Here is a 554,269-nt window from a genome sequence, read left to right as displayed (position 1 = left end):
TTTTTTTTTTATTAAATAAGCACAGGAAACAACTAAAATGTATACCTAAGATGTATTTTGACAAATACAGTTGAAACATAAAAGTCGAAATAGAATAAAACTAATGAGCTTTAAGTTTAACATTATCACAGGTTTGATTTTGACAAAGAGATATGCTCTTACACTTCATTAAAAGCATATTTAAATAGTGTTTTCCAGTGATACAAATATTGTAGTTAGCTTAATTTCTCGTTTTCTTTGTTACTGTAAAGTTCATGTTATAAAGACACTTTTCTGGCTTTCAATTTGGCAAAATCTCTTATTATTGCATCAATATCAATATCATTCAGAATGTAATTTTCAGTGGCCATCAAAGCTAGTCCATTTAATCGTTCTTGAGATATACTTGATTTCAAATAATTCTTTATTAATTTTAGTTAAACTAGTTCAATACACAACAAATGACAAAAGTGTGTGTCTTAATTGATATTTAATTTGTCCTCGATCCAGTTGCAGCACTTTAAAATCATGTTCCTTCGCAAAAATTCTTTTCAGGGCCCTTTAGGCCTATAGAACAATTCAATTCTTTCATGTTTCTTTCCAACATAAACGTACGAAATCAGGCAGTAACACAATGTAAACACAAGCAAAGATGCACCTAAGATTTTTCTTTCGGGTTCGAAGATTTTTCGGAATAGCCTACAAATGCAAATAATTTTGTGTATCTGCCCCTGAAATTGTGCTAATTGAAGGATCCAGACTCTCAGACTACCTGTGCAGTGTTTCGTCCACACGGGAGGAGATCAAAATAATACGTCTGTAATATAATAATAAATAAAAGAATAGCAGCAGTGGCCCTCTGAATACTAAGTGTACCCCCCGGAAGATTTTTTCTGAAAGGAACACTGCACCTATTAGGGATGCCCACGAGACAAGATGTGTAGCTGTCTCGTCTCGAAAATGTGTTGTAAAAATGATGTCTCGACTCGAAAAATGTATATTTCTCTATTGGAAGAACCGTGTCTCGACTCGAATTTTGTCTGGAAAATCCTGTCTCGATTCGTCTCGTGCGCATTCCTAGCACCTATGTCGGTGCATCCATGAACACAAGTAACTAATAATCAAAACTCTACTTTGCATTAGAATTATTACTAATTTAAAATATCGCTCCATCTAAATTTAATAACAGAGAATGGATTAATACTTATTGTTATACTGTTATAATAAAACAAGCATCTGTATATGCTGCTGTGATTGAAAGTGAGAGTACTGAAAAAAAAAACTACTTGTCATCCAAATGACCTTTCATCGCTTTCGATTATATCCTTTCAAGTTATATACTTATATGCCGCGTGAAAACTAATTGTATTCAAACATATTTTGAAATACATGAAATTTAATTCAGACCCGTAACAGAAATGACCGTATCGTCCCATTTTAATTCAACAATTAAATTACTGCAATCAGGTAAAATAACCTTACAGTTTCAAAAGAATGTCGACCTGCAAATGCTTCGTTAACAGTGACTGGTATTGACAACTCCCTACCTCAACATTTGTATGATTTTGTCCAGAACGCGAAAGAAACCTTTTAGAGCCTTCGGTTGCCTCTTATCTTCTTTCATGTTTTGTAGCTTTCTTTTCCGATAAAATGCTCACTTGGTTTAATATCGTTGCTCATTATTACATGAAAAACAAAGTACTATTAAAAAGTGAAAGCACACATCATTATAAATTTAAAAAATAAAACAAAAACGAAATAGGATAGAAATGAAAATCTTGACGAACGACAAATGAACTAATAGATATTAAACAAAGTGAGCATTAAGCAGTGGACAGTGATTTGAGCCATTAGGAACTTAATTTAAAATTTCCCTCAGAAGTGATTTTTAAAAAATCCATTTGTACTGCCCGTCTTTTCTTAGTATTCGCTCCACTCCCTGGGCGAATGGACAAGAAAATCCTACTTGCTTGCATGGGGGCCCGAAGAATTGTTTAGAGGGGTCATCTTCCTGGTTGGTATATTACGTTTGGTATTTTTATTTGTATTAAGAAAATCTTAAGAAATTATACATATATATTATACTTGTCGTAAGCCAGGTGGGGCCCGGCCCCCTCGTCCCCTTTTGGGCGCCCATGCTTGCTTCAACTTTGATAATGTGAATTTCATTTACGGTGATCTTTCTCAACCCTTAACTGAGGTCATTGAACCAAAGTACTATGCGAAGACACTGTTTAAGACAAGATGGAGGAGCACCCTTGGAGACATTTCTTTCTACTGTGATAATGCCACCCAATCCATAAACAATACTTGCGGTTGAATTCCTTTCGTTTGTTGATCCATTCGGATTTTAAAGACATATTTGGCAATAATATTCTCTAGCAAGGTGTCGGAAGATTGTTGAGGAAGGAATGAAGAGTCTGTTATATTTGTATTTTGTGCATATGGTGGGATTGTGGAAAGAATACCACTGTCTTTAGCTCTACGGTCATAGTGCTTAATACAACATCTATTGGAAAGCTAAATTTACCTTCATTTTATCTCATATTCGTAAAATACCCCTTTTCCCTCTTTAAAAAGGTCTATCCTGTGCCGTGGAGATTTTCCTCAAACTAGCATCACTTGTGCGTGTGGTATTGGCATCAAATGATGTACGAGTCCATTTCATTTGTAAAGGGTGTTTTACAGCCAACCACGCAAAGATTTGACTTTATTGTCCTTTTGATGTATTTTATCTGTATCTCAGTCTGTACAATATTTATTTGAAGCTATATGAGGAAAATTTTTTATCATAACATTTTTTAAATAAATATTTACATTTAAAACAAAATTCATTTTTCTAATTTGGTTCCCTGTTCACCTGGCGCCTCCAGCGAACGCGTAGTTCGCAGGCTTCAAGATCCGGCCCTGCAGTAACAATGAAATTCTGTATTACCGCCCGACTATCGTTGTTGTGAAAACATTCATCATGATATGACGTAGGGAAATGAGTTACATTAGGGTTCTAAGATCTAATATCAAAGTTGAAACATCGCAAGTAAAACAAAAACATGTAATAGCAAATAGTTTTGAAAATAATTTCAGTTTAAACTAGCTGCGACTACATTTAATTCAAAATTGAACTTCTGGAGTGCAACATATGAGTGTAGCTAAAAGAAAAAATCAATAAGAACAGTCGGGATTTGAACCTAAGCCACACAAGTAGGAGTACACTAAACATTCATCTACTATATTTTGTTTACTAAAAATATTTTCCATGCAGCAAAATGCCATTTCACACTGAAAGATTAACAACATAAGAACAAAGATTTCAAGAAAATTTGCCAAAGCTTATGTATTAAAGGTATCCTGGTATTCGTCCAGTGGTACTGCAAAATCACTAGTCAGGATGCCTCGTATCGAAATTTGAACCGGGAGACTCTCAATTACGAAGCGTCAACACTAACCAGTAACCTTCGTTCGCTGAGTAAATGTCTTCAAATTACTTTTCTGTAATTATTTTTCAAAAATGTTTATTATTTTCATGAAGCAAAGAGTGCATCTTCTACTTGGGTTGAGAACTATATCTACTATACTTCTAACAGTCAACTAATAGTTGATGTTCATTATTTCTATCAATTTTCTACGTCTACTAAGTTATTTCAATTTTTTATAAGTTTTCCCTTCCGTTTATGACAATGATTAGAAATGAAGGCTCCTCTTCTTATACAAATCTTGATCATTGTAAAATTTTTTGTCAAAATTCTGAATTATTGAAAATATTTAAATTAGTTAGAATGAAGAGAATAATACTAAGAAACATGGTTAGAAAAAAGAAACATTGTTGTTTAACGAATTGATAAAATCAAGCTTTTTCAAAACAAAAAAATACTGTATGGTATGGGATGATCATGGAAAAAGTAAAAATAGCCATCGAGGACACACTAACCAACTACTGTACGCGGATAAGTCCAGGTTCGTTAATTTGGTAGACGTATATGAAGAAACCACTAACAAAAAATAGCTGATAGCTTTACGCCTAATCATCTCAGCGCCCTCGAAACTATGAACTCTACATTAACATCGGTTGTCGTTTTCGATCATTTTATATGTTACTCCCTTCCATTGTCCAAGGTATGTCTTACCCCTTATCCCAATGCATGAAAAGCAAATAATATTTTCGCAAACACCGTGAGGGGCATTGAGGGAGTAACAGAACGCACACAGCTCGCTGTATGGCTTTAGAGCAAATACCTAAAGGCATAAGCAATAGGCCACTTGACCAAGAGCAATGTTGCCAAACGTAAACAAGGTAAGCCCACGCGCAGCCTGTCTCTTCGCGTGACATTACCTTCGACACAAAATCACTGACCCTTCGAACAAGATAACATTGTTGCGCTCTCAGAGTCAGGTTTTAATTGCATTTGTGTTGAAGAAATGAAATGAAATCTTCAAGTTTTACGTCCCACGGTTGTGCCGGTTAGACTAAAGGAGACGGTGATGATGAGTAATGAATGAAATTAAGAGAGTGGGAGGAAATAGGAGAACCCCGAGGAAACCGACGCACACGGTGTTCGTCCGCCACAAAGTTCAATTGGCGGGGGCTGGGATTGAACCCGAGGCCCCAAGCACTAGAGGTGAAAGCTCTGCCACTGAGCCACCGCGGCCCTAAAGGAAAAGAAAAGAAAAGCGCACCCAAGACAATACCTCTAGAGTTGTGCGGAAACTTGTCCAAATAGACTTTTTTTATTTACATTTAAAAAGAAATAAAATATATTTCCATGATGGAATAAAATTCCACTAATATAATAGACATCTAAATTAGAAATAGCAAAAACAGCTGAAAGTAAGGAGAAAGCAGTAATTTCACATCAGGTTCCAAAGAGAATAAACAGCACCGAGTAAGCAAACAACAGCGTTACTCCTCCTGTGGTCCTGTCCCGAGCATGTGTCAAAGGTGACGTAATTGCACGATATGACGGAAACGCGTTCAGTGATGAACTTACCAAGCCAGTAACTACTGTATTAACACCACGGAGTCCGACACTCTATAAAGTGCCTTTTATCTATACAGGATTATGCGCGATCAACATTATAACTGTTACATTTTTCATTCTCTGTTGCAAGAAAATAATTGACATAAGGATAGGACCTGTACTTAAACGCAAAATTACATAAACGGTCTGGTAGTTTTACTTAGAACGATCCGTCAAGTGGAGGTGGGGTAAGTTCTCAAACATTTAAATATACGACGTCTTATATACTGTAGGTGCACTACGCAACCAGTTACTAGAGAACAAACCCCGAAGTAGGACTGGTATCAAAACGAGACAATACGAGACTATTTACAGTATTAGTCTCCTTTCAACCGACAAATAGCGGTCTCAGTCTCGTCTCGATAGTTTCGAAATAAATTATTTGAAATTATTCCACACTAAATTCGACAGTAGATAAATAAAATACACCTCCAATAGTTCTCCCTATTGCTTCAGAATATATAATGGATGCACCATTTTCTACTAGATAAAGTATGAATTAGCAATTCATATACAACATTCAAAAATACATATGTCTGTTTTCATTAAATATACTCATAGTTTCTTAAATTATTTATTTACTAATTGAAATACCCGGGGTTGCACGGGAAGAATAGGTTTATATTTCAAAGATATATTTGAAATTAGTTTTCCCAATAGAATACATATTTGAATCGGAATGAAATAGTACGAATCCATTTCCAGCAGGAGCAAATGAATTAACTTGCCGCTAACGAAGAATAAAAACTTGGGCTTTTATGGTATCGGGAGTGTCATTATTCACTTCAGCGACCCCGAAAACTATTGAATAGACACTCATATCTTTCAATTAGGAATTTTTAGGACCTCGAAAGCTATGGATTTAACATTAATATCGTTTAGTTTCGATTATTTTTACATGTATCTGTGTCACCCATGATAGAGCTAGAGGTAATATGGGTTTCGATTCCCCGCAGGAGTCGTGTGGTTCGGGTTCCACGTTACGTCGTAGATGAATATCTTGTATAGAGTCACAGCTGAAAGACACGCTGAACTCTATATCACCTCACCTCGTGAGATATTCTATTTTTGCATAATTTCTAAACCACTTTTCTTTCTTTGAATCTCCTCCTTCCTCTTACGACACGCATAGGTTCAAACCGAATCTTTCTTCACGGTTGGAGGACGCAAGGCTACTGTACCATACGCGTACAACCCTTATGAGTTGCACAGTTTGAGTAGCACGCACGAATAAACCACGCTTACATTTATTATATATAATTAATAAAATCTCATATTAGGACTAACTTCGCACCAAACTTTTAACAACGACTTTTTAAATTCTGTTCATAATTTTTATTATTATTATTATTATTATTATTATTATTATTATTATTATTATTATTATTATTATTATTATTATTATTGCAATAGCTATATGAAGCAATTATCTCGGCCAATTTCGTTAATACACACCATTCAGCAGCCGGTAGTTGTAGAAATCAGGCTTTTGCAACAGCAATTGTTAGCTCAATCGGTAGCCGGTGGGTGTAGCCGAGCGGTCTGAGGCGTTAGGCTGATGATCGTGAGGTGAAGCCCATTGGGGGTTCGAGTCCCTCTGTAGTAGCAAGGGTGGAATTTTAACTGTCCTCGATGTTTCTGTGTTCGTGTCCCTGTCGTGTCTAGTAGTCCTGAAAAGTGGTTGAAGTAGAAAATAAGTCAGGAAGTTTTTAAAAAAAAAATCGGTAGAGCGCAGACTTATGGATTCAAGGGTTACGAGTTCGAATCTAGCCTAAGTCAAAAGATTTTTTTCTAATATAATTCTTGAGATGGAAATGTTTCTCTCTTCACCTCTCTTCACAAACATCTCGTAATTCTGAATAGAGATGTTTGGATGTGAAAGAAAAAAGTATACTAGGATATAAGAAAAGAAAGATAAATTACATGATACCGTTTGCAATTTTTAACTATATTTTCACCTATCTAGGACGTTTCTAAAAAAGTTCAGACTTCTAGACCTCCTTCTCGCTCTCTTACGTGTCCTTTAACTAATTTCTACAATTACTTATTGAGTCTAATTTACTTATAATTACTTATTGAGTAATTATACATATATTACAGATATCTCATCTCTTTCTCTTTTCTCTACATCATGTCTTGAGATGAATGTTTTGACAATAGGTTACAGACACGATTTTACAAAATAATATGATCTGCGATATCAGTGATACATATTGTGGTGTTTAACTTAACATATAAAACAATAAATAGAAAAACTGAGAATACGAATCTTTTCGTGCACTGATGCTTCAAATCTGTGTCTTTACTCCCTATACCTATGTTAATTCCCTAGTCAAAATAAAAACTCTTCAAAATTAATCAAAAATTCTTATACAACCATCCCTTCCTTGGAGTACTGCGCGGTCACATACCCGTCACTGCGATGTAAAGGCACTTCTGGCGACGAGGATACATTTGGGTATATTTTTGATTAGTAACTCGTGTTGTTGTAGTAGTTATAGTCTCGACTAGTAATAATATCGTTGTTGTAAACAGTAACTTCATAAGAAAAATTTTCTCTCCTTTTACATCTTAGTTCCAATAGTGTTGCTGAGAAATACAGGGTGTTTCAAAATGAATATCGGATTTTTAAGGCTTTGTAGTACTTATTACATTTAACGTACAATTATAAACAATACACGTAAATGAGCAACTCAAACAGTTTTTGTTACAAGTGTTCAGTGTGAGCACCATTCGTCACACGGCACTCATCGAGTCGATAGGTGAGAAAGGTCCATAAATTTTCCGTCATATACTCAAAACACATTCAATTTAGGGGAGTCTCGTTCTATCTGTACCATCTGACGATTTGCTGACCTCCAGATGCGAACATTAGAACTTAGGTGAAATATCGATTTAACACTGAAGACGACTCGATCCAGAAAATCTTCATCGTCATGGTGCAATATTTCATTTGCAAAATTGGCACGTAAACTGTAGGCTTTAGACCTTCAGCAATTGCAAACGATATGGACGTAGTTGTAAGCGTCTCCTTAAATTTCTTCACACAGACGGTTGCACTGTAACTGCAAATTCGGTCTTTGCAAAATTAAAACACAAAAAGCTTTCTGCTGTCTAGTCGCGATCTTTGCTACTAGCTTTTTCTGACAACAGACAGAGGAAATAGTGCATGTGCATGCGTGCGTACAAAACTGTTTGAGTTGCTCTCTCATTTGATATTATTTATAACTGTAAGTTAATTGTAATATACACTGCAAAGTTTGAAAACAATAATATTCGTTTTGAAACACCCTGCATTGCTTCGAATTATCTCCTCATATATTCATATCTTGTATGTACATTTCATCAGAGCCGACCCTAGGTAATTTGCTGCCCCGTGCAATGGCATAATTTACCGCTTCTCTCTTTCTCCAGAAAGAACACATCTTAAGTCACGATTTTAAATATGCTACTCCAGCATGAACAACGAAGGGGAGGGAAAGTGCACTTGCACTCAGAAAGGCTTAAGTACAAATACAATCTCGTTGTTTCTGTTTTTCCTTTAAATAATAATCTACAATGTTAGTGAAAGATAAAGCAAGCACACCTGAAAGATGGTAACCTTTTTTACAGAATTACGTATCGAGCTTCGATCTTAATATATTAGTTTGCAATTTCAGTGCAACTAGTTCTTCTATCTTTATTTCTTGATTTTCCTTTTACATCTGTTATTTTATTTTTAAAATCTTTTTTCCCACCTTCAATGATAAGTAACTTATTTGTGACGAAGACAAGACTAACTTTGATATCAGAACTGTGATAACTAACAAAATGGAACACGTGATCGAGAATTGAGATCTTGTATTTGACAACAATCAAGCAATTTATGCTGGGATTTATTTGACCATTTCCTTTAGCACTGTCCATGTGACTAAACTACTGCGACCTAAACATGATTTATGAATGTAGTATTCAAATAGGTCAGCTTAGTAAACTTAACTACCATAATCATGAAGTCCGTTTTCAACAAGAAAGATTTATTTTAAATAATATACTTACAGCCACGTAGCCAGGATTGTGTAATGAAATACCGTGGTTATCACACCAGGGTCATGACCATTCTAAACTATTTTACTAGCTAATTGGTTCATTTAGCAGGATTTTGTAATGGGGCGTGACATTAAATACTGTGGTTATCACACCAGGGGCTCGATCATCCTAAAATATTTTACTGGCAACATATATTGGTTTGTTAGGACAGTAAAATGAGGATATATTAGTAAATATTTTAATAACAAACTCTGAAGAAATCTCGAATAAAAGAAGATAAAAATGTATTGAATTTTTTTTTACAATATCTACGTTCCTTCCTTTGTTCTTTCAAATATAACAATTTTCCTTTCATTATGATTTCAACTATTATAAAAAATACATATCCAGTAATGTCTTGTAAAATATTTTACAATATCTGCGTTACTTTCTCCGTCGAATCAATTATTAACATAACTTTCTTTCCACATAACGTTTTGTTTTCATTATTGCGTCAACTACTGTCTGTTCCAAATGACAAGTTACAGGAGCAGTAGAAAACTGTTTCTGAAATAACATGTATGATACTGGAGAGAAGCGATGATGAAAAATTATGTTAAAAACGTCCACACTGTTACAGAACGACAGTTTTCGAAAGCTTGAAATTTCCCTGACTAGTAGCAAAAATTCTGAAAATTCCGTAACTTTTCCAGAAATTTCAAATTCCGTGACTTTTCCAGGATATCCAGCTCATTCGTCACTATGTATTGCAATAATTCGGCTAATGCGTTCCTCGTAAGGCTGGAGTGGAGTGGACGCTGATTCTTCTTTTCTCGTTTCTTTTTTGTTTCCCGTTTAATTTATTTCAATCCTGGTTTCAAAGGGGAGGGATCCGGGTCCCCCCTTGGCTACATGCTTGATACTTATGACAGATTTTGCCGTCCCATGCAAATGCACGTATTGCACATATAGTAGAGCCGGCCCTGCATATCATATATCTAGTCCACGTTAATCAGTAGGTCCCGTCTCATATAGCCTCGCTGCTGAAAGGGACGATAAACTCCAAATCAACTAAAATCAACTCGACAAATTATTTGTGTGATCTTAAAAAAAAAGCCAAACTAATATTAGTTTTTATCTTTAGACAAGTTATTTGCATTTTATACTGTACGTGATATTATTTTCATATTTATTAAAGGCCCACTTTCACGAAAAAACAAATTTTCATTTATATTTTTATTTCTTGATTGATATTGGTGAAACACTGCTAAAACCCAGATTAGTAGTAGATATGCTACTCATATATGTTGTAAAAATATTTGTTCTGTATCAGTATCTAGCGTTTAATTTCTGTTACACTTTACGGTAATTACCTACATAAAAATACTTCATACTGAAATAGACGTTAGATACATATGCAAATGACTTTTTTTTTAAAAAAAAAAGAAAGAAATTTAGAAAAAACAATGTTTTTCTTTTCTAAAAAGACGCACATTTATGAAAAAATGCGACGATTTTTTTCTAACTACATTCTGTGTTAATTGCTAGTCATACTGACAATGTTGACAAACATATAAAAATGAGTTTTGTTTGGTATTTAATATTTCAGAATGTTAATATATTTTAGTAGTTTTGTTCAACCTATTGCACAGGCATGAGCTATAAAAATCATATATACAGGGTGTTTCAAAAAGAACTCCCTAGTTTTAAGTATAAATTTAATTCGGAAATGAATGAAAACTTACATCAATGAATACATATCATGAAAAAGAATTCCTTCAAGTTTTGTTTAATGTTGGTACACTTCAACGTGTTGTGTACCTCACAGGATGTGTCGGTGACCGCAGCGACACCTACCATTCACACGCAAATCGTGTTGAAATGGCCACCTCTTTCATACCATACGTTCCCATATTTTAGTCCATCCTCTAGATATATAGATAAATACACAGTATGGTCCATAAGTTCCCAGGCTTTTTGTGTCGAAGTGTGAAATGGATGAGAGCAAACAGCATATAGCGATTAAATTCTGCTATAAAGCTGATAGGTCTGCAACAAACATACAAACCGTGATTCAGAAAGCTTATAGCAATGACCATTAAGCCGAACAACCGTTTTTGAGTGAAGAAACTGCACTTTCAAAAATCACGTGTCAAGACAACGTTGATTGTACTTTTTGATAGCCAAGGAGTTGTGCACAGAAAGTTACACTGTAAATGAGGATGGAAAGAGGTTACACTGTAAATAAGGATGCAAAAAGGGTGTATATAGGATGTATAAAGATGTTTTAGATCGCCTAATAGCGCGCATTCGTCGAATTCGTCCTCACCGACATTACACCAAATGATTCTGTGATTCCAAGGAACAATGAAACCAAAATGTGATGCACTCAATATTAAAATGTATTACAGTGAAACCTGTCTATGTTGGCCACCATCGGTTTCATCGAAAAGTGGCCAACTTACAGAAAATAAGTGTGGTTTGTGTATTTTAAGAATAGGATTTCTAGTATTACTTAATTGTAAAATTTTAACAAGCAGTAACACGACAGCTACTTATAAATAATGTATATAGAGTAATCATAAAAATATAAGTACTAGAAAATATTACTATAGTATGCGAGAGCGCCGATTTCTCTGTAAATTGGGGGGGGGGGCATACAGATGCAGAAGGTATATATATGAAGATTTTAAGACAAATTATACCAAATATTGTATACTCATAAATAAAATAGGGGCCACATGAGCTTTGGGAGGCCCCCTTGGTCCCCCCAGGATCGGCGCTCTTGATAGTATGTTTATTATATATGCATACCTTTCTCTTCCTGAAAACTAGTCTGGTACATTAGATTATTCGGATTGAAAACACAATAACACAAACAACCATGAAATAGAAGTGTATGTATGCAGTTTATTGAAATTGATATTATAGCACACTAAGTTACCGTCAAATGGGGTGAATAGAAACAAAACTCCCAGATTAGTTTTGGATTTATCTGGACGATAAATTAATCAACAAAACTGAAATTTCTTAACATAGTCTTATATGGCTAAAGTGTTCACAGCAGAGATAAAATGTTTAGTGAGTTGGAAACACTGCGATAGACGGCAGCAGCGTTAATGTGTTACTGAAATCCTACATGGTATTTTGGCGCTCCTCAAACTTTCTTGGTAAGTACGACATTTTCATATTTGTTGCATTTGAACATATGCCTATTTTGTAGTTTGTTGTTTCATTTACTGACGTTCATAGTAAAAATTTTCCTTTTGTAAATTATTTTTAATCAAAATTTAACTTTACTGGGTTATTGTTATGATTTTTAATTAGTGGGGTGAATAGAAACACTTCTTGAGGAATGGAAAATTCTTGAGAAGCGGAGAAAAGGACAGGAATGAATCAACAATCTCTAAGAACAAATTCCCAAGTCTTCTGAAAAAAAAAAAAAAAAATGTGTGACAAACTGAAGGAGGAAAATATCAGGGCTGGATTTCAAAAGTGTGGAATTTTACCCCTTTGTCGAGACCAAATACTGAGGATGCTGCCAAAAAGAGACAATGAACGAGAAGGAACAGAACAGCAAAATACATCTCAGACTGTAAACCGTCCCCTTATGGATCTTCTCAAGAGCATGAGAGAAGATGAAAAAATTAAACAAGGAAAGAAGAGAGTACGAATAGATGTTTCTGGTAAGAGTTTTGGTTTGTTTTCTGAAAATGATACATTTTCATCAAATCACAACGATACTCAACCTATCGTTGTATTGTCGGAAGAGGAGAAAGACAACACTCCAGAAGACAACATTCCAGACGATCACGAACTAGATGATGGTTTTCTAAAGCTGGTGATTTTGCTGTGGAAAAGGCTTATGAGAAGCTAAAGCTCGATGATACTATTCACTACCCAAGTGCGAAAATGCGAACATGATGGATAAGTGGGAGTGTTTTATAAGAGAGCACATAAACAATGAAATTTTCAGAAACTTCTGAAGAATCGTTCTTACTACATGAGGATATTGTTACGAAACTGTTGGGTTTTATTAGGAGTTCGTCAGCACGCTTTAAGTATATGATAAGTTTCGGGCTCCTTCGTGGCTAAGCGGTTAGCGTACGCGCCTTTGGCGTGGGAGACCCGGGTTCGATTCGCGGCGGGAACTCATGTGGTTCTGATTCCATGTTAATCAGTAGGTCCACGTCTCATGTAGCCTCGCTGCTGAACGGGACGTTAACCTCAAAATCAACTCAACTCATGATAAGTTTCCCTGGTGATTTCAGTGGTTTAAATCTTATTCAAATATCATCAAATCTGTGTGGTCGTTTGTACCTATATTGTGCATTGTATTGTTTTGTAAGTTTGTAACTTATGTAATACTGGTCTTATTGAACTTATATCTTGCAGGTATCAAATAAATAGTTCGTTTCAACAAATACGCTGTTTCTTTTTACCTTTCCAACAACAATGAAAATAAAGTCATTGTTTCTATTCACCCCTACCCATGGGGTCAATAGAAACATTTAGAAAAATCAAGGTGAAGAAAAGTGGAGTTGATAAATTAATTACAGGGTGTCTACTGGTCATGAAAGTCATGAAAGTCATGAAAAAGTCATATATTTTGCTTAGTGGTCATGAAAGTCATGAAAAAGTCCTTTATTTACCCAACTGGTCATGAAAATCTGAAATCTGAGTATATTTTTATACTTCATACTTTTATACCTCATACTGCATGTGCTGAAACAGTTGTATCAGGTCAGTAATTGTGAGAATTTCCCCACCAGTTAGTGCTGGCTAACTGGTACTTTACTGTCTTCCTAGCTGCTCCCCATTTCATCTTCTAGTCTCTGTAAAATAGTAACAACTTTTTACTGTCCAACTTTGTGATCTGCTATTTCTTTACTTCTAAGAAATGTAAATTGTGTATTTTTGGGCCTTTAGACTTATGCAAATAATATTATTCGTTTGAGTTTGCAGATTTTAAATTTGATTATCTATTTTTTTAAAACGAATTTCTTATATAATTTGTTTTGCCTTTGGGCAGTTTTCTGAGTGCTTAATTTTAGACAAATTTCTGCTAGATGGATAATTATACTCAGAATTAAAACTTCAAATACAGTATAGAGTGATTAACTGGTAAGAGCAGGCCCGTATTTAGGTAAGTGCTATTCTGTGCTCGAGCACAAGGCGGCAGAATTTTAGATTCTTTCTTTAAGATTCACAATAAGTGACATTTAAGACTAGCAACCCGCATAGTTCCGATGCACCACTGATGGTAGGGGTTTATTATTACTAATGGTAAATTTTTATCGCCATGGTCATGAAAATTTGAACAAAAAGGTCATGAAAAGTCATGAAAAAGTCATGAATTTACTTTCTGGTATTCCAGTAGACACCCTGTAATATGACGTTTACTGAACTTCATTAGCATATTAAGACCTGTTTTTTTGGAATAATCTGATACGCGAATTCTTTAACATCACCAGACTTATATACTCATATAGCCAAAAATGTGTTTCTATTCACCCCATTTGACGGTATTCAGATTGAAAACAAGAAAAGCTAAGTTATAAATTGAGAAATTCATATGCAATTTATATGACTTCTTTTCAGTTGTTACTGAATGGTGGTTCATTCTAGACATATTTGCTTTATTCTTTTTGCCAGATATGCACATTCTAATATTGTAGTTAACTACCTCTTGTTAATGACATAGGAGTGTTTCCTTCGGAGCAAAAGATGTTTTGAGAAAATCTTGAGGGAATTCATACCTCAAAACCTCCGCTATCTTTTGACATGCAGTTAGGTGCCAATAAATGACAATTGAGCTTTAACCTTGAGAATTTTCCGGAATTACTAAAGCTTCCCACTGATGAAAGGAGCCGATATAGCTAATGGTTTTACCAAAACAGACAGGGTAAACAAACACGTACAACCATTTCCTGAATTCCTGTACGTGCTTATTCTTATTCACATCTTCCTTCACCACCCTTTTATGAGGGTAGTGTTCTGGCCATTGACCTCCAAGAACAAATCGTGCGAATCTATGCTTTTTTGTGTCCAGTCACAAATACAGGACATCTGCCTCTCATATGGGAATTCGAAAGAGTTAAGAAAAATAACAAAACTGTATTTTTCGTGGCCAAGATACGCAGGTAAATTTATCATTATCATCATAGGGTAAACATTGCTTCAGTGTGGCCAACTTCCAAGATAGACAGGTGGCCAACTTATAGAGTAGTAAGTAAGGAATGTCTTATGGGAAAATGCAGGTTCAAGACAAACTAGGCCAAGATAAGCAGGTGGCCAAGTTGACAGGTTTCACTGTACTTTCATAAGGGGAAGGCTACTGGAACTTAACGTTCGAGCCTATGAAGAAAGATTCCTATAGGAGGTCGAAATGTCGATTCCACCAATAAGTGTTTTCTCTGTGCATTACTGAATCTTCACAAAAATTCATCGGTGTGTAAAGGAGTGATAGAAAGCCTTTAAGATAAGTTGATCATTATTTAGTGTTCGGATGCAACTGTGCTTTTCAAGACATAGTGGTGTTATACGTGTTAATAAGCTAAATGAAGGCTAAACTATTATTTAAAATTTTCTGCAAAATAGGAAAATTTCAAACGACAAACCTAAATTAATTGTAACTTTCGGGTTATACGAACTCTGCCACGCGAAGAAAATGGTGCCGAGAATATTCAAAGTGGACCTTTGATGATGATTAGACATCCATATTATGGGCCGTTGAATCCTCTTCCATCTTGTTTCCAGAAACAGGCTGAGCTTCGTGCCTAAGCTGTTAGCGTACGCGCCTGTGGCGTAGGAGACCAGGGTTCGATTCCTGGCGGGAGCTCATGTGGTTCAGATTTCACGTTAACCAGTAGGTCCCGTCTCATATTGCATGGCTGCTGAAAAGCGACATTAAACTCAAAATCAACTCAATTCAGACATAAAGAAGTTTCAGCTGCGAACTGACTCCCTGTCGTGATACATGACGCCGGCTCTGTAATGCTGTGGGCCGTAATTTCCTGTTGTTCCTCGAGTCCTGTTGGTAAGCTTACGGGATGCATATTGAGTGATTATGTGGATTTTAGATAATATGTGTATTCTATGGACTAGATGTCTGGGAAGAATGACGCAATTTTCCAATATGACAATGCTCCAATTCAACTGTTGGGGAGGCGTGGTATCATTAACATCATTATGAACTATATCTCTTCTGGCTGCCCAATTCCCAGTCCTCAACATTATTGAACATTGTAGTCAGTTCTGAGGCGATTCCGGAACATTTCACTAATAGAACTTAGGAATGGTTCAATATTCCTCTGGATATTATTCATAACTTATATGCTTCCATTCCATGACAAATCATAGCTGTGATCCAGAGCTGGTACCTTGCCATAATAAACCAGTTGAGGTGTATTTTTTCGTTATTTCCATTATAGTATTTTCATAACCAGTTTTAGTTAACACTATTTATATGGTCGCTTGGAGTGCATGAAATGTCTGCTGTTGCACACTCTCTTGTGGACTTCCATATTTACGAGATTACTTATGTTTCTATAGTAGTTTGGAGGATCATGGTATTCCATTAATATGAATATCCCACTAACGTAAGCACTATAGTACTGCTCATGAAAATAATGAAAATGCTAATTATGTATTAGCGTTTGAAATATACATATAAAGCAGCAAATATATAGAAAAATAAAAGATTGAAATCATTGTTGTTCAATCAGTAATAGATAATTAATAATCATGTAAGTGAATCATTGGTATTTGTCATACCTAGGTATAAAGCTCTCGAATGTATTGTAGGAAGCAAATTCAGGTGATAGTGACGATTTGTTTCTGACGGTTTTTCGTACTACTGAACTTGAAGAAGTAACATCTATTCGAGTTATAGCATGTATGAACTATTCCGAAATATAAAGTATTTTTAACATAGAAACTAGAACTTCAACAGCTGAATTTAAACTTACAATCTTTTGGTTAACACCTCAAAGATGTTTTACTGCTAACCTATCATTCATTTTTCCTTCTTACCGTACAGCTATCAAACACTACATTCACATAGTCATCTGTACTTTACAATAAGTAGTTGCTAATTACGGTTTCGAAGGGATTGTTTATACACGCTCAAAGAAAGGAGTGAAGTTAATGAACCACATAACGAAACTGTAAGATAGAATCAAAAACAAGTTTATTTTTAATTAAGTATTAAGAGATTATTCTGCAAACGATATGAGGTGAAATCTTTTAGTTTAATGTCTCACGGATATGCCGTGTAAGCTAAAGGAGACTTTGATGATAAGAAATGAAGGTAGGAGGAAACGGGAGAACCCCGAGAAAACCCACGTTTACTGTATTTGTCCACCTTAAAACCCACTTGGCACGAGTTAGGATCGCGCCAGAGGTGAATGCTCTACCACTAAGCCACAGCGTCTTCATTAGAGATCACTCTTCGATTATATTTCTTTCCTTTACTCCCTTCGTCAGTAAAGGAGAGAGAGGAAAATGTCAATTTGAAAGGTAATGGGATTCAAACGTGATATAGTTGCTGAAAACTTTCGGTATATGTTGATTGACTGGAAGTTAGAAAGTTAAGCTCTCCAGTGTTATTAAAATCATAAACTAACTAATAAATTGGTTTTCGTAACTGAGAATTTCAGTCAGTTACTTTAAAATAGTGCATTTCGAGGGAAGGAGAATGGGTGGCTAAAGATTTTCAGGAAGTTTTTTCTTTCTTATTTTTGTGAATAAGTGACGATTTAACTAAATCTCGACTTCGGTGGTAAGAGGGGGGAGATTAAATATTAACTTGACAAACGAAACTGACTTCCCAATTTTTTTCGAAAAGTACAGAATGTGAAAGCGTAACTGAGAAGCATTCGGGGTTAATTTTGTTTTTCTAAAAGTGTACCTAACAATTACAACTCAAGAAAGGAATTCAGCTACGTAATTACTTGGAGAAAACTCATTAAAAAGCGACTTAGTTCTTTGCTAAAGATTTTCTGTTAGAATTATAGAGACGTTCTAATAAAATAACTACCTTCAATTTTTTGCTTTAAATCGTCGCCTTTTTTTAAATAAATAACGTCATCTGTAGTATTTTTTTTGTGTGTTATGTTAGCTTAAAAAATGTACTAGTAAATGTCTCCAATAATTAAAAAATGGAACAGGTATTATTATTCAATACCATAAGATGTTTGACTTTATAATTGACTTCGTTAACATATTGTGTTAGCTGGAAACTATAGTAGAAAGCAACAAAAAAACAATCGAAACTACAATGATAAAACACTTTTAAGATCTTAAACAGATGGTTGATTCCAAGTCCAGTTGCTGAGGCCAGTTTTTTTTTTTTTTTTTTTTTTCATCATTAAAAAGCACTTTTATCTCATAGTAGTTTCACGTTTGTTGAGTTTCAATTGATGGCAAACTATTTCTGAAAGTTCAATTCTTGCAAAGACTGTCAGACATAAAATAACATGACGTCAGTTAGACTCACCACCATCATATAAATTCACTTTTCACATTAGATTTGAGACCTTTCTGTAACAGACACAATGATGCATTATCTAGTCAAAGTAATTAATATTTAATTAGTAATCATTATATTTACGGAGAATATTCTGGAAAATACTATAATAACTAGCATATTTATTGCTGTGTGAAATCTTTCAGTTTAACGCCTCACAATTATGCTCTTTAGGCTGAGGAAGACTATGATTAAAGTAAGTGAATGATGGGCAAATTGGTGAAATTAGAATGTGGGAGAAAACGGGGTTACCCCGAGAAAACCTACGGACACGATGTTGTCCACCGCAAAGTTACTTGGCCGGGGATCGAACCAAGGGTTCACACACAGAGGTAAGCACTACCACTGAGTCACCGTGACCCCCACATATATTCATTGTTGTGTTTAAATGCTGCAAATAGTTGTTTTACTTAAGGGTTTCCACTACAGGGAAATTAAACTAATTTTAGTGTTTTTCTATACTATCTTCAAAACAAATAAAAATATTCGTAAAACAGAAACGTAGTGAACTAGACAATACGATTTTGCATGTGATACGGTACCGTTATCACAACTAATCTATCTGCTTTCGATTTGCATTTTGTGCGGATTCTATAAATAGCGGCATACCAAAAGCAGATAGGTGAATTGTGGTAAAGGTATCACATGCAAAATCGTATTGTCTAGTTCACTACGTTTCTGCTTTTCGAATATTTTTATTTATTTTGAAGATATTACAGAAAAACTAAAATTAGCTGTAGTTTAATTTCACTGTAGTGAAGACCCTTAAGGAATTTATCATGAAGATTTTCTGAACGCTAATTCTACAGATATTACATTCGCATCAGTAAATTTTGAATATAGTCGACACAGGGATTGTGCAAAAGCAGACATTTTCGCTTGACTTACAAATATCCTGCAAATGATCATATCAATGTTGTTAACCGTATATTTCTCAAGTGAATTTAATACCGCTTCAAGTTATTGCGATATTTTAATAATTGTTCATCCATGAACTTAATAAACATTTATGCACATTTTATAATCTTTTTATTTAATTGTAAAATATTTGTTATTGCAATTATTGCAGTATAAAAATTTTCAGTCAGACAATAGAACAGTAAATTTCCATTAAATTTACCGTCTTCGGTCTCATATAATATATAATCTCCCCGATACAAGCATATGTGTTTCACTATGTTACCATCATTTACTTTCCAATTACCATATTGACCTTATTTGTATAGTATACCGTCCAGTTGTATAAATGTTCAGTGTTGTCTTTGTGTTAGAGAAGAAACACCTCATCTAGTTCTTTCCCATGTAGTACGGTGCCAAGAACCAACGACACGTTGCCACGTTGGATAGCAATAGATATGCGTTGAGTCTTGATGGCAATTGGAGCAAAAATAAATTTATCAAGGAAGTTATCTTTTTATTGTTACTGGCGAGGTAAGTTTATTTAACAGCTCTATTCGCGACTTGTATCTTCGGAATTTGACATTCAATGAAGAAAAGAAATGAACTTCTGTCAAGGCTTTTTCTTTTCAGCACCACTACTAAAGCCGCATTTAGTCAAAGCCCCTCCAAAATAATTTCTCATATACTGGCAGTGAAATTGAAAACAACTTAGTAAATTTGAGAATGATTCAGAGTGTAAGTTTCCTGAAAGCTCTTTTCCTTCTCTTGAGAAGTCGAAGCCTCCACATAGATTGTGACAACTCTACTGATATGCTATAACATTGAAAACGTTGAAGGTCCGTATTCGTGGTCTGAAGTTTATTTTTTGAAAGCTCTTTTCATTCTCGAGGTACAGTTGAATCTTTCCAAACTAGACTCCTATCGGACCTACTAGCAAATCGACGATGACGGTAAACACGTATGAAAGCAGCTAGCTTTATTATTATTATTATTATTATTGACTGAAAATGAAATACCTAATATTGTAATGAACACTGCATTCATTAATATGCGAGACCTAAGGAAATACTTCTTGGTTATATTTCGAGATGCTCGAGACAAATTCCAGGTCAGACGACGAAACTTCTTTGTGAGGATTCTAATTTTCAAATCTTTATGATCTACATTATTTTTTTAAATCGTAATTTTGCATTACTTGCAAAATTTCAAATACCCATAGGTTTTTTTTTTTTTAATTACAGTACATGATTGCCTCATTTTATGGTAGGCAAAGATGTTTAAAGAAAAAAAAAAAGGCACTTACTAGATTTCAACACGTGAACATCGGATGATAGAGAGAGAGAGAGAGAGAGAGAGAGAGAGAGAGAGAGAGAGAGAGAGAGAGAGAAAATATGCGTACTACTCACTATGAAAAATGAAATGAAACCGTTCAGTTTAACCCGCCGGACTACGCCCGTTAGGTTAAAGGAGACGAATTAGGGCAAGGGAATGATGATGGAAAAATTGGTGGAATGATAATGCGGGAGGAAGCGGGAATACCCGAGAAAACCCACGGACAGTATGTTGTCCATCCAAACTTAATTGGCAGATCAAATTAGGTTTTGGTTGCCATTTGTTCTTCGTTTACTCTTAACAATGCTAAACCTCATGCATTTTTTTTATGTAAAGTATTATCGTGATAATAGCGTAATGCTTTATGCAAACCACATTCTTTCCTAGTTCCAAATACGTACTTGCGTATGTCTATCTCATCCTCCCCCGTCTCCATATCTTTTCAGCGGTGGAGCTAAATGATCAGTTCTTACCGTTGTAGCAGAGGTCAGAGTTCGTGGAAATATATAAACTGTAAGTCCATCCCTGTCTTGGCAATAAAGAAACGTTAAACTACACACAAAATCACAGTTAAATATTTCAACATTGAAAGAGACGTTTTTGAGTTCCTCTATATAAGTACTAAAAATACTGTTGAATTTTAATTAAGGTAATCTAGACAATCAGGAGATTTTGTCAACAGCGATATTCAAAAATACGAGGTTTACAAAAATAATTTTATCAAGTTGTATAATGCAGATAATGCACTACTCCGTTTCACTCAGGTGTCATACAGAGGCAACCACTGTATAGTTTGGACCTGGCAACAATTTATACGACGCAATTTTAATCATATGAGTTAATGAGTTTATACAGTATAAGTTAAAGAATTGTCATTGTTTACACGAAATTTTAGAAGCAAGAATTCTCTTAAACTTAGGACGTAATTACAAGACGCGTTTTTGTTATGTATATTTATCCTCTTGTTTTCCATGTCTGACTGACGAAGAGAGCCGCGAACTCCTGAAGAATTTCAAAAATATTTGGAAATATACCTATCTTCCCTTGGCGAAATCTCAAGTTAACTAAGCTAAGATCTATATGACAAATAATCCACTTTCAATGGTATTGAAGAAATATCGTGAAAATGGAATTCTAAATAGGAGCAACGTTCGTGGTGAAAGCTCAAAGTTTATTTAGAAAACTGCACCTTAGAGTATATGTCAGTAATCGTCATTCCCTTTTTCCCTGTTGTTCTCGTAGAGTTTTAATGCCTGTATTTGCCATTTATTTAAGGTTGATCTGGAATAACCATTTTGTGTTCCTAAATCATATAACTTATTTATTTGTTCCTGAATGTCATTTCCTAGAATACTGATTTATACTCTAAAGAGAAAACGTCTTGATTTGTCTAAATACAAATCAGCTAAAACGACTAACACAAAATTTCATATCCGAAGAGAACTTTCTTAATAGTCGAAAATATATTGATTAGTCTAAACTTGCATAAAAAATGTTTTCCCTTATTACCAAAAAAATCGATCCGGCTTACAAAAATTTGGATTGAAAATCTAAGCTCCTTTCTATAAAGTAAGCACTTCAATGTGGTTTATTTGCACTCCAAACGAAAACAAGAAATAAAATACACTATTTTAAAAATTTATTGTATATTTAAAACACTACACTACATTAGAAGTCAAATATTCGTTTTTTTTAAATATATATTTAGATTCTTAATAGTACTCACAAAATATATATATATACATATTTTGAGACCCTTTACATCGTAAATTTAGTTTATGGATATCTCCTTACTACTATAAAAGTACAATATCGTAACAGAAGGCCCAACGTCCAGTCAATACGACGCTTTGATGTTATTTTGGTAAAATCAGATGCATTTAAAATATTTCTGAAATGAACAACTTGTTGAATAATTGTCCAACAATAATGATACATTGAATATACTGAGACAATGCAACAACTTTCAACACATTCTTACTCGAAATTCTCTACCTTCAATCGTGAGCTTCAAGTTCATATATATATACACACACACATACGTAATAATTTCAGTCTTACAAGTCTTAGCACTCACTCATTCCTTATAACTTCCTAAAAGGACGATAATACTTGAACATTAATCTTATAAAACTAACCAGGTCACTACAAGTTAAAACTTACGAAAGAAATAGTTTGATAGCAAAGCACACACAATATAAGATTTAAATACAAAAGAATCCTTATTTACAAATGAAGCACCTGCTAAAATTCTTATCTTGTAACAATCCTCGCAGGAAAGCTGACACTTATCACATCGTTCCCAACTGGGATAACCACAATTGTTTGTCTCCACTGTACTGTAGATCAATAAAAAATTATTCACCATTAAAAGGAAATCAAAATTTGATATTATCTAAATTCACAATTTGTCACTAATCGTCGCTCATATGTGAATGTTTGGAATGAGAGAGGGAAGAAAATTTGGGACTCTGTGGGTCAGTTAGTGGTTTGTCCGAAGGGAGGATCTCTGGTGGTGGCTGCAGGACGAAAGGTCGAGCCTTGTGAACCGCTTGACGACGAAGTTTTGCTATTTCCTCCTGTCGGGCTTGTTCCTCTTCCATTTCTCTCTGTAAAACAAACCAATTAGTTACCAACAATAACACTTTTCTATTCTACACAAAAGCAAATAATGCAATTTGAAGTAAAGTACGTGTATTTGTTTCTTACTTTGACTTTATTATACCATAATTACAATAGCAATTAGTAAAAGAAACATTGTTAGAACTTCATCCAAGCAACATAAAAATTTGTAAGGAAAGATTCAAAAAAACAAATGAAATTAAGTTTTATGTTTCACTTTCCATGGTTATTCTTGTGCATCGTCTTTCTCTCCAACGTTGTAAGCCTATGGATACGTGAACCATGATATAGTTGTCACGAAAATTTAAATAAGAAGCAGGTTCGTTGCTAAACGTAAAGGTCCCACAGAGACAATAGAATATACATCTTCAATACATGTTCTTGCGGAACCAGACAGCAATTGCCCGCTAAGGCGCGAAAAGTCGCGTAAATCAATTGGGTTGAGCGATATTTCGCTGCTTCTTAGATCGCTCGATTCAGAGGTTACCTTGTTTTTGGTGAAATTATTACAAATTTAGTAACTTCGAGCTTTAGGATTACTATTCGATTTCGCATATCGACCTCGATCGTGACATTAAACTTTAGATTCACTAATTTCCGAATTACATCAGCGTAAAATATGGCATTATTGTCAAAAGTAGATCGGTTACAAGGTTTACTGACACTAGTAATAAATATATTAGTACCCAAACATATGTATTATCAATAGTACCACTTGCGGTGGGTGTCACATATGTTAAACTAATGTTACAGTTCGAACAGAAATGTGTATATTACCCCCTGCAAAGAACTCATAACATCACTCATACCTTCTCCATCCTTGTTTGTACGAATAGGTTATTCTTCTTAGAGTTTCAATTTTCTTCTTTAATATGACACTTACGTTGTCTTCATGGCGGTAAGCGCATTTCTTCACGACTTTTTCCCCTTTCTTCACCACAGCCTCTGTAATAATTATATGGTCATTTTTTTCTCTCTTTCCAGAGTACCCGCTCGTTTAGATTTCTCATAGAACTGTTTAATTCCTTTAATTTTCCTCTTGGCAGTTTACTTTATCGCACATCTGTCTTACCAGTAGCTCAATTTTGGATACTTCTTTAGTTAAATCTATTCTCTACTCTTCTCTCTTCGTTTTCATTTCATTTTTGAGTTCCTGATTCAGCTGTCTACTTTCACGTTCATGTTCTTTAATTTCTTCCCGCATTATTTTATTTTCCGGCTTGAGAGAACCCATAGCTTCCAATGTTGTTCCAGCTTAAACTCTCAAAAACAGTAAATGCCCCATAATCATTTTCATATTAAATCCTTTCTTGGATTTGGACTTAACTCGAGATGAATCTCCCTTTCCCGTACCAGAGTTAACTTCAGAACTACCTTTGTCCACACTAGCGTTCACGCAGCGCTTGTTTCAATCAATCTTTAAATATCATCACTAGATTTCCGTTCAATTTTCTTCGTACATTCTGAACAAAGGCACTTAACCTCCTCTTTGATGATTTGCTGGTACTGTGCGTCTGATAATCCAACACAAATAAAATAAGAAAACAATAATGTTCTTCGATTCAAGTACAATCTCCTTTTGTACAGCATGCGTACCCGGTAGGTTCACTTAGTTCATATACTTCACCGTAACTTGCCATAATTGTATTCTTCACAATTGATTCAACCATTTTTTAGTAAATGCCGTTTTCCAGCTCCTCCTTTTGCTCTTCTATTTCTCTTAGCACACAGTAACGTTCGGCACTACGCTGTACTGTGCAGTTATTATGGAAAACGGTCGCCGAAATTTGTGAACCACCTCCTCTCCGACGATACTATTCCATTGAGCTGAAGCACATTGTAGTTAAGGAAATTTAGAAAAACAGGTTCGCTGCCAAACGTAATGTCCCGAAGAGAAAACAGATCGACGATGACTAATTCCAAATATGAATTTTTCGGAGGGCGGATGAGCGACTGGAGGTTGGAGCACCTTCTTGTTCTTAGCAGGGAAAACTGTCCGAAACGGCAGATGAACCACAGAGCTGGTCAACGGCATGGAGATGTGGAAAGGAAATGGGAATACTACCACATTATCTTTTTCCCAGGAGGGACGAAGGAGGAGAATAAATATAATGATGGTTCTTCCTGAGGTAAAATAGTCCCCTGTTTGGATTTCCGGGTGGCGACTAGTCCGGGAAGAATCATCAGAGATAATAATAATAATAATAATAATAATAATAATAATAATAATAATAATAATAATAATAATAATAATAATAATAATATAGTGTGCAGCCAAACGAACTCGGAAATAGCGAATTATTGGTTATTACGAACATAAATGAAATCCCCGTCACACCGCCTATTTAAAACATGGAAGAAATGACCGTATATTACAAACAATATTTTCCGCAAAGACCACTTATAGCGAAGTTTTCAGAACTGGATCACGTTTTCTTTTCTTCTGTTCGTAGATAACTCAGCTACCGCAAAACTGATTTTCATAGCTGTTGTCGCTGTGCAAGCCAGGTATGACTCACTCCTCTCCCTCCCACTCGGATGATAGCAGAAATCGCCCCGGGTGCAGATATTTCTGGCAACACGCGTCCACCAGTTCAAGGTCGGGATTTAAAAAAAAATCTCTCTTTTTAACTGGAGCTCATTGCCTTAGATGCGGAAAATGAGGAGAGTTTTTCGTTAGCTGTAAGGTAGGAACACGCCGCAAGTTGATTTCCTTTAACTCGTGTTTGTGTATCGCTAGACTGAAAGATGGCAAACAAAAGGAAAGTCATATCTCGTCAGACAAAAGTGAAAATTATAGACGAAGTTAAAGAGAGAAAATTGAAGAAAAATCAGATTGCTAAAAAAAAAAAAAAAAAAAAAAAATCCCGCCGAACACGCTCTCAACGATTATAAGAAATAAAATGAAAATAAGGGAGAAGTTAAATGAAAACCGTATGGCTGTGAATAGGAAGAAAATGCGAGGTGCTATGTATAGTGACGTTTAAGATGCCCTTTTTAAGTGGTTTTGCGACGTAAGGGCGACAAATATTCCAGTCTGGGCCAATGCTCAAAGAAAAGGCAGCGACGTTTGCTACCCTTCTGAGTCACGATCATTTTGAGCCTGGGAATGGTTGGCTACAACGGTTCAAAGATAGACACAGACACAACATTGGACTGAAGAGTGTTTGTGGTGAGAATGCTTCAGTGAATGATGCCAGTGTAAAGGACTGGAAGAAAAGGCATTAGGGTACTTTATCAAAGTTCATCGCAAAACACTTTCTCCGTTAGAGGAGACAAGTGTGGAGGCGGAAAAAACAATAAAGTTCGCATTACCGCGTTGTTGTGCTGCAACAATGATGGGTCAGACTTGCGGAAGTTACTTGTGGTAGGAAGGTGTAAAAATGCGCTGTTTCAAGGGAGTTAATTATCTTCCTGTTAAGTATTATGCCAACAAGAAACCGTGTATGACGAAGGAAATCTTTTGCGAGTGGCTTCTGGACTTCGATAAGAAAACAGAAAACGCGAGAAGAAACGTACTGTTGCTTTTGGACAATTGCACCATACACAATACGGTTTTAACTCTGAAGGCTACAACCCTTCTTTTCCTTCCTCCTTGCACTTAAAAGATGCAGACTTTGGACCAAGGCACCAGAAATGCCGTGAAATGCCATTTCCGCAAGAGGGTGCTTGAAAGGATGTTATTTAACATCCGCCTTGAGAGGGAAACTAGCATCTCTCTACATTCGGCAATTCAAATGCTCGCAGCGGCATGACGTAAGTTGAAGCCACAGGTCGTCGCAAATTGTTGGCGCCACGCAAATCATCATCGTGATGAACTTGAAGTTATTGCTACAAATGCGGCGGAAGAGGCTGTTGATCCTGAAACTTGGAATGAATTTCAGGAAGCAGCGACACAGAGAACTACGTTTGTCGAGTACGTCGCTGCAGGTGGTGCGCTTGTAATTGAGGATCCCGATATTGATCATTCAATTGTGGAAAGCGTGAGGAAGGCTACGAAGGAAGACGAAGCAGATTCCGATGATGAGGCAGAAGTGGAAAATGTGAAACAACCAGTGAGTTCCAAAAAAGTTATCAAAAGTTTGGAAAACTTGCAACGCTATCTTTTTGAACATATCAACACGGTGCCGAGCAATGCATTTTTGGCATTTGAGGAAGTGGAAGCGGCGGGGCTACGAACAGCGGCAGCAGACACGGTTCAGAAGGAAATTACAGACTTCTTCAAGCGTGCTTGAACAGGTAGGAAGAACTGCAGAGTAGATACGATATGAAAGATAACAACCCAATTAATAATAACTTTCATTTTAACATAGGGTAAATCCATGCTAAGTGATCGAGAAAAATAAAAATTGCAGCTCGACCTTTTAAAAAAAAATTAGTTTTTTTCACGAATGTTTATCCTATATCAGGGTACTTCAAAACCACAATTAATTATTTTTTACAACATCCCATGGCGACGCAGCGGCTGCTGCCATTTTGCATTTTTTTTTTTTTTTTTCGATTTTAGGCGTTTATTTTGTTTTGAATATCTCAGCATGTATTTGTCCAATTGAAAATTGCTGGACGTTTCGAACTTGTGCAGAGCTAAAACTTTGATCTCATAACATTTTTACCTAAAACCACTTGAAAGGGGTGAAATCAGGGCCTACAGTAGCAACATTTTTTTAACATTGAAGACATGTTTGGGAAGAGGAAGCAGCAACTGACGTAGAGGTCTGAATTTGTGTGTGCATGTAGTCCGGGGTCATAAGTTTATACACAATAATTTACAGACCTGTAGCTGCTCCCAAAAGCCTTTAAATAATAATAATAATAATAATAATAATAATAATAATAATAATAATAATAATAAAAAACAATTTGGCATGTTTTAATATCCAATATCTTCATTGGGCCTGGATGATAAAAAAAAAAAAAAAAAAAAAATCTGAAATTTTGGGAATAGTTAATCCTTTAGTATACCATAACACAAGAAAGCGCGTTTTGTGTTTTTGAACAGAAGGGGGTCAAAGTATTAAGTAATAACATCATACTCTAGGAGGTGTTTTGTTCACAAATTCAACTGGAAATTCGTTGTTGTGAAGTAAAATAAAGTAGAATGAATGGTTAGTCCAGTCAGGCCCTCAATCTAGTTTCTTTCTTCTAGTTGTAACATTATCTTACCACACCCACAGCAGCACTGGTGAAGAATGCCGCTATCAGGAGAAGGCGAGACAAGTCAAAATGTACACTTGACAAAACGTCCGTAAGTATTCATTGTTCTTGCTGTTTGTTATATCAATGATATTCAATCCTATTTATTCTTGTTTTAACTGTCAACTCATGCAGGGGACTGTTGTGTTTTCGTTTGATCTGCATTCCCAAGTCAGTGAACACTTACTCGCTGTAAACACTGACTGCAGAATGAAGATCAAACGAAAGGACAACAGTCTCCTACATGAGTTGACAGTTAAAACAAGAATAAATAGAATTGAATATCAGTATATTAGACAGTGAAACATGCCAAATTGGCATAATTCCCGAACTTAACGATTTTTTCCAGGACTTTGGGAGCAGCTACAGGCAGGGTTGTTGGGATTTTCCCCAGTCAAAAATTCCCCAATGGGTTTTATTGGCTAAATCTCACATTTATATATATATATATATATCTATTATATAAAAGAGAACGCACAAATCCTTTGTTAGCTCATCACGCTAATACGGCTGAACCAATTTCTTTCATTTTTGGGGGGTTATTAGGATTTGAACCCTAGATGGTTTTTATCATATCACTTTAATTTTTAATTACCAGTGTCTTGAGATAATTGACCATTCAAGTGTCCATAACGTACAAATCCTTTGTTAGTTCATCATAGGTATAAAAATAAACGTATTTATATGCAACCCGCATGACCGTGTCACTCGGCGGGTTAACATAAATGACAGGCGCTATAATGTTAACATTTACTGCAATTTGAAAGCGAAAAAGTAAAAATTATCTAAGTAACAAAGTTTATTGCGTTCCGGGGTGACCGCAGCGAAGCGGGGTGAACGCTGCTAGTCTATTATATAAAAGAGAACGCACAAATCCTTTGTTAGCTCATCACGCTAATACGGCTGAACCAATTTCTTTCATTTTTGGGGGGTTATTAGGATTTGGACCCTAGATGGTTTTTATCATATCACTTTAATTTTTAATTACCAGTGTCTTGAGATAATTGACCATTCAAGTGTCCATAACGTACAAATCCTTTGTTAGTTCATCATAGGTATAAAAATAAACGTATTTATATGCAACCCGCATGACCGTGTCACTCGGCGGGTTAACATAAATGACAGCGCTATAATGTTAACATTTACTGCAATTTGAAAGCGAAAAAGTAAAAATTATCTAAGTAACAAAGTTTATTGCGTTCCGGGGTGACCGCAGCGAAGCGGGGCGGGTTAACATAAATGACAGGCGATATAATGTTAACATTTACTGCAATCTTCTGTGGTTTTTATCATATCACTTGAAAGCGAAAAAGTAAAAATTATCTAAGTAACAAAGTTTATTGCGTTCCGGGGTGACCGCAGCGAAGCGGGGTGAACGCTGCTAGTATATAATAAAAGAACAATAAAGCCCACCTCAAAAAATGCACTTCAAAACTTGGATTGAAATAATATTCGTAATATGATTATACAAGGATGAATCAAAAAGTAAGGTGAAATTGCCTGTCAAACCCATAGTATTGTGTGTAGCTAATTAATTCTTTTCCATGTTACTGGTAATCTGGTAATAGAAGTGTGACGGCTTGTATAACATTCTATGTCCACCCGTCTGGTGCTGAGAGCAACTCAAAGATGGCGCAACGACTGGAACATTACACCAAAGAACCCAGTTGGTCATGGACGATACCGCTTACGGAACCATAAGAGATATTCAATTCATTGGCAATGTCCTGCAACCGCACTCTTCTGTCTTCACGAATCATGGCATCAACGACAGCCACATTCGTGTCGGTGATGGACGTTGATGGTCTGCCACTTCTGCCATCATCTGTGACAATACTCCTACCACTTGCAAATGCGTTACACCACACGTACACTTGTTTCAGCGACATAACACTATCTCTGTAGACCTGCACCAATTCTCGATGAATATTACATGGTTTTGTTCCCTTGGCCCAGAAAAAACGAATGACACCGCGCACTTCCTCCTTGGTGAAATGTTCCAGTCGTTGCGCCATCTTTGAGTTGCTCTCAGCACCAGGCGGGTGGACATAGAATGTTGTACAAGCCGTCACACTTCTATTACCAGATTACCTATAACATGGAAAAGAATTAATTAGCTACACACAATACTATGGGTTTGACAGGCAATTTCACCTTACTTTTTGATTCATCCTTGTAATTACTTTCTTTTAATCGTACTTCCTAGTGTATGTTTAGTTTCAACATTGGCTTAAAATATGTATTTACAACCAGAACAGATCATTGAAAGCAAAGAAGGTTTGGGAACCATTCATACTGAACTTTATTTGCGCTCAATCAAATTCGCAGTAACACTGTTCAACTGTAATCTATTATATAAAAATAGATTTTGTTTGTGCGCGCAACACGGGAAAACGGCTAAACCGTTTGGAATGAAGTTTTGGATGCAGCTATCACGTATTTCGAACTAGATGTTTCATCAGGTTACTTTGATTAAAATGTGTGTTCTATGGGGGGGGGGGGAGGGGGGGGAGCGCGGATGGTCAAAATCTATGCGAAAATTTTAGTATCTCACAATTCTGTCAAGCTAGGAAGATGATATTTTTTTATTATAAACTTCTCACTAAAAGTAAGTGGATCCATGTCCCAGTATTTTTAAGAGTCCATTTTAAGCGGGGAAGGTAAGTATTTTCTATAATTTGAAAGCAATTTTACCTGTTGTTTCTGATCGCATCATACGGGGAAACAGTTAAGCAGTTTGAAATGAATTTTTGAACATACAGTAGTTAGTACCTACACTGAGCTGGGATTTTTATATTACTTTCATTCAAGGGCGCATCCTAGGAGAAGGAGTAGAGGAAGTTCAAAATTCATGTAAAAAACAGTATGTCACGAGCTCGCCAAGTTAGGAAGATTAAACTCGGTATACAAATTTTCATTAAAAATAAGCTGGCATGTGTTGCAATGTTATTGAAAATTTTCTTTCTAAAGGGAAGGGGGTGAATTTCCATGACTCCTTTGTTCATATTGAAAGCGATGTTCTCCGTTGTTTGTGATCGCATCACAGGGAAACGGTTGAATTATTATTATTATTATTATTATTATTGTTATTATTATTATTATTATTTTTAAGCTCAGTTCAATGTCTCATGATTATGTACCACGGTTAAGGGAGACTGTGATGATATGGATAATAATGGTGGCATTGCGAAACCACCCGAAGAAACCCATGCACACGATGTTTGTCCACCACAAAATGCACTTGTCGGAAGCTGGGATGGAACTAGGAACCCGCGCCAGACGAACTCTCACACAGAAATTCCATAGTTTCGTGTGTACAGTAGAACATATATTCTTAAATGGTATATTAAGTAGGAATATGGCTTTAAATATAAGTACAAAATTTAATAAAACCCAATATTACCCACGGACTACATGCACACACAAATTCAGACCTCTACGTCAGTTGCTTCCTCTTCCCAAACGTGTCTTCAATGTCCAAAAATGTTGCTACTGTAGGCCCTGATTTCACCCTCTTCAAGTGGTTTTAGGCAAACATGTTAAAAGAGATCAAAGTTTTAGCTCTGCACGAGTTCGAGACGTCCAGCAATTTTCAATTTGGTAGGACAAATACATGCTGAGATATTCAAAAAACATAAACGTCTAAAATCGAAAAAACGCGAAACGGCGGCAACCGCTGCATCGCTATGGGATGTTGTAAAAAAAAATTGTGGTTTTGAATTACCCTGATATAGCATAAACATTCATTTAAAACATTACATTTTTTGGTGATGGTCGAGCGGCACATGCTTGATCACTTAGAATGGATTGACTCCACAAGGACTTGGAACGTACGAACATTACGACGTGCGGGAAAACTTGAAAATTTATAAGTGCACACGGATAAAAGTAGTGAACATAAAATTTGTGTGATTATCCAGTCCAAACTCTTTTACATTCGGGTATTCTGTCGTAGAATTTTAAGCTTAAAATACGTAAAACGGTAATTATGCCTGTTGTGCTATATGGTTGTGGAACATTGTCATTTATTTTGAGGGAAGAACGCATACCAAGAAAGTTTGAAATAATCAAATCAAACAGATACATACTCATATATCAATATAAGTATAATCAAGTAGATATGACGCCTCATTTAATCAGTTAGCACCGCGCCATCGAGAGAACAATGAGGTTGTCAAAATTGCGGCAAAGAAGGAATTGCATCTAGCATTTCGAGGAAAAAATTAATATTAAAAGATGAGGTAAAATTTAACATTAACGTTTAAAAATGCGCCAACTGTAGTTTATTTCTAACGATCACTGTTAAACAATTTTTGTAAGGTGTTTTGGATAACCATTCTTTTCTCCTTGCCTCATTTAATCTTTCTCTAGGAACTTTTTCTGCAACCTATAAGATCGAATGGAAAATATTTCCCAAATATTGGCTTTAATCAATCATGTATGTGCTGACACATTATGAATATATCTCTGCATCTTATTTGTTATAGACATCAATATATTAATTTTTTCCTTCTCTATAAACGGTTAAGTCAAGAAATCGATGGAACTGTTAATTTTCATTTCAACAAAAATCTGTGCTTTGGGGTGTAAGGAATTCAACTTATTCTGCAACAGAGTAAGTTACTGACCTTTGTACAAAAATATGGTATTGGCAACTTAGCGAAAATAATGTGAAAAACAGTATTTCCTAAATAGTGTACTCAAACTAATAATGTACACCATTAGCTAAAAATAAACAAACAAGATTCACTATAAATCGTATAAATCCCATTATCTCCTACTTTCCATTTATAAAGAAACACTCACCTGTTTGCGCAATTTCTCTATTTCATTTTCTTTCTCTTTCTTGAGTTGTTCGAATCTCTCTCTCTCACGCGCTCTCTTTTGTGTATTCAGCTCGAATTGCGTGATCTCTGTCAATGGTTTACTCACTTTCTTCGGAATGAAGGGTTCCTTGTGGATTACAGTTGCTGGCTGAGCTTTAAAGTTAGCAGCCTCCTTCAACGCTTGAAGTTCCTCCTCCATCTGCTTAATAAAGGAAAATGTATAACATATAGTGTGTCTCTAAATGATTTGACTACGAAATTATACGAAGGAATAGGATTGAAGCTTCGTATAAAAATTATCCGTATCACCTTAAGCTTCATATGAAATTTATTCGTACCATACTTTTGTCTTTATTCGAGAGATTCCTACTGAGTTAAGAATTACACTTAAGAAGGAAAGGCAAATGAAAGGAATTAATACAAAAATTGTAATTTTAGTTACGCAGGTCGTGACCACCAACTTAACCGGACTGAAAGTTGGTAGTCACAATCCAATTATCTACAAAGAGCATTATTGGAGTGTGTAGGAATTCCTTGCTCCCTTGGACAAACACCGTGTGCGTGGGTTTTCTCGGGGTTCTCCCGTTTCCTCCCACTTTCTTCATTCCACCATTTCATTCATTTCTCATAATCACCGTCTCCTTTAGCCTAACCGGCATAACCGTGGGACGTAAAACTCAAAGATTTCATTTCATTTTCATTTTCCTTGTTCCCTGTGTTCTTCTTTCTATTTATTTTAAACATTTCTTAATTCTTAACTTTATGTAAGTCTCTCGAGTAGTGAGGAAAGCTCGACACACAATTTTCTACGAAGCATAAGGTAAATCTTCTTATTATAATATAATCCCAACGACTACTATCGCTAATTTTCACAGGACTTAAGGTTGTTTGTTCAACTTTACAACGTAGAAAACATATTATGAAAGAATAGGTAGTTTTACAATGTAACTTCTATTCCTCCATTTATCAGTACCCTAACTTTTAATGCCATTAACTATTAATTTTAAGAAGTTTCCTCATTGTTGATAAATACGTAACCAATCATTACAGTAAATCCATTTTTCCCTGGGAATACGGAATTTCTTGAGAACAATGTTAATTGTAGATTATAATGTTTTGTAAATATTACGTTGATGAGAGTGAAATGTCTAGTTTTACGTCTGGTGAGAAAAATATCTCAGCAGCACAACACAGGAATGGACTACGGTCACGTGTCTAACGACACAAGCTCTGTGCATGTCCAGCAAACACACTGGTGTACCCAGACAATCAAGAATATGTAGTTGAACAAGGTCGTAAGAAAGTGTACCTTGGTAAGCATACAATTGATTTCTCTTTACAAATTCAAACTTGGACATTCTGTACAGTAAGCAAAAATGTGCAATTGGACCAGAAATGGCGAATGAACACACCCTTCGCCACTAGTTTTGTTAAATTTCGTTCCGGTGACATTGCTGTTGTTTGGCGGCTTATAATATTCATATTTTACTGTATATTTAATATTTTATTTTAGCGAATTTCGTTCATTGTACATCGGAATATGTTTTTAATGCAGTGAAGTGTTTTTTCACAAGTTTCTATATTCGTATAATCAATTGTGCGTTGTTTTCAATTACCATCGAGACCGTGGGAAACTTCCCCTTTAGCTGATCTCACGTCAGTTGCTACCAGGTGCAAGAACAGTGTTAGCCAATGGTGATGCACTAGCAGACTTCGCGTGAATAAAAGCTGCATATTCTGAGACTTTCGAAAGTACGGCCCATACAGAAAAAGCGCTGATAATGAGACAATGTAGCTTTGTAGAAGGCGCTAGCCAACATCCAATCCTTACAGCAACTGTGCAGCTCGTCCATGGAACAGAAAATCGCGTAGACACTTCGCTCGTAATCTTTCTGTAGAATGTTGAAAAGAACAGCATATTAACGAAATCTCACGTGTGTACCCATACCATGGTAGTATTTTTAACATTTAGTTTAGTTGCATTAAATAGTTTGTGATAGCTTTAATTGTGCTTAAGTCTGATTTTGATGCACTATCTTCCCATATAATTGTGCATATGTAGCGAAATTTCCTGTGTCTTGTGTTTGAAGCTTTATTCTTCATATGTATAATCTATATTTTTCTTTAGTGTCCCAACATAGGAAGAAGTTTGTCATTTGTGATTTGGCTTTGCCTCCATTCGTGACAACTTCACGATACGCCAGACATCTATAAAGTTGTTGCCTATCAACGGGATTTTTCCAGGGGACCTATGGCATCTACTATAAAATTGGCTTAGCATTCACTGACGAAATCCTTGTAATATTCCCATTCTCAATAGGCTCCATGCAATCGGTAAGGTGAAAAGTTGGATTCATAGATCGCATATGAATTGACATCGGCCAACAAGAATCGCCAACTGGAAGTGTGAAGTTCTGAGTGCAAGGAATTATCGGAAAAGACTGCTATATCGAAATGTTACTTCAGATGAAAAATGGATCTGCTATAAGAATTGTAGCCAGTCACGAGGATGGTTGGATCATAATCAACGTCAGGACGGTCTCCTAAACCACTTCTCCACCCACACAAGGTGTTGTTGCTGATATGGTGGTCCATGGTGGAGTAATCATCATGTCTTCCTCAGGCGAGACAAAACTATTAACGCAGATCGTCACCACACTGCTGACTCCACGAAGTGCACCGCAAACATCCAGCAATGGTCAACAGGCATGGTGTCCTTATGTTGCAGTGAAATCCTTCTTCACCTACCATATCCCCCTTCACCTATATCTCCGAATAACTACCATCTCTTTCGGCACTTCTTGGGAGAGAAGACTTCTTTCATAATTATGCGATGCAATGTGGAGTTGAGGACTTCTTCGCATCACAGACTGCATATTTCATTCATCAAGGAATTCACTCGTTGGCTGAGCTATGGAAGATTGCAGGCGGTAACTATTTTGATTAACCTAATATTGCAATTTCATTTTTTGACCGCATCTGAAGTGGATATTTTATTCACATTAAGCTAATACTAAAAATAACACATTTTAAAATTTCAATATATATTAATATAGCTTTATTTCTTAATATATGTTGAATATGAAAAATGCGCTGTAAAATTCAAACAATATCGTTAAAGATAGTCTTATAACCAATGTGTTAAAATTGTAAGCAATATCAACCAATAGTAGGATTCAAATTACTATTATAATATTCCAAAGAGACTGGAGATTCCACACAATCCTATAATTGGATGATGCTAGTGAACATATTTGATCTCATAGTAATTCTGACTGTCGAAACTTAAATATCCTAACTGTCTAAAACAACATGCATTTTCCCTCAGGAATTGAACATAGATCTTCAAAAGCAAGAAAATCCCCACTAAAAATGAAATTTGTAACCAAGACAAGACTTCTAATCATCAATTATGTAACTTATTAATACAAATGCCTCATGAACTTCCTATTGGCTATATGGTTAGCGTACGCACCTTTGGTGTGGGAGACCTGGCTTCAATTCCCGGTGGGAATTCACGTAATTTGGATCGCACGTTAAGCTGTAGGTTCACGTTTCACATAGCCTCGCTGCTGAAAGGGACGCTAAGCTCTACATAAATTGTAGTGTGAAACCATACATGGTGTTCCATACATCTGAAACATATGAAACTACCGGTAGTCTTTCTTTGCAGGCTCACAGCTTGAGCGAGATTAAGTGTTAAGGAACAAATTCCAACGATCGTATATGTTGGAGGTCGCTGTAAGGGGAAAGTCGCACAGAATTTAATCTAACATCCAGATTGACCGCTTATTGTGACCAATTGCATGAATATAAAAAAATCAAGCAGACAAAATCTCTCAGCGGCCCACCTACATCAACAGATGAGCAGATTACTTGTAATATTCTGGCAGTGTTCTCTGGAAACTTTAAGAAATCCATCCACAAAGAGAAGGTCGTTAGAAGCCCCACCTACTATATTCTGAAAAGTAATTAATAGCATCCGCACAAAGTACTGTTATTACAAACACTATGTGATGACGATCCCGACTGGGTTCAATTCTGTCACTGGGCTCTTTATCAAAGTAAAATTAACTCTCTTTTCGTTTACTCTACGTTTCAGTAACCAATCCACATTTTGTTTACATCAATGCAGGATTAACAAGCATATTCCACTTTACTGGATACCACTAAACCCCCTAATGGAAAGGCACAAGATGGAAATCACTATATGGTTTGCTGTGGCATATATAAGGATCGAATCATATCAATCCCTTCTTTCTTGAGCAGAACAGGACTACACAGACATACTTGATGTTTCAAAACTTATCTAGAAGAGAACTTTCCGACTTTGTTTTGAACAGAACGGTGCCGTATCTTGTAGTGAAGACAATATGGCTAGACTAGCGAATTCATAATCATTGGATTGATTCAGAATCGGCTGAATGTTCCACCCTAGAAATCGAGACTTTACACTCCTTAATTTTTATGTAAGGATATTTGAAAGACAAGATGTTCAGTGAAAAAATTCAATGCATGGATCAACTTAAGAGAATGTTTCGTGTCATGTGCCCAAATCATTTCTGATATCCTCTGTCATGTCATTCGAATTGAATTAAATTGAAAAGATTGGGGTGGGTACGCCAACGACGGAAGTCTTTTAGCACCCATCACTAGGTGAGAGTACACGCAGTAAATGCGAAGAGACGCAAACACACACAGCTAAAAACCAAACTGACCGTAGGAGAGAAGGTCATAAGAAACACACTAAAACAGTCACTCAGGGTACCAGACTGAGTGCAGAAAAAGAAAAGTAAAAGATAAATAAATAATGTAAGAAATGTTAAAAACTGTGCACCCACAGAACAAAACACTGCACAGTTACAGAAAAGTCAAATGGCTGATAAAACTTGCTGATGTCGCAGAAAGCGGAACACCTTCAAGACAATGCCAGGATCATCGCTGAGCAGAGTTCGGAGGTCAGTGGGCAGGCCAAACTGAACACGCACAGGCGCACGAGGCACGTAGTCCACAAGAAAATGACGAATAGTCAAGCGTTGACCACAGAGGCGACAGTCAGGAGGAGGAGTTCTCTGCAGGTGTCCGTGTGTCAAATGACTATGACCAATCCGAAGACGAGCCAAAGTCCTCTCTTCCAGTCGAGAAGGGCGGGAGTTTGTTATTGATCTGCTGATCCCATGATGACTGCCAGCGTTGATGCAGAAGACGAGAAAAGACGTGACGAACATCAGTGCTGGGGACAGGGAGGCGGCAACGACAACCATGAGGAGCAGTCTCCTTTGCAGCAGTGTCGGCCAGCTCATTTCCAGGGATGCCAACATGGCCTGGCACCCAACAAAACCGAAGATCATAGCCCTCAGCAAGTAGTTCATGGCACTGAAGTAGTACTTGCTGGACAAGTAGATGTGGAGACGTGACATCGGCAAGGTCATGTCATTCGAGGCTGGAAGGATAGTCTTCAGCTTGCTTTTGCGTAACAGTTGACGGCGGCCATATTAAAATACCTACGAACTAAACATTTTTTGTTCGATTTCAGATTTATGGGACACATTGCACTTGCTATAGTTATATAGTGCGCGGCTGATGTCAAACTGAAAAATACTATCTGACCAGGCAAGGCTGAACTAAGAATAATTGGAAAGAGAATACAATAATTGGCACGCAGTAGTTAAACCTCTGAAATATTAGAATGCAGTTTGAGAACTTTCTGCAGAAGTTATTGAAAACAGCATATCACTGGGCATAATGTTGATATCACACCACGCCATGGGAACAGTCTTTGATGTGACATAAAAGAGATGTAAATGCATATCAGCATCGTAGCTTTGTAAGTCAGTAATAAACATATAGAAGAAATATTAATTGCGCTTACAATCTGAATCTATACTATTCCAAGTTCAATATGACAAACCTAATTTGAAAGCTCTGTTTTTGTAATTACACTACTTAATGTTCCAGATCAAGTATCTCAAGAGCGAAGCGACCGCTAAATTGAATCTCTGTTTAAGCTTTTAAAGATTGTGATTCAAAGACATACATTTTCGAAGAGGTTTTTTTTCTAATTTGCAGATCTAGTATTTCCAGTCAGTTAGTTCATAAAATGTCTTCCGTATTCAGAATGACACTGAATTCACTTATTACACTGGAGTACATATATATCATTCAATAATAAAGTTTATTTTTATGCTAAAAACGACAAAGGAATCTCGACGCTTGACATTCTGAACTTGTTTATTCTTATTTCTACACGAAGAATTCACCGGCATACTGACCTACTATAAACCAAAGTCAAACATACCTTTTGCTTAATTTTCTCATCTTTGTGGTAGATACGCTCCTCCTTCGCTAAAGAGAAGGGCTTAGGTTGTGTTGGCAAGATAGTCTTCTTTTCCGGAACGGTTGGAGATCTAAATACGGGCATCGGCCTCGCATGGAATTCTCGGGTTTTATGCTCCTCTTCCATCATCTGCAAAATATACAGAATAGTAACACTTCAGATACACAAAATTGAAATCTTTCCCATAATACATATCAATACTAGTTTTATAAAAGCAAAGCAAGCATAAAATCTCATTATTTACCATAACCATATTCACTTGGTGTCGAAAAGGGAAAAAACAAAAACAAAAGAAAACTATTAAGATACTGAAAGAAATTTATAACATATCCTGGTTATTACAATAAATTAAACCAAAAGTGTATTCTCCTTCAGCTCTATTCTAGACTGCTAAATGAATGGAATTCATGTGGAAAATAAAAGTTCTTGACACAAAAATACATAACTTCAAATTTAAAACAAAAGTGAAAAACCAATGACACCAAAAAGTTCAAACAAAGTTTTGAACGTGTATATCCCTTTACATTGTTAATTATCTATTTACTATCAAGAGTAATTTACAATGTTTCCAATACTATTTATAGTTTGCTTTAAAAACAAAACAAAACAATGCCAGCGTGCGACAAAAACTACGGAAAGAATTCCGACTTCTCGCAGCTTTCCACAATGTTTTTGGAGATTTTTCCTGATATTAGCCATATAGACTTTTCTATATTGATGGAAAAACAACACAAACCTGACGATGATACATAAGCAATATATTTTTCTCCTAGAATAAGAAGTAATATAAAAACAAATACAACTTTATGAAATTACAAAACACTCACCTAATAAAAGTTAATGCACAGAGCAAGACATTAAATATCTTTCCTGAAACTTGAATCTATATTGTTAATAACATAATGAAAGTTTCGTCATATATAAAAGGGAAAGACACACGGAGACACTCAACGAAAAAGAGTAGATGTATATACATAAAACTGGCTGCGGTATATTAACAACGTATCTTCTGGAAAAAAATCAGTACTATTATGTAATTAATTTCACTTCTCCAAATGCTTTATTTCTTCATCAATATTGCACACATCTTCCACTAATTCTGTCTTCTTAGCTTCATCCTCGTTCAAGGTGATCTTTATTTTTCTGTCTACAGCTTCTTATTGTCTATTTTCCTCTTGTCGTTGATTTATTGCTTTTGCAAAACGAGTACCAGTACTTAATGAATATTGGCTTTCCTTATGGATAGTTTTTTAAAGCCAGTCGAAGAAGGAGTAGCGAATCGTGAACAAGTCTGAGTGCTACTAAAGTTTGTTCTTTTAAATTATTTGTTACACATTGCACATTGACTGAAGATCCTCTTTCTAGACATGAGTTTTCATGAGAGAAATCGAGGCCATTTTAACATCTTTAAATCATTTTACTCCAAAGAATCTTATTCTTTACCCAAGTCATCCGAACACTGATCAGTTCTAGATAGTGACTCATAATTTTTTTATAATTTGAATTAAAAAAAAAAAAAAAACTCTCTTTGAACTGCCACACAACCCTATTCCCATCTAACCAATTACTTTCAACTCGTTCAGCTGAAAGAGACTTCATGCGATTCACTCAAACATCAGATATTTTATATATATATATATATATATATATATATATAAATCAAACACGAAAGAACTCTGGTCAATTTATAATTTAAACTTTAAGATAAAATTTTTGTAAACATTTTTTTACAATTTTAGTAACATCCAGAATATCCAAATATGTTATTGGTTGAAATTTCTTAAAGGCAGTATGTGTAGTAAACTCAATATCAACGATTTTCACAAGAAGAATTTCTTTATTTTCCACACCAATTCATTTATATGAACTTGGAAAGTTAAAAACTTCTGATTTTACAAACTTATTTTGCTTTACATCTTAGTAAAGTGTTGTAAAGAAATGGAATGAGAGGACAATCAGACAAATTCAATAAGGAAAGATTTTAAATCAGAAGCAAGTGATCTTACAAAATGCAAGTTTAGGAATAAGCATTTTATCTTCTTCAAATATACCTTACACGATCCGATAGTTCGAAAGCCTGGAACTTCAATCAATTGCTTTTTCTTCTTGACACGTTGAATAAACAACAAAATATACGAATAAATGCCACTGGCTCGCCAAGCAACACTACTATTTTCAAGCCAACGCAGAACAAAACTTACTAGAAAATTTTCTAAGCACCATTTCGTCAGCGTGCTTGAACATGCTTCAATAAGTTATACTGAGCTCTTAGAAATTCGTTTCTCCATTCGTTACGTCAATTGCAGCCTTAAATGCTCCACGCAAAGTAAGTAACCCACCGCTTCTTATTGCAGGTATTACAGAATCATTGAGTGACATTCTTGATATCTGACTTAAAGATATACAGAAATGTAAAGTCTACATTAAAGCCATCCATTGAAATCTGAATAATCCTTTAAGTTCAAAGGTGAAAGCGTCCTTTCGAAAGCGAGTAAGAGGTCACAAGTTGTAGAATGCTTTGAAAACGCCAATGTCTAATAACGCGTGCAAACTTCTTTTACGGTACTGTGAATTTACAACTGAACTAGTTCACTTTTAGATATGGCGAACCTATAAACTAAAGTGTACGCTATTTTGTCACGTTGAAGCTGTATTTTCCCGCCAATCTCATTTTCTGGGAGCAAAAGTGATAATTTCATGTCTTTAGCAGCAGTGCGCATTAATATAAGTCATTACACCTTAAATATATCATATTAATTCTGATTTTATAATGCTATCTTTCACTAAGAATCCCTAAAAGCTTTTTTTTCCCAAACTCGTACCCACTTTGCAACGTAGGATCAACATTTGCGCAAGCAACATCATCAGAAATGTACGTTCTCTGCAGATGAGATACAACTAAGACTCTAAGACGAAGGTAATAGCTTGTGTTTTGATTTACGAAGGCAAAACTCTTCCTAATATTGAAATGAACGTGACCATCTGTATATATATATATATTTATTTCATGTGCATTGCTACCGCTTGCCGTCCTATGTTACTCAGCGAAAAAACGCTCCAGCAAATGTTGCATCGAGCAAAAAATTTGTCACCTGCTACTTCCTGAAACCGTGATAAAGAATTATCTAACAACCAGAAAGGAATGAACATGGTCTTGGAATAATCGGAAACTGACATACTTATTTGCACAGAAACACTGGATACAACGAACTTCGAACACTACAGCTACAACAGTACTTTCGATTCTGTTTCTCCAACTTGAACAACCACGCTAAACCAGCAGAGAGCTGTTACTATGCACTCTACCTCTCAGTTTCTCGACCACCTGTCTATACAACAATATTCTGTCATAAATAAAGTCTTGTTGACGATTGTATTAAATATTTTTCTTCTGCCACGCATGCAACATAGATTCACTGCATAACTCAACACTTACAGTTGCTACTTTTCCTTTTTTATGATACAACAGTTTCTGTGCTTAGTCTAGGCGTTTAAGCATTGTTAAATTTTTAAAATGAGAAATGAAAACGATTAATTAAAACATGTAAATAATGGAACACAATCGCGTGCTTAATACATGTTCATAAAGCGTATAGGCACGCACACTCATTCTTAGGCTGCTATTTATTCATTTAGAATTTCTTGTAATATCTTTATTACTTCTTTTTATTAACTACTAAGGGAGAAAGGAACGAACCTCACGAAAACCGGCCTACTTGATGTTTATTTACCGCAAAAACCCATATCGCGCATCCATGGTTTGAACTTTGGGCTCAATATTAACGCTCTACCGACTACACTACCGAATGTGTGTTTAAGTTAGTATTAACAATAACAATTTTCAAACCGGCAATCTGAAATATGATCAATCGCTTGAATTAATTTCCTTCATTCAATGTATCACGCGATAATGAACCGTTAGTAGGAAGGAACATGTTTGGTTTCTAGCTCCAAAACCTAAGGATTATGAACATGATAAAGATCCCATTTACGTTTTTTTTTTTTTTTTTTTTTTTTTTGTTTTGTTTTTTTTCTACAGTATAGACATGAAAATGTCAACGTTAAAACAAGAATTGTACATAATGAAACTTCGTTACTTCCACAGTGTACCGGAAACAAATTATGATTATTCCACAATAACTTGTATCGGAAATTGTGACGTTTTTTTTTTTTTTTTCTTTCATTTCACTATGAATTGCAAAATAAAGGAATCCTGTCCTTATTATGTATTTGTTCCGTACGTGCTAGCAGGGGTGTACCCATGGCACACCCTCTAACCCTCTCTCCTCCTGCCGCACCTCTCCTAAAAGCTGCATTCCAGTTACAAAATATTTTTCACTCGTGTTGTCTTCAAAGAAAATCTTGTTTTATAAACTTTGAATATTTCGTATTGGAATTTAAAAAATATGTAAAAATTTGGCTTAAAGAATGATTAGAGATAGAAACTTCATTTGAATGCAAGTACCATGAATAGTGTTCGCAAATTGCCGCACCATTTTTAATATCACAATTATTATAAGAGTAAACATTTTTTAAAGTTATAAGATGAATCATCAAAATTAAATCACTACGAATATATAACAATTGACGGAAAATTACTAAATATGTACCTAAAAATGAATAATAAATACTGCATTATAAGCAGAGCAAAAAGTACACTTTGGCGTCTATAGAAAGATCAAGAAGCTGATGAAATTAGTCCGGCTATTCACTGGATATTGACCCAATGCATACGTTGATGTGCAACTTTATCAGCTATTTTTTTTAAACTCATACGTATTTTCAAAATAAACTCATTTGCGAATTAAAATACACCAAAACGAACACAGAAGCTCAAATAAGAGTAACCATATTCCAAAATCCTCATTTGTGTGATAAGCTACCCTCGCTTCATACAGGACAGGAAACTCCAATAAAATCGAAAAAGAAAAAAGTCTGGAATTATACATGCTCAAAAATGAATTTCTAACTGGATTGTTGGTCCAGCTACACTTTATGAACGATTCACCAATATGGTGCTTTACTCCAAAAGCGAAAGCAAAAGGTAATGCGTACACCTACATCGTTAGTAGAAACTTCTGTGTTTCCCAAGTATGTAGTTGCAAATTAAAAAATAAGTACTCAACCATATCTGAAAGTCTTAAAATTTTCATTTCAAATGTTTTTAAAATTTCATTCTTAGCACATCGAAATTCCGTTAATAGAATTCCCTGACTTTTCTTGGTCATCTTAAATTACTTGACTTTCCCCGATTTGTCACCATCCTGCAATTCTATCAATCAAATATACTACAAGATATTCCTAATTAAACAAAGTTTAGAATGTAAAATCTTAATTGATTAAAAACAAATAATTAACAACCGACCTGTTGTAATTTTTGTTGTTTATTCATGATCATATGCCTGTCTCTATCCTCGAAACTGAAAGGCTGTGGCTTAGTCACTGTTAATGGTTCTGCAGTACTTGGCTTCACTTCGGTTGCTTCTTTTGGTTTCTAGTCAAAAAAGAATATAATGAGAAGTTAAAAAATAAATAAAATAATAAAAAAATATACTTTCGCTAACAATTGTAACCACTTCTGAAAGAAAGTTAGATGAACAGACGTTACATGCAAAGTAAAATTGAAAACCCAATATTTAATATTTCTAGGCGAGGCACAGCATTAAGAGAAAAAGATGGGGCACAACTGTAAGTGAAACTGCTAAAATGAAGATGATTTGTTAGAAGAGGCAATTTAGTATTATTTCAAATAGATGATCTGGTCTTATAATCGGTGGTTCGAAAGCTCCCTTGAGACCACATAGTTAATGACCTGAATTCGATTTCCGGCAGGAGCACACGTGGTTCAGATTCTACGTTAAGCTGTAGGTCAACATCTCAGAGCTTCGGTGCTGAACGGCACGCCGATGACCAAATCAACCAACAATCAATTCAGTGCCTCGAAAAAATTGCTATTTACATTTTAGTGTTTCAACGAAATAAAAAGTTCATATGAACATTTATCACGAATCGCCTAGTTTTCGAGTAAATTGGAGAAAAGGAGTAACAACCAAAAACACCACGTTTATAGTCAGATTTAATTCTAGCAGTACCATTAATGAAAGCACACGTTTTGGTGAATGACCAGTGGTATGTCCTCAAACACAGGTGGTAGTCTCCAGAAACTGAAGGAAAGTCTGTCTATTCAGGATATTGTCTAGGACGATTTGCCCCACAACAAGTACCAAGCGCATAGCACGTCGGCTCGAGATCGAGGTCTCATATGGCAGTGTGGAAAACATTAGCATAGATTGCATCCACTTCCAGTGTGAACAAAGCCTTCATAATGGTGACGAAGAGAAACGTGTGGCCTTTTGTATATGGGTAACGCAACATGAGCACTTAATCCCGTTCATCATATTCTCGGTTAATGTATAGTGGCCGTGGTGAGTGAAATATTCTTTGGCCCAATCGTACTAGACAATAACCTGAATGGACATACTTTCCTTTAGCTTCTGTAGACACTACAACCTGCGTTTGAGGACATACCACTGGACACTCTCCCAAAACACGTACCACGTACTTTCATTAATGATACTACTAGTAATTAGAGATGCAAGGGCTCGGAAAAAACCGGCTTTTTTTTTTTGGAAAAAAAAACTCGGTTTTTCTGCTTCGCTTTTTTGCTTGGGAAATTTTGGGCTTTTTTTCAAAATTCTGCTTTAAATTGATAAAGCAGACTTTGTTTCGCTTCTCTATAACACAAAAAGTCATTTAATTACTGGTTGATGCCGATAATATAAAACATCGAAAATTAACCATGAATTTTGAAAAGATATTTCAAACAATTTTACTTCAACATTTTTACATTATGAATTCCAAAGGATTAACCAATGTATATAACAACAATTTTTTTAAACCTCCTATATATAAAAGTAAGCAGAGTTGGCAAGAACCATGGTTGTTTCTGAAAATGCCAAAAACCCGTTTTTTGGGGGGAGTTTAAACCAGGTTTTTTTGGGGGGGGGTTAAACCAGGTTTTTTTTATTTAGATATTTTGCTTTATGTATTTATATTACATATTCACAGAAATAAGTTTGTTTCGCCTTGGTGTTATTACGCAACAACGGGGTTATACTGGAAGAGGTCACATAAGCTTAAAAAAGTCCGGTCAGTAAATTTCTTAAATTGAGAAACTCCCGCCCTAGCCATTGGGAAAATCCCGTCATTACTTTAAATGTAAAACAATGACGGGAAAATCCTGTTATTGCTTTGCATGTAAAATTTAAAGGTTAACGTATCATAGTACGCTAAAACTGAGGTATTAAATTACAAATTTAGTATGTAGATATTATTGAAAGTCCAATCCAAGCTAATGTTGGAAGCTACGTAGGCAATTGATAAATTTTGCCAATTTCTATTAATATATTTAAGCAACCTTGGCTTCTTTATAAAACAACAGGCATTCAGGCATGCAGAAATATATAATTTGGTTTCGTTTCGTATGTTTAGGCTTAACATCCTTACGTAGTACCGAGGTTATCAAGGAGAAGACTTTCGCTTAAAGTGAAATCCGAACCACTACTTGGTTTACACATGAAAGAAGGGTTGTGGTTCGACCGAGAATTGAACATGGGACATCTTTATTAAAAGGTAAAAAGGAAATAAAACTAATGCAGATGGTTTGACATGTGGAAACGTCACCATGAAGTTCACACGATTCGCATTTTTCGTTCTTTTTACTTTTTGGTTTAAACCAGTTATTTAAAAAACAACAACAACAACAGCTGGTGTAAACGAGTCAACCCTACAAGTAAAAACTTCTTTTAAAAAAATATACAAATAACTAGCAAAATTGTATGTAGTATTTTTACTTCAAAATATTCCATACCCTCTTTTTGAAACAAAATAAAATTAAAATAAAACAAGAGAAATACTTAAATTTATGAGATACACAAAGGCTGCACATCTAGAACTTTTGGTTCTGTATATTCTTGAAATTCTAGTTAAGTTTTTTATAACCACCACCACGGTTTATCCAATCCTCAAGTTTTCTGGATTTTTAACAAGAGAGATTCAACATATCATTACGGAACTCCCCCCCAAAAAAGGACTACGGAATATATATAAGTTAAGCTAAATACAACTGCACAACAAACGTGACTGAGTGGTTAGCTTTTGAGCTTCTATCGGGAAGTCCGTGATTCAATCCAGCACTCGACCATTCTGACAAAGCTTTCCTTCATTCCATCTGTGAATGTACAAATAGTGCGTGTACTGTGAGTTGGCCGACTTCCTTTCTTATTGTTTTTAAGTCGTTATTATTACTAATTACCAGCAGCTACGGTTTTGCGAAGGTTAGGGAGTCGGTCTTTCGAATTGAAGCCTGTTCCCCAAAGTTGCGGAATGTCTAAAACAAACGAAATATCTATTAGTAATGCCTTTACTCATAAACTTTAAGCTCCCGTCAAATAAAAATTACGAATGTTTAGAAAAACTAAACATTAGTAACAAAACCCCCTTCCAATATACTTTTCTAAATTCGCCACTGATTCTCAGTATAAAATGATCTTCAAGGTTGTATCCGGAAGATTATTGATAAACATATAAACGAAACGAAATATTAGTTATGCCTGTACTCATAAACTTCAAGCACCTTCCAAATAAAATTAGTACTATTTAGAAAACGAAACAATCAGAGAATCCCCTCCCAAAGTACTTTTCTAAATCCGTTACTGATTATTTGTATAAATTGGTATTCAAGGTCGTATCCGGAAAATAACTGCTAAATCATTGCACAACTACAGTATAACAGAAATGTGGAAGTACGGTTTGACGGACATATTGAAAAACGTACATAGAAAAATGTAAGTTTAACTTTTGTGCTAGAAGCTAGAGTACTAAGCTCTTAGAAATGAAACACGAATGACAAACTAAAATGATCTAGAGAAGAAAAAAAAATGTCGATAACTCAAAAGTTAAAATAAAGTTAAATAGCCTGTAAAATTGCCCTCAAATACTAAGTCCTTCATGTTAGCTTTAATTCGTAAAACATGTGCTCCATCCATCTTGATGGTGAATTTCAGAGCGAAATATGACATTTAGCTCATGGAATTTTTATCTAACTATAGAATATTCTATAAGAAAGCTATTTAGATAGAAAAATCATGAAAATGAAAAAAGCCAAAATTTTCCAAAATTCTAGTTTTTTTTCCAAAAAAGCCGGCTTCTTATGTGAAAAAAACCATCGATTCAAAAAAAAGCCGGCTTTTTTGCATCTCTACTAGTAATAAATCTGTGAATACGTACGTGATTTTTCGTTGTTACTCGTTTTCCCCAATTTACTCGAAAACTACGCGTTTCGCGATATATGTTTATATAAACTTTTTTCACGTACTAGTCACGTACAATCACCTATCGCAGTATTTGCATTACCTCCCGTTACATCCTATATATATACGTTGGGGGAAACGAGAGTATCCCGAGAAAACCCACGAACATGATGTTGTCTAACACACACTTATTGGACGGTGATCGAAAAAAGATTTTCCGATATCTACTTCCCTGTTCAGAACATGAACCTGTAAGCGTCTGTAGTTAATGACATCAAATATAGACAATTGCAGTTTCAAATTCTTTCAAAAGAAGTTCTATCTAGAAGAAAATTTGTACGAGATAACTTTGTACTTTCCATTTTTCCATGTTATTCATATCCTTCACTTCCTTATCTTGACAGTTCTCTTAAAATTGCAGAGAAAATTTAACACGTTTATTTTGTCCACAAGCAACATCGTTAACTTTCCAAGGTTAGCACTGAATACTGAAATCCTTACCTCAAAAACTTCTTTCTTCGGTGGCTTTGTGATGTTAGGTGTCTTAGGCTCCGTTAAAGGAAGTGGTTTCTTTTCACCAATACCCACAGGTTTTTCCAAGATCTTCTTGGGGACTGGACGGGCAGTAAACTTTGGTGGAGCCATTTCTTGTTCTTCTACCAACTGAAATATAATTCAAACAATTTTATATATACGTATTACGTAATTTGTGCACAGAGCATAAAAAGGATTTACTACTCTGCCGTAAAGAAAATTCAGTTTTTCGATATATTTCGACTCTCTACCTTCCTCTGTCTAAAAATATGGTGGAAAAGGTCACTTAAAACTCTTGGGTCCCCCTTAAGGCGGATCGCTAGGTGTTCTCGATATATGCTAAACACTGCAGGAAAAATCAATCTTTCAGTTTAACGTCCCACGAGTAGACCCTTTAGGCATAAGGGAGACGACGATTAAGGCAAGTGAATGAAGGAATAAGAATGTGGGAGAAAACGGGAGTATCCCGTAAAAATATACGATGTTGTCCACCACAAGCTTACTTTACCGGGGATCTAAACACTGCAGGAATAAAGGGGAGTTGCCAGATAGTGCCGAGTGATCACTGGTGCCAGATAATAAAGGAAGTAGTCATTAAATTCTGCTTGAATACTTCCTGAAGAAACTTTGGTTTAATTTTTCATTATCAACGTATAAAATTCGTTGCGAAAATGTTTCAATAAAAGCAAACATTGTAGGACATATTTTATATATATATATTTAAATATCAAAACCTTGGTACAAGGTTCAGTTTCTTAATGATTTTTTAGTAACTATGATTTTCTGACGCCTTAATATATAGTTCTTCTTATTATATGTTGTTATATATTAGTGGTTCTATGTTTTTTTCGTTCAAGTAAAGAATAATGGCTTATAGGTGAAAGCAGGGGCGCGACAGTTTTTGTTTTGAGGATACACATCTCAAGTGTAAGTAATTTCGAAGCCATAGCGTGACAAAATAATAATAATAATAATAATAATAATAATAATAATAATAATAATAATAATAATAATAATAATAATAATAATAATAATAATAATAATTTTTAGCAATATAATCAGGGGCAATGCTTAACTGAAATTGTGATACTCCCTGTCCAGTTTTATAGCAAAGCCGTGAAGCAGGCACTATGTTTCCTAGGTTTTCTCAAAATTTGAGATCGCAAACCAATACATAAAATGCAACAATTATTTCTTCCATGACAACTACCGCAAACTAAGACGTAAATCTTGCGTTACGTTAATGCAAACTGATCTGGAATGGCCCCTCTAACCAAGTATTTGTGTGATAGAATCGTAATTCTAAATTCTAATCATTGCAGTTCTTTCGAGATAGATTGATGTTTTCCCCTTTCAAAACTCTTGGTCATCTAATGGAACACATCCAATCTTTCTCGATTGTGTTTCATCCTTGCCTCTACGAATAGGAAAAACAACTCTTCTTCAGAGAAATTACTTCAAAATTTGTAACTTCTGAGTGTTAACCAAAGGTACATTTCACAAGAAAATATACTTCTTTCTTGCTAATACTCGAAAATCCCTCTGAAACTCAAGACAAATGCATAAAACACTGACTATTAAGTTGAACTAGCAATTAAGAACAAACATACTATGTAACAAATAACAATTTTATTAATTTTGCCGAGACAAAAAGAAAAAAAATATATTAAAAATAGAACATATTTAACTTTCACGTACTGTTAAAAACCATTAAAATCATGCGATATATCTGCTTGAACACGAGCTTTTAGACATCAAATATAAATAATTCATGTATATGTATACGTTGTTTCTTCAATATTCTAGCTCACGAGACGAGTCGAGAAATATCTCGTCTCGATTCTTGAAGACTTCCACCTCGGCTCGTCTTGAATTTTCTCTTGTTCTGTAAATTGATGTACAAAATTTAAGTCCTGATTTTTCTCGCGTCACAAGGGGTTCACGAAGAGAGTGATACAAGATTTAAACCATATTTATTATTGGAGTATAATGTGTAATGACTTGTGACCTTTAAACGTTGATAAACGTTTTTTGTTATGTTCGTTATCAATATTTAGTTTATGTATGATTCATGTAATACTAAAACTGTTTCAGATCTAGTAGTGTTGGGTGAACTACTGTTGTCCACGAGACTTATGAAATTTCTCGTGTAGTCTTTTTTTTTTAAGTGCTTCTCGTCTGGTTTTCGAGACGAAATGAAAAATTTCTCGTCTCGTTAGCAATCCTACTTTTCAAGTTTTGAAAAAAAAATGTGCCCACTTCTTATGAGCGGGACATACTCTACAAATTGCTAATGAGGCGGACATGGAAATTTGTAGTATTATGTTCTAGTATTCGGTAGTAGAGGAAGAAATAAAAAGACACACTAAAATAAGTTTTGTTTAGTGTGCAGGTGTTAATACCGAAAGATAATTATTTTCCTTGTAATTTCTTAGGCTTAAACAAGATCGAATGTAGACGAGTGGTTAGAGCGGGCGCGACACAATCGAAAAATCTCAGGCTTAAATTCCAGCACCGGGCATCTTGACAGGTTTTTCTCAGTCTCTCCAGGGTAATGTTATTATGGTACCTTTAATATAAAGTCCATAACACTCTTCTTTCCAGATACATTCTTTCTTTGTTGCTGTTCAAGTTTCAATGTAAAATGTCTTTTCGGTTGTAAATGAAACCTGCTAATACATGAATACACACTAGTGGCGCTGATTTATATATAAATGTGGAGCTCGTTCAGTTATGTATGTTTCATTGGCAGATATCATCCACAATAACATACTGAGAATTTTAATACAAATACGAAGGAGACCCAGAAAGCTTTGGCGTCCCGGGCCCATCCGCTCGCCAAGCTCAGAGCGTATGGAATATATCTTTTTAATGTTCTACTTTGCTAACAAATGGTAGCGAAATATATTCCTGTTGTGATTAGTGAATAACTATCTTTTGCATAAACTTGATCGCGATGAATTAGAAAAAAAAAAAATATTAAAACTGGTTAAATCGCGTTACTAATCCAGTCTAGCCCAGCATAGCAAAATATTTTGCTGCCATTATTTAGAAAATTCAGTATGTGCGTACTGGAAAATTTTCTATCAAGATCTACAATTATTTTCCAGATTAACCAGCGTACTCTAGCGAAGTTTCCAGTAATGTGAACATTTTAAGAAAGAAAGAAGAATCCTGAACAGTGAGAGGGAACTCAGAACTGTTTGAAGGCTTTTTTCTTTTTAATTACTCTGTACACGGCCGGAAGACAGGCAGTACTCCGATAGTCGGGAGGCAGTGAGTTGTTGAACAAATCATATGAAAGTGCACTACGGAGAACACAAACATGCGAGTAATTTTTATTTATGCTTCAAACTGGGACTTTCTGCAGACCAAGCCTCAAAAAACATTAGCAGTGTATTTGGACCAGGAATGGCGAGTAAACGCACTATTCGCCGTAGTTTGTCAAATTTCATTCCAGTGACATGGTAAAATGAGCCCCATGCGCACGGACTAACAATGTTCGGATAAGTTTATCACGAACACTATGGAAGTGGATCCTCGGAAAATTATTCGTGTCATTGAAGCTAAGGTGGGCATATGCAACGTGAGGCAGCTAAAGTACCATCTGAAATAGCGAAGAAACTAGAAACGCTAGCGATGTAAGGTTCGCGAGAAACAATAATAGCAGTAGGGGCTCGTAAAATGGAGGTATGGGGTGTATCGAAAAGGAGCGACAAATGGGGCATCTGGAGCAATTACATTTTGTTAAATAGAACGATATACATTAACATGCATAATATAAAAGAGCACACGCAAAGAAACACAACGCCGTTGGTCCCATATGTGTACTGCAATAGGAACGAAGAGATGGCCATGTGAATAGATGTAAATAAAACAACTGGCCCACTGGACTGTCAATACCACGGTATGTAAGACGTCTCAGGTACCTAACAGAACTGTCTTAACGCAAAGCAAGTTTTGATTGCAGAGCCACGAGATCGTGTTAGTTCATAGCAGGCAGTGGTAGTGTTAAGAGCGAAGAGTATGGTGTTTACGAACATAGAAAAAGCGAACATGATCCTGATTTATGGGAAAATATGTTGCACAATCGGTGGATTGGACATGCCGAGCCTGTCCAATGGCCGGCTCGTTCCCCAGATTTGAATCCGTCAGACTTTTTCCTGTGGGGAACGCTGAAGGACATTGTCTACCGGGATGTGCCAACAACACCAGAGGCGCATTACTGCCGCCTGTAGGGACATTCCCTCTGCGATGCTACATTCTGTGCAACGATCTTTGCGTGGGCGCTTCGATGCCTGTATCACAGCTGACGGCCACCATTTTGAACATACACTTTGACAGGTTTTCGCTTATTACACAGTGGTTTTGCCACATACTGTAATGGCCACTGTCATTATGCTGTAACATTGTCACATAAATGGTGCTTACGATGTATCCTCTATTTTTTCTTCCCAGTTATCACGCCCTTTCTTCATCTTGTCCGATTTGTTCTGACAGTTCATACATACATGCCGTGATACTGACGGTCAAGTGGGCCATTTGCTATTTTGTTTACACCTATTTACATGGCCATCTCTTCGTTCCTATGTGTAGTACACACATGGGACCAACGGCGTTGTGTTTCTCTGCGTGTGCTCTTTTATATTATGCATGTTAATGTATATCGTTCCATTTGACAGAATATAACTTTGCTCCTGATGCCCCATTTGTCGTTCTTTTTCGAACCATCCCATACCTCCATTTTACGAGCCCCTATTGCTATTATTGTTTTTCGCAAACCTTACTTCGTTAATGTTTCAAGTTTCTTCGGTATTTCAGGTGGTACTTTAAGCTGCCTCACGCTGTATAATAATACCATCATTTGGTAGCTTCCTGCAATCGGTACGATGAAAATGTTGGACTCATTGGTGTTACATAATCTGATACCGGTTAACAAAAAGTCGCCGTCTGGAAGTCTGAAGTTCTCTACCATGAAAATTTCCTGTATCGGATTGTCACTTCAGATAAAAACGATCTGCTATGTCAATCGTAAGCAGTCAGGATAATAGCTGGATCGTGATCGATGTCCAAGACGGTTTCCAAAACTCCAAATGATGATGTTTCTGGCACAATGGTCTATAGTATGTGCGATTCATAACGTATTTCTCCATCGAGGCAAAACCATCACTAGAGATCATTACATTCCTGTACTTCATGAAATGTACCACAGATTTGTCCGCAAACATCCAGCAATGACCAACAGACATAGTATCCTGACTTATCGCGCAAAGAATCGTGCACTCACTCCATGAGTTGTAGTATGAAACACTGTCAACCGCTGTATTCCCCAATCTCTCAACGCAAAAATGTGTGGTGGCTGTAGACCGACTATTTTGATTAATCAGGTTCTTTTCTTTCAGTTTTAGCCTTTGGCAACAATGACATTTCATTCGCACAAACCGACCAATAAAAGTACGTAAATTATATATCGGATAAGAAACCGAAGAAGATAATCACATAATTACTACCGCATATACACATATAGATAAACTTTTTGGTAGGTATACGCTCGATCGTTTTTAAAAATATAGAGTATATCCACATCAGCATGCACTTGTTCTTTCGTAAATTTTTAGGTGAATATTCGCTGGACGATAAAAATATTAGGAGTGTACACGCCATATACTCCCATATACGCCCATTACTTTCTGCATATGTATATGTGATATTCGGAAGTTTCCAGTACAATGCAGCTTAAGTTGAGTCCAAGTAAGCGATATTTTAACTATCTAGCGCCAAGAATCACCTCTTTCAAAATGCCAAAAAGGATCTAACACGTGCACAAAGGAGTATGTCATTGTTAGTATAAGACAAACAACAACAAATACAATCTGTTAGTTAACACTATATTGTGCTACGTAGTTGGGATGGCAAAACCAGTTTATTTAAGACTAAAACCGGTATCTAAAACAAAACAAAACAAAACAAAACAAAACAAAACAAAAAAAAATCGAAAAATCGACGTTTCAGTTTTTTTAATGCAGAAACCGGTTTCGGCTTCTTTCTGAAAAACCGCTTCGGTTTTCCACCGAACATGTGATTGAAAACCTACCAGTTTTGATATAAGACAATCAGTTTTAAACGCGAAACCGGTTTCTGATAGTAAATTTGACTTTTTTTTTAAACTGAAATCGGTTTTTATGTCCATTTCTAGTACATAGTACATACCAACTTTGGCTAAAAAAATAACGCGACTGGCAACCCTGCCATCAGTATACGTGAAGCAGTGGGAAGCGCTTGCGCGCAGAGCAAGAACCTTCGAGAAGAGAATGATATACATGAGTTGCTACTTTCAGTTGGATTTAGTTTGTAAGCAACGATTGAAGACAGACATGTGAAATCGTGTTGCCGGAAGAATGGCAAATAACAAAATTGAGCAGCGCATTAACAATAAATTCTTTGAGAAATTACAGAAATCATCAAGTGAAAGTGTGAAACTGTTGCAGGTTGTGTATAGTAATAATACGATGTCACGTACGCGAGTGTCTGAGTGGCACGAACGCTTCACCGAGGGTGCGAGAACGTTGATGGTCATGAATGTCCAGGTCGTCCTGTCACAGCAAGAGGAAAATGTGGCGAAAGTGACTGACAGTCCGGAAAGATCGCTGGCTCAGCTTTTGAATGATAGGAGACATGATGAGCATTGATAAAGAGTCTGTTGACAATTCTGCACAACCATTTGAACATACGCAAAGTTTACACTAACATGGGACCAAAAAACTTCACGACGGAGCAGAAGCACTTCTGGAAGTACGTGTGCAGTGACAATGGAACACCTGGAAAAAGAACCGAATTTGCTAACGAAAATCGTCACTGCTGACGAGACGTGGATCTTTCAGTATGATCTCGAAACGAAAAGGCAATCCATGTACTTGAAAACTCCCTCATCACCGCGAATGAAAAAGACATGCAAGAGTAAATCAAAAATGAAGGTCATGCTTATTGTGTTCTTTAATATCAATGACCTACTCCTGATTGAATGAATACCATCAGGTCAGACAGTGAATAAGTAGTATTATCAGCAGCTCAGCAGGTTTTGGTGAAGCTGCGAGAAAGCGTAAGAAAATCTCCCCCCCCCCCTGTTTTGTGGAACAATGAATGTTACCACGCGAGAGTCATTTTCTTCTTCTTTTTCAAAAGTTAAATCCGCACTCAAGGGAATTCATTTTCAGACTGGAAAAGGTGAAGCAGAAAACAGCAGTGGTACTCAAGAAGGTGACACGTGAAGATTTCCACAACTGCTTTCAACAATGAAAACTTCGTATGCAAACGTGTATAGAGCGGGGAGGAGAGTATGTTGAAGGCGATTACTTTTTAATTTATAGGTTTGTGACAATAAATTGTACTTTTGGACCAGTCCCGTTATTTTATAGCCACACTTCGTGAATATTTTTGTCAAGCGAAATAAAAACTTCAATCTTATTAGCAACGAACGATATATTTCAGTGTCATGAAAGTTTTTATTTATTTATTTTGTCGAGAATTGTGCATTAAAATTTGTCCTTACGCATGTTACTTTGTTCGTCTCAATGTGATCGAGACACGTGTCTCAAATATCATGTCTATATCGACTGATATTTGTCCTACATTGAAGTGTCACTGAGTGAAGAATACTTGATAATTAACGAGTTGTTGCTTCTTGAGCCTTGATAGCAACTACCACACAAAGAGGCATGGAGTAACACGTCTACGGAAGTTGTCCGACTGGCTGCTGAACTACTTCCAGAATTTCCCATAAATCAGGTATGGATGTTGTGGATGAGGTGCTTGCATACCTTTGTTCAGAGTATCCAAGAAAAGTACAATGACACTGAAATCCGGGCATCTTGGTGGTCATTTCAGCAGGCAATGACTCGAACGGACTTTCAGCAAGAAGTAGAATGCTTCTTTAAACAGGTGGTAACTAACTGAAATCTATGACGAGAGTGGTTGCCTTGCTGATACACTCCATTTTCATCTGTATGGCAAAAAGGAATAACTGGAATAACTTGTTGACTGGAGATCTATGTACTTCGATGCAGTATGGGTACATAGTACATATACCAGAGGTCCAAAATATTGAGACATCAAAGACATAACACCCTATACAATCATAGAGCTATCATTATCTTGTACAGTACCAATCTCTAACGCTGGGTCCATGACTTCATAGAGCTGGCGCCATATTCGCAGCTTACTATCAACGTAATGAAGTCGAAATCGAAACTCATCGCTCTATGCTACTCGCTTCTATAGTCCAACCACGCCATACTGTTGCCAATGCAAGACATTAAGTGCAGTGACATGTAACGACACATATACCAAAGCTGACGTAGCCGAATTAATATTCTTCGAATTCCTTATATATTCTTTTATCCTGGTACTAACATTTATAATGTGCAGATTTTTTACACAGAGATAAATAAATAAGAATAATAATCTGGACAAGGACAATCTTAAACATTGGCACATTATATTAAGCGCAAGCAAAAATTTACAATAATCAATATTTATCAAAATTTATAAAAATCAATAAATTTACAATTTCCAGATGACATACATTTCTTCCTTACTGCAGGACATTGGAATCTATGCATGCAATAATTTCAATATCAACCGTAAGTTCTTGACTACGGTTATTGGCAACATTAGGTTCGGATGGTGGGAAATCGTCTATTAGAAGAAACTTTTCATTCTATGTAGTAATAATTATTTATTGATTTTAGAAACACAATTTGTTCTCAAATATTTTAAAGGGCTTCTGAGACTAAGCGACCTATCGAATTTTTCAGCAGGAGAAGACTTAGGAATAGTCAGAATATCTTGCCTTCCTGCAGAGCGATGAATATTTTTCTACTTCGTTTATTTACAGAAAAAAGATTTTCCAACAATAAACCATTTCTTGAAGCAAGCACTCAATACAGAAAGGTGCAGCTTTGTAGTATTGAAACTGCTAAAGCAAAATTATTCAATAATTACCGTAAAACTATCGGCGTAAGTCTGTAAGTTTTAGTGTTTATTCAGGATTACCACGCCAAATTAACATGATGACTACATACTGGTCAAGCCATAGTGTGTCTAATTTGTAGTTAAGAGTGATACTCAGTATTTATGCACTAATGCAATGGTTTCCATTTTTTTTTTTTTTTTGATTGATGATACAATAATAATAATAATAATAATAATAATATGTAATATCTCATTCTAAGTTCAGACATCCAGTGTACATAGGCTATGTTAACACGCAAGCGATGCAATTCTTCTAAATACAAGCAGCATGTCAAGAGACGAAGTATCTGAAACAGACCTATCTATACCCCAAGTCCGGTTAATATATATATTTTTTAATAACTCACCACTAAAATTAATGTAAAGTCTGCGCTTGGTATGTTCCACAATTTGTTAATAGGTGGCCTTATGATTTTACTGATTAACAAGTGTTTAATAAGGACGTCAGCAGCGACGAGATGGCCTTATGGTTGACAGACCAACGTTCAAATTATTTGCAAGATGTACTAGTCAGTTTCTTTGTTTAGATTTCACTGTCTTCATTGTAAAAAAATCTGATTCGCATAAATATAACGCTGAAAACGCTAGCGAAACCTTTCTCTCTTTGCGATTGTGGAAAATTGATACTAGATCCTACAGGACTGAAGTGTTTCTAAATTTTGTTTCCATGGAAGAATCGCATGAGAAGTTTAACTGTTCATTTTTTTCATTGATAGCTTAGTGACATTTTGTATGCTAATCTAGGAGAAATTACTCATTCCTCTCGTTTCTTTCAATGAAGAGTTTAATTAAAAAACAAAATTAACGTTATACCTGGTGTGTTTAGTTGCTTATTAGTTCTTATCTACAAACTTATTTCACTTTAATAGCAAACTGTGTTCCACTAACATACAGGAAAAAACATGTTTCCTTCTTTGTCGCTGACAACACGAAAAAGAAAAAATAGTTTCATATCTACGATTCTTTAACTATTTAATGTCCAGTTTTTAATTCAAGCATGTTATCTTTTGTTCCTTTACTATGTATTTGTATTTATCTTTTCACTTGTGACTTAACTAGTTATTGAAAAAAAGAAAAAAGTAAAAATTATCAATTTACGATGTCTTATGCTTACTTGTAGGCCGTAAATTAACTGCAATTGTCTTGCCCTTCTTCGTGATTCAGTCTCGGGTGAGTTTGGGTAACGTCCCGATATAACTAGCAGCCACCAAGGCAACATCTGACAACTCGGAGCAATGATTTTCAAACTGACAAGGAATGTGACAACTCCAGCGCAATGGCTTTCAGACTGCGGTTCGCGTGCTTGATTAAAATAACGCATTTCATTCTCCGTGCTCTATTCTATATACCGTATCTCTTCCCCAAATTTTATATAGTAAAAGCTGCTCCATGCTTCATTATATAGTGATTTTCTAAATGACATACAACATTTATTTTTTAATTCTCATATTTCGCGACACACTCCAAGGAACTCAACAAAACGAATGCACAACGACACCTAGTTGAGAACCACTGCATTAATGTATATACAAAATACGATATGGAACAATGAAATTTCGTGAACCGTAAGCTTTCAAACAACTTTCTTCCAATACTAACCTTGGTCTTCTTTTTGACTTCGGTGATGTTAAATGGCTGAATAATTGTTGGTGGTTTTGTCACAGGCTTTTTAGGTACGTCAGGTTCCTGCAACATTTTCTCATTCAGTGGATTAGCCTTTATTTGATGACTGAAATCAAAATATATGAAGATTATTTGTAGCTAATTTTAAAATATACGACAAGATATCAGTAGAATTCTGCTCTGACTATAATGGATCTAAGCTAGAGATGAAACTGCAAACGGTATTATACTGTGTTTGACTTGTAAATTTATTTGGCACAGAGAAAGAACATCAAAATAATGTAATATTCTAGCGAATCTCTAATACCGAATGTCATCAAGTTCCTACATCTACAGTGTAGTATTTCTACATAAAATTATGAAAGTTATCTATTGGAATAAATGTCCACTCAAGAACAGTAATAAAACGATTCGGTTCAAGAATTGATTCTCACAAGCATTCAGAAGAGCCAAGGAAAAGGGAGACCATGCTCAGCGATTAATGTTGGCATATTTTAAAAGAACATCTGCACTTATTCCAAGTGCTTGATCGGTTGGTTGCACGTTCAATTTTAGACCGAATAAAGGGAGGAGGGTTGGTTTAAAGGGATAAGTTTTGCCGATAGATGGCACTACAGTCTTCGTATCTCCCCTATGTATTTTGTATCTTTCACGAAAATTCACGATTTCTTTTACAAATTTCAACCTACGGACTTCAAATTTTTAGAAAAAGAACTTCATAATCTATCGAAGGCAATAATCCGTGCCGATATTTTATTTAAAATTTTCTTCATTGTTGAAATGGCTTGATTGTTGAAATGGATATCCAAACTTTTAACAATCAAACTGTTTCAGCAATGAAGAAAATTCTAAATAAAAAATCGGAACAGATTGTTCCCTTTAATAGGTTATGAAGTTTCTTCTCTAAAAATTTGAAATCTCTAGGTTGAAATTTATAAAAGAAATTGTAAATTTTCGTGAAGGGTAAAAAATACATGGGAGAGAGACAAAGACTGCAGTGACATCTATCAGCAAAACTTGTCCCTTTACAATAACCTTAAGGCAAATACTTAGGTTATAAGGCCTGAAGATTTTTCGATATGAGAAACCGGTTAAGTTGCGATAGTGACATTCCTTCAGCACTTTCCAACTTCTCTTGAGCTAAAAGTCCTTTTAAATGAAGGCACTCAACAACAAACGAAGACTCCTCGATGTCAGCTGCATACACTTCTTGCAGAGAAGTCGCTGCTGAGATGATTTCTTTGGCACTCAAGTTGCATAGATTTGTTAAGAAGGAAAATCTGCTGAGAAATTTATTGTAGACCGCAATTCTCTTGTTCAATTCGGAAAGAAGCTTGTCAATGACCACAACAAAAGTTTCTTGAATACGATGATCTGTTTTTTTTTTTTTTTTTTTTTTTCTATCTCCTTTTCCTCTTCTGATTCATAAAAGAATTTCCTTTTTCTTAATCTTTTAGGCCTGTTTCCTATGCATTCACCATGAGTTTTAAGAACAGTCTGAACAGTCTTTAGTTTTTTCTTACCAGCCATCTTATAGAACTTAAACCTACCTTTCAGTTCATCCACAAATGTAATAAGAGATGTGTATAGACTCACAACTGTAGCTAGTCATATTATGGGATTATATCTTTTCACTCAGAATTAAATCTACTGAAAATGTTTCCCCATAAGGCTGCTATAAACGAAGTTTTAGGAGATACAAATTTTCTTAAATGCCATTTAGCTTTGGTCTTTGTTTTTCCATTTTCATCTTGGCTAAGAATCATATATTTGAGAGCCTTTGCAATTGCCTCAAAATTTTCATGCATCTTCCCCGCCGGACCATCTTGTTATGCTCAGTGATTTGATAGAAATGTTCTTATCGTCAGACTTGAAAAAATGATTCTAAAATATTCCATCGATGAGTCGAGGAAGAAAAAAAATAAGTGTTCTTGTAACAAGTCAAAAAATGATCTGGAGATGTAACAACATAAATACACGCCAATATGTGAAAATACGAGTGTCGAGCTGCCTACTGCCGCCCTTTTCAGAAGATCCGCCGACAACTGATCAAACCACCATAATAACCAACAGACTTAAGACAATATTTGCTACGACTAATCTGCTACAATATTATCGTAGTCATGGCCATTTAAAAAAGGGTTTTCGCTTATTTTATTGAGTCGTTGGTGAAATATGTATTTTCAATAGTTTTATCGTTTTTTTTAAATATTTTTTTTTAACTTGCCGCCCTGGTCCCGGACCCATGCCTAAATCCGGCCCTGACCCCGGCATTTGCCTGGTGTGAATGAGGAAAACCCAGGAAAATCTCATTCCGGGTAGCTGGCCTTAAAAAGAGTTTTACACTTTTTCGACCGAGTGCCCCACACGGAATCGAACCCGGGACCGCTCGCACCGAAGGCGAGAGCGTTAGCGACTACGTTACGCGGAGCCACGACCGAGGATAAGAGTAAGAGTAGTTCATCTTATTGGCTTGGACAAATATATTGGAACTTCAAGATTAGTTATATCATTTAGTTAAGAAAAATTTGCCAAACGGTACCTTCATTTCCTGAAAATGTAGTACTTCTATTGTGATAACGAACTGAAATGCGAAGAAAAATGTTTAAAAAGTTTTGTACGTTTTACCTCCAATATATACTCTTAATAGTATGATTGTCAGCAGTCAAAACCAACAATGTAATACCTTAAAATGTTGAATATTGTGGACATAAGACGAAATAAGCCTAACAAAATAGCATTGATTAGCAAAACTTGAGAGTAGATTGCAAATTTTACGAAAGTAAGATATTGAGAAACCTTGTTTATTAACACCTTGAATTGCTAAGGTTAAAATAATTCTGTACATGAAAATGCATAGACTAGATCACTGAGTACAAACTGGCAAAGTTGTCAAGTGTAATACATAATTACAAATATTGTTGTAAGTTCCTTCTTTATTCTATTATGACAACTGACGACTTACCTTCTGGCTTCTTCCAGCTCTTTCTCCTCTTGTTCCTGGCGACTAATGACTTGAACAGGTCTTTTTCGCAGTTTCGTTTTAAGAGCTGGCGATTGTGGAATCGTAGGTTGGAGATGGGAATTACGTTTCCCTGTAGGTGTTAGGCCTTAAAAGAAAAAAAGAAAAAAAACTCGTCAGTTAACCAGATATAAATATAGATAAGGGCAAATAAATATTCGTAATTTAAAAGCACGAAAATCAATTGCAAATTAAAAGAAATAAAGATTACTCTTATTTCTGATTTTCAATTTTAAAAAAATGAAATGTTTCGGATTTTAATCTCGCGATTACCACTTGTAGGATAAAGGAGATGGATGATTACTGGAAGTGAATAACTATGAAAAAAGGAACTGGTGGAATGACAATATACTAGGAAACTAGAGAAAATTCACGCAGACGATTGTTTTCACCACAAACTCACTTGGCATGGAATCGAAGCAGATCCCCTTCACGCCAGAGAGAGCACTCTACAACTGAGCTGCCATGTCTCCTGTTTCCAATCATTATACTTTTAATCAATAATTCATTTATAGAGTACATGTCTGTACTCATCATCAGAACAACGGTCAAAGGCTTAAAAAGATGATTTGACAGAACCATAAAAATTAAACGGATCACTTTAGTAACTAGCCTACTAAAGTGAGTGGAATCAGTGAAAACGAAAGTGAGCGAAATCAGTAGCTTATTGTGCTCACACCACCAGAATTTCAGGTAAAAGTCCTGTATGGCGATTGCAAACATAAACTGGGTTTACCCGCACGTTTTCGGATTCTATCAGAAAGAAACTTCTCTTATGGTTAGATGACACCACTCTTCATTCGTCTCGTCGCTGCAGTCTCTTCTGACACCACTGAAGACATTTTCGGCAATGAGCTCGTATTATGGGTAAATGTCCAAAAGGAATACAGACCCGTCTGTCTCCAACAATCGACTGTTTAGTATTCGTCAGCCTCAAAGAAGGTGAGAGACGGAAAGGGAATGAGGTGGATCCGACTATTTGCGGGAGCCCTTCCGTATTTCAGAGGGTCCAAAATAGGTCTCGTGTCTAGCTGCTCCCGATGCGGGAATATTGAATGGGCATTGTGTGTGGTGACTGCTTCCCCATCGTAATTAGGAAGTAAACTATAATTATAATAAAATTCCCCGTTCTTTCTATTCTCTGGAAGTATTCATTGGTCTCTCCATCGACTTGAATCAAAAACAGAACCACTGTAAACACAATAATCACTAAGTCCAAAGATATTCTTTAATTCAACTCACCTCGCTTTGGCTTCGATCTGAATCGATCTGGTGTTTGATTCTGGAATCGTCTCACAGCTTCCGCCATTGTGACGACTTTTGCAGGTTTGGCCATTTGTTTCCTCCTCTTCCCATACCCTGAAGTAGATAGCCTACGTGCAGAAACCTGAAATACGTAAAAATTTAAAATTGTCATCATAATATACGTTAAAGTAATTAGCAGTAGTAGTTGTAAAATAATAATAATAATAATAATAATAATAATAATAATAATAATAATAATAATAATAATAATAATAATAATAATAATAATAAATCCACATGCTAAAGTGTTTCAACAATCTCTTGCTTTTTTTTTTTTTTTTAGTCAACATTTCATTTTGTACTTCTTTTGTGTGTCCTCCAGTCACTTGAATTTTAAAGTCATGAATTTCTTTAAATACTTCGTTACATCCACATATGCTGCAAAATGTCTTATAAATGTCTGTCTATACTGAATGTCTTACCTGTATATCTTCTGTCTATCAATGGTTTCATCCTTAAGAGTTACCATAATGTTATTTTTCCAACAATACAATATTCTTTTGCAAATGTAATACTGAATCTCAAAAAACTTAGTCCATTTGATACAACTTGTCCCTTCTGACAGTTGCTTTCCTCTGTTTTTTCCTTCCTGCACGTGGTCAATACAATCAGGCAAGAAGAACTTTTTCAATGGCAACAGCACGTTCAGCCAATTGTAGTGGTTCATTTCTCTCGCTCTGCAATTGTAAACATTCTAACCTTTCCGCACGTTGCCAATTTGAATATTGTAATGACTTTGGTAGAGTCAATAATGGACCGAGAATTATCCCCTTCACCAATTTATTACAAAATTTGTTAAATACAAAACGTCTTTGACTACAAAGAGTAAAATAGTGTCTATCTTGTTATTATCCAGATGAGAGAAAATAGGTGTTCGCAATCAACAGCACGTGTTGTGTTGATAGTGCTTTTGTCGTGATGTGGGGATCCTTACAATATAAACAAATGCAAATTGTTTTAGTCGAATGTCAACTTGACTAGCGGACCTGCTGGTTATTGAGAGAATTATTTTTAGTTATCTTTTGTGTCATTTAATTTTATAAAACTGAGATTTTCTTGCAATGAATAATTTCGTGTTTCAACACCAGACGCAAAAGCTGGCAACACAGCATTGAGCACCACGTGCGGGCAGCGAGCTGTCAGAAGGAACAAGTAGTGTCAATTACAGTGTAAGTCATTGAATCCAGATATCCTATTTAAATAAATTGAAAAAAAAAAAAAAAAGAAAGAAAAAACTGGTGAGACAAAAGTCCTTGTACACTCTTATTATGTGAAACCGGAAGGGAAGAAGTGACAATGAGTATGGCAACTGATATCGGGTGAGGGGCTGCAACTTTTGGGATGTATATCGATAATGGCCGCTATTTCGAATTCAAGTCGAATTTTTTTTAAATGGGGAATGCGGGAGCACATTAAATAACACTAGCTTAAGCTCAATACATATATACAATGTTGGAGGGTTCGAGAGTTGTGAAGGGCCAAAGGCGGAAAATGATATTGAAACTGATATAATCTCTCTTTGTTTCAGGTGATCTAAAATGGGTCTGACAAAGGCACAGAAGGTGGAAATCATCCTTGTAGCCGGGAAACACAGCTACCGAGCAATTGCAGATTACTATAACAGACGGCATTCAGAGAACCAGAATCGCACAACACGGTCGCACACGTGATCACAAATTTCAGGAGATAGGTCAATTAGTGGAGGACCAAAGACTGTCATCATTAAAGAAACAGCAACGACGGTGATAGCATAGTTTCTGAAAAGTCCTAAACGCAGTACCCGTCGCGTTTCATTGGAATGTGAAATAAGCCAATTCTTCGTGATCCGGATATTGCACACCTACCAGTAGCATCTTACAAGCTGCATAAGCTACATAAACTTAACGAGGATGACCCTGATCACCGGTTGGAGTTTTGCATGCGGGCTACCGAACAACAGGAACGGGATCCCTCGTTTTCCAAGGGCATACTGTTTAGCGATTAGACGTACTTTACTTTGAACGGGGAGGTCAATCGGTAAAACTGTCGATACTGGTGTGACGCAAATCCGCACCGGGCTGATATGACTATAGGACATAGTCTAGAAAAGGTAATGGTGTTGTGTGGTGTGGCATATGGGTCACCCTTATCATTGAGCCAGTTTTCATTACCAACACCTTAACGACGCAACAGTACTCGATGCTGCTGCAGGACCTTGTGTTTATCTTTCCATACTGAATGCAGACGGCAGCTTCCTATCTTATTTTCAAGCACAATGAACCCCTTCCCCAATATATATATATATATATATATACTCACCATGGAATTGGTGTGCGTGAATGGCTAGATGCACAACTTCCAGGGAAGTACATTGGTCGCCGTGATCCCGTTGATTAGCTGCCTAGATCCCCTGACCTAACGCTCCCTTGATTTTTTATCTGTGGGGAAGGACATCTTAAGCTGATTGTGTATACTGAGAGAATCCGCGATTTGAGACACCTTGAGGCACACATCCAGCACGTCTGTAACCAAGTTTCATCCGACATTCTCATCCGTGTGCAGTCAGAGTAGTTGTGGCGACTACACTAGTTATGCATTGAACAGTATGGACACCACATAGAACCTCACTTGAGAGGTAATTTGCCAAAGTTGGTCCTTCACAAATCCCGAATTCTCCAACATTGGCAAAAGACAACTACACCACTGCATTCATGAGCTAGAATTAGTGTTATTTAATATGCCACATACCCCCCTTCACATATAAAAAATTCGACTTGAATTCAAAATGGCGGCCATGATCGACATACACCCCAAAAGTTGCGGCCCCTCATCCAATATCAGTTGTCATACTTATTTTTTACTTGTTCCCTTTCCAGCTTCAAATTAAAAGGCTGTCCAAGGGCTTTTTGACTCACCCTGTATCTAACAAGAATACATTTAAAACTTTTCTCTTGAGCAGTTTCAACGCGTTTCTTGAGAATAACAGATTTCCTTATTATTTCCAATTAGCCTAAAAGTTGATACATTTTATTAGGTCACTTTTAACAGGTGCAAATACTCATAGAGCGAAGAAAAATCAGTATTCTTACCCTTAAACTCTGTATTCTCTTCGAAGCTCTGGTCTTCAATTGTGGTTTAGGATTGGACCTAGTATCATCCAAAACACTATCATACAATTCAAGCTTCCGCCTAACTTCACTGCAACAAATATCAAAGAAAAACCTCGTTATGTTGTTTGCTACAATTAGGAACATTGTTCTTAGGAAGCATAATGTCTGCAACTTAGGAAGCGTAATGTCTGAAATCATTCTAAACTTTTAATAGTGCTAGAGTGATAATATGTGGTCATTTCGAGTTTCTAAACATGCGACAGAAAGCGAAAATTATACCTAGTACCGAAATTTCTCTTAGCGAAATTTTGTTTTATTCAGGAAAAGCACAAGTGTCAGAGGTAACAGGACAAGAAGTATAGGTACAATTATGAAATCTTAAAAGTATTTCCGAACTATTTTATGTTAGACCTAAAACATATCTTACCCTGAATTGCAAAGATAAAGTGACTTTTCTCTTGTATCCCCACACGGCCTCAGAGAAAAAGTGGAACGAAAAAGAAGTATGAAAGAAACACTGTTATCAGTTTTACAAACACGCAATTATGTTCTATTGTGTTACTCTGTAGAGAAAAAGTATGCGAAGTTAGCGATTTCATCTTTGCAGTAACTCAAGAAATATAAATATTTGAGAGGGTAAGAGAATTTATAACAGAAGGATTTTATGTCAGTAAAATAAATATGCTAAGGTATCGATCCAGCAATATTAAAATTAAATGAAAGAAAAATACATGCAACGTAAGTTGAAAATATGTATGTTATGTCTTCATTTTATGAAGTTCCCGTTGCACTGTTTTCGGTGAAACCGGGTTTTGTAGGCCGGAATTGAGTTCAGACGTAATTTTCATTGCAGTGGTCTTCTTTTTAGCTGCTACAATCCGTTTCAATGCCCTCGGGTCCCTATCTGACAGGATTGTCTTTCGACCACTGTTGTGCTTTACAGACGTCGTTTGCTCATGAATTGCGTATGCCCTCGTGACATTGGACACAGTGCCTTTCGATACCCCCACAATGTTCGCCACTGTTGCTACTGAAGCTCCAACCAGACGGCCACCAACGATCATGCCTCTTTGGAAATCTGTCAGGTCGCCCATTTTACCGCACCACTTTCACACCACGACTCTCACAGGTGAACTGGTTACTGCTGTCGGAAGAGGAAGGTCCACATGACACATTGAAAACAAAAAACGATCAACACCCGCAATACGTGTTGTACAATGGAGGACCAAACTTACGTATCCTGTATGAAGTGTTTTTAGATTTTTTTGTCTACCCCTGTATATATATATATATATATATATGGACTTATTGTTATAGACAACAGGACACACACAAAGATTAAATAGAAACATGAACACAATCTATCCAGTAAAGTTCGAAAATTCTTAAAAAAACGTAATTTCGTTTAATTAAATTCATCAACTTGTGTATGAGCTTCTGTAACGTACGCTAAACCACTTTTATAGCATATCAATTCACCTACAGATGCAAATTCAATTATACACAGAGTGAAAATAATGCCCGACCGGTTCGAGATTCGAAACAGGACCTCTGGCTTACAGTGCGCTATGTTAATCACTATGCTAGATAGTAGGGTGGTCCGAGATAACTTTTTAATTTTATTTTAGGTGATGAGTAGATAGTGCAGAAAAGAAGCCATTGTTGGCATTAAATTCACACAAAAAACTTGAGATTTTTAAGTCAATTCTTTGGTTTGCCGAATATTCCTTGGAGTTTTGCTAAAGCATACATTTGTTGATGCTTTTTTCTTTAATTCTTATTTCTTCTAGCTAGCTGCATATGTATATTCATGTTTAATGTTGCAAATGCCTAAATGAGCTCTGAATAAATATTATCACATGGCGACAACCAATATCGGTTACACTTTGGAATGTCATAGAGGATCCACTTTTCGCCATGGTGCCGAGTGAGCATGAACAAACAGGTTCTTACTCGTTTTTCCTTGATGCCTGTCGAAGGTGTGGAGCACCTACTGGCTTAATTTGTATCACTTCTCTATTCCATACAGATGCAGTCTGACTGTTTCAACGGAAACATGGAACCTTTCTGCAAGTTTATTTCACGTTAGACCACTGCCCTCAACGATGGCTGCTTTCATGGTCTCATCATCCAACATATGTGGTGGTCCACTGCAAGGGTCATCCGAAAGGCTCACATCTCCCGAACGGAATTTTTGGAACCAATGCCTGGTGGTGCGTTAGTTCACGGCATTCTCCCCAAATGCATGACATAAGCGACGACTTGATGCGGCCGCTGACAAGCACACTTTAAAGTCATACAACAAACAAATAAGAACAAGCTGCTTGATAGCCCCATTTCTCTTCGACACTGGACGAACTATGCTGTATTTGTGCAATATGCCTGTATTACTGAAGGTTAATGGTCAGACTAACTCCTGATTGCTTGAGAGGTACGTACGTCATATCGTTTCCTCTGTGAGTGCATGAATAATGGGATGTCACAAACGGCAAGAACTTCTTTTGGTTAACTTGTAACTGCAAGGGACATAAACAAAAGAAAGAAACCGGTTGCCTATTTACGCGATGAGGAGGAAAAGAAGCTCTGCTAATTTAGAATTTGTTGTTATTAGTATTATTTTTAAAAAGTCATGACTGGTAGAAAGAAATGTGTAAGTCATTACATTAGAACAAAATAAATATCGTTAAACTTGGACGAAGGAAACCTCGACATGAACTGGGATTTAGTTATAAACAGCTTCAATCAAAAGTTAATTCTTTGTGATTTCAAATTGTACAGGTAATGGGATTCTTCAGATTTCTACATAGACAGATACACATTTACATTGATGCAGGTTAAAAGAGAAAAAAAGCAACCGAAACGAAGTGAAATATTCAAAATTGTATGAAATGCATATTAAGAGTAACATTGTAGACTGCTTTTATATTGGTACTGCTAAGTTGTCTGTGTGTGCAGTGAACAGTGATCATTAAAATTTTAAAAACTTATTGCTGATTTTAGTGTTTTGTGTGGGAAAAGGGCGGTTTTTCTCTATCTAGGCCCAAGATTTTTCACGGAGAGGGAGCCTTAGATAGTAAAGCAAGAAATAAAAAATTTCTTTACAATTTATGTAGCTGCACAAAATCAGAAGATTATAGTAGCGGTACATACTTTAATATATAAATGACGAAGAAAAATACGAACAAGAAGAAAAGAAAATCCTTTAGTAGAATAACTATACAGCTACTTATCACAAGCTCCTAAGTACGTAACACTCCATTTATTTTGGTTCTGTGCTCATTTATTAATCTATAAATTATTATTACGATAGAGAAAGTCCCAGATGCAACGGTATTCACAAAATCAATGAAACAGAGAATGTTAAGTTGTTGTACTATTTATTTTCTTTGTGGTAACGAATTAGGTTTCTTCCCTTCCCCATTATATTAATTTTACATTAACTGCCAATTTAAAAGTAATAGTTTTTATCTTCAGATTACAAATTTGCAAACCACAAAACAATATTTCCTTAATAATAACATAATTGAGCTTCAAGAAAATTATCGGATTGATTATAATCAATTTAATCTTTTGAAGGTTAATTTCCAAAGTTAACCCCAATTGAATTGTCTACGTTGAACTAGATTGCTGATCTCAACACAATCACTGACTTGCTAATTCACTATTTCACTGCACATGGCGATAAATAAAGTATGAGAAGGCTATACTATTTCCACCCCAGTTTACACTACAATTACTTTAGTACGAAATTATATGCTTAATAGAGTCAGATTTGCAGGTGCGTACAATTATATTACAGTAATACTACAGGTTAGCTAAGAGTCAAACTTTGGGAAACAAGTCAAACTTTGAACTGGAGCTCATTATAAACTTCTATAGAGACAATACAATTCAAAGAGAATACTGCCGCTACAAAGTGAAGATACGAACCCCCAAATAAATAAACATGGCAACACTGCAATATACAATAGCTGGCACCTTTAGTAATTACTTTAAGAACGCTTCCGATGCTTAGAAGGAAGCTTCTACAAAATGACCTTATTACTTATGCACTTCCAGAAACATTAATTTATACACATAGTGAAATACCAATAAATTATCAGTGTGCAAAGTCACATTTAGCATTTAGGAATCTCATAATACCTCTGGAACAAATTAATTATCCGCCGTGAACAGAGTGCTAACTAATGACTAAGACGTACTTACTAACAAACGCAAAGATTATGAGAAGACCATACATCATTAATTATTTAAATAAGTATGTAAAATATTACCTAATAATGTCATTAGAAGTTTCTTCTTTCGGTTCGTCTTCTTCCATTTCATTTTCCAGTGCCCTTCCCATGATTCTCCTAGGGGTAGTCTTACATACAGTAGTATCATCAATAGTTTTGTACAGTGTAGCATCGCCTGCATAAAGTAAAAACATCGAATCTACAAATGTTGGATTGTAAAGAAAACTTACAAAGTTCCACATTATAAAGCAAACCTGAATAAATGAAAATTATTTAATCTTAACGCAACTAAGATTTATTACAATTTTACAAACAGGGTATATGTGAAGGAATACTGTGTAAACTGGAAGACTACCTCTTATTCTATGTGCAACATTGAGATCACTAATAGACTATTTATATATATATTTCACTTTTCCATTGTTATTTCTTTGCATTTATTTTAATAAACAAGGATATGATATGAAACATCTCATTGCTTTGCGAGTATTGAAGCATTTTCCACCTTTCATTTTCTGGCAAACGTCTAAATGTTTATTTCCACATTTAATAACCAATATGCTTGATTGCATGTCTAGAAGTGAAGCTGCCAAATGCCAACTTTAGGAGTTAAAATCAATTAATGTATCTTCAATGTTAAGTTAATAAAAATGTAAGTCATTATGTTATGCAAAAAGACCTGGCCATTAAATACTGCAACTGGCAATTCATACTGGGGGGGGGGGGGGAGGCTTCCAATTTTTTTTCTTTACTTCCACCAGACAAGTGCATAAAATGAATATGCCTTAACCAGCGATGAAAATTTTCCGATTCATAAAAAGATACTCCACTTATTTCTACATCGTTGTTTAGCCGTGATGTGAGGTGAAAAATTTTCTTCTATATTTTCTCGGAAAATTTTCGTTCTAAACAAATATCAGTGATCAAGTAACAATTCCTCAGTAATCATAAAATTGATTAAATTCATGTATAGAAACGTTAAGAAGTGAAAGATCGTTTAAAGAAGCGGAAAATTTTCATGGCTCAGACAATTTTCAGTACTATGTAGGAACAAGTGAAACAATTTTTCATGAATCGAAAATTTGTCTGTCTTGTATGGAAAAATTGAAAAACTTTTTATGAGTCGGAAAACTTTCATCATTTTGAAGCAAAAAGTAAAACAACTTTTTGTGAATCGGAAAGTTTTATTGCTCTGTAGAACTAAGTGAAAGGAATTTTCATAGATCGGAAAATTTTCACTGCGATGTAGAAACAAGTGGAAAAACTTCTCATAAGTCGGACAATTTTGGATATTATATATAGTGATGTTAGGTGGAAAATTTTCCACTATATTTAACTGCACATTGAGCTATAGAACTCAATTCTGTAGAGGAAAGTCGGACAACAACAAATTATAATTTTCCAATTCGCTTTCGGGAACCAGAAAATTTTCTAATATTTCAAGTTGGGAAGTAAAAATTTGTATAGTGTTTCTTTCTTTCTTTCTCTCTCTCTCTCTCTCTCTGTGAATGTGTGTAAAGTGCAGGGAACACACATCGAGTTCGTAGAGAACAAATATCCCATACCAATATTTAAAATGTAACAAGAAGTCGAAAAGAAACCTTTGTGAATTTATCAATTATTTCAAAAACAGAAAATTCCACTATTTCTTCACATATAGGCCTGCCTATGTAATGAAATAACTACATAAAAGTTCCTTATGAGGATTATTTATGTAACAGAAAATAAGAAGAAATGCTCTGATTTTATTGTTTTTAACACTCGTAAATCAATTTCAATATTGGAATTTTGTATAATCAACATCTTAGAGCAGATATTTGTATTGTAAAACTACCATTATTATGTATAAAAATGTATTAGAAATAATGACGATTCGATAGAACAAATATATATATTTTATTTTGTAATTTTTTTTAATTTACAATTTAATTTTATTGTTTCATGACTGTATTTTTCATGATTTACAATTTTACTAACATCAAGAACGCTTAAACTCTTCTCTGTCTCTCTACTTTCTTATTCACCTGTTCTACGTGCCTCTTGTTTCGCTTTGCTGGCCTCAGAAAGCTTCCTAACATACATGACTCCTCGAATTGCTACCCGTTCAGCATGATCGCAGATATTTTCCAAGAAAACACAGCTCGCATACACACCTTTGTTACCATTGTTTGGCAGGTAATACTAAATCTTCTGCTTTCAATGGCTCCAACAGGTCATGTTATGTCACTGTCTTGACGTACGGTACAGCATTCTGCCGTAATTTTTCATATAAACTTATGGACTGTGAGCTGTCTCTCCCTACTCCTTGCTCGGTTGTTACATAATTGTTGCACCAATGATTTGTTTTTTCTCGAAACCTTTCTGCTCTGCAATCTGCATTTTGTAAATTAAAATGAAATTACTTGTTGCTTTTAGAACGCAGAGCTAATAGTGCAGTTTTTTTTTTTTTTTTTTTTAATTATTATTTTATTGGAAGAACAACTACACAAATCAGCTTCCTTATTAGTTATATTTCACTTTCTCTTCTGAATGAATATATGAATAAATAAATGTTTATTTCCAGAAAATGGTCAGTATTTGTTTTCATGAGTTTATTAAACTCGAATTTTGGGTAGTCAAAAATTTACAGTAGGCACTTTATATTATCTCTACTATTTATAAATGTTGCAATATGTAAATCTAGAAAAGTAGTAAAGCTATGAGAAAACTTCGTCTTACGCGTGTTAAACTGATCAAATATAATTTTGTGAAGGTGGATTCTGTGGAAAGAACGCATTGATTTTTTTAAACTTTTTTTTTTTTTTTTTTTTTTTTTTTTTTTGAAGAAATGAAGAATCGTTAGATTTTCACTTCATGAATTTTTTAAGACAATATTTATTACCAATAAATTTTACGGCTAAACAACGATGTAGGAATAAGTGGAGTATGTTTTCATGAATCGGAAAATATTCATCATTTTTAACAAATTTAAATTTTAAATAATAGAATGGGATATTTGTACTCTACGAACTCGATGTATGTTCTCTCCACTTGACATACATATATATATATATATATATATATATATATATATATATACAGAGAGAGAGAGTTGAATTGAGTTGATTTTAACGTCTCTTTCAGCAGCGAGGCTACATGAGCTCCTGCCGGGAATCGAAGCTAGGTCTCCCATGCCAAAGGCGCGTATGCCAACCGCTTAGCAACGAAGGAGCTCGCAGACAGAGAGAGAGAAACTGTAAATTTTTAGTTCCCAACTTGAAATATTAGAAAATTTTCCGGTTCCCGAAAGCTAACTGAAAAATTATAATTTGTTGCTGACTAACTTTCCTCTACAGAAATTCAATTTTGTAGCTCAATGTGCAGTTAAATATGGCATAAAATTTTCCACCTAACATCACTATACGTAATATCCAAAATTGTCCGGACTATGAAAATTTTTTCAACTTGTTTCTAGAGAGCAATAAAACTTTCCGATTCACAAAAAGTTGTTTTACTTTTTGCTTTAAAATGATGAAAATTTTTCGACTCACGAAAAGTTCTTCAATTTTTCTATAGAAGACAGAATATATTTCGATTCATGAAAAATTATTGCATTTGTTCCTACATAGTACTGAAAATTGTCTGAGACGTGAAAATTTTCCGATTCTTTAAACGATCTTTCACTTTTTAACATTTCTATACATGAATTCAATCAATTTTATGATTACTGATGAATTGTTACTTGATTACTGATGTTGTTTTAGAACGGAAAATTTTCCGGAAAAAAAATAGCGGAAAACCTTCCGAAACGGAAAATTTTCCACCTCACATCACTAGCCTTAACCCTGGGTTTCTCAGCTCGAGGTAAGCGAGTGGCCGTTGGTAGTACATACGACTTACGATGGTTAATAATTAATACTGCTATGTTAGTGGAAAAGGTTGAGAACCCCTGCTTTAATCAATTTTCATCTAAAACTCTCCCACCATTAATAGGTAACACTTCATAACGTTTCGAATATACTCTTGTTAAGGTCAAGGAAATAAATTTGAAAAAGCCTATTGGTTTAATTTCTATTCATTCTTGTTAGGCAAATGTTTGGAACGAACAATGAACACACAAATGTATCACAGTAATTCAAGCTATCAATAAATTTTTCTGATTCATAAAAGATTAACTAAAATACTTATAAATATTGATAGATTTCAATGTTTTCATTCTTTATTTTTAGTCGAGTCAAAATACGGTTTGACCTGGGCAAAATTGCAACCTTTAGTTTTACACCTGTATTTTGTTTAGGTACCTCACCTGATGAAAATATCCAAAATCCGACAAAATCGGACCACGGGAACACCCCCAAAAACGGTTTCAAAATGGCGGACCATAGTTTTTCGAAAAAATCGTAGACCTTTACGTTGGAGGCTCTAGTAGCCCTCTTAATTGACACAGAGACATGAATGATACCTCGTTGGAACGCTCATAGACCACAAATTGCAACGAAGTGACTTTTGTACCCATCATGCCCAACCCGTAGAAAAAAAGAAGAAAGTCGATTTTTGTTTTTTAATTAATATTTCTTGGATCCTGGCAACACTGTACGTCCTCATACTCCGGCAGAAAAATTCCTACGCGTAGACCAGGCATTGATAACAATAATATTAAAAAAATGAAGGACGTAGGTTCAACAGTAAGGGAGATAAAAATTCGGAACCGCGGACAAAGGAGGGTCACTCGGTATATTTTTTACTGTGGTCTAACTTCTGTTTCTTAGATCTAGTATCCTCCCTAATTGTCACAGAGACATGAAGCATACCGCGTTGGAAAGCTTATGGAACCCCCTTGCCAACGACGTATCGTTTGTGCCCCCTGTGCCCAACCTGTAGAAAAAGAAGAAGAAGAAGAAGAAACCTTGAAAAAATTGGGAAAATCTACACTTTTACCTTTCTTGGGCTCTGGCAACCCTGATAATCGTTCTATGCATGAAAAAATCTTGTTTCTTTCTTTAAATCAAAGGTCGCTTTAATATAAGTACTATACATAAAACAAAAATATTCTTAAGCAAAAGAATAGGAATAACGAAAGACTTTGGGAGGCAAATTACACATCTACATCGTCATTGCCTACGCTAACACTGTCCTCATCATATTCATTTAAACAGTTAAAAGATTCAGTTTTTTGGCATACACCACAAGCAATAGAAAATAGAAGGTCATACCATAATACAGTCTACAAGCCAATTCGTTTTATAGAAACATAACCCCTATATATAAACCAAAAATATTCTAAAGCAAAAGAATGGGAAGACGAAATATTTTGGGAGGCAAATTACACATCTACATCGTCATCGCGTACGCTAACACTGTCCTCACCATATTCATTTAAGGAGTTAAAACATTCAGTTTCTTGGCACACACCACAAGCAATAGTACATGGAAGGGTATGCTTTCTGCAAGTATAATACGTTCTTGCACACCCGATAGCACAGTTGCAATGAACAATGGTGAGCAAATTCCATACCCATCAAACACGATGGTTGATGGATGCCATATTTACGAACCGCATACTCAGCAAATGATGCAGCGATATTGTCGTACGAACTGCCTTTACACCATGGAAGTCTATGTAAGAGAGATCTTCCGTCTAAGACATACAGAATATTGTCTGGCTCCGTTTTCTCAAACTGTGCGGTCTGCTGCTTGCTGAACTCTAGTATCGCATGGGCCAATGGGGCTTTGTCTGCCTTACGCATCATGCTGGGTGACTCAAATAAAGCTGATGGGTAGGCACATAATTCATGCGCTAAGGTCTCCTCTAAAGATGTGCTGCCAGCATTAGCGACAAGTAACAGTATTTGAAACAAAAGATTCGAATCGACGGAGATATCGCTGCTGATTTTAACACTACTCGGGGATGCTAGAGTTTTGACTTTATCTGCACGTTTCCACTTCACAGTGAACAGGTCTTTGCCAAATAGTTTCTTCACAAGCTCTTCTCCAACTGAAAATAAATTATGGACGTTGACCGAGGAATCCGCTGTGACGCCAGTGGCAATGTTTCTCAACGATTTGTCTCCGTCAAATGATGAAATGGGCTGCAGTCCTGCAAGAATGCGACCGTGTGTCACTGATATCACGTGACAGTCTTGACGTTTCGGCTTCTTTATGTTGTTCGCTAGTGACATATGCTGTGTGGGTAAGAGTTTGCATCGCCAGATTGTACTCGGATCATGCTGGCATTGAGAGCACCCACAAAGATCGTTGCATCTCCGACATTCCACTCCCATGGGTTAGACCTCCAGTGGATTTTAGCGATCTCATCAGAACCTGCTCTATGACTAGATCAGAGGACAACCCAGCCCAATAACGGTTGCTTCTTCTAATAACAACGAACCCATTTTGAAAGCTTTCGTGAACTGTTGGATTAACCGATGGCAGCGGCAGGTACAAGCACGTCGACTTCAAATAATTGAAGTGTCCTGCTGCAGCGAATATGGGAATGCACTCTGCTATAGCATCAAGGTGATCCTCCCAGCTTCCTGTTCGGTCTGCTGCCACAAGTTTCCTTGCTGTAGTCAACATGCGCTGGTATGCAAGCCACAACTGACTTGTTTTTGATAAGTTCTGCCTTTCGTGCTTCTATTTTTTCTCGGGCTTCTTGAAGAAGAGGTGAAGAACTAGCTCCAGTTACAGTAATCTCACCCGACATCAGACTCTGGTAGAGAGAGTAAGCATCGTTAATAGTTCTGTGTGTTCCGTTATCGGTCTGCAGAAAACATTTTCCACAAGCAATGCACTTAATGCGAGGTCACCCATCATGTGCGCACGAAAAGCTCTTGCTACGGACTTGCCACTTAACATATGTACAACCGAATTTTCTCCATAAAGCTCATGCAAGATTTCACGTAAGCCTGAACCATCCATCAGGGAGCCAATTGCTCCTAGAAGGTTCATCAGAGTATGAAATGAGCCCAACAGGAGAACCGTGTCCTTAATACTGGTGTTATGTGCTCTGTCATGCGGGATACGTGAAGCTTTCCAAAATAGTGGTCGTCTAAGGTGATGATTGGTGTGACTTTATATTTTCTTGCAAGATTATTCGGTACACTGAAGTGGAATAGATGCATGACATATCAGATGGATGGAGGTAAATAATCGGTAAGCAGAGAACAGTGGATTTCCCTGAATGATGAAGAGATGGATCTGCGTGAATGGCCTCCATCATTCCTGACCAGTTTGGTGTGCGTGACGGAAAGTGCCAGGAAAGTTTCCACAAAATATCCAGGGAGCTTTTGTTCGGTGATGGTGCTGTTACCAGTTCACAGTTGACCTTTTCAAGAATAGCCCTGGCTTCAGTGTATGCGTGAATGGGAACACTGGCAAGGGACTTCACATCAGCATCAGAGACGGGCTTCCGAAGAATGGTTAGACTGGTAGTAGTGGATGGAGTAATGGCCGCCAACATTTCCATACTAAGGAATGTGCCTAAACCACTCAGCGTTTGGAGATTATGGTCTACATTATCCGCTGCAAAGAGGAGAGTCTGGTCTGCTGGCATTTAGATCACACGATTACCAAATGTACTTGCAGCACAGCGTTCAAGCCGCTGCACTTCCGTGTATGAAGAGCAAAATCCCAGGTGATGCAGCGTGTCAAACAGGTGTTTCGATCGATAGTGGTGGTGCAGCTGCACAGCAACACCTAACTGCAGAGGAGCTCACATATCTCTTGGTCTGGCTGCTTGCATCAAACAGTGGCCAATCGATGCTATTTTGGTTTCATTGTCCTTTCTGGCAAAAAGTATGGCATAGAATAGTTTAAGGCTAGGTGGAATGTACTGAAGGAATTACTGAATGGTCAAGTCGCTGGGTGAAGGATATGTATCACTTCGTTTGTAGTTTGGATTTTATGTCGCCTTTGATCAGTCGAGCTACGGTTTCTATTATTCTATTTTTTCCTTTTCTTCATCACACTCTCGTGGTAAATCACGATATGCCCGTAGAATGTGATTGGTAGTTTCTCAAAGTGTAATGAAGTCATTTTTTCCACTGTCACTAGAAATTATAATTTTTTCACCGAAGTACTCCATTAGTTGACGCTTCATGTGCCGTCTGTCATATGCAATGTGATCAGTCCCTACAAGAAATGTGCCCATTTTTGTAACAAGTTCTCCCACAGTTAGTTGCTCACCATCGTGCTCTTCCAAATAACTACAGATGCGCTGAAATGCTCGGATTCTCTCATCATTTGTAGGTCGGCCACCCCGGAATTTTTTTACGCTGACGGATTGTCTGTGCAGTATTGTTGAGAAATTACCTTACCTGTTCGAAAGTTGATACTACATGATCTGTGATAGACACAATCTCCTGCATAAAGATCAGATGAGAAGTACTCAATTCGACCTCGGACAGTTTGTGACCCGGTATCGTTTCGTTCATTGCAACACTTTAAAATGCTGTGGGGCAATGCTTGTGTTTTCACTCGCACATTTTCTGACGGTCATCAAATAAGACAGGCGTTCCGCAAAACAGGCAGTCGCTGTTGCTGTTGAAGGACCCATCCGACGAGCGAGTAACTCGTTTTTGAATCGGCGATGACGTTTTTTCTTTCTAGGGCAATCCAATGTTTTTTTTATCAATGTAACGTTTGCGTCAAGAGACATGAACCACCATACTTGTAGCGGCGAGAATGTTACTACCGCGAGCCTTACTGGCATTGTTCACTCCTTCAGCTCCCTTTTCTTGAAGTGTGATGAGGTTATCGTCAGGATCTAGGCTTCTGCAGATGATACACAAACGTGTAAGGGAATCAGCCATGGTTCTTCAGTGCCTAGGTTCGTGCAACACTATGATATGTAGGAAAGCTTATGGAACCCCCTTGCCAACGACGTATCGTTTGTGCTCCCTATACCCAACGATTATCAGGGTTGCCAGAGCCCAAGAAAGGTAAAAGTACAGATTTTCCCAATTTGTTCGTTTCTTCTTCTTTTTCTACAGGTTGGGCACAGGGGGCACAAACGATACGTCGTTGGCAAGGGGGTTCCATAAGCTTTCCAACGCGGTATGCTTCATGTCTCTGTGACAATTAGGGAGGATACTAGATCTAAGAAACAGAAGTTAGACCACAGTAAAAAATATACCGAGTGACCCTCCTTTGTCCGCGGTTCCGAATTTTTATCTCCCTTACTGTTGAACCTACGTCCTTCATTTTTTAATATTATTGTTATCAATGCCTGGTCTACGCGTAGGAATTTTTCTGCCGGAGTATGAGGACGTACAGTGTTGCCAGGGTCCAAGAAATATTAATTAAAAAAACAAAAATCGATTTTCTTCTTTTTTTTCTACGGGTTGGGCATGATGGGTACAAAAGTCACTTCGTTGCAATTTGTGGTCTATGAGCGTTCCAACGAGGTATCATTCATGTCTCTGTGTCAATTAAGAGGGCTACTAGAGCCTTCAACGTAAAGGTCTACGATTTTTTCGAAAAACTATGGTCCGCCATTTTGAAACCGTTTTTGGGGGTGTTCCCGTGGTCCGATTTTGTCGGATTTTGGATATTTTCATCAGGTGAGGTACCTAAACAAAATACAGGTGTAAAACTAAAGGTTGCAATTTTGCCCAGGTTGAGGGTAAAATTTCTCTAGATTTCCTGGACTATTTATATATATTATATGAACAAAACACTGTTTTTCCGACCACAGTAAACAAATATCCAATATGATCCAGGATTTGGGTGATTGTATTTTGCAACATTGCCTATCGTTACTGCGAATTTTCTGCCTTTTTTCTTACATCAGGTAAATAGTGAGATAATATTCCGCCATAGTTAAATGCTCAGCATTCTTACGTTTCATAAAGTTCCAGGTTTATTTTCTGGTGGAAGCTTGACTTTGACTTTGAGTTTTACGTCCCGTTCAGCAGCGAGGCTATATGAGACGTGGACCTACTGACTAACGTGGAATCCGAACCACATGAGCTCCCTCCGGGAACCGAACCCGGGTCTCCCACGCCAAAGGCGCGTACGCTAACCGCTTAGCCACGAAGGAGCTCTCTGGTGGAAGCTTGTTAGGATCCTTAGGAGATGAAAATAAGACGTTGCCTGAACAAATGAACTTTCTTCCCCTTAACGTATTTAGTTATACACAAAGGTTAAAGTCTAAAGAAAACGGTGATAATGAGATGGATGATAACAGTATAATGAAGAAAGTAGGACGAAACGGGAAACTAGAAAACCTACGCACACGGTATTTTCTACATCGCACAGTACACTTCGTGGAAGCAAAAAATGAACAAATGGAGACGCTATAAATATATTGCGTGTGGTGGTATAGTAAGGAGATTCACTTGAAATATTGGATGTGCCGTTCCATGAGATGCAAACCCTGGAAATCCACACTGTGCGCTAACGTCATGGAGGATACAATCACTGAAAAAAAAAAAAAAATCCAGTCTGCCAGGAAATCACGAACCGAGACAGCCATGCATTCATCTATAGCCACCAGAAGAATTAGATTTAAACATGTAAACATGCCCCACAGCATACATCCGCTGGCATCGGCCTGTAGCTAACACCTTGCACGAGGCCCCTAGTCTTCTTTAGTTTTTCCGCCAAACACACACATGCATAAATTAAAATATATATCGTGTATTTATTGCACCAAGCGCGTCGTTGGCGTTGCGGAATCAGGATGAGCTGAGGAAGACGTCAGGGGATCCTCAATGAAACAGCCCATGCGTTTGTATATACGGCTTATGATCATAGGACGTGTTTTCGAGTTAACCACAGTTGAATTTGCTAGTCAGCTGTGCCATTGTGTTGATGGCTGTTCAGTCCGCACCAGTCACTGAACTCGATTCTAACAATAATAAACTGTCCCGCAGCTCTCCCCAGCCCGCACAAGTCATTGGGTGATGATATCCCTCAAAATTTACAATTCGCCACATGTTCCTATTGAGACAGCCTTTACAATCTTCCCTACGACTGTTTGATCATCACTAATGCAGCAATCTGCGCGATCGTGGCTCCAATCTTGTCGGGATTGCACGATCTAACTTTTGTCAAATACTACGGACACTTACTACTCACAGATTACTGAAGCCCGCAGGTATGCATTACCGGAGTACGTGTTGTCTCATCGTGAATCTCATGTGGCAACAAGATCAAATTCACTATTCGGAGAGGTGGTCATAATTAAGCGATCGTTCGGAATAAATCTGGATTTAAGATCAGAGCTTTATGATCATTTTCATCATGAACAAAGAAAACTGAGTTTTAAAATTTACTAAGATTATAGCCTTCGGTTGATAAAAATGAAACTGATATTGTAACTAGAATTAACTAGAATGGACAGTCGTTTGCATTGATGTTACTTTCAGTCGCTCTCTGAACAAACATATCGGTACTGCAATACATAAGCACAAACAATATTCAAAATCGGAGGTGAAACATTAACTTTCACTAGAAAATGAAAAAGTACTTCCATACACGGACAGATCAATAGATAATAATAATAATAATAAAACACTATACCTCTCTGCGTGGTACTTGGACTATAAAATTTCTCTTGTTCATCTGCTGAAGTTACATCCATGTTTTCTTCCTCTTCCATTTTGGTAGTAGTTTTATTCTTCTTATTTTGCCTTATTGGTTCACCAGTTTCATGATCATATTCTGAAAACAATGATCACGAACAGAAATTTAAAAAAGGAAAACAAGTATAACAAATAGCCCCATAAAATCTGTTCTTTAACTTACTTCAGTTCTACACATGAAGAAAAACAAATTATCCACTTTCATGGAAAGTCTGTATGAATAATTCTATACTACCTTACACCAAACCAAACCTCTAATTTGAAGCACAAATGATCGAGCAGAACATGATAAAAAAGAAAAAGTAACCGCACTTTATCTTGTTTCGATATGCAGAGTGGATTGATTTAAATCACTTGATTTTTTAAAATAAAAATCTATTTAAAGCAAATTCCGAAATAATTTAAAGTGAAAATAAGTAAAATCCCGTTACTGTCCTGTTATTTCGATTGTGGAAGATAACCATAATAATGAGACTCAAATATACTACAGCACAGTATGAAAACGAGTGTTTCATGCAGAGGATGATCAGGGAAAATCCCGTTTTGAACGGGTAACGGGGGAATCTTGCTTTCATCTCTTTGTAACACAGAGTTTTCCAATAGTTAACTATTCAAACGGGGAAATCACCATATTTAAGACGAAAATTCTTTTGTGCGCGCACCTGTTTGTTTCCAGATAATAGGGGCGTATTTAGAGATTTAGAGGGGTCCGATTCCCTTTCCGAAACTTTTTTTTTTTTACATTTTATAACTTAAGGCAAAATTTTTAGTATTTTGTATGTATTTCGTGCCGCAAGCTAGGTCCGAATTTTTAAAAATACGCCCCTGCCAAATATCAGTAACTTTCGTGAAAAATAGTGCCATGTTGATAAACGATGCTGTACTTTTTCCTTAATGCTTAACATTGTTTGGGATTGAAATAGGTTAACGATTGGAGATAATTCAAAATTGAAACCCAATACCTTCACTTAAATTGCACTTAAAATTTAATACTAATTCCTAGGGTTTTTTTCTTCTTCTTTAGTTCGTGACTTATACGGGGAGAAAGATTTGATTCAAATAAAAAAAAAAAAAACGACATTTTTTTTTTAATCATGATTTTTTCCACCCTATTTATATGCATTCTTTAATAAGACTCTCATATAGCCTCGCTGCTGAACGAGGTGCTAAACACACTAATCTTCAATGAGCCAAACTCACCATTATATTCTTGATCATTCGATACTCATCGGCGTAACTATTCCAAGAAACAATTTTTGGAAAGTTAACAAGAAATTGCAAAATTTCTTGCATTCACAGTTACTCCATACTTCGTAAAACAAGAAAAAACACAAAAGTGTTTGATTTCATGACATCTACTCTTAGTAATAAAAAAATAGTTTTTATGGATGGCGTTTTATTCTTCGGTGCAGTTCACTTTACGAGGGCTTAACCATTATAGTTATACGTAAATACTCAGTTCTTTTCGGTAAAATTAAACACAAACACCCGAGAGGAACAGTTATGCACCTTCACACGTACGCTACCAAACAACTGCGTTTTGATTTCTATCAATTCCGGTTCAGGACAGGACGAAAATGATGAGCTACCGCAGATGTGTATCTGTAGGAAGTAGGCACGGAACGGCGGTAAGTATGCACGTAAACTAAAATTTTCTTACAAATTACAGCACTTCTATGATTTCACATCATAAGTTAGCATACTGTCTTTATCTTTGCATTTTGCATAATGGTTTCCATATAAAGGATTTCGTGGTGAACACATTCTATTTTCCTTCCACTGTTTCATACGTTATATATTCCACTAGATACGTAAGATGAAAATTAGGGAGATTCACTATCTGACTGTCGTTAGTATTATGATAGATGTATATCTTTAGTAACTTCCTCCTTTAAGTGAAGCGTCTTCGATTCTAACTGACACAAGGAGAAAGACATTTTATTATTTGCTGCTACTAATAAGCCAGTATCTACTACAAAAACAAAGGGAATATAGTCGCTTTACTTTTTATTCCAGACTAGTTGAAATGCCCGTTCTTTTGTATCTTCGCTACCCCCTTAGGACACGCATATCAATGAAAAAACAAACTCCATGAGATATTCTATTTTTGGCATAAATTTTAAACCCCCTCCTCCCTCAAATCAAAGTTACATGGTAAAATTCCAGCTTAAGGTAGGTACTGTAACCCACCCAAGTTTCATAATAAAATGAAAAATTTGTAAAGGAAAATTTGTGAGATGAATCTCCGGCTTACTGTTAAGTTGGTTATTTCTCTTGGAGTTGGAAGCACTGCATAACCTTCGGTTGGACTGCGCGAGTCGTGTCGTTCGGGATGACGTCACGTTGCAACCGAGGTTCTCGCTCTAAGCCGGGAGCTCTTCGCAGTGTATAAATTGAGGTAAGAGTGTTAGGTCCTTTGAACAGAATAATGGGTCGTTAAATTATATTCTTTCCATATAATCGCATAGTTTGATTAATTTCTTTTGAAAACTATAACTGATCCTGACTATGGTTATTATTCAGAAGTCATCATTATTACTTGTTATATTTGAAAGCATTTATTTCTAAAATATTGCGAAAGAAAAAAGAAAGAAAAGTAAAAATAGCTAACCGAACAGTTAATGTAAATGGTTTTGTGTAGGCAGAGTTATGCCTTTAGTTAAAACATGTTGATTCTTGTTTTCCTTGAAAAACTAGTTAAAAGTCGCTAGTCAGGAAGTTGAATATATTGCAATTACGGAAATCTTCAGGCTAATAGAGACTTTTAAATGAATGATATATGTCTTAGGTCCGTTTTAAAAAGGGAAAGAAAAAAAAAGGAATCTATGGAATTACAGTTGAGCTGTTGCTCGTAATTCATGCATATTGACCCATATTTAAGGAATCTTTTCCTCCCACATTTTCATTCCAATGAAAGCCACTTGGCAGTAACTTTGAGTTCCATACATTTTGATGAAATTATTGTACAGGTTTCTAAATTCTATATTTGGATTTACGATTGGTTATATTTACTTCAGAAACTTTTGTCACTTGAAAAAAAAATCCTTTTGGAAATGCTTACTAACGGAGATCTCGATTAATGCTATTATTGCTTGTTAAATTTGTTGAATGTTTTCTATATTTACATTTATATATATCACGTTTCGGATTTGTTATAATAAAATTTTCCATTTTGTTAGAAAACTTTTTACATTTACAAGTAGTTGTAGAAATTCTCCTGATTATCTTAATAGTGATATTTTGCATACAGTATAAGCCTTTTCCAGTATTGAACCTCCTCTTCACGTCGTCATTATTCTCAGCCGTGGGGGAGTGGAATTCTCCTTTCTCTCTCCTTTTAAAATTCTTATATTCTAAAGGGGGAAGTGGGGTGACGTCCGTTCTCGCAGGACTGTGGGTAGTGGGGGCTATTTAAAGGTTATATACGTGTCGTTCATCCGTTACAGTACTATATTTAAAAACCAGGGTTTGTCCAAGTGGGCCCAGTCCGAAAAAACCCACCTGGGTTTTTGAGCTTTTTGTTAGTATATCATTGGTACAACTAAGGTGATCACATTGAAAGTGATTTTTAACAGATTTTGGACTTCCCTTTGGCGAATTAGATGCTTTCAGGTTAAGTTATACAACAATATTCAACATAAGACATTTAGTTCTGAATGAATGAATAAATAAATAAATAATCTTACCTTAGCTTGAGATAATTATAAAACAAATTAATGTATGAATTACGCTTAAAGCCTATTTAAAGCAAAATATGCAATTTTATATTTTAGGAAACACCTACCGTGAATAGTGTACTCGACGGATTTAATGCCATAGATGCCGGTACTACCAGTAAATATGTAAACTAACTAACTACCTCTATGGCCTATGGAACCCGGAGGTTCAAAGCTCTCCACTGTCTTCTGTTTTTAGCCACTTCTATCCAGTTTCTACTTTGTATTCCTATTTCTGCGAGATACATTTTAATATTGTACTCCCATCTGCGCCTAGTTCTTCCTAATGGTCGTTTTCTGATTGATCTTCCAGTTAAGGCTGAAAGCGTTCCTACTTCCATCCTGGCTACATGACCTGCCTACCTGAGCCTCCTAGACTTAATGATCCTAACAATGTTTGGTAAACTGTATAAATTATGTAGTTCCTCGTTATGAAGTGTCCGCCATTCCCGTTCCTCCTGGGTCCAAATATTCGTCTCAGGGTCTTGTTCTCAAATACTTTCAGACTACGTTATTCCCTCAGAGTAAGTTACCATGCTTCGCAATCATACAGAACAAGAGGCATGATTATCATTTTATATATTTTAAGCTTCAAATAAATAAATATGGAAATACGTTAGTGAAACTATTACATTTGATGGTAGTATCACAAATATTCTTCAGAAAAATTTGGTTTTCTGACAACAACAACAGTTTAGTTCAGTCATTTATTGCTACTCTTCAAATGAGCATTCTTTAGGATCAACACCAGCAATAGCGTAAAAATTCTTGTCAAATTTAACAAGCTTAATATTCGGAGCTCTTTTGAAGACTACGTAACGCTTTCTATTTCAATTGCTGAATTCAAACTTCCGTACTAGCGGAAGTTTCAATGTACAGTAAAGAGAGCATTATTTTCGAGAAAAAACCTTCGTGAACGAAGTGCTAGAGAAATTCCCGCAATTAAATGCACAAAGTGACTACTTCAACAATAAAATTATTTAGTTTACGACGGACGATATTTAGTTTCATTTAAGACATTTTGAAACATTTACTTTATAAAATATGAATTATGTTTGTTTCAAATTAATACATTTGGTATTCATATTTGGCGAAAGTCACTGGATGACTCAATCTACATTTATTCGTCTGTCTGCCTGTACTACACAGATTAGAGAGTACAACTTTCGGTCTTTTAAGTTTAAATTTTCAAGGTATAAGCATGAGCCACTCCAAATTTTCTGTACAGATTTTGGCGGCATACCAACCTAAAATTTCAAAATGGCGGCCTTTTTTTCAAAATAGTGAGGTATCCACGCTACAAAAAGCAATTTGCTATTTTTTAAGTTGAAATTTTAAGGGTAGAAGCACGAGACATTCTAAATTTGCTATATAAATTTTCTCGGTGATCCAATGTAAAATTTCAAAATGGCGGCCTTTTTTCAAAACAGCACTGAATAGAAAATTGTTGCAAGTCGTGACAATGCAAGCTATGACAATCAAATATAAATGACATCTTAACACTTTTACCCCAAAGACATTGAAATATTTTGAAAAAATCCAGTTAAATCCGAAAAAACTCATATGGGCCCACGCGGGTTGGGTTTTTCAAACCCTGTTAAAAATTCATTTCAAACTGTTCAGCCACTTTCCGTGACGCGATCGAACAGGCAACGTTGACTTAAATTCGAGGAAAGAAATTATAGAAAATTCCTTCCTCTTCTTTTTTTTTTTTTTTTTTTTTTTTTAACGTGAGGAGTTTATACATCGAGTTTCATCTTAACTTGCTGGGCTCGTGACATACGGTACTTTTGTCACATAAACCTTGAACCCCCCTCTCCCCCCCCTAGAATGTGCCCTTGTTTTTATATTACAACAACAACCCAACTCAAGGTAGATATTAAAACTAGCTTATGTTCAAAAATTCATTTCAAACTGTTCAACTGTTTCCTCATATGATATGATTAGAAACAATAGCAACATCCCTTTCAATGTAAAGAAAGAAATTATAGAAAATGTCCCCCTTGAAACGGGAACTCTCAAATCGCCAAGAGGAGTCTACTTATTTTTAATGAGTTTATACGGGGTGTCTACTAAAATACCGAAATGAAATTTCAAGACCTTTTCTTTACAAACCATAAAATTTCGAAACATTCAAAAATTAATAAGAGCCTATATTCTTATGCACTTATCCAGGTTGTTTCCTGGAGCGATAAATCTTGGTTTCTTCTCACAGTTGAATAAACTGGTTAGATGCGTAGGTGATTTCGGCGATGCGATTATGCCGGCCATCTGAAGGACAATCTCAAGAGCGAATTTAGGTGGGAATTAGGCTGAATTTTCATGCATTCGAGATTGAAGCGTGGTTTTGCTTGCCATTTGGTGGCGTCTAAAGCCGACCATAGACATTTTCGATCATGAATTTTGACGTTTTATGGAACAAAATTTTCCAGTTTATATTTACATTTGTACAGAAAAAAAAAAAAAAAAAGCATGACCCAAAAGCTAAATTTCCTGACTTTCGTGACCGATAGACACCCTGTTATATACCAAGTTTAATCTTCGTAATTTAATGGGATCCTGAGATACTCCATTTTAAACACAGATTTTGACCCTTACAATACGCATTTTAATCAAACAACCAATTCGTGGATACGTGATAACTACATCCAAATATTCACTTCAAACGGTTTTTAGCCGTTTCCCCTCTGATGCGGTCACGAACAAGTTCCTTTTCATCTTTACATAATATTGTTACAATGAATTTGATCGAGAGCAAACAAAATTTGTTTGACATGTTTCCTAAGCTTTCTATTTTTTTTTTTTAATTTAATTTTATTTTTTTAATGGTATTCTGTTCCGATGAGCACTTTTAAGCTAATTCTGAAGCTAGACGAGAAACACAAAGAAATTATATCACAAAAGGTTACTATTTCAGTCCAAGTTTTAAAGTATATTTTCGGAGTTTTTTTTTTTTTTTTTTTTTGGTGGGAGGTATTGTGGGTTTCACCCCCCTACCACAAAAAACAGATTTTTTTGGTCTGGGAAAAATTCCAACAACCCTGTTAAGAGGTAGCATCAAAGCAACTGTCATAATAATTTCTCAATTTTCCATTTATACATCCACCTTTCATTACCTAATGTAAACAATGTAAGTTCCTCACTCGCGCTTTGTTTTTCTTACGGTAGTGCTTCGCTGGTGTGAAATAATATGGAGTTAACTCAGCTGATGGCGGCCCCGAAATACAAAATATACGGGGAAATGAACACAATCAGACGAAATGTTAGCAAATGTTTGAGAGTAACAAAAAATAAATAAATAAATAAATAAATAAAATAAAAATAAATAAATAAATAATAATAATAATAATAATAATAATAATAATAATAATAATAATAATAATAATAATAATAATAATAATAATGGTAACCAGAGTAGGATAAGTATTTAGGGGGGTAACGAAGTTAAATTGCGGACTAAACGAGTTGACAGATTGATGCTGTATTAGATAAACAAGCAATAGAGCATAGTATGACAGGATTTCAAAACCACTGTCTTATTAATTAATCTAGGACGTATATGCGCTGTTGTAATGGAGGAAAATACCGTAATATAGAGCGGAACCTAACAAGAGGAGAATTGCATTTGAACTGAATATACTGAAATGGGGCAAAATTTGGATGGTATCCCATTGTGTGTGAGAGGGGACGTAAATTAGTAAAATGTTACTTTATTTTACAATAGGATTGAACAAGTAATGAAAATACATCAGGATCTTACATGCATACCGGTAATAAGGTAGAAATACGAAATGAAAAGTGTGTCCTTTAGCACATAGTAATCCATAAGAGTTAATTAAGATAATTTTAAGTTTAACATCCCTTTCAGCAACAAGGCTACATGAGACGGGACCAACTGATTAACGTGGAATCCGAACCACATGAACTCCCGCCGGGAATTGAACTCGGGTCTCCCAAGGCTAAGGCGCGTACGCTAAAGTACTCCATAAGAAAGGCATGATGAAGTGAAGGGAGGATATACAAAAATTACACGTAAGAGTAAGATTTTACTCTGCTAGGCTGTGACTGCAACCAGTTCTTATATGTTCAGTCAGCTGCTGAACTGTTTGTGGCTTTGGAGCGATGTCTATTTAGAGATGAGTTGGTGGTAGTTCCTATTTTTTCTACTAGGTGCCTGTCATTCATGTGCAGCCATATGGTAGTTCGCTACTGTAATGTCAGCTGTTCGCAGCTCTATGTAGTGGTGTCAATGTCTTAGGCTTATGCGCTGGTTGTCAAATTCGTGGAAGCGCGTACTTCCATTGGGTTTCATGGCAACTTTCGAGTTAAGAAATGAGATTTAAAAACCGTTTAATGGATTTGGTACTAAATTCCATTAAATCATCTTTTTTAAAAAATAAGTTTGTATTAGATTCAGGCATTTTTGTTTTGCGGCACTATGTGGTTTGAGTTAGAGATAACTTGTGATGGTTGTGGTCGAAGGCTGTAGCTATTTCCGACCTATGGCAAGAGCGGACGTTTATTAGTTTTTCTTGTTTGTTATACCAGGAACTGTAAAACGAAATTTAGTATCAACTTATGGTTCACAAAACCATCCATGTACTTCCGAAAATAAGCTTTTTACATGTTTTTTCTCTACTAATTTTTAGCTGAGAATATCATACCATATCGTAGCTAATTACAGTTCGTTTGGATTAGGTTAGTTTAGAAGCAGATTTTCACTTCATTTAAAGTACGCTGGATTTATCTGTCGTTGTTTTAAGAGGGAGAAGGAGTGAGACACAGCGGCCGGAATATTGGTGTTCAATTTAACATGGGATCTCAACCATTTTTTAGGGAAATCATGGTTTCATTTCGTTGTTTCGCAAAAATGTCTCAATAGCTCACTCAATATGATGCATCTCATTTTAAAGGTGCAATTTGAACTCTGTGCGTGATATTTTCTTCTTATAAATACAGATAATTATAATCCAAATTCCCATAAGAAAATGATCAAAATTGGAGGGAAAAGTCTTCTGTTTCTTTACAGTAAGGAAAAGAGCTAAAAACTTCGGACTTTTTTGAGAATGGAGTACTATCTTTGTATTTGTGCGCTACTGTACTATTTTTTCGCTGTTTCCAAACACATCCATTACACAATCGATGAGAAATTATATCCTTCATCATTGAATCTACAGAAATCAGATTTTTTCGTGTTCACGTTCTTGGCCGTCTAACTGCTAGATGGCACTATAGTCATTCCTCATCCCACTTTCCTTCTCAGCGGGAGCCAGTCCTTTTGAAAACCTACTTTGAACTTCTTAAACAGGGGCGGGAGGAAGGAAATCATTGTGAAGAACGGGAACTTCAAACACGAGGAATGGCAAAATTTATGACCTCTTTAGTTGATGGTTTCTGTTTCAGCAGTACAGTGTATTTCTAGATGGTTTCCATGAGAAGAAGTAATTTAGGAAGTCAACTTTTCGACAAAGATTTGTGAAGGAGAAGCCGAACCAAAGTCTTCGTTTATGTTTTCCAAGAAAGAAATGAAAACTTCCTGCAGGACTGAGAATATACATGCAAGAGAAAAGATAAGATACATTATTATAATCTTTAGGGTAGATTAATCCCAGAAATATTCTTTGTTTACCTGTCAAAAAAAAATCAAGAATAATATAGAGCTCTTTCATCAGCTTCCATCGTACAATACTAGACACACACATATTATATACAGCAGGGCCGGCCTAAGGTGGTGCGGGGCCCGATTGCGAACATTTTGTGGGGCACCAGGTTTATAACTAATTTGCACCAAGGTCTGTAGAGCCTATTATATATATATATATATATATATATATATATATATATATATATATATATATATATGGTCTAACTCAAATGTCAATACAGTCAGTGAATGAATTTTTAAAATACATGTTTCATCCTTGTGCTTTGCAATTTTTAAAGAAGGTTCTGTACCAGTATTTCATAGTTTTCATCTCTTACAAGTAAATTTAACGATGTCGAAATCTAGTTTCTTGACCAACTTGGCAGAGAAGTGTAGAATATCAAGAAACGAGCGTAAGCAAAATTTAAAGTGCTTCTGTCCATAAAGATGGCCGCAGTGGCGAAAAACCTGACTGACCAGAACAAGCCATAACAATGCGTTTTAAGTTTGAAAATTTCGTTTTATTTGTAAAACGGGTAAACGGATGAAAACCAAAACCACATTAACCGACACCGGGGGAAGTAGACATCTATTTGAGGATATGCTTATCATGGCTGCCATCTTGCTTCTCACTTAACTTCTATTTTCTTTTTAATAGGAAGGCGCTCACATATCAAATTGGGCTAGACTTTTACGAGAAATACTATGATGCAGTCTATGTTTCCATAAGTTTATATTTGTAAGACATACTGAAATACACATTGATATGAATTAGTTGGTTCAAAGATTCCTTAACAGCTGTATCTTTTTGAAAACAATTGAAGTCAGTGAAACCTAATGTACGCTAGTGAGAACATCGTAGGTAGCTACTTATGAAAGGTATAATCAGCTCGAAATCGTCATCGACTGTAGACAAAATGAAATGGTGATGAGAGGATTACAAACTTCAAGGAACTGATTGCAGATGAATGACATATTTTCCATTGGGTTCTTCTAGTTAGAACACAAACCTTCATAAGCAGCCAGCTATTCAGTATGCACTAGTATACATTCGCTTTTCCTGACTTCATTTTTCAAAAGAAAAAAAAAAAAACCACGGGATTTTCGCAGGAGAGGGCAAAAGTTTGTCTTATGGTTTTGAATTTTTAATATAACTATAATAAGAGAAAGGATATGCATAGAAATCGCACTGAGGCTGATTTATTTGATACCATCTCGGTAGTGTCATGACGTAATCAGTAGAAACTCCAGGAACTTTTACTTACTGGGGTGTTCAAAATAAAAAGGGTGTGTACTTAGAATAATGATATACATTTTTACACAAACTCAAAGAAAACAATATTTTTACGCCCAGGGATGTGTGTAAGGAAATTTAGGGGAGTGTTAAGGTGTGCAAGATACTCCCTAGACATAATATATATTTTTACAACAGAAGTTATAAACATAAAAAAACTAAAGAAACTACTGCAGCATTAAATTAAGAAAATATTTGCTTATGCCCGGAAACTTAATATAAACTATTCATTTACTTGTTAGGGAGATACCATACCTTCCCTTGTGGAGTCCATGGATATACCTGTATTGTAATATGCTGTTGTGTGTACTTGATAACCGAGAGTAGCAGAACAGATTCACTTGACTGGGGGCCTCGCGAACATAATGGCATGTATTAGGAGCAAAATTTAGTCATAGGGACCACAATACACTTGTTTGCTTTGGGCCTAATATACTGTTAAAACGGTACTGGAGAGTAGATTAGACTGGACAGTAGAGTAGACGACTGGGGCCCGATTGGGAGCAACCGGTTCAAGGCCGGCCTTGAAATATATATATATATATAGTGGCGGATCCAGGATATGATCAAGGGAGGAGCTAAACCATAGTTTCCCTCTTTATCCAGAGTAAACAGAATTGAAGCCCATTTTATTCAGTGTATAACTGAGCGTCAAGGGGCGGGGGGCTATAGCCTCTATACCCACTCTTGTATCCGCGCCTGTATATGTATACTATTTTCAGTGCCGGATTTACGTATAAGATAAACAAGCTATAGCTTAGGACCCCGCTCAGTTAATGGGGGCTCCAAAATCTAAAGAAAAACTGGATATGCATTTCTACAATATAAGAAAATTAAAAAAATAAAATAAAATTTAAATATACGTAGCAACAGTGCTTCCTACTGTGTAGACTACATTCATGTAATTAATGGGGTTCCTTCTGCTAGTGTGCTTCCTAAATTATCTCTAGTTTCTTTATTTCTGTATGTAGGGTGCCTATGTTCAGCTGGACACAGAAAGGGCCCCCATTACCTTAAACAGCTTAGGGCCCCACTAAACCTAAATACGACTCTGACTATCTATGTATGCATGTTTGCTCTCTCTCTTTTCGAAGCAGTGTTTCTTTGATATTGCTTTCAATTCTGGCAGGTTTTACCAAGGGGGGAAGAGTCCTTACTCATTCCAGACATTCAAACTAGGGACTGGACTACTTGCTTCCAACATTCCGTTTCCAATGTATCCCGGTCTGAATCAATTGTCTAAAGCCCATAAAACATTCAAATTCAAATGTAGATGTTGCTCATCAGTGTCGACACCTAAATATTTTTCAATCAACGGGAGGGGTGTTTGGTACCCTCAATCTATCTCCCTCTTATTAGCGGAGAAACACACTATATTCGGTAGTAAAAAAGTGCTGTTTAATGTACAGTAACGCATAAGAAACTAAATTTTAATATACCCTAGTAGTATAGAAACGCATCATACGGTACCTTACCAAAATAAACACCCTGTGCCAAGGATGGAAACATTAACAATAATAAAAAAGATAATAAGAAACATTTTAAAGAAATTCTTTTATTAATCAAGTCGCGCTTAAAAGTAAAAAACAATTTTGTTTATGCATGACTAAAAAAAAAAAAAAAAAGTTATTTTATAAATTCTTAAAATGACGCGCCCCATTCTTTTTATTTAGTCTTGCATAAACAAAATTATTTTTAACTTTTTAGTGCGAATTGATTAGCAAAAGAATGTCTTTAAAAGGGGTTTTATCATTTTTTTTTATTCGTTGGACACATTTTCCAAATCCTAAAGTGAAATGCAACCAGGGAAACCAGGGCTGGTTAAAGGCTAGTATTTATTTTAGAATAAAGAAGTTGAAAATAAAAACATTAAAATTTGCTTTTAAAATAAATAGATATATTGCAAAGTATGAAAGTAACAGGGTTGGCTGGTTTAAACCAGCTGGTTTTTTCAAAAAAACCAACTGGTTTAAACCATAAAACGAAAAATGTTCGTAAAAGTGTAACTATTCGTAAAAGTGTAACTATTCGTAAAATCTTGATGAAAACATATTTATTGGTTATCACGTTTCACTCCCATACTATTCAGACTATATTCATACTATATTCAGACTTAAATTAAATATACATGCTCCAACTGAAGATAAGGGTGACGATATAAAAGATAGTTTTTACGAAGAAGTGGAACGGATATTTGACCAACTCCCGCGATACCATATGAAGATTCTATTAGGGGATTTCAATGCGAAGGTAGGACGAGAGGATATTTTCAAACCGATTATAGGGAACGAAAGTTTGCATAAGGAAAGTAATGACAACGGTGTTAGACTCGTGAACTTTGCAACATCCAAAAACCTAATAGTGAAGAGTACAAAATTCCCACATCGCGACATTCATAAATACACTTGGACATCACCAGACGGAAAAACACATAATCAAATTGATCACGTTTTAGTAGATAGAAGAAGACAATCTAGCATAATTGACGTCCGGTCGTTTAGAGGGGCTGATTGTGACACTGATCACTACCTGGTAGCAGCGATAATACGGGAGAGATTATCGTTGAATAAAGGTAATACTCAATGTCCGAAAACGGAGAGATTCAATTTAAAGAAATTAGAAGAGAGCCAGGTAAGAGAGGAATACCAGATTGAAGTTTCGAATAGATTCTCGGTTTTAGAAGATTCGGAGTGCACTAGTGTTGAGGATACTTGGATTGAAATTAGAGATAGCATTAAAAGTTCAGCAATAGAAAAACTGGGACACGCGGAAATACGTAGGAACAAACCATGGTTCGACCAAGAATGCATTAAACTAGTAGAGAAGAGAAAACAGGCAAAATTACGGTGGCTACAAAATCCGAATGAAATAACTACACAAAATTTCGCAGATATCAGGCGGGAAACTTCCAAAACTTTAGAACAAAGAAACGGGATTTTTTGAAAGCTAAAATTAAGGAACTTGAAGATAATAGTAAAAATAAAAATATTCGGAACATGTATAAGGGGATCAGCGAATTTAAGAAAGGTTATCAACCTCGTGCTTATATATTAAAGAAATCTGACGGAACAGTTCTCACTGATACGGATAGCCTCTTAAATAGATGGAAAGATTTCTTTGACGATTTGCTGAACACGCAGCCAAAAACTAATGTGCGTGGAGAAAAGGAGATACACACCGCAGAACCGTATATTCCAGAACCCAATCGAATAGAAGTGGAAGCCGCTATAAAGAAATTAAAGAAACACAAATCTCCGGGTGTAGATGAAATTCCGGCTGAGTTAATTTTAGCTGGAGGCGAAAAATTGTGGAACAAGATACACAAACTCATTCTCCTTATCTGGAACAAGGAAGAATTGCCACAAGAGTGGAAAGAGTCAATCATTGTTCCAATTCACAAGAAAGGCGACAAAACTGACTGTAATAATTATCGAGGCATTTCTCTTCTGTCAACATCCTATAAAATCCTTTCAAATATTCTGTTAGCAAGATTGACCCCATACGCAGATAAAATTATTGGAGATTATCAGTGCGAATTTAGACGAAATCGATCAACTATCGACCAAATATTTACCATTCGCCAAATACTCGAAAAGAAGTGGGAATACAATACCCCGGTACATCAACTATTTATTGATTTTAGAAAGGCTTACGACTCGGTTAGGAGAGAAACATTATACAACGTTCTTACAGAGCTTGGAATACCGAGAAAGCTAATTAGATTAATTAAGATATGTTTAAGTGAATCCCAAAGTAAAGTCCGGGTAGGAAAATTTTTGTCCACGAGCTTCCACGTCGAAAATGGCCTGAAACAAGGAGATGCGTTGTCGCCATTATTATTTAACTTTGTGCTGGAATACGCCATAAGGAAAATCAAAGATAGCAACCAGGGCCTAGAGTTGAACGGCATTCACCAGGTTATGGCATATGCTGATGATGTAAATTTAATAGGGGATGATAGGAGAACAGTAGAAATAAATGCAGAGATATTATTAAACGCTTGCAGGGACATGGGTTTAGAAGTAAATGCAGAGAAAAATAAATACATGGAAGTGCGTCGGAACCGTAATACGGCAAATTGTGGAGGCGTTAAAATATTAAATAATACTTTTGATAAAGTGGATACTTTCAAATATTTAGGATCAATATTAACAGACGAAAATCATATTCACGAAGAAATTAAATGTCGACTAAAGGCAGGGAATTCGTGTTACTATTCGGTTCAAAATCTCTTGTCGTCGCGAATTCTGTCGAGGAATTTGAAGCTTAAAATATATAAAACGATAATCATGCCTGTTGTTCTGTATGGTTGCGAAACATGGTCGCTTACTCTGAGGGAAGAACATAGACTGAAAGTATTTGAGAACAGGATCCTGAGAAGAATATTCGGACCCAAGAGGAACGAGAATGGGGAATGGCGGAAGCTTCATAACGAGGAACTACAAAGTTTATACGGTTTACCCAACATTGTTAGGGTCGTCAAGTCTAGGAGGCTTAGGTGGGCAGGTCATGTAGCTAGAATGGAAGAAAGTAGAAACGCTTTCAAAGTCTTGACTGGTAGACCCATAGGAAAACGACCATTAGGAAGACCTAGGCGCAGATGGGAGGATAATATTAAGATGGATCTCGCAGAGATAGGAATACAAAGTAGAAACTGGATCCAATTAGCTAAGGATAGAAGTCAGTGGAGAGCTTTTGTGAACGCGGCACTGAACCTCCGGGTTCCATAGGCCATAGAGTTAGTTAGTTAGTTTATTCAGACTTAAATTTCCCATACAAAGAGATTATATTACAAAAGCAACTTTTTAAATGTAACTTTATGGATGTTTCTTTTGTGATTTTTTTAAAGATTATTATTATTATTGTTATGCAACCAAAGGAAAATTCTAAACATTGTTTCGTTTTAATAATGTTTACTATTGATAAAATACATCGAAATGCCGTACTTTTTTGGGGAGAGGGGTCATACAAACCCCACTGGAGGCAATTATTGGAATAACAAGAATCTTGTAACTATTTTTGTATAAATGGGTCAGAGCCAAAGTGGACTCAAATAATTCTTATCTTTATTCATTTTTCTTACTGATACGCAAAGTAAGCCGTTATATTTCTTTAACTTCGACTAATAAAAGTCGTAGTGAACTGACTTGGACTAAATTAGTTCTTCTGTACTCTGTAGTCTACTTTGAAATTGTCCATATGTAATTCTGTATAATGGTTCCACTTGTGCAATTGTTTATCTTTTTGTCCTTCTGTCCTAATGTCTCTTGATGATTATATTAACAAATATGTAAAGATTAGTCAACGTATTTTTATCAAGAGTCCTTCGTGAGTGAGTCGGCAGACGTATCGCATTTCTGGCCAGTTAGTCCCGGTTTCGAGTTCAAATGGAGGACAACTTCCCTTGGATGTATGCCGAGAAGCATTTTGGATTCCGTTTTAAGCTTATGTGACCCCTTCCAGCATAACCCGGTTGTTGCATACTAACACAAAGGCGAAACAAGATTATTTCTGTCCATATGTGATATAAATACATAGAGCAAATTATTTAAACCAAAAAGCCTGGTTTAAACCAAAAAAACCTGTTTTTTTTTTTTGTTTGTTTTTTCAATAAAAACCATGGTTTTTGCCAACCCTGGAAAGTAACAATGGAATATTGTATTGTCACCGGACTTACGTCGCTCTGCAACAGTTCTTAGTTCTATGACGTTAGGAAATAATTTCAATTTATACGAACACTTATTCAATGTTTGAAACAAACACCTGTTACGTCATTGTACACTCATGTCCAAAATGATTGTCGCATATCTATAACTGTCTTCTTGTAAGAGTATAATGTAATAATGATTTTGCTGGGTACTTTTAATACTGATACTATGTGTACAATTGGGAAATGTATATGTGGTAAATTTCATAGGAAAATATTTATAAATACGAAAATTAGAAAGAGTAAAACAAAATTTTGCTAAATGGACACGAAAGTTTTATTTTCGTTTTATTGTTCTTATTTACTGCTCGTTTGACATGAAATTTGCCATATACATGTCTCTGCCGATTATACACATACTAACATTATAAGAAATACCGGATGAATTCGTTATCAAATTATATTCCTACAACAACATATTTATAGATATGCGACAATAATTTTGGACACGAGTGTACCTTCCTGAAGAAGGTGACACACCTTTTAATTCTATTGTTAGTGAAGTGGTATATTTTCTAAAATAAAAACCAACAACCAAGCAGGGCATATGCTCCCTCCTGTCCTTCTAAGCCGGTCCCTAAGGCTGAATGTAACATTGCGGCCTTTTCCCGTTGTAATAGGAAAAAAAAAAAACTCAGGATGGTCAGCCACTGGTATCGAATCCAGGACCATTCGAATGTGAAGGTGAGAGGGTAAATCTGGTGGTCATATTTTGAAAAGAAAGATTCCACTAAAAAAGAGTCACATTGTCAATACATTTCAGATCTTTGCCTGGGTTTTCTGCCTTTCAATTCCAAGTTGTTGTTTTTTTTAAACTAGGAAGGCTCTAAATAAATTAGAATATTGACTCTCCCGTTTTTTTTTTTTTTTTTTTTTTTTTTTTTTTTTTTTTTTTTTTTTTTTTTTTAATATTGGCATGGTTCTTCATTTTATATCAGACTCTTCCCGCACTATTCTGTTATTTACCATAGGGAGAATCCTTTGAGAAAGAGACAGGCGACAAGTGCTTTAGTTCTCTATGGTATGTTTGTGATCGTTGTAGATATTTGAGTGGCTCTCTAGACACGGGGCTGAGGGCTGATATCATGTTGGTCCCTCTTTATTTTTTCTTCAGTTCTGTTTCTCTTTTAGCCAAAACAAGGAATTTCACTCTTTTGTCCCATTTGCAGCCGTAACCACCCCCCTCCTACGCTGTCCAACTTTGACCACATGCAGGGGAAAAGAAGGAAAAGGAGGGGTGCCATTTGCTTTGACGGCATTTCAGCAACCCCATCTGTTGCCAAAATAAGGAAACACTTTGCACTCAAAGGAGAAACTAAGAAAGGCTGATATCTTCGATTTGTCAAGGTCACTTGAGTCCCGCCGACTCTTAATGCACATTTTGCAGAATTTGCGAATTACGGTTGTTTAAGAACTGATTTATCTCAACGGGTTTCCGAAGTAGTTTGGGAAGCAGTTGCCAAAGATGTTTCTAGTCTCCGGAGTAGTCTGGGAGTGAGGTCCTCGTAACAGGTTGTCTTTCGAAGAACTGATTCCCAGACTGCTCTGATGAATTGAATCGTTAGTGTTCCGAGAACCAGGTCATATGAATATCAAGAACAGAACCGAACCGAGTCCGGGGACTAGGTCGGTTGCTCACTATCCTAGTCAAAGCAAAAACTTGCCCAGGTAAGTAGTAATACAAGTTCATGTGCATCTTATCTAGGCCGCCATCTGCGGAAAATTAGCCATGATATGTAATGAAGTAAGCAATAAAATAACCTCTTAATTGAGTATAGCCTGCTCCCCTCCCCCCAGTGATTTTTAACGAATCATAGTATTCTAACGATTCATATTAGTTCATAATGAATCGGAATCGTATGTTATGTAAATCTTGTGGTAAGGAAGCTTTAGTATAAGTAGTAGTAGTAGTAGTAGTGGCATTTGTGCCGTATCGCCGGACCACTTTGAAAATTGAATAAAAGCATCAAAATGTATTGCATTCGGTTATATTTTGTTGAATTACATTAAGTTACGTTAGATTACATTACATTAGGCATGCAGTATTACTTTAATACGAATCCATAGTATAAGTGTTAGTAGTAGTAGAAGCAGGAGTAAGAGTAGTAATAGTAGTAGTAGGAATGGGTTAAAAGCCCGGCAGGGATTGGTTGGGTTCTGTTCTCAACATGAAATGGGCAAATTAAAGACTTGCAAACTTTTCTCTGTACATTTTGCAATGTATGGATCCGTATAGTAAAACAAATGTACCTGTTTGCGAAAGAGTCCATCCGCTTCCACACAAAAAGCCGCTAAAAACATCAAAAGCAATCAACAAATACAACCACTTTCTTAACTTTTACTATTCCCCTTACCTGCCTTGTACTCATTCTTCCTCACAAACTTCAACAAATTCTCCAACTGACCCGGTAAATTTCCTAAAATTGGTCCGGCGATACGGCACTTGACCTGTAGTAGTAGCAATAGTAGCAGTAATAATACTAGTAGTAGAAACTGGTTAGAAGCCCCGCAGGGGTTGCTTGGGTTCTGTTCTCGATATTAGTAGTAGTAGTAGTGACTTCCAGTTCCAGTGATAAAGAACTGGGGGAGGGGGGGGGGGTAGAGAGCGAGCTATACACAAGCACAAACAGTACGGATTCAAATCCACAATTATGGTTTCGTAGTCAGTGGGTAGAATAGTACCAAGTTACACTTTAACAAATTCCGCAAGAATCTAATTCTAACTACTGACTTTCTGTACTCTTCTTTTAGAACAAAAAAATACATTAAAAACTTATTTTCTTTCACTAAAAGAAAATTAACATAAAATGAACAATACTTCACTCCTTGGAAGTAATGAAGGCAGTGAATAATTTTACAGTTAACTTACCAAAGTACTTCTCTAAATCCTCATCTAAATCAGCCCCAAGAAGTACAGAATTGAAATCAACAAACTGAGGAGCATTATATTTAAACGCCATTTTAAACCTTATAAAATAGCACAATCAGCAATTCAGCATACGCATCTAAACAACACTTTAAAATCGGCACGTCTTCAACGGTTCCCTAGTGTTGCCAAATCCGTAACAAGATATAGTTCATAAAAAAGTAGATGAAAATTTACTGTCGAGGAGAAAACTAAGTCATCACAGTACAGAATCTAACTTTTTAAATTACAAATTTCGGATACTGCGTACCAGAATTCGGAAAATTCTGTAGCATAAAGAAACAAAAAACTTGTAAGAAAAAATCAGTTATAACTGCTATGCCAACATTAACGCGAATTGAAATGCAGGGTTTGCGTTGCGTTGACTCAAACCGTTGCGGAACAGGACCTTTTGTGTTCTATCTCCCTCTTATTAGCGGAGAAACACACTATATTCGGTAGTAAAAAAGTGCTGTTTAATGTACAGTAACGCATAAGAAACTAAATTTTAATATACCCTAGTAGTATAGAAACGCATCATACGGTACCTTACCAAAATAAACACCCTGTGCCAAGGATGGAAACATTAACAATAATAAAAAAGATAATAAGAAACATTTTAAAGAAATTCTTTTATTAATCAAGTCGCGCTTAAAAGTAAAAAACAATTTTGTTTATGCATGACTAAAAAAAAAAAAAAAGTTATTTTATAAATTCTTAAAATGACGCGCCCCATTCTTTTTATTTAGTCTTGCATAAACAAAATTATTTTTAACTTTTTAGTGCGAATTGATTAGCAAAAGAATGTCTTTAAAAGGGGTTTTATCATTTTTTTTTATTCGTTGGACACATTTTCCAAATCCTAAAGTGAAATGCAACCAGGGAAACCAGGGCTGGTTAAAGGCTAGTATTTATTTTAGAATAAAGAAGTTGAAAATAAAAACATTAAAATTTGCTTTTAAAATAAATAGATATATTGCAAAGTATGAAAGTAACAGGGTTGGCTGGTTTAAACCAGCTGGTTTTTTCAAAAAAACCAACTGGTTTAAACCATAAAACGAAAAATGTTCGTAAAAGTGTAACTATTCGTAAAAGTGTAACTATTCGTAAAATCTTGATGAAAACATATTTATTGGTTATCACGTTTCACTCCCATACTATTCAGACTATATTCATACTATATTCAGACTTAAATTAAATATACATGCTCCAACTGAAGATAAGGGTGACGATATAAAAGATAGTTTTTACGAAGAAGTGGAACGGATATTTGACCAACTCCCGCGATACCATATGAAGATTCTATTAGGGGATTTCAATGCGAAGGTAGGACGAGAGGATATTTTCAAACCGATTATAGGGAACGAAAGTTTGCATAAGGAAAGTAATGACAACGGTGTTAGACTCGTGAACTTTGCAACATCCAAAAACCTAATAGTGAAGAGTACAAAATTCCCACATCGCGACATTCATAAATACACTTGGACATCACCAGACGGAAAAACACATAATCAAATTGATCACGTTTTAGTAGATAGAAGAAGACAATCTAGCATAATTGACGTCCGGTCGTTTAGAGGGGCTGATTGTGACACTGATCACTACCTGGTAGCAGCGATAATACGGGAGAGATTATCGTTGAATAAAGGTAATACTCAATGTCCGAAAACGGAGAGATTCAATTTAAAGAAATTAGAAGAGAGCCAGGTAAGAGAGGAATACCAGATTGAAGTTTCGAATAGATTCTCGGTTTTAGAAGATTCGGAGTGCACTAGTGTTGAGGATACTTGGATTGAAATTAGAGATAGCATTAAAAGTTCAGCAATAGAAAAACTGGGACACGCGGAAATACGTAGGAACAAACCATGGTTCGACCAAGAATGCATTAAACTAGTAGAGAAGAGAAAACAGGCAAAATTACGGTGGCTACAAAATCCGAATGAAATAACTACACAAAATTTCGCAGATATCAGGCGGGAAACTTCCAAAACTTTAGAACAAAGAAACGGGATTTTTTGAAAGCTAAAATTAAGGAACTTGAAGATAATAGTAAAAATAAAAATATTCGGAACATGTATAAGGGGATCAGCGAATTTAAGAAAGGTTATCAACCTCGTGCTTATATATTAAAGAAATCTGACGGAACAGTTCTCACTGATACGGATAGCCTCTTAAATAGATGGAAAGATTTCTTTGACGATTTGCTGAACACGCAGCCAAAAACTAATGTGCGTGGAGAAAAGGAGATACACACCGCAGAACCGTATATTCCAGAACCCAATCGAATAGAAGTGGAAGCCGCTATAAAGAAATTAAAGAAACACAAATCTCCGGGTGTAGATGAAATTCCGGCTGAGTTAATTTTAGCTGGAGGCGAAAAATTGTGGAACAAGATACACAAACTCATTCTCCTTATCTGGAACAAGGAAGAATTGCCACAAGAGTGGAAAGAGTCAATCATTGTTCCAATTCACAAGAAAGGCGACAAAACTGACTGTAATAATTATCGAGGCATTTCTCTTCTGTCAACATCCTATAAAATCCTTTCAAATATTCTGTTAGCAAGATTGACCCCATACGCAGATAAAATTATTGGAGATTATCAGTGCGAATTTAGACGAAATCGATCAACTATCGACCAAATATTTACCATTCGCCAAATACTCGAAAAGAAGTGGGAATACAATACCCCGGTACATCAACTATTTATTGATTTTAGAAAGGCTTACGACTCGGTTAGGAGAGAAACATTATACAACGTTCTTACAGAGCTTGGAATACCGAGAAAGCTAATTAGATTAATTAAGATATGTTTAAGTGAATCCCAAAGTAAAGTCCGGGTAGGAAAATTTTTGTCCACGAGCTTCCACGTCGAAAATGGCCTGAAACAAGGAGATGCGTTGTCGCCATTATTATTTAACTTTGTGCTGGAATACGCCATAAGGAAAATCAAAGATAGCAACCAGGGCCTAGAGTTGAACGGCATTCACCAGGTTATGGCATATGCTGATGATGTAAATTTAATAGGGGATGATAGGAGAACAGTAGAAATAAATGCAGAGATATTATTAAACGCTTGCAGGGACATGGGTTTAGAAGTAAATGCAGAGAAAAATAAATACATGGAAGTGCGTCGGAACCGTAATACGGCAAATTGTGGAGGCGTTAAAATATTAAATAATACTTTTGATAAAGTGGATACTTTCAAATATTTAGGATCAATATTAACAGACGAAAATCATATTCACGAAGAAATTAAATGTCGACTAAAGGCAGGGAATTCGTGTTACTATTCGGTTCAAAATCTCTTGTCGTCGCGAATTCTGTCGAGGAATTTGAAGCTTAAAATATATAAAACGATAATCATGCCTGTTGTTCTGTATGGTTGCGAAACATGGTCGCTTACTCTGAGGGAAGAACATAGACTGAAAGTATTTGAGAACAGGATCCTGAGAAGAATATTCGGACCCAAGAGGAACGAGAATGGGGAATGGCGGAAGCTTCATAACGAGGAACTACAAAGTTTATACGGTTTACCCAACATTGTTAGGGTCGTCAAGTCTAGGAGGCTTAGGTGGGCAGGTCATGTAGCTAGAATGGAAGAAAGTAGAAACGCTTTCAAAGTCTTGACTGGTAGACCCATAGGAAAACGACCATTAGGAAGACCTAGGCGCAGATGGGAGGATAATATTAAGATGGATCTCGCAGAGATAGGAATACAAAGTAGAAACTGGATCCAATTAGCTAAGGATAGAAGTCAGTGGAGAGCTTTTGTGAACGCGGCACTGAACCTCCGGGTTCCATAGGCCATAGAGTTAGTTAGTTAGTTTATTCAGACTTAAATTTCCCATACAAAGAGATTATATTACAAAAGCAACTTTTTAAATGTAACTTTATGGATGTTTCTTTTGTGATTTTTTTTAAGATTATTATTATTATTGTTATGCAACCAAAGGAAAATTCTAAACATTGTTTCGTTTTAATAATGTTTACTATTGATAAAATACATCGAAATGCCGTACTTTTTTGGGGAGAGGGGTCATACAAACCCCACTGGAGGCAATTATTGGAATAACAAGAATCTTGTAACTATTTTTGTATAAATGGGTCAGAGCCAAAGTGGACTCAAATAATTCTTATCTTTATTCATTTTTCTTACTGATACGCAAAGTAAGCCGTTATATTTCTTTAACTTCGACTAATAAAAGTCGTAGTGAACTGACTTGGACTAAATTAGTTCTTCTGTACTCTGTAGTCTACTTTGAAATTGTCCATATGTAATTCTGTATAATGGTTCCACTTGTGCAATTGTTTATCTTTTTGTCCTTCTGTCCTAATGTCTCTTGATGATTATATTAACAAATATGTAAAGATTAGTCAACGTATTTTTATCAAGAGTCCTTCGTGAGTGAGTCGGCAGACGTATCGCATTTCTGGCCAGTTAGTCCCGGTTTCGAGTTCAAATGGAGGACAACTTCCCTTGGATGTATGCCGAGAAGCATTTTGGATTCCGTTTTAAGCTTATGTGACCCCTTCCAGCATAACCCGGTTGTTGCATACTAACACAAAGGCGAAACAAGATTATTTCTGTCCATATGTGATATAAATACATAGAGCAAATTATTTAAACCAAAAAGCCTGGTTTAAACCAAAAAAACCTGTTTTTTTTTTTTTGTTTGTTTTTTCAATAAAAACCATGGTTTTTGCCAACCCTGGAAAGTAACAATGGAATATTGTATTGTCACCGGACTTACGTCGCTCTGCAACAGTTCTTAGTTCTATGACGTTAGGAAATAATTTCAATTTATACGAACACTTATTCAATGTTTGAAACAAACACCTGTTACGTCATTGTACACTCATGTCCAAAATGATTGTCGCATATCTATAACTGTCTTCTTGTAAGAGTATAATGTAATAATGATTTTGCTGGGTACTTTTAATACTGATACTATGTGTACAATTGGGAAATGTATATGTGGTAAATTTCATAGGAAAATATTTATAAATACGAAAATTAGAAAGAGTAAAACAAAATTTTGCTAAATGGACACGAAAGTTTTATTTTCGTTTTATTGTTCTTATTTACTGCTCGTTTGACATGAAATTTGCCATATACATGTCTCTGCCGATTATACACATACTAACATTATAAGAAATACCGGATGAATTCGTTATCAAATTATATTCCTACAACAACATATTTATAGATATGCGACAATAATTTTGGACACGAGTGTACCTTCCTGAAGAAGGTGACACACCTTTTAATTCTATTGTTAGTGAAGTGGTATATTTTCTAAAATAAAAACCAACAACCAAGCAGGGCATATGCTCCCTCCTGTCCTTCTAAGCCGGTCCCTAAGGCTGAATGTAACATTGCGGCCTTTTCCCGTTGTAATAGGAAAAAAAAAAAACTCAGGATGGTCAGCCACTGGTATCGAATCCAGGACCATTCGAATGTGAAGGTGAGAGGGTAAATCTGGTGGTCATATTTTGAAAAGAAAGATTCCACTAAAAAAGAGTCACATTGTCAATACATTTCAGATCTTTGCCTGGGTTTTCTGCCTTTCAATTCCAAGTTGTTGTTTTTTTTAAACTAGGAAGGCTCTAAATAAATTAGAATATTGACTCTCCCGTTTTTTTTTTTTTTTAATATTGGCATGGTTCTTCATTTTATATCAGACTCTTCCCGCACTATTCTGTTATTTACCATAGGGAGAATCCTTTGAGAAAGAGACAGGCGACAAGTGCTTTAGTTCTCTATGGTATGTTTGTGATCGTTGTAGATATTTGAGTGGCTCTCTAGACACGGGGCTGAGGGCTGATATCATGTTGGTCCCTCTTTATTTTTTCTTCAGTTCTGTTTCTCTTTTAGCCAAAACAAGGAATTTCACTCTTTTGTCCCATTTGCAGCCGTAACCACCCCCCTCCTACGCTGTCCAACTTTGACCACATGCAGGGGAAAAGAAGGAAAAGGAGGGGTGCCATTTGCTTTGACGGCATTTCAGCAACCCCATCTGTTGCCAAAATAAGGAAACACTTTGCACTCAAAGGAGAAACTAAGAAAGGCTGATATCTTCGATTTGTCAAGGTCACTTGAGTCCCACCGACTCTTAATGCACATTTTGCAGAATTTGCGAATTACGGTTGTTTAAGAACTGATTTATCTCAACGGGTTTCCGAAGTAGTTTGGGAAGCAGTTGCCAAAGATGTTTCTAGTCTCCGGAGTAGTCTGGGAGTGAGGTCCTCGTAACAGGTTGTCTTTCGAAGAACTGATTCCCAGACTGCTCTGATGAATTGAATCGTTAGTGTTCCGAGAACCAGGTCATATGAATATCAAGAACAGAACCGAACCGAGTCCGGGGACTAGGTCGGTTGCTCACTATCCTAGTCAAAGCAAAAACTTGCCCAGGTAAGTAGTAATACAAGTTCATGTGCATCTTATCTAGGCCGCCATCTGCGGAAAATTAGCCATGATATGTAATGAAGTAAGCAATAAAATAACCTCTTAATTGAGTATAGTCTGCTCCCCTCCCCCCAGTGATTTTTAACGAATCATAGTATTCTAACGATTCATATTAGTTCATAATGAATCGGAATCGTATGTTATGTAAATCTTGTGGTAAGGAAGCTTTAGTATAAGTAGTAGTAGTAGTAGTAGTGGCATTTGTGCCGTATCGCCGGACCACTTTGAAAATTGAATAAAAGCATCAAAATGTATTGCATTCGGTTATATTTTGTTGAATTACATTAAGTTACGTTAGATTACATTACATTAGGCATGCAGTATTACTTTAATACGAATCCATAGTATAAGTGTTAGTAGTAGTAGAAGCAGGAGTAAGAGTAGTAATAGTAGTAGTAGGAATGGGTTAAAAGCCCGGCAGGGATTGGTTGGGTTCTGTTCTCAACATGAAATGGGCAAATTAAAGACTTGCAAACTTTTCTCTGTACATTTTGCAATGTATGGATCCGTATAGTAAAACAAATGTAATCTCGTCGCAAGAACAAGAAAACTCTCCGTGGGTGGTTTCGGCAATGTCCGAACACTCGTATCCCATTACTAGTGACATTGTAAGTAAATGTGTATCCACCAACGTTGCCATAGTTTTGGGTCTCTGTTATACTCTGATTTATGACTTACACATGTGGGTTTAAGAGGTCACTTTCCTCTCTTTCTTTTTCCCCCTTGCCGTGGATTTGGGATTCCATTTTGCTCTTTTCTCCCCCTCGCAAACGAAAGGTACATGCTCTATTTTGTGTTAATGCTAGTTAAAAAAAAAAAAAAAAAAAAAAAAGAAATGAAAGATTTTTAAGTACACGGCCACATCGCATATAATGCAAGAAAATTAATTAGGACGACCTATGCTTTGGTGTAGAATTTTATAAAAATAATCGATGTAATACGCGTATAATGTAATTATGTAATAAAGTAATTGAATATAATGTAATAAAATGCAAAATATAACTAAAATACATTATTCATAAATTTCTGATCTCATGTTGCCCAGTGGCGTAGGGAAGGGGGGCAGCCCCCCCAAAGAGGTCCGACAATGTACTTTGGTACTTTGATGTTTGTAATTTTTTATATATTTTATGTTTATATATTTTTGTTTGTAATTCCTCTATATGTACCTATAACAGCACTTGTCCCCCCCAAACACACATCCTGGCTACGCTACTGATGTTTTAAGTTTTACGTCCCACGCATAAGCCGGTTAGGCTAAAGGAGACGGTGAAGATGAGAAATGCATGAAATGGTGGAATGAAGAAAGTGGGAGGAAACGGGAGAACCCCGAGAAAACCCACGAGCACGACGTTTGTTCACCACAAAGTCCACACGGCGCGAGCTGGGATCGAACCAGGATCCCGAGCACCGGAGGTGAACGCTCTACCAAATGATTTATGAAACACGAAAAGAAATTCGTTAGAGTAGTTTTTGAGAATATCACAAATTTTGATTTTCATCTTTCAGTAAACTACTCGTAGTTTTAGAGGTGTTAAGAAAATTGGAAAATGACGCTAGAGAATCTTGTAAAAAACCTTAAGTTTAAAATTATGTCTCGATACGCTGATCCGTAGATATGCCCTCTAGGCAACCGAACATATTTTCACTGGGACGAACAGAACTCCGTTTTGAGACATGTAGGGATCATCTAACGTACAAATCCGTTTAAATCTATTTTTTTTTTTTTTTTAATGATTGCTATACTTTTTTATTTCCTATCGTCACTCGAAAGTAAAAAGAAAATTTTGTAAAGAAGACATCGAGACTATCTTCTCATCATCACGAGAAAACTGCTGAGCCGTTTGGAAAGAATTTTGGAACATTAGCACTTGGCTCAAACTGGGCTTTCCAGATCTCTTTCATTATAATGAGTTTCCTAAGAGGTATGTGTCCTCCACACTCAAAATGATGTTATTTGTCATCATCATGAGAAAAACGGATAGATTGTTTCAAATGGATTTTGCAATGTAGGTAACAGTTGACTGGAGTCGGATTTCTTTCATGTCACTTTCATTAAAGGCGTATCCTAGGGGGAAAGGGTTCAAATATAAAATATGTCAAAAGCTGTTAAACAGTTTAAAATCAATTTTTGAAAATAGCACTTGGGTGGCCTAACCTTTTATAATTTAATTTCCATTTAAATACCTGTTCTAAATGCGAAAAAAGGGTTCAAATATGATTAACATTTCAAATATTCTCCATAAATCTACTCTTCCCGTGAACGCCGGTTCTTCAGCCAGTTAATAAATAATTTTATGATTAGTGGTAATAAAAATAATAATTTAATGTTACAACGAAGGCAAGTTGTGTCATGTGTGGTGATCACATTGCTTTCTTTATTGTTGTTCTAGGCCAAGGTTCCCTCTTTCTTAATTCAATTATCTAAAGATGTAGATTAAAAACTGAAAATTCTGTTTGATCGGGAATCAATCCGAAACAAAGCATATTAAATTAACTATAATAGTAAAATAATAAATATTTCCTGGTGCTAAATTTCACACTACAATTGGAAAGTTTACAGAATTATGCAACGAGAAATCTTGACAGAATTGTCCACGATTTTCGTTTTCCTCTCAAACGAATTGTGAGATACTACCTTTTACTTATTATTTGTCAGCATCCTTTCCAAAATATTTCCCCATTTCTCATTATAATGTTAAAATTCATTCAAACTATACCTAGATCACTATTAAATACGTAAATACCTCTCAGCAATAATAATAATATAATAGATGAGAATAGTTGTTCCGCTAATAACTAACCATGGTCATCCTGTGTAACTCGATCTAAACCCCGTGGCCTATACATAACACTATCAAATACCGAAGAGAAAGAAGAAAATTTAATATTATGCCTATGTTCTTCCGGTGTCATGAGGAAAACTCAGTAAAAGAAAATTAATGTAGACGGCCTATGCTCTAGTGAAGAATTCTATAAAAATAATCGATGTAAAATATAGTGTAATTATGTAATAAAATAATTAAAAATAATGTAATTTAATAAAATGTAAAATATAATTGAAATACACTGTTTGTAAATTTTTGATATCTTGTTGCCTTATCTATTATGTAAATGAGAAAGTTAATTCATCATGCATTTCAGATATTATTATTCGACTAGAATTGAAGATACTTTTATATAGATTAAAATCTTCCTCGTGTTTTTTTTTTCAATAGATGCATTCATGTTTATCTTTTAAAAAAATGCACAGTCCAAAATGTGTTTCTTGCCTTCTTTGTTTATTTCATTCTTTCTATACAGAGAACAGGGAGATGAACAAACATTGACCAACTGGCAGGAAATATGATTCGCTCCTTAACGGAAGAAGAAAGATATTCTGTTGGAAGTGTCAAATAACAAAACAACACGAAGGACTCGCAGCTTCCAGGCTACTTTTTTCTTCGCCAAAACATTTAAAACATTCCACTCCTTACTCAAGTAACGGAGATCAGCTTTTACTCACCCCCTCCTATTTTAGCTGAGAGCTGTCATGGAGTTCGAATTTGTTGGCAACATCGGATTTCGGAAAAAATATCTGTTTCACTACCATGTAATGGGCGGAGAAGGGTAATAGGTCAAGTTTCTGGACCTCACCCTAAGGCCGTCATGAAATTTCCAATAGTATACCTGTTTGCGAAAGAGTCCATCCGCTTCCACACAAAAAGCCGCTAAAAACATCAAAAGCAATCAACAAATACAACCACTTTCTTAACTTTTACTATTCCCCTTACCTGCCTTGTACTCATTCTTCCTCACAAACTTCAACAAATTCTCCAACTGACCCGGTAAATTTCCTAAAATTGGTCCGGCGATACGGCACTTGACCTGTAGTAGTAGCAATAGTAGCAGTAATAATACTAGTAGTAGAAACTGGTTAGAAGCCCCGCAGGGGTTGCTTGGGTTCTGTTCTCGATATTAGTAGTAGTAGTAGTAGTGACTTCCAGTTCCAGTGATAAAGAACTGGGGGAGGGGGGGGGTAGAGAGCGAGCTATACACAAGCACAAACAGTACGGATTCAAATCCACAATTATGGTTTCGTAGTCAGTGGGTAGAATAGTACCAAGTTACACTTTAACAAATTCCGCAAGAATCTAATTCTAACTACTGACTTTCTGTACTCTTCTTTTAGAACAAAAAAATACATTAAAAACTTATTTTCTTTCACTAAAAGAAAATTAACATAAAATGAACAATACTTCACTCCTTGGAAGTAATGAAGGCAGTGAATAATTTTACAGTTAACTTACCAAAGTACTTCTCTAAATCCTCATCTAAATCAGCCCCAAGAAGTACAGAATTGAAATCAACAAACTGAGGAGCATTATATTTAAACGCCATTTTAAACCTTATAAAATAGCACAATCAGCAATTCAGCATACGCATCTAAACAACACTTTAAAATCGGCACGTCTTCAACGGTTCCCTAGTGTTGCCAAATCCGTAACAAGATATAGTTCATAAAAAAGTAGATGAAAATTTACTGTCGAGGAGAAAACTAAGTCATCACAGTACAGAATCTAACTTTTTAAATTACAAATTTCGGATACTGCGTACCAGAATTCGGAAAATTCTGTAGCATAAAGAAACAAAAAACTTGTAAGAAAAAATCAGTTATAACTGCTATGCCAACATTAACGCGAATTGAAATGCAGGGTTTGCGTTGCGTTGACTCAAACCGTTGCGGAACAGGACCTTTTGTGTTCTATCTCCCTCTTATTAGCGGAGAAACACACTATATTCGGTAGTAAAAAAGTGCTGTTTAATGTACAGTAACGCATAAGAAACTAAATTTTAATATACCCTAGTAGTATAGAAACGCATCATACGGTACCTTACCAAAATAAACACCCTGTGCCAAGGATGGAAACATTAACAATAATAAAAAAGATAATAAGAAACATTTTAAAGAAATTCTTTTATTAATCAAGTCGCGCTTAAAAGTAAAAAACAATTTTGTTTATGCATGACTAAAAAAAAAAAAGTTATTTTATAAATTCTTAAAATGACGCGCCCCATTCTTTTTATTTAGTCTTGCATAAACAAAATTATTTTTAACTTTTTAGTGCGAATTGATTAGCAAAAGAATGTCTTTAAAAGGGGTTTTATCATTTTTTTTTATTCGTTGGACACATTTTCCAAATCCTAAAGTGAAATGCAACCAGGGAAACCAGGGCTGGTTAAAGGCTAGTATTTATTTTAGAATAAAGAAGTTGAAAATAAAAACATTAAAATTTGCTTTTAAAATAAATAGATATATTGCAAAGTATGAAAGTAACAGGGTTGGCTGGTTTAAACCAGCTGGTTTTTTCAAAAAAACCAACTGGTTTAAACCATAAAACGAAAAATGTTCGTAAAAGTGTAACTATTCGTAAAAGTGTAACTATTCGTAAAATCTTGATGAAAACATATTTATTGGTTATCACGTTTCACTCCCATACTATTCAGACTATATTCATACTATATTCAGACTTAAATTAAATATACATGCTCCAACTGAAGATAAGGGTGACGATATAAAAGATAGTTTTTACGAAGAAGTGGAACGGATATTTGACCAACTCCCGCGATACCATATGAAGATTCTATTAGGGGATTTCAATGCGAAGGTAGGACGAGAGGATATTTTCAAACCGATTATAGGGAACGAAAGTTTGCATAAGGAAAGTAATGACAACGGTGTTAGACTCGTGAACTTTGCAACATCCAAAAACCTAATAGTGAAGAGTACAAAATTCCCACATCGCGACATTCATAAATACACTTGGACATCACCAGACGGAAAAACACATAATCAAATTGATCACGTTTTAGTAGATAGAAGAAGACAATCTAGCATAATTGACGTCCGGTCGTTTAGAGGGGCTGATTGTGACACTGATCACTACCTGGTAGCAGCGATAATACGGGAGAGATTATCGTTGAATAAAGGTAATACTCAATGTCCGAAAACGGAGAGATTCAATTTAAAGAAATTAGAAGAGAGCCAGGTAAGAGAGGAATACCAGATTGAAGTTTCGAATAGATTCTCGGTTTTAGAAGATTCGGAGTGCACTAGTGTTGAGGATACTTGGATTGAAATTAGAGATAGCATTAAAAGTTCAGCAATAGAAAAACTGGGACACGCGGAAATACGTAGGAACAAACCATGGTTCGACCAAGAATGCATTAAACTAGTAGAGAAGAGAAAACAGGCAAAATTACGGTGGCTACAAAATCCGCCACGGAAATGCAGGGTTTGCGTTGCGTTGACTCAAACCGTTGCGGAACAGGACCTTTTGTGTTCTTACTCCTGAACATACGAAATATTTCTGAGATTGTGCTATAATAATAATAATAATAATAATAATAATAATAATAATAATAATAATAATAATAATAATAATAATAATAATAATAATAATAATAATAATAATAATTCGATTGAGAATGTCAAGGGTGAAACGTGTAAATGGATTAAAATGTAAAGGAAACAAATAATATGAGTACAGTTACATGCAATGTTCTATTTGTGCATTTTCTAGAGGGAAGAAAGTTTGCTGGACGTGTTCTAGACGGGGAAAGCCAGTTAAGTCCATATCAAACACTGGCTATTTTAATGAGTGTATTTATCTTTATATGTTAACCCTTTAAATTATAATAATAATAATAATAATTATTATTATTATTATTATTATTATTATTATTATTAGTAGTAGTAGTAGTAGTAGTAGTAGTAGTAGTAGTAGTAGTAGTAGTAGTAGTAGTAGTAGCAGCAGCAGCAGTAGTAGTAGTAGTAGTAGTAATCAGGGGTACAGCCACAAGGGGCCCATCGGGGCCAGGCCCCCCAAATGATTTTCTGCCCCCCCAAATGACCAGCTTTTAAAACATCATTGTAAGATTACCTCGCTTCAGTCACTTAAAAATAACAATGTTTACATATAATTAATAATTTACGGTGAAATAGTACGGAAAAATACTATTTTACTATACCAATCGAAAAATAGTGTGATATCTCCTCCTTATACCAATCGGAAAACAGTATGGTTTATTTTTTTATTTTTTATTTTTTTTATTTTTATTTTTTTTTATTTTTTTACAGCAGATTACACAGTTTACTGCGATTTATATTTGACACTTTGAAGACAAACGTTTCAACAATTTACTGTGTATAGGCCTATACTACCATAAAACAATGGTACTAAACTGATTACATTTTTTTATATGCTGTAACTAGTATTTAAAAAAAAAAAACATATTTATATCAGATGAAAAATTTGGTTGTTTGTCAGTATGGATTTCAATTAATCGGTAATTTTCAATTATTTTTACATGTCACCATCCCCCTTAGGAGTACTAATGGGGAGTGAATTTGGATGTAAGCGGTATCGGAAGTGGTACTGTTCATATCAGCCAGCCACTCCGAAAACTATGTTGAATCATTAATATTGGTTATCATTAATATTGGTCATTTTCGATCATTTTTGTATATCTTCCGCTCCTCTTCAAAGTGAAGCTATAAAAACCATTCTAGGCCCGAACCTTATCTACGTTGAAAGTTTAATCGAAATCAGTCGGGTGGCTCAAGAGTTGTTACAAATGTAGTCATTATATATATATATATATATATATATATATATATATATATATATATATATATATATATATATATATATATATATATATATATATATATAGGGTGAATGGTAACTACGTGGACAAATTTGGGCGGATGAGAGTACATCTAACAAGAAGCAAAAAAAAAAATCGTAGTGAACATGAGAAATTCTGTCCCGTTTAGGAGTGACAAAGTGTCGACAGCGTGAGAACATGAACTTCAGAGGCCAACAGCTTAAAAACAATGCATCATAGAGAGTGCGGTTTAAAATGTCACTTAGAAAGTCATACCTACTCTGTTGAAAAATGCACATTTGAAAACGCAGCTACGTGTGCGCACGGGATTAACAACGTGTGACACTTCTTTCCTTTACAGCATGTCCGGGAATCCCTCCGTTCCTTTGGGGAATTCACATAGCTGCGTTTCCAAATATGCATTTTTCAACAGAGTAGGTATGACTTTGTAAGTGACATTTTTAACCGCACTCTCTATGATGCATTGTTTTTAAGCTGTTGGCCTCTGAAGTTCATGTTCCCATGCTTTTAACACTCTGTCATTGCTAAATGTAACGGAATTTCCCCCATGTTCACTAGGACGTTTTTGCTTTTTTAAGATGTACTATCACCCGTCCAAGTTCGTCCACGTAGTTACCGTTCACCCTGTATATATAGATATATAGATAGATAAATAAATAATTACATTATTTCGAAAAGTTTCGAACTATAGCCTACATAAATTGAATCATAGAGAAGTTATTCGGAGACGCACTAGACACCAGCATAACTGGTGAAGTACCATGTGTGTATTACAATACAATAAAACTCCGTCCGCTTTAAAATTCCTTCGCGTTCCCCCTTGTATCGCTATTTCTGAGAATATTATTTAAAACTTCTGATTCGAATCATTACCCACTCTTTTCTTCGAAGAAGTTTAGCATGTGAAACAGAAGAAACTTTTTTTCTTGAAATATTTTCCGCGACGGAACAATGCACGATTTGCAGACCTAAAGATATTAAAAACCTAATTCGTCGGATATTAATGTCGTACTACTTTTTTATTATTATTTTTGGATTTGAATACTTCTGAAGAAATCGAGTTTATTCGCATTCTCGCACTAATTTAGGGAAAAAAAGAATTTGTAAAGTGGAAAACTGAAGTCCGAAATCCAAAGAAGATGCTCGAAAGCTTGTTTACAAACGAGATGTCCCTGCTCCTTCATGTGTGCAGCCACTTCGAATCTATGGTCGACGTGGAACAGAACTCAGCATCGTTAACACTAGCGAACTTCAAATGCACGAAGCACCCTGTATCTCGGAAGAAGAGGTCGATGTTATTTCTTTAAATCCTGTTTTAACTGCATCTTCCGCAGTACTTTCTCCTTGCCAATCACCAGTGACCTAAAATGATGAGTGCGATCTCCTTGGGGAGTTTTGAAGAATTAGGATTGGTTAATTAAACAGCCTTATGTGGATAAAAGATTATTACGAGTCTAACATTTTCTAATACTTTGATTTGTTGGCGAAAAACGCTACAAATATATTCACAATAATATAAGCATTTTGTAAAAAAAAAAAAAAAAAAAAAAAAAGTTCTACAATTAAAAATAGTTTTTTTATTGTAATAAGCCCTAAAATAATCAAAATAATAAAAAAACAAAGATCAAAAAGTGTTACGTAACAAAGGGGAGGGGTCGGCCTTGCGTTACGAAGTGTGACAAGCAGGAGGGAGGGGGTAAAAATTTGTCAAAAATAGCGTTACGTAATATGTGAACGGCCCCTAGAGCAGGAAATAAGACATAGATGTTAAAATAATTATTTTTTTTATTCACGAATAATAAATAATTATTTTTGTCAGGAAATCTTAAAGAAAATAAGTGAAATTTCAAAGAAAATCCGCCTTATGTAGATACGTTCTGTGTACAAGGGCTTAAACTAAAATAGTTATGCACAAAGGTATAACGTTTGGTCCGGGACAGTAATTATTGGTTAAACATAATAAAAACTACCTGGAATATAATTTATGCACAAAAAGCAAATAATAATAATAATAATAATAATAATAATAATTATTATTATTATTATTATTATTATTATTATTATTATTATTATTATTATTATTATTATTATTATTATTATAAGCTAGAAACCAGTGTTTTTTAGTTTCCCAGAAGGAAACCAAAATTTGCCGTTTTTTTCAGGCTTCAAAAACACTAGCTGGAACATAATTTCTTTTGACTTTGTAGCTGCCCCCCCCCCCAAAAAAAACGACGGGCCTCTCCTACATAAACCTGCTGGCTACACCCCTGGTAGTAGTATATCTTTTTTGGTGATTCTATATTCGTCAAGATGTAAATTCTACTGTAACATATATGAGAATTGTTAAGAAAGTTCTAAAGAGGTAAAAAAACTTTTTCAGCCTGGGAAACCAGTAATTTAGTTAATACCAGAGAAGGAAAAGCTAGAGGGGAAATTCCCCAGGCTTCTCCTCTACAAATAAATCACTGGCTACATGTATTGAAATGTGAGAGTATAATTTAATAACAAGAATTACTAATAAGGTTAAATGTCTTGTAAAGCAGCATAATATTGTTTCACTAATTTGTCACTGTTCTAAATAATATGTTTTTCTACGTTTTGTATTCATTAATAATACCGAACTTATGTAAGATAGTTTACAAACAATTCAACAAATGTTTCCAGAATTTGTACATATTTAAATTATTGGGTAGCATACAGTGATTTATTTGTAGCTGGGGAAGTCACAGAACATCTCCCTTTTAGCTTTCCCTTCTCTGGCACTAACTTAACCCTAGAACGGACGGGTAAGAAAGTTACATGAACGGACAGGTTGAGTCTGCGGGACCCAGAAAAAAATCTTATTTAAATATACGTCAACAGTTAAATTTACTTATTTATTGAACCAAACTGTACAATGTACTTTCCTTTTTCCCAAAATGGTATATAAAGTAATTTTATGCTGAGAGTTATTGTTTATATAGTGAATTTACAAATCTTAGGTATGTGACCTAATGTTTCCCATTATTACAAATAAATAGAAAATTTTCTGAAAAGTATACATTTTAACCTATTGAATTTCAGAATGTTCTAACTTAAATTTAAATTGTACTCTGTGTTTTAGTTTTTAAGTTCAACACATTTTCCACATACCATTTGTGTGTGTTTCAGACATACTCATACTTTGCAATATTTGCAAAAATATTTGTTTTTGCTGTCCCGACACTTGTAACGTCCCCCTTTTTGGGGGGGATCATAAGTTTTACTTGCGTGTCTGATGTTAACACATGCACCACTAATCCTTCCGACCAATCTATATATATAAAAGAGAACGCACAAAATCGTTTGTCCGCTCATCACGCTAATACGGCTGAACCGATTTCTTTCATTTTTGGGGGGTTGTTAGGATTTGGACCCTAGATGGTTTTTATCATATCACTTTAATTTTCAATTACCAGTGTCTTGAGATAATTGACCAATCAGGTGTCAATACGTAAAAAAAATCCTTTGTCCGCTCATCACGCTAATACGGCTGAACCGATTTCTTTCATTTTTGGGGGGTTGTTAGGATGTGGACCCTAGATGGTTCTTATCATATCACTTTAATTTTCAATTACCAGTGTCTTGAGATAATTGACCATTCAGGTGTCCATACGTACAAATCCTTTGTTATTAGTTCATCATAGGTATAAAAATAAACGTATTTATATGCAACCCGCATGACCCTGTGACTCGGCGGGTTAACATAACTGACAGGCGCGATATAAATCACTTGAAAGCGAAAAAGTAAAAATTATCTAAGTAACAAGGTTTATTGCGTTCCGAGGTGACCCCAGCGAAGCGGGGTGAACGCTGCTAGTTCCCTAATATGCATTGACAGTCTTTCATGTTGAGCCCTTGTCGTCATTTGAGGTCTAATTAAAACAATTCGTGTTCTTTGATGAATTTACGGTGTGTGAGTTACTCAGGATCCAGTGATTTGTTTACTCTCAAAACGACGTATACATACAAATGAGTGACAATATTGTGACTTCTGATTCGACAATTCATAGGTAAAACGATTTTGTTCCTTTTTATTCGTTTATCTCGTCCAACAGATTTTAATGCCGAATAACAGCTCTCAAAACCGACTTCATTTTCACCATCACCAACATCCAATACTTGTCCAGGCGAAGAAAAATATTACGACTATCAGATAACACTTCAACGGAATCATCTAAATCACTATCCGTGTTATGTTCACTCTCTAACTGAAAATCTGGATTTACATCACTCATCGAATTCACTATATTCTGTTTTCAATTCATGTCGTATTTCATCATCATTTACAAGGACTTCAGCCATTTTCAAACAATCAAATACGTTGTAAACAATGTCCACATACAGATATACATCATATGTAAATTATTCGGTAAACTAGATTAAGCTTTTACGAGAAAGGTAACTCAGTATAGCACAAATAAAGTTTCATCCTGGTAACTGACATTGACTCCAAACGACTGACGTAAACGGACGGGTAGGGTCTCACGGCAACTTTAATCTTTTGCTGTACACAGCCTAATAGGCCATGGGCCAGACCTCAAACCACTCCCCCCCCTTGTGGATTATTGAAGACTTACATTTCTCAAAAGTATGATTATTAAGGTACTTAAATCAAGTGGTCTGCAATCAATCCATTAGTGGATTTGAGAGATATTTGAAATTGAAAAAAATGAAATGAAATCTTTGAGTTTTACGTCCCACGGTTATGCCGGTTAGGCTAAACGAGACGGTGATAATGAGAAATGAATGAAATGGTGGAATGAAGAAAGTGGGAGGAAACGGGAGAACCCCGAGAAAACCCACGCACACGGTGTTTGTCCACCACAAAGTTCACTTGGCGGGGGCTGGGATCGAATCCGGGACCCCAAGCACCAGAGGTGAACGCTCTACCACTGAGCCACCGCGGCCCCTACATTTGAAATTGAGTACTACCAGAGATCTACGATAGCAATGTATTTGGATATAGATTTTATGTTTTCTGCTTGAGGACTATGACAATTTATGTACAAGTTTATAGCGCATACCGAAATATTTCTTTTAAAGTATGAGTCAATGAATCATGGTATAGGACTACTTTTAATCATGTGTGTTGCTAGTGATTTTCAACTACAGGTGCTATTTCCAACCTAAGCTGCACATCGTGTGCATATCATTCCACCAACAATATCGACAGAAAATAATGTTTTACTCATTTCTGTTGGGAAATGTTTATTTAAATGAGGAAACGCAAGGACAGGAACTAACACAACACAACACATCCAAGAAGTATCAACAGGCAGAATGGTTACACAGACAATCACTATAGACACAGGCTCGTATCAAGGTGGTCTAGGGATCTAACAGCACAAGATGTGCTAGGCATGTGCCATTTAGGTGTCTCAGCTACTTTTTAGGTACCCGACACTTGGCACATATGATATTCATGTGCTAAGTAGATATCTACTTCAGCTACCTACAGTTTTAGGTACTTGCTACACCTAATTGATATTTGCAACTATGTACCACAAATATAGCATTAATATACCTGGCTCAGTTTCACACTCTAACAATCATTTGTTTTTATGTCGTCACTTGGGATATATATCTGTCATGTTCTAGGTACGTCCTTTAGTTACATATTGGTTCAGATACCCTAAAGTCAGCCATACATTGACGTATTTTTCGGTCGTAACCATAAAATTTCATACGCTAGTCTTGTTAGCAGCTGTCAATACGATAGTGTATGGGACTTGGCGTACGTTTACGTACCGAATATTTATACGCTGGAAAAGTTTCGCTGCTTTAACTTGGAACGTAAATACGGCGCGTAAAAACGGCTCAGAGGAAAGAGTTTTCGAGCAGTAGGTGGTCTCTTGCCCTTTCCAGGCCTTCTCCCCCGTCTGGTCTTATTGTATTCAGAAGAGAAAACCTGTTCTTGTGTTGTCCTCGCAAATCGTTGCTGAGGTTTGCTGGTAGACTCACCAGAAATCATCATTCCAATCTAGTTTCAGTCTTTCTATACAATACATGATTTCGGCTAAATTAATATTTTCTATTGCGCAAAACGAGATATTATTTCCTAATTAAAATTCATAATTAATTTTCAGTACATAGAGAAAAAGCTATTTAAATCTATAATGACATACAGCTTATAAACATAATACGACAAGTAAATACGTATGAATAATTAGTAATCAGAAGAATAATTATATTAGCAGATTAACACAATCCTTTTCGAGGATAACTAGATTTTACCTTTTTTTATTTCCAAAAGAAGTCTCACCACATAACATTTCAATAATCGTTACTTCACACATATCTATTTATTATTTCTACCTAGCAACCTCAAGATATATCTTTTATCTTCCTTTTTTCGCATAGCTGCTCCGCTATGACGCCTCTGATCCTTTTCATGAAAACAGGTACAGATTGACAATGACAGGGGCGTACAGACAATGACAGTACAACGATAAACCGTTGTATATGTCGCCATGGACGGGAATTCCGCAGTAGGTTTGCTACGAAGGAAAGAACCCTGGATTAATTATTACAGAACATTCACTTTTGGAATAGACCTCGTATTAAATAACGTTACATTGCCACGAATATTTACTTCTCATACCATATTACAATGTTATATTCTTTTATATTTACAATTATTCATATATCCATATATATATATAAAAAGTCGATGGATCTATTCAATAGGGTTCTGCAAATTTACTAGTTAACTATTCCTTCCTGCAATATGCGAAAACATCCATGTACAATCGATATTGTTTACAAATAAAGATCATTATCATATTAAAGGTTAACAATATAGCATGCAAACATACTAGCGATCACCATTTAGTGCATTAGTAATTGAGGTTAGGAAAATAGAATTAAATTATCTAAAGTTTGCAAATAACGCAGTAAATTAAAGGAACTTCAATTCACGATCGATATCAGGAATTTTAACTGAATACAATCTGCCTTATCTTGAGTATATAAAATAAATGAAGATAAACATAACATTGAAAGTCATTACAATGGGAAAATAAGATACAATAAAAAATAATTAAGACAACATATATACTATACAATCATTTCATACGGTATCAAGTTCAAGCATTGCTTAAGTGCGTATATATAAAGATGGATTAAAGAACATCATTTAAATTCAAATTAACCAGAATTTCAGGAGTAATTAGGGATTTTACAAGGTTTAACCATTTGTTCTTAGTGATTTCAGAAGGATGCCATACTTTCAATTGATCAATATTGCGTAGTCCGATGGATTTGCCCGTTTTAACATCTATCAATTCAAACACTTTAGGATTCACTTGTTTAACACATATATACGGACCTGCATAAACATCGCAAAACTTATAAATCTTCTTCAAATTAGCATTACTTTGAGGATGAAGTTTCACAAACACAAGATCATTAACTTTAACTTTGTATTTGCCCTCCTGTTGTATTTCAATCTTTTTATTTCGTCGCTGAAATTTTTGCAAACGACGCACTTGAACCATACTCACAAGTTTTGAAGGGTCCATATTCTCGGAATCCATTAACCTTACATTAAAATGATGTTCAATGGAATATAACGTATCCGATCCATTATGAATATTCGCTGGTGCTACTCCTAACGTATCAGAAATAGAATAATTGAGGAAGTAGGTAATTTGTGTGACATATTTTATCCAATTGGAATGTTTGTCTTTACATAAATGTCGGAACAGCATGCCAAAATTACGATGAACATTTTCTACCACCGAGCTACTCGGATGATAAGGAGTGACAAAATGCACTTTAATACCTGCATTATTCATTGCTTGCACAAACTTGTCACTTCGGAATTGAGATCCATTATCACATAAAACAAGCTCCACTGGTCCACAATGCGGTATATATACGTTTAAAATACGATGCACAATAGCTGTAGACGTTGCTTTACGCAAAGGATAGGCCACTATATATCGAGAAAAGACATCCATCACTGTAAATAAATAAATTTCACCAGTTGATGCTCTGGGTAAGGGCCCATATAAATCGATAGAAAGAAAAGAATGAGGTTTATCGGGCATTATTGATAGCATTGGCTTATTGATGGCTTTATAGTTATGCTTAATACGCATACATTCCTCGCAATCATTTATATATGCCTTAACATTTGTCCTAAGCGATTTCCAATAGAAGGTTTTACTGATTAAATTTAAAACCTTTATATAACCAAAATGTCCAAAATCATCATGATAAGCCTTTAAAATTCGTGGTACTAACATAGGAGGTACACAAATTTTCTTTCGATTTTTAAATTTAAAGTCTTTAATTAATAATATCCCATTTGACAACTCGAACAAAGAATTCCACCTTTTAGGACAGTTACATTCAGAAGTACACGACGTTAAATGATCAATAATTTTCATGTATTCTTCATGATCTCTTTGATATTTCATCAAATCTTCAACAGTAACATGAGCAATTTCATCCTGAAGAATTTTAAATACATTAATAGTCAAAACACGCTGTTCTTCCCCAGGGAATATTCTTGACAAAGTGTCTACTGGACCATTGTCTATACCCTTAATATGTTTTATATCGAAATCAAATGATTGAAGTTCTAACGACCATCTTAATAACCTGTTGTTATACCCTCTAATACTTCGTAAATAACGCAGGGAACTGTGATCTGTGATTACTGTAAAATGACATCCACTTATATATGGTGCAAATTTTTGAATAGAAAAACGTACAGCCAAAAGTTCAATTTCTGTTGTAGTATAACTTTTCTCAGCTTTCTTGAGGGTCCTACTAACACAATGAATGACAGCTGGCTCTTCGATTGTGGGATTTGGTTGCCACAAAATTCCTGAAATTCCAGACATGGAACCGTCACATTGTACAAAAAATGGAACATCATAATTAGGGTGATTCAAATGAATATTTTGCATCACACAATCCTTTAGTTTATTGAAACTTCTTTCTTGTATCATTCCCCATTGCCAAGGAATACCCTTTTTTATAATTGAAAACAACGGCTGTGCAATTTCCGCAAACCGAGGTATAGACTTTCTAAACCAATTAAATAATCCCAATATTTGTCGGGTCTGCTTGACATTAGTGGGCGGTGGTAAATCTTTAATAGCTTGGATTTTTGCTTCACCAAAACATAATCCTGATGCATCAATTTGATAACCCAAAAACTCTGTAGATTTCTTGAAAAATTGTGACTTTTCTAAATTTATAGTAAAGCCTGATTTCTCTAAACGATCCAATACAATATCAAGATATTTTAAATAATCATTTGGATCCTTTCCCATAATTAATATATCATCAGCATATACAATTACATTGCTTCTAAGATCTTGACCAAGTACTTTATTTAAACAGGTAGCTAGTGCAGCGCTTCCATTAACCAATCCAAAAACCACCCTATTATATTCATAAAGGTGTCCCTCGAAAGAAAATGCTGTATAAGGTCGAGATTCTTTATCTAACAAGATTTGATTGTATGCCATTACTAGATCCAGATTTCCAAAAATAACATTACCTTGTAATGTACTCAATATTTCTTCCACAGGTGGATACCTAACCTGTTGTAGTTTTATACGAGAGTTCAACTTTCTCAAATCCATTACTATTCTGAGACGTCCATCCTTTTTTGGTACTACATGTATTGGGTTTAAATGGATACTCTGTGATGGACTAATTATATCATCACGTAACATATCCGAAATTTGCTGTCTTACATTGTCCCTGAATCTATAAGGAATTATATATGGTTTCGTGACTATCGGACTATTGCTTTCTACTTCAATTGAGTACATAAAATCTTTACAACAACCCGGGCGTTTAGAAAATACCTTCCGATGTTTACGCAGAACATCAATGAATTGAGTTATCAAACCTTCATCTTTAATTCCTGCACCATTTACAATTTCTTGAACATACTCGTCAAAAGGATATACATCATTACCATCAATAGTTAAGTTATTAACCGGAGCACATTGTGACGCGACATCTTCTGTATTAGAAATTAACTTTTGAACGATATTATCCGGTATCCCAGGCAATGTAAAAGTCTTATTATCAAAATTTAAAATTGCACGGAATTGTGTTATAAAATCCAAACCAATTAATAAATTTTCATTTAATTCATTCACAACTAAAATTGGTATAGGAATATCCAGGTCTTGTAAAGATAAAACGATTTGAGTTTTTCCCATCACTCTCTTTTTGTGCTTGCCAGTGTAATCAACTAATATTAAATTTTCTAACTTATGCAACTGTGGATTAGAATAGTCTTTAGCAATTATACACCAAAAAGAATATGATAACAGGGATACATTTGCCCCCGTATCTATTAATGCATTTAAGGGAACACCGTTAATTTTTACAGGTATTCTTGCTGTACAAAACGATTTCAAAAATACAAAATCAGTATCACAAGTGAATGTATCATCGATATCATCATCATTCATCCAACAATAATTTACAATAGGTATATATTGATACTGACAACGCTTATTTAATGTATTCAAACTATTTCTGTTTTCAGTATTGCTTATAGATGATTTATTAGAGACATTCAAGAAAGGATAATCATAAATGTCATTGGCTGATGTGGACTCAACCCCAACCACATCAGCTGATATTAGTTTAAATTGTGAGCGTCAAAAGATTCTAGTATCGTACATTGTACACCGCAATCCTGATTATTTTGTCGATATTGTTCAGGTGTATGTTCTACACTATCACCACTCTGATCATTTCTATTCTCTCTGGCACCAAAGTTATTTCTATTACGAAAGAAATTAGATCTATTGCCTACATTACTATTATTATTTGCACTATTCCAACGATTTTGCCTGGCCATAAAATTTCGTCTATTATTATAAAATCGAGTACCACTGTTTCTAGACTGAGTTTGAGTTCCATTGATGCTATTAGATCTCCTGTTACATCGAGCACCATCTGTCTTTTCCTTTCTCATATTTACATTTCTGATTGTTAGCTGATTTGGATTACCTTGGTTACGATTGTAGTTTCCTGGTCCACGATTGTTATTATTATTACTATTACAATTCAGTACCTGAAATTGGTTCTCAAAATGTTGGACTAGCATGATCAAATGGTTGAAACTAACGCATTGAGTTGATAATAAAACCTGCTGTAACTTGAACGGTAGTAAAATACGTATAGAAGCTATAATTCTGGATTCTGGCTGTAACGGATTTATATTTTTCAACTCGTTATATGTATTCACTACAAAGTCTGTTACGGATCTATCAATTCGGGAGTTATAAGGTCGATTTCTAATCGCCGCGTCTCTATTTGCGAGCATAAAATCATTCTCATAATTTGCGAGTAAAGCTCTTTTGAAATCTGCATAATTACTTATTCTATTACGTACGGCTTCGTACCAAGTGTAACACGGTGGAAGTAGAACATGGGGCAATAATTTCAGGTATTTAGATTGATCGATTCCCATTAGATTACACTCATCTTCAAAACGTTTTAAGAAAGAGCTGGCCGTCATTTCATTACATTTCCCACTGAATTTGGTCATCGCCTTGATTTCACTTACTTTAAAACAAACCTTAGACTCCCCAATATCTCGTTTCCGTTGCCGTTTAACATACCGTACTGCTGGCATTCGTGGATCCTGTCTCCTTTCATGTATGTGCCTTCGTGATCTTACTCCGGCTGTTTCATTAGCATCTTGTACTATATTATCTTCAGACGAATAAACTGAAGGAGATGTAGAATCACACTCAATAATTGGGATTTCTCGTTGATGAAGCGTCTCCTCATTATTAGAAGGAACTGAGGCATTACTCCTGTTACTTAGCCTTTGTTGCATCGATCTGATTTCCTCCTGCATATCCTGTATCAAACAACTATGGTTGTGAATTTTAGATATATTATCCTTTATTTGAGTCGCTTGTTGTGTAGTAACAGACTCCAAAACTTCTATTTGTAGACTATGATTATTAATTTTAGAAGTCGTGTCTTTCATTTGTGATGCTTGTTGAGTCATAGCGGATTCCAAAACTTCTATAGATCTTTTCAAAGTATTGATATCTTGTGACGATTTATCAGCAAACTGTTGAAATTTTTCATCTAATTTCTCATCAATTTCCTGAGAAATTTGCTGTATTTGTTGATTGTATTTTGTTTAATTTCATCAACTTTCAGTGCAATAATTTCATCAACTTTCAGTGCAATATCGTTAGATATTTGTTGTACCTGCTGATCAATTTTCATCGAAACATCATTAGTTTGTTGATCAACTTTCACTGCAACATCATTAATTTGTTGTATCAAGTTATCATCCCTCGATTGCATGGATTGACTTAATTGTTGGATCATATCTAAGATCTGCTTAGTATTTATTATTTCAGACCTAGGTTCTTCTGAGTTACAAATTACGGACATATCTTCACTGCGTATACTAGTCATAGTTGACTGACGTATAATTTTTCTCCCACTACGCAAAAAGGTACATTCAATATTCATACGTCCCTTTTTATAAAAAAATAAGACCCTATCTTTACTCTACTTCAAGATTTGTACAGGTTCCCGGGTTTCGTTGCACCAAAAAGATATAATGACATACAGCTTATAAACATAATACGACAAGTAAATACGTATGAATAATTAGTAATCAGAAGAATAATTATATTAGCAGATTAACACAATCCTTTTCGAGGATAACTAGATTTTACCTTTTTTTATTTCCAAAAGAAGTCTCACCACATAACATTTCAATAATCGTTACTTCACACATATCTATTTATTATTTCTACCTAGCAACCTCAAGATATATCTTTTATCTTCCTTTTTTCGCATAGCTGCTCCGCTATGACGCCTCTGATCCTTTTCATGAAAACAGGTACAGATTGACAATGACAGGGGCGTACAGACAATGACAGTACAACGATAAACCGTTGTAAATCCAATACTTCCTAATCAGAATTCGCAAATGATGAGAGCTCCTGCGTGACTATATGGCCAGCGTACGCTTCTCTGACGCGAGACATCCTGTTCGATTCTCGGCAGGAGCTCATGCAGTTTGAATCCCACTTCTCATATAGCCTCGCTGTTTAAGAGGTCGCTAAATTCCAACCCAATCCAATCGAACATGATGTCTTTCGACTACGAATTTAACATTAAATTTAATATTTGCATTAAGTGCCCCCCCCCCCCACACACACAGAGGTCGAGATGGTTATAAAGATGAAGCCACACCTTTATAATTGCTCATGTTTTGATATTAAAAAGAGAAGTATAACATGACTTTTAATAGAGAAGTATAACATGACTTTTGGTTACGTCCTGCAATGTATGATTAAAGAAACCTAGAAGGTAAAGAAAAAATAACAGAAATATCTTTTATATTTACTCCTTCAACAAACTCCCGACCTCAAAAGGGCAAGGCATAAGTTAGGTAATAAAGTCATACAACGAACACAACCATATCGCTCTCCTGAAATTCTCGTGTGTATGTTTAAAAATCTACTGTTGTTCCACGCCAACCAGTCTATATTTTTTGTTGTATATACCTTTGAAGTGAAAGATATTTATTATTACATTTGTTGATGGTTGGACTCTAGTGAGTCAGAAACTACTATTAATAAAGAGTTTGTTTTGTCTAGTATTCCTGCGATTACAAGGGCCTTATATAAATATATTTCATTTGTATATGAGAAAAGAAGAAAGTTTATTTTCTAAGAATAAAATAAATATTTTCAATGTGAAGCTAACATTAAGTTTCGAAGAGGAGCTAAACAGAAGAATTTGTTACCATTTACATCAGTTTTCAGACAGTTCACTATACTCTGAAATGGGAAGAAATCAAACTTGGCAACATTTTACTAAAGAGACTTTGACAGAAAGTGCAACATGTAAATATTGCAAGGTTAAAATAAAATAAAGAACAAAGGTAGCAAACGAATTTTAGATATTCAATTTTATCATCACAATTTCAGATGTGGGTTTGGATATGAATCAAGATCTGAGATTCGAATTTCGGATCCAGATCCGAGATCTGGATCCGCATCTCACTGGATCCGGGACATCCGGATCTGACAATTTTTGACCATCCCTAATATATATATATATAACGATCTCCTCGATCCTGAAAAAAATGCTTAGCGAAACCATTTACAGTATGGTTTCTTTCGATTTGTGATTATATTTTCATAATTTACTGGCACCTGATTCTAAATTTAAATATAGTTTTTATTTAAACAATGCCGGTGGCGTGGTTCTGTAATGCAACTCTCTCGCTGGTGAGATAGTGTGGCGAGGAACGGCCTAAAATAATTTGTTTACTCACCAACTGCACCAACACGTTCATAGAAAGTTCCGTCTTTCACAATGATGTAAAACACAAAATCTCAAAGAAACTTTATTTTTCAGTAGGAATACATTTAGTTCAAATCCTAAGCTGTTGATTCACCATCTCATAGATATCCTCGCACTTGAAAAGGAACGTTAAATAAATCTTGAATTGCTTCGATTGTTAGCAATGGAAAGAATCAACTATATACATTAATGTTCTTTAAACAGTGATATTTAACATTTGAGAGTTCGATTATATATATAGTTTCATCGAGAAACATTGACCTCCATTTCTTCTCTTATGTGTTGTTCGCTTCTCTACGTATAACGTTCATTTCATAATGTAATTTATTATGCCAGAACGCCGACTTTGGTTCCGTTCTTGAAAGTCAAATGTATGTATACGCTGGTGAAAAAAGGTCATTTCCGCTTCCTGTTTAGCTAGGTGGTTACAAACAAACCAGCTTTAAGCGGGTTACATAAAGGAGTTTACGTGGTACTCGCCTCTGAAAATGATTTGTTTCACTTTCGGATACAATCATAATAGTTTTAAGATAAATGCAATTTTTTGGGTGCAGTACGGTAGATTTCTAGATAATCCATAGATTTATAAAATTTACAGAAGAAATTTCTAATAATATTATAATAGAGTAGTGTAAAGGTAACGGAAATATGGTGTACAGTTACTTCTGAGATGCGTATTTACGAGGAAATATAGAAATTAAAGTCGAACCTGAAATGCACGTAATCTTCCATAAACTGAAATAAAATTTTGGCAAGTATGTAATTTCCCTTTTTATGTCAAGAACAGAACCCAACCAACCCCTGCGGGGCTTCTAACCCGTTCCTACTACTGGGACGCAGACAAGGTTGGACGACGACAAGCCTGGACACTTAATTTTGGTCGCTCCCGACAAGGTTGGACAACGACAAGGTTGGACGACGACAAGCTTGGACAAAGACAAGCTTGGACACTTCTCAATTTATCCTCTTGTGCCAGACTCGAACGAATTCCTTAGGTATCCAAGCTTGTCGTGGTCGATCCCGACAAGCCTGGACACATCTAATTTTGGGTCGCTGACAACAAGGTTGGCCAACGACAAGCCTGGACACATTCCTGAGGTGTCCAGGCTTGTCGGGATCGATTTTGGATCGCTGACGACAAGGTTGGCCAACGACAAGCCTGGATACATTCCAATAGGCCGATTTGGTGCATTCAAAGCACGTAGCAATAAGTTTGTTTAGCGCTGAAAGAGCAACATTGCGTGAATTTCCACCAGAAAAGTTTCGTTCCGTTTCCAGGTTCGGAAGATGATAAATACCCCGGAAAGTAGCACCTCAGGCTCCATAAAGTTGCTTTGTTCTTTTTTAGCAAAAATATTTCAATCGAAATATAAATTTTGTGAAAATGAATATATTTGTGCGTGTGTATGAAAAGGTACAAGTTCGCGGGTATTGAGCTATTGGTGTTTTCTTAATGTTTGTTAAAAGTAATAACCATATAGAATGCGGTTTGAATACAATTTCAGCATTAAAAATTACTTTCATAAAGTTAAAAAAAAAAAAGTATACACTTTTTATATACAGGGTTTTTATGTACATTTAATTTGACAAATCAAAATATCTTTGGAACGAAGAACAATTTTCAAATTCGGTTTACGCAAGAAGATAGATAGTGTAGGAGGCACCGTGACACGCTATAGAGTAGAATCTGTGGATCTAGTCTTCTTCTTCCCGAGTATTATAGATGTGCAAAATACTGATTCCCCATTTCATCCACGGTAGTTCGCAACGGAACAACATAAACAGTCTCTTTAATGTATCCTACCCAACACAAAGTGAGAACAGGTGATAATCCACTATTAGAGATCCTCATGCCAGAAATTCTAGAAAATTTCTATGCACATTTTTCGAATATCACTTCTGATACGAACATCACCCTTATTGGAAATATTATACTGATATTTCCAATAAGTATATTATAATGTATACACGGTGTCCGGTGAGGAAATCCAAAGATTTTGGGATGTGATGGGGAGGGGGGGTCGGGAAGGTCATACTAAGCAAAAATGCTTATATAAACATAGGGTCTATTCCCCTTCGTTTCGGAGATAGGGGTGGGGGTAACGTTTTTCGTGGTGCACTTGCCGATTTTCGTTCGAAACATTATAGCCCACCCTACAGTTGTAATAATAATAATAGTAATAATAATAATAATAATAATAATAATAATAATAATAATAATAATAATAATAATAAAGTAGTCGAAAATTGGCCTGAAGTTGAACAAATTTCTTCTCATAGCAAAACAATAGGGGCTTCACATACCCAGGAACCTTAGTATGTTCTTTAATATCTAGCTCTATGATATTCAGACAGTGACGGAATTTTAAAACTCATGACACTTATTTCTACCTGTACAAGTTACTTGCAAGGTCAAAGCTAGAATTTGAATCAATCATCTGGGACCTGTTTCACAAAACTTACTAGTTTACAAGCGTATTTTACAAGTTTCATTTTCTATCAAACACAGTAATGATTTTAGGAGAGGGCCGGGGGGAGAGCTACGAAATTCTTCCCCCTCCCCCGGGTGCTTGAGATCTTGGCGGAAATTTCTGTAGAACACGTATTTTTTTACAAGTTTTACCCCTTCTTTGGACTGAAATCCCCCCCAGCCCCCGGGGAAAATGCTCTGAAATCAACACTGATTCAAACAGAAGCATTAATCACGTTGAAAATATGTCAGTGAACAGGGGTGTAAATACTTGTTAATTTCACCAAGAATTGTGATTTTACGAAATTTAAGTTGGTAGTTCTGAATATATTTTTCAAGACGTACACTAGTATTACAAGACTAGTACATTTCGTGAAACAGGCCAATGAAGCGACATTCAAAATATGTTAATCAATAAGCTAGAATGATTGCAGAAATGTTTTGTAAGGTTATTATGTATAAAAAAGAAATGGAACTACTATAGGTATACTATAGATTACAATAATTTGATAACAAAATTAGGTTTAGAAAGCCTGTCAATAAGAAATAGATTAGACAGGAAATGTATTAATAGATATTGGAACAGAGTCTAAGAAGATTCGGTGAGGAAAAATTCAGTGTAGGAAGATTCGGTGTAGAAGAATTCACTGCACGGAAAGTTTGGTGTAAGGAAAATTCAGTGTGAGGAATATTCGGTGTATGGAAAATTCCGTGCAAATGTTATTAGGCTACCAGAGGACAATAAATTTTAACTTTTTTAAATATTACTTTACGAGTAAATAACTCTACAAAGACTCGGTGTATGAAACCTTTTTTCACCAGCGTATACATACATTTGACTTTCAAGAACGGAACCAAAGTCGGCGTTCTGGCATAATAAATTACATTATGAAATGAACGTTATACGTAGAGAAGCGAACAACACATAAGAGAAGAAATGGAGGTCAATGTTTCTCGATGAAACTATATTTATAATCGAACTCTCAAATGTTAAATATCACTGTTTAAAGAACATTAATGTATATAGTTGATTCTTTCCATTGCTAACAATCGAAGCAATTCAAGATTTATTTAACGTTCCTTTTCAAGTGCGAGGATATCTATGAGATGGTGAATCAACAGCTTAGGATTTGAACTAAATGTATTCCTACTGAAAAATAAAGTTTCTTTGAGATTTTGTGTTTTACATCATTGTGAAAGACGGAACTTTCTATGAACGTGTTGGTGCAGTTGGTGAGTAAACAAATTATTTTAGGCCGTTCCTCGCCACACTATCTCACCAGCGAGAGAGTTGCATTACAGAACCACGCCACCGGCATTGTTTAAATAAAAACTATATTTAAATTTAGAATCAGGTGCCAGTAAATTATGAAAATATAATCACAAATCGAAAGAAACTATACTGTAAATGGTTTCGCTAAGCATTTATTTCAGGATCGAGGAGATCGTTATATATATATATATTAGGGATGGTCAAAAATTGTCAGATCCGGATGTCCCGGATCCAGTGAGATGCGGATCCAGATCTCGGATCTGGATCCGAAATTCGAATCTCAGATCTTGATTCATATCCAAACCCACATCTGAAATTGTGATGATAAAATTGAATATCTAAAATTCGTTTGCTACCTTTGTTCTTTATTTTATTTTAACCTTGCAATATTTACATGTTGCACTTTCTGTCAAAGTCTCTTTAGTAAAATGTTGCCAAGTTTGATTTCTTCCCATTTCAGAGTATAGTGAACTGTCTGAAAACTGATGTAAATGGTAACAAATTCTTCTGTTTAGCTCCTCTTCGAAACTTAATGTTAGCTTCACATTGAAAATATTTATTTTATTCTTAGAAAATAAACTTTCTTCTTTTCTCATATACAAATGAAATATATTTATATAAGGCCCTTGTAATCGCAGGAATACTAGACAAAACAAACTCTTTATTAATAGTAGTTTCTGACTCACTAGAGTCCAACCATCAACAAATGTAATAATAAATATCTTTCACTTCAAAGGTATATACAACAAAAAATATAGACTGGTTGGCGTGGAACAACAGTAGATTTTTAAACATACACACGAGAATTTCAGGAGAGCGATATGGTTGTGTTCGTTGTATGACTTTATTACCTAACTTATGCCTTGCCCTTTTGAGGTCGGGAGTTTGTTGAAGGAGTAAATATAAAAGATATTTCTGTTATTTTTTCTTTACCTTCTAGGTTTCTTTAATCATACATTGCAGGACGTAACCAAAAGTCATGTTATACTTCTCTATTAAAAGTCATGTTATACTTCTCTTTTTAATATCAAAACATGAGCAATTATAAAGGTGTGGCTTCATCTTTATAACCATCTCGACCTCTGTGTGTGTGGGGGGGGGGGGGAGGACTAATATGCGAAAAATTATTAAACTTTTCCTTTATTAGAAAGGACAATTTAAACATTGTAATAATAAATCACGGGTAAATAACTCCACGAAGGTTCAAAATAGAAAATTCGGTGCAAAGAGCTACGAGAGACTACGACAGAACAATTTAAACTTTGTAATAAATCATGTAAATACGTAGGTCATTCCATAAATATGTGGTCTGACGCATTTCCAGTTGAGATAGGTTATATACATCAATAATGTTGAATGTTACACATCTGTATAGAAATATTGCAAAATATCAGTCTTCTAACCTAAACTGTTTTTTTGTTACAGATTCTAATCCATGACAAGGTGTGACTATGGACAAAGTTGAGGCCAGAGCAGTTATTCAGTACCTGTTTCTTAAGGAAAAATCTCCCAAGGAGATTCACAAGGAGATGACCAATGTGTATGGCGATGTTGCCCGATCCTACAGCATGGTGAAACAGTGGCACAAGGAATTTAGATATGGTCGGACGTCAGTGCAAGATGATCCAAAACCAGGAAGGCCTCAATCAGCCATTGATGATGACACTGTGAAAAAAGTCCTGGAAGACAGACGAATAACTATCCATGAACTATCCCAACAGGTCAAAATAAGTATAGGATCCATCGAAACGATCATCCATGACCATTTGCACCTGTCAAAATTGAGTGCCAGGTGGATTGCAAGACTACTGCAACCTTTACAGAAGGAACAACGCGTGCAAGCATCAAGGCAATGTTTGGAACTGTGTAATCGTGACTCAGAGGACTTTTTATCCCCCGTCTCCTTACAAAGGACGAATCGTGGATCCACACCTTTGATCCCGAGATCAAAATGAAGTCCAAGCAGTGGTGTCACAAAGGGGTCACCCCCCCCCCAAAAAAAAGGCTCGTGTGGTCCCATCAGCTGGCAAGGTGTTGTTGAGTGTTTTTTTGGGATTGTGAGGGCATCATCATGACCGATTACCTTCCCAAGGGAGCCACAATTACTGGACAATACTACAGTGCTCTGCTAGCAAAGTTGCGGGCAAAAATCAAAACATCCAGACGAGGAAAGCTGTCAAAAGGTGTGCTGCTGCTTCAGGACAATGCCCCGTGTCACAATGCTGACATTGCCAGGAGACAAGCAGAAACTTGTGGGTACGAAATTTTGCCGCATCCCCCATACTCGCCTGACCTAGCACCGTCAGACGTCTTCCTCTTTCCGAAGCTGAAGAAATTTCTTAGGGGAAAACGTTACTCTTCAACTGAGGACCTCATTTCTGCAACATCAGCATGGTTCCAAGAGCAACCTGCCCAATTTTGCAAAGATGGCATACATGCATTGAAGCACCGGTGGGAGAAGTGTGTAAATTTGCGTGGTGGATATGTGGAGAAGGAGTAATCTCTTTGCCAAAATTCAAGCGGCTCCCTCAACTGAAAGTGGGTCAGGCCACATACTTATTAAACGACCCACGTACATATATGAATTTCATATTCTATAATTATCTATTGCTAAATGAAAATAAATGTGTATGCATGCTTGAGTGAGATAGTACTGTAAAGACTTACTGCTCGTTATATCGTTCGTTTTCTGTCGAGTTTTCTTGTTTCAGGGAATGAGTAGTAATCCCTATTAGAATGAAGTCTCAAGGATTTCTAACTCTTGTTTTTGGGATTATTCGATATATTCATAGTAAAAAAAAAAAAAAAAAAGAAGAAGAAGAAGAAGAAGAAGAAGAATCAAAGTTCGAAAAACAAAATTGGAACTGCGATCGCAGCCTGAAATATATAGATATACTTCTTTCGAATAATACTACATTTTAATAATAATAATAATAATAATAATAATAATAATAATAATAATAATAATAATAATATACTAGAAAGACGATGGGGCGTTATTCGATTTCTTCGAAACTATGTTATTCAAAATTTCACTAAATAACATTTCTCACAAGTTAGTATAACTAATAGGTGTACAGACCAGGTGCACCTACTAGAAAGAGCAAAAATTACGCTCGATAGTGTGACGCTTTTGAAATTTTCCGTCGGATCGCCCAGAAAGTGTATACAGTAAATTTATAGTATCTCATCCTAACACAGAATTTTGCTCTCTGTAAAGTGAGTATCTGTATTCTTTACAAGTGGCTGCCAATTTGAATTTTTTCTTTAAATTACAGTCTTCTGCTTCTACCTTTAAACACAATTTCAAGCTAAAAGACCAAAACAAAAAAGGCACTTTTACTATTTTGAAATAATGGATGCCATTTTAAACTTTTACCTCAAATCGCTGTCAAAATCTATACAGCAATTTTACAATGTCTTGTGCTTATATCCTCACAATTTCAAATTAAAACACTAGAAATTATGCTGTGTAGTGTGGATGCCCGACATTTTGAACTAATGGCCGCCACATTGAAGGCTGCAAAATACAACAAATTTCGAGTGTCTCGTATTTCTGCCCTCAAATTATCAATTTTAAATGACGAAAGGTGCACCTTTAATATCGTAGATTTCCGCCATTTTGAAATAATGGCCGCCATCTTAAAACTTTACATCGAGTCGTCACCAAAATCAACTTGAAAAATTTTTGACTGTCCAGCAAATCTACCCTCAAAATTTCTACTTAGAAATTAAAAATTGCATCGTCACCAAAGTTAGCATAGAAAATTTTGACTGTCCTGTAAATTTACCCTCAGATTTCAAGTTCAAACGTCGAGAATTGTGACCTCTAGCTTGGATGCCCACCATTTTGATTTCATGGCTGCCATCTTGAAATTGTATTGTTTGTTTGTTCGGCAGTTTAACGTTCCTTTCAGCAGCGAGGCCATTTCAGAGACGAGACCTACAGCTTAAAGTGCCCTCGAAGCACTACTCCGGCTTGAATCCGAGGCGCTGGGCTCCCAGCGGGATTTGAACCCGCGACCACGCGCGCCAAAGGCGAGCGCTCTAGCCATTAGGCTACGAAGGAGCCCCTATCTTGAAATTGTAGACTGATCCAGCTCCAAAATATATGCAACAATATTCGTGTGTCTCGTGCTTCAATTCTCAAAATTTCAACTTGAAATGACGAAAATTGCGAATTGTATATTGCGCTCTCCATTTTGAAATTATGCACCATGATTTTTTGGCGGAAATATTGCAACGATTGCTAAATACTGCTTGTAATTTTTTAAATAAAACGAAAATTTTGTAAATAATAATAATCTCTTTTAATAAAAGATTTATAAATTTAAAATAATTCGAAATCCTCTAGTAGAGGGCAGTAGCTGACTGGCGAGAATCAGCCAATAGCGATATAGATGCGAGCCATGCAAATCTATATTGAAGGGCATGTATGTATGAACTGGAAACGCCTTAACTGGTAGAGTTTGTTGAAACAGTCATTTCAAATTGGGTCGTTGTCGACAAGCCTGGACACATTATTCAAGTGTCCAGGTTTGTCGCGGTCGATCCCGACATGCCTGGACACATCTCATTTTGGGTCGTTGACGACAAGGTTGGACGACGACAAACCTGGACACATTCCTGGGGTGTCCAAGCTTGTCGTGGTCGATCCCGACAAACCTGGACATATCTCATTTTGGGTCGCTGACGACAAGGTTGGCCAACGACAAGCCTGGACACATTCCTGAAGGTGTCCAGGCTTGTCGGGGTCGACCCCGAGATGCTTTGACATATCTCATTTTGGGTCGCTGACGACAAGGTTGGCCAACGACAAGCTTGGACATAAAAAGTGTCCAGGCTTGTCGTCGTCCAACCTTGGCGCGGTCCCCCTACTACTACTATTTCTCCTCCTACTACTCCTCCTACTCTTACTACTACTACACCTACTATTCCTACTACTATTTCTCCTCCTACTACTACTCCTACTCTTACTAGTACTACACCTACTCCTGCTCCTACCATTACTTACTCCCACCACCACTACTACTTACTCATACGAATACTACCACTACCACTATTACTATACCTACTCCTACAACTACTACTCTTACTATTACTACTACTACTACTTACTTCTACTACTACTACTATACACCTCGAAAATGATTGCTAAAGGTACAGAAAATGAAACCAGAGATGAAGAAGTATGTTTTTTTTTCTATGAATTTCTCTGGGGATCCGTATAGTAAAACTGCACGATTTTTTTCATTTTCCCAAGAACGAAATTAGAAATATTGTACTATATAAAATATTAAAGAGAAACAATAACAAAGCCACACTGCCCAACAAGCGATATAATGATTAATTATTTATTGGGCGAACAGGTATATCTCAATCTTTTTGAAGGACACGTTCTCTCCTTGCATATTCTACCAGAAAGAAATTAAAACACACGTACTTTTACCAAAAGCTCACTTGCTCTGTCTTTTTTGGGTGGATTGTGATATTTTTAGGCTAATTTCGCTGTTTAATATACCGGGTGCGTCATTTATAATGTCAAACCTTGATGACGGAGAAACCAAAAGAGAGAGAGAAGCGAAACTTTGCACGAAGCAATTATACCAAGGGGCAATTGGTAGACGTATTATTTGACATCACCGGATGAACAGTGTTGCCAACCTAATATAAAGTTATGATATTTTAAATGGAACGACCTAAATTGTATGTCATAATTGAATTCAACACTAAAAAGGAAGACGAAAGATATGCCACCCGCAGGTCAGTGTTGCAAACTTCTCGAGAAATAACGTTAAATATGTGTTACATTTAAACGCCTTTTGCGCACACAGGGTGTGAGATACACACTAGTTCTGCACAATAATTTAAATATTGGCCAGAACGGTTTAAATTGACACCAAGTTTAGATGGGTTCGTTAAACAGTGTTGACATAACAGAAAAGACAAAAGTCGAGTTTGGATATGGCGCAATAACTCGAAAAAGGCCATAAGTACATTACGGTTTAAAATTTATAGGACAAGTTGATATGTCATAAGAAACATTCTGACGTTTATTTGAAGTCGATAAGTCAAGTACTTACCGAGATATTCGGAATTTTGTAAAAGCTGAGAATTTTGCGCTATAGAAGTTGGTAACGCTGTCTCAAATTCCCACTTTTTCCCTCAACGTTGAGGAATTCGTAAAGAAGTGGTTGAAACAAAAGATAAACATTAATAAACACACATACGATTAAAAAGAAACTTTTTTTCAGTACTTGAAATGACTAATTAAGCGTAATTTACTGGATATGAAAAAAACGTAAGAAAGTAATAGGACTTGATATGACAAGATAATACAAAGACGTATAAGACATGTAGGTACCTAATAGCTACTTTCGCACAATGAAAATATTTATCCTCTTATAAGTTGGGGACATCAATATCAAAACAATCCAATACTCAATGTATACATTACCAGCATGTTACCAATTCCTGTTAACATATACATGGAAAAAGTATTCAGCATCTCAGGAGTCACACATTATTTTAAAAAAAAGTACAAAAGAATATTCCACTTAAAAATGAGAGGGTAGAAAAGTGAATACCTTGGAAAACAGTACATGTACTCATAAAAGAGCACGTCTGGTAACCCCACATATCAATATGTGCAAATCTTTCAAACATATGATACATACCTTCGTAGCTCAATCCAGATTTGTCACAGCAAAGCAGCTTGACCCGTCGTATCGTTTAGTGGTGCAAATGTTCAAAATGGTGACCGTTCACTTCAATGCACTTTTCAATGCGAGTCCTAAAACTCAACTGAGTATCAGCCAATGTTCGAGGAGAAATCCTTGCACACGCACGGCTAATTTGCATTCGCATATTTACTGGTGTTGTGGGGAGTTCTCGATAACATTCATCTTTGAGAATACCCCACAGAGAGAAGTCTAGAGGTGACAAATCTGGCGAACGAGCAGGCCACGAAACTGGGCCACTACGTCCAATCCACCGATTGGGGAACTTCCTGTTTAGAATGGAGCGTGCTTCATGAAAATTATGAGCCGGGCAGCCATCATGCTGATACTACATACGTAGGCGTGTTTGCAATAGTATCGCTTCTATCAATTCAGATAATATTCCATTCAGAAAGTGTCTGTACTTGACTCCGTTCCATGTACCATCTATGAAATACGGTCCTATTAATTGGTCACCAATAATTCCGCACCAAACATTGACACTCCATGGGCGCTGATGTTTCACCATCCGTAGCGGGGATTTTCTATGGACCAATAATACATATTATGCCTATTAACTTGCCCATGGTTTGTAAACGTTGCTTCATCGGAGAACAGGACACGTGAAAAGAACGTGGGATCATTTTGTATTTGGTGTAATGCCCACTCACAAAAGTTGACGCGATTTTGAAAGTCGTTCCCATGCAGCTCTTGATGTAATGATACATGAAATGGGTGGAATTTAAAGCGATGCAGTATGCGCAAAACACTATTTTCCGATATTGCAGCACCTCGTGCAATTTCGCGTGAACTAATATGGGGATTTGCAGCCACTGCCGCTAACACATCAATTTCGGCATCTTCATTTGTTACAGTCCTTCGTCGTTGCTTCGGTTTTGGGTGCACATTCCCTGTTTCCGAAAACGTTTTCACTATTCGATAGAAAGCATTCAAACTAGGTTGTTCCCTGTCTGGATACCGATTTGCATACAATGTTCGAGCATTGCTAGCATTTTTCTGTGCCTACCCGTAAATGAAGATGATATCAATTTTTTCTGCTATTGTAAAACGGACCATTTTACACCTGAAGCATAAGCAATGACACAACACAGTTCACTTCAACACAGAACTAGATGCAACACTTACAACTCCCATCATAACAATCCTCTTCAATTGAATGACGTTCCTGAACACACGCACACTACTTCGTATTGCCCATGATTAGCGACTCCTAAAGGATAGTGGATACTATTTGTGCCGTTTATTGGTCACTCCTGGCACTGCTTACTTCTGCTGCCATCTATCATAAAACCTTGTTACTGTTTTTTTTTTTTTTTTTTTGTACCCGAAAAAACAAACACTGCGCAAAAAACATAATCTTATGGATTAGACATCAGACTATAAATCATCACTCCGAACGAGGCCATATTAAATTGCCAAAAGTTACAATAACAATATTTCAGTTACCAGGCTGGCAACCTCACGTGTAACAAGCAAGCGCTTTGATCACTACGCCAAAGCGAGAGCTTTGACCATCTTGGCAGAGCACTTTCTTTCTTGTGTTGATTCTCTTGAAGCAAACAGTCTAATTTAGGGATGGCCAATTCCGGAATTTTTACTTTCCGGAATCCGGAAAGTAAAATCGGAAAATTCCGGAATTCGGAAAAATTCCGGATTTCGGAAAAATTCCGGAATTCGGAAAAATTCCGAATTTCGGAAAAAAACCGGAATTCAGAAAAATTCCGGAATTCGGAAAAATTCCGGATTTCAGAAAAAATCCGGAATTCGGAAAAAATCCGGATTTCGGAAAAAATTCGGAATTCAGAAAAATTCCGGAATTCGGAAAAAATCCGGAATTCAGAAAAAATCCGGAATTTGGAAAAATTCCGGAATTCGGAAAAATTCCGGAATTCGGAAAAAATCCGGAATTCGGAAAAATTCCGGAATTCGGAAAAATTATTTTTTCTTTTTGTAATCCTAAGAATTTTGTTCAAATGCAAACGAACAAATTTCCTTTTTGTAATCCTAAGAATGTATGATGCAAGTTAAGCTGAAACTTACATCCTAAAGTATACACTACTCAATCTTCCCATGGTTAATGAGATGTAGTCTAAAAGTACGATGTACTCCTAATATTTAAATTTTTGTTTTACTGTAATATTGTCCAGAGGTAAGACATATATCACACTGAGATAAACAACTTGACATAATGAAGATGTTATCATACGTAGTTTTCCAGAAAATCGTGAGAAACGATTTTTTATGAAGTTAAAATATGCGTCGCTTGTTGCCAGTGTGATGCAATTGATAACTTTTATGCTGGAATAGTCTTATTATTATTATTATTATTATTATTATTATTATTATTATTATTATTATTATTATTATTATTATTATTATTATTATTATTATTATTATTAATCGTTTATGTACTGTAAAAGAAAAATATGAACCGTTAAGTAGTAGATTTTATCTGTTGTTTTTTGATATCTTCTAACAGTAATAACAAATTGCTTGTAAATACGCAATGATTATCAAGGACAATGGCATATTAATGTAAGGACTACCCTGCAGATTAGCAATAAACAATAAACAATAACAGATAAACAATAGTCCCCCCCCCCAAAAAAAGTAACTAACTTGGGCACGTCAGAATGTTCGCGAGAATATAGGGACGCATTGAGACTAGCAAAAAACGTGCTGTTATTATTACTCAAAGGGCCGTATGATGGAGGCATTAACGTTAATGTTAATCGCACCAATGAGCACTTACTTGCTCTAACGGTTAACCTCATTTTTGAGATGATTCTTAGAAGTGGGCGTGTTGGCATGCAGTTGGAGTACTAACGATTTGCGTCACTATCGAACACTAACGTAGCACTAGCGACGTTTAAAGTCGAAATTGGAGTCTGACATAAGTGGCTTGTCAACTTCACGGACATAATATTTTCCTTGAATGCGAGAATTTTGCGCCCGGGAAATTTGCGCCCTACCACAAAAATAGGAAAAAATGCGCTCGCAATATATTTGCACTGGGATGTTTGCGCCCTACCCCAAAAAGAGGGAAAAATGCGCCGGCTATATATTTGCACTGGGATGTTAGCGCCCTACAATTCAACTTATTATTGTATTGTGTAAAGTAACTTCCACTCGCACTTGAACTAGGCTTGCCTCTCATCGTCTCAGTGAGTTACTCCATCCGTTATAATATTCCGAACAAATGAAAAAAATACAATTTTAGTTCACTAAAGGGCAATCCATACAAATACAATTTTTCATTATACTACAAAATTTACAATAAACGTATAAATGACTGATATATAATTATTTATTAATATAATCAAAGAGTATAATTTAATCTACAAAAGGCTGTTTGGCTCTACCCAGATATCTCTGTTCACAATCCTTGCGAGTTGTTTGGCTTTTCAGGACACAAAATATAGAAAAGAAAATGTAAAGTGAATGTAAAATCAGTTCAGTAATGTTATCAAGAAAACTATGTACAGTGTGTTTACTTGCTGGAATTACACTTCAAACACACAATTGCGTTCAGTCGTTCTTTCAGGAAAAATGTTCCGGGGGGCACATTTAGTATTCCGGAGGGGGGTCACTGCTGGTACTATTCTATTTATTATTATATTATAGACGTATTATTTTGGTCTCCTCCGAGGGGGCACTCTGAGAGCTCTGGGGAGGCCAGTGTTCCCCTAAAATCATCTCTGGAAGAAGCAGTGATTGCGTTGATCCGTTGTGTTCTTTTGGCTTATATTGAAGTTTATTCTCCCCTTATATAGCCACAATGAAAATAAATCACAAATGGCATGGTTGTGGGGGGAGGATTGTTTATGTTGTAATGTCAGCCCCTCCGAGGAAATGCGTAAGCTCCAATAGGTTCTTTTATTTTGCAGGGCTCAAACTTCCCGGTGGAGGTACATCGCAGGCGCAATTTTCCCTGTTCTTGAGGTAGGGCGCAAATTTCCCAGACGCAAAATTCTCGACACCGTTCGAATGACCTCGGAAGACGATATCTTTTTCAATACTTTTTAAATATTCTTTTACTCGAGATTTCTTCATAGCTTCTTATTAAAATACTTACTAATATATCCTCATTTTATTGTCCTAACCAATCAATATGGGTATGTTGTCAGTAAAATATTTAGATTGATGGAGTCTCTGGTGTGTAACCACAGTATTTCATATCATGCCCCCATTAGAAATCTTGGCTAAACGAACCAATATATGTTGCCAATAAAATAGTTTAGAATGATTGAGCCCCTGGTAAATAACCACAGTATTTCGTGACAGACCCCCCCCCCCTCCTTCCTATTACCATATTCTAGCTACGTGCCTGGCTCAGCTAATTCTCTACATTCTTTACCAAGCACACATTTTCTAAAGCGGAAAATGCTCTCTAAATACCTAAGCTCATTATTTTCAGCAGATGCACAAACTGGGTAACATTCTATCTACATGAATGTTATATATGTCGATTACTGGAAACCGCTTCTCGCTATCTATTACCATATTTACTATATAATGATTAACATTAAAACCGGAAATGGTGGTTTGTACCGCTTCCGGTTTGAATATTACATTCATCAGGGAACTCGATTCTTAACTATTGACTCTGTACATCATGGCCAAAATTGATTGGTAATCCATCAGATAGTTCTTGAGACTGTTTGTTTCACTGACGGACAGAATGAATATATGGCTATAGAGTTTTGATAAACTAAATTCGTTAATGAGTGATGATGGAACAAATATAAGAAAGGGAACCAAGATTAGGCCTACCACCGGAAAAATTTTCGAACACAAAATTAGCCATCGAAAACCCACATGTCCTGGGTTAGAATACCATAGATGAAAACTCTACCACTGAGTCACCAATCACCCGCTTATTGGTTTTGTTAATTATTATATTAATATAAATTAATGAATGCCTGCTTATGTTAATTATTGAACAATTACATTGTATACTTCGTAAAGTCAAAAATTATAAATTTGTATTTACTGTACATATAGTGAGCGCAGAAAGTGTTCGTACACCTATGCTATTGAAACGAGAATGCCTGCGAAAAAGAAACAGAAAATTTAAGAAGTGTAATAACACATACAATATGAATAATGAAAACTAAGCTTTATGAATATATCAATAAAGAACCACAAAGACAAGTTTAATGGTCAGAAAGTAAATAAATTCCGTAGAAAATGTATAGAGTAGACGCAAAAAGTGATCGTACACCTGACGTACGAATACGAAACAAAGATACCACAACTGGGGTTCACTAGTATTCACCTGAGTATACACCTCTGTATAGCATGACGAGTAACAGAATGAGTTTAGTTGTGAATAGGAGTGAAAAAACTGCACGGTGGGCTGTCGAAATGGGAAGCAACCGAACAGAAACAAATGAGGAGACAAGAAAAGTAATTATTAAAGTGCATAAGAAGGGTAAGTCTTTGAGAAAGATAGCAAACCTCAGGGGGAGATCCAGAGGGGGGCGATCGGGGCCATCCCCCCACAAGAGGAAACTTTCTTATTTTATATATAAATAAACCCATCCATAACAAGTTTGGAGCTCTTAAAAGTAGCAGTATTACTGCCGACCGCCCCTTCCCCAGAAGTCCGTCCTGGATCCGCCCCTGTATAGAGTAGCCACAATCGAGTATTTTCCGCTGTATGTTTGGAGTCGTTGTCTTGCTGAACAATAAATTGTTTTCAAGAACCATCTTCTGCGCACTAGTATGGAGATATTCCTTTAATATGTTAATATACACTTTGTGGATCATCACTCCATCGATAAGGTGGAGACGACCCACTCATGAGGCACTCATACAACCCCAGACGAGCACGGACCCTCCTCCGTGTCTTACTTTAGGGACGAGATTTTGAGGATTCATCTCTGTATTCACCTTGCGCCATACCATACGCCTCCCATTGGACTCGATAAAATTAAATTTACTTTCGTCCGAAAATATGACCCTATTCCAGAAAGAAGCCTGATCCCTTATCTTTATACTCTTTTTCAAACTTTAGTCTCTTTATACGATTTGTCTTGTTCACCCACAACATTTTCCTGGCTATCCGACCATGATACCCTGCAAATATTCCGCACTGTACTGGCTGATACTTTAACACCGCGTGTTTCCAGATCCGTTGCCAATTGCACAGCACTACTTTTTGGAACCTTTTTTCTTTCCCTAATAATGTAACGTTTAACTTGTTCACTCAACACTCTTGGTCTTCCAGTTCTTTTATTATTATTATTATTATTATTTTATTATTATTTTTTTTATGGTTTCGCACAGTGATAGAAACATTATACATCGCAATTATTGTTTGTACTGTTGAACGAGGCCTGTCTGCAAGGTTTGTCTCTATAATACCTTGAAACAGCTTCGCACACCTCCCCAATCCCCAGACATGAACCCCATAGAACATCTATGATCTGTTCTGGAGACAATAATCAGAAAGCACAGCTTGTCTACTAAAGAAGGCCTAAGAAAAGCTATTCAAGAAGAATGGGACATAATCAGTCCCGAAGCTACAGAACTACGAACTTCTACAGGTGAAATCAATGCCACGAAGACTACAGACAATCATTAACGCACAGGGTAATCCCACAAAATATTAAATAACATAATATACTTTATAAACATTAATTCAAGCATAAGTGTACGGTGACTTTTTGCGTTTACAAAAAAGGAATTCTCTCTTTTCTTCTGAACAAAACAGTGATTGTGTTTGTTTGCCCTTTCTCTTGTATATAGAAATAAAATGTATGAATGTGTAGTCTTAATTCTGGTTATATATATATTTTCCACCTCCCGTTCTCATGCTAGCTGTTTTCAATATAAAGTATGCACGGTGTACGAACACTTTCTGCGCTCACTGTAGGTATGTTGACAATAAGCGAATGTTATTAGAATATTTGTTGAGATTTATTTTCCTTCACTGCCTTTCGCCTGGTTAAAAAGTAGTTTGCAGTGCTTTGGAGCAGCTGCAGGTGAGAACGCGATAATGTTTGAGACATACCGGCGACTTTTTTGTGTGTGAAAATAAGACCTTTCTCATAAAGTAGTAAATAACTGCAGTAGCAATTGTCTACGTAAATGATAAAGACATATCCAACTACAAGAAATTAATACAGTATATATAGCCTATTCATTATTGTTTCTCTTTTAACAGCTACTAGCTAAGGATGGCCAATTCCAGAATCTTTACTTTCCGGAATCCGGAAAGTAAAATCGGAAAAATTCCGGATCTCGGAAAAATTCCGATTTTTTTCTAAATTCCGGATTTTTTCCGAATGTCGGAATTTTTCCGAAATCCGGAATTTTTCTGAATTCCGGAATTTTTCCGAAATCCGGATTTTTTCTGAATTCCGGAATTTTTCCGAATTCCGAAATTTTTCCGGATTCCGGAATTTTTCCGAAATCCGGATTTTTTCCGAAATCCGGAATTTTTCCGAATTCCGGAAAGTAAATTTTCCGATTCCGGAAAACAAAATTTCCGGAATCCGGATTCCGGAAAATTTTGGCCATCCCTAGTCTAATTATTTCAATCAGTCGTGTTTTTAACAGGAATTGGTACCATGCTAGTAATGTACACAGCGAATATGGGATTGTTTTGATATTGGTGTCCCAAACTTATAAGAGGATAAACATTTTCATCTTGCGAAAGTAGCTAATAGGTACCTATATGTCTTCTACGTCTTTGTATTATCTTGTCATATGAAGTACTATTACTTTCTTACGTTTTTTTCCATATCCAGTAAATTACGCTTAATAAATCATTTCAAGTACTGAAAAAAGTTTCTTTTTCATCGTATGTGTGTTTATTAATGTTTATATTTTGTTTCAACCACTTCTTTACGAATTCGTCAACGTTGAGGGAAAAAGTGGGAATTTGAGACAGCGTTACCAACTTCTATAGCGCAAAATTCTCAGCTTTTACAAAATTCCGAATATCTCGGTAAGTACTTGACTTATCGACTTCAAATAAACGTCAGAATGTTTCTTATGACATATCAACTTGTCCTATAAATTTTAAACCGTAATGTATTTGGTCTAGGAATTAATTCGTGCGGGTGGACAAGAGATGGCGCAACGAACGGAGCGTCCCACAGTTCCGTGTATCCACACATGTGTTGCAAACCCCTGTCATCGCGTATCGTTCGTAGTATAGGGCAGTGGATTAAAGCGTCAACAACACCAGTTTCTAGTTAAGTGAACATGGCGCAATTTGTGCCTGATAAAGTGTTTTTGCGGGGTGTCCTACTGCATTACTTTAACATGCAGAAAAGTGCGACTGAAAGTCATCGTATTTTGGTGGAAGTGTATGGTGACCATGCTCTAGCTGAGCGAACGTGTCAAAAGTGGTTTGCACGGTTTAGAAGTGGTGATTTCGGCTTGGCAGACCAAGAGCGAGCTGGACAGCCAAAAAAAATTCAAGACGAAGAATTGACAGCATTGCTCGAGCAGGATTCGTGTCAAACGCAGGAACAACTTGCAGCAGCATTAGGCGTTGATCAAACAACAGTCTCCAAACGCTTGAAAGCCATGGGAATGATTCAAAAGATATCACATTGGGTTCCACATGAATTGAAAGACAGAGACGTTGAAAGACGAAAATCCATTTGCGAATTGCTGCTTCAACGACAGAGCAGAAAGGGGTTTCTGCATCGAATTATTACGGGTGATGAGAAGTGAATCCATTACGAGAACCCTAAACGAAAAAAGGCCTGGGTGAAACCAGGTGAACCAGGTCCATCACAACCAAAACGAGATATTCACTGTGCAAAGGTTATGCTGTGCATATGGTGGGATATGAAAGGTGTGGTGTACTATGAGCTGCTGCAACCGGGTGAAACTATGAATGGAGAACGTTATCGACGACAATTAATGCGTTTGAAGCAAGCTCTGGCCAGAACACGACCAGAATGGGAGAACAGACATGATAAACTTATTGTTCAACATGATAACGCTCGCCCACATGTCGCAAAACCTATTTAGAAAATGTCGGATGGGAAGTTTTACCCCACCCGCCGTATTCACCAGACGTTGCTCCTTCGGACTACTACTTGTTCGATTGCATGAACAACGATTTGATTGGACAGCGGTTTACTTCTTCAGAAGATATCGAAACCTGGGTCTCTGACTGGATCGCTTCCAAGGATGAGGACTTCTTTCGCCACGGAATCCGTACATTGCCTGACAGATGGGCGAAAGTGGTGGCTAGCGATGGACAATATTTTCCTTAAGGCATTTATGTATTTTGTGTTTGTACTACAGCTTCAATGTGTGCGTACCAACCGCACGAATTAATTCCTAGACCAAATACTTATGGCCTTTTTCGAGTTATTGCACCATATCCGAACTCGACCTTTTGTCTTTTATGTTATGTCAACACTGTTTGACGAACCCATCTAAACTTGGTGTCAATTTAAACCGTTCTGGCCAATATTTAAATTATTGTGCAGAACTAGTGTGTATCTCACTCCCTGTGTGTGCAAAAGGCGTTTAAATGTGACACATATTTAGCGTTATTTCTCGAGAAGTTTGCAACACTGACCTGCGGGTGACATATCTTTCGTCTTCCTTTTTAGTGTTGAATTCAATTATGACATACAATTTAGATCGTTCCATTTAAAAATCATAACTTTATATTGGGTTGGCAACACTGTTCATCCGGTGATGTCAAATAATACGTCTACCAATTGCCCCTTGGTATAGTTGCTTCGTGCAAAGTTTCGCTTCTCTCTCTCTTTTGGTTTCTCCGTCATCAAGGTTTGACATTATAAATGACGCACCCGGTATATTAATACTTAAAACACTGTAATATCGTTTCTTAGTAAACTGATAACTGAATCACACTTTTAAAGACATACTATGACCTTCGAACAGTACCTGTCCTAGCATGGAGTGTGATACTCGCCTGCCTCCACTCTTTCCGAGCTTCACCAGCGCAAGTTCGATAACAATTTTACCCTTGTAGTAACATATATGTATAAAAATTTGAAACTCTTTGATACAATTGAGTTTTGCAGGCAATGCGATTTTAAAATTGGTAAATCGGCGTTACATATATATGTAAGACAACCGTATTTAAGTAAACACAACCTAACCTAACCGTACCTTACCGCGAATGTTGGTAAGAGTATAGTACAGGCAATATAGTAACGTTTAAACCAGGATTGTTAGTTTATCTCATTTCTTTTGACATAAACTATAATTGTTCCATGCTTTCGATATACGCTAAATGCGCATGAAGAATGCGAGATATTTTTTTTTTTTTTTTTTTTAATTTACTTCTAAAATTCGTCTCATCTATGAAAATAGTTCTGTGCAAGAAAATTATTTATGTAGTGGGAGAACATAGAAACAATGTTTAAAAATTGTGTAGTTACAAATGGCTACTTTATTGGTTAAAGGAAAAAACAAAAAAAAAAACTGATTCCAGCAAGAATCAAACCCAGGTCCCTTTGCATAGGAGACGAGGATCCTCCTAACTCTGCCACGCCGTCACTTCATACCTTTTCGGCTCGTGTCATACATGCAGCGAGTTGAAATCTTTAAGACGCTTTCCCCACTATTTCTGCCTATTGCGCTCCTCTAGTTTGTAATTTTAACAATTTAAATGTGCACTACTGCTCGCGAAGAATGGCCCCGAAGTTCATTTACCAAAATCTGCGTTTTTTGTTAGTTAACTCTGGCCGGGTTTTTCTCATGTTACTTTCATACAATACATATTCTAAGCGAGGAAAGAAGTATTAAAAATAAACTACGAAAAAGAGAGTTTCTGACGAAGCTCTCATCATAGGAAGATGAAAGTCGACATTTAAACTCCTTCTTACATATCTGTGACAGCATGGCCCATACTTTCAGGAAATTCAAGCTCTGGCAATGTAGCAAAGGAAGCAAGGTAACTGCTACAATATCTCAATTTTCCAAAGTGAGTAAATATTTTAGCTATTTAAAATAAATCTAGATGATAGTTAGCAGTTGGATTCATTTGGATCTTTTTCATTTCACTTCGATTGATATGCTATTCTATTGGGGAAGAGGTTTGAACAGTGGCGGCTCGTACTGTCATTAACAAAGCGTGCTACAATATATATATATATATATATATATATATATATATATATATATATATATATATATATATATATATACGTGTATTTATCTACTGAAGGCGGAAGTTGATATCCATCCTTCGATTCTTAATGTTGGCAAACTTTTCTATCACCCTGGAGTCACCCATGTTGTTGATCAAACTTTTTTCTATCGAGAGCATGGCAAGGGCAGTTAACCTTCCTGACCTACGGAAATTCCTCATAAATGTCTTAATTCTCTTTAGAGACGAAAAGCATCTCTCAGGCTCTGCTGTGGACATTGGTATGGTCACTGTTATTTGCAAAAGGGTTGTTATTTCGCTAAAATTGTTCTGTAATTGTTTTTAAAGAAAAGCTGACAGAACCAAAAGCTCAGTGCGAAGTCACTGCTTACCTAACATTGGGTAGCTTTCAACCGCAGTGTCCAGAAATGTTCCAGAAAAATCACTAAAAAATTTGCAGAATCCAAATGGCGGCATCCAAATGGCTTGTTTTCTCACGTCTATTTCGCGCATCCGCAGAAATGTGATCACATACTTCTTTGGCATTGGGTACTCTGCAAGATATAATCCGCCCATATTTGTTTTACCAACTGTTGGAAGAAAAATATCACTTGTTCTAATATTGTCTGTGTCATTCCGAATTTTCTCAATGGCTTCAATTAAATATTTAAGTACTGTTTGTACTTTAATGGTAGGCCTGCACTGAATTTGATTATAGAAAATATTCACATGCGGCATTATTTTGTGAAAGAATTCTAACCAAAACATGAATTCCCTGTGTTGGATTTCTCTAGTTCTGAAAAGCACTCTTTCGAAACATTTTAATTTTCATAGATAGAATTGACGGTTCGTGTCTTGAAATTCCATTTAGTAGCTGACCCACTCGGAATACGTCGTACAGCCACTTTTTTTTTTTTTTTTTTTTTTTTTTAACAGATACACGCTGTGGGGAGCAGGAGGAAAAATGTGGAAATCCTGAAAGACTACAGAAGAAAACCCTTGCCGATTGATTTTGAGATGCAGTTCTTCCCATTATCAAATTTAATTGGTTAACAATGGACGTAGTGTGCCAAAGGAAAGTGTTCTTTAATTTTAGATTGTACGTCATTAATTGATCCCTTATTACCGATGCCCCATTAAATGTGTGCGCTATAATTCTGCTACGATCTGAATCTGTGTCAAAAATGTTCAATTCATTTAATATACACTCCCGACAATTCTGGGTTCCCGGACCTTTAGGATTAAAGAAAATAAAAAAGAGGAGAAAAGACAAAACCGAGCGGCGAGCGCCGCCAGTAAGCAAAAGAAAGCGAGAAAGAGGAATACTTAGCGCTTGCGCAGAATGTCTTCGGGCTCAACCTAACACAGCACGGTGGAAGCTATTCTGGGTGTAAAAAAAGGAAAGTGGACAAGGCATATTGAGATCTTTGCTCCATGCTAGAGATATAGGCTTGTATAGTTCAAGCGGGCTCCATTCAGTACAGCCCGCTCGGTTCGTTAGTACAACTTCCACACTGCTGAAGGCGCTGATAATCGCGCTCCACGCTCGAAAAAGATCGTCATGGGAAAGTTCTGTATTTTGTTAATTGATGAACAGTTTAAACAAATGAATAGATGAAAATTTTTTGAACTAAAATTAGTCTAACGCAAATACACAAACATAGGAAGCGTGCTGTAGCCCGGTAGCCCTACGTCAGAAACCGCTACTGGGTTTGAATATTTCGCAAATAATATTTCCATAAATTTATTCTCCTTCGAAGAATGAGCATTTCAACTAGTTTGTGTCTGATCTTTAAAGATTGCTCCAGACTACATTCTTAAACGAATTGTGTATTCTATTTTTTTGATTGTTAGAAGGTAATTATATGTCTTTTGAACCCGTATTAGGAACCTAGAAGGACAATTTTAGGAAGCTAAAAATGAAGTTTAATTATGGGCCACAAGAGTTCAGCGATCGATCAACTTTTATACGCAGATTTGTGACTTTAATCTATTTTGGACTACGTGGAAATTGCTCCATGCATGGCTTGTAGATTAATAGAAACCTTTCACAATTCACAAACCAATCATCTGTCTTCAAACTGATAGTTCTAAGACTGATCAATTGGTTCCTTTCAGCACCGAGACTATATGAGACATGGTTCTACAACTTAACTTGGGATCCTAAATTAAATAAACTTCCATCAGGAAACAATCTCTTGATATGGTTGACTCCATAAATGTTACATTCTTTTTATTCTCATGTGAGAATTCCCAAATAGAATATGACCTTCCAGAATATATACTGTCTTTCCTCTTGGCAGGAACACTAGTTTATTACTCATATTCTCATTAAAAAGTGAACATGGGGCCACATACTGAAACATCTAATAATAAAAACAAAATATTCTAATATTGTTTCGTTCCTCTTCTGTTTATGTTTTCACACGGACCAGTATTTCATTGATAACGTTGTGTTTTAAAAAAGATGTGTTCAGTTCACAGTTAAGACAGAATACGACAGGCACTTGAAATAGCCTCAGGTTATATTTGCTTTGCTCTTCTGCTCAGTGGCGACTCACCAACTTGCTACTTTCATTTCAATTACTTGTATATTTAGTTTCGGATGTAAGCTTATTTTTGTATTTTATTAATGGAAAGAAATCTAGAAAACCCTTATTTTTGATCTACCCAGGTAGAATAATACTTGCAGCTTTATATTATTACCTTAGACAAGGATAAGAAAAAATCTAACAGAATGAAACCATTATATAAAACCCTAATACAAGTAATGGCTGTTCCTTCGACGAAAAGAAAAAAAAGTGCACTTGATGAAGATTCGAACATGGATCAGCTGATTGATAGGTTAGTGCGTTACGCACTGCGCCACATACTCGGGTAATTTTTTTTCTGTTATACACTAAACATTCTGCTTGTGATTTTTGCTTCTGTCGTCTTATCGTATAACAGTTTCTTTGCTTTCCCTGCTTGTCACACTATTCGTGTTATTTGCTGTGTAAATTGCATTTGCAAACGTAATATGTTTTGTTGTTTTACCAGGATCCACAGCTTTAGAAGTTTTTAAGGTCAATTACATTAAGCGAACTAATTTTCTCATATTTTCTATCGCTTCAAGGGGCAAAAGATACTATCCCGCCGAAAACATGAATAAACTTATGTGACAAACAATACATATATATTTATGTTTAAATTTTTCACTGCTGACACACTTAGAGGCTGTGAAATCCTCTTTGCTGAGATAACTTTAGTGTTTATTTATTTACCTAACAATCACCAGATACAGCTCAGAGGCCATTTTATATTTGATGCTTAACTACAACAATAACAATATGAAAGGATTTGGGAAGGTATCGGTCAGGGCCTGTTTCTAGTAGGTACCATTCCGGCATTTGCCTGGTAGGACTGAGGAAAACCCTAATCAGGATGGTCGACAGTGGGAATCGAACCTACAACTTCCTGAATACGAAGCCAACCCTCTACCACTTGAGCTACTTCACTCGGTCTTTTTGTGTGTTGCGCAAGCGATGGATCATTTTTATGTCTCTCAGAATCACTACCATCCACATTTTCAGCAGCATTGTCACTAATATTTTCACTTTCACTAAATTCTAAATTCGATAAATCAGAAAGGAAATTGCTTCAAATTCATTTTGCCTTTGCATACAATATTTTTTCCTTGCAAAGGTCGTGAATACGTGGTTTTAGCCATGATTTTAGACATTCTTGCACTACAAAGCAGAACTTATATATTATGCCTCATTCTAATCATTATAGATGGAGCCCTTCTAGCATACAGGCGCTCTCCCTTCAACGCGACGGGCGTCCGTAATGATGATATTAAATTCCGCGGCCATAGCAGTGAAAAAGGTTAAGGTAGCGGCTACTATTGTCTACCAACTTGCTGACAAATACCTAACAAGTTTAACCGGTCATTTACCTGATATAACTTAAAATCGTCAAACTTATTTATTCTTGCATTGAAGAACGTCTGAGAGAAATATTGTACTATAATAAAATGATTTCTCAAATAGTTGAAGAAAGAAGCTAAAATTAAAAAAAAAAAATACATAAAGGTAAATGAACACAAAAGTGCTAGCAATATTTACTAACATAAACTATTGTTTTGTAACATTTAATTCACATCACTATTTTTTAAGTTAATGACCGCAGTTACATACTTAAATTCAACAATTAATTTTAAAAATAAAATAGGAAATGTATAATATTTAGGTTTTTTTTTTTTTTTTTTTGACACGACTATCCAGAAAAAAAAAAATATGACAGGAAGGACCGGTGAATGCTTACAGGACAATTTGGGATTAGTACTTTATTTTATGAAGAAAAGGAAAATAAATTTTGATTAATGTGTTTATTCTGTGTACATTGCTCACATTTTACAACAATGGTCAGTTCACACAAATGAGTACATATGTATAAAGTATCTGTTTCTCTTTTTACATTTGTGAATGGTCCTAGTAAAACCATTATTCATTATATATACAATATTATATATATATATTTGTATATTATGTATATTCCTATCTGGCAGGAAAGGTGGGCCCAGTGATTTACTAGTGGGGAAAAAATACAAACTTCGCCTGTACAAGATTATATAGAGAATTAATATACATTAATGTCCATCGAAAATAATATATAACTGCTCCAAAATAGACGGAAATATATATAATAAAAACAAACTGTTAGTGGGTGTGTTTCTTTCCCTTAACAACACGCAACTGAAAATACCTGAGCAAAAAAATTTTATGTTCTTTATATATATAACACTATACAAACATTATTTAAAAAAAAAAATCACTGTCTCTTACGTGTTTGTGTTTATGTGTGTAGTGTATATATGTTATGTGTATGTGAACGTACATTAGATAAGAGATTCTACACATTTCATTACCATATCATCAAGCACTGCGTTCTGTACAATAGTTTTCTCTCGCATAAACTGCATTAAAATCCATACAAAACTATATATATTCTTTTCTCAAAAAACAAACTAAACTCGCGACTTTCTCACTTAGTATTATATATATATATTTTTTTTACAGTGCATCTATACATAACAAAATGGCAGGAAAAAAAGCAAAAACACACAAACGCTTGTACACAATACAATAATATAATAAACTTCTCAAAATATTTTAACATTTCGTTAATTTTTTCTTAGAACATAGAAACTGAGCATTGTGTAATATGTATGAACAGTTTAGCATCAACAAACAGGGGTAATGGATGGAATGACAGTTTAACAATGAATGCTCTGACAGAGAAAAAAAAAGTGTCAGTTATTTCACTTCGGCAACAAATTTTCACGCAATATTACATGTACTTAAAATATTATAATATATAGAAACAACAATGAATGCTATACTTTCTTTATTAATTTCATAACTATCTTACATAATAATGTACGTATTTTTACTCTAGGCACCATAATCTCTGAAACAGAAGTGAAATACAATTTCAAGCTTCCGATAAAGCAATAGCTCAGTTTTTTTTTATTATTATTATTATTTCTTTATTTTTAGTTAACACACACTGAAAAAATTTCATTTATTCAATAAATTTATCTCGAGAGTGTTGACACGATATTGGGCTTCAATTTGTCCTCATACAAATATCTTTTGTTACTATGATTAGCGTTTTCCATAGCTAATTTATCAATACTAATTCAAATTATAAGGTTACCATGAATAGTGCCAAGAAAATATCAAATCGTGGGTCGAACTCTATTGCTGACGATTCATATGATTCAAACAACATTGACAAATTAATAACACCAATGCAGCCAACACCGTTAAATATCATTATGTGTCAATTAACCTAGATGAGGTTTGATATATCGAACGTCGACGATTCACTAAAATGTACCTTCTTTTAAAAATAAAATAAAAAGGACACATTTTATGTATATAGATACACCCACACTGTACCTTACAGTCATCACGCATTAATATTCTTTCTATTGCTCTTATCATGCACTCAAATCGACACCCTTAAAAAAATGCCATATAAAAATAGAATCCATTTTCTAAATGCTATCTGAGTTATATTGAAAGCAATGCCTAAGAAAAATTGAGTATCTCCTAGGACACAACTGTAAGAAAATCATATTGCCTTTTTATTTGAATATGTCTATTAAAAACTGGGTAAAGAAACGCACAATAATGTCAACACTTCTCGCAAGAAAACGTACCAAAAATGTCTTTCATTAATTTTTTTTTTTATTAGCCACTGCTTTATCCACCTGAGATAAGAGACTGGAAGTAAATGTAATTCTTTGATATCTTAAAGCTTCTTAGTATTTCATCGACAATCTCATTAAAATGCACCAAAGCTCCAGCAGATCTTCGACATTTGCCTCGGTCTCCGCCACTTTCTCCGTTTCATCATGGACCTCCTCTCGCTGTCGATAGATGAGTACTTGTTTGCGCAACACAGCTGGTATCTCCGGTTTCTTGGAGACAGTTCGGTTATGGCTCCTGTTCCTAGTGACTTCAATTGCCACTAGGGAAGAGCCTGACGGAGTATGATTCATGCGCCCTGGGCCAAGCGCATCCTGCTCAGTTGAATCCCCGAGCCTCGCAGTCCTCACATCCGCTGGCATCGAATTCAACCGCAGACGGCACGCCATTGTCGAAGGCAATGAGTGGGAGCTCTTGTCACAAGGGCTATGGGCATGGACACCGGAGTGAAGGAACTGCCTGTTGTTTACCTTTCTCAACTGGACACCATCTTTGTCTGGCTCCGAAGAGCCACCACGTTCCTGCCAAAGTCGCTGCAAATCGTGGAAATTTCTGCTGGGAGGTGGTTCCGTATCTTCCTCACCCCTTCCCTCCGTCCGCTCATCGACGGGCGTCACTTGCGGGCGCTCTCGAACACCTTCTTGCGAAGAGCCACCATTCCCGTGAGAGGGGATGCTGGCGCTGCCGAAGGTGTTGGACTGGGGGGAAGGGGAGCCACCGATAAAAAATTCGAGCCGCCTGAAAGTCTAGTTCCACTAGGTGATCTTGACAGTTCTGAAAAAATTTAAGAAAGCATTTTAATTTAAAATAAATAAATAGATAATAATAACAATAATAACAATGAAAAAATTAAGATCGATATACAACGGGAACAAACTACACTGAAAAAAAAGGATGGTTCTAAGCATTGGTGCTCATATTACGACTACATAATCTGATACTATTAAAGGAAGTAAAGATAATCCACAAGAAAAAAACGCTACTTCTATTTTCCTGCTTGTAGGAGAAGCAATATTTATATTGGCATCAGAGTGATTAAACATGAAAGTCTAAAATAATAATAATAATAATAATAATAATAATAATAATAATAATAATAATAATAATAATAATAATAATAATAATAATATACAGAAGTACTTCCTTACAATAAAATGTCATATGTCACATTGACTTTTAGGTGCATACTAAACCAACACAGGTAAGATTTGCAGTATGTGAAATTCAATACGACTTTGATGAGTGCAGTTAGCGGACCAACATATACGGACATTAAATCATTCCTAAATTTAGAACAAGTGAGTTTATGTGAAGGTGTTCCAATCCAATTGAAGCCAGTCATAATGATTGAGAAAATATCAGATGATGGCCAAAATGGACTGTCTTGTTCTATCACTATCATCGAATGTAATTTATCAGACATGAAATACTATGCTTGGGTTGATAGTCTGCGTAGTTCTAAATATTTCAGTTAAATAAAAAGATAAATTCTTATATTACCTCTGTTTAGAACTGGAGACTCCGGCGAGTGTAGCTCTGAGTTTTTGTGGTCTGACTCGTTGCTCTCAGATTTTCCTCGGAAACTGCTACGACTGGCAGGGCGGTCGCCTGCAACAAAGGCAACCACAGTTAGCTTTTAATCTTAATATAATAAAATATTCATTTAAATGTTAACCATAGCACCAAGAACTTCATTTCAGCTTCATAATTGATGTAGCGCTGTATCTATGGTAATTTTTCTTAGTAACAGATTAACTAACTGCTCATTCTCCCCAAGAAAGAAAGCAAAAATGGAAAAGTTAATTATAAAACCACGAAGAACAAAATGAAAATATTAAATATAATATTACTGAAAAACAACAATTCTAACAAGTCGCTGTAATTATTTCTCATGAACACACACATATTATTATGAAGATTAAATATTACGATTGGCTAATTTGTATTTTTGTCCTTTGTCATAAGTAAAACTATATAGACAGACCTATAGTTTCAAGTGGAATCTAGCGGGGGGCCCGGATTCGATGCCCGGAGGGAGCTCATGTGGTTCGGACCCATGTTGAGGTCCAGGTCTCATATACCCTCGATGCCGAACGCAACGCTAAACTCAAGTCCAATTCAATTAAAGTGGGATTTAAACCACTGTAGCGCATTCAATTCTCGCCCTCCGGGAGTCGAATCCCGGACTTCAAGCACCAAAGACAGGCAGGCACATACACTAACCACTAGACCAATAAGGAAGGCTTTTGAATATTGCGAGCTCGCTTGATTATTTTAGATAGACGTGATTTCAAATTTGATCCTGGAATTAAGAGTTTGTAAAACTGATCCAGAATATATATATATCTCCAGGTGCGAAAAAATTGAAAACTACAGTACCTGGTTAATCAAAATAGTCGTCTTCTGCAATCGCACATCGCGCCGGTTAATCTTCAGGGAAGGCCTTCCCTCCCAGCAAATGATCGTGATGACAGAAGAGATAGTAGTCAATGGAAGAGATATTGGGGAATACGACTGGGTGGATTTACACTGGGTGAAAATGGGTTTCATATTGTGCCTTTCAAGGAGTGCCTACACCATACTTTGCATGACATGTCTGTTGCCCATTGCTGGATGCTTGGGTTGCATTACATGGAACTCAGTATCGTAACGATCTGCTTTGAAGGTTTCACCAAGCCTGAAAAAGGCACGATGGATCACTTCCGCCATTTTCTTTTATTCACCACTTCTGAGTTTTATGCAAACCTGTTGCCTTAGCTTCTATAACTATTTCTTGAGCCCACCACTGTTAGTTGGTTACGGACTTCTAAAATTGTGGAATGAATATCACTTACCCTTTGTGCAATCAGAGTGTTATAAATGTCAATTGAGTTGAGTTTCAATTAAGTGTTAAAATGTCAATGATAATTAACATTTTTAATTGGAAACTCGTAAACAGGTTTAAGCAACTAACAGCCGTACACTCGAAAACAACTACAGAAGTTACGGCAATAGGTTTGTTTGCACAAAAACTCAAAAACAGTGAATATAATTAACAGAAGCGTATCGCGGATTACTCAGTGCCGATTTTTCTATTTACAGCTTTGAAGTGACACAATAATGTAATCAAAAAATAGATTCCGGCTAACATCATGGCTGCACTTGAAGGTGATTCCAGAAAGGATTGAAATATTGTGAGGATAATTACTTGAACACGAATGGAAGTTAGGGATACAATAAGGCTTTAAGACCCTTCCCATTACCTTCTGACTGTCTGGGTACCCCAGTCTGTTTGCTAGACGTATACATAGTTTGTGACGTAAGACGCGTGACCTTAGTCCATCCGTGTGTTGTGCTGCTGAGGTGAGTTTTCCACCATACGTCGAAGCAGACATTTCATTAGCACCAACCTAATAACTGTTGAACTAATCAGGGCTCTTCATATATAGCTGAGCTATATAGCACCTCGAATTTAAAATAATAATAATAATAATAATAATAATAATAATAATAATAATAATAATAATAATAATAATAATAATAATAATAATAATAATAACCATACAGCAAATTCCAACAGTATATGAGAAAGGTAGAGGAGTCTAGAAAGTACAGTGTAGTATAATATGACAATTTCCATTTATTCTAATTCAAAAATAAGATTTTTTCAATGAGTACGTAAAACAAAAATACCATAGAATCTTGTTTTTTTTAAGAGTATGTTTCTTAATTGTTAGACAGTATAGACAAACGTCTAAAAAAACAGAAAATAAATAAATATTTCATCTTCCCGCCTAACGTTTACAATACTCTTAATCATTACTTTTTGTACTATATTATTCTTTAGATTGATATGAGATCACTAAATTCTATTGAAGATCGATAAGAAAGAAAGAAAACTTTTCTTGCTAATGTACAGTTATTTGCACGACAGTAGGAACTCTAACGTAACGTTTCAATACCTTGTGCCTATTTACTGTAGAATTTCGTATACTGCAGAATTCAGATGTACAAAATTTTTACTATTTCATTGCAAGAATAAATCCATATTTTCATTTAGTAAATTTAAACTACTCATTTGTTTTACTTTAAGCTCCAGAAAAGGTGCAAAAACCTTTAGCGTACGTATGTGACATTTTTTCTAAACGCTAGAGATTGTACTTCAATATTAATGTATAACCCAGGTATCATCTTCTTCGCAGAAAGGACGAAGTTTTACTAAATTACAATACAATTTTCTAAACTGATGACCTCAATAACGACAAATTGTTAGCAAATCATAAGTCGCAATGAAGCATCCGACACCAATATTTTGTACGTGCAGCATCTAAATCTCTGGACGCTACTGATTTTGTTTTATAAAACTCTGACTTACAAAACAATTCATGTACGTTTCATTTAAAAAGAATCATTCTGAAGTGCTCTAGTATAAGCAATTCAGAAAGTCTTTCTTCCGATGCTTTTTGTGACAATTACCTATAAAGAGTCTTTCCTAGTAAGATAGTGAAATCGGCCCTTGATCCAAATTGGGTCGCTATTGACCCAAAATGTTACCCTTGACCTAAACTATCTCCAAAAAATGTTGACTCCCTCTCCCCTCCCCCTTCCGAATTATCGTATCATACATCCTCAAAATTGAATATTTTTTAATTTTGGTGAGGGTGGTCGAAAATTTTTGAAAGTTTCACAGATTGTAGATACTATCTAGATGTAAATGTGCATTTTTTTTTTTTCAAAACCATCGATGTGTATTTTCTTTATTTTTTGCGTGTTGGAAATTTCAAAAAAATGTAGAAAAAAAATTGGGGGCACACGTCGCAGATTTTTTGGTTAAAAAATTTGTTATACCCTTAGCTACAACATATATTTTTTTCGGGGCTTGAAAGTGATGGCATCATTGTCAAAAAGAAATAAAACAGAAAACAAACGTGCTTTTCGCACTATTTTCCCACCGTTTTAGGGCCCTCAAGGTGGGGGCCCCTTTAAACAATCCTTTGCCAAAGTTCACAATTTTCATTTCTCTTGCTCCCTTCGGCTTCTGTCGTTCTTCGGCTGCTTCGATTGTGTCCATTTCGGAATAGAAACATCAAATATATCTCCGTAACAGTGCTTCCACTTCAACCGACTCTTGCACAACAAAGTTAACAGCTCGCGGTAGAGAGCGCCACTGTGTGTGGCCAATGAAGCAAGTACTGATAGATACGAGGAGCCGACGCGAGGTGTGAGTAACTTCGTTGTGCAAGAGTCGGTTGCAGTGGAAGCACTGTTACGGAGATATATTTGGTGTTTCTATTCCGAAACGGACACAATCGAAGCCGCCGAAGAACAACAGAATAGGAAGGGACGCAAGAGAAAGGAAAATAGCGAACTCTGGCAAAAGGATTGTTTGAAGGAGCCTTCAGTGAGAAAACTGTGTGAAAAACACGTTTGTTTTCAGTTTTATTTCTTTTTGACAATGTCGCCATCGCTTTCAGGCCCCGAAAAAAATATATGTTGTACCTAAGGATATAACAAATTTTTTAACCAAAAAATCTGCGACGTGTCCCCAACAAAAAAATTTTCTACTTTTTTTTTTTTTTTTTTTTTTTTTTAATTTTCATCACACAAGAAAATAAAGAAAATACGCATCGCTGGTTTTGAAAAAATTGCACATTTACATCTAGATACTATCTACAATCTGAAACTTTCAAAATTTTTTGACCACCCTCACCAAAATTAAAACATATTCAATTCTGAGCATGTATGATACGATAATTCGGTACGGGGAGGGGATCTTTTTTTTAGGTAGTTTTAGGTCAAGGGTAACCTTTTGGGTCAATAGCGACCCAATTTGGATCAAGGGCCGATTTCACTATCTTACTAGGAAAGACCCTTTGTAGATTAATACAGCTCTATTTAATAACTAATATTAGTTGAAATCGTAACTACATAAATCAAATGAATCAACTCTTTCATTTAAAAAAAAAAATAATAATATTTAACTCTTTAAGCAGCAGCAGGTCTAATTTACTCAAGAAATACTTTAAAATTATGTTAAAAAGTACACAGATAGATTAATCTGAAAGATTCATCTGTAAATTGAAATATGTATATTTTCCGTGCTTTTATTTAGAACACAAATATAGGGAAAGGAAGACATGCATAGTTGAAAGCCTCACCTTTGGGCAGCGACCTGTTGAGGATCATCTGCTCCAGTTTATCCCTGAGGGCACTGACTTCGTCCGCCCGCAGTTGCCGTTCCGCTTTCAGATATTGACTCAGCTGCCGACATACCACGCTCAGCTCCTCGCCATGCTGTTAGTCAGACACGAAGAGGGGGTTATAACACACACACAGACAGACAGAAAAGCACATGCAGCACACGAGAAAATAACATAAACAAATCTTTTTTTATAAACATACAAAAAAGCAGAAATCTCCCGCCTTTCTGGGATCTTCGTAAGTTATTCTCACATACATACAAAACCCAAACTAATTTGATTCCTGTGAGATGAGTGCAACTACTAACACTCAGATTTAAACTTAACTTTAGATCTTCCTTTAATTCTTCTGCTGTGTTTCAATGTGTTACTCAAATTATAATTATAGAATTATTTCATTTAACGGCAACTATTGCCAAAAGAAAAAGTATTAAAGGGACTAAATCATGAAAACTAATCCTTGTTTATTTGATAATCTGTGAAAAAAATATACATAAAAAGGAGTATTTTGTTAAAATATAACGAAAAGAGCGAATTGAAACACCCTTCAGATTTGTTAAGTCTTTTATAGCTGCTCTGTCACAGTTATTTGTGACATTAACTTTTGCAGAGAATAATAAATGTTGAATGTTACAAAATATTCATGTGATGAATTAGATTTAATATAAACTAATTATTTGCTGAGCAAAACTATATATTTTCGTTAAAATTCAACACGTGTTACAGTTTCGCCAACTAACTCTTTGGCTTCATCAGACACTATGTGATTTTGTTATATTTTATCATACAGACATAAGGTATCACATAGTGTCTGATGAAGCCAAAGAGTTAGTTGGCGAAACTGTAACACGTGTTGAATTAGATTTAAAGCATTCGTAACATTTTAATGAAGGAATTTGTTTTCATGTGAATTAAAAATTAATTTTTCATTCCTGTTTTAAAACTTACTTATCATCGATCTTTCGATAATTTCATTAATTCTATTCTCAAGTTTCCAAATATCTACTGAAATATAAGAGACGGTGTTCACTTGGAATAACACGTGAGAGTGGCTAATTTTACTTTCTTGAGGCTTGTAAGGGCGGAGGAAGCTGGTCTGAGGTAGGCTAAGTTTGAATGTGTCATCACTAGTCATGTTGTAAAGGTGATAATTGATCTCAGTTGCCTCCTTCACCATGAGTACAGTATAGTTACTGCTTTTTTTGTAGAATTTGAACTGAATCAAAGTCAATTTTGGGTTCCGTTGCTAATGAATGTTGACGTATGACACGTTTTCTCGGTTATTTAAGGCGAGAATGTGAATATATATATACACACAGTTTACTAACTCGCGTACACACCACAAATGCGCTCAGAGTCCCATACATTCATAATCTGGCAACAATGTCCTAAACATTCACAGTTCAGAATCTCTAAATAACTTCTTAGAACGCTTGAATAGTTGACATTGGCGTACAAGAAAGCTAACGAGCGAAAAGAATATTAGGTACTCAAAAAACTCACTGACACCGATCATTATCTGAATACTAGTCCTTATCACCACCTAGCGAATAGGAATTCAGTTCTCTGAACCTTAATTTGGAAAGTGTTTCATATTCCATTATCTATGACCCACCAAAGATACAAACTGACACGCGAATGCAACAACGAATATATAGATAAATCTTGCGTGACATCAGAACAAACTGCAACCCGAAAAACAGAAACGTTATTTCCACCTTAAACAAACGGAAAAATCTGCAATAGCCTGACATTCACTAGAAACAGGACAGAATTGATTTAATTCAAATTATTCATAAGTAGTGGTGGGCACAAAAACCGGTTTTTCGGTTTTCGGTTTTTAGAAAAACCGAAACCGGTTTCTGAAAATTTTCAAAAAACCGGTTTCGGTTTTCTTTAAAACCGGTTCGGTTTTCACCGAAACCGGTTATCGGTTTTCTTCAAAACAGGTTCGGTTTTTCAGCTGATCCGGTTTCGGTTTTCTTCAAAACCGATTCCGGTTTTTTTCCAAAATTTGTTCTATTTCTGACCAGAATGGTCTTTTGTTGTTCTCCGGAAACCGAATCCATTTCCACAGAAATAGTTTTATGTGTTTTGGAAAAGTTTTCACCGAAACCAGTTTCGGTGAAAACCGAACCGGTTTTGAGGAAAACCGAAACCGGTTTCGGTGAAAAACCGAACCGGTTTTAAAGATAACCGAACCGGTTTCGGTGAAAAACCGAACCGGTTTTGGAGAAAACCGAAATATCGGTTTTTCGGGTTTCGGTTTTTATAGAAACCGGTTTTCGGTTTTTATAAAAACCGGTTTTGCCCATCCCTATTCATAAGAGCAGTAAATCATACAGTACTTTTGGTAGTGAAAGCCATTAAGATCAAATATCACTTAACAAAACAAACAGGGAAGACGCTTTAAGCTATTTCGTGGCTATATGGCTATCGTACGAGTCTTCGGCGCAGGCGACTCAGGTTCGATTCCTGGCAGGAGCCCATATATTTCGGATTGTACGTTAAACTGAAGGATCATGTTTACATAGCCTCGATACTGAAAGATACGCTCCAACCAAGGAAAGACGCGTTCAAACTGAGTGTCACATGGGGCATTCAGAGCACAAGGGAATAGAAAGTCCAATTTCCGAAGTTATGAGAAAAAGGAACATAACGATTGTTCAGGTGCTTAAATACATGGAAAAGTTAACACTTTTTTTTATTATTATTATAAGACTTATTTACAATATCTGGATATGAATCTTTGACACTCTGAGACGAGCTTCAGATAGAAATCTTAAAGATGAAATATGTCCAAAATAATCAAAAATAAACGTGATTTCCTTATGTACTGAACATGCCATGAGTCTACCTATTTGCTCTTATGGGCTTAAAAAGAATAAGATTGATAATCATTTCGTTAATTCAAGTTAATAACATCTCGTGTTCATCATATATTTGAAATCTTAAGAGTAGGGACTGAGCAAGTTGCCGAAAGCTCGATGACGAACAATTTTTGACTATTTCTAAATTTCCGCCAAGATACTGTAAAATATAGTTTTAGTTAAAATGAGAAAATTCTGTTTCTATATATGAAGCAGTTAAGATGCTACCTCAGAGGTGAAGAAAAAGTAATCAAGTACAGTTGAATTTATCATATATGTAAGATTTGCAATTAAGTTGAAATACTTCATTTCATATAACACATTTTTCGTGCTTTTAAAACATAATACGAAATTGTATTACGACCCGTTATCACAAGGCTGTCGTTCACAAATTATCGTTTTAATTATCAATGACCGATAATGAAATTCTTTTCCTACGTTATTCTAAACATAAACTACATTAAAAATATCATTATTCCAGAGTTTAAAATAATCTATTAGGAAGGCTATCATTCGTACTTTAGAGTTAATTTTTATCAGTGATCATGAAATGTATATGTGTAAGTATATGTACAGTTATAGTTAATTTTTAATTAGCTGAAAGTTTAAATGCTACTTAAAAACCTATGGTTTACAGCTTATACGAATTTATGAAGCACAAGAGACTGAATCTCAAGACTTATTTCAAAATTTAATATTTTCCTATTTTAATCATTTGTAGTATAATCAAACAAACAATAAAAATAAGCTATTTCACAAACAAATATTTAATATGTTTTAGTACAAAAACTTTCGCATCCTCAAATTTGCAGTTTCGGTTGAACTACTTTAATTATGAAGTGTTAAGCACATGAAACCCGACAAACTTCAATGTTAATACTTTAAATAATGTTAATAAGGTAAAATAAAGTGTGAAAATATCAGCAATAGGAAATAAATATGAAAGTAATAATCATTTATAAAGTGTACCGAAGAAAGAATAAAAAGTATTAAGTATTTTTAAACAAACCAAGTTTTAACGGTTCTATATTCGCTCAGTTTTCTTCATGTTTACTTATTTGTGTTTGGTTTAGTGTTTCATTATTATATTTTAGTTGTCATTTATATTTTACAATAATAGAATAAATGCTATTAAATATTTCGTAAAACGATCCAAATTCTTTTAGTAAAAATTGATAAAAACGTTCTCGTATTTTATTATAGAAATTATTGAAGGAAAGAAAAATTAAGTCCTTGTGAAATACCTGTAAGCATCATGTTAACATGCTAAGCAGAAGTTCTTGTGAAATGTTCAATGTGCATTAGTGGTAATAAGGACAAAATACAAAGATTTGTTACACACATTGTAAAGACGTGTACTCCCACTCATCCACCTCCAGGTCTCTGACGCACTCCTCTCTAAATTATCCTCACATATATACCCAGAAAAGCAATGTCTACTTTGCTGTCAAGCTTTCTCAACGGTTCCAATTTTCCATAATCTCCCATCCCTCTTTTATGATAGAGCCTTGGTTAAAACTGTTGCTCTTGGTAAACTATAGGATAATTTTAATACAAAAGCTGCTACATTTTCCCCCCTTAAAATTTCAATGATGTAATTTTCATTATGATCTCTTGCAGTGGCCATCTCTACATTATATAATTCTAATTTTCCATCCCAGAAGAATAATTCTACAAAATCTTACTCTATACATACAGTTATTGAGTTGTAAAAGTCTTCCTATTCAGTATAGATATATACACTTTAAATACAATACAAAAAGGGAGTCTTACAGCTCTCGCTAAGCTCAATACCAACTTTTTAAATTTTAATGAATGGATTAAAGGCAATGAAGAACATGTAGAAATTTGGGCGGCCAACAGTTATGGCGTCATAAACTGCGTAATCGAATTTCTGGTCTATAATAACAGCAGTAATAGTAATGAATTTTATAGTCATTAATCTACACATGGCTGTAGACCGCAAAAAGAAAAGCAAAGAAAAAATGGGATGTTTCAGGGACAGAAGAAGATAAGTGAAGCTTCAAGGTGGCCAATAGGCAACAATGAGGGGAAGCGATCAGAGAAGAAGCGCAAGCCTGCGATGAAATGTATGACGAATTTGAAACATCAAAGGGAGTGAAGAAGCAATACAGGTTAGCAAAAATAGAGGTAAGGCTATAAAGGCAAATGAAATATAACCAAGAATCAAAGAGAGATGAGGCGGTTATTTTGAAAAGCTTTTAAATAAAGAAAATCCGACGAAAGTTTTTAGCGATGGGTGGAATTCCATTTCTTGGAACAACGTTAAGAATAAAAACGAAGAAGAAGAGAAAACGTTAAAGAAAATGAAGACGGGAAAAACGATACTAATAGAAGCATGTAAGAGTTTGGGGTTAGAAGGTATTGGTGGGAGCTGACGCAAAAAAAAAAAAAAAAAAAAAAAAAAAAAAAAAAATCTATGAGCAGGAAAAAAAATGCCAAATCAACAGAGAGATAGTTAGGGTTGCCATATTTCAAAAATGAAAATCTGGGACGCTACTAAATTACGAGAATCTTTGAAATGCTTAAAATGAAAAGAAGTGCTATATAATACTTTAGTTTCTTCCATTAGAGTTGTTCAAGTATTATGTAATCATATTTTTAGTCATTTTAGTCGACCTTCTCCTCCCTCGTTAAGCAAACGTAAGCAGATGATTTATCCCCTCAACACTGTTTATTTATTTATTTATTTATTTATTTATTTATTTATTTATTTATTCTAAGGATCTGTCATGTTTCGTGGCTTTCAGAGTCTGTTTTAGCTTAATCAAGGTATGATGTTTCCTTTCACACGTTTTTTCTGTTCGTGTTTTATCATTTTTTTTTTAAAGAACGGTTAATTCATTGGCAAGATGTTCTGGCGGCATTTGTTATCTTTAAAGAACTTCTTTCGTTGAATTTTTACTTTACTTCTGTTATTTTTAACAAAGTAACAACTCAATGACTCGCACGAATGCTTCGTTCAATGTCAAAGTAGTTAAATCGTGAACTAAATTAAATCCATGTTTTATGTATTCCTTTTTTTTTTTTTTTTTTCAACTTTTGAATTGCCATACTCAAAAACTGAAGAGAAAAATTATATACCTAATCCTGTGATAAACGCAAACTATAATATTTCCTTCCCTTCTCCCTCGCTGAAATCCGAGATATTTAAGCGTCCAGAAAAATATTTTTGGGACGCCGGGACGAATGGCAACCCTAGAGATAATGTTATTGTATCGATTTTCAAGGAGAAGGACAGGATGTGGAAACAGAATTGTGGAAACTACAGAGGAAATTAACTAATGTCATTACACGATGGAGATTTGGAGAAAATTGCAGAAGGGTAATTACGGAAAGAAACATTAGGAGCAGAACAATTAAGATTTACGCCAGGAAAGAGTACAACGAACTCATTTTTACACTAGGATAAACTAAAGAAAAACAAAAAGGACTGCATATATGGTCTTTATTGATTTGAAAAAAGTCTACGACAACGTACCACGTAGAAGTATGGAGATGTCTGAGGAAGAAAGTTCTCTTCACGTTTCTAGTAAATCAGAAACAACATGTATCAACCAAACATATGTCGAGAAAACTACAAAAATCACTAAGTCTCTCTGAGTAACTGTAAACGTCTCTCATGATTTTTACTTTATCTTGAAGTAACGGGAGGGAAAAGAAAGAATCTTGACTTTTTTCAACAGATATTCTAGCGTTCTACTCAGATTGAAGAAATCCAAGAGAAAGGAAAAAAAGAAAGATTACTGATGTTCAAACCCAAAATTTCCTAATTACCATTCGAGAATCTACAGTCTACTTCTTTCAGTTTATTATTTTGCTAGTGATACTAAATTATTATCACATTTATTGTTGTACCATCTGTATTACCTCATTAACCGTCTTTTCAATATCTTCGTTTTACGAAACGAAACATTTAGAATACTCCTGAGTATTATACTATATTTTGCTTGTTTTTACAATTTATTAAGCAGGTACGCTCTTTAGTATTATTTAAATATTTAAAATCCGAAGATCCATATTTAAGAAACACTACACTGAGGAATATTTTAAGAAGATTATCAATATTGTGAGTAAATAACACATACACTATCCTACCTGGCATTATCAGCTAATTACAAAGACAAGAAGCATACTTAAGCAGACGTAATATTTCAGAATAACAATACAGCTAAAAACTAATCTCTGAAAAAAAATAAATAAATAAATAACTACCAATAAATGTTATTCTATACTCCACTACTACTATTATTGTAGCTTCTGATCCTAAGGTTACAAGGATTCACTACATTTTTCAAAACTGCTACATCATTCTAGGTCGTCTGCAGAGTTAGAATTCATTTTCACGTTTCGACAGGTTTGGGAAACCACACATTTGTATAGGACGAGAGAAGTTTATGAACACTAAACAGGGTACTCACAGTTTGCGCCATCTGTAGCTGCTGCTGTAACTGCGCCACTTCTTCTTGCTTCTCAGCCAGCTCTCGTTCCCGTAACTGCAACAGTTGATGAGGATCTCGATCTCGATTAGCTGCCTCCTGAAGCTCACTAACCTCGGATACCAGATGAGCTCGTAGTTGTTTGTTCCTAGCGACATACAACAAGAAACAGAATATAAATAAAAGGCACAAGTTTCCATCACCTTAAGTAGCTTAGTGTAATGAATGGGCTACTGTATTTTCTAATAACAAACCCATTTCAAATGGATAAGTTATACTAGTGCTATATTCGTTATTTGTTCTTTTTTTCTGTTATTCGAATTAGAATAACGGAATATTCGTACAATAATTCGAATAACACTTTGTTATTCAAATATCTGAATATTGAATTACTGCATTTCATTGGCACTAATACCAGTAAAATAAAGAATCACTAAGATTTAGTCTCTGGGAAACATTGACTGAATGACTAGATTAGGAATAGTGTGTTTTACGTAGAGGTGCATATTTCCTATAGCTAAAGGTCAAAATCCTATATTTAAAAAATGAATCTCTGAGGTTTAGTCTTTGGGAAACACTGACTGAATGACTAGATTAGGAATAATGTGTTTCACGTACAGTTACATATTTCCTATAGCTGAAGGATAAGATCCTATATTAAAAAATGAGTCTCTAAGGTTTACTCTTTGGGAAATACTGACGACATGACTAGATTAGGGATAATGTGTTTTATATAGAATTGTATATTTCCCGTAGCTAAAGAAAGATCCTTCGATTCCTCATATTATTGGTGTTTTCTTTCTTTTACACTACGAGATGTAGCATATCTACATTTATTTATTTGTTTAAATTCAAAAAATCACTCCACGATGCTCACCAGTGCGTTTGTTATTCACTTCGTAGTGATGTACTATATTTTTATCCTTACAATAATCACCTTTCGTTTTGGGTATGTATACTACACAGGTTGTATTTGAGAACGATATTCTACGATATGAAGTTGATATAAAACTAACAACAATAGTTCGTTTTTTTTTAAATTAATTTATTTTAAACTTCCAGGGCTCTTGTATATTAGCTGAGTGATGTATGGTCACCATCACATTATTTCTCTCTTTCTGTATTAGAATTTGATTGATATTAATTCAAATACCACCCCAATTCGTTCACGATGCTAATTCAATACCGTAAATTATGCTTCCATAGATAAGAGAATTCAAGGCCATTTTCGCTAGTGATTCATGCTATAACCTTGGCTATAGCGCTGCACTTCGGTTTGTTATAACACTGTCTTAATTTTGAATTTGCCTTTGTGGTGACCAGAACGTATTAGTAATAAATAATACAAAAATACAATCAAGACGCAGATTATTACCTGGCATCCAATTCGAATATTTGCTGTTGTGCTTGTGCAAGCTGCTTCGTGACTATTTCGAGTTGTTCTTCTAGGGATGCAGATTCCAGACACTTTACGGAATACTTTTCCGACAGAGAAAGGATCTCCTTCTTGATCTCTTCCATTTCGGCTCTTTAAAATAAACAAATAAATAAATTTAACAGCATTTTTATTTATGCAGTGACTACTGTCAACATACATAAATTAAAATACAAATACTGTACAAGCGACTTTGAACTTGCTGAAAATTGAAGGGAATTTTATAAAAACACATATTTAAAAATTCTGTATACACTTTAATGTCCAGCAGCAAACAAACAATGAAGTACTGGAATTTAGAAGTTTTAACTGAACCAAACAACACAGAAATATGACAAAGTTCTCAGTAATGGCAACTCAAGAAAGAAAGAAAATCATCAATATGAAAACCTCTACTTATATTTTATCTCATATTTCTATTCATTCAAAATAAAATCTAAATACAATATCCGAAATGGGAAGTTATTCCAAAAGAAATTCGCATCACACACTGCTGCATACAATACTGACAACCTATTTTTATTAAAGCATGTTGTGGAAATTAGTGATTTGCCTGAAGTACTGCAATTTTATGTGTAGGTACGTCAGTATCATAACCAATATCAGAATCTGTGGCTGGCACGATGATAGTGATAAATTGTTCATCTTTAGTCTGAAGAGAAGTTCTCGGAATCCCAGGCGATACAAGTCTGTGGTGAAAAGAATCATGTGCTAGGCTTTCTCCGAGTTCTTCTGTTTTCTCCTACTATCATCATTGCATGAATAATTTTTCATCATCATCATTTACCGTTCACCACCTTTAGCATAAAGGTGTTAAACGAAATATTTCATTTTATCTTCTTCCAAATCCATATCACATTTGAACAATTCTTATATGATGTAGTAAAAAGATGTCTGACATATTTTTCTTAAACGTAACGCAGATTTAACAACGTAAAATGATTTTGAAAGCTGTTCTTGCTCACTTCGTCGGTCAGCAATGAAAAAGAACGAAGATGTCGAAGAACTCATTCTTATTTGTCCCTTCTAATACTATTATTTTTATCAAAACAGTAAATTGAAAGCATTGCAGAACACAATATATTAATAATATAAGGAGACCAATATTATTAATAACAGACGTAACACTAATCAGATAATAATAGTAATAGAAATCAAAGCAGTTAACAAAATATTTCTTGAATATGTATTTTAGAAGAACAGTATACATATATTATAAATTACAGGAAATATACTCCAAAAGGAAAGTTTACGAGAGTTCCCAGTAAAAAGAAAGAAATCAAAAATACTCACTCATGCTCCTTGTGAAGGGCCCCGATATCGTGTGTAGACTGCATTTTCTTAATAAATTCTTCCTTGAATTTGGCAATCTCCCGCTGGACCTCTGTCTCATGTGCCTTCCTCATTGCATCAAGTGCTGCACACAACATGACATCAAATTAACATTTAATTAAGTAAACTCACAACAACTTAAGCCATCACTCAAAATTTATGTAATTAATATAGAAACATGTTACACACCTAAGATCAAATTTTCACTCAAACTCAAAATGTATGTTTTGTTTAATAATGATTTTACATTCTGTCTTTCAAATATTGCGTAGTAATATCTGAAGAGACAGAGTTATACTAAACAGCGCCCTTTCATCATTCGATGACGAAAGCAGTCAACACATAAACAACACAACAGTGTTTAAGGAAAGACAAGAAACTTACACATATTATGTAACAACACTTAAATGGCATTTTGATCGAACAAAACTTGAATGACGCTACTAGTTACAATTCCTCCCCTTTTCTGTCACAAGTCTGAACGTTCCAGTATCGTGGACTGTCATGCAGCTTTGCTAATACATCATTCGTACAGACACGTGAAATGTGTGTTCCAGCTTGTTACTTATTGATACGGCATGCGTGATTTAAAAAAAAAAAAAAAAAAATCGCACACTGAATAAATGAAAATCAAAATAAAGATATTTACATGGTAATTTTAGCTATACACACATTGAAAGGAATTCGCAGACATACTAAGCTTTCAAACCTCGATGACCGTCAAGGAAATGTATGAAGGATAGAAGAATAGAGGATACTAGATAGAGAGAGAGAAAAGAAAAGAGCACTAAAGAAAGACATTCAGTATTGTAACCGAGTGTAGAGCTAGAGGTCTGTACGGGCCAGTATTTTTAGCCCGGGCCCAGCCCGGCCCGAATTTGTGTGATAATCAAATGAGCCCGAAGTAAGCCCAAATTACAGAAACTTAATAATTGACGCAAAATTATATTTTTATTTACAGTAATTAGAGGTTTAATTTTGCAGTTATGTTTTAAAAGTTCTCCAGAAAGAACAATCCAATAAATATCATTGTACAGTATATGTACAAAGTTAGGCTCGAAAAGGCCCGAGAGATATGCTTATATTTTAATCCGGTAAAATATCAAGAAATACTTTCGACGAAGTAAAAAGTTTTAAATTATCTAGGATCAACATTAACAGACCAAAAACATGTCCGCGAAGAAATTAAATGGCGACTGAAAGCACGGAATTTGTGTCTTTATTCAGCCCAAACTTTTGTTTTCGCAAATTCTGTCGAAGAATTTGAAGCTTAAAATACATAAAACGATAATTATGCCTGTTGTGCTATACGGTTGCGAAACAAGGCCGCTTATCTTGAAGGAAGAAAACAGACTGAAAGTATTTGAAAATAATATCCTGAGGCGAATATTCGGACCCAAAAGCAACGTGAATGGGAAAGATTGGGAACTTCATAACGAGAAACTGCAAATTCATACTGTTTAGTAGACATTGTTAGGTCTAAAAGGCTCAGATGGGCAGGTCATGTAATCAGAATGGAAGAAAGTAGGAAACCTTTCACAATTTTAACTGGAAAGCCATCGGAAAAAGACCATTAGGAAGACTTAGCCCCAGATAGAAGGACTGGATCCAGTTCGCTAAGAACAAAAGTCAATGTAAAGCTTCTGTAAATCCGGCATGAACTTTCAGATTCCATACGCCGTATGTGGGCCGCGGTGGCTCAGTGGTAGAGCGTTCACCTCTAGTGCATGGGTCCTTGGTTCGATCTCAGCACGCGCCAAGTGAACTTTGTAGTGGACAAACATCGTGTGTGTGGGTTTTCTCGGGATTGTCCCATTTCCTCCCACTTTCTTCATTTCATTCATTTCTCATCATCACCGCCTCCTTTAGTCTAGCCGGCATAACCGTGGGATGAAGAATTCATTTCGTTTCATTTTCCATATGCCGTAAAGTTGTTTAGTTTACCTGTATATGATACATTATGACTACGTCTACCTCATAATTTTACTAACAAATTTTCGCTCACTTTCTCTAAATGTCTTCAAGTAAAAAATAGTGTACGTAGTAAAGCTAAACAAAATACAACTCATAAAATGTGATATAGTTGTAAAAGGAATGTGGATGGAAACAGCAATGATGATGGTATACCCTGATTTTTTTTTAAGAAAATTTCTTTGGAGGATACAGGGGTACTTAAGACAGTACCCGCTATCTGCATCCATATTTAATTTAGCATCTTCGGATTTCAACAAAAATGGTCCAAAAAGTGTCCATACCTCACTCATTGCATGTTTGGTCTCCTTTATGTGTGTAGAAAAACTCGACTGAGCATTACATATTTACGAATCCCTAATATGTCCCTTTTCTGATGTGCATATTACTTCCGGTCCTACCTACATATTTTCTTCATATTGGCAATGCATTTCATTGATACCTGAGTGAACTATAAGATAGCTCTTAAATTTGATCTTTCTCCAAGTTTCTTGGGGGCGAAAGACTTAGAATGGAAGTTTATTGAATGGATAGTAGGTGTTCCCGTTCGCATTTCTTTCTCAGCGATGTTACATTTTATGTGCTGTATCTTGTTTTTATTTTGGTTTATTTTGCCGTACACCATTTTTTCCCCTTTAAGTCAGTTTCGTATTAGTGCAAAATCCTTCCTGCGCAAACGATATAATGTATGCTTATATTGTTATAATCGCATATCAAAATAAAAATGTAAAACTCCTGAAGAAAATGTTAATATTCTTCATGAAGAAAGAAGAAGAACAAGAAAAAGGATTATAACTTCAGGGAGTTTACTTTACGAAAAGTTGTACAGCTACATACAATCAAGTTTAAACTGATCTTGTGTTCGCTTTCATAAATGAAACTTAACTAGAAATACTTTTTCACAAACAAGCTATCAAAGAAAGATTCATAGCACTTTTTCGATTTGAGAAATGGAATAGACTTTTGATATTATGTCTAAAAGTGAGTAGTATCACATGGATCTAAAATTAAACAATGTGACTACACCTATTGAGAAATTTTACTGTATACATACCTGCAAGGGTTGCCTGTGTCTCCTCGGCAAGTGCTTGTTCTTTCTCTAGCTTAAGCTGTTCTAGTTCTTGACGATGTTTCTCTTCCAGTTCCGCAATTATACGTCGATGAGAATTCTCCATTGCCACTAGGCCTTTCTCACATAACGCCTGGAACAATAGATATGAAAACAACACTGTAGAACAATAATATTAAACATACGGCTAGGGTTTCGTCAAAGCTAATTCGGAATCTTGTATAATTTTTAATTCGTCAACCCTCATAAGTTATTGGAAGAATTATTTTCTTGTAGCACTATATATTTTAAGTGCTTTCGACTTTAATAATGATTGTACTATATGTATCAATTAGTTCAAAATAATAATAATAATAATAATAATAATAATAATAATAATAATAATAATAATAATAATAATAATAATAATAATAATAATAATAATAATAATAATAATAATAGTAGTAGTAGTAGTAGTAGTAGTAGTTTCTCTTATGAACAACCATGCATTCACACGCAGCACCAATCTCAAATACAGAAAGTAAGCATCACTATTTTTTACAAACACTTGAACATATTTCCACTGAAGCAACATTTTTGTCAAAATGGTCTACATCTTCCATATATGAATTATACTTCTGTAAATGGAAGGAAAGTCCACTCTTATTTTTGTGTTCTTTCCACCGATGAAGCCACTTCGAAGTATTTTGTATAAAGGAATAACACTATGGCAATTTGACGTTAATGTTGTTCTATTTTATAACAACTGTCTTTTTTGTATTGTAGGAAACACATCCACTTTTCTCTCTTTTCAGAGATTTTGAGTACTCTAAAAGACACGTTGCAAACGATTTTCTTTTATTATTTTTATAACTCCAAGTTCTTAGCAAGTAGAGACAATAATTGAAGTGCTGTAAAAAGTTGTCAAAGTAGCGATTGGATGTCGCAAGTGATTTAGGTAAACGTATTGCCTTTTCCAAAATTACAAACAGATCTAACACGATTTCGGTCTACTGAGGTAGTTGTGAATCTAGAACACCTTGGTATCATTTGGATGAAATAAAATTTAGAAGCCCAGTAGCTATTGATCACTCCTTACAACCGAATTGCAGTGGTTTTCCACGGATATACCTTTTAACTTCGAGTTGTCCATAATAAGGCACAACTGAAAACCTATGTACTTGTATACGTACAATGCCCTACAGGTGACACCCAAATTAGAAATATAATTTTGGTTCCCAACATTATATTTAATGGACAAATATTTGCATTGCAATTCATTATGTATAGATATGCGAGTTATAGAATACGTACATTCTTTTCTGGCGACAATACAGGCTCTTACATGTACATGAATGCGAACTCCTGCGTTACAATGCAATATAGGTGGAAAATGTGCTTTATCAACACTCTTTCAGAGAGCTGTATTGCATATAGTTGCACCAAGCTTTAACTTATATAGGTTTTATCATTATATACAACAAGTTTCTAAGCCATTGTATTATACACGGGATGAGACGCACTGTTAGGTGACATTGGGCGTTGACGGGTTATTTTTTTTTTTTTTTTTTTTTTTTTAAATCGAAGAACAACAGAAAAATTAACAGCAGAAAGTTTTATGCAAAATAGCAAATTTTTGATAGGTAGTAATAACGGTTATCCTGATTGAAAATTTCCATAAAAATGTGTATATAGGATGATCCAAAAGTCCCACTGCATCCATATACAGGACAAGACACCCTGTACTGCGAGAGTGAAATCTATCGCACAATGTTGAGGGACTGGTTTGTCCCTCAACTGCAAGCCGAAGAGCTTATCGATCAGGTTTTGTTTCAACATGATGGAGCTGTGTAAGAACCTGAACGAAGTATTTTCAAACAGATGGATTGGAAGTAGTTTTCCACAGTTAAAGGTAACTTAATATCCTACTTTATTTTTATGGCCATGTACCTAGTAAGATACGTTAATTATTTTGTATCAGTTGACCTCGTTTTACAGATATATATTTTATCTTTTGTTTGTTTTTCTTACTCTTATATTAAGGAACGTACAGTTTTTCATGGCATATAATGATTTAAATAATAATAATAAATATGAATAAATTAAATAAGGTAGAAAATAATATGGTTGGTAAAGATTATTATTCTGCGAAATTTTTACTTTTTTGAATATTACATTAAGACAAATACATGAAAATGCTTTTAGTATCTAAGTCAAAAATTTATCTGAACCTAAATAGAAAAAACAATCAACCTTATTAGTATTCTGATACCGTATATTGAGTTCGAACAATTTGTAAGAGATAATATAGTCTCTTGAGTGTTGTATAAGAAACCCCAAAAGTTCTATACAGCCTAGAATCACTTGTAAAAGTTGTTCTTTGAATATTTCAACGAAATAATAATAATATTTTAATAAATACATAATTTTACAATTCCCTTTAGTACGGTCGTCATCTACAACGACTACTGTTTTGTTGAATAGATTACAAGTGTCCCATTACAAATGTTAAGAAATATCAAATATATTTACTTCCTTTGTTATCATCTACATTATTATTAGTTAATACGTAATACTATTTCTACTACTACTTGGATATGAGTTATTACGTATTGATGGAAACATTCCAATCATTTATGTTATGATGACTGCTTGCAATTGTGTATAAATATGTCCTAAATCGTTATATTTGTAAACAGAAACCTACCCTAAGCTGTTCAATCTCTGCTTGGTATCGCTGCCTTACATTCTCTTCTCCAACAACGTCCCTTTCGAGACCCGCGGAAAGGCTCTTCTGATAAGCAGCCCGTAAGTTGTTGATCTGCTGGGCATACTCAGAATCCAAGGTCCCCAAGCGTTTCTCCAGGCGTCTTGCGTGTTCTTCCAATCTGGCTTGCTCTTCTTGATGTTGACTCACCTTCAAAATAATAATGAATTAAAATATATGATAAATAAATCGGAATTCGAACTACAAATAACCAATATTGGAAACATTTTTATCAGATATCTAATAGAAAATCAACAAGACGATGGATAAAGGGAATAGAAAATATTGGATATAGAACAATCTCTGTAGGTGTAATATTTGTTGAAAGTTAGTAATCTATCTAAGTTCACTCAAAGAAAAGTGAGCAATTATAATATTTTTTACTCCGTACACGTTTTTCTATCTTTAATACCAATGAAGAGTGAATCAAACATCAAAATCAAGGGATTTTTTTTTTCCCTGAATACTGAATCCATATTTATGGATTAATTAATTGGAACGTATTGATTGGTTAATTGGAACGTAAAACTCACTTTGCTATGCTAAAGCTATACACAACAGAATTAAAACATCTAACTTTGAAGTAAGGTTTGAAGAATTAGTCCAGTTTTCATCCGAAGCTTTGTGCCTGCACCAGGATTGAACTCGAGACCAAGCGTGTCAGCCATTTGGTCAAAAGGTACAATTCAGGATGTGATAGGAAAAGGTTCCGTTCATAAGATAATTTAAAATTATTTTCATTCCAACAACGACTGAAGTAGCACTAACTTCAAAATTTAAATACAGCACTAAGGTTAGTTTCTCGATTAATTAATTTCATTCTCTAGTAAAACGAAATAGTCAAAAATTAACATCTCAGAAAATTACTAATATTTATAAATGTCCTTTACTTGATAATTTGAAGTTAGTACTTCCACTGAAATATTTTTCTTTCATTTCTTAAAGAATTCTTACCAGAGATCTTCGCTCTTCCTCCTGTTCACCCATAACAGATGCTAGTTCCATCTCTTGTTTCAACTTTAGAGCCTTTAGCTCCTGTTGATGTTCTTCTGCTAACCTGGAAAGTTCAGAGTGTTCCACCTTAAACTTGTTTATTTATACAAGTAAAACAAATATGAAAAATTCAAAAGTTTTACACGTTTTTTAACATTAACTGCAAATAGGTGATAATAAATTTAGAACGATAATGTTTCAGATTTAAGAAGGTCGCCAGATAGACACCAAGGGTGCAAACTACCAGGAGTGGGGAATTTTCACCCTCAATCACATTTTAACCCCTTCCCCCTCCAAAGGAACCCACTGAAGCATCCCTATCGGTGATTTTTTTCAAAAAAAAAAAACATATTTACTGATAAAAAGTTTGAGTATACTGTCAAATTCAACAGATTTTTGTTATTTTATGTAATTAATTTGACAGCTATATTCCCAAATAAAAGATGTAAATTATTCTCCTTTGGCTTCTAATTTTATACTCAAGAGTTACCACAGAAACACATTCTTTTCACCTCTTTTCACTGTCGCACAGTTTTAACTATTTTAATATGCCTATAGTTTCTCACTTACAACCGTATCCTCATACCCTTCAATTCGTCATCAGAGGTGAATTTGGACTACTAACTGTATATAACAAGGTGATGTATGGAAACGTCCTTAACTTTAGCCAAAATGATGTAAACAAGTAATGTGCACTCTGTGTGAAACTGTCGAATCAGAGTGTAATAAAAATAAAATTCAAGTATCTGTGATTATTTACTGCAGTAACTTTAAAATAAATAAATAAATAAAAATAAAGAATTTAGTTATTGCTGCTACATTTACTGATTTAATAAATTTCTTGTTTATTAATGCTGTCAGAAAAATCATACTTGTGTGTGTATTGGTACCTTCGGACTTCTAGATCCTGCTAGGCCTTATTTTAATAATCTCCTTCCAATATCAATAAGTTAATTACATATAACTTTCACTTTCTTTATCTCTCTCCTATTTATTTATTCAGCAAAAAGTTATATAGCACAGAACTATGAAGCCATTTCACATTTAAGCATAGAAAATAGGCAAGTTTTTCAAAGAAAGTCCAATTCTTAAAACAAAGAACTCTTGAAGCGGGCACGTAAATATTCATATCCAAACATCTGCTTGGTGGAGCTAAAAAGAAAACTCTACAGAAAGCTCAATCAAGATAGCCAACCAAAAGAAAGACATAAGGTAAGATTTGATGTGAAGATAAATATTGACTGTATTGAATCAACACAAAACAGAATCTACTGGTGAAGTTTTAAATGAAATGAAGTCTTTAGTTAAATTCCTATGGTTATGCTCTTTAGGCTTAAGAAGTAGGATGATTAATGAAAGTGAATGATTATGGAAGAACTGAGCTGCTTTCGCTCTATAGGAATGGGGAATGAAATACATAAATACATTTAAATTAAGAGAAGAGTTTATTACACAGAAAAAAGTCCTTCATATGACCTACGATTAAACGAAAGACACTTCATACCAGATGTAAAGCGCACAATTATTTTATATATAGAAGTCTTTGTTTCTGCGGCACTTAATTTTTGGTTCTTTTCACCCGTAAAGTTATTTATTAGGGGAACATGTTATACTAAAACACGGAACTTTGTACAATTATTTTAAAATATCAGAAACACACAATATTAAAATAGTGCATGTCAAAAGCTGTTGTCAAGCACTGCAATTATTGGCAGGTCATCTGCCGCAACCGAGAAGTCTCCATGTATTACAGTTTTCAGCTGACCTCTTCGTCCTGACGTAGGAGTTTTCTATTTTCTTATTATCCATCAGCTGCAGTTCCTTCCGTTCTCTCTCTTTTTCCATCCAAAGTACCTTCTAACATTCCTCGTGATACAGCTCCTTCTCACCCAATGCCCCAACTAGTTTAGCTTCCTCTCTCTAATACCTAAATTTGGTTTTCTTTTTCCCACTACTTCTAACACCTCATTCATTTTCTAGCCTTTTTTTCGCTTTTGCGTAGTAACCATATTTTGCCTCACTTAGTACAATATCCCACGCAAAATTTTATATGTCTTTTTCTTAAATTCTTTATTCAAGAACCCAGAAAATGGACACTTCTTCCTAATTGCTTCTTTCGCCACTTCTATCCTTGCTTTTATTTCATGTTTGCACATCATATCATTAATACTACTACCTAGGTATCAAAACCTAGTCACCTGTTCTATTTTCTCCCTTCCTATTCTATATTTGAAGCCAACCGGATTTAGTACTAACAATCACGGACATAAACACAACAAAACGATTTTTTTTTTTTTTTTTTTTTTTAACTAGTATGAAATGTGGGATTTACAAGCTGTGTAATTAAACTAATATTAAAATAAGATACAACTTTTTCATATAAATAAGATAAAATGGTATATAGTCTAAGAGTACCTTTAGTTTTCAACTTCCCTTTATCTTTGTTTTGTCTTTCTTTTGTACAAAATTGCATGCACTAAAACAGATACAAGCTATTCGCAAACGCATACTAAACTATGTGCATAGTTTAGTAGCATTGACAAAGAAAGTTGTCACGAGTATTTGAAATGTAAGAGAACGTCGTCTGAAATAAAGAAGGAAGATGTAATTTTTTTTTCAGTAATCTCGTATGTTCAGAATTCGAATAAAATTTAATGAAATCCTAGAATTCAAGCCAGGACCTTTTACTTACAGAGAAGAATACGGTACCACTCACTTATTTCAATTCACTGCGCTATAACACATAATTCATTAACTTGGAACTACTTATTTAAAGTTCATAACAAGAAAGTATAGATTTCGGAAGAAACAGTAAGCGACTTTTACCCACTTCTTAACTGTTTCTTTTCTATGGAAGGTATTACGTATGAGAAATATAAACAGTGTATTTTCTGGCAGTACGAAAGAGATACGAAGTACCGAAACTTTAAAAAAAAAAAAAAAAATCTCTATTCATTTTTATATTGTATATTGATAATATTTCTTTTTCCAAATGACTGCATTGCATTGTGTGCATTAAGATGTTAGGGTGTGTCGGAGGACATGTGGAAGTTGCAGTAATAATATATCACAGCAAGTACCAGCATCAATTCCCAAAGAAAGCACTAAATATAAGCGTACATATTAATCACTAGTAAAACACAGCGTTGAACATGAGGAATGATAGAAGTAGTAATTGATAATTTAGGGTAAATATGAAACCCATCATTTAAGTCGGTATAAGTAGAGAAGTAGTTTTACCTGGAGAGTCTCGCCTGCAGTTCTTTGCACTGATCACAGATCTTCTTCTTCTCTCCTCGTAGTTGTTCTTCCAAATTTTCTTTCAGACGACGCACCTCCTGACGCAACTCTTCACATTTCTCACACAACGATTCTTTGGCACTAGCTGCAACGCCTGTAACTTTCTTTTGTTTTGACGATGATTTTGATTTTGGTGATAAGTGACACGCTTCCTCTTTTTTGAACACTTTCAAAGTATCCAGTTCCTTCTCTAACAGCACCAGTGACTTCATGAACCTATCTCTCTCTTCTTCCAGTTTCTTCTCATACTCTTCTTTCACAGAAGAGATTTTCTCCGTCGACAACCGATCGATAGCCTCCTGACTCAGAAGGTCACAGTCCGTCACAGAATTACTACACTCTTTACAAAACTTTTCAAACAGGTACAAGAACTCAGCATCCTGAACAGGGTTTCTCACCAAATCTTCAAGTTCATTATCAACGCCGAATAGTTTCGATAACCGCGATTCACTCTTTACTAATTGTTTAACTGTATCTTCAGCACCCTTTGACTCGGATACAACCTGTTCTTTTGATTCACCAGATACGAATTCATGTTGGATAACGATCAAATGTCCATCAATTAGTGCTTTATGCGCAACAATATCCGCGAATTCCCCTAATACCCTGTTCAGTTCTAAGTCTTCTTTATACAATGTTTTAGGTGCTTCACTTTTTAGCCTTTGTAAGCACTTCTCATATTGTGACGTCAACACGGAAACTGCATCTTCCATTTCCTGACGAAGAACGTGTTCAACGACCGCGGACCAGTTCTCGAATGTCTTTTGTTGACTCGCGAAGAAATAGAATTTCGTGTCATTCTCGGCTGCCAAGTTTTTCTCGTACGCTTGCGCATATTGCATCATTACATGCGAAATCTCTGACTGAACGAGTTCCTGATTTACAATATCCTGCGCTTTACACCACGCTTCCCGGATCTTTCTTTCTTCTAATACAAGTCCATCCTTTTCAGCACACCTATCACCACCAAGGCTTAAAGTTTCTAACGCAAGCAACCGCGCTAATTCATCTAATTTCTTCTTTTTGTATTTACTCACTAAAGCACTGACTTCTTGTTCACGTTTCAGCAGCGACGACACCGCCAACGATTCTCCCAAATCCCTTTTTCTAAACGAGCCTTCTTCAGGTACAGCTGAGGAACTTGAAACACAGTTCATCAGTTCACTATGCAAAAGAAGTCTCTCTGTTATCACATTCGCGAAATGGTTCACTGAATTATCTGTATACTGAGGTTGATCCCTGTTTAATAATTTACACTCTAACGTAGTCATCAGACGATGGGCTTCTGAAACTTCTAATGAAAGAGCCTGCCTCCAAAACGTTTCCTTGTTGCTACTTGCTGTAATAGTTTGAGCTATTTTTCTCATTAGAACCGATTCATAGGCTAATTTTTCCGCTAGTAATTGTAGCTGTGCTTGTTTGTCCAGTTTTCCTGACGCTTTTAGAGATGTTCTTCTAGCATTAAGATCCATTAGTTTAGCACACAAAAGCTTTTGTAACCTCGACACAACCTGTTCCACGGAATCTTTAGTTTCAGAACTTGCATTTTGAAGAGTATTTTGTAATAGGATGTCTTGAAGTTCTGACAACCTTTTCTGTAAGTACTGAAACTCTGACAAACTCTTACTGCCACCACCACTCATAAGATTAACCTCGTTTAGACACTCGCGAAGTTTGTCTTTCGATCGAAACACTAGTTCTTCTAGATTCTTCACTTTAGAATGCATCTCTTCTAAGTTTTGGCTTAATTCAACACCAGATAATTTGCCTTGTTGTCCGTCAGGTTCACCTTCGGACATCGATGTTGGACTTACGACCTTCTCAACATTCAACTCAATTTTAGCACCATCTTGAGAGGAAGATTTACTTCCTCTGGAAGTCCTCAACGATCCCCGAGGCGACTGTGAAGGTGACATTTTTCCTGAGCTTTCTCTTTTTATCTTCTCGCCCACTCGCGAAACTTTGGATTCCAGAGAACTTAGACGAATAAGCATTTTCATGGGCTCAGAACTTGTGGCACTATCCAATGACTTCCGGCGGAGTCTGCTTACTTTAGGACCTTCGTCACTGACTTGCTTTCGATACATTCGAGGCGACTCTGATGTTGACGAGTGAGACGAGTCACTCTTTTGTTTCGTCTCTGAATGTTTCTCGGGTACCATACCCTTCTCCACAGCAGCGATCTTCGCCTCCAGCTCAACTAATTTCTCCTCCAGTTCTTTTGAGATCTGGAATGATTCCTTCCCCTTCAGTGATAATGACCTCCTCTTCTCGCGAGATTCTGACTTGGCAAGCTTCTGCTTCAGCAGTCGGACCTGTAAGTATTCGACATTGAGAATTAATACACTTTATATTTTGTATAAGATCCTACAAATAAATTATCAAACAATAAGCTTGGACGACGAAATAAGAACAAACGATGGCTTTAAGGAAACTATAGAAAAACAATTTTGCTGATACACTCCTCATACTCTTCACAGCCTTTTGTGTAGAAATTCTACTACTAGCATAAAAGTGAATTACAATTATCAAGAAATTTACTCCAATTTTTAGTCACATAAAGTACGACAAATTAAAACAGCGATAAGCCTATAAACTGTGCATCATATTTTTTCCAAGAAATCTAGTCGGTTTTAGTTTTGAGAATTAAGGTTGTATACTTTTTCTCTCAAAAAGGTTCCACAAGCAGGCAGGAACCTTTCCGATATATCCAGTTTAACAACATTTAGAAATCACGACAAGGTTGCCATCACACTGAAACTGTTTCGTGATGTTCAACTACTTCGTGATACAAGGTAGACTGTTTATATTTGAGTATATATGGTTTATAGGAACTTCTAATTATTTTGCTTTTTCCGTAACTTACTTGATTATTCATTCTCAAATCAAACATAAAGTATCCGCTAATCACTTGATTACAGTTGGCTGCAGATTATAGAATGCCTTTCACATAGATTACAAAATCTTACACTACTCATAACAAAGATTTTGACGAAACACAATGTGTAAATGGGTATCTAATTTTGAAGAAGATAATATCAATCACAATATTAACAAAAAATCTTGGAGATAAGAAAAGACGTAAATTAAAAAAAAAAAAAAATCGCGAAGTTTTCTCTCATTTGGAATCGTGATTAGTACAAACTATAGAAGATAGGATTTTCGTTTCTTCATTCATCGAGCGTTATTCCTGAGTTACCATATACTGTATATACTCAAATCTAAGACGCATCTTTTCTGCCAAAATTTCATGTATAAAACAGGGGGTGCGTGTTAGAATCGCATACAAAACCGCTCCGATAAGGGGTTGACTAAAGTTTAGATAACATGGAGTACGATGGACTTGCTGAATTTGATAGTGATAACGAAAGCTCAAGTGATGAAAGTGATGGTGAAAGTTTGTGTTCAGACAGTGAAAATGCTCGATCAGGATGTCCTCTGTTCATACTGTTAGTAAGATTGTACCTTTGTTCTCTTCTTAATCTTGAAATTTAAATGTTTAGTTTGAACAAATAAACCCGTATGATTTAATTTGTACTGTCAAATTTTGAGTTGCTCCATTGAATGCATCTTAAAGTGAATACAAGAAATGGGCACAACTTTTGAAGTTTAGAAATGGGGGTGCGTCTTAGATTCGAGTACCGGTATATACGATATTACACAAAAGCTAACGACAAATTTATCAAATATATTTTGAAATATAGATGTCTAAAAAAATAAATAAATAAATAAATAAATAAATATATAAATTATTTCTATCGGTCAATATTTCTTTTCTTTTATATGTAGCCCTTTTTCTTGGTAAATCATAAATAGGACTTTAGTAGAAAACTAAAGCAAACATTATGAATATTACGATTGTTGAAAATCAGCAAGATGAAACACTTTTGTATATTATTCGAAGTCATCAGATAAATCTTTTCTGTGCTGATATCTTTTTATTTCACTTTAAGATTTCTGTTTGTAATTCTTCGAAATAAAAATACTGCATCGTTAGCTGACAATTTTATCAAGATAACTTTATAACGCGCTTCTTAATGAAAAAGTATCTGACAAAAGCATGAACATTACTTGTTTCTCTGTAGCCGTCAGCTTGAGCGTTAGATCTTCCACCCTGGAGCCCATCAGCGACATCTGGCTTTTATGGTCTTCCTCTTTGCTCTTAAGGTCTTGACGCAGCTTGATGGTTAGCAGCTCCAAATCATCGTAAGTTGTATGAGATTCACGGAGCTCTCGCTTCATTGCACGGATCTCTTGGACGGCCTTTTCAAAGCGACTCCGAAGCTCGCTATATTCTTCTATAAGTCTGAAAGAACAAAGAAAGTAAAACTATAGAATAACATTTTTGAATTTCTACCCTCCTTAATTTAGTACGTCATAAAAGAATACAAAGTGATATATTGTGAAATACCTTGCTACAGAATCGTATCCTCACTGTGGGTATTACCATACTTATCTTAAGGTAAGTTTTCACTCGTTACTTCTTTTACTATTTTCTTTCTCCTACTCCTCTGCCTAAGCAAAATAAGTTGTATTCAGTAAATTTGTTCAAACACTATTCTGAAACTTCAGAGGATGTTGCTGGTATCTGAAGAACATGCTTGTTAATTTGGTTAACTCCAGAAATACACGTATTTCATAATAAAAGAAAGAACAATACGTTATAATGCAATCAATAGTGGTTTAACTATGCTCAGGTGAAAAAGTTGCTTTTTTTTTTTTCTTTTTTCAAAATTTTTCTTCTTACACTCCAAATATTACGCACGACAGCAGTAACAAACTTAAACAGTCTAAGAAATTCTGTCTTTGTTTTATATGGTATATATATCCTATTCCACGAATTAAGGAAGTGAGGAAAGAGTTTTCAACTTAATTATGTAAATAAATAATTATTGGTTAGTTAATTACGAACTAATAAGAAAAATTCTAATCAGGCAACAGGAAATTATATTGCACAAAATTGCTATAGATATTTGAACTTAATTTTCTTCACGAAAAAATAAAAAAAAATCATGATGCATGTTTCTCAATAGCAGGTTAAACACAAAAAACTATTTGCTGAGCGAAACAATATATTCACATTAAGAAACTACATACGTGTGACAATTTCGCCAACTAACATTTTGGCTTCATGAAACACTATCACTAACATTTCATAGTGTCTGATGAACCCAAAATGTTAGCTGGCCAAACTGTCACACGTATGTAGTTTCTTAATGTGAATATATTGTTTTGCTCAGCAAATAGTTGTTTGTGTTTAATTACATTCAAAGCAAAGCTTCTACTTATGGAAGATATTTCAATAGCAGGGTTTTAGGTAATCTGTTAAAAAAAAATTAACGATTGAATGAATAAATTAAAAATCTTCGTTAACTTTCAATTTAAGTAATTAAAATTTCCAGGAGTTAATTTTTAATTGATAATCGTTAAAAAATTCGTGATAAAAAATGTTAATCCTTAGCTTATTTCTCAGAAACATACGAAATTGATATTCTGCAAGGATCTTTTTTTTTTTAACTTATATAAAAAATTTTACAAGCGGTTCCACAACAGTAATTGCAGAGGTGGCATATTCATTTGTACGTATAATATCCCTTGTAGAAATATAGAAGTAACTGATACGCAACAAAGATTAATTTTCCTATGCCCTTAACTTTATCGAATGAATTTTACTTCTTCGTGGGTTTTTAACCAATTAATATTTAAGTCAATTTTCATTTTCACCGTTCACTCATTTCTGACATTAATTTTAATTTAATCGATTATTCATATCGATTATCAATTATCAATTTCATAGACTTAATTTTAATTTTAATCCATTAAAATGTTCATTAATTTTTCCAACTAAGCTCAATACACATCCTGTCGCCCATTATTTCCATTTTCAATATTGGCGTACCCCTCTTAGAAAATTAATATTAACGGAATAATTAAAACCTTTTGCAAAATAGTAAATCTTACCGTGATATAGATACTATTGATAATTGTATTACGTACGACATCTCGCATATCTAACATCCCAATTATCCTTACATAGCTAACTTTAAAAACCTTATTACTATCTACTTGTTTTCATTCTTTACATTTAATATATGAATCTATCTTCTATTACCGAGGTATTGAGGAATAAATCAATAAAAGTAATGCTAGATTTATAATTGCAAATTAATCAAAATTTCCAACAAACTAACCTTACATACTTCTTTCTGGACTATTCTTTTAACAACGAATATTTATGATCTACTCTTTGAAGAAACATAATAGCAGGAAGAAAAAAAGAAAACTTTAGGTGTAAAAAATACACCATCTCATTGTTGTAAAATTTAGCAGGAATGGAGTAATGTGGTACATACAACTAGTATAGCGGTTATCCCAATAGCAGCAGTAACAAGAAACATTTCTCTGAATTTGTTCTCTTTGACAGAACGAAGAAAGGAAACATTCCATTATTTTCTCACGGTTAGAAACATTTTCTGATAAAAACGAAAACAAAAACTTTTCATTCTTTTGCTCTTACTTTATATGAGTAAATACAAATTTATATCGAAATTATGTTAGAAAATAATGTTATAAAAATGTATAAGTTTTGAAGTACGAATCAGAAATAACTATAGTAAATATTAAATGTGAGGAACGCAGAACGAACTGAGTTGTAGTTTTACAGAACAGAACTGAATCATTAAATAGTACGTAAATAGTATAAAAGGTATTGTACATGGAATTTAATGCAGGATACAGAGCTGAAATCATGAATATATATATTGAAAGTTTCGAAATTAAGTAAATTTTTAGTTTACCGCCCAACGGTTATGCGCTTAGGGCTAAGTTAGATGACAAAAGCAAGTGAATGATTAAGTTAAGAAAGAAAGAAAAAAAAAACTGATGAAAAATGGAATTGCGGAAGAAAACGGAAAAATAATGAGAAAAGCTGTAAACATGATGTTCACCAGCTTACATGGCCTAGAATCAAAGTAGTAACCGCTTGCATTAGAGACCACTTGTAGTGACCGCTTGCATCAGAGAAGTAGTAACCGCTTGCTCTATCATTAAGCTACTATAGCTCCATTGTCGGAAATGAAGATTACAGGAGAGTGAAATAATCAAAAATGAAAATTTTGGACATTCAGTTTATAAGATGTCTATGTAATGAAGTAAAAAGGAAAAGAAAGAAGTACGTACTCAATAAAAAATATACTACGTACGCCTATAAATGCTGATAGGCTACTTACCTTTCTTTATCAATTTCATTGAAGTTCAAATCTAAATCAATATTGGTGAGATCGCTCAGTGAATCCATACGGGGTATGTTCTTTTTACTTGAGAATCTTTCCCTAGAAACTGACAGGCTGCCACTGGAATTCCTTCTGGATGCTCTTCCTTCCAGCTCCCTCAGGCGGGCGTACAAGGACTCATTTTCCTCAATGCCTCGCATCAAGCGATCATTCACTTGCTCTAACTCAGTCTGGGTGTCTTTCAACCTCTGTCTTAAGGTCTCCACTTCATTCTGGCATTTCTCTAGTTTTTCATCTCGGTCTCCAAGCATTGATTTCAGCTCCTGAACAAGCTTACCCAGTTCTTCCACTTCTCGTTTCCTTCCTTCCAATTCATCTGTTCTGGCCTCCACCTCACCCTCCAGTTGTTCCTTTTCCGACTGCAGAGATTTCCAGCAACGCTGGACTTCCGAATGCCGTTGTTGTAGTTCCTCGAATTGGCTACTCACTTTCTCCAGTTGCTGCTGCGTCTCCAGAAGTTCCTGTTCTCTCTCTGGACTCATCTCAAGCTCCTCTAGATGCATCTCCAGTTTCTCCATCTTTTGCTTCCAAACCTCTTTTTCTTTTGAGTATCTAATGAAGAAACCACAAATAGGGTTACTGTTAGAAAATTAGACACATAATACACTTCCTATTTCATTTATTTATTCTGATAATCTGAGACATTAACCAAACACTTTGTTTATGTATTGCTATTATGTACCATATTAGCCAAAAAATAACATGAAATTTTTAGTATATAGAAGAATTCCATAAAAAACATACTTGGATTAAAACAGTTGCCTAGCCCCTTACATTTAAAATAAATAAATTAATTAAAAAACGCAGGACTACAACATATGTATCATTCTCCGCGACCGTATCGTGCCGCTGCGTGAATCTTCAAAGTTAGACGTAGAAAGTAGGCAATGCATCATGTTCGACTGAGATTTAAATCTTAAAAACAGCTTTAAATTGGTAAGTTTTCCATTACATATTATTTTCAAAATATGTATAATATTTCATGGCGGGTATTTTACTTTTCCACTACAATCATCTCAAAAACTTGAGAGAGCTTGTACTATGTTTAAACTAATTCGGTGATTTCTTTCTTCTTCTCATGCAAAATATTTCTTTCTCTATAATCTCAAGTTATAGCAGGTTAATAGATAAAAGTACAAATAAAGTCAGGTTTGACACAGTAGTTATTTCATTGTATACATAAAAGAAAAATGAACAATACAATATTAACAAAACATATTTATTATATACACTGTATGTGTATGTGTTGACTAAAAGGTTATCTCAGATTTGAAGAGTCAAGAAAATACCTAAATAAATATACGTCCATTGTTTAAATGTAGAAGACTGAATCGTGACGTTTGTGGCTTTTATCTTATATTTACCTTGTATTATATTACTTAATTTATATTACATTATATTAATATTATATATAATATTACCTTATATTTTATTTCAATATACAGTTATCAAAATTAAGATGTATACTATCTCAAAAGTCCCTGTCAATACACTTTTTAACAAGATGTTGTCTTTTACGCAAAATGAAGGAAAAATCTAAAAATAAAATTATTAAGCAGTAAAACAACTTACACTGTTATACTTAAAATATAATAAGGCTACAAATGGAAATTAATGATTCGCGTCATGTGACTCACCTTTCCTCTAAATCCTGGTACAAATCCTGCCAATCTTCATCAAGTGCTTGTTTTCGCCATTGAGCTATTACATTCTGGTGTTCCTGCATCAGATCTCTGTATCTATAACAGAATACAAAATACAAGGTACTGTAAATATAGGCACTCCAAGAACTTGTGTCATTTTCTAATGCTGAATTTAATAACCTTGAAAATGTGTTGGAGTCTTGGAATCTTAAAAGGCAAAAAAATATTATGCAACTTGGAATAAAATTGTCTTTAAAAACTACAAAAGGCCATAGTTTCATCAGAAGTTGATACAAAAGGCATTTAATATATTTACTTTATATTTCCAGATTATGTTCCATGGAAAATATTTTTATTCATGAGTGTGCGAATCAGGGTTTGAAAAAACCCGGGTATTTTTGAAAAAACCCAACCCACCTGGGCCCACGTGGGTTTTTTCGGGTATTTTCGGGTTTTATTGGGTTTTTTCGGGTTTAATTGGGTTTTTTCGAAATATTTCAATCTCTTTGGGGTAAAAATGTTAAAATATGATTTACATTTCATGAGTGTCATTGTCACAACTTGCAACAACTTTCTATTCACTGCTGTTTTGAAAAAAATGCCGCCATTTTGAAATTTTATATTGGATCGCCGAATAAATCTATACAGCAAATTTAGAATGTCTTGTGCTTTTAACCTCAAAATATGAACTTAAAAAGTCCGAAAATTGCGCCTTGTAACATGGATACCCGCTATTTTAACAAATGGACGCCATTTTGAAATTTTATGCCGCCAAAATATATACAGCTAATTTAGTCTCTAGTGCGCCTACTTTGAAAATTTCAACTTGAAAGACCTAAAATTGCGCTTTGTAGCGTGGATATCAACAGCAAATATGATCATTCCCTGTAAACAGTTTTCAATGTTGCCAGTTTGATTTTAAAAGTTGTAAAGCAATAATAATATCGTCATATTTTACGTCCGCTGTGTGGGACTCCGGGACAACATGGGTAGGGGAGCAGAGTTGTCTTCAACATTGGGAGGCGGTCAGATTTGAGGCTTATTCTGGGAGGTATCAATTTCATCTCACTTTCCTTTGTGACAGTTGGACACAAATCATCACATTTCTTCCTAAAAGACACATTTCCACTCGGATTATTGAGGGGGACAGTTCCAAGATTGTAAGGGATATGTCCCCATCACCCCCCGGGATTTTCGCCAGTGGATATCAGCTATTTTTTTTTTTAAAAAAAAGCGCGCCATTTTGTAATTTTACGTTGGTATGCTGCCAAAATCTAAACAGAAAATTTAGTGTGTGTCTGGTTTGTATCCTGAAAATTTAAAAGACCAAAAGTTGAGCACTGTGTGGTAAAGGCAGACAAACTAACAAATGTAGATCGAGTCATCCTAGGAGCCTCAGTGACGTTCGCCAAATATGAATACCAAATAGCTATATTAATTTAAAACAAAGACATAATTCATCAAAATGTCTTAAATATTTTTCAACGTAAAATAAATGGTCTTTCGATGCTTTGTGCATTCAATTACGGGAATTATCCGAGCACTTGTTGCAAGATCGTTCTTTTCCGAAAATTAATTTAAAACAATTAACAAAGATAGGCCTATAATTCATATTTTATAAAGTAAATGTTTCAAAATGTCTAAAAGGAAGTGAAATATCCTCCAGCGTAAAATAAATAGATTTATTGTTGAAGTATTCACTTTCGATGCTTTGTGAATTCAATTGCGGGAATTTCCCGAACACTTCTTTCACGACGGGTTTTCCCTGAAAATGCAGCTTGCTTTACTGTACATCGAAACTTCCATTAATACCGAAGTTTGAATGCAGCACTTGAAATAGTAAGCGTTACGTAGTCTTCGGAGCTCCGAGCATTAAGCTTCTTAATTTTGACAAGAGTTTTTACGTTATTGCTAGTGTTGATTCTACAGAATGCTTATTTGAAGGCTAGCAACAAATGACTGAAAACTGCTGTTGGAAAACCAAATTTTACTGAATACTTTTGTTAGCATCAAAGGTAAGAAATAATACTAATAGTTTTACTAATGTATTTACATATTTACTGTTAGTACCGGCACCTATGACCTCAAACCCGTCAACGTATGAGGGATAACGTCCCTCGGCGGCGCCGAGTCAGGAAACACACTATTCACGGAAAGTGTTTTCTAAAATATACAATCGCTTACTTTACTTCAAATAGGCTATAAGCTTAATCCGCACATTAATTTGTTCTACAATTATCTCAAGCTAAGGTGAGGTTATTTATTTATTTATTTATTCATTCATTCAGTGCATTTAGAGCTTTATAAAGGTGTTATGTTGAATATTGTTGTCTATCTTAACATGAAAGCATATAATTCGCCCAAAGAAATTTTAAAATCTGATAAAAATAACTTTCAACGTGATCACCTTAGTTGTACCAATAATATACTAACAAAAAAAGTCAAAAACCCAGGTGGGTTTTAAGATGGGTTTTTTCAGGTGGGTCCAACCCGAAAAAACCCACCGGGTTTTTTCGGGCTGGGCCCACTTGGGCAAACCCTGGTGCGAATAAAAAATTCATACTACAATGTCTTTGTTTATTTATTTATTTATAGTTGTTTGATACAAAATAAGCTCTCACCTTATTTTCCAGAACTTAAAAATAGCACATAGATAAAGTTAAAATGACCGAATTACATATCAGAAGGAAAAAAGAAACTAAATTCTTATTACAAATATTGAAATACAGAAATCCCTGAATGAATAATATATATATTAAATTATTTGTGATTCTATTCTTGCTTTATCAATTTCTTGTTTGAATGTACAGTAAAACAGCTGTCAAAACCTGAATAAGTTTAACAAAGTGTTATACTTCAAGACTACAGTTCGCAATTTGATCACGAAGACTGTTTTGTTCTATATTTTAAAAATAGACAAAAATAATTTACAGACTTTAGTAATATATATATATATAATAAAGTATGGAGAGAGAGAACCTACAAGATGTTAAGGACTGCAAAATAATACCAGATGGGAGTCTAACGAAGCAACACCACCTCTTGGTAGCTGATATCTACATATGAAAAACTAGTGGCGGCTCCAGAGTTCTAAAAAAGGGAAGTCACATCGACAACGGAGGTGAAACCGGCCTTGCACTTCTGCCCTACGAAATCAATCCCCGCCTTTGGGTTCTCTAGTGATTATTTTATTTTGTAGGTATTCTTTAAATTCTTATATGAGGTACAAATATTACAGGAAAAATAATAACGAATTTGACATTGCATAATCATGTATTTGGTACGTGTAATACGTGATTATTTAACTTAATTTTAAGTACTTTACTCAACGCAAAGAATTCAAGTTATTCAAGAAGTGGAAAATGATTGATGTTGCCAACATTACTCAGATTTATTTAACCCAGCTCACGCCGTGTGGACTTTGTGGTGGACAAACACCGTGCTTGTGGGCTTTTTCGGGGCTCTTCCGTTTCCTCCCACTTTCTTCATTCCACCATATCATTCATTTCTCATCATCACCGTCTCCTTTAGCCTATCCGGCATAACCGTGGGACGTAAAACTCAGATTTCATTTAATTTCCGATTTATTTATTTCGAATTTCACAATTGATTCTGTGAAAACCATTTACTTACATACCCGTTAACATACATAATTATTAACAGTGCAATTAGAAAATCTCTCAGTTTAACGTCCCACGATTATGCCCTTTAGGCTATGAGGAACGTATGAATAACGCAAGTAATTGGTGATGTAAAAATTAGTGAAATGAGAATGTGGGAAGAAACGAGAGTATTTCGAGAAAACCCACGGTCACGATGTCCACCACAAAATTACTTGGCAGTGGATCGAACCAGGGACCTCACGCATCAGAGCTCTACCACTGACTCACCGTGTCCCCCAAAACGATGAGTCCTTCTTTCTCCCACGACTAGAAGGTGTCTTTCCTCCTAAGCCCACTTTATTGTGTGGAGCGCGCAAAAAGGTACAGGGCCAACGGGCTCTATCCTTTCGCCCACCTCCTCTTCTCGCTCGCCCGTTGGCCGCAAGGAGGTAGGTAGAAAACTTTTTTTCAGTCATGTTAAAAGCATAGCAAACCTGTACAGAAGAGCAGCCACTTCAAGAGCTGTTCTCAGAACCCTTGTTGTCAAATCGCTCATAGGCGTCAATCAGGATTGCAGACTCCATATTAAAATAAAATTTTTTGTACAGTCGCCCTCATTCCTACACAGGAATAAATGTTTATAAATATTATTTTTATTAATTATTATTTTTTGTATTAATTTCGAAGACATGTGATTTTGTGACTACATTACAAAGCCGTTCCTGGGGAAAACATAGGATGGAGATGGCAAAAGGTTACTGTAGGAACAAAGTGGTGGAAACTGGATGGGACAAATCCAGAAGATACGAGACGAACTGACCACATCACCAAGTACTATAAATAAGGGAAGTAAAGATTCAAGAAGAAGAGGAGTAGACCTGAGTATTAACCACATTCAGGGAAGCAGGAGAAAAAATTTAGGGAGAAATAAAAGAAACAAGCTTCATTGTTAAAGAAATGTGATGGAGAAACGAAAAAATATAAGTAGCTATGAAGGAGGAAAAATTACGATATAAAACGCTGTAGGACTCTGGAAATCAACAAGACACAAATCTAAGAGAAACGCCAAGAAGGCAGTCAGTGTAGCAAAAGGCAAGGTTTACGATGAGTCGTACAACAAATTTGAAACAAAAGAGGAAGGAAAGATGATTTATAAGTTTTCAAAGATAAGAAAGTGGCAAAATAAGAGAGATTTTACATGTGTGCTGCATTAAGGATGAAAATAAAGAAGTCTTGACAAGTGAGGAAACGATAAAGAAGCAGTGGAAGGAGTATTTTCAGAAACTCTTCAAGCTCGAGAAAATCTGCCCATGAAACAGGGACTTGTTTGGTCTGTAACTTTGGTACGAGTAGAAAATACTATGAAAAAGATGAAGGATAGTAAAGCTCCAAGACCAGATAATATCCTATCGAAGCATGGAAAAGTTTAGATAAGGAAAGACTGACTTTTTATTAGGGTATTGAACTTTAGAAAATGTTTAAAAAAAAAGTGAAAGAATGTGGCAATTATACGGAGTAAAATTCATAAGCCATGCAATGGAGCTCTGGGAGAAAGTAATAGAGGCAAAAATTAAGGGAAGAGACCGAAGTAACAGAAAACCAATTTGATTTCATGCCTGGGCGTTCAATAATGGATACAATATATGCACTTGGATGCTAATGGAAAAGTACAGAGAATAGAAGTGAAAAGCGCATGGAGAATAACAGAAAGCTTTACAGTTAAATGGAACTTCAAGAGGAAAAACTGCAATTAAGTAGACTTGATGGTTTGAGCATGTAGGAAGACCTTTGGAATATACAGTTCACTAAGTAGATGCTATAGAACTGAATGGGACACGAGCGCGAAGCCAACCAAAAAAGCAGTGGGTTGATTGTGTGAAGGAAAGTGTGGTGTTTCAGTGAATATGGCACAAGATAAAGAAAGGTGGAGAACAGTAACCCGTAAAGCCGACCCCAGCTAACTGGGAAAAGGCTTTAGAAGAAGAAGAAACACAAGAAAAGTATGACATTAAAGACGGTTTGTTGACAATTTTTATCACATTACGTATTTAAAGAACTTCTGAATCTTAATAATATCTTACCTTTTCTTTAATGCTTCCATTTCATTCAATTCCTTCGCTTTTTGTTTCAATTCACTTTCTTTTTGTTCCAACTGTTTTAACAAAGATTGCACCTGAGAAACAATACAAATTTGTTTTATTGAAGAGAATTAAAGATATGTATATTTTCTACAACTTTACTTTTTCGTTATCATGAAATTAAAAAAAAAAAAAGTGTAAACAATTTAGTTCCTCTTATCAATATTATAATCCTTCTCTACAATAAGTAAACACAGAATCAATAACACATTCACCCAATCATGGAAGAGTAATCGGAAAACACTTGGCATATAATACTACAAAATACTCCATTGTAGTAACTTGACAAAAATGACTAATTTCCTCATTAAAGACAAAAATAAAGGTACAGAGCATAAATCACGAAGGAAGTATACACTTTCCCCTTACGTACTATTATCAATAACTTCAGAATTTCAGAGCAATTCTAGTAAATTTCAGAGGATAATATTCCCTTTACGAGTTAATATATTTCATTTAAGTACATTACAATTTGTACGGCTTGGAATATCAGCCATCGTCAGGAAAGATAGAATTCAATATATGTAAGTTTATCCGGAAAACTGATCATTCGTCACAAAATCCAACTGAAGCTACTTGGGAAATAACTAAATGAGAATCTTATAAAGTATTTATGCGCGGAATATTTCGTTAGCTACAATTATTCACTTTGAAAGTATTATACGACTGAAGCTATTTAAATGAAATGGTTTAGCAGGTTTTTTCAAGAAAAATAGATTTGGTTCGATCGGACGGAACTTACCTTTTCAACTGAAATATAGTACATTTGGGCGAAGAGGAAATTTCAACACGTTCTGGATAGACCTATAAACATGATCGAACCTTATTATAGCGTATTCTAGGAAAATCTAAGCTCATAAATCTTGACAGAACAGTGCAAAGATATGGTGTTGTAAAATTGTTTTGGAAATTTTAAATAACCATACTTTTACGTAACATCTTTTAATTTGGCGGAGCTGGTTTTTGAAACACACAATCCTTGAACCTAGACTTTCGTAAGGTATAATCTAATTCAAAGCCAAACACGTTTGAATAAGTCCATATATAACAGTAGAATAAATGTTTTTCGATTCTTTCACTACATTGAAAATAGTTTGAAATTCACGGGAAGTATTATGGGTGAAAGGTCAACACAACAGACAATATAAATATCAGCACACCTGAGAGGGACAATTTGTTATCGGAAACTGTTACGATTCTTTAGTCCTTATGTTAAGGACATCAGACTATTGCTACAAATGTAGTGATAAAAGTACTACAGTGCTTCATTGAGTAGACATATAACCCAGACGTGTACTATCTTGGACTATTCAGTCAGCCGTTGTTTTCTGGTGGACTCTGAAAGACTGTCTTGGAGTTGACGAAGATAATGTAATCCCGTCGTCTCAAAATAATAATAATAATAATAATAATAATAATAATAATAATAATAATAATAATAATAATAATAATAATAATAATAATAATAATAATAATAATAATAATAATAATAATAATTAGAGACCGGATTTTAAGGTGCAAAAATGCGGTAGCAAAACGGAAATAAAAGGGGCTGAAAAATCATTCAAAAAGGTGCAAAAAATGTGCTAATAGGATATCTTTATTAAGTACTATAGTATATAGTTACATGAACATTCTTTATTCATTACAAAAGCAAATATTGTTAAAATCTTGGCTTCAAAGCACATAAATTGCAAAATTGTTTTATTTAATCCCAAAATTGTACAACATTCAACATTCTTGTAATAAAATTGTGGTTAAAACCAACTCGGTGTTTTAAAAAAGAAAACTATAATTTAGCAATATTGTGACTTGAGAAACCGTTACATACTACTGGGTTTTCAGAAACTGGTTATACTTGATTATGCACAACATTTCTATGTTTTCGAATCTTGGTTTCTGTCGCTTGGGGTTCAGAAGATCCTTGTATGTGGAGAAACTTCGCTCGACATCAAAGGAAACCAGTGGTACATATCTTGTAAGCAAATGGACAGGAAGTTCAGTTGACATTGAAAAGGTTTCTATGTCAAGATTGTTTCGCAAGTTCAGTTCAAATTTATCCCTAGCAAATCCGTCAAGATTGTGTCTAAATTTATGGAATGTTATGTGTAAATTAGATTGAAAATAAAACATATTGTTCTGTCCAAATTTTTTAAAAAAGAGAGAAAAAAGGGACAATAAAGGTGCTGAAGGTCAAAAGAAGTAAAAAAAAAAAAAAGAAAAAGTTTATGAATAGCAAAAAAAAAAAAAAAAAGGTGTAACATTCACTAAAAAGGTGCAACAAAGTAGAGACCTGCATGGGCCGGGCCTGGCCCGAAGCCCGGCCCGGCCCGGCCCGACTCTATCATTTCTTCAGGCCGGGCCGGGCTTGGGCGGGCCGACTCTGATTTCTCTTCAGGTCGGGCCGGGCTGGGGCCGATTAATTGCAATTCTTTAATAATTATTGACATTCGTTAAACGATAATTAGAATAAAGGCAAACGTTGAAGAAGTGTGCCCGTGAAAAATGATACAAAATGAAACTTCGAAAATTTGCCGGGCTTGGGCCAAGAATTTTTAAAAACTTATCGGGCCGGGCCGCGCTCGGGCCGAAAATCTCCAAAACTTTTCGGGCCCGGGCTGGGCCGGGCCTACGTACATTCGGGCTGGATTGGGCTCGGGCCGAAAAATTCGGCTCGTGCAGGTCTCTACAACAAAGTGCGTTCATTTCAGTTCATTTTATGCCCGGAAATACATATTTTGAATTTAAGTTGTTATAACAACTTCACTTTTAGAAAAGGTGCTGCACTTTAAAATCCGCTTTCTAATAATAATAATAAAATAATAATAATAATAATAATAATAATAATAATAATAATAATAATAATAATAATAATAATAATAATAATAATAATAATAATAATAATAATAAACAATATAGTATTATTTTCAGAAACTATTTCAATATTCCCTAATTTAATTTAATTTGTAAGGTAATTTAACTAACTAGTTTGTTTCTCAAAAATCGTAAACAATAATTATGTAAAAGTTGGGCGAATTCTCAGACTCGAACGCTTCATGGCTGAAGAAATTCAAGAAATTACAAGAAATATGAGAAGATTGAGAGATTAGCGGACAAAATGTCTTCGGGAATTTTTCTAGCAAATGCGGAGATCTGGTCACCTTACATTATATAACGTTTGATCTTTCTTCTTCGTTTATTTGAATATTGTTTATTCCTGAAAAGTATCTTATTACTTCTAATTAACAATTGAAAGTAATCACCTGTTTCTCCAGTGAATGAATCCTTCCTTCCCAATCCTTTCTTGTTTCTGCCTCAGCCGCTTTCCGCTGCTTCAATTTGGACAGCTCTTTTTCAGAATTACTCAGCTCCATCAGAGATACACTAAGCTTTCGTTTTAGAGTCTCAATTTCTGCCGTTCGCTTTTGAATCGTCTCTGACGCCTCCAACAACGAATTCTTCATTACCTGCATTTCCTGCGATGGAAGGGACGTATCGCTCTAAACGGGGAAAAAAAAAAGGAATATATTAAGTTAATTTAATTAACATAAGAAGAAAAACATTGCGTTTCCTTTCTGATCTCCCTATTTCCCAACACATTCGTTGTTATTCTAGATAATTTAACACGTCAATAAATGGCCCACTACAAAAGCATATAAATTAAATTAAATTAAATATAATCTAATTTTTAATTAAATAAATTATAACAAAATTTCAAATGATAGATCTTCCTTGACCATTGGTGTTAATTGGGGTGAATGTGTCAATTGATTATAAGGAAACAGCTCGTCAAGATGGATCGATCTAAAGATGTGACAGAATGACAATTAATGTGTAGTAAATGAAACTGCCCGATCTGTTGGTGTACCAAAACTGACTGTCCAAATGTGTCTGCAAGGAATGGTTTATCACATGTGGAAACACACGAAACGGTGTCAGAAGTACCTTCGCAAAAAAATATCCTAAGGCATCATCGAGACATATCAAGCCTGGTCAAAGAAAATATTTCTCAAGACAAACAGGAATTGCTGCAGGCCGTGACTGCAGGTCCATTGCAATCAATGGAAAGGGGGTGGGAGGGGGAAGAAGGCGATTTAATGTAATAGGTTACGGTTTAAAATTAAACTACTGGAGTAACATATAAATAAGTTATTTGTGAATATAAGCTACAAATTCCAAAGTAAACATAAATTGCTAGTAAGATATTGCACGATCGTACGCAATAAAGGACTGTAAATAAGGTAGCTGTTACCTTATAGTCTCCATATCTTTCTTACAGCACTAAAGAACATTAATGATGGAAATGCAAATTTCGGGATAATTTAATCTCCAATAACTAATTGCCAATAGTTACTCACAGTTAAAATGTAACTTCTTTCTTTCCTAGTAAGATATCGATATACTTGTAATTAAGGTTATGATAGTAACCATCCAGCAACTTACCAACGTGAGGGATTTGACACAAAAATCGTTCATTTCAGATGCAGTTATGCTTGCCTATTAAGGGCAAATTTAGGGATTTTTTGTTTCAGATCCGACTCGAAATATCAACGAATTTCACATAGATTAAAATTATATAAATGCTAATAGAAGCACTTATCACGCATAAGCAGAAGAATATAATAACTGAAGCTGGAATGAAACCTTCTGAAAGATTAGTAATAAACTGCAATAAAATAACTCGAACACGAACAGAAAGACAAAAACCAAATTAAATTTCTGGTTATACTCCAACTATATTCCGTTTAACGCACCGACCATATATTTAACAATATTCGAATATTGAAAATAAATTGCAAAATAAAGCTACTTTAAAAAAATGAACGAAACATTAAGATGGTATACAATTCAAGCAACTACGTATAAAGAACAGCAGCAATAAAAGTTATTTTTCTTTAATTTCAAACATTATATCTTAAATATATGCCTGTTTCTCATACACATGATTTTTTTTCGATTAAGTTATGGAGTGGTGCTTGTTGAAGATTAACGAAAAGCAATTTTGAAAACTGTTTCAAGTTTTTTTTTTTTTTAATTTTTTTTAATGGTTTTGTTGTTTCAGTTAGCGGTTCACACAAAGCCAAAGATTTCTTCATCTTTAGACTAACTCATGACTTAAGACAAAGATCACGAGTATAAAATAACTAAGGGGAAAAGCCATGACAGGGAAATTCAACGAAGAGCAAAATCCGTGCAACGATCTAACGGTCGTGTCTAGTAAGCGCAGTGAAGGAGTTCTCCTCTAAAGAAGTTTCTTACCACACGACCGACATCAAGAAATACTTATTTTTCGTCAATTTATTAGGACTGTTCCAATTCTGCCACAGTGCTTTTATAGATGATACAGGTAGCAGAGGACATTTCTATTTATTATTATTAGTGTAAATTCATGTGTAGAAAGGTGAAAAAACTTGAGGTTGTTCGACATGTCATAATATCAAAATATCACTGGACTAGACCTCACATTATGTTTCTTTTGTTGGTATCTTGCACCTTACGACATAACATGGGGAAGACAGTGGCCTCAGTTTTTTAAGTGCTAGTCTTACCATTTACCTGATATGAAAGAGAAAAGCAGGAAGAGTTTGGATGTTTGGCAATCTATTAAGAAGTGAGATCTCGGTCTAGTAAAATGGACAAGTTGCAGCTAGTATTCTTCGTTTCTTTGCACTGTAGGGTTTTTTTTTTTTTTTTTTTTTTTTAATGGATGACTTGTCAATAGATACCTAAAGATAATTCTCAATCTTGAAGAACAAATAATTATATACAGGGTTTTCATAAAGTCTGGACGGATTTAATTTGCTTATAATTTCATAAAAATGCTCATAATGAAATCAAATAAAGTGCAAACGGTAGCGGAAGGATTAAATTTTTAGTTGGCAACACTGTTAGATAAGCGGCAACTCTGAACACGTTGAGAGAGGGAGAAGGAGGGCAAGGGTCAGTTTCTTACCAAATTCCATCCATTGTTGTTTTCATTGTTGTTTCAATGTTGACTGTTAAAAGTAAGTTGTAAGCTGTATTGGCGTGTGTGTGTCTTTTAAAGAAATAAATAAATGAAAAACTCCTCTGGGAAGACTATTCTTTTTACTGTATCAAAGATGGCGTCGGTGAAAGAGAAAGCGCAATGTGTTCTGTGGTACGCAGAGCTAAAATCACCAATTCTGGTGTGTCGAAAGTTCACCAAAGAGTTCAAAAAGCCGGCACCGACTGAGAGTGCAATCCGAAAGTGGCATGCTAAGTTCTTGGAGACAGGAATCGTCCTGGACCGTCCTCGAAGTGGGAGGCCGCCAACACCGTCTGCAACAGTGAGGAGGGTAAGGGAAAGCATCATCAACAGCCCGTAATGTGTGGACGTAAATGGCGCCCACAGTTGGAGGTGTGGCGGTGAATGAACTGAGCTGGTGCAGATTGCAGGTAAAAATTTAATCCTTCCGCTACCGTTTGCACTTTATTTGATTTCAATATGAGCATTTTTATGTAAATTATAAGCGAATTAAATTCGTCCAGACTTTATGAAAACCCTGTACTTTACCAAAACCAAATCACTAGGAGGACTCAAAACATCGTGAAAATTCAAATGTATGTCAGTAGTAACCTTTAGGAGCATTAGCAGAAGAAACATACCCAAATTTAGTTAGTTATTTTACCAATTTTTCTTAATCCAATGAAGACATCGTACTTCAAAAACCATTTACAATAACACAATCTTCCAAATGATAAAAATAAAACTCTATATATGAAATATTTTAATGGAGAATAGGTATAATATTTGGGGGTACAAATAGGTTACAAATATATTTGATAGACAAAACAATATTCTTAGCATTTGTGTCTTACACCACTACTATCATTTTTCCCTGATTTCTTTCTTAAATTTCTTCTAACTTTTGACAATGAGATTCTCAAAACGCCGTTTATATATTGCAATTATTATAATGTTTTACTAAAGTGTGCTTTAAGAATATTTGTAAGTAGCACATATATACATATGTTACGTTTAGTTTTAGTATAAAAGTGCTTAATACTAACATTGTTTAAAGGCTAAACTTCCTTGTAAAAATAAGTATGCGATTTGTTGTCATTTGTTTCTTAATTTTTATTTGCCACATCTTTCCCTTAATTATGATAACTAAAAAAATAAGAGAACGCTTTTTTTTCCCTTAAAACGGAAGGTTAGTAACACCAATTAATCCATTGAAAATCACACAGGAAATTTTCAACAGAAAAGAATAATATAAAATCTACAACACATAACACACAGGTTTCTACAACAACTACAACAACGAAAAAGAAAAGAAAAATTCGTGCAATAGTACTTAATACGAAAAATAATTTTCTACATCAGTGTGAATAAGGAGAAACAACTCAAAAATAACTCACAAAAAGAGACGGAAGACCAAGACAAACAGAAACTTATGAAAGAGTTCGGTGGATAACGCTTACCTCCTCTTCTTTCATCCCATAGTCCGTCTGCAGATCTTCGTAGGCAAATGCAGCGATTTGGGCACACAACTTGGTCAACAATTCCAAGTTAGATCGATGCAACTCCACCAGCTCACCCTGTAGTTTCATATTGAAACAAAATCCATTGCTACAATTTCCGTCCTTTTGCATACCAAAGTGCGAGACAAGTAAATCACAGCAACTGAACTCTCAGAAATGTTGCAAAAGTTCACAAAACAAGATTTTAACAAAATATACATGACTGGATGATTTAGAATTATTTAAAATAGGAGCAAGAAGATATTCACTGATTCCTGTCAACATTACAAATATTGAAGTTAAAAAGCAAAATTTTATACACTGCATAAAGTGATAACGAATATGCAACATTTAAATACGTTTAAGTGTAACATAATATTCAATTTAAATATTATTGTTCCCTTTATAAGAGAAATGTAAAAATTTTCTTAGCTCCGAATTCTTATAACGATGAAGCTTTTCTGCTATTCAGTCAAAATAACTTTTCTTACATTTGGCAGTTGTTCATGCTAAATTTCATGTAAACTTCTGCAATAATTTCCTAATGGAGAGTTCAGCCATGATTCATTTGTCATTCTACAATTTTTGACAGAAAAAAAAAATGTGAAAAGGTGATTGTGCTCTTTCATTTGCAAAAGGATGACTGGGTGTGAGTTGCTGTGCTCCAAGCATTAATGCATTAAAATTAAAGACAGCTCGCAGAATACTGCAGACGTCGCAAACTGTTACATGCACGCGATAATGCAAATTTTATAGACAATAATCATTCTTCAGCATATTATTGGAGTCTTCATTACAATTACTGTTTAGAGTTCAATTTCCTTATTTACAGAATATGTAATACATATTAGTATTGAAAAGTTAGAAGAGTTACTCATTTGGTACAAAGAATATAAAATATTAATTATAGATATCATAGACGAACCTATATTTAGGGCCAAGTTATTTTTCCTTGTAACATAAGTACAAAGCTTCAGAGGATTTAGTATTTCAGCTTAAAGGTTAAAATAAGGTTATATTCACCTCCTGATTCAGAAACATTTAAAAAATAGCAGAACTGATAATTAAGAGATCTCTGTGAAATGTATATGATGAATCATTTGAAGCAAAAGCTCTAAGGATTTAAGACAATCAAATAATATGTATATTGTACAAAGTGAAATATGAAATTCCCAATGCTTCGTACAGTACACTAGACTTTCTTTTGAATCTTCTTCTCCTGATTGAACTCAGTGCATGTGCAAAAAAAGGGTGAATCTAAAAAATGTCCATCTTTATCAATTTATCTTTTAACTCAAATATATATATATATACAGATTTTGCTACTAAAAGAAGCACAAAGTCATGTTATTATCTAAACTAGTACCAAGAAACATGCTTAGTTTGATATTAATTTTTAGTTTAATTCAATATTTGGTATGCAGTAGCCTGGTCTTCTAGAGTATGTTTTTATTTTTAAGTTAGGCGAGTTATAAAATAGATTGCAGGAAAATTTTTAACTATTACAGAACTCGTCGCATTAGGTTACAATATATATGACAACAAGCATTCACCTGCCTACCGCAGTATCAACTAAAGCAGCCAACCAGTGGAGAAGAACACCAAAGAAATACCATCGGACACATATAGCACCCATGTGTAAAGTATAAAGTTTCTACACCGAATGGAAACTCATTCCCGCGTCACATCTTAGGGCCAAAACCTCTTTCTTCTGCGTTCTCTCAAGCATGTAGATTAAAGACAGAATTCGAAGATCTGCAGATTTGTAATTACGGCTTAATTAAATATTTAATACTATCATTTGTATTGGTTCAAAGCTTCTTCTTTTATTTGTTCCAAATATTCTTTATGTCAAATATAAAAGTGGGAGGGGAGAAAATAGAACAAGTTAATAGTTTTCGATATCTGGGTAGTATTCTTAGTAATGGCATGAAGTGCGAACGTAAAATAAAAGCAAGGATAGGAATGGCGAAAGAAGCCTTTAGGAGAAAGAAAAGTCTGTTCTGTGGGACCATGAATAAAGATTTGAGAAAATGCTTCGTGTAGAGTGTTGTACTGTATGGGGCGCAAACGTGGACATTACGTAAAAGTGATTAAAACGACTGGAAGCCTTTGAAATGTGGGTGTGGAGAAGAATGGAAAGAATTAGTTGGGTCGAGCGGAAAACGAACGAGAGGGTGTTAGAAATGGTGGGTAAGAAAAGAACATTTTTAGATATTATTAGGAAGAGGAAGAGAAATTGGTTGGGACATTGCCTAAGAAGAAATTGTATCATGAGAGACGTCCTAGAGCAGCGTTTCCCAACCAGTGTGCCGCGGCACACTGGTGCGCCGTGAATGGACCGCTGGTGTGCCGCGAGGAAATCGAAACAAAATTATTAATTCTATAGCAACCAAATTGCAAGACAGGAAAAAACGTATATTTTTGTATTTCACATTACTATGAATTTCTACCATGGAAAAAACTACTGCAATTGTAATATATTATTCTACATCTATTACTGTGCAGCAGACAGTATTTCGGCTCGTATACATTTCCACGGTTAGCTGCTATGTTACGCTTTAATTGAGAGTCATACTAACACCGAGAAATGGAAGCACTTGTACGGTACGCGTCAAGTGAACGTTCGTAGAACACTCATTCGCACGTGAATGACAGAACAACACTTTGTTTAATAGCTGTGTTTTGACTTCGACGCATCGCAAGCTGTGTGATTGTAATAATATGCACCGGTTTTGGTTAAAACAGCAAAGTTAAAAGTACAAGACATTTGTTTGTTCGTTCGTTCGTTATTTAGTGATGTTCGTTCTTAGTGAAAGGTTGGATACAGTTTTTGAAAAAGAAAGCGTATTTTTAAAAATCTGAGTCCTATATTTCCTTGAAATTGTTTTCTATTTTAAAATCAGAATAAAAAATAAGCATAATGAATTAGCGTAGGGGAAAACAGTGATCGAGCTTTCATCTCTGTGAGAAGATCAGTAATCACAGAAAAAAATACCATGGTATTTAATATTTGCAAATAATAATAATAATAATAATAATAATAATAATAATAATAATAATAATAATAATAATAATAATAATAATAATAATAATAATAATAATAATAATATCTATGAGTGTGCCGCAAGTTGAAAAAGGTTGGGAAACGCTGTCCTAGAGGGTTTGGTGGCAGGAAAGAGAGGGAGGGGGCGAAGGAGACTACAATTAATGGATGATATAAAAACAGAAAGATCATACGTGAAGAGGAAGAGGTTAGCGGAGGACCATGGAGCATGGAAGCTTCTCAGCTGCAGCAAGTGACCTGCCAGTAAGGGCAGAAAACTACGATGATGATGAATTTTCTTTATTTGTATGATGATATGTTGTGCTATTCTACAGAATTATTGTGTAAGATGGTCAATTATTGTAATTTTTATTTGTGCATTTATGCAATATTCATTTGTTGCTTTAGCATCTAAGGCTGGTAGCACATTTTCTTTACTGATGTTGTTTGAATCCTATTTTGTGTCTCTTTTCGCTTTCTTTTTCTTTTTTTTTTTTTGTTTCGAATTATTTATGAATTTAGTATTGAAATATGTATCTTTGGTGCCTGTTATGCGACTATCAAACTCAGAACCATTCTGCTCCATAACATCATCTTCTGAGAAAGAGTAGAAACAAGCATTTAACTCTCCAAGCTAAACAATCTCCTCTTGGGAACGTGGTATTACTTTTGGCATATATACATAAAACTAATGTTTACAACTTCACACACAATATTTACAACAATCAAGCAATGCGCATTCGGATCAGCGTTCAATTCAGTCTATCTTCACGTGTCGATGTCAGCAAGTAGTAAGTACATTTGGAAAAAAAAAAATTGCAGTATGAACCACAAAGCAAGACCCCCAAAGAAAAAAAAAAATGTGATGGTTTAGTGCGAAAATATACTTCATAACAGTAAACTTCCAAACTCGAGTCTAGCTCACGAGAAATAGCTAAGATGTGTATTTAAAAAAAAAGTATTTAATTATGTACAATAATATCACACATATGTATGACATTAGTTTTCGACTTAACATCCACGCAATAAAATGTGCAATTTGTATATTTGCTATATATGCTTGTACACAAGTATACGTACGTTTCGTTCAATGGCGTTACGCTAACTATGCCGCACATTCCCTTCTAATTCCTGGTAGTATGTTTAGCTGACGGTGCAATCAACACATAATTACAAACTTTCAAGTGGTTGAATACTTCACGTGATTAGGTTTTAAAATTAGGACTCGTGCTGAGACTTAGTGCACCAATCTAACCAGTAATTAGGATTTTGTTGACAAACAAAGAAATTAGCAAAAATCAGCAGTGTTGGAAACATTTCTAATAGTATATGGACTATGTTTTTTATATTGCAAAGGATAGAATATAAAAACTGCATGTATGCAGTTTACTATTTTATGTCGTATCTCTATTGTTTACAAATAAATAAATTTGAATTAAAGCACAAATAGCAGAAATATACCGAATATTATGATAATTTGTTAAATACTTCTATCACGTATTACTTTTGGAACTATAATTCCCAATTTTAAATATAGTTTGAGTTAACAAAATTAAAGAAAGAAAAAGGCTAGTCTAGTAAATGGTCGCTGAACGATTTGTAAGTTAATAACAATTAATAAAGACTTGACAATACGAACAGAAAAAGAATCGAATCGAATCTTTTAATTTTACGTCTCACGGTTATGCCGACTAGGATAAAGGAGACGGTGATGATGGGATATGAATGCAATGGTGGAATGAATAAAGTGGGAGGAAACGGAAGAACCCTGAGAAAACCCACGAACACAGTCTACCTGGCGCGAGCTGGGATCGAACCAGGGACCTCAAGCACTAGAGGTGAACAGAAAAAGAAAGAGATTCTGTTCTTTTGGTTCTTTCTGAGATCATAATGCGTCTATACATTTATCTATTTGTCTTGATGTGGTACTAAAGTCTTTGAAGCGCAAATTAATGAAGATCAGTATACTCGGATTGATGACAGTGAATCAATAAAGACAAACTAGATTTTTTTACCTAATAGAATAATGCTTACAGGCAACAAATTTAATACATACTTTACAATTAGTTGCCATTACAGGGTTCCTACTGATCTAGAGAAATCCATTTCCCTGACTTCCCCACAAAATTCCTTGACTTTCATGATAGGTGCTGGATGACGTTGACATATAAATAAGGAATAAATAACTGTGAATATTTATATATGAGAACATTTATTCTATAGAGACAAATAGTAATCAATTGCTCATACGTACATTCCACTTATCTAACATAAAAATCTGAGCAACGTCCCATACTGTGATCATTAATATCTTTCCACAAACGTCTGACAATCAATTACTCTGAAGATACGATATTTCTTATATATTCATATAGCTGATAATGGTTGGCTAAGTTGAAATTAGCGTACAATTAACGTTAGCAAAATATATTTTATAAAATTTCCCTGACTTTCCCTAATTTCCAGTTCTTTTGCCCTGAGCTTCCCTGACCTGTTCTATTTTCCCTGAGTTTTCCTAACTTCCCCGACCAGTAGGAACTCTGCCTAAGCACATCATATTCACTTAGAACAAATTAATTTCAACGCGAACATGCTGTAAACAAAATAGAAGATATTTTGCATGTTACTTCGTGAGGATCGTAATATTTTTTTTTTTTCTTACACAACAAATTATAAAGCTTTTCGGTCTTTATAGATCGTCTTTTTAAGAACGAGGTCATAGAAATGGAGTAGAAAAGAAAAAGTATAGTGAATATCAAATATTCATATAGTCTTCAGCACCATGTTGGATGACATGGGAAAGAAAAGCTAATAGAAAGACCAACTTCTGAAGAGGATTTCAAGAGAATGAAGAAACCTGAAAACAGAATATTTGACATCTTTTTTTCGTATTCGATCTATAAAAAACAAGAAAATCACGAGGGTACCTTATATTTGTTATATTCTAAAATGTTATTAAACTGTCGTAAAATACTGATTGTTGGCTATTTGTTTGAAATTTTAATAGCCTGTTCATCTTGAATAAAGTTGAATTGTCTGTAGCTTATTCATAAATATCTAATCATTTGTACCGATTATTATTTTAGTAGTTTCGAAATTTAATTTTCTCTTCCAGTGATTTAACTAGAATTCAAAATACAACCAAATTCCTATCCCTTCTAGTTCATATTAAATTTTACGATGAAAGAAACTAATAACAAATAAATTACAGTACTTTTTACACTAATAAGCTTGTATACTCAAGTGAAGCAACTAAGTATTGTACTGTGCAACAATTGTGGATCATTTTATAGTGGTTTACTAATGATAGTAAGTGATATTTACATGACTGAAAGTACAGTGCAGTAAACGACAGTTAAAACAATTTAGATATTTATATATTATTATTACATTTTATATCTTCGCTGACAATCTAAATCTCCATAAGCCTGAAGCTAATTAATGCATATAAAAGCTAAATGTCAATTATATATTTGATATTACTCATTAGTGAACACATACTACAAATAAGCATAACAATAAAGTTCTTCATTTTATCATGTTAATAAGCGTAATGTATTAAAATTAATGCTGAAATTTATTTAATCTACACAGCTTCTGGCTTCTTCACATACAATTGCATGCTTGATTTTATTCAAGAAAAAGATATTAGAACATCTTGTTGATTAATATGTTGTCAGCCAATAATATCATGTGAATTTCTTATAAATTATTGGATATATTGTACGAAAGAAATGAGTTCAAGTTATAATGTAACCCAAAATATTAATTTTCAACACAGCATTATTACAAGTAATGTAACTAATTTATTTTCACTATACTCATTTTGAAACAAAAGCGACAAATGCTAAACACGAAAGTAAAATCAGTAATCATTGAATACAATATAGCAAAAATTATTTCATTTGGAACTGTAGGAAGTGAATACCTTTGTCTTCTTTAAAAGAAAAACCTTTAAAACATAATTACAAAGAATATCTTACGATTTGCTATTTATTCTTTGAAATACTAGAACTAAGAAATGTAAATAATAATAAATGCGTTGCTTTCTAGTAATAAAATTAAGTAAATGCATTTTATTTCAAAGTTTCTCCTAAAAAACAATGCAGGTTATATTAACTTACGTTACTGAATTATTGAGGGAAACCAAATATCTTTTATGTATGACGCATTTTATGGTAAACTGTATCTACTGAATTACAAAGTACAGAGTTTTCTGAACGAAAGCACAAAAGGGCAGTACTATGTCGACTTATCCATGTCACCTTCTGATTGAAAGTTTGATCAAGAACCAATTTCTTTTCCTTCTTCTATATTTCACATAATGTTACCTTTCGTTCTTATATTAACGAATGTTACCTTGGTCTTTCCTACACAAAGGATTTGCTCTATTATTCATAATTCACAGAGGATAACTTTAAATATTATTAATACAGAGACTTTCCTAAGTATAGCTAACCAGAAGTGCATGACATTATGTTCCCGATGGCAAACTGCTGATTTCAAAATTGTTTTCTTTAACACGTATTAGCATTTATATCAATATCTGCAATCATATATTCATATAAATTCTAACAAGTGTTAGAGAAAGGAATTTATCCATATGTTTTCACCTAACGTATTCTGCTTCATTTTTAACATATTCACTACAACCCTTATAATGGATTACGACAATCCTTTAACTTACACATGGTGGAGAATTTTCGGTTGCCTGTTTTAGATTGATACCGCTGCGAAACAAGATAAGCAGGGAAAAGTACTGCAAGTTTGTGATGACGTTTCTGTGGTCTTTGAACAATATATGTTGCTATGCTTTTCAGCCTTAAGCGTTCAGAACACCATGCTCCAACATTGCCTTTAGAGGGTCTTAACTATGGACTTTATTTCTAATGGAATAAAATAAAATAATAAAATAAAATAATAATAAAATAATATTCGTTTCTGTGGAATAAAATAATGCTTTTCGTAAACTTAATATCGCGTACAAGCATTTAAGTTTCTACCAAACAGTATTGGTGTATTGGTGTCCAATCGTGTTCTGAACTTAGACTTGATTTCAAATAATAAACTGAACGTAAAATACACACTCTGCACGGATCTGTGTTCTATGACTACTGAAATCCAAGGACCCAAATATGCCAGCACAAACTTATCTTGTTAGCCTACTCTTGCTACAAATTATGTCAACTTAAATCAAAAGAACGTTCCCTCCCTGTTCTTAGTTGTATTTACACTAATAATGAAGTAAAAAATAATTTCAAATGCATTTAAAATGTGCTCAGACAATAATTTCAGGAAACCAAGTTCTCTCCCTAAAGTATAAACAAGATTAAATCCTTATCTCAAGTACAATTTTATGATTGTTTTTAATTTTATATTAAATTGTTTCTATTGGATTATAAACTTACTTAATATTATAATTTTAACTTTGCATTTTAAATTATGCTAAGCTTCCATTATTTAACCCATCATGAAAATGTACGCCCTACCCGGAACACGAGCTTCAAACTAATCTCAAGTTACTAAACCATACAACCTCTGGTTCTAACAAAGTAACCAAATATTACCGTTATAGGCATGTATGAATTCTTTCACGCTGAAAATACTTCCCGAATTATTATACTTGCAGGAGTTCCAATTCAGTTTGTAAGTGTTTGTATTATTATTATTATTATTATTATTATTATTATTATTATTATTATTTTACCTTGCTACAGTTATAAAAAGTTATCATTGAATATGTACAAGTTAACCAAAAAAGTTCTTGCCGTTCTAGAGCAGTGATAAATAAAGAGTAATACAGTAGACGGAATGTTCCTTTAGGCTTCAAAGTAATCTCTATCAGCATCCAACCTTTTGTCAACGTTCCTGCAGCTGGTGATAAAACTTGGCAGTCGTGGATGCAAAGAAATCCGTGAGTGCGTTCCGCAGATCTCTTTCATTTGCGAATTTTCCACGGAGGTGTTGTCGAAGGACTGAAACAGGTGGTAATCTGTTGGTGCAGGGCCGGGTGAATATGGTGCATGGCACAGTGTCTCCCAGCCAAGTTGGTGAAGGATCTCCCGGGTCCTCTTTGCCACATGTGACTTGGCATTGTCGTGCAGGAACAGCACACCCTTGCGATTCACCAATGCTGGCTCCTTTTGTCGCAATGCACGGTACACTCTTCACAACTGCTGAGAGTACAGGTCAGCAGTGATGGTCTGACCAGGCGGAAGGAGCTCGTAATGCACTACTTGCTGACCCATACAGAGAGAACTTTTCGTGGGTGTAGATGTGGTATTGAGGTGTGAGGAACAGGGTCACGTGGCGACAACCAATGTCTGGTACTATTGAGAGTGTCATAGGGAACCCACTTTTTGTCACCAGCGAGCAAGCGATCAAAGACGTGTGTTCAGGTGCTGAGTGACCAAGGACAAACAGGTTGTCACTCGTTGTTCCTTGTTGGCTGCCGACAATGTGTGGGGCATCCACTTGCTTAATCTGTATGACTTTCCTATCTTATATAAGTGCAGTCTGATTGTTTCAACGGAAACATATAACTTTCTGAAAGTTCATCACACGTTAGACCACTATCCTCCTCGATTGCTACTTTCAGGGTCTCGTCAACCAACACACGTGGTCGTCCACTGTGAGGTTTATCCGAAAGAGTCGCATCTCCGGAATTGAATTTCTAGAACTAATGCCTGAGGGTATGTTCGTTCAGAGTACGGCCCTCTCTTCAAATGCCTCGCATATGCGACGACTTGATGCGGCAGCTGAGAGGCCCATTTTAAAGTCATACAATCAACACACACGAACAAGCTGCTTCGATATCTTAATTTCTCTTCAACACTGGACGAGCTATGACTGATGTATGTGCGCAACGTGCCCGTATTACTGAAGTTCGATGGTCAGACTAGATTCCGATTGCTTGGCAAGCATGTACGTCATTTCGTTTCCTCTTCTATAACCTCATCATTAATGGAATGTCAAAAGCGCCAAGACCTTTTTGGTTAGCTTTCAAAACAGAAAGAGTATAGAATTTTTAAAAATATAATTTATTTCCCAATTAAGAAGGCCGGCCAACTTATGTGTAACTTTCATATACAGTACTTACAAACAAACTAAAAAATTAACGATATAATATATTAATGATAATATATAAAAATTCATTTATATAAGACTGACTTTATTTATTTCGAGTAAAATCTGTTCTATCTCCACGATTCAGGGGTGACCTCATCTAAAGACTTCATAAATGCTAGAAAAATTAAACGCCCATAATTAATAAACAATTCCCTAAAAATGTATTGTTTCATTACTATTTAATTTTCTTTCTTCAACTATGATAGTAAGATCTGTTCAACTCAAATGCAAAGTTTGAATACACCAACAGACAGATTTGGAATCCTATACTTGCTGTTGTTAATTTACACCTACAAGTTACTTTCTATTTCCAACTATTCAAAGACGCTATCAAATACAGCGAAGAATGCTTACCTGTGTTTGCTCCAGCTGCGCCTTTAACGATTCAACCTCCGTCTCCAGTAGTTCTACGAGCATTGTATCTCCCGACGGTGTCAGAGTCCCTGTGCTGCTCCCCACTGTAGACAACATGTTAGACTTCTGTTTAAGAGAAGGAGAAAAAACATTATATATATATATATATATATATATATATATTTTTAAAAAGTCGTAAGTACTCTACTGTATCTTCGATCACGTCATATAATGTATTCATGAATACATTATGTGAAGAGTTTAATTCACAAGATCTCGTTCATTTAAAAGAACACATTTATATTTTGACGCATCGTATACTACAGCAATGCAAATTAAAATATTAGTATATTTACATTTTATTTTATATGTCAAGGTTGCATATGCAAATTGTTCTTTCCCACGGCAATACAGGCTCATTTCAACGGAACACATTTATATATTACGTAAGTAGTTCCATACATTGTTTAAAACTTAAGAAGAATTTTACATATTCTTTTTAGATATACTCCTCCTAGAAATATATCTTATGATGTAATACAACATTTCTGAACATCTTTTCATTAAAATACAGCGAAGTTTCAGGAGAAAGCCTTGTACGCATCGAAGATGTACAATTACTTTTATTGTTTATTGATTACATCCATTTGGTATGTAAGCAATGGATATTGGTGGCTGCTGTGTAGTGTTCATTGCTGGTGCAACAGGGAGATTACGTGTCAGCGCTGACAACAACAGTCTCTGTTTCTTGCGAATGAGTAGATTTCACAGCAGATGAAAAAGCATTATGTGCCGGTTCAATGCAGCGAAATCCTTTCAGTAATCGTAAGTTCACGGATTACTTTTTCGTCCTTGAATGTCGGACAGTCACAAGACCAAGCCGGATGTGTTGCTTTATAATTGGTACATTTAGGCGTGACTGCCAGTTATGTTGGATCATGTGCTGCGTCACAACAATTGCCACAAATGGCAGAAGCATTTCATAACGTAGATGAATGGCCAAAATGTTGGCATTTAAAACAACGCATAGGAAGGGGAATGTATGGTCTTATCTTTGCGATAATATGCTATAGTAAGATTGGCACTAGATCTGAAATACTAAACGTAATGATATAGAAATTTTTCGGTTGTAGCTCGCCACTCTTATGGGTGTGGACTCGCTTAACGTCCAAAACATGCTGCTCAAGCAATTCGTTCTTGATCTCGGCTTCCGACAAGCTTCGAAGGTGAAAACAAGTAATCACGCTTTTGCTGATATAAAGTTGATGATGTGCTTCAACTTATATTGTGCCCAATGTGGTGCATTTGAGCAATAACTTTGATTGGTTGTCATTTACCGTCTGTATAAGAAGAGTTCCATTTCTGACTTAGCAAATATGCCCCTGTGGAAAAGTTCCAGTGGTATGTTGCAAATGTCTTAAGTTGAATATATTGTGAAAGTTTATTCAAAGTACCAGCATTTTTTTACTTTGCACCTTTAATAATCAAATATCGCGGGACATGTTACACGATTTTTCCCGTTCACGTTCTCTAATTTATTATTTGTATCTGTCTTTTAAGTATATTTGGTGCTGTGCCATATTATATAAATAACCATAATCTCCACTTCCCCGTCACCGTTCTGGTGAACTAACTGGGCCGGCAGGGACTACGTACCACTACCCTTGTCAAGAAATTGACTAATGACTCCAGGCCCAATATGCAAGGAGCCAGCGCCACTTCTATCCTCGACTGGGTACTTTTAAGGAGACCACCGTTCTACCGGCTCATGGTAGAGGCCAGGCTTCTTTGGAGGACTAACATGCTGCATTCCTAGCTTTTCTTTTCAAAGCATCATTCCATTCAGTATGGCTAGGCACCAACAAACTTCACTCCGCGGTCACAAGTCTGTAGGAGAATCAAAATCAGCTCCAAGAATCATTGCCAGGTCAAAATAATCAAAAAATGGAAATTGGCCCATAAACCCAATCGAAGTCCATAGGTCTTTGCAAAATCACAACAGAAAATCAGGCCTGCTTCATCCGAGGTATATTATACAGTAACATCATTCCCATACGGCAAATCAGTGATCTATCGATCATCTACAGCAGAGGTTCTATGGAAAGGGAGATGAGCTCCTTAGCCGCCTACCTGAAGGACTACCGGTTATTGCAGTCCCGAAGAACTGAAGAGGTGATTTGAAACAGAAAGTGAAATCCAGAAGAAGCAGTTTACTAATAGGGGTGAGTTTTGTTAGGAAGGTATTTTCGAAAATGGAATAACAATTTTGATTATTCATGGAGTATTGACAACGTCACTCGGTATCCTAGTTATACTTCAATTTGAAAAAATGAGAGCGTAAAAGACACTCGAATAGCTCGTCTGCTTTGTTTAAGGTTAAAAGTAAACAAATATGTGATCTGAAACAATTACATATTTATGTATCTGGAATAGTTACAAGTAAATACGGAAAGAAAATCAAAATATGTATATAATATATACATATATACCCTGTCTGTCTGAATGTCCGCTTTCTCCTCTGAGTCCGAATAATGGGTGACCAGACAGTCTCGGTCTCCGATGCAGCTGAGGACGTCGTCGCTCTGCGACAGAGATAGACTATCTAACGTACTTCTTCTCGACGTTGGAGGCGAAGATCTTGATCGTTTCACAACCCGGGACCTTGAATTAGAGCGTGACCTATGAAAAATCATCATGTTTATCATAACAAATACTAACTACTACATGTTTACAAATCCACAACCAGCACAATTCCTAGATATAATACAGCAAATACAATTTTTGAAAGAGTCGGAAGAAAGCAGATCAATTTTACTGCAATTCAAATTATGTATTACGTTCCTTCAACTTTATTTTGTACAAAATATAAAACACGCCAATGTACAAACCTTAAAAGATTTATATACGAGAAAATACAATAAAATTATTGTGTGAACTTACATTTATAATGAAATTAAAAAAAATCAATGAAATGTACAAATTCGTTCAGATGCATCAGTACTCAGGTATTTTTTTTTTTTTTTTTTTTTCAAATCTGATTATATGAATTCATTTACAGCATAAAACGAAGCTCTTAGCATATATTTCGGATAACTTCATTATATGTCTTATTTTCAGCTAGTTCTTTTACTTCTGCTAGAAGATGATTATATGTTTTAATTTCTTTAACTATGATACATTTTAAAAAGGTAGAGAATTTCCGTCTGACTACAGCTAAATTAAAGATAATTGATCGTTTGATAAGTCTTGACTGAAGTTTTATCTTTAATCTTTGCACGATAGTTATGTATAACAGAATTCTTTTGAAATTCTTTAAGAGTTCCGTAATTGTAGACAATACTATATATACACGCACTGTTCATGTATTTACAGTGTAATGTATTTTTAAAAGCATTTTGCAAGTAGATAATAAACTATTCATGCATGCCCTGTAGCGCAGTTACCAAATGTCTTAAAAAGATTTAAACGTCTAGATATGTATCATACAATATTTTATTAACACAAGAGGTAACATATTGGCTTCGTGTTAAAGAAATTCGCTGTACTATTGTCTTGATAGAGGTTTCTCTTTAGCCACATGGAAGAAATGTCGCGGATAAGGCATTTTCTCTACCCAGTACTTTTTACAGCAATAAAAAAGTAGCTGTTACGCCATTGAAATTTAAAATTTTCACTGAAATTCAAGGAAATGCTGAAATGATTTTTTGAACCTATGTTAACCTCAATAAAAGTTAAAAACAACGAAGTTGGGAAGTAAATTCGTTTCGACTGCGATGCAAAAAATCCGATCAAGCTAGCTATTATTAAAATTTGTTCTTTATCAACACAATAACGTTTCACCTTAAAAACTTTAGGAATTTGAAATTAAGTCTCGAAATAATTATTTGATTTTTGAGTTCCTATACTAGTATTGCTCCTTTCGAGGTTTCGGGTCCAAATCTTTGATTTTTTCCCTAAGAAATCTAGAAATGAAGACTATAGTGATTAAGATTAAAATTATGAGAAAAGTAAATACAATAAAAATTTAAAACCCTAATGGATCTAGACTCAAAAGCTGCAGAAAAGCAATACTGAGGCAGGATTTCGATATTTCTAGTAATTCGCATGCATGTATGACCATTTTCATTTCTACAACGTTTAACTCAGTCTCACCTGGCCTTCTCTTTGACTTTGGAGATAGGTGTTCTGTTGAGTGGAGGTGATGGTGGTAGAAGGGCCAGCGTAGGAGTTACACAGCCCTCCTCCTCATCGCCCCACTCAAAGAATTCTTCGCTGCCTGTGGTGCGGCCACCAGATGTCTCTGATGCTGTACGATACTCCTCGTCCGAAGAAAAAATCGACCGTGGCGTGGATGGACCTGGAACTTCTTTCTCTGCTCTCATAGAGATGAAACTCGATCTACATAAAATAAGTGAAAACAAGATTCTTTTATTGCTGTTTTTTATGAAGTATCATTTTTAATATGTAAAAATGAGAAAAAACGCTTATTTTAAATATAGTATGTAAATTATCGTTTAGAGCAACATTGAAATATTAATAAAATAAGCTATGAACTTAAATAAATTATAATGAATTACACTTGATTTAATTATGTAATCCAACAAGTGAATGAAATAACATTCTATCTACTCTAGTGAGAAAACATTCGAACTACAAGCTATATTGAAATATTTACTATTAGGCAATTTTTAGTACTGGTAATAAATTGTCCTTTGAATATATAAGTAAAATAAAATAAATTAAATAATAATCAATAAATAGCAATGTCGAAGTACTTGCACACACACACACACACATATATTGTGTTCCCGCGTGGTGTAGTCGCTAATGCTCTCGCCTTCGGTGCGAGCGATCCCAGGTTCGCTTCCCGGTGGAGACACTCTCTCGAAAAAGTGTAATAGCTTTTTCAAGCCAGCCATCTTGAGTGAGGTTTTTCCTGGGTTTCCCTCATTCACACCAGGCAAATGCCGGGATGGTACCTAAAATAATGGTCCCAGGCCCTTCCTTCCTTCCCTTTCATCGGATAGTGTGCTTGCCGAGGGACGTTATCCCTCATATACGTGATGGGATAAATGGCCTTAGAAGCCCACAGCCCAGAAATCTAATTCCTAATCCTAATCCTAACACACACACAAAACTGTTTTGGTATACAGGATGGCTCAAAACTAGGTATACAGTACTGTACTGATCAGCTCATTGCATTTTATATCACTTGTTATTGTTATCCATTAGGCAGACTTAATTTCTTTATTTGTTCTTAATGTGTTTTTAATTATATCTAAAACTCGGAGGAGCCGAAGCAAATAAACCCATAAACTAGAATGTTATATTTGATCAATGCAGGGGTGTATACCTACTTTTGGGCCACGCTGTATATTCTCTTTCTCACCCAGACACTTAATAAAATATAACATAATTATTATTTCACTTAAGGAACGGAGGAAAAAAAAAAAAAAAAAAAACGAGATTACTCGTTCAACCTCAAAATAAAAATTTTTATTTTTTTATCTTTTATTTATTTATTTATTTATTTCTATTTATCTCTAAAATTAACTGCTTCAATTTTCATTTTTATTATAAATACAGTTTTTAACACTCTTTTTTCTTCAGTGAGTTCTATAGAGCTACGACACGTGAATAAAATAATTATTTACCTGCTGGATGAATGAACCAACGAAGGCTCATAATCCTTTTTCATGCTAGCAATTTCTCTCTCCAGTTTTTCTCCCAAAGTCAGAGGATGATCCACTGGCTCCTTCAAATTGGCCGCCTTCCGAAGAGCCAGGATCCAGTTACCCCGGATGCCTGCCGTAACTGCAGACAGTACGTACTTCTTCTCGTCCCACGTCTGAAAAAAAAAAAAAAAAAAAATGTACAGTGTTCTTTAACATAAAATGGAAATTGATGCTTCAAGGTCCGGAAAACAGACCAAAACTAAGTATACTATTTCACTACACTATCATTTAGTTGACAGTAAACTGAAAAGTTATTATTAAACCTTATTAAATGATGTAAAATTCAACTATCAGTTTTAGACTGCTAAGAAATTAATTTAAAAACTTTGTGTTCGTATTGTATTTTGTTAGTGTCATTACTAAGCTAAGAAATGTAGAAGTAAATTGGTAATGGGAATCCTTGGTCTGTTCCCAAGAGTATTTTATAAGATTATATCTATACTATCGAAAATTTAGCTCTGCACAATTGATTAAAATTATAGTGTTAATTTTCTGACAATCATTTTCGAATTTAATATATTTTATTGCGAAAATTTTCTGTTGACAAAGATGATAACATTTATTAACCCAAAATTTGAGATATACCTAGGTACAAATATGAGATATTTACACAATTATACTGAATATTACAAACAGAGACATAAAGGCTAAGAAAAATAGCCGGCTTTCCAAAAAAAAAAAAAAAAAAAGTTTTTCTCCCTTTTTTTTAATGTTTCGAGTTTAATGCCGGTTATTTCGAATGCCATTTTCTACTTTTTATTATTATTATTATTATTATTATTATTATTATTATTATTATTATTAGTAGTAGTAGTAGTAGTAGTAGTAGTAGTAGTAGTAGTAGTAAAGGTAGTCTTTCTGATTTATACAACATTTATCCGGTGTTCCACAAGGTTCAAACCTGGGACCACTTCTGTTCCTTATGTTTATTAATGATATAACTGAAAATCTAGACTGTAAACGTTTAATGTATGCAGATGACCTGAAAATTTATAAAACCATTATAAATCTGGATGATTGCTTGATTGTCCAAAACAATGTTAATAAAATAACTACATCGGTCTAAAAATAATGTATTACCGTTAAATTGTAAGAAAACTTAATCAATGAATTTCCCGAACAAAGCAAATCCAATCTACTTTACTTATAATGTAAATGATATTCCAATTAGAACTGTAGATACTATTAGAGGTTTAGGCATTGTACTTGACAGTAAATTACTTTTTAAACAACACGTTGAGAATATAACTTCTAAAGCGAAAAAGAATCTTTGCATTCTGAAATGGGTGCCCAAAGACTTCAATTCTGTCAAAACCTGTCTTATTCTCTATTATTCTATTGTCAGAAGTCATCTAGAATAGTGCTCACATATATGGAATAGAAGTACATATCATATATCAAATACCTTGGAAACGATTCAAAATCTTTTTCTCACCTGGCTACGTTGGAAATTCAAATGTTATAAAGGTATACCCTTAGATAAGTAGATTATTATTGGGTAAGTTGAAGTTGTCCGAAAGAAGGAATATTGTTGATGTCAAAATGTTGCACTCAATTCTTCATGGTAATTTGAATTTATTGTCAATGGTAACTCTGCATGTAACTAGCTATCATACAAGAAATCCCAAAATTTTTAGACCTATTCACTGGCTTAATGGTGTACCCATATGTAAACCTCTGTCAACAGCCAATGATCTTGCTAATATTATTGACATTTTTGAACAGAATTTCAGTATTATTCAAAAACATTTGTACACTTATTTTATAAGCAGGTTGAAAGTATTACATTCTTTTTTCTCTTTTATATAAGTATATGATTTTTTTTATATATGATTTTTGCATTTTTTTTTTTGTGTGTGTGTACGTGTTAATTGTATTCAATTTTACATTAACAATAAGTTTATTTTCACAATTTGTATGTTTTTATTTTTGCTCTATGGAAATTGTAATTGGACACGTAAGTCTGTAATTTCCAGTTTAAATTATTATTATTATTATTATTAGTTTACCTTATTATTAGTTTATGAAAAATGGGCAATGGGAGACATACAAACAATACATCAACCAACTAAAAGCAGTTTGATCAACTACAGCCTGTTATGGATTGTAGTATTGAGAAGTTTAGCTATGCAACGTAGTCATGTAATCTTCTTTCATCACTTCCTTATATCTGGTATTTTCTATTAAAGCAACATACGATACGCTAAATAAGCTTTCGAAAGCTAAACTTAGACCGAAACGGTTAAACCTTCTCTAAAGAATTTCCACCTATTCACTATGAAGTAAATCCTTAGCACATTGATCGACTTCCGCAAAGGTATTACTGTATACATGAATGTGCTAGTTTTCAAATATAAAAAAAAGAAGTTATTGTTTAATTATATAACACTAACCAACATACATGTAAAAATGATGCATACTTTTAGGAATTGTTTTGTTTCATCGATTTCTATGGAAAAGGTTTTTTTTTTTTTTTTTTTTTTTTTTTTTTTTTTTTTTTTTTTTTTTTTTTTTTTTGTGGTTATTTCCTTGTGTCACTTAATAATATTATTATTACTATTATTACTATTATTAATAATAATAATCTTCATTATCATCATCACTGATGGTTCTGATGCCCGTGAAAACTTTTATTCAGATCAGTCGAACCGTTCAGAAGAACAAAAACCGAAATGCACTTTTCGGGGCTCAGTTCACTTTGTTCAAAATTATGAACACAAATTATTCTGTTTTTTACGTTTTAAAATATAAATGTTTTAGGGAGACTAATCGTATTGCTAACTTGAATTTTTGACTTAGAAATACTATACACATTTTTTAAAAAATGCAATTCATTCGGTTAAATTAGTGATAAAGTCAAGAATTTCTTTCGGAAAAAAAGTAACTGTCTCCAAAATATTGATGTTAATGGACACCTTAACAAATATAAATGGATAATATATACTCTCAACAAATAATGCAATTCTAATGGAAGTTTTATTTCAATGTCCATTTAAAACCAGTCAAGAAATATCAATCATTCCATTTTTCATCTTTCTGGACCTACTAAGAACTTCTACTCACCGTGATTTCGAATCCATAATTTCTCGCAACCTCGACTTCATCTATCCTTTGCACTAGGCTAAGATCTATAATTCCATCAAGGATGCCGTTGTCCTCGGCGCTCGGATCCCGGTAGTACATCAAGGCAGAACCACGAAGAACAAACCAATATTTGTTCCACTCCTATAGGTAACAAATAGCAAAAGTCGTTACAATGTTAAATCAATAAAATTATATATCAATAATATTAATACCAACGTAAATCAATAAATAATGTGAATTCGAGTATAGCTTCAAAAAAATTTATTCCAGAAATACCAAGATATTCATTCTTTTTCGGTGTAATAATCTCCTATTTTCTTAACAGGCATCTTTATTCCAGCGATTCACAAGCTTTTACCACTTTTCGAGAAGAAATTCTTGGTAAAGAACATAGCCAATCATTCAAACAATTTTGAACAACTGTATCGTCTCTAATTTTCGGCCCCTATAATAGTGAATGAGACAAACATTGGATTGCTTCATATGCTGCTTCGGCTTATAAGGCCACCACCGTTCCTTTACTTGCAGAACCCTTTCTGGGGAGTCTCCTCTCAATCACACAAATTTCTGAAAATACCAACGATCCTTTTCTCATAAAGCAGTGTTGATACCGGTCTCTCATCAGTTTTCGTAGTGAAGTACGCCTCATCATCATCACTCCTCCCCAGCCATCACGTCTCAATCTCATCTTAAAACCATAAACTATTCTACCATAGTCTCCTTTACAACTATCTAGTATACTTCTATCAAGCCAAAGGGAAAGATAATCTATTCTGAAATGTTGTGACATTTAAATTTAGCACAGGCATTATCTTTGGCTTTGAAAAATGCAAGGTAAATCTAACAAGAGGAAATTGTAATCTACGAATAATACTTCCTCAACACGTGTAAGACAGTTTTTAAACCAAAATCTCGTCAATCTTAAATATTTCCGACGTTCCGGTATGGAAATTTGGTACATGTATATACTATATACTTAAATTAAATTTGCACTTAGACCTATATACATTAGCTAGCTTTCACTATCTAGAAGCTAAAACCTCATTTGTCGTCGCTTCTTTTTAACTTTAACAGGATTAATCTTCATATTATCGAAATAAATAAACTAATCCAAACTATGCCACTCAATGAAGATGTGACTTAAAGTAATTCACTTAGCACGTATCCACTTCTACAGCGCATTGACACTGTCTGACAAAATGAATGGATCCCACTTCCCCACATATCCACTTCCCACAAAGAAATTAAAAATAGGTCATGAATCAAACAAACTGTAGGTGGAGTTATTATTCAATTGAGGCCACACATCTCAACAATCATTCTACTACAACTGGGAGTACAGAAACAGCTGCTAATTCGTGCCTATATTGAGATTAATCACTCATTTCTGTTAAAAGTAATCTACTGAACGTAAACCGCGTACGCATGAATACAATTTAGTCTTCATCAAGCATTTTTTTTCTCCACTCAAATATAAAACATAACTACAGAATAAAGAATGGATATTGTTGAAAAATATTCGACAATAATCCATCATGCAGAATGAAAATTACAAAGAAAAAATAAATGTAGTAAGTGAAGACTTACTTTGGTGAGTCCTTGTTTCATGAGCCATCCTTTCTTAATGTTGAGCAAATCTTCAGCTGGTAGATCTACCCTGAGTTCCGAGTTGCTAGTATAGCACTGCGTAACGGCATCCAAGCCACAACCATCAGGATCTCCTCGAACCTGAACATAAAGAAATATAATATCAGGAAAAAATAAATACATTACTCGTCATATAAATTCGCAATTACCGCGATTACCTGTTTTTTCGCTTTGTTTTGGAAAGAAAGATTAATGTAATTGCATCATTTTACATGAGAATCGAAGGACGACAGTTTTTCTAAATTCACATTTTTTCTCTCCTGTCAATTTTCTTTTTGACTTTTTGGATGATATCCACTCAATTTTAATTGGAAAAACATTATTTGGAATACGTATTTGAAGCGGACATCTTCCAATTTGGTATATTCTCAAAAATATTTCTCTTTTACAAATTACCTATTATAATATCATTATATTATGATGATGATATAATTGTAACCACATTGCTGCTATGCTAACATGTATCACACTGCATTGCTGTTATGAACACGAGTTTTCGTGTGCCGCAAACCCTCGCTAATCTCCTTGATTTGACAAAAGAATCATTTTACGTGTATTGAATTTACAAAGACCAGCAATGACAATCTCCTTTCTTTTGAATTTTCATTGTTTTAGATATAGTTTTAGTTTCTCCTCCAAAGTTACAGTTTCTTTTCTCTTTTTAATTATAGATAACGTTCTTTTCTCTGCCACTTTTTCCCGTATTTCCTCATTTTTCTCCATATCTATATATTGTACTGTCAAAAAATTAAAATATTAAAGAAATAAAGATTAAAATAAATTGTATTATATTGCAAATTGTGTTATATAAATTATAACAGGAATAGCGAATTTATATATTAAATTAAAAGAGTGAAATTAAACTATTGGTTGTAGTTTGTTATTGTCATAAATGACAATATTGTATTAATGAAATAATTGATTTATAATGGTAGTATAGTGTATAGTAGATATTTTTGTAACAACATAATTATTTATTTGTGAACATTTAAAGAGTATTGAGTTTATAACTAGATATAGTATGTTAGCTTAATTGTATAATAAATAATTTTTAGATTTACTTAATGTTAAGCTAATTATAACAGAAATAAGCTGAGTACTTAAATATTTAGATATTTGTTTGTTACTTTTAGAGACCTTTTAATATTATGTTACATGTAAAATAGACAGTTAAAGTTTTTTGTAGTTATACTTTACTTTAGTGTATATTTTGCTTGGTTTTGACCAAACAATGTTTTTTTTTTTTTTTTTCGGTATTTGTAATTTTGTATGGAGTTGGTTTTAACCAAACAATGATTTTTTTTTTTTTTTTTTTGCGGTATTTATAATTTTATATATTTCTTTTATTTTAATGCTAAATGCAAAATGCAAAATAATATTTTTTTTTAATTTGTAGTTTATGGTTTTATTACAATATATACATATTTAAGACCTAATACTATATTAAAGAGTCAGTATCAACAAATGAGTAATAAAAGGAAACAAATCAATATTCAGAAAAACAACACTATTTTCTACATTGCAATACAATGATTACCTACCATTTTTATCCTCTAAATTTATTTTTTCAGTTTACAAACTTTTAAGTTTTAATCTAGACGCAGGTTACACTAGTAACATGCTATTCATGAATATATTAATACGGTACATTATTATGAACATTTTCAATCATATGTTCCGAATTATTTGATACTATAAAGGGCAACCTGAGTTTATAATTCACGAACAGCACTCATTCGTATTTAATCTCATTTAATAAGTTTGGCTAATGAATAGTATTGTGATAATATTTAATATACACTTCTTTCGATTTATTGATTTTCCATGTCTACATGACTTCAATATACACTTCTTCATTTATTGAGTTTCCATGTCTACATGATTTCAGTATCTCATATATATGAATGGAGTGCAATCTCCTGTAAAGTACTGTTTACTACATCAAAGTGCTACGAATAATTTTGACTTCTTAATACTCATTACCCTGAAAGCCATTTCGTTAATCCCTCCTCTCCCCTCTCGTTCATACTTTAAACATCACTAATAACATTACCAGAAATTATTATAGTTACCTGTTTTATCTTCTCCGTTCGAACTTTTAAAGCTGTCATACTCTCCTTTGTTTTCAACGTTATGACAGAAAATTTGCATTCCATAACATACAGAGAAAGAAACAAAGGTCTACGAAATGCAATCTACAATAACAATACTATTACTATATCTAGATGAGAGAAAAGTATTCCGTATGTATATAGTAACTATGTTAGATAAGGAATTAATCAAAAAATTATGAAAATTACATGATTAAAATTAAGGAAAGAACACAAGTTAGTTTTGTGATAAGTGAGAACTATGATAATAATAATGTGTAAGCACTTACAGCTTTCTCGGTGGATTCTGTTTGGTCGTTCTCCTGAGTGGAGGGAGTGGTGGGACTAGAAGACTTTCTTTCCAATCGATTGGACTCTTCGTGAGTGTCACGTTCTCGAGTTGGTTTTACGTCGGTGTTCAGATGCTGCAACAGAGAAGCGCATCATTTCCATTAACTCAGTATCTGTCATACCATCAAAATATGCCAAAGAAATTAAATCTCTTACAATAATTTTAATAACATTTCGTCATGCTGACTGTTTATATATATATAAAGTACATCAGAAAACAAATTAGAAATATTTCTTTTATTTATTTTTATTTTTTTATATATATATATATATTTATTGAGTTGTGAATATATTTTGCCAGCTTCCGACATCTAAAATATTGCTTTTTTTTTTTTTTTTTTTACTTTGTTTTCCTTTCGTAATAATACTGAATTATCCTACACAAAATAGTCTGAAAAACACTGAATTCAAACATTTACAGAAGTATTTCTATAGTAATATATGCAAGTCTTTCGCATATTTCTTATACTTATCAAATAGTACGAAATTATGAAATATATATATATATATGAGGGTAAGTCAACTGAAAACCATAAAAGTAGAAATAAAAATCCGCATATGGCGCCAGTGAGCTGTAAGTCGGCATGCCTGTTTACGATAGTATGCCGGATGTCTCCTAGGTGGTAGCAGCCGGCAGATGCACAAACACCGGCGCAACAACAGTTCCAAAATGGCAGCCCCACTAGCCACATGCACCATCGAGGAGCAGCGTTCTGTGATTCGGTTTTTGCGAAGTGAAGGTGTGAAACCGATTGACATTTTTAGGCGAATGAAGGTTCAGTATGGAGATGCGTGTTTGTCGCAGCCACAAATCTATGAATGGTGCCGGAAATTTGCAAATGGTGTTACGTCTGTGGCCGATGCTCCACGCCCCGGCCAGGCTCGGCGCGTAGTGACTCCAGAGACCATTGCAGCCGTTGATTTCCGAGCGATTTCCATCTGTTTGGTCCGCTCAAAGAAGCAATGGGCGGCAGGAAGTTCCACTCCGATGAAGAGGTACGCAACGCGGTGCACGAGTGGTTGCGCCGTCCTCCAAAAGACTTTTTTTCTGCAGGTATTCAGGCTCTTCCGAAGCGCTGTCGGACTTGCATTGAACGAGGAGGGGACTATGTTGAAAAGTGATTTACTTCTGTACCCTGTGTGACCAATAAATAATATTTAAAAAAATAATTATGGTTTTCATTTGACTTCTCCTCGTATATATATACTAAAATTATTCTGGAACACAGAAAAAAAGTATAGTTACACTTTCATATAATGCATGTAACATATGAATCACAATCACCCGTTTGTGTATCATTCTTACACTGACATATTACTGGTTGGTAAAGTCCGAAACTTTCCGAATATTAAAATAGAGAGTATTTCTTGCTTTTCCTGTACTTTGCATATCTTCGTACTGATTAACAATAATACTGAATAGTCTACTCCGAATTTCTATTTCATAGTAGCTATTTCAATTGACTTTGAGTATATATATATATATATATATATATATATATATATATATATATATATATATATATATATATATATATATATATATATATATATATATATAGATAGATAGATAGATAGATAGATAGATAGATAGATAGATAGCTGCAATGGGTCTATTCCGGACGTTTTCGTTCAGTTTAGACCCCTTTTGCAATGCACGAAAATACCCAAGGGGTCTATACAGGACGAATGGGTCTATTGAGGACCAAAAATGGGTCTAAGCCGGACGATAGGGGTTTAAATAGGACGGAGGGGTCTAAGTAGGACGATCAGTGCTACCAACATACTTTTCTTGAAGTGTTTACTGAAACTTTATAAATTATGCTCATCTGATAGTGATTTGAAGTTTAGTGTTTCTTTTCAGCAGTAAGGCTATTAGACACTTGAATCTAAAGTTTGAGGTGGAATCCGAACTACATTTGTGCGTTCCAATTTCTGTTCTTTTTCAACCGGGAATCAAACTCGGGACCCCACGTACCAAAGTCATGAGTGCTAGCCACTATAGCAACGAGAATAGCAATAAGCATGGCATAAGAGCTTGTGGTAGCATTATAGTATCAAACTACATATATCCATTATATTTCTTCCATCTCATTTGGGATTTTTTTTTAATTGAGAAATATTATACTAGTTTCCAACTCTACCATTATACCAAGATCACTAAAAGTACAGTCATCCAAGTAAACAAAACACATCTTAATTCCAAGTAATTCGGAATACTTAATAAATAAAAAGATAAATACACAAAAACATTAAAATAGAAACGTAAAACATTAAACACTTGATGCAGCACTTACAATTTGGGACATCTTTTCGGTATAGTTTATAAATATCTTATTGATAAAGTGGTAGACCGCTTATGGTGGTGTTTCATGGTTCGATGGTGGCTAGTGCCAAGTCAGATTTCTGATATAAAAACACCGTGTGCATCGGTTTTCTCTGGATTCTCCCGTTTCATCTATTATCAAGTGTGGGAGGATTCAGTAGCCTCCGTAGAAAAAATCATTTTGGAAGTTCCACTATTTTCACGAAATGTGGTCAAAGTCCTTTTTCAAGTATGATGTTGCAAACTAAATGTGTTTCAACTTTCATAAAACTCAAACCGGTAAAAAGTATGTGGAGGAAAGACTATGATGATTATTGAAGTTTAGTATCTCTTTTATGCACCAAGGCTATATAAGACGTAGATCTACAGTGAAAAATGGTATGTGAACGACCATAATACTTTAAAATTTAGGTACTCTTTCATCACGAATCGAACCCATGATCTAATGAACCAAGGACGCGTGTTAATTACTAGACCAGCGAAAAGTTTGGGGAAAAATTAAAAATGTATATATTACATCTTGAAAATTGATCTACCAGCTTTCACAAGAACTAAAAAAAAGCGTTTTAGCGTTTTAGCTCATCTTATCAAACAGTAAAGAGATACCTGTAGTATGCATTTAAAGTTCACTACTCTTACGCTTTTGGTAAGGAAAAAATTTAACTTGGGAAAAAGTATTTTAAATCCATCTAGTGGCAAACAGTTTCTAGTCACCGCGCTCCAATCACCGCAGGCTTCTTAGAGGTACGCATAATGATTTATTTATACTTTGTCATTTACCCCACACTTCCCTGGCTACAACCCAATTAAGAATTAGATATTTGGAAGCTTCCAGTTAGATGGATGGTAAGTTAGGCATAAAGCCTAAATGTATATCAAATAACGAAGGGACACTATTATGTTTGGTTTAAGTTAAACATGAAAGATATATGTCATCTCATTCAACCCGTGCCCTTATATGTGGAAGACATACCATGAATGCGCACTTACAAAAGGGGCCAACCTGTTCCAAAATGAGTGTTTCTTTAATTGACAATTTTGTAATACGAATTTTGATTACTCCCTCAGTAATCACCATAGCTAATAGGATCATTAATAACAACTAGCTTTTTATTTGTGTTAACATTCTCGGATTTACAGATTCTATGATTCAAAGAGAGAAGGATTACAATGATTAGATTGAATGAGTGGAGAATTGCAATATGTGTTATCAGTGACGTATTTAAGATTTCGTTTCGGGAGGGGCTTTGCTAACTTTCGGGGGGGGCTTTGCCTGTAAATGTGAAAATTTTGCAAGATATTTCATTTACTTTACTATAGTAAGTAAGATTTCCGAGGGATTAAGCCCGGAAGACCCTCCTAAATACGCCACTGTGTGTTATTCTTTATATTATTAAAAAAAATATGATAATTCCAATTCAATTCAAAGTAAACATTTTTAATGCACTTAATTTTCCAACTTTAAAAATTTCTAATGTTTCTTAATATGCCAGTATTTACTCTGATTTCTCATCTAAATTTATGTTTTGTGCAGTTTGTGTTTTGAGTATATTCTTCTATAGTTATTTTGCGTTTTTTTAAATTCAATTATTGTCAAATTACTTTAAGTTTAAGGCCACACGAAAGTTCTATGAACAATAGGAATTGATATAGCATAATTAAATAAAAATATTGTTAAACCTACCCAGGGATTAGTGGCCGCATTGGCTTAGTGGTAGAGCGTTCACCTCTGGTGCTTGGGGTTCCTGGTTCGATCCCAGCTCGCGCGAAATGAACTTTGTGCTGGACAAACACCGTGTATGTGGGTTTCCTCAGGATTTTCCTATTTCCTCCCAATTTCTTCATTTCACCATTTCATTCATTTCTCAACATCACCGTCTCGTTTAGCCTATCCGGCATAACCGTGGGACATAAAACTCTAGGATTTCATTTCATTTTCTACTCACGGATCAAGGCCGGATTAAGGAGGGCTTAGGGGGCTGTAGCCCTGAGCCTAAAGGCGGATGGGGCCCCCCAATTTGATCAAAGTCTCAACTGGCTGTCTAAAACGCTTACTTTCAGCTGGTGCATGCCGTGTGTCTAGTTACGAGGAGCAACTCAGGGATTATTCTGCACATGTACAAATTTATCTTTTCTTGAAGATGATACAATGAGAATTTACTGCGTTACTATTCTAAACTGCACCAGCCGACAGCCTTGAAAATTCGAAGTTCCATTTCAAATTCATTTACAAATAACAGGGTCCTGCAAACCTTATATATTTGGGATATGACTCACTCGTTCATTCATCAAAGCTTATAGAATATTTGCTGTAAATATCGGAACTTAAAATTTGGCAAATTTATATCTTTTGTGACACAAGTATATAATAAAAATTCGAAAACTCGAAATTTCCCCTCAAAGAGAGTAAACTAGGGGCCATTTGTGAAATTAAACATTGTAATTTCACTTGTGATATTTTTCTTCAAAATCCATAGGCAACTTCCTGTATATAACAACTAAACATATGCCTCATATATATGATTTATAGTACAGGTAAAGGGAGAAAACTCTAAACTTCCAATTTTCGCCCCTATAAGAGAAAATTAGGGAGAAAAATCCAAAAGCACATATTGTGACATTATAATATTTATGACTTATTTCTATCACAATTTAAATAATTTTGACTATTACGGTGTCGATCTCGTGTTTTGAGACAATTGGAAAACGCTTGAATTGTGAGTTATCAAATCTTTATTTCGAAAGAAATAAACGATAAATAGTATTGGAAGTCTAGGTGTTGCTCACATATTATTGAGCCAAAGTACTTTACTTGGTTTGCTGTAGCCATTTGTTAGTCTTAACCAGAGGTAGATAGATACGCTGCTTATCCAATGGGTCTATTCGGATCGTTTCCGGCGCGTTTAGACCCATCTTGGAATGAACTACAATATGCAAGGGGTCTAAAACGGACGACTAAATGAAACAACGTTTTCGACTATTTTTCTATACACTGTTATCACTCCCGTTTTAAAAGGCTGAGGTAGCTAGATACCATGAGACAAAAATAGCCTAAACTTGTTACAAATATAGTTTTGGCTCACGCTGGTTATAAAGTGTAATCTACATTCTCGATATACTTTACAGTATTTTCATTCTCTCTGTAAAGAAGAAAAGATACTGCAATTATACAGTAAATAGACATGATTTATGGACACTACAGTGCGTCAATGCAAGTTTTCGCTTACTCTCAGCCAGGCCCGTATCCACGGGGGGCCAAGAGGGGGCCGGGCCCCCCTAAATTTTTCTTGGCCCCCTCTAAAATTTTAATTGAAGACTTGCAAAAAAATCTTGATTAATTCTATGTGTGAACACTAAGAATAAAATGCAATATAAAAGAGATTATTCCAAGAATTTTTCCATTTTAACTATTTGACGAACACTTCTAAACATAGTTTAAAGGAGTTAAAGTAAAGTTTATCAGTCTTCTCGAATCTCGATATGAAATTACACAATATATATTGAAGCAAGTTTTCCGAAAAGAAGGAATATGTTCATAATACTTTACGCCACAGTTGTAATACTGATCTGGGAGGTAGAAGACGAAGTGCTTACTGCAAGCCAAATCATAAAAACAGGAGCAGGAACAAAGCGTTTATCTTTGTCGATTGCTGTAACGGCGGTAGGTTATTGTTATTCTATTGTGTAGTTGTAGTACATACATGCATTGCAAAATCCTCGTCAACAGCAAACCTTAGATTAACTGTGGAACAATTAGTTGTGAATTGAATTAAGAGCTCCGAGTTCCGTTAAAGGCGATTGATTCTAGTAGGGCCAAATTATTGTGATGTGATATGTAAAACAAGAACTGTGGTGGAACCACTGGCGGATCCACGTGGGGGGCGGAGGGGGCGACGGCCCCCCCCAAAGGTCTTCTACTTCCAGCATGTATCGTTCGGAAATACAAATATTGTCTTTTTCCGGCCGATCCAATCTGTGTAACAAGCCTAGTAGAGTCTAATCAAAATGTGTGGTACTTAATGGTACTTAATACAGACATATTTGAATTGTGAATACTTCTGTCCCTAGTTCCTTGGGACGGTTACCATAAGCCGCAAACGAGAGAGAATGATTCATATGTTGATCAGCTGTAGGAAGAAGGAAAGACGGCTTACTCTGTGAACTAAAAATATATATTTTAAAATTGTGTTCAAAAAAGGAAAAAAAAAGATGTGGGGATGGAATTCAAATCCTGAAATTTCAATTACCTTTATCTTGAATAAAGAGAAATATAGAATATTTAGCACTCCTTACTGTAAATCTTTCTGAATCTGAGATGAGACTTTTAGGTTGGTTGATTGATTGGTATGCATTTACGTCGTTCGTCAAAAGTGATGCTTTACAGAACGAAAACTAGAGTTTAAAGTTGGATCTGAACCACTTAGTGCGTTCGATGTTCACTCACCGGGTATCAAACCACAGAAGCTCATGCATCAAAGATCAAAGGTACTCTCGCTAGATGCTATATCAACAAAGAACTGTGACTTTTGAGGTTCAACACGGAAACATTCATTGTGATGGCATTTCATCTTCTTTTTTTTTTGGGGGGGGGGATAATACAAGCTTCAAGCTGTTATTGTAATCATATATAACAGAAGTCGTCCTGATTTTCGTACAGGCCAAACCGCTCAAGCTAGAAACTTGAAATTCGGACAGTAGATAGGATTTGTGATCTAGGGTACCACTAAGGAAGGATTTTTGGGAAATTCAAAGAAAGGAAGGGGTGGAAATTATTTTAATAAGATAGTCATCTCTCCAAATCCCTTAAGGTTAGAGACTTGAAATTTGGATTTCTCATTTAAAGTAATTTAACACGCCTTTCAACATTTTTTGATACTTCAGTAAAATGGGAAAAAGCGGTGGAAAGAAAAGGGGCGGGGATTGCAATTATTATAATAAGATATCTAAGAATCTTTGAAGATTAGAAACATGGAATTTGGTATATGGACTTAAAACAATTCAATACGTATTTCAGCGTTTTTGTATTCTTCTTCTTCTTCTTCTCCTTCTTCTTCCTATTATTATTATTATTATTATTATTATTATTATTATTATTATTATTATTATTATTATTATTATTATTATTATTATTATTATTATTATTATAAGATGACTATATCTCAGGATCACTTACGGCTAGATATATGAAAGTTGCTAGTTTGATTATTCATTTAAAATAACGAAACATGGATTTGAGCATTTTTTTTCACTTAACGTAGAAGGGCAAAAACAGAGGTAAGGTTCACTAAAATGTTTGTGAGGTGTTTGAATTTCGTGACAGCGTTTTTGTTCAATCCAATTCCATATGAAAGACACAGAAGGGAGAACGCGAAATATTGTGCCACAGTATCACGTAGAAACATTTGCTATATTGTGCGAAGCGGTATTCCGAACAAATTGGGGGTCTGGGAGCGAAATCCCACCTAAGCGAAAGCTACCATAATATACTTTTATTGTTGTTGTAAGCATAACTACAATTATACATGTTTCTAAATTCTGCTTTTAAGAAATTACCTAATAGAGCCAATTTCAAACCCCCTGTTCCTAATCTGGTTTAATGTATGTTTTTTTTTTTACGTACCCAATTGTACCACTGCAAAAGCGGAGTATTCGGACAAAATACGGTGCTCATGGTCCCGGGTTCGATTCCCGGTGAGGGCACATTTTAACGAAAAAGGTGGTTTGAATGATATAATCAGTAAGTGCACGTCTTCTTTAGCCGTCATGTCATTACCGTGGAATGTTAAACTCAAGCAACAAATCAAAATACCCTACGTACAGATATCTAAACTTTTGTAGTAATGTCCTATATTTGTCTTCATGCTCTCTCCTGTTTAAGTGAAAAATTCTTGGATTACCAGAAATTGAATTCCTTACACATTCTTCTTTAAATACATCAATTGAGTACAGTTGGGAGCTTTTCTTGAGAAATGAACAATTCCATGGGTGTCAAAGTTTATTAGTCAGTGACTCCCCAACTTCTCGTGAATCCTGGGTTCTATACCAATCATAGAAATGTTTCCTTCACCTTTGATACGTCAGAAGATTTTGGTACGATTTATGTAGCCGCAATCTTAACGCGCACTTAAGAAAATGTCAACAATGTTGACAAACTGAAATCATGGTGAAAAACGAAACGTAACGGAAATTCAACATCTTGCCCTCAGGAAATGTTCTTCGCATAGCGCCAGAGATCAAAGACAATGTCCCTCTCAGAGAGGCACTGAAAAAAAAAATGTCATGGATACGGATCGACGACCGGAACATACCCTCGCATTCTATTGGATAATGAAATTGATAGATTTATGTCAAGCTTCATGTTTTCTTGCGATCACTTAAGTGAAACAAAGGGCAGGGAGGAGAAATGGGACAGGCTTCGTGGCATATAACAAATGACAGAACAATACTGCACATCTGATAAATCGCGGTGACTAAGTCTAAAGTGAATCATGATACCGCCACGCCTCCGAAACGAAAGTACATATTTAATTTAAATCTAGAGAAAGAATATAATTTCATTTTTTATAAAATAACTTACAAATTCGGGTCATAAAATATAATCTGGGAATCAAGTTTACACCCCCCTCCAACCCGGATTCATGTGTGTCCCATTTTTGCAAATAGAATTCTGGTCACTTTCAGGTACGCTCATCTTCCAGGAAGCAAACCGCCCCCTCCAAATGATTCTTCTGGATCCGCTAGTGGGTGGAACATTCACCGAAGTAATGGTTGCAAAGACTTTCATATGTTTGTTCTCGTAGAAGAATAAAGTTAAACTAAATTACCTTAATTAGATAAGTAACTGAGCAAGTAAACATATTTAACGTTTAAGTTTAAGGATTAAATTCCGGGTTATGGAGCCAGGACTAGTAAAAATTTGCAAGATTTAGAGGAGAAATTAAGTAGCAAAATGTTTTGTATTGTACTTGGGGTGGGAGATCCCGTGGAAGTAGCTAGTTTTCATATAAAAACGTTGTAAATTGGAACTATTTCTTAGTCGCGTACGCGTAATAATGTTGTAATTCAACATGAAAGAAGCAGTGATGCTTTTACTCGATACTAGATGGGTGCAGCGTTTTACTTACATTGAGAAAAATCTGTTCTCCGGACAGTGGTATATTGTACAAATATACGGAATCCTCTTGCTTACTACAAAAATCAGAACGCACCATAGCTTATCTGTATGCTACGTAGGAACTGCCCTTAGGTGTTACATCATGCCTTTGCAGGATGTCTGATGTCTAACAGTCTTCCTTATATTGCATACATATATGTATGCTACCTTCGTCAGCTATATGTTATATACGTCCATTTGTATGTGAGATCCTGACAGCCTATATTGTTTCATACGGAAATTATGTATAGATGGAACACTTATACAGAAAGTATTATAAAACATGCGTTTTCATTTATACGCTTGCTGTATGTTGTCCAAAAACTAAGGTACAGGATTTACAAATGCAACCTACGATATTACGTAAGCCGCATACATTTTTTCTCAGTGTAGTTTTTAATAACATTATAGTATTTTTTTTAGCTGTTTTGGTATGTGTCGTCATGGTATAGTGTGCAGGTGGTTCATTTATATAAAACGAGTTTAATTTAAGATTTTAAACAAGGACTTAGTACAAATATTAAATAAAAAAAATACAACTGTAATTGTAAACAAGGGAATTACTTCAAAGTTACCCATCCACCTAATATTTAACAAAAAACAGAATAAAATCTGCAATCATCAATTTCTACTTAAACTTTACTCATTTTATGTTCTGTTACGTTACCTCGAGGGTGTGAGTACGGGGGAGGAACCACAATTACATATGGAAATCCATTATTAACCTAAAGGGGAGACTGGTGGGCCGCGCGGAGCACGGTTGTGGGTAGTTAATGGGGAGTGCGCAGTTGGGAAGAACGAGCGAAGGGAGAAGCCGAAGTAAGGTGGGATGATGCACTACTAGGTTACTTAGGTTAGGTTATGCCTACTTCGCACTTACCTTAGTACGTACTTAGGTTTGTAGAGCTCTCCTATCTCAAGCAGAAACTCGTAAACGATTGTTGGTGGTCTTTGTTCTTTCACTAATTAAGCCATTAATATTCAGAAGATTAACCTCACTATCAACATCATGTTTTACAAATGTTACTACTGTCAATTCACATCCAGCGCAAAGACCCTGTACACTTGCAGGCACGTTTACTCGAAAATTATCCACAATCCAACCGTCCTTAACCTAGAGACAAGTAATTCCCTCTACTTGCGAATTAGTCCCGTCTTTATAACCGCTTATCAAAAGGTATTACACATAAATTACGCTTCGCTTACATGTTATCAAGCACACAAACAATCAAATTATCAATTTCTTCTAGGTAATTTTGATAAAAACGGAAGGGCAACTTCGCAAGTTAACCCTAAACAAGAGCCTAAGTAAAGTTGCATTTCCTTATTTCACAGTAGATCATCTCTCGTTCTTGAACTTAATATTAGTATTACATGTGGACTATCAAAACATTTATATTTTAATTCTAATTCGTGTAGTTAGTAATACCCATTTAATAAAATTCAAGTTTTTTTCATGTAGATTACAGAATGTTAACTTAATGTGTGTGTGTGTGTGTGTGTGTAAGGGGGGATAATAGAATTAAGTAGAAGCAAAATACTTAAACATTCAAGAGCAGATACCGGTATGATGAATTGCTGATGTTACTATTTGAAGAACTATAATATGGTTGGCTCGCCCCCCCCCCCTAACTTCTACCGGGCTCCCTCTACATTTTTCGGCTGGCTACGGGCCTGCTCTCAGCTAGTATGCCTTCTGTCTATTTACACGAAGCAACTCGGAGATTATTGTGTGTTTACAATTGACTAAATATGAAACATGGTAGGTATTAAATTTTGAAAATAAAAAATAACAAAAATATTACTGAAAATCATAACAAACACATCATTTCCGCTTACTTGTTATGGTATATCGTGTATAAGTTAAAACTACAAGTAGAGTGAATTCCCAAGAGGAAAAGAATATTAGTGTGGTACTGACACGTGAAAACTAGAAGTGATTTATTGCTTTACAGCTCCTTTTGTCTGCCATTTTAACAGGCTATGCAAAGAATATGCCAATCAATGATGGTGAGTACGGTCGATTTTTGCTTAGGTGGTAACAAGGAAGTATTCCTGGGTATATAGCGTCTTGTAGTGATAAAATTGGAAGTTTTCGATTATTTTATTAGGTGCAATCTGACGTTCTTGTTCATAAACGAAGCTACATAATATAATGTTTCTGTAAAGATATGGTCCGTTTTGCCTCTTCTTCATTCACGGCTTAGTATGCTACCGAGAATAGAAACTGGAACAAGTACTTTGACCACTATTCTACGTTGCGGTACTAAGCTATCTCACGTAGTCACATCTCGACTTTTGAGATTGACTTTGTTTCTAAAATGAATTATAATGTATTATTGTCTAGTTGAATTCTCATAATATAGAGTTTTATCGTGACCCATTTATAATTCTTTAAAGGAGCAGATATAAAAATAATAGAATGGAACACAAGATAAGGAAATTCAAATTACACAGTTTACTTTCGAAACTATCTTCATTTCCATTGTTATTTCTACGGCCAAATGCTCTTGTTACTTAAGAGTTCCAAAGTGGAATTGGACTTAAAGAGAAGCTTAAAGCCATGTGTAATATTCCCTTAAGAATTCTTCTATCAGCATATATTTACAAGAAAAATGTCCGTTTTCGAGGGTCCATAGACCGTTCGATAATTATCGTAATATAATCACCTATTTATGCGTTACTCTCTTGAGAAAAGACAAATAATTTCAGGAAAACTGAAATTTCAAACAATTTGGACTATTTTGCAAGGGTTTCAATACTTCTCGGAGAACTGAAAACGCACATTCCGAAAATATAGTTACAACTACAAATTGATTTGCTGGTGTAGTCATGTGGGTCGTGTATTATACGTTATTATCCTCAACAAGGACATGCTATCCGAACAAAACCATACACACATATATTCTGAATTCCTAGTTCTGGTTATATTCGTGAATATTTAAGAATATGCTGCCAAAATAGTGATGTGTTTACTTTTATACAAAATGGTGCACACTCGCGGCCCCAGAGGCCGGTTAAGGCACGAGAAATACCACGAATAGCCTTAAAAGACTGTCAGATTACTACAAGTAGGAATGGGCACGAGTCGAGTTTTCAGCCGAGGCAGAGAAATTTTCTGTATTCTAGTCACAGTTTTTAGGTCGATTTTCGAGTCGAATCGAGTTTGATACTTTGTTCACCCGTGCGGCTCCTTTTAGCTCATTTAGAGATCATAGATTTCTTTGTTTCGAAAACGAAAGCTATGAAAAAGTAAGCAGTAATGTGGAATAATTTTAGTGTTGCTCCCTAGAAAGGGCAATTCTCACATCTCGTCACATCCCGAAAACGAGACGAGACTACATTACCCTGACACAATCCCAAATATCGTCTCATGAACATCGCTGCATGTAGCAAAATCAAGCTAAAATTTTGTAAATAGGATTCTTTCCCAGTAATTCGAGAAAATGCTAACACAGTGCTTACTAACCTGCGGATGAACTTGGAAGAATAGCGTGAAAATCTATTACCGTAGAACCCTGATATTCCGCCGCAAGGAGCCCTGACCCGGACACCGACGAACCAAGCGTAGGTATAGGCCATCATATTCCATGTTTCTACGCATGTGGGTTTCGTCCCCAAAGCTCCTCTCGGGGCTTCTCCCTCAGACTCTGAAGTAACTTTTTTAACTTCGAGAATTAGAAAACACTACTTTTTGTAACAGTTATCACTTAAAATTTTCAAGTTGACCTCAGAAACACTATGACAGGGTTCTTTGGAGCATTTTTACAGAATTGAAACTTTTGAAACTGTTACACTTTATTCTCATCCATTTCCATCACATGCATATAGTTATTTTTTTTTTTAGGCTGGCCTTTTGATTCAGGGGTTACTAATACGAGTACCTTCAGAGCACTTCTTATATAAAATTTAAAACTAAGTTTGAAATTATATAAAACTTTTATTTTCATTCATTTTAAACCTAGTAGCACCAATTGAGTGCACGTGCACCCCAACTTCAATTTTTCATTTACTGTTCCCGTTTTTTTGGTGGAGAAATGTACTTATTCAGAGCATTGTTTTCTGAACGCTACGTTTCTTTAAGAAAATATTCAGATCATTTCAACAAAGTGAACAAGGAATAAGTTTTTTTTTTCTGTTGCAGTGCAGCTGCACCCCTGCTTGCTGCTTAACATTCTGCAACGATTCAATTTCTCAGGGATTTCCAACAATGTGTTACAGGCTTTGTGAAAGATGTTTTCAATATTATTAAAAACATCTGAAGTATGATTAGTTTCATGAACAACAAACGTCCATCTGCACACATTATCCCCGTATATACAGTATATTATATAGGATGTGAGTGTACTGTATAAATAAACGGTACCCCATAAGTCTGGTTGCACAGGCCATCTAGATAGCGATTAAAGATATGAAAAAGTGATGAGACATAAGAGAGCAATGCTACTGGAAAGTATAGGCTTTCGGTCTAAAATGTTTCAATATTTCAAATTGAACCAAGCATCTGAGCTCTACAGTGGTGTAGCGCTCAATTAAAGAATAATGTAGCATTACCACGCCACGCCATTAATGGACAAAGTGAATGAAAGACGGGGTAGTTTGAAGTGTTCTGAACCACGAAAGATGAAAGATGGAAGAGACGAGCATATGAAGAATGAAGGATCATATCCCACTTCAATGTTCACGGCACTGGCGTCACCACAAACCTTAGTAATACATACGTTGATTCAACGTTGAAATTTCATTTATTGTGAAATGAATAAACCGTTTAATAGGCAGGCATTTTCCCTTTATCCAACGCTGGTGAACAGTACGAGTTAACTTTTAACTACCACTTGTTGTTCTGAAGACAAATTCTTTAATCTATTAGGTCACCTCTATTTAGATAGTAATGCTCATTGCTCAGTAGACAGATATTTCTTTTTCTATATTTTCGGTTATTAATCATAAGTAAATATCAACGTTTTAATAAACATATGTATAGTAAAATTCACCCTGTTTTAATTTAATTTTGTTTTGTATTTGCCCCTTCCTCTTATTTGTGAGTAGTAACGGTACTGCCATGAATATTGAAGTCGTGTGTAATCACTCAGCCAATGGAGTAGAGATCAGATCACTATGCCTGTCACGCGTTATTTAGTAGGTCAAGGTTGGCAAGAATCCATGCTCCGGTAGGACATCCTGACTGAGGGGTTTCCTGATTTATTCAGTCCCTCCAGGTGAATGCTGGGATGATAGTTACTCTTTTAGGCTAGAGCCGCTTTCTTTCTTAATCCTAGCCCAACCTAAAGGGCGAATGTGACCTCGGTGCTGAAGGTCCGAACTCCTCCTTGTATCCTTCCCTTGAACAAAGAAAATGCTCGCGTGTGATCCTTTCCCCTTCATATATCCGCCCATCCAGTGTACTTCAAACTACACTGGATTTGACTCGAGTCGAGTTGGATAAATTTTCCAAGCCGAGCTCTCGAGTGGAATTGAAAGAAAACTCTCTCGGACTCGCCATGTCCATCCCTAACTACAAGCCATCATGGCAGTAGATTCTGTCTTTTGGGAGAGTTTTGTTCCGATTCTTTGATTTCCATATTACTTTGTTTTTACCACTTCCAAATTTAATAATCGATTAAAAAGATAGAATTATGACGTCGTTCTATTAACATCTAGCACTCCAGAATTTTCCGTGCCTTCGCAGTAGAAATTGAGATAAAATGTTTAGAATATGTGGAAGTTTATTTTCTGCGATTGCCAATTACACAGAAGTATTATTAGCGAGGAAAAGGGGGATTAGAAGGTCAACAGCCAGCCGGAAAAATGAAGGTGAAATCTTACGTCCCAAGGTTATTTCGGCTAGGCTAAAGAAGAGGGTGATTATGAGAAATAAATGAAATGGCAGAATGAGGAAAGTGGGAGGAAACGGGATATTCACGAGGAAACCCACGCACACGGTGTTTGTCCACCACAAAGTTCACTTGGTGGAAGCAGGGTGTGAACCCGGGACCCCATACACCAGAGGTGAACACTCTAGCACTGAGCCACCGCGGCCTCGAATAGCCAGACGGATTTCTTACGTGAGGGAGATATGAATACCGAGGGTGCAATGGCAAAGTCACCAAAGATTACAAGAAAGAGTTTATTTATTGCATACGGAATCTGGGCAGAATTTAAGCTCCTTTTACAAAACTTATGATATAAACTCACTTGGCTCATGAATATTTATGCTGTAACACACATGCCATTTGTGTACTGTAATAGAGATGCATATTACAGCACACAAATCCAAGACTAGAATGTTTTATCAGCAATACAAGAAAACTAGAAAATACAGCGGTACATAATTTAATTCAGTTACATACTTTATGTTTACAGAAAAATACAAAGTATTGATTTTAGAATACTTTGGTTTGAAATTCTTGAAATAGCAATATCCCTGAGGAATATATTTGCTATATCTACTAAGAAGCATATCAAGTATCACGCTTTATGCAAAAATAAGTAAAATGTGCTTTATTGTTCAAGATCAGTAATAAAGACATTAAAAGATACATTAAACGAATGTATTACATGGTCTCATCAACTACAGAATTATAATCCCAGTTTTCCAGCTATGTGATATATGAATGCTACGTCGTGAAAAAAGAATGACATAAAATAATAATATTAATAATAATATACAGTGAAACCTCATAATGACACCGATAAGATAACAGGTTGATTCAAAATTGTGTATACACCTTTGTAAGTTGGAAAGTATTGTACTGATTGCAATGGAATTTGCGCTATAGCTATTCTGGTTGACGCTTTTATCGGTGATATATTTTAAAACCTATAAAATATACCCATATTTTTAGAACATAGTAGAGAAAGAGAAGCTGTTGAAAATTCGACATACTAAGGAATTTGCTACATGCATCTAAATATTGCCTTTAGGAGTGTTAATAAGAATAATATCATAATTCATGTTACACAGACATTAATAATAACTTATACCAAACATACACACATCATGCCCAGAAAATTTAATAAAAAATATGAAAATAACGGAATGTAACACTCATAGACGCCGACTTGAAGAAAATATTGGGGGAGCCACTGGCGCAAATCCCGGGAGAATGAGAAGGACATGTCCCCCAGTCTTGGACCTGGGGAACAGTCCCCCAATAATCTGACGTAAAAAGTGCTTTTTGGGATAAGTGTTATGATTTGTGTCCATCTGCCATCACAAATTGCAATAAATGCCAGAGGAGAATATGTCCCTCTACTCATTCTGGAAAATTGTCCCAGCTGTCGGTACGGGCAAAAATCCAGGGGAAATTGGGAGACATGTCCCCCAACATTGGAACTGGAGGCTCCCCCAATAAACCGATTTGAAAAGTGCTTTTTGCAGATAAGTGTGATGATTTGTGTCCGACTGCCTCAAAGGAAAGTGAGATAAAATTGATTTCTTTTGGCTTTTCCATTTTTAATGAAAATGAAGGTGTGCGACTGTGCGTGACGTAACCTGATGTGAAATCTTATCTCCTCCTCCCTCCTAGGCCCTAGCACACGAAGAGTATATAGACTACCCTACGTCAGTAGAACCCATCTTTTCAGTAAACGCGCATTTTATCTGTTTGTAGTATCAGACTAGGCATCTACTCATGCTTCGTAAGTAAAGAAAAGAATTTAATTGCTGGAATATTTTTCTCCGTAATTTTAAGGTTACATCTGTTAACTAAAGTGTATATGATACGTGTCAGATTTCTGTAACGATTCCTGTAATGCTGTTGAGATTACCATCATTTTGCTCAAATAAGAGTATTGTTGCGTCATACATAATTTTCTTTCTTCATAGTTTTGGGGACGTCATTATTTATATTATTATAAAACAAGTGTCCAAAATTTTAACGTGGATAATTGTTGATGCCTAATTGGAAACATGCCAATTATAAATATTTATGTATTAAGATTTCAGAATGCGTTCACGGCAGTGATTTGTAATACGGATGTGTACTACTACTACTTCATCTGCATCGCCTAATATATAATATACTCTACAACGTGTTCATCACAGAAATCAGATTCATCTACCGTAATATGAAAATCTTTGAGTTTTGTGTCCCATGGTTATGCTGGCTGTGCTAAAGGAGACTGTGATAATGAGAAATGAATGAAATGGTGGAACGAAGAAAGTGGGAGAAAACGGGAGAACCCCGAATAAACCCACGCACATGGTCTTTGACCACTACAAAGTGCACGTCGTGGGAGCAGGGTTTGAACCCGGGACCCGATGCACCAGAGGTGAACGGTCTACCACTGAGCCACTGCGGCCCTTTACCGTAATATGGATTTCATCTCCCTTCCCTAGAATAAGTCTCAAATCTGCCCACCTCGCAATGTTGCACATAACCAGTGGGGGCTTTAGGATTGTGTTTCGAGGGGCTACGCCCAACACAGGGAAGGAAGTGACAATTTCCCACCTGAGTTTGAGAATTAAATGTATTTTAATTTATGCATGAATTGAAATTTCAATGGCAGGAACTGCAAACCGATAAATCCTATATGGTATAATACAAAATCTTAGGAGTGAATCTCACCTTTTATTATATCCATAGAAGAAAAAGGAAGTATACTCTTGGTCTACCTAATTTTCCAGGTTAATTATTCCCCCGTTTTGATTTTATTTAATTCAAACATTTCCTTCTTTTTAAAATAACAAAACGATATAATTTTTTCTTTGTTATAATAACTAAAGTTCCGTCATGTTGATATCCGCTCAAGTTGGTGTGGAACACCAGTTTCGCTTATCAACTCCTGTTAGTTTAGGTGTTACTGATGACGGCCGACTAGAATCACAACTAACAACGGTCGATAAAGTATGATAGGCGAAACCAAAGATAGTAACATCAAGAAAAAGAAACAGAAAATTAGAAAGGACAAAAGAAAGAAAAAGAGGACGCAATTCTTACATTATATGAAATTTGGCAAATACAGTATTATTTCTGAACAAAGAGCATAAGAAAATGGAAAGTCAATGACATTCTTAGAAATGCTAAGAAGAATTATTGATTTGCGAAAAACTAACATATTTATTACGGGGCGATCTTGAGCCCGATAGCACCCTATACGCCACTGAAGACAACTCTGCTCCCCTGATCCTCCACAACATTGTTTTTGAATTTCATAAATATTTTGAACATTGCTTTATATATATATATATATATATATATATATATATATATATATATATATATATATATATATATTACTCCACCCACTCAATATTGAAGACGGATTTACGCCGATCGGGGGAGGGCAAACAATGAATAAATATATAATCATATTCAGACGTTTTCTATTAGATGCTGGATGAAAGACCCTCCCCCACAGGATCTCGGTCCGCTCCATCCGTTCCGCTGCGAATTTCAAGACCTAAATCAAATTTGCCTAAAACAAATTCAAGTTCAAAATTTGGGAACTTTACTGGAAGTTTGCGCACCACATTGATCGTCCCTTGTCATATCAGTGCTGCGATAGTGTTGGTTGAAGCTTCAGTGCTCTATTAAACACAACTTTGAAAGTGGCATTTTGTATCGAATAAGAAGGCTGTTCCTAATATTGAATTAAAGGTACGACGAAGTTTACGACATAAATTCTTTCTCCTCTTTGTTACTTTATCCTAAACTGGATTATATTGGGGGGCATGGACCCCACCTTTAAATATTGGGGGGCCAAAAGTGTCCTGCCCCCCCCCAAAGTCAGTGCCTATGATGCCCGCTATTCGCACGGGTAAAATAAATTTTATGGAAAATATTTCAAAACATTGCAACAATGAAAAACTCGATCGACAGATTTTAGACATAGAATTAAACATAGAACTTACTCGTTACTCGTAAGTTGTGTTTAACACTACGGGTTAAGTACACTACTTTTAAAAATAAAACTCATAATTGAAGAAAACTCGACATGAAATGAAAGCTTAACCTATTTTTGTTTTTGGTTTGTTTGAGTTGAACGTTCCACTCTTACGCCGTGGTGGCTGAAGGAGACGTGAACATACTTATTATTGTGGAATCAGAACCACTTTTTTCGTATCACAGTGGGAATCGAACCTAGGGCTACGCGCGCCGAAGGCAAGCGTTCTAACCTCTAAACCAAGCATGAGCCCTCAACATCTTCGTTTTACTCCCATTGAGATGAAGAACAACAATGATATACAGTGAATTATAATGGAGGAACCCATGTAACGCCAAAGAAAGGTAGAATAAAGCTCAAACACCGCTTTGTACACTATAAAATACACATGAAACTTCCTGCCATTGAACAAAGGACGAATATCACCAGAGGTTATACCTTTAGCACTTAGTCACTGCGGTACCCTTTAGGGATCATTAACCCGATTACCCTTCCCCCCTTTTTCACAGGTGTCTCTTTCCAAAGTGCTTGTGATCCATGTGACCTCTGTAAACTGCATCTCAAGTATCCAGTTGTGTGAAGAAATCGGTAGTGGATAGTCGGGAAACGGAAAAAGCTAAATCACAGCAAAAGGTTTCATAATGCGGAAGGGGTGGGGAACTCCTCCCATGTGGCAAGTTGTTGGTTCAATACATGAAAATAGAACAAAAATTTTACACACCTGCATTTTTGTTACTGACGGGAGTGAAATAGAAGTTCTATCATCAAGTTAATTTTTTCCTTTGTGTTCTTAAACCATTTGAATTTCCCTTTACTATGAATGTTTCAAGAAAACTGTCAGTTGTTTTTTCATTCTTTTTCTTTTCTTTTTTCTTATTATAAAAAAGCAACGCTCTCTTGTCACTTACTCAAGTGTTACGAATGAGCTAGTGCATTTAGAGTAGATAATATTTGCTTTCATTGTTTGTAGGCTCTACTGTCTGTGTACCCTAAAAAACTTCAAAGATATGGTTGTCTTTCCTTTTTATCTGGCACATAGAAATAAGCTTAATAAAATATGGTACCATTCTTATCATTCATGGCATCAGCCATTCAAATTTTACATATAGCTAGTTGTATCTGACACCGCCTGTGTGAACAACAGTCCTGGTGATGATTTATGGTGATTTATTGATTACTCTCAATACCTATATGAATGATTCGCTAATAATGATCGCAAATTGATATAAAATTGATCATAAAAAATCATTAAAACTTTCTAATTTAAATTATAGATTTTTTTTTTTAAGACTGAAGCTATTTTAAAGAATCGTCAAATTTAAAGGAGTTCGAAAACGAGGTTGCAGTTCCGGTTTCGTCTCGATTGACAAAAGTGGTCTCAGTCCCGATCTCGTCTCAAAGTAAATAGTATAAAATAAAATAAATGTGTAAGTAGTATAATTTTTTGCTTATATTATTCAATTTGAGTTGTGTGGCATATCCATTCGTAACTAGGTGGCCAACACTCGTGCTTTTTATGCGTGTTCGCGTGTTTAATCATTAGTGTGTATATCAAGCATTGGATAAAACTCGAATAGTGATCCACGTTTCACTTTAAACAACAGATCTTATCATATAACCTCAGTACTTGCTATGCAGAGAAACTCTTCACAGTCAACTTCAATACTATAGTTAATTTCCTTCCTGCTGAATCAGAGTTATTCAATATCCTACCAGATAACACAGTAGATAGCAGCAAGAATGTATTTGAATGATAAGAAATTTAAATTGTACAATTTCTCATTTATTTTTCGCTACCAGAATGCCCATTCTTTGCACGTGGAGAATAAGTTTCATTTTGGACATATAGGGCAAAAATACTGTCACCCATCAACTATGAATTCGACACTAATATCGATCATTTTCAATTATTTTAAAGTCACCATACCCTTTAAGAGCACTAATGGGAGCTGGACTTAGAAGATTTAAACAGCATCGGAAGTGTCACTGTTCGTCTCAGCGACCCCGAAAATTATGGATTCGACACTAATATCGGTTATTTTTATATATAGATATAAATATATATATCGGGTGTCCTAAAAATGGCGCCCACAAACTACAGAACACTATTCTGCAGGTCAAAATAAAGAGAAAATCTTATATGATGGAATGCTCCCCGGGGCCTCCCTCAGCTGGTATGGGGAATTAAAATTTCACTATGTGGCAACATTGCATATTAATTGTGAGCATTAGCATCGCTCTACAAATCCATCAAACAGTTATATCGATTGTTAAGATAATAATTGGTGCTAGTGTCAACTCTATTGACTTCACGGGCGTCTCTGGCGGTCTAAAGAGGGGACGCGTCCCCCAAATATTCTGAGTAGGAGATAAATGGATCAATGCTGAAAGTATTTAGATCTATGTGGAAGAAGTAAAAATATAGACAGAACAAATTAAAATTATGCCTGCTCTTAAACATTAGGTTAACGTGAATAGAATGTCCGCCTGACGTATGTCACTTTGAAAGAAGGATTTTATTTATTTATTTATTGTTAAAGTTACGCTTCTTGGTTAGTCAAAGTAGTATCTGCTGCAGGCACATAAGTTTTTCATTGCTTAACCAGCAACAATTGGTTTCCATGACGGAAGGGGGACTGGATAAGGGAAAGAAAGGATGTATAGAAAGTTTATCTGCGAATGAAGAAGGGAAATCTACAAGGACGGAAATATACAATAGAAGCGAAGGTGACCAAAAAGAATTCAAAAAGATAGAGAAATTTGAATATTATATATGAGAGTAAATTTCATGCGAATACTGTAGAAGGGCAGCAAGGGACAACTACTATGACAATATAGAAATTAAAGATAGAAATGAGTGTTTAATGAGTGAATTGAGTTTGAAGAAGATGGAAAAAATACATTGAGGAGTCGGATGACAGCAAGAATAAACAGTACATTTTAGACATTAAAACGGAAAATGAAGTAAACGAGGATGGTTCATTGGACAAATTCAAAGACATACAGCAAAATTAAGAACAAAAATGTAGATAATATACATTTTGAGTTCATTAAGAATGCAGAAGATTTTTTTTTAAATCGAAATTCACAATCAAATCAAGCAGGATCGTAAGACTTCTTTCAGAGAGTTAAGAATTTGTTAGCTAAAGAATCGAAATATATGAGGACTATGAAACTATACTGCTGCGAATGCGTTTAAGATAACTGAACAGGAATTCAACGGTAGGAATGTCAAGGTGAAGAAATTACCTAATAACCATATTATATACAAACATATTTTTTTTTTTTCGGCAAGTAGTCTAAAAGTGATGGAAGAAAATTATGATGAACTGTGTTGCTAAGGCTAGAAAGAGCGGATGTCATTAGTAAAGTAGATTTCAGATTATTCATAATTTTCACATAACTTTAGTTGTCTAAAACGCAAAATGAAACAATCCAATGTATTGCGGTGATCGGAACTGATTCGTATGGACACGAACTGTATTTGATTATTTCGTTGGTACATCATAACGTCCTGATGAAGTTGTTTCATACTCTGTACAAATCTTATGCCATAATCTTTGATTGATAGGAATCCAAATACATCAAATGGTTGTATCCCCGTGTGCAGCAGTTCTTAGGTATCTTCTCAACCATTACGTCTTTTGTCATCCGTCATGCAACTTGTAATTAACAATTTGTCTGTGAATGGACCCAGTGATCAAGCAGTAGCAAGTTCAAAACATCAGGCTTCGCTATGGGAGAAAATACTTAACGCTTTTAAATATGCATCCACTCATTTTTTCATATAAACTTCCAATCTGAATATCTCGAACAGTTCTCAACTGTACAGGAATATTATTACCTGTTGAAATCAGCATGAATTGGTCCTTCAAATGGTATGCTTAGTTTCTCTGCAGGCGAGTGCTTTGTCCCGAACTTCCGTTGTCAGCACTGACTTCAGACTATCATATCCAAAATACAAAATCCGTTTATCTTGTTCCAATCTATTGTACTGCAGAAAGGAAATTCCATCTTTGAAGCGAAGATGATCATCCGGAAAATCTAGTTCTTTAGACGTGGAATTATTATTATTATTATTATTATTATTATTATTATTATTATTATTATTATTATTATTATTATTATTATTATTATTATTATTATTATTATTATTATTATTAGAATTATTATTATTATTATTAATGCCAAGAACTGTCCTTCTATCATTGTTTAAATAGCCCTTCCTTTGACTCTAAAAACATTATTTGGGTGAATAAATACACACTAATTTTACTTTATAATACTTATCCATTAAATAATACAATAAAACAATTAATTTAAACAACGAAATGTGCAAATTGTACATATAACAGAAAAAACCCAATCCCTTTATAAACATCCAAGCGTATGTCGTTACACTTAGTGAGCAACTTTGTAACTTACAGGATACTACATAGATTTGCTGTGATGATTACTACATTAATCCCTCATATTAATTTAGTATGATGATTAGTAAATTTAGTATGACGGATTAATTCCGCTCTTTCAAAATAGTTTCTCACAGGCTCGTGGCAGTCAGCTCACCGTCGTGACAGTCAGCACCTTGATATTTGTAATCAGCGCCAGTCGAGGCAATCAGCACCAATAATTGGCTGTGGCAGTCAGCATACGTGGCAATCAGCACCAATAATTGGCTGTGGCAGTCAGCACACGTGGCAATCAGCACCAAACCTTCAGAACGAAGCGATAGCGCAAAATATCACATCTTAAAAAGAAAGAACAAGAAATGGCTACCTGCATTTTCGAAGGTCGAAATTTTCTGAGCAAGAACGCCAATGCAAGTAATTTCTTGCGATGTATTGCTTCATTAAACTTCTACAACGTAAAAAAAAAAAAAAAAAAAAAAAAAATCCTCTGGATCTACCGCTATGTGTAACAAAATAATATTAGAAGGTAGAAATCTTATGTGCTTGTTTTGTTTTACAAAATTAGGTTTCGGAATTTGTTGAAAACATGCTCTTTGACTAAAAATGACTTGAAATGGAATAGATCTACAGTATATTGAGTCACAACTCAAAATTTGAGTTGTTTTAAACACTTTCGATATACCTTGTGATCAGAGGTGGAATTCCTCTTTTTCCCGTGTATACCACTCTGAACACGGTCACCCAAGGGTAATTGTTTACTATCAGAAATGTAACTTAACAATGCGTGCATTTTGAGTAAAGACAATGGTATATATATATATGTATTTTTTTTTGTCGATATTCGAAACGAGAGACCGAGACTTTCGAGAGTGAGCTTTTTTTTTTTTTATGAGCTAGTTTCAGGAAGTTACTCCCTCACGAAGTTAATCACCAGTATTTTCAGGTGGCGTGTTGTTTGCCACGACTCGATTTTCGTGTTGATTGCCACCATTTTGCCCCGATTTGCATTCCGATCTTACCATATCTCATTATCGCGAAAATTCACACACACCTGGAGTAAAAGGAAGGGTAGCAAGGCACCTCTCTTTTTGATTCTCTGGAACAAGTGGTAAATGTTCTCGCCTTTGAACACAAAACATCATTAATATCACAATAGCTTAGTAAATTGATATAATTGCATTTTCTCTTTTAACTGAGTTTTTAATATGGGCTGTTACAAAATGTTACTTTTTCCGTTATGCTACGCGACTAAAGAACTGGGTTTCATATACTTTAGAAAAATGAAATGAAATATTTCAGTTTTACTTCCCATGGTTATGACGTGTAAGCTAAAGGATATGGTAATGATCAGAATGAATGAAAAATAGTGTAATGAAGAAAGTGGTAAGAAACAGAAGAACCCACTGCATCACTGTCATCTAAATTGTTTACTCTGAGACTTGCTTGAAAAATTAAGCAAATATTTCTCATTTCTGCACCCCTAGAATCCATCTGAGATACAATCTTGTGTACGATTACACCACAAAAACAATATATTAAATTGTTCTTTTTTTCTGGAGGTGGTTCAGTATCGAATGATTTATCTTCCGATTGCGGAATTCAACTTCTTACATTTATATATGGTCTAAATTTTACCTTCAAACGTTCGAGAGAATTAATGGTTAAACTTAGAGAAATGTAATCTGCTAGTTTACTTCTGCCATAGGTTTTATTGTATCAAATCGTACACAGTGCTCCCTTGTGGTTATGTGGATAGCCACGCGCCTTTGGGGTAGGAGACCTGGGTTAGATTACCGGCGAAAACTTATTTGGATCGGATTCCACGCTAAGATGTAGGTTCTTGTCTCAGTCTGCTACTGAATGGGATGTTTAACTCAAATCTACTCCAATTCATGCACATTCCATCTTGTTTCAAAAAAGCTATAAATGGATTGCCGACCCATGTATTTTAATAATCTCTGTTGAATTGATTTGATTTAATTTTTAGTGGCCCGCTCAGCATCGAGGTTATATGAGATGTGGACCTACAGTTTAACGTGGAATCCGATCCATATGAGCTCCAGCTGAAATCGAACCCGGGTCTTCCACGTCAAAGGCGCGTACACTAACCGCTTAGCCACAAAGGAGCTCTCTGAGCGGGCTTGAAATTAGCCAACTAACAATACAAAAGTCACTAAATTTTTGTATTACCAATAGGAGTTTCCTTCCTCTCACCAAAGATGTTTAAAAGATTGCTAAATCCATATATTTAAACCTAATTTTGTTTAATTTAATCTCTAGGAAAGCTATGAAAGATTAAAAAAAAAAAAAAAAAAAAACATGCCCCTCCTGAAGGTCCGGGTTCTCATTTTTCGGGATGGTTACCTCCTACTTATGGGTGGTCCTGATGAAATGCCTACATTCAACATTGGCTACACATTCGAACGCACACAAATTGTACGTCATATAAATTTTGAAAATGCATTTGGGGAGATTTTAAGCACACAAATGATTACATCGAGTGCTTGAACTCAATTTCAATAAATTTAACAGCGGCGTTAGCAGCTGATAGCGTAGTAACCCAATAACGTGCTTGGGACAGTGTGTATTGTATGTATTATGTTTATAGATATAATAGATTTGATTTTTATGATATGGTCATCTGGCAACCCTCAGCTTATGAGTCGATTATGTATAAATATTCACGATTGTGACATAAGATAAGCCAGAGATAATACCGTGGCAAACAACACCAAAATGAAGTCGTGGCAAACAACACGTAAACTAATTCCAGCCCTTTATCTTAAAAAAAAAAAAAAATCCTGAAGTTTGGAACTTTACTCCTAAGTCCTCGCAAACAACTCCTAAACGATTGATTTTCACGAAGAGTTTGACTAATGGGAGACCCCACTATTTTGTTGCACTGTATACCCAGAACTTTTAACTCATAAACTTAACAATTTCACCCCTAAATCCTTCGAAACAAATCCAAAACAATTAACGTAGGTTTCATTATTCGAATGGGGGCCCTCCTTTGTTTTACTGGTTGTATCTTGAGAAGTGTAAACTTCTAAACTTTAGGATTTCAGTCTTAAATCCTCTCAAAAAATTTGAAAGCAATTTTTGTAGGTTTTAAAATTATATGTGACGTATGGGGTCATAACTTCACGAAGTTGGCCCCCAATTTTGCGGTAATGTATCTTTAAAATAGTAAACTTCTAACTTCGGGACTTCACTCCTATATCCTCCCAAACAAATCATAAACGATTGGTGTACGTTCTAAGAATATTCGAGATAAGTTGGACTAGATGCATAAAACTTTCGCATACAAAGAACTTTCAATTTTTAAAAAGGGAGCTAGAGATATACATCCCCCATATTTAAAATGGGGGTAAGTCGACAGCTGTGAGAACACAAAACTCGGGGTTTTCAGCAAAAAACGGCACCAAACTTTAGCATAGAAAACACTTTCTATTTCTAAAGTGGGTTGTTGCATGTCTCCAGCCCCCTCAAATTTATTGTTGCTTTAAATTGAGAAATGTGAGCACGGAACTGGGGATATAAACTGACATATAAAAGACTTTCAATTTCCAAAGTGGTAGGTTCATCCCGCACCTCCAAATTTATTCTTGTTATAACTTGAGAACGACAAGAGCACAAAACTTGGGGTTTTCAGAGTAAAAGGGTTAAAAAAAAACTTTGGCATAGAAAAGATTTTCAATTTCTAAAATAGTGGCTGGAGAGATGGGTACCCCATATTTAATAGAGAGAGAACTCGAAAATGGCAAGAGAACAAAACTAGGAGTTTTCAGCACAAAACTAGTGCAAAAAATTTGCACAGAATGAACTTTCAACTTCCAAAGTCTCCAGCCCTCCCAAATTATTCTTACTATAACTTGAGAACGGCAAGAGCACAAAACTTGGGGTTTTCGATACAAAAGGTAAAAAAATACCACAAGTCTTTGCCGTACAAAAGACTTTGAATTTCAAAATTGTGTGTTTGTAGGGGGAGGGAGGCTTGAGATATGGACTTCTAACTACGGGACCGCGGTGGATCAGTGGAATAGTATTCACCTCTGGTACTGAACCCCTGATTCAATCCATCTCATGCTTATTGCACTTTTGTGCTGCACAAAAACAATGTGTGTAGGTTTCTTTGTGGTTCTGCCCTTTCCTCCTATTTTCTTAATTCCACTTGTTTCTTTAATATCATTCGTTTTTCTCATTCCTTACCATCCCCTTTGCTTGTTGTTTATTGAAGTTAACGTCTCTTTTTTACAGTTAGACCATATGACACATGGGCATACAGTTTAAGGGCTTTACTCACATCCTTCTCGTTTAAATCTATTCATGTTTATTATAATACTGACAACCCGAAATATTTAATCGTGAGTTTGAAATGAAAATTAAAAAGAAACGGAACGCTGTGGTAGGTTCCAAGCAAACTGGTATCGAAAATAACTTTCAGATTAATTATTTAACTTGCACTTATGAGAAATACATCACGGAAGCAGTGACTGGGATAACAAGTCCGCAGTCGCTGCAGTGCAAGACGGCCGTGATGTTTTGTACCCCTTCCTCAAAGTTGTAAAACCAGATTCGTACAGGGTTAGCTTGTTTATTTTCGGGGTTGTACTGACACTGCATAGAAAAACTTAATATCAAACTAAAGTGAAAAATACATTTCATAGTCAATTTGTGCTACTTGGCTCTGAATGTTTCAATAGAACTAGAGTGCCTATCCAGCCCGGTCCTGCTTTTCTTGAATAATTATTTCGCCATAGCATATACAACGAGGTTTAATACCATCGATAGTTGTAGGTCCTTCATGTCGTTGAAATTAGAAAGTATAATAGATGCGATAAATTATTTGGAAGCTGGATTATTTGTGTAAATTTCAAGTTATTACAAAAATTTCCTTATGTTCTTTATATGTTCTTTTATGTTCTTTAAATAATATTCGAACATTGTTTTGAAAAGCATACTAAGTTTTACAAGTCTTGCTTTTTGTTTCTTTGGTGTGCATGATCAATTTTTAGGATGGGATAAACGAAAGTTCAAAGTTCATGAGATTTATTCATTTATTTATTTATTTTTGTGAAAATTTTCAAAACAATGTTCGATATTATTTAAAGAACATAAAAGAACATATAAAGAACGGGTCTAGGAAAATTCGGTGTAGGAAAATTCGGTGTAAGAAAATTCGGTGTAAGAAAACTCGGTGTAGGAAAATTCGGTGTACAGAAAATTCGGTGTACGGAAAACTCGGTGTGGGGAAATTTTGGTTTACGGTAGATTCGGTGTAATACATATTGAATATTACTACTTACAATAATTTACGACATTTCATATTGTGAAAACGAAAACCATATAATGTAACGAATAAAATGTTATTACCTATTTCAAGAAAAGCAAATTTATTTTTCTGCCTTGAGTCCAATACCTCTTGCATGTCTTTTGCGGGGTATTACTATAAACTACTTTTCATCACACAATGAAGCTGACACTTTTGTCAGAAATAAAACAATTACAACTATAAGTTCAGAGAATAGTTATAGGAACAACTAAAAACACCTTTCCTATATAGTACATCATAGAACATATACAAGGTGATTCTTTTAAAACTCTCGGATTTCATTTGGGGGTCTAGATTTTCTAACTGAAGTCCGATTTTCATGCGGTTTGTGGCAAATGATCAAGAAACGTTGGAAGATTTATGGAACTATGCTTACTGGTTTACATTCATTTGGGGTAATATAGGCCGCGCCTCTAGAAAAGCAGCACATATTCGCCACTGTACCGAATTGGAATTAGGTGAGGTGCGGTATGGAGATTTGAGTTTCTTCGTTAGATGGTAACCTCGCGACGGTCAATAAGAAACAGGAAACTGGGCCTTCGTATTGAGAATTATGCTGTGCTACTGTACCAATATGATCAGGACGCAGTTACAATAATGTACTCTTTGGAGCAACGTGATTTTATCGTTAAAAAGATTTTAGAGGCCGGGATCTGTTGTTGCTACGCAAAGGGCAGCTACACGCAACTTTGCCTCACGTTCTGCCCCAAACAGGAACATAATATGGTCGCTAGTGAATAAATTGCAGGAAACAGGATCTCTTCTGAGTAAGGCAGGGAAGCATCGGACACCGCTGGCGGATGTTGTTGGACATAAAACTTAAAGATTTCATTTCATTTCACTAACACTTAATTTGTATTCTCACTAACACTTAATTTGTATTCTTCAATTTCGCTTCAAATATCCAATATCTCATTCGAACTGTAACGTACAATGACGAATATTTGCTGTTTTTCTTGCGGCCTGCTCGATATTACCCCAGATGAATTTAAACAAGTAAACATAGTCCCATAAACCTCCCATTCTCCCTTGATAATTTGCAACAAACCGCATGAAAACCGGACTTTAGTTGGAAATTCTAGAGCCCAATAAATCCGGGAGTATCACTCTGCATATACATATGTAAGATGCAAAAATATATTGATCAAAAAAGTCTTAGTGGAAAGGGCAATATAAAGCAGGATGGTTTTATCATATAATATTTGTACAAATAGTTTAATTCTCCTCCAATCAGACACTTTAGTTTGTTTGCCTTAAGGTAAACAAGTACTGCAACCCTATTGACTCCTTATTGACTTCTCCTCCAATCAGGCGTAGATACTTTAGTTGAGGCATTTATTTTTACACCTTTGAGTAACATAAATAAACTATGTCGTTTTTGAAGAATTTAAATTTAAATATTTATTTATAAAATATACATAAAATCGTCAGAACATTTTTGAAAAATCTACAATTTTCAACTTTACCCGTCTAGTAACCTACTTTTTTTTTTTTTTAATATAAAATTCTAGGAGACATCCTCCAAAACAGCATAAAAACTTAAGTTTTAAATGAAATGTCGATTGGTATCGATGATCGCTTCGCTAAATCACACAAACGGACATCAATAAACAAATTTCTCGTCATGTAAGGGCCATGAAATGCTAAAATCCGTCGAAATCTAGAATTCAAATTATTTCACGATCACAATTTTTCAAAATTTGGTATAGCAGACAGTAAAAGTACGTTCTACACAAAGTTTGAACTTAAAACTAATACGCTCATTTATGCTCAAAGTTAAGTTTTTAATAAATACTACTGTCTACTACAACGAATCTTTCTTTACGCCGAACATTCCCCACACCGAGTTTTCCGTACACCGAATTTTCTGTACACTGAATTTTCACGGCATCAGCCATCCAAAATTTTACACATAGTTATATTTGTCACCGCCTATGTGAACAGTTCCAGTGGTGATTTCTTGATTATTCTCAGGACCTGTGTGAATAGTTCCCTAATAATGTTGGTAAATTGGTATAAAGTTCATCATCAAAAAATCATGAACATTTTCTAAACTATGTTACAAATGGTTGTTGAGCCTGTAATTCTTTCAACTTCTTTTAGAGAATCGTCCAATTTAGAGGAGTTCGGATTAGGGATGGTATAGAGACGAGACCGCAGTGTAGGGCTTGTCTCGTTTGACAAATAATGGCCTCGATCCTGATCTCGTCTCGATAAATGCTTGTCTCGATTTAGAATGGCAAGTCTCGATTTCGTCTCGGAATAATTAGTGTGAAATAAAAAATGTGAAAGTAGTATCATCTTACAGACTGTCGTTTCATCTTTCTTATTTTTAGCCTTCATTCTTGAATTAGAATTATTGAATGGTGTGTCCATTCGTAGCTAAGTTGCAATGCTCGTGCTTCGTATGCGTGTTTGCGGATTCAATCATTAGTACGTATATCAAGCCTTGGATAAAACTCGAATAGTGATCCACAGTTCACTTTAAACAACATATCTTGTCTCATATAACCTCAATATTTATTATATAGTGAAACTCTAATCAATCAACTTCAATACTATAGCTTATTTTCTTCCTGCTGAATCAGGGTTATTCAACATTCCTACCAGATAATGCCGTCGATAGTAGCAAGAATGTATTTAAACGATAGGATATTTAAATTTTACAATTTCGTATTTATTATCCATTAATTCTTCTTTGACTGCCATGTTAAACAAAGAAAATCACGTTCATTATCTTAACAAATAGATATTTTACTAATACAATATTTGTTTCAAATGGATGAAATCCTTAATTACCTTTCACAACACCAACTTTAATTGACACTTTATAACACGAGCTTATTGCAACCTTAGGATGCGCTTATTCTCCATAATATTATAGTTACACATTAAGCTGTAGGTCCGCGTCTCATATAGCCTTGGTGCAGAACGGGACACTAAACTCAAATCCAACAATCATCTTGTATTATCTATGGTCTCGGGTTGTGTCACCAAACACGAGATTCAAACTCAGATATCTCTCCTAGTTCAGATTTCACTTTCTGTTTCTTATACAAGCTCATAAGACTGTGATATATTATATAGGTATACAACCTTTTTTTTTTCACCTAACAGTATGAATAGTTCCAAATTATCGTACACTTCCGTGTTTGTAGTCGAGCAAATCGAAACTGCTAGAATGTTTTATATATATAATAACGAGAAAAAAACATAATTATGCAAAATGGAAAAAGAAAAATAATAAATCTCCGAATAGTACCTACCATCACTGAATTAAACTTTAAGAAAACACTGGCGTAACAGCCTTTATGGGACCATGGCTTGAAAGCTGTTTTACGGCACTCATGCCTTTGGAGTGATGTGTGGTCAGCACATCGCCCCCCCTCGCCGTTAATGCTGGATTACTAGACAGGAGTTCACCGGGATTCAAGTTTCGCCTATTCAAGATTCGCCTAATACCTCCTAGCTATGCAAACGTCAATCAAAGCGATGACACAGTTAATTTTCTTACTAGGCAAAAGTTGATTTTTTAAAGCACTTCGTTTAGCTCACATACGTTGGTAGTCCTGCACCTTATTAATAGTTATCATTTTTTCTTGAAAGTATTTTCACGTTCTTATTAAATAGTCCAGTATGTAGCGGAAAATTTTGACAAACCCAGCGCAAATTGGTAGCCTAACGAAACTTGCAGGATAGTTTCCTTTTATCAAGTATAGTAATATCCTGAAAGTTCCCGAACATTCCTCTTGAGCTACATCCAATGTTGCTGCCATATTCAATTTGGCCGACACTGTGTATAGAAAAATAATGTTTTCCTTGATTTCTTAGCTTAGGTTCAATTATACGGTCTTGGTACTTGTAACAAAATATTTTTGTGAATAAAATTACGTTTCTTTCGTATATTCATCTCTGTAGGTCAGGTAGATATAAATCTAGAAATGAAGGAGTAGGCTTGTATCGCTTAATGTTGTGCCTGTGTTTCTGTCAAGCGTATTTTTCTGATTTCTTTGCTTGTTTATACAAATAATATTTATATAAGTAAAAAAATAGAGAAAGAAAATATGTGAACATGCTAGAATTACACTTGACATATACAAAATATGATGCATTTGAGAACAATAGGGCATTATACGGAAGTTTCTGTAATCTTATTTAGCAAAATAATCTGTAGAGAAAACGTTATTTAAGCAAAATTCAGTTTTTTATAAGTGATAGAAATAATTTATGGTACATAAAAGACCAAAAAAAAAAAGTCCATCCCTGGCACGGTACACTGTTGGGACATAAACGATACGGTTGGGCGTAAATAAGGGCCTCGCAGGTCCCGCATTGCAAGGGGGGGCGAAGCCATCACGGGGCCACAAATCGTAATGTAGGACGTAGAGAAGGGACCCCATTCCACGTTGTCTGCTGGGTGGCCCCCAAGCCCTTAGTTACGCCACTGCATGCCTGAGTGAAACAATCTCGAACATAAACAATAGGCCCAAGTACATGAGAGTTTTACATTTGCAATACACGAGCTTTGAAAAAAAAATGGTGCTGCTATTTCCAAACAACGAACTAGGTAGCGTTCTCCATTTTCTCTTCCGATCCTCAATACTTGAATATGTTGCTCCCCCATATCAATTACTTGAATATGTTGCTCCAGCAAAGTTAGCTCCTCATGGTACACTTTCTATACGTGCCCTCTGCTCACATTTGCTCTTAAGAGTAAAACTGAGGAGTAAGTGACTGGTGTGAAATAAGTCTTCTGTATGTGAAATATCGACAGAAAGCCAGTGCGTCATCCCATGGGATGCATAAAAGTATAATTGGAAACGTTATCCCACTTTTACTAGTTCTTCAGAATTCGTGGTAGAATTATTGAATATACTCATAACCTGTTACAATTAACTGTCTATCTCTTGAGTAGTTTCAGAGGTTTTCTTCCCTTTTTGGAACAGAGACAAAGCCATGTTACATCCTGAAAATTCATGTAAAAATATCATAACATCATCCATGTTTCCTCCTGTATTTTCACGTATTTAAACATTTTGACTGATTGATCAAATCTGCTTTCTTTATGAAAAATCAGAAAAATACGCTTGAGGAAAAAAAAAAAACAGATACAAGATAAACTACACAACCCTTTCCTTCATTTGTAACTTTATATCTACCTAACCTACAGAGATTGTATCAAGCGAGAAGAAATTTGTTTACAAAATATTTTGTTATAAGTTTCAAAATCGTATAATTGAACGAAAGGTAAGAAATCAAGGAAACATGGATATTCTATAGACTGCGGCGATCACATGAGATATGGCAGCCATATTGGGTGAATCTTAAGTGAATATCTGATCACTTTTAGGATATGTCTATACTTGATGGGAAGAATCTGTCCCATAAGTTTTATTGTTACTATTTTTTTTTCCGGTTCAGACCCCTGCATACTGCACTAAAACAGTTTGCACTTAATTAAAAATTTACACTTTTAATGGTGATGCTCGATGTCAAGCGTATGCTATCTATACCGTAATTGTGCTTATACTGATCTTTGGTGCTTTGTTTAATTTTATTTTATGAATTATGCAAACTCTCCTCGAATTTGTGACTTCATTTTATATTTTCTGTAATGCATTTTGTAACTTCATGTAATATTTTCATATCTTGGAGTCAAACATATAATATCTAGTCATATAGTGTAATTGCGCTTATACTGTTTTGATGTGTACTTTTTATTTTTATTTTTTTTTTTTAATTTAGAAACTACAAATTTCTTAAATTGTGTCATTTCTTGTCAGTACTACCAACATAATTTCACATTAGGCAATCTTGAATTCAAGATTCGCTTACACTTTCTCTTGAGTTAACATCTGCAAATTTCATTGCCTGAGGTTATTAGACGAATCTTGAATAGCCGAAAGTTGAAGTCACCGAGTTTAATACTTTCATTCAAGTAGTTCCCCAATTGTCCTCAAGACGCTGGGTGTATACCGAAATGTCGATACCATGTAATGAGTACGCATGGTCACTCGGGCCAGATCCGGTACAATTTAACTTCGCTGATCTCACTAGGACATTGCCGACTAAATTAAACATTAACAACTTTGCTTTCCAGTTAACATTATTTAGCTTTACTTTACATTGGTATCTACGTAAAATAGAAATTTCTTTTTATTCCACGCACGCAAGCGCTTGTAATAAACAACAAAAAATTTTTAATGTATCTTTCTGTGGATAATTCCTTAATTGTGTAACTAGAGGCGGATCCAAGTTGAATATTGGGGGGGGGGGCAGTCGTTCGAGCTCAAAACAAGGTCATAATAGATTGCAAAAAAGAAAGAAGAAAGAAAAAACGAAAAGTCAAACAATTTTAGAAAAGGGAATGGACTCTTCTGTAGAATTAATAAGAACAAAAACACCAGCGGTACAAAAAGTGCAGCCAAGTTCGTCAGCCTCAAAAAGTGTTGAGATGAGGATGGATGAGCCAAGTTCCTTACCACTGCATCTGAAACGAACACTGGAACTTGGCGCGAGATGTCTAACATATTCGAATACATTAAGATGTCTGTTCCTAGTTTCACGGCCGGGACATTTCAGCCATAAGGCTAATAGTGACCCCCAAATCCACCACACTCACAAACACCATCCGTAAGGCTCGTTAACATCATTTACCTTGACACTTCGTGAAGGAAGATAAGTTTTCCTTGTCTGAGTTTCGAACCACCAATCTTACTGCAGTATACTGTATATGTGCCTTAGCGCCTTAGCGAAGTTGATATTCTTAAGGTTGGTGGTGGTCCCAAACCCACCACGCCCACCACCACTATCCCTAAGGTTCCTTAGCATCATTTTCCTTGACACCTCGCGCCAAGTTCCAGTGTTCGTTTCGGATGCAGGGCCAAGGAACTTGGTTCATCCATCCTCATCTCAACACTTTTTGAGGCTGACGAACTTGGCTGCACTTTTTGTACCTCTGGTGTTTTTGTTCATATTTCACTTCTTTTTGTAATTCACCATGTCAATATCGTTTATCTTAATTGTGGTATATTATTGGATTTAAATTTAAAATTGTACATTTTTAAAGGAGTCATAATGTGTCACATGCAACATTAGTTCCCAAGGGCTCTCCCACCGGAAATCGAACCCAGGACGCCGTACAAGAAAGGCGCACATGCTAGCCACTAGAACAGCGGAGAGGATTTATTCTATTAAATATCTGTCAGAGAGTTATGTCCAAACGTGATTCTAATTTATTTACCCGAACTACAAAATCACGATCGCTAACATCTCATTTTTCATTACCTAAATACGAAGAGTATCAACAGGGCCCAAAACCCTTAATGCTGAATCCTCGCTGCTACATTACTAGACATGGCTGGTGTTTCAATATATTTAATTGTTCTCTGCCATTCCACATTGCGAAATTACGGAGTTCATTACATGACGCGCATGTTGCGCAGTTTCATACTGCTTCGGGTTTTCCTTCCAATGATATACACCTTTCAAATAGCTTGTAATCTTAATAATATTTGCCACCAACATATCCAACTGTATATAAAACTACATGAACTGACATAAATTAAAGAGGTGCTTCCGGTTGACGTGGAAAGTTGAAATGATGAAGGGGGATGAAGAATTTCCCCATGTTATTTAAATGGGTCTTTTTTGGACCTATAATCTCATGTTTTAGGAACATGGAATTGGAATAAGAACTTGAAATTCAGTATGCTTCTACGTTTTCGTTAGTATTACCTAAGTAATAAGTAAAGATAAACAATTTCAACTTTAGAGTGGTTTTATGAGGAACTGAAAAAACATTTCCATGTTATTTATATTGGACGTCTTCTACACCCCAAAATGTTTATTCACTGCCGGCAGGATTAGAATGGTGAAATTTGGCACGATTGTAGCCTCCCGCGACTAACCTACAGGAAAATTGCTAAAAGTGATTTTTTTTTTTTTTTTTTTAAGTTTTTAAGGAATCTAAAGGGAGATGAAGGAAACCCCATGTTATTTAAATAGGCGTTTTCCTGGGATACAAAATCTTATGTTTTAGATAGTTGAAATAGAAAAAGAAATTTGAAATTCGGTAGAATTGTGAGCTTAAGAGGTGTGAGGAAGTAGGCCGAGCAAAGGCGGACGCGTGGGGGCGACCCTCAGGTGGGCAAATTCAGGAAATATGAAGAGCAAAGGCACGAAATTCACTGTTGATGAAAAGACTGATACGTAAGAGATTCGCACACTTTTCACAGATAGAGACAAAGCATCAAGAACATTTTTACATAATGACTGTGGTAACCATAATACAACTCGTGGTACCAATATATTTACGAAATCCGTTACATCTTGTTGCTAGTCTCACATAAACTCGAACAATTAAATTTCTCATTTCTTCGGAAACTTCATTAATTATAAATATCCTCACTTCTACAATCTCTTACTTATCAATTAATTTCAATATCTATTTAATACAAATGACTGCAATAAAGGGAAAATCTTCACCGAAAAAAGAAAAACAATATTGGCTCCCTTGTCTGGGTTTCCAACCACGAAATTTACGGCAGTATGTACGTGTCTTAGCCCACGTTTTTAAAAGTTAACTGATGCACAGAATATGCCTCATTAACTTGCTTAACTACTTATTAATAGCTTTCACTTTTTTACTCGCACACTGAGAAAAAATGTACGTAGGTACATAGGTTACATAGGTAGGTATGTGGTGTACGTAGGTTACATATGTAAATCCTGCAGTTTTTGGACTTAACGTACACTAAACGTATAACTGAAAAAGTATATTTTAAACATACTTTCCGTATAAGTGTTCCGAATAAACGTACTTTCCGCACAAAGGAAAGAACTATGTAGACAGTCAGGATCTCACATACAGATGGCCGTTTGTAACTTATAGTTGACGTACGTAATGTATGGAAGGCTGTTAGATGTCAGACATCCTGTAATGCCACTGAGTAACATCTACGCGGGAAAGAGGCCAGTACGTATGTAGCATATGGATAACGTATGTTAAGTATTGATTTCTATAGTAAACATAAGGATCCCGTATACTTGTACAATATACCGATGTCCGGATAACGGATTTTTCTCGGTGACCTTAGCTCGTTTTTCTATTAATCTAGGACGACAGGGACACGAACACAGAAACATCGAGGAGAGTTAAAATTCCAAAGGCTCTTCTACCGGGAATCGAATTCGGGACCCCATACTCCAAAGGCGCACGTGATAGACAGCGAGGAGGGCACCAACTCGACTACTCAGACGATTGACAACATTATCACAATGCACGTGATGTGTTTAATAACGGAATCGTTCCCGATTTCTGATTTAAGGACAGTTTTTTTTTTTCAATGAAAAATTTTCCATAGCAAATTCCTCAAATTTCTTTCTCAAGCCGTTACAGGGTACCTTCATAGAGTTTCGCATCTTTTTCTCATTAAGAAGTACCTAATGGACAGTTTTTGGCCCATAAAAATTTCCATAGTACATTACTTAAATTTGGAACCTTTTACTTAGATAAGTCATTATATAAGGTAGGTACCATTATGCTGAGTTTCAAATCTCTATCTCATTTGGAAGCACCTAATCAATGATGAGTGAGTAAATGAACCGATCTCTGTTTGAGTAAGAACAGTTTTTCTCCTATAGAAAATTCCATAGCACATTCCTTAAATTTCGGACATTTTTCATATTCAAGCTATTACTGTATAAGCTACCTTTGTGTAGACATTCACATCTTCATCTCATTGGAAAGTATCTAATGGCTACGGACAATTTTTCACCCATAAAAAAAAAATTCCCATAACAAATTCCTCACATTTCGGACTTATCACACTCAAGTCATTATAAGGTACCTTTATGCAGAGTTTTACATCTCTATCTCATTGGAAACTAGCAACTCAATGTGATGAGTGAAAGAATGAACAGATTTCTACTTTGCTAAGGACAGTTTTCATGCATGAAAAATTTCCCATAGCACACTCCTCACATTACGGATCTTTTTCACACTCTAGTCATTATAAAGTACCTTTAAGAAGAGCTTCACATCTCTATCTCATTGAGAAGCACGTAGTCAATTTGATGAATGAGAGGACGAACCTATATATGTTTGGCTAAGGACAGTCTCTAGCCCATAAAAAAATCCCATAACACATTCCTCACATTTCCAACTTTTTCTGTACTCGAGTCATTATAGGGTGCTTCTATGCAAAGTTTCACGTTTCTATCTCATTGGGAAGTACCTTATCAATTTGATGAGTGAGTGAGTGAAACGATTTCTTGCTTAGCTAAGGACAGTTTTTTGCCCATGTAAAATTTCCCATAGCACATTCATCAGATTTTGGACTTTTTCTATACTCAGGTCATTATAAGGTACCTTTGTGCTAAGTTTCACGTCTCTGTCTCATTGGGAAGTACCTAATCAATTTGATGAGTGAGTCAGTGAGTCAGTGAGCCTGAAAACTGCATATTTTAGGGGTCCAGTGCTCGAATATGGTTGAAGGTAGGAATGTGAGATTTGGTATATGATCACATCTCTCGGATATCTCCTTAAATTCTAAATTTCATGTTTCTTCCCGTTACTAGAATCGGTTTTACAGAGCCTCGAAATCGGCAATTTTACCCAAATCTCTAGTTGTGTATAATATGCTTACGGCAGTGCAGGCCAGTTTTCATTTTCTTCGCGTAACTTGGCTGCCATGCACTGCCATGCATGTTGACTTGTTTAAACGTTGATACGGATGGATTACAAATAATAATAATAATAATAATAATAATAATAATAATAATAATAATAATAATAATAATAATAATAATAATAATAATAATAATAATAATAATAATAAACAGTAGTAGCAGTAGAATAAGAATAATAATAAGAATACGAATTCTTCTTGAATCATGAACTTTAATTTCTATTCATACGCTAGTTATATTACTTCCTTCTTTGTATTTTCAATTGCACTTGCATGTAAAATGCCAGAACCATTACGTTTATTGACTTTCTGTACTGTCAAAGTCCTAAGGAATATTGGCAAACACTTGCGGACGAATGGGTTTATAGCTTACTGTTTACCACCTACATTTTCAAAAGTGGGCATTTTCTGAGCAAGAATTCCAATGCAAGTAATTTATTGAGATGTATTGATTCATTTAACTTCTGCAATTGAAGACTTACTTATTTTAGGTTTTATTCTATAATTATAATACAATGTTTTAAAAAAAATCAAGAGCTACAACTTTGTAATGGGTTTTATTTTTTTTTTTTAATCCTATTCTTGGGGTTGCGATCGCCCCCGATCGCTATCCTGGATCCGCCCCTGTGTTTGTTTTACAAAATTAGATTTCGAGATTTTTAGGGAACATGCTCTTTGAGTACTAAAAATGACTTAAAAGGAATAAAGTATAATATTTGGAATATATATTTGTGATGAGTGGAGAGCTAACTTCAGAAAGTTACAATTAATAGGGATCAGGTCCCTGTATTTCACCCCCTACAGTCCCCGCTCTGTTCTAGTGGTTAACGAGCGTGATGTAAGAGGCTCCGAGTTCGATTCTTGATCAGCTTTAAAATTTGAACTTATTAACGTAGATCTGATTCGATCTTGAGGTATGGATTCACTTATACGGAAACCTCGGTGGCTCAGTGATAGAGCACCTATCTACTTCTTAGGATATATGGCCCCTGCTTCGGTCCTGGTTCTCGCCAAGGATAAAAACTATGTGCACGGGTTTTCTCGAAGACCTTCCATTACCTCCTGCTTTTTATATCGCCAAGATTTTGCCATCACTTGTTTGTTTCATTCGCTACCATCTCCTTCAGCCTTGGAGCATAATTGTGTGGCACTAAACTCAGAGATTTCATTTTCAAGCAGTGATTATTTCAGAGAGTGACAGGGAGCCCCTTGGAGCAATTGAATTCCTCCTGGGCATGTTAAATGTGGATTTCCCACCATTTCAACAATATTACTTTTCACACCTGATCTAAAACCATTACTGTTTTCAAGCAACGTATAGCTTCGGTACTAGAAAGAGGTCATAAATAAACTTCTCATTTATTCATTGGTAAATCCTTTGGTAAAGATGATGCTGAAATTATAACAAAGCAAAGTTTTTATAAAATGCATTAAAAAGAAGAAACTATTTTTGAGAAGATAAAATGAAGAAATTAAAAACATTGAGTGCGGTTTTCTCGAATATCAGGGAAGTAGTTTAGTTTATAAAAACATTTAATCTCGCAAATGCTTTTAGTGTTAATTTCATTTCTTCAATTTACCACCACAAAAACTATTTTCTCCCAAAATTATTGTTTTCAAAATTTCTTGATGTTATTAACTATATTATTTGAATATCACTCATTCTAGCTTTGGAACTTCTTGTATAAATTAAAAGACAAAGTCTAACCAAAGCAATTTACCGAAACTGTAATGCTATTATTTATTAGTTAATGTATGCTTTGGTCAGAATTTGTCTTTTAATTTAAACTATATTATTATTATTATTATTATTATTATTATTATTATTATTATTATTAGTAGTAGTAGTAGTAGTAGTAGTAGTAGTAGTAGTAGTAGTAATAGTAGTAGTAGTATCTCCATAGCTAAGAGATTAGCGTACGCGTCTGTGGCGTGGGGTACCTGGGTTCGATTCCCAGTAGGAGCTCATGTGTTTCGGATTCCACGTTAATCAGTACGTCCACTTTTCATACAGCTTTGCTGCTGAAACGGACGTTAAACTCAAAATCAACTCAACTCACTAATAATAATAATAATAATAATAATAATAATAATAATAATAATAATAATAATAATAATAATAATAATAATAATAATAGTAATAATAATAATAATAATAAACGACACAATGTAAGGAGTGAAAGGCAAGAAACCATATAAAAACTGCATGCGATCATATAAAGTCGGAACCTCTCCTTTCAGTGTAATTACCAGTGAGACACTAAACCATAAATAAAACAGTAATATAATGGTCTTATTGATGGTGTTCCTGAAAATATGGGATATATTGTAGAGTGGTGTTACACTGGATTATTTAATTATCATTGAGTAACATGTATTTCTTATTCTATATACATGTATTGTAGTTATTTATTATAATATTTCAAATGATGTGTGTCTTTTAGTCCAGGGCTTCTACATATTTTCTCAGCTTTAAATATGTTTGTGTAGAGCACAGCCTATACAATTGTTATTGAAATCTGTAACCAGTCTTTCTTGTTCGCTTTACTGCTTTACAACCAGCGGAAGAAAACAGCTATAAAGGAACTTCAGGTGTCAATCAACTATTGAGCTGCTGCGTGACGCACGTGGGGAGGGCTCCTCCTCTACATATTTCCCCCTTCTCAATGCTGTTTGCTATGAGCGAACGGTGGTGTGACTTTCTCCGAAGCAATTGTTATGGCAATGATGTTCTATCTGAAATGTTGGTAGACACTGTTTTTGTCAATTTTCCATCCTAATTTCTGTGAACTGTTTAAACAGAATAGTTTATGAAATGAGAAATGCTTGAGAGGAGACGTTTAAAAAGTACGCTCACAGTTGCCGACATTTTCTTACACATTCTGTTGAGAGTTGGATACCTGGAAATAACCAAAAATCGTCCCGAAAAAACCCCTTGACCATAAAAAATATCGTCATATCGATCAACGTTATTTCTATCTAATTACTGACACGTCTCGGGAAAACGTTTCTTATGCTACTTAGATTGAATTATGTCAGATTCATTGCAATAAGATGTAAAATATTGTTGTTATTTTTAAAAAATCCAAATTATTGGAAACATTTCGTCCCGTTTAAACCCCTCAAAATTATAGATATGTATAAATATGTTATTTATTAAAATCAATTAACGAAACTTTCTATAACAATGTTTCTCACAGTCCTTTACCACTCTCAACAAAATTTATTCGAAAATATAAACTTTTTTGTCCTTCGACTTTTTCGCCTCACAGAAAGATGCCTTGGTGATATGTAATGAACAAAATACATTTTGTTTCTTAAAAAACAACAAAATATTTATTTGTGAATAGATAATAGGGTCGATAAAGCTTTTTATACTTATTTCTTTGTAAAACGGTGACATCAAAAGTCATTTTTGCAAAAATAGTGATATTTTAGGAAATATATCATGACATTCCGAAAACTAAATTAGAACAGAACGTGTTGATGGCAATAGCATATTCATAGTTTTATTGCTTCACGCATTTCTTCAGATCAAGATTTAGTCAATATAGTATAGAGAGGAGCAAATAAATCAAAGTTAGAAAATATAGAATGTATCTATTGTTTCGTCCTTTTTAGACCCCTAGCAGCTAAAGATAGATAGATAGATAGATAGATAGATAGATATAGATATAGATATATTATTATTATTAAATCACTTTTACATGTTTTACAATCTTTGTACTTGTACAAAGAGAGATTTTACTACTTATCTTACCTTTGTTTCCATGGACTCCAAATAGGATTGCGTCTGATGAGGTCGAGGCCGCGTAATGGAATCAGCGATGTCTTTTAGCTTTTCGTCTCGTTTGCATTCGTCATACTCGTCGAACAGAATTCGTCGGGCGACATCATGATCTATAATAAAGACAATAGAGCGTACATAAAAATTGTTTCATTAATTTTGGCAACTATTTAGGAAAAAATCCGAAGTTTCACATGTGGTTCTCTGAGAAACTAATCTTCATTTCATGAAAATTTAATATTCATACTTTTCTTTGTTATCTTTGTCAGTCAATCCCGACCCAGACCCATAATTTACAGCATTATTATTATTATTATTATTATTATTATTATTATTATTATTATTATTATTATTATTATTATTATTATTATTATTATTATTATTATTATTATTATTATTATTATTATTATTGAAATTATGAAAGAAAGTTTCTACCATTCAACATATGGCATTGAAACACATTTGCGTATCTGTTTGACTGTCCACGGTAAGCTGCGTAAAACAAATTCCGATTTGGTTAAACAAATCTCTCTCTCTCTCTCTCTCTCTCCCTCTCTTAAGAATAATCCATATTGCTTACGATTTAAATCAGCCAAAGAAAAGAGTAATTCATCCAAATTTAAAAAAAAAAAAAGTGTGTTTACTTTGTCTGTTCTACGATAACCCCTGATCACGATGAAACATGAAACACAGTGTGTTTTCTCTGAGACTTAAGAAGCATGTCCATTGCTTAAAGTTAAAATTGATAAAGGCATCACTGCGGACAATACCGAACGACGCTAAACTGATACTATTTAGGTTTCAACTGAAACTAATATATTTATGTATTGCAAGAAATGTCTCTTATAATATATTTTGCTAAAATTAAATTTTGAAATTATTTATTTATTTGAAATTATGAATTTATTTATTTTATTTTATTTTATATTTTTGTTATTGTTCTCACATTGCGTTCGTACATTAACATTTTTTTATAATTTTTCATTGTGTTTAAATTAAAATAATTGAAGGGGTGGGTGGATTCCAAAAGAGCCTAAGTAGATTTTTGTCAATTTTGAAATACCGGTTTTGTTAAGTCCCATTTTAGTATCTCCGTATACTGAACTGGGTTCCACGCCAAAACTCCATAAATCAAATTAATTGTAGGCAAAAGAAAACAGCGTTGTCTTCCAAAATGTCCTTAGTCAACAGATTTTCTGAAGTTATTTTCTGTCTCGCGCCTAAAAACACTTATAAAACTCTTGCTATAGATAATTTCACCGTTATCTTACGAAAAATAGGTAATTACAGTTTTCTTTTATGTAGATTACTTTCATTTCACAGAAATAGATTGATGGAAACACACATACACACAAAAATCGTCTCCTGAAAAACTTACTTTTTTGACTTAGGCTCTTTTGGAATTGAACTCTTCAATTGTATTTTCTCGTTCGAACATGTCACAATGACGTCATATAGCGACGTAAACAGAGAAGAGTAGGAATAAAATTTAGTTAAATAGCTTGTGTTAATACGGTTGATTTAGATTTAATTTACCGAATTTTAATAAATTAAGTAGTCATTCTATTTTAGAATTACTTTTACTACATTTTAATAGTTTTTATATACAACGTATAAATTGACTGAGAAAAATTAATCAGAATGTAGAATTATTTCTTTATCGATTCTCGTATGTTTAAGTGGGCGCTGCCCTGTTTCCATATATGAAACCCCATTTAGTGGACGAAAAAGGCAATAGTTTTGGAGTAGGATTACTCTTTATGAAGAACAACGAGAATGTAAATTGTATCTAGTGCACTAAAAATTATATATTTTCTGCAATTTTATTCGGCCTCAAGAAAAAAGTATTGACAGTTTACGTATTTTTACAAGTTCTCTGATAGATTGCATTTCCAAGTTCAGCTATTTGTTCGAAATAAATAACTTAACACTGTGATTGTCATTTGCATTGAAAGCAAGTTTCGACATGTTTTAGAACCAGTTGACCAAAGACCAAATTAAGGTAATCAGATTACAATTCAGTTAAAATCAATGATTATTGTGCAGTTCCAAGTATCTTCCAAAGTTTAAATATGAAATGTGGATTTTCAATAAATCTGACAGTTTCACGATTTTAAATATAAGCAGCTAGTTCATTTCGCAGCCTTTCCACCATCCTTGACCATTATCTAACATTTGGTTCAATCCGTAATGTATTAAAGTTCCATCCGAAATACATGTAAAATACGAAGTTTTGCAATAAAAATCACGTCCCCGATTATATAATTTATTTGATAAGAAAATCTAAAGTAAAATGTATTGGAAATATTTAAACGTATTGTTTACCGTGTGTTACAGAATTATATTTCCAACGCAATTTTACGTTCTAGATTGTATGAAGGGGCAGCAAAATGGAATGAAATAGTCACTTCTTACGAGATTCTGAATACATTTTCTGTGTTATTCAATAGCTTTTTCTGAAAATTACGAACTAACATTTTATTTTCTTTGCGGTATAAACTACGACTTCGATTTCTGATCAATAGTGATAAGTATTTACTTAGAGGTTAAAGTGGTTTATATTTGTCTCATTTGTGTATAAATATTAAGTATTAATGAGAAAGAATTAATAATTTCTTTGTCGTAATGTAAATGTTGATAATTTTAATATGAAAGTAAAGGCATTTATAATTTATCGAACAACTGAATTAGGGATTAATTCAGTTTATTATAATGTATTCTTCGAAATAAATATACAATGATTTTATTTATTTAATATTTGGTCACTGCAAAGTATACCAGCACCGCTGACTAACACGAAATTTTGTAGATGATAAATATTCATCTGTTAAATATTCATCAGTAATTTCTGAAGCACTTTTATATAACAATGAATTATCCGCAAAGACACAGAATTGCGCTGTACCTTTTCTGGATTATTCAGCAATAATTGCTAATGTATTGAAAAGAATATTCATATGTGACAATCGATTTTATTTATTTCGAATCTCGACAAATATTGAATTATTATTGCCTGACATTTGTTGTTGAATACAGTAAACTGATGTTCTCTATCGTAACAGAAAAGTGCTATCGGAATAAACTGCTGATTTCGAATCAACTATTCAGTTATTTCAGTAGTATTGAATAAGATTAAGATCTATTGAATACTATGCACTATTTTAACGTAATATATATTTCTTTCCAAACAGCAATATAATGCACCATCAAGTATGAGCGTATCTTCAAAGTATACTGAATAATTAACTCGTATATTTGAAATTTAGTTCGTAATACTTACTTCACTTTTATTTCTTATTTATTTTATTTTTTTAAAATTATTAATTTTATTTTAGTTACATGCAACTATAATCCCTGAAAATACATTGTATTTCCTAGCTTTCGGCTTTCTCCTAGTAACCTGTTCATGCAGGATTAAAACAGGAGGATAAATAATAAAACATCAGGAAAATAAAAAGGAAGAACTCTTAAGGATAAAGTAATGCGAAAAATACCTTGCCTAAGAAGCCAGTCACACTTTCGAAAAGAATCTTATATATATATATATATATATATATATATATATATATATATAGATAGATAGATAGATAGATAGATAGATAGATAGATAGATAGATAGATATAGATATACATATATATTTTAATCTCCCGTGAACAAGGCTCTAGGGGAGAGCGCCGAAAGCTAGAAAATACACGATATTTTCAGGGATCACAATTACATATAGGTAAAATGATTGTTAAAAATCTTGAGCATATTGGTATATATTATTTATTTTATTTTTATTTATTTTGTGCCATTTGTACTTATGGTCGACAATACTGTATGTACTTCAAGAAGTGCACTCAGCAGTCGCTGCAAACTAGGGGATTAACTTGACAAGATGGTAACTACGTTAGAAGTGCTGATATTTACCCTGCTTGAGGAAGATAATATGTTAGTAGAGCATGCAAGTTAATAGGCGCTATGAAAATCAAATAATACGGAATCCCAGTCCAAAACACTCAGTGTCAAAAAAATAAGCCAAGTTCCGAACGAGTGCAAACAAGAAAAGTTATCAAACAGTCAAGGTAAGTAATGATATCGATCTTGCAATAAATCTTTTCATTCTGAAAGTATTTGAAGAACTTGGCCAACTAATTATGTTATCAATACAGCCAAATTCTTCAGCCATATAATATCCCACATAACTCTCTGTACTTTTTTTAAATTTTGGCGCCGTTTCTTCAAGATGGCAGCAATGTATATTTGAAATTTTTATATGTATGTATATTTTTAATATGTTGATTGGAAGAGTATTGGCTTCACTATAAGGCAGAAATCATTTTTGTGGGGCTTAGTTCTACTTTTTTTTTCTATTTCGATTCTACTAAAGGGATACTCTGGGAGGTTGATGGCGCTATGCTCCCCACATCCCCCAAGCACTGGTATTCGAAATGTTGAAGTTTTCTGGATATGTAAATGTTACCCATATCAATATGCAAATTATCGTATTTCTAGTCAGTCGTGAACATTACTCTTTTCAGTAAAGTGTCTAAGAAAAAAACATGTAAAAGATATTCAACAGCTGTTCAATTTTTCCATTAGTCAGCAGTAATGACCATTTGAAAATGATTATTTCGATCTCTTCCACAATTCACATGAAAAATGTAGTTTCGATGGCTTCATATCACAACCTCTCATGAACCGCACCACTTAAGCTTTAGGAGACACAGGGACTTACTGATAGAGCGCTCACCTTTCGTGCGTGGGGTTCTTCATTCCATTCAGGCTCGTGCCATGTGGGCTTTGTCGTGGATAAGTACCATGTGCGTGGGTTTTCCCAGAGTCTGAAAATACGTTTTCAGAAGAATTTTAAAATCTTCAGGTACCCCTTACTTGTAGGGCCCTGGAGCGATCGCTGAGCCCTTCATACGGGCCTGCTCGTAACTGTTGTAATATGGTGTTGCTGACATTATTATAGTTATAGTTCGGAGCCATGTCTTGTTGAAATTGATCATTATAGCCTATATAAAGGGTAGTCTGGAGGACTAATGCCGCTGTTTGGCACCATTAGCTGTGATATTCGAAATGTTGGAATTTTCTGGAGATGTACATGTTATTCCCTATCAATGTGCGAAATTTCGCACTTGTAGCTATTCAGTTACATACCAACATTAATGACAGTGATTGAGCGAGTCAGCCAGCCAGAAACCACGAAAAACATTTTGAGGAGGTTTATATCTCAATTCACGATGGTCCCCACATGTTAATATTTGGTATTTTTGTACAACATATCATTACTAGTAACTATGTGTAATTCTTTACGGCTTTAGAAAATATGTCGTTTGTTGTAAATCTGATGGAGCTCACTCTATCTATATATTTTTTTATTTTATTTTTTATTTCTCCTAACAGTGATGCACATACTACTTACATAGAGCAATGTTTGAATGCATTGACCGCTTTCATCCTAAACTCTAAATAAAAGCAAATGTCATCAAGGAAGTAACGGTCATGTTTGTTCATATAATTCAAGCGAAGAGTATCATATCTGCTATTGAAGAAGAGTTGAAGGTATCCATTTCCAAGTTGACTATATTTTATGATAGGGCCGCGGACCCCGCAGTGGCTCAGTAGTAGAGCGTTCACCTCTGGTGCTTGGGGTCCCGGGTTCAAACCCTGCTGTCGCCAAGTGAACTTTGTGGTGGACAAACACCGTATACATGGGTCTCCTCGGGGGTTCTCCCGTTTCCTCCCACTTTCTTCATTCCACCATTTCATTCATTACTCATCATCACTGTCTTCTTTAGCCTAGCCGGCATAATCGTGGGACGTAAAACTCAAAAATTTCATATATTTTATGACGAAGAGTCAGAGAATGGACTTTTCGTAGAAACACAGCGACATCAAGGACTTCTGAAAGCAACAATAGTTTATTTGCAAGAAACTAAAGATTGGTCAACATTTGACTTTTGATATTCCTAAAATTTCCCCCATCCTTATCAAGTTATTATTGACGATTTGCGTATTCGTACCTCCATGAGAGAAACTTTTCAAAGCCCAAAATTATATATATAAAAAATAGCTGCGTTCTGGTACGAAACAATCATAAGTCACATTTAGTGGATCTTTCTATTACCTCTGAAAATGAAATCGGTAAACAGGTTTTATTATTATTATTATTATTATTATTATTATTATTATTATTATTATTATTATTATTATTATTATTATTATTATTATTATTATTATTATTATTATTAAAAGATAAGTGACAAGTGTGTAGATTTGAAGACCAAGAAGGGAAATCTCTACGGTTTGTATAAAGTACTAAAAACATACGTGACCTCGTAAGGCAAGAAGTCCATTGAAGTTCAGATTTTACTTTACTAATATTTTCTATCCTTTTTATGGGCTGGATGTTGCATAAGAACATAAGCAAAAACCAAAGACTGTTTCCGAAAAGTGAAACTCCAATTTGTGTAAGGCTTCCAACTGATCCTCTATTTTACATTATTGTGTATTAAAAGTTATTATAATGAATCAAATTATAAAAGGTAGGAGTTAATGAGATTTTATTGTTATTATTCGTATTTTCTATATAAAAAAAGGGCACTACCCAAATTATTGCTCTCTGTGTAATATATATATATATCCCATTTTGCTTTTATATTTATATAGCATATACTAATTAAACATAACTTTCTTACAAGGCTGTCTAATTCTTTATTATAAATTAACGAGAAATGTTACAGTTTCGGAAGTATATCACTTCCTTCTTCAGACTACTATTCCAACTGAAATCATAGATAACATAACATAATTTGTTATCTCTACCAATCAAGGAAAAAAATGAAAAAAAAAAAATAAAGAATTAGACAGCCTTGTAAGAAAGTTATGTTAAATTTGTGTTTAAGATAGACACAAGGCCTTTTTTATAAAAATAGCATATACTAAATAAGGAACCTTTATTATGTTTTTACTTACCCATAAATCTTCATTATTACTATACAATTAAAATGAATGCATGCTAAAATCTTAATATACTGAATTATTGGGTTAAATACATGCTAAACTAACTGCACACTACAGCAAGAACAAGAGGAATTGAAAAAAAAAATGTACTAAAATTGATTTGCGCCGAAATATAAACCAACACGCATACTGTTACAACAACAACAGACCCACGCAGTAAGAACCATGCATTTTGCAAATGATGTTAGTAACTCTCCAAACCAAACTAATCTGATGGGCTAGTCCCCTCTAATTTATCCATTGTTGTAAAAATTTTAAATTGCAATAAAACATTCGGATTCCCTTATACAAAACTTTATTTTTCTACTTTTATTTTATTCATTTCTTTTGCTTCACTACCTGTTTCAGCTTCCCTTCTTAATTCGTAAATTAAGTCCCTTCCCTAAAGTTTCTTGCAACTCTCTAAAAAGTACTTAAAAAAGTAACGCTATTTAAAAATTTACTTAATTTAAGACTTATACTCCTGTGTGCCACTTTACAGCTGGCAATTGATTGAATATTACTTGCTAGGAATACATACTATGTGCTTGCACTGGGCTTCCTCTTCCCTCTGTAGGTGTTAAAATGACATCGCCACGCCGGGACGGCTGTTCGGCTTTATTCCTCCAATGAGGAATCATGCCTGAAATGTTTTCGGAATAACTCCTGGCGGATTTAATCCCCCGCTTCTCTCTGTTAATAACTCGCCTCGTACGGATTTTCTCATCCGTTTGGATTTTATCGCGGGTTGGCGGAGAATCCGAGGACACTGGCTGATCTTGATATGGCGCTGAAACAGATAAACAGAAATACTGATACTTGATGATAAGACCAAAATATAATCAAATAAAAAAAGGGAAAAATACATTATGCCTCATGTAGACATTAAACATGATCTGGATTTAAACTCCAACTGCCTGAAAAAAAAAAAACTGCGAAAGACTTTCAAAATTTGCTAAAATATTGATTTTTTATTTCGCAAAAACTACTTACGTTAACATACAATTGCATAAATCTACACTGCTTAGTTTACAACCACAACCAACTAAAAGTGCTTCTGGAAATAGTAAGGATGGATATAGTTCCAGAGGTATAGCCTAATAATTCAAACAGGTACGAAATAAAATGTTAATCAATAATTCTAAAATACCAAAATAAATTTTCTGATTCGCGAAAAAATGCAAAAGCTTTCGAAAACTTCAGCTTAAGTCCTGTATATGAAAATCAAGTTAACTCCATCTTTTTCGCTTACATACGTAAAGAACACACAACAAATGAGTTTAGACAAATTTACAGGATACAAATTACGGCTAAAAAAAGAACTACAAAATTAGCTTCAATTTTGACATGTTTTGAGCTACTCGATTTGTAATGATAGAATATGTGAGAATATGTCTGGATATACTGTAACATAAGAACAGCTACAATTAGAAGATTTTCAGTTGTTACAAACAACGAAAAGAGGACAAAATTCTAGATAGCACCTGTATTTACTTCGCTGCTCCCAGCATGTAACTTGGCGTGGACAAAGATCAACATTGGTAGGCAGAATAGAATGATTCATCTACGCCAGTTGGATCGTTGTTTAAGCGTAATTTGTTCAAAGATAAACAAGAGTTTGTGTTTATCTTAAATGTATTTTTTATTATTATTTTAACGTTTTCTTTTTTAATAAGTTAGTTGGGTGAACTATTAATTGAAAATAAGTTTTAAGAAGTAAATAAAAGCAATTCATTTTAATGCTTTACAAATATACCAAAATTGAGCCTTCAGCAGAATATGCTAAGGATGATGCCGAACGTCCATATATGCACTAGAACTGTCATTAGAAAATATAATAATTGGAAACTAGTGAGTTTTGAGTTTCACATTATGAAACTACTGTAGACTTTCAAACTGTAGGGATTGAACAACGAAACCGGAAGTGATAAATTTTAAGGTTTTAATAGAGTGACGAGAACTAAGATGGAATCTATTTTTTAGATGCTTAATCCATGTCAAAATCATTTCATGCTATCTCTTACCATTTTGGCTCTATGAAGATCAATGCTGAAATCACTTCCGATTTCAATAGGAGAGTAAAAGATCACATAGATCCTGTTTTTGAAACACTGTATCCATATTATACGTATATATAACCTGTTTATCGCTATAGATATCCTCTTTTGATTTGATAACTATCAATAGACAGATGGACGGATAGATTCGTTTTGTACTTTCCATACACACTTATGAATATAATAATTTGGAAGTACAGATATTAATTTTTGATGATACATTAGTGCCAGTAGTATTTAATATTATAACTTTCTTAAATAATTAATTTCTCACTGTTATTGAAACTGTTACGACTTTTAAAATTTTAATAAATAAGCATATACTCTGGTCAGAAAAATATTAATTATTTAAGTAATAGTTCCAGAGTCAAGATGGATGAAGTTATATTACTTTCTGTACTAAAATTATGAGACATTTAATGGTGGTAGTTCCCTGTTTCATCTTTCGTTTCCGAAAAAAATCTGTCCCTAGATCACAAATTTCTTTCTATAAAATTCTATTACAAATGTGTATTTTTCATTGTTTTACTTTGTATACTATACACAAAGGCGACAGAAAATCTTATTCAAATGGGGTCTTAATTCAACTTCTCCATAAGTACCTTTACTTATTACTGCCATTCAGAATAGGGAGGAAATTGGTACAAGAAACGTCTATGAAAAGCTATGCTTTTATCTATCTGTCAATTTATTTTACTCGTTTTCGAAAATGTCATATATCTTTTAGATATCATACACTAAACTTGGCTTATTTAAACTAAACGAATCTTCAAAAGCTTAAATTTTTATGTCTCCCAATTGTGTAATAAATAAAACCGGACAATGCTTCCTTCTTTATCACTGTATTTATTATTTTTACACGGTGAAAAGTCCAAGCAGTGGACACTATTGATGTTCCAATAAACAATTTAATCTTATTTAGCGAGTGTGTTGTAACTTAATGATAAAATAATAATAAAAAAATTCTAGAAATAAATAATCATGATTGAAAGGAACTATCACAGGATTATTTCCGCAAAAAGCACATTCTGTATTTACATAACAAAATACAAACAAAATCAATAAAAATATTTATTTCGACGCTTAACGTCTCTGTATTTGTAAGCGGGTATCTTCTTGCCAATTTATTAAATCACCAAAAATAATTAATTAAAATAAAATAAAGTAGTACTTTAATGTGACTAAATAATAACAGAGACTGCATAAACGCTGATTAACGAAGATTGTATTTCCAAAATTATCAACACTGCACAATTAACATATTATATACTAAAGCTACTTACAATTACTGTCGGGTATAGGACACGCTTCCGATGCAGGGGGCCGTGAGTCGTCGGATAAATGTACAATGGGTTCAGTCTCCTGAGGTACATCCCGCGTGGGGAAAACGTCCCCTTCCTCTTCTGGACTAGGGAGCCACTGGCACGAGTCCTGATGACGGAGAATCGGTTCTGTGTGGCAACTGTTGAACCGAGGGCGAAGCAACAGCTTTTCATGAGGAGTTTGTGCTAAACAGGAAATAACACAAAGATACATATAAATACGATACTAAATTTTATACGTGAATATAACAAAATATTTTTATTTTAATTATGATTTAGAGCTTCTAAACCTAAAGCTAGAGATACTTCTAACAACTGTCAGGTAAACGAACAGAAATTTTCAAATAGCCAACAGAAGTTTACATCACCGCTCTACATATTTCCATATCAATAACTTCGTGAGAAAAGAGCCGAAAGCTTTGGATAAATAAATAATAATAAATACGTTTTTACATCACAGAAAAGTACGCAAATTCGCTCACTTCCTTCCAAGTTGTTCGTAAGAGAATACGAAGAGGAAGTGCGAACCTTTGATCTTGACTGTATGTATCTGGTGTTTAATTATATTTGTGTTAGTGCTTAAATCTCTCAGAGATTGCTTGTTATAATACAGCACTTTACTTTTTTTTAAGTTAAATTGAAGAATATGCATAAATATATTCATTACGTACATGCTAGTATTTTTGTTTTTCTCTGTCCGTTAGCAATGACATTACCAAAATTCTGCGTCTGTTTATGGTAGGAACTAAACCACATCAAGTTGGTAACTGTTTTATCACTCTGTCCAGTAGCTGGATACATTTTGGACAAACCTTGTACGCATAGAAGCATACTGAAAAAAGTTGTCATCCCTCTAGAATTAACATTAATCCGTTTTTATCGTTATAAATAACGTTTTACTAACATGTAACTAAATGAATAGTCATAATGTCTTATGACCATTATAGTTAACTGGAGTGAGCATGTCAACCAGTTGTATGGAAACAGACTGTTAACATGGGTCGACGCAAAGATGTAGCAGAATGGCAAAATGGGGCCACTGAGTTTAGGCGTGCTCATGGGCAGACATTCAGTAAAGTTGCCCATTTTTTTTTTTTTTTTTTTTTTTTTTTTTTTTTTTTTTTATATGTACCGAAGCAGACTACAAGGAGTGGTCTAGCACGTATGTGAATGCGAAACGGCAGCAGAACCGTCGTCCCAAAGAGATTCAAATCCACACAGACTGCCGACAAATTTACATCTGGTCAAGGAAAGTCTTTCCCAAACCCGACAAGAATTGCTATAGTCCGTGAATGCAGTTACTGTATATCCCAATAATTCTCCGAAAACACATTGCGAAGCGAATTTCATTCAATGGTTCAGAGTACCAGAAATCATTTTCACTACAGTGCATAAAACTGCACGTCTTCAATGGACTTATATTTTTATTTTTATCAGTTAATCACCCCATGATTATGCCCTTCAGGCTAAAAGAGATGGTTGATAAATGAAAGTGAGTGATCGTGAAATTAATTTTTTTGTGCTCTCCCACCAGGAATCGAACCCAGGACCACGTAGACCAAAGGCATATGCGCTAACCATTAGACCAGCGAAGAAGGCACGTCTTCAATGGATTCAAGGATACAAACATTGGACCGTAGAAGTAGGGAAACGTATAGTGTGATCTAACAGATCGTATTTTTGTTTGTACTCCAGTGACGCACAGCATGAAGTGCATCGTAAACCCAATAAGGAATTTCATTAGCAGTGTGTGTGCTTTAAGCTGGAGGAAATTCTGTGATGGTGTGGTGGTGTTTTATGTACTATTACTTAGGCCCACCCACGCAGGTGAATTTGAATATAAACCAGCATGTTTCTTTAGAGATTCTCAATGATAAGGTGTTGTGATTTTTCCAGTATCTTCATGATTGATATCCAGTGACCACGCTCATTTTTTCGAGATAACAAGTGTAGTGTTCATAGGGATGAACGATTTATATGGTTTGGCAAACATTCGGGCGCACTGTCATACCTGGTCTGGCTTGCAGAATCCCCAAATTTAAATCTAACTGAAAATCTATGGGACTATTTTAAGCAGTACGTGAAACGCAGAAATAGTGTTTTACTAATTTTCAGGAATTACGGATCTCTTAGTACACAAATCAGGGATGCAAATAAGGAACAAAATTTTACTAGCCCAAGAAAAAAGCTACTTGCCCACATCCCACAATAGAAATCATTTACTTACCTTCGGTATTTTACTAGTGATATTAAAAGTTCGCCCGCACCGATGAACCACTCGCCCCGGGCGAGTGGATATTTGCATCCCTGACATAAATGAATTCACATCGATGTGGCATACTTAATTTTATATAACCACCTTGTGGTGTCACGTCCAAACAGAGTCCAAATAAAAGAGTAGACCCAAGGCAATATCACCCGGTACTAAGGTCAATTATACGGGATGACTAATTTTTTGTTTAGTGTGTTCGTGTACAATTGAATAAGCAATGACTTTTCATTCTCTACATGACATGCTGCAATATATATATATATATATATATATATATATATATATATATATATATATATATATATATATATATATATATCTTTCTTTCTAACTTAAGTCAATTAATTACATTATATGTAACAAGTTAATAACATACTATAATTTATATATAGACCTATAGTTACTTATACAAATCAATAAATAAAGCAACAGAAAATCAACCTAACTACACTCACACTAATGTTAGAACAAAGGTAAACATTTTAATAATGACGTACTATTAATGGAAAATCATAATAAAGTTAGTACATATTTCTTTAGCAATCCATCAATTAGTATTCAGATGTCAGTTGTTGTGTGGCGGAAATGCAATTCCGTAGATCCCTCTACTGCTGATAGCGCGTAGGTATTATAGCATCGAGAAAGGTTTAGGGTTTAGTAATACTAGAACTTGCAAAAGGTCTAAGAATAGCCTACTTCGACACTGAATTTAATTGGATAAAATTTTACATCAAGAAGTAAAGGCAATTTTAATTTTAGAAAAGTAAACTAGCTCTATGTAAATTAAAATTTCTAACTCTATGAATATGTTCAGGATCGGAAATTAAAATCTTTGGAAATGGAAAATTTGGACACCATATTACTAACCCTAATGTAAAGCTGGTGGAGTGTTAGGCAGTTAGCGAAACGCCTTCTCGTTCAATTAGTATACTCACGTTTACTTACCAACCGCAGAACATTAATAACTTTAAAGCATGTTGGTGTCACAATGTCTTCCGACTTCTACATATTTCAATGTTCGATTCTTTTTTAATGTCTCTTTTTAAGTTATCACAACGTACATTATCATCATAGATATAATTTTCACAAACACTTCACTCCCTTACCATCTCCTTTCTTGGCACTATTACAGTTTGCGCACGCGGCACCACTGGTTAATTTACAAAAGCATTTTACTTCATTAGAGTCTAAAGCATGAAAATCGTTTGAAAAATGCATCCACACACACATATACATATATATAACTCATACAATTATAACATCAGTGTTCTGCTCACACGAAGATAAAAGGTCATTGTTCGAATCATTACTCACAGTTCTGATGAAAAAATTGTAAAAGATTGAATTCTTAAATATGCTAAATAAGATATTTATTATTTGCGTTAAAGTGTTGAATTAAATGTTAATTAAGGTAAATCAAATTAAAGTAAAAACATAATTAGCACATAACATACTTAAAGCACACAAAATACATAGAAAGGAGAATATTAAGAAATTTGGCAGCGAGATCCAGTTATTTATGTTACGAATGTACGCTACTATAGACTACTAAAGGCAATAAGTATTCTTATATTGCTCTATTATTTCATTATGCATTTTTTTTTAAATGTAACCACAACGTAACAATAAACAATTGTCTGGAAAACATACCTATTTTCCAAAACACATAGCATAAGTCAGACGCAATTTTATTAAATTTTAGTATTTTTTCTATCATAAACGAGAAGTTTAACTAAATAAGTATGCTATAAATTATTTTCCATATCTCGGAAAACCTTCTCTTCTGAAAAAATCTATATACGTTTAAAAAAAAACTTTTCATTGAAAAAACAAAAAATAAACTACAGAAAACATTAATAGTTCGTATTAGCAAGTATCGACATTTTTTTAAGGATTTCAACCTATTCTTTTACTCATATGCACAATTTAACATGAAATAGGTTACTTTGACTTTCCTTGAAAACTTTAAATCTAAATTGATCATAGGGTCTTACTACTTCCTTACCTTTTCTATTATTTTTATTATTAACTCCATTCTGAAATGATTGTTAAGAAATCTTAATTCCATTTAGAAAATAAGAATGACGCAGTTTCTCTATTACTTTTCGTCAGAATATTAACGCATTTCAGGACCGTTTTGTACACGTAATGTCAATCTGGTTTCACAGGGAGATTCCCCCTATATTTTTCTCAAATGCGAGATACGTAGATTAACGAGAAACGTTTCTCAATGGTGAATCGGATTTAGATTATGTGAAAAGTGTGTTAGGTGTTACTTTTTGTAAAGTTGTACAGATTAAAAACCATAAAGAACAAAGATATAACAAAATATGACTTGCGGACCATGAATACATATAACGATAAAGTTTAAAGGGGAAATAAAAAAAATCATGTACGATACGAACAATCAATGACATGGCGTTGGAGACAAAACATACTTTATAATCACATTATCATAAATTTTGAGTAATGTAGCGCTATCAACTCAACAGCAACTTGTTTCCAAATGACCCTTCAACTAGTTACTGTACATTCAGAATACCTAAATAATGATGAATATAAAATATGTCATATACGAAGTAGGGATGGCCATTTCCGGAAAAAGAGTTTTCCGGTTTCCGGAAATCACATTTTCCGTTTTCCGTTCTTCCGGAAAATTTTCCGTTTCCGTTTTTCCGGAAAATTTTCCGTTTTCCGATTTTCCGGAAAATTTTCCGTTTCCGATTTTCCGAAAAATTTTCCGTCTTCCAATTTTCCGAAAAATTTTCCGTCTTCCGATTTTCCGGAAAATTTTCCGTTTCGTTTTTCCGGAAAATTTTCCGTCTTCCGATTTTCCGGTTTCCGGAAAAATATTTTCCGTTTTCCGTTTTTCCGGAAAATGTGGCCATCCCTAATACGAAGCAGTAATGTATGCACTGCTTATGATAGGAAGGCCAGGGAACGTGACCAACCAATATACCAGGGAATAACGAAACTAATGAGATTTTTTTTGTAATTAATTTAGTTTTTCTTCTTAAAAAAAGGACAAGTAAACAATCATTTGTTGGGTTTCCTGAGAAAGAACAGAAAGAAAAAAAACTATCAGAAGAACAATGATAAGAAAAGCTAATACTTCTAAATGGTTTGTAACTGTAGGTAAACGGTGAATTAGCAATATTTGCTACTATCAGCTATTCCAGAAAGAATTTTTAACTTGGGCTCCTTCACAATTAAGTACAGCTGATAACTGATCAATCGCGCCATGGCTTAAAAAAAAGTCGAACTATCGAAATGTGATTAAAGTAAACTAGAGAAAAGACCTGGGTGAGTTTGTCCCACTCAATATCTTGATAAGAAAGAACTTGTAGTTTGAACCAATAACACAGCCTACATGTTGAGTAAATTACATCAAGAGTTTTTTTTTTAATTTTAATTTTTATTATTAATATTTTTTTTAACAATTTAAACACCGTACTGAATAATATAGGTTTAAGCTTCGAAAGTTTCAGTCATAAGTAATATTACACAAGGCTGAAGTTAATCATATAAGGCTATTTAATGATCGTGTAATTAAGCATCAAATTGTTCCTTTCAATACCATATTAGACGCGTTAGAACCAGTAATGGTTGTCTGCTCACTTATGAAACTCATAAAATCCTAATAATAATTTTTAAAAAAACACTAATGAAATACCTGTAGTGTGTAAAATGTATAATGATCGCTTAACACTATATGTAGTTAAATTTGGATATTTTAATACATGGTTTAAGGACACTGCAGTCTGATACTAGATGTTTACTTTTCAAATAGTGTTAATTGCGATATTAAATTTTATATTCTCAGATTATAGTGTACAACAATATCATAATCCCATCATAAGCCTTGGACGTTCAAATAAATAATAATTTTTAAAAAGCCGTTTATACTTCCTTCAATGATTATTTTTAATCTATGTATACTATCCATCATGCTATCCATCTGTAAACTACTATAGTATTCGCGCTGAGTCGTGAAGCGTGGGCTTTAAACCAATCATAGAAATATTTTGCTTGAGCTCCAACACATCGGAAAACTTCGGTACAATTCGTGGAGCCACTTCCCGAGCGCACACTTGGGGAAACGTCGAACAGCTGAATTCGCCAACTATGTTGCCAAACTTTGAAGACATAGTAAACGAGTATGTAAAAAAGGCATTTAAAAATTACCAATAATAACACTGCACAATAATAATTACTGTAACAGCTATTCTAAAATGGAAACAATAGCACAAATACTAACAACGAAAATCTAACGCAATAAAAAAATAATTAACAAAACGGAATTTGGCGCCAATCCGACAACCCTGTACTCTCGGGAGATGTTTTCCGTGTAACGCGAGAGAAGACACTGACAAAATTTGATGGGTGGGGGTTGACGACTGGAACACACCCTCGCGTTCTATTGGGTGGCGAAATCGGTAGATCTAGGTCAAGCTTCATGACTCGGCGCGAGTACTATAGCATCAATTACCCGCTTCGCTGGGTTAAATTAAGAAAAAAATAGTAATATGCTTCGTTAGTCAGTTGCTCCTTGATATTGGTCATTTTCGATGATTTTTATATATCCCCTCTCCGCCCCCATATTGCAGGCCACAGCATCGGAAGTGTCATTGTTCATCTCAGCGACCCGAAAAGTATGAATTCGACACTGATATTGGTCATTTTGAATATATATATATATATATATATATATATATATATATATATATATATATATATATATATATATATACCCCTCCCCCACAATTTTTGCGGAGCTAAATTTGGATTCAAATTGCACCAGAAGTGTCACTGTTCATCTCAGCGACCTCAAAAACTATAGATTCGACATTAATATCGGTCATTTTTGATCATTTGTAAATGGCTTTCCCCTTCTTTAAGTTATATCGTCAAAGTGATATGACAAAAATCATCTCATGTTCGAACTTAATCTAGATTGAAAATTTGATCGAGATCGGTCCGGTGGTTCAAGAGCTATTAAGTTGTATTTATTTTTATATATCTCCCCCTCCTACCTCCTCCCCTAAGTTCTATCGTCAAAGTGAATAGATAAATCCCAACCCAGCCCCGAACTTCATCTATGTTGAAAATTTAATCATGATCGGTCAGAGGGTTGAAGAGTGAAGTCACATAGACACTTTTATTTTTTACATATATATCTTCGTCTCCCCCGCCCCATGCTGCGCCGTCAAAGTTAAATGATAAAAATTATCATAAGCCCGAACGTCATCTATGTTGAAAATTTGATCGTGATCGGTTGGCTGGTTCAAGAGTTATTAAGTTTTATTTATTTTTATATATCTGTCTCATCCTCTTCCTCTCCTCAAAGGTCTACCGTCAAAGTGATGATAAAAACCACCCCAGGTCCAAACTTCATCCATATTGAAAATTTGATTAAGATCGATCTGTGGTTAAAGTTTGATGAAGTCACAAAGATGGTCACTTTTATTTTTATTCATTTTACATATATCTCCCCCCTCTCCCTCACCTAGGTTCCATCGTAAAAGTGAAATAACGAAAACATCCTAGGCCCGAACCTTATCTATGTTGAAAGTTTGATCAAGATAGGTCTAGTGGCTCAAGAGTTACTAAGTTTCATTTATTTTTATAGATTTCTCCCCTCCTCTAAGCTCTGCCGTTAAAGTGATATGATAAAAAAAAAAAAAACAGCTTTAGGTCCGAACCTCATCTATGTTGAATTTTTTCTTGAAGATCGGTCGGGTGGTTTAAGCGTGATGAAGTCACATATATGGTAACTTTTATTTATGGTAAGCTTGATCTTCCTGATCCGCTTTTAATTCCAAATTTCTTAAATTAGCATTGACCATGGTATAGTGACCGAAAGTTTTTTTTTTTTCGTTTTTCAGAAAGTTGACTGGTGTCCCCAGAAAAATACAATTTCAATTAATATTATATTGGCCCGCTTCTTTTTCGTAGCTCTTCTAAAAAAATAGTTTGCCCATCACTGCAAAACAGCAGTGGTTCCCAACCATGTGTCGCGCAGTTCTATAGGGTGTGTCGTGAAATTTTAGTAATCAATTAGTTAGAATCAATTTTGAGATAGGCTGTACCAGTCAACACCTCCAAAGCCAACTCTACAGATCAGTCTTTCACTATTATCAGAGGCGTACGCAAGGAGTGTTTCAGGATTTTAACCTCCTTAAGCAAGATATTACAGAAAAATAAACATTTACTATATATATGGAATCTTTTGATTGTTTTCCCACAAGCTAACCTTGCTTCCAGATTTACCAATTTACAGGAATTTATAAAACAACGTAACGTTTTTTTCTTTTTACAATGCTTTTATTAGGTTACTTTTTGTTTATCTGTTAGAGTCAAATTTTGCTTTATTACAATGCTTCATTAGTTTACTTTTCTCTTTGATTGTTTGTTAGAGTAAAGTCTTGCATTATTACAATGCTATTATCAGATTACTTTCCTGTTTGTTTGTTTGAGTCAAATGTTGCCTTATTACAATGATTTTATTACGTTACTTTATGCTTGTTTGTTTGTTAGAGACAAATATGGCAAACTCAAATTTCACTCACTTCAATATTAACTACAAATCTGAAAATTATTTTGTACAGATACATAAATCCGATAACAATACAATATTTTCATATAATTGTCACTCTAGCTTATTGTTTTACTGCAAAATTAATTATTAGAAATGTATTTAAATTGCGTATGTGTTTAGGCAACGTCAGTTAATTATGCATTACTTTAATAGACAGAATAATGGTTCAGTGCTGGTTCAAGACCTTAACATGGCGCCTTTAACGGTAAAGTTACAAACAATTGCCTTTCAAGTGTTCTTTTACCTTTCGAGTTAAGAATAAAAAGTAAGGTATTGAATAAGATTAAGAAGCAAATAATAACCATAAAAAAATAAAATAATGCTTTATAAAATGCACTAAAAAGTTTTTTTTTTGCGGTGTAAAATGAAGAAATGGGGCAAATACTAAAAGCAGGGGCGCGATTTCATGCTTTATCCTCAAAAACTCCAGCTCTTAGTCTTAGTAAGAGTTCCAAAGCTTTAGTCTTAATCTCATTTCTTCATTTTACTCCACCAAAAACATTATTTTCTCTTTTTTTAGTGTATTTTATAAAAGCATTGTGTAACCTAAGTGCACAATTAGATATAAAGTCCACAGTTCGATAAAACTAGTTTTAGCAACCACCAGAACTTATTTCGATAATTACTGCAAGAAATTACACTATTTTTGTTCCTTTAAAACTTTGTATTTCCGTAATAATTACTTATCATTTCTCCGTCGTACGGTATATCTCAAAAACATATCTATAACTGATGGCGTTTCTGCTTATTATAATCTTAACAGCATAAATATATGTGTCCACAAAATTTAACAGCATAAATGTGCAGGTCTGGCCACCAAAAAATTGTATCTTACGAACCAGACCATTATTCTTAACAACATATGTATATTATAGTTCTACACAGTGGCGTATTTAGGATTTTGTTTCGGGAGGAGGCGGTTATACACAACACTTGAATAAGCACTTATATTTTTCCTTTTGTGTGCCTACAAATTTTAATGAACTTTTGAATACAACAAATTTATTTCGGGGGGAGCTTGAGCCCGATAGCCACACCCCTAAATACGCCACTGGTTCCACATATGCATATTATCGTTGCAATTGTTTTTTTTTTTTTAAATTTATTTATTTTACAGTATTCATTCGTGTCTATATATCCACGTTATGTTGTAGTTGTGTAGAAGACATAGCGTATACAAAAAGAAATCACGCAAAGTAGAAACACCTTACTACGATACTGTCCATCTACTACATTAGGAAAAGTGTTAATATCTTTTTCTTTACGCGCCACTGTATATAAACAAAAGTTTGTTTACATTTGCATCCAGTTTTATACAAAATTCTTTTGAGTTTCGTCACTATTATAAACATATGAAGCGAGGTATTCAATTTGTCATTCCAAAAATATTATGTTTATCTGTCAACATTTCTACAGATTTGACTTCTTCATATCTGTTACTAAATCCATCAAGCGTACATCTTAATTTGTATCTTGCTCAAGGCATTAAAAATATATATGCTTGTTTCAGTTTTAAGGGAAGCAACTGGTAGCATGCTCGCATAAGAGTGCTAATTACCAAGCCAACAACAACTTGGTTAGTTGAGGAATTTAACTCTAGAATCTTTTGAACAACAGAATTTATTTCCACAGCATGCAACAACATTTAAGTTCAACACACAGACATACAAACACACCAATAACAAAAAGAAAAAAAAGAAAAAGAAAAGAAAGAATCTAGAAGAAAATTGTTTTAGCCAACAATCAAGTTATCAAACAGCCTACTTGTACGTGGCCAGTCACAAGAAGTAGCTGCACTTACTTGGTGTGGTGGGCTGTTGAATTATGGTGGTGGATTTACCGCCGGGGAAGGTAGCATTTCTCTTGTGCCGACCCTGCAACAATGGGATAAAAATATATGTTAATTCAAAGATAAATACATAACTTCCTTTGTCAAGGTTTTTTTTTTTTTTTAAAAAAAAGGTTTGTCTGTTAGTGTAGCATTAGAAATTCTTAGCTATATACAAAGGTTAGCCGTTTATCGACTTCATACTATTTCTTCGATTTTTCTTGAGGTACTTGACTTACGTCGATTGTATCCTCTCCGTTAAAATTTCTTTTGTCGATTTTAGACTGAGCTATAGTCAAAGCACAATTATTTACGCTTTAAATAGTACGTCTATCACTGTAACTAACTGAAAAGTATCCTAAAATTGGTCCAACGATTCGAAATTTATTGTGAAAATTTAAATAGGGAATAACAACTGTGAACACTTGCAACTGTCATTTTAAAACCTTAAATTAAACCTGGTGTAAGAATTTGACACCACATGCAATGGTCTCTGTAGACTCTCTTATTCATCACCATCATTCATAAACACACACACACACACACACACACATACATACATACATATATATATATATATATATATATATATATATATATATATATATATATATATATATATATATATATATATATATCCCCACGCGCACAGTGGCGGTTCGTAAGGGAAGTCACATTGGTAAAAAAAAAAACATCATTACAAGTTAAGGGAAGAAAACCTGTCTGCTGTCCTAATTCTTGTATATAGTTTCTTCCCTGAACTTGTAGTGATAAAATTGACTGTAAATTTTACTAATGTGGCTTAACTAAAGATGCACCACTAACCCCGTGGTATATATCCTCCATTGTGTAAATATTAACCCTTCAGTAGGGATGTTAAGAGAAGCATCTCATCTAACTTCTTCTGTTAACATTCTCTGAATAAACTGATCTATTATAGCATAGTTTCCTGTCTCAGGAATCAGTATTTCGAGTAACAAATGTAAGTAAAAAGAAGAAAAGTTTTGTTCGACTCAATTCATACTGCCTTGAGGACGTTCAAGGCATTATTCATATAGTAACACTTGAATTATTATCTAAGAACTGAGAATGTCGTCACCGACTGTGGTGGAAACAAAAGTTTCACAGCGACACCACATGGTGTCACTACTGTATACAATAAACGTACTGTCCACAATTATAGCTCCCGTTTTATTTCAATAGAGACGGTGTTGTATGTTAGTTATGGATAACTATGTGCGTAGTACACTAATTTAAAACCATCTTCGTATTATAATTATATTATACACACATATGTTATATATATACAAGAATGGATCATTTATCGTGATCTACACTTGCAACTTTAAAACTGATAGAGAAAACAAACTAAAATTTTGTACAATGCAAATATTGGTAGGGAGACATTGTTTGACATACTTTGCCATACCACCAGGTTAACAGTATTGCTATCCGAACAGTTATATTTTTCAAATAGCACTACGTTGTGTTACTGCATATTTCGAATCTAGATGTAAAACGAAAACTTAAAAAAATTCACACTTATACGGCGGATGTTGTAATAATTCGAATATTAATTCCAGAATTTTTACCATCAAAATTTGTCTTGATGGAAGATAATTTCTTCTTTGCCAAATGAGAACACTTTTTCTTGATTTCTTCTTTCAACTGGTGCAATAACGACGCATAATACTCTCCACTTATCGTTTACCCTTTTTCCAAGAAATCGATGAACATGATTCCGCGTGCATCCCAAAAAACTGTGGCCATCATCTTGGCCGATTTCACCTTCTTCGTCTTCTTCGGAGCTGGATCGCCTTTAAAAATTCATTGTTTCGACTTTTCTTTTGTTTCTGAAGTGTAGTAGTGTATCCATGTCTCGTCCCCTGTTATGTACCAACGCAGAAAATCGTCGTAAATGCAACGAAAAAACGCCAAACAAGTTTCCAAATCAATCACACGATTGTGTTTATTCTTCATTGAGAGCATACGCGGCACCCATCTTGCTGATATTTTTAAACCCAATTTTTCGTGCAAAACTGAAAACATTGTACCTTGTGATATGCCTGTAACCTCAGCTATTCCGCACACTTTGGTTTGTCGATCCCTCAAAACCATAACGTGGATTTTGTCAATCATTTCGGAAGTCACTTCCACTGCGCACCCCGAACGATATTCATCATTTGTGGATGTACGGCCACATTTACTAGTTTACCCAATAGTAAACAGTCGCGCAAACACAGTAGCATGAACTTCATCCAACTCGCCTTTCATCTCTGTCAGTGTTAAACCTTTTAAAAATATAAGTGTTTAATAACCACACGATACTCATTTCTTTCCATTTTTCTAAATAAACACAAGTTTGTTTCTTCAATCGACTATGACAATGAAACCACATGACGGATATAGCTGCAACTATAACAGCAGTTTAGTGAGGAATGACGCTTACTAACAGCAAGCCTTTTTCGATACTACAAATGTCATCTATCGGATTTTCTAAAGACCTACTGACCGGCCCCATATTTGTCTTTTGTTTCCCGGTGGTAATCTTTAGGATTTTTAGGATCTGACGGTGATATTTGGAGCAATGAGACGAAGCGAGAAACATGACAATTATCTTCTCGCTCTCGAAATAAGACATTTTCACAAGTGTCGTATAAGCAACATTACTTAAGATCTTAGATCTCAAGCACTGTTTTCGTGTTACATGGTTCATGGTATAAAAACTAGAAATTGATCAATTGCTTATACGAACACAATAGATAACATTTATGGATCTGGAATTTGGAATTTCGGAGTTTAACATCCCTTTCATAAGCGGGGGTATAGAGCTTAAAGTAGAATCTGAACGACATGAGCTACCACCGGGAATCAAATCCGGGATAGGGCTTATTAGCATTTACAGATACGTAAGTCATTACACAATGTACTCAAATTATAAATATGGTTTAAACGTTATCTCATGCATTTCGTGGACCTCTCGTAACGCGGAAGAATTCTGATACTTTTAGTTGAAACTAAGAAAACAAAAATCAAAGCATAAATTTGGTTATTAAGTTTATAAACGAGACAAGAAAGAATTCTTCAATAATCGAGAAGAGTTTATTTCTCGTCCCATTTCGTGCACAAGACTACATTCACTCAACATAAAAAAAAAAGAAAGAAAAAAGAAAAAATCTGCTTGTCCAGTCAAAGATGTTACACGTCTCTCACGTAAGTGAGCTCATTGAGCTATGTAATGTACAGAGTACAAACTGCGCGTAACATCAGGAATATTTTGCACCTTTAGTACTTCCAGTATTTGTTCTTTATAGTGAAGTTCGTGCACAATTTCTGAACACACACACAAAGTATTTCTCAAATTCAAGAATGAAGTAAGATTAAATGATCACATATTTATCATATATTAAAAATTGCCATTTAATAAAATAGACCACCTTTGTTTTGGTCTTACGGGACGACCCTAAAGCTATATAATTTGAATTTTAAAAGTATCACATTAAAATTGGATAAATTTAGATAATAATGACATAAAACATCATGTATAGGATTTAAAATAAGGTCAATTTAAAACGTGGTAAAAAAGTGGTTTGAAAAAAATGAAATGAAATCTTTGAGTTTTACGTCCCACGATTATGCCGGTTAGGCTAAAGGAGACGGTGAAGATGAATAATGAATGAAATGGTGGAATGAAGAAAGTGGGAGGAAACGGGAGAACCCCGAGAAAACCCACGCACACGGTGTTTGTCCACCACAAAGTTCCCTTGGCGGGGGCTGGGATCGAACCGAGACCCCAAGCACCAGAGGTGAACGCTCTATCACTGAGTCACCGCTGCCCCTAAAATAGTTTGAAATTTCGCCATGAGTATGTCTTTTTTTTTAAGAGATAAGAAGAAAGAAAAAAATTCTAACGTTACAGGCTATCGAAAGGCTATAGCTGATTAAATGGCTTTTACATGATTATTACAATAATATATATGATAATGGTCTACATAAGACAATGGGAACACCAAAGTAGATTATTTAAAAAGAAAAACATGACTATAACCTAACTTAAAAGAATATACTATTTTTAAAGAAATTTATGGATACCTCAGAACTATACCTATATATATATATATATATATATATATATATATATATATATATATATATATATATATATATATATATATATATATATATATATATATATATATATATATATATATATATATATATATATATATATATATATATAACGTTTCAAGGCAAGATTACATTACTGCTTGTATTCTGAAGAAGCAAAAGACAATAACAATCTCTGTGTGTGAGAGTTGCACTCCCAATAATCGCAAAACTAAACAATAACCTTAAAAAAGAAAAACACTTATGATACAAAATTCCCACACAACTTGTGATACGTTCACATTAAATATTAATGCGAATAAAAACCAAAGAAAAATATATCTATAAAGTAGTTCTAATTAAATCGTGCAGCGATTCTCCAGACAGAGACAATTCGCAAACACTCGAAAAACCACGTCACTGTGAATGAACGATATTCTACACGTGTGAGAACTCCAGAACCAAGTAACACTGCTGCTGTTCCTTCTTTATAAAAATGAAAAGAGTAATGCAGTTTTCTAGTAAAAAGAGTAAGTAGACTCAACACTGCAATGGAATGGAATGCAACCATAGAGCGCAAAGTGGGAAGAGTTCATGTACATAAATGAAGGATTACATCACTACAGGATGAACTATTTAAGACTTTAATTATCTTTTGCGCCTACGATTACACCGTCTACAATTTCATGTTCTATGTTAACATACATCAAGTAGTATGTGTACGGTATTCTTTTTCAGACTGTTTTTACATACACAAACTTGGTAATCATAAGTTATTCAGAATTGTTAACTCACGTTAACGCATGTTCTTTCCGATAGTCTAATGGCCAGCGCGCGTGCCTTTGGTGCACGGGGTCCTAGGTTTGATTTTTAGTGGGAGAGCTTTGATATTTTAAAGCATTACGGTTGTTAGAATTCCACCTTGAACTGTACTATGATACAGAATCCTCTATGAAGTAACCTCCCCCTCTCTCTCCCACATACACACACTGAAGAAGTTTGATTCACGTTCTGCTGAGTTTTATCGCCGCGGAATCCATAGTGCCCAATTATAAGCGACAGATAAATGCTGCTGATAGGAACTATTCTGATCTTCCAGGTTTCTCTTACTCTATGTTATCGCTTTCCTTTTTCTAGGCTCAAAATTCGACAGATCTTTTCTCGCATATTTGTCTATTAAAAGCTTGCCATAAGGAATCTGCATGGATTGTGCATATTGATAATATTAAGCAATATCAAAGTTGCTATCTGAATAAGATGATTTCTAATATACTGTGTATGAGGATGTTTCCTAATTTATCAGAGAAGTCAAAACAAATGCATCAGGATTTTTCATAAGATGCGTTTGTATTTTAAGGAAAGCTAGTAAGCTGAAAGTGGCGAATTTACAATTGAATGACTGGTTTATTTAAGAAGTTATTAATATAAAGGGTGAATTCAGTAACATTTTTTTAATAGGGACTTAATAGATAGATCAAATTGAGTTGAAGTTATATCTGTGAGTGTAAAAGCTTTTAAGAGTATGAAGAAAAAGCAATTAACTCGTAAACCTAAAAATTGATGAATTGATGGTGTATGACAAACCATGTCACTTATTGAGGTGAAACTATTACTGAAATATATTCTCACTAAGCTTTTCATTATGATACTAGCAAGACAACAATATACAGTACGATGAATGAGATATAGCTTATAATTACCATTAACTCAACAAACAAGTTCAGTTTGGAAAGAAAAGTTTTTGAGGTAAACATTTGCAACGTTTCCCTTGTCTTAAAAAAAAAAAAAAAAAAAAAAATCCTAAACCGTATTTTCCTGTATCATTTTTAAAATATGGAAAGATGAACGTAATCCTATTACTCGTACTATTATTTTTATTTGAAAATTCCAAAATCTTCCTGAATACACTTATTACACTAAAAACTATGATATTGTTCTTTTATCTACATACTAGTTGAACCTGCGCTCTCTACACAGCGCATCATTCGCATATGAGCATAAATACCTTCTCATTCCTCACATCTGTACATGTCCCTTTACAGACACAAGTGAAAAAGTCTTGATTTAAAAAAAATCGGCAAGGCGTATCATAAAGGGGACCTCAATATTTCGCATCGTTTGCAAGATTTGAGCCTACTTCCGGATGGAGTTTCTAATTCATGCATGACCAGGGTTTTCTTTGTTCTTGCATGCAGTATGTAATAAGCAAATACATTACATACGCAATTAATTATAATCGCAGTTATATATGGTGTTCATTGGGCAAATCACTCCAAAAATAAAGATTCATCTTACTGGTTAAACTGGAGAAATGGTTATCGTTCCGTTTTCATTATTATTTGGCCATGAAATAAACGCCTGAGACATATGCAACACCTATATACAACAGCATGGTGTTGGAATGTATAACGCGTAGGATATGGTGCTTTAATTTTTTTTAATTTCAACGCTTCCATGCGTACCCTAAAAAATGTAATAAAGAAATAACGGCCATGTTTTTAAAATATTCCATTAAAATTGGACAATCTACGCAAAATTTCCAATCGATTAGTGAAAACGTCATCTTTCTAGAGCCTGTAGTTTCGGAGATCTCATTGTGGAAAGGATTGGCCACAAATATATAAATTTCCACAACATATAGTTTAAAAGATCTCGGAAGATGGAAGCACAATTCATGTGCATTGATTTTGGAGAAGGCTTATTAAAATACAAAGGCTCTGAACAACAATTTTATATCATAAACTTTATGAAAAGAATCTAGTTAACTGATTTATTTAAAGTATTCGTACTTAAAATGAAAATGTTTGTTTCTGTTAAACGTGAAATCACACATAACCTAAATGAAAGATTTGAAAGCAATAGTTATACGTTGGAGCTCGGGCGCTTTTAATTGCTATTGTAGCATTTTAATAGATAGATTGGTGATTGATTGAAATGCTAGGCTTATATGTTTGACTCCAAACCTTTCGACAATGAGACCTCGAAAACCACAAGAGCTAGAAACATGCCGTTTTCACTGGTTCATTCCTAATTTTGTGTAGATTGTCAAGTTTTCATTCAAATTTTCGAAAATCATGTCGTTATTGTTCTATTCAACATTTTAGGGGCCGTTCTGAGCCCATAAGATTAACATTGTTGCAGGCCGAAACTACAATATTAGGCAACCAGTACAAAAGTTCCGTATGGAGGGTTGACGGACATTGCAGGGCTTTGCTTAAATCTGAATGGCAAAACCTATTGCATGCTGCCAACTTAAAAGGTCTCAAGAGACGCAATGATGCATACTCGGACGGATATGAATTTATTAGAAAAAATTCCACTTGATATCGTGTTACTTCTACAAATTTGCTACAAACTCACTCCAACATCTATACATAACAATTCCCTTCCTTTGTGGATTTCCAATCCCTTGTTTGTGTGAATAAAGAGACATGCACAGTAGGAAGGAGTTTCCAGGTTCAGCTAGTTATATGTTAAAAATGAGAAGACTTCGTATTGTTTCCTTCCAATGTGCGTTATCTCGCAAAATATATATACTCTACACCCCCACATTTGCAGAAAATTTAGCACAGAAATTAGAATCGGAATATAAATCTGTGTTTGGCAGATAATATACCGTAGAATCTCACAAATATTTTCACTATCTTTTATTTCTTCTTTATATTTAACCTTACGTACACCATTTAGAGGGACAAGGGCAATTCCTCCCATGTTATTATATTACGCAATAGTATAACAATATACTAATGACTGAAAAACGTGAAGCTCTAACTATATCAATAGAAAATTATCCTCCCCCTCCCTCAACAAACGAAGCTTGAAATGACATTTCTCTTTAAACTCCCTCGTGGTTAAGTTAATTAGCGTTCTCGTTCGAATCTTTAGTGGTAACACTCAAGTTTGAAACTCATGGATAGAAGGCACAGTCCCATGTTAGTATCTTACATAGCCACACTATTAACATATAGTTGTAGAATACTGCCGATGGTATAAAGCAAGGTTTATCAACCTGGTTGTCGGGAACCCTACGTACTTGCGAAGAGAGGTGAAAATCATAAATGTAATTAGGATATAGTAATGGTTTGAATTTCTTATTCAGATAGACATCACTATTATTTCCATAATTATTGTCAAATATTGCGAAGCATATTAAACAAGAATGTTTTTTTTTTAATGGAATAAAAGAGAATGAAATTGCTAAAAAGAAAGTCCATATTGAAATACACGAAAAATACAAACAGAACAAAAACTTCATATTGAAATACAATTCAAACTGTGGACTAGAATGAAACTTGAGCCTCGTGTGATTTCACTAGGCTTTATAAGCGATAAGCATCAATTAAACAAGCTTATTACAAGTCGGAAATTATTTATCTGGCAAAATGATGTGATCCAAAGGGGTTGTGATATGAAATAGGTTGAAAAAAATCAGGTTGAGAATATCTGTAATCGCTCTTTTCAGTAGGTTATCAGTTTATAAGCAACACGATAAAAACTTAATATTGTGAAAAACGTAAAGCAGACGTCTCAGCAATTTGACAGAATATATTATCGCTGAACTAACGTATTTAGTACGGCACAATTTAAGCAGGTAAGTTTAGGTGAGACTTTTGAAAATATTGTACTAATAGCTTACAATGAAATTCAATCCTTTCTCCTTGAAAAATCCGGTTTTCGTTTAGACGTCCCTAGTTACTATTTTAGTTTAATTACCTGATTCAGAAAGTATCTCATTTAAATAGTTGCATTTTAAAGCTTACAACTGGATTTGAACCTACTGTCTCCATAATTTATATCCTACAATGAGTAAAAATGTTATTTTTAAAACTGAATCACTCTTAACAAATAATATGCCGGAATCCGTTCCACTTAGAACACACAAACATAGATCTTCATATGCAATTACGCTTCATAAATACAGCTTTAGTAGGTTATTTTTGACCAACAAATTTGCATTCCGGTATCATTCACAGATACGACACAGCCAGGTCACACAATAAATCAACCAGGTGTTAAAGACTTGCACAAAGAAATGTAGGATACATTACTTCTCAGAGTTGGATTCATTAAATGCTTGTGGTAACTTTGGGCTTGTCTTCACAATGTTTAAAAACATGGGTTTCTTATGTGATGTAATTTTCTTTTTATGAGTGTTATTGCCACTAACGGTGACGCTGGCTGTTAATTCTGACAAAACGTAACCTCAACACCAAACCTTGTCATCTGTCTTCCCAGAGTTGCCACTTTCCAAGTGATCTGACTGGTTGCCGCTACTCACGGGCGGTTCATCAGATGATAAATCGACCACAGAATAAGACAACTCTTCATTTGCTTATATCTCACTAGTTTTTTTTTTTTTCTTCATTTTCCTGTTTCGACTTACGGTATGTCTGTACGTGCTCCGCTTTCCATAAAACAAGGAAGACAATTTTTTAATGCCACCAAACTACTCTTCAAGCAGTTCCTTGCTTACGCAAAGAAAGGAAAAAAGGTCTGTTTGTGGCTTATGTAATCGTATCTCTTCAAGTCGCTTCGCTCTATCGCTGGTCTTCTAATAAAGTCATAAATGTTCCTTAAAGAGTGCCATGTGTGAGATAAAGGTCCTTCACTAATTATACACAACCACATTATGAACTTCCGAAAGTAAGAAAATGCGGAATACCACACAAGTTGATCCAATAAGTTAAGGCTGTTTGTTGCTCAGATCTTTAATATGCTCTCCATTAGTTACAAAGTTGCTCATCAGATGTCGTTTAATTGTTTGTCTGTCTTCTGTTAATTTGTATTTATTGATTTTTTTAAAATTGAACTAGGTTTGAAAAGTTGAAGTTAGCAAATTTCACCGGAATTTCCAGATATTACACTCTTCTTTCACCATACAGACACAAACATTGTGATGCATTTCCAAACATAAGATTCATATTCACACTCCTACCTTTGTCTCTTTATTACTGTTTAAGAGATAACACAAACCGACTAACACTTCCGCATATACACACATTCCTAAATCCTGCGATAGATTTCTACATAAATTCATCAATTTATGCACTGAATACTATTGCTTTCGAACTTATTATTCAAATAATTTGTTTGGAGTTGGTGGTCTTTGTTGATGGGATGAAATTCTTATGGTAGAATATAGTTGGTTGCAGTGGAAATTATGATGTTGGGCGATACTTCATAATTCTGATGGTCCGACAGGACACAACCGGCGGTGGCGGCATGGCTTTTCACAGAGTACCACATATTGGTTGGCAAGACATAACCCGATCAACGTTCTTTATATTGAGAACTGACAATTTCAATACATATACTAGTAGCATATTGTGTATGTATTAGGAATATAATCAAATTAATTAAACTAATATTAGAATCCACTGCTGGCATCAGGGATCCTCTTCTCTTTGCATTCTTTATGTTTATACTACAGTACATGATATTATGTCACTTTAAGATTTAGTGGGCCCCTTAGGACTGGTTCTTTCTTTCTTCATGTGTCGGGATCTACATGTCTGTTTTTTACGCCACTGAAACAGAGATGGCCCCTCCCCTAAAAAAAAAGATACATCGAAGAGTTAAATTTCTATTTTATTTTATTTTATTTTATTATGTAAAAATTAGAATTCGTAATCCTTTGTGGTTATTTTGATTATTTGATTATTACAATATTATAATATTATTTAACTAGGATAGTATTCTGAACTGCACTAAATTCTGATAATCATTTACAAAATAAGCTTTCCCCAACTCCTCCGTGATAAGATCTACAGAACATTGCCAGATTAAATTGTTATGTGCAGAATATTCATTTTTAAAAAGTTTAAGAGTTACTAGAAATTGAATTTATTGCCATTAAGAAATTACTAAGTGGTTTCAAATTTTTAAAAAGCACCTTTTGTTTCCGATGAATTTTGGACAAAAAGTAATATCATTGTTTTAGTTTAAAACGCAAGAATTTATTCCACAGTAGAGCAATATTTTAGAATTCGCACTATTCTGAAAATAAATATAATTTCACAGTTGGATGGTATTTGTAATTATTATCATTATTGTTGTTGTTTAAATATATATCCCTTCCACTATGGTTTCGAACAAATCCTGACACACCCCATTCTCATTCCGTTGTCTATTCTAAACGTGTAATACCTAAAGCAAAAATCAACATCGGTCGCCACTGAATAAAATATTTTAGGTATATGTACTTTCTCTCCATGTAAAGCAACACAAAAGTGTGAAAAATATAAATCGAAACGTATCAAGCATAAAATAATAAACAAATAATTCCATAATACACATTTCTAGTGAAATAATTCTCTACATTTCAGGACTTACACTATTGTTTAAATGTTTACATTTTAAGTGAAAACATATATCTAACCAATGTTACTCATATTTATATATGAAATGAAATCTTTAAGTTTAACGTCCCACGGTTATGCCGGTTAGGCTAAAGGAGACGGTGATAATGAGAAATGAGTGAAATGGTGGAATGAAGAAAGTGGGAGGAAACGGGAGAACCCCGAGAAAACCCACGAGCACGGTGTTTGTCCACCACAAAGTCCATACAGCGCGAGCTGGGATCGAACCAGGGACCCCAAGCACCGGAGGTGAACGCTCTATCACTGAGTATATATATATATATATATATATATATATATATATATATATATATATATATATATAGAGAGAGAGAGAGAGAGAGAGAGAGAGAGAGAGAGAGAAAGAGGATGGCCAATTTTAATCTTTCCACGGAAATATCTCGAAAACGGTTGAACAAAAATGAACTGAACAAAACTCAAATAGGAAATACCATGGGGCAAATTGAATGATGACGTCGCGGTGGCCATTTTGAAAACGGTGACCCATATGAAAAATCTTTTATCACAATGCTGTTTAGTGTATGACGATCTATCGAACGAGGTATCACTTGACCCATATTTTCGTTTAAAATTTCTAAGTTGGGCTGGGTCCCCGTGAAAGGCGGCCCTGGAGGGCACCGCGACATCATTCGATTTGCCCCATGGCTTTCCTATTTGAGTTTTTGTTTGGTTCATTTATGATCAACCGTTTTCATATTAGTGGTACTTGGCGTTTATCTGATAAAGGTAACATATCTTGGCGGCCATTTTGAATACGGTGATCGATATGAAAAATCTTTTGCCACATCGCTTTTTAGTTTTCAAAGATCTATCGAACAAGGTGTCACTCGCTCCATGTTTCCATTTTAAATTTTAAAGTTGAGCCCCGGGCCCCCTTGAAGAGCGGTCCTGGAGGCATCGCGACACCACCATTCGATTTGCCCTATGGTATTTCTTATTTGAGCATTTGTTCAGTTCATTTATGTTCAACCGTTTTCGAGATATTTCCGTGGAAAGATTAAAATGAGCCACCCTATGTATATATATATATATATATATATATATATATATATATATATATATATATATATATATATATATATATATATATATATATGTGTGTGTGTGTGTGTGTGTGTGTGTTAAAATTCATATTAAGGAAAGTTTTACTCGGGATTCATTTTCAGACATAATAATAATAATAATAATAATAATAATAATAATAATAATAATAATAATAATAATAATAATAATAATAATAATAATGCATTGATAGAGTTGTCAATGAAATTTTAAATACTATTTTATGGAGTAGCTACCCATACGGAGTAAGAGCAGTGTTTCTTCCAGACATATCTTTTGGAGGAGCACTGGCCCCGGAGCTCTGAGTGTCTCCCGGAGGAGACCAAAATAATACGTCTATAATATAATATTATTAAAATAGTATAGTGTGAAAGTAATATGTGCCCCTCCGAATACTAAGTGTGCCTCCCGAAACACTTTTTCTGAAAGAAACACTGAGTAAGAGGTCTGCGTGTTACCAATTAACCACTGCAATTTAAGCATATTAATATCACATTATTGGAAAACAATGAACCTCATTGTAAGAAGCGTTTTACAAGAATAAGTCCAATTCACATACACACGAAAGCATCACAAAATACACGAATGAGAACAGAGTTTTAAAAACTCTCACGTCACATGAGATTCTCGTTAAACTAACTGAGTAATCACACTTAAATCACAACGAAGTTAAAGCCTTTAGTTTTTCAGTGGTAATGACACTCTAGGCTATTCTTTGCCTTTAATTGGTTTACAAAGAAACAGCAGAAACTGTTCTGTTTATCCAAATGGGGCATTCAAAAAGATGCAATATTACAGAAAATTATTAAGAAATGATTGAATTACATATTGCTGATAAAGTATTTCTATTGACTTCCTATTTTTTCTAATAAATAGAACCATATTATGACTTATTTACGCGTATACTAACCAAATTATAAAACAGGCAATTCAATATATTATATGTAATATTTTTTTAATATGCAGTATAACGTATACCCCAATCCCACAGCTGCACTGATAAACCGATTTTCATCATACCACGAAATCATGCAATTGAGATATAGGCTAAAACTAAAATATTACGCAGGTTATGAGAATTATGTTTACGTAACTTAAGGAAAAGAGGAAATGCTCTTTCACAGATTATGCCCATCTACCTTCAATATTTCATTACTTTTGCGGAAATAACGATAAGAAGAGATTGTTGTTCAATTCGAGGCACAGCATTGATGTTATTTGGACTACGGAACAGGAGTTGGACTAAGGAACAGAGCAACTCTCGGAAAATAAGTCTAGAAGATGGATGCTGCCTCACATCTTGTTTGATATCCACGATTCAAATAGATTACAGACAATACTTCTACAATTTGACAGTATTTCGATTCACCAATCATTACATGAAATTCTTAGTTCTAGTTCTTCCAATTTTTGGTAACAACGTCGGTTTATTAACGATTTCTTATATACGTTGTTACATTGTTTCAGTGTAAAATGGACATTGATTTGTATCTGAAACACTTGTAAATAAGAAATAAAAAAATTAAAAAAGTTATTCAAAGGAAAACATTCTACGATAATATTTTTATATGCAATAAACTTTTGATTATGTAGAGATGTCCGCAATTTTGATATTTAATACTAATCTGTCTCTTGTTTCATTATATTGTGCAGAAAAAAGTTCTTAATCACTTGAATGAGAAAACAAACTAAAACCTGAAAGAAAAGTTAACAATAAGTTTAGGATTCAATTAAATGTCAATGTAGTGAAACAATTTGTCCCTTCGAATTTTGACCACTATGTTCTAAGTTCTTGCTTGTTTTGCTTCTCAAGGAACTCGAGCACCATAATTGCCAGAAGGATCTCCGAAGGCCAGTTATCACAGCCTACGCCAATTTGCTTTGGAGAAGGCCTTCGTGCTAGTCGTCAACAATACCAATATAGAGCAGATGTTCATATCTATTGTCATGGAAATCACCTCACTTCGTTTATGGCATGTGTATGAGAAAGTGTAACATATAAACACAAAACTAAGAAACTACTAACTTACAGAATTGAGATTTTAATTATATATTTTCTCAATGACTGTCCAAAACTTATCTGCTGAAGCTCTTTTTTTTTTTTTTTTTAATTTTTACATAAGTACATGCAAATATGTCTCCCTTTGCTTAAGAGTATTAGATATCCGCCATCTTTTTTTTTTTAGCTCGTTAATTTATACGTGGAAGTGTTTTTTTCTTTCTTTCTTTCTTATAGGAATTTGAAGGATGTTATTTAACTGCTTTCTTTTTAAAGTCTAAATAAATGCTCCTTGCTTTCTGAAAAGCCATTTGCTTTATATATAAGCTTAATGTCTGGTTGTCTAAAAAATATTGAGATCTTTGAAGGTCAAAATTGAGAATATATTTGTTATTTGGAAATAACATTATGACACCACATATGCACCATTTCGTCCCAAGACTTTCTGTCATTTTCCCTACAACACAATAATCCAGTTGCCGTAGAACTTCTATGGTTTGTGCTCAAAAACTTGTAACAGTTAGTACTCACAGGCCTCTGAAGAAACTAATTTAACACCACTCGGAGAGTTCTGAAAAGACTGACACAAACAATAGTCTGACGGTGCCCGGTTAGAGCTATATGGTAGATGCATTAAATACTCCTAGTCAAGTTCTAGGTCGTTAAAGATATATGCGGTTTGGCGTTGTCAGCGTGGTAAACGGCACCCTTTCTGTTGAGCAGTTCTGGTCATTTCTTTTGAATTGCTAGGTGCATTGGCGCTTATTGTCAACAGTATAGGTTTGAGTATATCGTTCTGTCCGGCGGCGGCAGCTCGTAATACACGATACCCTCCCAGTCCCACCAAACGCACAGCATAACCTTCCTAGGCGTCAGTGTCAGCTTTGCCACAGACTGTGGGATTTCTCCTCACTTCAACCACGATCTTTTTCGCACATTGTTGTCGTGGGTTATCCACTTCTCATCACTCGTGATCAACCGCTTCACAAATAGCTCGAATTCCTTGTTTCAGTAGAAATTCCCATATACAAATTCGATCGAATAAATATTTTTGAGTCAGATAAAGTGACACATACATGTAGAGCTTCTTTTTGCAGCCAGTTTTCTTCAAATGTTTTAACACTGTTTCGTGACAGATATTTAGGTCACTCATGGTGCCATGACTACTTACATGCCAGTCTTGCTTTACTTTTGCCAGAATATCACTCACTTTTGCTGTGATTGTTCCCTCCTGCGAGGAGTATCTTGAACATCGAAATTTCCAGAAAGAAAGCGACTGAATCATCTTTTGGTTGTTGCTTTTAATAGCGTATTTTGCACAAGTTTCTTCACAAGTCAGCATACATTTGGCTTTTATCGAAATACAACTGTAAAACATCACTCATCTTCACGGGACAATAACTTATATTTGATAATAAGAATTTCAATACAGTACACTCCCGAGTATCAGGCTGGTGACTATCTGGTCTCCGTATTATCCGCTCTAGTTTCCAGAAGCAGTCATCTTACTAAGTACTTTTTTCAAAAACTATAAACTGTAAGTTTTGACTCTTATCTTAGGGCTACCTTTTCATATCTGTGTACTGTAAAATCAGTTTGAGTCAATTTTCTTAAGAATTAGGCCTACGATTTACGTTAATGTTTCGTTTATGTTTGCTACATTTAAGTTAGGTATACAGAATTTATGTTAAAATGTGAACAGTTTACATATACTGTACGTATTCTTTAACTTACTTTTTCTCTAATAAATTCTTGAAGCGTGTAGTACATAAACATTTATAAATTACCAGCACACAGCCAAATAAGAAGTGAGAAAATAGGTGCTGTATTATAACAGTGAGTTTTAGTATAAAAACTTTGTCTTCTGGTATTGGTGGGGCAAAGAAATAAGTTCATAGAAACTCCGGCCTATCGGGCATTTTTGTTATTCGGCCTGCCTTTTCGCCATTAGGCCGGACACTCGGGAATCTATTGTACTTTTTTTCACTAGCTCCAACTGTCAGCGGTCACACGAAAGCTGTGACTCATATACCTTGGGACTTAGGATCCGAACTCAGCTCCCATCAAGTGGGCTTTGGATAGACTAACTACGTGTGTGGGGGTTCTGTTTTCTCATATTACACCACTTCATTCTTTATCATAAAATCATCGTCTCCCTTAGCCTCGGTGCACAACCGTGTAGTGTTGCGCACGAGACGAGATGAGTCGAGACAAGAAATAAGATTTTGTCATATTTTTATCTCAATTCTCGAGTAATTCTTTTGCGTCTCGTTTTGTAAATTTTTGTACAAAATTTATGCTCTAATTTTGTTTTGAATTTCATCTAGAAGTTACCAGGATCTTTCTGTGTCAAGAGAGGTCCACGAAAAGTGTGGTATGAGAAGAGTTAAACCAGATTTATTATTGAAATATATTGTTTAATAACTTATGTATCTTTAATCGTTGATAAATGCACTTCATTGTGTTTGTACTTTATCATTTTATAGTTTTTTTTTTAAATTATGTAACACTAAAACAGTGTTTGAGATCTGAGATTTAGTTAAACTAATGTTGCCCACGATATTGAAGAAATCTCGTCTCGATTCGAAATTTCTTTTGTCGAAAACATGTTTCTCGTCTTATCTCGAATCTGAAATGCACTTCTCGCCTCGTTTTTGAACCAATAATCGAGACAAGATGAGAAATTTCTCGTCCGCTAGGCATTATTCGCCGTGGAATGTTTTTTTTTTTAAAAAAAAGAAGCTTTTCCATATAAATCAATGGGATAAAAAAAAATAAAAGAAGGCGAAGACTCACTACACTTAAGAAAACCCATAACAATTCCTTTGGAAAAAGTAATATTCAATTCTGCATAGTAATTCAAACAGGGCACGAACAGATTGAGAAGGAAAATATAACTATTATTATTCTGATCGATGTTACACTTGAAATCACCATAGACTCTGAAAGTTAATTTTAATGTATATACAAAGTTATGCTATGAGCCACACATCCTATAGCTGAAACATATTTCGAATATTTTAAATATGCAACCTTACTTAAGATCAATCTAGAATTTCGCTGTAAAAATTAAGCGATATGAACTTCTGTTTCGTTTTTATTTGCATAACAAGGAGAAAATCCATAAAAAATTAATCTGTGAGTAACTAAATTTATAAGCACTTCAGTTATAGTCCTTTTACAGTAGGCCTAACGGATAATAATTAGCGGATGCATAAAATGCAGGTATAAATACTACATAACTTGCTGGAAGGATCTATTGAAAATTTTGCAAATAACAACTTTCGCCATGCATTTTAAAAAGCAACTATGTAAGAGAACTTATCCATGTATTCTAAGAAATGTTTGGTCGTTAAGCAAGTAAGAAATCTTTGGTCTTTTTGCAGATGCTGTTTGTTGCAGAGTTATTTTTAAACAAAAGCAAGCATAATTCACAAGTCAGGTGCAGTATTAAAAAGAAGAGGAAAAAAGTAATCGGCGACCCTGTGAATGCGCGCTTCTGCATTACCTGCATACAAATGTTACCTGGATGGCGGAAGCCAGTGGATCAGACCCCGGTCATTGCAGGTCAACTACTTCAAATGAGAGGCGAGTGAGCACAAGCGGGGTCTCTTCGCATCGCATCCTGCTCGGCCACTCTTCGTCCCGTAGCAATTAATAATGATGGAGGCAGCGTTGCCAGCAACAGTTATTATTCGACAGGGTGTGGTTACAGAATTAAGGATTGTGCCCACATGGTTCCTCCCCTTCGACACCCATCAAAGAAATGATAGCACAGAGAGATCCTACAAGTTATCATGCAACTGCGCTATCATTTCATTATCTTTTTGACACGAATCATCATAACAAAACAGGAAAAGAAATTTGACGCACGAATACCAATTCAGAAGATTAGCAGCATTCTGTATAAAATATTTTAGTTTTATTCCACTGATACACTTATCGTTATTAAATATATTAAAATAGACCCACATTAAGAGAGATTGGATAAGCTAGTATGGATTAAAAATTACGGCTTAACACGGATTTTAAGACTTTTCATTTTATATATATATATATATATATATATATATATATATATATATATATATATATATATATTGGCACAATAGTTCAATGTAAAGTCCGATACGTTAATGCTGCAGAACCGATAGAAGTCTAGAGACATACTCAAGATGCAATTTATTGTATTAATAATCGACTTCCTTGTGGAATTTTCGATGATCAAGATAGTAAAATACAACTTTAATATGAATATGACGCTTGCATCGATAAAGCTCCATTAATGTACCTGACATTTACTATTGTGCCACTTTTTCCGAAAAACTTTACGGTCCCGACACCTACAAGATGGCGGGAATTAACTTCACATTGAAAATTGTTTATAACGTTTTAAATACTTAACCAATTTTTATTAATTAAAAACCATTTTGTTCCTTACAATGATAGAATTGTTATGCATTGCTAAAATCTCAAAACGATTGTGGATGTTTATGACAGGCTTCTGCAGATACTCTAGTGGTACGTTTGCAAGAACTTGGCGAATTCGCTTCTTTCATTCATCAAAAATTTTTAGTTTTGTGCGATAAACTTCCTCTTTCGCTCATCCCACAAGGGAAAAAGAAGTCACAGGTTGTTACGTCAGAACTCCTTGCCGGTAATTCAAGAGGGCCACGACGTCCCAACCAGCGTCCTGAAAAATGGGTGCCGAGGCGCGCACAGACAGGGCGTGTGAAATCAGGTGGGATCCTCATCTTGCATAAAGATTAGCTCGTTCAGTCTTCAAGCATAGCAAGACACTGTTGTGCATTCATTGTGTCCCGAATGACGTATGGACCCACAACTTTCATACTGCATTACCCAAAGGTCACAGTGTCACATGTCGCGATCGGACACACTATTGAAAAATAATCACTGAAAAACGGGATGCTTATAAACTTAACATGGGAAAAGCATTTGGCGCGTGAATTATCTTTGTAAACAATGGAATGTAGGATTTTCAGCATTAGAAATAGGGCGAAGCCCTTTTCGTTTTGTTCTGCGAACACAATTTTTCAAAACCATTATGTTTTCGCTGATATGCCAAATTCAACTATTTACATATTATCGGAAGCAATTGATGCACTAAAAAAATTACGAATATTCAATAAAAATCGATCGCTTCACTCCAAATTTGCGATTATTGTGTACCTAGTATATAAATGGTTTGATATCTTTAAATGTTTCTGAGCATTATATAGTATTTTTAACTTTGGATTGAAAGAAGTATTAAAAAAAACATAAATATATGCAACTCCAAATCATATACTCTTTAGAACAGTAATTCCCAACTTCGCGAGTACCAGGGGAAGATGTCAGGATCAACCAAAGAGTCTGTAAGCTACTAACAGAAATAAACTGTGAAATTATGGGGGGGAAAAAGGACTACTTGTAATTACCATTTACAATTTAACTTTACGGTGTATCTACAATAGACCGGCACTTTATGGTGTGCGTGTGTGTCAACTGTTTTTGCGAATAGTTTGTCAATATTTTGCTAAAGTTCATGCACATTTTCAAGGTTCATGCTACTTTACAACACAGAAGTTGATCAAACATGTCTATAACATGAAACATTATACACGTTTACACAACATGTGAAAGAAAATTCTATTTCCAAATGGCATTGATTCTTTTTGGAAAAATGTTTGTATAGTATTTTGAGTATACTTAGTGATTACTGTTTCAACTAAAACTTATAAGTTTGATGTGGTAATAACAATAATTGTTTTTGTTCACTTTCCCTTGATATTGTACGTTTTTACTACTAGCATACGATTGATAACAATAAAGTAATAATACAGTATAATCAGTGATTGACAAAGAAATGTTTGATAATAGAAGTGACATGGAGTGAAACAGAAGACGCTATTTTAATTGACTGGATTAAAGACAAATTAGTCTTGTGAGATTGCAGCTCAATGATTGGTGGAAGTTTACAATCCAGATCCTGGTACTTAAATTAACTATTTCTTCGCAAAATCTATGGTGCAAATTTAGAATCCAAAACGAATACACATTAATGGCACATTTACTTTTTCTGGAAACCACTCTTCTTAGTACCCTTATTTTTTTATTTATTTATTTATTTATTTTTATGAGAGGATTTGCATTCCTGAGTGCAGATTCACTTTAGGAGGGCTTAACTATTATAAATATAAATAGAGATATAATTTATCAAAACTTAAATTCTCTGAATAAAACGCTTATTTTCTTCATGACTGCCTATGAAAGATATTCTCTCACTTTCTTATTTAATCACACAGTGAAACAAAAGTATTCAGTTTTCCTTTTTCTCTTCCCCCTCCCCCATGCAGAAGTAAAGTGATTGATAGAATACGAAAGTGAACAATTGGGTCCATTTTTTTTAAAAAAAAGAGAATAAAATAAGTGAATAAATAAAGAAGCCAAAAGAAACAGATAAGGTAACACGAAAAGAAACCTTTTTACTTTCTTTTTGCCTCTTTTTTCCTGTTGCAGCGAGTTTACATACATAATGTCATTTGGAGATTTCTCAAGAGTTATTTGTGTGTGTGAAAGACAGGAAGAAACGGTAAGCAATGTTATGTGAACCATCGGAGCAACAGCCCCCAACAACAACCGGAAATGATGATCCCCACTCTGCTTTATGGAATACTACAAGTGATTACAAAAGGAAACAGAGGGCCAAAAATGGCAGTTTCGGAACATTAATGTCATTAAGAAAAAAAACTTCGTAATGTTTTTGTGAAGTTGCCACGGGAAACACAGCCACTTTAGCATCCCTTCTTCAGACATAAACGTCTACTCTCATAATCGCATACGTCTCTTTTTCCCCTCCTAACTATATGTTCAGAAATCCTACAGATAAATTTGTAGTTCTTTCTTGAGTTCCATGGCTGAATGCTAAAGGGAGGGCAGGAAAAGTTAACCTTGACAAAATCAAATCATGGAATTCCTATTAGCGTTTTTTTAAAAACAAAATCAGACTAAAAGAATACTGGAGTGAGCGATAAAATATAAGAAATTCGCGCGGAAACTGATACTACAAGAACGGTGCCAGTACTTAGTGCTCAGTGGAAACCTCTCCCTCCCTCCTCCTCAAAAAACGTTGGAATCAAGACAAACAACATAAAGCATCTTTCCTCTGAAATTCTTCGCAAGTGATATAGTAAAATTACAATGAATCAATGTCAATTTTACTGTCATATTATTCTTTTTACATCACAATAGAACATTGTCAGATAAAAAAAACAACAAGAAACGATTACTAACCTTCTTAACGATTGATAGTAAAATAAACAATTTAATGCCTTCCTTAACGGTTGATAGTAAAATAAACGATTTCATGCTGTTCTTAACAGTTGATAGTAAAGTAAATGATTTAATGCCCTTCTTAACGACTTATAGTAAAATAAGCAATACAATCACCCTCTTAACGGTTGAAAGTAAAATACACAGCGTTTGAAAGCCCTTGTTAACGTATTTCTTTCTTAATGGTTAATAGCAAGCGCCCGTTTAAAAATTTTTGTTGCATGGAGTACTTTGTTCTGAGAATCCACTACTGCAATACGCTACGATTATGTAATACTGAACTGTTACTATTCTATACACGAAAACACAATACGTAACTTTTAACTATTGTCACCTATATTCTCAGGGGGAGGGGGAATATAATTAAATTATTTTTATAAGAAAGAGTACAAATGACGTGTAAGATCAAATCTTTAGGCTACACCAAACATTTTTCCGCTAAAGCAAGTACATTTTATTTTAATAATCAGCGAATATCTGTCGAGTTATGAAGTTTGAGGGGGTCCGAACTCGGTAGACACTCCGTGAGTGCGCCCCTGGTTGACAATACAATAAACAACGACTGAATGTTCTTCTTTGCCAGTCTACCTTTTGGTTGATGCGCAATATGAATGATTGTTGTTTTAATACTAAACACTATTACGAGGGCCATCCGGAAAGTGATGCCCGTTTGTGCAATAAAGACACAGTAGTACATATTAATAAATATACACATTTTTATTGGAAAGAGCATACTTTACACTACTTCTCCACATAATCACCAAGCAAATTGAGGCATTTGTCATACCGCATGACGAGTTTTTGTATTCCAGCGTCATAGTCCTCCGCCGCCAGCGTATTGAGATACGTAGTCACGCCTTGTTTAAGTTCTTCATCGCTGTCAAATCTTTTTTCCGCCAGAATGTTCACAGAGTTCATCAATTGTGACGCAACGATCGTTCCTCACGCATTCGTCTACTGATCTCAGCAGTTCGTCTGTAATGACAGATGGTCTCCCTGAACGCTCCTCGTCGTGTTTACTCCCCCTCCCCAGGTTGAAGTTGCGACACCAGCGCCGAACAGACGACTCGTCCATCACATTGTCTCCATACACCTCCTTTAATTGGCGATGAATTTCACAAGGTCGAACGTTTCTTGCATTAAGAAATTTAATCACGGTCCTCACTTCACAACTGGCGGGGTTCTCAATTCGTTTAATCATTATGAACGAGCACAGACACTGCTGGCGTCACGCAACCTCGCACAGAGCAGGCAGACAAGCCACTGACGCGGTCTGACCTTGCCCAGCGGCTCCCCGAGTCGTCAGCGCTTCATGCGGCGCAAACGGGTACCACTTTCCGGATGGCCCTCGTATTTTAATTTTATCCATATTCCTTGTGTTATACTTAATTTAATTTAACGAATACTCGGTAACTAGTTGTAATTGTACAGAAAAAAATGCACTGCAAAACGAAATGTTTCCACTATCCACTACAGTAATACAAAAGCTTGTATCAAAGTAATAGATAGAAATACCCAGGAATAATGACCACACCTTCAACCTCTCGTCGTTTTCACTGAAAACACTACTACTTCGATGATAGTGAATTTGCAATTTTGCGGTAATGACATTTAAACCACGGCTCTACTGAACAGAGTTCAAAATTAATATTAGTTTTTGGAGGTTGAATTAGAGTAGCGGCTCGTGATGGAAGTCATATACTATTTTAGCGCTACAAGCTATGAAAATATAACTTATCTAATGTCCTAATTATTGTATATACGAATTAGGACATTAGGTAGGTTTTCTTTGCTTAGCTGGTAGCGATATTTAATGCTAATTTTTAACGTTATGACTTCCATCACGAGTCGCCACTGTCCAACTGCGAATTTGTAGCCAACCCAATATTCTAAGTTCACCTAAAGAGAAGGAAAGAGGTTCTCGTTTCTCTTAAATCTCACCTAAAGATTTAAGAATTAATAGACAGTGTAGCAACAAGTTGGCGGACTACTTTACTGTCATCACAAACTCTATGCACACTATTGTTTCAGAATATACGTTTTTTCTAGCATATTGATGCTAGAAAACTGCTTACGAACGAATACCTTTTCACACCTTTCTCAACTATTTCGTAGCTTTTTCTTTGACATTTGAGTTATAAACTCTCTTATGGACATCGCTGGATTAATAAATGTATAATAAAGGATTTCCATAATAGTAGAAATATTATTTGTTGTAGTGCGCACAGCAGTACGTATTACATCTTGAACTTCGGTACAAGCCCTATTTAACCAAAATAAATAAACAAAATTATGTTTCATCCTATAAAAGGTCTCTGGATAACGAAATAGTACGCATCCAAGTAGAAACAAGAAATTTCTCATCTCATCTCGATAACGAGACGAGAGGTACATTTTTAAAATCAAGGCGGCGAGAAGACAAATTTCATGAGATTCATAAACAAGTCTTTAGTGCACTGAAGTCTTTAGCTTTCAAACACTACTTTAGTGTTCCACGGTTCATAGTATAAAATTTATAAATTGATAAGTGATTGTATGAACACAAAAGCATTTACAAACACAAGAGCAAGCTATAAAGATACGCAAGCTATTATATCTTAATTTATTCTAATAATAAATTTGGTTTAAATATTATATTAATACGTGGACTTCTCGTGACAAGAATTCTGATCACTTCTAGATGAAATTAAGAAAAAAATCAGTGCATAAATTGTGTAGGTCCTGGGTTAAGTTTAGAGTTGCCCCTCCAGTCTGAAGGCGCCCTTGGTAACATACAAAAACAGTGCTAAAAATATTAAAATTGTTACATTTCACTTAACTTCAGTACTCCGCGTGTTTCACAAAAATTTAAAAGGCTTTCTTCATTATTTTTGCGCATCTGTTACACCTGTTCGCCATATTTTACAACTACCATGCTGCGGAAACCTTCTGCAATGCTTCCGGATCCGGCAAATAGTACTAACTTCCACATATCTTTTCTCGTATTAAACATAACTCTCCTGCCGAACTTACATTCCTAAACATCAAATAAAAACTTCAAATTATCATTTCTTACCTCATTTCTCTTGTAAATTTTCCTGATTTTTTAATAAAAAGCGGAGGGGTAACTCTAAACTTAACCCAAACGTCCGACATAACATTTGCAAAATGACACGAGAAAAAAAAATTAAGAATCGAACAGAATTCTTCGAGAATCGAGACGAGACGATCTTTTTCTCGTCTCTTTCCGTAGGCAACACTAGTTGACTATTTACAGAAGAGCGATAACATATATTATTTCGTTATAATACAATGTAACTGTGGGATTAAAACAAAGCAAGTGAAGAACAAAGTTTTTTTTCTTAAAATGAACTAATCGTATGTACATCATTATAAATCACGTTTAAATGTGACTTTAATACACCAAGTTTTGTAGTATAGCACATTTCAATACACTGCTTCACAACTTTCCAATGTATATTTTCTCTCTCAGTGCAATTTCTTGTATAGTGTTGATAATCTGATTTATATTTCAATTCAAAGTAGTGCAGACAGTATTCTATTTCGTCAATTTGTTGTAAAACTAACGATAAAGATATTTCTTTACAGCAAGTCATGGTTATAAAAGACTATAGGGACGCAACGTCAGTATGAATTACAGATTCTTAGATTCTGTAATGTCACACCCATTTTTATAACTCTAATAAAAAAAATAAAATAAAATAAAGATATATAAGTACACGAAACATCTTCTCAAGTAGAAAAGTTCCATATTTAAGAAATATGCAATAACAGACAAAGCCAAAATTGTTTCAAAAACTGTTGACAAAAACTAAATTTTGCATTGATCCATGAATTATTTATCGGTCTCACACATTACATAATTACTAAATGAAGTTAATTATTATAATAAGCTATACAGTACATTTAATGTTAAATAAATAAAATTATTCCTAAATGTTGCTACTATTTTCGGCAATAAAAACGTAATTTAAAAAAAAAAAAAAAAAAAAAAAAGTGGAAAAAAGTAATACACGTACCTGTGCACTGAAAATCAGTGAATGGACCTATAGTGAGTGAAGCCGAGAGAGACTGTCTAACAAGCACGAAATTTGAACGTAAAAAAAAGCAAACAACAGGAGTTTTTCATATCATAAGTACGTATATTCAAACTATACAACACTTCTCGCAGTCGTCGAAATACTGAAACCACTCAAATCAACACACTATCAAAAATAACCTAGATTTTTGTTCTTTTTAGTGTCAAGAAGAAACTCCAGCCCTCCCTTTGAATGATATCTTATGAAAAGCAGAATCTTCCCTAATAAATTTTCTCCCTCCAACTCTTCCAACTGTCATGTGACTTCAATAGGATAACAGTGTTCACAACAATAGACTACAAGCTTCTTTTCCTTCCCTTTACGAGTTGATAATTCAGGTCAAATGTTAAAAACTTCTTACTCCACAAAAGAAGAGTAACAACCACATGTGAAAGGATTTTATATATATATTCATGTGAGAAAAGAACATTTACTGTGAAAACAATACAAACATAGCCGACTGTTTTATATTTAAAAAAAAAGAATAAAACTATTAAGGAACAGGAACTCCTTGTTTATTTTTTATTTACCTACAACAATTAGTGTTGTATACAGATACTGACTAGAATGTCTTATGCCTATCGTTATACCATCAAAAAAATCTCTTAATTTATTACCGTTAGTATAAACAGAAAATCTTTTTGCCATTCTCGAGTAATTATCTTCCATTGTGACCAAGTAATGCAATGCATGCTTCCCAGTATTTATCATCAAAGATCTAAGCATCATAGATGAAATGATTATAAGGGTAATAACAACCTTCAACAGATACTTTACTCTCCCATTGCTCAAGTTACAAAATTGTCTTACTGTCGTGAGAAATACACACCCTCGGCCACGGCGAATTCGGCACATTTCTCCTAAATTTTTCTATCCCTATCGCTCTCTAAATTTCGCTGATGGCCAAGGCCAAGGTATTTTCTTTTCCTGCTAAAACACTTTTAGAAATTTCTAACCATTCGTAATCAAAGATATTACTAGACTTCCATTCATATTTGTGCAAAATATGCAGGGCCGATCTAAAATCCTGCGAACTACACACTCGAACGAGGCGCCAACTGAAGAGGGCGCCAAACTGGAAAATGAATTTTGTGTTTCAAATGTGAATATTTATTAGAGAAAATTTTATGATGAAAAATTTTCTAAATAGCTTCAAATAAATATTGTACAGATTGAGATACAGATAAAATACATCAAAAGGACAATAAAGTGGAATCTTTGTGTGGTTGGCTGTAAAACACCCATTTACATTTGAAACAGACTCATACTTAAATTGGCGTCAATGTCACACTCAAAAGTAACTAGTTTCAGGAAAATTTCGCAGGGAGATTTAAGAACGATTTTTAAAGAGAGTACAAGGGAGATTTTACAAATATGAAATAAATGTAGGGAAATTTAGCTTTTCAATAGATGTTATATTAAGCACTAGCCACTACGACTAAAGACAGCGCAAAATTTCCACAATCCCATCATATGCACAAAATACAAATACTCTTCATTCCTCTCCCAACAACCCTTCCGCGACCTTGCTTGAGAATATGATTGCCAAAAATGTCTTTAAAATAGGAATGGATCAACAAACAAAACGAAGTCAACTGCACATGTTGCTTGCTTATTGGATGGTATTATCACAGTCTTCAAGGGTGCTCCGCCTTCTCATAAACAGTGTCTCTCCATTGTGCTTCGGAACAATGACCACAGTTAAGGGTTGAGAAAGATCAGTGTAAATGAAATGCACATTATTGAAGTTGAAGCGACTAGACTTTTGATGTCCTTGGTCCAGGGAGGGGGGCGAATACTAAGAAAAAACAGGCGGAACAAATTGAATTTTTGATCATTTCTGAGGGAAATTTTAACTTAAAGTTCCCAATATCAGTAACTCACAATCGCTGCCCATAGCATAATGCTCACTTTGTTAATGTCTATTAGTCCATTTGTCATTCTTCAACACTTTCGTTTATATCCTGAGTAATTTCTTTCTCTTTATATTTATTTATAATGATGTGTTTTCACTTTTCAATAGTACTTTGTTTTCCATGTAATGATAATGGCCAACGATAAAGAACCAAGTGAGCTTTTTTATCGGAAAAGAAAGCTACAAAACTTGAAAAAAGATTAGATGCAAGCAAAGGTTCTAGAAAAGTTTCTTTCGACTTCTGGACAAAATTTCGAAAGTGATAATCATACAAACGTTGAGGCAAGGGAGTTGTCAAAACCAGTTACTGTTATCGAAGCATTTGCAAGTCGACAAAATTTTGAAACAGTAAGTTTATTTACTTGACTGCAGTAATTTAATTGTTAAATTAAAACGAAAAGAATGCGGCCTTTTCCGTTACGGATATGAGCTAAATTTAATGTATTTCAAAATTTGTTTGAATACAATTAATTTTCACGCAGTATGAGCGTATATAATTAACTCGAAAGGATGACTGTAATCGAAAGGTAATTAGGATTATAAGTAATATTTTTTTTTTCAATTACAGCAGCGTATACATATCGTCGTTGTATTATAACAGTGTAACAATCATTATCAATCCATTCTCACGTATTAAATTTAGATGGAGCGATATTTTCATACATTTGGTAATAGTCCTACCGACGAAGGTATCCGAGAGTCTGGATCCTCCAGAACATCTAATTTTGAACAAAATTATTAGAATTTCAGGGGGCTAATACACAAAATTATTTGTAGGGGGCGCTGTGGCTCAGTGGTAGAGCGTTCACCTCCGGTGCTTGGGGTCCTTGGTTCGATCCCAGCTCGCGCCGTGTGGACTTTGTGGTGGACAAACACCGTGCTCGTGGGTTTTCTCGGGGTTCTCCCGTTTCCTCCCACTTTCTTCATTCCACCATTTCACTCATCTCTCATCATCACCGTCTCCTTTAGCCTAACTGGCATAACCGTGGGACGTAAAACTTAAAGATTTCATTTTCATTTTTACAAAATTATTTGCATTTTGTACAGGGCCGGCACTAGGCAATTTGCCACCCCGTGCAATAGCATCATTTGCCGCCCCTTTCTCCAGAAAGAACAAATCTTAAAAGCCACGATTTTAAGTATTCTACCCTATCATGAACGACGAAGGGAAGCGAAAAAGTATTCGCACTCAGAATGGCCTAAAGACCACAAATACAATCACGTTTTGTATGTTCTTTTCTTTAAATAATAATCTATTATATTAGTGAAAGATAAAGCAAACACACCTGCAAAGGAAAGATGGTAATTCGTTCTATAGAATTCAATATCGAGCTTCAATCTCAATATATCAGTTTGCAATTCCAGTGCAACTACGCCTTTTATCTCTATTTCTTGATTTTCATTCTATATCTGTTTTGTGACCTTCAACTAATGCGACCTAAACATGACTTATGAATGTAGTATTCAAATAGGTCAGCTTAGTAAATGTGACACCATCATCATGAAGTTTGTTTCCAACAAGCAATATTTATTTTAAATAATATAGTTGTGACAGATTATGCCGCCCCTGCAAATGCACGTATTGCACATTTGGCACAACCGGCTCTGATTTTGTAGGCCACTCCGAAATATCTTCGGACTCAAAAGAGAAATCTTGGGTGCGCCACTGCTTGTGTTTACATTGTGTTACTCATTGCCTGATTTCGAACGTCAATGTCGGAAAGAGACATGAAATGGCCGAATTGTTTTATAGGCCTAAGGGGACCTGAAAATAATTTTTGCGGGGGGACCTGATTTTGAAGTTCCGCTACTGGATCGAAGAAAAATTAAATATCGATTAAGGAACACACTTTTGTTATTTGTTGTGTATTAAACAAGTTAAGCTAAAATTAATAAAGAACTATTTGAGATCAACTATCTTAAGAATATTAAATGGACCAGCTTTGATGGGCACTAAAAATGACGTGCTCAATGAAATGGATATGGATGCAATAAAAGATTTTGCCAAATTGAAAGCAAGAAAAGTGTCTTTATATCGTGAGCGTCTCAGTAATAAAGAAAACTAGAAATTAAGCTAATTACCATAATTGTATTTCTAGAAAATACTATAGTAAAGCATAAGAGCATACCTCGTTGTCAAAATCAAACTTGTGTCAATGTTAGACTTGAAACTTATGGGTTTTATTCTGTTTCGACTTTTATGTTTGAATTGTATTTGTCAAAATACATCTTTATTGTTACGCCCCTCTCAGAAGATCCTTGATCCTATTATATATATATATATACAAGGCCGGATACAGGATTTTCTGAGGGGATGCACCAAATAACTGACAGTACATTTGAATTAAATTGAGTTTTTAAATGCCTTTAGGCATCTTTGGTGTGAATAAGGAATTGTCCTGAAAATGCTCAGTGTCTGCTCTCGATGAATCCTTTTAATTCAACCTTCAGAAAATTGGCTGACACTATTGATTTTTGCAAAACTCACTGCTAGCTTCGCACTTTAGGTAGTGTATATTTACAACGAAGGGGGGGGGGGTGCACGTGCACCTTTTCACCCCCTAAATCCGGCCATATATATGGGGTGCAAAGGTGCACGTGCACCCCCACTTCGTTGTAAATATATATTAGTTGTCTTATTTAATTAAAAATGCTATTAATTATTAAAATTGGAACTTTGTTCAGTACTAATCCACATTCAGTTAGTTATAATTTCGCCATTTATCGTTAATATTCACAGGGAGACTACAGATATTGAAGAAATTTGCAATTGTAAAATTATTTGAAGGATTTTTGTCCATTACAACTTTTTAGTCTTTTATTATCATTTTGGTGGGGGCGCTTAAATATTGTTTGCTTACACTTAAGAAAAGTCTAGAGCCGGTCCTGAAAATATGTCTTACCCGGGATGTACTTGAACCTGAACCCACAAAGTGGGGGTGATGTATATACGTATTTCCTGAAAGCTTGGGTCAAGGTAAGATCAAAACCGGTTACCAAAAATTGGGAAGATCTCATGCATTCCGCTTGGAGGCACCATAACGCATTTTTATTAAAATCTTTAAGCGTATTTATAAAGTCCGTTGCAACCCTGAAAAATCTGAAACGGTGAGACAGATATGAAAACAGAAAAACGTGTCTTTCTTCATTTCAAAAGTACAACGTATCAAAGTAAAATAAATTATTCCAGGGTCCCAGACAGGGTCCAACTCAAAATTTTTAAATGGAAAGAGGGATCAACTTGCACATCGTATGAAAGTTGGTGTTAAATGAAAGAAGATAAATCAAGTCTCGACTCTCTACGATAAGCCTGTGCAAAATAGCGGTGAGTCAAAATATCAACACTATCTTCATTGCAAAGTCTATGTCCACTGGTATGAATCTGAAACGGTCTATGGCCACTGTCATCCGGTGCGCCGCTTAGCATAGAACCCAACACAAATCTCCTCCCCCTTGCCCCGGCAAGAGTGCTGCTGACGACTGGAACGCTGCGCAGCGCCAGTCTCATTATTTTACGGACAAATCCTATAAGAACATATAAACCATATTTAATAGACTGGAATAGTGATGTCATCATTTCCTTCCCGTTACCATGGTGATCGCCATGTTTTTTTCTATACAAACGCGTGAAGATAATGGAGCTAAAGAGCTTATTTCTTAAAGCTCCACATCCCTAAGTAATAAGGTAGAAATCGAATAGTTAATGTAAACACAATTATCATGTAATCCACCATAGGAAGCAATTATACTAAATATAAACTCCCTAACGTGTAGATTGACAAACTGTCGGCACAGAGAAAGCTGTAAAAATATATGATTTTTAAAAAAGAAAAAAGTCTTTTAGAATAATATTAATTCTATTGGGGCATTTACACCTCTAATGTCTACTCTTTATAATGGGAGTGCACAATATTATTTCTAAGTATACATTACAAAAGAAAGAAAAGGCTAGTCTTTAGAAATATTCAATCCAGATCATCAGTAGATATAGGTAACATCTTTTCTTATATTCTCTATCAACTTTTTTTTTTTAAATTAGGAAACGTACAATAATTACACATCCAATTATGAATGGTTCAGTATATATTTTAAACAACTTTAAACAATAATCCTCTTCAAATTTGCAATAGTATATCATACTTATATTACTGAATCAAAAATTTTCCGAAATTATTTAAAGTTAATATCTGATTATGAACAGGGTGAGTACACTTTAAGGTTTAATTTAACCTGAAAATATAGAAATTCTCAAAATATACATCAGAGGGAAAATTTCACAAGACTTCTGAACTCGCTAATTTCAGTGTCAATGCTCGTCATGCACGTAACATTATTTAACACATTTCTTTTCTAATTACCTTTTCTACCCTTTTTTCAATTTCAATCATTAGAAATATTTAAAAAGAAACGTAAGTATTTGTTCCACTCTAATGTTTGCAGTTCCGAAATATTTCATCACTGTTTTCGTTTTACACATAGGTTCTTTAGGTATTTAGGCTACTTCTTGTTTAGAAAATAAAATGGCGATCACCATGGCAACGAGAAGGATGTGACGTCACACTATTTCAGTCTATATTGAATAACTTCCATATCTTGAACCGTTGATAAATGCTCTTCACTGTGTTCGTACAATCATTTTATCAATTTAGATTTTAGTGAATCATGTAACACTTAAACTGTGTTTTAAACTTAAAACTTGGGTGAACTAGTGTCACCCACAAGAGTTAAACTGTTTCTTGTCTCATCACGAATTTGAAAATGTACTTCTCATTTCGTGGGCAACAAACACTACCTATATTTATTAAATCGAATCTTTAGCCTAAAGAGCATGCTCGCGGGATTAGACTTAACCCATTACTGCCCCTTGGCAACTTAAGTTGCCACGGCAATTTTTCGTTATAGCACAGAAATTCATGGTTTGACGTTGCAGGTTTTAACCATGAAGTTACTTTGGAGTCTATTTCGTCATAGCATCGTTGCATTTTCTTTCTATGATATATTGACGTAAGGTTAGCATTGTTTTTGGCTACAATGTGTTCTGAGGAGAAAGACTCAACTGGATTGATTTCAAAGACTCCAGAAGGAAGGATTGAAGGTCTGTAAAGGAAGGTCTGTACTCGATTTTAATAGTTATGTTTTCGCAGTGTATTTTCTCCCTCAAAATTGTAACTTTCCAAAGTGTTCCCTTTTTTGAATATGTATGTGCCATTTGGCAACTTAAGTTGCCGGCCTAAAAAACAAGAAAGAAATAAATATTTTTCAAAAATATTCTAATCTCTATTTTAGAGTACTATTAAGACCAAATAGGCGAAAAGAAACTTTTCAAAATACCACTGGGGAATTCTGGGCACTAATGGGTTAAGTATTTAATTTTCATTTCGCAAAAGGAAGGGAAAAATTCTAATTTCAGAAGTTGCGTTTCTTATGTTATGCAAAATTAAACTACATGCAGCCAATTGTATGTAATCAGGTCACAAAGACCAAAGCTTGTTAATAATCTTGATTGTGACCACAAGCGAAAGGAGACAAAATTTGGCAACCTTGCAGCCCCAAGATGTCTCATGACAGGAAAATCAAATTAGTATCAAGTGGTCCATTTGGCGGCAACTTCTATCAATGGTTTGTGGGAGGCCATCCGTCCTCTCCTCTGTACATCTTCTTTCTCTCTCTCTTATCCTCCTCTCCCTGTCTGGTTAAAAACACCATGCAGCTTATAAAACAGCTGAATGTGCCAAGGCTGTATTTAAAAGAAAAAAATTATATTTATGACCTCAAGTCACAAAATCAAATGTTCTGGGAGTGGATATATGTCGTTACTCATTCAATAATTTAAAGCTGTCTCATACTAACTAGTAAGTATTGTCATGATAATTGGAATAGTAATACAGGAGAAATATAGTGAAAGCAGAGTTAAAAGGCAAAGCTGAATCTTCAAATTCTAGAATGTATTCATGTTGGGCAAAATTAGTGTTAGAAAGTTGGAAAAATTTGCAACTACATGGTACTGCTTTGTGAGTACTAACGTATGATCGAGATTTCATGTAAAGTAAAACAAAGTGTGAATATTCTATTTTTCCAAATTTGATTAATCTCATTTTAATAGAACAACTCAGCTCAACTCAGGCTCAACTGAAAACGGAGCCAAGTTCACGGTCAAATTCAGTATTTGGATAGGAGTTCAGTTTAACTAACATTGACACACAACAAGATCGCAATCATATTTACAGTTCTTGTGCACAATGGCTCTGTATATAGCGTCTACTTCTGATGCAAAGAGTCGCAGTTCGATTCTAGTTCATGTGAATTTATACTATCATATCTGCAGGTTATTTTCGAGTTCTCCTGGGGTCTCGAACTTTCTTTAACTATCATTTGCTTTCACTACTATTTATTTCAGCTTACATGCTTTAATTTCGTCATGTGAATGCAGGATAAACATATAACATTAAAGTATATAAATATAACATTAAAGAATAAAATGTTATATTTTCCAAGTACTTTCTCGTGTAGCACTTAATTGGTTGATTTGGAGTTTAGCATCCAGTTCAGTACGGAGACTACAAGAGACGTGAACCTACAGCTTAACTTGCGATTCAAACCACATGAGCTCCAACTGAGAATCAAACCCAGGTATCCAGGTAGCAGGGAAGGATCTAAAAGTTAAAAATTGGAAGGGGGGGCAGAACCCAGACTATGATAGGTATACCTTGAGTTTACTATACATTTTCAAAAATCTACATATTAAAATGCTAGAAAAGTTTATATCGTAGCAGAGAACCAGAGGAACGTAACTCCATTTTCGTAGATTTACAGGCGAAAGGACAAAAATATTATTTTCTTAGAAAGATATGTTTTTAATAATATGGTAATTGAGCTACGTTACAACAGATTATCGACAAGACCAGATGGCATTAAGTTCCATTTACTCCAAGTGGGGCTTTCAAAATTATGTCCAAACATAAAGAAATCGAAAACCGCATATTTGGAGTTACGTTCCTCTGGTTCTCATGCGACGATATGTTTGTAGCAAATCCTTTCGACAATGAGATCTCGAAAACCGCAACTGCTAGAACCGTGCCGTTTACGCTGGTCGATCCCAAATTTTGAATAGACTTGTCAATTCTCATTGATTTTTTTTTTAAAGTTTATTTTTCTATTCCGCATTTTATGTGTAGTTTTGGCCCTATTAGTTAAATATTGCTACTAGGTTCATACCCTTGGGAAAGGCAACCAATAAAGAACCTACGTATAGAAGGTTGATGGACATTTCAGTCGCTTTGCTTTAATCTGAATGACAAAACCTATTGCAAGCTGACAACTTCGAAGGCTTCTGGACCCACAATGAGGCGTACTTGGATATGGACTTATAAGAAAAAAATATTTGCATTTTGTATCATCTATTACTTATCCAAGTTTGGCACAAACTCACCTCAACATTCTATATATTAAAATATTACATTTATATGTTTGTCTATAGCAATTCACTCCCTTCGAGAATCTTCCTGTCCTTTGCTTGTGTTCGTAAAGGGACTTGCACAGATATAGTGAGAAGTGGTAAGCAAATTCACGTTCATATTATTACTGTGAGCTGTGTAAATAGCGCAGGTTCAGCTAGTATACAAATAATAGCTTCAATTATTTTTGTCACTCAAAAAAAAATTGTCCCCGCGTAAGATCTGCCACTGCCAGGTTGTGTACCATCTACTGTTTCGATTCCAGTATCATATTATGAACTAACGTATCAATTAAATCGAATAACGAAGAAAACTATAAAATGAACAAAATTTATTTCAGTTCCCTTTGTGTTCCGGTATCCAAACAATAGCATAGTATTGCAATGTTAAACCACATTATTTCACTGGTTATTAAGTACTCAGATCAAACTAGGGACCTTACAAACCAGAGGTGAGCACCCTACCATTGATCCATTTTGCACCTGGGGAATTACCTTTGCTGTGAGGGTTGACCTTGTATGATGGTCTGTATAGCCACCAACCGCACCAGATTCAAGCGAATTAGTCCCAGAAGCGATAGTCCTATTAGCGACAGGAACTTTTACCTGTCATATGAGCGACCGATTCATTTACATTAAGACGATGGAAGATGATATGATTCCATCTCGTAAAATATGTTTGCCTCTGGCGTTATTAGCGCCCGAACAACCTTGGTATGAAATATTTACGTGCCAGTGATACTGTTCGTCAAATATATTTTCCTCTACTGTAAGTGCAAATAAAACTTACTTTAATTTTGAGTTAGATTTGACATGAAACATATCAAATAACTTAACGAGACAACAGGGATATTTCCATGAAAAGTATATTCCTATGTAATTATTGAAAATCCTGTTGTAATATCCCCTTTCTTCAAAAGCTCTATTTTCTGTACTTAATTTGATTCAATTCTAATTACTCACTAAGCACAGTAATATATTTTATTTTGAAAAACTTAAACGCGTAACAGTTTCGCCAACTATCTACTTTTGAGACTTCCTAAGATACTGTGAATAAAATGAAAAAAAAAATGTCAATGATAAAAGACAGCTTTTGAGATCCTTTACATCTGATTGGCTGTTCCAACCAATCCCACCAATTACAATGCAGTTCACTCTAAACAATCCAAAAGGTAAACACTTTTTAAACTACCTCCTCCCCATATTGTAAGCTTCTAAAACAAACTAACTGCTTAATTTGCCTTCTTCCTTTGTTTCGACTTATACATATAAGCTTGTCGTATAGAAATCTGAAATAATACATTATAACTAGACGAACTGTCCTGCCAGAGATTTGTAATTTGTGTAATGATTTACTCGAATACACCATGTTTTTAGATTTCTTTGATATCCTTAAGTGGTGAACACACTCTTTTCATGGGCGCCCAATGGGACGACATGGATCGTCCCCCTGGCTCATGAAAATGTATACGTAATACAGCAAAACACGTATTTTAAATACCAGATATACCAGACGTGATACAGCGACCATGGAGATGCCCCTCCCTAGAAAATTTTCTTCGGACGCCCCTACCTCTTCCTGATTTCTTTCTTATGCCATGAACATATTCAATCTAAATTTATGCTCTGTATCATTTTAACATGAAATTTTTAATTATATTAGAAATCATAGACAAAGGCGGAGCTACTCTAAATATTTAGTTAGTTTTCCCCTTGATATAGTCAGTGTATTCATAGAAATTAATTCAGAAATATAATATTAGGAAAAACGTATAAAAGACTGTTAAGGTAATGAGAGCATTCTCACGTATTAAATTCAGGTAGAGCGAAATTTTTCATAGTACATTTTGTTAGGTTCTAAATCACATTAGCATGAAACAAGTTAAAGAAGAGAGAACCTTATTTTCTTCCATTATCTTAGTATGAACGAATCGGTGACTCATAGGGCAGTTAACAGATCGAATCGGTCGCTCATAGGACAGTTAACAGTTTCTGTCGCTAATAGGACTGTCGCAAGTGGGACGACACCGATTCAAGCTTCGGTTGTAAAACGCGACGGAGCTAAATGATTCATGAAAATCAAATAACTATGAAATAATTGGCAGCATAAAAATATGGGAGGCAACGGAAGAATTCACATAAAAATCACAGACACGTTCTCCAATCATTAACTCTCATAGTCTGGGATCGAAGTCGTGGTTCGAAGTAGATTTCGCCCTTCATAATCTCAGTGTTCCATAAGAATGCAACACGAAAAAAAAAAAAAAAAATCAAACGGATATAAAATCGGACTTCGAACTAGTAAGATTGACGGGCTTGCATGGGAAATGTGTGAGGTTTCGGTTTCCACTTTGAAGTTTAACGCCCTTTCTGCACGGAGACTGTGAAATGTAGACCTGCAGAGCTGCAGCTTAAGAGCCTGACTTACTAAAGTAATACAAAATTTACCATTTTTTCTTTTGCGTGTTTTTCATAAGTGAAAGGAGATAATGAAATTGAATTTGCCACAATCATAGATAATGTTATTCTACAACAGGAAATATGAACCTGAAGAATTTTCAATGTTGCCATCCATAGAAATTACAATGTTACCAGAATAACATTTCTCACGATATCCAAGTTAAGATAGCGACTAGAAAAACGAACTCAACTGCATTTGATTACGTATCATGTTGTTTTGCTATCCTATAAACTACTTTTTAAATGCAGTTTAGTTCCCTTCTCTACTCGCTGCCTTAACTTAGACTTAGGGGGCAATGTTATTCTGGCAACACTGCAATTTCTATGGATGGCAATACTGAAAATTCTTCTGGTTCATTTTTTTCTGCCGTAGAATAACATTATCTACGATTGTGTTAAGTTCCATTTCGTTATCTCCTTTCACTTATGAAAAACAAGCAAAAGAAAAATGATAAATTTTGTATTATTTTTAGTAAATCAGGCTCTTTTTCTGACCAGAAATCAAGCATGAGTATGCTAACCACCGGATAGAATTCAAATTAGCTGAGAAACCTCGGTCTTTGATTAAAGGAGGAGGATATTAAGTTGAACAAGATGGTATCTCCTGGCAGGCTTTTGTTTCTACAGGAAAAAAAAAAACTTCAGCTCTGGGATTCTTAAGGTGGATGTGAAGACGCTAATGGACAACATTGTCTACCCCTATCTATGAGCAACAATATTCGCAATAATCTTGATAATTAAGAATGGATGTAGAACCTTGATCATAAACAAACTGAATCAATAATAATCAGAAAATTATGTATTTTTCTTTTGATATTTTATTTTGTCCATTATTTGAGAGACGGAAAACTGTTTACGATGTATAAGCTCGGTTTTCTATTATATATAATACATATCATATATACTATAATATATACGTATATGGTATATCTAAAAGAAACAAAATACCTTTTGGTAAACTTATGGAACTTCAGATATTTTTTCAAGTGACATTTTTTAAATTTCTTTATAAGTTTTTAATTTATTATTATTATTATTATTATTATTATTATTATTATTATTATTATTATTATTATTATTATTATAGCAAAACGGTTCTCCTAGCACATTCATTCGTATTTCATAAATATTTACGAAAAGTGGGTTACCTTAGTGAAATGTCTTCCAATGTATAGCGAAGAAATGCAACGAATTTGCTAGTTTTCGAACTCGTTAAGTATCGAAGCGAAGTACTGAATCCTTGGAATGACTCGGGTTTTATTGTTGTTCTCGTCAATTCCTAAAATGTTTTAATATTACCAAAACCAAAACTGTGGAACTGGTTATAATAATAATAATAATAATAATAATAATAATAATAATAATAATAATAATAATAATAATAATAATAATAATAATAATAATAATAATAATAATAATAATAAAAAGTTAATTAGATCAAGAATTTTTTTTATCAATGTAGTAACAAACAAAACTGAATGCAAAAGTTGTGGTTTGCTTGAATTGTAATATATTTCAATATTGGACCTTCACATGGAAAGCTTGAGAATCACTGCCTAAGCCATAAACGAGTAAGACATACGTACATCCAAAGCAGAATCTATTTTAAAAGACACACCACAAACCACAGTAAACATTTTGTTGATGATTGTACAATTTGACAAGTTTATTTTATTGAAAAAGAAGATGGCACTGTGAATACCAACTTTAATTTCTATTCAGAATAAATAAATAAATAAATAATAAAGGAACCTACCTTGCTCCTGGGGAAAACGGCAAGTACCTCTCCCCACCATCGTGACTCCTCTCGGCAGGTCCCCTTGACGAAGTGGACCCTGTCGGGGGCTGTGATGGCTAGGCTGAACGTATTCCCTGTCACCTCCTCGGCGTCGGTCACCTCCAGTACCTTGTTCATGTCGATGCTCGCCTGAGGAACTGTGTCCGGCTGGAAATAGAGGCAAACGAATGTGTCATTATACACAAAAAGAATACTAGAAAAACAGAACTACAGAGTCTATCTCTAATCACTTGCTGACACGCAAAAATCTTTTGGCCATATTACTTGCACGATTACTGTGTCCTTGAGAATGAAACATAACATATTATGGGGGAAATGTGAGAAAAAATATCTAAGCGTTAACACTTTTATTCTTTGAAATTCATTGTTTTGATACGTTAAAGATTCATGTATCATCAATGTTATGAAACGATAAGAAATACACGCATGAAATAAGTATTCCTTGCGTAAGTTATGCCGCAATCTCTGTGGTTATTCCCAATTTTAACTCTAACATTTCGACTCTAATCACGACTCTGTGAAAATACCAGACTTACTTTAACCAGAATGTAGTAAGTTCACTTACTAAGAGGAAGCTAAGCTCAACTCAGGTTCAAAGTTTGAAAAAATCGAGCTAAGTTCATGTTCAAAGTCTTAATTTTAAAAGGAAATAAGCCCTAGCTGAGGCGTATCTTTATTTTGATGTATCACACTTCCCTGAAACAATATTTAATACCTAAAACATCACTCGTAACTTTAGATATACTGCATAATATCTTTATGTATATTCTTCGGCTTGAAAAATTGGATATAACAGAGCATTGAGAGGAAAATCTCTCTCTAGATATATGTAAATAGACGTGGGCTCAGGATTTGTATAAAGTAAGAACTATAAGTACGTTCAACGACACGTCGGCGCGTCATGCTACGATCAAGTTCCACAAGTTTAACTTTATCAAGTGTAAAACTCTTTGGATCTGCACCTATATATCCTTTTCTTGGTTTTGGGGGCGCGGTGGCTGTGGTGCTTGGGTTCCCTGGTTCGATCCCAGTTCGCAACCTGTGGACTTTGTGGTGGACAAACACTGTGCTCGTGGATTTTCTCGGGGTTCTCCCGTTTCCTCCCACTTTCTTCATTCCATCATTTCACTCATCTCTCATCATCACCGTCTCCTTTAGCCTAACCGGTATAACTGTGGGACGTAAAACTTAAATATTTCATTTTTGTCTTGGTTTTTCTATCCTAGAGTCATGAAATTAAATTAGTGCAATTATTTTCGAACTGGTTTAAAGCAATCTTTCCAAATTAGTGGTCCGTGGATCCCTAGGGATTCGTGGATCAAGTTTAAGGGGGTCCGTGGCATTATTAAAGATATAAATAACGCCATGAACCATCTGTATGTATGTATGATACTTTATGTTGATGTCTTTCTTGATGGATCTTATAGTTTTTCAGATATTTAAGAAAAACCTTAAATAATTTTTCTTTTTTAAACCCTCCTCCATTGCCCACCAACCCCGCACCATCGGGGACTTTTTTGTATGTCGTTCGGGACACACTGCCCACGCGCAGGTGTGGGCGGTCAACCAGGTCCGGACCCTAACAAAAACTAGGTAATTCAACCATCCATTTGTACAGTCTTCATAAAACTATACTTGTCTTACTGATTGCAGAGAAATTATTGATGTAGGATAAAGATTCGACGTTACACTTCGTGTGTACTCTTTCTTATCTTATAAAAACAATCTAGTTCTATATTTGTTTCCTTCTGAAAATATGGGTGATAGTACTTTCCAATTACTTACTGCTTTCTCAGGTGTAGAAGATACTGTTTAATAGTACATAGATATTGTGGCTTGTAGTGTAGAATAGAATAGATATTGTGGCTTGTAGTATTGTATTTCTCTCAACAAAAATTTCTGGGGGCGCAACTAATCAGAGGTAAATAATTTTTGAACTGCTAGACATAATGGTACACAATTTAGTATCTGGCACACTTTAGTTTCAGAGGATACCAATCTTCATTAGGACGAATTCAATCTGAACCATGCAAAAAGCACAAACTTACAAGAATCTTTTCTACAAAGCACGCATCGCCAATCAGGAAAGATGGTGGTCGTTTCTTTACATCTATAATTCTATGAAATATTTCTTTGAGAATAATTTTTTGAATCAGCAGACAAAAAGACACAAAATTTAACAGGGGTGGGATACTAGTTTGACCCACCGAACATTCACTTTTATATCAGGCAAAGTAATAATCGAGAAGGGTTAGTGCAACAGTGGTATAACCTGCATTTAAAAAAAAATGGAGAAAATTCAAGCTAAAGTTAATCACATGTGTTTTTTTTGTACAATATACCAAAAGCAAGCACAAGTGGTTGAATGTGTCACACATTGTACATACATATATTGTATAAAAAACTACATCTGTTTAACTTGATTTTTCTCCATTTTTAAAAATGTGGGTTAGACCACTGTTGCGCTTACCCGCTCAATTCAAAATTTGATATTTGAGAATTTTTGTTTCAGAAAATACAAGTCTATCATAATTTGAATGGATTCAATGTGGGAATGCATCGATTACTTGCAGCAGGGAACGAGTAACAGTGAAAACATAAATGCGGTAAACGACAGGTGATTTAGCTAGTAATAGCACAACCAAGGACGAACTTAATTTTCCTAATGGAAATTTACTTTTTTTTTGTAACTTTTTCTCATTTTCGTAAAATTGTTTATAGCGTTGAAAAGTGGTGCACACAAGAGGGGGGGTTCAAAACAACACAGACAACGTTTGGGAGGTGATATATATCTATCTATCTAGATAGACAGATATAGATAGATAAATTATCCTTGAACTGAAAGGATATGAGATTGAGTGCCCTTAACCCCCCCCTCCCATGATGAAATTCTACGTACGCCACTGGTGTCGAAGATTCAACTCAAGCTCTAGTTCTAGATCTATGCCTCCGAACATACTCATTAAAAATTGTACTTGATGTTTGTGGCATTGCAGAAAAAAATACTACATTTATAATTAACCGTCATTCACGATTTACGGTGCTTTTGTACTCGATTTCACTGAAAGCAATAGAAAAAATTGCAGAAAACAAGAATAAAAAGCCAGTGAAACTGCGGAAAAGGCTTTCTCTCCTATTTAAATTTAGACGTTTTTTTCCGGAATACGCCCAATAGATGTCTCCGCCCAATATAACCTGGCTGCCGCATCCTCCCTCTAATGCTGGTATGCGTTGCGTATCATGCCAATTTATCTTTTGCCCAAACTGTCATTTAATTTAGTCTTTCCTCCTGAAGCGACCACACAAATTCAGCTTCAAAAAAAATATTCTCCTAAAAAAATCTTAAAATAAAAAAAAATCACCAGTGCTGTGTCGGTAATATTTCCCATAGTGAGTATGACTACAGAAAATTTCTGTGTGCGGTGTGACCCACTCTATAGGTTTTGCATCGAGATACGTAGAGTCATCTGTCGGCGAATAGCTTAATTACAAGCCGCGGAAAAGAACCGCTGCTCGGTCACATACGCGAAGATATGTTCTATTAAGGACAGTTGCACTAACAACTAACAAGTTTCCTCACGGATACTGAGGTACAGTCGTGCTACAAAAAACTAGATTATGTTTCTTTTCGCTCTAAAATTTGCCAAATCTTCAAAAGAACAAACCGTGCTCCGGCAACTTAAGCGGAGAATGTTTTAAAGCGGCATAAGATTGTTTTCTCTCAATATTATTTAAATTTCTTTATTCAACCTTTAATCAACTTTCACAGTGTATTCATTCTAAAAGACACCATTTAAGCACTTCTTTTTTAAATACTAGAAGCATGAGATTGACGATTCTCAATTGGAAATTACAATCTAACAAGAGACACGTAACGTGTTACGTATGAACTTTGCGCTTAAGTTTTCATGTAAAGTACAATGCTATAAACCTAATATCCTTTAGTATATGTTTAAGTATGTTTATCATTGTGTATGTTTTCAATATCGGTTGATACCCAATCGAAACAACACCAAACATTAAGTCAAACCCACCCACTAGAACTCCAAAATACAATCATAGAGATAGATTACAATTTTTTTTAAAAAAATGTTTCACTAATTTACAAAGATAATTAATGAATACAGTGTCATTTAAAAAGTTCCTCGCACCATCAGAAAAATGCTTCCTTGTATTATTTTGTGATTATATCAAAACTTATTCATGTTATTAGTTATCAGACAAATATCATGATAAGTAGTCTTCAAGCAAATTCTCATAATTTATCAATGGGTGTAAATTAGTAGGTTAAATGTAAACGTAAGATGAACAGAAATTCGAGCACTAACTCCACTCACAGTATTCCTCCGATTCATTATGGGAAATATATCAACTCATTGTTAAAATGTAACACTTTTCGTAATAGTTTTGGCGAAAAACTAAATCTCCGACTAAAGTTGTTCTAAATCTCAGTATCTGTTCTAATATTTAACAAGTGAAAATTGTTCTGTGTGTACTCTCGACAGAATTTCCAAAATTATCCCTTATCTTTATGAAATTCGGTTTTGATCCAGCCAATTATTCTTTTTCGAAACAAGCAGGATTTCTGAGTTTACAATCCTCAAAAGAAAGGGGGGAAAACTATGGTTCGATAGTATATTCAAATCTACATTTACATTAGAATTTAAATTAAACTATGTGTATTAGTAAAATGGAATATTACAAATTAAGATTAATTCGTTCCCCTTTCTTGATAATAAATGTATAGGCTTTCCGGATATATTTCAGTTTTCAGAAGACACATTTTTATTTTAGGACTCCTACAACGCGACAGGTTCTATTACAATTCTACTAAGAGAATCAGACGATTGGTTAGTAAAGTTGATAACGAAAATGGATACCTCGCCTTCTATTTCTTTGGTAAATAACTTCGGGACGAATGAGGCAACTTCAGTCCAGTTTTTGTTGCACTTAGTGAATTAAGTGCCTTTTGCGTATAAAAAAAAGTGCTGAAGCTTATACGTTTGTTCTAAATTTCTTGACAAAAGAACATGAAGGAAGGGATATGCATCGCCAATCAGGTATCCACAGGGCCGGATTAAGGGAGAGACTTAGGGGGGCTGTAGCCCCGGCCTCCACTCTGACCAAAATCTCAACTGGCTATCTAAAAAGAATCACAAGGATACAATCACCATCATAAAATAAAATATGACCAAAAATATGAAACATATTCCCTTAACTTTCCTACTGTACTTTCACAGAAAACTATTCGGCGAAGTTAGCAGGAGCCACATACTTTTTGCAGCCCCGGGCCTCCAGATGGGTTAATCCGGTCCTGGGCACCGGTGTTCGACGTTGTGAAGTTAGTTTCCGACGTGAATAGCCTTCACTAACTAAAGAAAAATTATTATTATTCAATGTACAGTAGTTTTCCTATATCTCGATAGCCATATATAAAATAAGTCCCAGGTGAAAGAGTGACTGACTAGTTGATCAAAGTCCAAGCCAAATTGCTTAATCTAGAAATTTGAAATTTTGGGAGGATATATGATTTGTGACGTAAGGTATCACTAAGGAAGCTTTTTTTTTTTTTTTTTTTTTTTGCAAACCTGACAGGGAAGGGAAGGAAATAGATATGGCAGTTATATTATTAAAATGTCTATATCTCCAAATTCCTAAAGATTACAGGCATGACATTTAATAGGCCTATAAGGACTTCTCATTTAAAATAATGACACGTGTTTTAGTGTTCTTAATATTTGACCTAGAAGGAAAGAAAAAAAAAGGTGCTATTATAATTATTATAAGAAGACGTCTATATCTCGGATTTCTTAAGGTTAAAGACATGAAACTTGGTACCTGAACTTCCCAGTTAAAATACTAAGATTGACCTACAAGGGGAAAAGGGGAGTAAGAAGAAAAAGAGGTGAGAATTATATTAGTATATCAGAAGTCCATAACTCGGAATTTCTTATAGTTAGATTCATCAAATTTGATACTTGGACTTTTTTTTTTTTGTTTGTTTATAATAATTAAACATGTGCTTCATCCTTTTTTAAAAATATTTGCTCTAAAGGTGAAGAAAAGAGGTGGTAAGGAAGAGGAGTTGGGGTTGCAATTATTATAAGATATCCATTTCTCGGAAACCTTTACGGTTAGAGACATGAAACTGGTGTTTAGACTCTTCATTTTAAATAATTAAATACGTACTTCAATTTCATTATTTTGGTTTCTTTTGTAGAAGAAAAGAAAAGAGTTGAGAAGAATAAGATGTGAGGGTTGCAATTATTACATTGAAATCACTTACGATTAGAAACATTAAATTTGTTATTTTGGACATTTTATCTAAAACATTTGAACACATGTTTCAGCGTTTTTAGACGTTTGACGTATATAATTGAAATAAAAAAAAGTGTTTCCTTCAGATGTTCATACGAGATGTACGAACTTTCTGTGAGAGAATTCAGACAAATTCTATACGAAAGGAACAAAAGAAAGGACGCAAAATATTGTCCACAGTAACATGTGGAGGCATTTGCTAGTTGGTAATATATATATATATATATATATATATATATATATATATATATATATATATATATATATATATATAATTAATACGTTATATCGTTAGCATTGTTATTGTTTTTCTCAGTATTATTATATGTCGTTGACAATAATTAACACATATAATCTATCCTTTACAGTCGGCCATAGGGCGGATAGTCGTAAGTGGAAGACTAAGTGCATTATACTATTAATAGCTTCGCACACCGATATCCTTGTACTTATGCAAACTGACACATGCACTGTTTTGTGGGTTGCCGATCCTATTAGGATTAAACATATATATATTTACTGCGTACGCTAAGTACAGCGTGACTGAGATGTTGGTTTCTACAATGTTGTGCATATAGCATTCAATAATGGTACTAGATGTTTCTGTTCTTATATTTGTTATATATTGATTGGTTGATTAGAGTTTGTCGTCCATTTCAGCTCCGAGGCTATATGAAACGTGGTCCTAAGCTAAATATGGAATCCGAATTACATGATTTCCCATAGGGAATCGAACCCTTGTCTCCCTCTTTATATTTTATTTATTTATTTTATTCTTTTTACAGTAGAGAGTGTTTGAATTAATATCAATGAATGGGTGTCGCCATAAGTGAAGAGATGGAAAACTATACTATTTTATTCCGTCACATCAAAAGTCAGCAACAACACATTTCCTATGACATATATGATATTTATACGTTTATTAAATAACCATGTGACACGTATCTTTATCACATTTATACCCTGATAAGCAGTGGCGGCGATTGGACGTTAAAAGTGGGGGGGGGGCAAGACATGATCTGAATATTTGTATATCAATGCTAATATACAAATTTCCCTGGTTGATACTATAAACATTAATAGGCCATTTCAGAAAAGTGGGGGGGCAACTGCCCCCCTTTGCCCCCCTAATCGCCGCCCATGCTGATAAGAAAGAATATTGAGCTGAATATAAACTTGAAACGAATCAATAATTACATACGTAAAAGTAAATGTCTAGTTTAACCAAAGCGATCTCTACTAGATGCATTATAAGACGAAATAAGTTCTCGACAAGTAAAACAAACGTTTTTACATATTGGAAAAATCTTGTTATGAGTCTTTAAGCTGATTCTTTGGCATAAACATGACCATCTAGCTCTCTTATTAAGTTCATAACTAACAGCTAAAAGTTCATGAATAATAAAGCTACTTACGTGTTCGTCCACGGAGTAAGTTAGTTCGCCGTCATCGTATAGAACAAACCATCGCCTCTGCCATCGCTGAAAGATATAAGAACAGAATAAATTAATGTATTTGGCATCATACATGTTTCTTATAATAAATGGAACACAGAAGTATTGTAGAAATCACAATTTAAATACGCTTGATAAAGAGTGTATCATCAGTTTACATTATTTTAAATCTTGCAGGATAGGTAAGACAACAAATAATATAATGCAAAATGTTCTTTAAAATGAGTTTTGCATACAAATTTTCTTGAATAAGCGCCGAAAAATAAATTACCAAGATTTACTTCAGAAGCTGGATAATATGATGTAAATTAAATTGAAATGGGCATTTAGCCACTACTGATATAAAATTACATTAGTCTCTGGTATTTCTACGTTGCCAACTTGGAGAAACGTTATTCGTTTAAATATGTTTTATACATCTATATTATTCATTCGCGCGTGTTAACACACATGTTTCAGAGTATACTTCCCAGAGAGTTGTATAGAATTTCAACGTTGACCCAGTACCGTAAAGAAACTGGAAACTACAGTGAAATTTGTTCAAATCGGCCACATATCTGTCAAACTATGTAGATACAGCTACATGACTAAGCTACTATTGCCCTGAAGATTGAACACTTATCTATAAGTTGGACTTCATTATGAAACGAAAGGTGGTCAAGCTGGATTTCACTGTATTTGAAGCAGAAGATAGAGAATTTCTATCTAGAAATCAAATACTCCCGGTTTAACGCATATTGTTATGGAATTAAAACAGTAACATGTATTAAAAAATGTTTTCTGTATTCAATTAAGCGTCCCAATAATATGTTCCATCTCCAGTCTAATCTCTCTACTAAAACCGGGATTGGTACAAATCTACTACCACTTCCGGTTTAAATATTGAGAAAATATCACACCACACAAACCAAACCTCTTCGCGTGATGTACGAATGGCACTGTTACTTGCAAATATTATTTCTTAAATATTCCCTGAATATATGCATGAAATATATTTAAATATAAATAACCATAAATCATTTCAGCTTCAAGTAGCAATAAAACTTATCCAATACCATTCAACTTTAAGAACCATGATACATTAAAACATTATGAAGTAGAAACCAGAAAGAAAAGAATGAGAAAGTATAGCATATTTCCATAATAAATAAATGAGCTAAGAAACCAAGATAGCGTCATTTTTTAGTCTAAGAAATCCACTATGAACGTGTACACAGATTTTGCTCCCGTCAATTTATTAATAATTAAGTTAATATTAACATAACGTATATCTATGTACGGAAAATACAATTTAAAGGCTGAATCAATGAAAACAAGAAAGTTATAACAAAGAGTCCATTGCAAGTAATGTTCAAGGTGTTTTCACGCGTTATGTCATGGATTACTCTGCTTTTTCAGAAGAAAGAAAAGAAAGGAAAACAGAACAAGGCAAACGATTATATCTTAGATATATATGTGTGTGAATTTCCTTGAAGAAACTGTCACGCATTCTTCTCACTCCTTTTAAAGAAAATAGAAATAATATTTTTAACTACAGCGAAGTATCTCGTTAAAAATATTTGGAAGTAAAGCCTGCTCAAATTCACATCCTATGGTATAATAGCTTGAGCATGAGAAACTCTAATCAAGTTGACCATTTTGACAGGTTTTCCCTAGGATAGTCTTTAGTTTTATTAGTTCAAGGTAATTGCTATTTAACATCTTTTAATGAGTTGCTTCAAACATTCTTTTTATTTAGAGAGAAATGTAAACTAACTATAATGAATTGTTGGCTGTTCGACATTTGTTGAAATTCGACAAATTACGTCCATTCTTTGAATATTTGAATAGTGGAGAAAAAATACTCAGATAATGAATTTTTAGTATCACTAATTGGCATAACATTTCTACAATGATAATATAATAAAGCGTCTTACGTTTCTTGAAAACCGGCTGCCCAGTGACTCAAACTAATACAACTGATTTTATTGGTTTTAATATTTGGATCAACTGGATCCAACCAAGAACATCAAATATTCAGGATTTAGGATTTGTGGGCTTTCGACATCTATGGCCATGTTAGACCGTAAGAAAGAATTGGGGAAGGAAGCGGCCTGGGATGGGGCCTATATTAGGTACCATCCCAGCGTTTGCCTGGTGTGAATAAGGAAAACTTCACTCAGCTGATAAATGTTCTACACTTTTTCAACCTAGTGCCTCCACCGGGAATCGAACCCGGGACCGCTCGGACCGAAGACGAGTGCGTTAGCGACTACGCTACACGAGGCTATATCAAGTATTCAGATAGTACTAGTTAAATGAAGTAGAAAATAACTAGATCATAATTGAGATTGTTTCCTAAGATTGCTGCTGCAAAATTGTGCATAGTTTAGGGTACTCAAACTACTGAAAAGATTTTTGCTTCCCCATGTTTATGCGCCTTAGGCTACAAGAGATGCATTATTAATGAAAGTAAATTATTATAAAGGCATTAGTGGAATAGAAATCTCGATAAAAATCCAGAGACAAGGTGTTTCTCAGCGCAAACTCACATGGTTTGGCTTTGAACCACGACCTTTTGCACTAAAGGTGAGTGCTCTACAGCTGAACCAAGGTGAACCCCTTCGTTATATCTTATATTTCTGTATTTATAACTTGTATATATATATACAAGGAAAAGATAACATCGTTGGACCCGAATGCAATAAACAAATTGTTTTCCAACCCATTTCGTGCTAACAAGTTCACTCCACTGCCACCTAGATGTTGGGGGAAGGAAACAGAAAAAGAAAAAGAAGAGAGAGAGAGAGAGAGAGAGATAATGGAAGAAATGCTGGAGGCATTAAACAAATGGAGTAAGAGAAGAGAATCTTTCAAAAACTTGGATTTCTTGTCTTTTCCGCTGGCGATGCACATGTTTCGCGTGACACATCCACAACACAACACAACGGCCAATAACCTCCTTACAGTTGAAACTCCCTGTACTCCATACCACCCTAAGCTATTATCCTACGAACAGAAGTAGCTTATATACACAGCCTCTACAAGGAAAATTAAATGTTGTTTACATTATATTATTTTATACGTAAATTTAAATAACTAAAACACACAAATTATTTCAAAGAATAGTTGCAGGGAAAAGTCTACGTCGGAGCAGGTGTTTGCTTTCCATTTTTAGTTAAGATTAATAGATTATTATTTTTTTTTTAGTATAAAATCAATTACATGCCTAAGCTACAAAATTAATTTGGATCAATATCAATATTATTATTGTTACTAAAGAACTATCGAATACACGAGTAAAAATTATTCCAAATACTAAATATACTTAAGGAAACATGATAAATACTGGGAAAAATATTTAACGTATGAATAAAAGAAGTATAAGTATGTAGTAGCATGAAATTGTGTAAAAATGCTACTGCATACTTAATACTACATGCTTTGTAATTGTGCAAAATTTCAGAAAAGAGTTGATGGTTCAGGTAGGTCACTACAGATTCCACTAATCCACGTATTAAAGAATGACATTCATACACATCTCGTGAACACAAAGAATTATTACGGTGTGAAAATCACAGAAACGTTTAAATTGCACTGTAATTTTGTAAATTACAGGAAGCGAGAGCTATTGTGTTCCACGTAAACACTAGTTAGTAATTTTGATTTCCATACAGCAAATTTTGTATAGAATAACAACCTTTTAATGCATTTTCAGAAGGAAAAACTCACGTGTTCACCTTTCGGAGCCTTCTTTTTCTAATTCGTTTAACTAGCTAAGTCTAGCTACCATTACGTTAGTAGAACGTACGAATATACGTTAGTAGAAACTTATTTGCAATATTTCTGTAGCATCTCAGAACATTCTCAAACTATATCTGTTACATTGTATGATGTAACGAAGATGTCATTTCACAAAAAGTATTATCCTACATTAAACTTCTTTGTCTTCTTCTAAATCTTTCTCCCGGTTAACTGGGATCAACTTTTCGGCTTGCTGTCCTCCACCCATTTCTGTCTTCTGTAATTAATATTAATTAATATATATTTATTTATAAAGTAGCTGTAAGCATCCGTCGTTGGTAACTCTAGTTCAGAATATCGATTAAAAGAGAATAAAACCAGTTTAGAATGTCCGAAAAACATTGCCAGAACAAACTTAAAAAGAATTATCTCTTCTGAAATTGTATGTTAATTTTTTTTATATGAAATTGTATATTAAATTTATTTGATTAAATTTAATATACAATTTATTTGAAATTTAAAATAGCTAATGACGCAATTATTAATGAATCAATATTGGTATTGATTAACACCAATATCATTTTACGGTTTCCGAGATATCGCTCCTTAAATCTCCCGAAATCGGAACTTTTTTGGCCAATATCTCGGGAACGGTAAGAGTGACGCGAAAAAACCCATCTCTTTGTTAGATTTTTTTGATGCTCTATCGAATGAAGAGTTCAATTTTTTAAAAAAAAAAAAACGTAAATAACAGACACACACACACACACACAGAGAGAGAGAGAGAGAGAGAGAGAGAGAGATACAGACAGACATAGTGAATTCAGTAACGAACTTTTTAAGTTCGTTGGAAATGCTCTTACTCCATCCCCGATGTTTATTCTCTGTTGTTAAGCCCTCACAACCATGATATATTGGGAGTTGCGTATACGCACGATGTTCTTAGAAACTGCGAGAAAAGTACGCACGTTTTCGCATACATTTTGATCTTCCCAAATCCGACCACCCAAACTGAAAATGGAGAAAAAGGGTTTCATACAGAATTAGATCTGATAAAAAATATATATCTACAAGGGCGGATCCAAGGGAGTAGCTATAGGGGCTATACCCCTTGATCCTCAGGTATACACTGGATAAAATGGACTTCAATCCTGTTTTACACTGGATAAAGCGGCAAACTATGGTTTAGCCCCTCCCTTGATAATATCGTGGATCCGCCACTGTATATCTATGTACCAAGTTTGGTTGTTCTAGGTCACTCGTTTCTAAGTGAAGACCACACAGACACGCATCAATGCTCCACCCGATATATATTCATAAGGGAATCATAACACTAAATTGAAATCAAGAAGCGAGAAAATAAAATATGATAAGAGAAGCAAATAAGTACACTAATCGATTAAATCAGCCCTTGTACAAAATCGTGTATGGAGTATCCAACTAATAATACACTATTTTTTAAACGCATTTTCTTTATTCTTGTTGAACTCTTTCAGCGTATAATTGCTTGGTTTTGCATCCTAGTTAGCGCGTTCGCCTTCTTGTGTGTGTGTGTTCGCAGTTTAAACCTTGCTTGGAGTTCAATGTCTTGTGTATACACGTTGAAAGTGTTTTGATTCCCATTTCATAGGAGGCCTTGTCATACAAGAAATCGCTGTTACATAAGGATATAAGGAAACCTAACTAATAAATTTTATGGATGCAGATTGAGATTTAAAAATCTGGCAACCTCCGGACCTGAGGATTGATCGATTTTCGAATCTTCGGATTTTGGATGATTACATATGGTAAATATATTTAGCAGAAAATGACTATATTTACAGTTCTTTACAGTCCACTAAATGAAAAGCACAAGAAATGTTATTGTTCACCAACTAAATAAAAACAGTTGTACAAAATTTACTTCATTTAATGAAGCTATACAGCAACAAATAAACGACAAAATGAGAAGGAATAAGCAAGAATGTCTGTTAGCAGCTGCAAGCAAGACTCAACAACTTATTATGGAACTACAGCATTATCAAAATATAAACGGCGCTTCTAGAAAACACAGACGCCTCAACGCGGTAAATCTGAAACTGCGCTACAAAATTCGGCCTGAAAATCTGAAGGAAATGAGATTATTCACAGCTGTGTTTTTGAATGCCAACCTGTATTATGAGAAAAGTTTAAAATTCTTTCAAATTTTTAAAATAACGCAAAAATTCAGAACAAAATTTGGACTTCATACTGTTCTAATGTACTTTGGCACAAAGTGACTAGTACGTTTGAGGTTGTGTTTACCGCTCGATAACTTGACGATAACAATTGACAAGTTATCAAACTATGAAGTTATTTGACCGTGTTAATCAGCTGTCCTACCTGTCTAATAGCGAAAGCGCGTGCCTTTAGTGGAAGAGGTCTCGGATTTGATTCCAGGTAGGGAATCATCGCATGCATTAGAATGGATTAGACCACACTTTGGACTGTAGGTCTCCTTCTATTCAGCCTTGCTGCTGACAAAGGACGTAAACATAAATATGGAGTGGTAAAAATATCTCAAAGTCCCTAAATAGGACTTTTTAAGTGTTAGACCAAACTTGTTATATTTTAATAACTGTAAAAAAAAAAAAAAAAAAAAAAAAAAAACTACCAAGACATTCCATTTTCCCTTAATTAATGGTAGAAGTTGGATTGACATTTAGCGCCCCTTTCAGCATCAAGGATATATGAGTCGTTTATCTAAGTTTTAGGTAGAATCCTAGCCACCGTAACGACTTCAAATTTCAAGGCTTTCTCACCAAGAATCGAACCCGGGACACTGCACATACTATACCAATGGGGAGGGTCCCCTTAATGTGTCACTGGATTCATAAACATGTACCGTGTATATAGATGGATTGATATAACCATAAGCCGCTTTGCTGAACTTTCATTCCCGTCACTTGTATAGTTGTCTTTAAAGAATCTGGTTTCTTGACACTATAAAAAGTTGTATTCACAATATCGGAATAATATTAATTGACGTGTGCAAATGAATACCTATGCCATGAATCCTTAATTGGCTGGCTGTTGAACACATGATATTCTTAGTCTTTTGTTTTTATATAATCTTCCCTTTTTGCTTTTAATTTATGAACCACGAGACGATGGAGCAAGAAATGACCAGATCCTTGCTTAGTGGATAATTTAGTGGCATACGCTAAACGAGAGCTCAAGTTTTTAGCCCTCTCAACAAATCAGTATGAAAAAAAATACAATGTTAAGATATGTATACAAAACTTTGAAGAGATAAAAACTTGGAAGTTTGAACCCATGCACTCCCGCGCTTGAAGAAATTCTACAAACGCTCCGGGCTCCTTAACAACATTAGTAAGGGGCTAGAACCTGCCTTCGAGTAGAACACTCACGCAAAACAGAAGTACTTATACATAATATATTTTTCTTCTGTGTTCAAGTTGCTCTTTTGCAATGTGAGTGAATGTATTGTGAAAACGAGTATTAAATCTGTGTTGTTTGATGGGACACGACCTTCGACGACAGAAGTTAAGTGGTGTTAATCAGAGTCAGTAGAAGAGCGCTGGACTCTCACTTGACTTCTGCCGCTCAACAACATTCACTATCTCTCCCATTCTGTCTCTACCACTCACACAACAACATATATCTTTCGCTCTCTCAAGCACTGACGGCCACGACTAAACGCTGAACAGAGAAAGAAAAAAAAAGAAGACCTTTTCTTGAGCAACATTCACAATCTGAAAACATATTCTACCTAATAAAATTAATATAAAGTGATTATTAAACTTTGGAGGGGGTTACGGAAAGTTACATAGATATACAAAATGCATCAGATTAAGATCAGATGCATTTACATGTGTCATATATTATACACTTTTCTTTGTACATTTGCTTTTTATATAAATGTTGCGGGAAAAAATACACAAACTCAAGGAGGTGAATCCTTATATGAAATAAATTTTAAAAATCTAACGAAAACAAGAGTTAAAAACGCCTTCTTTCAGGGTTATAAATAAACCATCGAAAATGTTAATTAACATCACGTATCAAAACGCCCTAGCTTGAAAACTATGGGATCTATCGCAAGCAGTTTAAGGAATTATAGCAAGCAGTTTTCAAGCTAGGGCGTTTTGAAACGTGTAAACTCTAAAAAAAAAAAAAAAAAAAAAAAAAAAAAAGCGATCTATCTAAATACTTTATCATCCTTCAGTACTGGTAAAACGAATTTCATAAAGGAAGTTGGGCATAGGGATATGCTTTTATGAACAAATACAGCAATCGTTTCGCTGGTACAGGAGGATCCTGAAATATGAATATTTAAATAGAGTGCACGCTAGTTCCTATATAATTCCATGAAGCGCTTGCGATAGCTTCTACAGTTTTCAAGCTAGGGCGTTTTGACACGTATAAACTCTAAAACAATGCGTTTTTTAACCCTTATTTGTTAGACCATCTTCTAGAGACCTGCACGGGCCGAATTTTTCGGCCCGAGCCCAATCCAGCCCGAACGTACCTAGGCCCGGCCCAGTCCGGGCCCGAAAAGTTTAGGAGATGTTCGGCCCGGGCCCGGCCCAGTCCCGGCCCGAAAAGTTTAGGAGATGTTCGGCCCGAGCCCGGCCCGGCCCGGCCCGATAAGTTTTTTAAAATTCTTGGTCCAAGCCCGGCCCAGGCCCGATGAATTTTAAAAGTTTTTGGCCCGACCCCGGCCCGATAATTTTTTTAAAAAAATTAGCTCGAGCCCCAATCTTTCTCAAAATTTAGTACTAAATTTGACCTAACCTCAGAAACCTTTTCTAAACTCTGGTTTACAACCTGACGCTTGCCTCCCGAATGGTACCATTGCCTTCTAGAACTTTGCCTGTCATCGAGAGAACAAAAACTCCATTCCCTGTAACAAAAATCTAACTTAATTGATTTTTAGCATAAAATGAAGATGGCAATATTCTTTAGCGACAGGCAAAACATTCCCACCCCTTCTTGTTATATTTTGAGTTCAATGAAGGTCGAGGTCAGAGCTCAATTTACCGCATAATGCCTGCAATCCTCTATAGTGAAAGTGGAGCTGCTAAGCAACACAAACTGTAAATAGCTATTGCATTCTTTGTAACAATTTTTCACGGACACACTTCTTCAACGTTTGGCTTTATTCCAATTATCGTTTAACAAAAGTCAATAATTATTAAAGAATTGCAATTGATCGGCCCCAGCCCAGCCCAGCCCGACCTGAAGAGAAATCAGTGTCGGTCAGCCCAAGCCCGGCCCGGCCCAAAGAAATAACAGTGTCGGCCCTCCCAAGCCCGGCCCGGCCCAAAGAAATAACAGAGTCGGCCCGCCCAAGCCCGGTCCGCGGGCCAGGCCCGGCCCGTGCAGGTCTCTACCATCTTCACATATACTTAAAATTTCATATATGGAATCGGAGTTTGGTGGTGTTATTTTTCCACAGTCTGTTAAGTCAATTTCATTGACTTTTTTTTTTTTTTTTTTTTTTTTTTTTTTACTGATTAGTGGTCACGGTCCCGATTTTGATTCCTTGTAGAGCCTCGGGATTCTTGATCTTGGCCTTGTGTGTGAAGTGATAAGAGAATTTCTTGAATAAAGAATAATCATGCACCTGTTATCTATTAGCTAGTAGAATATACGCCGTCTGCTAAAGTATATGGAACGATCTGGGTACACAGTTATTTTTGTTCATGAACCTATTTAACATCGGAAATTTTCTAATTTATGTATTAATCTGACTTTTATTTTTATTTTATTTATTTATTGTTTTGTTGCGACCTTAACTTCAATATTTCTGACCAATTTAATCTATATACTATATCAATTCATTACAAATTCAAATACACATATATTTACATTCAAAGGAGAAAATGGATGCAATGTTTTTCTTTTTTTAAGTACATAACGAGATTTAAGAGCCAGTCATGAATATAAAATGTACTACTTAATTTTTCTTTTTGTTGTTCTTCTTCTTTTAGTAATCAAGGTTAGTTTTGCATTTAATGTATAACGTATGACTCAGTTTTACTCTAAAGGTACTTATAAGTTCAACGTGATATATGATGTATCTTTTAGCGTGGTATCAACTAGTATGACTACATTTCTAACAACATAAATGGTTAATACATTTTTTTTAAATATACATTTAATTACTTCCAATATTTCACCAAAACAACGAATTACCACAGTAAAATTTTATAATGCATGCGAAATGTGAAGGATTTGATCCTGTAGCATTGTTTTTAGCCTGAAAATGAAATCTTTAGTTACGTCCTGGGGTTATGGCATGTAGACTAAAAAGGTCGGATGATAAATAAAAAATATAGTGAAAGAATTAGGAGAGTGCTTCCCAAAATCCTTCAGCTGTACTGCTACGCTGTATAGAATGTCCTGACCCATTCGTACAGTAATACCCGGACTCATATCACATACCTAGGTATTGTGTTATTGATCCGACGAACTGAAATCAAGAAGACAATTCCGATTTATATTTTAAAGTAATATTGAGTGATTATAGTATACTGTGTTGTTATGTTGAAAAGTTTACTACAGCCTAAATATGTACACAATTTTAATAAAATTGTGCTTGTGAATTTTCGCAAAAATTCCGACACATTCTTTAGGAATCCTTGAGTTAGTGGAATAAAAATAGGAAAAAAAAAAACAAGACCGATAAAAACAACAGTTTACTATCTACTTTACACTTAAACGGCCTGGCAGCAATACAAAGTACTTTCCTACGACAGATCAACACTCTACCAGCAAAGCCACGATGACTTTTCCTTCTCAAGATTTTTAACAGCAACATTTGCAAGGATGTGACTTCGAAGTCCAAATTTCCTAAGTTCATCAATTTACTTAGCATTAGCTGTAAGCAGTTGTTGATGCCAGGTCTTAATTCAGAACATGGATAAAAAGAGTAAGCATCCGTCGTTCCGGTCTAAATTCAGAACCTAGATATAAAGAAAGTAAGAAGGTTGTCCTTAAAGAATATACCCACAAACCATTTCAATCTCGGGTGTTTATCCTCTGCTGTCATATAAGCACGCATAACATATAAGTACTGCGGGTTGTATATAGCCAAGGCGTTATTTAAAATAACCATATAAGGAACCTGCATAATGTTTCATCTCCTCCGACCCCAAAATCGAAACAATGACTTCGGACGCGATTAGATTTGCTTAAGATCTATCTGTGTACCGAAGCTGGTAACTCCAGGCAACTTCTCTCTATCCGAAAAACTGATGCCAGACAAAGAAACACACATATACATTATTTCATTACTTTATTATTCTTATTACAGTAAAACTTGTTAAGATATCGCTTGTAATCTGAGGATATGCCTGTCAAGCTGTTACGATATAACACATTAAATGTACTTATTTCTCATGTAAGCTGGCCACTTCCTTAAGTTATCAGTTTTCTGTAGAATCAACGATGACCAATACAGACAGTTTTCACTACATGGAATATTTATGCATAGCGCTCTCTCTTTTCACAGCACACAATGGTACGACACACAGTGCGGTAAAAACGCAAAAATGTGCTCAAAACTAAGTAACTTTTGAAAAAAAAATTGATCTGGAAACTTAAAAATTGTCAGAATACAATCGCTGCTCTCACCCAGAGAGCCAATGGTTTAATCGGCCGAACCAATTTTATCATATTAAACGGTTGAAAAATAAAACAACGGTGTGGAGAAGAATGAAAATATTTTTATTTCAAAATTAGCATTTGTAATATATTAAAATTTACAAATTGGCTATCTATCTAGCAAAACTTTTTTTTTAAATATGTTGATGTGACAAAATCAAGATTTAGACACACAATTATGTTTAAAAGAAAAAATATTTACAAATATATATATATATTAATCATGAATACTCATTCATAGAAGTTTAACCAATGTTTTTACAATTAAATCACATATTCATGTTAGTAATGGATACTTTAACATAACTACAGCAACTCCTCACGGTCTTATGATCAACACAGTCTTCTGAAACTTTAGTTCTGACGCCCTAGCTGGTAACCGATTAGTCCAAGGGAAAAAATAATTTTAATGATTTTTTTTAAAAAACTTCTTGCTCCACTGTGGTGCCATTGCTTCACTTTCTAATATGATTTTCGTAATAAATGGATCAGTAGTATATTATACTGTACAATAAAATTGTTCGCACTCAATCTATTTGCCAAAATGTAACAAATCCCTTTGATCACTTACGGATACATTGATTATAATATCAAGAAATACTATAATCAAACTATCTTCATGTATACTGTAGATATAATAAACCAATGTTATAAAGTTTAAAGCCATAAATGAAAGCACATTGCCAACAATTTATAGGTCATAAAACTTTATATAACAAGTATAATTACTAAGTGTTATTTAAATGCAAACACATGTGACATGCACTTAGCTCCAAAGTTGGCAGATTACAATGTGACATGAAAACTGCAAACAAATGACCGTCAAATGGAATCACTTGGAATTCCACCTGAGAAAACGATTTATTGCCAGTGAGAACATACTATATATTGCACAACCACAATATAAAAAGATTAGTGTACTCAAGCGACAAGCGGTTGTAATTCACTCCCTAATATGTCCATGAATCACAAATCGAATGTCTGAGTAAACAGTTTTTTTTTTTTTTTTGTTTCTTTTTAAATTCAAAATAGGCACCTTCCCACTTGAAGTCACCATACCACCAATCATAACTAACCAGTGCCTTACTCAACGTCCGCAGTCTGTGTCAAGGTCGCCATCGTACACACAGTATATAGTCTCCTAAGTGGCAGACGACAAGTGGTTAAGCATCGCTTTCTATCTTGATCATGTCACATTTCATTTCTTTTCTTAATCCCTTGCATGCTTACATAATCCCCTACAATTCTTTTCACCTGCACCTGTCCACCACATACATGTCTTGCTGCTATGATTAATGGCCTCGCACGTAAGAGCTGCCAAAGAGGACAACAACTTATCAGTATTTTTTTTCTCTCTCTTTTCTCCTCTCTTTATACTAAAATCTACGATGAGAAAGGCTGTCCTTTCCCATATGCAAAATAGCACTACGCAGAAATTTGATCGACAGTCAGAGGCTATTCTGGTACTTCATATCAGTCAAAAGTTTTCTTAGTAGTTCATCATATTCGATTTTGTATCATATTTCAAGTTACAATGTGAACTAAGGATAGGTTTCATCCCTAAGATTTCTCCTGCTCGATAAAGTTCACAAGTTTCTAGCATAAGTTGACTGATGGTTAGTGTCATTTCTGTTAGTCTAATGGCTAGCGTGCACCCAGATTCGATTCCCGGTGGGAGAGCATTGAACATACTACGGTGGTTTGGATTCCACTTTAAACTGAGGTTACATTTCAATATAGCCTCGCTGCTCAAAAAGGACACTACACTTGAACAAACACACAAACAAATAAGATAATGATTAGTGATTTTACTTCGTAATCGGAAGGTCCCTGGTTCAAATTTAGTGATCGGCCATCCTGACAGAGATTTTAGGATTTTACGAATTCCCAAATTACCTGTCAGGATGAGAAATCATTTTTCAAATTCATGATGCCTTACACTAAAGGAACATACGATACAAGGCCAGCAGAGGGAGACGGATAAAAGAATGTGACGAGTATCGTTAATTTTGTTTTTATATTTTCATTTCATTTTATTTATTATTATTTGGGAATTCGTATCTATTAAACTCTCTTAGTAAATTATTCTATGTATACAATGTAAGTAATTAATGGCACTACTATGAATATCTAAGTGTAGGCAAGTTGAACTTATCCCCTGTGGGTTAAAGGAAACTGATAAAGATGAAGAATACAGATTACTGATGGTGAAATAATTTTAAAAATGAAAATAGTGAGAGCTATAAAAGGAGATGCCCTGGGATCGAACACAGGACCTCTGGCGCGAGAGATGAATGCTCTGCCATTAAGCTACTGCGCTCCAAAGACGAAGATTTGAATCACACTCAGCACTTGGGATATTAGAAATATTCTCGATCAAAATTGACTAGATTGAGCAGAATACTATAACATGCAAGCAGGGCCGTAACTTGTGGGGGGCAGGGGGCAACTGCCCCCACCAGGGAAGCTCCTCACCGTTCGAGGGAGGCCCACTTTAAGACAAAATTTTCTTACTCCATATACAATACGAAATATGGAATTATAAATGAAGCATCAAACATGTTTACTACATTACATAGACAGAACAGCACACAAAAGATAAATAAAACAAAAATGAATCGTGGGCCCATTTCAGTAAAAAATATACTAGTAGGGGACCTAGAAATAATATTTATTCGTATGGCTTTGAGATTTGTCAATGTTATTCCCTTAATTAATTTGTCATGTATGAAATGGGACCAGGGCGTAACTAACGGCCCAGCAGACCTTGCCGTGCGGGAAGACCCACAGGCTCCGGGGGCCCCATAAAGAGTAAGGGAAAGATGGAAAGAGGGGGGCCAAGAATTAGAAAAACAAGTTTTTTCTAGGGGGCCCAAATACGTGTATTAATACTTGCCCTCCCCCAGAAAAATCTAAGTTACGGCGCTATATGTAAGCTAATGTAAAATAGACAACTGTTACGAGAAAACTTATTAAAATAGATCTATCTAGTACAGACAATATGATTTATAAAGTTATGAGACTGCAGAATTCACGAAAATCTTTCGTAATATCCGTATGATAGATAGGTGTCCAAAGATTCAATTTAAAATGTTACACCTGTTTATAGCAATCTGTACTCCTATCTAGTGCATGAATAAAACTGCGGAGAAACCGTATTAAAGAGAAACATGATACTCTTAAGCATCTGCCTCAACATAAGTGGGTATACGGAAGACGAATTAGTTGCAGCCCGTACGTCACATCCTTTGCTAAGAGCATACAAAAGGAAGGATCTGCATTGAGGTAGCCTTTTTAGGTGATGCAGGGGCGGCTCTCTCAAGGTGAGCGGGCTTCACCAGCAATTTGCCATTGCACACACAGACACGACAGCCTTGCTTCAGCCTACAACGAATAATTAAGATACATGAATCTGACATCTAGAGGTTGACCACCCAAGAAATTTCCGAAAGATGGATGATGTGTGTAATATTAAAGTATTATTTCTTTGGAAATATTAATGGCTGAACATTCTTCTCTTGGTTACCTGTGACTATATTAAATTGCTACATGATCCGAGGATATAACTTCAACATAGAATTACGTCTAAATTTCCATTAGTCGATTTTTCCATTAACTTTTACTTTCTTATTATTGTCATTTTTTTCATGTTATAGCCTACTAATTTCTTGTTCATTTTTGGAACGTACTTTGCCATCACCTCATAAGTATAAGCACGCTTTATCAGTCAAATTATTGCTGCAACAAAAATCAATATTTGGCTCGCTTATATACATCGAGAACCATGTCCTTCAAAGACTGCGTTACCTTAGGATCTGGTTACTTTTGCTTAAGACCTTCCCTTCGACGTCTAACAACGAAACACATGTATAAGAAAGTGCTTCCCACAATTCCCGGTGGGGCACTCGGTCGAAAAAGTGTCAAAAGTTTTTTTCAGGCAGCCATCTTGAATGAGGTTTTCTTCATTCACACCAGGCAAATGCCGGGGCGGTACTTCACTTATAGGTCCCAGGTCGCTTCTTTATTTCCCCAATCCTTTCTACCTTTCCTTTCCCGGATAGTGTGCTCGCCGAGGGACGTCATCTCTCATACGTGACGGGTTAAATGGCCATCGATGCCCAAAGGCCCGAATTCTAAATCCTAAATCTCCCTTTCCTCAACCTATACAGAAATTTACGCCGCTGCTTATTCGTGGCATTCCCTTGCAAGTGAGTCCCCCGCCATGAGTTTATACTTTAAGGTATTAAGAAAATTAAATTTCAAAAAAAAAAAATCGCTTTATTTATCGTCAGAATGAAGAAATATTTGCTATGGTCAACAATAATTACAATATTCTTCATGATCAAGCTATAGTATATATTCAGTGATTCGAAGAGCTGCAAATATCCGAAAAACCATTATTATTATTATTATTATTATTATTATTATTATTATTATTATTATTATTATTATTATTATTATTATTATTATTATTACAATACTTTCGAACTGTTTCCGCACCAATGTCCACTTTCTTCAAGTTTCACCCTCATCACGTCCTCTCTTCTCAATTGATCCTCCTTCACTTCCCTTCATGTTCATATGTAATCAGCGTGGATTGATTTTAATCAGTGTGATTTAAATCACGATTTAAATTAAGACTTAAATCACTTGATTTTTTAAATAAAAATCGTTGATTTAAATCAAATTCAGAAAAAAAATTAATTTCAAAATAAATGAAATCCCGTTTCTGTTCTGTTATTTCGATTATGGAAGATAATAATAATACAATAAAACTCAAATGTGTGTATAGTACAGTGTGAAAACGAGTGTTTCACGCAGATGATTAGGGGATATCCCATTTTGAATGGGTAACGGGGGAATCCTGCTTTCTTCTCTTCTCGTTGGGTTTTTAAATTGTCAACTATTCCAACAGGAAAATCACCATGGACATCTAAGACGAAAATTCTTTTATGTGCGCGTCTGTTTATTCCCAGATAATAAGGACGTATTTAAAGGGGTCCGATCCCCTCTCCGAAACTTTTTTTTTTAAAGATTTTATAACTTCAGGCGAAATTTATGTATTTTGCATATATTTTGTGCCGCAAGCTAGTTTCAATTTTTTAAAAATATGCCCACCCAAATATCAGTAACTTTGTGAAAAAAAGTGTCATGTTGATAAACGTTGCTGTACTTTTTCTGCTTGTACTGTGCTTAAACATTGTTTGGGATTAAAATAGGTTAACAATTGGGGATTAAATTAAAATTCAACCGCAATACTTCCACTTAAATGGCATAATTAACATTTAATACTAGTTCCTAATGATTTTTCTTCAGTTCGCGACTTGTATTGTACGAGGAGAAAGATTTGATTTAAATTTAAAAAAAAAAATCGATTTAAATTTTCAAAAATCAGCAAAAATGATTTTTTTTTTTTTAATCATGATTTTTTCCACCCTGTGTGTAATTGTTGTTCTTTGAATTTCAATCTCAACCTCAACGTTCCCAATTCCCATTTAAAGAACACTTTTCTGTCTCTCATTGATTCTCACATGTAACGGTGAGGGCATTTGTACGTGAGGTCTATCGCATTCCCAAGGTTTGCACAACAGAAAAGCCGTGTATGCCTTTCCAAGCGTCGACCGCGCTTTAGTATATTCTTTTCTATATTGTACTGTCATTTGAGATTACTAAAAAGTGAACAAACATTAAGCCAGGAAATGTTTCCAGTGTTATTAGATCTTTTTGTTTGTTGTTCCTAACATTTCCGCCTTTTTGACTCTTGGAAGTTAACAGTTCCTCTTGGACTATACAGCGCTGAACGCTAAACTATGTAAAGGATCTCCAATGTTTATTGTGTTCATACGAAAGAGCGAAAAGGTATACGAAAACAAATTTACTCACTCACACACATAGTATATACATATTTCACAGTTCAAATAATGTGACATGGAAGAGAAGTACAGGATAATGGCAAAGAGAGAATTTATGTGCAACACATACAAAGGTACGGTTAATTACGTATTTGCAAGGCAAGAGGGAAAAGCGGTTCCTTCGAGGAAAACATATACTGTCCATCACTTTCGGCAAGCAAGGAACATACAGACGGACAACATAATTCCATTTCTACGAGTGTGTTCTTGTTTTAACAAAGGAATCACTTTCAACGGTAAAAGTTCATGAGTCAAGTATTTACGAGATAAACATGATACACTCTTATGTGCACACCGTTGTTCATTCAGCAGAGCACCTGTTCATAAGTCGATACAGCATCACATCTAAAACCTGCCAACTCATTAAGTATTTTAAGACTACACTATTATTATTATTATTATTATTATTATTATTATTATTATTATTATTATTATTATTATTATTATTATTATTATTATTATTCACTAATAATCATGTGCATTGTTGAAGCTAGCGATATTCCTTTCACTAACTTCCACTCCAAACTACAGACGTAAATCTCCGACAAAACACATCTTTTACAAAAATCTGAAGAGGTAAGTATGTGATATAAAATTGTGGAGAACGCGCTCCCTCATTATTGGCCCATTTTAACTGCAAACAACTGAAAGAACTGGAAATTCACAGAAGTCAATAATCCATATTCGACTTTTTTTTTTTTTTTTTTTTTTTTTTTTTACAAAAGTTATTATAGTACTTTTATTTAGATCCTGGGGGAAGGTGGTGTGGATAAGTTGTCCTCATATTTGATTGATTTCAACTGCAAGACTAGGTATTATGTAAATATCTCTATCAAAACATACATCGTATTGTGTTAAAAATCGAGAAATATTTGCGAAAGTTATCATAGAACACGTATATTATTAAAATATCGGAGGAGGGAGGTTCACTCTCTCGTCCTTAATTGATTTCAAATCCTAGTGGGAAAGATTGTGAAACCTCAAAAAGTATACACCATTTCCATAAAAATCTAATATTTTTACGGAAGACATTTTGGATCATATTTTTTTAAAGCAGAGGAGAGAGGGTGATCCATACCACAATAGAGGGTTAAATTCACCTCTCATTCTAGACTAACTTTAATACAAGCACAGTGGATTACGGAAAAGAGTAAAAGAAAATATACATATTATTGTATCAAAACCAAATAAGTTTTACGCAAGTTATCGCGGAACTCTAAAACGTTCTGGGCGGGGGAATAATACCAACCCTTAATTGTTACTAACTTCAGCTCCATGTAGTAAAGTATAAAGTAGTGGTGCTTGTGAAGCCTTAAAGATAATTACGTCATATTACACCAAATTCGAATAGTTAACGGAAATTATAGTGGAACATCTTTTTTTAAAAAAAAGTGGGAAGTAAACCAACCCACATGAATGAACTGAATTCGTCGTTCATTCTTGACTGATTTTAGTCCTAATCACTGGGAATTGCGGAAAAGAGTCAAAGAAAATATGCATTATATTATATCAAAATCGAATGAATTCTACTAAAGAAAATATCGTAAAACTCTAAAATAAATTGGAGGAGGGGGATGATAGGAGGTTAAAGCCACTACTTTTAAAAAAAATCCAACTTCAGGTATTTTCGGAAACAGTAAACCAAAGATGTCAGATTCGAGTCCCCAAGCCAATCTTCGCAATCGGGAAAAATTGTGCAGATATGTTTTCCTTCTTTTAAGTATAATATGACAAGTTGTAATGTTATTCATTGAAATACTTAATGATATAGTGTTTTAAAGCCATGTGCACATGTGAACACATGCTGGTTTTGCCATTTACATTTCCTTACGTAAAAGAACTTCCCAATGAAAGGAAAGATAGTGAAAATAGTTCTCGCATCCATAGTGGAATAGAAAACAAAGGAAAAAAAACAGCATTTGCAATAGATATGAATGTCACTGCCTTGGAAATTAAGCTATATTTCTTCAGAAGGAATTCGGCAGGAAGATTGTTAGCATCGGCACAATTTTTCCCGATTACGAAAGCTGGCTTGTGGCTTGAATCTGGCATCGTTTGTTTACTGTTTTCAAAGATACCCAAAGTTGGACTTTAAAAAACTTTAGGTCAGAAAAGCCATAATCAATGCGCTCATTCTTTTTGGAGTAAGGTGTACACGTTACATTAAAATCGAATATTTTTTAATGAAAATTATCGTGGAACATATTTATGAAATGAGGGGGGATGAATACACTTTCATTCTTGGCAGACTTTAACCAAAAGTTGAGGGGTTACTCCCAATGTCATAAAGAAAATATATATTAAGTTTTGTAATAATCGAAAAAAAATGCGTGATTTATATTGGAAAATTGCGTTCGTATACGTATGTAAACTTGCAACATAGAGTGTCTTGCAACTCCAAACAATAAGATTACTTAGACAAGTGGAAGGAAGACACATACCAAGATTCACGAAAATCATATAAGTATTACCAGAGCTATCGTGGAACAGACAGACATACAAATGCCAATCAACTTGAATAGTAGAAGCTTTGCTAACGCTCACTTCAATGAATTGGGATTGAATACAATCTAGCATCTACAACTTTGGACAAATCTCCCCGTTGCATTTATTTTAGACAATCCTGGGTCTTTTAAAAAAAAATTAACGGAAGAAAACTGTTCTAAGTAGATCGAAAATGAAAATTTCATTGAGAAATTTAAAGCAACTTGAATTGAGAATTACAATTAGATACTCTTGAAAATAGTTATTTCTACAGCATATACGTTCTTTTACGTCTGTGAAATATTACACATAGACAAGTTTGTATGTTAAACGTTTTATAACTTATTTTTCAACACTAAATGACTTCTATTGCCTGGTATCAACTCCAGACGCAACGTTCTCGACTACTGCTACTACTAATACTAATAATAATAATAATAATAACAATAACAGAACGCTAAAGTCAAGATTCCTATACAATGAAAGTTCAACACGTTTCATGTAGCCTACTTATTAATAAGAAAGTTATTTTATATTATCGTTTTCGTTGGAAGATAAGGTGCTCTTATTTTTTCTCTGAAAGCGCCCATAAATTGGGGTACGCCTTATACATCAATACAGAGATTTTGTCTATTTCGACTTCAACGCGTTTTCCCAATTCTTTGCCGTTTGATGTTTTCCTTGCTTTATTACTGTATACAATAGCATTCCAGTTACGTATGCTTCAGTGACTCAGTACATATAGTTCGTTTACAATCACTCAATTCTATCAATTCCGTGTGTACGCATTTCTATGGATACACATGCGATAGAGCTGTTCCCAGACGAGCGTACAAATCTCATGCTATGTTTAGTTAAGCACTGTTAAAATATCACATGTTAAAAAAATCTTTATATGTAATATGCAGTGCAAATATAATTCATGTACAAATAAAACCAACACTTTTTCCTTGAATGTCAAGAAGAACGGATGACATTATTCAAGGGGAAAAGACGCCAAACCTCTTGTGTCTCCTAAGAGCAATGGCAAGTGGTTATCCCTCTGTAACGTGGCAACATTTCACTCATTAACAGTCTATGAGTGGTCGCTTATGCCCAGTGATGAAAATTTTCCGATTCATAAAAACATACTCCACTTATTTCTATATCGTTGTTTAGCCGTGAGGTAAGGTGGAAATTTTTCTTCTATACTTTTCCGGAAAATTTTTCGTTCTAAACCAATTGTTAAAAAGTAAAAGATCGTTTAAAGAATCTGAAAATTTTCATGGCTCAGACATTTTTCAGTACTATGTAGGAACAAGTTAAACAATGTTTCATAAATCGAAATAAATTCCACTATTTCTTTACATATAGGCCTGGTTATGTAATGAAATAACTACATAAAAGTTCCATATGAAGATTATTTTTGTAACAAAAAATAAGAAGAAATGCTTTGATTTTATTGTGTTTAACACTCGTAAATTATAAATTCAATATTGGAATTTTCTATAATCAATATCTTAGAGCGGATATTTGTATTGTAAAACTACCATTATTATGTATAAAAATGTATTGGAAATAATGACGATTCGATAGAACAAGTACATACATATATAAAAAAGAAATATGTTTTTTTATTTTGTAAATTACAATGAAATTACTTGTTGTGTTTAGAACGCAGCGCCAATAGTGCAGCTTTTTACGTTTCTTTTATTATTTTATTGGAAGAACAACTACACAAATCAGCTTCCTTATTAGTTATATTTCACTTTCTCTTCTGAATGAATATATGAATAAATAAATGTTTATTTCCAGAAAATGGTCAGTATTTGTTTTCATGAGTTACTTAAACTCGAATTTTGGATAGTCAAAAATTTACAGTAGGCACTTTATATTATCTCTACTTTATTTATAAATGTTGCAGTATGTAAATCTAGAAAAGTAGTAAATCTATGGGAAAACTTCGTTTACGCGTATTAAACTGACGAAATATAATTTTGAGATCAAAGGTGGATTCTAAGGGAAGAACGCATTGAAGTTTTTGAAACATTTTTGAAGAAATGAAGAATCGTTAGATTTTCACTTCATGAAACTTTTTAAGACAATATTTATTACCAATAAATTTTACGGCAACCAACGATGTACGAATAAGTGAAGTATGTTTTTACGAATCGGAAAATATTCATAACTTTTAATAAATTTAAATTTTAAATAATAGAATGGGATATTTGTACTCTACGAACTCGATATATGTTATCGGCACTTTACAGTTACACACACACACACACACACACACACACACACACACAGAGAGAGAGAGAGAGAGAGAGAGAGAGTTGAATTGAGTTTAACGTCCCTTTCTGCAGCGAGACTATGTGAGACGGGGCCAATTGATTAATATGGAATCCGAACTACGTTAGCTCCCGCCGGGAATCGACGCAGGTCTCCCATGCCAAAGGTGCATATGCTAACCGCTTAGCAACGAAGGAGCTTGCAGAGGGAGAGAGAGAGAGAAAGAGAGAAACACTATGTAAATTTTTACTTCCCATTAGAAAATTTTCCGGTTTCCGAAAGCTAATTGGAAAATTATAATTTGTTGCTGACTAACTTTCCTCTACAGAAATTCAATTTTGTAGCTCAATGTGCAGTTAAATATAGTGGAGAATTTTCCACCTAACATCACTATATATAATATCCAAAATTGTCTGGCTTATGAAAAGTTTTTTCCACTTGTTTCTACATCGTAATGAAAATTTTCAATCTATGAATATTCCTTTCACTTGTTTCTACAGAGGAATAAAACTTTCCGATTCACAAAAAGTTGTTTTACTTTTTGCTTCAAAATGATGAAAATTTTCCGACTCATAAATAGTTCTTCAATTTTTCCATAGAAGACAGAAAATATTTGGATTCATGAAAAATTGTTTCGCTTGTTCCTACATAGTACTGAAAATTGTCTGAGCCATGAAAATTTTCAGATTCTTTAAACGAACTTTCACTTTTTAACATTTCTATACATGAATTCAATCAATTTTATGATTACTGAGGAATTGTTACTTGATTACTGATATTTTTTTAGAACGGAAAATTTTCCGGAAAAATGTAGCGAAAAATTTTCAACCTCACATCACTACTTATGCCCTTCTCACTAGTTGTTTGTAATTCCACTACATTTTCATGTCGAATATAGAAAATGAAGTACGTCTTACACGTCTGCAAATACTGTACAGTGTACATCTCTGACTGTTCTACCCAAAAGTACAATTCTAGCTCATTTACCTAAAGCAGTTAGATGGAACCACTCATCAGCCAAGAGGAGAGGTATCTGGTGGCAACTCATTTTCCCCCTTTTTATGAATATATTACTCACATCTCAATTGGTTTTCCTGTTATGAGATTAAGACACGAAATAAAATTTGAATATATGTACTCCCATATCATCATCTCGTAAATTAGAAAAAAATTTAACTTTTTTTTCATTCATACTCCTGACTTCTTTAGTTCGGCAACTATCAAAAGAACACGAAAGACGCTACAAGAAACAGCATTTGTTTCCTCTCTTAACGCCCAACACCTGTTATTTGTTAGAAATAACAGAGCTACTACTCCATTCACAATATGTTATTTACAAAAATTAAGCTTTGAAAAAAGTGAAAAAGATACTTTTTGAAGATAGTATAGTTTTTAATCTATTTCTGAAGCAACTCCGAAACACTATCCATGTTATGTTCTTTGGATGGCATGATGAATGTACTATTTTGTTAGAAGGGAGGGGAAGAACAAGAAGCAGTAAAAGTTGGGAAAATGACCGGCAAAAGTTGATGGACGAAGAAATAAGGGTTGCGTGTTGAAGTAGAGACCGCGCCGCGCCGTGCCCCCGCTCACAAGTTGAGAAAGCCACCAGTCGACACGAAAACATACTAAAAACCTGCCTCGCTTCCAGCCTCCGAAAAATGTCGTTTGGCCACCTTCAATATTTTTACATGCTTTACATGAATATATACAAGTAGTCACTACAAGAATCGTAATACTCAACTGAGAACGAAAGTATCTAATATATATATATATATATATATATATATATATATATATATATATATATATATATATATATATATATATATATCGAGAATACAGTGAAATTACTCATTAACAATATGCACAATATGCTACCTAACAGTGTATTTTTTAAACATATAAAGTCAGGGGTAAAAGTGGATCTGAAAAGATAGGGGGATGCATGACGTCACGCCGTCTCCAGTGCATATCTTTGCCCATTGTATTTTTTTAGGAAGTGGAGGGATGCCGTAACTATTCTCTAGAAATGGGGGACAGCATCCCCCGCTTTCCCCTTCACTTTTACTCCTGTATAAAGTACATAAATAAATAAATAATTTTCTCCAGCAGAATAAAAAGTACCGATTATTATTGGCAATTAACGACATATGTTTACAATACGATAAAAATTAGTTTTTTTTTCAATTTTCTCGAAAACTGCGCATGGGTGTTCACAACTATATCATTTTTTTCAGCTCTCGAAGTCATCTATTGATTGATATTATGTCTCATCTTTGGAAAATATTATAGTTAAACAAACAATAAAATTTAAGAGTTAGTCATAATTTTATGATTAAATCCCATTAACGATGTACTAATGCTGCAGAGCTGATATTTTGGTTGGTTCCGGGTTGCTGGGTTTGTTCGGATTATCGAGTTCTGGGTCTGCAGCTAAGACCAAGTCTAAGAAGCAAGACCAAGGCCTGGACAAAAATCGTACCCCAAGTGATCCATGACCCGCTCCATCACTGCTTACTATAAACCATAAATACGGGTGCGCAGTTTATAATGTCATATTTATTCGACACTTAAATTTGTACAATATACGAAAGGTCCAGAAAATTATTATTAATTCATATAATAGCCTTTCTGAAGATATAAATATTATCTGTCTCACTTTCTATATTTTTATATTCTTCACTATCTTTAAGTAATTAACTAGAATTCAACCGATGAATACAATGGATGCAGATGCATCCAACTTAACTCCAAGAAAAATATTTGTTAATAAAAAGTAACCTTCTACAGAATTGTAATCCTTTTAAAATAAGCCTTTTGAATGAATCAAATATTAATTTCTATGTCTGCCAAATTACCCTGGGTTTTACTCAATTTTGAGTTATTGTAAATAAGAAGTTGTAATTTACTCTGTACTTAGACGATATCTCAGACGCACTCATGATATATCACCATCTCGCATCCGCTTGAGTTCCCACTTAGCGCAAGATGCTGGGAAAACACCAAAAATTCTGTGCCTGAACTGACAGCATGAGTCACGCTAATCATTAGATTTCTTAAATAAACTAAAATAACGAACATACTTCGATGTGCCAATGTTGTTTGCGTTTCTGTCCCCCCCCCCCCCTTTTTTTTTTCACAGACGAGATCATTCAAAACCCTTTCGGTGTTACAACTATGTATCGAAGGAATGTCGTTTCACATAACGTTCTGTCATTTATTTTATAGTCTTGTTTCTCATGTACTGCATATTTATAGCTGAGTTCCTACTAGCCGTTATGTACTACACCACTGATTCATTTTTACTTTTTTTTTCAAATACTACCAAGGAACAGAGAACTGGTATGTTTCCTTATTGCGAAAAAAAAATCATCCTTCAAAAGCATATTTATTATTGTAAGTAAGTATACACTATTTACGATATAGCTAATAAACCATTTCATCATTCACCTTCTTATGCATCAAATAAACGTTTCATTACAAGACTGTTCGATGAATTTTTGTTGTCAATAGTATTTCCTATGTGCTTGTGTGTGTGTGTGTGTGAGAGAGAGAGAGAGAGAGAGAGAATTTGGCTAAATCCAAACATCAACTTTGATAGCCCATAACTAGGGAATCAAACAGGACTACATACCATAATATTTCATATTCATGCTAAAGTTATCAAGGTCTATTATCAAGAACAGATAAGCTTCGTCGGTCGCAGGATATGATCAAGGGAGGGGCTAACCATAGTTTGCAGCTTTATTCAGTATAAAGTAGGATTGAAGCCCATTTTATCCAGTGTATACCTGAGCGTCAAGGGGGGGAGGCTATAGCCCCTATAGCCCCCTTGCATCCGCGCATATATATATATATATATATATATATATATATATATATATATATACTCTCTCTCTCTCTCTCTATATATATATATATATATATATATATATATATATATATATATATATATATATATATATCGGGACGTATGGTAATCCTAATCGCATATGTGGCACTGAGTAGTGTAATCGCTAACATTCTCGCCTTTGGTGCAAGCGCTCCCGGGTCGGTTCAATTAACGGTGAGGACACTTGGTCGAAAAAGTGTAACAGCTATTTCAAACTAGCCATTCTGAGTAAAAATTTTCCTCATTCACAAATGCCGGGATGGTACTTTATATTATGGTTCCACGTCGCTTCGTTCCTTCCCCTTTCCATTATTTCTCTCCAATTCCCCCGATAGTGTAATCCCCGAAAGGCGTCATCCCTTATACGTGACAGGTTAACATGGCATTAGATGCCGAAAGTCCAGAAATCTAATTCCTAATCCTAATCGTGTACAACATTGGTCTATACTTCCTTCTTCTTCTTCCTCTTTTTATAGTAAAATCAAATAAATAAATAAATAAATAAAAAAGATTATAGATTAAAAACTTAAAACGTAAACTTCTTAATACTTACAAAGTATAATGTTCTAAATCAACAAATGTTTTCAAGAGTTCCTATTTCTGTATATTACACTATATGTTAACTTGTAACGTCACACATGACGACGCACTCCAAGAATGGTATATCGTTTTTCTTTTACTTTTAACGTCCCACAATTATGCACCAAGGTTAAGGGAGACGGTGATGATGAAACGAATAATAATAGTGGAATGTAGAAACTGGAAGAAAACGGAAGAATCCCAAATGCTAACCACAATATGAGAAATGTCTCATCTCAATGACGAAACGAGAAGTACATTTTTTAAATTCTAAGTAAAACAAAAAGCATGAAAATTCTCGTCTTATTTTCGAGACAAGACAAGAAATCTTACGAATGTGGTAGGCAACAATACTTGTGCCTGTAAAAGGGCAGGAGTTCAATCAGTATGATTGCATTTCATATATATACTACAAAAATTGGTCTATTAATATCAACTACAAGTAGTTCTATGTAGTGAACGGTTTATATTCGTTTGGGGATGAACAGTGATTAAGGAACCTCATTATTCAACAGTTATTCCTATATAGTACGCAAATTTCCTATTACTACGTATTCCAAAAATCAAGTACATGAATTTAGAGGATGAGATAAAGCGAGAAAAACGTATCGAGAACCGAGATAAGATGAGAAAACAGTGTTAAAGCGTTTGGAGAAGCTAGATTTTTTTTAAAAAAATGATAGGAAGAAAAGGAAAGCTCAACATCTGATTGTCACATGATCTGATTCAGAAGCAATTACTCGATCGAATTTCTATCTGCAAATCTCTACTGAAACATATGGAACTCGAGCTTTTTGTAAAGCGGTCGATCACGAGTGATGAAAAGTGGATAACCTACAACAAGAATGTGTGAAAAAAGATCATAGTTGAAGCAAGAAGTATAACAGTCTGTGGCAAAGCCTACATTGCTGGCACCAGACCGCGTACATCTTTAACTACCTGTTAGAAATTAAAGAGACCTTGGCTGAGAGGTTTCAATCTATCCACCTTACAGCCCGGAGCTGGCACAATCCGACTAATATTTGTTTCAATCTCTGCAAAAACCCCTGAATGATGCTAAGCCAGTTTCAAAAGAGGCTTGTCAGAATCAGGTATTATAATTATTTTTAGACAAGAAACCACAGAAGTTATAGCCCTTTCAACACGGCGGCAGTCATGGCTTCGTTGAGAATACTACTTTTCTATCTTCTTGTACGTGCCAAAAATGATCTATCACAAACCAAAACAACTGAAAATCGTTAAACAAAACTTGCAAAATCACTGAACGCCGTTTCGAAGCACAAAAGTAATAGAGAGCACTTCTACATCGATTTTTATCAACCCGCACAATTGTGTTTCTCCATATTGAAAGGGCTATAACGACGAAATGGCCACAAAAATGGCAGAATATCATCGAACAAAATGGTGCATATGTGGCTTCATAATGTTATTTTCGAGTCACAATAAATGTATTCTCAATTTTGACCTCCAAAGACTCAATACTTTTTAGACATCCTGATATTGTCCTCACCTGGCCGATACGCTGAAAGCATAAAATAAAAAGCAGAATAATGGTGTGTCTAGATTAACCTATTGAGATATTAAAGTATGACAACATATTACAAAACAATGTGACTTCAGAAAATGGATGCGGACGGAAATCTATACTCTCAAACGGCGGATATGTCCGCATAAATGTTGGCATATAGTAACACTATCCAAATGAAATACAAGGAGTTAAAATGTTAATTCATAACATTTAATCATTGGAAATAATTAAATGTTGTTTCTAGACTTCCCTTCTCAGCAACGAGGCTAATGAGACATGGATTTACAGATTAACTTGGAATCAGAACAATACGAACTCGAACCAAAATCCAGGCCGGATCTTCAGTATACAGTAGCCGCTTTTACTTGCCTTCATTCATTTATTCATACATAAAGAAAAAAGTATGGACAGTCTTTACCCTATTTTAAAAAATAAACCTCTGGAGCACCTGCCCTTATTAAGGACTAAGGTCTGTCAGACGACTAGTAACACTCATTTGGAGTGGTATATGGTCATCACATCTTTCTCCTTACCGTTGACGTTGGCTTTCTAGATTATAGTTTCTTACTTTTTCTTTCAGGTAGAATCTCAATTGTCCTCACGACACTGAATGAACCCCACAAAGCCTACTCCATATTGTGAGTACAAAACATCACGTATCTTTTCTCTGACCGGACCGACACTGTTTAACTTCGCTTATCTCACGAGTAACGGTATTCCACTACAGCTAGGGCATTGTTGACAGTCTTTTCTACTACCCTATTGGTATTTTGATAAGTAAGTAATGTATATCTAAGAATGTACTAAATGTTATATAAACGAATAATTAAGATTTCAGGATGAATTAGTAGAACAGTCAATGAAGTGATTTAATCACATACGAAATAACATTAGAAAAACACTCAACACCATTTTATGCGATAAGACAAAGAAACATACTAATGCAGACAGAAAGTAAACCCCCGAAGCTTTCTTTCATAAACTAGGACCTCATTCAGCTTCAAATAAGGTTGTTTTAAAAAAATAACATTTAAAAGTGAAGGAAGTAGGTCACATGTTAAACATTTTTTCATACCCACAAACTATTTACGATCTTTGAAATGCACAATATAATATTTACACTACCTAACAATATTGATTTAGATGTCTTTTGAAGAAGTAAAAACGACACACTTCCAAAACTTTTACGACCGACCACAAATAAAGAAAGAAAGAAAAGAGAAAAAGAAACAGCCATATAACGAACACACGCTCACCTTTCTTAAATATATAATTCCTGTTTATTACTGAATGAGGTAGTGCATTTTATATTTTTTAAGTATCTATACACCTCCTACTGTTAATATCATAAATAAATCGTTTAATGAATAACTTACTTTGTTTTACGTAATCAGGTCGTCACCAATAGCTTCTATCAGGACAAGAAAGTTATTATTATTAATAATAATAAAAATAAAACTTGAAATCATCATCTGTTACCGTCTGCTGCTAACGTCATATTCTGAAACGGCTACTGCTTTTTTTTCTTTTTTTCAATTCTCTCCCATAAAACAACACTTCACGAGTTCAACAACCGCTTCCTCCCCCCTTACCTTTTCTTATTCTCTTACGTGCTGGCTGGTGATCAAAAAAAATATTCAGTGTTGAAAACGGGGTCTGTATGGCTAGCTTTATAGCAGCATATTTTAGGAATGCGATTGCCTTTTACCATACGCAAAGAAATCAAAGAGCTTATTGAGTTATGGCATATCATACTTTAATAATAATAATAATAATAATAATAATAATAATAATAATAATAATAATAATAATAATAATAATAATAATAATAATAATAATAATAATAATAATGTGAAGAGGAGAAAAATATTCAAAAGCGCGTCTAATACAACACACAGCAAAATTGCGAACTACTTTCGCTGTTTACAATTATGCCCTATCTTTACCTGAAATGTCTTGCATATGGGTAAGTTTCTCAATAAAACACAAAGCAGGAGTGTCACGGGTACACCAGATGAAGGAGTTTGGGTTGAATAGTATGCAACCCACATGGCGTATATGTAGTTGGGTTGCATATTACATAGGGGTAATTTAGATAAATGGCGAACTGATTTTAATTGTCTATATTTTGGGATAACCTCCATGAAAGAAGTTGAATCCTAACTTTTGATTCTTCTGGCTAAAAATGATGGCGGTCCATGAAGTAGTTCTGAAGATTTTTTTTTTTTTTTTTGTCCTGGGGGAACGGACACATGATAAATATAAAAGTAATTTTCATTGGTAAACCAATTTTCTTAAAAAGAACGCTGAACCTACTTAAATTTGTGTGAAAGCTATCTTGTACATATATATATATATATATATATATATATATATATATATATATATATATATATATATATATATATATATATATATATATATATTAATCCTTTTGAGTTGATACGCAAAACTATTTGACATAGGATGACACATTAAACTATCCATAAGGCTTATACGAAGGAAGAGCCTGTTTTGATTACGTTACATGAGATTTTTTTCTGAAAAGCGTTTGTATTAATTCCTCTGCGGTATAAGGTTTTTTGTTCTCTATTTATTTTCAATACTTTATACCCCTCAAGAAGCATTTGTGCTCCCAGGTTGGTCTGTACTTATATAAGGTTGGTCTATATATATATATATATATATATATGGGGGGGTGAATTTTTCAGTATCGGACTGAATTACATCATACGGCAATTCTTCTGGCGTTCATTTCCCTCTTCAAATCACAACATTCATTTCAACAATCGCATACAAAAAAAAAAAAAAAAAAAAAACTGTGGCCTATGGACCCGGAGGTTCAATGCCGCATTATCAAAATATCTCTCTTAACTTCTGTCCTTAGCCAACTGCATGCAGTTTCTACTTTGTATTCCAAGGTAAGAGCGCTGCCACTGAGCCACCGTGCCCCCCAATGCATATCCGAGTATGCCACATTGTGGCTCTACAGGCCTTTGAAGGTGCCAACATGCATAAGTTTAGCCATTGAGATAAACCAAAACGCCTGCCACGTCCGTCAACCCGTTACACACAGCACTTTTACTGGTTGCCTAACGCCCTAGTGATAATTTTTAATTTTGAATCTACCAGCAAACGCGGCACATTTCTGGAGCTTTATTTCTTAATTTGTTCAAACTTTACTTTTTTATGCTGTAGCAGAAGTGCCCAATCTTCGCATAGGAAATAAAATGTTTAATGAATATAAAACCGGAAATTTGAAGATTACAGAAATTATCCGGCTTTACTCTTTAGAAGTGAAATTTTCGAAAAAGTTGATGTATTCTGTTTACAGCTAATTAAGGATTAAATACAGAATTTCACGCCTCCAATTTAAGTGAATTTTCACATTGACAATCCTAAGGATAAAGAATCAGAAATTAGAACATTATAGAAATGATCTTCCGCACATTAACTCTTTAAGATTGGGATTTTTGAAAGAGCTGAGAAACATTTAGTTCCTATATTTAATTAAGAATTTATATACAAATAACACGTGTTCAGTTATTTTTAATGAGGATTTTATATACCGCCTTGATATATAGATTAAAAATCCTTTCTTCAAATTTATCTGTTACTAGGTATGTTGTATAAAAATCAAAGTTATCTTTCCAAATTTTCCATTTCTCTGGGGCCTACGCACGACTTTATTTCAGTGGAAGGGAAAAATTCAATATGCGGATAAATTATATTAAAATTTGTAAAATTACCCTTAAAATTAGGTTAAATTTACAGAAAAGTCGGGATTTGGGGGAAGGTCTGGACTCGCAGGACCCATTCCTTGCGTACGTCTTTGTCTCTGGCTACTACTATGGTATGGAATTGGCGTTGACAAGTGAATTACTTTTACTATTTTATATAACAGTATAGATTAACGTCTGAATTAATTTATAAGCCATTGGTATATGAAACTCATATTACGGTCATTACCAGTTTACTTCTTAGAAAACTGGAATTGGGCTTCATTTTTTGACACCTGAATCTACGTCCAGCTATTGTGACCTTGACGTGATACGAAAGAAGGTACAAGGTGCAACTACTAAACTCAGATAAATCCATGTATGTTTGTATTTCCATGACTAAAAGATGAAGAAGGGAGGAAGAAGAGAAAACAGCACTGAGGTCTTGCAGTATGCGTCACTCACGACACAGAACACTATAATTACTCACGTTTCCTCGTATCTCCTTCCCTTCCAATCCCCCACAGTCAAACATGCAACAGTAGGAAAAAATCAAGAATATTTAATTAGAACACATGGATGAGAAAGTAAAACTAATTTAGGAGTATATCGTTAAATTCAATTACTCTACTAGTCCTGATATTAACATGGTTTGTTTTTCAAAAAGAAATGGCTGGATGGACTCAAGCAATGCTTAAATTCAATAATAATCCTTTCATTATACGAACTGTGTAAAATGGTTTAAATCAACATAGCCTATGGCCATCCTCTAATAAATTTCCATGTGTTTGTTCTGTCGGGGCAAAAATATGGGAGAAATACTGTTCCGACTCTGTAATAAAAGATATGAAAAGGGAGAACAGCTAAGAAGATGTCAATCAGGATACACTGAGTAAGAAATCGACAAAAAGAAGTGTGAGGACAACAAAACTATTAGTCTCATTCTCATATCGCACGCAGCAAAAATTATGCTTTAATAGAATACTAAACAGGAGATTGTACGGAAGAACAAATGAGAAGTTGGGGAGGAACAATTCCGGTTTAGGAGATGTATAAGTACAAAGGATGCAACTGGCTTATTAATCGGTAATAGTCTATAGAGAAAAGGAAAGACGTGCATGTTCTGTTTATTGATCTAGAAAAGACTTTGACCGGGCGAACTGGAAATTGTTAATGGGAGTTCTAAAGAAAACTAAGTTGGAATGGAAAGATGGAAAACTCATAAGAAACTTATATATGAACCAATAAATAACCGTCAGAGAAGGGAAAGAATTGACACAGGAGAGTGCAACTGGAAGAGAAGTTCGACTGGAATGTTGTCTCTCGCCCTTAATTAATATCTATGTAGAAGAGATAGTGAAACAGGGCCTTTTGTATAATGAAGATAGTATTTCCGTAGAAGGTCGAATGATCAGGTGTATACGGTTTGAAGATATGACACTTGTTGCGGAATCTGAAAAGAAAATTAATAAGCTATTAAAGAACTTAAGGAAGGGTTGCGAAGAGTATGGTATGAAAATAAACGATAGAAAGGCAAAAGCCATGATGACAAGAACGAAGACGTCGGTGTCAAATATAGAAATATGAGGGGGGAAAATAGACAAGATTTGCAGTTTTCGGTACCTGGGTAGTATTATTAGTGAAAACAGGAAATGCGAACGAGAAGTAAAAGCAAGAATATGAAATGGCGAAAAAGGGGCTTAGGAGGAAGAAAAGACTATTTTGTGGGTCCTTGACTAAAGAATTACGAAAAAGATTCATAAAATGTTTCGTGTGGACTATTGTGCAGAAACATGGGGCAGAAACATGGATATTACGCAAAAGTGACTAAAAGACAGTAGAGGCATTCGAGATATGGGCATGGAGAAGAATGGACAGAATTAGCTGCGTCGAATTGAAAGAACTAGTGAGGGAAAAAAGAACAATTTTAGATGTCATTGGAGAGAGGAAGAGAAACTGTTTGGATCATTCGGTGAAAAGGTACAAGATTATGAGGGACGTGCTAGAAGGAACGATGGAAGGAAAAAGAGGGAGTGGACGAAAAAGGATGCAGTCGATGGACGGTTTTAAACAAATAAAGAATTGTTTAAAAAAAAAAAAACAATTCGAATGAAACTGATGAAACCCTAAATATTGAGACGGTTTTAAAACAGGAAAATTTTACGTGAAAATGAAGAGGTTAGCTGAAGACCGTGGTGCATGGAAGCCTATCAGTTGCGATAAGTAACTGCCCATAAAAGCAGAATACCTGCGATAACGATTGTCTATCGATCTATCGATACGATAGTTTACTTTTTTAAAAAAAATGAAGATTTGTTCGATGTTCACTCATGTTTAAAAAGACCATCAGTTCTTGCTTTTGGATATTCCCATTTGGAAACTACACGTGCTAGTATCCTTACTATCAAGGTTTACAAAGTTCGATAATGCTAATTGTTACTCTGTCAAAAAATGCTTAGTACTCGTACCTACGTCGCCTGTATTTTATTAGACTTGGATTTTTCATTCTGAGATCGGGACCTCTAGGAGGGTCGCGAGAGGATTACATAGGGATCGCGATTGAATATGAAAAAGATAAACGTAATTAGAATCTAGTTGCGGATTTTTTTTTAATAATTTGAATCAAATATATAGTATCATAGTATCATTGATGACCAATTGTTTTAAGTGTATTATCTAGTTGGTGAATTTCACCTGGAAGGTATTATTTAGACAGACATATCTTTATTTCCATACTTATTGTCAAATACTGTAAACAATATTAAACACAGTTTGAAACAAATAAAGAATTGTTTAAAAAAAAAAAAACAATTCGAATGAAACTGATGAAACCCTAAATATTGAAATATAAGAAAAATGCAAATACAATAGAAACTGCATATTGAAATACAACTGAAAGTAAAGGTTAATGTGAAACCTGAGCCTGATGTGATTTCAGTACTGCGGCAATGTCCTGTAAGCAAAAAGTAGTAATAATCAAAAAGCTTATTACAAACCAGAAATTATTATGGGGTCGCTGGCAAGAGAATGTGATAAAACGAGGGGGTCAAGATATGAAATAGATCGATAAACAATGTTTTAGGCCATTGATTTATGTGGGGCATTTCTGTACTGCATTTTTGAACTGCACTGAGAAAAAAAATGTATGTGGTGTGCGTAAAAATGTATGTTACATGTATACATCCTGTAGTTTTTGGACTTAACGTACAGCAAACATACATGAAAACGCATGTTTTATACTTTCTGTATAAGTGTTCCATCTGTACGTAGTTTCCGTGTGAAACAATATAGGCGGTCAGGATCTCACATACAAATGGACGTATATAACATATAGCAGACGAAGGTAACATACATATATGTATGTAATATAAAGAAGACTGTTAGATATAAGACATCCTGCAATGGCATGTTATAATATTTAAGGGAAGTGCATACGTAGCATACGGATAACGTATGCTCCGTACTGATTTCTGTAGTAAGCAAGAGGATTCCGTATATTTGTACAATATACCGCTGTCCGGAGAACGGATTTTTCTCAGTGTATAAATCAACATACCTCATATAAATCAACACCTTCCAAAATAATGATGGAGCAAATACGTATTCAGCGACTGTTTACTTACTATTAATATTTTGGGAGTAGGAAGAAAATTCTTCTAAAATACAAATTTGAAATATTTGGAATATGACCACACCAGACTTGAGAGTAAGGAAGATTTGAAGTTAGAACTGGGTCCCCTGAATCCTATATGAGGATGTCTTTTTATGCCGCATTATTTGTGTATAAGGCTATAAATATGTGCCGTGTGTGTTGTTATTTTCTGAAATATTTTAAATTCACTATTAGCATACAATATTATATATGTATATATACGTATACATATATATACTAATTAGCAGTAGAACTAAACATGACAGGAGAAACCGATTCTAGAAACTGGGATTATTACACGGGTAATTAAAGAATTTCTCCTTAAAGGATCTGGTATTACTGACAAAAAACAAACAGAAAACAAGCAATACAAGTTGGAAAGTCTTGCTGCGCTGCGTGTCACAAAACATTCACTGCCTCCAAGAAGCAAATCCAGTGGCAACATAATTTTGGGAAAACGTGATCAACCCCCCTTCCGTTTCTCTCGACCAGTGCTCCTGAAAGTTTTTTTTTTTTTTTTTTTTAATAGTAATAAACATTCTGGAAAGGTCAAACGAAGGTTAAGAAACTTTATTAGCTACACGTTTTACTTTATTCCCGCTGTAAGCAGCCAATCATACGAAAGTTTATCTTATTAAGTGCATACTAAACTTCAAGGTTATGTTTCTGAAATTAAAATTAACAGCTCTGTTAGCACAGCAGACCCACACGAACCACATTTTACGTGTTTTAATAAGTGCCTTCCCCACCGACCTGGTCACACAGACGATGAAAATTATGTACATACATCGATGTCACAGTGCATGCGTACAAACTGGTTAACAACTAGTGTGGAAGAGTCAACCGTATGAACTACACAACCTGTAATGGATTTTCAAATTTGGAGAGCCAAAAATATTGGAATAAATTACCTGCTATCAATTTTCTGAGGAACGGATATTCCGAACAGCGGATATTGGATAACATTATATACGAACAAATTTAAATCTGATGTTCGAATATGGCCATCTCTACTTGTAAAAGAAGCTTGTTTCACTGTTTTTACTTCCAACTAGTGGGCAGTCGAGACTTTTTCTTTTCTTTTAGGAGAAGGATAAACTTTGTTTTTCACATATGTCAAAATCTAGCTTTATAGTACAACTAGCCTTTGGCTAGATGGGGGCTCCGTCCTCAGGACCCTGTGTTTGCTCGGCCTACGGCTCGCATCTCTTACGTATCGGCCTTTGCATCAACAGTGAGTATCGTGCATTTGCTTTTCATATTTCCTGAATTTGCCCAGCTGGGGCCACACACCCTCCTTTGCTCAGCCTACGGCCTCGGACCTCTTAAATCCACAATTCTATCGAATTTCAAGTTTCTTTAGCCATTTCAACTATCTAGAAGAAAATATTTTGTATCCCAAGAAAACGCCTATTTAAATAACATGGGGATTCCTTCACCCCCTTTAGACGCACTAAAAATTAAAAATACTCACTTTTGTCAATTTTCCTGTAGTTTAGTCCCGGAAGGCTACAATCATGCCAAATTTCAGCATTTTAATCCTGCCGGAAGTACCTACACATTTTGGGGTATAGAAGACATCCCTTTAAATAAGGGAAAGATGTTTCAGTTCCCCATAATACACTCTAAAGTTGGAAATTTTTACTTTTACTTATTTACTTAGATAACGATAACGAAAGCAAACAAGCATACCGAATTTCAAGTTTGTATTCCAATTCCAAGTACCTAAAATATGATATTATAGGTCCAGAAAAGGTTCATTTAAATAACATGGGGAATTTCTTCATCTCCCCTTTAAACTCTCTAACAATTAAAAATATTCCCTTTTGGCATTTTTTTTTTTTTTTTTTTTTTTTTTTTTTTTTTGTCAGTTAGTCCCGAAAAGCTACAATCATGCCAAATTTCATCATTGTAGTCCTAGGAAGTGTCCTATAATTTTGGGGTGTAAAAGGTGTCCCATATAAATAACATGGGAAAGATTTTTCAGTTCCCCATAAGACCACTCTAAAGTTGGAAATTTTTACTTTTACTTATTTACTTAGTTAACGCTAACGAAAACGCACAAGCATACCAAATTTCAAGTTTTTATTCTGTCTTAGTACCTAAAACACGAAGTTATAGCTCCTAAAAAAAAAATCCATTTCAATAACATGGGGAAATTCTTCATTCCACCTTTAGACCCCCTAAAAATTAAAAATATTCACTTGTGGAAATTTTCCTATCGGTTAGTCCCGGAAAGCTACAATCATGCCAAACTTCAACTTTTCACGTCAACCGGAAGTATCCCTTTAATTTATGTCAGTTCATGTAATTTTATATATATAACCTCTTAAAATTGCGTCAGTTGGTCAGAATCCAACTATGTAATACTGTTCCAGCTACAATTTCTCTGTCAGCTGAATCTTTGTATATAATTTACTTAGTTCGACGATTCTTGTGACATTTATACATATGTTTAATACTTTAGCAGATATTTTAGGTTTAAAATCGGGCGCCTCAATTTTCAAACAGACCTGTATACCTACTAGGGATGGCCAGAACCGGTTCCTAGTGGAACCGGTTTTCGGGTCTGAACGGATCCGGTTCTAGAAGATCCGGTTTTTCGGATCCAGGTCTGGAACCGGTTTTTCGGATCCAGGTCTGGAACCGGTTCTTCGGATCCAGGTCTGGAACCGGTTTTTCGGATCCAGGTCTAGAACCGGTTCTTCGGATCCAGGTCTGGAACCGGTTCTGAAACAGAACCGGTTCCTCGCAGAACCGGTTCCGCTGGAACCGAAACTTTGTGACCATCCCTACGCTAAACCCGAGCTGCTGGCAAGCTGTGAACAGTAAGCTAGATGAAATGGTGGAAGCGACAGGCAGGCGCCCAGGCGGCGGCAGCTTGTCTCATTTGGCTAAATAAACTGGGTAACTGGCAAACTCATTGGTTAAACAGGCAAACTGGCCAACTCATTTGGCTAAACACCCACTGGTGGACCAAAATTTTTTTCTGGGGACACAAGCGGGTCTGGGCGAGGAAGGCACAAGCGCATGGTCCTCTTTGCATTATTTTTGAAGGTGAACTTTATGCCTCCTTTACGGGTCTTTGGGGGCTTTCGGATCCAGGTCTGGAACCGGGTTTTCGGATCCAGGTCCGGAACCGGTTCCAGAACCGGTTCTGAAAACCGGATCTCCAAGAACCGGTTCCTTGCGGAACCGGTTCCGCTGGAACCGGAACTTTGTAGCCATCCCTAATACCTACATCGATGATGATGATGATGATGATGATTATTATTATTATTATTATTATTATTATTATTATTATTATTATTATTATTATTATTATTATTATTATTATTTGTTTACATGTGACCTGTAAGTTGCGCACGAGACGACACCCTTTCACAATACATTTCCGAGACCAGACAGTCTCAAATCTTATACTGCGCGCAACACCTACATGTAAGAAATCATTTCCATCATTTTAACCCTGCTGTGCAAAGACACTATTAACCTCATTTTCTTATATAACCAGGCCCCACTCGGTTAATATTAGCCTATGTATGAGGCTTCTTTTGTCGTTTTATTCTTATTTCTTTAAACGAGTAGAGAAGGTACTTGTCTCATGAATATCGTAATACCCGTTTATCTTAATATACGACTTGACTATTCGTTGGAGGAAGTTGCCTACGAAGAAATTCATCAAAGGAGGAAAGGGGTTCAGGTTCGAAGTTTCATGTTTCCATATTTTGTAGACATATCTTAATATGGTACTTTTTTTTTCTTTTTTCATAATACCTTGTTCAAGAGAAGTGGCCTCGAGTAGTCGCTAATGCTCTCCCCTTTGGTGCAAACGGTCCTGGTTTGATTCCAGATGGGGACACTTGTCGGACACTCGGTCAAAATTTTGTAACAGCTTTTTCAGGCCGTTTCAGCTTTTTCGGGTAGTGTGATCACCGAGGAACGTAATCCCTCAAACGCGTCGGACTAACATGTCTATAGATGCCGAAAGCCCAGAAATCTAATTTCTAATCCTATTTCTTATTCAAAGGAAGAGTTAAAACCCGGAAACCCCCTTTGCGTACGCCACTGGTTGCAAAACTGTTGTCAATTGTATTCTAGTTTGATATGCATCTTCACTCAGTTTGCATTTGTGCTGTTAAAATCATTCGAATAACTGGATTAATCGCTGGAAGGATTATTAATTTTGTTATAGAAAATTTGAATATACAATTTGATTTTCTTTTTTCTATATTATTTCAATCTGATGTTATTTGAATTTTTGCACCACTACCGAAATGGTGCTTTCGCCATCAAAGCTCACTCGGCTCAGGCTCAAAGTCAGGGGCACGCGTTTACTAATACACTCACGCTAGTTCAGACTTGGTGTCATTGATAAGGCTTGCTGTAGTTCGATTTCGCGCTCAGTTATCTCATTAGGAGCGCGTTTACTATCCCCAGTGGAACTCGTGCTCGCTCAGACTCGGGTTTGGGCTCACTATTCAGTTATAGGTCTAGTGCTCACAGATTTGCGCTCACCTATTAAGCTCGAGGCCAAAAGTCGGGCTCTTGAGTTTGGATATCTCTCCTTTGTACTAAACCATGGGACGCAATCAATGGCGCGTGGGTGTAGGTAGCAGACGTACTACAGCGCAAGCAAGTGAGCAGATAACAGATATATCTCTAACAACATCGCAGCTTTCAAATACCGTACACGTTGTCCCTTAGCATAGTCCACATATAATATGTTTTATCTGGAAGAGTGAAATTTTCGATAAAATTTTGGAGAGTTGCTTGAATTAGAATTTAGTAAGCTCCGATCTACAAAACCAAAATAAAAATGGTGAATAACAATTTGCATAGCACACGTCATTTAAGGAACCGAAACCAGTTGTTCATTGTTCTGCCACTAAATTTAGCTTTAAGACTGGTTTCAGATAGACATGACATCCCTAAATGTTTGCATGAAATCACATTTAATTAATATAGACATACATATGGCTTTCTCCAAATTATGAAACAAATTTACTAAATGTCAATAAAATTTAATTCAAAAGACCCTCTCCGCTGGTCCAGTGGCAATTGGCGAGTGGTTTCTGGCGTTCGACTTCGGATCTTGAGGTGCAATCTATTCGGGGATTCGAGTCCCTCTGAAAAACATGGTCGCATATTTAACTGTTCTCGACATTTGTGTTCGTGTCCCTGCCATCTTGGATTACGTAAAGTATTGGAAAAGACGACCATCAAGACAAGCGTCCCAGTTTGGGCGAATTAAAAGAAAAAAGTGGCTAGCATGTGTGTCTTTGATGGACTTGGTTCCAGGTTCGATTCCCAGCGGGGGAGCACTTAAATTTCAACATATTATGGTGGTTCGGATTACCTTAAACTGTAAATTCACGTCTCATTGAGCCTCGGTGCTCAAACAGGGCGGAACTCAACAAACAAATAAGTTTTTTTTTTTTTCAATAAATCTGATAAACATTTAAAACTCAACATCATGATACTTTAATGTTTTGTGTCTCTAGATTTTTTGCTGTCAATGAACAGTAAAGTCTGGAAACAGCACTTGTCCAGCCTAAGTGAAGGCGATATAGACCAACGGAGAAGGGCCGTCATTTAGGGGGCAAAAGGGGGCAATTGCCTCCCCAAGAGTTTGAGGAATACATATACTTTAATCGATTGTCTACTAATATACTAGTACAAAACTTGAAAGTCTTATGTCGTTCGTGCTCTTGCCCCCCTCAAGCGAAGTCTGAAATGACGCCCCTGCAACGGAGCCCGCAGTTACAAGAAAGCACCATGCAGCGAAGTCCGGGAGAGTGAGTTACGAAAATAAAAACATAGAGCGTCATATTGGGCCATGCGGGAGAGCGCAATAATACCTAACTCCGCCACTGTTTTTACGAAGAGTTCTTTCTCGAAATACAATAGGATTCTCTGTCGTGACGTAACGTAAGCCTTTCGAGAAACTGACTGCAGGGATCCCCTGCCGGTGGTGATTCACCCATCGCGAGACAAGAGTATAAGGAAGAGAAGAATGATGAACCACATGCCGTAAAAGGAGATTCTAGCTGCCCTGCCATCTGGCCGGTAGCCAGACGAACTAACTACATAGCTGAAAGGAAAGGCCTCTCGTCTTCACCACACCGAACAGCAGAATGTGCTCCTCACTGCGCCTCAGCCTCAGGCCAAGCATTCTTTCACAAAGCGCAAGAGTGAAAACAACATTCAACAAACTTTACAGAATGCATGCAATGCAAAATAAGAACATAATTACAGAATGTCATACCTGTCTCATCTCATCATTCTCCGCGCCGGGTTGCTGAACATTCTTATAGCTTAGTCTGGTTTCATCTTACTAAAGGAAAATCTTGGAAATAATATGTACTTCTCAAAAGTAATTTACAGTCTCTCATTTATGTAAAATGTTCATGTAACAAAACGTAACCGGTATTTTTTCTACTACGACATAAAAATGCCCCTAATAATAACAAGGACTAAATTTCGAGGAAAAGTTACTAAAACAAACAGTCGTAAAATCTGACTTAGCATTGAAATGTCCCAACGAAAATGGATATACAGCTAGGGTTACCATATCCTGAAATGTCAAAATACGGACACTTCCATCTGCCTAATTCGTTATATCAACATTAACTTTTGGCATAAGAGTGGTAAGTTTTGTCTTTAAGTTTACTATTTAAACATTATGAAAATACGTTGAAAAGTATGAAAAAGAATTAAACAAGAATACTTACACAAAATCATATTGACTTTGACTATTTGTATGCAAAAAAGGACATCTTCAAAAAATCTGTGAAACGGATTCACAATACATTTGAGCTTAGAATATACAAATACATCTGACAGTTACGGAAAATGTATGCGGACGGAAATTTTTACTCTTAAAATGTGGACATATTTGCAAAATGGTAATCCTATACAAAAATTATATACAACCCCAACACATTCTTTTGACAATAACTATAGGAACGAGTGTACCGATTTCAGTCTTTTATGGAGTAGAAAGTACGTAACTGTCAGTACTGAGAAACCGTATTTCAATTGACTAATGCTTCCGGAACTAAGTTCGGCTTGTCAGAAGTGAACTAGGCCGAGTTGGTAGCTCACTGCAAATAACAGCCGAACTCAGCTCTGTGGGTTCAAGGCTCGAGTCAAACCAACTGACACCCCTAAAGAAGATGATGCTTTGATTGATGAAGCTAAACATCTCACATATATCACCGAAGCTACAGTTATTTCTACTATTTGAGGGTATTCCCAGTCTAGTCTCCCCAATTTTTCACGCTTTTCAAAATATTGCGGCAACCAGTATTTTGTATTAGAAAGCTACACATGATGATTACAAGTAGCACCGTTAACAGTGCAATTCGCTCCATATATAGTACATAAAAAAAAAAATCTAGAAAAAATTGTCAATTATTATTGACAATTAATTACACAAATTTTTGTGCCAAGAAAGTTCGCTTTGCTCTAAAACAATGCATATGAGTTTAGCCAAAAGCATGTCATGTTCTTTAGCGCGATATGGCCTATCGACTGATAGATCATCTGTCTTTATGTTTAGACAATATTTTAGTTATCTCATTGGCTTGGAGCCCCCCGCAATGCGGGGTCTGCGGGACCCTTATTTACGCCTCTGGTTTAGTATCAGTTTCACAGCGATGAGGTGAATGGTTCTCATACAGTATGAATTTTTAGGTTTACAGGGAAATTCGCTTTCCTCTGATTTCTCGAAAACTACACATTACAGTCACCCACATAATTCTGTTTAGCTAAATAAGTTCTATTTATTAATACATGTCTTATCCTACACGAAAAAAAAAATCCTTTGATTTCTGTAATGGTTCGGGGGAAAATGACAAAATAAGGACAGAAGTTGATAAGACTTCTTTAAAGTAGAATCAACAGCGAGATAGGCTAAAATGTCTATTTTATTTTTTTCACCCTAAAACATTTTTTGTTTATGAACAGAAGTGCTACAAATCCTATTTGGTAGGGCCCAAGAAAACCTAATTTATTTTTGCTGCACATTATTGATGAAGAAAATGATGGAATGGTGAAAGTGGGGAAAAACGGGAGAACCCCGAAAAACTTACTCAAACGATGCTTGTTCTCTCACATTTGGCGAGAGCTGAGAACGAACGAAGACCGCCACAGCAGAGATGAGTGAGCTAACACTGAGCCAGTGCCGCCGCATAATCGGAGAGTCCTTTATGTATATTCATAATTCACATGTTGCAATTATACATATATACCATGTGTGATGATATGCCCCGTCATCAATTGTGTACGAAATTGAAAATTCTACCCGTTTCAGAATTCTCATTGAATGCGAATGCCAGTGAGACAGAACACATAAGATGCTAGCATTGTGTAGTGTTAACAGCATTTCAAACCACAGATACGTGATGGAATGATACACAATGAATACAACCACAACACAACACTCACTTCGACTGCCTTCTAGCAATCACAGTAAAAAAAAAAAAAATAATAATAATTCCTTTTTGTCGCTACAATAACTCAGAAGAATGGAGAAAGTCTCTATGTCTGTCTGTCTCTGATTCTGATTCTCAAAGTCACAAAATGATAAAGGGTAAGTATGATATTTGTGTTTAACGAAAAAAAAAATCAATAGATCACATTGAGCTGAAGAAAATGAGATGGGTGAGTGTAAATCCTCATACACAAGTTTCAAAAAAAAAAAAAAAAAAAAATCAAGAAAAACGATTTTTTTTTCAAACCTAAAAATTAATGTTGTACGGTAACCACATCATAATCAATCTTTTCATTATGATACTAGCAACACGACAGTATAAGTATGTTTAAGGAGATATAGTCTAAAATTGTGATAAGCTCTAAAATGTTATTTTTTTGTCTAATTATAATGCTGTGCAAAGGCAAGATACACATGAATCAATACATCGCATTGAACTGAATAAAATTCTATATATTGAGAATAAATTCTCATGCGTAGTTTTCGAGAAAAACAAATTTTTATGGCGTTGGAAAGAACGTCGTTCTTTGCTAATCTGATACAGTTGATAGATTTTATTCTGTTGAAATATTTATTATTTATTTATTTGTTTATGCATTACATAGACCCATTTATTGTTTTGAATTCTCCTGACAGTAACGCACATACCCCAGTTGTGACACACACTCACATACTACTTGCAAAGTTTCTAACACTTGATACATTCTCCAATAAATAAACGATATTAGATACGAGGAGCGTTCATTATATTCTAAGCCTAAATGTGATGCAAAAATTGCAGGACGACGAAACTCGGTGAAACGATTACACCATCCATCTTTAGCATAAAAACAAAATTAGAAGACACTGCCATTTATCGTTCCGTTTTAGTAAGGTGCGAAACGTTGATATCTAGCAATGTCTACGAAAGATGCATGACAGTGCGCCTGTGCACAGAGCTGCTGTGTTGTTTTCAAAGTTGTATTCAACAGTGAAAATGTCAAAATCTTCCCCATTCATCCATCCGACTTGCATTATCCCACGATTGTTGCGCCACCTATAGGCTTATAATATAATGAACACTCCTCGTATTTAAATAGACGCGAATCCAAGAAAGCTATAGCCCATCCCTTGAGCTCAAAACTTTATATAAAATGGCATTACATCAAATTGTACAACACACAAAACTACACACGTCTAAGTTCTCTTAATTAATCAACTCTTGAATCCGAGCCTTTATATGCGGAGAACGTCCCTCCACTATACCTACTTATAATCTGTAAGATGATAACGCACATTCAACTGGCTGATGTGCACTCAACAATATATATTTGTTCACAACGCCACCATTTTTGCTTTCTATGCCACAGTTCGCAATTGTAGCCTCTTAATTGCTTACCAAATTGCCTCACCATGTCAGGTTCAAAATAAACAATATTGTTTATTCACCGGAGATTAAACAGGAACCGCATACGGAATTGTACATATATACATGGAAGAAAAAAAAAGTAGTTTAATTATCTCCGGAAAATGTGTCATAAAGATAATTCTACTATTACTAGTACTACCACTACCACTACTACTACTACTACTACTACTACTGCTGCTGCTGCTACTACTATTAAATAATAATAATAATAATAATAATAATAATAATAATAATAATAATAATAATAAAATATACGCCATGAAGGAAATTATACATATGAGCATACGCGGCATTTTATTCATGCTCCTAGCTTCGCCATATTAAATCATAACTTCTAATTTTTACTTTGCAGAAACGATGTTTTTTTTCTCGCAGTAACATCTATTAATTAGCTCATTTAAATTTGAATTTTTAAAATACTTTTAGGTATCTTTGGTGTGAATGAGGAATTGTCATGGAAATGCTAAGTGTTTGCTCTCGGTGAATCCTTTTTTTTTTTTTTTTTTTTTCAACTTTAAGCTATTCATTTTGCAAAACTTCACTTTCTTTTAAGCCCAAACGGAACCATGACAGCAGAAATTTTCGGAAAGTGATGTTATTTTCACTGCCAGCTTCTTACTTTAGGTATATATTTACAGCGAAGGGGGGAGGTGCACGTGCACATTAGCAACCCCCTAAATCCGACCCTATATATGATCGGCTAGGGTGAACATAATAGTATCACATTTTCTAACTTCCGAGTACACCGGAAAAAAAAGTTGGCCATTCAAATGTAATTTAATGCAATGATATACCAAATAAGTTTTCCCTATGATCTGCAGATACATTTCCGAAATTAAACTACCTACATACTCTTCTGTGGTTTCATTATATCTTCATTCCACCTAATAACTCAATTTCACCAGAAGTGGCGTTTACCATTATATTCGCTCGATCTTATTATATATCACATAGATTCAATCAGTGGCGCCCGGTGAATTGTCATCCAGGGTGTTGCAAGAAAAAAAAAATGGGAGACAGGAGGTAGAAATTGGACTCATTAACTAACATAATTATGATGCAAACACTAAGCGGCATATGAAAATAAATACAATTTTCTAGGGGGAAAAAACTGTAAATTGAATACATTTTATTAATAGTTTCTCTGCTAGAAAAATTCGAGACTGGGGAAACATATTTTGTACAAATTATAACATCACATACTTTTATTGCTTCTTTATTCAATTCTGTGATGTCATTTCTCCTCTTTTTTCATTCTTTCCTTGTAGTTCTTGGTCCTGTTATCATCAATTTGATCTCTTTACCATGTTAAAGATTTGATTCGTCGGTGGTGGAGAAACTGTCTGAACACATTTACCCAAGTGACATTACTTTCTTGCAGGAAGATTCGTATTTAGGGAAGCATCTTAGTGGTTCTTATAATATAATTCTAAATACTGACTTATCCATATTCGGCTTTCAAATAGTTCTCTAAACGAGCCTATTATCTATATGAGTGAATAATTAATTCATAAATACTTTAATTTATTTTCTAGACTAGTACACAGTACACACATATACGGAAGTCTAAATGTAACTTCAGGTATAAGCCTATAAGAGAGTGACGGAAAGCAATGTTCTTTACTACATTACTGCTATTGCTAATAATAATTTTTACTGAAAAGGAAAAGAAAAAACTTTGGTCGATGCTTAACGTTGCAACACTAATATTAGCCGCCACTGGATTCAATGCCTCATTCGCGATCTGACATACGATATGTTTTTATTTATTTATTTATTTACCAATAGAGACTGCTTTAAAAGCATGATAATATTATTATTAATTTCAAAGAAGCATAACAACAACAAGGTTACCACCCGCTACAAACATTATCCACCCATGTATATTAAATTTCCAAAGTACTAAAGAAAAAAAAAGTACTTTTTCCTCCTTCTTGATGCCAGCGTACATATTGACTTTCAACCGAAGTATCAGATGTCTATGATCTCTGGACGATCGGTGACAGATGGTTAATACCTCTTGAGATACACACAAACTCACACGATATAAAAAAATAAATAAAAAAAAGTTCGTGCTCTACTTACTTGTGCAATTGAGCACGAAGAGTTATTAAAAAAAATGTTGCTGCATCACTTGACTGAGCTGTGTATACTCGATATGACAGCTTTACTGATCTTTGACCATGAACGCGAATTCTCACAAAATATGACTACTCCATATCTATTGCGGACGCAAAAGCTTTATTTTTGTTTTGGGTGCAGCTCATCTTAACAAGACACGTTATTATCTCTTGTTTGTGATATGTTAGGAAGAACGGAGAGAATTAGCTAGGTCGAACCGAAAACGAATCAGGACGTCTTAGCAACAGTAGAGAAGAAAAGAATAATTTTAGATATAATTGAAGAAAAATTGGTTGCTCAGTGGTAGAGCACTCACTTCTGGAGCGGGAGGTCGGAGGCGTGTTGTTTGCCACAACTCGATTTTTGTGTTGTTTGCCACGATTTTGCCACATATTTGCATTCTGATCTTATCAGACCTCATTATCGTGAAGATTCACACACACCTGGATAAAAAGGAAGGGTTGCCAGGCACCTCTGTTTGTGATTCCCTGGATCAAGTGGTAAGTGTTCTCGCCTTAGGAGCTAGAGGGGTGTCATTACACTCGCTCCTGAAAAACATTAAGCTCCAAACAAATGAACACAAACATCATTAATATAACAATAACTTAGTAAATTGATATAATTGTAGTTCTTATTATAACCTCCTGTTACATAATGTTCTGTTTTTGTTATACTACACAACTGAAGAAGTGGATTTTATATATTTAAAAAAATGAAATGAAATATTTCAGTTTTACATTCCACGATTTTGTCGTGTAAGATAAGGGTAGGATAGCGATGACTCTGATGAGAATGAATGAAAAATTATGTATTGAAGACAGTGGGGGAAATACAAGAACCCCGAGAAAACTCACGCACACAGTGTTTGTCCACTACAAAGCATTCTGGATTCTTATAGAATCCGCCTAGGATTATGAACCAAATATGATGTAAAGTACAATCATCACTCTATTTCATGCTTCTGGGTGCATAAATTCTACTCTATAGTATATTAAGTCTATAGAAAGCCTGCTGCGAGATATTTGAAACGGGTTAGAAATAGCAGAAGGGCTATATGGCATCAACTTCGAGGTTCGTGAATAAGCATATATGCTTGTGTTACAGTTGACATTTTGTAATTTTTCCTATTTGCGACCGCCTGAACTATTAAGTATGTAGAGGCAAAGAGGCTCAGTGTTAAAGCATTCACTTCTGGGGCTTGGGGTCTCCGATTAGATTCCAGCTCGCGCGAAGTGGCCTTTGCGTATCTCTCATTAGAAAATGAATTTTTTTTTTTCAGTTTTACGTCCCACAATTATGCCGGTTAGACTAATGGAGACAGTGACGATGAGAAATGAATTCAATCGTTGAATGAATAAAGTGGAAGGAAACTGAAGAACCCTGAGAAAACCTACACACACGCTGTTTGTCCATCATAAAGTCCACTTTGAGCGAACAGGAATCGAACTTGGGTCCCCGTACACCAGAGGTAAACGCTCTACCACCAAGTTTCCGCATATATCTCAATAAAATTAGCCTATACAAACTCATTAAAAAAATAAATTAATAAGCGATCGAGTACTGTCTTATGTCAAGCGGTCAAAGTCAGAGGGTACGAAATGGAACATTCAGATATAATTTAAATTTTGGGAATAAACTAAAATACTCCTAAAATACCTTTGGAGAGAAATGTCTAATTGAATACTCAAAACTATGGTTACGGAATAGAAGCACTAACCGTGTTTGGGACCGTTTGTATTGTATGTATTCTGCTGTTTATAAATAAAATAAATGTGATTGTTGTAATATAGTCATCTGGCAACCCTGTTTATGAGTCGACTTTCCTTCACGATTATAATATAAGATAAATCAGAAAGAACAATACCGTGGCAAACAACACATAATCGAGACGTCTGAGGTTTGATCACCGGTCCTGCGAGTTTGTGGTGGACAATACCGTGTCCGTGAATTTTTTCGAGATTCTCCTGTTTCCTCTTCCTCTTAACTAAATGGAGTGGCTTTACAAATACGTAATTAATTCTTTGACTTTTACCCTTTATTAAAATTGATCGCACAGGATATTAGCTAAATTATTAAAAAAATATTCTTACAAAAACATTATAAATTTACTTCAAAGCTGACCACTATTATTTAGTACCAGTATTCAACATGAAAATCCGTGTGTGGTCTTTCTCTAATTACCCTGATGATTTCTAAATATACATTCCACACAACAGTGGTCCTTTTAACTCACATTGTTTGTTATCTAAACTAATACTCATTAACAGCTGTTCAGGAAAACTTTCACATTTTCTCTCAAGTCATTGTAATTAACGTTTGATTGGTGTAGGTCAGCAATTTTAAAATATGTTCTACAATAAACACGGCCTACTTCCCTGCTATACAAATACGAATACACTTATTATTCAAGCAGCAATAACAAAACAAATTAAATGTTATTTCATTTTTCTTAAAAATTACAAAAATGAGTGTTTGAGCAAAACTTCATTATCCACTTTTAATCTGTTTGTGATTCTACCTTATTAACGTTTAACGGGTGTTTAACGGGCTTTAGCGTTTAGCGCCAAACATAATTCAATCGATATATTTCGTTGAGATGATCAAAACGTAATGAATGAGTAAATCCTCATGCGTAGTTTATGAGAAAAACTAAATTTCCTGTAAACCCCAAAGTTGGCGCTATTAAGACAAAATTGATACTGTACAATACCCTCAACAAGCTTTTCAACACCGCACTAAATAAAACCAACAATATACAGTAGCTATGTTAATGAATTAGATATAATGTTAGTTCAAAATAATGGTTAACTCGTAAACTTATTTTTTTTTATTTACTTAACAATCACTAGATACAATTCAGAGGTCATTTTATACTCGATGTCGAACAATAACAATAATAATGGAAAGGATTTGGGAAGTTATCGGCCAAGGCCTGTTTAGCAGGTACCATCCCGGCATTTTCCTGGTAGGACTGAGGAAAAACTGGAAAACCCCAGTCAGAATGGTCGACAGCGGAAATCGAACCCACAACCTCCCGAATGGCGAAGCCAACGTTCTACCACTTGAGCTATTTCGTTTTGTTTAACTGTAGTTATTGCTTAAAAGATGACATCGAGCTGAACGAACTGACATACTTGAGGGTAAATTCTGATGTGTAGTTTTCGAGAACATAAAAAAAAGACTAATTTTATGACGTTAAAAATTGTGTATATCATTGCTAGTCTGATGTAATTCATAGTTTTTGTTCTCTTAGAACTGATTAATTGTTGATTTATGTCAAAAGTATAATACACTGTTAAATAACATATTGCATCTAATGCTATTTAATTTCTGGACACGCATATTCCTAACAGTGACACACACAATACTTGTAAATTTTCTGTAAATCAACTTTCTAAAAAAAAAAAAATACAGCGTGTATTGAAAAAGCACTTTACAACTTTGAAAACTCATATTGATTGATTTATTTAGCTTTATAGACATGGTTTTGGTGTCATTTTGTAGCAAAATACACAAAGTTTTCTTTACGTTATACCTAAAGAGATTCAAAGTGGCTTCCATTGGTGATGCAGCATACCGGTGCATCCCATATAAAGTCTCACTTGCTCTACAACGTCTTCAGACATACGGGGTTGACCTGAAGATTTGTTGTGTCTTACCGAACATCCAGTTTCAATAAAACACTTATGCTACTGATAAATAGTCGGATCTACTGGGAGAACCTTTACCATACTTTATACGAAAATTACTTTGCACAGTTGTCGCAGACTTGGATTCTTCAAACCAAAACACACACACACACAGCTAGCACGCTCGGGACCAGTAAAGACAGCCACCTTTGCTGCAACTGCTGCTACGCTTGAGATGGCTTGTTTCTGAACTAGTGTACTACATGAGTCAAAACTTGGTGGATTTTGCTACAAAATGACACCAAAATCATATCTGTAAGATAAATGAATAAATCAATCCGAGTTTTCAAAGTTGTAAATTCCTTTGGATACATCCTGTAATAATAATAAAGGAGAAATATGAGTTCTAAGTTCCGGAACGAAAATGCCAGCAGCTTCAAAAGTGAATAGCAATGCAGAAATTTCGGAGTCATCATAAACTATACCGTTTTTAATAATTAAGAGAACTATGCTGATTCTATAGCAGAGTGTTCAACATCTGATGCAAGGAATCTTTGGTTTGATACCATGCCAAATGAGTTCATTGTGGACAATTTCGTGTCCCGTTGGTTCTTCCATTTCCTCTCACATTATCATTCTACCAAGGCAAGAAATTTCATTTAATTTTTTCCAAATTTCTGAAAATTTTGGTCTTCAAATTGCCAAGGAAAAAAAGATTTTAAAATGCGGGAAGGATTATAAAGCTTTAATTAACGAGGAGGAACATTTCTTTAAAAATAAATAAATAAAATAACTTTTCAATTCATGAGGCACCAGGAAAAAACGCTCAAAATAATATGAAACAGATGGAAGTTTCTTTTCCTTTTCTTTTTTTAATTAACCAATACATTGATGGGATAGGCGGACAGCAACTAAATCTATGTTATCGATAATATGTCTCCCTCTTTCCATTAACAGGAGTCACCAATTAAATGAAGAAATGTGTTTATATACAAAACCGCTTCTATTGATGGAGAAGGAAATTTGTTTTAACACGCTCAAAATACGAGGCGGACACAGGCAAGTAGTAAACAGTTACCAAATAAGGTAAGAAAAGGTAACAATTTCACCTGAACAGTTGAGGAAGTCCTGTGGCAGTAGATCCTTTATCACAACAGATGATCGAAAAGTGCAATATTTGAAGTTAACAGCTGAATATTACTATCAAGTATTCCATGCTTTGGAGTGGGTGTGTTTATGAAGAAGAGGCAGACTGATGAATGTGGTCGCTATAGCCTTAACACCGGAAGAAATAACTTTCCACACGAAATAGATCAACATTCACTCTCTAGATCTTTTTTTTTATTTATTTATTTTTTCTAACGGACTACCTCCCACAATGCAGATATACAGAATTGGACGATTTTTTCAATAAAATATCTTTGTTAATTTGTTATTAAGAATTACTGTCGAGTACATTTTTTTTTTCGTATAGCCCTATGTCTATTTACATTTGTCAACTATAGCGGATGATCAAATAACTTCGACTAAGAAATCATCATCATCATCATCATCATTGGTATTCTGCCTTTATTGGCAGGTCACTTGCCGCAGCTGAGAAGCTTCCATGCTCCACGGTCCTCCGCTAACTTCTTCGTCTTCGCGTATGATCTTTCTGTTTTTATATCATCCATTAATTGTAGTCTCCTTCGCCCCCTCCCTCTCTTTCCCGCCACCATACCCTCTAGGACGTCCCTCATGATACAATCTCTTCTTAGGCAATGTCCCAACCAGTTTCTCTTCCTCTTTCTAATAATATCTAAAAGTGTTCTTTTCTCACCCACCCACCCACGACTAAGAAATAGGGAATAATTAATGTTTGGTTGCATTTCAAAGAATCATTGGCATTCGCGTGGAGAGAATTTTAATAAAAAAAGGACCAGTCGAGATAGTCATTTGGATCTTAGGGGTTCTCCAACTAAAATATGTCATAACTGTTTCCTATTAATAATAACGACAATTATTTCTTTTAATGAGTATTCTCATACTACAGTAGAATGTAGTGTTGCTCACGAGACGAGACGAGAAATGAGGGTTTCTTTTCTCGTCTCGCCTAGATTCTCGAAAATCTTTTCATCTCGTTTTAGAAATTTATGTAGGTACTAAATTTATGCCATGATTTTCTTTTAATTTCATCTCGAAATTATCAGAGAGTTCTTCCACGTCACAAGAGGTCCACGAAGGGTGAAATACAACAATATTTAAAATATATTTATTATGGAAATAAATTGTGTAATGATTTGTTGCGTATCTTCAATCTATATATATAAAAGAGAACGTACAAATCCTTTGTTAGCTCATCACGCTAATACGGCTGAACCAATTTCTTTCATTTTTGGGGGGTTATTAAGATTTGGACCCTAGATGGTTTTTATCATATCACTTTAATTTTCAATTAACAGTGTCTTGAGATAATTGACCATTCAAGTGTCCATAACGTAGAAATCCTTTGTTAGCTCATCATAGCTAAATCTAACCGTATTTATATGCAACCCACATGACCGTGTCACTCGGCGGGTTAACATAAATGACAGGCGATATAATGTTAACATTTACTGCAATCTTCTATGGTTTTTATCATATCACTTGAAAGCGAAAAAGTAAAAATTATCTAAGTAACAAAGTTTATTGCGTTCCGGGGTGACCCCAGCGAAGCGGGGTAAACGCTGCTAGTCGTTGATAAATGCTCTTCATTATGTTCATATACTGATTTATCAATTTATTTTTTGTATTTTTTGTGTGTATTTTTTTAACTATGAATCACATAACACTCTTACAGTTAGTGTTAGGCCCTAAATGTTAACACGAGTTAGATCTACATTGCATGCTTCGGAACAGCTACAGAGGGATGAGCGCTATTAGCCGATTCTCCTTTAAATACGGGAATTCTTATTGAATGCCTATCTATTAGTCAGTCCATCTCTCTGGCATCAAGTATCGAAGCAAAAAACGGAAAGAAATAGAGACAAGTCTATTATTATTATTATTATTATTATTATTATTATTATTATTATTATTATTATTATTATTATTATTATTATTATTATTATATCGATTCAGTGTCCGAAGAATGGATTCCATCTCCACCCTTATATCTCTACTAAAACCGAAAATGGCAGAAACCCAGCACCACTTCCAGTTTCAGGATCAATTTCCATACAACAAAAACGGTAAGAAATAGCCAGATGGCTTTTTGATACGGATTCAGCGTACTTTTATCTCTCTACTCAAAACGGAAAATGCGGAAATTACGATTTCAGGTTCTAACACTGATCACTAGAGTGGGATAAAATGTCCTGTATTGCAACCGGATGTTAAAAAATATATATATACTACTTCCAATATCAGTATTGAATTCGCTAAGTTTAGAAAGTCTACCGGAGTTTCGCACTGTTAAACGGATCTTATTTGTTAAAAAGATTATTAGTTTGTAGCTAGCTAGACACATACGTAGGAGGTGGGGCCGGATCTTCGATCCCCGAAATCCCGACTTTTCTGTAAATATAGTCTAATTTTGGGGTTATTTTTACAAAGTTTAACATAATTTATTTTCATATTAAATCTGGATCTCCGAAAAGTTTTTGCACCCTCACCCGAAATAAATTGCTGCGTGCGTGCCTGTTTATAGCGTATGTCAATATAATATTTGTCTTATTATTCCTCGCAAAGTGAGAAAATGAAAGGACGCCCAATGAACACTGAATGACACAACTGAAACAATATGTTAATAACGCACGAGTTTCCATCCCTGAAAAGCCGGAATTGGAGATGGACAGACGGAAGATGAACACTCACTTAACTCTGGTCAATGCTCTTTTTCCCAAGAGAAGTTTTCTTTTTCTTTTAGTTAGAAACAGAATGGCAGCGGTATGCGATAACTGAACCAGTAAGGAGAAAGGGGGAGGGAATAATGAGATAACTTAGAAGACGAGCTCACATCCACATACATATACACACACATATATATATATGCTGGTCAGCTGATAACGATCGCCCCTGAATGCATGCATGCCAAGAAACATTTGCATAGTAGCTAATCTTTATGTAATCACTTCCGTAAGGGACAAACCATGCTTGTGTTATACATTAAGCCATCTCCCAAAACACATAAACATTGCTCTTTTTGCATTTATTTTGCTAGGAGAAGAAAGGGGTTTTGACAGGTGGTTATAAACATTGGAAGTGGCGTTTTGCAACCTGGCTAATAGGAAAGGAGATAAATGAGATGGTATTTTAATTAAAGTTAAAGCAATTTACAGCCATATTTAGTCTTTTTATCTGAAGTTCCGGTGTTTAAAATGGTTTCCATGGCCAATTCTTGAAATCAGTTCTTACCTGTAGTAGTAACAGCTCTTTCGTGCTTGTAATTGCTTCTTGATTTATTGGTTAATACTTTGGTTAATAGAGCATAGTACTGTACCATTTTTTTAAAAATTTCTTGCTTATATGGTTATCGTTATTATTATTACTTTATTGTGTAATTGTATATTTGTTGAAACTATACCAAAACTGTTCACTTCCTTTATCCGTTTGCTTGATCGTGCTAATTTTACTCACTATGTATTCTCCGTGCAACCTAATGACTGTCCTCTCATGGGATACCGAACACCAAACCATCGCACACCGAAGACAGTCCCATATACATTGAACGCCTCAACATTTAGCATCTAGACAAGAAAAGAGCAGGTCATTGCAAAGGACTTTTCTCTCAAGATCGATATTTTAATCGATTTGCTTTGCATTTTATTGCACAAATAGTGTTCATTTATACCACTTAGCAATCAAGCAATTTTAACTTAAAAAAAAAAAAGCTTATTTCGTCTGTTTTCTCCCCCAATGTGCTGTCCAGGTAACACAACAAGTGAGGCGTTCCGAGTAATAAGGCCGAACTCAACAACAGTTGTGCAATCTAAACGCTTGGAAATTACATTTGAGGTGTTCCAGTAGTAATACCAAACTACTCTAAGGCAGCTAGTTCTCATGCCTACATGTATAGTTTGTGGAAGTCATTTCTCTTTCCCTGAGTAAATATTGTTTCAAAATAAATGGAAGATTATTCTGGCTGTTTAGAATGCATCCTCAGGATTTCACTCTGACTACTGGAACGCCTTTGACTGTGACGTCTTATGTACTGTAATTTCGTGAATGCAGAATGCGAGCAGCCAGATATGCAAATTCATTTTGGAGATAAAGGAAATAAAAAAAAAAGTATGCATAGTCTTATTCTTAAAACTCACTCCTTAGTGGGTTGGATAAGACATATACAAGTGATAGATCGTATTAAACTTGAGCAAAATGAAGGGTGAGTGTAACTTCTCGCGCGTGGTTTTCCGCAAAATTGAGAAAGAGGAATTTTCATACCGTTATAAAGTATATCTTTCATCGCCAAAACTAACTGATTAAAACTTCTACTCTGCTGAAATATTTATTATTTATTTATGTACGTACTGTATACATAAAAATACAGGGTTAACTTGCAGATTGCAACCTTCGTAGTTTTTCTTCTCCTGACTGTTACATACCTGCTCCAAACAGTGGCATATATATATATACCCTTAAGTGATACTTTCTTGAAAACGCTTTCTTTCGAAGTGCTTAGATAGGTATCAATATCTAAGGAGTTATGGTTTTCAACAGATGAAACAATTTCAATCCCTTCACAGCAATTTGGTATTTCAAACCGTTCAAGAGATACAATAAATGTTGTTAATGTTTGTAGGACTGCTTAAAATAACGTTGTTTGTTTATTTACGTGTAGCATTATAGCGATAGTTTTTGGTGGTTGTAACTGCAATAAATTCTTGCATTTGTGTAATTTTAAGCACTTTTTGGAAATACATCGAAAAAATACATTTTCAATTCAATGTAACTTTGTTCCTATGTTTCGAAATGCATCATATCATAGTCATAGTACCCAATACGAAGTTGCACTGTGGCGTGGGAGACCCAGGTTTGATTTCCGGCGGGAGCTCATGTGTTTCGGATTCCATCTTAATCAGTAGGTCCACTTTTCATATAGCCTTGCTGCTGAACGGGACGTTAAACTCAAAATCAACTCAATGAAGTTGTACTGGATGTGTATAGTCCCGTCGATCTTAGTAACGTTTTTACTGATGTAAAGTCCTCCAAAAATTGAATGTTTGTAATACTGTAACATCCTTACTTTGTAACAATGAATAATAAATACAGGACTGTAACTTTTCATTTTACATGTAGACTGGAAATATGTATTAACCTGACCAATGTCATTTGAAAGAATACTTTATGTTGGGTTGGAAACACTGCTAATCTGATAGTATTGTGGGTACATCAAAATATTTTTCCCTTTTGATGTTTGTTACAAAATTTCCCCTTTATACGTACATTATATACATATACAGGGTGGTCGGTAACTCCACCGATAAACTTTGGGAGGTGATTCCTTATATGAAGTGAAATACAGGTAAAAAAAAGTTCTGATAAACATAGGTCGAAAAACGTCTCCTTCCAGAGTTATGAACCGCCGAAAATTCGAAAAATCATGTTTCGAAACGCCCTGCCTTAGAAACTATAGGACCTATCCCAAGCGGTTTAAGGAATTTCACAGGAACTGGTATGCGATCTATCTAAATATCCATGTTTTAACATCTTCCGTTATCGGCGAAACTAACGCGCCTTTAGTACTTAAAGGAGTATCCCAATACCTCAACTTCCTTTTTACAGTTCGTTTCGCCGATAACGGACCACGGTAGAATATGGATATTTAGATAGAGCGCATACTAGTTCCTTTGTAATTCCTTAAACCGCTTGGGATCGGTCCTGTAGTTTCTAAGGCAGAGCGTTTCGAAACGTGAATTTTCGAATTTTCGGCGGCTCATAACTCTGAAAGGAGACGTTTTCCGTCTCACAAAACGGCAGAGGACATAATGGCAGGAGGACAAAATGGCAGGGGACAAAATGGCAGGCGGACGAAATGGCAGGAGGACAAGAAGGCAGAAAGTATAATTTTGAATTCTCGGGTTTTAAATTATTTTGTTTCTTACTTGGTAAATGAAGATATCAACATAAATTTTCGATTTATTCGGGTATTCCTAATTCGCGTAAATTCGGGTATTACTAAAGGGAACAGCTTTTATCTGTATTTCTCACTGTGCTCTGTATTAAAAATTATGTTTGTAATCATAAAAAAAAGCTAGTAGAAAAAAGTGAAACAGATTTGAGGACAATAAAAGTGTATTTGTTGAAATAGTTAATTTCTCATTCTCACTCTCTCTCTCTCTTTCTCTCACGCTCGCATTGGTTCAAGCAGAGCATTAATCTTTTCAGAAAAAGATAGGGAACGGATATATAGGTGGATATTTTTGGTTTCCCCTCAGTTTGGTAACGGTTAGTTTGTGTGACTGTTGTTAGTAACTGTTAGTGTATCATGGAGGTATTAGCGTCTAACAAAGGAGGTGAAAAGATTTTTTTATCTCGGATATTAGTGCACGAGACAATTAGTATTGAAGGAACTGCAGAGTGTTCCTTATAGTGTGTTCTACGATATCCGTTATTATTGAGAATTAAGAAAGATGTATGTAATTAGTCATTCTTACAACTACAAGCTGTTTTTATAATCTAAAGGATATGTTATAGCAGGAAACTAGAAAAAAAAACTTAGTCATTCCGGTAACTGTAAAGGAATTTTATAGGTCTGTACTATGATATGTATTAGTATTGAAGAATAAATAGTAACCATTCTTTCAGTTTTGTACTTACTTTGTTTGCTTTCAATCTATATTTTCTTGTACTTAGAATTGTTATAAGACCAAGATATCAATTGGAAAATGGTTACAAAGAAATAAATTTAAGAAAAAAGTTAAGATTTGGATAACTGATATTTACCCTCTTTTACGTTCTTGGTTCAATTTAGACGTATTTATATGCTTTGGACATTCGAGGCAGAAATGATTAAATCGAGAACCGTTACCTACTAACAAACACAATAGGTGAAACCTAAAAATACGGGCCCTAGGAGTTATAATTTTTGCCAAATTAACTTCCTGCCATTCTGTCCTTCTGCCATTTCGTCCGCTGCCATTTTGTCCTCCTGCCATTCCGTCCGTTGCCATTTTGTCCTCCTGCCTTTATTTCCTGCCATTATGTCCCCTGCCATTTTGTCCTCCTGCCTTTATTTCCTGCCATTATGTCCCCTGCCATTTTGTCCTCCTGCCACTCTGTCCTAAATTCGTTCCTTGTTTTCAATTGGAAATTCAGAAAGTGCCTATGTTTTGTATACTTAGTACAAAGAAGACAATATCTGTTATATGCAATAAACATAGTACAAATAGAAGCATGTAAACCACTATTTCTGTGTAAAAAGAACATGTTACATTTATTTGTAACAACTTTCACGATATTGCGACTTGGTTGTAAAAAGGACGAAAGAAAGAAATGATTTCACTATTTAGAACATGTCTGTGTGTCTGCTTATATGATGTTACACTTTAAATAGCGACAACAAGCCAAAGAACAGGTGAACCATAAATCGTGCTGTCGTCAGCGAATTGTAGGAGTTGACTAATTTGCATGCAAAAGCATCCACTAACAGCCGAAAGGAGAAAGTTTTACACCGTCTGTATTTATCTGTTAGTTTGTTAAGTGTATATATGTGTGTTCGAGAGGGAAAGAAAGAAAAGAAACTTGTCTGTATTTAGATGGGAGTTGGTAAATGAATCTGTATGCATCAAGTATCAACTTGTCTGACAAGTTATATATTTTTTTTCTTTCTGTCTTTCTTTTCCTTCAAACTTGTATTCACGTTCAATATTAAATCAAATGAATGAACATTTCTCGTGCGGCTGACAAATTTTGTCCAACTGTATTAAGTGCAGAGGAACTTGCATAAAACCAGACACAGAACATGACTTTGTATTTTCCCGCAATAGCAAAAAACATATCTTTCGGTGTTGAAAAGAAAAATATATTTGTGTTGACAAAAGTTGAATGAAAGTGCGTTCAGTTTGCTCAGTACTAAAAATCATTTTAAAAAAGTTCATCTTAGTATTTTGCGGATGACCTACCTACCTATCTAGAGAGATGATGCTCACTCACTCACGTGATGATCAGCGTGGCTAGAGAAAGCGCTTCCCGAGGGTGTGCAGGTACAAAGCCAGACATTCAAAGCCTCAAGCCGATGAAATTGGAATTGAAGACGCGGATGGATCCGCCTCCGAAATGTAGTCCAACCCAATTTAAAAAAAAAAAAAAAAACTATTTCTTGTTGTATGTTTTAATCAGATATTTATGTGAACATCTCCAAATTCTATCACGTTATTACAAACGTTTTAAAGGCAGAATAGCGTTTCTAGAGTGCCCTCTTATATATTCAACCATAGTTATTTGTTTTAGTAATAATATTATTGAGTTATACGTACAATATTTCCTATATTTAAAATAAGACACAAATGTGATTCCTTTTGCTGTGAATGAAAATTCGCAACCATAGGGAAGGGAGTTCGCGTTCCTTTGTGACAACCCTATGGTTACAATATTTTGCACAAAAAATGCTCCAAAGTCTAATCAGAGCTTGAGAACTCCCAAGAACTAGAAAAATCTCGGAGTAAATTATGGGCATCTTTTTAAATATATTCACACATCTTTTCTAGTGGTTCATTTAGTCAAAATTTGATCCATACGTGAATACGTAAAATATACAATTGAAATATGTGAAGTGTGTTCATTATACAGCATGTATCAAATAGAATCATCCTGTTTCAAAAGGCTATTATTTTTAAAATAAAAGAACATGGAATTGTAGGTCAAATTTAAAAGTAGCCTATATGTCTAAACATAAGTAATACTTGCAAATGTTTTAGTTAGTTGCAGTAAGGTCCTATCTTGTGCGCCAAGATGACGACTCAGCAACAGACAGCATTCCATGTTCCCGCTACAACGAGTTTAATTCAATACAGACACCAGTTTTAATTTCTTGGGAGGGAGTAAACGGTAGGATTGAGGGGGAAAATGGGGACAACTATTTTTAATATATTAACAAGAGTTTTGGGAATGATCGAAAAACAATGAATCGATAGACTGCGATCTAGGTCAAGAATTTTAGGAATGATCAAAAAATGCATCAAACGATAGCGATCTTGGTCAATAATTAGTTTTTGGATCAGAGCCCACAAAATTTTTGAACGACCCCTAAATCGAGATTTCGTATTTTCTGCGGAAAAAGTACATCATATTGAATTAAGTGATAGTTTCGGTCTGGCTACACTATGTGTAGTTCTACAGATATAAGGCGTACAAAAAATAAATAAATATATTGGATCTTTTGATCCGAAAAGGAGTTTTACATATCGTATTACCTGGCTTGGATTACAACATGCTATGTGGCACGTCTAACTCGGGAAGGGTTTGGATCGACTTCTTGTCCTCCTCTGGCACAGTCATTGGTTTGATTTCGTTATAACTGCAGCATGATTTTTGTCGTTGATTTGGTACTGCTCCTTTCACTGCTCAAAGCATTCTGTGTTGGCAGTTTACATAAAGTGGTTGTTTAATTAAAAGAGAGATCCATATGTAGCATCATTATCTCTCAAGAAGATATTGAAATATTCAGGCAGTTCTTGAGTTGATTTTGAGTTTAACATCCCTTTCAGCAGTGAGGCTACATGAGACGGGACCTACTGATTAACGTGGAATCCGAATCACATGAGCTCCCACCCGGAATCGAACCCGGTTTCCCACGCCAAAGGTGCGTACGCTAACAGCTTAGCCATGGAGGAGCTCTTCAAATACGTTTTGTACGTACCGAAAACAATTCTATTCGTGGTGCATATTGAGCATTGAGAAAAAAAAAATATAGTTAAAGCTGTATATTCAGACATGTATTTTAAAGTTATTCCACGGCTTTGTGTTCGATGTTTTAAATGTCTTTTTGAAATACGATTATTATTTTTGATACACCCTATACTTGTCAACATTTACCTAACTTTATGTTTGCAAAGATATTTAGATATAATATTATCCAATACTGACTACGTCGCGGAATCGGTTACTTAAATTTCATTGAATTATATTGCGACATGCGGAAAGTCAAGAAGAAGGAATGAATGTACGTACTTTCAATGTGTAATGGTACTTAGTAAATTCAATGTGCGTACAGGTATACATCGGGCGGGGGTCGAATACATCCTACGCGCCCTAGTAAACTTTGGGCTGCACAGCTGGACGAGATTGTTTGCACCTGTCTGAATGTCGTACTTGATGTCATTCAAGCCAACGATGAAGAAATACCGGATGATTAGCTTATTTATGTTAGTTTTTTTTTTCAATTATTTCTGGTTTTTAAAAAATATAAACGAATGACTAAAGGAAATGTGTGAGCAGTGAATATTTAGTGTGACTTAGTTGCACATTGATGCAAACAACTTTCTCGACAGAACATGTTAAAAAGGAAATGACTACTAGTTGGAGAAAATATATTAAAAAAAAAAAAAAAAGTTTTAAAAATGTTTCACTAGTACACACAACAAAAGGGAAATTTAAGGGAATTTGTCAAAATGTTTTATTTGCAAAAGTTCTTCCTTCCGTGGCAGGTGTCTGGTGACTCTGCCGTTCTGCTCAACTCTCCTCTCCCCTCTTCCCACTTTCCTCTCGTGTTCCCTGTCCCACTTTCGATGACCTGCTTCGAGTTTGTCGAGACGACCTTCATCACTACAGCCTCAATGAAGGTGGAAGTTTTGCATTCATCCACCCATCATCCATCGATTGGTATTGGCAACAATCTTTTCTATTTGTATTTATTTATTTTCCTTTAATATAGGCTCAACATAAAAATCTCAGAAGCGAAGTCTGAATGGAATATTTCTCTTTCTTATCTATCAACAAACTTTAAAAAGTTCGTTACTACTAAATTTTCTGTTTCTCTTTCTTTCTCTCCCTCTGTATGTCTGTCTGTCTGTTTGTTTGTTTGCGAATTTTTCAATTTTGAGCCCTCCATTCGACTGAGTGTCAAAAACTATTTCAAAGAAGTGATGGAATTTTTCGCGTCACTCTTATCGTTCCCGAGATATTGGCCAAACAAAGTTCCGATTTCGGGAGATTTAAGGAACCATATCTTGGGAACTGGAAGTCATAGAGAGATCATATAAGTGTTGATCAATACCTTAAGAGGATGGTGAACATTTTGGTACCAATTAGTAACCGGTGGCCACCGTTCCCCAGATATTGGCCAAAAAAGATCGAGTTTCGGGAGTAAGGACCAATATCTCGGGAACCGTAAGTCATAGAGAGATGATATTTTGCTATTTTTTTTTTTTTCAATTCTGAGCCCTCCATTTTGAGCATGTCTCTTCGTAAAGCAATATATCGTAGAATTTTAACAGAACTTTTAAACAAAACATGTGGAAAAAATTTAGTACTCAAGAAAATTATAATGGATAGATAAATTACAAGAATTGTTTGATGACTATAATAATAAAGTACATAGCACAATTGTTATAATGCCTGTAGAAATTAATAACAAAAATTAATAGTTTTTATATTTGTTCCGGCAATGCTCTTGGAGCATTTTCAACTTTTTTTTTTCCCTGAAACATTAATGAAAGGAGGAGCTTCGTAGTGTTTTAAAAGCTATTCAAACTCAAGTAACACGTTGATGGAAGAATACGTGAAACTTTAATATGTATAGTTTAACGTTCAGTACGGTATGCCCTCGTCGAAATGAAATGAAATTTTTATGTCCCGCTCTTATGTTCCCATGCTCAAAGAGAAGAATAATTAACGAAAAGTCAATAATTATGAAAAAAACTGGGGAAACATAAAGTGAGAAGAAACGGGAAAACTTAGAGGTACGATGTTGCTAACCACAAATTTATTTTGCCTTAGGAATCGAACCTCGGACCCTGATAAGTCCAAAGAGTAATAATGAACAAAGTGAAATAAAGATTTAACTCACAGACACAACGTCGTTCACCAAAGTTCATGGTCTGAGACCGACCAGGAGTCTTTTGCACCAGGATCGGTCAATCTACCACTGAGCCAATGAGGTTTCATCAAAGTTGCGTACAAGAGCAGATATTCAGACAATTGAAGCTATGAGGACAGTGATGTGTATTTTTCTTAGTATTTGAGAGAACTGCCTTACAGATACCCAGCTATCAAATAAAGTGAAATTATCAGCAAATATGAAAACCCGCAAATTGGAAAATACAAACATCGAACATACGGTTAAACATGAAAAAGCACATATGTTTTACTATAGCAAAAAAAAAAAAAAAAACTATAGAAAAGCGAAAAGCATCAAGACCTAAAATCGAGATATTCTCATTCCATTATTATTATTATTATTATTATTATTATTATTATTATTATTATTATTATTATTATTATTATTATTATTATTATTATTATTATTACAAAAACCTTCATGCTAAAATATAATGCTTCGCTGGTTGTTTTTGGCCATGTGATGAACATTTTTCGAATTCCGAAGCCATGGGAACAGAAGACATGGAATGGAGAACGCTAACACACTGGTGTGTGTACTTATTAAGTATATCCAAACACAAGTTGCATAATAATGGAACAATATGTATTATACACATATATACATAAGAGAGTCAGTAATAAAAAGAACACTCAACGGTCGAGGAATGTAACTCTAATTGAGACTCGCCATCTCAAAAGATATTTTTGTAAATATTATTGTAACCCTGAAAAACTCTTTATATATAGTGTGCAACGCAAGGAGCTGAGATCCTACTCTTTTCAACATAAGAAATGGTCGCACCCTTCCCATTCTCACTTCAAGAAATTATGTCTATTGAAGAGTATGTGTTAGATTGAGGACAGGGCATATGTTTGAGGGTGATTGAGATTTAAATTCAAAGTAGCAGTGTTAGTGTATATTTTTGGAAATGGAGTTTGGTTTTATGATGTGATATGTTCTCAAATAATATTAAAACCGGAAGTTGTAACATATTTCTACCACTTCCGGTTTTAATAGAAATATTTGAAGGGGTTCGAAATATATTCTTGAGACGCTTAATTGATTGCAGAAAACAACTTCTCATCATCTATCATTTTTATCCTATAATGATCAAATTTAAAACCGGAAGTGGTTGATTTCTGCCGCTTCCGGTTCGAATAGAGGGTTAAGAGAGAAGATGGTACTTATTCTTAGAGCGCTAAACCAAATTTTAAAAAAGAAACGTTTCTCGCCATCCCTTATCGTTTTTGCTCCATGTATATAATATTGAACCCGGAAGCTGTAGTGGACTCCTATCATTTCCGGGTTTAGTAGAGTTAAGGATGAAGATGAAATGTATTCTTGGGATGCTTAATCGATTGCAGGAAACTGTATCTCGCTCTCTATTACAGCTTTTGCTCTTTAGATCCTGGTCAAATTCTTTATATATATATATATCAAGGGTCCTTGCCCCCTGAAGCAAAATCTGAAATGACGCTCCTGCTTGTCTCTCGGATGGACAGACACACAGACAGGCAGGGTAAATATACGAGGGGTATTGGTAACACAAACTCCTTAGAAAGTCATTCATGGCACGTAAATCCTTCTTCAATGTTTGGATCACGGTTTAGAAGAAAGGGAGTCATTTTTTTAAAAAATAAATATATTAAAACTTCACAGACAGGACTTGTCTATCAATACTATTACATTTATATGGAAATAGTAGCCTGATTGGCGAAGCGAACTTTATCACTGAGCCATAGTAAACGTGCTTTCATCATCACATTTTACGTATTTTATGTTGGAACAAAGCTTCCTAAACGGAAATGTACAAAATAATAATAAAAATTTCGTCATCAAGAAAGAAACAGAGAGCATGGAATTGTCTTCAAGTTTGGCTAAGAATTTATCAGGAGTCGTCTATTATCTCCGAAACAATAAAGAATTAAATAACCCCAGGAAACAACGATAAAGATACTGTTGCTTTGGTCTCTGAAAAAAAAGCCGCTATCAGATGATAAATGAACCAAACAAAACCCCCAGAGATCATCATTATCAGCAACGCCTGCTACAATATTGTGTCATTCACTCACAGTCACTGATAACACGATTACATATACACAGATAGCGATATAAACAAACAGAACTAGGATTATGCAATTTAAAAACACGAGAAAAAATGTATCACTAACAATTTACAATGAAATCTTGGATAATGGCGACTCGTTCTCATCCGATTTTGTACCAATTAGAACCCAGATGTGTAAGTACTGCACTTACAGAAAGAAGGATTTATGCCCGTTTGGCCTTTTCCCGTTTCGCCTTACGCCCTCAAAACATATTTTGACAGACAACCAATAAGAATGTTAATGAAGGCGGAACGGAATTCCCGTTTCGCCTTATAACATACAAGGGAATTATCACTCCGTATCTGTAACAAAGAGGGATTTATTTTATTCTCAACTGCAACTTCCTTTCAATTTCAGACAAATTAAACTCAAATATCTTACAAAAATATAAATTTTATTATGACACCCAAAATAGCATATTAAGTTTCTATGTGGATATAATATGAAACAGCATAAATATATGAAATTGCATCAATTTCACTGTTCTTAAGTCTAGAATAAGCAAGTATTAAAGTATTAACCACATATGTACAATTAAATATATACATAACAACAAAAACAACGTATAATTTAAAAAGCTATTCTACTTGATCAAGGTACATTTCTTATCTCATTACCATTTCTTATTTGAGGTACAAATATAAATGTAATCAAGAAAGTTCTGTCGTTTTTTTCACCCAACGCCTTCGAACATTGATATGTCACCTAAGATGTACATGAAAGATAAAAAATAGTCCCCTTCAACCAGGGGCGGATCCAGGATCGACTTCTGGGGGGTGCGGTGGGTTTTCTTACTGCTACTTTTAAGGGCTCCAAACTCTGAGATGGGTTTTATTTATACATATAAAATAAGAAAGTTTCCTCTTCTGGGGGGGGGCAATCGCCCCCCCCCCGGATCCGCCCCTGCCTTCAACATCGACGACGTTCTGCCGACATTCCAGAAGGCCATGAATTCCATCGCAGTAGAACTTGGTCGTCCGCGAAGCGAAGAAGATATCAAGTGCATTTAGCACCTCTACTAAGGATTTGAACTGGAGTCCTCTAAGGTAATTGTCCAAGGAATGGAACAGGTGATAATCGGACGGTGCAATGTCCGAGGAGTATGGTAGATGCAATAGGGTTTTCCATCCAGGGAGAAGAATGGTGGCCCGAGTCATCCTAACAAGTGAAACTTAGCGTTGTAATGTAACAGGAGGACCCTTTTGTGATTCAGAAGTGATTCCGGAGTTTTGAGTTATTCTTGAACACAGCTCAACTGCTGACAGTACACAGTTTCATTGATGCTCTGACCAGCTGGTAGCAGTTCCTAGTGCATAATGCAGCGAGTAGTCAACCAAACATACAGGAGGACCTCTTCTGGTGCATTGCTGGTTTCTGCTATTTTGGAACCGGTTCATGGGATGCTAACCAATGACGACGGCGCAGTGGAGCTTCGTACAGGACCCACTTCTCATCACATGTCAACACTCTGTTCAGAAATGGCTCCTTCCTCAGACGAGATAGCAAAGAAACATAGGTGTCTGCTCGCGTTGCCTTCTGGCCCGGAATCAAATCATGTGGGACCCATCGACCCAATTTGTAGTGCTTCCCAAGTTGATGGAGGTGCTGCCGAATGGTTTCTCCACTCACACTGAATTGTAGTCCCAGTTTCTCACGTCTGGCCACTGTTCGTCTCAATTGCTGGGGTGCAAGAACTTGGGTAAAAGGGCTTCTTTAAAAAAAAACCTACCCTTTTTTGCCTGGAAATTTTGGGCTTTTTTTTAGTTTAATGTCGTACGATTATTCACCGAGGTTAAGGGAAACGACGGTGATGGTGAAGTGGGAGAAAGACAGTAGTCCGTTCGTACGTTTCCCCTTTCTTTTCTCATAATAACGTGAAAAAAATATTTAATAACTGTATTTTGGGGGAAAATTAGCATGAAAAATTTTCAACAATTAATACAAATTGGTCATTTGATAGGAAAGAAAAAGGGCAAATCATTGATTACAATGGGTTCTCTTGATCCATCGAATTTTTGATCAGCTATTGTAACAATCGTAATCGCCGATCAATCGTAATAAGTAAAAATAATAAAAAATAAAAAATAATAATAATAGTAAGCAACAACCGTATTGAAGTCGAAGCTGGTGGGGAAGTCCTGTAATCCACTTCTATTCTAGAACGAGATACTGTGATGGGGAGCAACCTACATTATGAGGATTGATTTTGCATGGTGGTCTGTGCACTTGCGAAAATGATCGGATTTAACCCCCGGTCCTGTTTCTGTCTTTCATAACCTTCGTGTTGCTTAAGAAGACGCAAAACAAAAGATTAAAAAACTCAATTTAAACCAGTTGAGAATGCTCCAAGAGCATTGCCAGAACGAACTTAAAAAGAATGGAGAGGTGGAGCAGGAAGGATAACTGTCATTGTTCCTAGATGTAAAAGTAAATCTTTTTATCCGCACCTTCTCTTTCTCGCAAAAATTAGCAAAATATCATTTCTCTATGAATTACAGTTCTCGACATATGGCTACTTAAATATCTAGAAATTCGAACTTTTTTGGCCAATATCTGGGGAACGGTGGCCAGTTGGCCAGTAGACAGTTAATCAGTGGCCACCGGTTACCGATAACAGTTCTGTGTGACTTATGGTTTGGCCAGTGGCCACCGATTACTATTCCATACCAAAATATTTACCATCCTCTTAGGTATTGATCAACATCAATATCATCTCTCTACAACTTATGGTTCCCGAGCTATGGCTCGTTAAATATCTAGAAATTGGCCATTTTTTGGCCAATATCACGGGAACGGCAAGTCATAGTGAGAGATGATATTGGTATTAATCAATATTTAGGAGGATGGTAATCATTTTGGTACCGATATTAATTGGTGGCCAGTTGGACAGTGACCACCGGTTACTATTTGGTACCAAAATATTTACTATCCTTTTAGATATTGATCAACACCAATATGATCTCTCTATGACTTACGGTTCCCGCGATAGACTCCTTAAATATCTGGAAATCGGTCATTTTTTGGCCAATATCTCGGGGAACGGTAAGAGTGACGCGAAAAATTTAATCATTTTCTCTGATAGTTTTTGATGCTATATCGAACGGAGGGCTCAAAATTGAAAAGAATCGCAAAACAGACGGACAGACAGACACACAGACATAGAGAATTCAGTAACGAACTTTTTAAGTTCGTTGAAAATGTAATTGTTAGATTTTAATTTCAAAGAATTATAATTTGTAGAATCACAGAACTGTATATATAGTTTTCACTTACCTTCGTTCGATTGAGGGGATTCGAAAAGTCCCAATCTGGTGCCACGAACAAATATCCGCACTTCGATACTTTGCGAGTAGCCTGTAAGTACAAATAAAGAATAAAATGAATATATGTTAACAATATCAGATCATATACCCTGTATATTAAACTAAAACTATTCAATTTATATTACAAGGGAGGAGGTAAGTCTACGAGGATATGTTTTTAAATGACTTTGAATGACTCTACCGGTACAAAGTGTCAGACACGAGAAATATCTATTATATTTTTAATGATGACGATAGATTCTACATCAAATTCATTATTTATTATCGGCTTGAAAAAGGGAAATTTTAGATGAAAAATATTAAGTACCGTCAGTAAAATATATACACACGCATATATATATATATATATATATATATATATATATATATATATATATATAGCCTTTTCACTGGATTACGTAGTGTGATGACTTCGTATTTTTATCGTTGATAAATGTTCTTCACTGTGTTCGTTCAATTACTTTATCAATTTGTATCTGTTATACAATATGAAACAGTGTTTGAGATCTAAGACGAGTGAACTAGTGTTACCCAAGATACTTATAAAATTTCTCGTCTCGTCTCGAATTTAGAAAGATATTTCTCGTCTCGCTCGACTTATAGGTAACTTCAAAATCCTAATAGTGTTTGAATATTAAACTGATTTGTAAGATGATTCTAAAACAAATATCATATTTATATTCACACAGTATGATCAAGGACCAAACAATAATTTGATCGAATAACTCGATCCAAGATTCAAAAGTATGCTTCATTGAAGCCATAAGGAAGTCTATTTAAATATTTTTTTTTTCCTCTGCAAATTATCAATAAACATTCTGTTAATTCATTAAATATTTTTACTCACTTGAGACAGCTAGCTGGCAGGCAAACAGGTGCAACTTTGAAACGAACCAAAAACATATTAATGGATGGATGATGTCAATCAGCAGGGGGTATACAAACTTCATATGTATATGTATCATTCATTATGTGATTAGCGCAGTGACCATTCTTACGAAACCTAAATACTTGTTCGCCTACAGCTATTTAAAACAATCCGCATGATGACCTCAATTTCCACTGAGGAAAAAGAAGTATTTCATTTTTATCACTTAGCCAAGTAATATTAGCATTAAATTCAGAGCAGCAAAACACAATACATTTGCCTGTAAGTTGTCAATCAATATAGGACAGTGTTTTATCTCGTCTGTTTCGATATGTCAATCTTGTTGCAGAATGCGCAGAATCGGTAAATGCATACATAGTTCAGGATAACTAAATAGCTTACAAATACATAAGACAGTAATTACCAATATACAAGGTGGCCCAAAAGTAGGTATACAGTCCCGTACTGATCAACTCATTGCTTTTATATTATTTCTTATTGTTATCCATCAGGTAGACTTAGCTCCTTTATCATTTGTTCTTAATGTCTTTTTACTTATATCTTAAGCTCGGAATAGATGAAGCAAATAAACTTATACGCTAGAATGTTATACTTGATAAATGCAGGAGTATATACCTACTTTTGGGCCACCCTGTATTCTTTTCAATTAAAGATCTAGCTTCTTATTTGAACTAAAGACATTTTGTTTACTTGTGTGCCAGCAACTAAATTCTTTTAAAGATCTTGTTTGAGCCAATGTCATTTTGTGAACAACATCTACAACAGAAGATTTAAGTCTTCGAATAGACATGGATTGTTAAAATTAAAATAAAATATATAAATAATCTTGAGGATAGGGGAAAAGGGGGAAAGTAAGCAAAAACACAACATTTCCGTAGTCTTACTTAAAAGTGAATAAAAATGTAACCAACAAAAGATTAACTCTTCTTCCATGTTCTATAATATCAATGCATATCTTATACAGCCATGGGTCCCTCATTTCACAAGTTTCCTCAGCTGGATATATTTTAATCAATAAATTAAATTTTATGAGTGTTTCATGATTTTATGTGCAACAAATACTATTAAAACTTCCCCTGAGCAACAATATTATTGGACCTTTCCACTCCACGAAACACAAACATATTCTTGTACACCGTTGAAGAAAAAAAAATACCACTCAAAACTTTCTTTTATATATATATACGTAATTTATTTTATACTTATTGTTTCTTCTTGCTATTTAGTTATCGTTCAGAATTTATTCAAGTCTGCATCCATTATCGAATGGCACAACTTCGTTGTACGTTTCATGAGAAGCACTCAAGCTAAACTACAGTTCTACTAACATTTTGTGTTAAGAGGATATTTTATCTCTGAAAGTCGTTCTACTGTAAGTTCGCCATTATATTCAGTTCTTACTGCTTCACCAGAGGAATCATATTCTAGAAAACGTTGTGAGCTACCAAGATCTTAGAAAAAAAAACGACACTTTCTGGGGTTTTTATTTAAAAAAAAAAAAAAGGAATGGAGAAGTATTGATGTTACCTATAATTCTGTAGCAGCCTCCTCGCCGGTTTCGTGGCTCCGGGTTCGATTTCCAGTGGAAGATCACAAAAAAATAATTTCACAATCATGTGCCTTCATTAATCATCGGCCTCCTTTAGCCTAAAGGACATGACCATGCAACTTATATATATATATATATATATATATATATATATATATATATATATATATATATATATATATATATATATATATATATATATATATATATATATAATTTCATGAAAATGCTGTGTAGTTATATCTGAAAATTATGCAACTTCCTATGCATGTTGCTTTGTTGGGTTCTACAACTTCTAGGCTATGATGGGTCTGACGTAGAATCACTCATACTTTCTTCATTCATATATGTTATGGGGAAGAAGTCTTTTAAAGCTAAGTAAGGAATGATCCATCAAATAAATCCAAACTTGCCCTCTCGGCTGGTTTAGTAGCTAGAGCGCGTGTCGGATGCACGGAGTCCCAGTTTTGATTCCCGGTGCAAGAACCTTGAAGGTTGAGCGCATCACAGAGGTTCAAATTCCATCTTCAACTGTAGATCCATATTTCTTATGCTCTTGGTGCTGAAAGCAAAGCTGAACTCTAATTCAGTTAATCAGCCCCTTATAAATGAAAATTCTGTTATCTACATTAAACTCAACTTTAAACAAATTATATATTGTGAAACCAACCCAAGTGTCAATACACTACCTTTTGGTTGATTGCACAGAAAATGATCAATGTACTGCATAAGTGACAATTCAACGGAGCAACAAGAAAAGTCAAAACAAGCAGGAGACTATCTTCGATATTTGCTAACTTAGTATGCGTACAACTTTGAAGTCAGCGCAACAGCCTACCCAAGTGTAAATGAAATGACGCTACAGTCCACTTAATTATCGTCACAAGTATTCTACCATTAATGACACTTGTGCAGTTTGAGAAGATTTTATGGTAATCTCTTGTCTTTCTCTTGTCGTAGGAGACATGATCTTTAAAATATCATCCACTAATTTCAATCCATTTCTTTCCCTCACGTGCTTTCCTTTCACTACGCCTTCTCCGATAATATCCCAATCAATTATTCTTCATTTTTTTAATGCTCTCTAATATTGTTATTCTCTCTGTTACTTTTCTCAACACTTTTTCAATACTTTTACGGTATACGCAGCTAATTATCTACATTCTTTTCCACACCTACATTTTGAAAGGCTATTGCTTTCATCAGGGAAGTGCCAGGGTTACTGAGCTTTGGATTACAAATTCTCATTGATGAATCATTTTATTTAAAAGAGGAAGAAGAAGAAGAAGAAGAAAGAAAGAAGAAGAAAGAAAGAAAAAGGAAGAAAGAAAGAATCCATAAAATACATTTTTTCATTTTAAAAGTGTTTCTCTAAGTGTAGTCGACTTAATAGTGAAATATAAACACTTTTCATTAAAAAAAAAAAAAAAAAACAATTTCAAAAAGCTCTACAAAGTAGAAAATAATTTTAAGAGCGCTAAAAATAGGAAAATAATTTCAAAAAAGTGCTAAAACGTTACTATTTAATATCAATATCAATTTTAAAAAACTGACGTCTGTCCCAAACCAAACAAATTATTACTTAATGTAAAATTAAAGTTTCAATAGTAATTTTAATAGGTAGTGTTAGTTACCACGAGACGAGACAATTCTCGTGTCTCGAAAATGCAGACACACAGTTTCAGAATTTGTTTAAAAATTTGTTAACTCGGAATAAAGTATTTGCCTTCGAAATGTATACCAGCGTTTATTGTTTCAAATCAGGACTATCGTACAAAGAACAGTGAATACCTAAAGTTATTTTTTTTAAAATGATTCTTACAAACAGGTTTCATTTTCATTTTTCATCGATTCGAGTTTAATTATTTTGTGATAGAACTTCAGATTCAAGAAAATTTTTAAGGCATTCATCGCGATTCGTGTTTCAGAAGATTTCGTTCCGGGGTCTGATGGGGATATCTAGGTATAAAAATCCTGTTATAGAAGTACAAACTCTCTTAATGTCAGTTTTATCAGTAACTAACCATGGTGTTTCATAGTCTTTCTCGTTCCGAATAAAGACAGAAACGTGTCAGCCTTTTTTCCGTACTGAATTTTGAAAGGATGCTGTTTTGACAAAATTTAGTTCAATATTATTATTATTGTTTTATGATGTTATTCGAACCTAAACTTGTTTTAAAATCGGAAAGTCACATAGGCCTCCTTATTTGTTGAAGTGGCGCCAGAGGTTCGGAAAAAAAGATTTCAGAGTAAGTGGGAAAGGCTACCTTTCGACTGTACCGACGGTATTGACATATTCCTGTCATAGTAATTCATTACCGGTTCAGTCGAAACTAAGAAGTCTTTGTTGGAAGATGGTAGTCGTGTTGTGTGTTATGCTCTGTTAACCAAACCAAACTTGGTTAAAAGTTGTAATTTTAACTACTTGGCATAATAGCTCTTTTGTGGGCCTCAGCCGCTCTAGTTGTCACGAGACGAGACGAGATAACCATTCTAGATGACATTGGACGAGACGAGAACATGTTTTCAAGGCGAGACAACCTGAACTCTCGTCTCGTGGCAACACTAATAATAGGTATTATTTGTTTGGCTTGGCACAGGTTTCGAGCTTTTTAAATTGATAATAGTAACGTTTTAGCTATTTTTAAAACTATTTTGTACTTTCAGCGCTTTTCGAAGTCGGTTATATTTTATATAAAAACTTTATAGATCTTTATAGATTAATACTTTCTGTAAAGTTTGCTTTATTTTTCCACCTTTTCGTTACCCCCAATAGTTCAGTAGTTCGTACCTAAACTAAGGGTTGGACACTAACTTCCTATACAATGAGTCGGCCAACGAAACATGCGTAAATAAATACTATTCTTCAAATCGAATTACGCGTTATGGAATTACGTATAAGGAACCATATTCAATTACGGTATTAACACTGTCACCAGTTAAGAAGTTTTATGACTTAGCTCCGAAGAATGATATCAAATTCTAATTAAATTTACGCGAGACCCGCGCGGAAGAATACACTTTTTTTTTAAAAAAAATCGGTGAACCTGTGTTGAATTTATGCGTAAACATACAATGAAGTCGGAATTACGGCATTAATACTGCGCCCTTTGAAGTGTTTCATAGTCTAGCTCTGAAGACTATTATTGGATCCCATGAGGATTACATGAGAACATCCATATATATCAAAATTAATGCACGTATGTCGAAATTTTGTGTGAACATGCCACAACATAAAATATCCAAGTGTACCTCGAATTATGTACTGACTGTAGGCTAAAGAAAACCAAATGATGAAAGAATTAGTGATATGAAAGGAGATGGGGAAAGAGAAATCTCTTAGAATATTCACAGCTACGATATGATCCATCATAAACTCAACACCAGAACGTTATTGATCCAACTTAAAAGTTGTGGGACATCTTTTAGGTATGTTTCGTCCACGTGGCAATTTATTCCGTAAACAATATCTATTGTAGGTACTAAACGGATAATCTGTTAAAATAATTAATATTTCTTTAAAATAATGCAAAAGCACGTTTACTCGTAATTTTCGAATCAGGCAGAGCAAATTCGGTGCTAGTATGAAATTTAGCGGTATTGTTGACAGAATACTACAAAGACCACTCACGCTGCACTAGGGTAAACGAAGTGTTGGAAAGACAAGGCATCTTCTTGTTATAGTAATGACATAGGCACTAGTACACGTAATACATGCTTATACTACAAACTTGATTTCAACCTCAGAGATATGGTTATGGAAAGCAACGGGAAAATAATCATGTTCATTTCTGTAATACGACCAGATTTAAAAAAAAAAAAAAAAAAAAAAAAAAAGTTTACGGAAGGTGACAAAGCACGAATGACAATATACACACAGTTATGAAGATAATTATACACATCGTCACGGAATAGTAACTGAATATAACATGCGCTCTTAAACCATTGCAAAAATACTGTAGAAACATTTGAGATCAATCAGGAATTACTGGAACAATCAGCAAGAAAAAAAGCTTCTTATTCAGTGTATGTAAGAATGCATACTTTTTTCCAAATTTCCTCTGTAAATAATTTCGAAACAGAAAATTTTATTGTCTCTTAACAGCAGAGTGTACTGAGATCGGATTATCTGTTCATATGTTACAAGTAATGTGTGCATAAAGGATTATGTGTGCCAATGTTAAGAAAAAAGCGAACAACGATACAATATGCTAGTTAACACTGTATTTTACGTGTTTACTAGATATGCCTACAATACGCGAATAAGTAACAATTTCTTCCAACAAAATAATAATAACAATAAAACTATATATTATTATTGGCAACGAACGACTAACTTTTAGCGCCATAATATATATATATATATATATATATATATATATATATATATATATATATTTTAAATCTACTTATGAGAATTCACCAACAAGCATGCAATTTTCTACAGGTCGATGTGCTGTACCGATTGATGTATCTTATCTTTGGATAATATTTTAGTTAAGCAGAAACTAAACTTTAAGAATTAATGATAATTTAAGACTACATCTCAGCAACCCCATTACGTAGTATCAGAAGCGAACCCAAGGGGCGTCCAACGGATCCAATCCCTCCCAAGAACTTCCTAATTCAAAATACATTTGTACAATTTTTCAATAAAACTATACTTGTTTAATTGGTAAATGATTGATGTAACATGAAAATTTGATCTTACACTTCATCTGTACTCTTTCGCTTATAAAGACAATGTAATTCTATCATTGTTTTTTTCTGAAAATATAAGTGGAAGTAACTACTTATGGTCTTTTCGGATGCAGAATAATATCCGTTCAATACTACATAGACATAATGGCTTGTAGTATAGGATCCCTCTCAACAAAGCTTGGACTAATCCCAACAAAATTTTTGGATGCGCGCATGCGTAATATAGTCTTGATAATGTCATAATGAAAAAGCTTATTGAGGGCACACTGCAATCTAAGTTGTACCTCAATAAGTGACATAGTTCTTCTACAGCATAAATTTTCAGGTTTACAAAGAAATTTGCTTATTTTCTCCTATTTTCTCGAAAACTAAGCATGAGCTTCCACATTCACACGCATCACTGTGTTCAGCACTATAAGATCTATCGATTGGTTTATGTTTCATCTTTGGACATTTTTTTTTCGTTAAGAATCTTCATTCCGGCGAAATTAAAATACCGCTAATTTTACAGTAATTATGTGATATCTTCAAATAGATAAAAGATAATCGAAATGTGGAACAAGAGCGCCCTAGACAATATCATTTTACATGAGAAACCGTTATCACGACTCACTTATCTGCTTTCGATTTCGAGCTATTTTGAAAATCGGCATTTATTTTCGCGTTTCTAAACAGCTGAAAACGGAAAGCCGCTAGGTGACTTGTGATAAAGGTACCTCACGCAAAATAATATTGTCTAGGGCGCTCTTGTTCCATATTTCAATTATCTTTTATCTAATTGAAGATATCACATAATTACTGTAAAATTAGCGGTATTTTAATTTCGCCGGGATGAAGACTCTTAATCGCTAAAAATATTGTAGAAGTTATGTATTTCAATTATCAGAGGATAAACAACTTTACAATTACATATACATTTATATATTGAAAGCTATTTAACTGAGGACACATTAATGAGAACGAAGGACAGTAGAATACACTAGAAGTCGCCAACTGTAAATTACTGTGACGTAAAATGGGAGGAGGTTTCCCCTCCTCCTTCAGCTCGCAAAACAAGTTCAAATTCACATACATTACGTACACACTATATGCGTGAGAAAAACTTTACTGACACAACACAATCTCCCAATAAGAAGAACAAGGAAAGGAATTTTCGCTTCACTAAAAAGCACGCAACCGTGTCGTCAACAATGGTGGAAATAGCACCGATTGCTACGTTGTGAGTGAAAGAAACATTGCTGCACTTAGGTGTAAAAGAAGACACTATGGAAGTTATTTTAACTTCTGGTATCACTAAAAGTTGCAGTGTCCTCTCCTAGAGAAGGATATTGCACTTCTCACTTAATTGTACTGAATACCTGCGACATCATTCTTTTATAGTACGTTGTTTTACTTGGAGAGTTATTTTTGTCTGAAATAAACTGTAGTTTTAATGATTTAATTATACTGATTTCTTCTTCAAATCTAAAATATCCTTTACTTTGTGAAAATTAACTTTTGTTACATATAATTTTCATATTTAACAATCTATTTTAATTCAAGTAATATTACATTTATGTATATTTTAATATGAATTAATTTTGAAAGAGAAACGTCATTTAATTAGAACTTCTAGATGAAATCAATAAAATCACATTATTAAAATTAATTTCAAAGAAAACAGCAACACATTTCCCCATATAAACCAATGAACTAAAAGAAAAAAATGTAGATAACAGTGTAGATATTTAACACTGTTAACATTTAAAATATATAATGATAAATTATATTCAAACTAGCAGCGTTCACCCCGCTTCGCTGCGGTCACCCCGGAACGCAATAAACTTTGTTACTTAGATAATTTTTACTTTTTCGCTTTCAAGTGATATGATAAAAACCATAGAAGATTGCAGTAAATGTTAACATTATATCGCCTGTCATTTATGTTAACCCGCCCCGCTTCGCTGCGGTCACCCCCGAACGCAATAAACTTTGTTACTTAGATAATTTTTACTTTTTCGCTTTCAAGTGATATGATAAAAACCATTATAACGCCTGTCATTTATGTTAACCCGCCGAGTGACACGGTCATGCGGGTTGCATATAAATACGTTTATTTTTATACCTATGATGAACTAACAAAGGATTTGTACGTAATGGACACCTGAATGGTCAATTATCTCAAGACACTGGTAATTGAAAATTAAAGTGATATGATAAAAACCATCTAGGGTCCAAATCCTAATAACCCCCCAAAAATAAAAGAAATTGGTTCAGCCGTATTAGCGTGATGAGCGGACAAAGGATTTGTACGTTCTCTTTTATATATATAGATATCCACTACACGATGGAAAGCCGCCTTCTCAAGGTTTCGAGTGTGTTTGTGATTTCAGTTTAGCATCGCTTTCAGCAGCGAGGCTATATGAGGCGTGGACCTACAGCTTAATATGGGATCCAAAAAGTATGAGCTCACGCCGGAAATAGAACCCGGGTTTCCCACGCCAAAGGCGTGTATGCTAACCGCTTAGCCACGAGGGAGCTCCATTTTAAGGTTTCGAGCTGTTAACTACAGTCATATTTTGGAAATACTAGAACACTTCTACAAACTAACGATATACTTCAATAAGGACTTTACGATCAACTTAGTAAACTTTCCAACCTCCTAGATATGTATGTGCATGGCTGCCTGCAGTTGGGGACAAGAAGATGCCCCGCTACATTTTCGAATGTTGTTCAGTTCTTGGAAATACATGTCTCAACATACTAATTTGGTTTCACATACTATAGTAATTAATATATTTATATAAAATACAATAGTACTATAGCTTAGTTATTGTAGCTAATAAGAATATGAAGATAAATAATTGATTTCGTGACTGTCTTGTGTTGGTCTTTTGCACCCCTTTGAAAAAAATCCTGCGAGCGTCCCTGTGCGTCTAATATAAATAAAATAAGAGTTTGTTTGTTTGTTTGTGTGTGTGTGTGTGTCTGTCTGTCTGTCTGTCTGTATATGTGTCTGTGTGCGGCCTGGGACTACATGAGTGGACCGAGAGTTACCAAATTTGGGTCACTAGTACGTTGGTCCAGGCCCCAGACCAAAGCGAAGCTTTTTTTGTTTTCAAAATTCGAACCCGGGGTCTCAGGGGGCGTTTATGTAAAAGTAGTAGAAAATGACCGATATTAGTGTCGAATTCAGTTTTCGCGGTCGCTGAGATCAATGGTGAAACTCTGATCTCATTAACTTCCAAATTCACACTATTCCGTTGCGGCCGGGGATCACCGGGGGGAGGGGGGACACCGAGACATGTAAAAGTAATCCAAAATGACCTATATTAGTGTCAAATTCATAGTTTTCACGGTTGCTGAAATGAATTGTGATACTGCCACAGGCGTTGACTTCCAAGTACAGCCCCGATATGAAGAATGGGTATATTCAGCTGGTGTGTAATAAGAATAAACATGACCTGTCCATCTCTACCCAAAACATGCGTCGCACGTTATACATATTTTAGTAATTTCCGTCGTCATGTATATTGAATGTTGCCAATTTATTTAAGCTAATGACAAGAATCAGCAGAGTAGGAGTAGGGTACCAAGTTTCTTTTCCTTTTAATTCAAAACAATACGCGGCAAAACATTAACATTAACTGAAAGTAAAAGTGCCTGAGGTATATATCGTCTTGGTAGTATCATAATGAAAGGCTTGGTGAGGATATATTTTCGTATCAGTTTGAGCCTGTTTCAATCGGTCAGCGATATATTTTTTCAGCGCTATGAAAATTTGTTTTATCAATTTTCGCTAAGTACACATGAGGATTTACTTCCAAACATGTCATTTTATTGAGCTTAATATGATTATTGTTATACGTTAACACGATATTGCCTCCAGAATCCGAAGGACCTATAAAAGAAATTATTTTCACAAACAAAAGAATAATTAATAATACCTAGGTATGCAATAATTTCAAATTTGGAGCGAAGCGATCGACCTTTATTGATTGTTTATACAATTTTTCAATGCAGTATTTTTTTCGTGAGCGAACACGACATGCAAATAGTTGAATTTGGCATACTGGCTTTGAAAAATTGTGTACGCAGAACAAAACGAAAAGGGCTTCGCTCTATTTCTAATACTGAAAATTCTATTTTTCATTGTTTACAATCGCGCACCAAATACTTTTCCAATGTTAAGTCTATAGACATTCCATTTTCGGTGATTATTCCTCAATGATATGTCGATCGGGACATACGAACCCTTACGACACTCAGCGCGGGCTCTCGTATCTAACTAACTAACTCTATGGCCTATGGAACGCGGAGGTTCAATGCGGCGTTCATAAAAGCTCTCCACTGACTTCTATCCTAAACCAATTGGATCCAGTTTCTACTTTGTATTCCTATCTCTGCGAGATCCATCTTAATATTGTCCTCCCATCTGCGCCTAGGTCTTCCTAATGGTCGTTTTCCGATTGGTCTTCCAGTCAAGACTTTGAAAGCGTTTCTACTTTCTTCCATTCTAGCTACATGACCTTCCCAACTAAGCCTCCTAGACTTGACGACCCTAACAATGTTGGGTAAACCGTATAAATTATGTAGTTCCTCGTTATGAAGTTTCCTCCATCCCCCATTCCCGTTCCTCTTGGGTCCGAATATTCGTCTCAGGATCTTGTTCTTAAATACTTTCAAGGGCTCTCGTGTCGCCATGAGAAATTAGATTTAAGAACAGTTCAAGCATCTCAGAGGAGTATCCGGATAAACGAACGCCTTAGTCGAGTAAAGAGGAGCACCGCTACAATAATAATAATAATATTTTTTCTAAAAAATAGTATGCTCAAAATGGTCAACCCCTAATTTCAATACAGAGGTCCGAAGTTGAGACTTCAGAACACAAAATTACGCTTCTGTTCGATGAAAGTTGGCCATGCTATCGTCTAAACAATAGTGCACGGATTTAAAAAAAAAATAAATAAAAGAAGTGAGATTGTGTTTTTTCGTTTTCTTTTATTTTTGTAATATGTGCTTTACTATTTTAAAAGACGCTATAAAGATTTCCCTATCGTGGGAGTGAAACCCATCCGGAATTCTTCTCAAACTTAGGACACTTATATTTATATATATGAGTGAACGTGCAGACATTTATGAGTTGACTGCTGTCATGTCGCACGCAGTATCTACGTACTTCGCATACAAATAGCGTACGTTCACGCACTTTGAATTCTATCTAAGCCATACACATACATACATATATACTCTTTTGAAAAGCGAAGGAGAAAGTGAAATGGATTTTTGGCAAATGTCTACACAGACATTCCTTTCTTTGTGCACTACTGTAGGTTCATTCATCTGTTAGGAGCCAGAAGAGTATTAGAGGAAAGTGAGGTAACGAGGAACACAAGCGAGAACTTCAAACATTTTGGCAGGGAATCGTTTGCACGTGAAAATGTACTGTATACACCCGAAACAGAAACTAGCTTGTTAAAATGTTCTTTTAAGCACTCTGTAATACCGTATGCATATGTATTTATGCATATTGCTTAACGCAATTTGTTTTTTCGCATAAAGAACCATTGTTTGTGTCCCACATTGCAGGTAAGGGTTCTGTGTGGTCTCACACAACTCTAATTTCACTTTTGAAGCTTCATTACAGCGTTTTTGCTTGCTGAAAACTTCGTACACATTTCTCTTTATCTAAAGTTAATAAAAAATAACTTTCAGTGAATTAGTACGGCGAGAAAATAGAGAAGAGACCGTATATGGACGGGTTACAGTTACAGCGGTATAGGTAACTTGTTCAAAAAGAAAGATTTACGTAGATAGGCCAATCTTTTAACAGAAAACATAAGTCAGTGCCAACAAATTGCAGTGAAAGTAGTTATAGTAGCTTAAACCATTATAACTTTAACCCGTCCATATTTTAATGACAAGGCAATGCCCTATAACAGCAGTTGCTCTTAATATTAACGACACAGCTGATTAACAAAACTAAACATATCGAAAAATATCGATTTTCTTAAAAGAACTACTGTTAGTGCCAGTTGTAAAAGTATCAATGGCTTGTATATATTTCTAATTGCACTTTTTATACTCATTTGAGTACGGTTAATCCAACGGAACTATTTCTAACCATACGTGTCCAAGGAATCACGAGAAAAATTATCTCAAAGTTAATATATATATATATATATATATATATATATATATATATATATATATATAATATACATTCCTACTTTGAAGTCATTTCTCTCGTGATTCCATGAGGAATGCGGCATAGGACCGAAACTTCGTAGGATTGAAACGGCATACGACAGAAACTTCAGCTGAGAAACCTATTTCGACCCTAGGCTGTTTCGGTTATGGCGTTTCGCTCCTACGCCGCTGCCCTGAAATAATTAAACTTTTAATCATGCGCGTTAAAAAACAATAGACCTTATGATTCTGACGAATGATTAGTGTCATAATAAAGTGTTCTACTAACATATATTTCCTGCAGTAGTCATGCCTTTAGTATGACGCTAATCATACGAAAAACGACTCTGCATAAGGCGGAATATTTTTATTATCTGTATTGATATAAATTATAACTCTATCCGATCCTATGCCGGTGCGGGTTATATAGTGGGGGAACGCAGAACCCAGTCATTTCAAATTGATGTAAAAGTTTATATTTTAGCTTCATATTAAAGTTTCGGCTCCAAATGACAATTTCAATCAGAGTGGACAATGATCATCCCTCGGGGGGGCTCTCCGATTATAGGGGTCTACGGCCCTCTTTTCCACTGAGAAAAATCCGTTATCCGGACAACGGTATATTGTACAAATATACAGAATCCTCTTGCTTATTGCAGAAATGAGTACGGAACATACGTTATCCGTATGCTACATACGCACTGCCCTTAGATGTAACATCATGCTGTTGCAGGATGTCTGACATCTATATAACAGTATTCCGTATATCACATGCATATACTTATATTACATTTCTCAGCTATATGTTAAATACGTCCATTTGTATATGAGATCCTGACCGCCTATACTGTTTCATACGGAAAGTACGTATGGATGGAACACTTATACTGAAAGTATTATAAAACATGCGTACATTTTTTTCTCAGTGTCGGTAAATGCAAAAATATTAAAATGCTTGTAGCTAGAATCATCATCGGAATCATGAATCATCGGTATTGCATAAAGCCCGACGTTGCTGGAATGCTGGATTCTGACAGACCGGAAATTTGTCGCATTTTACATAATTTCACCTCTGGAAGCAGGAGGAACGATGAATAACTACGTCACCACGAAGAAGGACTTGTATATCAGAGTCGTTTCCAAAGTCACGTAACCGACTTAGTAGAAACCATAATTAACCTAGGAAATCCCTTCGAGATACCCACTAGAGATCTGGTATCGTTAGACAATCATGTATGCCTCGATACCTTACCAGCAGAATATATCCGTGTGTTGGAAAGGACACGGCAAAAACAGTACTTCAAGTATGAGTAGGAGGTCCTCCATAAGAGAGAGAGGCCATTCAAGATTCATATTAGGAAAAATAATCTGCTACTTTTTCATGACCAGAAAACGCTCGTACTGCAGCAAAATCTGCATCTAAAAGGAAACTAGAGTAATAATGAGCAACAAAACGATCTGTATGGACAGGTATTTATTTCATTAGAAGTTCGCGGGGAAAAGTTGGAACAATTTTTCTGCCACGAACCTTGTTCATACCCACCAGCACTTTCCACTGAGGGTGTTCACACTTGTGGAGTCAGATCCTGCTATGTCTTTTGGAAACAATTCCCACTTATAACGTAACTGAAGATGAGGATTTAATGGCACCAGATACTTTTGACTTCATTGTAAATGATGGTGGAGCTCTTATGGGTGGACTTCCTGAAACCAGTGTGCAAGGAAAATCATTTGATGAATACTTTCTTAGAGTGTTCTACCCACGAATAAAGTACCAGTTGAGAAGGTCACAAACAGTACACGTTGTTTGGAATCAGTATAGTACGTTTTTCATCAAAGGTACTACAAGGGAGAAGAGAGGTTATGGCACTCGACAGCATGTGTGCGGTTCCGCAAAGGTTCCAGGGAATTGGCATAGTTTTCTTTCACATTCTGGTAACATTACTGAGCTGATTTCATATCTTTAAGGTAAACTGATGGAAGTACAGATGCTGGAAACCAAATGTATATATGTAACAGCACGCGAGAATGTACACCATGTAGGAAGTGGCATTCACATAAGAGAATGCAATCATGAGGAGGCAGATACGCGCATTGTCGTACATGCTCTTCATTCCCTGCAGACATCTTCAGTGGGATTGCTTCACACTGGAGACAGATGTGATAGTAATTTCCACCACATACTAAATGTCAATCCAGAAGTAGAAATCTGGGTGACATTTAAAGCTGGAAATCAGACAAGAATGATATCCATTAACCATCTTGCGGCAACATTAGGAAACACAAAGTACAAACCATTGGCTCTGTTTCATTCTTTCACTGGGTCAGACAGCAAGTTGAGTTTTAAGTTTAAGGGAAAAAGATGTTTAAAAGCAATGGAGACCACAAAAAATCTACAAGCAGATTTTGAAAGGTTTTACTCCATTTGAAATAACAACTGTGTTGGAAGATGCTGCCAACAAACTTGTGTGCAGAATGTATTGCAAAGACGAAAGCGATGGCAATGTTGATCACCTACGAATAAAGATGTTCTGTCACAACACTCGAGATGTTGAGAAAATACCTCCCACAAGCGACCTGAAAAGGTTCATCTTCTAAGCAAGCTTATGGCTTTCAGCCCGCAAACCGGGGATGCTTCTTCCAGGTCCCTGTATGTATGGTGGACCAAGATAAACAACAAGCTTGTTCCAGTGTGGCGAACATTACATGTGGTGAAGGAACTGTTTCAACTTTACGTTAAATGCACCTGCAAAACTACATGTTCATCATGCAAGTGCAAGGAAGCAAAATAGGAATGTACACGTCTGTGCAAGTGCAAATGTGTAGTTTAAGAAATTAAATTTTGTGACACTGGATTTGAATTACAATCGATGACATAGTAGGATGTATGCGAACTGTTTGATGAAACGGAAATAAACAATGTTATTCATGTATACATTTCGTTTATTAATTCAATATGTGCGACCGTATGTATATTGAAAGGACATTGTGTATATATAGGGTGAATTTTGTACGAGTGGTACTCTTTAAATAAATCTAAAACTATATAATGTAAAATGTTTTACCGTGAATATTTAACTACATTAGGGGGATGTCTTGTGTAACATAATCCATAGTAATTAGCTTATCAGTATTTCCAACTCAACAGAAAATTATATACAGAACTAACAGAAAACAGTCAAATAACTCGAAAAAGTCTCTTATGTCAACCCCCTCATAGATCATGTCATGAAGATCATTTTCTTATTTGTTCGAACTCGATATCTCAAGTACCGGTAGTTTCCGAAATACAGAAAAATGTCGGAAAAGTTGGCAATACTGCTATCCTTCAGTTGTTTGCATCATCACGTATCATGCATTCGAGGAGGTTCCTTTTTGTTTGCACTGTGTTCGTTTGGAAGGCAATAAGGACATTGTCCTCTACATCTCTGAACCCACAACATAAGTAAATGAAGATATTGTCATTTACACTAACGTGTCGATAGCCAGCCACCATTTAAAATATGCCCCCATTCACCATACTCTTACAAAATTTATCATCTCCTGCCCCGCCCTCCCCTCCCCAGCCCCTCTATTAATGGCAATGTTGCATTTTCATTTAACATTGGGCGCATTAAGAGTGTACAGCCCAACGTGCTTAGATTCAACCTTCTCTAATACAGCAAGCGCAATTAGAAATGTATCTAAGCATGGGTAGTTTTTACCATTAGTATGGTCGGTTGTAATTTATTTAATGTATAAGCCATTATCTAAGCTGTTAAAAAATCGAGGAAATTTACAATATGAAATTGAAAACAGTAATCTTAATTCACTCTACAAATAAAATAATTTTAACTTTTTTTCCGAGCCGCCACTCTTAATTAATTGATCTTAAAATAAATTCTGACGTTGCAGCCGTCGTAAGGGTACGGCCGGCTATGTGGTGCCCGTTCAACTGAATGATTCTCGCTCTCATCACCGTTAATTTTCGGTTTCTAGATCGAAGTTCACTTCTTCTTAATTGAAGTAGCACCTCAACTGTCTCACGATACTGAACCAACAACAAAAGAACAGTTGCCCCACCTGGAGACCTCTTGCATAAATTCTGTAAGAGGCATTAACTTTTTATATATTTCCAAAATGATCTGTTCTCGCAAAGCTTTTGAGGGTACCAAAACAGTGCGTATTAACTAAAAATTCTTACTGAACTTTGTGTAAGAGCAAATTTTAGCAATAAAACTTCAAAATGAAACCTAGTTTGCAACCTTGATTTTTAAAAAAAGCCAATAAAATTATTTACATATACTTGACAAAATTTATGACTTGAAAAAATAATTAATGTAGTGACATTTCTATTGTGTATATACGTACGTATATTACTGTACACTACGATTTGTAAAAATTGCAGTACCAAAATCGAATGACTAGAATACGTTTAAACTCACGGAATTTGAATGTCATAGAATTTGATGCACGGACAACTACAATCACAGAGAGATGAAGCACGTATCATTCGGTAGTTGGAGTGGAACTGCTAGAGGACTGTTTACTCTGCACTCTCTCAGTGGAAAAAGCAAGCGAACAGACAACGTTCGTGAAGCAGCATACAGTATTCAACGACAAAAAACGTAATATAAACACGCAACTGAATTCGAAAGGCGCCACTGCCATATGGTCGGCCTATGTGAAGGCAAGTTTGCGTAGAGCGAAATTGGAGTGTGTACTGGGAATCCTTCCACAACAGGGATATGTGTATAAGAGACAATGAACAGAAGATAACGACCGGGCAGTGGACTACAATGTGACTGCACCAGGGGACGACAGACACCTTGTCTGTACAGCTGTGATGGACTCTACAACGGTGTCATACAATGTTAACTTGACACCGAAGCAAGGTCTTGTGAATTTGTCTGCGACAATGGTAGGATGGTGTCTGTTAAACAATGAATTGGAGATTTGTAGCAGCATCTGTGGACACAAACCCACAGAAGCCTCAGGCTGCGCATGAACACAATCTCTGCCGTATTGAACGGCAGACAGTCGTGTTTCCGAACAAGTCTCGCTTCAACCTATCCCTCAGTGAAGGCTACTTATGCGTCAGACGCTACCATTCATAAGGTTGTCATTTCGAAGGTTACAGCGACCATACGGCAGGTAGGATGGTGTAGGTACCCACTGAATCCAACACGCGATATCAGTTGTTATGCATTGTGAGCAACCTCACCAGTGACCGCTAGTTTTCAGACAACCCAGATGCCGTATTTAGCACGACTATGCCCGACTACACGTGTTTCATTTAGCAAACCTCCTTTGAGGAACGACGGGTACTGTCGTTTCCCTGGCCTACATGGTCACTTACATGCAGTATATGTGTGGGATGCAGTTGATCGGAATCTTGTTCATTACTGTCTCCAGCAGACAACGTCGGATGTCTTCTGGGCTCACATACAAGCAACAAGGCAGGCAATACCTCATGAATATACCAAAAATATGTATTTGATTCGATGTTATGACATATAGAGACTCTAGTTGAAGTACATGGAGGTGTTATACAACATATTGATTTATGCAGGTTAAAGATATTGTACAATCCGCGGCAAAAAACCTGCAACATGAGGATGTAAGTTTATTGTGAAACTGCGCCTAACAGCACAGGAAATGAACATAATGTCTAAGTGGAACGAATCACGCCAGGACAAACCTCGACCTCCTCTCGTGCACACTTATTTTGGAGCAAAAGACTTCGCCATTTCACAATAAACTTATATGCTCATGTTGCAGGTTTTTTGCCGCGGATTGTACAATTCTGAAATTGTAATCATTTCTATGCGGCCACTCACACGTGTCTTTCTTGGTGTTGCGAGTTTCACAATAGTCTATATTTAGTCCTATTTGCTGCTTAACAAATGAGATCTAAAGATTACAAATAAAATCTTTCTTTAAAAAAAAAAAAGAAAAAAAAGAAAGAAAAGAAAAGAAAAGAAAAACATAAAACAATTTCTGGAAAACTTTTTGTGCTCCAGGATAGCGCCCACCTAAATTTTTACTGCTGTTTCCCGATATTTTCGTAATATGTTAAATTTACGATCACACAAAGATGACCAAACAGTTCATCTCCACTCCCTCAGAAACGAAGAACTAAAAGGAAGACTGGAAATTTTACTTTTTGTAATAATCAAGAATGCATATGAATTGAATTGGTTAGAGTACTGCGTTTTTTTATTATTATTATTATTATTAGATATTAATTAATTCAGATGAAATTATCAAATGTACGTATAAATAATCGTATTTCTACTGCTATTTATCGGTACATATCCTTACTCAATTTTTATTTCATTGTTCAGTGTCTGTATATAAGGACTCTCCAGTTCAACACTCCTCCACATTCACAGGACTTCACTTAGCTATTTGAAGCGCCCGACAGCAGAAAGGTTATTTCATGCCACCAACGCAAACATTGGATGTATCTAACTCATTAATCACAATCACGGTTTGCACCAGAGACTGCAGGACATATTATCTCTCTCACTCATCAATCATTAGGGAGGCCAAACTCGGCGGATCAAAGAAGGCACCGACCCCTACTTCGCCACGCATCGAGGCAGCTGCCCCGAATCAGCTTCATTGCACGCAATCAAAAATAAATATGCATGCATTTAAACTAGTAGCAACCGTGGGCAACTTTTACAAGTCATTGTTTCTGAGCATGCACACACAGAGACTCGAACCTACGATTCTTTTTAAAAGCTTAAATTTGAAAACAACAATCTCACTTACTTTTATCTTAGTTATCTTCCTAATACATTTTATACTTTAGAAGAGTAAGTTATTATTGGACATTTTATGTCAAAATAAAACCAAACTTAATGGTACTGCAACTATATCAATTATGTTATTGGAAATTTACACCCTCTTTTTAATTATTTGGCTTATTTGAAACGTCTGTTTAGTACATTTTAGAAATTCTACCAAATGTTTTGTTTTAGACATCGAGATGAAAATTTAAAGGTAGTAAAATAAAGGAAGATCTTACAGTACCTTTAAATCAATTTATTGGTAGTTGTCAGGGCTTTAAAGAATAAAAATAGGAGAAAGTCTGTTCCTGCATTTTATAGTATAATTCATGGATAATCAAATTGTCAGATCAGCAATCTTTTGGTTGTTTTGACATCTGAGCTAGTTTTGGTTGTTTTGACATCTGACTGTTTCATTTCCATATTTTTTTCCTGCATCTTGTACTATTTAGTCCGTATATTTCAATTGAGGCCTTCCTCTAGATATGTATATTTCATTTCTGCCATTCCCTTCATAGGTAAAAGCATGATTGCTCCTTGTCAACGAACTTTAAAAGTTCGTTACTGAATTCCTTATGTCTATCTCTCTGTTTGTTACTTACAAATTTTTCAAATTTTGAGCCCTCCATTCGATAGAGCTTTAAAAACTATCTCAGAAAGTGACGGAATGTTTGCATCACTCCTACCGTTCCCGAGATATTGTCCAAAAAATGTCAAATTTCGGGAGATTTCAGGAACCATATCTCGGGAATCATTAGTTATAGAAAGATTATATTGACGTTGATCATGATCAATACCCAAGAGGATGGTGAGCATTTTGGTACCAAATAGAAACCGGTGGCCACTGGTTTGGCCTGTGGCCACCAGTTAATATTGGCACCAGAATATTGATTAGGTATTGATCAATACCAATATCACATTTCTATGACTTACCGTTCCCGAGATATTGGCCAAAACATAGTTCCGATTTCGGCAGATTTAAGGAGCCATACCTCGGGTACCGTAAGCCATAGAGAAATCATATTGGTGTTTATCGACACCTAAAAGGATGGTGAATATTTTGGTACCAAATAGTAACCGGTGGTCACTGGACAACTGGCCACCGTTCCTCAGATATTGGCCAAAAAAGGTCGAATTTCGGGAGATTTAAGGAGTCATATCTCGGAAACCGTTTGCGATTTTTTGCGAGAAACAGAAGGTGCGAATAAAAAGATTTACTTTTACGGGTAGGAAAATTCATAGTTATCCTTCCCACTCCATCTCTCCATTCTTTCGAAGTTCGTTCTGGCAATGCTCTTGGAGCATTCTGAACCGGTTTCATTACGCACTCAATCATACTATCTGTTCTTTTCGAAATATTCTCCAGTGTACTTCTCCTTCCCCCTACGATTTCAAATACTCTTTAATTTGATACCTTATCCACCCATCTAATTTTCAACGTACTTTTATAGCACCAAAAGGAGCGAAAGGAGCTTCTTCGTGGCTAAGCGATTAGCGTACGCGCCTTTGGGTTCGATTCCCAGTGAGAGCTCAAGTGGTTCGAATTCAAGTAGATCCTGTCTCATATAGCCTCGGTGCTGAAAGAGACGTTAAACTCAAAATCAACTCAACTCAACTCTACAGCATTAAATTTCGAAGGCTTCCAACCTCTGTTTTTCTTCTTCTCTTAGATTTCATGCCTCACACCTATATAATATTACACTTTATACATACGCTTTAAACACTGCGTACCTTCTGCTCACTATGCTGTGTTAAGTACGACAATGATCATATCAATTCAAAAAAAGTACAACATACGAAAATGTTATATGAACAATATACTGTACACATGAGTATAAGTTCATATACATTTACCACAAAGGAGCAATTTGATGGAAAGAGAGAAGAAAAAATCCATAAAGCAATTGGTTAATTTCTCCAATCACTTGTGTGGAACGACAATTTCTGTGACCTCGAAAACGATTCATCCGTTTTGGCAAGAACTATTGATTTTTTTTTTTTTTTTTTTTAAATTCTTTCTCACAAAACAAGTGAAACAGCGAGGAAATCCTTTCTACTACAAAGTGTGGTGGGTGGTGGCAATCACAGTAATTTCCTCAGTAGATAGGTTCAGGACAGACATACAAAATAAACAACGTTATTTTCGTGACCGATCATTTACATCGCCAATCATTGTTACTGATTGACAGGATGGTTCCAACCACAATTTTATGCAATTAAGGTGGACAATTTTTTCTTCATATCCTTCAGATTTCTTTCCTCTTAAACTGGTTTTGAATCAGATTTTTCTCATGTACTGAAGAAACGCTTATAGTTGTATCAGGATTTCAGACCGCATTTGAAACGATATAGTACTACTTTGGAGAAAATATGAAGGAACAGGGACAACAGTCAATTTTCAAATTAAATTTTACTTAAAACCAATATTTTTGTTTCTTTATTTCTTGAAGTTTAGCATCCCTTTCCATCCCCAAGGCCACGCGGGACGCAGACTTACAGTTTAACATGAAACCCGAAACACTGCAATGCGTCCAAAGTTTAATGTATTTCTATCGGGATCGAACCCGGGATCATATGCACCAAAAATGCATGCACCAGCCATTAGGCGAGCGGACAGGACTATCATTTTTATCATTAGTCTAACTTATTTACTATAAGATGCAGTAACGATCCTTATTTGTCCTCACTTCCACCTTTCTTGTTTCTTTCATACGACTTCGAAACTTGGATAAGGTCGATGCTACACTAATTTACGTAAATAGTGTGTCAGTAGGAGTATCCAAAACTTACAAGAATATTGATTTCGAAAAGTAACCCTAAATGTTATGTTGATTTCGTGAACGCCAGAAGATAGCAAAGATCCTTATTTGTCCTCATCTCCGTCTTTTTCATTTCTTTCATACGGCTTTAAAAATTGGATGTCATGACGTCTCTGCTTCACTAAATTATGTAAATAGTGTGTTAGTATGTACTGTGTCTTGATACATATTCATGTCCAAAACTTAAGAAAATGTTAATTTCGAAAAGTAACCTTTTGTCGTGTTGACTTCGTAAATGGCGGCTATCGCGTTGGCAAGCCTGACTAAACTGACGTAGGTGCCAGTCCGTTCGGCGACACTATCGAAGCTATGACTGCGATACACGAAAGATGTCCGTTGGAGTAACACGTAATCAATGAGTTCTGCTTTTCAGAGTGCGTAGTGCATATCGGTCATACTGAACGCGTCCTCGGAACATGTCGCCCAGAGAATACATGTGAATGATGTAATGTAAAATGAAAATGAAATTTTAGAGTTTTACATCCCACGGTTATGCCGGCTAGGCTAAAGGAGACGGTGATTATGAGAAATGAATGAAATGGCGGAATGAAGAAAGTGGAGAAAACGGGAGAACTCCAAGGAAACCCACGCACAGGGTGTTTGTCCACCACAAAGTTCACTTGGAGGGAGTAGGATTTGAACCCGGGACCCCATGCACCAGAGGTGAACGCTCTACCACCAAGTCACCGCGACCCCATGATGTGATTGCGCGATCGAATCATAAGCACATTAGAAACGGCGTAAAGTCATCAGGGTGTGGTTAGGGACTTCGCAGTGTCGTGTCGCGACTGCGGAATCGTTTCCTGGCTGGTGCAAACATTGAATGGTAGTATGGTAGAGGTTGCAGACGCGCAACAATCCCACCTGAGAATCGACACCTGATCTTAAATGTCCGACGAAAACCAATGAACACAGCAGGTATACTATAGGTTGAGACATTGCAGCTGCCTCTGGGACCCACGTATCACGTCGAACTGTATACTAGTTATCACACGAACTCACATTGTATGCAAGCCGATCTAACAAATGTACTCTCCTCACACAACAGCAGCGTCAGATAAGCCTACAGCGGTGTATAGTACACAGTGAATGGACCTCAGAATAATGGAGTAGTGTACTCTTCAATGACGAGTCACGATTCAGTTTGGAAAGTAATTCTCACTGTCTGTTTGTTTGGAGAACGTCAGGAACATGTTACCACCACCAAACTTTGTTGAAAGGGAAAAGTATGGAGTCTTGGCGTCATGGTATGGGACAGCATCATGTTCGGGGCCCGTACACCATTTCATGTGTTCCAGTAGCGCTCGGAAATAGCCGAGATCTATACGAAGGTCATCCTTGAACAGCATGTCTGACTGTTCCATGGTGCATGTGGTCCTGAATTTCGTTTTATGGTTGATAATGTATGACCATATGGGGCACATTTGTTGGAGATTTACCTACAACATGAAAATATCACGCGCCTCGAGTAACCAGTGCGGTTACTACCCCTCAATTAAACTAAGCATGCTTGGGATGCCCTTAGACCAGCGTTTCCCAACCGGTGTGCCGTGAATGGGCCGCTGGTGTGCCGCGAGGAATCGAAACAAAATTATTAATTTTATAGCAATCAAATTGCAAAACGTAGGGAAAAATGTATATTTGTATTTCACATTACTATGAACCTCTACTATGAATCTACAATTTTAAGTTTCATACCAGGTTACTGTTCTGTACATTTCTAATGTTTAAAAAAATGGTTATCATTGTTATGACCATTATTGCTCCTTTATTGTTGTAGACTATTCCGTAACTTAAAAATTTAAAATATCATTCAATCCTTTCGACAAATTACCTACACTTGTGTTTTAAAAGTAAAAGAAATTTGATTGTTCGTTTGTTATTTAGTGATCTTCCTTGTTAGTAAAAGGTTGGATACAGTTTTTAAAAAGAAAGGGTATTTTTAAAAACCTGAGTCCAATTTTTCATTGCAATTTTTTTCTACTTTTCAATTAGAATGGAAAATAAACATAATGATTTACCATGGTGGAAAACTAGTGATAGAGCTTTCATCTCTGTGAGAAGATGATCAATAATCGCAGAAAAAATAACCATTGTGTTTTATATTTACAAATAATAATACCTATAAATGTGCCGCGAGAATCCAAGTAACACCCGTAGTGTGCCGCAAGTTGAAAAAGTTGGGAAATGCTGCCTTAGACGATGGACTGCAGCCTTAACATACACAATACAAGCAGCTCCACCACTATCAATTGCTTAACTGCGCAGAGTACTTATACATGAGTAGGATGATTTAGTTTCTTGATAGTCTAATCCGTAACATGGTTGTATGCTGTGCAGCCTATATAGTTGCTCGTAGTAATCACCCCCTGGATTGGATATTTCTGCCAGTGACCTCCATGACGTAAACATATTCAATGATTTTTTTCAGTGTCATTACAAGCGTTTGCTTTGTCCACAGGTATTTCTTCCACGCTTCTAGAAGCAGAAACATTTATTTACTAACTGCTTATGACTGTTACAGTTATCCGCAGATTTTGGACATGACTCTACCTTGATTGAGTTAAAATTGACTGCTTTATACGTAGCGGCTTAAGGAAAATCACACCGGCAAAATTAAACTTCTATTGCTTCAAACTAGGAAAAGAAAGGTTACCTAATGTACTAATTCTTGTACAGCAGATTTTATTAAATATACTGTAATGAACATAATGTAATTAGGTAAAATGTATTTTAAAAAAAGAAAAGAAAATTAAACAGAAAAGGTTTAATTCAAAATCTGGAAATCAACGGGGCTGTCCTAGCTCAGTCGACTTAAACGCAAGAAAAACGGGTTCAAACCCGGATCCAAACTAAAAATCTTGTGGGTGCTGGAGACCTGGAGCACCCACGTAGTTGGCGCGCATGCTGGAAATTAAATATTAATAGTTTTAATTTAGTTGTCACAATAAGTGTTGAGGATACGTTTAAATAAATATTCGCAATTTGATAGTATGCTATTGTAATACCATTCTACAGTTTCATAACAAAAATATCTCTCGAAAAATTATCTTCAAAACAGTCAATTTCTTCACTCTTCCATTTATAAAAACTTGTATTATATTCATACTTGACATGTTGTTTACATTTTCTCATCCAGATTTTATTTAATCCACAACTACCATAAAATCGAATTTGAGCAATCTTCTAACAGTACTTCGATGAACTTATTATGAACTACTAAACGACAATTCTTATTGAATGTCCATACGTTATGTAGAGACAAAATGAAACAGATTAGTAACTCATGAATGTTGTTTCGATTTTTTCTCAGAATTTCGGACAAAACTGCTCAGAATGCAATAATATTAACACAAGTAATCAAAGAATTAAAAAAGGAGGATTAAAAAAATAAAGGAAGAGAAATGAACAGAGGAGTTATTTTGTGTTGATCCTTTTTCGCATCAGTGACCGAGATGAATTTCTTTTTCTCTTCTATCGTGTACAGGAAGAAGTTTCCACTTCACATAATAATAATGAATGAAAAAAAAAACTAATCAGAAACGTAACCACAAGAAATAATTTGAGATTCCTCAAGAAAGGAAATGAATACAACTACCATCTGTCAGCACATGCTTCCTTATTTTATTTGTTTATTCATTTTAAGCTTCAGATGTCTTCGGAAGAACATTTTACACGGGACGCATTAACAATGGAAGACCTTTTATAGCCAGGCTCTGTATAAAAATATGTATCAACTTCATACCCGGGTGCACTGAGTTAAATCTGGGGAAAACACCTGGAAGCTAGCCGGCTAGAACGAGAAACTCCCGGTTATGAGTCGAGAATCGTTTACTGTTATCCGTTTACCTACCTGCTCTGTTCTGCCACTGCCATACAAGATACTTAAGAGTTATTATCAATTGTATTGTATTGTATTATATATATTGTATTGTATATATTGAAAATCCACGGATTATTTTGGTAACCAGAACGTTGTAGTAGCGAATTAACTAGCTTTGTTTAGGCACACTAGGCATCAATCCACCTTATGATTTTGAATTACTCTCATGTACACAAAATTGTAATGCAGTAATTTACATCCCAGAACAACATTTGTAAAAAATAAATAAATAAATAAATAAATAAAAAATTCTGTTCTATTAAAGGGCTCCGCAATGTTATTAATAAACTTGTATAATGCAACAAACACGAGACAATTCTAATATTAAGACACCTGATACTGCAAATATATTTTACATGTTAATGTATTTAGATGTTTCATCCTAACCCATGTTGAATGATGTTCTCTCATTAACAGAACTGTAATACGCTGTGTATTCTATTATGCGGAATACTACACCATCAAATGAATGCTAGTACGAATAATATTTGCATTATGTGACTAAATGAACATTAAAGATGACATAATTTTATTAATATATATATATATATATATATATATATATATATATATATATATATATATATATATATATATATATATATATATATATATATATATATATATATATATATATATTCTTGTTTTGAGGTAATTTTGGGTTCAAGTTTCCGAAAAAGCAAACATCAATTCTAAACTTACTTAAATTCACAAATTTAAGCCTTATTTAGCTGCAAATATTACAGATAAATATCAAGCTCACTTTTAATCAGATCTTGATAAATACGTAGTAAGAAGACGGATGGTCACCTAATCAATACTTTTCAGTAAAGCTCTCTACGATAAATTAATTTTAAATCCAGCAATGTAAAGACAGGAACACGGGTAATGACCGCTTAAGCACATGATTTCTTATCAAAAATCAACAATATGCTAAACAGAGCGAAGCAAACTCGTCTTATAATTAAAGAGTCCGGATAACGATGTTATTCAAGCTGTTGTTTTCCAGCCATAGTTGATTGAATGATATCTAGATTAGAATGTCCAGGATACTTTTTCCGTTCTTCCTTTCGAAGAGTAAAAAGTTGGAGATGTACTTACTACATAATTAGTCAGAAGTATAGAGAAGAACAGGGGACGCTTTTTCTTCATCCTCTGGATTACCAACGCTGAACAATGGACTAAAAAGCTTCTCGTTTAAATTTTTATTGCTGCCAACCTAAATATGTATTATCTATATAGTATTACGTATTGGGAAGCAGTGCGAAAATCGCTGTAGACTTTGATGGAAGCAAAAATTTTACAATTCTATCGCAAGGTGTCGCCAGTGTTGGTAGTAAACATAAATGGTCCAGAGTTAACAGTTCCTGTGTAGAGATACTGTAGTACAACCTAACAATCCTAATTACTAAATACAGAAACGTTATTGTATATCCTAACAATCTTAACTGTTTTATACAGAGATGCTGTTGTATATCCTAACATTCCTAACTGTCATACATAGAGATGCTGTTGTGTATCCTAACAACAATAACCGTCGTACAAACAATACTAATTGTTGTAAACACTGATATTGTTGTATTTTATAACTATCTTGACTGTTGAGTATAGATATGATATTGTATATCATGACAATCCTAACTTTTATACACAGAGATGTTGTATATCCTAACATTCATAACTGTTTTATAAATAAATGTATATCTTAACAATACGAACTGTTAAATAAGAGATGCTGTTGTATAGACAATTCCAAGTGATGTATACAGAGATACTGTTGTATATCTTAACAATCATAACTGTTAAATCCAGAGATACTATTGCATATCATACCGTTCCTAACAGTTAAATACAGTGATGTATAAACTAAAAAATCTAATTGCTGTATAGATAAATGTAAGTCCTAACAATCCAAATTGTTATCTAAAGAGATGTTATTGTATATCCTAACATTGCTAACTGTTGCAAACTGATACATACATGAAGATGTAAAGCCTAACAATCCTAACTGTTGTACACAGAGATGCTGTTGTATATCCTGCTATATACAGAGATGTATGTTCTAACTATTTTCCACAGATATGTATATCCTAACTGTTGTATAGATAGTTATATCCTAACGATCCAAACTGTTAGCTGCAGAGATGCTATTGTATATCCTAACATTCCTAACTGTTGCATACTGGTACATACATGTAGATGTATATCCTAACAGTCCTAACTATTTTACACAGAGATGTTTATCCTAACTGCTATATACATAGATGTATATTCTAAAAGTAGTCCTAACTACTTTATACAGAGATGTATATCCTAACTGCTGTATACTTAGATGTATGTTCTAACAGTCCTAACTATTTTACACAGAGATGTATATCCTACTAATCCTAATTACTATAGGCAGAGATGGTGTTTATATCCTAACCATCCTAACTGTTATATACAGTAATGCTGTTCTATATCTTAATGATTTTAATTGTTGTATATCCTGATATTCCTAACTTTTATACAGAAAGAAGATATTGAAAATCTTAACAACACTAACTGTTGTATCACAGGTGATGTATATCCTAACAAACCTAACTTTTTAAATACAGAGATGCTATTCTATATCCTAAGATTTCTAACTGTTGTATACAGAGATGCTGAAGTATATCCCTAACTGTTGTACATCCTATGTATATCCTAACAGTATTAATTGTTGTATGCAGAAATGCTGTTGTATATCTTAACAATCTTAATTGTGATATAGAGATACTATAGTGCATCCCAGCAATCCTAATTCCTGTATATATAGACACAATCCTAATTCCTGTATATATAGACACTGTTATATATTCTAACAATGTTACTTGTTGTATACGGAGATGTATACATTAATTATGATTATTACATTACAACGTTGTTGTATTACTAGTGTGAAGGTAAGAAAATTTTTAGCTAGGATTTTACTTTTACTGATCAGGCATATGGTAAACGGAGGTATCACAAGTAATGATATCTCTTTTTCCTTACGAAAACTCGGCAAAGCAAGAGGATAAAACAGACTATCTGCAAACGTCACATCCCTGAATCAAACCCCAGAATGATTTCCGTGACAGAATATGAACTACACTGTTTCTTTTTCATATGTTTCATACATATTTTTTTTTAACTGTCTGAAAGAACAGTAAATGTATTATTACGAGACGAGACAGAGTTCTTCCAACAGAAACAGATACATTTTCTGAGACGAGGTATCACTTTCTGAATATCTTTACGAGCAAACACACCTTCAGCTCTTGCTTCATAGGCAAAAGCAACCCTAATTAGTCTCCTACAAATAAAAAACAAACAAATAAATAAATAAAAATAAAAATAAAATTCGAGGTCACACTGATAACATTCATTTACACATATTTCAATACGCGTCACCAATATAATCCACTTTTCAATATCTTTCAATATTGTATGACGTATGAGAAACCAGCGTCAAATTCCTATTGGCCGGAGCCATATATATATATATGAACTGCATGTTCATAGCATGTAAACTCACTAAATAGAACACGTTTGTTTTTGTATTATTTTATGAAGAAATTTAATCAGTAAATACAAAAACTTAATCCGTTGTATGTAGAGCACAAACCTCACGATTGAGCTCATAGAAAATGCCAATATACTAATGAATATTCAGTAAAAAGTAATAAAATGAATACGTTATGTTCGCAAAATGTGCATATTTTTTATTTTTCATATCAAGCAGTCACCGAAACGTCTTTGATCGTAAAACAATGTCAAGGTCTTCAGAATTCTCTAATGCTAATCCGTTACTTTGTCCCACTGAACTTTATTTTACGCAACGCAGATAGAAGTAACGGTGGATCGGGAGGTGCCGAGTTCGGTTCCCAAGGGTAGTAATTCTGCGTGAATTATTATTTTCTTCTTTTTTTTCCTTCACTTAGGTATACCAGAAAAGAAAAGAATAATGCTACAGTTAACGGTTGTTTACATGTTCCCATCTTGTCACAAAGTGCAAAGAAAGAAGACGAAGACCTATAAATATTGGATTCAAATGCGAGCGTTTTCAACTAATCTTGCTAAACTTCAAACACTTAGTGATCTTTCAAGCTAATCTACAGACGTTGGAGAATGTGTGAGGCTCAAATCGAATGTCATAAGAGAAAACTCTGAGATAACTGTGTTGACGTTAACTTAATATATGCCGTAATTATTTCAGCAATTTTTGTTTTTCGAATTAAAAGTTGAAACAATGTTTTAGTTCTTAATATACAAGTAATATCAACTGATTTAAAACTATAACGTTACAACCATATTATCCTAATATGAGTAGATTGGAATTATGCAAATGACTTTGCTTTAAAAGCACTACGAACTAAATACCTGTACATGAAAATCTCAATTCTCATGCTATAATGTATTACATCATTAATGACTCCGAGAAAAATGCATGCAATAAAATACGGCAGAGTCAATCCATTCTAATTAATCAAGCATGTGGCGCTCGACCACCTCCAAAAAATCTATTTTTTTCATGAATGTTTATACTATATCAGGGTACTTAAAAACCACAATTAATTATTTTTAAAAACATCTCGTAGCGACGCAGCTTTTTGTCGCCATTTTGCGTTTTCTCGATTTTAGGCGTTTACGTTGTTTTGAATATCTCAGCATGTAGCCTATTTGTCTTAGCAAATTGAAAATTGCTGGGCGTGTCCAACTTATGCAGAGCTAAAACTTTGTCCCCTCAACATTTTAGCCTAAAACCACTTGAAAGAGGTGAAATCTGGACTTTGAAGACATGTTTGGAAAGAGGAAGGAACTGCCGTAGAGGTCTAAATTTGTGTCTGCACGTAGTCCGGGGTCATACGTTTATACTCAGAAAGTTGCAGACCTGTAGCTGCTCCCAAAGGCCTGAAAAAATATCGTAAAGTTGGGGAATTAAGGCAATTTGCCATATTTTACTGTCCAATATCTCCAATGGGCCTGGATAAAAAAAATTTAAAAAAAGTGAAATTTTGGGAATAGTTACTCCTTTAGCATACCATAACATACAGCAAAGCGTGTTTTGTTTTTTGAGCAGAAGGAGGTCAAAGTATTAAGGAATGATGCCATACTCTAATAGATGTTTTGTTCACAAATTCAACTGGAAATTCGTTGTTGTGAAGTAAAGTAAGATGAATGGCTAGTCCAGTTAAGGTTCTCAAGCTCCTTTCTTTCCTCTAGTTCATTCATACTACGGCAATTCCGGAACTGAACTTTTTAAATGTAGAGTTCTTCCGAAAATTTCTTCCCACTTTCCATTGTCAACATTTTAGTACAAAAGGCTTCATACTTCTGTCGAACGCCCTTTTCTCTTCATTTTGCTCTTCTCACCACGGAAATTAAAACATACTTGAAACTAGTGATGTTGAATTTTTGTGACATTTGCGGTTTTCGGTTTTTGAGAAAACCGGTTTTCTGAAAACCGAAAACCGCAAATGCGGTTTCAAAACCGAAACCGCAAAAGCGGTTTTCAAAACCGAAACCGCAAATGCGGTTTTCAAAACCGACATTTCGGTTTTATGAAATTTCACTTTTTTCAAAAACCGGTTTTCGGTTTTTTCAAAAACCGATTTCGACAGCACTACTTGAAACCATGCCAATAATGGGATGATACAAACTTGTCACAAAAATTAGTTGAGTTGAGTTGATTTTGAGTTTTACGTCCCGTTCAGCAGCAAGGCTATATGAGACGTGGACCTACTGATTAACGTGGAATCCGAACCATATGAGCTCCCGCCGGGGTCACAAAAATGAAAAAGAAAAGAAAGGTAGCTGAATAACACTATAGCAGCGCTATAGACAGGAGACTCAAACCCTCAGAAGGTAAGACATAATATTGTACAGTTCGTACTTACTAAGTTTTGGTACATATGCAGTCTTTTTTTTTTTTTTTTTTTTTTGTCAGATCCTCTCCCAAATATTAAAAAGACTAGCGTGTTATTTAATGGCTTGAACTAATACGTTGTGAGCTGACCATACATTTTTTGTGATTCTGGTAGTATAGAACAAAGAGCATGTCATAGCACGACTAAATCTTTGCTACTAATCGTTCAGATGGTTCTTACCAGAGAAATATTGCAATATTGAACTATCGAGAATGTATTTGAAACAGCATATCCTCCTAATCCAGCAGCATATCGCGACTTCCACCCCTATTGTTGCTTTTCTTGATCGGAACCAGCTACCTCATTCATTGTCCTTAAAATACTGAGTGAAAAAATGAAATAAAGTCTTGAAGTTTAACGCCCCACGGTTATGCCGGTTAGGCTAAAAGAGACGGTGGTAATGAGAAATGAGTAAAAATGGTGGAATGAAGAAAGTGGGAGGAAACGGGAGAATCCCGAGAAACCCACGAGCACGGTGTTTGTCCACCACAAAACACAAAGTCCATACGGCGCGAGCTGGGGTCGAACCACGGACCCCAAGCAGCGGAGGTGAACGCTCTACCACTGAGCCACTGCGCCCCCTAATACTGAGTGAAAACCATTCTATCAACGCTACCTGGTTTTCAGTCACCAATCTAACTATTAACCAGGCTCAATCAGAATTGGTTAATTTCAATAATTTTATATATCTAGAAACAACAGAACAATTTAGTTTAAGTAATAATTACATTTAATGTACTATGTATATAGCTATTTTCAAAACAGGACACAAACGAAAACTCAGTCCGTGACATTTACTTTGCAGTACGAAGAGGGCCCCTTAATTGTGGATTTGGCAACTTCCTACTTCCTACAACTCCCATCTTGCCAATAAGGGGAGAGATAACTTTCAAAAGATACGTAACAAGGATTTTGTATTGTGAAATTAATTATTTTTATTTTTTATTTTAAAGGCTAAAATTATTGCTGTAGGACAACGCTTTACAAGTATTTTAGTTAGAAATTCCGAAAAAATAAAAGTGAAATGATGTTTAAGTTTCACATCCCATGATTATGCCGGATAGGCTAAAGGAGACAGTGATTATGAGAAATGAAGGAAACGGTGGAATGAAGAAAGTGGAAGAAAACAGGAGAACCCAGAAAAAATCCACGCACACGGTGTTTGTCCACCACACAGTTCATTTAGCGCGAGCTGTGATCGAATCAAGGACCCTACACACCACAGGTGAAAGCTCTACCATTGAGCCATCGCAGCCCCGAGAAATTCCGAAAAACAACAGAAACTTAATTTAAGCTTTAAGTATTTCTACGAACACTACTTAAAACATTACATCTACAGCAAGATAATTGGTAGGACAATAAGATATAATCCCACCATCACAACTGTCCAGCTGAATGGACATTCCCGTCATTTGTCATTGTTTACACCATTCCTCCTCTCCAAAATCCTTGTAGCCCTAGTGTAATATGTTTGCAAAGCATCGTTCATTTCCTGCAAATAGGGAACTGGAGTATACTTAACATCGGCCTACGTATATTCTGGATGGCAAGTCATTTTATTATCGCTACAGATATTTTCCGACTACTACTACTACTACTACTACTACTACTACTACTACTACTACTACTACTACTACTACTACTACTACTACTATTATTATTATTATTATTATTATTATTATTATTATTATTATTATTATTATTATTATTATTATTATTATTATTATTCACCTAGAACCTGTAATCTTTCTGTTTGTAGAAAATAATTTAGACATACTGTTTTTATTCTAATAAAACATTTAGACTTTCACATATATTTTAGAAGAAAGTTAAAGAACCCACTATGCTCTTAAAAACTTGCACCTATTTTTCAAAGTTGTTTATGTGCTCGTTTATTTTCATGACAGTGCAGACACAATAAAACCTTCTCTTCTTCTCTATCTCCCAATTATTTCTTTTACAACGTACAGATGTTTTTATTTTGTCTCTCGTCACCCTCGATTTCTGATCGTTCCGCCACTGTTCGCTCGTTTTGTTTGGCATCTTCCAATTTGCACAACATCACAAGGAATTGAATTTGCTATAGCTTTAATCAACTAACCATGTAAAACAATTAGCAACATGACTGAGCCACACGACTCGCTGTGACTAATTGCATCGTCACCTCCGTGGCCACGCCAACCCATTAACCTCAAATCTTTCCCTCAAGGAAGAAAAAGAAGACGACGATATATAACATAGTCTGTGTGTTTATAGCCTATGAGGTATCCACAACGAAACGTAAATTACCCACCGGAGCCCTCTGTGCAATACGCGACTATTAACAGTGCTTTTTTACGAGCTTGTTTCAGTCCTTCACATTATTCTCTTCACTCCCCTCTCCATCCCTATTGGACAACTACGAAAAAAAAAGCGGCGCGTGCCGTACAATGTTCACTTCCGTTTCAGCTTTTCTTACTGATAAAACAATCTAAGACGGTCTGTTTAAGGTTCTTACATGAGATTTTTCCTTTGTTGTTCATCCTTGTTAGTCTGGAGGATCCGTAACAAAATCTCAAAGAATCGTGCAATTTATGATACAAGCGTCAAATTTTACACACGGTTTATAGACATCATAAGAAACAATTCTAGGGGTGGAGCCAAAAAATATCACGTGATTTCGTCGAGATAGCTGCCATATTAAAAATGGCCGCTCAGTACATAATAAAATAACATTTAATTGTATTGTTTAACATGTTAATGCATTTTAATTTTTAAATTTCCCAAGAAGTAACAAAGGAGAGGCTGATCTGCCCTGGTGATTTTGCTGGTAAATCATCAAATGAAGCTGCTGGGTATTCAACTATAGCGGAAAATTTAGTAAAATTTGAAGAAATAGAGTCACTACCTTCTGGGTTTAAAATAAGAAGGCTGGATGAAGGATAAGGTATTAAGCAAACATTTATGGATAAAAAGGCAAAATATCATAAAAGCTGCTCTTTGAAATTCAATAAAACTAAATTGAACAGGGCAATTGAAAGAAAAAAGAAGAAAAGTGGAAGTCAATATAAGTCAGACGTATCTGCATCAAGTGAGAAAAATACCAGATCAAAGAACTCACTTTCAGTCAGTCAAGGTGGGTGTACATTGTGCTTCTTTTGTGACGAGCCAGTGGATGAAAAATCACAGTCATTTCGAAAATCACAAACACTTAAAATAAATAATCGTGTGAGATCATGTGCTTTTACTCTTCAAGACCACAAATTAATTTGAAAGCTAAGTGCTGGTGATATGTTTGCTCAAGATGCAGTGTATCATGCAAAATGTCTTGTGGCCCTATATAATCGTGAAAGAGATTTAAAATTAAGATCAGAAGAAGAATACGCTCATACATATGAAAAAACGCATTAGCAGAACTTTTAGTGTACCTTGAAAGTATTCTTGATGATGACGAAATTTCCCCTGTGCTGCAGTTGAGCCATCTCAAGAAACTCTATTGTCAGAAAATTGAGCAACTGGATGGTGACCCAAGTACAGTGCATTCAACGCGGCTAAAAGAGAAAATACTTAGTCATTTTCCAGAACTTGAGCCCCATGGCGCTGGTCGAGAAGTTTTGCTTGTCAGAAACAGTGATATAGGAGAGAGCCTCAAGAAAGCCTGTTCTCATGATTCTGAGTTAGATGCCATTGTTTTATCTCATGCTGTAAACATAGAAAGACGAGATATTTTTAAACATCCCCAGTATCAATTTAAAGGGTCATTTTCGGATAAGTGCCAACAAAACAGTGTACCAACGACATTGTTAACTCTTATTGGAATGATATTATATGGTCCTAACATTGAAAACAAAGCGAATTATATGTCCCAAGTTTGTCTCTCTCTTTCACAGCTTTTATCCTTTAATTGTTTTAAAATACGTAGAAAAGTTTCACAGCATTTAGTCCATTCTCCAAAATAGTGAAACACCGCTGCCCCTTTTTGTTGGATGTATGATTCGCTCATATACAAGATCAAAACAAATAGTTGTGTTGTTTGAATTAGGACTTAGTGTATCTTATGACAGAATTCTCTGCCTCTCAGCAGAATTGGGTAATTATGCTATAATTCATTTCATGGTAGTAGCTCCCTTACATTTGAAGAAAAAGGTTTTTCCTACAGCTGCAATTGATAATATCGATCATAATCCTTCATCTACTACTTCATTTCATGGAACGGGAAAATCACTGTTTCAGCATCCAGATATTGAACATTTGGATGAAGAACAAGTTAGAGAGCGTGTAGTGCACAAATGAAAGAAGTTGATGAAACTCCCAGAGAGTTACACTCTAGTCAAGCCTATATTTTCCCCAAAGATGAAACACTCTCCACCTAAAATTGAGACGATAGCACCATTAGAAATTGGGAATGCTGAAAATGATAAAGAAGGTGAATGGTGTGAACACGTTTACCGTACTACCGAAAAAGAAGATTCACATCTGACTTTAGGTTGCACATGGGCATCATATCATGCTTCTAAAAAAGAAATGAAAGAAAAGAAAGGATGTCAAGTTCGAGATGGTGACCTTTATCAGTTTTTCAGTCATAAGCATCAATCATTTCCTCCGTCACTGGTAGAGTGCAATGGAAGCATTCGGTATGGAAGTAAATCAGACATAGTACCCTGCCTGGAAAAACTTATTTCTTGCAGTAAAGAAGATAGTGATGAACCTCATCAAGCTGGACCTGATGTTGAAATGATTATTCTTGATGGTGCAGTCATTGTGCACTTTCTTACACCCGAAGCTACAGATTCGTTTGCTGGCTATGACGAAAAGTTCATAAACATGATTAGAAATCGATTTAAAGGACAAGTGACACGTGTTGACGTAGTGTTTGATACCTATAATCCAGATAGCTTGAAGAGTTGTGTTCGTGAGAAGAGGGAAACAGGCATTCGAAGAAAAGTTAAAGCGGATAAAAAGGTGCCTAAAAACTGGAAGGACTTTCTTCAAGTTGATGAAAACCAAAAAAAAATTATTTCTTTTATTGGCAAAATTTGTAAGTTTAGCAGAATATCCAGGAAAAGTTGTTGTCACTCAAGGAAACAGAGCCGTTAGTTCACAACCTGAGGATTTAAGTCGAATAGTTCCATGTTTTCAACACGAAGCAGACGCAACGATATTTTTACATGCAGCAGATGGTATAATAGAAGGGTATCGAAATATACAAGTTTGTAAGGTTGACTCAGATGTGGTTGTGTTGGCAGTCAACCAAGCAGCTAAGTTGGAATGTGATTGTTTGTGGGTATTGTATGGATCAGGAAAACATATGCGTTACATCAATGCTACAGCAATATCAAAGGCACTGGGAAGTGAGAAAATCTCTGCAATACTTGCTTTTTATGCTTTGACGGGAAGTGACACTGCATCTAAATTTGCGAGCAAAGGTAAAATATTAGCTTGGACAGCCTGGAAAGCTTATGATGAGGTTACGTCGGCATTTCAAGTATTATCAAGTGCTCCAGATCTAGAAGCCGTGAAGACAGTGTTTCCAATTGTTGAAAAATTTCTTGTATCGCTATATGATCTTTGCAGCATAGATAATGACATAAATGTAGTAAGCCAAAAGATGTTTACACGAAAGAATCGTGAGCTTGAGCTTATACCACCAACTCAAGATGCTTTGCTACAGCATTTACTTCGAACAGCTTATCAAGAAGGACAGATTTGGGGAAGATCACTTATAAAAGAACCTGAACTTCCATCTCCGAGTATTTACGGATGGACAAAAACCAAGGAAGGAAGATGGATACCTCGTTGGATAACAACTCCTCTGGTCAGTGAGTCTTCAAGATAGATATTGAAATGTAATTGTTCCAAAGTGTGTTCTGGAAAGTGTAGCTGTTTCAAAGCTGACTTACCATGTACAGCTCTTTGTAGATGTGAAGGATGTGCACGCTGAATATATGTACACGAAGAAAGACTGTAAATTCCAATTTTACTTTCCTTCATGTTTTAACATGAAGTAAAATTCTCAATTTTGTTGCTATGTGATATATTTTATTGCAGTTTTGGTATTGCAGAAATCTTATATTCAAACTTCAATTTCCATAAGCTTGACGTGTAAAGTTAGAAAGATAAACTTAAAATACTTAATAGTGCTATGAATTCCATCTCTTAAATCAAGGACAGACCGTCTGATAGTATTTCTAAGCGGATATTTGCAATTAGTGCCCTCAAGAACATATATTTTGATACCCATCACTCTATAGTTATGGCATTATATTAAATCTGATCACATTGGGCGCCATGTTGAAAAATAGCAAACTAAATAAACGAAATAACAAACTAAAATATACAAATGTGTAAATTGTTCATTATTTGGTCAATAATAATTAAAATAATATTGTCACTTGCACATAAAGAGAAAAATATAAGCTATTTTCAAAAAAAAAAAAACTTTTTACGAGATTAGTTTTTCAATATGGCCGCCATTATGACAAGAGCGCCAATTTCGATTGGCTCCACCCCTAATATTGTTGTTTATACATCAATTATTGTGTACTGTAAATTTCATACTTGTATCAAAAAGTGCACGATCATATGACCGATCCTCCAGACTATTGTTTGGTTACAGTATGAACAATCTTACTTTCTCATCACCTACATTTCTTTTACAAGATTAAATTAAATTAAGTTAAAAATTTAATTTCTATACATATACCACAAAGTAAGCTACTAAAAATCTCGATCCTTACTATAATCGAAGGTCTATGAACGAGTCTTAGTTGGGCCGATATGGGGTCACTATCTTGTTTTCATTACCGTTCTTACTTTCTAGTAGACATGGCCACAAAGTTCCGGTTCCGGCGGAACCGGTTCCGCGAAGAACCGGTTCTCAAAGATCCGGTTTTCAGAACCGGTTCTGAAACCGGTTCCGGACCTGGATCCGAAAACCCGGCACCAGAACCGGATCTTAGGAACCGGTTCCAGACCTGGATCCGAAAGCCCGCAAAGACCCGTAAAGGAGGCACAAAGTTCACCTTCAAAAAAAAAATGCAAAGAGGACCATGCGCTTGTGCCTTCCCCGCCCAGAACCGCTTGTGCCCCCAGAAAAAAATTTTGGTCCACCAGTGGGTGTTTAGCCAAATGAGTTGGCCAGTTTGCCTGCTTAGCCAATGAGTTTGCCAGTTACCCAGTTTATTTAGCCAAATGAGACAAGCTGCTGCCGCCTGGGCGCCTGCCTGTCACTTCCACCATTTCATCTAGCATACTGTTCACAGCCTGCCAGCAGCTCGGGTTTAGCGTAGGGATGGTCACAAAGTTTCGGTTCCAGCGGAACTTGGAGATCCGGTTTTCAGAACCGGTTCCGGATCCGGTTCTAGACCTGGATCCGAAAAACCGGTTCTAGACCTGGATCTGAAGAACCGGTTCCAGACCTGGATCCGAAAAACCGGTTTCGGAACCGGATCTTCTAGAACCGGATCCGTTCAGACCCGAAAACCGGTTCCACCAGAAACCGGTTCTGGCCATCCGTACTTTCTAGACCAGCAATTCTGTCTCGTCGGAAATTCCGGATAGGCTATCAGTCATTTGGATTAAAGTTGCCCACGAGACGAGAAATGATATTTTCTCGTCTCGTTTTGTAAGATTATGAACAAAATTTATGCTCTATTTTTTTTCTTAATTTCATTTAGAAGTTATCAAAATCCTTCCGCGTCACGAGAGACCCACGAAGGGTGTCATATAACATTTACACTATATTTCTGTTATTGGAGCATATTGTGTAATAACTTGCATAACTTTAAACGTTGATAAATGCTATTCATTATGTTCGGATCTCCTTTAGCCTAACCGACATAATCGCGGGACGTAAAACTAAAAAAATCATTATGTTCGGACAATCATTTTATCAGTTTTTTAATGCTATGAATAATGTAACACTAAAATAGTGTTTGAGACCTAAGACTTGGATGAACTAGTGTTGACCACGAGACTCGAGGCATTTCTTTCTTGTCTCGTCTTGTTTTCAAGAAGAGAATCGACACAAGACATTTCTTGTATCGTGGGGAACACTGATTGGATCCTTAAAACATACCGTTTTATTGACTCTCTATATAAGTTAATACTATCAAAAAAGGCCTAAACCAAATTATTTTCTATACATTATATACGTACAAGCTAACACCAATGAAAATATAAAAGGGCTTATCGAAAATGTGACGGAGAAATGTCCCAGTAATCTATGAGAGAGGTTACATTTAGGGTAATACTTGCATAGTGTTAACTACTTTTCCTATATCCCGGCCTTCTTTTTTGTTCCGCTGAGACTTCTCTGTAAATGCGGAATGTATTCTTTGTAGCCCCGCGTAGCGTAGTTGCTAACGCTCTTGCTTTTAGTGCGAGCACTCCCTGGTTCGGTTTTGGTTACGACACTTCTCCCCCAAAACACATTTCAAATCGGATTATTGGGGGGACAGTTCCCCCCAGTTCCAAGATTGTAGGGGACATGTACCCCCTCGGGATTTGCGCGAGTGATCCCTACTCCTTTATACTAAAGAGCATAACTGTGGGACGTTAAATCGAAATTAAATTATCCAAGTATAGTAGAACCCCTCTCGTCCGCCCTCTGCTGGTTCGCCACTCCGGTTGACCCGACCGTGCTCGAGCCGAACTTGTCCCGACTCGTCGGTGAGTCACGAGGCCCATTGTCAGTTATTGCCGTCGCAGCATTGTTGTTTACTTGCTATTACCGCATATCCGCTTTAGTGTTCCGTCATTTCTTGTATCGTTTCTTTCGTTGTGCGTGTTTTCTCTACTGTACTGTGCAGTATTTTAGTGCTTATTGTTGACACTGCAGAGAACAATACAGTCACTTTTGAGTTTAGAGATTGCTTATTTTACTATAAATCCATATTTTTCTGTATTTTTTGATCATCCGACCTGTTTTGCGTTCCGACCATACCCCAGTCCCAAAGGTGACGGATTAGAGGGATTCTACTGTAGCTACAGTTGTATCTACACAGGTTTTACAATATTTGCTTCTTCGAAGAATCTTACGCGGATGTCTGTGTAAAAATATGATTTTTAAATATGGCAGAATTTGGTCTTTTCTAAGTACTCTGAATGCTGTTTTCAATAATAATAATAATAATAATAATAATAATAATAATAATAATAATAATAATAATAGATCTGTCCTCCCGTCCATCTGAACGTTAGCGCTTGTGGACTTGGGTTTAACTCCTGATAAAAGCACAGAATTTTATTTTATTTTATTTTATTTATTTATTTATTTATTTATTTTTGTGTGTTAACCTGGCATTGAGACAACTGACAAACAATTTGAATTAAGAGGTAAGGTTCAACATGACCCCATCATATGTTCATCGTAGATTTAGATGTTTGTGCTTATGACCTCTCAGTAGGAAGCTAGAACTATCAACGGTGAAAGCCGATGTGCTGATCAAACATCCTTTACAAAATTGTCTGTGTGTCTACAGCCTTTCCAGAACGAACACCAGGGAGTTTAGTATAGCATACTAAACCGATTAATGGTGAATTCTTAGCCGAAACAATTATTTATCGAAAGTGGAAATCCCCAATCATCGTACTTCAAAGCCAATTTTTCTCCTAAGTGAATCTTTAATGCCAATATGTTCAGTACTAATCAACTTACGCGGTCATTACCCTTGTATCCCGGACATGCACAAGGAAAGATGCCTGTAAGGTATTTCTGAGAAGCATGGAACTACAGCTACAAAACTGAACATAATCACTTCAAAATACGTACTAAATAAACTTCTCCTGAAAACAATTTTACCCCTCTTCCCGTTGTGTACATAACGAAAAAAAAAAGGAAGAAGAGAGGGACCAGAGACGAGAGCACATGTGTGACTGATTCCAAACGATAAGGCCTTTCTTCCCCAACAGCTAAAAATACAAGGCTGCATAACAGAAAACATATCTGGCTCTTACTAAATATGGTGTCGGTCGGGTGTGCTATGTCATCTACCAGGGCTGGCCACAGACTATAAACGTCCCTCACACAACACCCTGCAACATTTTCTGAACGCTACGTGGAAAACAATGGAGAGAGAGAGATATTTCTGCCTTCTTCACTCTATCTTTGGCCTTGCAGCCTCATCATCATCACAATGATGCAATTCGATTCGATTCTCTCACATGTAATAATTCGTCAACACCCAAATGATGCATACAGCACGAATGAGAACTACAAGATACATTCTTCCAAATTGAAATCAAATATTTACCTCATATTTACATATTTATTTTTAGAAATATAAAAAATTTAAATATAAATGGTTACCAGAAAGTAACTTCTAATCAGTGGAGGGACCTCAATCAGATATCGAGATGTGTGAGAGTAGCTTAAATTACACACACTTATCTCCGTAATTGACTGACAGCAATAAATTAAATATTAAACTCATACTAGATGTATCGAATATGCGAAGGAGGACACCGACACTAACTTAATTACCCACATTCTCATAAGCATGATGCTCTTAAAATTATTGCTGCAAGAAACAATGGGCCTTATGCAGAGTCGTTTTGACGTATAATTAGAGTCATACTAAATGCCTGACTACTGCAAGAAGCATATGTTAGTCGAACTCTTTAGTATGGTACTAATCACGGGTCAGAACGACTCTGCATAAGGCCCAATATGTTTACGTTTTAATTAAAAGATTTGACGGACAGCCGGCTACCCCTATAGCTCAGAACTCTCTGGTTCACCCTGACTTTGATCCCTGATGATTACAGAATATTTGCCTAGTCTGGGGTTCTCAATGTGGAGGTAGCGAGAGGAATACATGTGGGTAGTGAGGAGTCAAAAAAGATCAATGTCGTTAGGATCTAGTAAGGGTGAAGTATATTAATAAAGATTGTTATTTTTATTATTACTACAAGAGATGTACTGTATTTTTATATGTATAGTCTACTTATTGCCAAATACAAGAAAGAATATTAAATAAACAGATGTTTGGATTTAAAAAAAAAAATGAAATGAAACTGGTGAAAAACTGTATATTGAAATATAATCCAATATGAAGGCTGGTGTCAAATTTGAGTCTGGTGTGATTTCAACACGCCTCCAACAATAATCAAGAAGCTTCTTCCAAACCAGAAATTACTTGTGGGGGTCGCTACCAAGAGAGTGTGATACAAAGGAGGTCGTGATATGAAATACGTTTAGGAATCTTGGGCTAATCTATAGTTTGGATTGAAATTAACACACAAGTTGGGAGTTTTCAATAGTTTTGTCGTCGCAGCAAGAAGGGGCTAACAAACAGAAAGGGTAGGCCAGCCAAGATACAGATATATACATAGGCCAAGGTGGAATCCGAACCACCGTAATGCTTTGAAATTCCAATGTTCTCCTACCAGGAATTGAACCCAGGGCCACAAGCCAAAGGAACGCTTGCTAACTACCAAATCGAGGGGACTTCATAGTAAACGATTACGAGAATTTATAGTTATCTACACCGTGTATAGGCATTAATTTTCGAAAACATTAATTTTAAATTTATCAATTCTCCTCTAGACATATAGAATAAACAGTTAATTTCACAGCGCTCAACCCGCCATTCATTACATAAAACAAAATGTTTTAAAACCAAATAATAAAGTCGTAGTAGGGCACCGTTACGTGATGCCACTGCTCTCAATGATGAAAGATGTGGCTATCATTTAACAGCAGATGTCGTTCAGATTGAAAGGTGCTAAAGAACATTTGTTTTAAAAATTGTGTTAATATTATTTTAATAGGTGCATCACGAAGCACTTTGAATTTTGCCATAAAATTATCATTGTAGCAAAGTGTGTTAAATAATTTAGCGTTACTTTATTTTAATGGTTTCTCTGAAAAATATACGTTCATGAAGCCACATACATAGATTTATCCTCATTTGCTATACTGACTGAAAGCAAAGAATACATAGTGTATGCTAATTTTATTGCTGTATATTTGTATAAAATGTGGTCCAGTTATTTACACACAAACCTCACTGCCTTTCTTTCTACTCTCTCTCTCTCTCTCTCTCTCTCTCTCTCTCTCTCAGACATTAAGTATACAGTCTGCAGCGGATTTGTTAATTAAAACGATGGTAAATAGGTAAGTAGATTTATTTCGTTTGCAAATGTACTGCGATGTGTGCATTAGACTATATATAGAACAACATTGTAAAAAAAATGACTATTTGTTTACTACTTTCACCATAAGCAAAGAGAAAGTGGTGCTCTGTTTATAAATAGAATTTTTAAAAAAGTTACTTTCTTGTTTATCACTGTATTATGGACATCATATCTGGATTACTGTTACTCAAAATAAAATATAACATCGCCTTCTTCATCTGATGCGAAGCTGATTTCTGCCTCCCACATTCTTATTAAACTAACCCTTCAATTAATCAGTATCTTTCATCCCGGGGTTTCTCAACCTGAGGGTCACGATGAAGTCGTAATGATATGATTGTTAGGTCGAGTGAGATCAGTCCAAAGTGGGGACAATAAGTGTGGAAGTGATATAGCCACACTTATGTCCCCATTTTGGGCTGATCTCACTCGACCTTATAATCATACCATTTCGACTTCACGCTCATTCGATCTCATATTGATAAGATTTCGACTTCATGCTCACAGCATTTTGACATGACGCTTAGGGATGCGCACGAGACGAGTCGAGACAGGATTTTCCTGACGAAATTCGAATCGAGACACGCCTCTTCCAATAGAGAAATATACATTTTTCGAGTCGAGACATCACGTTTACAGCACATTTCCGAGACGAGATAGCCACAAATCTTGTCTCGTGCGCATCCCTAATAACGCTCGCTCCAGCTCTCACCCACAACATTTCGACACAGTAACGGTCGCATAATTTTGGTAATGTATATACAGGTTTGGGACGGATTAGGCAGGGTGAAATAAAAAAAAAAACTAACATGTACGTGACAAATACGTTTGTGCACATACTTAAAGAAACTGCATACAAACTGCATACTTACATGTAAACTATGGACGTATTCAAGAAATTATCTGAGGAAAGTTAAGTGTGTAACAATAGCTACATGTTTCACAATGTAAATTACTTTAATAACGATAGTCTTCTGCTGAATGGAATCATATCCTTAAAATCTTCAATGACATCTTTAAAATCTATGTTTATAGAAATCGACTTTTCAACAAAAAGTAACATGAGCCGAACATAGGAAAGAACAGATATCAAAACTGAATGAATTGTTCTTAAAAAAATTAAGATCGGATTTAATGTGAGTACAGATCCACCCACTGTGCGATCGACTATGTTTCGACATGACGCTCACATCATTTTGACATAACGCTCACTCACACAACCTCATGCACACATGTCAACTTCACACTCACATCATCAACTCAACATCATCAATTCAACATCATGGTCATTCGGCTTCACACTCACATCATATGCTCGCGACAGCATGCTCACTTCGCGAGGGTGAGGTCAAGTGAACATGAGTTCCGAACTCGTGAACGCTGACCTCATAAATTCGTGCACCTTTGGTCAGAACTACGCCTTCGGTACCTTTACTCCCAGCTTTCTCCAGCCATCCATTTTACAGAAGTATGGCGGATCCGTGAGCCGCATTGGAGCAAGAAAAAATCTCACCCGAACTGGGGCTCAAACCCGGGACGATCAATTGCTACGTATAAGTCTTACTGTCAATGCTGTCACAATAAATTATACAAATTTATAGAACGCTGGAGATAAAATCTTCAGTTTAACCTCTCTCGTATATGTCCTGTAAAAAGATGAGCTATATAAATGCAACTGAGTAATGAATAAGTTGACTTGATTTTGAGTTTAAAGTCCCTTTCAGCAGCGAGGCTATATGAGACGGGACCTACTGATTAAGGTGGAATCCGAACCACGTGAGCTTCCGCGGGAATCAAACCCGGGTCTCCCACGCCAGAATGACGAAAGAATTGAACTTTCACAGCGCAAGGGAACCAAGCCTGACTGCCAAATTTGTGAGAAGAGACTAAGTTTATGCGGTACACGAAAACTACATAATGTTATTTACAATATTTGGACTCTGAAAGGAACTTCAGATAGAGATATTAAAAGTGAAATGTGTCGAAAATAAGCAAAACAGCAGCCTTGACTCCCTTATACACTGAACGCCCCAATTATCGGAAAAAAGAGAATTGCCAGAAATGGGATAACTCACAGGAAAACTCGTGCTACTCATTACCAACTTACATGGCCTGACGTATGATTTCTACACATAGAACAGCAATAGCAACGACGTATGTGCCAATCATATTTGAAGATAAATGTGCTTCAAGTTTCGCCAAGTTTTTTTTTCTTGCTAGGGATACGATGCAATATTAACGACACATTTGAAATCATACTTCTATTAACCAGTTATACTAGGTAAAATCAGTATAAATTGTTATTATTAATATTTTAACATATTAGTTGACAGAAATTGAGATTTCATAAATTGTACGGTACTTCTAATTCATAAATTAAGACTTGAGTAGTACATAAAATGTCGGGTGCATAATATGCATGATGCTGCTTGTGTTGATGTTGCATTCTTGTGTATGAATAATGACACTCTCAGTGGTTATGGTTACAGAAGAAGGTTCACAGAATGTGGCCATACGGAAACATAAAAGTGGATATTTTGTCGCATATATCTTTGTTATTCTAAAGGATTCAGGTAAAATCAGCGCAAAGCATCGTATATATTCTATACTAACGTATTGCCGAGGTAACTAGAAAGATCTGTTGAAATTTCTATTACTTCTGCTCGCATTGCATATACATACGAATCCACAATTAGTCATCGTACAAAATCGAATAAAGAATTCAACGAAGCAGAAGATGCAAATTAATCCACTAAGCCATAAGAAATTTGTGAGAAATAATCGCATTTACATCTAATTCATAACAAGATTGTTTTCCTTTTTTTTTTTTTTTTCTCACAGAACTTCCGTGTCATGCTGTTGATGAAGGTGATGATGATGGACAGAGGATTTAGACAACAACATACTGCACGATCTGCCACGATGTTTTCACGTCTCAGCGTCGAATTGAACATCACTCATCCATGCATCCATCCGTAAGCGGATTACAGCAATAGATGTTACGGGTTATTCAGCCACTATATATATATATATATATATATATATATATATATATATATATATATATATATATATATATATATATATATATATATATATATATATATACACTAAACAACATAAAACACGTAAACTCTGAAAAACCAGAAGAAAAAGAAGAAAAAAGTTGCTTCGGGAAGCCATAGTCAACACAATCGAAACGCAACTACGTAACGGGATTGTAACAGTAATGAACCCTTTGGGACTGGTTGTCTTCGAAGTCGCTATGAAGAACTCCAGTTTTTCTTCCCGCGAAAGACATCGGAAGGTTTTCCCATTGGACGAGATGGAATGCAGAAACCGAAAAACACCGTGTTTTAACCATGCACAGCTATAAACACCAATTAATATAAGAACATTACTTCTTTTTCTTTTTTTCCATCTTTTGTGTTACTTTTTATTTTATCAATTTACAATTAAGCTGGTCTTTTTCTTTTCTCTCTTGGAGGCCGCGAGAAGGTAAGGCCGCTTCTTCCAAATATAGCAGAAGCCAGTGAGTTTTCTGTGTTGGGAGTCCGCTAGTTGGCAATCCCGCACTCATGGCACGTACCCGGTTCCTCTTCACTATAATCACAAACAGTGTCAGCGACCCCGAACGACCCAACACACACACAAACAACAACAAGACTATTACATTTCTAGGTTAAAGTTTAGTGTTAACAGCAAATAGGGTAGAAGCAGTAATAATAATAATAATAAAATAGTCGGGGATTATATTCTACCAAATATTTTGTAAAATAATACTTATAAAAGAAAAAATGGGATAGCATAGAAAAATGTTAAAAACCCGGAAGACAGCATAGGATTTGGTTACGAAAGCGGCAGTAGTTGCTCATTTCCTAGGGATTTTTTTTAAACCTAACATTAGAACGCATTTTATTCGACTATCATTATATGAAATGAAATTAAGTTTTTTTAAGTTTTACGTCCCGTGATTATGCCTAGGCTAAAGGAGACGGTGATAATGAGAAATGAATGAAATGGTGCAATGAAGACAGTGGGAGGAAACGGGAGAACCTTGAAGAAACCCACGCACACGGTGTTTGTCCGCCACAAGATTCACTTAGCGCGAGCTGGGATCGAACCAGGGGCTCCACGCACGAGGGTAAATGCTCTATCACTGAGCCACCGCGGCCCCGACTATCATTATAATAATACATATGAAAATCATTGTTCAGTGTGATGGAGCTACTTGTATATGAAAAGGGTAATGCTTTCCATGTGCTGTATGCAGCTTATTTAGTAAATGTCTTTAGTTCCACCTAAGGTAACTGACAGAATTTGAAGACGTGATAATGTTGATGGATTTGTCACACCCCAGGTGAGATACGTGAGTAGAATCGTCCTTCTTACGCCTTAATCCTTAAACAATATTAGAAAACATGTTGATAAAGCAACAGGATCTTAGGCGAAACAGGAATTCCAACCAACCATAAATTAATAAACATTTCTCTGTAGCATAATCGATTTTTCTCGGAAAAATCTCAAAAATTAGTTTGCAGATGGGGTTGAGTTTTGTGTGCAAAACATTTTCGAAAATGGTTATGATGATCCCTCATATTTCCGGCAAGATTTAATTTTTTAATTTAAAAAAAATGAGAAGATGAAAGTTAGTGCATTGGCCAGTGTTTTATTTTGTATCCATAAACGAATGAAAGACATGAAATACTCACGAATACAAATAAGCCCAGATAACAACAGGTGGAGAATCACCTGCTGGACCACACAGGTTTAAATTAATCTAGAGTACTATAAACCATAAAAATGAAGTAATTAAAAAAAATCACATATCGATCTAAACGAACTCAACTGGAAATCCAATTAAATTTTAATATCAAACCACTGTAGTTCAAATTCCATTCACAAGTAATGTAAGATATTAATATTCTTCAAACTCGATAATATGAATACCGGAATTACGTCTTGCTTCCTTCTCTTCTGAGTCTATTTTACGATAAACAAGCTTTGAAATATGTATATATACGAGAATCTTTTCAGTAGAATCTCATTTCAAGTCTTGCTTGAAAAAGGGAAGGGTAAGATTCTCCACTGATATACGCAGGGTTTATGGGAAATATTTGAAGCTCACTTCCCCCTTTGGATACGCATTCCAATGAATGTGTAATGATGAAAACCCTATTTTAGTTTAGAAATACACTTTGAATCCCTCTACCTTCTTAAGATGCATCCTTTAATCAAAATGAATTATAAAAATCCAGCTTAAGGTAGGTACTGTTTTTCAAAATCCATCTCAAACGGTTTAATCATTTTTCTTGAGATGCGATCACAGAAAACAGGCAATGTTCGATTTCAATATGGTGAAAAAATATAGATGTTGTCCTCCTCCCCCTTGAAATGATTTTTTTAAACTCTGAGATAGATGACCCCTTATTTTTAATGTGTCAAAACAAACATGCTATATAACTGTATACCCTCCAGGGCCTCCTCCAGCCGCTATGAGAAAATCAAAAGTTTCACTCTTGGCAACGTCGTAGATTAACCATTAGCATTGCTCTACGAATCCATTAAGCAGCTTCATCGATTGTTATGCTAATAAGTAATGGTAATGTCAACGTTAACTGATTTTAACGCTAACCGATGAAAAAATCGATGTAACTGTTTGATGTATCGGTAGATCAACTCTATAGTTCTTCACCTGCGACGTTGCCACATTATGCAATTCGCGTCTCCAGACGAGGACCTGAAAAGTACACAATTATATGTATATATATATATATATTTCGCTTGGTCCGTGGGAGTCATTTTTAGAACACCCTATATATAACTAAAAGGAACAACTGATCCCCTGTCCTCCTTAAATGACGTCAAAAAGTAAATACACTCAAATTACCGGTAAACTGGTGAAATTAAATAGACATATCAACCACGAAATGAAATTCCATTCAATAACTCTTGTTTCTTTAATACTGTAACAAAAAATCCCAAATTTTCCGTGCTGTTGATGTATTACAATTTTGGAGTGAAATTGATGTATGAGATTATTTTTTTTTCTTCTTTTAATTTCACTTGCCACAATTCGAACTTAGCAAGCAAAAGGGACGAGAGGAGGAGAAATGGATGACGGACTCGCATCCATGCTCTAGACCAGAGTAGACCATATATACATAACGTTCTTTCCCCGCTCAGCTTGCTTTGTTTGACCTCGTTTTGCGAAAAACAAACACGAAAAGTCACTCGCGTTCACGATTACAGTATTTCAAGACAGTATTATAAAAAAAAAAAATGTCACGGGAGACTGAAATAACATTGTTGATAGCCTTATTTTCCTCTTTCTCTCCCTAAAGAAAAAGAACAATAAGCTCTACCGATTTTAAAAAAAACAGAAACAATATTTAAACTAAATTGCATCTAAAAAAAAAAAAAAAAGTGGAAAAACGTTGTCTCAATCTACCCTGTTTCTATCACTTACATTCACTTTTTTCTTTCCATCAGTGAAATTTGGAAAAGTCGGTTCATTGCAAGTGACTTTCTTGCAAATTTTCAGCGACTGAAAATTATTAGCAAAAACAAAATCGGCACAACGATGAACTTTTGTTGCGTAGTAAGGTATGTTCCTTAAACAAGAATTTTACGAATGATTAAAAAAATGGAACAAAAGATTGCGATCTTGGCCAATAATTAATTTTTGGATTAGGGGCCACAATTTTTTTTAACGGCCCCTAAATCGAGTTTTTTTTTTTTTTTAACGGAATACGCACATCATACTGAGTTCAATGATAGTTTGAGTTTGTCTACACTATATGTAGTTCTCCAGATATAAGACCTAAAATAAAAATGTTGATTGAAATATATTAGATCTTTTGACCCAATAATAAGCTCTATTAATTTTATAAACAGGAACAGTACTTAAATTTTATAAACACGTAAGCTGAACCACCAACCACACACACACACACACATACACACAATTACTTTTGTTGTAGAAAAAAACATTGCCGCGATCTGTTTTGTTTCTCTCACTTACATTCACTCATTCTCTTCATCAATGAAGTTTGGAACTGTCAATTGTCTGTTCTGTGAGTAACTTTCTTGCAACGACTGAAAATTATAAGCAAAAAGAAAATGGGCATTCTTCTATCTTCGAAATATTCTAATCTTTCATTATACTATTTGAATACAAAGTATTTTCCCAGAAGAAATATCGTAAAACCACATTTTAAAAAAATCTATCACAGAAACAATTGCAGGACTGTGTGGAATCCGAAATGAAACTTTAGTCTTCTGCGACAAAATAATTAAAAAAAAAAAAAACGTTAAATAGAAGAAAAATGTTGTATACCAAAAAAACTTACCTTAATTCATAATGTTAGCATTACTATTCCTAAACAAACTACTTTATTTTGTTTACACAGTGAAATATATGTTCACTGACATGAATTTGAATAGCTTTTACTTACGAATTACGACATGGAGATACACCACTACTCGAAATCCTGTTATTCCTTGAAGTACACTTACCTACAAGAGAATAAAAGTAATATTTTACTTAAAATTCCCTCTATTGTTATATTTTTTTAAAAAAAGTAACGTCTATTACTATACTTTATGCACTTATTGAAGGATTGTATCAGAAACCAAACATGCCCAAAACTTAATATTTGAACGTTAAGGCATGTTTGGCATTTATTCATTTATTTATTTTATCTACATGTTTGATCATCACTAGTAAAGCTACTTATAAGGTGGCACAAACCACTTTGTTATACAACACTGCTATCTAGTCACTAGATAATAGTCTTAGCAACGAAACGAGAAATATGGTACAAAATTTACCCCATGATTTCTTTGCTTTCTTTCTTCATTTAAGAGTTATCAGAATTTGGAACAGAAACCGGTTTCCAGAAAAACCGAAATCCGAAAAACCGACACTTCGGTTTTCTTCAAAAACCGGTTTCGGTTTCTTTCAACACCTGTTCGGGTTTTCACTGAAACTGGTTTCGGTGAAAACTTTTGGAAAACACACACAACTATTTCTGTGGAAATGGAATCGGTTTCCGGAGAACAACGAAACACTATTCCGGTCAGAAATAGAACCAATTAAAAAAAACGAAACCGGATCTGGTAAAAACCGAACCAGTTTTGAAGAAAACCGAAACCGGTTTTTGTGAAAGCCAGGTTTTTGAATTTTTTAAAGAAGTTTCGGTTTTCATAAAAACTGAAAACCGAAAAACCGGTTTTTGTGCCCACCACTAATCAGAGTCCATCACGAGAAAACCACGAAGGGCGTGATATAACATATAAACCATATTTGTGATTGGAGTATTTTTTGCAATGACTTCTATATTTGTAAACGCTGACAAATGATCTTCATTGTGTTCCTATAATCACTTTATTAACTTATAGTTTCTTAAAACATGTAACATTTAACACTAAAACAATGTTTGAAATCTAAGACTTGGGTGAACTGATATTGCCTTCGAGACCCGTGAAATGTCTCGTCTCGTCTCGTCTCAACTCTCGTTTGCAAAGCGAGGCGAGATTTAGTCATCTTTCTGGTCGCTTCTCGAATTTATAAAGATATTCTGTCTCGTGGGAAACACTGCTTAAGAAAGTGTATGCTCTAGGAAGAGAAAACCTTCAGGGTTTTTAAACTATTCAAAATTCTGAAGAAAAGAAAAAGCGGACTGGCAAACGTTAGGTGAAAAATTGTTAGCAAAATTTTACTCAAAAGTCAGATAATGTTAAGGAAAGTTCAATAACATTCTATAAATCCATTTCGTTTTCAGTTTCTTTATGTATAATACTGTTATTTCCATTTCCTTTTATGCAAACTTGTTTGCACATCTTTCCTTCTGAACTCTCGAATGTCTTACTTTCATATCAAATAATACTAAATTATGTTTTCAGGGTTACTACGTAAAGTAAGAGATGATATTAGCTTACAATAAGAAAATTAGAAGTATGTTTTATAAAATTTAAAATAATATATTGCACGAAATATTAAAAAAAGCTGCATATTTAAATCGATTTTCAGTGACTTTCAAAGTCTGAAAGAGTCAAATAATAAAATGAAACAGACACCAAATCTCTGAATGTAACACTGATTGAGTTCCTTCGGAAAACAAAGGGACCGTTATTGTAAAGATATTCAAAAAATCGGATAGCGTTCATTCCGTCAAGTATTATATTCGATGACAATGTAGGCTAAGGCGACACTTGTTTGGAGTGTTAAAAGGGTGCGGTACGGTGGCCGCCCAAAGGCACGTGGGCTGGTTGGTCATTCAGAGAAAATTACAAGATTCTTGTTATTTGCGTCACCCATTACTCCAAAGACAATCGAAGTGGTTCTCCTAAGGAGGCATCATACAACCTTCACATCGTCCCACTACACAACACACGAAAATTACATATGCATAATGCCTGCAAAGCACGATTGCCAACTCCATCAGAACTAATACAGTTTTTCTGTTGTTGCGTATAGACAGACACATAATAAGGGGCTTAGAACAGCTAACATACAGCGAATGTGTACTTTTTTTTAAATATTATTAGCATTTTCACAAAAAATTCCGAAAGCTGGGAAATTTATAAAATATAATGTGTGTTTTGTTGGAGATTTGACACTATAGTTTGTGGTTAAAATTAAATTTTTGATCTTAGTAAGCACTTGGGCCGACATAGCTTTTTATCAGTTTATTTTCATTAAAATGCGTATTCTAAGACGGAAAAGGTATCTAAATTTTCCGCAAAGAATAATGCCGAAAACGTATTCTTGTCTTGCGAAGAACGGAAGTAGACTGAAGACTGAGCAGATGGAGCTACTCGAAAACATAACTATTCTAGAAAAAAAAAATCTATTATAAGTACGTTATTTAGATTACACACAAATAAAAATGAAAGTTACTATGTTTGTGACTTCCTAACTCAAACCACCTAACCGATCTCAATCAAATTTTTAACATAGATGAAGTTCGGGCCTGAGAGTGTTCTTTTATCACTTCACTTCGATGGTGCAACTTAGGGGAGGAAGAAATATACAAAATGATCGAAAATGACCGATATTAGTGTCGAATCCATAATTTTCGGGGTCGCTGAGATGAACAGTGAGACTTCCGATGCCGTTTAAATCCAAATTTAGCCCCGTAACTTGGCGAGGACTGGATAAAATTGGCTTCAATCCTGCTTTACACTAGATAAAGCTGCAAACTATGGTTTAGCCCTTCCCTTGATCATATCCTGGATCCGCCACTGTATATATATATATATATATATATATATATATATATATATATATATATATATATATATAGAGGAAAGTACCTAAATATGGAATAGGGTTGAGAATATGGAATACCACCGTATCTACCCTGGTAGGTGGTGCACTTTCGTAAAGGTGCCCGGAAACGCTTGATTATGTATCCTGTCATGCGTTTGTGGTCAGTATGTGGTGAAATAAGCAGTTTGTTGCACGTAATACTTCAAGGAGTGGATGTTCGCAATTGTTGATTATCTAAGGTGAGTGTTTCAGAAGTAATTTTCTTAGTTACAGTGTAATTTGAAATTATTGACAATGAATCACGGGGAAAGTTGGTGTTTTCTAGCTATAGGCTATGCAAGTTAGATTATTGTGTACCTAGGCTAAGTACCATTTTTGTGGTTATGAAAACAAATATGGCGAGGCTTGCAATATGGAATACCATAAGGTTTTAAATATGGAATAGTATTCCATATTTAGAGACTTATGCAATCTTTTTGTTTCGTTTCCCAGATGAATAAACAGCGGAAGACTTGGGATCACAACACAATGAGGAGTGCAATTCAGATGTGAGGAAGAAGAAAATGGGATTTTTGAAGGCGGCCAATATATACAATGTACCTCGGACAACACTTTCTCGCTTGGCGTAATCTAAATGGAGTCCTGAAGAAGCTGTTGTGAAGAAGCTAGGAGGAAAACCAATTCTAACACCGGAAATGGAGGAGGAACTGGTCCAGTACCTGTTAGTTATGGCAGACAGATTTTTTGGTCTTACTCCGAGGGATATGCGAACTATGGCATATCAATTAGCGAAACAAAATGAACTTACATACTCATTTTCAAAGTACCACGAGTTTGCAGGAAAGACTTGGCTGAAATTGTTTATGAAGAGACACAAGGGAAAATTTTCTTTCAGAAAACCGACACAAACCTCATACAATCGAACCGTTGGTATTTGTAAAGGTAAAGTGACCCACTTCTTTGACTTTTTTGCAATCAGAGGTTGATAATAAGAACATTTCTGCTGATCGCATATTTAACGTTGATGAAACAGGCCTGTCTGTCGTTCAATCAAAAGTTCCTCAAGTTCTTGCGCACAAATGGAAAGGCAAATAGGCGCAATTATCTCTGCAGAACGAGGCTCTTTAATGAACGTAATAGCGTGTATGGGGGCCACGGGTATTTGTGTTCTTCCCATGCTAATATTTCCAAGGAAAAAGTGGTCAAATCACCTCATGCGCGGTGCTCCTGAAGGATCTATTGGAGCGTGTCAACCTTCTGGGTGGGTACATAGTAATCTCTTCACTGAATGGTTCAGACATTTTATTAAACACACAAGGCCATCTGAGAAATCTCCAGGGTTGCTCATTCTTGATGGCCATTATGCCCGCTGAAGGAATTTAGAAGTTTTATATTTGGCGAGAAGCAATAATGTTTCCATACTTTGTAGCCCTCCACATTCATCGCACAAACTGCAACCTCTTGACAGAACCTTCATGAGTCCCTTGAAAACGTACTACAGTGAAGAGATCAGGTTTTGGATGAGAACTGTTAAGGCAAAAGACGGTTGTGTGCCTCTCTCTGCATTTGAGGTAGCAGAACTCTTTGGAAAAGCGTACGTGAAAGCACAAACTGCTTCAAACGCCATTAATGGTTTTAGAACGACGGGAATTTGGCTTCTCATTCCCCACATTCTCAATGATAGTGACTTTCTTGAAGCAAAGCACGCACAACAACATAGATCAGTACCTGGCTTTGAACCTTCACGAGATCTCTGTTCCCCTCCTATACCACTACTAGACTCTGAACCCTCATCTGGACTCCCTCCTCCTTCTACATCAATCATACCAAAAACTTCTGACTTATGTACTTCAGACAACCTTTCTACTACCTCTGCTTGTCCAATCGCAATTCAAGCTTCATGAAATGGATCATCTGGTAGCAATATAACTCCATGGCAAATATCACCAGTGCCTGCAGTGAAGAAGAGGGAAGACAGTCGAGGAAGAAAGGCTGGCTGTGCAGTCATACTTACTTCATCACATTACAAAAATCAGTTAGAGAAGTCTGTGAAAGCTGTCCATAGTGGAAAAAAAATAAAAATGAGGAACAGTGCAAAAAACAAAGGTAAGAAACAGAAGAATGAAACAGAAGAAAAGGTAAAATTTACTAAGAAAGGCACGAAAAGTACGTTACGAAACAAATGTGATGACAGTCGTCCCCAAAGTGAAACTTCAGATTCCGAAACATCTATGTCCATCAGCGCATATGATGTTCACTCATCAACGTTTAGTAGCATTCCCGATAATGATCAACCAAAGACAGGAGAAGATGCTGAGTGCCTCTTCTGCTTATCAAAATTTTCTGAAGATAAAGGCGGTGAAAAGTGGGTGATGTGTATGATGTGCCAATCCTGGGTTCACAATGAATGTGTGGATATGACGAAGGTGTTTGTATCTGTGACTTCTGCAAATTGACATAGATTTCTCACTGGATATTTTGCAGCATATCTAACACTAGGCAGCGTATCTAATAATTTTTCTTTTACCTAACTTTACAACTCCTCTAAGATATAAATGTCTCTTTGCAAATTTTGCTTCTATGCTTCTTTTTGTAACTTTACAACTCATTTACTACATTTTTTGCATTTTTCAAATGATTTTTGGAATTATTTGCATCTTTATATCATGTAATTAAAATATTTCTATTGTCAACTTCCTTTGTTTCACTTAGCATACCTATATTAGAAGCATGTAGAACAAAACATTCTGGTATATTTCATGAGAGTAGTCTATGGTATTCCATATTTAGAGCACTTTTTTTCGAGTAACAATTTTGTACTATTTTGATTTTCATTTATTTTTGGGGTCTCTTTTTTATTATTGATTGACTTGAAATGGCAGAAGTTATTACCATATGTGTATAAAATGCACACAATTTTTTTTCATATGTAGAAACGTGTAAGGTGAGCTACAGTTGCCAAAAAATTGATCGGTATTCCATATTTAGGTACTTTCCTCTATATATATATATATATATATATATATATATATATATATATATATATATATATATATATATATATATATATATATATATATATATATATCCGTATTCAGTGGCGTATTTAGGGGGGTGGCTTCCGGGCTTAAGTCCCCCCCCGAAATCTTACTTAGTATAGTAAAGTAAATGAAATATCTTGCAGAATTTTCACATTTCCAGGCAAAGCCCCCCCCAAAAGCCCCTCCCGAAACAAAATCGTAAATACGCCACTGTCCGTATTAGATTCTTTAACCTATGAAACTAAAACATGAGAGAAAAAAATGTTGTATAGCTTAGTGAACGTCCTTGCAACAACGAATTTAAAAACATTCAATGTTTATAATCAGTATATATATACACATATGTATGGAGAATTTAGTTATGTTTTAGTAACGGGAGTATTATGAATCACAGTCATGTTACGAGTTACATATGAATAACGTTGTTTAGGGACTATATGAGAGGTACCATATATATATATATATATATATATATATATATATATATATATATATATATATATATATATATATATATATGATAATGATTAATGTTTATGGTATCAAAATATTTTAGTTTATAGTCGATCATGTAGTTTTATAAATTTAAGTATCACAAAGGATGGTGCGTTCCAACTTAATCTGCAGTGTGCAGTAAAATAAAAACATCGCAACATATTTATAATAATTTATATAATTCAAACTAAATACGACAAAGTAAACAAGGTTAATAACTTTAAAAAGGCTTTAAAATTCCAAAGAAGAATAGTAACAACATTTTAAATAAAAGGTGTCTTCTTTTTCTGCTATCTCGTACATACACAATTTCCATAACATTCTTCACCCTAAAAACATCTCTACGGACCATACGAATAAAATCATTATTCAAATTATTGTTCTAGTAATTATTTGGATAATTAACAATTGTTCGAACAACGCAGCATAATAATAATAATAATAATAATAATAATAATAATAAATTTTACTTTATGAAGTTATGATAGGGCCCTTACTGCCTGCTTCCTACTGAGAGTGCAGGAAGGTGTTATTTGCCTCTTTTGGAAGATACTGGAATACCGCCTTTCGTCAGATCAGCGAAGTCAAGCAATGGTGGATTTGGTCCGCTGAAAGATGAATGGAAATGAAATGAAATCTTTGAGTTTTACGTCCCACGGTTATGCCGGTTAGGCTAAAGGAGACGGTGATGATGAGTAATGAATGAAATGGTGGAATGAAGAAAGTGGGAGGAAACGGGAGAACCCCGAGAAAACCCAGCACAAAGTTCACTTGGCGGGGGCTGGGATCGAACCCGGGACCCCAAGCACTAGAGGTGAACGCTCTACCACTGAGCCACCGCGGCCCCCGAAAGATGAATGGATGACCGTCCGTACTCACTACATGGTATTAACCTTGCGGCGTCCACAGTGTTGCGTCGTGAGGACAATTGAGGAGTTAGTTGAAAGAACGAAGTTATTAACTCCAGTCTAGAAAGCCACTATTGCCGAGGAGAGCTAATATGCTGATCGGACACCCCAGTGGCATGAGTGTCACAAGCAAGCTAGAAGGGCCTGGCCCCTTTTAACAGGTTTGAGTCAGGAGTTTCGTTTTACTTAATATACAATTAAATTACTATTTCTTGTTCTCGATTTGTGATAAACTCTTACTGAGTGATGAAGCCACGAGTTGGCAACTCTTCAAGAAACAAACTGAGAGAACGAGTGAGAGAAAGAGTCAATCAGATATGAATTGCTGCATCATAAGTAGCAAAAGTAAATGCTTACTTCCAGAGGACCACTAGCTATTGCTTTTAAAAACAGGCTGTTAAATCAAGAAAAGCTGCTGTCCTCCATATCTAAGAAAGAACTTTAGTTGATTTATCGCCCAAGTGATCTCATTTTTGATAGCACTTGTTGCATAGTAATTCTTTCGTTAGTCATTTTTAGAAGCCAAATGGTTATAAATTTATCCTGCAGACAGTTCTTCTTTCTATTGCTAACACCTGCATGTTTCAAATACTTCACTTTCATTACGTACGCATTTACAACATTGACAAATATGTACAAAAGTCACTTTCTGCCAACCCTACAGTGCATGTGAACACTACTGGTACTGCCACCAACGCTCAGAATAACAATGCACCAGCTCATTACTATTACAATGTAGTACACTCAACTAAATCATTTTTTTAAAGAGGATAAACAAGTAAGTGTTAGTTTCTAAGTTTCCAAGAGATGATGGAAAAATGCATTATAAAATTATAAGAAACTACAAATTTATTCAGAAGCAGAAAATTCATTGTATTATCATGAAAAGTTGTTGGAGAGGGGAAGTGTATTAAAATGATTTACCTTGATAAACTATTTTGGTTTGAGATCTATTAAAATGTCAGGAAATGTGTTGACAGCTCTGGTTTAGCGTATATACGTACATCTACCTGAAAGTGATTTACATTGTCTTAGAAACAGTTGCTTATGAAGTTATGGAGACAACTGTTCGTGGCTGCAATTCCTAGTGATAAGGCTACCCAAAAAGAAGGAGGCAACAATTGTCGGGGAGAGGAGTGTGATTTTTTAAAATTCTTCATTCAAACATGATTCTCTAGGATCCACGAAATTTATGGGCGACCCTGTGTGGAGCAATCATGACGGCAAATGATTCAAGCTGACTATGGTCTCTGTCGAGCAGCACACATAAATTCACATCGTCAAGATATATATTTCCTAATTTTAGAGCATCCGAAACCTTCAGATCGATTCTTCTATGTAAAAATTTCTTGATGTCAATATCGCAATAGATGTCCAATAGATAAGTCAGGTATAAAGTGATTTCACCAGTAATTTCGGTATTGTTTTGTTTCCGGTGTGTTAGAAAGAAATGTACAGAAGACGATTATGTTTTGCGCTTACTTACAATACAAAGATCACAGTGAAAGAGGACAGCGGTGACTCATTGGTAGATTGCTCACCTCTGATGCGTAGGGTCTTTGGTTCGATTCCAACCCGCACCAAGCGGGTTTTGTGGTTTTAAAACACTGTATGCGTGGTTTTCCTCGAGTTCACCTGTTTCGTCCTACTTTCATCTCCTTTAGCCTCGAAGCATAATCGTCTGACGTTAAACTAGAAATAAATCATAGTGAATGAAAGAATTGTAATTGTTGTTTAAATTTCCGAAAGAGAAACTTCGAAGAATAAACAGCTCAGTCAGATTAGCAGAAAAAAAATAAATACATGAAAATAAATGTAAAATATAGTCATGTATGCTTTCTTGAACTAGCAACCACGTGGTTTAGAACAGAAAATGCAACTTTGGGATTTTTTTTTAGTAACATCGGGGGTGCAACAATTATTTGACTCATCCAGTTCCGTACTTTTTTCTAATAGATAATATAACACGCAAATCGTAAAACTTACAAGGTTTTTACAAGTGCTTTTCCAACACGTGAAATATTATGAAGCGCAGTCTTGCCAATGAGAAAAAAAGAAAGAAAGAAATGAAAACCAGAAAAAAAAGTAGAGGATAACACTCTTGATCATAAAATTTGAAGGGTCCCAGCTTCAAATTCTGCAGTTGTGCATCATGTTTATAAGGGTTATGTCTTCAGTTTCAATACACAGAAGCTTGGATACTATTTCTAAATATACGGAATGACTAATTTTCCCTTCAATATCCCTTCAATGCCGAGTGACTAACGCGCCCCGATGGAAGTACTTGTTTCGAATAAAGTTGCGAGTATTTCGGATCCCACTTTAAACGACAGAACCTGTCCTATTTAGCCTTGATACCGTGAACTTTAACCAATCAAACATGCCACTACTTGGCTATTTTCTTTCAAAGTCCCTATACACAGTTCGCTGCTAATTATGTTCAGTGTAAGTTAAGATGCTTCACAATCTCATCTGAAACCATGCTAATAAATAAATAAATAGTTTACGGCTCTTCGTTAAACTAATAAAGCTTTTATTGATGTTAGTAAATAATTTAAGACAAACATCAAAAATTAGATAGTACACCAGATAATATCTGAAAAATGCTATTTTATGTAATAATAGTTGTTCTCAAGATCAGTCTTATAAATTTGCATTAACCATTATGATGTTATAAACTGCGCACCTCAATTTCAGGACGGTAAGAAAATTTTTAGAACAGTTATTATTTTAATCAATAGCATTCTGTAGGTACTACTTTCTACTTTTAAGTTATTCACTAAAATAAGAAAGCGAAAACGCAAGAGTCCCAGTGGATATGCTGCTGAATCCAAGTGATGTATGATTTCGACCTAGCAGCTATTTGCACAGAAGGTGAACGTTTTAACACCACGTCCCGGTATATCCTTACCCACACTCCATTAAAACTATACACAATATTCAAAAACTTGATTTTTTTCTTTCTCCTGGAGAAAGATTGTGCGCTTTTTGCTATCCAGGTTTAAGGCTATAGACCATTTAAGTATTTCCACCCAGCCTAATTAACTAACTCTGGCCTATAGAACCCGGAGGTTCAACGCCGCGTTCACTAAAGCTCTCCGTTGACCTCCGTCCTTAGCCAACTGGATCCAGTTTCTACTAGGGATGGGCAAAACCGGTTTTTATAAAAACCGGGAACCGGTTTCTAGAAAAACTGACACTTCGGTTTTCTCCAAAACCTGTTTGGTTTTTCACCGAAACCCGTTTCGGTGAAAACTTTTGGAAAATACATAAAACTATTTCTGTGGAAACGGAATCGGTTTCCGGAGAACGAAACACTATTCTGGTCAGAAATAGAATTTGGAAAAAACGGAACCGGTTTTGAAAGAAAACCGAAACAGGATCTCGTGAAAAGCCAAACCGGTTTTGGAGAAAACCGATAACCGGTTTTGTTGGAAACCGATTACCGTTTTGAATAAAACCGAAACCGGTTTCGGTGAAAAACCGAACCCGTTTTTGGAGAAAACCAAAAAAAAAACGGTTTTTGTGCCCAGCACTAGTTTCTACTTTGTATTCCTATTTCTGCAAGATCCATCTTAATATTGTCCTCCCATCTGCGCCTAGGTCATCCTAATGGTCGTTTACTGATTGGACTTCTAGTTGAAATTTTGAAAGCGTTCTTACTTTCTTCCACTAACAATGTTCGGTAAACATTATAAATTATGCAGTTGTTCCTTATTATTTTATGAAATTTCCGCCATCCCCATTCCCGTTCCTCTTGGGTCCGAATATTAGTGTCAGGATCTTGTTCACAAATACTTTCAATCTACGTTCTTTCCCCAGAGTAAGCGACCATGTTTCGCGACCATGTTTTAAAATATCGGGTACAAGCGTACAGCTTCCCGGAGAAACATTGGTGCTCAATACTTGTTAATATGCTTGTTTTCCGTATATGAATGTTTACCTAAATTCTTGAAATTTCACGCTAAAGCTCTTGGCTTCTGTTGATTCAAAATCTTGTGGTGAAGAAGCAGGCGAAATAATTTCTACGTTGAGGTGATGCAATCTCACTTTTGCCTTTGGAAAGAAATGACAAGATTGGAGCACGTTTCTAAAATATTTGACACTGCATTCTATACATTGAAAACAGAAAGAAGAAATGATGTTTGAAATCACGAAAGTGTAGCACGTGCCACTCAAGGAATATAAGAAGTATATACTTGATCATCAGTCAACAAACATTATCATCATCTTCTGCAGTCACGTCTGTCCAATCAAAATGGACGAATGTGAAAACGTACGTAAATGTATGTGTGGCGCGGTATTTATTTGACCTCGAGAGTTGCTCAGAGTCACACATGAAAAACGAAAAACTGTTTTCTCAGAAAATAATTTGCTTGTCACCGCAGGACAAATACAAACTCCGCCCACTTGACTTACCATCGGAATTTCGCCACTCGAATTCCATTTTGAAGATTTCTGCAATCATCTCTCTCTCTCTTTCTCTTAACTCAACAGTCGATGTGCTTCATATATCTTTTCGTCCATCCTCTCTTCTTCCTGCGTCTCTTAAAATTCAATATCTTGAAATTAATTTTTGTCGTGTTGTATGTTTGGGGAAGGGCAGAAGAGTAACTCCACCCACCTGAGTTTGAAAAATACATAGCTATGCTTTAATCAATTGTGAATATTAATATCCTAATAGGACACGCAAAATTCTTATGTCGTTGCAGAACGTTGCCCTCCTCCTCCGAAACAGAATCTGAAATGGCAATATTGTAACGAACAAGAGCGGGAAAGGCCCGTATTCAATTCTTGTAATTATAATTATCGCCCTTATTAGTGTGTTCCAGGTCTTATCCGATCAACTGAAACATAATTAATAATTATCATGTCATCTTATTAAAGTGTGACTTCTGGAAATTTGAGAAATATTGCGGTATTCCATGAAAACTTTACAAAATTTTCTTGTTCTAAATTCTTTTCTAAAAACGTATGGTTCTGTTTTGACACAAACAAGATTTCAAACCCTCATCTATCTATTTTCTATGTTGTCACCCATCCAAATGCCTTATCCAACCAAAACTGAAAGTAAAGTAATTGGGATGGAAGTCAGCCAAAGAAAAGAAAGAAAAAAGTGAGTGAATGAGGCAGGCGCAACATTGAATGTTGAGAAATGTTATTGGCACGTTGCCTCTGTCTAACTCACGTCTCCTACATAGTTTATGGAATCCACGAACACGCATAGCATTTCTATGTACTATATATGTTAGTTACTGGTGTGGTAACTCTCATGCATTCAAAGGAGATTCTCTCTCTCTCTCTCTCTCTCTCTCTCTCTCCCACGACGCCAATGAATCAGACAGGGTACGTACTGCATGTAGGTAGGGGCTGCTTCGCATTCTCACGTCGAATCTCTCTCTTTGAAACCCTCCGTGTTTTTCATCACCAGCAAAGAGCCAAGTGACGCCAGCGTCGCCCACATCCTAATACTCTTGTCTCCTACCTTACTTTTATCTTCTGGAAAAGTCTTACGTTAGACAAAAACTGAAACTATAACTTTTTAATAATAATAATAATAATTGCACCAGAACATAAAAAATCCGTTTATTAAATTTCGATTCATTCATATGATCCTTACGATTGCATCAATTTCTTTTAAATCTAAGTGTAAATTGTGAATGATAATATACAGCAAAATTTATTAGGTTGACCACGAACGTCTCTGGAAGGGGACGAGTCCCTCCCAATATTTTGAAGTACAAAATATTCAATATTTCATTCTATTTTAATTTGTTTACTAACGACAGAATAACATAGGCCTATAAATAATAATAATTATATTTATTTTGAATATAATATATATATAGGATATTTTTACTTAGTCATCCAAGTCATTACACAAGCCTCATTGATGGAATAATTTGATAAAAGGAGAATTAAATCTATTTATATTTCCAATATTCTTTAAGACGTTAAACAGATTATTACATAAGTTTGCACCAAGAATAAAGACTTGTATAAACAAAACTTAAGCGCTTATATATATGTTTTATCTTCTATAAGTACATTTACAACTGACTATTTATATTTATTTCTAAACAGTCTACTCTTATGAACACAAACATAGGTTAATGTCTATTGTGAACATCCGTGAAGCAACTCGTATGCGTATATCTCTGTAATTGTAAGTGTATAACCACACGATTTAAATATATATATATATATATATATATATATATATATATATATATATATATATATATATATATATATATATATATATATATATATATATGAAGAATTTAGCGTATTCTGACATTATGACCCGCGGTTTATGTTAAAATAGTTCTACCTTCTTTAGACTAGGTTCAAAACTGAGAACTGTGTACAAGAAAAAATGCAACACTTTGAAATGGATGCCCATATAGGAGAGTCATATTGGATTTTTAAATAGATATGTTTTAAGTGCGTTCTAGTCAGTTTGGATCTTTTACTTTATAACATCCCTTACACACTGAAACAGTAGATGATTACTTTTTGCCATACAACTGGAGAACAAATGACTGTTCAATTGCTGATGCGCTAGTAGTTGCAATCACATATAAAGTGACGCCAATTGTGCCTCTAGTAGTTAGTTTAGTAACTCTATGGTGCGATATGTTTTTAAATCATTGTACTCAGAACATATTACAATGCAAATGACTTGAAATGTGCAGAGCGGAAAGATGGAGTCGGGTCTTTCTTAAGTCGCTCCAATCATACGGAACTTTAGGTTAAACAGTGTTCAAATATTAAGCCTCTACTGCAGTACTTGTAAATACTAAATGGCCTACTTTTCAAAATTGTAGTATTATTTATTGTTATTGTGCTATTTGCAAAAAGACAAGACATATGGTAGGGAGTAGAACAGAGATTCTTATGATTTCTGTATAACATTCTTGTGGCCAAGACAGTTAAAAGACTTTGGTTTGACTAGCGTAGTGGATCTCTTTGAATAAAGCAGTACTCGTAGTTCCCATAATTCACTTCACATTATCAGTGATGAGACTCTAGAGTTGGATAGGGGATTAGCGTCCTTTTATCAACGAGCCTATGTGTGACGTGCATCCACAGCTCAATGTAGGGTCTGAACCACATGAGCCCCCTCCAGGATTCGAATCTGGGTCTCTCGCATCAAAAAAGCGTACACTAACCATACAGCCACGAGGCAGTTCTGTAGAACATTTAAAATAACAAATTCAATTTTTACTTAAAACCTACATCCTCTGAAAATTTTCAAAATTTGTGCTCCAATGTTGCGAATTTTGTTTTAGTTGGTTGGCTTGACTTTAGTGTCCCTTTCAGCAGTGAAGCTATGTGAGACATACTCGTACAGCTTAACGTCGGATCAGAATCACACGAGTTCCCACTGGGAATCGAACCCGTGCCTCCTGCACCTAAGGTGCGTACACTAAACATATAGTCATGGCGGAGCTTATGTGAAAACTTTGCATTAAAATGAATGACAATCACTTTGAATATCACTTTTGTAGTAGGCATATCTTGTATACTTGAGAACCATCTTTATTAATACATATCCAAGAATTTTAAAAAATCTCGATAATAATAATAATAATAATAATAATAATAATAATAATAATAATAATAATAATAATAATAATAATAATAATAGCCTAATAAAAGGTCGTTCGATAATCAGTTGAAATGTTAAGTAAAAATACACATGTTTATTGCAATACTAATCTTGTGCGGCTGATACAAAATCTTCACATGGCACCAAGGAAAAACAAGTTTCTCAAAGAATCATCTCACTATAATACGAAATCAAACACAATAAAGAAAAGAAAAGAAAAGAAAAAATCTCAAATAAAATTCCCACAATGCTAATAAAAAAAAGGGAAATTACACGAAAAAAATACTGAAGCTCGTGAGGCGTGACTTATGATAGAAAAAATGTATTTTTGTTTCTTCTTCTGCAAACTACGTACGTAGATAGATACACAGCATGTACGTACTATACAAGATCTTATGTGCGGTATATTGAATAATCCTGAGAAGAAAGGGGGGAGGGAATCTCAGTTACGCAACAATATATTACATTCTTATCAGTTGGATCAACGCAAGCTCTTTCTCCCTCACACACACAGAACAGACAACTACATACATGGCATTCAATTTTCCTTTCGTTCGTTCACAAAAAGTCCTTGGATAAAGATAGCAACATAAGATTTCGTCCATGTTTCGTTTCTGTAATTTCCCACAGATTTCTTGAAACGCGTGAAAATCCTACACAATTTACGTATAAATATACACATGTCTATCATCTGGGAAGAAAGAAAAAAATCCGTGGCTACATAACATATATAAAATCCTATTATAGGAAGTTATGCGGATCTGTGCTAAAAGCCTTTTAGTTACTTTTTTTTAAAGAAACACTTTTCAACACCGGGTAAGTCTTAAGCAACCAAACGACTTACTACTTCATAAGTTACATAATATTTCATACTTGCACAGCGAATGAACACGTACTGTTTGTTCGTTTTCCTCCAAAATATAGGCTATCCCACGAAATCAGGAAATACGACACATTGACTTACGATACTTTTTTTTTTTCATTTAACATTTTCTTGTACAGCGGGGACACTTCTAAATGGTACACCATAGCCGTAAATCTCCATATGGCTGTACCATTTAGAAGTGTCCCCCGCTGTACAGTTATTACATCTTATATTTTGGGTTAGATTTATCGCATTACAAACTACTCTGTTAAGACCTACGAAAGTGGCGAAACATAAAAAGGATTTCGGAATTAGGTTTCTGAGTTTTCGGCATCTATGGCCATGTTAGCTCGTTACGTATGAGGATGACGTCTCCTTACGTATCATCCCGGCATTTGCGTAGTGTGAATGAGGAAAATTAAGGGAAAAGGACCATTTGGCCTGAAAAAGCTTTTACACCTTTTCGACCGAGTGTCCCCACCGGGATTCGAATCTACAACCACTCGCACCAAAGACAAGAGTGTTAGGGACTACGCCACGCGATACATGAAAAAATACCTACACTCGCCAATTTTGAAGTACACTGCTACAATTGTTCAATGTGTGCGTCGTTGGTCACACGACACACGTCCAGACAGTAATCCAATTCGTTCCCTAAGTTCAATACGATGCATTCCTTTAGTTCTTACAGCGTTGTTGGCTGTGCAGGTAGATAAACTGTCCTTGACTATACTAATAAAACTGCAAGAACTGAAGGAACACATCACTGCTGCTGTAACGAACATTGACGAAAACATGTTATTGAACGAAATAGATTACCATTTGAACCTTTGAATATGTACGCAACGGCCCATATAATAAATATCTATAGTATGTATACCTCAGCTTTTTGAGTTACGTATCTTTAGATGTATCACCCATTTTTGTAGGTTTTATATTTCTAAATATATTGTTTTGTGACCTGATGAATCATTCACCATATTATAATTAAATCAGTGAACCATATAATTTCTCTTGAACTTACAGAATTGACCTACTCTGTTAATTTTTAAGAAAATTTGAAATCCCAAATGGAATGTAGAACTCGTTGCAAAATTCGACGATAATGATCGTGCAGGAAGACAAAGAAATAGACAAAAAGCATGGTAACTGTTTACACATTTAGATTCCAGATGTAACTAATTTCCCCTTTGGAGTCTAGGAAGATCTTTTAAATGTATAATTAATATTATTAGACTATAGCTAGAGTTCTGATAATTTCTTCGTTATATTTACCTAATTAAAATATTATTATTAGGCTATTATTATTATTACTATTATATTATTATTATTATTATTATTATTATTATTATTATTATTATTATTAGTAGTAGTAGTAGTAGTAGTAGTAGTAGTAGTAGTAGTAGTAGTAGTAGTAGTAGTAGTAGTAGTAGTAGTAGTAGTAGTAGTAGTAGTAGTAGTAGTAGTAGTATCGGAATTGTTCTAACGCTCACAGAATAGCAAATTATATTCTCTCGAAATATAGTGTGCTGTATTAAAATAAAACTCATATCAATTAATCGTACTGCAATAAATCATACAACGGTTTAAAGGTCAAGAAATATATTTCTACTACACGAAACATGACATTTATTTGCAACTTTTAGCAGACGACGAAAGTTTAGAACATTATTGAAATTTCTAAATTTGGTACGGTAGATCCCACTATCTGCCTCTAAATCGAAATGAAGCTCAACAATTTTATTTATTTTATAACTGGTATTTTTAAACAAGTAATATGGAGGCATGCCCTTTTCGAGCTTACGGCAGCAAGAGAGTAAATCAAACACTACCGTCAGTGAAATCATCTTTAGTACCGACGCACGCACTTTTAGTGCGCGGGCAGTACCGTGCCATAGGGAGGGGGTGAGCGGGGCAACGGTCCCGGGCGCCAAAGTAAGGGACGCAAATTCGAGAGGGATTTTTTATCTATCTATCTATCTATCTATCTATCTATCTATCTATCTATCTATCTATCTATCTATCTATATCTATATATATATATATATATATATATATATATATATATATATATATATATATATATACATATATATATACATATATATATATATATATATATATATATATACAATAGAAAGAAAAAGTAATAAAAAGTGCTCAAAATCAAGGAAAAGGAGGGTTTATTTTTCAAAATTTGCTTACGATTCGCGTCAACCATGTTGACACTTCGCGGATGGTCTGTCGACCTCACTCATATATACGAGGGGGGAGGGCACCGTCGTATAATCTTGCCCCAGATGCTGATTTTCCACGGCACGGCACTGTGCACAGGGTTCCGAATTTGATTCTCAATAGAAGAGCCTTGATATTTGAACGCAATACGGTGGTTCGAATTCTACCTTAAACTGTAGGTTCACGTAACATACATCCTCGGAGCTGAAAGAAACACTAATCCTCAATCCAAGCAGCCAAATACAAATGAAGGGAATAGCCTCCCTCTGCCCAGACTTATTTGACTCGTGAAAATGTGGGATATTGAAGATCACGGAGAACTCCTATAATCGTATTGTGCACTTCGATTTCTGCTACCAAATGCTCTATGGAAGGACGAAAGAATAAAACAGAACCGGACCTCATTTTAGGAGGGCACAGAAGCAATTGTTCCCTCCCTGAGTTTGAGCTAATCAATTGTATGTATACTCATATACTAATAAAAAAAAGAAAACTTATGTTGGTGGAGAATTTTGCCCATTCGCTCCGAGAAAAATCTCGAAAGATTGCTAAACAGAACTCGTAGTAAAAGTCTTGAGAAGTATACATTGTCGTTTCAGGAAGGTGACGTTCAGTGACAAATTATCCTGATATTTCTGATCCATGACTGTACACACATATATATATATATATATATATATATATATATATATATATATATATATATATATATATATATATATATATATATATATATATTTGCTTTCCCCTTGTTTCTTCGTGTTTTATGCAAACAACAGAGACTAGGAGAATGGGAAGAAGATATGCGTAAATAATATTCTCTAGTAGACCGTCAAAATGTCTTTTGGCAGTAGAATTAACATATTACCATTATATCTGAAACATCTTTGTTTCAAGCACAGTCCTCCATGCAGTTTCCTTGTATATCTTCCTTGATGACAGCATTATTATTTATGGAACTATTACGCTATTTTTCTTAAAGGTTTGACTGAGTTTGTCCCATAAAGTTCAATTTACAACTTGGTATGTTTCACAAATAAAATTCCCAGACGGTGGTGCACTATGACGTCAAATGCTCCCCCACACGTGATGAATGATTCCTACAATGGATGCAAAACAAGAAACTAACTTCGTCATATTCGTTTTCCCAAATATATAAACAGGAAACTAAGATTACATCTTTAAAAAAGCTACTTTTTCCTTTTTTCGTAAATTAAAATATATAAAACAAGAATTCATAGCAGGACTCAGTAAGTTCAGAGTTCAAATTTACACTTTTCTTTTTCAGTTTTTGTGTACTTTGTATATTCTTTATATTGAACATTTGACACTAGCAGTTATTCAGTTCTCAATTGACTCGAGTAGCAGTAAAAGATTGATGTAAAAATTACGTTATGGTGATAGTTGCACAACTAACCACTTCAGTTAACTCTAGTGGTAACTTAAGTAACTATATGGTTATGGTGCGGTTCCTGACAGTACGTAGCTCGTGTACAATACGCTGCTAAAGGATTTGAATTTTGTAATAACTGTAATTAAGTAAATCTCCGATGAACAAACCAAGCTGTGATTTAGTTATTAAAGCAACGTTTTCCGCAATGGAATTTTGTATTTGCGGAATAATAAGGAAAGATAAAGCTTTTTCTTTTTTTTTTTATAAAGAAATAAGAAACGGATATAGCAAACCTAAAAAACCGTACTAGTTCTGAATTTAATATATTATAATCGAACAACATTAGTGATTTAAAATGGTCTCTGCTTTAAAAAGTGTAATTTGTGCCTCTTGAGAACACTTTAGACGGCTGAATAGGTAACCTAACTTCCAAAAGTGTGGCTGTTTACATATCCGGAGTTCATGATATGTACTTCGGGGCATGAAATAAAGTGAAATGAAACATTTTTTTTTCTTTTGTGGGATTAACACATTTTTTTTTCCTTTTTCTCATCTCTTTGCTTCTTCAGCACCTTTATCTTCCCTTTTTGCCAAAGTCAAATTAAAATTAAATTTGAGAAACTATCTGGATATAGAAAACTTTGCAACTTACGTGAACTCCCTTTCTGTATGCCTACAAGATATGCTATATCGGTTTTGCGTCGATGTTTAAAGGAGTTTCTTCGCATACAAGGATCTCCTCCTGAACACCAAACGACAGAACCTTATGTTCGAGAACATAAAAATGTTGTGAATAATCAAATAAAACAAGTTTTTTTGAAACTCAGAAATCTACTTTTGTTTCTGTAAGAGCATTTTTCTTGCTATTGTTCAATAAATAATGGTCATGTCACTGTGTTGCACCTAAATAAATGAATTTATCAGCAACCTTTTTTTTTTCACCTTTTCGAATCTTTTTTAGCACTTTTTTTGACCATATTTACACCCTAAAATCCAGTCCTTAATCAATAACACAGTTTCGTATCTAACAAATAACCCCTCTCAACCGAATTTTTGTCAACTGCCCTCCTCATACATATATATTTCGCATTAACAATTACAAATGACTGTAAAATACAAGATGGCATAAGTATCTGAAAGGTTGAAGATGTATGGAAGTATCTTGAAGTATTGAAGTAACATTATCTATAATATAGAAAGATCAGAATCGCAACAAAAAAAATATATTTTTAGACCCCATTCATCCGTCCATATACATAAAAGTCATTAATTAATGTACACAAAATTTTCCCGTAAAAACACTTGACAGTGCATTAAAATAACAGAAAGTTATAAATGTATAAAATGACAGTTTGCTGAATAGTTTCTTATTACATTCTACTCCATGCAGTACAAGTTGATAGTGTTTCATTGAATAATGCATTTATATATTTCGTTAATACAAAATTATGTGTGTTATTTCTCGATTTTATCATAACTGATCGTGTTACATGAGTTAAATATAAAATGCACATTTTACACAGTGAAATTCATGAACGAATGAATACACTTTCTTCCACTGTTCTTTGTGATTTGCGAATTACGCAATGTGAGCAGTAGATTGTAATTTCAGATCTGCTAATCTTTGTTTCTCTTTTGTGCCAAATCTGTCCGTTTGTATTGTATGTATATCTTCTAGACAAGAATTAACTAAAGAACAGCCATTACAAGAAGCTCTCAATACTAATGTTAGTAGGCCTAATAATAATAATAATAATAATAATAATAATAATAATAATAATAATAATAATAATAATAATAATAATAATAATAATAATAATAATAATAATAATAATATAGGTATTGAGGCACGGTGACTGGATGGTAGAGCGCTCACCTCTGGTGTTAGAAGTTTCTGGTTCGATCCCAAGCCAAGTGGGTTTGTGGTTAATATCGTTTCGATGGGTTTTCCTGGAGTTTCTCCTCTCCTCCCATATTCTCATACTACCAATTATTTCAAAATCTTCAGTTGCATTCATCATTTGTTTCTTTTAGCCTAAAGAACAGAATAAATCTGAAAGATTATTATGATACTATTACGTAACAAATATGGTATCAAAGTGTCATATTTTTGCCCGGTGGATGTCAAATTTTTAAAACGATTGACAAATGTTTTTAAATGAAATTACAATTACATTAACGAATTCAGAAAAAAAAAACAGTATTTTACGAAACTAACTCTTGATTCCAATGTTACTTTTTTTTAAAAAAAGAAAAAAAACTGTTTGAACCTAGGTAATTTGAATATTTTAACTTCTAACAAATGCCGTAACTCGCTTACCAGAATGGCAATTACCTTATATTTCATTATGTACTACAGTAATTGCAATTATTACTTTTTACTTTATGTATACAAGATTATATATTGGTATTTTACAGTGTTATGATACATACTTTTTGCCTAAGAGCTGTTCGCAGTACTGAAAATAAAGTTGTTATTTGTCGTTGTTGTAATTTACTAGTTTGAGTGCACAGGTGAGATTAATGGTCACAAGCATATGCCTTTCGTAGGGGTGTCACGGGAGCAGACAAGACAGATTTTTCCTTAATGTAAACGAGACGAGACATTTTCACAACACTCTTTTTGACACAAGACATCCTTAACTCTAGTCTCGTAAGTAACCCTAGACTTTGATATGAATAAATGTGTTTTTTTCGAAAATAGATGAAAGCACGAAATTTTCGGTGTTGACCATTTATCGTCATGTAATTGGGGTGTAATTAAAGCAAAACTCTTCATGGGTGTGCACAAAGGAAATTAAAATAAAACTTTTCATATAGGTGTGCATAAAGATAATTAAAACAGCACTTTTCATGGGTGTTTACAAAGGAAATTAATACAAACCTTCTCATATAGGTGTGCACAAAGGTAATTAAAGCTCACGTACCCTCTCACTATAATATTCTCTCATGTTCATTTTATTGGATTTTAAGCGTAATTCTATTAAAAGAAGACAAACGTCAAATAGTGAACTGAAAAATTACAGATAACAAAATTTCAGAATACACAAGAAGTGAAAGAATCAAGAATCACAGTATTTTATTAAGCACATCCGCCACATCTCATAGCTACACGCCTATGACCAGAAATAACTGAATGGGTGGCTATGTTTTGGTCACAATGGCATGAACAAAGTAAGAGACTATCGTCTTGATCATACTTCTCAATATGTAAGTCAAGGAGCTTAGGAAATGCGGCTGTGAGAATGAACCATTTGAATTCATGCTCACATTGAAAGAGTACTGAGTAACAAGGAAAAAAAACTTGGAGAAGCAAGAATTCAAATGATTATAGAGATGTTCTTCCTACAAGTCAAGAAACAATAATTTTAAAACAAAAAGCAATGAAAAGTTCCATACAAAAAAAAAAAAAAAAAAAAGCGGAAAATTGCATTAAGCTTTTACTACGTACTATACAGAGAGAAAGTTAAATTTAGAAAAAAGGTTTTTGACCATTGGATGCATAACTGCGCTCTATCATTTGAAAACCTACTTCAGTGACTCTCGATGATGATGATGATTATGATGATGGCGATGATAACAGTAATGATGGTCCGTTGTTCTCCTTTTTCCGCTTGCCAATTTTCAGTTTCACTTCACCTACTTCTTGGCCCACCCGGTTTCTTTCAGTGGAGCAACCACAATGGACAATAGCCTCCTCCTATAATCGCCACTGTAAAAGATCACGAAAAAGTGTTTACAACCGATATTGCCAAGAAGCAATTGCCCATCCTGTTATGTTGGCATTCATTTTGGAGTTTCAACGCTTTCATAAGCTGCTTTACTTATCAGTATATACATATAAGAATGGTCATTTGAAAATCTATTGTAAAATAAGACAACACATCAGAAAGATTTTTTTTCTATGAAGAGAATAAATAAAGGCGAACTGGAACTCCAATTCTCAAGAGAAAATACAATGGACCAATAGCACGTCGACGATCCTTTTTCTTCTTAGGGAACTGCTAATTTTCAATGTCGACCTCTGCATATATTAATAGCTCGCATGTGTGATTCTTCTTCTTGTTCACCTCAACCATAGGTTGGTGGGTAACATGGAAATTTTAAAGCTTCTCTCTCGCTTGGGAGAGCTGTTTCATACTTTGATATGGCCTCTTCTTCGTAACTGCGTCTAGATATTCTATCCTTTGTCTTCCTCTTCCTGGTTTTCCTTCTGCTTTTCCCTTTAGCAGCACTGTGATTCAATAGGAGTGACTAATACGATGGCCAAGCATGCTGTTTCTTCTTTTTCCTATTACCTTCATGATCTGTCGCCCTTCATTAGCTTCTCTTAGTACGTCTTCAGTCCTTTTCCTTTCGGTCCATGATATGCGCAGCATTCCGCGCCAACACCACATTTCAAATGCTTCCAGCTTGAATGTTTCAGCTTTTCTCAACATCCTCGTCTTTGATCCGTAAAGCGCCACGCTCCAAACCAGAGTCTTAATAAATCGTTTACGAACGTCCAACGACACATTTCTTGAAGTTAGTAGTCCTCTTTTCCCATGTGTGATTAAGGATGCAACGTTTACGTTGGACATAATGTAATAACATATATGGAGGTTTAAAATCTCACTTGGTTGCACAGAATTGACAGTTAGAGGCACAAACACAGGAAACGAAGAATATCCTGGAGTTACAAGTAGCATGTACGTCATTTTTAAAAGTGTGTCACTATTAGAAGTACGTGCGTCACTGTTAGGACTATCTGGATCACTGTTAAGAGTATCTGTGTCACCGTTAGGGCAAATCAAACTATAATCTGCTACTTAATAGTATAATTTTATATACATATAGAGTACATAAACTATGCAATCTATCCAATCAGAATTTTTTTTAAAAAATGAAATTACTGTTGATAAAGAACAACATAGAAATTCGTAATCTTTGATTTAGTCGAAAAACATGCATGAGATAAAAATTCGTTATCTTTGATTTAATTGAAAAATACACATGAGAGTTTACCTTCAAAAAATTCATTCTGTTTAGCTAGATCTCGTAGACCTCACACTTTTGAGTAACATATAAGTTAACCAAAAATTAAAATTTAAGAGTTAGTAATAAATTTATGCTTTATCTCATGACGCTTACTGTGTAATGTCGTCTCACTAGTATCATAATTTAAAGCCTGATGATAGTATACTTCAAAATTCAGTTTTATCTTAATATGTGACGCGGTTATTTTACAGTATCCATTTTTAGGTCCATTTAGTTTTACTACATTTTTTTTAAAAACTACGCATGAGAATTTCTTGATTGGTATATATACTTTTTTTGTCAAACACTCACAATATTGTAGAATTTTGAGTGAGTATCCTAATCTCTAGCCTCGTCTTTTCTGCTTAGAAGTGCATCCCCTAAACTTCGCTACCATTATTGTCAAATACTGTACATCCATTAACCTTTAAACGACGGAGGGATTTAAATGCCGCAGCCCTTTTTATACGGCGCCATTTAAAGCGTTTTCGTAAGAGTTTACAAACAAATCCATATCTTCACCCCTATTTATCCTAGGATCATGGTTCATACCTCATTCTCTTCAGAATGGAGCTGGCTTTCAAATGGTACCACTTGCATGCTCGTATCATATACCAGGAGAGGGGAAAATGATTTTAAATATAAAATTTCGTAGGGGGGGAATTTTTTTCCACACTTTGGGCCCCTCTGGAACGGCCCTGTGTGAACGTAGAGATCTCAAAAAAATCTGGTAAATAGTACTTGGTATACTGAATGTGTGTGCTAAATTTCAAGTTTATATCTTGAATACTAAGGGCGGGAGAAATTTTATCAAGAATTCCCACAATGCCCCAAATTACCGCAAAACACCATGATCTCAGGTAAAAAATTTCCTGAGACATCTCTATTTACCCTAGAACTACAATCTGCCAATCATTCTCTTCAGAATAGAACTGCCTTTCAGGCGGTACCATTCACATGTCTCCATCATGTATCTAAGGCGGGAAAATCCCGATAAAAGGAATTTTTTGGTGTAAATATCCCTTTTTTCAAATTTTAGCCCCTCTGGCTCCCCCCTGTTTTAACGCAGAAATCTGAAAAAAAATTCCGTTAAATACTACTCGGTGGACTGAATGTTTGTGCATAATTTCAATCTTCTAGGTGCAAAAATAGGCCCGCAAAAAATTATATATACCGACAACGTCCCATATTCCCCTATACAGAAGTATATTTTGATAAAAATTCCCTGACACATCCCTAATTACCCTAGGGTCATGTTTCGCCCATCATTCTCTTCAGAATAGAACTGCCTTTCAGACGGTACGACTCACGTGTCTCCATCATGTACCTAAGGCGGGAAAATCCCGAAGAAAGGGATTTTTTTGGTCTAAATATCCCTTTTTTCAACTTTTAGCCCCTCTGGACCCCCCTGTTTTAACGCAGAGATCTGAAAAAAAATCTGATAAATACTACTAGGTTTACTGAATGTTTATACACAATTTCAATCTTCTAGGTGCAAAAGTAAGCCTGCCAAAAATATATATATACCGACAATGTACCATATTCCCGTATACAGAGGGATATTTTTGAAAATTCCCTGAGACATCCCTAATTACCCTAGAATCATGGTTTGCACATCGTTTTCTTCAGAATAGAACTGCCTTTCAGGCAGTACCATTCACATGTCTCCACCATGTATCTAAGACGGGAAAATCCCGAAGAAAAGGATTTTTTGATAAAAATATCCCTTTTTTCAACTTTTTCCCTCTCTGGATCCCCCCCTGTTTTAACGCAGAAATCTAAAAAAAATCTGTTAAATACTACTCGGTGGAGTGAATGTTTGTGCAAAATTTCAATCTTCTACGTGCAAAAATAAGCCCGCCAAAAAATAATGAACATAGGCTTAATAAAAGAAAATATATATATATTTGAGAATTATGACGTCATCACCTCCTATGTCTCGACGCAGGAAGGTGTGAAACCATACGTAAGGTCTTCTACAATGCCTCTTGACTTGAAAAACAAAAAAAACCCGGACGAAAAAGCTCAAATAGAAGAGTTATAACGCAATGTACCATGAAACACACAAAAGGGATAGAGTGTGGACTGTCTGGACAGAAACACTCTCACACACACACAAACGCATTCACGCACACACATTTTCCCTTATCTCATCAACATCATTGGTAATAAACACCTCGAAGTGTAAGCTGAGTTCCTCACAAGAGAAACAATCTCCTCGTGTCAGCAGAAATAATTGATAAACAAGCGGTCACAAAAGTCAACGTGAAGAAATGAAAAAAAAATAAAGGGAGGAAAAGTAACCAATTTTATGGTTTGTTTGGGTTACAACTGGTGAACCATATTTCAGTCACGTGTTTCTTTGATCGTTTTAGAACACACAGATGCTAGCAGCGGAAGGTTTGATGCAGGATAGCCAGTGCTACATTAGTTATTGGTCTGAATAATTCTTTTGGTCAAAAAGGACCAAACCGTATTTTCAGCCAAAATCGCTATTGGTCGAAAACGACCAACTTCGTCGTGTAAAGGTTAACAAAATGTCAAAAATGAGTATAGATTCCTTTCTCTTTAGTTGGAATGTCCAAATTAATATAAGAGGGACGTTCCAATCAAGCCGGGGCTTACCTGTAAAAAAAATCAAGAAGTAGAAACTTCTTTCCACATTACCCCATACTACAGTTTAACATTAATCCCAGCACTGGGAGTTTCAAAAAAAAAAAAAAAATGTCAATGTATCTGAATTATTCTAGGAAAGCATACTTTACTTCGTCATCACTACGAAAATGTTGACCTCCGAGGAATTATTTCAAGGGTGCAAATAGATGGAAATCACTTATCGGTTCTTCAATTCAATGCAGACTTCAACTCTTCTGTGCCGGTAACAAGCAAAAGTATTGTTTAGATCCCAGCGTACAGTCACTTTACGGAATAGCACATTGTCGGCATTATTGTGTTATTGTGTTTACTGTTATTATTGTGTTTACTGTTGACGAAACATTACATACCTTTGCAATTTCACGACAGGTTATACGACAACTGTCAATGGCAACCTGTTTAATGGTTAAATGCTCCCAGGATTGATTGCTATGGGCTGAGAACTATTACGACCGGACTCGTCTGTGACGACGTACAGCCATCTTTGAAGGCTTGAGCTATTTAAATGACTCAGTATGAGTTTTATGTCCTGCTTCACCAAAAACTTCATCACAACAATCTGTTTCCATGTATACGTTTACACCATTGTTGTCATCTTGAAGAACGATTTCAAGATTTGCAAGCAAAATGAATGCCGCAGACCAATAATAGGACACAGTTGCTGGCGTGGGAGACCCGGGTTCGATTCCCGATGGGAGGATTCCACGTGGTTAGGATTCCACGTTAATTAGTAGATCCTGTCTCATATAACCTCGCTGCTGAAAGGGACATTAAACTGAAATCAACCCAATCAAGGACATAGTTGTCTGTTCCTACTGCATTTACTACCTCCATGCTGAGATTCGATTTTGAACCAGTAAAAAAAGTCCCGGACTGACTTGACCTTGTACTATGTGTTGTGTTTCTGAATTCTGATATACTGAAATATAAAACAATAAAAAGTAAAACTTCAGATGTCGGCCACTTCTCTATTACTTCCTTCACTTAATGTGCAAAAGAGCATACCAAATTTTGAACAGTCAAAAAAATATCAGCTTACGGATATGCATTTAGCTCTTTAAAAAAGAAATCCATACAATACAATGAATAAACGAAAAATCTTGGTGAACCAACGTGAATGATCCCCCTGAAGACGGTACTCTCGTTGTGTGACATAAAAGGTTAATATTCACAGTTAAGAGACGCTCATACTCCCACGCCAATCCACAATTTTACACACAACAAAAACAAGGAAGGTTTGAGAAAACAGCTCCAAAAGGAATTAAGACATACCGTTACGTAACACGACAAAGATACGCACCACACATACGCAGAAAGTACAACATTAGAGGAAAAACAGAAAAAGGAAGCCCAGTTAATGACATGGCGTTATTGTATACCTAACTACAACTGCATCAACAACAGTGCGAAAAGACCATGTCTTCTAGTAAATTGTCTTCAGGAAGAAATTAGATTGTCCAACAAAGCTATTCTGCATAAGGGTCCGGCGTGTATAATTACTGCTCCGTTTAGCAAGATCATAATACAATGGAAGACGCAACCATTTCCTCCCACAACAAAAGATCTGTTTTATATTCTGCAACAGTCTGGGAAATGTTATGATGGTTCTTCACCACGAGAATACAATCTATTTCATTTATATATTTATTTATTAGTTAATTGCATTCACGGTTCTTCTAACCATGACCCGTCACGACTGTTTAATTTTTTATTATTATTGATCATGGTAGACAAGGAATTCACTCCGATCATTCTTCTTGGAGTGTTATTCTGAGATATCGTTTAATGTAACACGAAATACAAGGAGAACATTAAGGAGGTATCACGTTTGTTATACATTCAATTTCAAAATAGCATTCTTATGCCGAGTACAGTTGCTAGCAAAAGAAAATGTCTATCGTTACACATGCTGCTTAGTTAAAACTTTGGAAAATTAGAGTAAATTAGGCCTATATGAAGAAAATCATATTCAAACTGAATCATTTGTTCGAAGTACTCGAATTAACATATATCGAGTGATCATAATATGTCGGTGTATTGAAAGTACAACGGAAAATTTTAAAAATGAAATGTTTTATTTTAACATCCCACGGTTACGCCCTTTAGACTAATAGAGACGGATGAGTAATGGAAGCGAATGATTGTGAAATTAATTTTTTCGTGGTCTTCCAGCAGGGATCGAACCCGGGACCAACACGCACTAGCTACTAGACCAGAGGGGACGGCAAAGAAACATTTTACTACGACGATCTGGTTACCCAGGTTTGCCAGAGAAAAATCCAGATCATTATACGGGATAAGGTCAAAAGTCTGGGCCGCTCTGAATATTTTACAAAGCGCATATGGTTTGAATGAAGTTAAATGGCATTAATATTAGAGGGATGAGAAACATTTCCTCCTACATATTTGGTACTGGAAAAAGGGGTAAATTTATTAAGAAATACCTGTAACGCCAAAACAACATACACCACTGTTGTTATTAAGAAAGCTGATCGGAAAGAGCAAAAACTGCACTTACTCAGCCTTACAGGTCATCTTCTTAGAGTGGAGTTGTCCACACAGCACTCATAGCATACCACACTATTTATACATATTTCCTGTAGTTGATAATGCACTAGGGCCGCGGTGGCTCAGTAGTAGAGCGTTCACCTCTGGTGCATGGGGTCCCTGGTTCGAACCCAGCTCGCGCCAAGTGAACTTTGTGGTAAAAAAAAAAACACCGTGTGCGTGGGTTTCCTCGGGGTTTTCCTGTTGTACTCCCGCTTTCTTTATTCCACCATTTCATTAATTTCTCATCATCACCATCTCCTTTAGCCTAGCCGGCATAAACGTGCGAAGTAAAACTCACAGATTTTATTTCATTTCATTTCCATAATTCGCTCTACCTGATCTTACCAATTGCTTGCACTCCGAGTTCTCTCGTTATGGGAAATTCAGTTGGTATGAGAAAAATACTCTCAGTAATTTTTCCCCTTAAAAATCCCTGGAATGATATGTCTATGTACGGCAGTGGTTCTCAACCGATGTATCGCAACACACTAGTGTATCACACAGTCCCCTAAAGTGTGTCGCGAAACTTTAGAATTTAAAAATCATGGAGAATGACAGTTAAAATCGAGACAAGACTGTACCAGTTAACATCTCCAGCGGTAGCAATAGTGCTTAGTGCTATGTAGCGAGTCATTATAAAAACTAATAAGTTTCACTATTATATTATTATTATTAATATTATTATTATTATTATTATTATTATTATTATTATTATTATTATTATTATTTATAATAAAAATATCAAACAAATGTGTCACGGTATCCTGGACTTCAGTAGAGTGTGTCATCAATGAAAAAAAGATTGAGAATTACTGGTCTATGGAACTGGACTTTTCCAGTCCCTATCACCTTTTTATCGATTAGTACCAAGTACAATTGCCATTTTTTTCAGCAAGAAGATACAACATTTCTAATTGACATTTTAAGGATGATATATGTGTGACTAAATAAATAATTTCAAAAGTTCTATTTTACGAATCTTCTTAGCATTGTTTTAGCATAGCGATAAATATGCAGCTGACCACTTACTGTATATAATAATAATAATAATAATAATAATAATAATAATAATAATAATAATAATAATAATAGTAATAACGTAATGTATAATTGAAACAAATGAACGAACAAATACATATACTGTTCTTTTCAAATCCAGAATACAAAATCTTTTGTGAATGCTCCATCTTTTAATTCACCGCTTTTGACGCCTTCCCCAACATTGACTACTGAGCTGCATGCCCTGTTTTCTTCTTAAGTTGCGTCCCTAAGTGCAGGAGAACTGGATTCGATACAAGATGGATAATATACATGTTTTGAATTCTTCATTAAGCTTTATCTAAGTTTCATGTAGCTTAAGTTCTCTAAGAAGTTCAAGTTAAAAAAAAAAAAGTACAATGACACATCAATTCCTTTATTTACACTTCACACTGTAGTTGTGTCTATTGAAATAGCTATACACAACAGAGTAATAAATTGCCCAACCACATTGTTATTTGTTCTGTCTGTGCTATAAAGAGAAGAGAAGGTTTGTTAAGAAGAAAACAAAAACTTTTTCAAGATAGAGCAGACAATGAATGATTCTTCCAGATTAAATCCTGAGTCTGAAACTGACAATTAGAACTAGGCGCTCTGAAGTAAACCTTAATTTTTACGATAAAGATACAATAAGTTAATGTCACACAAATGTTAATTTCCTAACTTAATAGTGTAGCCAAATTCTACTCGGTTCCAGTTTATTTTCCCACTTTTCTAAAGAAGTCAAATATTACTTTTCTTTCTCCATTTTCAATGGAAAGCAACAGGGCTTAAAAAAAAAAAAAAAAAAAAAAAAAAGAATATTTCTGGACTAGTGCCATAGAAGTACTAGATATATTGTTTATGTACTCCTTAAAAGAACTTAAAACAACTTTGAAAAAGATTTTTAAAAAAGGCAGAAAAGAGAGTGCCACTAAATCTCCGTGATCTTGTTAGTAATTTATTTCCGAAACGTAAGAAGAGATCTTCGATTTCCACATCTGATTAAGGTCCTTTATTTCCAGATGCAAAATAATGCCAAACACATAAGGTATCTTTTTTGTCGTTCCTATGACCAAGTCTCCGTAATAAGTTGTGCAATCCCTAGTGAAAATGTTTGTAGTATTGAAAACCAAAAATACACACAAAGAGGAAAGGTTGAATTTTCGAGCGAGAGAGGATATTTATCACTGAACGTTTACTAGTGTATGAGACATCGAAATAAAACCGTTCTGCCTTAAAGGAATGACATACTGTTTTTTGCTGCAAAACTAGCTCAATTTGGTAATAAATTATGATCGGAAGTATATTGCAATTTACAATGCAATATTTCGTTTGTATCGCATTTCTATATATATATATATACATATATATATATATATATATATATATATATATATATATATATATGTGTGTGTGTGTGTGTGTGTGTGTGTGTGTGTGTGTGTGTAAGAATAAAGAGAGGAAAATTTCTCGTATGCTAGTTTATTCTCCGCATGATGAAATGCGCCTTGCACTATAAAAACTTACTCTAGTATAACACAGTACAGTACAATGGAGGCAGAGAGCAAGTGAGTAAGAGCGTAACGCAAGAGTCAAAGCAGCTTTCTTCTAACCAGGAAGCGACCTCTTCCTTGATTGAGGGAGAAGCGACTGGCCGAGCAGGCTCCCCATGCCCCGAGCCACGGGAACCGCTTTCTCGCCCTTACACACACATACATGTACACACATCATGTAGTTTTTAGACACATACACAACATTGTGGCTTCTATCAAGTCTATATCTTCAATACAGATACGTCATAGCCAGTAAAGGATTTCAGATCTTAACAAGATTAAAAGTAAAGTAATATCATTTGAAATACAAATCTGATAATGACATCAAATCCAATTCCGTATCAATAGTCACGCAAAAGTAGGTAGTCATTTCTTTCGTTCACTTAGTATTTACAAAAAATTAATTATTAAAAAAAAAACACACACACAAAGAACGCAAATTAAGACTACCATAAGACGGGGTTACTTTGCACAAGATTGAAAGAATTTTAAAGAAAATCGCATGTAACTTACAAACATAATGATTTCAAACATTGTATTTTAGGCATATGATAGCTAGATATACAAGGGAAACATTAGTACAAGTTCCTTAGTAAACATTCAATATGACCATAGTTATTGAGATAGGGGTTACTTTGCACAACATACAACACACGAACATAACGTTTTTGTGCAATATTTTCCTCTACACAAAACTGCATGCAGTGTACAAATATTGATATTAGAATGAGGGTACCGGTATCAATACTTAGTATGGATTACCAATATTTGTAAAGAAAATTAGGGCTATGTATTTTTCGGTACCGGCACAGGAACCACATTCTAATAGTTTAGCATATGTCTCACAAAAATGCCAACTCAGGAACAGAAAAAAAAAATCCCCGTGAACTGATTTGCCTTGGTTATTCCTTATGTTCAAGATTATAATTCCACCCGTAATCAGTGGACGATTTACGGGGTTTGGGACTTTCAGGCTGAAGCTCACCCAAATTGCATGATTAAAAAAAAAAAATCTAATGTTAATCATTCCTATGCGTATAAGCTTCAATCCCCCCCCCCAAAAGTCTAGTGATTTCTAAAAAAAAAAAAAAAAAAACGAAGCCTTTGTGTGAGTGAAGCCCCTCTCAAACTATTTTTCTGTATCCGCCACTGTTCATATTTTTTTTTTTCAACAAGAAATTCATTCCGGCATCTACCTAAATAGGAAATTTACCTAAATTTAGAATGCAGGAGGTTCCAGTAGTAATGATTTCCTATCTAAGCGGTATTTTGCACCGGTGCAAAGTAACCCAGAGTAGAGGCTGAAACCGCCTTCTCGCAGCCTGTCGATTCATGGTTTTATCGACAGAAAACTGTGAAACTCTTTTCATATTTTGTGCAAAGTAACCCCTGATGTGTAAAGTAACCCCGTCTTATGGTATTTTAAATCTGAATAATATTATCCAGTTCTATATTAGTAGCATCCTTTGTGACGAGATTTCACACATGTTGCAGAAACAGAAATATTTAAGAAAAAATTATTGAAAAAGTCCATATATCATTTGTATATACAATACAAGTTAAGAACTCCAAAAGCAAAGAACATATTCATATATCGTTTATATCTTCTAGGCAAAAGCTAATCAATCGCTATTGTTGCCATTTCACGAAAATTTTATTTTCTGTATATTCACACTTTATATATATTGTATATTTTTTAAAAAAAATAACGTCAAAAATTATTACCAACAGATAATTAATATTTTCGTATATTTTCAGAATTAACTAACACTTTTTTATTTTGTTAAAATTTCAGAATATTATTTTAAATAACATACTATGAATTTTCTGCATTATACGAATTTCTTTCTTTCTTTATTTTTATTATTATTATTATTTTACTATATCAAACCATCTGCCTCACCCTTTGGCCTACTACAGTAAATTGAACGGGCTTCTTCTTCTTCTTCTTCTTCTAGGCCTCTTTTTCCCCATTAGCTGGGATCGGCTTTTCAAATTGATGTCCTCCACTTGTTTATATCTTGTGTCATATCCGTTGTGACACAACACCACCATATCGTTCTTAACAGAATCTTCTCATTTTTCTTTGGCCGGCCTTGGACCCGTTTCCTATCGCCTCGGTGAGCTACGTATTCCAAAGGTTTTCTTCTTACATGTCCAAACCATCTCACTCTACTTTCTTGCAGTTTTTCTACTACTGGTCTCACCTTTACTATTCCCCGGATCACTTACTTCATTCTTAATTTTGTCATTCCGCGTCACTCTACACACCCACAGCAGCATCTTCATCTTCGCAACATCAGGGGTGCCCACAAGGGGGGTGCTATGACGCAAACTGCGTCATTGAAATATTTGGGGGGGGGTTAAAATCTATATAAATATGTTTGACGGGGGGGGGGGGGGTAAAATTAATCGAAAAGTTTTTTTTTTCATGGAAGAATACCTATGGATAGACAATTGCGGGGGGGTGCGTCATGGACATAAGGGGGGGTGGGCACCACTGGCAACATGCAACTTCTTTCTGTTTCTCTCTCTTCTTCGCCGTCCAATCTTCTGCTCCGTATAATATAATAAGTCTCACTACGGTTTTGTGAACTTTTCCTTTACGGTGTATCGGTACCCTACGTTCACACAATACTCTTGCCGCTTTTCTCCATTTTGTACAATTACTGCTAATTCTGCTGTTCACATCTTCTTCTATTACTACATTTTCCTATAGTATTGATCCCAAGTACTTGAAGAATTTCCTCGTCATTACCACCTCTTTTTCGTCCAGTCGTATTCTTGAATTCTAGAGTATATTTCTCCTAAAAGGGCAATGCAAATATTCTAATACACAATAACACACTGAGCAAGGCTGTGATAATATGTAAAAAAAAAAAAAAAAAAAGTATCACGTAACAGTTTCAACACAATAACTGTGTCTTCATCAGACTTCCACTCCTTCTCGTGATTTTTTTTTTTTTTTTTTTTTTTTTTTTACATATTATCACATAGCCTTGCTCAGTGTGTTATTGTGTATTAGTATAAAATCGAAACAAGGCCTGATAGAATAGTAAATATTCTGTCTTCGTTTTACTAATTCTAAGCCCTTTGCTCTCTAACGTTCTTCTCCAGACATCTGATTTCTCTTGCAGCATTGCCTTGGTCTCATTCGGCAGCACGATGTCATCCGCAAATAGCATATTCCGAAGTGCTAACTCTTGGAGGATATCTCCAAGTTCGTCCATCACAATTGCAGAAAACTATGAGTGACTAGATCCTTTATGAGGTCCCACTTTAACTGTAAACTCTTCTGTTGTTCCGCACGCGCTCTCCACTCCTGTCATACATCCGTTATACATATCTTAAATTTCACAGATGTATGTGTTCGGCGGAGAAAGTATGTAATTCTCTAATGAAATTCTCTGCTGAAAATCAAATGCAGAACTAATTATTGACTACATGGGAGTAACTTCTCTGTTATTATTTCGAAGTTCATGCATGGTTTTACTAATGAAGTTATTTATGTATTTAATAAGAACTTGATGTTCATTGACTTAAGCAATATTCTGAAAAGCATGAGGGTAGGAATTTAAATTCATATGAGGAACTCTTGTTTCTAACGAACGGAGAATTGTTTTTGTCAGTCTCAATTACGAATTACTGGATTTGGTTTAAGTGATTAAAGTTCAACGTCTCTTCTCACTGAATACAGGTTTTTGACAGCCGTTTGCATTTGCAATATAATCATGGTTCTACAACATAGTCTGAATCTATACGTATAATCCTAAGGAAGAACTCGCTAGTCTTTCACGTTGATAAAAGTTACTACGAGTTGCATGGGAAATCGTTCGATCCTCAACCGAGCTCTCACAGTTAGTTTCACTGCCATCATCAAGGTTAAATGAGGTGGGCCTTACTATCCGAAGTTCGATCTCGAATTTGTATTAGAAACAAACACTCCAACTGGGATATGATTCCCAGCACACAAGTACGCGAATAGAAAGCGCATGCCACGAAAGAGCTCACGATTCATTGGTGTTGTAAAAAGAAACTAATAGTAACATATTTCTGTTTATATCGATACTTAATCGATTGACGATCTCGTGGTCATCACCATCTTTTACTAATGGCCCTTTGATCGACTTTTTGGTTTGAAAGACAACTATAGTAAAGTGGAAAGTGCCTTTGTTGTTGAAAAACGTCTTCTCGGAGAAATTAATTTTGTATCTGTCAATACCCATTTTCTTCCTAAAATAAATCATTCTACATAAAGATAATTCATGTCAACGAACATGTAATAGAAATATAATACAGTATCTAATTTATCAGTATCTTCTTCTGTAGTATTTTATTGTTGAAAGGTATTCTTCTCAGTGGTTTCATGATCTTTTATCGCATTTCTTTTGTATGTTTCTAGCCTTTGAGTCATAAAATTTCAATATGCACTTTAAATTTACCAAAAAAGGTCACGCATTCCATTGAAGATTGCAAAATATCGAATATTATGAATTTATAATTCTGAGAGCACTACTGGTTGACAGGTCTTGTAAGGAGGTGGGTAGATGATCATCAAGAAAACAAGATCTTTCAGCATAAGAAGCAGAAAGGAAGCTTTATGAAAGATTATCGTTGGTCGCCCTGAATAACAAATAACATGTCTTGTTTTCTCATCATTTTCTTCAGCCTCCAATGTCACTTCCTGTATACTCTCTGTAATTATCCTGCAATTTTATTCTTCTTCTTCTCTCTCTCTCCTTCACTCCCGGAGAATGAATTGGAACAGAAAACTGGTCACCGTCGTCGACCTCAGCCACCGCCTTACACCACACCAACAACGAAACAAACACAACAACAATTGTTCTCTGTTTAAGCGTCTTTGAAAACAAGAAACACTTATTAAATATGCTATACAGTATTTTTCGAACTTCCAGAGAAAACTGCAGCAAAAACCACATAATTTCTTTTCCAACACGGATTTCCAATGTTATTCTTGCTCGCGAGAGGTAGTTAGTTGTTCCGTGGCCAAAATGAAGTATTTCGCAAGTCATACTAATGTAATCTCTATGGGAAGCCATATTGGTCTGCATATAAGATAGCATTCTCAACATTTTAACACATAGTTAAACTAACTTTCAAAAATCAAGATGGCAGAATGCGTACTAATGTAATCTCTGTGGGAACTCATATAAGTTTGTATTCACGAAAGCATTCTCAGCACTTTAACACATAATTAAACTAACTTTTAGAGACCAAGATGGCGGAATGCGTACCAATGTAATCTCTGTGGGAAACCATATTGGTATGCATGCACGAAATCAGTTTTAACACGAATTAAATTAACTATCAGAAATCAAGATGGTGGAATAGGTACTAATGTAATATCTACGGGGAATCATATCAGTCTGCGTGCATGAAAAGATTCTCAGCGTTTTAAGAGAATTAAAATTATATACTAGGGACCAGATAGTTCAAATATTATTTGTTTTTGTTTTGATTGGGGTTTCCCACGCCAAAAGAACGTATACTAATCTAGAGCCACAAGGGAGCTCATCAAATTTTGTTTCACCTTGGAAACATTGTAGCGCTCGGAAACGACCTCATTTTACAGTGAATAGAACCAATAATGCCTTGGGATGCAGAAAAAATGTAATTTTTTAACGTAGGCCTCAATTACTTCCCATATATACGGATATATTTTTCTATTAGATGATACAGTATCATTAACCTATTAAAAAAAGGAAATTCTTGCGGATGTTGAACACAATTTTTATCCATAATTCATTGATAGTAACAAAGCTGAAGAGATTAATAGTGTCGTCACCTGTATAGACATGTTGAACACATGTGTATGCCTTAAAGTTAACCCTTTCTAGAAATTTATTATTCGTTTATTATTATTATTATTATTATTATTATTATTATTATTATTATTATTATTATTATTATTATTATTATTATTATTATCAACAGAAAGCAGTTGAATTCCATGTTTAATTACAAAATAATTTTATAAAAACGCTTAATTATAACGAACTAACTTCGAAAGTAGAATATTAAGTAACCTGTGGCTTTAGGAAATTGAATGTTCATCGCCGCAGAAACAAAATCTTATCATTGAAATCTATGCCCTCCTAAACCAATCCAATCCATTATTATTACCAACCTCATATTATCCCTCCACATTATTTTCAATCTAGTTCATCTTAAACGTCTCCCTTATATACTCTAGCATGACGAATGCGAATGCATATATATATATATATATATATATATATATATATATACCGGTGGCGGATCCAGGATATGATCAAGGGAGGGGCTAAACCATAGTTTGCCGTTTTATCCAGTGTAAACCTCAGCGTCAAGGGGGGGCCTTATAGCCCTCCCCTTGGATCCGCCAATGTATATATATATATATATATATATATATATATATATATATATATATATATATATATATATATATATATATATATATATATATATATATATATCACCTCTCAGGGTAGACTCCATTGTTTGAAATTGCAATAAACAGTAAATATTGAACAATATTTATCAGCCGTTCTTACTTTCCACACATGCAACAAACAGAAAAACCTGAAAATAGAAATTTTTTAATAGAGACCATGATGAGGTCCTATAAGCCAGTTCTCTTGAATGGATCGTTACATGCATAACGATCTATATACCCGCCAACTTCATCGGATTCAACCCCCGGTGGGAGGGGTCGGAGCCTACGTTAATAGTAGATTCCATCCTTCATGACCTCGGTGCTTCATAAAGCGCAAAACACAAAAGCTCATCGACTCAACTTTTGTTGTGCAAACACTATAGTAGAAAATATGTAAATGAAGAGATCTAAATATTCAGCACATAATAATTTGGGAGGACGTTCAAATACCAATAAGGGAACCTCCATGAGCTCCGTAGTATATTTGTTACTATGAGCAGAGCTAGATATTCCGCAATAACTTCCATCCACTGTCCCTTCCGTCTTCCGTTGCAGCAAAGATAGTGAAAACTTAAAAATAAGTAGCAGGCGAAATAAAAGAAAAAAATTATCTCGCAACGACAAGAATCTACTCCCATCTTCGTTCCAGAGCCATATTGCATCACGATAGATGCCTCTGCTTTCCAAGGTCACAGAGAACATCGCACCCAACTCAAAGAACCGCCCCTGAACACGTGAGATGCCTCCAAAGCATAATTCCTGGTAAACCTGCTCCATCGTATCGCATCTCCATGCAAGTGTGACTGCCATGAAACAACGAGCACCTTCAGTTGCTTTTTGGACAAAACACCATTGCCCAAAAACATCCGTCAAAACAGCCACTGAACTGCCTTTCCCAACTTACGTCTCATTTTGTTCCTTCCCAGAAAGGAGAAAAGCCGGCTTTCGTGCTTTTACATCAAAATCACACCGAAAAATAAAGTTAACAGTCATCACATCGCAATGAGAACACTCAGGTTTTCAAGGTTACGTTCAAGATTTTTGGTCAAGCTGCTAAATTCCACTGACGGACACAACAAACGCTCGTCTACTTCCCAACTTTCTACAGTTGTGGACCTACATCCAAATGAAGAAAGAAAGAAAGAAAGAAAAACATGCAGACGCAAAATTTTCACTTTGTATAATTGAAATCACGGATCAAGGTCAAGTTTAAAGTTTGTTGATTAACCAGAGAGTCAGCTTTTGTCCTACGCATGTTAGTTTCGTATCCTATATTTGTAGAGTTCAGCAAGCGATCAAAGTTAAGATAATAATGACTTATCACTAAGTTCTGACATATCAATCACCTATAAGTCTTATTCTACAACCAGCAAAGGGCGCCTATCTCTTAAAATCTGGGTGAAGTGGAAAGGACAAGAGATGGTTCACACTCACCAGAGAAAACATTGAATGATATTCTCAACCCAGACTAATAATGTATAATACAATACGTTAGCGTGTTATTGAAGTTTCAGAGTGAGGAGCTAAAGATTGAGATTGAAAGCATGTAAATAAGAATGTGTATAATATATATATATATATATATATATATATATATATATATATATATAAACTGGGACAAGAACAACATATTTTAATCAAGAGCAACCTAAAGAGGGAACGGGGTGGTCATTTTTGGAGAGTTGAGGGGGGTGCGTCAATAAACTTATGGGGAATATGTATCCATGTTCACAGACATAGCTTACTCCGACATGCGGGTAAACATCTTAAAATTTTCCGATTTTTGAAATAAATGAAATCTTTATAAAGTTTTACATCTCACGGATATGCCGGCTAGGCTAAAGAAGACGGCTATGAGAAATGAATGAAATGGTGGAATGAAGAAAGTGGAAGGAAACGGGAGAACCCCGAGAAAACCCCCACACACAATGTTTGTCCACCACAAAGCTCACTTGGTGTGATCTGGGATCAAACAAGGACCCCATGCGCCAGAGATGAACACTTTACCATTGATCCACCGCGACCCTTTCCGATTTTTGTAGCGACCTTTGCAACTAAAATGAGAATGTTAAAAAAAACTCGTTTGTTATGCCCCGTAATGACTAGGATCTATTTTATAAATCACAAGAAAATTCCAATCAGAAAATCATTCCGTACATTTGGGAAAAAATTTTAAAAACTATGGTTGGTTGGTTAATTTGGATTTAACATAGAGGCTATATGAGTTGTGAACCTACAACTTAACGTCAAATCAGAACCACATAAGCTACCACCGGAAATCAAACTTGTACCTCCCGCGCCAAAGGTGCATATGTTAATAATCATGCTCCGCTGGAATTCGTAATTGTTTAGAGATTATAAACTTTTGATGTCAGTTGTACGATCCAGCATTTTTACATACTTTTCTTCTGTAAATATCAATATCAATATCAATATCAATATCAATATCAATATCAATAATAATAATAATAATAATAATAATAATAATAATAATAATAATAATAATAAATGCCAATCGTAATAAATGACAAAAGTGCATTATCAGATAACTGTAAATGCGATTGCAACAAAGGGTGTATTGTGTCAGCGTGTAAATATTTTTATGATGCAGAAACATAAATCAATGCTGTTGTATTATTGTGAAGTCTAATAACCCCATTACCAGCCGCATGGAACGCCATAAAAATATCTCAACGAATGCAAGGAATAAGCGCATAAAAATGTAAATTGAAAAAAAAGTTTACATTTCTGTTATTAATAATAATGATAGAAATAAAATTAATATTGTATTTAAGCATGCTTTCTACTCATAACCATTTAAAACTACTTATGACCAAGGATAATGGTGTTTTATTTACCAAGTGACTGTGTACTAAATAAGTTCCTGAGTTGTTTTTGTAAAGCTTTAGATCCGTGAGGTTATCATAAACAAAAGTGCAGTACATACACTTAGTTCCACACATGATTCCTGATTGATTTTAGGTCCTTCTGCTATACAGAAGCCTAAATCGAAAGAGTTCAATTTGACTCACGGCTGGTGTGCAGGCGAGTCTCCTTATTTTCATCACTTGGGTATATTTTGGAGGCAAATACTCCACCCAGCCACCCTTATTTTTGTTAAGCTTTAGATTCGTCAGGTTATCATAAATAAAAGTGCAGTACACACAGTTCCACATATGATGTGTGATTGATTTTACGTTCTTATGCAATGCAGAAGCCTAAATCGAGATAGTCCAATTTGACTCACGATTGGTGTGAAGGTGAGGTTCCATAGTTTCATCGCTTGGATATATTCTGGAGGTTATACTCCAGTCACATTTACCCTTCTGATTTCTCCAGGTACCTACTTAGCGGAGACTGGACGGACGTTCTTTACACGTCCTTTGTACAAATGCTACCCACGAGAAGAGAAATTTCTCGTCTCGTCTCGAAAATGAGATGAAAAATACTTTTATAATTCGAGACTAGAACTGAGATGATACAAGAAATCTCACGAGTCCCATGGGCAACAATAGTTCACCCAAATGTTAGATCTAGAACACTGTTTTAATATTACATGATTGATCTGTATGAAACCTAAATAAAAGGATTGTACCAACAATGAAGAGCATTTATTAATGTTTAAAGATACACAAGTCATTATACACAACACTCCAATAATGGATAATGTTTAAATGTTGATATATATAACACACCCTTTGTGGAGTTCTCGTGACGCGGAAGAATTCTGACAACTTCTACAAGAAATAATAATTAAAAAAAAAAAAAAAAATCAGGACACAAATTTTGCACATAAATTTACAAAACGAGACAAAACTATCTCACTTCTCGTCTAGTCTTGACCTGTCAGCAACACTAATAAACTATCATATTACATTAAAGAATCTGAATACCAATAAGAACCAAGGTTCGAGATGTGGTCCTGCGATCCAGTTCTCTTGAAAGCCAGATAATATGACCAGAAGCCTATTATGTGAGAGGTAATCTTTCATGATAGTCTTTGCAGCAGCCAATTGCAGATCACATTCAAGATCTAATCTACTTACGAGCTGGTATGAACAGTAGGTCTAATCGTTTATAATGTAGGTGTTTTATAAGAACGTAAATTAAACATAGTGAAACTTCTGTAAACCACTACCTCGTAAGTTTGCATCGACCAATTCTAATCACGACTTGTTTTTACTGGAATGGAGTTATATTTATAAGAATAATGTATTAGAACCTTTATGACGACACAAAGACCAACTTTAAAATTCCATTGGCACCCCTCATATTTGAGATTTAATTAGTAACTTGATCATGGGGTTTGGTAAGCTATTAAGTCTCCTTTAATAAGACTACTTCTCTAGACCAGTGTTTTTCAACCGATGTGTCGCGACACATTGTGTCACGCAGTAACCTAAGGTCTGTCGCGAAATTTTAGAATTTAAAAATCATGAAGAATTTAATAGAAATAATGAATTTAAATTGAGACAGAATATACCAGTCAACACCTCCAGTGGTAGCAATAATGCTACTGCTATATAGAGTCGTTACAAAAATTAATAAGTTTCATTATAATAAAAACATCGAAGACGTGTGTCGCTATGTCCTGAATGTTCAGTAAAGTGTTAGCTTAAAAAAAAAAAAAAAAAGTCGGGACCACTGCTCTAGACGGTCTATTTCGGTTGAAAAGTTCCGGAAGTTACCTTAAGGAGATTGCGTTCACTATTGTGATATGAATCGTGTTCTAAGACTTTCTTTGTCATTGATACTTTTCGAGGATCTGTACTGTATGACATACATAAATGGCCTGAAAAGCTGATAGAGTTCTCCCGACATTTATAGTACCGGTACTTGAACCTGGATAATACACAAGGCAAGGTGAATTTGTGTAAAGAAAACCTAAAGACAATTTTAATGGTTAAACTAAGCACTGCGCTCTCTCTATTCGTGGTTGATACTTTTTTTTTAAATATTTTTTCACTGCTCCGGGTAAAGAGTAATTAAGTTGTTGGCTGTTGCTTTTAGTGTCAGCGGCCCTGAAAAGCAAACAAGAGGTGAGGGGAGAAGGGGAAAAAACTTCACTCAGCAGTTAGCACTCAAGTGTCGGCGTTCAACACTCTATTCATCCATCTCCTCTTAACACAACACTCCACCCACAATTAATGATATTGTAAGTATGGGACCACAGAAACAAACACCACATCAATTCACTTTTTAATACAATAAATCCTACGTTGAGAGAACATTCCGAAACACGCCTATAAAACTTCTTATTTATTTGCTGGATAATGTCTTCAGAATTTGGAATAGTAGCAAGCGGAACGAATCATGGGAGAGGAACTATTAAAAATGTCAAGAGCCATGGCCAATACATTCTTTATCCTCTTGCGATTAATTATACAATAGAATGTTATAAAATTACTAAGTGACATTATCAAAATCACTTATCACAACCACATAGCCTACAGAAAAACTTAGAAGCGTGTCATAGCAGATTTACAAGTAGCATGTGTGTCACTGTCAGGAAAAACAACAAATACAGTCTGCTACTTAACAATGTCTCTCTCTCATATACAGTACAAAATTAAATAAATAAATAAATAAATAATTTATCCCAATAAAATACAAAGTATTAACTGTAACACATTGGCACCGAATGACCTACTTTTTTTTAGTGCCATAAAGATTATTTTTTCTCGATTTTCTCGAAAATTTCGCACGAGAATTCAGACACAAGTATGTGATTTTGTGCAATTTGACGTCATCTATCGCTTAATATAAATATATTATTCTTTGAACAATATTATTATTGTTGTCAAACACAAATTAAAATTCAAGAGTTAATTATTTTGGACTTTATCTTATTAAATATACTGTAAATTGTCATTTTGCTCATCATCATAGGTATTCTGTCATTATTGGCAGGACATTTGCCGCAACTGAGAAGCTTCTATGCTCTGTCTTTAGCAACTTTTCGACTTCATGCACGATTTTTGTTTTGATACTGTCCATCAATTGAAGTTTCCTTTGCCCCTTCCCTCTCTTTCCTGCCTCTATACCCTCTCTTTGTGGTGGACAAATACCATGTGCGTGGGTTTTCTCGGGGTTCTACCATTTCCTCCCACTTTTTTCATTGCACCATTTCATTCCTTTCTCATCATCACCGTTTCCTTTAGCCTAGCCGGCATAACCTTGGGACGTAAAACTTAAAAGATTTCATTTCATTTTTTCCACACCCTCTCAAACGTCTCTCATGATACAGTTTCTTCTACTCAATATCCCAAACAATTTCTATTCTTCTTTTCAAAAATATCTAAAATTATTCTCCCCTATCATTTCTAACACCCACTCATTCGTTTCCCGTTCGATTCAGCTATTTCCCTCCATTCTTCTTTCGTAAGCTTCCAGTCGTGTTTCATCACTTTTGCGTAATATCAATGTTTCTACCCTATACAGTACAATGCTCCACATGAACCATTTTACGAGTCCTTTTTCTCAACTCTTTATTCAAGGTCCCACTAAATACACCTTTCTTCCTTCAAAGACTTCTTTCGCCATTCCTATCCTTGCTTTTATTTCACGTTCACACTTTAAATCATCACTAATAATACTACACAGATATCGGAAATTGCGAGTGGTAATCTTTTCTATTTTCTCCCCTCCTACTTCTTTCTCTATTTGATACCGACCACTTCATTCTAATCACCATGGCGTTTGTCTTTCTAACATTTATTTTTATCCCATATTCTTCACAGCCCTTCCTCAAGTTTTCTAACATCTTATTGATTTTCTTTTCAGATATCCTCTTTTGTGTCGCACTATCTCTCGTAGTCATATGCTGTATTACACTTAGATCCAAAGAAAGTGCTACATAAATATTTTTTTAAAGTAAGTTTAACGTGTCTTTTCTGCAGCAAAGCTTTATGAGACACGAGACTATAGCTTTGGAATCCAAATCACATATGGTTTTCACTGGTATTGAACCAAGGACGCCCATAAATAGCATATTCCTACTTGGAAGGCTTGTAACAATTTTCATTTTAAAAAAGAGAGAAAGAGAGAGAAGAAAAAGTTATTACTGAATTACTTTCATAACTTGTCTGATCATCTTTTTGCAGGAGTCTCGGGTTTGATTCCCGTTGAAGTTCATATTGTTTGGATTCCACGTTAAACTAGGTCTACACTTCGCAACCTCGATGCTGAAAAAGAGACATTAAGTGTTAGACCAAACAAATTCTTCCTTATTTTAAATGCAACGTATAAGCACGTATAAGGGGATATTTAAAAATCGCCTATCTCTTCTTCTTCATTAACCGAAACCTGAACGCGTTGAATCCCGTCCAAGACGAGAAATAGAAAGGCAAAGTGGTTGGCTGGCCATCAGAAAACAGGCAAGTCTTTCTTGTAACGAGATTACTAAATTGGGTGATTATCCTCTTCTTCTTCTTCTACGTAGGTGGCTGCAAAAGCTCAGCTTCCGCAATCCACGGCCTCAACGCCACCCATCTATACAGCGCACTCTTCTTACATCACAGCAACACATACCGCACTTCAGTTCCTGTACTGCCTTTGCAAATACTACACATATATAAAGATGAATTATGCTTCTTTTAATTTGACGGGAGTAGACGGGATGTTTTCCACACAATTAGGAAATAAAATTATCATTAGCACTTACAAAATTATTGAATATTATTGTCTTAACTGATTTCATATGTTAGTTGTTTATTGAGCAGTTAAGTTTACCAAAACTACTTTATGTATTTACTCTATCCGTGTGTCCGTCCGGGAGAGAAAACAATCTCAAGAACTACTCGATGGATCACCAGCATAGAGTTTACCAAAACTATTTTATGTATTTACTCTATCCGTGTGTCCGTCCGGGAGAGCAAGCAATCTCAAGAACTACTCGATGGATCACCAGTATGGAGTTTACCAAAACTATTTTATGTATTTAGTCTATCCGTGTGTCCGTCCGGGAGAGAAAACAATCTCAAGAACTACTCGATGGATCACCAGCATGGAGTTTACCAAAACTATTTTATGTATTTACTCTATCCGTGTGTCCGTCCGGGAGAGAAAGCAATCTTTAAGAACTACTCGATGGATAACCAGCATGGAGTTTACCAAACCTATTTTATGTATTTACTCTATCCGTGTGTCCGTCCGTGAGAGAAAGCAATCTTAAGAACTACTCGATGGATAACCAGCATGGAGTTTACCAAACCTATTTTATGTATTTACTCTATCCGTGTGTCCGTCCGGGAGAGAAAACAATCTCAAGAACTACTCGATGGATCGATCACCAGCATGCAGAGGATGAAAAGTTAGGAATCGAGTTCATTAATGGAGATAATGTAATATTCAAACCGGAAGTGGTAAAAATCAACTACTTCCGATTTATTACGTTGATCACTATAAAGCACAAACGGCAATAGATAGCAAGAAGGGATTTCATGCAATTGATTAAGCATCCCAAGAATACATTTCATCTCCAGAAATCAACTACAACTTCCAGTTTCAATATTGATGTACCTAGAGAAAAAAAAATGATACGAGATAGCGAAAAGTGGTTTTCTGCAAACGATTAAGTGTCCTAAGCCTATAATCCATCTCCACTCTAATCTCTCTATTAAAACCGGAAATGGTATAAATCAACCGTTTCCGGTTTCAACGTTGATCGCTATACAGGAAAATATGGTAACAGACAGTGAGAAGCGGCTTCCTGTAATCAATTAAGCATCCCAAGAATCTGTTTCATCTCCATTCTAATCTCTCTACTAAAATCGGGAAAAGGTAAAAATCTACTACCACTTCCACTTTCAATGTTAAAATGTCACAACATTTTAAATCAAACTCCTTCACGTGGTGTACATGTGGCATTGCTACTTCAACTTAGTGAAACAAAGCTAACTTTGTGACACCACAGCTAATGAAAAGGATATACAGATGGAGCACATTGAACTAAATGATATATAATCAATAAAACCACTATTGCGACTTTCCAGATTGCATATCCTTACTTCCTAATTCAAATAGCTCCTCATTTACCTCATGCTGCTGCCCTTTTTTTTTTTTAATTTTTAATTTTAAAATAATTCTCACTACCTTCTCTTAAAACTTGATATGACTTCTGTCTCTAAAAGTATAACTTCTACTTTTTTTTTTTTTTTTTTTTTTTTAGCTCAATGGTTAGTGCGAATGCCTTTGATATGTGTGGTACCGGGCTTGATTCCTGAATAGAGTAGCTTCTCTCTCTTTCCTGATACCATCTCTCATTACACAGATTCCTCTTAGCCAATGTTGCAACGTGCTTCTATCTACTCCTCTTTTCAATAATATCTAAAGCTGTTATTTTCTTCCCCATTATTTCCAACACACTCTCATTCGTTTTCCACTCAACCCATTTCTCTCAATTCTTCTCCACATCTACATTTCGTAAGTTTCCAGTCATTTTCCATCATTTTTACGTAATGTCCATGTTCGCCGTTTAGATACTTTATACGTACTATGGTTAAACGAACTCAGCTCGCCTCTGTATGGAAGGCTGCAAATTTGGCTGTAATGTAATGTAGGTTCTATGGTGAATTAAACACTTTGTCCATTGATTGTTTTTCAGTGTTTCTTCTTTTGCAATTATTTCACCACTTAATCTGAGTAATTGTTTCGTTATCACTAATTTGAACCTCTTATCTATTGTTGTTTTTAAGCTCAATGACTTCTAGGTTAGAAGTAATACTTTTACTAAGTATTTATGTAAAAATACAACATTTTTTTTTACATAGAAGTGACTTTACAGCAATTAAAATTTCTCTTTTAGTTTAAACGTATTTGATCTTGGAAGCAGAGGTGTTTGATGCTGAACCTCGAGCAGTGGTTCGAATCTTACTTTAAACAGTACCGGTACGTTCCGTCTCATACGGCTCTGTGCTGAAACAGGATGTTTAATAGATCGACTAATTTATGTAATCTCCTTCTCCTTCCTATTTTACCTTCTACGATATTTTCAATTTTCCTACTAAAGTTTTAACCGATTTCCTTCTTCTGTCTTCAATTATTTCCAGTATTGCTATTTTCTTCTCGATTTTTTGCTAATGCTTCCTCATCGGTTTTTCGGTTCACTCGGTCAATTTCCTCAATTTTCTTTCATTATATTTACATTTCAGTTATTCCATATTACTCTTTTGTAATATTTACGTTTCTGCTCCGTACAGTAGGCTACAATACTCCACTTGAAACATTTATCTTAATTCAGAAGGCTTCAAATTGCTGTTTGTTTCTTCTTCAAGATACCCCTTTTCCCTGCTGAAGTAAAACTACGAATTTTCTGCCCATGTATCTTACGGGCTATTAACACACATCAGCTCCATAAGAATTAGAAACAAACACGTGGAAAAAAGCTAACCATAGTTTATGATGTAACGATGTTTCCAACTACCCTTTTCTTCATTTCTTTCGGTTCGTTATGTTGGCAGATAAGAAGTGACAATCGGCTGCAATGACGCGATTCCAGCCAGCGGTGTGGGAGGGAATAAAGGTTGGAGAACATCCAAGTAATGCAATTGTAGATTGTAAAAGAATCTGCTCTGAAGGTCGAGTTTTGTCAGATTATACAATCGCTCCACAGGAAGTGGAAAACATCCGCCAGCCATTTAATTCAATCCAATTAGTTAGACACAAGTAAGCAGAGAGTCACCTCGTAAAAAAAATTGTTGTTGTTGTTACTGTTGCGATGATAATATCGAAGCCTGTCCTACATTTTTTCAATAGCAGAAATAGACTTGAAATATTACGGAAAAAAATAATTGGTTTAGCCTAACATGTAAGTAAAGAAATTCTCCTTGACAAAATTCTTCACATACATTGATATAAATCAATTATATACTACTGTTTTTTTTTTCACGTGTTAATTAACGATAGTCAATCTAAATACTACGCTGTACGATTATCCACGCATGAATTAATCTAATACTCAGGAAATGCATCGTAACGCTCATTCATTTATTTTACATCCAATTCTTTATTATTATTATTATTATTATTATTATTATTATTATTATTATTATTATTATTATTATTATTATTATACTTACAAACTATGTTATTTATATGTGTCGCTAGTCTTCGTAGGATGAATATGTTCGCCCGTCTGTCTGTAGATAGACATCAGAACAAAACCAGTTGAGAATGCTCCAAGAGCATTGTTAGAGAACGAACTTAAAAAGGAATGGAGAGATGGAGCGGGAAGGATAACTGTGATTGTTCCTACAAGTAAAAGGAAATATTTTTATCCTCACCTTCTTCTCTTTCTTGCAAAAATTCGAAAAAATATCATCTCTGTATGACTTACAGTTCCTGAGATACGGCTCCTTAAATCTCCCGAAATTCGAACTTTTTTGGCCAATATCTGGGGAATGATGGCCAGTTGATCAGTAACCACCGGTTACTATTTGATACCAAACGGTTCACCATCCTCTTAGGTATTGATCAACACCAATATGATCTCTCTATGACTTACGATTCCCGAAATATGGTTCCTTAAATCTCTGGAAATCGAACATTTTTAGCCAATATCTCGGGAACGGTAAGAGTGACGCGAAAAAATCCATCACTTTCTTAAGTAGTTTTTGATGCTCTATCGAATGCAGGGTTCATTTTTTTTTTAATCGCAAATAACCGACAGATGGACAGATACACAGACACAGAGAATTCAGTAACGAACTTTTTAAGTTCATTGAAAATGGTAGTAGGACATATTATGAAAGTTTTTTTAAATCGATTCAGTGTCCTAAGAATAGGTTCCATATTCTCCAATAACAATCTATTTGAACTGGAAGTAGTAGATATAAACCATTTTCAGTTTCAATGTTGATCGGTATAAAACCGGTAAAAGACATCGAGAAGCGTTTTTTCTTTCTTTTTTTTTTTTCAATTGAGAGATTCCACTTTCTCCATTAACTTTCTATTCAAACCAGAACTGAATAGAAATCAACCATTTAAAATTTCAATGTGGATCGCCAAAAAAAAAAAAAAAAAAAAAAAAAAAAGACAATAGATAGCGACGAACTGTTTTTTGCACTAGACTCAGCGTCTCAAGAGAAAATAAGCACAATCATCCCCAACATTCTACGGAAACCGTAAGTGACTACTTCCAGTCACTACTACTTGCAATTTACTAGTACTTCCGATTTCAATAACTTATTTCCAAAGAACAGTAACGGTAAGAGTGAAAGGCGGATTTTTGACACAGATTCGGCGCCCCAACAGGGAGTTTTGTCTCGACTTTTATCTATCTGCGTAAACTAGAAGTGGTGAAAAATATGATCTCCGGTCAGAGCACTGATCATATAAGGGTAAATCAGAATAGATAGTAACACTTATTAATATGGGTTCAGCACTGCAAGAATATCTCTGATTTCTCTATTTGCAAACAGAAGTGATAAGACATCAATTAGCATTTACGGTTTCAATATTAATCTCCTTAGAGCAAAGAAAGTACGAGATAGCAAGTACCATGGAACAGGTTCTATCTTTGATCTTATTTCTCTATTGCAACCAGTTGTTACAGATGTACTACTTCAAGTTTGAGGATTGAATTCCCATATTTTGGAAGTCTAACACAGTTTCATACGAAATGTGTATGTATATGTTCATAAGAAATTTGCTTATTAATTTATATATTAAAATGCTAGTTCATATGTATGTGGTCAATAAAAGTTTATATGTTTGTGGCCAATCCTTTCGACAATGAGATCTCGACAAGTGATAGAAACGTGCCGTTTTCGCTGGCTCATTCTAAATTTTGTGTAGATTTGCCACCAGCCCTCATTCATTAAAAAAAAAAAAAAAAAACTTGTCTTACTTTTTCTAGCCCACATTTTCACATTTTAGGCGTCGTTTTGACCCTATTAGTTTAATATTACCACTAGGACGTTAATGTTGAGACCCTCGTGAAAGGCAACCAGCAAATGGGCTACGTGTAGCGGGTTGATGGACATTTAAGGCGCTTTGCTTTAATCTGAATGACAAAACCTATTGCAAACTAGCAACTTCGAAGGCTTGTGAACTCACAATACGGCGTAATCGGATATGGAATTATAAGAAAAAAATATTTGCATTTGGTATCATCTATCACTTATCCAAGTGCCACAAACTCACCTCAACATTCTATATATTAAAATACTACATTATATATTTGTCTACAGCAACTCACTTTGTTTGAGAGTCTAAAAGGACGTGCACAGGTATAGCGAGAAGTGGGAAGGAGATTCACGCTGATATTAGAACTGTGCGCTGTGTAAATAGCGCAGGTTCAGCTAGTACTATTTAAAAATGTTTAATGTTAAAATGCTATATGTAACAATAAAACAATATTTCCTTGTACTACTCATTGTGGACTACATTAATATGGTATAGCGCAGTATATATATATGGATATACGAAATAAAAAGTTCTTCCATAAAATACTATATTGAGCAAATACAGCTTTTTTGATATTGTATTTAATGTTTTGAAACCTTATATTTCTATTAAAGGAGGATGAGCAAAAACGTGGTTGTTCCTTTTCCCGGTGTCTCTAGAAAAATACAAACGACACGCGAGATGCTCCTTTTTTAAATTTTATTAATTTCTTAAATGCACTTCTACTTTTTTTCTTCTTTTTTAACAGGAAAGAACACCCCTTCTGCAAGAAATTCAGTCATTGAAAAAAAATATATGATATTTCAAGTGACAATCGATGCCTCTAACCTTGGTTCCTGTTAAATGTTAAAAGATAATATAAAAATTAAGATTGCAATTAGGTTAAATAAATAAAAATCTGGTTATTTTGGAAAGCTACGTATGAATAACGATATAAAAATGACTATATCTAGGCAGATTCTCAGTTTGCCGAGTGTTCTGTTTTTTATTATTTTCTAAATTGTCACTTTATGCTGTATTAGAGTTGTCCTTGACATATTAGACATGTCTATTTATATATTTTACCTCTGGACCAGTCTTGCCTTGAATTGCCGTATTTATAATTCCAGAAAATGCAAATAGTTACAAAAGGGGAAAAGAACTCAGAAGTAAAACCTTGACATTAGAAAACGTATCCGGGACTCTACAATTGGTATGCTGGTTCAAACGCTTTATATAATATTTAGATCTACGCCATTACAAGAGGAATTCGTGCATATATGAACTCTGTGCCAAATTAAATAATCACGAAAACGTAACTACATTAGTACTGATTCATTTTCAAACGGACTTTTCTGCATTTATTAAATAAGAAAGAACGATTTAAAAAAAAATCTTGATTCGAAACAATATTGGCGTTGTCCTAGGAGGTGTCACTGGTTTTAATGCTTACATATTTCACTTCTCTACTTAAATTATCAGTAAACGTTACTATTTTCTGTAAATCATAATTTATCGGTTTTCAAGTCTTCAAAATTATTGCCATTTGAAGATAAAAGATTGTGTATTCGTTGTTGTCCTAGGGGCTCCTAATATCCAAACGTTTTCGGTCACTGGATACAATATATAAAGTGCGAATTCGGTTATCTACGCACTTACAATATAGTAGGGTTACCAGATTTTTAATAGGAAAAAAAAAGGGAAAATATGTGATATTCAGAATTTATATATATAACAAACACATACATAGTTTTACATAGTAACTTGGAATAATTTCGCTCGACGCTCATGTACCGGTATTTCGGACTCCACATTAAGTTATAGATCCTTGTTTCATATAGCCTCAGTTCTGAAAGGAATGCTAAACTCAAATCCAACCAAGTATATTACACAAATCTTATTGCCTTTAACTATATATTAATGAAGACCAGTCAGTCAGTCTTACGTCCTTCTTATAATTCCAAAAATCCTTGTAGGACATTTGGCAATTTACAGCCGTTGAAATTCTGTTTTTATTACTTCACAGTGATTTCTGTTCCTAACATCAACATATCATGATTGGACAAAATTGCGATATGGTCGAGTATGAGATTTGGCGTCCTGTTTCACAGGAGGCTTTGTGAGACGTAAACTTACAGCTTAACTAACATCCGATCCAAGCAGCTCCCGCCGTAAATCGAAACCCAGGTATCCGGTACAGAAAATACGTACGTTAATTATATAGCCACAAGAAAATTCTGTGATTTGATCGAAATGAAATGAAATGAAATCTTTTAGTTTTACGTCCCACAGTTATGCCGGCTAGGCTAAAGAAACGGTGATAATAATAAGAAATGAGTGAAATGGTGGAATGAAGAAAGTGGGAGGAAACGGAAGAACTCCGAGGAAACCCACGCACACGATGTTTGTCCACCGCAAAGTTCACCTGGCGGGAGCAGGGTTTGAACCCGGGGTCCCATACACCAGGGGTGAATGCTCTACCACTAAGCCACCGTGGCCCCTTGTGATTTGATCGAGATGGCGTTGTCATAGAAGGATAAGATGTCACAAAACAAATTTTCGAACATACGGTTGGGATGCCAATTAATTAAGGAGATAAACAACGCAACCTGTTCCATTTTGTTGGGATGCATTTCCCTGTGAGTTCCTCTAATTTAAAAAATGAAGCACATTAACGAATAATATTAAAAGTGCCAAGAACTCTTTTTTTTAATTATTTAAAAAAGAAAGAAATTGTTTTACGTGGAACATAAAAACGTATAGCGTAAAACTTGTCAAAAAAAGAAAAGCTAAAATCTGACAACTCTACAATATAGATACATTATTATTCAATTTTATATATGTATATTTGGAAATTACGGTGTCACTATAATACATACAAATATTGATCCTAGGGTGACTACATCCCCCTTTTTTTAAGTCCTAACTTACACTGGACAAAATACAAACTTTTGGCTCTCAACAAACAAAAACAGATGTATTATTATAATCCCTCTCTTGACCAAATCTTGACCCGTGCCCTGGATATTTATTGAACAAAAAAAAAAAAAAAAAAAAAAAAATCTTCACAAAGTTCGAACAAGCAATAGTATTTAAAAAGTATTATTACCCGCGTCACCCACGAAGTAACAATAATAATAGCAAAAATAAAAGATGGAGAAACAATAGTACATTACAACTGTACATTTGTACTGGCATAGTTACAATTTTCATGAAACAAATGAATGTAGAGAAAGAAAAGAGAAATACGAAGAATATCGAAGCCGATTTTACGTATTTTTCTGCATTGTCATACAGAGTTGTCTGAGAAACAGGGAAAATAAAATAAGAGTTAATTGTATCATGGGAAGAATATTTTAAAAGAATGAGAGAGAGAAATGTGTTACATAACGAGTCAGACAATGAATCGTAAAACATTACTTTCCGAAGGAAAAATTCACTTCGTAATAAGACAAAGCAGCCACTGAGAGTGCACGCACTTCACTGTTAGTAGACAGGAGGGGGAAAAAAAGTTGACCCACAGGAACTGATGGTAAAGTGTCAAGTTCAAACATAAGAGAACACGAGTCGTAAGAAACGCCAACAGTAGTAATATTGTAATTATTTACTTAAACTGTATCTCTTAAGTCAATATTTAGATCGAAAGGCAGTTGTGTACATCCCCATTACGAATGTCCTTTCATTGTGAATTACTGCGATACAGAATTTATTAAAAAAAAAAAAATACATTCACGACTGATAGGTAATTTAACAACAGAGCTATATTAGTATGTTTGCGGTGATTGGAATATTTTAAATCAAACAAACTACCTGTCATTAATATGTTTATCGTACAGTACCTACTACTACTACTACTACTACTACTACTACAAGAAATATATCTACACGTTTAACGAAATAATTTGGGAAAACAAAATTTACTTTTCTGACTACCTTTCTCGATCATACGCACATGGCCGTATTTATTTTGTTGCCCCGTCCCTGACATACAAAGTTTTAACATAATAATAATAAAAAAAACTGATTTTATGCGTATATTTGTTTCAAGATTTTTGTGTCAATTGTAATGAATTTTCATTTTAAATCTAATGTAAAGGAAGATTTGAATTATTGCAAAATACGTTTTAAAAAAGTTAACAGAGAATAATCAGTTTCATTTGTATTACAATATGCACTAATGCAATAACTTCAAAAAATAGTTTTGAATTTTCGTCTATAATAGTGTGAGTATTAAAAACACTAAAACGAATAAAATAATTGTCTTGACTGTTCAAACTTAACATTCCTTCTGTAATATAAAATGATTATTTTGATTACAAGAAATAAAACCACTGTTTTTCAATACTATCTTTTTGGCTGCGGGGGGGGCCACAACTGTGTTACGCAGTCGCCTCTACATAACTACTGCAAGCAGAATGTTAAAATTGCACTCAACTTCAACCATCAATCACTGAAGCGACCAACTGACTTGCTAAATTAATTATTGCTTGGAATCACGTTTATTATTATTATTATTATTATTATTATTATTATTATTATTATTATTATTATTATTATTATTATTATTATTATTATTATTTAATTTTTGCATTTTTCCCGCCTTGATTATTCAATTTTCGCCCAACATGCACGCCTAAGAACATTGTGCTCCTAGATTCGGGGCTAGTGATAAATCGGGATCTCATACACAATACTTGCCCCACGCTATAGCTTTCCCGCCAAAAGTGAAGTGAGGTAGACTCTCAGATCATCCAGATTAACACAGACACGAGACACGTACACCCTTACCTTACACTTACATATATCACATTATCAATATAAATTATTTATGTCTGTGTAGTCACTCAATGGCATTCAAAATTAAATATCTAAAAATGATGCGTATATACTTTTCTCAAGTGTTTCTGTTGAGAAACACGAACTGACACAAAGTTATCTGCATCAAATTTGATCCAACAAACACTAAAAACAAGTGATACATCCGCACTGCTAATTAAGTTGAATCAATCCTCTGATGTTAATTAGAAATAAACGTTCTCAACTTCTCCCACCGGTGTATCATCAAAGCATGTTAGTTAAGAATACTTCTATTACGTCATATGTACCAGCAACAATGGCTCGACTCGCGTACCACCAATGGTACGTGTACCACGAGTTGAGAAATCCTTGATTAGGGGCTACAACAAATGGGGGCTGCACCCAACACTTACTACAGTGTTTATTATTAATACGACATAATTTAACCCCTTTCTGCATGATTTTTTTCTTTTAGCGAAAAAAAATCAGTATTGGAAATCCTCATATGGGAACTTGAAAAATGTATTAAAACTTGAATTTCAGATTATCACTTAATTCCGACGAGAAATAAGTAAGTGCCATATATTACACACTTACAACTCACAAAGAACATGTCAGATGACACCAAAATCTCATTCATACACGTCAATATCTCACACAGCAGAAAAAACAGTCATTTGATGCCTTTGATAAATCACAAAAAAGCTAAAGGGAATTCATTTCATTTATTTCTGGCTATACGAAACTTGTTTACGTGGTAGATATGCAATAACAAAATGCGTATTGTCTTATTCTTATCTGAATCGAGAATGCAAATGGTTCACAGTGGCTCTCGAGACTCAACCCTAGAACCTTTCATATCATATGTAATCTCATGACATCAGCACTTACACATCAGTACGTATAAAGTACTACTATAAAATAAACTGATACAGCTATCTCGAGTTATGGGTGGTAAAAATTATCCAGAATGTATGTTCCAATGAATATGACGCGATTGTTCATAGCAACATCTCAATGATAAGCAATATCTTGATATTATGAATCACTTGCAATTTCAGGATAAACCCCACATTACAATGAAATCAAATAGGCCGTTCCTTTCTTTGTATGCCTAATATATAGCTTATGTATTTAAATTATTGTCATAATTCCATTTTAGAACTTAAATTATCTGACATGTCATATAAATCCGAGCTTTACATATTATAAACACAAGCCCATCCATTTTTAAGTTTCGCGTGATCCTTTTTACTGTCTTTGACAGAGTTTATCGACTTTCTTTTTTCTTATTTGAGCACATATTTTGTTGAAACTAATTCTATTGGTTTAAGAAATTTGATGAATTATCGTCATAAAAGAACAAATTAATTAGTACACGTAGATCTTATTCTGTGTTAAATCAATAAACTTACGATATTACTCTACGATTTGTTCATTTATCTTCTTCATAAGCAACTAAAACCTTTGCCACTAAAACTCTACAGCAGTTACCAAGTGGATACCCCCCAGAATAAGATATTTTTTATTTTGTTATTATTCTACTATTACTTATTATTATAGTATACTATTATTATTTGTAATCCATCAGTATCAATTTCTAAATAAGTTAAGTCTACAGAAGAGCTACTTCTCCTTTTCTAAATTTTACTTTTTTTTTTCACTATATTCTTACCTTGATTTGACCTCGAACGACCGCTCCCCCCCTAACATTCAGCCTGGATCCGCCCCTGCCAGTTACAGTATTTTCAACTGGATACTTTGTGACGTTACAGTTTGTTTACCCCATTCTCAGTAAACCACACAAGTCAGAAAAAGGAACGAGTTGGAAACTGTAGTGGTGACAGGCAAACAAGAACATCGATGGCGTGTTCGACGGTTTTGCAAGTATGCTATTAGTGGATAAATGACTAGTAACCCTGGATTTGTGTTTAATTTAATTTTCTCCCTGAAAAATCAAAGATACAATATATAGCGCAGCTACAAGTTGTACCAAACTCATCGAGATCAAACTTGGCATGTTGGTAGACTATGATCTTTTATATAATATAGGAGTGTGAAATATTATGTTGTGCAGGCTTTTGGTTCCCGACTTATGGGCAGTTAAATTGTGTGTCATATATTTGAAAGCAAAATCAATACATCGAATTCATCCGATCGGGAACAAACTTAACATAGTGGCAAACCTTGAACTGTTATATTACGTTGTATAGACTTTTGGTTCTAGAGCTATGGACGATCAAATTTTCGAAAACAAACACACACAAACACACACGATCGAATTCACACTTGGCAAAGTGGCAGACCATAGCCTGCTATATAAGCGTGTAAAACATTACGGTGTGTACGAATCTGGTTGCTAAGTTATTGCACAATCAAAGTCTTAAATCATTTTATTAAACATAATAAAAACAAAATGAAGTATTTCAGTTTAACGTCCCACGATTATACCCTTTAGGCTAAGGGAGACGGATGATTAAGGCAAGTGAATGATGATGGAATAATTGATGGAATGACAGTGTAGGAGGAAAAAAGTACCCCGATGATGTTCTTCACCACAAACTTACTTGGCCAGAAATTGAGCCAGGTACCTCACCAACCAGAAGTAAGTGTTCTGTCCCTGAGCCACCGCCTACCATTTCTCCCTTCACCCCTCGCTTCACGCCGATGGGGTGTGAACTTAAGACTTAAAAGGCACCGGAAGTATCACTATTCATTTCAACGACCATGAAAATTATGGTTTGGACAGTAATATTGGTCGTTTTCTATTGTTTTTACGTGTTACACAGACATATACATCTTGCCGAAAACGTGCTAAAAAAAGATGTTAGGCCAGGGTCAACTCATGCACCAAAAATCAAAGATCGGTGCGGCAGTCTACGGGAAGTTAGCCGTCAAACATCATTACATTCATTTTTATTTATATAAACAATAATAATAATAATAATAATAATAATAATAATAATAATAATAATAATAATAATAATAATTATTATTATTATTATTATTATTATAATTATTATTATTATTATTATTATTATTATTATTATTATTATTATTATTATTATTATTATTATTATTATTATTATTATAATTGGTAGTTCGTTGATAAGTAGTTAAGGAACTCATTGCAAGTTGTACAACTATTAACTAAAGTGTTAAGATGCCCATGTGCTACAGCGTTTTGCAGAAATCAAATAATAATATTAAAGTGGCTCTGTGCAATAATAATAATAATATTTTTTTAAAAAGACTATGTAGTAACGTACCAATAAGAATGCCACCTTAGGCCCGATAATGAGGTGCTTTTATGGCTTGGGCCAACAACTGCCCGATATATTAGGCAACCAATTGTTCATGAGTAATAATGTTACTGAGATGGTCTTCATTCTTAATCACAATTGATTTGGATACGTATTCTTCCACTACGGAGACTATCTTTATCACAAAACTAAAAGATCTCAGTCTGTCAGTCATGCTTCTTATAGTCCACTGTCAAGCTTAATAGCTGTCACTAGCTTCATTGCCTCCTACCTTATGCCAAAAGATGTCGTTAGCGTCCAGGTAGTTTGTAGGCGAGCCGAAGGCTTGAGAGAAACAACACTGAGAATAAAAACCATTTTATTAAGCAGTATACTCTAAAAAAAAAAAAAGAAAAGAAAGAAAGAAAGAAATACCCTGACGAATTTCAGTTCTCTGTTTTTCACTTTCAGAATATTCCGGAAATATTATTATTATTATTATTATTATTATTATTATTATTATTATTATTATTATTATTATTATTATTATTATTATTATTATTATTATTATTAAAGTGGAGGCGGGATTATGAGGAGCCTTATGAAGCATGATTCAGGTTAAGATAATGCTTGTACAATATTCAAGTCTATTTGCACAACTGTGACTTCGCTGGAATTATTTCCTGGAAATCATGAACGGAATTCATTCCTGCTACCCCATGGTATTTACTGTACTATACGTAAATATACAGGAAATGTATAAATTCGGTTTAACACGTATTGTTTGACGTTATCTTTTTCACTGATTTTTAATCACTAAGTTACAGCATTGTATTGTCACGTGCATCAAGATAACACATTTATCACAAAAAGTAATACTTACGGTTATTGTTTAACTGAGTTGTATAAAAAATAGTTCCAAAACAGCACGATTTTAGCTGCTTAGAACTACGCTATCTTGATTTATACATTCTGTATTATTAGCTGTATATTGTGACTTTTTTTTAGGTTTAGAAACGTATTTGGGAACATATTTTGTTCGTTATAGCTTACAAAGAACAAGATATGCTTAATAATTGACATTTTTCACGTTTTATCACGTGATATCTCAATTAACGAAACTCGCCCCTTCCCCAGCAAGCTACCATTTTTTAATATTTTTTTTTCATATTGAGCTATTTAACATCTCATGTATATATTGCCCTACTGTATCCTGTTTTGATGTAAAGCCCCGTATTACGAACCTATATACATCGTTCATGAGGCGATTCACCCCATCCAAAAGACCCTACTGGATCCGCTATTGAGCGAATATAAGTAATTCAAAATATCTTGTGCGAACTGTTTAGGACTCTCCAAATAAAACTCGTGAACATTGTAACCACAAATGAACGATGAATATTTAGCCTAATTGGTGAACAATAAGTGTAAAAAAAGCGAGAAAACCTGCAGACACTTCAGCATAAATTCCAAATGATGCAATTGAATTGGAACTCAAATCTTCGTGGTGTCATTTGTTGTAGTACAATACCCACCACAACTCGGACACTGACACATTATACGTACTCATTTACTCTTCATGCTAGTATGCTTATGGAATATTCACGCACACTTTATTTATGACCATCGGTAATCTATGTAAATAACCAGACAATAGTATAATTAATACTGTACATCGAGACCCCATTGCGAATAATGTAGTGAAAATTTTTTCGCCGCCTTTTACTTAAGAACAACCATACACGCAATATTTCAACAAATTTTTGAAGATAGTTATACTCTGCCCGTTTTTAGCTTCTAACTACCGGGTCGCTATACAATTGAAACCGTGTGCATCTCGTCGCCCGTCTATCGTACAAACGCACAACGCATTGGCCTCAAAACTATGTATGTTAGAGATAAAACATTCACCCAGCCCATGTGCGGGAATCTATCTGATCATCTACTTACTTGCTCCTCAAACACTTGTCCGCACTGGTCATCTACTTACTTATTTCTTAAACACTTGCCCGCGTGTTATCAGTATCACCACATCGGCACTGTTATTGGTTAGTCTGCCATGCTCAAACTTAGAACTAACATGCTGTACAGGGTGATCATAAACGATTCATCGGGTTTTAAAGTGAAACATGTCCATAACTATTAATATTAATACAATACGTTTGTGCTAATGATGAAACGAAAGAACACATTTGAAAGTTTAATTTCTCATATTTGTAATCTTGGCTTGTAGCAACAGGTGGTAGCGTTGGCATAGTTTCAAAAATATCGTTTATGTAGCAGCAAGCATTCTGTTTTGGAATATAACAAGTACTTTTCTGTTGTTATCGTATAGCGTGCATTCCGCAGAAAGTACATCGCTAGACCATCAACGTATTATGAGATAGTATCGGCACTTTAAGGACACTAGCTGCCTGTGAAAAGATACGAGTGAATGTGTTTGCTGCAGTGTATACAATTGTGTGGTCCGTTTCCTTCATGGAGAACACTGCGAGAAGTATCATTCCCCGATACTCTCCAACTGTGTTTGTTTCCACAAGCGAAGGAGGATTTCAATAACTACATATTTCACCTTGATGGGACACTGCCCCATCTGCTGAAGATCGTTTAACGATTTTCACACGGTCTCCCCTATCAACAACTTTGGGTGAGCTCCAGGATTGCATTACACCTGTATTTACGACCGTTAGTAGGGATATAATAGATTGCGTGTAGAGGCGAACTTATCTACCGTATTGTGTGATGATTTGTATCGTGTGATGAAAGGAAGTCACAACGACCATTTGTAATAGTATGTCTGAAACTTGGACAATTTCTGTATATTTTTATGTATCATTCGTTACTATATGTGTTCTACATTTTATGTAAGGAAAATATTAAATAAACTCTTATTAAAATAGAAGTAGAATCTGTGAAAAACGTTTAACTAGAGGACGAACGATAGAAATGGCTGAAAACCGGTGCACTTTGTCAACTTTAAAAAGCATCCAGCTACTTAGTAGAAGTGAACTTCCGGAAACGTTATTCATAATTTATGTTCGTGTTAAACATATTCAAATGCACTGCTGTTATATTGCGAGCAGCTTGTTTGCTTACATAATATATTCTCTGCAGTACCGTTGGATTTACTTGGAATTGATCACCAATTGAGATGCAAGTGCCAGAAAAAAGAACAGTATATTTCCACCTTGGTTTTCTCATTATAACAAGAAAACACATTTAATTACTGCATTCTGAAGAGAAAATCCTTTAAAAAAAAAAAAAATCAAGTATTAAAGAAAATCAGTCATTTGTTAGAATAGTAAAAATGTAAATCAGTAGACGCACTCTAGTTCCAATGAAATGTTTATGGAGCATTGTATGGAGCCTTATATGTTTAACATTTAAGGACAACAAGTATTACTCAATTGTTCCCAATAACTGTCCTGAAAATTTAGTAGATTTCGAGCAACAACATTATCATTTAAAATTTATGAATAAATGAAAACTCCATTATAACTATACGTGAGATTTATTCAGGCCGCTTAAAGTCGAGCGAGACAACGTTTAAAACGCTACCCACAAACTTCTTTCTTCAAAAATTTTAACATTAAAGGAAGAAGGAATTTTGTGAATAATGATGTTGAATCAACACCATACCTAAAACAGCCGTTTATGGCTTTAATTTTGTAAACTGAACTCTTTGAAGTTCAAGATAAAATGTTTCCCGAACAGAGAACATGTAAGGAAAACAACATTTGTACCCCCTCCCCCTCCAAAAAAAAAGTTTTGCATGTTTCTTGGTATATGGCACTTTTTTTTTTTTCCTGCCAGATTGCATTTAGGCAACCAATAAAACACATGTCATGATAACATTACTTCCAAGAACTTCTTACGATGGTTAGGCAACCGCAACGGCATTTATGATAGGGCGTTTGCATAATGTACACTTATTGGAAAATATTACAATGCCAGTTTGAAACCAAACAACCAACCCTGAACTAAACACAAGACTCACAACTACTGGATGTATAAACGTTAAAAAAAGCGCGAAAACTTACGTTTACTTTTTCAAAAAGCTGTCTTTTTATCGGAAAAAATCAACGTCTTAAAAAAAAGAAGTCGGCTTGTTTGCATCTCTAATCACTAATGATGGGCCTACTTTGTGATCCTCTACACTAGAGTTTTACAAGACAGTTATGGAAAATATTGCCTACTTATATTTTTTTTTTACATTGAGTTTTATTCCAATCACACAGTTCTATTAACCACTTTGAAGTAAGACTCCAGTGTACCAAAAAATATACCGTGTGTAGATTTGTATACACTTTTTTTCAGACGATTGCATAGAAACGATTATTAATAAATAATGCATGAAAAGAACCAGAACAACAAGAAGTTGAGTGAATCAGTCCTGCATTCAACTACTGTGTCAAGGCTTATTCAAGTGGGCGACTAATAGTTACAGCATTGGATGCAACAACATAATATAGTATGTGACCTTTCACGATTTTCAAATGACATAGAGACAAGATTTTCATTTGTCTCCGAAAGTGGCAAAGGGTCAAGCGAAGGGTCACACTGACCTTGAAACATCCAGTCCTCGTCACCTCCTCTTTCATTATAATCCTTCTTTTTCACACTGCTAACTTCAGTGATTGCGCAACCAGTACACATATACAATCACTGTTTTTGTTTGCTTTTTGCGGTTTACGTCGCCCGTGAAGTCATTACATTACACTCTTTCTCTGAACAACGCCAACCCGCGCACTGATAACAACATACTTAGAACATATTATATCTTTCTCTATGTTGCAGCGACAGGCGCAATGTAGTACAGGAAATTACCTCATAGCACTAGACAATGAAATCTTCTATTTTTATCAGTCTTCTAGCGAAGTGTCTCTCAAATCCTAGCCCGCGTCTCAGTATCACCTTTTTATGTAAAGGAATTTTCTTTTACTAAAAAAATAACATTCAATAAATGAAATCTATTAACGTCCCACGATTATGCCTGTAAGACTAAGAGAGACGGGGATTAAAGTAAGTGAATGATGAAAGAAGAATCGGTGGAACGAGGATGTAGAAAGAAACGGGAGTACCTCGAGAAAATCCACGGACATGCTGTTGTCCACCACAAACTTACTTGGGAGAGGATCGATCCAGGGACACCACGCACCAGAGGTAAGCGCTCTATCATTGAGCCACCATGTTCCTACGCAACTGAAGTGGTTTGATTTGTATGACGTGATATTTTCTCAATTAATACTGATACCGAAAGTTGTAGTAGATTTCTACCACTTCCTGTTTAATTAGAAATATCTGAGTGGATATTGAATATATTCTTGAGGTGCTTAATTGATTGCAGAAAACAGCTTCTCACTCTCTATTACCGTGTTCACTCTATAGCGATCAACGTTAAAACCGAAGTGGTTGATTTCTATCACTTCCGCTTTGAATTGAGGGTTAAGACAGAAGATGCTACAACGCTAAATCGATTCCAAAAACTCTCTTATCATTCTTGCACTATGTAGGTGAACTGAAACCGGAAGTTGTAGTGGATTTGATTTAGGATTTAGATTTCTGGGATTTCGGCATCTAAGGCCATTTAGCCCGTCACGATTTGAGGGATGACGTCCGGGGAAAGGGAAGGAAGAAAGGATTGGGAAAGGAAGGAAGCGGCCTGGGACCTAAAAGTTAGGTACCACCCCGGCATTGGCCTGGTGTGAATGAGGAAAACCTGGCCTCTATTCTTGGGACGCTTACTCAATTGCAGGAAACCGCTTCTCGCTATTATTGTTCTGTCCTATAGTGATCAATATTAAAACCGGAAATGGTTGATTTCTACCACTTCGTGTTTGAATATTACCTCCTATTCTTAACTTTTGATCCACTACAAACTGGCCAAAACTCATGGTCATCCGTCAAGTATAGTTCTTGAGATTTTTGTCTCCCGGACAAACAGAGTAAATATATAAAGTAGTTCCGTTAAACCAAACCCATTACAAACTATGAAAATTGCATAATTTATACGAAAAACATGTATTAAAGAAGCAACCTGAGACCGTGTTGCAACTTTACATAAATCTTGTAGTTGTTATCAAAAAAAGAAAAATCTTGAAACCCTACAATATTTCTCCATGTAAACAGTCTTCAAAGGGGTATACAACATTTTTTTTTTTTAAATCTTGCAAAGAGTCAAACGATATGCAACTTTCTGGGTCGTCTTGCTTCGGACAAGACAAGGAGAAGAAGCGCGCCAAAATACATGTTCTTAATGAGGAGGTTCACTATTTGTCCACTAGAGTGCAGTGCTGCACGGATGGAGATATCTTTTGTGCTTTCAGAAAGTTGTAATGTGTAAACAGTGAAGATCGGGTTGCCAGATTTTTTTTTTTTTTTTTTTTTTTTAAATGTCAGCTACAAGATTCATGTAAAGTGGCAATGCGGTCTGAAGTGGACAAAGGAAATAAGAACTACTGAGTCAACTCAAAAGTGATAAATTGTCTTTTCGGAGTACAGGGGGGGGCACACCAAATGAATTTAGGGTACGCGCATCATGGATTATGCACAGAATTGACATTTCTGACTATAGTAGGATACGTTACTATCAAATTTTACAAATATAAGGCTAGTAATCGTTGAAGCTGTAAGATTATTGATATAAATTTCAAAGTACTAAAACTAGTTGCTCCCCCCCAAACCTTTGGCGTATCTGTAAATTATCTGGACGCTAGTCACATCTGGCGTCTGGTAGGACGTAGCGCAGCTAGTGAAAACTATTAGCCTGACTATGAACTATTGCGAGCGTGACTGGCAAACTGAGGCGTCTCTCTTGCTTTCATAATGAGGATAGTTGTTCTTTACATCCCTTCGCTTCGTCTGCAAATTGCTTACGCTAGCGACATCTCTTGGGATCAAGTAGAGGCAGCGCAGCGAGCGACAAGTATTGGCTTTAACGTGAAACAAATTGAAGCGTCTTGTGTTTACAATGAGAATTAAGGATATCTAAATATTTTCGCGTACAAGTGGGTGCTTATTATTCTGCAGTGCCCAATTTCTTACTTTGTTGAAATATTTTCACTGTATCTCATAGATGGTAGAGCGTTCAGCTCTGATTCATGGGGGTCCTGGGTTCAATCTTAGCACCTACCAAGTGAACTTTGTGATGGACAAACACCGTGTGCGTGGGTTTCCTCGGGGTTCTTACGTTTCCTCCCACTTTCTTCATTCTACCATTTCATTCATTTCTCATCTCCGTCTCCTTTAGCCTAGCCGGCATAATCGTGAGACGTAAAACTCGAATATTTCATTTCATTTTTATATTTCATAGAATTCCCAAAGCAACAAACGACAAAAATACCCCAATAGAAAAAAAAATCAACTTCCGCATTTATACGTAGTGGTACATTTACGTTTTTTTTCACAACTATTATAAAATTTATCTGAATACATTAACATTGTGACCTTATAAGTCACGTGACTTTACTAATTACGTTTAAAGGTCAAACAGAATCTTTTCTTTTAGTTTTTGTCTCTCTCTTCTTAAGAAAGCAGGTCACAAATGTCAATTTTGTAAGAAGTGTCAAGAAAAAAAATTTCACATTACTCTTCCTGATAAAGATAAACTTAAAGACCTTTCACACTGAGTTATTTATGGTATAAAAAGACAGAGAAAGGGTAGACAAGAGATCGTATACTGATATAGGAATGGGTGTTCACATAAAGAGCAAATAATACTGTAAACAAATGGATAAAATTATGTTTGTGCAAAAACTTTCACATCACTGAATGCCAGGCGTTTATGATAAATATTGAAGCCATAAACATATTACTATATATAACAATTAAGAAAATAGTATTATAAATGCATTATAAATTTGAATTAAACTGTGATTTTTTTTACTAGGTTGCTAAATATTTCTAACAAAAAAAAACCTACTGATTACTGGAATCCGAACCGCATGAGCTCCTGCCGGGAATCGAACCCGGATCACACCAAAGGCGCGTAGGCTAACCGCTTAGCCATGAAGGAGCTCGATTCTAACTGTAGTAAAATATTTTTGACGGTTACATCATAATATTACTGTTCTTTGACTACGCCTTTTCTCATGTTATCTGGTTGGCGTCATACTTTATAGCTACTATTACTTAGGAAAATCCGGCTCATTTTCACCCTTCTGAAATGATATTTTTCCTTTCATTTTGCGAATAACCATTGTTACCTGACGAATATTTCTCTCGAACAGTTCATAAATTGCTTACAAAAGATATCTTCTCTAATTCTTTTCCGGTCAGTAAAGTTCCCAAGGTACCTGACACATTCCCTCGTTAAACGGCTGTATTAATGTGTTGTATGAGAAATACTGAGGGTATCCTCTGATTTTAGCGATATGCGTTTGCCAACTTCATTGATAAAATTAAGCTCCTCTTGACCCTATGGAACCACTTGATTCAATTGCAAACGTGACAAACCAATATTTGTCAAATAGATTGATATATTTATTCCTTTTTTTTTTTTTTTTTTTTTTTTTGACCTCTCTTCGAAATACTACGAGTCCTGCTGGAGTTGATCTGGAGTATCTGGTACATTTGAAGAAGCATGAGCATCTGCACAGGTGAAAACAGGAGTCGTTTTAGAATTTTTCAAGAAAAACGGTAAATACTGTTGTAGTAATAAATTTTTCGTTTGTTTGTTGAGTATATAGCATAACTCCTATAATCAAGATTGATATCAGAAAGCAAGAGATCGCGTTTTTAAAATCTTGAACGGCGTTTATTTGCTGGCAATAATGTAATTTCCTTAAAATTCCCATTTAGACCAGAGGAATATAAATTAATGTTTACATTTGATTTAATTTATGTATTTAAAAATGATTATGATAAAGTGATTTTATTTTCTTAACATATGCTAATGCTATTATACCTATTTTTTATTGTATAAAAAGCGATTGGTAGAGCTCAATGGTATAGCGCTTACTTATTATGCAAGGATTTCTAGGTTCTATCCCCGGCCACGAGAACTTAAGCTAGAGACATGGTGTCCGTTGGTTTTTCCCGGGTTCTTCCCTTTCCTCGCACATTTCATTCCATCAATTATTTCATAACCCTTCAAATTCATTAAATTCATTTCATTAAGCCTAAATGGAATAACCATGAGGAAAAAAACTAGAAAATTCGTTTAATTTAACCTTTACGAGTTTTACTGCATTTGGAGGTCAAGAAACTAGAACTGCAAACAAAAATTCCACAATATTCTAAATCGCGTAATACAATATAAAACCTTCCTTCCCCTTTTCTGTACATTGTGTGTACAAATACTTGCGTTCTTTCTGGTAACTCTGTACACTCATATATATATATATATATATATATGAGTGTGTATCTTGTAGTCAAGAGACGTCACGTTTCTCAGTCAGTTCCCATACTAAAAATAACACAAGCAAGAAAAAAGTACAAAGGAAATAAGACGAATCCTTCCTTCCTCCATTTGCATGGATGTCTCTTTCCAGTTTCATTTTTAGAAAAAAGAATAAAAACATTAAAAGAAGGAAGAAGTCTATTTCCTGATATCCTGGTTGCAACTGGCTCCAGTCAGCTGCATTATTACTCCACTGCTGGAACCACTACACTCAACATAGTCAGTCCGTGCCAGTGAAAGCAAAAAAAGGAAAACCACCAACATGCATAAAAGCATAACATGTCACACAGAGAATACTAACTACGCAGTTTTTGTATTAGGTACGGAAATAAAAGATACCTAAACCGAAAAGAAAAACGATTTCCCTTTCAGCTGCTACAGTACAGAGAAGTGCTTTATTGTAACTGGCAGTGGGATGATGTTTCATTCCTGATGAATGACGTGATGCAACGCAGGAAAAAAATCTTTCTGTATACCTGTGTGTCCATGAAAGGGTAAAATGGGCAAATTTTTGTTTAAAAAAAAAAGTGGAAAATTACGAAAAAATCTAAAACATTATCAGTGTTTAACGAAAAAAATGTCCAGAGATAATGAAAGCTTTAAGTTTTACGATTATACCGGCAATGTTAAAAGAGATGGTGATGACGAGAAATGAAGGAAATGATGGAATAAAGAAAGTAGGAGGAAATGGAAGAACCCCGAGAAAACCCACGCACACGGTGTTCGTCTAGCTCACTTGGCGCGAGCTGGAATCGAACCAAGGATTCCATGCACCAGTGGTGAACGCTCCACTATTGAGCCACTGCGGCCCCTTCCAGAGATGATAAATATGCCAATGATGTAATTGAGCTGAAGGAAATGGTATGGGGGACTCTAAATCCTCATGTGTCGTTTGCGAGAAAATCGATTTTTGTAAAGCTAAAAATTCATGCGGTACGATAAGGACATCACTTATTTAGATGAAACTAATGTATCACGTTGCTCATTATGGCATTAGCATGACGACACTACACAGTATGGTTAATCAAATAATACTCGAAAATTATGATTAACTTTTTTTTTTTTTTTTTTTTTTTGCTAAACTATAATATTATCCAAAGATGTTACTTATATCAATTGATAGATGACAAGCTGAATAAAATGACATCCTTAAGGGTAAATTCCCATGACTAGTTTTCGAGATGAACTCATTTTTATTACGTTAAAAAAAGTATGTTGTTTGTTGCCAATCTCAGACATGCAATAACTTTTACTCTGGTTGCACCGTTCAGTGTCAAATTTTAACTATTGTTGTTTGCTTTCTGCTATCAGTGTCTCACTAACTCTTAAGAGTGACACCAGCGTTGGATTCAGGATTTTCTGAGGGGGTGCACCAATAACTAGATTTGAATTGAATTGGAATTTGTTAAAATCCCTTTAGGCATCTGTGGTGCGGATGAGGAAATGCCCTGGAAATGCTAAGTGTTTGTTCGTTAAATCCTTTTCTTTCAACTTTTAGAAAACTAACTTAAATTATCGATTTTGCGAAACCTCCCTTTGTTTTAAGCCCAAACAGAAACATGACAGCAGGAATTTTCGGAAAGTGTTGCAATTTTCACTGCTAGCTAGCTTCTCACTTTAGGTAGCGTATATTTACAACGAAGGGTGGTGCACGTGCACCTTTGCACCCCCCACCCCCCTAAATCCGGCCCTGAGTGACACAAATCTACTTGTAAATCCTTATCATAATCAGTTGGTATGCAAATTATTTTCACAGAATGAATAACTCGATAAATTTTATCTTTTTCCACGAGCCTCCTATATTTGTTCTACCTCTTACGATGAGTGCATTCACGAGTAAGTACAAGTGCCATTGAGGATAGTGAATCTAAGCCGTAAGTGAGCGCTAGCCTATGGAGATTGATGAACGCGAGGCTGAACGCAAGCAAGTGCGAGTCTAAGCTATCGTTAAGGTGGATCACTAGGTGTTCCCAATGCTATGCTAAACGCTGTTTAAATGGTAGGGCGTTGCCAGATAGTGTCGAGTGTTTACTGATGCCAGATAATAAAGGAAGTAATCATGGAATTCTGCTTGGATACTTACTAGAGAAATTAGTTTTCGATCCTTACCGCAATTCCGCTTCTCGAACTGCAACGCTAGAATCCAGGAATTTTCTTATTGTGACTACTACAGTAAACGTACAAATTTGGCAACAACGCATTATGGCGTTCTGCGCAAGTTCCGTCTCAAAATCTATTTCCTTAAATGTAAATTTAATTTAAATAAAATATGAAACATAACACGAATAACGGTCAAACAATATATCTATTTCGTAATAAGATCGTTACTTTAAAATACTTTACCCATACAAATAAACATTTCGTAAAACTGAGCACTTCTAGTAAGAGCTACCAGCAAGTGCCATCTTGTGTGCTCATTGTAAAACGAATCAAATATTTTCTTTTATTTGTTACATTTTTGGATATCACGAGAGACAACCAAATGAATCAGTGTCTTGTGCTGTAGCTGAAACATTAATCTATCTTATAGTACAATATTTTATAATGTGTAACGTTTCATTGCGCAGTAGTTAAGGCAATGAGCTAAAATATGTACTGACTTCCGGGTGTTACCCACTTTAAGCTGACTCAGATTAGTAAGTGCATGAACCTGAGCTCGAGTGTGCTCCAACTACAAAATGGCCATTTTGTGTTCACCAGAAACATGGTTTTTAGTGTCCAAAAAAGACGATAAATTTCTTGTCTCGGAAATTATAAATTTCACGAGTCTCGTAGAGAACATTAGTTCACCCATGTCTTAGATCTCAAACAATGTTTTAGTTTTCCATGATTCATAGTATAAAAAACTATAAATTGATACATTGTACGAACACAATGGAGAACATTTATCAACGTTTCAAGTACACAATATACTCCAAAAGTATAGATAGTTTGAATGTTGTTGTAGCACACTTTTCGCGAACCTTTCGTGACGTAGAGAATTTTGTTAACTTCTATATGAAATTAAGAAAAAAAGTCAGGACATAAATTTTATTCAAAAATTTAGAAAATGAAACAAGAAAATATTTTCTATAATTCAGACGATACCGAATTCTTCAAGAATCGAGATATATTTCTACAAAATGTATAAGACGAAAGGATAAAACTTTGTCTAGTGGACAACACTAATCTATATATTAAAACGCTATGTTTAATTGTGTGTCTCCAAAGTAAAGTTTATATGTTTGTCTCCATTTCTTTGGACAGTGAGATCTTGAAAACCACAAGTGCTAGAAACGTGCCATTTTCACTGGTCGATTACAAATTTTGTGCAGATTGTCCAGTTTTAATCAAATATTTAGAAAAAAAAACAATGGCCGTTATTTCTTTATTACATTTTTATGGATACATTGGAAATGTTGAAATTTTTAAAAACATATCCTACGAGTTATACATTCCAACACCACGTAGTTGTATGCAGGAGTTGTATATCTCACAAGTGTTTGTTTCACGGCCAAATAATATTTTTCAAAAGGTTAACCATTTCTCCAGTCTAAATGAATCTTTATTGTTTCGAGTGTTTTGCCCAATGAACACCATATATCACTGACATTTAATTACACCGAAAGTAGGCTCAAATCTTGCAAACGGTGCGAGATATTGAATAAAATAATCGAAAAAATCTCCCCTTTATGGTAACCTTTGCCGATTTTTATCAAGACGTCTTTCACTTGTGTCTCTAAAGGAACATGTACAGATGTGAGGAATGGCAAGGAGATTCATGCTCATATGTGAATGATGCGCTATGTAGAGAGCACAGGTTCAGCTAGTGGATTTACATCGAACTAGGAACCCTTAGTATTAGAGATGAGTGCTCTCACTAGTCAATTACCGTGATCTTCCATTGTTTCTACGTTTAATATTATAAACTTCTAAAGCATAATAATAATAATAATAATAATAATAATAATAATAATAATAATAATAATAATAATAATAATAATAATAATAATAATAATAATAAAGTAAAATTTATTTCTGAAAATAATTTTGTTCGAAAAGAGGAGATAAAATTTAAACTGCATATAAGTGACTGAGAATTGACAGGAATTAAACATTCCTTTTGACCCTCTGAAAGTGTATGAGACGTGGATTTGCATTTTAACACATGATCCGATTTGTGTGTACGAGAGTAAACACAAATATTGAGTCATTCTAACGAGGTACATAAAATTTAAAACAACATAGTTCTCGTAGCAAACGCCTATTTTTCGTAAAACCAGGTTATTTAATAAATAATAAATTCTATAATTTATTTTTGATACAGTTAGTATACCTATAATTTGACTTAAGAATAGCTTAAATCTTATGATACATGTTCAAATGGAAAGAAAGATATTGTTAGGGAGAACGCGAAAAAAAAGAAGTTGAAGAGCATCGGTAAGACAGTAATTGTAAGCTCTAAACTTTTTTTTAAATAAAAAAAAGCAAAAAATAAACAAAATCAGAAACTACAGTTGAAACAAATGAATTTACATGAATTTTGGACATGTTTTTTCACTATTTCTAAACATTAAATGGCAGCTTGTTTCATTTCAGTTGCTGCTCCTTACATAGTGTCGGCAGCTTTTGTTTTTCTTTTTTTTTTCTTTCATCACTTCTTCGTAATCAACTTGTTGCCGGATATAAGACATCTGTAGCCACATACTATGATCTCACAAAATACGCCAGATGTCGAATACCGTCTGTTTATTCCATCTTGTACAATTCTTTCCCCCGAAGATAATTCCAGCCTCAACAATAGAGGCTTCAAGAAAGAGGAATGTTATAGCTACATCGAAGAACACTGACAATATCTAGGCGTAAAAAGATATTCTGCATATCATTCAGATTTGAAGTTCGCTCGTGACTATATGGATAGCGTCTTCATTTTTTTTAGTGTGGGAAACCACGATTCGATTCCCCATGTAATCACCAGATGAGTGAGTTAGATTCCACATTAAACTAATACGTCTCATATTGCTCCAGTATTCAAAGGAAATATTAAGCATTGAAAAATTGTCACCTTGGGATACATAAATTGCTTCGGTTTGTACTAAATGACAGACTTTCGACGAATTGACTGCTTGAAACTTATAATTACTTAGTTCTGTACTAAATGGCAGAATTTTAATGTCTTACTTGTTAAAACAAGAGATAACGAGAGAAGCATCGAATTGCTCTACAACAATTGAAAGCTCACAACAATGCAAAGATCAAAATATAGAAAAATTGACACATTGGGATTAATAGATTATGTGATCCTGTACTAAATGTCAGAATTTGAGTCTTAGAGTAAAAGATAGTGGATGGAGTATTAAACTCATCTGCAACAATTAGCTCAACTCAGCAGTGAACGAATCAACATTTCGAAAACCTGTACGGGACATCTGTGGTGTCTGATAGCGAAGAATATAATTAATTATTCATTGAAGTTTTTTTTAGCCATTTCTTGTACATATTAATTTATACTGTAAAGAGAGGGCACCATCTCTTTATCACAGAAACAAACTTTTTGTGGCTTTGCACTATTCTTAAACCAAAAATAAATAAATAAATAAACCTATAAATAAATAAATAAAACTGACACTGTGCGGCCGAGTGTGATTTTGATACGCGAGATACCAAGTTCAGTTCTCGATGTGAGCACAAACTCCGATAGTTCTGACCCTGCGTGGTGAGGAAATTGGGGAGCTACATGTAAGTCATTGAACCAGGGGAGCCCACATACCACAGATAAACACTCTAGCACTGAGGCACTGCACCCTCCCTGACGCTAAATATGTGTCACTACCTGTGCTATCGGGTGGCGCAGGCAATTTTCCGATTTATAACTATTGTGACGATTTGATTGTAAAAAAAAAAAAAAAAGTTTCAATTTAATTATTTCAAAATGGGACAAGAGCCATAATAATATTTAGTTTTGAAAATTAATATTTATTTAGCCTCATGTTTAGCGACCTAATAGCCTAACTGTATGTATTTGGCGTCAGTACTGTTTAGTTCTCTAGTGAGACTTGCGTAGGGTCTCTATCAAAAATATCTTACATAATCTTCTTTATACTTAGCCACCTACCAATTGAGGAAACGGCTTTACCGCCCAAACGGTTTTAACAAGTTTCTTTAATTAAAAAAAAATGTATCAACTACTTACGTTACACTTCTTGGTGTTATTAAAGGATATGCGACACTCACCTGCAAAAGAAACAAAACTGATCAATCATTATATAAAAATTAATTTAAAATTAACTGGTATATACTAATAAATAAATGTTTTGTTGAAATCTTGAGTTTATTAAAGAAGAAAACATTTTATGAATAATATTGAAATAAACATATGTGAATTTAAAATAAATAATAAATAAAACATTCTAATCAGTATCTCCTCCCTGTTTGCGAGTTTGGTTTAAAAAACGTAGTTGATTTGATACTTTCATACCTTTTACAATTTACTACAGCTTATGTTTAGAACTGAACATAAATCAAAGTTTTCGTCGACGCTCATGACACCTACGGTAATTCGAGAGCTACTTGTACCAAGAAAGCTACAGAATCAAATGACCAACCCCTAATCAATGTCGAAAAAGTCTAGTCTATCTTCCACCCGCGTTTCTACACTGTGCAGTAGATCACCACACGAAATGTTTCATGAGTCTTAGTTGTAAATGTCTCATTCAAGAATCTACAAAATACGATTTCTTATTCGTACCTGCTTATCATCCTTATTCCTATCCTTTCTTTTATTTCTTGTTTACATTTAAAATCATCACTAACTTGAAGATTACTACCTAATAGACTGAAATAGTGATGTCGTCATTTCCTTCTGGTGATCGCCATGTTTTTTTTTTTTTTTCTTTTTTGTTTTCTAAACAAATACATGAATCGAAAGGAATACTGTTAAGTCTGCTGTTAATAATCACAGGCTGTTAATTAGACAATTGTAAAATATTTTGAAGACACAGTAAAGTTAGTAAGAAAAGGTACAGATTAAGAATATGGGGCCACTATTTAGAAAATTTACGAGTGAAATTCAGTAATTCATGAAGTAGCATCTAAGGAATCTTCTACAGGGACCACATTTCTACGTAAAATGATAAGATAGAAATTGCATAAGAAATGCTAGCGTCATTACCACGTAATCCATAATGAACAAAAGCAATTATACGCAATGTAAAAACTCTAAGGTAGAGACTGACGAACTGTCGGCACAATGAAACTAGAACAAATATACGATTTGTCTACAAGGGAAAATCATTATCTACTTTGAAAATAATGTTAACTATATTGGCGCATTCAGATTTCTTACACCCACGCTTTAAAATATGAGTGCATTGTTACAGTGGCTACAAAATAAAGAAACAAGCAATCAAAACATAAAAATGACACTAGGCTTGTAGCCATATATATGCTGAGAATTTTCAGTCTGGACCGATTTCTGATTGGTTAAGTTTTAAACACTAATTCTGTAGCCCTGCACATATGCAATGCAATGTGTGATACTGATGGTACTAAATAAAGATTTTACAGAATTATTTAAGTTTAATATCCGATAATAAACAAGTTAAGTATTTTGACACTTAATGTAACCTCCAAATGTATAGATAAATACACAAAATCTACGGTAACAAAGGAAACATTTCACTTGCAACGCTTGTCATATTTTAACATATTATTTACCAAACTGCTTGCTTTTCCTCTTTTCGTAGTTTCATTCATTGGAATTATTATTTTTTTATTTTTATTTTTTATTATTTTTTTTAACATATAGAAGTATTCCTTTTAATCTGAAGTTTGTAATCCAGAAGTTAATATGTCACTGTTTTCACTTTGTACTTAGGTTCTTAGGCCATATTGTTTAGAAAATAAAACTGCGATCACCGTGGCAATGAGAAGGATGTGACGTCACACTATTTCAGTCTATTGCTGAAAACTAGTTATAGAAGTTCTACCTGCTTCTATGCCAAGCGTAAGCTGAGTTATTCTGAATTAACCTTAAAAAACAACAAACTATTACTTCTCTCTTCAAAAACAATATAGTCTCATAAAATATGGGCACGTGCCCCAAACGGCCACTCAAAACATGTCTTGACTGTTTGTATGTACTAGATCTACATAAAATGTATACATTCATTAGGAAAAATATTTTCTTGTTGTTCTTCCGTTATTCTGAAAATGTCAACAACTAGAGAGAGAGCAATTAACACACAGTCAAGAAAGATTATAGCAAATATTGAAACAAACAGACTTTTAAAAAACCAACATGGTTATATACTGTATATACCTATATTCTTTTGGGGGAAATTTTGTTAGAAAGACAGGACAGGTAAAATGGGAAATGTAAATAAAACCTCTTTTACACACAGAATATAAAAACAAAAATAAGATTTCAACCAATGAACTTTCTTCTTTCAGAAAGTAATGACTATTTCCCTTCTTACGACGGAAAAAAAAAAACAAAGAATAAAAGAAAATAAAAGATCATAGCCATCATCCTTCTGTGTAAACAAAAAAAAAAAAAAAAAAATCGTGAAATACAAAAGAAAGAAAGAAAATAAATCTGTTAGCAAGTAAGAATAGTATTTGCGTATTCATTCATGTAGGTTACGAAGACAAAGGCAAGATAGAAGAGATGATGGGTTATAAAGGAAGAAAAACTGGAACACCACCACCACTACAGAATAAAAACTGTGTATGATGTATTTATTCTCCCTTCGACAAACAGACAACTTTAAGTTATCGCTTATTTTATAATTTATTCTGCTACTTCGTTCGCTTTTGTGCCGGATTTTTTTTTTTTTAATTTTAAGCACTATCCTATACAGGTAGACACATTCCGTATCCTTCGTTGCTCCAGTAGACTAAAATTAAAAAAAAAAAAAAAAAAAAGACACTTTCCAATTTTACGTTTAAACACGACAAATGTCAACGCGTCATTTTTTTTGTATCTCTCTTTCTCTCTCTTCCGACCCTGTTTCATTTTTTGAAAAAAAATTATATATATATATTCTTTCGGACTACATTTCTTGTGTGTCTGCCCTTTAGGCTTCTTTATACCTCATTCTTGGCGGAACTAGAATTGGGCATTAAAAACTTTCTCAAAATGAAGCTGCATACATGTTGTTTTCCTCTTCTTTTCTTTCTTCTTATATATATACTACATAGTAATTCAAAACTTTGCTCGCAGAGAGAGAGAGAGAAATACTTAAGTGGCCCACTTCCACTAATCACTTCATGAAGAAGATACGTACATACATGCCTTCAAAACACAGATGTGTGTATGCAAAGCGAAAGCTCATTGGAAAATGTAAGATGAAAGTGTATCAGACTTTTTTGACGATCATAAAAGTCTTCTGCATAACAATGTATTAAATTACATATAATCGAACGTTTCTCATTTCTTTTTCTTTTTTTTTTTTTTTTTTTCAAGTGCGAAAGATTTTTATTAGTTAAAATGTCCTATGGACTATCCTACTGTCGTTCCTTTCGAAAGGAAATTAATTGATTTATATTAATATTTTAGGAATACACCAGTATACTTATAGTTTTAAAATAGAATTTGTCGAAATTCTCTTAATTTATATTGTTATTAATGGAAGAGAATAGGCCTACATATTATAGATTTTATTCTTGATAATTGAAGGTCTATCACGAATATTTTAAAACATCTGTATAGGTCAGGGATGGAAACCTTTTTTGTTTATAGGCCACATTGACAATGCCCATTTCACACGAAAGCAGGATATGATAGTTCTGAACATGCCTCATTTTTGCAGTTATTTTACACTTATAAAAGTCCCATTAATAATTTATATGAAAATATATAACTCTACAACGTAGTAAAAAGATAGTGAGAAATTTTACAATTTATTAACTTTTTCAGACTCTGGAAGGCCACAGGTTTCCCATCACTCGTACAGGTTATTAGAATTTGTCTCATATAATATATTATTTGTATAACCTATACCTGTTTGAGATTCTCAGCTACAATATGTGTTTGCAATTCACTTAAATTTTGTATTTTATGGCCTTTTTGAAATACTTTTTAATCTAATAGGGCCTCAAGGACATATCTTGAATACCACTTGCAGTCCGCGGATAATAGTTTGAGAAATGCTGCACTAATGGGTACCCTTAGTCATTTGGTATTTGTTTTTTCTTCTTTCTTTAAGTATTTTGTTACGTTTGACAAATATTCGTTTTACGCATGTTTTAAAAATAATAACGAATTATTCGGGTCCATCTGTTTCGCCAGTCTTCTACACCTCTTTCAAACAGCTCAGAAATCTTAATAGTTTGGCTTGTTATAACATTTTCAATTATATTCAATTATAACATTTCTCGAATTGTTCCTTCATCAGACTATGTTGTACAATCTTTGTTCAGAAGGTCCACCTGACGGGAAATCCTGGAACCATTCTTGAAACCTTGGAGACAATTCTATAGCAGATAACTTGCCAAGTAGTAGTAGTAGCAGTTATTATTATTATTATTATTATTATTATTATTATTATTATTATTATTATTATTATTATTATTAACAAATATTTAGAAAGGCAAAATTCCGTAGTTGAAAGGCCCTACTACAACTTACATAATAAAATCTGATCAAACAAACTTAACATTAATAATCTATGTAACAGTTTCAGATCATACTACTGCCTTCATCAGATATAATGAGATTATTAATAATAAATGTTTGCTTTGGTCAACTTTTATTTGAGTAATACGTAGCCTCAAAAGTAGAATGGAAAGTATTCAGTTCTAAACAGGAGGGCGTACGATTTGTATTATTTGTATTTTGGAACGAAATCATAGACCACTTAAACACAGAAGTTACAGGAAAAAAATTATCATGGTTATCATCATTTCCCTTACCGTGACAAATTAAGAATTCAAAGTTGAATCTACGCATGCACAAAATGCTTCCTCGGCTTTTGAAACAAATGAATTCGTCTTCCTTGCTTTTCGAGGTTGTCATAACATCTGGCCGTGAACTGTGGATGTCTTCCGAACCACAGAGTTCTTCCTGGCTTCTTGTTACAACAGACAATAAACCTCATCCATTGACTTACTTATAAACCATGGTTTATATACACTAACATTAAACTGTTTCGCATATGATCTTCGTGGAATAGCAAAACCGCGACACCGAGATATAGCGGTTAATGGTTTCACCATTAACAGAAGTTTTGATATCTTGGTAACTTCCTTTTCAGACAAATTATGCATGAAGGTTAAGGAAAGTATAGAATTATCTACTTAATAACAGCGTTGCACTGATGATAAACCGCAACTTCTGTCCGGTAAATTCCTCTCTATATTACATCTGGCATGAAGTGAAGCCACTTTGATGCACCTTGCTTTACGCTTGTTTATCTATATCCATGAAACCATACCAATATCACGTCGTTTGATGCTATGCCCTATAAAAATCAGCAAAGAATTCTCAGTATAGAATTTCTAGCATCGTTGAAAACTTTCTGACAAATCATTGGATACTACAATACTGAAGTTACTACTTTTTAAAGAGTTTGGTTTACCGACCAAAACTCTATGGGCCTTATGCAGAGTCGTTCTGACGCGATATTAGAGCCATGCTAAGGAGTTCGACTAATATATGTTTCCTGCAGTAGTCAGGCCTTTAGTGTGACGTTAATCACACGTCAAAACGACTCTGCATATGGCCCTATATATTTACCCTGTCTGCCCTCCTGTCCGTCTGTCCGGGAGACAAAAATCTCACTACTTGATGAATCGCCATCAATTTTTCCCATAACGTAGAGGGACAAAAGGTAGGAATCTACAGTAGTTCATTGATGGAGATGATTCATTCAATTGGCCCCACCCTCCATGTATTCTCACAAGGGGGTTATTATAGACGAATTGCCTCTTGATAATATGCAACTCAATTATGCCTAAAGATAAGGTTTGTTGCATACCATGCAGTTATTTTGAATATTCTAGCCAAACTTCTTAAGTGTTATATGTCTTATCAAAATATAAACTGAAAAGTGAAAAGTCCAGCGGGTAAGACATTCCTCACGGCTAAAATTTTTAACCCTCATGTCTCTAGTACGAACCGTCTGACTTAGATTCCATGTGGCAATCAATATACTTCGGTTTCCACGAGTTTAAAAGGAACAATAAACACCAAGCAAAAAAATTCTATGGCAAAGTTGGTCGTATACTAAGTGAACTTTTCGATTTCTCTATGTAAATCTCACTGTGGCAGAGTATTTGGACGCATTTTACGGTGGTTCGGATTCCACATTAAACTGAAGGTTCATGTCTCATATAGCCTTAGCGTTGAGACTGTAAACTCTAAAACAACAACAATTTATTATTATTATTATTATTATTATTATTATTATTATTATTATTATTATTAGTTCATTTAACAGCGTTTTAAAGATACTACCTGTCTCACTTTCTAATATTTCTTCTTTGTCTAAGTTATTTACTAAAATTCAACGACACCTGGGTTCGATTCTCGGTGGGAGCTGATGTAGTTCGCATTCATGTTAAGCTGTAGGGGACGCTAAACTCTAAATAACGAACCAATCGCAAAGATGTATGGCATTCGCGATGATAAGTGAACTAATAAAGTGAAAGGATATAGAATTTCCTACAAAACCTACTAATATTGCATTTGTCCACCCAAACCACAACTACAGTCAACACTGCACGGACTTACCCATCGTGGCAATTTAGCCTATGAGTTAACGCTTTTAATCAGCGCATAACCTACAATAACTAACCTACACTTTCGCGTTGCAGTCCACTAAGGACTGACACGCTAAATGGCGAACGCTGAACCTACTAAAGAATTATCAATCTCTTTACTCCAAATATCATTAGTTTTATAAAGATTGTCCTTCTTCCCCTCTTCAGGCGTCCAAGGGCTGTATATGGATGTGCCTTTCTTAACTTCGGCACTTACAGGGTTACCATACCGAATGGTAGACATTCTTTCAGAAAATGCCAGATTTTTCACTTTAACGACAGCCAGACTCTTTGTTTGTTTGTTTGTTTGTTTTTAATGATTTTGGAAACAGCTTACTACATAATTGTGTTGACGATATTGAAACAAAATGATTATAGGAACAAAATGATATACTTGTCTGCATCCTTCACTCTTGACAGAAGAAATGTATTATGTTTTTGCAACAAGTATTTGTAAAAAAAAAATTCACAAGTAATGTATTTCGTAGGTGATATCTTTCATGTGTTCATTGAGCATTTATTAGAACAAGTGTTCTTTCAGTCGCTACGTCACTGCTTAGAACTGGGAAATAAGATTGATAATTTTTACGCTCACTGGGTACTTCAATGTTAACTTACTTCTGAATTAAATTTTGATCTGTACCAGACAAGAAGCACAGTATTTAGTCAAATCATAAATGCGAAATAAATATAAATAAGTGCCGGGCATTTCAAAAATAATTTAAATGTGTGCTGGACATAGTGACAAATGCTTTTTCAAGAAAAGGACATGTCCAACATAAGCCGGAAGAATGACAATTCTAGGTTCTCATGAAGAGGTAAAATCAGTACCTAGAGTTGAGCACAAGACGATATATAACAAATTTTCGAGCGTCAACTGTTCTCATCCTCAACTCTTGCGTCATACTCCAGCCTCCTTCACTTTCTCAGGTTGTCCCAGAGGGTACCATTTTAAAGAGACTGGGTGAATCGGAGCCGCATTAGAACGAAGGCAGAACGAGAAAAATTCCTGCCCTCCACCTGTAATCGAACCCAATGTACCCCATTAGTAGAAAGACGTCTTAAACATTACGCTATCTTGGTTCTTTTAACTGAAACACCTCTCCAGTTTTGCTGCTCCCATGTATTTGATTGTTCACGCGTAAACTTTTGATGTGCAAAGTTTCGGGTTTGTTTCCTGATTGGACACAGAATTTTGGATGATTATCCAGTATCGTGGGATAACTGGGGAGCAACCTGAATTAAGAAATGTTGATCCAGAAAGCCGAAAGTAACTACAACGGAAGCCGCCCTGTGCTAATCACACATCCCCACACTAAAACCCCTATCGCCGGCCATAGATCATTAACCATCTCTAACGGCAGGAAGTTTAGGTTCGTTTAGTTTCTCAATCACTAGTCAACACTGTCTCCCAAGTAAATAACAAAAAATCTATGGATATGAAAAACAAGCGGCAAATGTGAAGCATCAGGTCGTTGAAGGACGTATTATTATATATATATATACTAACAACTAACTCCATAAAAATATATAGAAAAAAAAAAAACTGTAGCATCAGCAGGTGCACTTAGATCACAAGCAGAAGCTACAACACTCTTTCTCATTATCCTTCTTCTTTTTACTTGTTTTTACGGCAGGAGATTGCCCGTGTACCGTTACGTAACTTATTACTGCTTCTCCTCATTCCATGAAGACCAGCAGAGATGCAACCGAGAGCAGAGAGCTTTTCCATGCATGTTGTTCTGTGGGTGATGTAATACTTGAAGGGTCGGTGCGTGGGACAGAAGGTGAGCGAGCGGATGACGTCACACAAAAAACGGATTATTTGAATTTGAATAAGAAAACGATTGTTGCAGCTCTCATCAAGGTCTTGGGATGCGCTGTTTGCTTGCTGCCTCTGTGCTCTTCTGCATCTCATCTTCAGTTCCCTTGGCGACACAAACACCTACCTACCACGAGGCATTCATTCGTCCTCTTTAGGTGTCTTTGGCCTCCGCTGTTGATGTTTTATTCTTAACACTGCTCATATATATTCTGTGACATCCAACAGAGAATGCTGAATGATGAAATCGCGTATGTTCCCATATTGTAACTAGAGTTCATGTGTAAAGATTACGAAAAAAAATGAAAGAAAAGAAAAAAGAGAGGCGAGATTTCCGAAAAGACACTATTCTTTCCTTTTACGTCTTGTTGCACATGAAAGGCAATCGAAGCGTGCAGCTATCCTACAACACACAAACAGAATACAATTATTTTACCAATCCTGCAATAAGAATTTTACAAAATCGATTTCTATTTAGCCTTAACTATTATTATACGTTACATGTACGTCATATCCGCACCTCCGAAGTTTTGCGGTTGAGTGTTCCAGCATCTCGATCACTTTTTGGCAGGAAATACCACTTTTTAGTCCGGATAAATGCAGAGTTGTTTTTGTGGGAAGGCACGTGCAGAGAAAATAATTGGCTTATTCCTTATGATAATATACATGAAACAAGTACAAGGTGAAGAATAATATACGTCAGTAAAGAAAAGTAACTTCTACGAGTAATAACAATAATTAACCTTGTAATGTGAAAATATTCAATACAAAGAACTAAAATGCTGTTTAAATATTTCTAGTATGCCAACAAAGTACACTATATCGTATTCAAGTACATTAGTAAGATCGTTTTTGAATGCAGACTCTGATTATGTCAAATGCTATTACGTTCAACTTGTGGACCCGTATGACCAACTATTGCACGGTCTTTGGTGCGAGTAGTTAGGATTCGATTGTCGGTAAAAGCGTATCAAGTTGTGTTGACTCAGTGTCATGGGGCTGTTTGGAATCTACCTGAATTACGAAGTAACGAACTTAGGTCTAAAAAGTTAGAAATAATGTTAATAGAAGCCGGCGTGTTCTTCATACAATACCCTACTAAAAGTCCGTCAACCGGTCGTAGCTTTCCTTTGAGCAGTGAAAGCAAGTTCATTATTTAATTCAGCTTTACGTCAATTTATGAACATCGGCTCCCATAGCTTTATCTAAACTTTCGAAACCTAGTTCGCTCTTTTCGATTCAACTAACTCTTCAGTTGCCTACCACGAGAATTCCGCATTGTTATCGGAAAAATGAAATGAAATGAAATCTTTTAAGTTTTACGTCCCACGGTTATGCAACCTAGGCTAAAGGAGACGGTGAAGATGAGAAATGAATGAAATGGTGGAATAAAGAAAGTGAGAGGAAACGGGAGAACCCCGAGAAAACCCACGTACACGATGTTTGTCCACCACAAAGCTCACATGGCGTGAGCTGAGATCCAACCAAGGATCCCATGCACCAAAGGTGAACGCTTCACCAGAGGTGAAAGCTATGGAGCCACAGCGGCCCCTATTCATCGGTAATCATATCCGGGATCACATATATCTAAGAGGCATAGTGGGTCAATGGTAGAACATTGATTTCAGGTGCGAGGGATCTCTAGTTTGATATCAGGCCATGTAAGTTTGTAGTGGATAACACTGTCTATTGGTTTTCTTCGGGATCTCCCATTTCCTCTCTCAATCTCTTTAATAATCATTCATTCTCAATAATCATTTGTCTCCTGTAATCTACAGGGCATAACCGGGGAACGTCAAATTGAAAGACGTCCTTCATTTTTTTTAATTGTAAAAGAAACCCAATAAGAATTTACAATATGATTTCCATTTTCTAAAACGAAAAAGAGTACACGAATAACTTAAGTATATCATCATAATATAAATATAATCCATGTTCGTATTATTCCAACTTCTTATTAATATTTGGCGCATTAATATTTCCCTTCCTCTTGCAATTGTTTCTGAAGTGTTGCTGGTGTTTACTTTCGTCAAATACAGATGTAAAACTGTGGACAAAGACCATATCTACTGTAGCCTGAACTTTACCTGTTACAATTTCACATCCAAAAGATAAATGAGTTGAAATAATTGGTGCTTGCTTCGTTAGAGTGTAAGATATTAAAAATCAAATCAGTTGTCTACAGTTTTCTTTTGTATCGTTAAGAGACAGTTGATTTAAAGTACTTAATGTTGTTATTGGAAACCGAAAAACCTTTTGTTGTTGTTACTTTACATAACAGTGGTACAGTATAATAATTTTCTTAGTATTTATGTGGAATTTGAAGACTGTATAAAACACTTTCAGACCACATGTTTCAACAAAAAGCTGTTGTTTCGAGTTCCCTATTTTTACTTTTAATTAATTTCTTAATCAACAACTGCATATTACACTGCCAATGTTACTGTCTTTTCGCCAGCATGTACATACATACGTTCGTTATATTTAGGTTAACAAAACTTTTTTATGTAAATAGGCAATTTATTCTGAAATTATTAGCAACGGAAAGTGTAGTACTGGGAATGTAATCCTTGTTTCAGCTGAACAGATTTGTTAAAAGAAAAGACCAAAGATATAAACTGCCAACTTTTTTGAATGTCTCCTAGTTATATATAGAACAATTAGCTATTGTGGCTTGAAATAATTATTAAACAGAAAAAAAATAAGGATATTTATCGTAATTATTTCCCCCTATAGGCAAGATTACAGTGGTTTTTAAAGAAGATTGGTTGGTCTGGATATTTTAAACATGACTATAGGTGTGAATCATCATATAGTGCAGCACAAAACAGTATAAACTGAGTCATTGCTAAAGGTTCATCATCAAGCTTGAAAATTAAGACAATTTGGGAAATTCGATTTGATTTCATTTGATTTTTTAGTTTAGCGTCCCTTTTAGCAGCGATGCTATATGAGACCGGGAGACCTACAGCTTAACGTGGAATCCGAACCACAGGAGCTCCACCAGGAATCGAACCCGAATCTCCCACACCAAAGGCGCATACGCTAACCACTTATCAAAGAGGGAGCTCTAAAATAATTGCCACGACGGGATTAGTTCGAACCCATGTCTCTGTGATGGAGTCTCATGCGCTACCATTACTCCACAAATTATTCGTTGGAAAATTCGAGTACTTATTGGTAACGGTATAATAAAATTCTGTATAATTTTACATGTGTGCTTCATACTCCTGTCCATCTCTAATTCTCTTAGATATGTGAATTAGATACTTGAATTGCCCCATTTCAAAATGTCTCTTGTCAATTTTAGAAAACTCCAGAACATACACCTGGAGTGAAAGAGTATAAGCTACCGTATGTATACGCCAAGAGCTAAAAATGTATTATATCCTGTTAGTTCTACACCCCAACAGAGCTATGTTGTACACCGGGTTAGCATATATCTCAAGTGTTATATATATTTTTACCAAGTTTGGTACTTATATAATTTATCATATCCGTCCGTACATCCATCAGAGAGACAAAATATTTGGAGAACTACCTGATCACCAAATTTTGTCAGAATGTAGAGCGTTAGGAATCGAGTTCGTTTTTGAGCCCGATTCTCAAACCGGAAGTGGAAGAAATTAACCATTTACAGTATTAACATTAATCGTTGTAGAGCAAAAAAATGTAACAGATAGAGAGATGCGGTTTTCTGCAATCGGTTAAGCGCCTCAAAAATGCATTATGTCTCCATCCTTAGCTCTACTGAAACCAGAAGAGGTTGAAATCCACTACAGCCTTCGGTTTCAACATGATTTATATAGAACAAAAACAATTGCAGATAGCGAGAAGCGTTTTTAGAACAAATTTAGCATTCTCAGAATACGGAATCATATTCACTTTAAACCCTCTATTCAAACCTGAAGTGGTACAGTCCGCAGCAAAAAACCTGCAACATGAGCATGCATGTTTATTGTGAAACAACGAAGTCTTTTGCTCCAAAATAAGTGTGCAGGGGAGGGGTTTTTCCTGGCGTCATTCGTGCCACTTAGACGTTATGTTGATTTCTGCGCTGTTAGGCGTAGTTTCACAATAAACTTAGATACTCATGTTGCAGGCTTTTCACTGCGGACTGTACAAATAAAACCACTTGCCGTTTCAACATTGGTCGCTATAGAACAAAAACCGTAATAGATAGCAAAAAAAAAAAAACGGTATTTTATATTCAATTAAACATCCCAAAAATATGTTCCACTTCATTCTAATCTGTCTGCTAAAACCGGGAGAAGCAGCTTAGCGTCCCAAGAATATACTCCACATCCACTCTAATCTCTCTACTGAAACCGGAAGTGGTATAAATACACTAACTTACTACTTCCTGTTTCAATAATAGTTCAGAAGCCACATCATACAAAAAAAAAACTTCTTCACGTGGAGTACACATGTCACTGTTACTTATTTAAATAAAGAACTTAATTTAGTTGTACAGTAAAACGTTAAAAAATATTGAACTGTAATCAGAGTTACGTCTCTGCAGAATTTCACAGCTCTTAGTTAATATGGGAGTGTGTGTTTAAGTTGCAAAATTTGACTCTACCAAACAGAAAAGAAACCTAATAAAAGCAATGCAAAAAATGTTGGCAGATTTTGTATAATATTTATGCACCTTGAGTAGGGTTACTCTAGTAACAATTATTTTCCTGACAGTTGCTGGAGTTCAACACTACTGTACCTCATAAGTTTATAAACTGAAGTATAAATTATTATTATTATTTTTCAAAAATAATTTTGTCTAATAAACCTATGTTGATCACTAGACAGTAAGCAACTAAAAGGAAGAATGTCTTACACTGCAATTTCTTACAAAATGTCGTAATCATTTTCAACTACAGCTAATGACAATGAAATAAATACACTTTTAAAAAGAAATGAATTGAGAATCTTAATTTCATATATAAATTATGAATTTTAATGTCACTTTTGCCGTAATTCTAATGTAAATAAAACCACGTGTGTTTACAAAAATATTAATATTTACTTATCTTAACGTGGGTAAAGATAGCATCATATAGTGGATAATGGCGCGGAAATTGTTCATTTGGTTTCAGTATGTGTTCTGGTATACTAAACATATGCATACACAAAAGACAGGTCATATGATATATTTATCGACTATTGCTATAATTCTGTATATCTTAAGTTTGAATCCTGGCTAGTATGTTTATGGTTACTCATATCGTCTCCTTACAATAGATGGAGTAAAAGAAGATAAAAGAGTTGACAGATTCTATCCAGCTAAAATGACATACTATGAAATTAAAACTAAAAGCATAGACAACGAAAGCATTGTAAATTTCGCTTTTCGTTTATTACTAGAAAGTTAGCCTCGTCGAGTCTTTTTAATCGGCCGGCCGATCGCTCTTGGCTGCTTATAACCTTATTTTATATTAAAAAAAAAAAAAAAAAACGTGGGAATGAAAAAAAAATGATTTCTTCAACAGAGAACAGACAGACAGAGAGTCAAGTCAGGTCAGTCGCTAGACGGTGATAGAGAAGAACACTCTGACACGTGGGTCAATTGGTGATGACCCGAAAAGGAAACAGAAATTGCTTCGCTGCAGGAGGGGTCACTAACTTCATGATAGAAATCTCCTCCAATCTGCTTTCTATACTTTGTCTTTCTCTCTTTTTTTCTCTAGATATACATATTTGTTTAAAGTTGAAGTTGTCTACTCTATATAAAATTCATCCTACATTTAATGCCAAATACTATACGGTATAAGCAATGTCGATTGGAGACTACAGAGAGGTTCAGCTTCTTGATCCCGATGTTATTTTCAGTGTATAACGAAGGATTGATTATATTCAGGGTTGTTACTGGTAACGAAGTAGAAAATGTTTTGAGTTCCAGTCTCTGAACTTAAATAAACATTTTAATTCGGCACGTTTCGGTTGAGTTGATTTTGAGTTGCGTCGGTTGAGT

At 35.0% G+C, this 554,269-nt stretch overlaps 3 protein-coding genes across 7 annotated transcripts; 1 reads left to right on the top strand and 2 right to left on the bottom strand.

The window, feature by feature from the left end:
• Positions 1-22,385: 22,385 nt before the first annotated feature.
• LOC145680597 (targeting protein for Xklp2 homolog) lies at positions 22,386-102,867 on the bottom strand. 2 transcript variants are annotated; one of them, XM_081751273.1, is made up of 12 exons: positions 102,685-102,867; positions 83,393-83,533; positions 71,930-72,065; positions 67,635-67,743; positions 64,504-64,648; positions 63,205-63,349; positions 60,216-60,345; positions 49,554-49,715; positions 45,107-45,235; positions 39,703-39,870; positions 33,385-33,606; positions 22,386-23,372 (listed from the first exon to the last, which is right to left on the bottom strand). In XM_081751273.1, exons 1-12 carry the CDS (start codon positions 102,773-102,775, stop codon positions 23,178-23,180), a joined length of 1,773 nt encoding a protein of 590 aa, XP_081607399.1. In that variant the 5' UTR covers positions 102,776-102,867; the 3' UTR covers positions 22,386-23,177. The 2 variants fall into 2 exon arrangements, with proteins under 2 accessions (XP_081607399.1, XP_081607400.1); XM_081751274.1 differs by having other exon boundaries at positions 33,385-33,603; positions 102,685-102,866.
• Positions 102,868-136,412: 33,545 nt separating this feature from the next.
• Positions 136,413-136,916, top strand: LOC145681861 (protein GVQW3-like). Its single transcript, XM_081753469.1, has one exon. It carries the CDS (start codon positions 136,413-136,415, stop codon positions 136,914-136,916), a length of 504 nt encoding a protein of 167 aa, XP_081609595.1.
• A 20,240-nt stretch (positions 136,917-157,156) lies between these two features.
• osp (myosin phosphatase Rho interacting protein outspread) lies at positions 157,157-412,539 on the bottom strand. Of its 4 annotated transcripts, none has more exons than XM_081751269.1 (30): positions 412,472-412,539; positions 342,987-343,052; positions 335,212-335,400; positions 295,643-295,715; positions 284,933-285,157; positions 282,134-282,382; positions 274,572-274,711; positions 230,949-231,083; positions 228,509-228,649; positions 226,901-227,062; positions 223,757-223,950; positions 222,255-222,500; positions 220,592-220,781; positions 218,103-218,228; positions 207,536-207,652; positions 203,353-203,589; positions 200,033-200,124; positions 194,344-194,445; positions 192,644-193,258; positions 189,486-189,720; positions 185,355-187,729; positions 182,076-182,178; positions 181,062-181,271; positions 178,361-178,508; positions 175,297-175,420; positions 173,944-174,096; positions 172,551-172,716; positions 165,197-165,332; positions 160,560-160,667; positions 157,157-159,833 (listed from the first exon to the last, which is right to left on the bottom strand). In XM_081751269.1, exons 3-30 carry the CDS (start codon positions 335,368-335,370, stop codon positions 159,673-159,675), a joined length of 7,122 nt encoding a protein of 2,373 aa, XP_081607395.1. In that variant the 5' UTR covers positions 335,371-335,400; positions 342,987-343,052; positions 412,472-412,539; the 3' UTR covers positions 157,157-159,672. The 4 variants fall into 4 exon arrangements, with proteins under 4 accessions (XP_081607395.1, XP_081607396.1, XP_081607397.1 ...); XM_081751270.1 differs by having other exon boundaries at positions 220,592-220,763; XM_081751271.1 differs by lacking the exon at positions 207,536-207,652.
• Between the last annotated feature and the right edge of the window lie 141,730 nt (positions 412,540-554,269).

Source organism: Thermobia domestica, chromosome 3 (assembly GCF_964235325.1).
Source record: "Thermobia domestica chromosome 3, izTheDome1.hap1.1, whole genome shotgun sequence".
NCBI lineage: Eukaryota > Metazoa > Arthropoda > Insecta > Zygentoma > Lepismatidae > Thermobia > Thermobia domestica.
Note: the sequence above shows the minus strand (reverse complement) of the source record. Positions and strands in the feature narration are given on the sequence as shown.

Excerpts from the sequence above, each read along its gene's own strand:
- LOC145680597 (XM_081751273.1), bottom strand. The coding sequence starts at position 102,775 with ATGGCGTTTAAATATAATGCTCCTCAGTTTGTTGATTTCAATTCTGTA. Across the intron at positions 64,649-67,634 it reads AGAGAATACAGAGTTTAAGG|GTTTCTGCACGTAGGCTATC; the intron begins GTAAGAATACTG and ends TACGTATTTCAG. Across the intron at positions 23,373-33,384 it reads TAGAGAAATTGCGCAAACAG|AGAGAAATGGAAGAGGAACA; the intron begins GTGAGTGTTTCT and ends TTTGTTTTACAG.
- LOC145681861 (XM_081753469.1), top strand. The coding sequence starts at position 136,413 with ATGGACAAAGTTGAGGCCAGAGCAGTTATTCAGTACCTGTTTCTTAAG.
- osp (XM_081751269.1), bottom strand. The coding sequence starts at position 335,370 with ATGAACAAGGTACTGGAGGTGACCGACGCCGAGGAGGTGACAGGGAAT. Across the intron at positions 165,333-172,550 it reads AGCTACAGATGGCGCAAACT|CATGGCGAGGAGCTGAGCGT; the intron begins GTGAGTACCCTG and ends TCTGACTAACAG. Across the intron at positions 159,834-160,559 it reads GTCTCCAGTTCTAAACAGAG|AACTGTCAAGATCACCTAGT; the intron begins GTAATATAAGAA and ends AAATTTTTTCAG.